The sequence below is a fragment of the Oryzias latipes genome, chromosome 15 (assembly GCF_053564925.1).
Source record: "Oryzias latipes strain Hd-rR chromosome 15, Olatipes_Hd-rR_3.1".
Lineage (NCBI taxonomy): Eukaryota > Metazoa > Chordata > Actinopteri > Beloniformes > Adrianichthyidae > Oryzias > Oryzias latipes.
Window position 1 is genome coordinate 6,072,257 of NC_136251.1, and position 519,086 is coordinate 6,591,342.

Below are 519,086 nucleotides of genomic sequence, written 5' to 3' on the forward strand. Positions count from 1 at the left end.
AAAGTTATAACTGCTACATAACATTAACTTAAGGTAGGTTGGACATTTTTACTTATTCATAATTAATTTAATTTGTCAATAAGGTCAAATGTTCTCCAGGAGGATTCATTGGACTGAGAGCTGCCCGTGTCTTAAATATTGCAGCCATGTTAATTACAATCCAAACTTACCTCCGCTCTTATTTTTCAAACGCACCGCCGGTTCACTAAAAATAAGATACGAGAACAAGTTAGCGTAAGGCAGCTAGCTTAGCCCACATTTGCATTTATTAGGTTACTACGTGAAATACAAGTTACAGAAAAACATAACGATTACCAAATCACAGAGCCTGTAAAATGTAGTAGAAAAAAAAGGCAACTCCCACCGAGTCGTATATGTGGCTGTGGCAGCCGCTCTGCCAGGGCTAGCTAGCGGTTAGCTAGTAGTAACGGTTAGCTAGTAGTAACGGTTAGATAATTTAAAATGTGCGCCAACCAACTCGGTAAACGTAAAACTTGAAACTTTGCCCCAACAACTTCTTTTAACCACAAGCAATAATTCTCTGATGACATGATACTGCAAAACATACATAATTGTTTTTAATTCAGAACAAATATTATTCGAAGATACATACACAAACTCGTGGAGCACGTCATGAATACAAAGGATATACTAGAAGGAACATCAAAAGAAGCAACAAATATATAATACAGAGGCGAAAGTCATAAAATATAATAAAAAATAAAATAATACGACTTACCTAGACGTATGTGCGTTATCAACTTGGGCCAGTTGACACTCGCATCAGACCTCCGCCATCTTGAAGACTTCTGTGGCTGAGTTCACGTTCATGGGCGTACGTTATGACGTCATCACGTCTCATTACTCATAAGTTTTGACTCCAAGGTTTCATTTACTCAAAATGTTTCAGTCCAATAAAGATATAACTGTGGCAAAAGATGAATCGGCTTATAGGTTTTAAGCTGACTCAACTTGTTTGTTACTTTTGAGTTCAGTGATTATAAAACTTTTGAGCTCATTGGACTATTCGGGTTTACAGTGCATGGTATAGAGCAGGGGTCTCAAACTCGCGGCCCGCGGGCTATTTGCAGCCCCCAAGATGATATTTTGCGGCCCCCGCCTTAATATGAAAGTTTAATGTTAATGCGGCCCGCCAGTTTGTATGAATGACACCTTTTCAGTTTTGTGCGCGGAGCTGAAGAACCAACCAATCACAGTGGAGTATATGACTCTTGGGGGCGGGACATTGACCGGGCTTGAAAGCAGGAGAACATTTAATTCAGGTAACCTGTCAGCCCCCTCCCGGACAACATTAAGGAGTTCCTTACTTTACTTTTTAGAATGTATCTAAATCCATGCAGTCAGTGCTGATCCTTTCTTTGGGCCGCACAGACCCGGAGGAGGGCTGAGGTTATGGTTACGGTTACGCGCGCGGCGTATAAATGTCCCACACCTACATGCGTGAAAGCTAAAGGGGCTTTAGCATTAAACACGTGCGCGCGACAACACGATGTAGTCTTAGACACACTGAAAATACGTGGGGAAAATGCAATGATGGACGTCTTTAAGATGAACCAGCGGCTCGCCTGGATCCGCAGGGGGGGGGGGGGTGAAACGGAGGCGAAGCTGCAGAGACACTGAAGGAGAACAGGAAGTTGGAGTTGTCTTTAACATTCAATTTAGTTTTAATCTGCCTCTCCCCCTCAGTATGATCTGTGTTGTCATATCTTTTATATTTATTTGAATGTTTTGTAATGAATGTAGCCTTTTCTAATCAATAGGTATTTTAAATTATTTTAATTGATCACTCGACTACAAAAACTGTCAAAAGAAATTTCCCATAATGCATTGTTTTGTAGTCATTTGCGGTTTGCGGTCAGTTCAGTACTTAGTTTCCAGCTGTGTTCGCTCAGGTTGGGGCCTTGCTCCCGCCCCTTTCTCCTGATATTTTTGTGATGATTGACAGGTGATATTGGAGCAAAAACAGAAACATACGTCACACACCAGGGGCCTGTTTCAGAAAGGAGGTTAAGTGTAAACTCTGAGTGCGTTAACCCTTAAATCAGGGAAACCCTGGGTTTTCCGTTTCAGAATGGGAGGTTTGTTAAACCAGAGAAAGCAGAGTAAGTCAAACCCGTTTCTGAAAGAGAGGTAACTTATACTCGGAGTCAGTGTCCATGGTTACTTATGCTGTGAACCTAACCTGGTCGGGAGCAGGTTTTATTCTCTAAACTCAAGGTTTCTGCCGGTCCCCTCCCCTTTTTAAAGACGAAGTGGTATTTTTCGCTTTAACCTTCATTGCCCACATTTCCGTCACACAGAGACGGTCTAAGTGACAAGAATGGCTTGTCCTTTTTTGGAGGACCCAATAGACCAGGAGGCTGCATTAATTCGTAGAGTATTATATTTACCTCGTACGAGGATTTTGAGAAGACTCAATATTTTGTCATTTCCCCATACGTTTTTGTTTGAGCGTTACCGTTTTTCGTTGCAGTCAATTACATATATACAATGAAAACAACATTAGGTATTGCTATGTAGATGTTTCATATGTCAAATATTGTCAACAAAGCCTACATCCATCACATGCTCAAATTTGACCTGATTGAATTATGTTTTTATACTTCATTTTTAGCTGCTGCCATTATCTTTTAATTCCTGCAGGATTGCATCTACATGAAAATGAAATCAGGGACATTGAATTAGATTAATGTAACAATTAATTTTTGGAAACACAATTTGCTAGCACTGCTTACTTTCTTAATCCCATATAAACCTATTCCACTCGATCAATACAAGGGTAGTGTTGCAGTGTGTGTGTGCTGAGCGGGGTGCGAGTGCAGGTGCAGATGGGGGGGGGGTGAGCACGGAGCGGAGGTGTGTGCGTGGTATATACTGTGTGTTCGGAGGACGGAGCACTTAGTTAAATAAAGAGAAGGTGTCATTCCCAGAATAACTGTTTTGGAGTCATTCTTAATCCGGTCTGGAGGTTGAGGGTTTCCAACAGGAAGTGAACCCCGAAGGAGAATTCCCTTCGGCCCTGAAGGAAATCTCCCCTGCGCTTCTGACCACGGTCGGTCGGAAAGACGAGAGAAAAGAAAGGAGAAGTCTTCGCGCAGCGAAAGGTTCAACAGTAGACAAAAGCTCACTTTTAAAAACACAATTGCATGCATTAATATTAAACTGACCAACGTTTGCAAGAGGGGGAGGTTAACAAAAAAGTCCTCTAAACATTACCGACGTTAAATGCATTTTCCCCCGTACACTATGCAGCATTTCATGCAATTACACCAGGAATAACACTTCAAAAGTACACCTAAATATCGCCATTTTTTTATTTCAGTCCTTACGCTATTTAAAAAGTTATTACAGTCAATATTTTATAACAATGATTTAAATGCAAACTTACGCATTAACTTGAGCAGCTATGTTTTCCCACGCTAACTGTCTCTGTTTTGCAGATGCAGCGGTGTTGCTTTTCTTCTGGAATATGTGCTCATATTCACTGTAACTCTGCAGCAGCACGTCAAGTTCAGCTGGCGAAAAATATGCAGACCTCTTTTTTTCCACGGTTGCCATGGTGACTCGTAATATCTGCACTTCATTGATAATGGCTTCTTATAGTCGTGGTGCGGACGCTTACCTCTGAATCAGTCCACTCAGAGTTGATTGACCTAACTCTGATCAGCTTCTCTGAAACAGAAAACTCAGAGTTGTTAATCTCCCGATTGACCAACTCAGAGTTCAAGTTCAACCTCAGAGTTGGTTGAACCTCCTTTCTGAAACAGGCCCCAGGTGATCTGCGCAGCGTTGCGTCCATCTGGGTGATCTCAAACAAGCTTATTGTGCATCTTGGCTGCACCTATTTGGTGTCTCCAACATGAATTTCTATCCGTTTTTTATGAAAATATAGGAGTGGCTGACCGGCTGCGCTACATTAACTTGTGACCGGGGTTTAAATGTGCAAAAAGTCATAAGAAAGAAAATCCAACAATGGTTACTGAATTTTGCTTCTCCTTTACTAATTTGTGTTTTAAGAAATAACTTTAAAAAAAAATAATTCAACACAGATTCAAAATATGGAGCAGATCCTCTCTGACTTCTCAACCTTAAATTTCTATCAGTCCAAGTCCAGTCCAGATTTACAGACAATCATCTTTAAGCCACACTGAGGGTCTCAGCTGTTTGGGAGGAAGTGCTGCCAAGTGTCCAGCAGTGAGAAGAAGACAAGAGAAGAACCATTGATGGATTTACAGAACTGTGGAATTTGAGTCTTCTTTTGTGTTTAATAGTTAGAATTCAACTGTGTTAATAAGGACGTTTAAATTAGAAAAGAGCAGATAAAGAAGACTAAATGAACAGAAATGTATTATGATTTATTTACTTATTTACTTTTTATTTACGTGTCTTATTTGAATTTTATGAGTACATTTTGTACATAAAAACAGTTAATAATAGAGTATAGTTAATAGTATAGTACATGTTCCGTACAAATTTACTGGCTCTCAGACACTCACTAGTTGCGTGTGTGTGCGTTGAAGTTGCGGCCCTCCCTCAGCTAGTGTCCGCCTTCAGTGGCCCCCAGGTAAATTGAGTTTGAGACCCCTGGTATAGAGGGTTCTTATCTCCGACTTTGATCACCTGAAGCCCGAACGATGAAAACTGAACAACACTCACTGAGCGGCACAGGAGACGACTCCGAGAGACCGCGGCAACTCCCCATCCACGACCTGATGGCCAAGGCCGTCCGATGAAGGAGTAACCAGCCGGGCAGAGTTCAATGAGAGACGAGTGATCGGAGTCTGGCTGCCAAGTTTCAGTCAGAAACATAAGATCCAAGATTCTGTAGTCCATGGGTTCATTTAACAAGAACGATTTATTGGCCACGGAACAGGCTTTGAAGAGCGCCATGCTCAGAGGTGCGGGAGCCTGACTCCTGTTGCCAGGGACCAGCGTCATGGGGGCGCAGGTCTGATCCCGGGCATTCCGAGAATCCACAAACCACAGGGAGAGGCGACCAGGTAGAGGAAGAGCTTGCATAAACTACTACTTAGGAACCCAGACCCTGTGTGTCCGAGCAGGGACTCGGGAAAACATCTGGGTCGATGGAAGTCGTCAGATGACATTTGGCCAGGAACGCTCAACGCCGTCTACCAGAAACTCCACTTTTTTCTCTCCTCTTCCACAGAGACCTGCGTAACACCGGTGGGCCTTCAGCCAGAACAGCTTCTTGGTTGTTATCCTGACTGGGATGTTTTTCCTCAGATTCAGGTGAAAAGCCAGTGATCCATGTTCAAAGTAAAATGGAGAACACCATAAATGAGTGACATTTAAAATAAATGTAAATTTGGAAAGGTTAAGAGTGAATCTCATAGTGCAATGAATACTTCTGGACACATTTCTGAAAGGCTCTGAGCGTCCAAAGGATAAAATAAAGTTTGCACAGCAAACTGTGAGATTTGGAAGGTTGTGTTCAAAGCGTGCATTCCTTAACTTAGTCTCTTCTTCATTTTGTGCATTTACAAAGATGGGTCAAGCAATCTAAAATGAAGCAAAGAAAAAAAAAACACACCAAAGAAGGTTTCAAAAACATGTGGAGGTCAATTAGCATCAGATGTTGTTCTAGTTGTGTTCATGTGACACCCACTGAAACAGAGCACCTGCTTTTAAATACACTCTGCAGTCATTTATTTCTCATGTAGAAGGTTAGAGCAGCGCTGACTAATTACGGGTGTAACTGCTGGAGCTCATCACAGAAAACATTTACAAGCAGGAACCATAGCTGAGTGGTGCGCGGACGGCCTTGTTAGAACAAGCAACATGGGCTAATCTGTGTCTTTGAGGCAAAAGCCGGCCTGCATGCCATGTTGTTATGATGAATATCAGCTGTGCAGCATCAAGTGAGCTTGGACAATACTTAAGCCGTGTTTTTATCTCTGAAAAGATGCAGGGCTCCTAAGTGAATTGTTACCCATGCGATGCATTGTTTCAGATACTTCTAAACAGTATTTTTGGAAAAGTTTTAGGTAAAAGATGCGGTGACTTTTTTTTCCATCATTGAAGGCTTTTTGGGATCAACATTAAAACATTTTTCACTCACAGCAGATGCTGTTTCCCCCCAGTCAGCTGCGGCTGCTGGCCAAGCCATGTGCTTCTGATGCAAGCTCTGCCCCTCCTTCAGACCTCAGTGGGACGCAGCAATCCCAAAATAATTTCTTGATCTCACTGTATCTTTTGCAATTACAAGCAAGTGACCGAACTATGTAATTATTGGTCTAACACCACCAAGCAACTTATGGCAACTCCACCAATTGACCTCAGAAGTGTTGACAGGTACTGTAAAGAAGTGGCTCAACACATTTCAGTTTAAACACAACAGGTGCTTAAATCCTACCCTTTGTGTTAGAAATGCTTTGTTTTAAACATCTACATATCAATAGATTGAATAATGTGAATTTGCCAGGACATTTATTTATTTCACTAAACAGACTCAGTGAATGTATTGTAGGTTTGCTTTCCTGCTTGATCAAAGCAAAGCTCTACTTCAAAATAACCTTTTTTATTATATAAAATGTCTAGCATCACATTGACAACAATAGCTTAGTATGACGAGCCTTGAATTAGGGTTACAGTGTAAGTCAACAGATGTCATTTTGACACCAGTAAAGCCCACAGATCTCTCACTGCAGTGTGGAAATAGAAAACACCTGTAACTAGAGATGTTCATACTCTTCACAAGAAGAGAATGAAAGATTCAAACATGCTTGTGTGAATTTGCAAAATGACATTTGTCATTATTTCAGCTGTTTCTGGAGCTTCAGTACAGCAGTATTTTGTACCTGCAGTCTACTCTGATGTTATTTATGCATCAGCACATATGCCACTTTCCATCCACACGTGGACAGCAGATGTTGGGTACAGGCAGTGTTTACTGAAAATGTGAACATTTTGTATAAAGACTGTGTTTTTTTCATGGGTAAGTGGTTTTACTTTTCAGGTTTTTTTTTTAAATGTTTTTAATGTGGGAAAGTCTCAGAAAACCTGACAAACACCCCAATGAGGTTAATTTTGCTGCCAAGCCTCAGCCTTCATTTCTTTAGATGCTTGATTTTAACCTTCATTTTTGGTTTGTCTTGTTTGTTTTAAAACATTTAAATGGCAACAAATTGATTTGTAAATTGAAAACTAATGTTTGCTTGGGGTTGTGAGGGGCTGTAAGCTAGCAGGATGGCGTGTAAACAGATAGATGTCGGAAAATAGGGGTTGACTTACTCTGTGCCAACATTCCCGCCCACAACTCAGAGGTAAATTTCAAATGAACTCTTGCTGCTCTGCAGAAATTATGTCCAAGAAAACAGTGTTTTTTTTTATTTTGGCTAAAACAGCACAATGGTAATTAAAAGACCACTGGGAACACTTTGAAAATAGAACAAAAGATGATCGGAGTGAGACTTTTAGGTAAGCACAAGTGTTTTGTAGTTCCCTCTGAGGCTCGTACAGTCGCCTCAAGAGACGTCATGAAAATGGAATAAACCATTGTCATGTGAGTAGTAAGTATATTCAGAGGTTTTTGTGAGAATATTGTAAGATACACACATTTATGACGCATGAGTGATGCAGTTGCACGGTACCCTTAAACCACACTCCAATTGTTAGTAGATGCGAGTACTAGCTCTTTAATGACCCCGCTCAAATGATATAGTTTGCATAGGACTATGTCACTAACTAATCTCTAGGATTTCAACACAGACTACACTCTGTCTAATTTCCTCATTTCTAACGGTCAGTCTGCAGGAGCGCATACTTATCACGTGAACAGCACTAACGGGCCCCTTGCGCAGTATTTGTACAACGTGTCTGACCTACTTAACTCTAACTTACCCTTTAGGTTTTATTTAAGTGTTCGCAATGACCTGTTGACCACAGCATGACCATAGAAAACATGAACATTTTTGCTTCAAGGATTCACCAAGCGGTCTCCAATCTCAATATTCCTGCGGATCACCTGCATGACCCTTACAGGTTTCCCCAATTTTCACCCACAGACAGGGCAGTGGTGACTAAATATAAACTTGAAGCCACTGTTAGATACAAACCAAATGCCGCTGAAAGCTTTTACAACAGACCTAAGTACAGTACAATACATGGGTAAATACAGGTGTAAAAAAGTCAAATAATATTAAATAAACAAGACTGATGGAAAGAAAACTCTATATATTTAAAATATAGAGTGGTGAATTTTCTCAGAACAGCAGGAAGGAAAAAGCCAGTGTATAGTTTTTTCACACACCTGCTTAGAGTGGTTACACAGCCCCATGGAGGGGGTGGGAAGGGCACTTCCGCAAGGATGACAGGTACAGTACTTTTATCCGCTAGTCACTAACCACCCCTTTAGGACAATGGCATTCAAACATTTTTTTCTATTAACTGAAGAGATCCAGTGACATTTTTCTGGTAGTTTGGGGGATTCGCTAGACTTTGTATGAACAGAGTTTTAAACAGTACAATGACCATGTATGTGCTACAACCTTTAAACATGCAGATCCCCGTAACGTGTTAGAGAGCCAGACCAGAGAAAGGCAGAATGGTACAGCTGGCCCTTTTGGGGGGAAGCACTCCGGGTGACCCAAGTCTGGAAACTGAGTCAGAAGACCCAAGACTACTGTCTGCCTCATCTATCATCCGTCCACAGCGAACGGCTAAAATACTGCAGGACACACTTTCACTCTGTTTCCTCATCCTGATTCACTGCAGGCTACAGGCTATTAGAGGCAGATGATATCATGTTTTTCCAAATGTTATTTAACTCAAGGAAATGCAGGTTTAACTTTAGTTCACTACGTGTGGGATGAATGAAGCATATTTTGGCTGGCTATGAATGGCAAACCTCCAGCAACTGTGGGAACTGTGGCAGGAAGTCTCAACCACACAGAGAAAGTGAGGACTGAGGTAGAATGGAAAGGATAAGGATTGTGGTTTATTGTTATGGCTATTTTGAGATGTAATGGCAGCAATTTAATAGGTAACACATGCAAAAATATTTAATATTAGTTCTGCCAAAGAGTCATTTAAGGAAAGGCAAAGTGGCAAAGTCTAAACAAGAGACAAGTTTGTTGTAAGAACCAAAATATGATCCGTTTTCTGTATAAATCATTGAGTTTCATGTTTGTGTGAATAGATTGACAGCAAAGAAGAAAAAAAAATGACTGGAATATATTTTTAGGTGCAGCTGCATTTGAAGTTCTTTTTAACTGCCTTTCGTAAATATATATTGACCCAGCCTTCCAAAAAAAGGGTTTATATACTTTTATTCAGCAGACTGTTGCCTTATTTGTTGAAATGTTGATGTATTTCAGAATTAAACCTCAAAATAGTCAAAAATCCTACATTTTTTTGTGAAATCAGGAGAAAAAGGTCTTGTGCTTGTGCAAGGAAACATCCAGAACACCAACTGTATGCTACAATTATCAATTCAAAGAGGGAAACATCATAAAGTTAACATGTTGTAAAAAGGGAAGCTAAGCTGAGTAATATGACAGACCAAAATGAGAAACATTTCCTAAAAATTGATATTTCCTAAAGGTGAAACCGACCCACAAAGTAACAAAGTGACAGTGTGTGCACAACCAATAGAAGAATCAGTACCAGGCTAATGGCACACTCTCACAGCAGATGAGACAAGTTCAGGATGGATCCATGCTTTCATGTTGTTGACTCCAAATTCTGACCCTACCATCTGAATGTAGCAGCAGAAATGGAGACTCATCAGACCAGACATTATTTTTCCATCTTCTATTGTCCAGTTTTGGTGAGTCTGAGTGAATTGTAGCCTCTGTTTCCTGTTCTTAGTTGACAGCATAGGTACCCGGTATGGTCCGCTGCTGCTGTAGTCCATCTGCCTCCAGGTTGGACGTGTTGTGTGTTCAGAGATGCTCTTCTGCAGACCTCGGTTGGAACCTGTGGTTCTTTGAGTTCCTTTTGTCTTTCTATCCGCTTGAACCAGTCTGACCTCTGACCTCTGGCCTCAACAAGGCATTTCTGCACACAAAATTGCCGCTCACTTGAGATTTACACCTTTTCTGACCAATCTCTGTAAACCCTATAGAGATGGTTGTGGATGAAAATTCCATAGATCAGCAGTTTTTGAAATACTCAGACCAGCCCGTCTGGAACCACCAACCATGCCACGTTCAAAGTCACTACAACAGTGTGTAGTCTGGGGAGGCAGAGTTGGAGCGGTGGTTGTGTCGTGATCTTTGGGCTGCTTGGGTCGGGCGCTGGGGCTGGCCTGTGGTGACGAGGCTCCGGCTGGGTGGTGGGCGGCTCCCGGTGGCTCCAGTGGCCGCTGCCCGGTATGCCCGGTACCCTAACCCTGTCCTGTAGCCTTGGGGCCCTGACGCTGGGGTTGCCTATGCTTCTTGGTGCCTCCGCTTCACCTGGCTTCACCTGGCTTCAACCCCCCCCTCTCGGTCTGCATGGGTCCCATCACCGGGGGTGCTTCTGGTCCGGGGGTCTCCCCCTCTCTCCTGGTCTGGCTGGAGAGGATCTGGTTCCCCTTATGATCACATGGTCTACTTCGACAGCGTGCATGTATCTCCACCCCCACGTGCAATTGCACACTGTCACACTGCTCCCATTCTGCTTTTTCCCTTATCCTACCCATAGTGTATTGATGGACAGACATCTTTTGCCTATCTTAGTGTCAGATTTTTCCCTCTTGGAAGGAACACTTTTCTTTCCAGCAGATCTAGCATAAATGTTGTGAAGCTTAAATTTATAACCTACTCAAATTAGCAACTTGGTACTTGTATCCCCCTACTAGCCCCCCCCCCCCCCCCCCCCCCCCGTTTCTTTCTCTGAAGGTAACAAAAATATAAAGGATAATATAAAACAAAAACAAAAAGGGTCTTATGTGAATTTACACCCTGGTTATCCGAAGATACATAACATAAAGGTAAAGGTAAACTTTATTGTCCTCAGAGAAGAAATTTGTTTTTGGGCCACAGAGCTACAAACTTTACAACATCATACATCATACACACATCACATACATGATAAAAGAGCATAAAGCGATTACATAATAAATAGTAAAAGCTGTCCAACACAAAAGGCCATCAGCTCTTATATGTTCACTCAGTTGTTGGACAGAACAAGTTAGAAGAAGAAAAAGTTACTTCAATCACGTTTCTCCTCCGTTCTGATGCTTGGTTTGAACTGCTGCAGATTGTATGGACCATGTCTACGTGACTAACTGCATCGAGTTGCTGCAATGTGATTGGCTGAAATGTGCAGTCATGAGCAGTTGGACAGGTGTGGCTAATAAAGTGGCCTCTAAGTACTGAATTTCTCATCTTCAAACCCTATTCCCATCCGAGTTCCAAGCTATTTCAAATTTTGGCTACAGATCTTAAATGAGTTATACTTCTCCTTCTGTTTTGTTTGTATCCCAAATCTTGAAATAAGATGGCTTTTGCGTTAGTATTGTAATTATAGAAACTTCAAGGAGAGCTAGGAGATGGATGTCTCAGAATTTCTACTTCGGACTGTTGCCCCTTTGACCCAGTTCCGGACAACTTGGGGAAAGTAGATGGAAGGAAAGCTCAGCAGTCCCCCATGTAAACAACCTTTCTGTTGTCATGGGGATTCAGTGTAACAGATGTCTAAAATCATTCAACTACCATAAGACATTAACGAAAGTAACCTTCAAAATTGACATGCGATGATTCCTCATGGGAGCAGTACCCAAGATTTCTAGTTCTAGAGTTTTCTTTTTGGTCAGAAAGATCCTATTTCCTGAAAAGGAAATATCTTCTTCCCATGTCAATGAAAACAGATTTTCAGTGAATGGCATATGCAGTGTTTGTCACGTTGTGCGGTTCAGCAGGGCAGTCTCTACATGGTAGATGGTTTAGAGTAGCTGAAAAGACCTGCACAGCTTACCCAGTGTCATGTTATTTTTATGTGATTTATCAGCTTTTGCTGCGTGTTTTGATGGTTTTAACAGCATGATTCCTGTTTCAAGTCAAAAGAAATGCAAAAATAGTTGTTTTTAAAACCTAATAGTGATGGTTTTTGGTCAGTATATGGAATTTAAAAGATTTTCTTATTTATTTATTTATTTATTTAAATCTTATTTAATTTTGCTTCTGCTTTTGGTAATACAAAAAATGTTGCCAATTGTTTAATTTAATTAACACATTAAAAAAAAAAGTATAATAATAGCTTAATTGCTGCAATTACTATATACTAAAAAAAAAGTACATCCTGGAAAATAATTTTGCTCACAAGTTATTTTTGTGGTGCTGCATTTTGACACTGCATGCATTGACGAAATGTATCTAAACCTCTACAGGTCTTCCTGAAGGCTACTGTTATCACACCTATTCCCTTTACTCTGCAGGGTGACACATTACATGCTCCATCTGCAAAAACAACTTCAGTCCTGTCACCCACCTTCATGCGATTCAAGGAGATCTGCCAAAACTCTGGTGAGACGCCATCCTTCAGGCACTGGCTTTTCTGCATAAAACCCTACTGGCCAAGTTTCAAATATGAAGAGTCATTATTTTCGACTGCAGAAATACCAACCATGGTTAGTTATATTCACCAAAAACCACACAATTGAAGACAATGGTGTTCCTGCATATGGCTGACACTAGATAAAACCACTTTTTAAACCCGAGGTTTCTTGGTTCATACTGTATTTTAACAAAGGAAGCAGAGTTCCTCTGTTCATGTTTTTCTTTTTCCACCCATTCAATTCTGATTCAAATAAACTAGGGAATTACAAAAGATGACGAAGCCGAATAGATCATTTGGGGATCTTGGTTTGAAAGTTTGCATGACCAAAGATTTTATAATTTGATTTTGGGGAAACACAGTAGCAGTTCTAAATTGAATGGCATCAGAAGGAAACCCCCCTGTAGGCCTACAGTAGAATGCAGATGCGCAAATTGGATTTGCGATAATAATGGAAACGCGAAAATTTCAAAGTAACTCGCTAAATTTTTGAGGGGTATTAAAATGGACATACAGTCTGTACTTGGTCTGTACTCCACAAAACTGCAATGGAACCACTTTCTTAGAATGAAATGAGTAGGACAGTGATGGCAATGAGCTTCTTGGTAGGAAATGGCCACCTTGGGAAGAGCACAGCGGGCGCCACAAGACGTCCCACAGCATCACACAGCATCACAAGTCATCCAAAGTTGAGTGTGTCACGCGGAATTGGTGGATCCACAGCTCCTCTGTAAAATCACCAACCGCCATTTCCCAAAATGGCTTCATCTGTAGCCGCTCCCACGTGTAAGGAGTTCGCTGCTCCAAAGCCTTAACAAGACGCAAACGTCTCCTTTGATAGATGATGATGAGCGCTAGCGCCGTATGCCATGTATCTGCCGTAAATTATCGTTCACATCCATCGCCTTGTTTTTGAATGACTTACCGCATGAGTTGGTTTGTGTTTACTTGCATAATTATGATTAAATGGAAACAACGTATTTGTGAAAATGTGTTTTTTCGACATTTCAAGAATTTCAATTAAGTTTTTCTCATGTGTGTCATGGAAACACAGCCATTGACATTTTAACCCTTGTGCTATCTTAGATGACCCCCCCCCCGCTTACATTGACGTGTTCTCCCTACCATGACAAAGGTGGATAAAGGTGGAAAGATTTCATGTAATCCATGGACACCAGTGAAGATCACAAATCATTGAAGAAAAAAGGTTCAGCACACTGTCTAGTGGGTCTAGATGACCCAACTCCCAATGTTAAAGAACCTAGGATAGCACAAGGGTTACATATGCAATTGCAGTTATGATAATCAATATCTTTGATCCCTAACCCTGAAAAACAGGAACATTTTGATCAATATCAATCACATTTCCTGGAAAATGTTCACAATTTTGAACTCTGATCAATTTATGCTAACTTATGACTTGTACCTGTGGTAGTAATTGTTCTTCTCTGTCAGACAAAATGATAAACTGACTCTGGGTACACCTTAACCTAACTATTACTATATAATTTAATAGAATAATAAAAAATGGTGTTATTACTGTGAAATAAATTATGTTTGCTTTTGAATTCCCAGGAAGGCAGGTTATATACACAGAAGTAGAGAGTCAAGGCCTGCTTTTCTCATCTCTTCATCTGAGGAGATATTCACACCCTCTTCAAGGACTTGTTTGGTATGTCAGACATGCAGGCTCTTCAAAGTGCTGTCTGCTGTCAGTGCTCTAAATCTTGCAGGAAGGAACGATCATTGACCTGATGTTCTTACAATCAGCAGTCCAACTTTTTCATTTGGATCCAGTTTCTATATATTGTACCCATGCCTTCGTTATTGACATCAAACTACCACAACTTCAATGCTTCCTTTAGCTGTTTGCTCTATGCATGCCAGCATTTTCTAACCCCTCTGCAGCTGGACCACAAATCTACACGGAATACATTCTTGTCACAAACAGCAGCTTTTTGTTTCTTTGAATTTGAAAGTTTCCTCACTGGCTCTTTTCCCACAAAGAAACTTTCCAATCACGTCTTTTTGTTTGGTTTTGTTAACTTTTAGCTTCGGGCTTCAAACTTAGCTAGCGTTCCAAGTGTAGTCGCTCTATGACGTGGCGAGACAGGCGGATGTGGTGAACAGAAACCTGTAGTTTTCCAAAATGAAACTTCCTTCTGAATCAGAAAATGAAACAGCAGAAAGAATCAAAGTTAGGGTCTGCATTTTTATACCTTTCTGCAGCCCGGAACCAAGCGGCCCTCGGACTGCGGACCGGTACTGGTTCAGGGCCTGGGGGGCTGCTGATCCCTGATTGAATGGTAGGAGGCAACACAACGATAAACTACGAGTTGGGGACATCCAAAACATCAAAATGATGCAGAGGGGCCCCCAAAAATATGTCCATACATGACGAGTTGGGAGTGAGAATGTGTTTGTTGCAACAACAAAAACCAGAGCTGCACCATTTAAAATAGATTCGCCCATCGTATTAGTTTGGATCCAGGTCTGGGTCTGGATCCACATGACCCAGGGTCTGGGTGCGGATCTAGACGGTGGTTTGCTAGTAAGTGACCCCTAGAATAAGAATTACGGTACCTCTAACCTACAAGTCAGTTTATCCGTTCAAAAACAGTTTCAGTTTAAACTTTTACCAAGCAAACCAAAAATAAAATTAACACTTTTTTCCCTATTTTTTAATGTCTTTAGTGAGTAATACATAAAATGGATGTTTTTATATATATTAAGCAAACTGAGCTCAATAATTTGATTAAGGAGGTGGGTAGAGGGTCTGAGCACTATTTTTCAAAAACATACATTTCAGCCGGTTTTCTATCAATTTTCATTTACTCTGATTCTTTTAAACAAACATTATTTTATGAATAAATACTTTGAAAATTAAATTACTTCTGAAAAAACAGATACATATTAACTTCCCTTTAAATTCTTATGCTTTACATCTATGAAAAATATTTTTTCTTGTCTGTCAGAAGATTTTATTTTTGCGCATGAGCATCGATGTTCAATGTTTAACTTCTTCTGTTTACAAAAAACCAGCTTCCCTTGCCGCTTAGCATCGAATGACATTTAACCTTTGTGCTATCCTAGGCACTTTAACATTGGGAGTGGGGTCATCTAGACCCACTAGACCAGTGTTTTTCAACCAGTGTGCCGCGGCACACTAGTGTGCCGTGGGAGATGGTCAAGTGTGCCGTGGAAAATTGCCCTCATTAACTGATCTAAAAACATTAACCATCTCCAGGAAATCAGCTCTTTGTTCATCCAAACAGGCCCTGATAAAACACTGAGTAGTTAGGAATATGAAAGATCATAAAATACTTTTTTCTTTGTGTTTAATTGATTCTATTAAAGACATTTTGATAAGAATGACGGCACCGCGATTTACCTGCAGCTATAACTGTTTTCTGAAAAGTCCCGCAGCTTTTACTGTCTCCACGACTCCACCAATCATTCTTGAAGGCTTAATCACATGTCATTAGTCTGACCAATCAGAAGTGTTAAAAGTCTTCACTTCCTTGTTCCAATTTAGCTCATAACTCACTCATTTTCAACAAAAACATCAGCTAAAGCTAGTCTTTAGCGGTGTAGCTTTCCACAGAATCCGGTATCAGACCGTGGAACAAGTGAACAAAACCATGAAGCTCAGAGACGCAAGTCTTTCTGCCGTTTTTCGCAGTATTCACACTACATCTCCCATGATGCATTGGCTTAAAGGGACAGCGCCTCAGCGTACAATGAGTCGTCCTTGTTACACGGATTGAAACCACAACGAACATACAGTTTGTATGTAACTTAACTTTATTACATCTTTCAGAAAAAACATCTGCAACTTCCTGCTTTTTCTGCCACAATTATCACAAAAATGCACGTCAGATTGCCGGGGGGGGGGGGGGGGGGGGGCTGTAGATCATGTAGATCAAAACAGACTATGAGTTTCTGCTTTTTTTTTTGGGGGGGGGATGCTGGTGTGCCGCGGGATTTTTGTCAAGGTTAAAGTGTGCCGTGGCTCAAAAAAGTTGAAAAACACTGCACTAGACAGTGCGCTGAACATTTTTTCTTCACTGAAAAAGAAACTTATAGGGTAATAATTGGCACAAAAAAATTAAAAAAAAGGAAAGGAAAGGAAAATGATCGAAGTTGACCAAAAATAAAGTGAAAAACGCAAAATTAAAAAAAATATGTCTGTAGGTTTTGAGCCAGCGACTTTTTGCACCTCAGTTCAAATATCATGCCACTACACCACCAACCAGATACAGTGGCAGGACATATAATCAATATAATCATGGATCATCTTGAAAAGTTCAAGGAAAAGTGGTGAAAGATACTATAATAAAGAAAGAAATAAAGGGAAACAGGAAAACAGTTGGTTGTATGTTTTTTAGCATTCAACCAATAATAAAGACAGCCCCAAATAACAAACATTGACCGGGTCAGTAGCGGGACTTTTCCCCATTTGCTGCAATGACAGCTTGACAGCGACATGCTCCTCACTAGACTCATGATGTTGTTCTGAGGTGTTCCACTATTCCACAAGTGCTACATTTAGTTCTGCAAGTTACTTGAGGGTGAGGTCCCATCATCGAGTCTCTGCTTCAGCTCGTCCAGGGGGGTTCAGGTCAGGGGTCATTGCTGACAAGACCCTCCCACTTCCTGAAGTGCAGCAGTGACAATTCTGATTCCGTGTGGTGGAGTGTTATCATCCAGAAAGCAGTCCTCGAGTGCCAGGATCCTGTTGATTTTTCAAAAACCTGGCTCTGCTGCTGATTACCTGGATCTGTTGTGTTTTGCTAATGAGAAGCTACAATGGCAGATTAATTGGAAGACATGTAGGACACCAGTCCTCAAGGACTAGAGTTTGACACCTGTAATCTACAGAAAACAAATGGGTTTAGTGCTGACTGGTGATGCCTGCCCTAGCACCTCCTCCAGCCAACCCTGGGGAGCATGCTGACCTCAGCGTATCACCTCGCCTTCTCCAGCAACACTGATGACCATCATTTCTGTGCAAGATGACCCGACACTCATCAATGAACAGGACAGTAGATCGCTGCTGCATTGTCCAGGTCACATAGACTTGTTTCCACTACAATTCACTACATTCACAGTGGTGTCGTCTGTCAGTCCAGTCAAAGCTGTGGATTTGGTTGTGAATGGTTTGTCTGGAAACCTTAGTACCCCTCACATCTGGTAAACAGGCCTGCAACTGTGTGGCATTTGCTCAACCCAGTCTGAGTGCAGAAGTCCTTCACTTCTGGTCATGGTTGTGGTCTGTCACTGGCGGGGCTCACAAACTCCGCCAGTAGTTCTGGGTCTTGATACAACTCTGTGACTTACCAATTGCACCTGCAACATCTAAGTACCTGCCACCAACCTGAAGGCGCTATGACCAGATGATGCTGCTCGTCCGTAAAGCGATGTTGTGTGATGAACCTGGAATGACTGACAGGTAAAATCATCTTTTTAGACCCACAGAACGTTGACATTGATGCCACATGGAAAAAAAAATTCTTTTAGAATGATTGATGATGGTTTGGGTCCTAATAAGTGAGACACAGTGGACCATCATGTGGAAAACACACAGTGAGGTGTGTCTATCACCACTACACAATTATCTTCCTATCCCCAAAATCAGTGATGTGAAAAAAACACAGTGTTTCATATACACAGAGTTTTTCACAATATCCCTAATTTATTCTGAGAAGTGTTTTTTCTGTTGAAAGACTAAAACGTTTTTGAAAGAAGACAAATTGTCATGGTGGCCTGCCAGTTACTCTCCCCCTCCCCCACCTTCTCTGCCTTTGACGCGACCAGCTGTTCTCACTCACCTCATCACTGCTGCAGCCTTCTTAAGGAGTCTGTGGATCTTCAGCCGACGCCAGTTCGTTGTTCCTCCCATGGTGCTTAGTCTGACCTATCTTTGCTCCTGTTTATTGCCAAGTTTCATGTCTTTAATTATTCCTCTCGATCTGCCTCAGGAATTATCCACTCTGATACTCACCTGGTCGCAGTCCTCTGGTCACTCGTGCTTCGCTCCTGGATCTCCTCGTCAAGACGCCTCCAGCCAGCTGACGCTCCACCTTCTGGGAAGACACCAACACTCATCTTCAGCCAAATTAAAATCTACTTCAGACTTATCTCCTGTCCGAGTCTCCTTCCGGGTTCCAGCACTTGGGTCATTCAGAATCTGCGTCATATCATGACACAAATGCCTTAACATGTTACAAATAAAATAAAGTATAATCAATGTGCTGGAAGTGGACTTAGGTTTCAGAATACCAAGGTTGTTTGTGTAGTTGCAAAGTTTTAGGCTTTTTTGGAACAAAAACAGCTAACATCTGTTTGGATTTTGGAAAAAATGAATTTACGTATCTGGTTCTGGTTTTCAAGTATATTTTAGGGTAAATTATTTTTAATTACTTCCGTGGATGACACAGTGCAGCTTGCTGCTAACAGTGATTAGGAAACTGGGTGTTCAGGGTGGAAGCTGCAAGGCAGTTGACCTCAATGATAATAACCATGGTTGCATCTGCAAAAAGAATCTATTATTGAATCTATTATTTTCATCAGTGTTCCTGAATGCAGTGGCATCATGCAGTCATCTGCAGGAGTTCATATGCAATGGCTTTAACATCTGGGGCTAATGCAAAGGTTTTTTTGGTAGCACTGACGATTTCCTAAACCATGGGCCTGTTGGACTCATTTGGGGCTGGGGGGGGGCACAAATTGAGGCAAATAAAGTTAAATGTGATCCAGATTGACAGGTCAAAGAGGCAATTACAGCCGTAAAGTTAAAGCCATCAGGCTGTGTTTTTTCTGGAATCAGATCAGTCATAGGCAGTCTGTTTTTTTAGTTCTCAGCCATAAAGTTTACATCTTTAAGAAAGTTTTATTGGTTTTGTGAAAGATGCCAAATTCTCAAGAAACTCTTAAGTGGGGAGCCATTTCATCAAAATTTAAAGCAGAAAAAAAGCCTAATTCTGTCATGTACTGAAGAAAGATCACATTCATTTATGCCTTAAAAAAGGTGTAGACTACTTTGCCCGAAGTCTGTAAAAGTAAAATTGACGGGACAGTGAAACTTTTGCACAGCTGTGTGGGATTTTAGACCGTGAACTCTTTTTAAGAAGAGGAGATGATTTGTACAGATGCTCCGGAGGTCAAATCGGGGCAAGAAGTGCAGCTCCAAAGGCTCCTAAATATTAGTTTTTGTCTCAGATCAGAAAAGTTACATAACTATAACCAGATAGATTTCAGCCTGAACCCTAATCAGTTTCCGCTTTCTTATTTCCCACCATCAGGCTGCAGAGGAAGACTGCTGCTAGTGCCACCCACCGACAGTCAGCATGAAACAGCCAGGAGGCCGTGAGGAGGCGGGGTTTGCTGAGTCTTTGCCGAGTATGAAAGCCTCCATCGAAGCGGTTCAGAATTATATGACAGCTGCTTGATGCATTCAGATATGTGCACGAGTCAAGCCCATCAATTACAAAAACCATGACAGAGAAGAGAAGTGTTTTAAGTCATTTGGAATACAGTGTCTTCTCGCTTGTTGCAGGGAATACATACTAAAAATAACCCGCGATAGGTGAATCCACAGAGTGGGATTACAGATGTTATGAGACTGTAAAACTTCTCACTACACTCTTTATATACTATTCTCAGACAGAAATGAACATATTCACACTTTTTCTCTTGTTGAAACTTTCAAAGTTCAAACCTTCGAGAAAAAAAGTCCAGGATTATAGAATTAAAAAAATCGATTGAGGATTTATGTAACTCTGGCAAACTGATCACATTCTGTAAAGGAGACACGGCATGGAAGAAATTAATTAACAAGGTCACCGGCCAATTAGGACGCACAACAGACCGCCCTGTTGTGAAGAAAGGTGAACATCAATGTGTTGAGAGAACACCGTTTTAGATCTATACAAAACATTTTATCCCTTTGTTGTTATTAAGTGTATTTTGGTGAGAAGTTGTACATTTTTCTTCATATTTTGAAAAAATCTTAGATTTTGACTAAACAGCTCCTACACTACAAAAGAGAGACACCCCTGGATGTTACTTTCAGCCTTAGAAATGTTCATTTTGGAGCTGGGATCCAAAAGTCCTTTTTTATTAGAACGGTGGTTTATTGGTGAGCCTGTCAGGTCAACAAACTGCAGAAAGCAGGTTAACTGAATGTAGGAAAAATCTGTTACTAATGTTTCTAAAATAAAAACACCAACTAAAGGCAAAGGTGAATAAATTAAAAAGAAATGAATCAAATCCAATCAATCCAATCCAAGATCCAATCCTCAAACTTTAGGAGTGCAGAAACAAAAAGTACAAGAAAAGAGAGGTCAGCAGAACTAAAGGGAACAGCTCAATAAGAAGCAAGAGGAGTTCTGGCAGACAATTCACAAAGAGTTAAAGTATTTATAGTGAGAACTCTGTCCTACCTGTCAATCTTTTGTTAAACAAAAGTGTGAAGCAATGAAAATCTCATTCATTCATTCATCTTCTTTACCGTTTATTCCCTTTCGGGGTCACGGGGTTGCCGGAGCCTATCCCGGCCACATGCAATGAAAATCTCTTTTTTCTTAAAAAATAGGGAATCTGTGAATCAGAGACCTTTTGTAAGTACAAGCCTGTGTGCTGCAATAGAGCCAAAACAGGGAAAAAGCAACATTGCAAACATAATGCAACACAATCCACAAAAACCTGTTTTAGTGTTCGCTCTAGTGCAGGATTTGAAAAATAGAATTTTGGAAATATAATTGAACACAGTCCTGTGACTTAAATACCCAATGAGAATTGTGTTTTTGGTCTTTTTAACATGTTCTTGTAGCATCTTTTAAAAAAAAAAAAAAGCTTAAAATTGCGTTACCGAGTATTTTTTTTATCAAATCAGGAGCAGATAAAATAAATGTCGATTGAAGAAGCTGTTATTTGTCATGTAGAGGCTACAGTCAGCAGGCCAAGGTCTCCCTGCTCTGCTGCACTCTGATAGATGAACTTCCAAACACATAGATCCATGATCGTCTTTGTTTTCCTCATCTGAGCTGGAATCTGGGTCTAAATTGTACGACTGTATAGTTCCAATATCAACATTTTTATTGCACTGCTAATGTTAACTTGGGGTTGTGAGGGGCTGTAAGCTACCAGAAAAGAGTGTAAACAGATGGATGATGGGAAGGGGGTGGGCTCACTATGCTCCAATGGTCCCGCCCACAGCTCAGAGGTAAATTTCTAATGATTTTGGCTTAAACAGCATCATCATATTTAAAAGACCACTGGGAAGGCTTTAACCAAATAAGTCAAAATATAATTGGTGTGGGACTTTAAACACAAAGCTGTTGTTTGTAATAATATATGATTCAGAGTAAACATTAGAACAGAAGTGTGTGAATGTGTGTGTGCATGGGTGAATGGGACTGTGACTGTAAAGCGCTTTGGGCCTTCGAAAGAGGGTAGAAAGCGCTATATAAGTATACGCCATTTACCATTTGTTTTCCTCTGGAGCCCACTGTGACGGCGTCTGTGGCCTCCGTGCCTCACAGAATAAGAACATGCAGCATTCATCCTGAGCTCAGGGAAAGTTGGTTTGATCTTTGCTAATGTGAGCCTCCAGCCAGTTAACATTGACTCAATGACAGTGTTCAACATGACTTTTTAGTCAGAGCTGCTTTGATGAGGTTGGTGAAGCCACAGAGGGAGAGTCTCAGCAGTAGTTGGTGGTTGTTGTGACAAATAATAAGCAATTGGAGCTTTTTTTTTCCAACGTAAAGAGAGACTTGTGGTAAGTAATGATGTCAACATGGCTTTCTCAGGCCATAAGGATTCATGTAACCCTTGTGCTATCCTAGGCACTTTAACATTGGGAGTTGGGTCATCTAGACCCACTAGACAGTGCTCTGAACCTTTTCTCTTCAATGATTTGTGATCTTCACTGGTTTTTCATGGATTACATGAAATCTTTCCACCTGTATCCACCTTTGTCATGGTAGGGAGAACACGTACATGTAAAGGAGGGGGTCATAGGATAGCACAAGGGTTAAGAAGAAATTGTGTTTGAAAACCAAAGAAACCCTTTTCTTGTAGGCAGTTTTGCTCCTTTACAGGGGCAGTGAACACTCGAAATGTCAACATTGGGGTTTTTCAGTTAGTCCAAAACATCATAATGTTATATCAAACTTTCATGTCACTATTTCTGTTCATTATGCTTTGTGAAAATAGTTTGTGGTGTGGACTTGAGGTGTGCTCCAGGGATCGATCCTGGGACCCCTTCTGTTCAACCTCTACATGCTGCCACTAGGGCAGTTAATACGCAGCAATAACATATCTTATCACAACTATGCAGATGATACTCAGATCTATGTGTCACTGAAAACTGGTGAATATGGGCCGGTGGATTCACTCAGCCACTGCCTCCTACAGATCAGTGCGTGGATGCAGAACAACTTTCTCCAGCTAAAGTCAAACAAGACCGAAGTTATTATTTTTGGCCCACAGAAACAAAGAGAAAGTGTCAGCAGCTACCTTCATTCTCTGTCTCTTAAACCCTCAAATCAAGTCAGAAATCTAGGGGTAATCATGGACTCTGACCTGAACTTTAACAGCCATATCAAGTCAGTAACATCAGCGGCATTTTACCATCTGAAAAACATTGCCAAAATCAAAAACATAGTGTCAAAGCCAGACCTGGAGATACTTATTCATGCATTTGTCTCCAGTAGGTTAGACTACTGTAACGGCCTGCTCACTGGCCTCTCCAAACGAGCTGTAAAACAGCTTCAGTACATCCAGAATGCTGCTGCTCGAGTCCTGACCAGAACCAGGAAGTATGATCACATTAGTCCTGTGCTCAGGTCTCTGCACTGGCTCCCTGTACCTCAAAGAATAGACTTCAAAGCAGCTCTGCTTGTGTACAAGTCTCTCCATGGCCACGCACCAAAGTACATCTCTGACATGTTAGTGCCATATGAACCATCTCGTACTCTGAGGACCTCAGGGGCCGGCCTCCTGTTGATTCCCAGAGTCAGAACTAAACAAGGGGAATCAGCGTTTCAATATTCTGCAGCTAAAATCTGGAACAGCCTCCCTGAAATCGTAAGACAGGCCTCTTCTGTGTTCATGTTCAAATCTAGACTTAAAACATTTCTGTTTAGCCGTGTATATGACTGAAAGGTCCTATCTGCACTTTTCTTTCCTTTCCTTCCTTTATTTTTAAATCACTTTTCAAATTTTTTCTTTTCTTTTAAAGTAAATTTTTCATTGATTATTTCTATGATGTATTGTGATTTTAATGCATTTTTCTGTTTTGTGAAGCACCTTGAATTACTTTGTGTACGAATTGTGCTATACAAATAAACTTGCCTTGCCTTGCCTTGCCATGAGCAAATTATTTCAATCAACAAGAAAATAGAAATAATCTGTATTTTCATGAACGCGTACTGAAGTTTGAGAGGCAGTCAAGAGAAACGAGTGCTCAAGGAAGTTTCTCCGAGCATCATGGGAAGTCTTGGTCTTTGCACACAATCAGCTGTTAGTCACATGATCATTGACAGGGTTCTTATGGTGGCCCCAAGCAGACCTGAATGGCAAGGACCAGATTGTTTTCTCAATTCCTCTTTCTAACAGCATTTTTGAGTAAAAATGTTGTCCCCGGCACATACCAACAAACTCACCAAAGTTTCCATACACTTAGTACCCAGTGAAAATGAACTTTGGGCACAGTGAATGATGCCCCCCCAAAAAATGATGATATCACAGCTGAGTAAAACATTGAAAAATATGATATACATCTACACCTGACAGTAATGATGATAAACTTCCAGCATCCTTCCACCATTCTGCCACTAATTCTGTAATCATCCTTCAGCTTCCTTAAAACTGCGTTTCTGAGTATTTATATTTTGAACTTGTTGTGAATCAGGGGCAGATATAAAATAAGTGTTTGAAAAAGCATGTATGTGTGACGTATAGAAGTGTCAGTCGGTGGGCCTAGGTTCCCCGCTTCGCTTCATTCTGATCATCCACTTGCAGACAAGTAGATCCATGAACGTCTTTGTTTTCCTCGTCTGAGCTGGACTCTGGATCTAAACTGTACGACTCTGATCTCTGATGGACATTTTTGTGGCTTCACTAATGTTATGTTGGTGGTATGAGGGGCTGTAAGCTAGTGTAAAGAAAGGGTTAATGGGAAATGAGGGCAGGCTCACTCCATGCCAATAGTGCCGCCCACAATTCAGAGGTGAATTTCTGCCACAGTGCAGAAACTATGTCCTAAAAAAACGACACATTTTTTTTAATTTGAGCTAAAAATGCTATAATCATAATTATGACTACTGGGGACACTTTTACAATAGATCAAAAGATGATCAGAGTGGGACTTTAATATGTAAAAGTTACTGAAAAGAGAAGGACAATTACCATATCAATGGTGAGCAATTAACAACACCCAGTGTGGGCCCTTGGGCAAGGCCCTTAAAGCTACTGCCTACCACTGGTGTGTGGATGTGCATGAATGTCCCGGTGATGGTCAGAGGGGCCGTAGGCGCGAACTGGCAGCCACGCCTCTGTCAGTCTGCCCCAGGGCAGCTGTGGCTACATCAGTATTTACTATCACCAAGTATGAAAGAGGAGTGAATAAATAATGGAAACACTAAATCCAATGCATTATTATTATTAAAAATGTTTAACATAGAGACTTGTGTTATTTTCACAAATATGTTCCGTCTTTGTCTTTGCTGTTATTTGCGTTTATAATTCCAAATAATTGTCTAAATGTTGTTTCTCTGAAGTGCCTTCCATCAGAACAGTGGCCTCCTGACCCTGAAGGTGACAAGGGGACATTCCTGCCCAGGTTAGCACAAGGCTCTTCAGTGTGCCAAGGAAGCAGTGATGAGGAAAGGACAGGTGTCTTTATCACCAGCACACAGCTGTATTCATAAATCAAGAGCAACTAAGACCCCAGCAACCACAAGTGAGGTAGCGGGCCTGTTTTTAGAGTAACACCAAAGGGTGAACGTTCCTAGTGCAGGGATAAGGCATAAGCATGACGCGCCGGGCCACGCTGTGCAAAACCGCAATACCAGCCCCTCATCACAGCCATGCAGAGGGGGGGAACATGATCAGGCTGAGGACAGGGGGGCTTAGACAGACCAAAGCGGAAGCACTCTTCATGTCAGGCTATTAATTCTACAGGGAACCAAATAATCCACAAACATTCATGAAACAAAAATGCAGAAGAAATGCGTCATCAAAAACATGTGTAAAGATGTAGCAGGCAGTGTCTCGTTCCTAAAATCACAAGTCTTACATCAACATCAGGTGCTGCAACGAACACAAGAATACTTGTTTATTCCTAAACCATTTAAAAAAGACTTGACGAGGATAATTTTTTAAAAAAAACGTATCCCCATTGGCATTTTTCATCAAACATATAGCTTTTATTTTGAAGAAATCCTTAAAAAACATCGAACCTTTAACACCAAAACTTTCTTTTTTTATTTTTCGAGTGAGATTGCACCGACTTTTCTTATTTTGGTTTCTTTAGGCGCTTTCTGTCATTGAAAAAAATGAGTTAAAAAATAATTCTAGGGCTAACAGGGAATCTGATTAGATAGACGTTCTTTGTAGTTGAGATTAAAAGTAAGCCAAAACGACCAAGCCAAGGAAGAAGTTCTTCTGAACGCTTTATTCAAAAATATTTGACCTGTTTTTTCTCTTACTGGTCAGAAAAAATAATGCGTATCTGACATCAAAGACCCTTTGACCCCAGACTCCTTTGAAAAGTTGTGTTTTTGTTGTTTTTAACATCTTGTGACATTTTTGTGGTGATGGAGGAATTTAGGATTAAAATAGCATCTCTTCAGTTTTTCTTTTTTCAAATTGTGAATCAGCACCAGATGAAGAGATGCTGTTTGAAAGAGAGTTGGAATCTGGATCTGAACTGCACAGCTGGATAGCTCCAGTATTGTTATTTTTGTTGCACTGATAATGTTAGCTTTTGAGGGGCTTTAGAGAGTGTAAACAGATGGGCGACGGGAAATGGGGCAGCGTTAGTCTGCCTCAACAGTCCAGCCCACAACTTAAAGGTGAATTTCTGATGAACTCCTGCTGCTCTGCAGAAACTATGTCTTGGAAAACAACACAGGCTTTGATTTTGGCTAAAAAGGTTAAATCGTAATTAAAAGACCGCTGGGACACTTAATAGAATAAAAGATGATGGGGCAGGACTTAAAAATGAGCAGATTCATTTTCAAAGGTTTTGGTCAGTTATATCAGCCTCCCAGCTGTCACTAAAAAAGACGAGATCATTGTTTCTTAGCACCTTTTAAAGTAAGATGGTTGAAAAACCTGCGACAAAGATAAAAACAAATTAAGTTATGATCTTCATTCATGGGCCTATACAATGCTTCTTAAGCCTTTTAAAGTAAACAATACCCATATATATAATATATAACCTTTGGCACACAAAAGAACAGTTTTTTTTATTAAATATTAGCTATTTTCAAGAGCTTTTTTCCAACCCGGAAGTAAGATGACTGGATCTCTGAGGCTCCGCCTTCCTCTTTGTGTGTGTGCCACCCATTTCATGACGTTAGCCTAGAGTCAGCCTCAGCCATGTGTCTGCATTTCTTCCACAAAAACAAACAACATCCAAACATTTGCAAAGATGAATGTGCATTTTGTGCATAGAAAAGGAAAGTGTTTAGCCGATCACTGCTAGTTCCACGGAGAAAAGTGGGTGTGTGTGTCATCCTGGGGGCGGGGCTGGCAGTGCAGACTCTTTCTTGTAAGGACTGTTCTCACTGGTCTACGCTAAAATGTGAGAACCCGCTCATTTTGGGGGATTGGAAGGGGGTGGTGCTCAGAAATGCTTGAATGGAAACAGCTTTGGGGTTTTATTTTTGTGGGGAACGAACGATAGAATACACTTAAAGGCTGAAAAACTGATTTTGCATGATTTAGGCCCTCTAAAACTATGGGGTATTTAGGTTGGGGTTTGTAATATTGTTTCAGTTTGTTGTTACCTTCTGTTCCAGCTCCTTGTCTCCTGGTTTTTTTTCTTACACTTAATTTTCTCTCTCACCTGTCATCGTAATGGGTACACCTGTGTTCACTTAAGTCACCAGTCCACCTGCATATAGTCCGTGTTTTTCCTCCACTCATTGCGAGATCGTTTTGTGCTGCTTCTCGAGTCTCATGAGAAATCTAGCCTTGGTTTTCATTAAGTTTAAGTGCTGAATTAAAGACTGTTGTTTCTGCATTCCTGTATCCTAGGCTCGTTTCCGCTACGGGATCCTGACAAAAACAGCTTTCTATGATTTTCCCAACACACATTTTGCTTGCAGCAGAGCTTTTAACACAGCCAATTAAAAAAAAAATCTATGCATTTAATTTTAGTGTAAAATCTTTCATAATATCTAGTAAAATTAAATAAACCAATGTTTTAAGCTCTACCATCCCAGAGCACAGTATTATCAATTGGCCCTTAACACCTCATAAATTGACCGGAGGGCTTAGGTGCTCTGATCAGGGCCTAATGGACGGTGATGATGACTTTTAGTTCATAAAATGTGATAAATGAACAGCTGTACACCTTTTTAGAAGACATAGTCCACAGTCTTCAAAGTAAAGCTGAGGAGTGAATGATGATCAAAATCCTTCAAGTAATAAAGGTTAAGCAGTAAGTGGAGGCTTTCCTCCACTGCACCTCCTCTCTTCATCAAATAAAGCAAATGTTTCTCAACTTTTCTGCTTAAAGCTCTAACTCTGGATAAAACGCTGAACTCTAGCCCCTTGAGTGAATTTTCCCAGGTATTGTTTGTAAATGCAGCACACCCTATGTGGCCTTCAAAGACATGCCCGTGAGGAGCCTGGCATGCTGGATAAGCTTTGAAACTTAACACTGTTTTGTGATGTTGTTGTGGCGACTGTCCAATGTGACGCACTCATTAACAAGTACCCCCAAACACAGGAGCCCCAAGAGGAGGAAGAGTCGAACCTTACTGATTAGCAAACTTTAAGTGTGCCCGTAAACGTGTTTATGTGATTCCATCAGAGGAAGAACGGTGACCACGGACTTTGGGTTGGCTCTTTACATCAGGGTAATTTCTTCTTCTGAGTTCAGAATTAACATGAACACTTACTGTTAGGCTCTGCTACTTTTACTTTAGAATACTTTTGGAAATCTTGCTAAAGTCCCACTCCGATCATCTTTTGATCAATTCTCAAAGTATTCCCAGTGGTCTTTTAACCCTTACGCTATCCTATGGGGTTAAGATGACCATTAACGTGTTCTTCCTACCATGACAAAGGTGGATAAAGGTGGAAAGATTTCATGTAATCCATGGACACCAGTGAAGATCACAATTCATTGAAGAAAAAAGGTTCAGCGCACTGTCTAGTGGGTCTAGATGACCCAACTCCCAACGTTAAAGTGCCTAGGATAGCCCAAGGGTTAATTATGATCATGTGGTTTTTTGACAAAATCAAAACCTCTGTGCTGTTTTTTAGGACATAGTTTCTGTAGAGCAACATGAGTTCATTAGAAATCTACTGTGAGTTGTGAGCAGGAATGGTGGCACAGAGTAAGTCTGCCCCCATATCAACCATCCGTTTACACTCTCTCCTGCTAGCTTACACCCCTCACAACCCCAAGCTAACAAAAGCGGAACAAAGAAATGAATAAATGAAATTTTAATCTATATTTTCTTTATATATGTCTTCCATCATCAGATTAATGCTACAAGAACAGGTTAAAAACTAACATGATTAATGTTATAAAATTCAGTTAGGTGTATGTGAAAGAAGCATCATCTTGATTCCTTGATGCCTTCTGTTGTTATGAACAGTGTTGAGATGTGGAGTTCTGCAGGAGTAAAAAGTAAATTTATAAATAATTCAGCACAATTCTGATGTCCAACAAAAATCAACATTTAACAGCTTTTTTCTGGCCACTTCTATGAAGCCATGCAGCTGCTTTCTGTACATTACAGCACATACATTTTACTTTAATTATGAAGCATTTTATTTCACAAATTGTTCATCTTTACACATTGGAATTGTAGATAACAGTAGCGTTTGAAATCATGTGTAACCCTTGTGCTATCCTAGGCCCTTTAACATTGGGAGTTGGGTCATCTAGACCCACTAGACAGTGCTCTGAACCTTTTTTCTTCAATGATTTGTGATCTTCACTGGTGTCCATGGATTACATGAAATCTTTCCACCTTTATCCACCTTTGTCATGGTAGGGAGAACACGTCAAAGTAAGGGTGGGGTCATCTAAGATAGCACAAGGGATAAATAATGTGTAATGGTTTTCAGGTGTTGGTCATCTTTTAAACCAAGTCTCCTCATTATTTTATGCAAAACTAAAAACCTGACCATAACGACTGGACTAGGACTGGACTGGACTAGCAGTGACAACACACAGACTTCCATTGCATGCTGCTCTGCATCCAGGTCAATGCCACGCACAGCAGTAGCTTAATTAGGTAGCACTGAGTAAACGCTTTCACAGGCTGCCTCCTGCCTCACTGCTGCTGCTGGGAACATGGATATTTGGCCTGTCTACAAACATCTGTATTTGTACGAGCACAGTTCTGTATGTCACAGCTCTAAATTCCTTTTTTTTTCTTTTGCATTTACCGGAGTCAGAGCACTTTGCCAACCCATGGTGCTGCGTATTCTGATTTATGAGCATGACTTCTTTTCCAGATGGATTTTTGACTGCTTGAGGATCTTACCTGCTAAAGTTCTGGCCACTGCTCTAAAGGCTGGAGCAGCCTCAAACCACTCCTTCAAAGTGAACGTGCTTCGCCCTTGTTGACCAGCAACTGCTGCTGCAGGGTGGTGGATAATTTAGGGCGATGAATCCTTAAGTGCCTCTATCACGGAGACGGTGGGAGGTATATGACGGATCAACTTTCACAAAAAGCAGATGTTTGAGGCAGGAGATGAAAGACTGGTAGCTCTTAAATCATATAGGCTGCAATATGTAACAAAAATAACTAAAGTGTAACTTGTGAATAGTTTCTTTTTAATTAGTTACATTGTAATGTATACCATTTCCTAAACACTGTAACAGTTTAGTGAGTTTTCATTCTGGGTTCTGTTCAAACTCAGACACCATCAGTCCAACATTTACCGGTAGGTTCAAAGATGGGGCATCGTATCATTTTTTCAAACCAACAACTAATTTAAAAACTATTTGCCCCATCCTAGTTATAAAATTGGTAAAAGAAGAGGCACCCCTGGCGGGTTTGACGCCCCGGGGCAAAAGACTGGATGCCCCACCCCTCCCATCCCCTTTTCCTGCATACAAACACAAGAAAAAAATACATTATTTAACTCTATTAATTATATAAGTAAGATAAAAAAAAAATTGTTGAATTTACAATTAGGATGTAGTGTGTAGTTATTTCACACTTAACCGGCATCAGTTTGTGTTTAGTTTTTGAAGGCTGGCTGGCTTCTGGTCAAAAGTTTCACATTTTTCTGTCTTTTTTTTCTTGAATTGCTTACAACCCTGACACCAATTATGAATGAATAAATTCCTGTCATTTCTGTTGGCTTCATGGATGAATAGCAATGGAAACTGAAAGGCATATTCTTCTGTTTTTGTGCTTAAAAGTAACATAAAACTGAACAAATAAAGACAAACGATTGTGTAGATTACATCTAAAGCATTGACTGTATGTGAAAATGGCAGAACAGCTTAGATGAAATCCACCAATAAGCTGAATAACAAGACGTGTCTAATTAAGGTCAAACCTTCCATGTGACAAATGTTGCTCTAAATTTTACCCCTCCAACAGTAAATTTGGTCGTATTGGGCGCCTAGCGAGTGTTAATTTTGGACACTGCCTTTGTCCCTTTATCCTTGGAATGTTTTTCTTCCTCTTCTCCTCTTTTGTTTCTAAAACCCAGCCAGCAAGGCCAAGTGGGCCCCATATGGTTTAAAAGTGGGCGGAAACTGTGGGCCCCAGATAGGTTTCTCTGCAGTTTCCATGGTGGCCCCTCCTGTGTTTGCCCACATTGCCGTAAGTGGAATCTCAGTGGGCTGGCTCACTACGCTAGCCAGCCGCCCGATGGACAACTGAGCTGTCCGACGGGCGGCGGTAGCCAGCATCACCTTCAACTAAACATTCTAACCAGGCCTTGTTTTGGTTCCATGAACTGTAGACTGCAAATATTGCGCTGGATAATTTCTGAGCCACACTCGTTTCAGTTTCTGAACTCCAAGGTCATCTGGACCTGATGAGTCAGTCCGAGTGCTGCTGCTGTCGTGTAGCGCTGAACACTCTGAAAAGTGGACAGGCGGAGCTGATGTGCTCGCCGCCATGGCCCTTTGTTGAAAAAGTTTCATTATTTCAATTTTTAGCAATTTTAGGGTCCAACTTTTAAGTGATTCTTAGCAGCGCAAGGCTGTTTTTTTCTGCTTCAGAATCCACTGGAATTATTTTGGTTGCGTAAACAGTCGAACAGAATGTCACCATTGGAGCTAAAGCTCTGGTGTAAAAGGGTTAAGCATCTAGGCCAGGGGTGCCCAGCCTTTTTTAGCAAGTGAGCTAATTTTGAAATGACTGGTTCGAAATGATCTATCTACCTTATAAGGAAAAAAAAGGTCCATGGTTAGGAGTCGGATGCTGAATGCTCTCACCTTTCTGAAGTTTAGGAGGAACAAGAACTATACATCTACTTGCAGAACGTAGAGCTAGTCTAGTGTGAAAACACATTTGCAGTGTAATATTTAGAAGATGTTGTCTAATTGGCTGTCCTGCGTGTCAAAGTGTGATGATGATTGACTGATGGCCAATCTAAAAATATATATATTTTATATATATATATATATATATATATATATATATAATTAGCCCGCCTGCCAGTCTGTTTGATGCGTCACTAAGATCTTCCTATTGAAATATATTCAGTTGAACCCAACTTAAAATGCAAAAACTGTGAAAGAGATATATTTTCTGCAGCTTTTAAAATCTTATGAATGCCAGCTGCTTTTATCTGTTACAGGATTTTTCATTCAGTTTTTGATGGAACTGGAGCTGCACTGTGTGAAGTTTTATTCATCAGTCTAAGGCCATGCAGGGATCACACTGTTGCCTGTGCTTGAAACCATGCAACAGAAGAATCCTCCAACACCATGTCCACTTGACCTTTACGCTCTCTGGAGAGACGTTAAGCACACAGGTATATAACCACAGTAGGCTGTGGAAGAACGCCATCTTGTCTCTAATTAATCTGTGCTGTGAAAAGTAAAGTCTTTGAAAACAAGCTGTTGACACATCAGATGCTGCCCGAGAGCCAGAAAATCCGGCTGCAATTCAAAAATCTGTGACACTCAAAGAGTGTTGTCAAAGCACTCATCCTTAATTCAAATAGCCTAACTGGCGGTCTGTTTGCCTGCGTAATCTGCCCTCAGATCTGCTGCAGCCCTTAATGTGGCACTCTGCAGGAAGCAGATGAAGTAAACACAACACATCCTTCGTTTTAAGATCAGTGCAGTGGAATAAACAATCCCCGGCTCCCCAAAGGCACTCACGGTGGCATCATCGCATGAGGTAAATTCCACTTCATGTGACCGAGGAGGATTAGCGTGGTGTTAGTTTGTTATAAACATCAGAGAAATGGAAGCTGCTCTTCAGTTCTACGAACATGGCAAGTCAAAAAAAGTCACGTGGAAGATCAAGGGGAAGGTGGAACGTGGGAGGGTCTTAAGCAGCGCAGGCCTAAAAGCAGGTAGGAAATGTGACATTGAAAGTCACTCATTTGGAAGGCTGAGAAGGTCCAGTTTTAGCCTCATGGGCAAGATCAATCAAAGACAGTTTGATTAAAAGAGTAGAAACATATTTTTTAAAAGCCCTTTTGATCCTGAACAATTTCTATTCTCTTTTTTGTCAAGTTAAAAATGGTTATATAGTTTCTATTATAGCTTTTAAAGGTTTTCTAGTCAGGCCAAGCACCTGACCATGGATTTGGTTGTTATCACCGATTTGTTAGTGATTTAATTACAAAAATGTATTATCTTAAATGAATGCGAAATGTTTCTGTGAAAAAAAATTAAAAGAATTCACCCAAAAATTATTTGAACATGGTCAGATACGACTGTGACACTGAAAATAGGAAAAGAATAATGTTTGAAATACTTTACAAGGTGAGACGTAAAAATCAAAGAATACAATCATTTGAACAGCACTGTCTGTGCAACATTTAAAGCATTTATTTGTTGATATAGGTAAAAAACAAAGCTTCCTTCCTTACCTTAAAATGTTGCATTTCAGATTGCTGGTGTGGTCACGCTTAATGTCAAAAAACAGGAATTCAGATGGCAGTTTTGAGCTTAACCTTTGAAGTTATAAATTACTGTGACAGACCAAAGCCAAATGGGTTTGTAAAGCATCAAAGGGAGCAGGAAAAGCAGGGATTGAGAGCGGTATTAGGCAGCATAGAGAAATTAATTAGAGGTGTGAGGAGAACCAGTGCAGAACGAGCCGCTGTGTTGATGAGTTGCAGATGGCAGAGAGGTTCTGTTAATGCTGCCTTCACAGCGCTGTAAAGGTTCTCAGTGTTTTTTTTAATCAGGCAGAGGCTCCCAGTCTGAGTGCAAAACAAGAAACTGCCTACTGAATTTGGTCAAAGGATTGATTTTTGATGCTGCTGCTCTCTACTGCCAGTCACAGAACAAAATGGGATCCAAAAGTTGCTGCTAAAGATGCAAAGTTAAAGAAAACTTTTATAGAAAATCCATCCTGCGACCAGGTGAACCGTCATGAGCCACTGAAGAATTTGACACAACTGTGAATACACAAGTATTCACAACATGAGGCAAAAAAGTGATCCTGGAATGGACCCTATGCTCTGTATGAGCCCGGAAATCAGGATGTGAGAAAAAGAATCATCTGATTACTACATTTTCAAATGTCGAAGAACTGTGTGATAACAGAAAAAAAAAAAAACGTAGGCATGAATTTAGACAAAATACAATATAGTCATTTAATATGATTCAACGGTTCCTAGATTTACCTTTACTATAGATTATTTTGACCTACAATTTTAACAGAAATTTATATTTCAAATGATAAATAATATGCAATTCCATTTTTTTATGAATTTTAGATTTTCAAACTGACCACCCTCCTTAATCCGTTTACGCCAGAGCTTTAGCTCCAGTGTTTACATTCTTTTGACCATAAATCTTTAACCTTTCTCTAGAGGAATGCCATTCCAGCAGACTCTGAGGTAGAATCCGTTAATATGCAACACTTTACAGTAGTGAAGTGTTTACCTGATCAACGTAAATCAGCTAATACTGTTGAGTAAAAAGATAAGATAATCCTTTATTCGTCTTGCAATGGGGAAATTCCAGTGTTGCAGCAGCATTAGAGATAGAACTAGAATATGATTATGCTATAGTGTAAATGCTTTTTGCAGGATGTGGTTGCTGAAGATGCTGTAGCAATTTACTTTTTTTGCTGAAAATGCAAAAGCTGTTTGCAAATGCTAAATGTGCTAAAAGACTTTAAGTTTTCTTCAAGAACTACAATGGACTGCTGAAGTTTGCCAAAAGTTTTTTGAAAATTTGTAGGAAATTTGCTTAAAAAAAATCCTCCATAGATGCCAATTTTGCCAAAACCTTCAGTGTGTTGCTAAACAGTTAGCTAAACTCCAAAATAGCCTAAAAAGCCTCAAAAGATGCCAATCTATCCAAGAAAGCTAGCACGTTGCAAAAATATTATCTTAACTATAATTTTTTTTTAAAACCTCAGTAGATGTCAAACTAGCCAAACGTGCTTTTATATTGCTAAAATGTTTTCTTTACTCCAATTATCACAAAAACCTCAGTAGATGTCAAAGAAGTAAAAAAAAGCAAGCACATTGTTAAAATCAAAGTTTTACTCCAAATTAGCCCCAAAAAACCTCAGTAAATGTCAAATTAGACAAAAAAAAAGCTAGCATATTGCTAAAATATTAGCTAAATGCCAAATTAGCCAATAACAACCTCTGTAGATGGCAAATTGGCAAAATGAGCAATGATTATGCTATTACAGCTCAATGCAATATTATATAAAACCTACTGTAAAAGATGTAGACACATGAATCTCACATGACATGAAAATGCATACCAGCAGCTTCTTTCAATTTAGGAGGACCTAACATATAGAGTGGCACAGTGGTTAGTAGGGGTGTGTATTGGCAAGAGTCTGGCGATACGATACGTATCCAGATACGCGCCCTGCGATATGATACGTATCCCGATATTTTACCGAAACATGATTTCTTTCTGTTTTTTAAATATAACTTTGAAAAAACTCAACCTGAATTTTAATGTCTTCCACTGTCATAAAATGGTCAAATTCGGTTTAATGATAACAATGTTAAGCACTGTAATTGTATCCCATATATAAGTTGCGTTTACCAAAGGAAATTCATAGTGCTTTTATTTTGGTAAGTTAAAATATAGAAAGGGAACAGTCAACATTGTCTGATTTAAAATATATATATATATATATATTTTTTTAAGTGTAAGAAAAAACAAAGAATGAATGAGCCTTAACCAATAAGTTTCTATTGGGGAAATAAAATGCTGTTTATTTTCAGCATTATGTAGCTTCTCTAGTGCTTTTAAACAGTTCAGGAGCCTGAATTGTGCTTTAAATATAAAGGGTGGGGGACGCTGATCCCCACAATGTCAGCCTTTTTCAGAGCGTTGTACACATCCCTCTGATCCATCAGGTCCCTAAACTAGAATCCATTGCTTTGAGGTTCTGCAGAACTTTAGCCCTCTATGGCATGGCGTTGCCCTCAGGCAACAAACCACTATTTTGGCCCACACTCCACCCCTTTAATTTTTTTAAATCAAAACACTACACTGAAAGTCTGCTGATTTGTCTGTGACCAAAGAAATTTGAGCTGGGTGTGGCTTTGACCTTTCGTCTTGGGGTGAAACAGTCCTTTTTGGGACCACAGCCGACTTGGACACACTGCTAGCAGAAGGTAAGATAAATTTCACTTTTTAACATGTTTACATTTAAATTACTTTTTATAAAAAATATCTATGATGTGCATGAATAAGTAGAGAACCATATTTGATTGAGTAAAGATACTTTTTGTCTTCATTTATACACTAAAATGGCAGTTTTTCATTCGTTGCCTCAGGGCAACATTGTGCAGTTAGATCACTTTTGTGTGAACTATAACATGCTAATGGATGGAGATGTGCAGGGATGCATGGTTATCAACATAATCATTTTTTTGCTGTACTATCTACTATTATTCACAGGAAATGGATGCACAAACATTTTATCGGTCTAAGAAACATGATCAAGAGGTTAGGCTCATCCCTTCCGACAGTGAGGATAGTGAGCTCGAGGAGATTGACAGTGAGGAAGAGTGGACTCCAGAATCAGGTTTGAGGGAGAGTTAGGAGATCAGGGTTCAGTCAGCAGAGTAATATACTGTATGGAATGAACATATCTGTGCATGTGTGTGCGCGTGTGTGCATGCGTCTGTGTGTTTGTGCGTTTAGAGAGGTATTTATGACTTATTCTAATTTTATGCTTACTGGTTTCTTTTGAAAACATATAGCTGGCACACCTGATGACAATGAGTCACTGAATGAAGAAGAAAATGAGGATGAAGCATCACAGGAACATGTTCCACGCTTACCCCGATGGAGAACACCCCACAATGCCAACATCACTAATTACCCAGAATGGCAGGCCAGCCTTCCAAAATCAGACGATATCAAGTCCCCCTACGAATACTTCAAGATGTTTTTTTCTGAAGACATTCTGGAAGTAGTTGTAGAGCAGTCAAATTTATATGCCATTCAGTGTAACACCAACAAGCCCCTTAACCTCACCACTAAAGAGCTGGAGCAATTCATGGGTACAGCAGTGTACATGTCATTGTTTGGATTACCAGGCACCCGGATGTTTTGGAACAAAGCCACCCTAGTTTCCCAGGTAGCTGACACCATGGCACTGAACAGATGGGAGTTCATCAAAAGATGTCTGCACTTCAACAACAATAAAGTGAGACAAGGAGAAAATGTTGATCCTCTCCACAAAATCAGACCACTGGTCACTCATCTCACCTCAAAGCTGCAGACAATCCCAATGGGTGAGAAGTTGGCTGTAGATGAGCAGATGGTCACTTTCAAGGGAAGAAACAGACTCAAGCAATACCTGCCAGCAAAACCAAAAAAATGGGGCTACAAGATACTTGTCTTGGCTGGCTCTGATGGTGTCCCGCACAATTTTGAGATCTATACAGGGAGAGTTGTGCAACCCCCTGAGCTGCCAGATGTAGGAGCAAGTGGCAACGTTGTCCTCCACCTGGCCCAGCCAATACCTAAACACCAGAAACATAAGCTTTTCTTTGACAACTGGTTCACGAGTGTTCCTCTCATTCTCACACTTGCTCAGCAGGGAATTCACTGTGCTGGCACTGTCCGTAGCAACAGACTACCAGGTGTGAGCATGATGTGTGATGCTGAGTTGAAGAGAACTGGACGTGGATCCTTTGACCAGAAGACGGCCATGGTTGGAGAAACCACCTTGCATGCTGTGAAGTGGTATGATAACCGTTCAGTCAGTCTTCTCAGTGATTACATTGGAGCACACCCGGTCACTGATGTTGATAGGTGGGATGGCAAGCAAAAAAAGGTCATCAGAGTTCCCTGTCCTGCTGTGGTGAGAGAGTACAACAAGAATATGGGTGGAGTGGATCTGCTGGACTCTCTCATTGCACCGTACCGCACCAAAATCAGGTCGAAGAAGTGGTACCACCGACTGATGTTCCACTTTATTGACATGACCACTGTGACTGCCTGGCTGCTCTACAAGAGAGACTGCAGCAGCACTGGGATGAGTAAAGAGGAACAGATCAGGCTTTGTACGTTCAAGTCATATATTGGAGAAAGCTTATGCAAAAGTGGCAAGAATCTGGAGCATAAGAGAGGTCGTCCCAGTTCCACAATTGCTGGGGAGTACAAAGAAAAGAGGAGAAGAGGACCCGCTACACCTATTCCAGTCCCTGATGTGCGTCTGGATGCCACAGCCCACTGGATGGTCATGGATAAAAAGAAAGGGAGATGCAAGGTACCAGGATGCAAAGGTACACCAAAAGCCAAGTGCCAAAAATGTGACGTTCGCCTCTGTTTCACGTCCACCAGCAACTGCTTCCTGAGGTTCCATACAGAATAATGCAGACTGTGTTTTGTCAAAAATCAGTACCCCACAGGAACACAAGTTCATAAACATAAACACACACTGCAGCTAATCTCTAATGTACTCATTGATAAACCATTTGTGGCTGTTTGTTGAAAGAAAACTTTGAAATTGTTGTTGAAAGAAACTTTTTCAAATTGTTGTTACTGATAGAAAACTTCTGAAATTGTTGTTGTTGTTGAAAAAAAAACTTCTTGTAATGTATTTAATGCTTGTTTGTTCCTCATTCCACTTATTAAATAATATAGAAAACCTTGGCGTTTTAGTACCTTCATAGCATCTTGTTGCTCTGAGGCAACAAACCAAAATCTGGTGGGGGGGCACATTTTCTGATTGATATATTACAAGGACCCCCCCAAGGTCCCAAAACTGGGGTGAAATATTTTTTTCCTCCTAAAATAAAAAATCATGCCATAGAGGGTTAGCCCGCTTTGCTAGCATGTTAGCAGATGCCAAGCGCATTAGCCTATTAGCTGCTGCCGTGCTTCATTGTCTATCTTATTCATCTGAGCCGCTAAAAAGCACAGAAATCCACGTTTTCATATCTTACTTGCAGAAACATGGCTCAGAGTTTCTGTTTGGTATCCATTCCAAGTAAAAACTAAATAGTTCATGTCTCATGACAACAGAACAAGCTGCCTCTGCTCTGGCTGCAGTCAGTGTTGCCAGATAGAGTCACAGTTTTCCAGCCCAAAAGTCATCTGAAAACCGCCAGACCCCGCAAAAAACCTCCCAACGGGGGGGGCAAAAAATAAGATCAAGTCAAATGAATTACACATTCACAAATCACAGATGTGGAAAGGGGATATTACTCGACTGGCTTTTTCACAGCTACCTGTCCAGTCTAAAAGCTCAATCATATCTATCTATCTATCTATCTGTCATATCTATCAGACCATAACATTAGCTCGTAGCTCCGCCCACACGCGACCGCGGTGTCAGCTTTAAAGAACGCAACTTCTAAGAGGAGGGGCGGGGCGGTTATATGACAGAACCCATTAAGCGTCTCTACCTGGTGCGTTCACGGAGCTTTAGAACATAAGACTTCAACAGCCACCCACCCTAACGTAGTCCGCTATTATATATTCATGAGGGAAAAAAACCCGCCAAACAGACCCTAAAACTGCCCAAATTATGCATACCCGCACGAAGCCATTTTTACCCGCAAATTTAGAACCAAAACCGCCCAATCTGGCAACACTGGCTGCAGTTTTCCTGTTGTCTTGTGCAGAGTGGAGCTGCTCAAAGAGGCTCCGTGTTCTCTGCTGCCAACTAGCGGTCGGAGGGTGAAGTGGACAACAAGAGTCAGACGCTGAAGGACGCTCAGAGATAATTAAATAAATATCAATCTGGCAGCATTTTGAATCGATACAAGTATTGCCAAATGACGTATTGCGATATATTGCCAAATCGATTTTATCTTACACCCCTAGTGGTTAGGACTCTCGCCTCACAGTGAGAAGGCTGGTTTGAATCCTACCTGGGTCCTTTTTGTGTAGAGTTCACACGTTTTACATGTTCTCCGGGTTCCTCCCAGTCCAAAAACATGCTTCATTAAATTGTCCCAAGGGTTGCATGTGAGTGTTTGTGTGGACCTGTTCAGGGTGTACCTCGCCTTTGCCTAGCAATAGCTGGACTGGTTCCAGCATGACCTTGACAGGGATATAGCGAGCTCTGAAGATGGATGGATCATGGAGATGGCTGCTTACTGAAACAATAATAAAAGTTACAGTTCTATACAATAAGAATGCTTTTAAAATAAAGCTGTTACTCCATTCATTTTTATTTGTGTTGTTGTGTTTTTTGTCTTTATTTATTTAGCCAATACAAAAAATACATTTTTTAAGGTTACGGCCAAAACAGAAGGAAAACTCTTGATAATTTTAAATAAAAGATACGTGTAGACTCTGCACTGATTCAACAAACTATTTGTTTAAATTTACATGGTTTAGCATGAAATAAACGCATTTAATGAAGAAAAAATATGAGCTAATAGTTCAAATTTGTGCTGCTGGAATTGTTTTGGGTAAAAAGACACGTATTCACCAGAGGACAGTGCAATGTTCTTGTGTGCCCAGTCTCTCTTAGCTAGGGTCTAGTTACATTCGTGAGATGGCTGACATGTCCTGCTGCACATTTGTTTGGGTGTCACTGCATTCCTCTTTTATGCTGCAGGAGCATAAAAAGCAGCAACAGCAGCCACTACAGCTCTACTGACCACACGCAGAACTCAGATATGGGTGCTCTCCTTTTTTGAGTTTGATTTGTAAGGCTATTAGTTGTTTTTAAAGTGGTTTTCTCTGTTTGCTTGTATTTTTTTTCTTGAAAGATCAGAATATAAATATCAAAGCTCTTGTAACATCCTCATTTCAAACAGTTAGGGTGTGAAAATGTCTGTTTAAAATTACAATGAAAAGAAAATAGATTTTTCAATTAAATTGATCGAATTAAGTATCTTTATCTTAAATCTCTAGACAGTCTTCTGACAAAAACTGGAAAATAGATTCCTTCTTTTAAATCATTACATCTCAAATTCCTTCTGACATACAGTTTTAGAATTGAGATAACATATTTTTTGGCTTCCCATTTTCAACAAAACTTTTGCCGGCAGAGCTCAAAATTTTAGACTTTAGGTAGAATTGGTGTGAGATCCGACTTAACAGTAGTTTTCAAAAAAGCAAATAAACAGTTTCTTTATATTTATATTAAAAAAATGTGTTTATGAAAATACCCAATATGACATGATGCACATTTTCCTAAAAAATTGGTGTGGTGTGGTGTGCGTCTACTGTAAATGCCCAGTTCAACACAGGAAGAGGAAACACTGCAGATGGCATGGGTATGTAACGTGTTGCCAAGTTTAAATGCCAACGCTAAAAATACTCTGCTGGAATGCAGGATATGGCAGTGGCCGGTTGGTGGCTCGGCCTTTGTCGCCACTCTCAGGTCCCGTTTGAACTTAAAGGCCCGTCTGCTTGAAACCTGAAGCTGGCTCCTTGCTTGAGCTCTGCTTTAATCTTCTATTTTGTTGTAGGAGAGTTTTCAGGGTAGACTTGCAGAGACTCCACCAGCAGACCAGAGGGAGATTGGAGTTGCTATTCTTGGGGTCCTTGGGGGAGTCTTCTAAAAGCCTATTTATCTGCCAGGCAGCACTTCTCAGCCGTCTGGTGACTATAAATACCTAAACGATGTAGCCAAGCTTGACCCTGTGGCGGATCAACTTGTTCTAGGTGCAAATTAAACATCCTGTTCCTTCTACTCCTGTCAATGAGATATGTTTGAAAATATGTCCCCCTGATCATTATTTTGCCATACATGCTACGCACCAATCTGTACCCATTTTAATTTGTCCAAAATACTATGGCATTATATTTATGATAAAACCCTTTAACTTTGTTGTTTTTATAAAATTTTATTTTTGGTTTGAGAATTCTAAACTGTACTTGCAACTTAACTAAATTAAAGTTAAGCTTTTGAGAAATAACATTTACAAAAAGCACATCATTTTATGGTGCCTGTCAGTCTCCTCCCCCTCCCCTCCTGCTCTGATCCTGACTCCACCAGCTGTGACCAATAGACCTTTTTCGCGAAAACCGGAAACACGTCAGCAACGTGTAAACTTAGTTCCGGTTTGTGCTTCGCTGGCGGAGAATGGCAGAGGCTAGAGTGTTTTCGAAGAGCCTGAGTTGTGTTCCGAAGTTCATCAGCGCCGATGTGATGAAGAGTGTGAAGATGCATTCGTCCACTAAAGGAAACAAATTGGACAAGGGATATAAATTTGTCCACGAAGAGTTTATCCACCATTACCAAGGTAAGCTTCAGCTAGCTTAGCCATAGCCGCATCACCGGTAACTTTGTGTGTTTACGTCAACTGTAAATCCTGGTGTTATTTGTAATATAAGGTATAACATTGCAGTGAATATGTTGTGTGTATGTTTAAGTGAAAAGGCATGAGATTAACATAACACCCAAAAATTTGGCGAAGCTGTAAATAAGAAATATTAAGTTGCCCGTGTGCGTGTTCATTCTTCTTGCTGCAGTGCAGTTGCGGCACTTTCTTCACTTACTATTAGTAAGTCCTGTCCAACAGCTAGGCAGGCAGATGAGAGCTGAGGGCCTCTTGTGTTGGACATATTTTACTTTAACAAGAGGGGTTATTAATCTTGAGACAAACCAAAGGTATGTCTGGATAAACCCCTTTTGTAATTGAGGCCAAACTTTATTAGTTTCAACCATGTTTGTAAATCTTTGGTGTTGGACCGGACGGAAAATGAAAGAAGGGAAGAAGAGAGAGGGATGTTAGAGAGGGGGGGGTGATAGTGAGAGGGGGGGTAAGACTATGAAGCAGCATAGAGCAGACAGGTGTACTGGTTGTTTATCATTACGGTAAGGTTCAAATGTAGTACAAAAAGGGCGGGGCCTGTCCACACACACTCAAATGTTATCAACACACCTGCTAGCTGCAAAAATGTCCACATGTCAACATGTACACAAAACAGATAGTGTTCACACACGCATACTTATGCCTTTAAACCAACTAGTGTGAAACCTTTCATTCATTCAATCATGCAAACTATTAGTGCAAAGGTGAGCTAACACCTGTGCTCAGGTGAGTGTTTATGTTCTTCTAAAATGGATGGTGGAATGTGAAAAGAAGGAGGAGGAGCGCCCAGCCACCCCCACACCCAGACCCCCGCCGCAGCAGCAGCGGCAGCCGGAATCCCCCCAACGCCACATGGGAACAGGCAGGGAACAACCGCTCCCCGGGCGACCAAGACCGCCACCCAGGCCAGGGCCAGCAGGACCGCCGCAAGGCCCCCAGAGCCAGAGAGCAGGGAGGCGCGGAGGGAAAGAGAGCGCCACCCCAGCCCAACCAGGAAAGCAGCCCCCCCGCCGCGCCGGGAGAGCCCAACGCAGGGCCCCACCGGAGAAGGACGCCCACAGCCCCAGACGAGCACCCCACCACCACCCAGGAGTTCCGGGCATCCCCCCGTACCAACCCCAGGTACGAGCCAGGACCCCCCAAGGGAGACCCGCTCCGCACTCCAGGCAGCCACCCACCCGGCCCACGGTTGGTCCAGGGAGGAGCAAGGCAGGGGCCCGCCGCCCCCACCCAGGAGGGGGGAACCCCGGGGAAAAAAAGGGGCGGCCCACAATGGGTGTTGTAAATATGGCCCGACCAGGCTCGGCCACTGTTGGAAGTTTGGCGGGGCCCAGCGCTCAGGGGCAAGGACCAGGACCCACCCCCCAGGGACACGAACACCCCCGGCCCAGGTGTAATGTGAACCCCCCCCACCGTGCGGAGAGAGCACCGCCGGGTCCAGGAAGCCGGCACCCAGGGGACACGGCCGCCGTCGCCAAGGGGCCCGTACCCCCCACCAGGGAAGGGGTAGGGGACAGATGGACCCAGGTCCCACCTTCCTTGCAAAATGTGTGTGCGTGTATGTGTGTTTGACAGGGTGTGTGTGTGCATGTGTGTGTGTTTATGTTGGAATGTATATATTGAAGGGGGAGGGGTGTGTGTACTAAGGGGGGTGCAGTTAAAATTGGCGAGTAGGGTACTAAGGGGACATCTCCTGATTACTCACAGTGATGTCCCCTCACCCTCCCCATCAAGGGGCCCTAAATGTCTAAGGTGCGGTTAAAATTGGCGGGTAGGGTGCTAGGAGGAACACCAATTACTCTAAATGAAATATCTCACAAACTCACTTCACTCCTCTTTTTTACTAACTCAAATCTGGTCACCCTACTGAAAGTTATAGTTTCGTGTTACATTGATGTAGCAACATAAGTATGTCTTAATTGTAACCTATTTAATTTATTGTGGTTAGATATCACTGGATGAATGCAGAAAGTGCCAACCTGAAAGCTTTCTCCTGCAGTTGTGCGGCTGATAAAGGATTCTGCAATGACATCCTTTTGCCATCCTGTTCCAGACCGCACATTATTCACAGCTGGGTCAGCAGGCTGATCCACCCCCCCTGGCCTGCACGAGTGGCTTGCAAAGACGGCACAGACCAAGAACACAGGTGGGTTTGTGATCAAATTATCATTATGATTTAAGAACGGATGTGTATTCATAACTATCTTCTTCTTTTGTCTTTCGGCTTTTCCCATCAGGGGTCGCCACAGCGAATCATCCTTTTCCACCTCATTCTATCATGAACATCTTCTATCCTAACATTAGCCAACTTCATGTCCTCTGTCAAGACATCCATGTATCTCCTCTTTGGCCGTCCTCTTGCCCTCCTGCCAGGCAGCTCCATCTCCAACATCCTTCTACCAATATATCCACTATCCCTCCTCTGAACATGTCCAAACCATCTTAGTCTGGCTTCTCTGACTTTGTCGCTAACACAGGCAACATGAGCCGTCCCTCTGATGTACTCGTTCCTTATCCTGTCTAACCTGGTCACTCCTAAGGAGAACCTCAACATCTTCATCTCTGCTACCTCCATCTCAGCCTCTTGTCTCTGTCTCACTGCTACCGTCTCTAACCCATAGAGCAGAGCTGGTCTCACCACTGTCTTGTACACCTTTCTTTTGAGTCTTGCTGACACTCTTCTGTCACACAACACTCCTGACACTTTCCTCCACCCGCTCCAACCTGCCTGCACTCGCCTCTTCACCTCTTTTCCACACTCCCCATCACACTGAACTGTTGACCCCAAGTACTTAAACTCCTGCACCTTCTTCACCTCAGCCCCCTGTAACCTAACGCTTCTACCTTGATCCCTCTCGTTCAGACACATGTATTCTGTCTTACTATGACTGACCTTCATGCCTCTTCTTTCCAGAGCAAACCTCCACCTCTCTAGCTGTTCCTCCACCTGCTCTCTACTCTCACTGCAGATTACAATGTCATCCGCAAACATCATTGTCCAGGGAGATTCCTGTCTTACCTCGTCTGTCAGCCTGTCCATCAGCATAGCAAACAAAAAAGGACTCAAAGCTGATCCTTGGTGTAGTCCCACCTCCACCTTGAACTCCTCTGTCTGACCTACAGCACATCTCACCACCGTCATACTTCTCTCATACATGTCCTGAACTACTCTGACATACTTCTCTGCCACTCCAGACGACCTCATACAGTACCACAGCTCCTCCCTCGGCACCCTGTCATACGCCTTCTCTAAATCTACGAACACACAATGCAGCTCCTTCTGACCTTCTCTGTACTTTTCCATCAACATTCTCAAAGCAAAAATGGCATCAGTGGTGCTCTTACGGGGCATGAAACCATACTGCTGCTCACAGATCTCCACCTTCTTCCTAAGCCTGGCTTCCACTACTCTTTCCCACAGCTTCATTGTGTGGCTCATCAACTTTATTCCTCTATAGTTGCTGCAGTTCTGTGTGTCACCCCTGTTCTTAAAGATCGGGACCAGAACGCTTCTCCTCCATTCCTCAGGCATCTTCTCACTCTCTAGAATCCTATTGAACAACCTCGTTAGAAATTCCACTGCTGTCTCTCCTAAGCACTTCCATACCTCCACAGGTACGTCATCAGGACCAACGGCCTTTCCGCTCTTCATCCTTTTCAGAGCCTTCCTAACCTCATCCTTTCCAATCTCTGCTACTTCCTGCTCCACAACAACCACATCTTCCTCCCTTCTTTCCCTGTCATTTTCCACGTTCATCAGCTCCTCAAAATACTCCTTCCATCTTTTCTGTACACTCTCCTGGGTTGTTAGCACCTTTCCACCTCTGTCCTTAATCACCCTTATCTGTTGCACGTCCTTCCCATCTCTGTCTCTCTGTCTGGCTAGCCTGAACAAGTCCTTTTCTCCTTCCTTTGTGTCTAACCTGTCATATAGCTCATCATAAGCTTTCTGTTTGGCCTTTGCCACCTCTCTCTTCACTCTACGCTGCGCTTCCTTGTACTCCTGTCTACCTTCCTCAGTCCTTTCTACATCCCACTTCCTTTTAGCCAACCTCTTCCTCTGGACGCATTCCTGTACTTCCTCATTCCACCACCAAGTGTCTTTACCGTCTTTCCTCTTTCCAGATGACACACCTAGCACCTTCCTACCTGTTTCCCTGATAATCTCTGCTGTAGTTTCCCAGTCATCTGGAAGCTCATTCTGACCACCCAGGACCTGTCTCAACTTCTGCCTAAATTCCTCACAAGTTTCTTCATTCTGTAGCTTCCACCACTTGGTCTTCTTTTCTGTTTTCCCTCTCTTCTTCTTCCTGACCTCCAGAGTCATCTTACACACCACCATGCGGTGCTGTCTGGCTACACTCTCTCCTACCACCACTTTGCAGTCATTAACCTCTCTCAAATGACCTCGTCTACATAGGATGTAGTCCACCTGAGTACTCCTACCTCCACTTCTGTATGTCACTCTATGTTCCTCTCTTTTCTGGAAGTAAGTGTTGACTACAGCCATTTCCATCCTCTTCGCAAAGTCCACCACCATCTGTCCCTCCAGATTCCTTTCCTTCACACCAAACCTGCCCATCACCTCCTCATCACCTCTGTTGCCCTCACCAACATGGCCATTAAAGTCTGCTCCAATAACAACTCTCTCTCCTCTGGGGATACTCTCTATGACCTCATCCAACTCACTCCAGAATCTCTCCTTCACTTCTAACTCACAGCCAACCTGTGGCGCATACCCACTGACTACATTCACCATCACCCCTTCAATTTCTAACTTTAGGCTCATCATCCTGTCTGAGACTCTTTTCACCTCTACAACACTGTTTACAAACTCCCCCTTCAGAATCACTCCTACCCCGTTTCTCTTCCTATCAACACCATGATAGAACAGTTTGTATCCTCCTCCAATACTACGTGCCTTGCTGCCCTTCCACCTTGTCTCCTGCACACACAGTACATCTACCTTCCTTCTCTCCATCATGTCTGCCAGCTCTCTGCCTTTCCCTGTCATTGTGCCAACGTTAAGAGTCCCTATTCTCAAACCTATGTTCCTGCCTTTTCCCTTCTCTCTCTGGCCACGGACCCTTCTGCCTCCCCTCTTTCTTCGACCAACAGTAGTCAAATTTCCACCGACACCCTGTAGGTTAACAGCATCGGTGGCGGTCGTTGTTAACCCGGGCCTCGACCGATCCGGTATGTCAAAAGTGTTGTGGATGATTCGCATGGTTATTTTGGCAATTTTTACGCCGGATGCCCTTCCTGACGCAACCCTCTCTATTTATCCGGGCTTGGGACCGGCACAGAGGCAACTGGCTTACAACCCCTGTGGCTAGATTGTATTCATAACTATAAATTATTATAAAAACACCCCCAGTAGTGACTACAGACTGTAATTGCTTTTTGCCTTTCACTTATAAGGGAATCCATCCTGAACCGGTTAGTGAGCTGGTGGTGCAAAAGCCCAAAACAGTTGGCAGGGACGGTCTGAGGTCCACACTGTACAAGGCATTTACAGGTGATTAATTTTAACTTTTTGTTGCTTTGTGACAGCAATTTAAATTTTTTTTTTATGTTATGACTAACCAAATTATGGTTACAGCAGATTGAATGAATTACATTTAAATGTAGTTATGCACTTTTGTCTAACTTTTGTGTGTTGTGTTTGTCTTGTGTAGGACCACAGCCAGATCCATATATGATGGCATCTGGAAGCAGATTATGCCCGGTGCAGCCCCAACCTCTCATGGCTGTGTTGGATGGGGTTTCTGAGATGGAATGAAAGAGAACTTGGATATATATTATAGCAAATGCATGAATGCATACCTTAAATTACACTTATCTTGTCTTTAACAATCAGTTCAGCCTTCTGTCTAACTGTTGATGATCTGTAATGTTATTTTTTATTGTAAATGTTTGATGTTATTTGTGTTGTGATTAATCAGTTGTTGTTACGCATACCAAAAAATTAAATGAGGCGCAATTTTGACCAAAATTGTTTTTTGTTCATCTAATTTTTGTGTGAAGTCAAAGTCACATTTCAACAGAATATTTTACGAATATAACAATTATATTTAATTAGATTTTAAGAATATGTGGAAACACTAAATTTTTCCATACTATTTGCACATTATACATTATTTAGATACCAAACATTAATTCACTCTCCAACACAAAAAAGTCCTTGACAATTTGCCAAAACACGGCATTTAGGCCAGATCTGATTCACACTGCCCATCAGTGTGAGCGGCATGAGAGAGTCCCTGATGTGAAAGGACTTTATCCTACCGATCACTCTTTCCACCAAAATTCTGAGGCGGGTAATGGCTTGGCTTAGAAGGTGGAATCATGATTTTTGATCCATTGTCAGTAAGGAGGTCTTCAATGAGGAACTCTTTGTCCGCCATGACATCGTCTCCTGGCTCCAGCAAAGGAACTTGGCTTCCAAGTCATGGATGTAATCCAAAGCCTCATCCAGAGCACCTGTAAAGATAAAGAAATTAAAAATCAGTCTAAACATGTAATTAAAATAGGTGAGAGCGTGAACAGCTTTTATTATAAACATTCATTTGTTCAGGTAGAAATGCATTTATCCAATGACGGTACACATAGTTGACTAACGTTAACCAAACACATCATGAACAACCTAACCTGCAGGTGGGTGTGTCACGTAGTCGTGATCCATCTTTACTGCCTTAGCTTAGCCACCATGTTGCTAGCTTCACAGCATAGCTGCATAGACTGACGTTTGAGGTTCTGTCATATACTGACTCCCTTCTCAAAGGAGCAGTAAAGTTTTTCCAAGGGAAAATACTCGGGACGACACCACTCTTCAGGCGACGAACGACGCAGCCGCACCACATCCGGAGCGAAGTGCCGGCAGCAGAGGGTGCTACCTGTGTTTACATTAAAACTATGCCCTTCTCTTCGGATTGCCTGTATCCATTTGGGTTTCAGGTTTGGATCCATAGGAAAATAATGAAATGAAAGGCCGGGCTGTTTTTGGTTGGAAGACGAACAGCCTGGAACACAACAGAAACTGCAACTCTTCGACTCTGCCATTCTTCATATGTGCCGCTATGTTAACAGGAAGTTGTTTTACACGTCATTGACGTATTTCCGGTCGAACAATGCGGAAGTGTGAAAAAGGTCTATTCACATCATCACCTGCTGCAGCTCAAAAGGAGACCCAGCTCCAGTATTCAACGCCAGTTCGTTGCCCCTTATGGATTCCAGCCTCCAAGTGTCACCTGTGTGGAAGTCAGATCGAGCCCTCCTGCATTCCTGTGGAAACTACACGCTCTGCAAAGCCGCGCTACTACCTCCAGCTACGCCTCAAGCCGCAGTCCTCATCAGACTCATGCCAAGCCACAACCAACTCTCCTGGAAGGAAAATAAATACTCTTACTTACCTCTTACCTACCTGTGTCCTCATCCTGGGTTTCAGCATCTGAGTCTGTCCATCCTACAAGTCATGACACATCAGTTACATTCATATTAGTATATAAATTAAATCACGGACCGATTAAACTATTTCATCTGGAATGCCAAACTGGAATAAATTAAATTGATAATCCTTGTAAATGTTTTATTTTCCCTGGTGTCTAACCATAGATGGTGCATAACAAATACATTGATATTTGTTTAGGTGCAGAAAGAAATTCTGCATTCATGTGATACTGGAAGACTGTTTTTTCTGTCGTTCATGTGTGTTTTCTGGGTGAGACAGACATTCTTTTAAACATTCCAGCACCACATGAATGCAGCATTGACTAAGTTTGAAGGTTTTTTTCTGTGGGACATCATCCCATTGGTGAATTCGGCACTAAAATTAGAAAAAAGGTAGGAACATTAGAACAAAGGTAGAAAATAAATATCCAGAAATGTTCTGTTATTGTTGTTCTGAGCAATTAACATCACCCAGTGAGGGTCCTTGGGCAAGACCCTTAACGCTACTGCCTAACTCACAACATTAGAGACAATGAACCACATGTCATCATATGTCGCCCTGCCAAACAAGGTTTGCGTCAGGTGCTGGGGGACCAGAGCACCCTGATGGAAAGTTGGCTACTGTAACAAGACGAAAATGGACTAGATGTGCGAACAAGGTTCTGTTATAATGCTACTACTCAAGTAATCCCACCCAGAGGGGTTACATGTAGAGAATGCGGAATTAATGGATGCTTCAAAACCCACATTCAAGGCTAACTGCCAAACAACTGGTAACCCAATGCTTAAACATCCACAAACGGCAACTCCTATCACAACTTGAGATTGAAGCGATACAATACAATTGCAATACCACGGGAGAGCCAGAACAGCAGGTCAGACAGGGGGCTATACCACAGTCCCACCCTGAGCTTGGGTACACAGCCCCAACAACCACAGATACGCTGAGCGAGGCAGCAACTGACCTGAAAGACAAGATCATGTCTAGAATGAACACTAGGCAACCCCAACACCAGCTACAACGGTTAAGTGATGTACCGCCTGAAAGTCTAATGGAAACTCTGAATGAAGCATTGAGGGCAATTCCTACCACAACAATCACAGAAACCAATGAACTAGTTTACACTTTAGCAGCAGTGATCCTTGAGATGCTTGGCTATAAGAGAAACCATGGGAGAAAACAATACCCATCATGAAAGCAACGGTTAAAGGCCAAAATTAAGGCAACTACGAAGGATGTGAGTAAGCTGACAGAGGCTCAAAGAGGTACAATGAGAAAGCAAGTACCTAAGAGATACAGCCAGATGTCCATACCTGAGGCACTGGAAACTGCCAAACAAAGGCTCCTAGCCTTGAGCAGCCGCCTTAAGAGGTACACAAGAGACAATGAAGCCAGATGGATAAACGGGCTGTTCACAACTCAACCTGCAAAAGTGTACGCTCAGTGGCAGGGTCAAAACAGCCGAGCAGACCCACCAAGGCTAGAAACTGAACAGTACTGGAAAAGTATATGGGAGAAAGAGATAGCACATAACACTAATGCCCAGTGGTTGGTCTCTCTGAGAAAAGAACATACTGTAGCAACCTCCCTGAACAGAATCCAGTAACCATCACAGTAGCAGACATCCAAGAAGGAGTCTCAGGTATGAAGAACTGGACAGCACCGGGCCCTGACATGATACATGCCTACTGGCTAAAGAAACTCACCGCACTCCTCTGTCAGGAAGCATCTTGAGGACCAACCAAAAACGACAGACCCAGGAATGCAACTTAATATTGGCCGAGGAGACTGGGGAGCTCGAACTTGCAGTACTCCGAGTAGACACCGGAGGGCGTTGCAAGTGATGGGAGCCACCAGCAGACTGAGAGGAAGGAGACGAAAAACTGTCACTTAGAGAGAAGCGGGGGGGAAGTGTGAAAATCTTGAATGAGGAGGTCTTCTAGAGGCCAGTGCCAGGGATGACAGATTCTTGGGGAGGATTTGATTTGGAGTATCAATCTTGTGGAGAAAAACACGGAGTCAGAACGTCGGCTGTATGTTTGGTTTCCTGAAGCGTGACAGGTAAGTAGACGTTTGGCTTGAGGACCTGGAGCGTTAACATAGACAGGACATGAGGGAGGGTGAGGGAGGGGCGGCGGCTGTCATGACAACCATGAGCGCCTGGCAGCACAAATGAAAGAGCTGCTAAGAGATGGGACTCACCCCGGCTAACAGAAGGGCGAACACACCAACCTGTGCACAGCCTGGATTGATTACAAGAAAGCCTATGACTCAATGCCACACACGTGGATCACTGAATGCTTGGAGCTGTACAGCATCAACAGGACTCTAAGAGCCTTCATGGGAAACTCATGAAGCTGTGGAAAACCACCCTTGAAGCCAATGGCAAGCCACTTGCACAAGTGTCCATCAAATGTAGGATTTACCAAAGTGATGCTCTGTCCCCACTGCTGTTCTGCATAGGTCTGAACCCCCTCAGCCAAATAATCAACAAGACTGGCTATGGAGACCGACTCAGAAATGGGGCCAACATCAGTCACCTCCTCTACATGGATGACATCAAGCTATATGCTAAGAGCGAGCGTAACATTGACTCCCTGATCCACACCACCAGGATCTACCGTACTGACATTGGGATGTCATTCGGGCTCGAGAAATGTAGCCGGATGGTGACAAAGAGAGGCAAGGTAGTCCACGCAGGAGGGGTCTCACTCCCAGAAGGAACAATAGCAGACATTGAGGACAGTTACAAGTACCTTGGAATTCGGCAGGCAAATGGCAACCTGGAGCAGACAACAAGGAAAGCTGCAACAGCTAAATACCTCCAACGAGTAAGGCAAGTCCTGAGAAAACAGCTTAATGGCAAAAATAAAAATAAACAGCTACGCACTGCCAGTTATCAGATACCCTGCAGGAATAATAAGATTGCCAAAGGAAGAGATACAGATAACGAATGTTAAAACATGAAAGCTCCTCACCATTCATGCACCATGCAAATCCAGTACATTGAGACTGTATGCTAGCCGCAAGGAAGGAGGCTGAGGACTAGTGAGCGTGGAAGCCACTATCCAAGATGAAACATCCAAGATGCATGAGTACATCAAGCTCAAGGCCCCAACTGACAGTGTACTCAGTGAATGTCTCAAGCAATGGAGAACAAAGGATACAGTGCTGGAGGACAGATCCTCATGGGAGGACAAACCCCTGCATGGGATGTACCACCAGACCATAACTGAAGTGGCTGATATCAAGAAGTCCTACCAATTGCTAGAAAGGGCTGGCCTGCAGGACAGCACTGAAGCACTCATCCTGGCAGCTCAGGAACAAGCCCTGAGCCCCAGAGCAATAGAGGCTCAGATCTACCACACCAGACAAGACCCAAGGTGTAGACTGTGCAAAGAGGCGCCTGAAAGAATCCAGCACATAACAGCAGGGTGTAAGATGCATACTTGGAGCACCACAATCAAGTGGTAATATACAGTATGTATGCAGAATATGGACTGGAAACCCCAAGGTCAAAATGGGAAACACCTCCGAAGGTGGTAGAGAATGAGAGGGCAAAGATCCTGTGGGACTTCCTGATCCAGACTGATAGAATGGCAATGGCGAACCAACCAGACATTCTAATGGTGCATAAATAACAGAGGAAAGCCGTTGTGGTGGATGTGGCAGTGCCAAGCGATTGGAACATCAGGAAGAAGGAACTTGAGAAACTGAAGAAATACCAGGGACTCAGAGAAGAACTGGAGAAAGCCTGGAAAGTGAAGGTGACAGTGGTGTCTGTGGTAATTGGAGCACTCGGGGCAGTAATCCCCAAGCTGGAGGAGTGGCTCCATTAGATACCTGGAAAGACCTCAGACCTCTCAGTCCAGAAAAGCGCTGTGCTAAGAACAGCTAAGATACTGCGCAGGACCCTCAAGCTCCAGGGAACTGCAAAACATACCTGAACTTCTCTTAAGATCCTGTGCTCCTTTCTACGACCCTCTAAGGGCTCCGGGAAACCCATAAACCCACAGAATACTTACAGATGCATGTGACCAAGGCTTTAATGAAGACAGATAATCTTAGAAATTATCAGCATGTAAAACAGGGAAAGCAAAAGATCAAGTAAGGAATCAGATCTGTAAGACCAGAATTCTGTAGCCCTTCTTTAAATTTCTTTGCATCAGTTTGGTCCTGTACCTCATCTACAATGCATGAATCATTGGAAGTCTTTTAAAAGGATGTGAACAAACAATGCAACCTTAATTTTAAAGTATACAGATGGACATATGAATATGTACAATCAGACCTTTCAATACTTTTTAAGCAGAGTTCAAACAACGGCCTGTTATGATGGGACTGACTGGTTGTTAAACACACAGTTAAAACAGAGATTGGGCAGTCATGTGTTGATGGTAGAAGTTTAGTATAACCTCTCTGACCCATCTTTCAAGGTGGTCTTGGTTCGTTTCCAATCAGACTGAGCTCTTGTTCACTCTGAGTTTCCTTAGTCTAAATAGGGTTTGTGCTCGGAGTGGAACAATTGAACCAAAACGGGCAACGTAGCCGGGCATTAAGGGATGTAGCTAGAGTAGGAAGGAGACCACCATGGAGATAAGACACAGCAAACACTTGAAATGTGGTTGGAGGAATGCATGCTCATGAAAACAACTTTTAACATGGTACTCATTGCTTCTCACTTTTTTCCTGACAATCTCTATGTTAAAAACACTGATCAGCGTACCTTCATATCTGTCGCCTTAAAGACTTTCTCCACCAGACCAATTTAAAAAGTGTTGTACCTGGTGTTGCTACAGACCTTCAGAATTGGTCAGCGAAATATTAAGTTTATCCCAACAAGGATTGCAAGGTGCAGGACTTTAGTTATTTTTCTCTCGCTTTGCCCCATTCTCATAAGTCCTGGCCAATGACTGAAGAGATCTTTGATTACGTGGTTTTGTGTAACAAGCTTTGGTTCAAAACAGTAAAGTCAGCTTGAAGGCAGTCTGAATACAGACCAAACCCAAGGTTCAAGACTCGATCTGGACCAAATTAAGCAGACTCGGTCCGGAAAGACAGACTATTCCAGCCAGACTACACCGTTTATCACTGTGTAGAAATTTGAGAGGAATTGAATCTGACTCTTGCATTTGGAAAGGCTTGATCAAACAATGAATGTTATTTCATTTTCAAGACATATAGGAAAGTTCAATTGTCATCTGCCTAAGAAAAAAGAAAACATACTGATTAATTATATCAAGTTTCTTTACAAAAATGTTGTCTCTCTTTTCTTTGGATTTACTTACTTTCTTTTATCAGTTTTTTTGACGGCTTGTTGTTAGAAGAATATATTTAATGTTAGACATGTAGCAGCCCACTGCTGCACAGTAGTGATACATCTGTTTTAAATCTGCTGCTGCAGGAATTATTCATCTTCTGCCTGCCAAATAAATGTTGTAGCGGCTTTGGACATTGATTGACTTCACTTCTGTTCCTATGGACGGACCTGAAACATAATGAAACCAAAATATTGGGGAGAAAAAACACTGTTATAGAAACTGATTGATGACACATGTAGCTCTGTAGACAACCTCTCTGGGTGTACACATGCATGAGCCAAGTCATGACTTAAAGATAATAAATAGCTTTACTGCAGTGTCACGAATGCAGTCTGGCATTCATTATAAAGCTCTTTTAATTTTCCAACCACTTATCATTTACATCTAAATCAGAAAAAATTATCGCTGCTCCAGAAGGAGATTCAGATATTGTTAAAATATCAGTGACAGTTGCTAATCATCTTCATTCCACAGCATCCTTACCAGTTTCAGCCATATGGAACAGATCTAAAGTTTCAACTATGAAGACATACCAAGAGATAAAAAATACACATAATAGACCTATATATTGAAAAAAGTTGTTTCAGTCTGTATTTTAGAGCAAAGAGGGGAGTTTTGAAACCACAAAGTCGAGCCTATATCTACAACAGTTTTTAGCTTACACAAATAAGTGTTTTTTTATATTTAATAAATATTCCCATATTGTTGCAAAGCTTCCATTAGCTACAACAGAGATCAGCTGACATGTGGTCTTTGTTGTTACTTTCCAGGCATTCAAAAGTAGATGACTTGCTTGCAGAATGTTTTAGAGCAGAATTTAGAACTGTTTTTGTTTTTATTGTTTTTAACTTTAAACAGTAGCTGTGTTTCCATTGACTATTGACTAAAAACAAAAAAAGGTTTTTGTGCCTGCAGTAGGAGTTTTTTGAGGCAAATTAAAACTAACATTTTGCAAAACTGCAATGGAAAAACTTTTTTCCAATTAAATGAGTAACTGACCAAAAACCAATGGTAATGTGCTTCTTGGATGGGACTGGCTGCTTTGGGCGCTGTAAAGCGGGCGCCACAAGCTGTCCCACTGCATCACAAAGTTGAGCGTGTCATGTGGAATTGTTGGATCCACAGCTCCTCTGTAAAATCCCCAACCACTTGTTCCCAAAATGGCTTCACCCGTAGCCGCTCCCACGTGTAAGGAACTCGCCGCTCAAGGACCTGAATGCGACACCAGCGTCTCCTTTGATAAACGATGACGAGCGCTAGCGCCGTGGCAAACATTTAGATGCCTTTGCTGTAAATCCATGTTCCCATCCATTGCCATTTTTTAATAAATTATCGCGTGAGTTGGTTTGTGTTTGTTTGCATAATTAAAGGAAACAGCAATTGCGAAATGGTGTTTTTTTCTATATTTCTAGAATTTTGATAAAGTTTGGCGCATTTGTGTAAAGGAAACACAGCTATTGTGGAACTGTCATGCATCTTTGTACTCCCTTTGCCTTATGATCCTAAATATCTCAGGTCTTCTAACCAGTTAGTTTAGTAATGCAATATCAAAACGGATTAAGATTTTTCAAATTTAGCATTTCCTAAACTCTATTAATGTGGGTTTCATTTTCCTTTGAGATTAAGAAAATTTTACTCTCATTAGGCTACATCTAGTGATTGATTGAGTAAATTGCTGAATCCCAAAAGCCTCCATCTATGGTAGAAGACGCAAAGAATAAGCTGCTTTTGTTAATTACTTTTTGGATTGGAAACGATTATTTCAATCAGTTAAAGCAGAAATTACACAAAAATTAGACAAACAGCAGAAGTTTGAATTTACGCAAAGACACATCACACATAGGATAATTAGTCATAAAAACTGATTGCAAACTACAATTTTTTTCAATTACACTATTTTAATTATTACTCTTAAACATAAATAAACATGTTTGCTTATATAGTTCATGAAACAATGAAACTATTAACAATTAAAAAACTCTTACTTCCAGGTCTATTTAAATCACAGGATTGATTAACATAGATTTTCTTGCTTTAACCCTGTAGACTGTCATGTTTATAGGTTATGTCGTGCCCCTGTTTAGTTCATTTTGGCTTTTGAAACATTTCTAAAGTTTATAATTTAAATTTACATGAGCTATGGAAACAGTCCCCACTTCGATAAAAATGGTGTATTTGGTGTATTTATCATGATCCTGTGGCATTTTTCTCATGATGGAGGACATATATAAAGAAAGTAAAGCTTGAGTATATCTTTACTTTAAATACATTTTCCTTAAACAGGAGAAGACAACAACAACAAAAAACTGTGGTTCCGCCCACAACTCAGAGGTGAATTTCTGATGAACTCCTGCTGCTCTGCAGAAACTACGTCCTAGAAAAAACAACACAGGTTCTTTGATTATTTTTAAAACAGTATGATCATAATTAAAAGACCACTGGGAACACTATGAATATAGAACAAAAGATGATGGGAGTGTGAATTTAAAGTCCCATAAGCTTTCACACACCTAGAGGCTTAAAATGTGTTCTCCACATTTGACCCATCTCCTGGGGGAGCAGTGAGCTGCAGACACAGACGCACTTGGGAACCATTTAACCCCCCAATCGTAGCCGTTAATGCTAAATCTCAAGCAGGGAGGTTTGGGGTCCATATTTAGTCTTTGGTATGACTCTTGGATTCGTATCCTTTCAGTCACTCTACCACAAGGCCACTGAGAAATGTCCTTTCCAGGATGTCCCCTGCCTTCACCCATAAGTGGGCGGGATAGGCTCTGGCAGCCCCCGAAAGGGGGACCAAACAGTTTAGAAGATAAATGAATGAATGAATGAATGAATGAATGAATGAATGAATGAATGAATGAATGAATGAATGAATGAATGAATGAATGAAAAGGCTGAAACTAAAATAGTTTCAAGAATATTTGACTTAAAGAAGAAGACCTCACTGTAACTCCCTGAACTGAAGTATAGCAAATCTCCACAGAGCCTTTGGCTCACAAGTGCTTTAATAACTTTCAGAAGTTATTTAGATTAAGGTTTGATAGGTTTGATCGTTTCCTAGCAAGAGTACTGAATGCATGGGAACACGGGGCCAGGCAGACAGAGAGTAAACAGTCAGATGACTTTTCCAGCTGCCGGTTAACAGTGCCACCTAAGTGTGGTCTGGAAGACGACTTTTCAAGGGCTTCCCATTCTGGGAAAGAGCTCAAAGTCTGTCCTACACGCTGCAGCTCATGGGTTTGTTGCAGACCAAGGTTTTACCCTCACTGTACAGCTAAACAGACTGCTCCCTTTTAATGATAATGAACACCAAGACCACAAGGATGATGGGAAGATCAAGCACCCCAGAACAGAACTACGGGTTTGCTGTCCTTAGCTTGTTGCAGGCAGACAAAAAACAAAAAGAGGGAATGGAGTTTATGTCAAAGACTCATGGAGGTAAATCATTACAGCATTTATTTGCAGACAGGGGGCAGAGTTGCTCAACCATGTGGTTATTTCCACAGCCACTTAAGTAACTTCATGTGAAAACGTTTAATGGTCCAGAGTGTTCTGCTGATTCAGTCACTGTCAGCGAGGGAAATGGAAAGAAATCATTTGAAATGAGAAGATACAAAGACAGGTTCAAAGACTCCAGACAGAAACCAATTAACTTTGTGAGTACAAAGTTATTTTCCTCTGTCATGAAAGGCAGGAAATATGGACTACAAAACAAATCCCAAAAATGATAATCAAAGTTTCTGTTATAAACAGGCCTGGTTGTGAAGACTGCCTCTTTAAAAGTTCTGTTTTCAATACTTTATTACATATTTCAGATGCTCCTGACTCACTGCTTGATAGAAAACTGTTTTACGCAGTTGTTTTTTATGTCAGGAATAGCGTGTTACATTTCCAGTTTTGTTAAATAGATAAAGTTAATAATTCATATTAATACATTTATTATATACTTTTCACATGAGTAGTGGTGTTTTCTTGGTTTAGCTTGATCTTATAGTTTAGTAAAATCCTATCCAGTTTTGTTGTCCTTTGTGTTTTCAGCCTTCAGTCACACCAGACTGTATGAGAATCATCCACAGCTGTTGAAAATCAATGCTTTTAGTCATTTATTAAAAGCCTTTTATTTCTTCAAGAATTAAAGTTCTCCATGCAATGGTTAGACCTTGTTTTTTCTTTAAACCCATGTTTACTTTATTAAATGAAATATTAGTGTAACACTCATCAATTGTTCCTGTGTCCTCTATTTAGGGCCTGCAGCCTCAGTGCTGAACGCGATTTACCAGTGCTGAGTCACTGGTGGTATGACAGACATGCAGTTGAATATCGTGGTCAACTCAGTGTTTTTAGAACACAACAGTCCGACGTGACTCTAAAGGTGCATACACACCGGCTGAGTGGACTCGCATTCAAGCAGCCTCTCTCAATGAAACGTCCATTCAAACGCGCGCACACCCGAATTTCGAACCGCCGCGTCTGGTGATCGCACGTCGCTACGCAAGTTTTTAAGTCTGGCCGCAGGCTCTACGTAACAAATCAGACGATTATTGATCGCGAACTGAAAGTTCAACCGGTTGAACTTTTCACGCTGAATCGTGGCAACACAGCGCTGTGACCAATCAGGGACTCGAAATTTAGTAGTGACGTGTGGGTGGCGTCCACTTCAAAACACGAAAGTACCAACCGTTGTAAACATGATCATGAAGGAGACATTAATAATTGTGTTTTGTGCCCAGCCGCATTAATATGACACCAAGACGAACATTTAAAGAAAAGAGCTGTGAAAACAAAAAGGCTGGAGCGACATTTGCACCGCTTTGACATTTCGCTCTGAGGTACTACCTATTATAGGTGGCAGACTAGCGCTAATATCTTATTTTCACAACTATAAGGCGCACTTAAAAGTCTTTCTTTTTTTTCAAACAAAACGGGGTGCCCTATGAGGCGGTGTGCCTAATGTGTCTTTGGGGGGCAGGAGGCATGAGGAATGGGGAGAACAGTATGGGCCAACTGCAACCTAAGTTATAACTTCATGCAGCGATGAGACTGAAACTGCTATAGAACTGGTTGTAATGCTAAGATACCAGTCCTCCATTTATGTTCCAAATCTCAACAGGTTCATTGTGGTGTGGATGAGCAGAGGAACAAATCATCTACCCCTGTGTGCAGTTAGACGACCTATTTGCTTTGATCATACTCTATAAGTGTAACAATATGAGCCCGACTTTTCTTCACAGCTCCCTAACTCATGGTGTGGGAATCAACACTTCCCATGAGTCTAAGTGGCATGCGCGTGGCTAAGTCCCGGGTCCCCAAAACATTGTTTATAAAATGGCTGAAGCCCTTTTTAAACTGCAGCTATCAGCTACATGGATTGATGGATTTTTAGATGCTGTTTTAGGACTAAAAAATAAATCAAAACTAAGTCAGATTTGTTCCTGCTGCATTTTATAAACACACACTGAGTGTTTGTGTGTGTGCTTAACCCGTCTCTTCACCAGCGTGTGTAAAAAAGGAGGAAAATATACGCACCCGCGTGAAGAACAAGGAGGGGGGTCGGGCGCTGAGCGCAAGTGAGTCTGTCATCGTGCATTCAGTTTGTGCTGCCCAGTTAGGGAGAACAGTAAAAAAAAAGGTTTCCTCTAAAAGAACAGAAACTGGTTCTTTAATTAACCCACTCTGGAGGCTCTAAGGGTCCGAACAGGGCATTAACATGCCAGCGCCTTAACACCCGCTGCGCCTTTTGTATGTGTCAAAGACTGAAAAATCCCCCGTGACTGAGACCACGCCCTATGGCCCGATGGTAGTGAAAATACGGCAAACAGTAGAAAGCCAAAAGTTAAACCTACCTACCTAGTTAAAACTACCTGCGTTTTTGGCGCCAGTCTGGTGTGAACACCCTGGCTGAATGCATGTTAATGAAACCGTGTAGAGCACCTTCTTGAACGCACCACACGCAGCTGTTGTGAATGCAGCATAAGGGAGCTCATCAGAATGTGGGGGTGCTCTGTCTCTGTGATGCCTGTGTTGGAGAGCTGAGTGGGTTTGTGGAAACAGTCTCTCTGGAACAGATAGCAGTAGTGTCGCATCTGCTCCTTATGGTTGCTCATGGTTGTGTGAGGTGGAAAAGGTCTAGTAGAGGAAAGTCTTGTCTGAAACAGTCAGTGGTGGTCCCATCCTGAAGTAAGAATTAACAATCTTTTCAGATAGAAGGTCAGAGTCCAAAACCCAGGACGTATGTTCTTTCATGTGAGACCATTCTCCTTACTACCCACAATGCATCTAGTAGATGGGTGGCGTGTTTTTGGTCTTCGTGGGCACAGTTTCATTCTTTAAGTTAGTAAAATGTTATCATTGTGAGGTTCTCTATGGTCCTTTCTCAGCTTGGGAACGTTCTCTTTAGATAAAATAATATATTTTTGTTTTGTTTTGATCTCATGCCTTAGTCTCAACTGTCCTTAAAAGTGGATATGGGCTGTCTGAAAAATGGGCAAACCTATACAGGACACGTAGGTGGCCAGCACAAAATATCAAGGTTGTAGACCACTTGGTGAACCTGCAGAGCAAAAATGTTTAAGTACAATTTTTTACGGCCATGCTGCAGGCGACAGGTCATCCTTAAAAACCATGCAAGGGTACAGTGGAAGGATGCAGGCATGTTTTTCATTTTTTCAAGCCCCCAATGCAGACTGCACAAAGTAGGGTGGGCGGATTGATCTGAGTATCAGTAGGATCGATACCAAGGTGAAGTGTTGATACTAAAGTGATTAGGTTGATACTTTCAGTATTTTCATTGCAGTTATATACACAGTAATTGAATTTACTTACTGAGTTCATGCAAGCTCAGTGTCTGTCTGCAGTATTGCCAGACTGGGCAGAAAAACCTGCCCGATTTTAGCGTGGCTGTGTCTGCAGCTCACTTGAACACATGTCAACTAATCACTTAACTTTATTATTGACTTTTTTTTTTACTAAATACTTTGTTTTGTTTTTAATACTACTTTGATTTTTAAAATATATGTTTGTGTTGCTGTTTTTTTATATTGTAGTAGCTTTTTTAAACTTTTGCACTAGTTCCTTCTTACTATTATTGCATTATGCCATTGCATATGCATGTTCCATATTTGAAGCATATTCATTTCTAACTGTTATAATTAGTTAACAAACATTTTAAATTGCCAAATTCTCTGTCCTGTGTTTTATTATACACTTAATTAACAAAAACTTGTGTATTTCCAAAATTACTCCATAATAAAACATTTCGGGGAAAAAGTAACAGTATCGTATCGGTGATACTAGCCCTGTAATTGACGGTTCGAAACCCAAATTCCCAGCAATGCCCACCCCTAGCACAAAGGGCTTGTGAGTGCTGTGCCTGGAATAAGTGTGAACTCATTGCCTTGCCTGACTAATGATCAGAGTGCAGCGTAAAGGCACCGTATGATGTCATCAATTGTACTTTATAAGTGGGTCAAATTTGCATTAGACTTACAAATACTTCACGATACACCTACCACACACACGACAATGGTACCTTCCATTTTCATGACGCCCCTTAAGGTGGTCATACGAGCCTCAAGGGAACTGAGCTCCTCTTTAGATGCAGCTGCTCCTCTCCATGCCCCCCATATCCCCAGTCAACCCAAAAACCTTCAGCACCTTTACGGGTATGTGTGACTAAGGCTGCAGGAGTTGGAAATTGGTCACTTTTAAGTTAAAAAAATCAACGTTTTTATGAAGCGTGTTCTTCAGATAAGCTAAACTATACCTCGCACCATAACCAACTAGCTAAAACAGAATAAATAACTGACAACACATCTAGCTCGTGTCTTCAATTATTTACCGGAGTCTAAATTAGGTTGTTTTCATTAACAAGGGATGGTTGATCAATTAAAAATACTTGTGCGCTAATTCAATTTAATGTGAATTAAATACATCTTTCTAACTTAGCCGTTAAATCATTTAATCAAACTATTTCAGTCAGACAACTCTTGCAGAAGAATATTTATTTCACAACATCTTTAGGTTGACATTCACAATTTGATTCACAACTTCGTTTTGGCATAAGGCTCCGTTCAATTCCTTGAGACACTTATTTTTTTCCATACACTTTCGGGTAACAACCCCCGTAACGGAGCCCACAGGTGGAAGCCGGGGAGGAGGGAGGGGCAAAGAATGAGCGCTGAAGGTAAGAGAGAATGAACAATTGTACACCTGACTTAAATAGGACGCTAAGCAGGTGGGTTAATTAACTGACCCGCCCTAGGGGAGTAACCTGCAATTCTGCCGAGTGTCTGCCCGAAATGCGACGAGTCGCTATTTATTTGTATATATATTTATCTATTTGACTTTTAAGTATTTTTTTTGTTTATTATTTGTACATTTTCATTCTATCTTTTAAAATCTTAGTCACAGCGTTTCATTCGTCTTTATGTTTGTCGTCTTTTGTTGTTGCTTTTAATCTTTTGTGTCTTGTGACTTTTTATTGTTTAACTCCAGTTTGTTTGCACATTTTTTGTCAAGCATGTTGTGTTCTACAGCATAAAGGAGCTTCATAAAAAGTGGTTAATTTAAACAGACATTGGTAGCTTTGAATGTTCATTTCTCTAACCCAAGTCGCAACTTTTCATCTTTTCTTTAATTGAAACACATCTTTCTTTAGGTTTGATCTTCTTAATCTTGCTTTCTTATAATTTATCAGAATTTTCTTCAAAATGTTGTGAATCTATAACTTAAATCTGCCAGTGAGGCCTGGGCCGTTTTCCACACTCAATGGGGGAGATATTCCCCCGTAGTGACAGGATCCATGTGGTCTATTTCCTTCATGACTCAGCAGTCATGCAGGCAAAACCTCTGTTCAACATTTTACCACCTGTTCACACAAGAGGCATGTCATGTTTGCTTTACTTTTTTAGCAGGATTCCAGCTCCAAACATTTGGAGCTCACTGGGAATTCTCTTCCAGCTCCCAGATCTAGCATTACAAAGCTCTGCCCTTATGCATCTGGTCTGCTTCAACGTTTGGTCATCTATTAAAAAAACATTCATCTTAAAGATCCTGTTGGTTTCTTTTAACATAAAGTCCTTTGATGATAAATATATATACAAGAACAAAGCCTCTAACTGCACAGTTTCAACTTGACACAAGCGTGACCGTTCCAAGTGTTCTCTGATTGCCATTATCTTCCAACTTCCTTCTTAAAATAAAACTGACGCCCAAGGAGGTTGAAAGGATAAAAAGATCAGCCACCTCTTGGAGCTTTATTTAACACGCTTTAATGTCTTTCAAGGATTAGGTGCATATAAAATACCTAAACCGGAAAGCTAAAGGTTATTTTTCCAACAAACCGAACAGGAAATACCGAATGTCAGACTTTCATACGTCACTGTTCTCTTCATAGTTTAAGATAAGTGGCCTTTGTTTTACAAAGAGACCCCTATCTTCAGGCCTGACTAATGTACTCATTCTTGTTCCCATTGACCTGCCGCCCAAAGGTTAGACAGCAAAGCGCAGCAGCACCGAAATAAACACAGCAAACCCAAAAGCTGTCTCGATATTTGTTCATAGACCACCATGGAAGGAAAGGCAGGGTTTCCCTCTTATGCCAGATATGCGTAGGTGATGAGAGGAAATCCCAACCCAAACACAAGGCCACTTTCCCAGGGGGAGATAAACAAGGTTAAATGCAAGCCATACAGGAGAACTTATCCTGTACATTAATTGAACTTAATTAGGATCTGCAACTGGAAAAGTCTAATTTGTTTCATCATGGTTTCAGCTTTTCAACATCATAGCAAGTTTTTTTTCTCAGCAGATTTCAAGAAAAAAACATCTATCCATCATCCACCACTTATCTTGGGGAGAAAAGGATTTTTATCCCTTGTGCTATCTTAGATGACCCCACCCTTACATGACAAAGGTGGATAAAGGTGGAAAGATTTCATGTAATCCACGGACACCAGTGAAGATCACAAATCATTGAAGAACAAAGGTTCAGTGCACTGTCTAGTGGGTCTAGATGACCCAACTCCCAATGTTAAAGTGCCTAGGATAGCACAAGGGTTAACTGTGATTTGCATACAAATCCTGAACTTCATGCGGACTCACTGCCTCCAGTCAGTCAGTTGGTGAAAATGTACTCAACAAAGTCAGTAACTGTAAAGCATTCAGCATGCCTGTTGGATTGGGAGAAAGAAATCTTAGTCTGTCTGAGACTGCAGTTGTACAGAAAAAAATGGAAGCACCACACAAAGTCCAAAGTTTTTCTCAACAGGGAGTCTTGAACCAATGGAGCCCGTGTCCTGACATTAGAAAATTAAAATATATCTCGATCCCACAAATTAATATCTTGTTCGCACGAATTACTATTCCGTTCCCACAAGATAATATTGCGTACGCTCGAAATACTATTTCGTTCCCTTGAAATAATTAACTCGTGCGAACGCAATAATTATTCACGTCATAAGTCATTCATAAACACGCATATGCTCTCCGTTCGGCCGCAAAAGCCACTTTCAGCGGTAACTTCAGTGTATCTGTGACCCACATTCGTTCAAGAAAGGAAAAAGAAAAACAAGAATGATCAATTTATTATTTTCTCAATAACTTTAAGAAAAACATCATAAGATTTCTGATACCTAGGCTTGCTGCTTTGCCATACGATTCACCGGACATAGCTCCTAGCTCCGCCGCGGAGCTCTTTTACTTGTCATGCCGGCATTCGGGCAGCTGGCTGATATTGTCACTGGTTTGATTTTACTAATTTAAATAAAAGAAACCTCTAAGTATTAAGTAACAACAAATATTTTCCCCATCTGAAATACAGATTAATGGAGTAAACAGACATTTCTGGGAGGAATTATTGTCATCAGTTCTAAAATTTCTCAAAGTATGTATATCATAAACAAAGCCAAATATGTCCTGGACATAAAATCATTACATGTTTTGTGCTACTCTATGGTATCGCCATATTTCCCATATTGTCTTCTATCCATCCTCTGTCTAGATTACAACAAAGGGGTTTCAGTACAATTCACCACATTGAATACCATCAACACACCCATCCTCCTTTCGTTATCTAAAATACTACAATTTTCTGACTTCATATCATTCCAGATGCTCAAATTTCTGTACAAAATAAGATACAACTGGCTTCCAAATCCCTTACAAAATAATTATTTTTGAAAGAGAAAGAGGATGCCGGTTAATGGGGTTGTTGAACTTTAAAGAATTAAACTTGGAATAACTTTGAAAAGATTTTGCATGACAGTAATCATTTAAACTGGAATAATCTGAATAATTTTCCATCTTAACACCAAAACTCTGTAGATAACAGCTATGTGATTGTTGTTGGTGTGATGATTGTAATGAATGCCTGATATTTAAAATGGGACTGATGGCGTTTGATAAATCGCCATCAATATAATTTTTTCTTTTTTTATCACAGTTGAATGGTCTTAAGGTGTATGCTCTGATAAGCTACAGCATCTCCTTTTAAAAATGATATTTTTGTTAAATAAACTAAAGTAAGCCAAACTAAACTCTACAGGCTCACTGATCTACAACCTTAACAACTCCTGCTGGCGTGTTTTCCGTCTGCAGACTGCCCGGTTGTAAGGGTTCTATGGTTTTGATGTTGTTTTTGGCTCATGTTTTGACTTGCCCTGTCAGTCCCACCAGTTCCAGGTTCGTCTTAATTTACAGCTGTCTTCATTTCTGTTAATTGCCCTCAGTCTTTTTTAGGGTTTTCAGGTCATCTGTTCTGCTTTTTTCTTTTTCTTAAATCCCTTAGATCTGTCATGTTTCAGTTAATTTATGAAATGTTTAAGTTTCTGTCACCAAGCTTGGTCTTCTGCATTTTGAGTTCTACACTCCTAACATCGGCAGTTGTGACTAAGGCTTTACACCAGAGTGCTGGCACAAAAAGAATTAGCAATCAGAGATAAAACATGACAAAAGGTTAATTGTGTCCTTAGTACTGCTTTGTATTTTGGAGAAAAGAAAAGTATACAGCCTCACATGTTATTTAATGCACACTATTATCAGCACTACTGGTCAGAGGTTTTAGAACCCTCCACTGTGTTGAGTTTTTCCATCAAAAGTATTGAGCGTAATGTTTTATGCACTGAAAGGACAGAAAAAATGAGCAACACTTGGTGTCACACCATGTGGAGCCGTCCATTGACACAGATGAACCGTGTTTGAAATGGGAGTCTTCTAGTCTTCAGCAGTCCAGCGTTTCCTGGACTGGGTGAGTCTCTAAGGCTGCATTTACACTGCAGGTCTTGATGCCCAAATCTGATTTTCTGACTATATCCGATTTTTTTGATGACCCGCTTACATCATCTTTTAAAAGTGACCCGTAACCGATTTTTGCATTTACACTATACAATGCTGAAACTATCAAACGTAGAACTTCTGAGGACTACGTAACGTAGCAGCATTTCTGCCTTCCGCGGACCTGAGCACTGACCGCATGGATTTAAAAAATGATGTGCGAGCAGGCCCTTGATAATAATCATAACAGTAATAAAAGCACATTTAGAAGATGCGTGTTGGTCCAAACGGCAAACGTTTAGCATGGCGAAACCCTCCCCTTCTTGTGTTTCTTTTGTGTGCCTTGGGCGCTCCTGGATGAGGCAGCAAAGGGGATGCGCGGGAGAGGAAAAAGGGGGGCTGCTCGGCCGGCTAATGTGCTCGTTTTGAACGAGGAAATGTTTGCAGACGTTGTGCTGTACTAACAGTTTGATCCAAGCAAATAAATAAACGGCTTCTAGCCTGTTCCAGAGCAACGGTGTCCTGCTTGATTAGTTACCGTTTGCGTTCTGACCGGGACCGGATCGGAAATAACAGCGGTTTCCGACTACGGTCTGAAGCTGAAAGGAAACACGCTGATGGGGCTCCAGCTGTCCTCGAACAGCAAAATCAGCGCACAAAAGCACCTTAATAAGTCATGTGATCTCCGTTGGTGGTGTCCTGAGTTGACGTCACAGGACACGACTCGCATTTACTGGGGAATATCCGATTTGTCTGCTTACATGGCATACGCAAACGCACGTATCCGATTCATATCTGATTTATTTCCACATATGAATGAGGCCTGAATCCGATCTGAGACAATCAGAATCCATGAGCTTTTGTCCTGCTTACACGTTCACCGGTCATATCCGATCTGTGCCACATGAGAGGAAAAATCGGAATTGGGGCACTTGAACCAAGCAGTGTAAATGCGGCCTAAGTCTGCAGCTCCAAGTCTTCTCTTCAGACCACAATGAAGCTGCTGGATCTGCCAGACCTCTTCCTGTCAGCTTCTCCCAGTCTCTGAGCACCTTGTAATGTTATAACAAAACTGCACAAAATGATACTTTGACTTCCCTTCTCCACAGATAATACTTCTATTTCTCATTGTTTTAATGTTTCTCTTTGCCACTTTTGAAACAGAAAACTACTTTGAGCCGCTCAACACTGTTCAGCTAAAGCTTGTCTCCAGCTCTGCCGTAATGCAGACACAGATGGTGGTGGAAAGCCCTGATGTACGTCTTCAAGTCCTAACACATGTAGAAATGACATGTGAGGATTGTTCAACCTTTACTGCATGTAAACAGCTACACATTGTCGATCCATTGTGTTTTCCTTAAGGGGGTCTTTTTGTGTAATTCTGACACGTACAACTTTTTTTTAACCTCACCTTTATTGGACATTTTTTACCTAGAAAAAAACGTCTTTTTTTTTTTACTTTTAACTGCTTGTAAAAATAGATTCAGAACATGCAAAATGTAGTTTTTTTTAAGGTGCCTGCATGGATTAATCAGTGCAAAGTAAGTATGCAATCTATTTTAGCAATACAAGCAGTTTTGTGCTTTTTCCCAGAATACATTTCCAAATAAATTCCAAAAAGATGAAGTGATGGAGGTATATTTACAAATTCTAAACTTCACGTATTACAGTTTTCAGTTGAGTTGATGATCATCCGCTCATGTTTCTCCATGACAAAGCTGCTCTGTCAGTATCTCCTCCTCAAACGTTTTAGTAAATGCTAAAACAGCTGCAGAAAGCTTTTCCTCCATGAGGCACCTGAAGATCCGAGAGCAACAAGCAGATATTTTAGACAAAGTCTGGCTCACATTTTGCGTTTCACTCATCATTTTATAAACATTCTTCTCACTGTTTGGGGTCAAAGAGCATGCTGGGACTCAGCTCATCTTAGGGGTTTTTGTCTTTCTTGGTGGAAGATAGAAAATCTGGAGAAATGGTTTAAACTGAGAGAAACAGACTGACGAAGGTCAAAACCCCAGCAGATCTAGAGTCGCTTCAGCTTTACTTTTTACGTGGTGGCGTCATGTTATCATGTTGAAAACATTGTTTCACTGGAGTTACCGTTAGCCTTTTTTACTGCTAATAACCAGTAATGCAATTGACTGAATCATTTTTAAAAACTGTAGTTTTCTGCAAAGACAGCACTGTAGAAGAAAAAAATGCCCTTCTCACCCTCTGCAGGTGGTTTCTCAGTTTTAGAAAAGAAATTCATTGAAATGTGATCAGATAAATAATGCAGATATTGCTTCTCACTGATTTTCCCAACAATCTAGATGTCATAAACATTTATCAGCCTACCTTCATCCCTTTGTTCTCCTCAGTAGTCGCCTTGCAGCTTGACTCCGCCGTACCAAAGTAGCAAGTAGAAAGTGTTGAGCTTGATTTTGATAGAGGCTTTAAAAACTGGTCAGCGAAATATAAAGCTTAAAGAAGTAGAAAAGGACTTGAAGTGCAGGACTTCCATGATCTTTAGTTGTTTAGTCTAGATCTTTAGTCACGTGGTTTTGTTTACAAGCTTTGGTTCGAAACAGGAAAGTCTGCTTGAAGGGAATTCAATTCAATTCAGTATTATTTGTATAGCCCAAATTCACAACAACAGTCGTCTCAATGGGCTTCGTATCGGTAATTGAGAAAGTAAAACATAAAATCAAAAGGATCATGAATACATAGAATTCAATAGGAAAATACTAAATTTGTCATGGTGCCTCTGTCAGCCCCCCCCCTCTGCTCTGCTCTGCTCCTGACTCCACCAGCTGTGACCAATTCACCCTCATCAAACCTGCTGCTCTTAAGGAGAACCAGCTCCACAAATCAACGCCAGTTCATGGTTCATTATGGTGACTACGCCTGGTCTCAGTCTCGTTCATGTTTTGCAATCCAAGTCTTGTCTCGCAACTAACGTTATTCTCCCTGCCTCAGGATTCCTGCCCTCAAGTGTCACCTGTGTGGAAGTCAGTTCGAGCCACTCCTTCACTCCTCTGGAAACGCCATGCTCCGCTAGCCGCGCTACTACCTCCAGCCACGCCTCAAGCTTCGCTCCTCTTCAGACCACCAACAAGCTACTAACATCTTCCTGGAAGGATAATAAAAAGCCTAACTTACCTCTCACCTACCTGTGTTCTCATTCTGGGTTCCAGCATCTGGATCTGTCGCTCCTCTGAATCATGACAAAATTGAACTAACTAAACTGACCAATCTAAACTGGTAAGGATAAACTCCTAAAAAAAATGGATTCCGGAAAAAACGAAGAAACCTCAGGGTTATCCACATGAAGGAGGGATCCTCCCCCAGGACGGACAGACGATTTACCAGAACTCTGAGAGAAGAATTAATTTAATTTATACAACTATGTATTTAAAGTCCAGCAGACAAGCTTCATCCAGATGGATGCAATTAATGTTTTCTGTGAGTATTTAAGACTTCTGCTTCTGTTAATGAGTTTTGATTTTCTACTATTGAGTAAACTGCTTGTCGTCTTTGCCATTCAGGCTGTTTTCTCCACTTTTTGGCTTTTTCCTCTGATGTTTAACAGGATTTGGACTCATAGCCTCTCCTTCATTCACTGAGGGTTTTTGGGCAAGACCCTTTATCCCTTGTGCTATCCTATGAGGTCCAGATGACCCTATCCTTAGATATATGAACATATGTACATATACATGTATATATTATCCCTACCATGACAAAGGTGGATAGAGGTGGAAAGATTTCATGTAATCCATGGACACCAGTGAAGATCACAAATCATTCAAGAAAAAAGGTTCCGCCCACTGTCGAGTTGGGCCTAGATGACCCAACTCCCAATGTTAACGTGCCCAGGATAGTACAAGGGTTAAGCTACTGCCTACCCATGTAGCCACAAGGGGGCACGAGTCTGGGTCCCCCTGTGCCGGTCCCCAACCTGGATAAAATATGAGCATTTGATTCTGTCCAGATGTTTTCCTAATACACACTGAATGCTGACTACAGAGCGTCTTTGCCCCTTTGCTGTTTGGGCTCCCCTTCAACCCCTGAAGCATCCCTGACAGGAGTTCAGACAGTTGAGCTGGGGAAGTCATCTGCTGGCCCCCTGTGAAAGCAGATGGTGAGGCAGGCAGCATCTGCTACAGTGGGAATTCTAATTTATCTGTAAATAACAGATCACACTGATCGCATCCTGTGAGTCTGCATCCTGCAGAATCTCCCTCAGTGACTCAACCTGTGTGCTGACACTGAGAAGATGCTCTCTGAGAGCAACCATCTGCCCCAATTGATTCCACAGATGTAAGCCTGTTCGTCTCAAGAAAAACTGCAGCAACATCTGGATAAAGAAAAAAATTACTGATAAAAAGAAACGATAGAAGAATTCACTTTTTTGCTTTTAATTTAACAATTACATATTGTTCTAGTTGTTCGGTCCTTACAGCAGGTAGAACAAAATACATTCATGAGGTTTAAAATAAATTTAAAGTTCTCTCAGCATAGAGAGGAAGTGTTTGGCGAAACACAGTCAGTAGAAGCACAGGTCTGTTTGTCTTAAGCACTTAGCTTTTTTAAGTCTCACTTTATTTAAATCTATTTTCAAAGCGTTCCCAGTGGTCTTTTAACTATGATGATGCCGTTTTTAGCCAAAAACGTTCATTAGAATTTCCTCTCTGGGTTGTGGTTGTTGGCGTGGGGCAAACCCGCCCCCACCACCTGTCTGTCACCTATCTGTTTACACTCTCTCCCGCTAGCTTACAGCCCCTCACCAACCCAACATCAGCGGTGCAACAACATTGGCAGCGATATTGGAGCTATCCAGCCGCACAGTTCTGATCCAGATTCCAGCTCAGACGAGGAAAACAAGGACGCTCATGGATCTATTGGTCTGCAGGTGGATGATCAGAATGGAGCAGAGCAGAGAGAACTTGTAGCTCGCCCAGAGTATTTTCTACATCATAAATAAGATATTTTTCCAACTGCAACTTTTTTTGTCTGCTCCTGATTTACAATGAATTAAATAAAGAAAAACGTAATTTTCTTTTAAATGTTTAAATGTCTCGAGCAAAATTCCCAAAGAACATGTTAAAAACAATCAAAAAAATTTCAGTGGGTCTTTTAAACATGTTTCAAAACAATTGAAAACAGGAAGGGTTACATGTTTTTTAAACTCTGCAATTAGGCCTTTGTTGTTCCTAAATAAATGATTTAGTATGAAGCAGAAACACTGTATAACAGCATTTAACATCAACACAGAGAGACCAGCATGGCTCTCTCTAACCCTTGTGCTATCCTATGGGGTCAATATGACCCCACCCTTACATTGACGTGTTCTCCCTACCATGACAAAGGTGGATAAAGGTGGAAAGATTTCATGTAATCCATGGACACCAGTGAAGATCACAAATCATTGAAGAAAATGGTTCAGTGCACTGTCTAGTGGGTCTAGATGACCCAACTCCCAATGTTAAAGTGCCTAGGATAGCACAAATGCTAAACAGATCTATGTGGTTTGAGCTTTTCTGTTGCCTCTGGCGCCCTCTACTGGTCGAGTTGGTGCAATTGCAGCAATTGAAAAGGGCAGGTTTTCTTGAGACAAATGTCTTGTTCATTATCATGTTCCCGCCCTGTTATGAGTTCTGAATGGACATGATTCTAAAGTCCAACAACAGTACAAATACTTTGTGTTTGTAGACTTGTGTAGTACTTTTGCCCCTTCTGGTCACAGGCAGTGCTTTGAACTTTTTTTAAGTAAAATTTGTGATCATCACTCTGTGGTGTCTTTCACAACATTTTTTTTTCTGTGACTTTTTTGATCAGTAGATAACGTGTTGCTGGTTGAGCCGCATAGAAAGCTCTTCACAGGCATACGTGTCTCCAAAATGCTGCCAGCAGAATGGCTCTTTGTCCCCACCGAGGCTTACTGTGGCTGTTTATCAGAGCATAATTATGAAAAGTGGATACGTTTTGTGGTCAGAGCATTGTTGAAGTTGAGCATTGTCACCCAACCAAATAAAGTGAACAGTGTAGGGCAAGGCACACTGCCTCACACCTGGGAACCACTACCCTAGGAGGATTCTGGGAAACATGTTTTGCCCTTTCTTACTTCAAGCAGTTTTGTGTGCTGTGCTGGATCACTTCACTTCACTTTGGTTTGATGTACAAAACCCCCTGAGGTTGTTTTAGGTACAAGGTGTCGCACTACAGACTAAAGGCACAATCACAGCAAAAAAACACAACAAAGACAACAACAAAAAAACAATAAAGGCAAAAAACACAATGAAGACAAAGCCATTGTGCCAAGTTAAATAAAGTATATTAGGTTCAAAAATATTCTAGAGCTGTCATAACTTTGTCCAAACACTAGCAGAGAGTAACCTAATCCATTTGGTGAGGCTTTATAATGAAGTGATGGAGCTCAGACTGCAACTGCTTGGAAAGTCCACCAGAGGGCGCCCTTACACCACCAAGCACGCGGAAGAATTGTTTACCGTGGTGAGTGGATGGATTCTGGAATTATGTAAAGCTAAAGGTATGACTTTGCTACTAAAAATAATAATCATCAAAAATAATTTTTCTATGCATTATTTTTTATAAATTACCACTTCAGATATATATATATATATATATATATATATATATATATATATATATATATATATATATATATATATATATATATATATATATATATATATATATATATATATATATATATGGGTATATCAGTATTTGTTCATTTGTACTGGGATTTGTTGTTCTGTCTTAAATATAAACATGTCTTGCACCTTTCGGCCACAGTACTTCACGAAGGATGATCCAGAAATAAGACGCAGTTTAAAAATTTAAATTTATAAATTTAAGAACAGTAAAAGAAAAGTCTGGTTTATGTCACAGGTGTTTTGATGTAGGTAACAATTGGCAACAAAATTATGAATGTGATGAAATTGGATCACAAATTTTGACATCTGAATTGTTTTTTCTTTAGTTTTAGTTTTAGAACAGTTTCTTCTTTGTATTTGTGGGGATTTCACTAATAACAACCCAAAAACGTGATATATACAACATTTCTGTTTTTTAGAAGGGGGAAAGGGAACTTACATTATTATAATTATACTATTTCAACAAATCATTGCCCAAAATGCAGATTTTCTTTTATTTAATGTACAAAACTGTGATCAAAGTTTACGACCATGCAGGCAGATGTATTTAAAGTTTTCGGTTAAATATTTGGTTTAATCTTTGTGGGAAAGATGGTTTTATTCAAATGTTTTTTTTATTCAAATGTATTCAAATCTTTACATGAAGGTGAACTTAAATTCATAAATAACTCACCAGTAGAAAACTTTACAGCTTTACAGCTTTTCCTTCCTTCTAACCTCCACGGTTAGTTAGTTAGTTAGTTAGTTAGTTAGTTAGTTAGTTAGTTAGTTAGTTAGTTAGTTAGTTAGTTAGTCCCTTTTTTATGACATTTTTTGATTTATTACTAAAGTCAGTTTTAAAAAAAACGTTTTTTTCTTTTTCTGTTTGAAAACAGAACATGTAAATGATCTGTAACTGTACCAGTGAACTGCATTTATGACATTTTCTTTATGGAGTTCTGTTTCTTTATCACTCATGGACAATAGTTACACATTGATACACGTCCAGGCAGCTGTCAAAGTCCAGTCAAGTTTGAAGGTTTTTTTCTGTCATGCTGGATTCCATCCATTCACTTTCCTAACTCGCTGAATCCCCTTGGAGTCACAGGCCTGCCAGAGCCAACCCAGTGACTGTTGAGCAAAGGCGGGGTACACCCTGCACAGGTTCCACGTCTATTCCAGGGAGTCTTGGATTCCCTCATTGTCATATACAGAAGGGATTATGCTAAATGAGGGGTCCATGATCAGCAGTTGTGGCGTGAAGCGAAAGAGACGTTTGCCTCCATAAAGTCCAATCATTTCTGTTGATGGACAACTCAAAGGGCATGATCCCGATTATACCACAGTCACTTACCAAAGAAAGGAATAGTAGATTAATTATTGGTTCTTTGATCTTGTTGTTTAAATTGATTTTCCTCAAAAAGCACACTATTTGACACAGGCTGCGACGCGTTGTCATGGTGACCGATACTGAGCCTGCACCAACCTCACTCTGCAGCAGCGTTTGTTCCAGAGAAACGAAACAGTTTACAGTGTAAGACATGTCCACCATTGACTTTGATCATTAAATGTGGATCAACAACATTTCATTCATTTCTTATTTACAGACAGAAAGACAGACGACAAACTCTTTCAAATTAAAGTCAACATTATGGTTGATGTTCAAATCCCGTAGAGATCCTGTCATCTGTTGTGATGAACTCCAGAGTAACGTCTGTCCACCTCTGCTCTGAGTGTCTGTTGTTCCAGCAACCGACTGGTGTTTAGGCTGACGCAATGATATAGAACGTTCAGGCAATGTGACTGGAACCTCATTCATAGGTGTCCATTATGTGAGGGTTAATGGCCGACGAAGTGTGCAAGATCAGAAATTAACGCACGCCTGCTCATACCATGGTCTTTTACAAAATAAATAAATATTCAGTCCATTATTAGGACTTTATTCTTGTTATTTTTTTCAGTTTGGATCGCTTTTTTCACAAAAAGCTAACTATTTGTTGCGTGGACCTCCAATCTGGACTGCAGCGGCAAAGCAATATGTATGCTGATGGTCACAATAGCTTAAATAAAGCATGAATTCAGAGAGAAAGTTCACCTCTTACTGTTTTTTTTTTGTCCAGATGGTGAAGCTAAAGTTTGTTTTAAATAAGCTGGTGCAGTGATACAGAACTCACCAGGGAATTCACGACAATTCACCCGGACCATGTCGTAAAACTTTTTTTATTTTTTTATTTTTTTATTTTTTTTTAAATTGTCCTGTCCAACAGCTAGGCAAACAGATGAGAGCTGAGGGCCTCTTGTGTTGGACATATTTTATTTTAACAAGAGGGGTTATTCATCTTCAGACAAACCAAAGGTATGTCTGAATAAACCCCTTTTGTAATTGAGGCCAAACTTTATTAATTTCAATCATGTTTGAAAATCTTTGGTGTTGGACCGGACGGAAAAGGAAAGAGGGGAAGAAGAGAGAGGGACGTTAGAGAGAGGGGGGGGGTAGGAGGGTGATAATAGGAGGGGAAGGGGGGGTAAAACCATGAAGCAGCATAGAGCAGACAGGTTTACTGGTTGTTTATCACCACGGTACGGTTCAAATGTAGTACAAAAAGGGCGGGGCCTGTTCACACACACTCAAATATTATCAACACACCTGCTAGCTGCAAAAAATGTCCACATGTCAACATGTACACAAAACAGATAGTGTTCACACACGCATACCTATGCCTTTAAACCAACTAGTGTGAAACCTTTCATTCATTCAATCATGCAAACTATTAGTGCAAAGGTGAGCTAACACCTGTGCTCAAGTGAGTGTTTATGTTCTTCTAAAATGGATTGTGGAATGTGAAAAGAAGGAGGAGGAGCGCCCAGCCACCCCCACACCCAGACCCCCGCCGCAGCAGCAGCGGCAGCCGGAATTCCCCCAACGCCACACGGGAACAGGCAGGGAACAACCGCTCCCCGGGCGACCAAGACCGCCACCCAGGCCAGGGCCAGCAGGACCGCCGCGAGGCCCCCAGAGCCAGAGAGCCGGGAGGCGCAGAGGGAAAGAGAGCGCCGCCCCAGCCCAGCCAGGAAAGCAGCCCCCCGCCGCACCGGAAGAGCCCAACGCAGGGCCCCACCGGAGACGGACGCCCACAGCCCCAGACGAGCACCCCACCACCACCCAGGAGTTCCGGGCATCCCCCCGCCCCGACCCCAGGTACGAGCCAGGACCCCCCAAGGGAGACCCGCTCCGCACTCCAGGCAGCCACCCACCCGGCCCACGGTTGGTCCAGGTAGGAGCAAGGCAGGGGCCCGCCGCCCCCGCCCAGGAGGGGGGAACCCCGGGGAAAAAAGGGCGGCCCACAAGGGGTGTTATAAATATGGCCCGACCAGGCTCGGCCATGTTGGAAGTTTGGCGGGGCCCAGCGCCCAGGCGCAAGGACCAGGACCCACCCCCAAGGGACACGAACACCCCCGGCTCAGGTGTAATATGAACCCCCCCACCGTTCGGAGAGAGCACCGCCGGGCCCAGGGAGCCGGCACCCAAGGGACACGGCCGCCATCGCCAAGGGGCCCACACCCCCCACCAGGGAAGGGGTAGGGGACAGATGGACCCAGGTCCCACCTTCCTTGTAAAATGTGTGTGCGTGTATGGGTGTTTGAGAGGGTGTTTGTGTGCATGTGTGTGTGTTTATGTTGGAATGTATATATTGAAGGGGGAGGGGTGTGTGTACTAAGGGGGGTGCAGTTAAAATTGGCGAGTAGGGCACTAAGGGGACATCTCCTGATTACTCACAGTGATGTCCCCTCACCCTCCACACCAAGGGGCCCTAAATGTCTAAGGTGCGGTTAAAATTGGCGGGTAGGGTGCCAGGAGGACATCTGCTGCTTGCTTGCAGTGATGTCCAAGCACCCCCCCTACCAAGGACCCTACATGTCTAAGGTGCAAATAAAACCGAAAGAGGGGGGGCCCACTCCATACGGCAACCATAGGAGGGGGGCCACTCCCAAGTAGCCCCCCCCCAAGGCGCATCGCAGGCTAGACCCCCCACCCCCTCACCCTAATATGAGGTTACATGAGGAAGGGGGTAAGTTGGGGACAGCTGGTAGACTGTCCCCCGGTGGTCAAACAGCCGTCCCCCAGCCCACCCCCAGCAAAGGGGCCAGGGCCACCCAGCCCAGGGGCCCCACCCCTGGAGGCGCCGACACCCCAGGCCCGGCACCACCCACCCCACACAGAGAGAGAGGAGCCAGAAAGCGTCGCCCCCCCCCGGAGCAAGCCCAGGCCCCCACCCCCAGACGCCGGCCCTAGATGAGCTCTGGTCAGGCCTCGACGGGACCGAGGGAGGCCAACCGGCCGAGGCAACCACTGATTGCCTCAGCGGAGACCCCGACCCGCTACGTCCTAAAACTTTTTAATAGACACCCTGCAGCCAATCAGAAATGAGTAACCCTTGTGCTGTCCTAGGCACTTTAACGTTGGGAGTTGGGTCATCTAGACCCACTAGACAGTGCTCTGAACCTTTTCTCTTCAATGATTTGTGATCTTCACTGGTGTCCATGGATTACATGAAATCTTTCCACCTTTATCCACCTTTGTCATGGTAAATGGTAAATGGCGTATACTTATATAGCGCTTTCTACCTTCTTACGAAGGCCCAAAGCGCTTTACAGTCACAGTCCCATTCACCCATGCACACACACATTCACACACTGATGGCGGCTCCGCTGCCAAACACTGGCGCCAACCTCCCACCAGAGGCAAGGTGGGGTTCAGTTTCTTGCCCAAGGACACTTCGACACATGGGCGTGCAAGGCGGGAATCGAACCTGCAATCTTACGATCATGGGTCGACCGCCCTACCGCTGCACCACGGCCGACGTCATGGTAGGGAGAACACGTCAATGGAAGGGTGGGGTCATCTAAGATAGCACAAGGGTTAAAATCTGGTGTTCCTTAACCCATAAGAACCCATGAATGAATTCTGATTACTTACTCAGCTCAAATTGATTTTCTGTGGTATAATCAAAAATCTGTCAAAATGTTTGATTTTGGTCAACTACAGAGCCCCACCTGATGGATTGTTAGAGCATTGTGGGTACTGTAGTCAGGAGCCTTGCAGAGGGGCATCTTGAATACATTTTTACTCATTTGACTGATTTGTTTCACCTGATGCATTGTATAGTCTGAAAAATATGTTTATGTTTTAAAATAAAGACAATTTTTTTAATTGTTCAACCAAAGAGTGACAGAGGAGCTCTGCAGCCTCACGGTGCAGACATCTGGTCTTGACTGACAGATCCTGCTCAATTAGAAACAGCAGCTTTTGATCTCATTGATAGACGTCTTTAAGGTCTGTGCAGCACTAAACTGCACTGAATGTGGTTTAACCTGATCGACTAGAAAAAAATGACATTAGAGAAGAAGGTAAGTAGAGATACTTCCTGCAGAATCCGCTTATAAGGGATGGAAAGGTGAACACAAAAAGACTTTCAGTTTTGTCTCTGTTGTATTTAGTTTAGCTTTTTATTTATTCCGTTTTATCTCAGCACCTTAAAAACATTTTGTTTCTGTGATATCTTTCGACAATAAATTTGGACTCACTTTATTGTGATTAAACTTTAGAAACTGTTGCAGTAATGAAACAAGAGTAGAGGATTGGTTGGTTTCCACTGCTTTGTTTGTCACGGGTCGTTGGACCAGTTTGTCATAGAAAGGTGCATAAAGACGGCCTTGTTTGGGAACATGTCTGCCTGTGATTGGTTGGCTGACGTGTTTGCAGGAGGCACAGCCGTTTCCTTGTTGTCATGTTATGGGAAACAGGGGAGGAGCAGTTCAGGTGGTTCCTGACAGCAGTTTCAGACTCAACACAAAGACATGAGCTTGGACCTTTTTCACCCACAACACAGCCGTCAAAGGTAAAGTCAGTCTCACTTTGGTCTTTTTCTGCTGTAAGAATGTCTGAGAGAAGTCACTGTCCACAGAATGTCTCAGAGAGATGTGCTTTGTGTCTGTGTTGAGTTTCTGCTGAGTCATGATGAGTCCGGCTTTTTCATGATCTCGTTGTCACTTTGTCTCTTTCAGAACCAACATGAATGGACTTGGACCTTCAGATGTCAGTCCTGAGTCAGGACCCTCAGAGCCAAAGTAAGAGTTTGTTTCTGACACAACCTGGTGTGAAGATAACCCATATAACAGGATGAGGAAGCAGAGCTCTCCTCATCAGACTGACCTTTGACACATCAGCGTTTCAGGGTTTCAACGTCACTGCTATTGTGAAGAAACTAGGTGTGTAACGGTTCAGTTTAACAACGATTCCACTCCTATCATAACTCCTAGTATATGAATCAGATATCAAATAAAACAAACAGAGAAAGGCAGATATGAAATGTTTGTCTTTACTAACTGAGCAACAGCAAAGGAAAACACCAAAGCCAAGCTTTTGGGGTCTGCATCTGAGCTGTCTCAGCTTCTGCATATAGAGAACGGATACAAATAGAAAATGCTTATTTAAAAGGGAATCAATAAACCCTGGAAAAAATATTGGTTCATTCTGAACAATCCGATTCACTGATCTAAAATGGATTTAGGACATCTTTATCCAAAACTTCAACCAGTGAGACTCAGAGAGAAATTGAACAGTGAAGTTTTCCCGATTCTTGGATTTCTTCCAGATCATCAAGTGGAAATGAAATCTTGTGTCCAAACAAACAAGTAAACTAGAATGAATGTCAAATCCATTCACATGTTAGTTTCCTAAAGTTCAGTCCACTGTTCTTTTATCACATCCAAAGAATCCAAATGGGACATTCTTAGAACATTCTAGCACACTGGATGGTCACATGACTTTATTAAAAGTGTGTCCACACATTGGACTTGAATGATGGACGGATCAGTTTTAATGACACCACATGTGTGTTGTCCGCTAATACACTTGGTCGTTTTTACATGATAGTAAAACAAAGTTACCATGTCTCAATCCAAATGGTATTTTCCAGGATATAATTAATTAATTTCATTTTTAATCGATTTTCTAACGGTGTAGATCGATTTTATCACCAACTTGCCTCAGACAGATTGATCTGGTTGTAGGAATAGAAATCGATTCAACATTAATCGATTCATCATTACTCCGCTAAACTTAAGGCTAACACTTCTGTATAAGGATTAAGCTGCTGGATAGCTTAGTTTGTTGAGTGCAGGACTGGCACATGAAAAATCAGGGTTTGATTCCCAGGGGCCCAAAGAGCTTTGTCCAGTGTGGGTCCTTGGGCAAGACCCTTCACACTACAGCCCCAGTAGCCATAAGAGGGCTATACAGAGCTGTGTCAGGAAGGGCATCCGGTGTAAAACTCTCTGCTACACCACCTGTGTGAAACCAGCAGCTCAGAAAAGACATCTCGTCTTCTGGATCAAGTTGTTTGTCCATGAGGAGTGACATGTCCAAACCAGAACCTCCAGATTTCAGTACTGAATCTGGACCCTCACGCTCACAGTAAGAACCAGTTTCTTCAGTAAACAGACTGTCAGGAAATAAGAGCTACTCGGAGGAAACTCCTGATGTTTAAAGAAGAAACTATGCCTTCTGTTTGTGTTTGTAGAAGTCTACAGTTGAGAAAAAAGGACCATTCTTCAGTGTCCAGCAGCCTTTCTCTGAGGAGCAACTTGTCCAAACCAGAACCTCCAGACTTCTGTATTGATCGTGGACCCTCCCGCTCACAGTAAGAACCCGTTTCTTCCGTAAATAGAACTGAAGCTAAAGGTAAAGGGCTGCTGGTCAGATGTTCACCAGACGTTTTCTCATGTGGCTCATTTACTTTGCAGCAGAGGAAACTCTGGAGGATTATCAGAGTCTTGCTTTAGTCTCAAGAAACAACAAACTGGATGGGAATTCTCTTTTGTGTGTGTGTGTCTTTAGATTTCTTGTTCTAAGTTCATTAACAAAAATCTTAAGACCAGTTAAAAAAATGCAAAATATTGCTTTTATTAGCGCTGGACCTTAACAAGGTTTTAAATACAGCTTTAAAATGCAAAAAGGAAGAAAGAGGAGAAAGAAAATTGTTTTGTTTTAGCTGCAAATTTATTGAAAATAACTATTTAAATTAGAAGAAGTGTTCCTCTACTTATCCAAAGTTTAAGACCACAACCCTTAAAGGACAGAATTTCAGCCAAAATCTGCATTTAGTTGTATTTTCTCATAAGTAATCATCCCGTCAAAGTTTCTTGATCCCAAAAAAAGCTGCATTTCCTTGAATGTGGCTGGATTGTTGATCTACATAAGCAAGGCCTCTCAAAACACACCATCACTACTGAGGTTTGGACGCAGTAAATCACTAGTTTTACATTTTTTTAAAGATCCCCAGGGTTACTGAACAAAAAAATCAAGTGCCACACCCACGTCACAGAACATTTTTTTAAACCAGTTCCTTCTTTCTAAAGCCGCCCTGTGCCACATGAAAAACACTTTGCAGCAGCAGTTTGAAGAAAAGCAGCTGTAAGTTTAAAGCTGATCTTGTTATATCATGAATACCATCGGTGATACAGTTCGATGGCCATCACTAAAATAAACAGAGAAAGGCAGATATGAAATGTTTGTATTTACTAAATGAGGAACAGCAAAGGAAAACACCAAAGCTAAGCTTTTGGTGTCTGCATCTGAGCTGTCTCAACTTCTGCATGTAGAGAATGGATACAAATACAAAATGCTTATTAATAAAGAAATCAATCAACCCTGGAAATAAACACAATTCCTGCCAAGTCCTGCCAAGGTTGATCTGCTGTGTGATGTAAGCATTCTGACAGTCAGGAAATAAGAGCCACTCTGAGAAAACTCCTGATGTTTAAAGAATAAACTATGCCTTCTGTTTGTGTTTGTAGAAGTCTACAGTTGAGAAAAAAGGACCATTCTTCAGTGTCCAGCAGCCTTTCTCTGAGGAGCAACTTGTCCAAACCAGAACCTCCAGACTTCTGTTCAGAACCTGGAGATCCAGACACAGAGTAAGAAACTCAGTAAATTTCAATTGTCTTCATCACAAAAGTCCCTAAATGTAAAAAGTACATATCATGACATGATGCTATAAAAATTACTTAACAGTTTTAAGTGTCAAAATTAACCATTTCAGTTTTTTCAGACTGTTATATTGATCAATGTTTGAAGACCAACTTCATGAAAATTTGTGTTTTTGGTGTTTTTAACATATTCTTGTAGCATGTCTATGAAGACTCTCATGCATCCAGGTTGATTCCATCATAGTAGTAGGTTTAGGGTTTGTCATCTAGACTTAGTTTTTAAAGTTAGAAGACGTTTCACCTCTTATCCAAAAGGCTTTGTCAATTCTGAATAAGTTGACAATTCTATTGTCAACTTAGCCTACAGTACATGGTTTCGGGTTGTTAAGAGTCCTTTGTTCTCAGCTGGGTCGGGGAGCCAGTGACTCCCTCCCCAAACTGGTCATCTCTTTCAGCTGTTAACGACCCAGGTGGAACTGGTTCGGTTTGTTTGGGTTTCAGAGCACTGCCGTAGATAGATGGAAGAATCAACCTGAGACCACCATTCTTATTAAGAGAAGTCACTGGCTCCCCAACCCCCAAATGAGGACAAAGGACTCTTAACCACCCGAAACCATGTATGCTAAGTTGACAATACCATCCAGTTTCAGGTCTGACTCCTCCCACATGAGCACATATAAACCAGCTCTTTTACCAGCTAATTCAAAATTGACAAAGCCTTTTGGATAAGAGGTGAAACGTCTTTTAACTTTAAAAAACTAAGTCCAAATATTATTGTGGCATTTTTTTTAACCATGGAGGACATATATCAAGAAAAATTCAGCTTTAAATTGCATTTCTCAGTATTTCTTTGTTCAAATCGTCGAAAATCAGTAGCAGACGAAAAAATCCTGTTTGAAAAAGATTGCAGAATCTGCGGGCCACAAACTCCCAGCTCTGCTCCCTTCTGATGCATCCACTTGCAGACAAATAGATCCATGAACGTTTCTGTTTTCTTAAACTGTAGATAGCTCAAAACTTGCTCATTATCTTTGCTTCACTGCCAATACCAGCTTGGGGTTGTGAGGGGCTGTAAGCCGATGGGAAAAAGTTTAAAGTGTCTTTCTTTTGATAAAAACAGCATAATTATACTTAAAAGACCACTGGGAAACTTTGACGATAGATCTAAAGATGATCAGAGTGGGACTTTAAATCAATTGAATCGGTTAGTTCAAAAGGGGCCCAAGTCCAAGAGGCTTGTTTTTCCAGGAAAGGATTTTAATTGCATAGCTTAAAGGGAGCCTACACCAGATGATTAATACTTTAACCAGATTTAGCACCAGTTCATAGCTTACAAATTTTATAATATGAAGCACCTCACTTTTATCATTTCAGAGGACTAGCAAACCAAAATCTCTGGACTTGGGCCCTTCTTGAATTAAACAGGTGTGCTGCCATATTGGATAACTAGTGCTGCCATCTATGAGATAAAGCTAAACCCATGCAAGAGAGGCCCAAGTCCAGGAATTTTGCACTTAATGCAGTTTAAATGTCAAGCATAGTCAATACATCACAACAGACTTTTGGGACTTTTGCACATAATCAGATAGCTTTTCCCTTGAAGACCATAGAACATTTAATATCTCTATTTTGAAAAATTGTGGACTTGGGCCCTTTTTGAACTAACCGATTCAATTGTTTCGGAGAGCTCCAAGCAACCACTCACCTTGGGTCACAGAATGACTTTCTACACCACTGAATGACTTAAAACACTGGAATAATCCTAGTATTGATAATTTTTGTTATGAAAATTACAAGATCTATCCTCTGTTATCAAGAATCATGATCAACTGTTATAAATGCAGCACTAACATCTGAACACTGCAAAAACGGAATCAATACATTTTTTCATCAAAAATCGCCTTATTTTCTGTTTTGCAAGTTAAATTCTTTTGTCCAGAAAGCTTTTAAATAACAAAATAGTCTTAGTTTGAGAAAAACTGTTTTTTCTTAAAATAAAAATTATTGGTAAGACCATTTTTCTTACCCCACTGGCATTTTTTCTTTTGCATTTTTTTAAAAGAATATCTACCAAAGGGTTAAAAATGTATGACTTGTTTCTAAGGGGCCTAATTTTGCAGTGAAAGTACCGACAACATAGTCCAATGTCCTCGGTCATCAGATCATCGATGACCACAAGAACGTTTTCTGTGCTGTGATGTTGCTCTCTTTACAATTTCTCTTTTCGTGTCTTCAGAAAAAGGAAAAGTCTTGAAGAAAATAGACAAACTGGAGCTGAAACATTCATGTGGAGCAGAACTCTTCAATGTAAGTCTGAGGATCTGTTTGAACACATTTCTGAAAAGTGTTGCACTTTCTGTATCTTTGAACCAGAAAAAGGTTGTTTTTTTCTCTCTGTCTCTTAGCAGATTTTGGTCTCCAGGAGCTTTTAAATGAGCATAAAATCAGTTTAGGCAGCCGAAGCAAACATGTATCCCAAGGAACTGATGAAACAGGAAGTGGAATACCCCTGAACAGGATCTACACTGAGCTCTACATCACAGAGGGACAGAGGGAAGATGTTATCAACCAACATGAGGTGGGGCAGCTGGAAACTGTCTCCAAGATCAACACCCACCATGACACTCCAATCAAGTGTCACAGTATCTTCAGAGCCTTTTCCGACCAACATGGAATCATCAGAGTGGTGCTGACTAACGGCGTTGCAGGCATTGGAAAAACCTTCTCAGTGCAGAAGTTCACTCTGGACTGGGCCGAGGGCTTGGAGAACCAAGACATCAGTGCTGTGATTCCGCTTTCATTCAGAGAGCTCAACCTCATCAGAGATCAGCGGCACAGTCTCCTCTCACTCATCCAAGTTTTCTATCCAATATTCTGGAAGATCAGTGCAGAGCAGCTGGCTGTCTGTAAACTACTGTTTATCTTTGACGGTTTGGATGAAAGCCGACTTTCTCTGGACTTCAGCAACTGTCAGGTGGTGTCTGATGTAACACAGATGTCATCTGTCAATGCACTACTGACAAACCTCATCCAGGGACACTTGCTTCCTTCAGCCCTCGTTTGGATAACGTCCAGACCTGCAGCTGCCAACAAGATTCCTCCAGCATCTATTGACAGGTTAACAGAAGTACGAGGCTTCAATGACTCCCAGAGAGAGGAGTACTTCAGGAAGAGGTTTGAAGATGAAGGAGTGTCGAGCGCCATCATATCTCATATTAAGAGCTCCAGGAGCCTCTATATTATGTGCGTCGTCCCCATCTTCTGCTGGATTTCTGCTGTCGTTCTGGAGCACATGAAGACCACAGAGCAAAAAGGAGAACTGCCTAAGACGCTGACTGACATGTATTCCCACTTCCTGATGGTTCAGACGCTAAACAAGAGGAAGAAGTACCAGCAGAAACATGAGACAAGTCTGCAGGAGCTGACAGAGGATGACCGAGAAGTTCTGCTGAAGCTGGGGAAGCTGGCATTTCAACATCTAGAAAAAGGGAACATCATGTTCTACCAAGAAGACCTGGAGCAGTGTGGTCTGGATGTCACGGAGGTCTCTGTCTACTCAGGAGTTTGTACACAGATCTTTAAAAGAGAGAATGGGATCTTCCAGAAACCAATCTACAGCTTTGTTCATCTAAGTGTTCAGGAATTTCTTGCTGCAGTCTACATGTTTTATTGTTACACCAACAAGAAGGGGGAGGTAGAGAAATTCCTGAAAGGTCAAATGTGCAACTTATCTGTGGAGGAGTTTTTGAGCAGAGCCGTGGAGAAATCCCTGCAGAGTCAAACTGGCCACCTAGATCTGTTTCTTCGCTTCCTTCATGGCCTCTCTGTGGAGTCCAATCAGAGACTTTTAGGAAGCCTGCTGGGTCAGACAGAAAACAGTCCAGAGACCGTCCAGTCAGTCATAAGCAACCTTAAGAAGATGAGCATTGGTGAAATGTGTCCTGAAAGAAGCATCAACATTTTCCACTGTTTGATGGAGATGAAGGACATGACAGTTCATCGGGAGATTCAAGAGTTCCTGAGGTTGGAAGACAGATCTGAAAGGAAACTCTCAGAGATACACTGCTCAGCTCTGGCCTACATGCTGCAGATATCAGAGGAAGTTCAGCTCCATTTGGACCTCAACAAGTTCAACACAACAGATGCAGGTCGACTAAGACTGATCCCCGCCATCAGGAACTGCAGAAAGTTCAGGTGAGCTTGTAAAGGATTTACCTTACAGAGCTACAAAAATCTGTTACAGCATCACCCGTCTAAGCATCCAAAGCTAATTTGTAATGAAAGTATGTCATGAAACCCCTTGTTTAAACTGTAGTGCTAATCATTCAAAGCATCCCCAAACCCTTAACCTCTGTTGTCTAAACGAAGACTATATTCTGTAAAGATGTAAGCTTCTTTATTTGTCAATAAGACCATCTCAAATCATCTTTTGCTCTACTTTAAAAGTGTTCCAAGTTGACTTTTAACTATGATTATGCAGTTTTTAGCCAAAACTCAACAAACCTGTGTCGTATTCTAGTACATCATTTCTGCTGAGCTGCGGTAATTTATTAGAAATTCACCTGGAAGTCAAAATGCTAAATAATGTGATTTGCGTTTGCATTACAGACTTTCATGGTGTAAACTCTCAAAGGCTCACAGTCAAATTGTAGCTTCAGCTCTAAAGTCCAACCCATCCCATCTGAGAAAACTGGACCTGGCCTTGAATGACCTGCAGGAGGCAACAGTGAAGATTCTGTCTGCTGGACTTAAGAGTCCAAACTGTCGACTGGAGAGTCTAAGGTAAAAACAATGGGGGCTTTTTGCCATACACAACGTGGCAACAACAAAAGAGAAACTGTATGTACTTATTTGTTGTCATGACTGAACCTAATTTCTGTTGACATGATAAAACATGTTTGATCATTTCTATTTAGTCATGAAAGGCCTTACAAGTCATTTTACTCACAGGTTCAAGACAAGCTTCAGCTCCGCATTTTCTGTTTTTTTTCTGCTGCAGCCTCCGCTATCTTTCATAGATTTACGCTCCTCCCTGATCCTCACGGATCTCTTTTATTCACAGATGTCTATACTGCCTTCTTCAGCTAATATTAATTTCTCTTCAAGAATCAATCTCTACCTCTCTCAATTGAAGCCTCCAGAGATTCACGTTTATCCTCATCTGTCCTGCAATAAGCAGGAGCTCAAGCCCTATCCTTTAGTCCTCCTAGAACTCCTCTGTCACACTTACAGCTCTCACACATTTGTTACATTACTACAACATGTCCTTCTCAATCTTTAGACTTTCTTATGTCCCAAGTCTCAGCATCACCAAAAACATGTTTGAATAAGCTCTCTTTCCTGGCATGATTCCCAACTGCTGCTTCCGTATTCTTCCATCTCTATTTTCCATGCAATCATTGGTTGGTTTATCTACCCTGTTCTTGATAATGAGTGCAGTTTCGGTGTTTTTGTGTCTTTAGTTTTGAGAAATGCTTTCTGCCAGAGAACAGCTGTGCCACTGTTGTCTCAGCGCTGATTTCCAACCCATCACATCTCGTGGAATTGGACCTGAGCTGCAACAAGCTCCAGGATTCTGGAGTCAGGCAGCTGTGCACATTGCTGAAGAATCCAAGCTGCAAACTGAAGACTTTGAGGTCAGTTCAGTGGCTGTTATTTTTACATGTTTAGGAGCATCGTAAGCATAATGATGTTTTCACAGAACACACACTAGCCCCCCCTATGAAATGCCTGCCCAAGGTGAAGTGTCCTTGGGCAAGACACTGAACCCCACATTGTTCCTGGTGATTATTGGCTGGCGCCAGTGTTTGGCATCAATGTGTGTGGGTGGGTGGATGGGACTGTGACTGTAAGGCGCTTTGGGCCTCACAGTAAAGTGCTGTACACGTATACACTATTTACCATTTTGTACTTTCTACCTTATGTTTGGTCTTTGGATGAGAAACAACACATAAAGTGTTCATTTTTAAATGTTGTTAATGTTTATCCCCCTGGTTAGAGAATGAAGAAGATCAGAACGGAGGAACTGAAGGTCCTCTTAACTGAGACTTTTTATGTCTGTAGCAGGACGTTTATCACATCCTTGTCTTTGAAAACACATGGCAAGCATTTGAACTGGCAGACCAGAATGTAAAAGGCAGAGCACAAAAAGGAAAAAGCCACGCTGAGTGGATCATCTGACTGTAATGTGAAACTTGGGAAGTACTTGGTCCCAGCATCACCTGACCTGGCTGATTCTAGCAACACAACAAGCTAAAATATCCATGAAGTCTGGAGATTTCAACCATACACATCTTTTTACGTTTGTCTATTACTCAACAGTTTGTCAACTGTGTTGTAAAATTACATTTTTTACCTGTTAAATCCAAACAAGAATTAACAGAAGTCTGCTGTTTGTTCATTAACCCTTGTGCTATCTTAGATGACCCCACCCTTACATTGATGTGTTCTACCTACCATGACAAAGGTGGATAAAGGTGGAAAGATTTCATGTAATCCATGGACACCAGTGAATATCACAAATCATTGAAGAAAAAAGGTTCAGAGTACTGTCTAGTGGGTCTAGATGACCCAACTCCCAATGTTAAAGTGCCTAGGATAGCACAAGGGTTACAGTCAACCATGAAGTTGCATTTTTTGGCTATCCAACCCAATGTTTCACAACAACCTGTGTGGCCCTCAGCACGTGTGAGGACGCACAAAGCAGAATAAACCAGAGACAGGCAAACTGGATGCATGCCCATGTGTCAAAGTGTCTATTGGCAAGACACTGATCCCCACATTGCCCCTCTGGACAAAGTAAAATAGCGTTATACTGTATGAGCAGACACCATGTGATTGGTGTGACATAAGATGTAAAAGTTTGCTTTACACTAGAGCATGCATGTTTTTCTGGTTGTATGGTATGTGGGGTATCCTCTCTGAAACCTGCACCAGACAGCCAAGTTCAAATCATTTGATTGATTGGACTGAGTGGCCCCTCCCCCTGTGTGCCAAACAGGAAGTTCCCCTTGGTCCCTAAAAATCTAAATCCTATGGACTTCTGTTGAGCACTGAACAACCATTAATTCATTCTATTTGTCAAAGTAACACATTTTAACATGTTCCTGTTAATCCTACATTTAAATAAAGTCATTGATTCATTACTAATCATTCATCACCCTTAATGACCCCCCCCCCCCAATGAGCCATATAGACAGACACTCACACCAGGACGTTGTGTGTGTTTTGTAGAAGACATTCATCACTTGTGGCACTTCTTCATTCCATGTGTCCTATGTGTCTTGAGTAAAGACCTGCAGAACAAAATTGTATTGTTCTTTTACATAATGATGATGTAACCCTTTGATTGAAATGTACACTAATTCAACAAACGCAACATTCTTTAAATGGTCTCTTTGGATTTTCAGATTGTCTGGATGCAGCTTGTCAAAGATCAGCTGTGCTGCTCTAGCCTCAGCTCTAAGGTCCAACCCATCCCATCTGACAAACCTGGACCTGAGGTTCAACAACCTGCAGGAGGAAGACACTCAGCAGCTCAGGGGTTTAGTGGAGACCCTGAGGTCAGTAAAGGATAGACCATCAGGCTGTGTTTGGGAGAGCAGGAGTTTGTTCGAAACATTTTTACTGAGACAGCCTTTTTGTTTCTCATGAACTTGATGTTATAGAAGTAAAATACTTGTTCTGCATCAGAATCCAGTTCTTCTGTTTAAGCAGCAATGAAACATTCCTGAGTGAAATCTGTAGAGGAAGCTCTGTTGAAGCTGAGAAGGCGTGGGAGCTTTGAACACGTTGTGTTCATTTAATGCGAAATCTCACAGGAAGCTGAGGATGTTTTTGCTGAACTGCTTCCCTTGATGTTAAGTAAACACTAATTTCACTTTCCCATCCCATATTTGCAGCTGGCAGTCTCAACAATTGTCAGCGGATTGACGGAAGATCAGCTTGTTGCCTCCTTTCTGCAGAGATGTCCTCACTGGACCATTCTCCATGAGGTGGAGAACAATGGAAGGATCAGAGGACAGGGGGATAACTCATGACACTACGTTACAAACTGATCTGTAAACGAATTCACTGTCAAAAATTGTCACATGTACAGTTAATGTGTTACAGTGCCACTCTCTGGAGTTGTGGTGAACTGCGGTTTTTCCTTTCATGAACCGTCTGTTCAACATTTGTTTTACTTTTATCACTGAATTTATTCTGAGCCTTAAAAATGTTAATTCCATAGGTGAGGAGATTTAAAGCAGGTTATCCAGTAAAAAACGAGTGCAAAATGTAAAATATAAAAATGATAAAGAAAACTTGGCGCCACGTTGGCATATTCCTAATGTCTGTACCTCCAAACCGTATTTGCAACACGTCACAAAACAGACTGACAACTGCTAAAACAAACTTTACTGTGACTACGCTAAATCTCAACCTATTAGTTTCAGATTATTAGACGAAGCAACATTTTCTGAATAAAGAAAAGGCTCTGACGGGATACGCTGAAAGGTGAACAACTAGTTCGCCTTAAAGTGCGGGGAAAAAAACGTCAACTTTGGAAACGTCAAAGACTGTAAAGGGCAAAAACATGTGCGCCTAAACTTGCCAAAAATGCGACATTCCAAAAAATTCCTCCATGCAATGGGTGCTCGGGCACAGTTAGTACAAAAGCTGTCTGCTTCATCCGTTAATCTCACCTTTTGGCTACTTTACACTCCGGTACAAACCAGCTGGAGATCACTGCTTAAGGAGGCCAACAGGAGGGATAATCTGCCAACAGAAACCAAGTTCTGAGGCTTTCAAAACTGTTACCTCTTAGCCGTGATGAGATATTTCATGAATAATGAACTGCATCTCTGACTAAAGGGAACTTCAGCAGAGTCCAACTGCTGACTTAGACTGCTAGTCTGGGTCTTTCTCTGTTAGAATAGAGAACATAGGAGCCTCTAGTGGCCCCATTTGGTCTCATCAAATGTCCTTTTAGGGCTGCACGGTGGCGCAGTGGTTAGCGCTCTTGCCTCACAGCAAGAAGGCCTCCGGTTCAAGTCCTGGCTGGGGGACATGAAAAAACAACATCAACAGGGGACCTTTCTGTGTGGAGTTTGCATGTTCTCCCCGTGCATGCATGGATGTGTGTTTGTGGACATTCTACCCTGCAACAGACTGGTGACCTGTCCAGGTTGTCCCCTGCCTTCGCCCACAAGTGGCCAGGATAGGCTCCAGCAGCCCCATGACCCCAAAAGGGAAAAACAGTTAAGAAAATAAATGAATGAAATGTCCTTTTATAGAGCCAGCTATTTTAAAGTGCACAGTAATATCAGTCTTGCCGTTTTCTTCTTCTACCTCTTCTAGCTTCATGTTTCCCAGCATGAAAGTACAAGTTTTATAAATTCAGGATTTTTCCTCAAATTACTAAATGATTAAAACATTAAATGTAAAACCATACAAAAATGTGATGGTACATATGGGTTAAGTTTCTACTGTTTTATTTAAGAGAGAGCACTGTAATAGAAAATGGAAGAATAATAGCGATATTTATTTTTAGATTTTAACAAAACTTTAAAAAAAAGAGGAATTTATTAGTTTACTGAATCCTCTTGTAGACTTATTGTTTTGTTATAAATGTTAATTACAGTCTTTTATCAACAAATTTTTGCCAAAAATAAGATATTTTCTGGTAACGTTTGTTACAACTAATGTAGTTTAGTTTAGTTTTGATTCAGTGACTATGGTTCCATACACACAAATGTTCTAATTTTAGAAACTCCTGTTCTAGAAAAAAAGAAAAATTAGGGCCAAAGTCAATCTATACAATTTACTTTCAAACAATCCAGTTTATAACACCTTGAGTGCAATAAGGATTCGCTTTAGAGGATGTATGACCTGTATATTATTGTGGTTTTATGACTGTTAATAAACTGTTGTAGTTTGTTACATAAAAATAAATAAAAAAACAACTGAATCTCAGCCATTTTTTTGCATTTTATTTGAATGTTGTTGGTCAAAAATATAACTTAATCATTTCATGCAGAATCAATTTAAGACAAGTTAAATATTTCTGTTAATGATATTGCATGTGGTGTGCATGTAAACATAAATTCTCACTGGCCACTTTATTAATGTGTGGGACTGGGTGAATGGGTCAGTGGCTGTAAAGCGCTTTGGGCCTTGTAGGTAGAAAAGCGCTATATAAGTATACAGCATTTACCATTTATTAGGCACACCTCTCCAACTACTTGTTAATGCAAATTTCCAAAATCAGCCAATGACATGGCAGCCAATCAATGGATTTAGTCATGTAGACATGGTCCAGATGATCAGCTGCAGTTCAAAGCGATCATGTTGTTTGGTGCAGTGCGATTCATGTATTGTCCCTCTTTCCCTCCAGACTCCAGTTGGCTCATCCATGCTCCTGTTCCTGACCGTTTACCTCGTCTCTGCTCCCGCTCCTACACCTGGCTGTGGTTCCTGTCTCCGGCTCGACTCGCGCCCCTGACTGTCCCCCCAACCACGGCTGGATGAAGCTCGTCTGCTGGACTTTATCGATGTAATTGTAGATTTAGATAAGTTAATTCTTCTCTATGAGTTCTGGTAAATCGCCTGTCCGTCCTGGGGGAGGATCCCTCCTTCATGTGGATAACCCTGAGGTTTCTTCGTTTTTTCCGGAATCCGTTTTTTTAGGAGTTTTTCCTTACCGTGAAGGGGGGTCTAAGGGCAGGGATGACAGTTTTAGTTTGGTCAGTTTAGTTAGTTCATTTTATTATTTTCCTGTTGAACTCTTTGTATTCGTGATCCTTTTGAGTTCATGTTTACTTCGAAGCCCATCGAGACGACTGTTGTTGTGATTTTGGGCTATACAAATAAAATTGAATTGAATCGAATTGAATTGAATTGATCATCAGAATGGAGAAGAATGGTGATTGAAGTGACTTTGAACGTGGTTGTTGGTGCCAGACGGGCTGGTCTGAGTATTTCAGAAACTGTTGATCTACTGGGATTTTCAACCACAACCATCTCTAGGGTTTACAGAGAATGGTCTGAAAACAGAAAATATTCAGTGAGCTGCAGTTCTGTGGACAGAAATGACCAGACTGGTTCCAACCTATAGAAGAACCACAGGTTCCAACCGAGGTCTGCAGAAGAGCATCTCTGAACACACAACACGTCCAACCTGGATGCAGATGGACTACAGCAGCAGAAGACCACACCGGGTGTCACTGCTGTCAGCTAAGAACAGGAAACTGAGGCTACAATTCACTCAGACTCACCAAAACTGGACCATAGAAGATGGAAAAACATTGTCTGGTCTGATGAGTCTCCATTTCTGCTGCCACATCCAGATGTTAGGGTCAGAATTTGGCATAAACCACATCAAAGCATGGATCCATCCTGCCTTGTATCAGGCTGGTGGTGGTGGTGTCATGGTGTGGGGCATATTTTCTAGGCAGACTTTGGGTCTTTTAGTACCAAGTGAGAATGTTTCCAACGCCACAGCCTACTTGACTATCGTTGCTGACCATGTCCATCTCTGTATTACCATCTTCTGATGCTACTTCCAGCAGGATCAGGCACCATGTCATAAAGCTGGAATCATCTCAGATTGGTTTCTAGAATATGACAATAAGTTTGTGGACTCCACTAGCCTCCACAGTCACCAGATCTCAACCCAATAGTTCACCTTCAGGATGTAGTGGAACAGGAGATTGGCATCAGGAATGTTAAGCCGACAAATCTGCAGCAACTGCATGATACTGTCGATTCAATTCAATTCAATTTTATTTATATAGCCCAAATTCACAACAACAGTCGTCTCGATGGGCTTCGAAGTAAAACATGAACTCAAAAGGATCATGAATACAAAGAGTTCAATGGGAAAATACTAAATTGAACTAGGTGTAGGAGCAGGAGCAGAGACGAGGTACTCGGTCAGGTACAGGAGCACGGATGAGCCAACTGGAGTCTGGAAGCACTCCCACTCCCCAGGAGGGGAGAGGGAAAGAGGGACAATACATGAATCACTGCACCAAACAGAGGGAACTAAATGATGAATAATGATCAAGAATAGAGAAGAGAGGAAGGGTAGAAGTAGATGAGAAAAGAGGACAGAACCTCAGTTCACCATAGTTACCCCAACTTCAACTTCAAGCAGCCTACTAAAAACAAATTGTTATTGTTATTAAGTTTAATGTAAACACATTAACATTAAGTTAAATATTATCTGAATACTAACTAGTCTGACAATAAGCCTGTCCAAAGAGGAATGTTTTCAGTCTAACTTTGAATGTAGAAACTGAGTCGGCCTCTCTTACATGAGCTGGGAGTTTATTCCATAAAACAGGGTCTTGGTGGCTAAACGCTCTACCTCCAACCGTACTTTGACTAATTCTAGGAACCACAAGCAGTCCTGCATTTAGGGCGCGAAGTGTTCTGTTTGGGTGGTAAGGCACTATGAGGTCTTTGATACAAGATAGGGTCATACCATGTCATGCCGTAACCCTTGTGCTATCCTATGACCCCACCCTTACATTTATGTGTTCTCCCTACCATGACAAAGGTGGATAAAGGTGGAAAGATTTCATGTAATCCATGGACACCAGTGAAGATCACAAATCATTGAAGAAAAAAGGTTCAGAGCACTGTCTAGTGGGTCTAGATGACCCAACTCCCAATGTTAAAGTGTCTAGGATAGCACAAGGGTTAAGGTTACCAGGAGGATTTTGAACAGGATTCTAGAATTAACTGGGATCCAATGGAGTGAAACTAACACAGGAGTGATGTGATCTCTTCTGCTAGTTCCTGCTAACAATCTAGCTGCTGTGTTCTGAACAAGCTGGAGACTTCTTAAGGAACTCTTAGGACACGCTGCTAACAAAGAGTTACAGTAATCCAGTCTAGACGTAACAAATGCATGGATGAGTTTTTCAGCATCACTCTTAGAAAGTATATTTCTGATCTGAGCAATATTCTGCAGGTCAAAAAATGCAGTTCTACACACCTGAGATATGTGAGCCTTAAGTGATAAATCCTGGTCAAATAAAACCCAGAGGTTTCTAACTGTGGAATTGGGGGCTATACTTATGCCATCCAGGGAGACTATCTGAGCAGACAGAGCATCTCTGAGGTTTTTAGGACCAAGTATAATGACCTCAGTTTTTTCTGGGTTCAAGAGGCGGTAATTAATTGTCATCCAGGTCTTGATGTCTCTGATGCAGGCATTCAGTTTCTCTAGATCGTCATTCTGGTCAGGTTTCATGGATAAATACAACTGCGTATCATCAGCATAACAATGAAAACTAATCCTGTGTTTCCTGATTTCCTGATTATGTTTCTGTGGCAACCGCTCTCACCACCAGGTGCGAGCTTGTTAGAAGGCCACACCCCTACAACTTGAGAGCGGGCTACACAAAATCTATAAAACATTTCAAACATTCGACATGAGACCACATGCTATTGTTGAGGCATCTGATTGGTCAGTTTATAAATTGAGTAACTTGCAATAAAGTAAAATTTCATGAAAAAAATAGGATTATGAAGAACATGCTAAAAAGTATCAAAGCTAGAATAGTTATTCAGACCAATGTAACAACTGAATAACAGCTGTTTATTTCTCTATAAAAGTCTGTGAAGTTTTGGCTTCTTGGAGCCAGCGGGTACTTCCTGTTTGGATCGCCAAGGGGGAGGGGTCACTCAGTCCAGTTCTCTTTTACCAGCGGTGCACAAACATTTTGCAAAAAGGACCAGATTTGGTGAGGTGAGAATGTGTGAGGGTCAACGATTTGGACTGCATTCAATGTGATTGCAATATATATATATATATATATATATATATATATATATATATATATATATATATATATATATATATATATATATATATATATATATATATATATATATATAGCAGAAATATACATATATACATATATTTTCCTAAGTTACAGTGAATGTCATACTTAAAGACCACAAAAAAAATAAAAACAAAGCTGTCTGGACAAAAAGTTTTGTAAACATTAAATCTGGGTTCATATGAAAAGGTACAAATTATTCATTAATAAAGGTTCACTGTAGACCTCTAAATGTAAATCACACAAACAGGAAACTAACACAAATAGTTATCTTATTCAGCAGTACACAAACCACTGTAACAAATAAATCTGTTCTTTTTGTTAGGCTCGGAAAGTAGCCATGACGGCGCATAACTTAAATCATACAGACAGTTCTTGGAACGTTCTGGGGGCCACATTCTATTGAGTTTATGACAGGAGCTTGCGGGCTGGTAGAAAATTGAATGTGGGCTCACATTTGGGGCCAGACTTTGGACGTGCCTGTCTTAAACAATGGGCTGCAGAGGAGAGAGATGAGATGTCACATGTGTGACTATAAGTCAAAGGTTTTCCTCAAATGCACTGCCGGGATGCAGTCTTGTTGATCAGTAAAGAATGTTTACGTGTTGTCACGTGGTCAACTGTCCGTCAGGTGAGGCTCATCGCTGTCCTCTTTGATAGATCAAAGGCTCTGCGCAGGGCTGTCTGCCATCCGCCGGCAGGAATCATCTATTATCCGTGGCCTGCACAGCCAGCCAGCAGCAAACTACACTAAATCCTCATCTCACGCGCAGATGATTGGAATCGTTTTCATCTGATCGGTTTGTTTTTCATGCTTGGCGTTTCCCCGCTATTGCATTTGTTGTGTCTTTGTAATTTCCCCCTCCGAAGCCATGTTGGGGGGGCGTTTTTTGCAGGATTTTCCCTCTGCTAAATTTTCCCCTTTGCAGCATCGGTAGCACAGAGCCAGCCTCCAACCCGACTGCGCTGCTCTGTCACTGCCTAGCTGGGTTTTTTTTCTTCCTAAGGTTAGGAGGGAAAATATTATTAAAGACAAGGCCGAAACTCTACCCAGCGCCTTCCTCGAGCAAGCGTCTCGTGCTCGGCTGATTCACGTCTCAACCGCTGCAAACAGGTAACGCGGACTGTTTTGTGCGTTTGTGCTATTTTGTCACGGCTCGGCGCACATCCGGATTGAAGGGACGCTTCTCTCCCGTGTGATGATTAAACAGACTAATGGAAGGAGAAGGGGCGGGCGGGGACTGGCTTAAAGAAACGGCTCGTGCCACTAACATTTTGTTGTGGAATTACAAGCAGGTTGTGCTCGGGAACATTTGGTTGAACTAGAAAAACGCCGCCGTCGTCACGCAGCCGACTAAATAAAAGTCTCGGTAAATCAGTGCGCGCGGATAAAGACTCGCTTTTCCGCGAGCCGTGTCAGACTTTTCGATGGTTTATTTTATAGAACAGGACGGTCCTTATGGAAAGTCGACATCGAAACGCTCGCGACACATTTTGCACGTAGCATTTGACAGCGGGGCTCGCGCGCAGCTAGCTCGTCCACAAGCCGCGAGACGGTGCGTCGGTGAAGGGCTCGCGGGTCACAAATGTCGGTCATACGTGTGAAGTGCGCGCGAGCCGCAGCTACAGGCCGCAGCCTATCAGCGCGCACGCGCGCACGGCTCCCTCTGTTTACATGGAAACCACATTTTCCGTTACACTCCTGCCCGCAGTGTCGCACCGAGCAAGCGGACGAATGCTGGACAAATGCTGGCCGAATGCTGGCCTTTCTGTGAACGAACCGAGTTGAAGAATGTCCATTCAACGGATACACGTTTTGTTTACATCAAAGTATCATGAATACATCATTTTACGGTGGTAACTTTAGATAATTCTGTTAGCTAACGTTCAACTCATAATCTGCACGTGTCTCTGTCTTTAGTATAAGAAAAAAATAATAAATAAAAAAACGTAATAGCGTGTTCCCAAAACCAATAACATGCCCAATGTGAAGGTAGCTTTCCATCTGAAAGTCCTGCTAAAGCAACATCACCAAACTTCAGCTCTAACTGCTGAAAGCTCTGAACTCTGCTCTCTACGGAGCCCGTGTCCTGACATTAAGATATAAAAATATATCTTGTTCCCACAGATTAATATCTTGTTCCCACAGGTTATTATGTCGTTCGCACGAAATACTATTCCGTTCCCACAAGATACTTTTCCGTTCCCACAAGATACTATTGCGTTCCCTCAAAATACTATTCCGTTCCCTCGAAATGATTAACTCGTGCGAACGCAATAATTATGTCGTTCGAACGCAATAATTAATCCGTTCGAACGCAATAATTATTCACGTCATAAGTCATTCACGCGGATATGCTCTCTGTACGCCGGCAAAAGCCGCTTTCAGCGGTAACTTCCGTGTCTCTGTGACCCATATTCGTTCAAAAAAGGAACATGAAAAACAAAAATGATCACTTTATTACCGTCTCAATGAATATAAGAAAAATATCAAAACATTTATGATAACTAGGCTGCTTTGTCAAACGATAGCTCCTGCTAGGCTAGCTCCGCCGCAGAGCTCTCTGTCTGATCATGTATGCCGGCATTTGGGCAACTGGCTGGTCGGTTGACAGACAGCTGATATTGTAGTTTAGGGTCGAATAGGAATAATAATATTCAGGACTTGTCTTTTATTAACTTTAGCAGTCAGTATCTTTACATTCGAAGGCTATTAGGCTACATGCTAACTGACTAGCCGATCATTTCCTGTTATTAATTTACGTCATAGATTTACAGCAGATAACTTCACATTTCTGTCTGTGTGTGTCTCATTACATTGCATTGAAGACACGGAGGATGTTTAGAGAACAGATTTATTTATTTTAAAAAGCACAGAAGCATCCATCGTATTCACGTTCACATCATCTGGTACGCCCTCAGTCATCTTGCTGCAAAAGCCGCTTCCTGCCGCTACTTCCGTGTCTCTGTGAGCATTCAATAGGGGTAAAAATAAAAGCAAGAATGGTCGATCTGTTATTTTCTCGATGAAAATCTGAAAAATATCATATTAAGCTGGATGCTTCGCCTAAAGCACTTACCTTTAGCTTGTAGCATAACAATAATAGCAGTACGTCCCGTTTCCCAGAGTGCTTTGCTGCCAATCACTAGCCAATCACCGTGTCCCTGTGACCAAGGTCTAACAACAAGACCAATGATTGGCCAGTGATTTGCAGCAAAGCACTCTGGGAAACGGGACGTACTGCTATTGTTGTTATGCTACAAGCTAAAGGTAAGTGCTTTAGGCGAAGCATCCAGCTTAATATGATATTTTTCAGATTTTCATCGAGAAAATAACAGATCGACCATTCTTGCTTTTATTTTTACCCCTATTGAATGCTCACAGAGACACGGAAGTAGCGGCAGGAAGCGGCTTTTGCAGCAAGATGACTGAGGGCGTACCAGATGATGTGAACGTGAATACGATGGATGCTTCTGTGCTTTTTGAAATAAATAAATCTGTTCTCTAAACATCCTCCGTGTCTTCAATGCAATGTAATGAGACACACACAGACAGAAATGTGAAGGTATCTGCTGTAAATCTATGACGTAAATTAATAACAGGAAATGATCGGCTAGTCAGTTAGCATGTAGCCTAATAGCCTTCGAATGTAAAGATACTGACTGCTAAAGTTAATAAAAGACAAGTCCTGAATATTATTATTCCTATTCGACCCTAAACTACAATATCAGCTGTCTGACAACAGACCAGCCAGTTGCCCAAATGCCGGCATACATGATCAGAGAGCTCTGCGGCGGAGCTAGTAGTAGCCTAGCAAGAGCTATCGTATGATGACAAAGCAGCCTAGTAGTTATCATAAATCTTTTGATATTTTTCTTATATTCATTGAGACAGTAATAAAGTGATCATTTTTGTTTTTCATGTTCCTTTTTTGAACGAATATGGGTCACAGAGACACGGAAGTTACCGCTGAAAGCGGCTTTTGCCGGCGTACAGAGAGCATATCCGCGTGAATGACTTATGACGTGAATAATTATTGCGTTCGAACGGATTAATTATTGCGTTCGAACGACATAATTATTGCGTTCGCACGAGTTAATCATTTCGAGGGAACGGAATAGTATTTTGAGGGAACGCAATAGTATCTTGTGGGAACGGAAAAGTATCTTGTGGGAACGGAATAGTATTTTGTGCGAACGACATAATAACCTGTGGGAACAAGATATTAATCTGTGGGAACAAGATATATTTTTATATCTTAATGTCAGGACACGGGCTCCGTAGCTCTCAGATGTGCACATAAAATAAACATTTGCTTCTTTAACTGAAAACGTTTAACAAGCATGTATAGCATGTATAATAAGTATACAAATAATGCATTTATTACACATTTAAAATGGAAACAAATCATTTTATTTAGGACACATTCTTTTTTCTAAATCTGTACATTTAAAACAATGAATCTGTGTTTTAAGATGAAAATGATGTTCTTCGTATTTTTATCACGCTTTTGTGGCATTTTTCCGATGATTGATGTGAAGAAAATTACACTCAAAACTGCATTTCTCAGTTTTCTTTTTAAATCCAAATTGTTATGAATCAGGAACAGATGAAAAAAATGTTCATATTTTTGATAAAATGTACAAAACTGCACGGCTGGGTAGCTCAGATATTGCTCACCATTTTTGTTTCATCGCTGATGTTAGCATTGGGGCAGGAGGTGCTGTAAGCTAGTGGGAGAGAGTGTAAACAGAGAGCTCTCAGCTAATGGGAGGGGAAGGGGGTGAGGTGGAAGAAGTGGATCTTTAAAGTCTGATTATGAATGCAAGTGTGTTCTCCTCTGACATGAAGTAATCAAATGTTACTCTGAATTTCACTTAACTTGTTTTGCACAGCATCATTATGTCATAACATCATTTACCGAGTGACCTTCCTTCAAAATAAAAGCACATATATGGTGACGTGGTAAGGTTTATTAAACCTTAACAGCATAGAATTTACAGACCTACAGTCAGAAAAAGGTTACACACAAGTGGAAAGCATTCAACATGGTTATTATTCTCAAAAGTTTAAGGCTCTTTAAAAGACCTAAGGATCCAAATCGATCAAATCCAGAGAATCTGAAAGAAAAGGCTTCAGAGCCGCATCTTCACAGACTTTCTAAAGGTGTTCAGTAATTTAGAATATTTTGAAATCTAATTTGTTTGGATAGTTTTTTTTTGAAAAAAAGATAAACACAATGCCAACATTGACATGTTCAGTCACTGAAAGAAAAAATACATATAACGTCAGTAGAAACACCTCATACTGACTGTAGTGCATGCTGGGAAATGAAGTCATGGTTTACGACGGGTGGGAAAAAGTTTTTCACCAAACGTGGGATACTGACACAGAACGCAGGCAGAAATGATGGAAGTCTTTGCATCTTTGGATGCAGCAGCAGTGTAGTAAGTTTTTGCTTCAGGATCTTTGTTCTTGCACAGAAATTCTTTCTATAAAGTGAAACACCTGAGAAAGTTTCTACTCCTTTTTTAATGACTGCACAGGAAGATGAACATTTCCTCACAATGTAATTGACTGACTTTTGTTTTTGTCCAGAATAAAATGTCAGCCAGAGGAGGAAAGAAGAAGGTCACCAAGCTGTCCCGATCATCCAGGGCAGGCGTCATCTTCCCGGTTGGCAGGATGATGAGATACCTGCGTACCGGCACACACAAATACCGCATCGGCATGGGCGCACCCGTCTACATGGCAGCTGTCATCGAGTATCTGGCAGGTATGAAGGAAGTCCAGGTCTGCTTGGGCAACCTCAACGGAAACTCTTCTTTTGAACGTGTTTGAATGTGTGTAACCCTTGTGCTATCTTAGATGACCCCCCCTTACATTGACGTGTTCTCCCTACCATGACAAAGGTGGATAAAGGTGGAAAGATTTCATGTAATCCATGGACACCAGTGAAGATCACAAATCATTGAAGAAAAAAGGCTCAGAGCACTGTCTAGTGGGTCTAGATGACCCCACTCCCAATGATAAAGTGCCTAGGATAGCACAAGGGTTACAACAGAAACTCACTCGTCATCTCAAACGTTCCCCTCAGCGTCTTTCTCGTGACTTCACAACGAGATGACGGAACGGAGAAAAGAAGGAGAACATATCAGAGTGGAACGATTCCAACACAAGCTAACCTCTGCTGTCTTTGTGTCTCTACAGCCGAGATCCTGGAGCTGGCAGGAAACGCAGCACGAGACAACAAGAAAGGCCGAATAACGCCGCGACACATCAAGCTGGCTGTGGCCAACGACGAGGAACTCAATCAGGTGAGCGCTGCTCCACAGGAGGATTCTCACCTGACAGCAGCTGATGGTTCCTAGAGAAAACTTGGCAAACCACGAGCCAACGTTTGTGACCGGAAAAGGTGACATGTTGGAGCTTCAGTCCAGTTCCAGTGTTCGTGTAGGCTTACCGGTACCGCCTTTCTCTGTGGTTCAAGTTCCAAATGTCGGAGAAACACTGCTTTCTACAGTTTCCACATAAAAAGGTTTGGTTGCAAAGGGTGAAAGGAGAATTACAAAGAGAATTTGACTGCTGAGTGTTACCACAGAGTGATAGGGCCTCCATGAATATGAAACATTAATATAATTATCAGAATAAACACAGTTGTAAAATTATGAGAGAAAGGTCAACATTTAATAATTGAGAATTCTCGGGATTCAAGTTATAAATGTATATGAGCCAAACGGCAGTTTACTAAGAAAAATAGCAACAAAAAAGACACAATATTGTGTTTCAGAACGAGAGACTTTGGGCGCATTGTTACTTCAGCGTTTGGTTCACTAATGAGAAAATATTCAAATAATAAGGAAATATGAAGTCTTATAGTGAGTCAGCATCGTTTTAGTAGAAGGACATTAAGAAGGAAATTCTCGATCCACAGAAAGAGGATTTCTGGCCGTCGCTATTACAGTTGCAGAGGTTCAAATCCATTCTGGCACAAAAACTTAATGGCTGCATTGATGGATTTAGATGGAGGCTACCGTATTCTCTAAAAAGCTCAGCTTTTTCCTTGTGAAACTACAACCTTTGGCTCATCATTATACAACTTTTTACTGTTTAATTTTTTCTTTCACGGTGGCCCAAATAATGCCAGCCATGACGGCCTGTAGACCAGGTCAAATAAAGGTGGTGATGTGTTCAGGGGAGAACAGAGAGAACAGCGTCACATTTGCAGCTGTTTGGTTTCTCTAGCCCTTGTACTATCCTAGGCACTTTAGCATTGGGAGTTGGGTCATCTAGACCCACTAGACAGTGCTCTGAACCTTTTTTCTTCAATGATTTGTGATCTTCACTGGTGTCCATGGATGACATGAAATCTTTCCACCTTTAACCACCTTTGTCAAGGTAGGAAGAACACGTCAAACTAAGGGTGGGGGGGGTCATCTAAGATAGCACAAGGGTTAAAAGTAGATATATTGGTAAAAAGCAGCTTGATAAAAAAGATTTCCCTGCAGTGATGAAAATTGGGAGTTTAATGAGGGTTAAACTCCTGAAAAGACAAGTTTAAACCCCTGAAAGCCCCACTCCAAGGAAAATGATGTTTCTGGTGTTTTTAACGTGTTCTTGTGGAATTTTTCTGATGATGGGGGACATTTAAATTACATTTCTGAGTATTGCTGTGAATCTGGAGAAGACAAAAACATGCTGCTGGATAAAAAGATCTTATTTGTGATGTAGAAAATATGCTACAAGCTCGCTGCCATGAGCTCTCAGCATTAGGGAAGGGAAGGGGGGCGGGGTCGCCACATTCAGAAGTGAATTTCTACGGAACTCCTGCTGCCCTGCAGAAACTATGTCCCAGAAAACAACACAGATTGTTTTGCTTTAGTGTATCATCAAAATGAAATGTCCATTGGGAATGCTTTGACTTTAGATCAGAAGATGATCAGCGTGGGACTTTACACACCAGAGCAGCTGTGCTGCTGATAATCAATCACACGCGTTTCTGTGTCTGTCAGCTTCTGAGAGGAGTAACCATATCCAATGGGGGGGTCCTGCCTCGCATCCACCCAGAGCTGCTCTCCAAGAAGAGAGGCAGCCGAGTGAAGACGGACAGCCAGGCGTCCGTCCCTGACAAGCAAGAAGAGCGCTCAAAAAGCAAGAAGCCCGTCAAAGCCTTCAAGAAGGTCAAAGGCAAGCGAGGCCGCAGGCCAAAGGTACTGTATCTGTTACTCCTCTGAGATTCTTTTGACTCATAAAGTAAAACAACGTTCACATCGTTTTAACCAAAACGGTGTGGGGAAAAGTCAGGGTAAAGTTTTTCCTCAAGCTGAAGTCAAAGTTTCAGGACCTGACAAACCTCTCCCCTCCTCTGTCAAAGGGCACAGACAACGACAGAGACTCAGTAGCAACGTCTGCCATGGAAGATGGACCCGGAGATGGATTCACTATCCTGTCAACCAAGAGCTTATTTCTGGGACAGAAGGTAGGTAGAAGGAAGGAGCTGCTTCAATCTGGGCCCTGAAGCCGTGGGAGGCGTCAGCACTTCAGTTCAGCAGACGTCCTCACTGTTCATTTACAACATCCTAAAACTCCCTTCTACAGGCAGACTTTGGACAGCACAGGACTGGCTCTGCCACTGTCTTTTACTTAGCTTTGTTATTCATTTATTATGTTATATGAAAGGGATAATGGCCTTTGGTAGGGGTGAAGGGAAAAATCGATTCTGCTATTTATCGCGATATTTCATTTGGTCATACTAGTATCAATTTAAAATGCTGTCAAGGCAATATGTATTTAATTATTTATTAGCATCTTTCAGTTTTTCCACTTAAACCCCTCTGTGTGGAAGGGTCAAAGCTCCTTATCCTGCTTACACAAAAGAAAGACGTATTCATTCAATTATAAATATTCTAAAATTGTTATTTTCTTAGGCTTAAACTGTTTTTAAAAAGAAGCAGACTTTGATGCGCGGTGCGGCGCGTTGTCATGGTAACGACTATCGAGCTGTAAAGGCAGAGGTCGCCCTGCAGCAGCAGAAGAACGTGGTTTAAATGCTGGACGTCATATCAAGTCGTCCACAGCATCGTTTTAGAGGAAAGTTCACCTCTTACCGCGTGTTTTTGATCAGACAGTGAGGCTAAATTTATTTCAAAGACACAAGTTTCCTAAATCACTTTTGTTGATTACATTTGTATCAACAAACCAACAATTTATTTCATTAAATGATACTTAAATTATTTATTCACTGTGTATCAAGCAATAAGACAAGACAGACGACAAACTCTTTCAAATTATAGTCAACATTATGGTTGATGTTCAAATCCCGTAGAGATCCTGTCATGTCCATCACAGAGACATTAGAAGGACAGAGATCTTTTCTACTGTCTTTCTGTTGTGATGAACTCCAGAGTAACGTCTGTCCACCTCTGCTCTGAGTGTCTGTTGTTCCAGCAACCGACTGGTGTTTAGGCCGACGCAATGATATAGAACGTTCAGGCAATGTGACTGGAACCTCATTCATAGGTGTCCATTATGTGAGGGTTAATGGCCGACGAAGTGTGCATTATTACTTTTTAACTGGAAGCCTGAACCATCCGACGCGAAGCGGGGGACGGTTGCTTCCGCGAAGTGCGTTAAAAAGTGATAACGCACACTTTGAAAGCCATTAACCCGCTTATACCATGGTCACTTACAAAAGCAACACATATGAACCAGTTTTTAGTCCTTAATTCTTGTTTCTTGTTCCGATTTGGATCGCTTTTCTCACAAAAAGCGGACTGACACGTAACATATAGTCCGCGTCGCGCCGCACCACCGCTTCAGTCAGGATTCGGCGATATATATAAATGCTGATCTTTCCGATGGGTTGATTAAAGCATCAGTTCAGAGAGAAAGTTCACCTCTTACCGCTTGTTTTTGTCCAAATGATGAAGCTAAAGGTTGTTTTAAAGAAGCCGGCGCAGTGATACGAAACATTTAAACTAGGTGACTAGGTGAACTTCTTCTTTCACCGTGCGGTTATCACTGTGGTATATCACTTTTTAATGCACACCCAGCAGCCAATCAGAATCGAGTATTCACCCTGACCATAGTATAACCCTTTTTTAATAAACACCCTGTAGCCAATCAGAATTGTAAATTCACCCCAACCATGGTGTCCAGTTTTATATTTTACTGTTAGTTTTTACCCCTTTAACACCAGAAATGTTGTCGGCGACAACTTAACGAGACGCTGATTGACACACCAGGACCCTTGGAGTGGTGTGGAGAAAAGCAGCACTTTGCTTACATAAAGTGTTGCATTTCTCTGCTTCTGGTGTCAAAGGGTTAATTCTGTTTTTAATGTTTAGAGTTCAGTTTGACTTCAGTAATGGTGTCGATAAAGTAATGGATTGATGGCTCTCTATAAAGTCACAGACTTCCACTGACACCAGTCATCAACACACTGAACCTGTAATTCTGTGAACAAAGATGTTGATTTAAAAACAAAATCAATGTAAGAAAAACTCCTGATGCTTTTGTGAATTTGCAGCTTTCACTAACAGAAAGTGAAATCAGCAAGATTGGCTTCATCAAGGTGGAGGCGATAATCAACCCAACCAACGCGGAGATGGACCTCAAAGATGGAGTGGGTAAGGGTCAGACTGGACCTGACATGAACCCAAAAAACACAGAGATCTCCGGGAACTCCCCTCACCGTCTGCTCCTTTCAGGAGGCGCGCTGGAAAAAGCTGGAGGCCGAGAATTCCTGGAGGGTGTGAAGGAGCTGAGGAAAGCACAGGGCCCCCTGGAGGTGGCATCAGGTACTGAAGGTCCAAGACAAACTGCTGCTGATCTTTGACCCAACCAGACATTTGTCAGACGGAAAGTCTGATGTTTGTCATTTGTAATTTTTTAATTTTTTTAAAATCTTTAAAAAAAACTAAACAAACTTATAACGTGTTGTAGTCCTGGGCTTTTTTGAGCTTTTTTTTTAATACTATTTTACAATTAGCTCTTATTTTAATTCTATTACATAATAATTCAATTTCTGAGTAGTAAATTTAGTCTTTTCTTACAGCAAATACCACAAAAAGTGAGAACAAATTGTTCAAATGTTTTATAACAAAGACCAAAAGTTTATATATATATATATATATATATATATATATATATATATATATATATATATATATATATATATATATATATATATATATATATATATATATATATATATATATATATATATATATATATATATATATGATAAAAGTTCTTAGACAATGTTGCTGTTCGCTCGTTCTCTTCACTATGGGAACGCCGTGTGCACCAACATTTATATTTATGCAATAATTAAGCTTTATTCTGAAATGTGCTTTTCTGCAGTCCGGACTTTCTAGAAACACAGATGAATTTCTACAGGGCTTTAGGTGTAAACACACAACATCTGCTGTATTTGTAGTAAGGAATCCATTCACAAAATAAACTCCAAGTGTCAGTGAGTCATTAAAATCCCTGGAGTATAAAAATAACTGCAAACCACGTTTGTACAAGAAGTTATGAATCATTTGTTGAGATTAATTTCTACATTTTCTGTATTGATCTCAAATGTGGTCGTGGTCACCTAAGTTACCAAGACGCTGACTGAAATGATCCTTTAATGACTGCAATGACATGCAGTTAAAGGTTGTTTCAGGATCATTTTCATGGCAGGAAGGACTATAATTCACTCTACAACATTCTACAGTGGATCCAAATTGCTATTGTAAAAGCAGAAGCAGCAACGTTTCCAATTTCCAATATTGATGTCATTTTCCAATCGCTTGGCCATGACTGTGTTGTGCGTAATATTGTGGAACAGTGACGTTGAAGGTTTTTAGTTCTGTGTCTCTAAGTCACTGAACACAGCCGACGTGGTTGGCAGACACACCGGTGCGTTTGGAAACTTAACTTGGTTTTCCAAACATCTCCGTTTTTCACAAACGTTTGTAATCCTGCCCGAAGAACAGAAGGGGGGGGGGGGGGGGGCACACACACTTGCAAGCTATGGCTGTCATGTTAGATCTGACCCCTCGTGTTCATGTGACTGTTGGATGCTAAAATTCAACCATAATTGGAGCCGTTAAGATCAAGCAGACAAAAACATGTTTTAGTATTAAACTCCTGTCCAGCTCTGATTTCAAACCACAGAGGAGCGAGCTGAGAGGCGCTCCTTCTTCAGAAACCCAACCAAGCGGGGGCTTTTCTTTCTTTCTTACAGTGGCGGTGAGCCAGGCCAGCGGCATGGCGGCCCGCTTCATCATCCACTGCAACGTCCCTCAGTGGGGCTCCGAAAAGTGCGAGGACCAGCTGGAGAAGTCGGTGAAGAGCTGCCTGACAGCAGCTGAGGACAAGAAGCTGAAGTCTGTGGCTTTCCCTTCGCTTCCAGCTGGACGGTGAGCTCCATAGAACATAGTTTCTGCAGAGCAGCAGTTCATTAGAACATTAGCACCTGGGCGGGCGGGACTGTTGGCACATAGCAACCCCGCCCCCGTTCCTCTCTGTTGCTGAAAGCAGGCAGCTTGAGGCCTGCCCAGTGTGTTTATGACATCACAACTAAGTTCTCTATCAAATGGCGTTTTTTCATCTGTTCCTGGTTTAGTAAAGAAATACTCAGAAATGCAACTTTTAATCTTAGTTTTCTTCATATATGTGTTCCGTGTTCATGTGAAAAATGCCTGAAAACATGTAAAAACTCTACTTTCATTGGAGTGGGTCTTTAAACTTTGATTCCAGCGCACATCCTGTATGTTTTCATTTACATATATGTGGATGGAAGCACGGATACATAATCAATTTAAAAGGAAGGGTTTTGAATAATTTAGTGCTTAATCAGGAAAAAAAAAGGAAAAATTACGCTTTTTATTATTTTGAAAGAACTGTGATTAAGGAATTCCTAATTGTGAGAAATAGTGAATGACGAGCAGATTGAAGTCGTCCTTGCAGCTGCAGTTTCCTCCCAGCAGGAGGCGCTGTAGATCCGCTCCAGAGCAGGTCTAATCTTTCCGGTTCTTCTTTCAGGAACGGGTTTCCCAAGCAAACGGCAGCTCAGCTCATCCTCAAGGCCATCTCCAACCACTTTGTGTCGTCCAGCAGCTCGTCCCTGAAAAACATTTACTTTGTTCTGTTCGACAGCGAGAGCATCGGCATTTACCTCCAGGAAATGGCCAAGCTGGACACCAAGTGAGGGCTGCGGGCGGGTTAGGTGGGTGGGGGCTTGTTGATCATGTTGTGAGTGGTGTAGCTACAGCAGTAGGACCCCTGATGTGGAGTCTGCTCTGGGGGGGTGGGGGTGGGGTGTTTGTCAGTGCTTTTCAGTTTGTTCCTTCAAAAGTCCCCATTCTTTGCTGAACAGAGGATCTACGTTGTTCCCGTTTCTCTGGTGTTTTTACATTCCATGTACAAATAGACAAGAATGGATTTTGTTCCTCTGGCCTCTGTAGTTTCTGATAACTGTGGTTCTGATTCTGCTTTCAAATAAAATTCTGATGTTTTCAGATTGCTCAGAGTTTTTTTTTTTGTGGCTTGTTTCTGAAATCAGAAACAGCTTTTCTTCTGGACATGATGTCTGCAGAGCAACGCTGCTACGGAGCTGTCATCTGTCACCTTGACCCTCTTCACGTCCTCATGCCTTTGATGAAGGACGGACATCCCAGCATGTCTGCTCTAAACCTAACCCAACACAAACCCACACACACAAACGAATGCACGCAAACACACACAAAAATCCACGCACACAAATGCACACCCACTTTGTCCAGAGAGGAACTGGTACTAGATGAAGAAGTCTGGAGAAGTATGTTAGAGCAGTGCAGGACATGTATGAGGGCACCAAAGTTACACCTACTTAATTAATTTGAATGAAAGTAAAATAACTGTCTGAAAACTATGTGTTATTTTTAAGCTGACTTAACAAAAAATGATTTATCTTAACTGAAGCAAATAATTAAGTTAGATCAAAGTAAAACAGTTTCATTTTCCAACATCCATACATGGTCTTATCACCCTCTCACGGTGGAAAAAGTATTATCTGAGCTTCTTCATCCACTAAATCATCTTCAAATGGACACGCCATGCTGCTTCACCTCTCTGAAAACAAACTAACCTTCAACTAAACCTGCTCCAGACCAGGTTAAGTTCAGAGCATGAGTTGCTATGGCAACTTAAACTACCCTGAAACATACCTCCATTTCTGGAACCGAAAGCTGAGATTATAAACTTCCTTAGCCTCAAACCTACCGTGGGAGCTAGCATAACCTGCTTTCTGGAATACCCCCCAGGAGAGTGTTGTTCACTTGGTTGGCCGTTGTGAACGGGTTCCTCTTCACCATGGAAATGATTCTGCCATCATCCACCACTGTTGTCTTCTGTGGACGTCCAGGTCTTTTTGCGTTGCTGAGTTCACCAGTGCTTTCTTTCTTTCTCAGGATGTACCACACTGTTGATTTTGCCACTCCTAATACTGTAGCAATTTCTGGTGTGTTTTTCTTTCTGTTTTCTCAGCTTAATGATGGCTCCTTTCACCTGCATGGAGAGCTCCTTTGACCGCATGCTGTCTGTTCACAGAAAAATCTTCCAAATGCAAGCACGAGTCCTCTAATCAACTCCAGCCCTTTTATCTGCTTCACTCATAATGACATAACAAGGGAATTGCCCACACCTGCCCATGCAATAGCATGGAAGTCAATTGTCCAATTACTTACAAGCCCATGAAATGAAGGGATTGTGTTTAAAAAATGCTTTAGTTTTTCACATTATTATGCAATCTTTTTGTTCAACCCATGGAGTAAAAGCTGAAAGTCTGCACTTCAATGGTATCTGAGTTGTTTTATTTAAAATTCACTTTGGTAATCTACAGAAACTAAATTAGAAAGAATGTGTCTCTGTCCAAATATTTATGGTCCTGACTGCAGATCAGGGATCAGCTCTGAGCCCCTTACTGTTTGCAATGGTGATGGACAGGCAGGTTAGACAGGAATCATCATGGACTACCATGTTTGCAGATGATATTGTTATTTGTAGTGAGAGTAGAGAACAGGTAGAGGAGAAGCTAGAGAGGTGGAGGTTTGCCCTGGAAAGGTTAGCCTGATGGAAACAGAGTCCATGTGTGTGAATGAGAGGGATGACTTGTTACAGGGAGAGGAGATAAAGGCCGTGGAGGACTTGAAGTATCCAGGGTCAACAGTCCAGAGGAATGGAGAGGCTGGAAAAGAAGTGAAGAAGTGAGTGCAGGCAGGTTGGAATGGGTGGAGAAAAGTGTCAAATGTGATGGAAGAGTTTCCGCTCAAATGTAAGGACAGGATACACGGGAATCCTTGGTGCAGAAGCTCGCTGGTTCGATACCTGACGCTGGCATTTTTCCCCAAAACATAGTTTTTTTTATTGTGCTGTTTTCCCTTTATTTATGGTCAACTTTGATCATTTCTTTATTTAAATGTGTTCTTTTTATTTGCCGATTATGACCCTTCACGTTTTATTTTCATTCAGCAGTACAGCATTCATCTTCTTCTGGAAATGCAGCTGCTTCTAGTTTTAGATTGAATCTTCATACAGATGTTCAAGGCCTTTTTTGTATTTACTCAAAGGTAATAAAGAAACAAAAAGTAATGTTCACAAACTTCTAAATAAGGTAGACCTTAAAAAACAAGATCAACACTTTTAGCACTATATTTATTATGTATTAAAAAGTACATTACTTTTAATTTATATGTATACATATATTTATATATATATATATATCTGTACACACATCATATCAATAGGCTTTACGTTTACCAGTTTCAGAGAAGTCTAAGAATGAACACCCAGCTTCCAGGATGGTGTCATGTTTCTGATTCAAACACTCCCCCCTCCCCCCACTTCAATAAATAAAATTAAATACGGCTGTTAGGAGAGATGAAGCTCTTCATCGTCTTCATCAGATTACCAGATCATTCCGCTGCCCCTGGTTTTGAAACTATTCAAGCTTTTATTCTGAAAAGTGGATGGCGCTCTCAGAGTGAAATGAGGTGAAGAGACGGCTTCCTGCGTGTTTCATGGAGGACCGTTGTGCATGTCTGATCACATGGTACAAAAAAACAAAAACTTTCTTATCAGGTCAGGTCTCTCCTCGTCTGTCACACCTGTGATCAAACCCCGCCCAGCTCCTGCTTTCTGAGAGCATCACGACGCAAATCCAGATGGACAGATCATGAGGTCCAATAATCAGGGACCACCTCCTGAAAGGGAGGTGGTCCCTGATTATTGCCCCTCATGATCTGTAACAGTTGCAGACATCAAAAAGTGGTGAAGCTGCTACCAGAAAGCCTCCAAACTCTCAACATGCAAGTAAGAAGAGGCTGGTTTGGCTTCAGCTTGAGCTCTGGGTGAACAGGAGCAAGCGGAGGTTCAATCATCAGGTTTTCCTGCTGAGTCAGCCTTAAAGGCGGAGCATAAATCCGTTCCACCTACCTTCCTTCAGGAGACAGAGGAGGAGAACCACCAGCCACGATTAAAATGTAGATTATAATGGAGGTCTAAAAAGTGGCTTCTTTTTTTGTGTGTGGGGGGGAGGATGGACGTCACTGTAGTGTTATGACCCCTCCCCCACGGCGAATGCCGGCGGTAGATTTGGTTTTCAGAGGATCAAACCTAAACCGCCACAGTCATCCTTCGTCTCTCATTAAATGCTGGAACCCTAAAGACCTGTCGTCATGACTACCTGGCAGCTGGATGTTATTTGACTTCGTCAGCAGGAGCCACGGGTTTGATTCCGGACAGCAGCGGTACAGGGGAGGTGGCCTCGATGAGGGCGGGGTTCAGAATGATAGGGAGGGACATGGGAGGAACTCCCACTTGTAGAGGGGAGGCGAGGGGCTGCAGGATGAGGGGGGACTGGCCCAGAGGGGGCGTTGCTGGAACAGGGGGCGTGGTCAGTGGTGGGGGAGTGGCAGGAATGGCAGGAGGAGTGGGAGGAGACTGATCTGAACCTGCAGAAGAAAACAGAGGGCGAGTCAGAGGTGTCGGCATGGGAGCTTTCTCTCACTAAGGCTACGTTCACACCACAGGCTGAAACGACCCAATTCTGATTTTTTTGCCCCTATGCGACTTGTATCTGATCTTTTCATGACAGTCTGAACGACACAGATCCGATCTTTTCAAATGAGACCTTAGTCTGACCGGCCAGGCCACATGAATCCGACCCGTACGTCATTGATACGCTACAAACGTCATCATTCTGCGTTGAAGTAGGCAGGAACAAGAACATAAACATCAACCATGGCGGACGATGCTGCTGAGACCAGTCAGTGGAAGGGAAGAGAGGTCACGGATTGGATTAATAATAGGGGTGACAGCTTTATTCAGGCCAAACTCTAGGGCTCTTATCACAACCAGGCGGTTTTTGCAAACATTTCCAGCTAAATGGCCGAGCGTGGTGACAGACGATCCTGGCTGCAATGCCAACCATAAATAAAAAGCCTCCGAGCCAAAAACAAGCCAAGGAGGTCAAAGACTGGAACAAACGAAGAGGCCGTCAACGTATCACCACCTAACCCTGACAACACTGTTGTTGACATCCATTGTTAACGTTAGCTACTTCTGCAAACAACGAGTGACGTCGTTCACCGTTGAGTACTCTTCTGCGCATGCGGGTCACTTCTGGGTCATTTCACGTTCACACAGGAGATCACAAAAGTTCACATTTAATTGGAAATGTGAACGGTCTTGAAAAAAATTGAATTTTGAACGCAGTGAATGTAGCCCAAATCTCACCAGAGTACCGTTGGATCACCGGACAAGGAAAGACACAAAAGACCAATCTCTCAATTTTTAATCGATAAAGCTGTGGTTGATTCTGATCGATTAATGGATTTGATCAACCCAGCCCTCCTTCAGGATGAGATCCTGCAGTTTTACCGTTGGTGCTGGGTGGCTTGGGCCTCTGTGGAGACTCCAGACTGCTGGGTGTCTCAGCTCGGCCTGCTGGGACAGGAGACGGTTGTTGGGTTTGAGGCCCCTGGGGGGATGAAGGCCTCTGCGTTGGGGGGGTGGATGGGTCTGCAGGCGGTGCGGGTACTGGGTCTGAAACAGAATCAGGCGTCAGAAACTCCTGGTCTCTGCTGAACCCTGAACCTGCGTTCACACCAAACCCAATTTCTGCGTCAAATTTACTGCTCAACGCTTCTCCGGAAATGTGTTCATGCACTTGATGCGTGTGGGCGGAGCTACTGTTAAAGGTTTTTAGCCCTTAATGCTACATGGAAGCATTGATTGTATAGTTGGCATACAGCCAATGCTTGGAAAAAAATCATTTTGGGGAAATCTTTTAAAAAGCTCTACAAAAACATCTGTATCCACGTCTGCATGTCTGGGTTCATGAGATCATTCAGAGATTCTTAGTGTACAGAGAGCTTCACCATCTACTGCTGTATCTGAATGATGGCACTTTCAGCGGTACCTCTGCCTCTTTGATGAACTGCTGTCCCGCATCAGTGAGAGGGAGGAAAAATGAGAAGAAAGTTGTAGGATCTACCTATTATTGTCTCCATACTAATTAGAAAAAGGAGACCATCAGATTCTCTCCCATGTTGGTTTTGGACTCCACCCACTGATCATGTCCATCACACGTCACAGGCCAAAGCTCAGTCCCTGATTGGTTCAGATATTTAATTCTAGACGTGCCGGGACACCCAAAAGGCGCTGTCGCCAGACCACTGTGCCTGACGGTCAAAATGCGCCGCAGGACCTCTGATCCCATCTGTACATTGACTCAACATTGGAACTGGACGCCCCTGACGCTTTCAGTGTGAACACAGCATAGGAGAACTGGACTTAGTGACCCCTCCCCCCTGGCGTTTCAAACAGGAAGTACCCACTGGTTCCAAGAATTCAAAATCCCATAGACTTCTATAGAGAAATAAACAGCTGTTACCAAGTCATTCTATTGGTCAGAAGAACCATTTTGCTCTGATACATTTTTAACATCTTCTAGATAATCCTCTTTCTTTTCATGATATATATTTTTTGTAGTTCAAGCTATAAGTTATAAACGGACCAATCAGATGCTTCAATGAAAGTATGTGGTGGAATGTTCATGTTTGACAGGCAGTTTCTTCTCAGGACGCTTTCAGTGGTAGAGGTGTGGCCTTCCAGCAATTCAGTCCTGATTGGCCAGAGTTGTTGTCATGGGAACGTGGACTCAGATCAATCTCTGCTTACTGACATTGTCTGTTTCTTGTGGGTCACGTCTCACCATCCAGTTCTCTCATTCTCTCAGTGAGCTGGAGGCTACTCACCTTGAATGACCGTCTGCTTAAAGAGCTCCTCCCTCAGGTTTGGCAGGAAACAGACGATTCTTTCCCAGGTTATCTCCCACAGGTCCGAATAGCCCGTCCTGGACTCGGTGCTGTGGAAGATGCCGGCTGTGTCCATCACCAGAAGCATGTTCTTCAGAGACTCGGGTATGGCCTCCAACTAAAACACACAGAACCAGCACAACCAGTGGGCCTTCACATCAGCCACGCTTTCAGCCTTCCAGAGTTCACGCCGTCCTCACCAGCAGGTCACTGGAGCCGGCGTGCATGTACTTGTCCATGAAGTCCAGGATGGTGAGCCAGAGGGCAGCAAAGGTGGGCAGCGACAGCAGAGGAGAGAGGTGCTGCAGGAAAACCTGAGACACACAAACACTGAGCTCAACACACTGCCATGTGGAAACAATGCGCTCTTATTGAGGGGGAGAGCTTCCACGTCTGGTTTTCAGGGTTGCTGGCATTTTAATTTTTTTTGTGTTTTGTGTTTGTCTTTTATTGTGTTTAACTATAAAGCACTCTGAGCTGCGAGGCATCAAAAGCAGCTTTTTACAAATCAAGTTGATGTGATGTCATTGAGTGTTGTGTTTGAGTCACCTTGGACAGCAGCGTGCACGCCCTCATTCTGGTCTCCTCCATACCTCCTACATCTGCTGGGCTGATGCTATCCAGCAGTTTGGTCAGCAGAGGGAACAGCACCTGCAGACAAACCCCATCCGTTCTGTCCTGCAGCTCTCTGAAGACCCTATGGTGTGCGTCTATGCCCCATGCTCACCTTGTTGAAGCAGGACTCCCACTCTGTGGCATCCAGGGTCTGCAGATCATGCACCAGCAGCGCCCTCTGGAGGTAGGTGAGCGCCTGCATGCGCACCTGTCGCCTGGCATCGCAGCAGAGCCAAGCAATGCCTGATGGGAAATGCAACAAAAGTCACAGCCCATATCTGATGAGAACATGAATAAAACCTGAACCAGAATCATTCCAGAGGACTCTTCTGTGATTTACTGAACTGCAAAAACAGGCCTCCAAGAAATAATTTTAAATATTTATTCATTCATCTTCTAAACCTTCCGTTTTGTCCCTTTCTGGGTCACGAGGCTGCTGGAGCCTATCCCGACCACTCGTAGGCGAAGGCAGGGGGACACCCCGGACAGGTCGCCAGTCTGTCGCAGAATTTGAACAATTTTAAAATTCAAAGCCTTTTCTTCAAAAAAGCAAATAAATCTGCCAATAAGAAATTAATTCTGATCACTAAGGATGTGTTCAGACTGGGAAAATCCTTTGTTCTGGATCGAGTCTGCTTAATTTGGTCCGGATCGAGTCCTGAACCTTGCATTTGGTCTGTATTCAGACTGGCATCAAGCCGACTAGTCTGTTACGGACCAAAGCTTGTAAACAAATCTCTTCAGTCATTGGCCAGGGACTATGAAGGCAGGTCAAAACAACAAGAGAAAGATGGACGTGCTGTGATTTACAATCCTTATCAGAACAGTTGAGTAATTCAAACTTTATATGTCGATTAGCAGTTTTAAACGTCGAGAACAACACTATTTACTTGCTACTTTGGTACGCTGCAGTGGTGCGTTTACTGTCAAGGAGACGTGCCGTGTGTGCTTTAACTCAGAGGATGCTAACAGCTGCAGAGACGGGGACACGTCTGGTATAAAGGCACGCTGATAAGTGTTTATGACATATAGATCATCGGGAAAACAGTGAGAAGCAAATGTGTGTCACGTTAAGCATTGCTGCATTCATCCGGCCACATTTGAATGAGTTGCTGTGTCTCATCGTTGTGGTGTTATTTTGAGAGAATTCTGTTAAGGAACTACAAGGTAGCTTTTAGGATGACGTCACTGCAGCACATTTGCCTCATGAGACAGAAAAACATGTAAGAAGCTTTTCAGCTGTGTTAAAATAAAAGCTCTGACAAAAAACAGAAAAAAGTTGGACACTTTTTTCTGTTTGACAAAACGACAATCGTTGCTTTATATTTGTCTGAGGCTCATCGGTTCCTTCATTCCTACTCTGTTCATGTCGGCTACTGTGGCCGTTTCGGTCCAGTTGTTCCGCTCCGAGGACGGATTGTATTCAGACTGAGGAGCAAACTGAAGCTCAGTCCCATAGGAAACAAACAGAGACCACCTCCAAAGATGGAGCGGTTCCTGGTCCTGGACCAGGGTCAGCTTGGGTGTATTCAGACTAAACATTTGTTCCAGATTATCTGGGAAAACGAACTCTGGCTCACCTCAAGTGAACCAAATGTGTCCAGTTTGAATAACATATTTTCTCAAACTTTGATTATTTTGAGGTAGAAACATTTTATGGATGAGTTTATTATATAAAAAAGTTTAATATATAAAAAATACGCTTTTATCCTTAAACAAGGCTCTTTCTAACTTCTTAGGACTCAGTCTTTGGAGTGTGTGGACAGCTGCTGCTTTTGTTCACATACATCTTTTCTGTAGACTTTCCAGCACCTTCTTTTAGTTTATGGCTCAATGATGACTCATCATTTGCTTCTTCTTTTTTTGGACAATAGAATCTGATTTTATTCTCTTAGCTTTCGAAGAACGTCCCTGTTTGTCTATTCTGGAATGAATTGTGGGGTTTTTTTCTGCTGGACTCCCACAATGCCTCATGCTTCTGTCCGTGTTTTTTAGCTTCTGTTTGTCACTTTCTACTTTCAAGGTAAAAAACTTTAATCTGTGCAGCTTATATTTAAAAAAGTGAACAAATCTTCAGAATTAAAGCCTTACATTTCAAAATAAAAAATCCCCAGCTACAAATATCACCGTCATAATCTATTAATTTAGTGTATGGTCTGATTATATCTATCAGAGCTGTTTCCAAAGATTTTATCGGTTTACGTGATTGTGATGCTACCTTCACCTCGAGCTTGGAAACACGCGTTTCAGGAACTACTCCCAAAGAAAAGTCTATGTAAACACGCCTGTGCGTGTTCAGGCTTCCCATTCAAAACTCTCGCATTCACATGTTGCTACACAAGTCTGTCTTCTGGCTCTATATACAAAATGCGCAGCGATTGAACGCACGTTGAAAGTTAAACCAGTTGAACTGTGACCCCTTAGGGACTCGTATTCGATAGTGACGTATGGGTAGTGTTTTTTCTTTCAAAACACGGAAGAAAAATTGAAAATTGATCATGAAGGAGAAATTAGCAACTGCAGCTGAACAAGTTCTGTTCCTGAAGGAAACAGCCTGAAGCAAGATTCACCAGATTTGCTCGCTTTGACATTTCTACTCCTATGTGAGTCCATGCGCTACAATCAGACAGCAACAGCCCAGAGTGAACACCGTGTGCTAAACGCTCACACAAAAACCCACAATCAGCGTGTTCTCGAACATGCCATACATGCCCGGTGTGAAGGTAGCATTAAAGTTAGTGTTCTACTCAAAGTAAAGGACTTTTCACTTATTTGTGCGATGTGGACTCACCTTGCAGCAGTGGACACCAGCAGCTGGTCCACAGAGTCTGTGAATCGGCCTCTATCTTCTTGCCTGCAGTCTCTAGGTGGCGCTGCTCCTCTGCCCAGGAGCTGTAGATGTTGGCTGCCCGGGTGTGCAGGGTGTGCATCAGGTCCAACAGCTGTGGAGCCAGAAGACCAGAACCAGCATCAACAGCGTGGCAGAGTACGGCACAGTCCGGTCAGTATGAGCAGAAGCAGCACAGCAAATGTCAATACTGAGAGGAGCCCAGTCAGGAAAAAAGCTCAAGTCAACGTGAAAATAGTTGAAGACCCACTCTGATGAACATAGGGATACGACACATTTAATAAACAGATCCAGCTTGTGCCCCATTTTTATTTACCTTCTTTTATCAATCAATACTCAAACAGAGCACTCCTGTGAAGTAGCTTCAACAATCAAGTAAAAATAGTGAAAATATGAACTAGAAATAAAAAAAGGGTTTTGTAGCTTTAGTATCTTCAAAGCTTTTGCACATTTTGAACTAATTATGATCCACGCTTACATGACAAATTCTTTATAATCGAATCTTTTCAAATCAATGTTGTAGCGCTTAAATAGGAGGATGAGTTTTCAATGACTAGCTCACATCGATGGATACGTTCATTTGTTCTGCTTGTTTTGAGATACTATGGATTTGCTTTTTTGACCCCTTTGATTCCTGCAGCTTGCACTTTGTAGAAACTCCCTTTGCAGCGTCTGACTGTCGGCAGCACCGAGAGCTCCATTATCATTGAAGGAATGCAAAAATCCAATCTGCTTTCTAGTTAAAACAGCCTTTGTACGTCGCTGTCTGAGTAAGACAAACCAATAGAGACACTTGCTGTCAGTTTAAAACCCTTATTTAAAACATCGCCCAGTTTAGTTAGTCTGTTTAGTTTAGTTTAGCCATCACCTATTGAATTCTATGGCTTGATGTTCTTTATGATTCATGTTTGTTACACAATTACCGCTATGAGTCCCATTGAGACGACTGTTGTCGTAAATAAAACTGAATGGCCTCAAACTGCTGCCATGTTCTGCTGCGTTTTACGGCAATAAAATGTTGAGATCCGTTCTTGAAATGCAGACGTCCAGAGTATTTATCTGTAATGAAAAGCTTGTAACATATAGTGCTAATCAAAATAAACAAATATCTGATCAGGCCCGGGAAATCGATCACATGATTTCTTTATTCAAATCGTTGTGAAACGTGAACAGACAGAAAAATGAAAGCAAACTAGCGGCCATGAAGGGTTATTTTGACCAATATTTGCTATTTTCTCAACATTCACTTTTATTGTCCCGTACATTTACATTCACTTGAAAATGAGCATGAAATGACATTTCTCTGAACGTTACTTGATGATTGCCCTGTGACAGAGCGGCGACCTGTCCAGGGTTTACCCCCGCCTTCGCCAAACAGAAGGGATATAGCCGGTTAAGAAAATGAATGAAAGAATGTATAGATGATGAGTTTTTGTCTCTTCAGGATTTGCTTGGTTGCGTTTTGGTTGTTCGGGATCAAACTGCCCTTTTTCAGAAGAAGATGCTCCTTCAAGTCAAACCCATCAAAGTTTAAAGTGCATGTAACACCAGGAAGAGGAGCTGAGTGTAGTTTTTCCTCTAAACTTTAATCATCCTGTGAAACATGAAGCTAATCCCTGATGCTAGCGATCATGCAGGCGTGTGCTTAGCAGAGCTGCACAGACACAGAGGAGGAAGAAGCGTAAAGAAGGCTCCTGTACTTACGTCTTGACTAACCTGTAATGACACAGTGTGGTAGCTGGCAGGGACTCCTTCATCCTCCTCGTCATCACTGTGGGAACGGGAAAGCCGCTGACCGGACGCTCTGCCGCCGCCGCCGCCGCGCCTCAACCCGGCTCCACTGTCCTTCTCCCTCCCTCCCCCCTTCTTCCTCATCCGTGACTTTGAGGAGTCATACTTGTGGCTCTTCTTCTTGTCGTGGTTGCGGTAACCTGACAAAGCAAAGTAAAAGCGGACTGAAACGATGACAGACACATTTTTCCCCAAAATACTGATGATTGGTGAAAGACTGCTAAAGCCAATGTAGAGGAGTCCTGTGGATAAAGCTGCAGCTTCAAAGCTAAATTCCAAAAAATCAAAGGAAGGACAGAGAACAACAGCATCTCTCATGCACAGATGAGTTTTTGCCCAGAGAAAATCCCCAGAGAAATTCACATTGTCACACATTAAAGTGTGTGGTAGTTGCTTCGGTGAAGAGATTTCAATGAAATAACAAAATGTTTAAATGCTTAAACGACTGAATCCTCCTGGATATTGGTCAATGAAAGTATCCCTCCACTTTAAAACTTAGTCACGCTATTTTTAATAGAAAATTGAAGGTCAAAGGGTCGTTTTATGAAGAAATCCAGAGCAGAAACAGTTAGCGGAAGAGTAGAGGCTGTTTTTTTTCCTCACACATGGCTTTGCTTCGGACCTCTACGTTTTGACTGACCCTTTAGCTTTTTTCATCCGGGTTGGCAGCGTCTGCAGCTTACATCATGTGCGTCTTTGTTTGAGCTGGAATCTGGATCTAAACTGTACGAACATTTTTGATGCACCACTAATGTTAGGTTAGGGTTATGAGGGGCTTTAAGCTAGCGGGAGAACGTGTAAACAGATAGGTGACAGGAAGTGGGGGCGGGCTTACTCCAAGCAAACAGTCCAGTCAGGTGAATCTGTGTTCTAGAAAACTACAGGTTTATTGATTTTAGCTAAAAATAGTCTAATCAGAATGAGAAGACCACTGGGAACACTTTGACAGTAGATCAAAAGATGATGGGAGTGGGACGCCCACCCAGGGTACGTTTTGGTGTCTGCTGTTTTCACCCAGCACTCTCCCAAAAATAGCGGCCTCACCTCCGTTCAGGCTGGCCTCCACAAACACCCGGATGGCTCGGACGCACAGCTCGAAGTTGTCAGGCGTGACGTGGGCCGCGTCACGGACGATGAAGGACAGAGTTTCCACACACTTGACTAGAGACTTGGTGTCATGCTGGCCCAAGTCCTGACCCAGCGTCAGGCTGTACTGGTTGACCAAAGGGTGATTCAGCTGAGCTTTGGAGTTCACCTGGGGGGTCTTATTTATCTCCAGATCATCCTTACCAACCTAGAAAAAGAACACAAATGACACAAAGATCTAATAACACCACCCAATTTGATACGATCCTCCCATGTTAGTGTTTTTGTGACGATGCCAAAACAGCAGTTTTCTCTGTTCTTATGTCAGTTTAAGTCAAATCTTAGATTAAAAGAGTCCTGTTGGAGACAAAAATAGTAAAGAACCAGAGTAAAGTTTTTGCAGAAAGAAGAGTCTAAGGTGCCAAAAAAAAAAAAAAAACGGAGCAGTGCTAATTCATGAAGCTGTTTTGAAATGAATTGGACAGAATTGGAATCACAAAGGTCGAAAGAGTGCACAGACATATGCAGCTGTGACCCGTTAAGAAGGTGGGTGTGTTTTTGTTAGCTGGGCCTCAAAAATGTAGCAATTGCAGTTAAAGACAGGAAGTATCACCAGGATACATCACTTTTGTGGCTCTTCACATGGTGGTGTGATGGCACGAAAAATAACCCAACATTTATTTAAGTAGATATCAACACAAATTAGAGAAATCATTTAAATAGGAGTCAGTTGAAATTTTAAATGTCCACAGAAACGTTCATTCATCTTCTACCATTTAGCCTAACCCAGCCACTTGTGGGCAGGGGACACCCTGGACAGGTCGCCAGTCTGTCACAGGGTAGAATGTCCACAAACCCACACCCATTCACACCTATGGACAATTTAGAGCTGCCAATGAACCTATGAAGCATGTTTTTGGACGGTGGGAGGAAGCCGGAGACCCTGGAGAAAACCCACACATGCATGGGGAGGACATGCAAACTCCACACAGAAAGGTCCCCAATTGATGTTCTGGTTCAGGTCCCCCAGCCGGGACTTGAACCAGGGGCCCTCTTGCTGTGAGGCAAGAGCGCTAACCACTGCACCACCGTGCAGTCAACAGAAACGTAGATAAATCCTGTTTTCTAAACTGGAAGTTTTTCAGATGACTGGACTCTAAGCGGCGTTGCAGGAGTGTGCACACTAACCACCAGCCATCCACTGCTCGCTACATCCACGTCTGTGGTGGAGCGCGGCATCCTGGTCTTGCTGTGCTCGGTGTAGACCTCAGAGTCGGACGTGTATCCACGGTCTGAACTCACTTCACTGGCGTGATATGATGAGAGTTCACTGTCGGACTGTGCGCCTGCAGAAGAAAAGCAAACATCTGGATGAGATGAGAGCTGAAAGGTGTCAGGGAAGAAGAACTAAAGTCTAGATGCCGTGACGCAACTTGAAGACATGTATTTATTCTCCCTTAAGAACTGAAAATCTCAGAATAGTCATGTACTGAACAAGCTACTGCTGAAGCAGAGGCGGGGACTGAATGCTTCTGAAATTCAAACTAAATCTCTAGTAATCAGTAAACTCACTTGTGTTTGTGTCCAGTGCTGTAGAGTTGAGCTGTATTCACACCACAAGTAATTTGGGCATCAGGTGCACCCGGTTGATGTTACAGGTACAGACATAATCAGAGGGTCCACAGCGTGTTTTGACTGACTAGTGGCAGCGCATTTAGGGGGGGGTGTAGCAACAAAATTCTAAAGCCTGAACTTTAGGATATTTTTCTTATTTCTATGAAGATGTTTTTCTTTTCCTTTCGGCTCTTCTCTTCAGGGGTCGCCACAGCGAATCATCTTCCTCCTCCTAACCCTGTCTTCTGCATGGTCTCCTCTAACAGCAGCTACCTTCATGTCTTCCTTCACTGCATCCAGAAACCTCCTCTTTGGTTTTCCTCTAGACTTAGCATCCTTCTACCAATATATTCACCGTCTCTCCTCTGGACATGTTCCAACCATCTCAGTCTCTGACTTTATGTCCTAAACCTCTAACATGCGCTGTCCCTCTCATGTCCTCATTCCTGATGCATTCTTTTCTCCACCCATTCCAACCTGCCTGCACTCACTTCTTCACTTCTTTTCCAGCCTCTCCATTCCTCTGGAGTGTTGACCCTGGATACTTCAAATCCTCCACCGCCTTTATCGCTTCTCCCTGTAACAAGTCATGCCTCTCATTCACACACATGACATCTGTTTTCCTGAGGCTAACCTTTCTGTCTCTACCTCTTTATCCTCTCCTTTCCAGGGCAAACCTCCACCTCTCTATCTTATCCTCCTAACTGTTTGTATTGAGATAATAATAAATAGTTCCTCTAGTATACAGGCAAGGATCCCATATAGCAAAAAGGCTAAAAACATTTGGCATTAGCTCCTCCCACATGCAGCAGGAAACATGACGTTTATTGAAACATTTTTGGACTAGCGTCCAGCAGTGACTTTGATGCACGTTCAAAGACAGTTGGCGGATGTGAATGCGACGTGCGGTGTAAATGCAGCAATAGAGTTGTATCAGACTGTGAGAGAAAGACTGAACCTGTGTCACTGTCGGCGGTGGTGGAGGCGATCTGGAAGGAGGCAGGAGGCTTGACTCCAGCACCCATGCACTCCAGCAGAGAGAAAAGTGTGTACCAATCGTCTGTGCAGTGGATGTTGGCTGCGTTAGTCTTCAGGAGCTCATGAAGGCCAAAGGAAACCTCCCTGCTGACCCGGGACAAGACATGGGGCTTCATCATGAGGAGGAGGCGCAGAGAGAGAAGAACCTGCGGGAGCACAGGAGAGGAGCTCAGGGCTCACGGATCCGGCCGGTATTCCAAAAGAACTCATGAAAAGTAACAGAATGAGTGTTTAAAAATGGCTGCAGTTTCAGTGCACCGTCATCCTTCATGATGTCACTGCTCCGCCTCTGTACCTGGGAGCTGATGTCTTCTCGGCGCAGCAGGCGGATGGCGAGTCTCAGCAGGCCCACCACAGCCCTCTCCACCAGGAAGCAGCTCTCCGTGGCGTGAACGCACAGGTGGTAGAGGTGGTCCCGGACCGTCTGCCAAACGCAGGACACACGGTCCCTGCAACATGGACAACAGTAGAGTCACTCACAGCCGAAAACCCCAAACAGCAAAAGCAACGTTGCAGATAAAACTACCTGTTCTCCAGGACAATGCGCAGCAGCATCTCCAGGCAGAAGGCAGCATCCTCTTCATCGTAAGTCTCTTCATCCGGGGTGACTGATATCAGCGCCTGAAGGGGAACGTTTAGTAAATCTAGGTTTGGAAACATCACAGACACCAGGGTGAGCTCTAAACATGGACAGATGAACAACCTTCATCAGCTCCTGCAGAGACTCCAGCTGAAGGAATTTGCTCTCCGTGATCAACTTCTCCGGGTCACATTGCTGCAAAATAAGGACATATGAGCCACGCTTTTGTGTAAAATGTACTTCATACTATCAGGTTTCTTTGGCCAGGACTCCCTTGAAAAAAAGAGATTCTTAATCTCAATGGGACATTTAAAATAAATAATCTTTTTTCTTTTGCAAAGCTTTTGTAGGTCATCAGACAAAACCAACAGACTCCTGCTGTCAGTTTAAAACATGCATTAAAAGGGTTTTCGAGCCTGATCTTCCCACTAACTTCACAGAGCTGTCTTTGTGCTCCTCCTTCCTCAAGCTGCTGCTGTATTCTGCTGAGATTCATGGCAATGAAATGCCGTGATCCCTTCATGATATGCAGACTTCTAGAGTCTGTAAGAATAAGCTTCAAATACACGGCGCTAATCATATTAGGAATAAAAATAAATATCCAATCTTGGGGTGCAACGTCAGATTTTGATTGAATCTGAAACTACGTGATCGCTTTTTGATCGTGTGATCGGATCGATCAGACAAGCAGACTGCAGGGTATTACATTTTTAGCTAACTGTTAAATGTTTATGCGTTTGGTGCTGCGAGGTTTCTGTAGCCTGATGGATCCTCTGTACCTTTATGCAGAGGATGGCCGCCTGCTTTGCTTCCTGGTTTTCAGTGGACGGTCCTCGGAGTCCGGACTGCTCGGCTCCACTCAGAGTCAGCCAGTTGACAAAACTCAAGACAGCCGACTCACCGCTGACATTCAGCACAGGAGAAAAGTTCAACCTTTACTTTGAGCAGTCTTGGTCAGAACTGTTTTTAAAGAGTTCTTATGTTTAGTAGGGAAACTTATTTTTTAGAAAACTCTGTACGAAAAAAACGCTAATATTCAAAGACAGGTGGTGAGGTCATCTGACTATGAAAGCTATGCTTTCACATAAACACAAAGAGAGTTCTACGTTACCGATTTGAAGGGGTTTCCTCTCTCTGAAGAGAAATTTTCCCGTTTGGCTCCACGAAGTCCTCCACCTGAGGAAAAACCTCTTTTCAGCACTGAACAGCAGGTGGCAGCAGAGGACATGCAATGATGCTGGCTTTCTCTGCACCAAACAGAGACTCCAAAGCCCAGACTGCAGAAAGTCAACGTTGCCCAGTGCGTGACAACACGGAAAGAGTGTTTACAGATGCAGTCCTGACCTCAACCATGGCTTTGGGCAGCAGCTCTGCCCGGAACAGCTGCAGCATGGAGTCCATGATGTTCTTCCAGCCCTCTCTCAGGATGTTGCCGTGCCGATGGGCCAGGTCAAACACAGTTTTGGCTGCTGTCTGAGCCTTACTGTTGCTGCCGAACACTGTCGGAAGGTTTTCCACCGACTGCAGGGAGATGGAGCACAGGCAGGTCCTCCTGTCACAGTTTGGTCCTCATAGTACTACTTTTATTTTGTAAATTTGAGCTTTGTATTTAGGCCGTATAGAGGATCTTCAATACTGCAGCTGAATACAAAGAGTCTGAGAGGAGGAATTTGATTTGACATAGACATCCCAGATTGATGCCCATCAACTTAATGATGACAAGTGCAACAAAAACTCTAATAATGAAGGCATACTAGCTTAAAAAGACTTCCTTGTTGTCAATCAGCTGCCTTTTTCTTGAATATTCCGTGTGCAGCTGCCTCAGAAGCTTACCTCACTGCTCAGAGTGGTGAATTTGCAGAGGGAGATGATCAGGTTGTCAAACACATCACTGAAGCCATAATGAGCAGCTATCACAGCACATTTCCTGCAAAAACAGACACAGATGACAGCCAGTTCCTGGATCTCATCAATGAGTTCTCACCATTGACTGTATACGAGAACTGGACTGAATGGCCCCACCCCCCTCACATTCCAAACAGGAAGTGCCCGCTGGTTCCAAGAAGCCAAAATTCCATAGACTTCTACAGAGAACTTAACGTCTGTTACTCAGTCATTCTATCGGTCAGAAGAACCATTCTGGATCTGGTAAATTTTTAAACACCTCCTTTATAATCCTCTTTTTTCATGATATTTTTTCTCCAGTGCAAGTTATTCAAGTTATGAACAGTCCAATCAGATTCCTCAAGAAAACTTACTTTCAAGCTCACTCCTGATTGATCAGAGTGGTTGCCATAACGACGACTTAGAGCACATGTGTCAAACTCAAGGCCCGCGGGCCAAAAGCGGCCCGTCATGTCATTTTATGGGATGGCGGGCCGCAAGAGCATAAGGGTTTTTAAATTCTTAGAATAAAAATAGGTTTGTTTTCATTCATATCTAGGGGCAACTAACTATATATTAGATCAGGAGTGTCAAACTCATTTTCACTGAAGGCCACATCAGCATAGTGTCTGTCCTCAAAGGGCCAGATATAACTTCTACATGTAACTAAATGTAATGAAAAATAAATGTAATTACTCTTTACTGTTAAATAACTCATTATTTAACTATTATAACGTTTTAAAGTAACAATTACAGTTGCATAGAAACATATGTTTGCTTGTTACTGTAGCATAAATCCTATCACATTTGATTCTGTCAGGTTAGGTTATATGGACAGTGTTTAAGTCCTAATGTATTGTTGCCCCTGATGATATCTGCCTCCAACATGCCAGCAATCTGTATTACGGAAAAATGGCGACTGAATTAACTGCATTTTGTCAGAGCTGGAAATAACTTATCTTCTATGGTTGACGCCGCACTCACTAGGTCAAGTTCTATGATTCAGTCAATGGTTCTTGAAGGCAACATCATTAAGGAGACCAATAAAGAGATAAACCAGTCAGAGAAATAAATCTAGTCTTTTGCCTAAAAGCATTACTGGAATAAACGTGTAGTTCTGGTCGACAAAAGCTGTGTCGGTTTTGTGTACCTGAAGCCACCGATGGCCTTCTGGATGATGCTGTCATCAAGGCTCTTGTCAAAGACGTAGGACAGTGCAGCAATGGTGGGCCCCCATGTCATGGTGAATAGGTCGTGGTCATAGCTGCTGGGTGGAAGGTGAAGGAACACGCCCTCCGAAGATGCCCCGCGGTGGAGCAGCACGCTCCAAACGTAATTCTCCTTCACTAGACCCGTCTGCTCATCTGGCATCACAATCTCCTCATTCCTGTACGTTACAGAATGACAGAATGACCCTCAGCACCAGCTTCACGTCTTTCATTTATCAGCCAATCAGGTTTTCCAGCTTCTAGTACTGACTGCCAGCATAGTTGAGTGGAACAAGTTAGCTAATTTGAATAATTTATACAGGATTTAGTTATTAACTTCACTACACTACGTACCCATTGTCTTTTTTAAAAGAACTTAAATCTTTCTATTTTCTGTCTCTTATTAGACTGACGGTTTGATTTTGACAGCAGACACATCCAGCTCAATCTACACCAAACTCTCACCACAGCTACTGTATCTTTGGGGTTTATGATTGATGTGGTTGTTCATTTGTCCCCCTAGATCCTTTTAACAAGACAGAAACTAAAATATTGATAAGGTGTTAAAAAAACTTTTCAACAAAGTCCTAAAAATGCCCGAAATTTAACTTTAAGAACAGATCTAATAAGATCTGCACAGCTGACTTTGAACTGATGTTTCAGAGTTTTTGTTCATGTTTATCAGGATGCCGTCAATTCACTTAGCGCCAGTTACAAACCAAACCTGATTCTGGAATTTTAAAGACCTAAGTAAAGTATGCACTTTTTTAATGTTTTACTTAGTTTTTAACATCTTAATAGAAATCATTTTCATTAAAAACCCACTCCGATCATTTTTTTGATTTCTTTTAAAAGCGTTTTCAATGTTCTTTCAATTGTGATTTTGCCTTTTTTTAGATTAAAGTGTCGTTTCCTAGGACATATTTTCTGCAGAGAGGCAGGATTTCATTACAAATTCACCTCTAAGGTGTGGGCAAGCCTGTTGGTGTGGAGAAAACCCCGCCCCCCCTTCCTGTTGCTAAGAGTTCTCTGTTTACCCTCTCCCACTAGCTTACAGTCCCTCACAGCCTCAAGCTAACATTAGCGGCACAACAAAAACTGTGAGCAATATCAGAGCTATCCAGCCGTACAGTTTAGATCCAGATTCCAGCACAGACGAGGAAAACTAAGATGTTCATGGATCTATGTGTCTGACAGTGGAAGCATCAGAATGGAGCAGAGCAGGGAGACTGCGACTTTCTGTGCTGCTCCTGATTCAAAACAATTTGATTAAAGAAATACTCAGAAATATGACTTGTGGCTTAATTTTCTTTATATATATATATATACATATATATGTGTGTGTATGTGTGTGTTCATGTATCATCAGAAAAATGCTTAAATCACATTTCAAAACCACCCATCCTTACTTGATGGCGTTGTAGATATCTTCCAGCATGTCCTGGTCAAAGTCTTTGTTTCCGTTGACGCCCTTCAGATTTTTCTTAAATTGCTGTTTAGAGAGAAAACCACAGTTATTTTGTAGAAGTCAGTTCAGCTTCATCAAACCTCCAGGAAATGTGAAAACTCTTCCATCGTCTGTCATGGCATTTGTCTGCAGAGGAGTTGGGTTTACATCCTGAAGCATCAAACTAACAATTAAAGGAGTCTTTGATGAAAATACACTCGTTATGTGTCACTAAATACACTTTAGTTGCATCATTAGGAAAACAGGGATTAAAGCCCTGAACCTCCAGTAAATAAACAACCACCCAGTGATGACTGACAGCCTCAGAGCTCGGTTTTCGGTCTGGACTTGGCAGGGTTTGTCTTACTGGCAGGTATGAAAAGAAGAAATCCGATCTTCTCTGCAGGGACACACGGAGAAACAAACAGCAGCAGCCAGGGCCACAGAGAACCAGAGGCGGCTGAGGATGGTGGCTTTTATTTGCATTGCTCAAAGCACGCATTGACACTGATTATCGGAGAGGCTCCGGGAGCAGCTGTTGGCATGACCGTGCACTGTTTTATGGACAAAATTAACATCACCCCCCAGGCATTCCCTTCACCGCTCTCCGAACATGTCATCGTCAGGGAACAGGATCTGATTTACATGCGCTGGGGCTGGACATAGCTTCCCCATTTCAAAAATAGCCCCTTTGCCAACAAATGCTGCGGTACATGCTGCACATTGCAAGCTGCCAAGTAAGTGGAGTGCGAGGCGCCACTTTTACTGGCCCACTCAGATCTATTGTGTGGACTCTGCCTGTTGTCTGGGCCTGGAGGTCAATGGGGCTCCTGTGACGGGATGGTCTGAACATACAGCACCAGCTGGACAACCAGGAGCAACTCAAGTCCAAACAGCCAATAAAGTACAAGGAGGTGAGACAAAGGAAAGAGAAAGCTGGATGCTATTATTTGTCAGCGAGAGTAGCCCACCCACAAACTCCTGCCCAGTCTCCAGAGACTCTGTTTAGTCTTCAGCTGCTGTCAATCACAGACAGACAGAAAAAAAAAAAAAACAACACAGAGCGAGCAGATAAAGAGAGAGAGAGAGCCAGAGAGGCCACACCCCCGGCTCCCCTTCAGAATGAGCACAGCTCTGAGATGGACCACCACTGGTTACAGCTGTTGGCTGTACCAGTGTGAATGCCTGCACACTCGCAGGAATTTCACACCACGCCACACGCAGGGAAAAGCAGAGGAAACCGGCGGAGCTTTGCCCTCATCAAACATTCAATCACAAAGACAGATTTGTCCTCTGAATTCTAAACCTGCTGTAGCTTGAGATTATTCTATTGCTTTTACCAGAAATCAGATTACAGATGAAAACTATTTCAGTCCCCCCCCAAAATAAACAGATTTCATGCATGCTGCTCACTAAAAGACTACTACACCAATAGTTAGTTGTAGTACTAAGCTCTAACAGGGTATTTTTAATTGTGTGACCAGTGACCAGCATTCAAGGTGGACTTTCAACAGGAGAACAAACACAGACGGATGTTCTCTGAGTAGAAAGTTGGCATTCATACAAAAAAAAAGGCATAAAATCCGTCTCCTCCTGAAAGAGATCTCCTACCTCCACAGTCATGGGAATGTTCTGCTTTCGGACGTTGTGGTTATGCTGGTCAGTGTTCAGCATGATGACAGCGTAAGCCAAGGCAAAGCCCGCATCGTTGGTCATAAACGGAGAGCCATTCACTTTCTGCAAACACAACAATAACATGACTGAATAACACAGGAGAGGATCCAAACAACGCAGGGACAAAAGACAGAGGAGGAAAAATCAAAACTATTGGAATGATTGTTTGGAAGAACAATCTTTTTTTTCTTTTTTTAAGATTTCTTGGTTTAATGTCAAAGGTTTTTTTCTTATAAGTGGTGGCACATTTGATGGATAAACAATGGAGTGGTTGTACCACTGACTGTATAAGAGACCTGGACTAAGTGAGTGTGACATCACCCATAGAAAATAGTTCCAGCTCCAATCAAATTAAGTCAATCCAGGCGCCATTTTTTTCGATACAGATGCCACCATGTTGGGGCCAGACGTTGTCAGTAAGCAGTGATTGGTCCGAGTCAGTCTTAGTCAAAGTTTCTATGACAACCACTCTCCCCAATCAGGAGTGAGCTTGTTGTAAGGCCACACCCCTGCCGTTTATAAGAGAGCCCCTAATTTGACGAAGGTATCTGATTGGTCAGATAATAACTTTAATAACGTGCACTACAAAAAAACAACAATAAAAAAGGAGGATTACCAAGAACATGTAAAACATGCATCAGAGTAAGAATGTTTATTCTGACCAATAGAATGAGTAACAGCTGTTTATTTCTCCACAGAAAGTCTACTTCCTGTTTGGAATGCCAGGAGGGAGGGGTCAGTCAGTCCAGTTCTCTTATACAGTCAATGGGTTGCATCCATAAAAAAAAGGCAGAATCTTCTCTGCTTTAGTCGTTCAATTATTTTGGGAAACTAGTGGTCTAAATTGAACAAATTGAAAGTGAAAGAGGACAGATGTGCAGCACCACTGGAAGCTGGATCATAGCCAGTGGATTTGAAGTATTTAAATCAGCTCTACTAACCACTGCTCCCAACCTTCTTTATCAAAGATAAAGAAATGACAAAAAGAGTGTTTGCTCTGTTGCATAAGAATCTAAAACCTTGTGCTTCTCCCCTCACACATCTTGCTGACAGCTTGCTCTCTTCCATTCACTGGAAAACTCATTTACAGTGGCTGTCTAAAATTAATCATGACTCTTTCAAAGTGACTATTTGTGTGCATGTCGTCGGTCTATGAAAAGGACATGACTGAGAATAGTTTCCAGGTCACATGACTTTTTGTGCTATTTTGAGGAGTCAGATGTTACCCTGAAGGGAGCTTGCCCTTTACCCATCACTGTGTGTGTTTGTGAGTCTGTGTTTAAACTCCTGTCATCTTAGGACTACAACCACAAGTTAATTATGACGTTGATGACGTTGACTGATCTGTGAGCATCCCCCTTGAAGGACGGGGCAGCTTCTGAACGATCATAGGGGTGAAGGTGGCAAAAAAGAGCTGTATAAACATGAGATCAAACTAGAAACAAAATGTAACTACTACAGTGGGTGTGACAACTGCACACCAAAGAAAATGAAGCCGTGAAGCTGCTTCTAAATTGAACTGGAGTTGTGTGTCAAATGGCTTCAAATTCTTCAAAAAACTATGGTCAGAAGCTTCACACTCCAGACGATGGAACATTGACTGTAAATCACATATCCAATGAACGGAAGACACGAACGATGTTGAGGGATCAGTTTGGTTTATTTTAAAAAGCTCTACAAAAACATCTGTTTTCACGTCTCCATGACTGGGTTCATGACATCATTCAGTGATTCTCCCAGTACGGTGAACTTCACCATCTACTGCAGGAGCTGCGTCTGAATGATGGACACTTTCAGCGCTACTTCTGTCTCTCTGTGACCCAGTTTGATGACTTGCTGTCCCGCATTAGTCCAAGAGAAAAAAAATAAAGGTACAAATAAAATCGAGGAACTTTTTACTATTGTCTCCATACAAATAAGAAAATATAAAGTTCAGGAGGAGACGATCAGATTCTCCATGTTTGTTTTGGACTCCACTCGCTGATGATGTCATCAACACACCATGGCCCCAAAGCTGAGTCCCTGATTGGTTGATGCGACACGTCTTCTTTGCCAAAGTTCAGATACTTGAACTCTGAACTGACCAACCATATTAGAAGCCTAAAATGCGCTCCTGCCACGCCACAGGACCTCTGATTGTGTCTGTACAGGTCAATGAACAGACACAATCACGCCCTTGACACGCCAGTTCCGTTTAGTGTGAACGTAGCTCGACAATGAGCCTTTAGCAGCTTCACTTTAAACACCCATTTACACGGGAGCAGTAAAATGAATGTCGGTCACAGATTCTGCAAAATGTCCCTCTTAAAAAGAGGAGTTTGGTCTGTAATGTTCACATCGTCTAATGAAAATACGTATTTCTATAATGAAGCAGAAAACAGGTATTTGGTCGATTGCATAACATGTTGTTTACAGAAGTCCAATGGGATGTGAACAGACATATTTGTAGAAAACTGTTTTGATATGGTGCTAAAAGTGCTCAGAAGACGTTTTGGGGGCCTTACATGCCAGTTGTCTGTGAAGGTCTCCAGCAGCCTCTGAATGACCGGAGCCTCTCCAGGAAGTCTGAAGGCTTCCAAGTAAAGCCGCAGCGCCTCGTCGATACGAAGCCCCTGGAAGGTGAAAGTACTGACACAAAGAGTAACGTCACACTGAGGCAAAAGCAAGGGGGACAAATATGAATCACTCTGGAATTTCCCTTTACTTCACAAAGCTGTCCAAGAGCTCCATGTTCTTGCGATCACTGATGTACTCGCCGATCATTTTCTTGTCAAGTCGCGGGTTGTCCTTCAGCCACTGGGCTACCTGGTTGTTGTCCAGTGGGTCACTGAGGAGCCCTTTCTCCTGGAGGAACTGGATTCCCTTCTTGGGCTTCTGGTTAAACTGCTCAGTGCCTGTGATCAGCAGCTAAACCAGCAGAGAGATTAGGGGCTTTCCATCTGCAGCAATTAGACAGTAGCAAAACAACACATACCTTTTTCTTTGTTCTAATGTCCATCAACTCTTGAGAATCCGGTAAGTAGGAGGAGAAACGCTGGGGCTTTTTTGGATTTCTCTTGTCTGTTAAAGAAAGTCAAAAGGCTTCAAACTCAGGGAGCTTTTAAACTGTAGGTCAACATGGGAGAATGTCACAGATGCTGGAATGATTTATGAAAGTATTGAAAAAGCAGAAGACTAAAGTGGGTCTTCAGCAAACAAAGGTTGTAAACTGATTTGGATCCAAGCAGACAGCCAACATGATCACAACAGGAGAGTCAGTGACTGCAGTGTCTAAAGACTAAACTGTCATTAACTTAGCTCTCTATCAGAGAGTAAAGGAACCATGAGACAGCTGTAAGCTTGTTGATGATCTAGACTAGGGGTGTCTAAGCCTTCTGCAAAAAAGACTGCAATTGGTTTGAGGGCCAACCAATCGGCCTAACATTGTTTGAATTCATTTAATAATATTAATGCAAATGAACTTTATGATGAAAATTGGTTTATTTCTCATTTCTTCACATAGAAAACAAATACATCTAAATATGTTTCTACCAGAATTACTATCATCACTACTATGTTGTTGGTTTCCTCTGGCACTGAGACATCTTCCCACAGACCACAGGGGTTGACATAGCCCAGAAATTTGCACCGGCCCACAGGGCCAGTAGTTTTTGAAACTTACTGGCCCTGCCTGAAAGTTACTGGCCCGACACCGCGCATAGCGGGACCCGCCGCTCCGCAGGTGCTTGCAACTTTAGGGGGGTCCGGGGGCATGCCCCCCCGGAAACTTTTAATATGGTGCAATTTGGTGCATTCTGGTGACATCACTTATTTCTACACTTTTCAATGACTGAAAATAGAGCATATCAAACTTAAATCTGCTCTAGTCTGTTTCAGATGTTTTGAAGAGAGCACTGCAGTGTAGTAGGTAACACTAGTTCAGAAGTTTTCATGGTGCTTCTAACGGCAAATATCGCAATAAATCATAAACCTTAAATGTGTTAAAACAATCTAATGGCAGCTTGAACCATTTAACGAATCAAATAAATCCCTTAATGCATTTGACCAATCGGATGGACGCCTTCACATTGTTGACCAATCAGATGGAGCCCTGTTATGTTAGATGTTTGTAACCTATGTCAACGTGGGTCATTTGGAGTATAATTTTTAAACTGGGAATGGTTATTTGGTTATTTTGCTGTTTGTTTATATACCGCAAATTATATCGTTATCGCAATTTTAATCTCTGATATCGCATATCGCGAGTTTTCCTCATATTGTGCAGGTCTAACTGAGATCATTCAGCTAACTAGAAATACTTACTGCTTACTGCTTACAGTGTTGTAAAGAAAAACAAAATTAAGTAGTTTAACATTCTACTGCATTTGAGTCTGAGATTCAGGTATTTGGAGTTGCCTTTGATTCTTTGACATTCATCTTAAAGCTTAGTGGATACAGTTTCATCTTCAATGCATTCATTAAATATCTTGCTGTCCATACTACTAATTCCACCCATTACTCCATCTAACATATTCCTATCTATTCCTGCCATGTCTTCCACATCTCTGACATGCTTCAGTCTCTCTTCAGTGACGGTGTCGGATTTATAATCAAATGTAATAATAACCCACTGGCTTGTGCCTTCGTTGTTGCTGTTTAACATTGTTTTGTATTGAATTGTTACATTCAATAAAGTTTGAAAAAAAAAGTAGTGAGCGCGTGCCGCGTGGTGCTCGGCAGTGAAAGCCGAGCGCGCAGGCGGGAGAGAAGGTGAAGTGATCAAAGGTTTCCCATAGAAACCCTTGAAGTCTGAACACAGGACTAGCAGAAAAACTAAATTATGAAGACGAGGTAAATCTACACGTTTTCGCAAAATTTACTTTATTGAAAAGGTGAAGAATATATAAACCGTTAAATATTTTAGTGGCCCGAGCGGACAAGTGAAAAGTAAAGTCTTGTGGTCCGTACTGCTCGAAAAACAGGACCGGGCCAGCGGACAAATGGCTATGTCGAGCCCTGGACCAAAGGACTTTGCATAGGGAGGACTGCATCTCAAAATTCCCTTGAAGGAGTGACTAGCTGTCTATGGCTTTCTGTCCATGTATGCGGCTCTAAGATGGAATAGTGACTTGTTCAAGGTGTACCTTTCCAGTCACCATAGGAATGTTATTTCTGTTAACTTTTCATTGCGGGAGGCTGTCCTCAGGAACCAGGCGGCTGGCTGCATTTCTGAAATCTCACCAGCTTCAGCAGTTCCTTGGTCCTGTCGACCTAATCTCATCTTCTCCGCCATCAAATGTCCACTGGTGGGAGGACATCCTGGTGAACTGTCCGCTTGTGGATGATTTAAACTAGTGTTGCCAAGTTGACTAAGTTCTAAAGACAAATGAGAAGGAGCATCATTTGTTTACTAGGGATCCACAAAAAAAAAAAACAAATAAGAAAAGTCAACAAAGGAGAACAAAACCAATTCATTTGCATACCAGAGGCAGAGTCTGTACCATTTATGCTGGAAGCGTCACCTTCAGCCAACAGAGTGTCCGACTGGTCTTGCTGAGCCACAGTGTCGGGGACCTTGGCTTGGCAGTGGGCTTCGATGCTATCGATGACCGTCAGCAGGGCCTCCAGTGACAGTAGGTGGGTGGTGTACAGCTGCCCCGACACCGGGAAAGCATTCTTCAGAAATAAAATAAAACGTTAAAAATTATACTGTTGGATACATTAAAATGATCTTATACAGTGACAATTGTCACTGCATAATAAAAGAATAAAACTACATTATATTGAACCTCAGAGGGACAAAACCGTAGCAGTGTAGTGACGTGGATCCTCAGAATAAACAGTATTCTGAGGATAAAAAGAACCCGTGATAGGCAAAATCCGTGAAGTAGAAACCTCTATTTTTTTAACAAATATTATACAATTAAATCTTCTATTATACATTGAAAAGAAAGAAACCATTTTACCGGGTCAAGCATTTGTTTCACAAATAAAAGTACTTTAGAAACATTTTTTTCAACAAATAACTTCTGTACTTTACTGTCAAATAATAATTTGAATCCTCAATGTGAACAGAAGGCTTCAAATCGTGGAGGTTAGCCCCGCCCACCGCAACCCGAGTAATTGGATTAAACGGGAGAAAATTTAAAATGATTATGAAAAAAATACAAAGTACAGTCGGACAAATAGTGACTCAGGTGTATTTCACTGCTCTTCAGACTGAGCCGCTGCATCCTGACTCCACTCTGCAGTGTTTTCTTCTTCTGAAGCCCGCGGTGCAGCTGTGTTTGTTCGGGAGAAGAACACAGTGAGAGGCAGTTGTTGTTGCTCTTTTTTCTATGGGTTTTAGAGAAACTCGAAATTGCAAGAGAATTTGCACGTACATAATGTAAATTTGGCAAACTGATTTACGTACGTGGACATATTAAACTGCAACGTTATTGACGCACAGGTAGAGAAGAAACGGAGTGACTTTTTAGCCAATCAGAATGCAGAACACAATGCACCATGCAAATCCATGAAGTAGCGAAACTGTGAAAAGTAAACCGCGTTACAGCAAGAGATCACTGTACTGTGGTTTTGTTCAACGATACAGGATTAGTGCTTGAACTGCATACATCAGCATAACGTCATAGAAAAATAAAAAACAATTTTGTCATCTGAAATCCCACATTCAGTTCTATTTCAACTGAGTAACATCAGACTACTCAGTTTCAACAGCTTCATTGAAATTTTCTTTAGAACGCAGGAGCTGATAATGTAATTTTCCTCATAGTGTAGTTTTTTCTATCGTATTTATCTTAACTGTTTTTTGGTGTTTTTAACTTGTTCTTGTGGCATTTTATGATGATGGTGGACATAAATAAAGAAAATTAAGCTTTAAGTTGAATATCTGAGGTTTCTTTTTTATGAAATCGTTGTAAATCAGAAGCAGATGAATAAAAAAATCATTAAAAAAGATTACATTTGTGATAAAGGAAATACACTGGGTGGGCCATAAGCTCCCTGCTCCGCTCCATTCTGATCATCCACTGTCAGAAAAATAGATCCATGTATGTCTTAGTTTTCCTCTTCTGAGCTGGAATCTGGATCTACACTGTACAGATGAATAGCTCTGATTCTGACCCCCATTTTGTTGCACCTCTAATGTTGTATGGTTGGGGGTGTAAACAGAGAGCTTTCGGTTATGGTTAACAGGAAGTGGGGTAGGGGTTGCTCCTTACCAATGGTCCCACCTAAAAGTCCTGCCGCTATGCAGAAACTTAAAAGACCACTGAGAACGCTTTTAGCATAAATAAAAAGAGGATCGGAGTGGGACTTTAAATAAGGGCCAGCTCTGCATGCACTGTTAGAAAGACGAACAACCAAGACTGTTTGAATTCAAAGTCCAACACCTTTATAGGATCCCGTGTTTTAAAATATAAATCAAAATTACTGGGCAGTTACTTATTGAATTTAAAGAAATTGAATGTTAAAGATTTTGCATGTAACATGACTGAGAAGCTATTTTTATTTGTATTCATTGAGACATTTTTCACCTACGAAAATTGATTTTCTTAAGAATAAAATGTTGGCAAGAAAAACACATCAGTTAATGGAGATTATTAAAATATTTTAAATGCTTTCAGTGCCATGTGCACTGAAAGTCTGTTTATTTTTAATGGTTTCAAAAGAATAGAAACTATAACTACCTTTCACTCAGCATAGTCAAGTATTAAATAGAATTAAGAAGGTTACCTTGGACAGCAGCTTGGTGAGGTCTTCAAAGAGATTGGAGCAGTAGAAGTCGCAGTCGTAGTTGATGTACAGCTCGGTGACGAAGCTGGGGATTCTCCACAGCTGGACCAGCGCCTCCAGAGCCATCTCCTTCATCTCATAGGGCATCTTGATGTTCTCCGATGTGATGATGTCCATCAATTTCTTCAGATACATCTGCAAGAACACAGGTGTAGAATTTCAAATCTATCCTTGGAAGATGCCATTCTGACAGTGACGTGATTGACGTGAAAAACATTGAATGTAGTTGTTACCTCCAGCTGAAACTTCAGGTGGACTCTCATGCTTTCGAAGAGCAGGAAGCAAACTCGTATGGAAGCAGCATAGAGGTTCATGCGCTCCACACTCAGCAACTAAAACATCAATTGACATAAAAAGAAAGCCATCAGAAATGTTACGGTCAGCTGTCAATAGCTTAAAAAAAATACATCGGAGCAACATTGCTCATTTTGTTGAGTATAAATTGTGTTTTTTTGCAAGGGTGCGACTTATACTTATGGGTGATTTTAAAAAAAATCCCATATAGTCAATATATATTCATTATTTTCCCCAAAACAGCTGGTAGCTCTTTAGCTGTTGTTTTCCACTAACAACTGCAAGAGGGCACTACAGGTTTGGGCATCGCTATTTGCTACGGCCAGCAACGTAGAAAAAGAAAAAGAAGCACCGTCCAAAACAAATATGGAGGAGAATCTGACGTTCTTCTCCTGAACTCCATGCTATTTTTTTCCTTTTCAAACTATTGCAGGACATCAAGTCATCAAACTGGGTCACAGAGAGACCACGGTACCGCTGGAAACGGCGTCATTCAGACGCAGCTCCTGCGGTAGATAGTGGGAGAATCTCTGAATGATTTTAATGAATCAAGACATGGAGACACGGTTACAGATGTTTTTGTGGAGCTTTTTCAAATAAATAAAACTGATCTCCCAACATCATCCGTCTCTTCCATGACATACAGTCAATGCTTTCATGTAGCGATCCGGCTAAACACTTGACGGTAGCTTTTACTACACGCGACAGGAGTGTGTAGTTTAGGACAGAATTTTAGACAAGCACTGAGCCACGATTTGACGTACGTTAAAAGTGGCAGCAGGTGTGAGGTTGATGTGTGAACTATGTTTCATGTGAACACAGCACTACACCAAACTTGGTGGATTTGTTTAACAGCATCACACTTTTCAGCCTAAGTGCGACTTATACTCTGGAGTCACTTGCATGTTTTCTTTTTCTTCAATCCTCTGCTCAAGGGTTGTCAGTGTCAATCAGTTATTGACCAGTCAACAACTCATTTATTGACCCAACCACGACCAAACCATCAACATTTGGTTTGTGCAACTCTCAATATCCCAAGAAAAGTCACTTTTAAAGGTTCACTTTCATGCTAATATTTTACGCCAGTCATAGGTTTTGGGTCCCATTTGAGGCCAGTCAACAACAACGTGTTATGACAAAGCCAAATGTACACTTTGCATTTTACAGTTTCCTTCTTTTACTGGAAAGGACAGAGCGAACACCGCGCAGCAAGTTTGTTTACCTGAAATAGGTGTCTGGATAGCTCTTCTTTCACCAAGACGAGCAAAGATTGGTAGTTAGCTATGTTTGCTGACTCAAGTGCCACAGTCAGCAGCTGGAGGCCCATGTGCATCATGGCATCGGTGTTGTGTCGATCATGAGGGTTGGTCAAGGAGATCAGAAAGCGGAACACTTCCCTTAGACATGGCAACCCATAAGGAATGAGGGATACACCTTCAAACAGGGTCAGGAAAAGTGTTAGAAAACAGCAGAAACAAGGCAGTGGTTAGAAAAAATGTAGTCAAGGACTTCCTGAACCCCTACCATCTCGTTGGGTGGACTGCGTAAAACGGACTCCACGGGGGTTGACGTAGTCCATGTCGTGCACAGAGGTGTTGTCAGACTCTTTGTCCTCAAGGACTTCTGGAATGGACTCCACTGAGGCTGATGGAGCTGGTTCGGACAGCTTTCCCTCAAGCTGAGACAGCAAAAAACAGAAAACATATGTAGACATTCCCACCAAAAATCCACCATGTCACCAAACAGACTGGGCTTTCACAAATCTGTACCGGTGCATCGAGTGAGCCCGACTCAGATCCAGGGGGTACAGCAGCAGAACAGGGGGTGTTTGGGGAAGAACTACATTGGTCCAGGTCAGAAAGGTCATCTCTAGATGTGGCTTTGGAACAGGCATCCAGACCACTGTCTGTTGGGCTGGATATAGAAGAGCAGGCGCTGTCTGAGGCCTGGAGTCCAGGGCCGGCGGAGCCTTGGTCGATGAACGGAACACCACCTGTAGGAATCGTGATAAGGTAAATGTTCCACCACAGATTTTGAAGGCTAAACCTTTCTGTGTCAACAGGTAAACAATCTTCATTTGGTTTGTAGTCTTTTGGATTTGGGGAAGATGACTAAGGTAAAAGTTTGTCATTTGCAAAAGGCTCCTGGCAGTTCCAGTCCATTTCTGCAGCTGAATTCTCTTACCAGTGAGATTGTTGCTGAGGGTGCTGGGTTGACTGTGGTCCATCCCACCTGAGGCACTTCGTACCATGTGGCGAGGCGGCCTTGGCGAGCGTTTTTGCTTCTTCCATTTGGAAGACTCGCTCATTCCACCGGGACGCATTTTCAACTGGAGAAAAACAAAGATCATTTGATAACTAAGAAACATCAAAGGAAGACGCAAGGCTTTCCTTCTTTCCTTACTGTTATTGAGAAGGAAAATGAACTACGACAGTCATGATTACTTTACCTTAAGAACCTAAGTAATCCCCTTAAGTTGGTCAAAAAACAACCGGAATTCTGAATATCATCAGCAAAAACCACCAACTTAGAGGCCAGTCAGTAGCTGCTTTTCACTGAGAGATAAATGGGAAAGGGGGAGTCATGCAGAGGAAGAAGCCCAAAAAAAGCAAAAGTTATGTTTATTTGAAAATAAATAAGACCATCAAAATTATTACAAAGAACAACAGCTCTTTAAAATTAAGTTATACTGTTATTTAGTTCATGCAGCATTTTTTAAAGTTTGTCATGCAGACACAAATGCTAAATCTAGTGCTCAATAAAACCGTGGGGAAAATAGAAGACACACTGACACGAGTACAAAAAAATAGAAATAAGGCTAAGAAAAAAGAACCAAGCATAAAAATACAACAAACATGGTGGCAGAGAAAAGTGAACTAAAATTTAGACCAGAAAAAAAAGGGAGAACGAGAAACTTGGATAAGAAAAAAAATCAAAATATAAAGACAGGAATAAAAAAGAATAAAATCACAAAGAAAAAAACTTTGAAAAATATGTATAAAAAGTACAACTGATTGTGTTGCAAACATATGCTTTTTAATATTTAGCCTTAAAAGTGTGTTATCTGTATTTTAATGCTGTCTCTGTTAGATTTCTACATGGAGTCATTTGTCAAAAGCTTTTATCCAAAGCAGTAAACAGGTTTCTTGCACAATGTGGGTTTAGCTTTCATGCCTAATAACTTGATGAGAGTCAGACCAGGGATTTCTACGATGTGTTTTTTTTAATGCTAGCATTTACTTATCTTGTGTTGGTTTTTCACTCTTCTTGCTCTACAGCTGTTGTTTCCAGTGGCATGTTTGTCTTTGCCGAATCTATTTTGATAAATGTATTTGTTCACATTGAGTGTAAACAACAATGCATCTCTGCACAAGCAGTGGCATGTTTGGAAGCTCCCTGTGCTTTCTTTGGCAATAATAATAGTTGTTATCACTTTTATTATTCATTTTGGGTTGTATTGACAGGGGAAAGGCCAAAAGGAAGAAGCCCTCCAGTCTATACACTGAACTAAAAGTCATCTTCCTTACCTGTACACGTTTGTTTTTCCACAAGATATTGTAAGCCTCAGAAGAAAAGGGGAGGGGGCAGGTGCCCATGATTAGTGATGGAAAACTGATCAGAGGTGGGATCAACACATAAAACACTTGAATCAAAAGGTCCATGCAGGAAAGGAGGGCAGCAAGTTTCAAACCCCTCACAGGTAGAAGGACTTGATGCAGCTGCTGCAGGCTCAACACACAAAACAGCCCCAACCAATGACTACAAAATGGGGGGGGGGGGGGGACGTGCAGAAAGCAAATAAGAGCTTAAGGAAGTGTAACAGAAATTTGAAATACATAGAATGTTTCTGGTTTAGACTGAAGAAACAGAGCAGGGGGGGGGGGCTCAGCAGTTCTTCAAAGATTCACAAAGCTTCTGGTTTACGTCTTTAACACAACTGTTGCTGCAGATTGCTCTCAAAACTGACCAATAGATAAAATGAACATAAATAGCAGCTGACAAAAAGAAGTAAACTAGGGTCCCATATGAACAAATACATACAAAAACAACAACAACAACTTAAAGGTTTTGTGTAAATGATCCCAAACATTACTTGGACAAAACTTAAAATAAAGCAACACAGAATCAGAAAAAAGTGCCATAAAGAAATTAAAATTGCTGATTTCTTTTTTCACAATATCCTGCTCTGGCTTTATCTCTTCAATAACATGTAAATTTTTTTATTTCACTTTAACTCATATGCTTTCAATTCCACTAAATATTCATCATTGAAAACAATTATTCAGCTTGGTTTTTTGATTTTCATCATGTTTGGACAAGACAAGAATCCAAAAAATGATAAATGACGTATAATAAAGATTTTAAAATAGAGTGAGTGTTTTTGAAATAAAACGTAAAATATCATGTAGATTCTCCTTTTCCCTCCACTATCCTCTTAGATGTTTGGTGAGGTTAAGCTAATTTTAAAGCGTTAAAGATTACTGCAGATTTAAAAAAAAAAGGTTATTTCATTTTTAGGAAATTATGAACATAAAAGGTATTTTTTGTCACAAAAATAATACATTAAGATTTGTATTGTAATTTAAACTTGTTGAAGCATTGAATCGTGCTGCAGGTTGATGTTTCTGTTGAAACTTTAGTCTTCATGAAACTTAAACTTCACATCTATAACTTAAACGTATGTTTGACTAAAGAGAAGGTCCCCCTCCCCAGTGTTAGTGGAGGACTGTTAAAAACAACATATGCTTCTAAAAAAGTGATGCAAACTAGAAAACCATGGCCATGATATGCAGCGTAAACTGGTGACATGCAAGAACAAGAACATAAACAAAAACATGTAGTTGTGTTCTTTGCATTAGTTAAGCTAAGTTACATGACACAAAAAACTGAACCCTGACACAGGCAAGCCATGGTGATGCAAACACCACAGGGAGGTTTCTGCAGGCAGCTCAAACACACATCTCAGTTCTGTTACCTTTTTCATGTTGGCACCCACATAACTCTTAGCCTCTTCTTTGAACTGAGGCAGCCTGGAAGGGACAAAAGGAATAATGTGACAATAGCAAATCAGGAATCCCTGATATGCAGCAGTGGTAAAGCACAAGAAAAATAAGAATCTGTCAGTGAATATGAGGAGGTTTTTAGGCCTAACAGCAGTAATTAAAGTTCAGGTGACTTCATCAGTTCTAAATATGTTTCTGATGACGGTCAGTTAGATGTAAATTAGTTAGATTTGCCAGTGTTTGAAATTAAACTACGATTACAGCCAAACATTAAAGCTGCGAGTTGCGTGTTATGGGCCGCAGGCACCACCCGGCGCCCTTTGACCTGCCCTCACTGGCTTCTTCAGGCCCTTTGCTCTCTACCTCTACAGAGCAGGACCAAACAAAGTCATGAAAAAATAAAGCACACTCTTTTTCTAAATGGCAGCATTTCTTTTGGTTTTATCTCCATAGCAACCGTTTTCTGTTTGGGTCACCTGGAGGTCACGAGGGTCTATGTAATTTCTGGAGGAATGGTCACAAATAAACTTTTGGATTCCTTGGTTATTGGAGGGTTTTTTGTTAACCACACCCAAATGCCTAATATGTACAAATGTTGTATCATTTCATCCAGCTTGAGCCAACAATTCATGTATTACTTTTTTACAATATTCTGGAATAAAATGAATGAAGAAACTCAGAGAGGCCACTTATGTGAGCTTGTCACGCCGTTCGAAACCTATAACTTATAAAAGTAACATTTTCTTTCCCAAGTAGCTCCCCAATGATGCTTGAGGTTTTAAATTTGTAGCAGGTAATAAAGATGCCGTGTTTTCTTTTTAAGTAAAAATTTCAGCCTCTTTCCAAGGTCAAAGGTCAATGAAATATGTGTTTGTAGACTCAACCTGGCTGCATGTGTATTACATGACGGGGGACAAGTTTTCCACGTTGTGGAAAAATGTGAAAATCACCAAATTTCATACTGTGCCACATAATGGCCACCCATGATCATTTTTAAAAATCCCTGAGATGTTCCAGACACGATGCCTAAAATTCATTTTCACTGGGTACTAGGCGTGCAAATTTGAATTTTTGAGTTGGTGTCGAGGGTGAAATTTTCACTCAAACAAGCAGTCAGAAAGAATTGTGCAAACGATCCAGTCCTTGCAGTCCAGAACTGCTGCAGGACATAATTATGACATCTAATCGTCACAAACCTAACTGTTGATATGAAATGCTGTAATCTATTGGGTCTCTTAAGTTCTCTAATAGGGTGCTATGGGACATATGCAATATTTTGCTGAATTATCTCTCTGATCATCTGGTTTGCACTTCGTTCACGATACTTTTTATCAGGCCACACATTTATAAACAAATGGCTCAAAGTGACCAGTATCCCTGAATACTTGATTCGTGAGAATTCTCAAACACTTGACTAATTCCATCAGAGTGGGTAAGCTCAAGAGCACTACTGCAGAAAAGGATCTTTGAGTTTGCCACTTCAATTCCAACCGAATGACTTGAACACCAACGAGGAGCGGTAAATGTTTTCATAGCAGCTTAAGAGCCAGAGTCATGGTGGAAGGCTCTGCAGGTTCAATCCCAGCGGCCAATAAGCTCTGCTGGTGTTTGGTCGGGCTGGACGATGTTCTCAGTCATCACAGGAGATGTGTGCAGCTCGCTTTCTGTGGACTCTACAGCTTAGCTGCAAAATGAGATGTCAGACACTCACACACAGATAAATTACAAAAAGCACCCTTCACCCCCTCCCAACTTCATCTCTGTGTTAACAGAGTGTTGTCTTGCAAGCATGATTATTGGATGATCTGTGGGCCCAACAGATTAACATGCTTAATACTTTGAGCAGGCAATCTGAGGCGCTGAACGGAGCTGCTGCTCATTATTCCCCCCTTCAGTGGGTGATGGTGCAGGCAGCATCTTCACATCTCTATTATCAAGCATCTGTGAGCGAGTGGTGGGGGGGGGGGGGGGGGGGGGGGGGGCTGGACAAAATGAGACGCGGGACCCCTGCGTGAGAGGGTAGAGTATGCGATGGCTGAGTTAATAATCCACGGTGCATTTCCAACCCGTGCCTCAGTTTACGAGCGTGTCATTCGTCTTTTATGCCCCACAGTTGAATCTTGTGAGCGGACATGATAACAAGGTGCTACTAGAGTTCTGCCAGTAAATAAAAAACAGGCCCAGGATGCTTGGAGGAGTGTCAGTGCATACCGACAAGCTTGGCAAAAGCCAACACTGAAGTCCACCAGAGGGACTGAAGCCACTTGGTGACAAATCCTGGACCTAACCGTTGGGTGGAGAAATAAGAGGTTGGGGATCGGAATAACCAAACCTCTTTTATAGCAGCCACTTTTCCACCACACATTTCTGAGACTGATCTTCCTAGCAATTCTGAATGTCTGCATATATGCAGATGAGCCCGTCTGCATTAGTGGGGGCTGTGGCTCCACTGTTGAAACAGGGAACATCTTCATCTATATGCAGATCACACTGTGAGCAGCTCAATCAGCTCATCTCCTTCATCCCTGACTGAATGTGACTGGCACCCTGATGGACGAGCAATGGATGGTGCGGACTGTCTGTGTGTTTATCTTTAGCCTTTATGCTAAATGCCATATGAAAAATCATGTTATGGCTTTGGTGAAAAAATGGCCCACTGACCCGGTGCAGACAGCATAATGAAATTCATGAGCTTTGTGGGAAATAATGAAGGAAAGACCCTTCCGACTATAATTAAGAGGTGTGGGAGTGTGCTGAGAAAAAGAAAAAAATAGAGCATGGCCGTAGATTGCAGCTTTGAGCATGTGCTTTACATTTTGTTTTAGATCATCAAGGATAAAACTGAAGTGTAACGTTTAAGGCAAAAAAATGTCACAGTGGTAGAAAAACTGCTTAAAGTTCCAGAATCTATGAGTTTGACAATAAATGTGTTTAGTTTTACTAAAGTGAATCATGCAAAGTCAAACACCAAAAAGCCTTTGAATTTAAAGGTGTGCACGAAAGTTAAAAATAAATCAGTTTTTGGATGGGGAGCATTTAAATTCTGTACTTTTTGCTCTGCTTTTTTTTTATATTCCCTAATGCAATTTTTTTTTTTTTTTGGACCTTGAAACAGCATCACATTAGATAAAATAAAATGGATGTCTGACTAATCTCCCAAAAAGCTGTAGGGACACCCCAGCCTTCACTAATGCAAAACTCACCTGGAAAACAGCAGCTGTACCATGTCAACCAGCGTGTGTTCAGCTGATTTTCTGAGAAGCTCTGCAAACAGAGAGTATGGGTAAAAAATGCACAAAGCATCATTTGTGCTATAATCACCACTCATCATCACTTTTCAGGTAAGAGTTTTTCAAGAAGGAATGTAACAGAATTAAAAGTGTTGCACAACAATAGAATTTGTGTTTCTATGTAACTTTCCCTCAGGAATGTAGCTAGTTATTGTGACATTATTGAAGTCCACAGACCTTTTAACAGCAAGTAATGTAAAATGATTTGGTGTCCAAAATAAGGAAAGAAAAATGCTCAAAAAAAGTCTGAAGAGCATGTATTGGTTTTTTCATTGGTTCCAGATCTTGTCGTCTTCCCACAGCAGATCACGCTTTCCAGCTAATCCCACCCTCATGCTCTGTTCACACGGAAACTTGTGTTCAAGCGACCGCTTCTAATTAAACGTCTATGTAAAGGAGCGTATGTGTGCACTTCCGTGTTCAAAACTCGTGCGTTGAGGCCCAGCCCCGCTTCGCACGCCCTTTCAAACAGCCGAGCCATTCCATTTCTTTGAGGTATGGACCTGTTTGTAGACCTCGATCGTCTCCCTTGATTCCTGATGCTGTTCTCCTCCACTGCCAACATTCAAAGTCCCTGCATTCAAAGTTCCTACTCTAAGACTTATATTAAGGCCTTTTTTTTGCCTACAAATATGCCTTCCTCCAGTCCTATGATTCCAAATTCCCAGATGAGTATCTTAGAGGTTTAATTCACTAAATGTTGCCTGAAGCCAGCTGAGACTGCAGCTCACAACTCCCACAGAGAATGGGACAAATGAGGAGAAAGGTTTCCTAGAACTCACATTTTGACAACTATGGGACTTTAAAGAACAGCATCAGTTGTTGTGTTGTGTGCATCCACAGAATTCCTGATCTCATGATTTAATTGCACAAAACAAAGCTGATTCATGTTTCTCACCACTCAGACGCATCTCGAAGCAGATTCTAAAGCAGGACTGCATAATTTCACAGACGGACTCGTTGGTCAGGTGGGCTCCAACTGGTGTCAACAGCAGCGTCCTCAGCACCTGAAGCAGGACAACACATCCAGATTGAGATTTATCTGCCAGGCATTTCTAAAAACAGTGGGGGGGGGAATCTGCAGCATCAAAACGAGTCCCAAATCCTAGACACGCTTTCAGATAATTTCCTCTGAAAATTCGTAAACACACATTTGTAAAAGTAGCCTCCTGAGCTGTTCTCGTGAGACAATGCATAAGCAGACTGAAGGTAGAATAAAGAAAGCTGCGAGTCACTCTGCAAATATCTATCATGTTGTATCATTGAGTCAATGACTTATTTTACAGAGTACAAGGCTATGGTATGTTAGCAATTTCTTTGTTAACAGAGAAAGCATCTTATTAAGGCAGCATCAGGTCCAACAGCAGGCCGGCGGCTGCAGTTATTAAGTACTGGTTACCTGCAGAATTTTCATGAGGACAACCTCGTCGCTGGCAGGATCGGTTCCCACGAACCGAGCATGTGTGACTGCGTCCGCCATGTTCTCAGTGGCCTCTGCTGCTGCCTCGTGGTTTGCATCTACAAACGAAAAACAGAACTCAGATAGTGGGCTAGACTGCATGGCAGCTGAAATATAAAGATTTTTTACTCTACTGCCTCAATACATCACAACCTAAGCACAAAGCGAAGACCAACTACTGGTAACACAGACACCCAGAGAAAAAGACAAATAAAATGATCTTTCTTTTATCTCCAAAATGGTGAGTTTGGATTTCGGGTTTTTGTTTCTGGGCTTGTTCTATTGGATCCGTTTATGAGAACTAGACTGAAACCCCTGATGTCCCCCACAGAAAGTACTATGTGATTCCAAGAACCCCATAGACTTCTATAGAGAAATAGACAGCTGTTAGTCATTCTGCTGGTCAGAAGAACCATTCTGGATCTGGTACCTTGTCAACATGTTCTTGATAATTCTCATTTTTTATATTTTTTCTGTAGGTCAAGTTATTCAAGTCGTAAACACACCAATCAGATGCTTCAAAACAAGTATGTGGTTTCATGTCAAAATGCTTGACAGATTCCCCCGAGCCCAATTTTAAGTGGTACGGGTGTGGAATTCTAACAAGCTCACTCCTGATTGGTGAGTAGCGTTTGTCTGAAGGCAACACATTTAAACAGGAAGTGCCCAAGGTGTGAGGCGTCTCTGATGATGTTCTCTGCTCTGTTAAGGCAGCAGGAGCTGTGGAGGGTTTCCAGGGTGGGCATTCAACCTGCCTGATCCACAGGCAGGTTGAATGGGGCAGTCTCTGTCCTCCAATTTGGCCACCAGCTTGTGTGGGAGGATGTTGATGAAGGCCGAGCTGTAATCCACAAAGAGCATCTTCACAGAGCTCCCACACTGCCCCAGATGGGAGACAACAGCACCCAGAGCAGGTGCTATGGCGTCCTCTGTGGATCACTTTACCCTGTAAGCAAACTGGTGTGGGTCTAGTCCAGGTGGGAGGGATGCTGCTATGTGACTATGGACTGGCTTTTCAACGCACTTCATGGCTGTTGGAGTGAGAGTCACTGGTCTGTACTCATTGAAGCAAGAGATGCGAGGCTTCTAAGGCAGGGAAACATTGGTGGAGGACTTCAGGCAGAGTGGGACTATTGACTGTGCCAAGGATTAATGGAAGATCTTTGTGAAGACTTCAGTCAGCTGCTCTGACAATCCCTTAGCACTCGCCCCGGCACACCATCGGGACCGGCAGGCTTCCTCGGATTGATTGCACGCAGGGTGCGTCTTACCTCATGCTTATCCAGGACGAGGATGGTGCTGCTATGGGCTGTGTGGTGGAACTGGGGTGTCTGTGGTGTAATGACATCGAAGCGGGCAAAACAGTGGTTTAAGGCCTCTGCCGGTGCAATGTCACCTTCCACAGTTCTGACGTTGGTCCTGTAGCTGGTGAGGTGTTGGAGTCCCTGCCACACCTGTCGGCTGTCATGGGTGTCAAGGTGGTTTTCAATCTTCCACCTGCTTTGGCTTTTCTGAAGCCTTTCTTCAGGCTGGTGCGGGCTGCGCAGTACAGGTCTGTTTCCAAACTTGTGGGCGGCGTTTCTCCTCCTCAGAAGCTAGTTGACATCCTGAGTCATCCAGGGCTTCTGGTTGGGGTCCTTTGGTCCACCGTGTCTGTGTCTATGCAGTTCAGAATGTAGCACAGCACACTGTCTGTGAACACCTCCAGGTCCTGGTGTTCAAACCTCCAAATCTGTCCTCTGAAAGCAGTCCTGCAGCCGCTGGGAGGCATCATCTGGCCTTCCTCCCTGCCATCCTAAAGATCTCCTTATCTTCTACTAACCCAGACAAAATAAACACCTGGCAATTTCCTATTCTGCCACATTCGTTCTAAGCAGGAATACCTGTTATTTTTAAAAGTAGAACGAACCGGCTCTTTTCCTCTGAGACATCTGTTCAAATGTTCCTTTTTTAAGGTGTATGGTTGATCCTGAGCCAAGCCTACATAAGAATTCAATGTGTTGCCTTCCTGCCCAATTATAGACAAATGAATGACAATTACATTGACATAAAGTTGTTTAATCTTTTAACCTCTTTGCTTTCTCGTCTTATTGCCTGAAGGGATTTTTTTTTGAGTGTCGTAATAAAACCTTAAAACAGGAGAGCTGTCAAAAATAAAGCTAAAGTGAAATTTTAGGAGAAAAGGTTTCTGCTCTGTAACAACTGGCAGTAGTGACAGTTAGTAAAATTAGCAACTGGAAACAAATGTTCTACAGCTCAGCACCTATTCAAAAGGCTGCGGTCCGTCCTATCCATACAGCGCTAAGATCTAATGAGCAGATGTGGTCCTTTGTTGGAGGCCGGCTGGGACAAATTGGCTGCTGCAGCAACAAGACCCATGTTTTTGAAACCTGAGCAGCTGGCCAGCTATCTGCCTGGAGCCAGCCTGTTTTTCTCCTCCATCACCCCCAAGAGCAGCAATTCATTAACTAATAAGTAGAGGGGAAACGATGAGTGGAGAGATGGAGCAAAAAAAAAAAAAAAAGGTGTACATTAGGATTGAATAAGAGATGAGCAGCTTAGGACTTCATGTTTAAACATGTAATGACTGACAACAGAAGATCTCAATAAATGGCAGATAGTGTGAGATAGTAAAGTGCAAACAGTGCGTCACACTGCAAGGTTCAAGCTTAAAGGCTGCGGCAGGAGAATGTGATGCCTTGTTTAGAGGTGAGCAGGTAGAGAGGCTGTCCTCAGGAAGTCCCACGAGAATCAAACAGGATGTCAGAAATCATAAAAAAACCCTAATCCTTCTCCTGGCACTGGTCTGTACAAATGGCGTCCAAAGGAAGAGTTTGTGTGAGCATGTAGGGTGAGAGCCCACTGTTAAAATAACACAGAAAAGGGGAGCCTGAGTACGTTTGTGAGTGTATGCGCCTGAGGGCATGTGGGCAAAGTCAACAGGGGGTTGAACCAGCTGCCACATGAAGCAGTTTAAACACAGCTCCTGAAAATCAAAGGCATGGCGTGAGTGAGAGCAAGCAGGAAGGCCAGAAGGGCTGCTCTTGGAGAGCAACAAAAAAAGAAAAGAAAAAAAAAGCTGCGGAGCCTCACAGGAGCTAGCTCATCTTTACAAACCAAACAAAGGAGCTGCAGAGTTTTAACCACTCAGAGGAGAATATGGATTTGCTCACCTGTTCGTCCTGTGAATAGCACAAGATCAACTGCTGCTTAGAACAAAGCGCCCTGCTCACCATGTGACCAGCAGTCATAAGTTTAATGCTAAATACATTTTGATTCAAAATGGCACGTGAGATTACGACATTTGAAAAAACAGACAGTGCACGATGTAGAAATAGGGTCAATACATGGAGTCAACTTTCTAATATCTCACTCACTGCCGTCTAATATTTGCATTCAGAAGTTTAAAAAATGTTTGTGATTTGAACTTAGAAGAGGATTTCTTTTGATTTGGGGGTTTCTGACATGCAGATGCAGCAGGCAGATCTGCCTGAGGTTTTCATTGCAGCTACAAAAAGACAAAGAATGTCTGCTGCAGGCGTGATCCTCAATCCAGACGAACACAGAAGGAGCCCGTTTTAACACGCTCCAACAAAAGCCGACACATGAAACATCACATCAAACATCTCAAAAGAGAATACTATGTTTACCTGCTCATAAAAAATGAAATTCTCAAGTTAAGAATCACCAGGAAAACTGATGAGAGACGATGGTCAATTTCTATTGAGCCAGCAGATGGCAGTAAGTGACAAGGCCGGTACTATTTACCAGTTCTGAGCTTTTTTATTCCACCTATTTGTGCTCAAAAAGTCTAAGAGCAACTCCAGTTTTCTTACTGTCTGTGAGCACTACAAAAGGTTCATGGACTTTAAGACTTGAAATGTTTAGAAACTTTAATTTTGGTTTTAAGGCACAACCACGGCTGCACGGTGGCGCAGTGATTAGCGCTCTTGCCTCACATCAACCTTTCTGTGGAGTTTGCATGTTCCCCCCATGTATGCGTGGGTTTTCTCCGGCTTCCTCCGACCGTCCAAAAACATGCTTCATCGGTTAATTGGCAACTCTAAATTGTCCCTAGGTGTGAGTGTGAGAGTGCATGGGTGTGTGATTGTGGACATTCTACCCTGCGACAGACTGGCGACCTGTCCAGGTTGTCCCCTGCCTTCGCCCACAAGTGGCCGGGATAGGCTCCGACAGCCCCGTGACCCCGGAATAGAAAATGAATGAATGAGGCACAACCACACCTAAAAGCTGTAGCTTTGTTCCCAATAACTGCCTCCAACCATCCTTTAAGCATTTTCTGCCATTAGATTCATAAAACGTTTAGCCTCTATCAGGATTCTTTTGTGTTTGCATGATTATCGTGTATCAAAAATAGTTGGGATGACCTGCATGAAGTGGTTGTCCCTGAAACATTAAATGGTTGAGCAGCAAGAATTGCAATTTGAGCGTTTACTGTAATTTAAAAGAATCTTCTACAGCCCTGCAGAGGTTTACCCCACTCAGCCAAGCAGAAGTGGTAAAACTGAGCTACAAGGACATTTTTTGTATAGTTACTGCATTTTGAGCAACAGGACACAGCATCTTTATCTAATACAGGTTGGGGCTTTGAGGAGGGCACTCCAAAGTTTGGATTTTTTTTTCAGCCGTTTAAAATCTGCCTGTGCATTTTGGGATCATCTTCCTCCAGTAGAAGCTAACGGTGCTTCAGCCTGAGGTTGCTAACAGATGCTTAAAAATTCTCCCTCAGGACTTTTCAGTTAAAAGAAGTATTTGTGCGTCATTTATCATGGCAAGTGTTCCTGGTCTTGAAGCAGCCCCAGACCACCACTCTTTCACTACCATATTTTACTGTTTGTATAATGATCTTTCTCTGACAGGCTTTGCAGTTGCTTTTACACAAACTGGAATGAGACACCGGTCCTGGAAGGAAAACAGGAAGCTTTATATGTTGCAGTTCTTTAAATGACCACCGGAGGATGGTAGTAAGACGGAACCCTATCTTTTTGCTTTTTGACTCTCAATAACTCTTTAACGCCAGAGTCTACCATAACTCCTCAAATGTTTACGATATTAATAGAACAACGGCAGAAATGTAACCGTGCGCTGACATGCAATGTTTTACAATAGTGAAGTATTTATGCCATCAAGATAAACCAGCTGATTCTGTCAGAGAAAAACGGCTTTGCGCTGTTATGCAATACTTTACGTGTTGCATTTTGGTGCAAAACCACCATCAAAAACTTCTTTTTCTGCATCAGAACCATCTGCTTCATGTTGATTATGTAAAGAGTCGAATAGTTAAAGAAGGTGTTATTTGGGTGTTTCTGGCACGGTCAGCAAGGACAAACCATGTCTTTAATATTCACCACAAGAAACCAATTCCAGATGACAGCCCTACAATGGAACCAACCTGGATGAATGAGAGTCTTCAAAGGCACCACAAGAAAGTTATAATAGCGTAATAGGGGCAACTGTGCTTTAAAGGTTTTTCTACTGCTCATCCGAGTAGCTTCTCCTCCTACCTGTTGAGTTAAGTTATGCATGTGCGAACTGCTTCAGAGAAACGGCAAATGAACTTGTTCTGTATTCGGCCGTATAAAATGACCAGCAATAGAAAATGATCAGACTATCCTTTGAAGTTCTGCAGTGAAACTGCTCCCTGATCTCTGTGGGATTTCAGTCACTTTCTCCAAGCTCAGATTGATTTTGCCGTTGAGATACCTCACCTTTGCTTAACAGCTAAGCATAGCAAAAAAATGTCAGACTGTACTTTAAATGTGAGGCATTAGACACAATGATTTTGTTATTACTGATTCAAGAAAAAAACAACAACAGTTAACCTGAAGCTGTACAGACAGCCTTGTTCTTCCCATAGAACTATGGTGACGAGGGGCTGCTATAAAGACAGGGATTGCTGGATTACAATCTGAAGTAAATGTGAAGGTGAAAGTCCAACATATATTCAAACACTCATCAAATGTAATATCCCTCCTGCTGGTCTGAGTTAGCTCAACAACTTTCTGTATAAGTAGACGTCCTAAACATTTTGAGGCTATGATACAATAACACAGTACAACTGATTTAAGCTACTACAAGTATAAAAACGTATTCGAGGTACATTGCTAGAATTTTGGGCTTTCACTGCATTAGTGGCTGCAGCTGTTTTGACAGCACTGTGAGGACGAATCAGCACCCACCGAGGAACCCAACATCTGGTGAGGCATGCTCATTTCACACTCAACAACTGGCAGACCATATTTTCATGATGAGGCTAATCAGGACAGGCGGTCCTGACTATTGGCCAGCCTCTGCTTCAGTCCTGAGAGGAGCACATTGCTCACATTCCCGCTCTGACTCTACAGCAACATGGAACAACACTGAACCAGAGAAAAACTCAGCTCCAGGAGGCCACCAAGGTTGTCAGTAGATTTACGGCTTTGAGGATAGAAAAAGGAATACATTTGAGAGACAGCAGATATTTAAGAGTGAAAGGAAAACAATAAATATAACATACTATGAACCATGTGAGCATGTTTTAGAAAGCCATACTGCAGAAGACTATTTTGAGACAGATGAAGACATTTTTACTTCAGCTCCAATTCAGCAGGTATGTGATAACCTGATGGGTAAAAACTTAACCTGCATGTGATCTGCTTCAAGATGAAGCAGCAGGAGCTCCATCAGCTTCATTATGAGGAGTTTAACATGAGGCAAACATGTTTAATAAAGAGGATATAAACAGGGAAAAGGTCCCTAAAAACCTTACCTATAAAACGAGTCAAAGATTTAAGATCATTATTTTATCAAACAGTGAGCATAGGATATAAAAAAGTGAAAATCTTTGACTTCGGTTATTGGAAAGCTTTAGTTTGGCACCAGTTCAAGAATGGTGTAAAACATCTCCAGTCAGTCAGAAAAAACAAATAATGTATTTATAGCAACCATTAATGGTCTGATGGAAACCTGCAGGGCTTAAGTCTGTTTGAAAGTATGAGTGTGGGTTAAAGACGTTTGGTATGTCAGTGACCATTTTACAACCTGTGTGTCAAACGATTTCTTCTATTGCAGTAACAAGCTGAAAACATGTTTTTTCAATAACAAAAGCACCTCCTCTTTGTGCCATAATGACATGTAGTCATAATGAAATCATTTACCATTGTATTTTTTCACATTTCCTTTTAAACTAAAGGTGTAAGCACAGTTTTTTATGTCTTTGAATGACTGAATCAATTAAAAAATAGACATGCTTTTCTTCCTGATTGTTCCTGTTTCAAACACCAATACCACCCCATGACTGTAAATCTTACGCTAGTGTTCAGATTTCTCACCAATAAGGCCATAGGAGAGGAACTTGTTGACAGAGGTAAGAGCGAGGCCTGTGATTGGTCCAGTGGTGTCCTCAGAGCGAACGACTTCCAGAAAGGGTCTCAGAAAAATGTTGGGTTCAACATCTGAGAGCTCTGAAAAAGAAAAAGAAGACAGCCCACAGGCCAGTCACGCATAAGCAACATCAGATCAAACACATTTGTGATGAGGAAGTCAGGGGTTAGATTCAAACATCTCCAGCAAGAAACAAACCTTTGCAAAGCGGAGTGGGAGGGAAATGTCCTTCCACTGTGGTACAGATGATGAAAGATCAGAATGGCCACCATTTATGATCAAGGCACTAAATGAGCCAAGAAAAATACTGCAAAGTACCTAACCCTGCTAAAGGAGAGCCTTGAGCTGCGTAATGAAAGTGATCACATGAAGATTAAATAACAGCTTACAGACTAAAGAGTGTGCGCTTATTAAATGTTTCTTTACAAAGTGTTCCTGACAGTATCAAAATAACAGACACAGTCATCTGCATAAAGTGTGCCGTACCACACATACAATTGATATTTTTGTTACAAAAGGAACAATAGATCATTACAACAATAAATAAATCACGACAAAAAAAGATAACCGTTTCCATCATTGATTGTGCTAAAAAAACAGACATGATGAAAATCTTAAGACAGAGTCCAGATTCTTCCTCAAAGAATCCTTAAGACTATGCTCCATTACCTAGCACTCCAGCATAGAATCGCTTTCACCGGGCTTCACGTTTTCCTCTTATTTAATAATCGTTAGAGGCCAAGAGCTAACGTCAGCTATGGATGCCGACATTAAAATGGAGTGAGAAAAAGCACATACATTTTTTAAAAAGGATCTTTGACTTTGTCTGATAGCTGCTTTGTGGTCAACTGGAAACATGGCTGCATTTTGATCTTTTTTCAGACATGAAGAGCAAAGAAGATCCACTGGAGATTCCTTAAAGCTTGAACAGTTAAAACATTTACATGTCCATGATTCTTTTTGAGGTCAGCCAAATATTACAACATTAGTCATTAAAAAACGAACATATCTAAAGAGCCGTTGTTAGATAAGTCAAAAAAAGTTGTTGTTAGCAACAGCCCAATGCTGACACTCAGCCAGCCGCCGCCAGTGTGAAGAGTTTACAACAGAAATAACAGGGGCAGCTGCCATGCCGGGATCTGGTGATATATTTGTGTTCTGGTAGTTTCACAGAGGGACAGAGATGGCAGAGTGGAAAAGACCGAGCTAAATATTATCCATTTCTAACTGCTTTGTCTGTGTTTTCAAAAGAAGCATACATTAAAAAGTCTTCTGTCTGTGAAGTGTGGTTCCCTCATTTCCCTTTTACACTGAGAATAAAGAAGTTTTTTTATTAAGTTAACCAGAAACACTGGACACTAAAAATCTAAAAGCAGTGTTGACTGTGATGTCAAAGCACAGCGCAACTTCCCAAAGACAGATGGAGGGAGTTGTGTCACATTCTAAAACTGAACATTTCAGTGTGGGAACACTCCTGCATCCAATCCAGCCTGACTTTAAAAGTCTTTTTCTTTCACAAGATAAAGGAGGTCAGGAGGGGGATGCAAAAACACAAAACAGGTAAAACAACAACGTGGAAAATGAGCAGAGTCACGCAGGCTGCGGTGCTATGTTGTCTCAGAGGACTGCTTGCCACAGCAATACTGTGAGGATTACAGCTTTCTGAAGAGCGGCCCCACTCCAGGCAAGAAAAAACAACCTGCACATGAAAGCGCAGAGGATAGTGTCCAAGCAATTTCAGACTGAGCATGTGCGACTGCCGTGCATTAGTTTGTGATATCCAGTACCCTGTGGCTTGTTTAGAAATTAAATATGAAATAATTTAGGAATTTACACAGTCCCTTCATCAGTCGCCAGGTTGCTTTAAGGTCTTGCTTTCAAAAGCAAATCTTTTACTTTGAGCCTTAGAGAATATTTTTCCATGTGGTGTTTCATTTTGATTTGTTTTTCACATTTAAATCTCGAACAGTTTTAGTTTAACAGCAGCAGCAGCAGAAGTATGTGTATCTAGATGACTGCATCAGAGATGTGACAAAACATAAATCTCATTTACATGAGCATAAATACATGTTAACATGAGGAAAGAAAAAAAAAACTTAGTGCATTGCATCTGTCCGTCAGCTGTCAGAAAACTTTTTAAACCGGGTTTTAGCGTCCCATTACTTTACAGGAGGGGGAAAAAACATGTAGTGGGGGTGAGATGGAAGGTGCTCAAATGAATCTGTCAATAGATCCTGATGAAGACTTCATCAAAGGCGATCACCCTGTAAGTGCCATGGCTGCCTTTCCAAAGACCACAGATTGGAAAACTCAATTGTGTTATATTGATCTGGCTGGCCATCGGTGAGCGCGGGGCTGAAAGGAGCGTCCTGCCGGTGGCCACCACCAATCTTCTTAAATAACGTCTAAATACAAGCTCTACACTTGAGCTCCATCTGCCAAGCTCACAAAGTAGAATGAAATAAATAAGGATGGCTGTAGCTGTGGTGAGGCAATCATCCCATAACCAGACTGACCTCTAGCTGACATTGACCCAAAATACAAAAAGACAGGCTTAAGGTGGCTCATCCAGCCACGCATGCTGTTATCTAAAGGCTAAACATGTCAGGAACCAGCCCTGATTTTAGAATGCATACGAGTTCAACTGAAGTTGAGCTTAATTGGGGAAAAGATTTGGGAAATAAAACCATTACAATGAGCCTAATCCTAGGTGCGTTTACCATAGTGGAGTCCATCTTTCTGATAGTGAGAGTATCCAGCCATGTATGCATTACCTTTCCAAATGACCCCAGCAAAGAAGGGCTAGAGGAGAGTCAAGAGGAACCTCTGCCCCAAGAGAGCATCTAAGGGTGAGGTCAGCTTACCGCACACCAGAAGCCATCTTAAACACATGCACATATATTGGCAGTGGAGCAGAAAAGGCATAGAACATAGGAGGTGGATCTCAGTATAACGCATAAATCTTATTTAGCAAATAACAGAGCAATACTGTAAAGAGAACAAATAAACTCACTGCACTCAATTCAAAACACAATTATTTCAATTTTAAGACTAACATGCACAGAAAACACGTCTGTACTGAACGAGAATCAGAAAAAGAGCACATTCAAATTAAATCTGCAAATCAGCTAATGAATGAACCCACCATTAAAAGAATAGAGGCCAAGTATTTGTGTTTTAGATTTTGTTACGACAGCACATGTTTTCTTCAACTGGATCAATAATCAGTTACATACATGTTGGATACTGAAAATAGTAATAAAAACCTTTCTACAGTGAGGAAGCTTGAGTTTTGTTTCTAGGGGGATTTGGAACCAAAAACTGTAAGATAATGGTTTTATTTCTCTTCTGAAATACATTGAATAAATATGCTTTAACCTAGGAGATATTGAACCAACACTTATGTGGACTACTTTATCAACCTTTGTTTATTTACCAGCTATTGTTGGATGAAACAAATGCAGCTAATGGAGACTCTCGGTGCGTCAGACTATACAAACAAAAAAGTCAATTATCCATACAAAAAGTCAATTATCTTGGCTATAACTAGGCAGCCTTTGAATGCATGTGTGCAGCAGTTTTCTATAATGGAGGAGGTGGCACACTGATAACATTGAAAATGTATTGGTTCTTCAACTGTTGGGAAGGAGAAATAGAAAATTGCCATGACTGACTTCAGCCGATGGGTTGCTGTGAATTTATTTCAATAACAAATGGATGAAGACCTGAATGTGGGATTTGTCTTAGCGTCAGAACATCTACGCTTAGGTTTCCAGGTTTATTTTCATCCACACAATGAAAACACAAGAAAACGTGACAGAAAACCTCTCTAATGAAAGACAAATTAAAGACTGATTAGTAATATTTATTATTTATGTAAATTTAATCTATTTTATCAATCAAACAAGAGTTTGTGACTATGTTCTCTTTATACAAGCTGCTCTGTTTGTGTGCCGATTTGTATGATCACTGTGATCCTCCGCTAATACACATAAGCTTGTGCTATGTGCGGTTCATTAAAAGCATGGTGAAGAGGCCAAATCAATTAAAAAGTTTAGATTAGTGTGTCATTTTCAAGTAAACATCAGCAAATATCTTGTAAAACACATGCATGCAGTAACCTCAACCCTTACAGAGAAACATTCAGCTGCTTGTGCACCATGAACATGCAGAACTAAGCTGATAAACTGTGGGAAAGCTTCACTAATATTGGACCAAATCAAGTTGCATCTGCTACAAAGCGCAACACAAGAGGGGAGAAGAGATGCCAAATATGAGGGAGGGTTGGAAGCCCCCCCTCTCTCTGACCGATGCAGCGGCCCAAAACCAAACACTGATGGTTATTGATCTGGACCTCGCTGGCTGCTAAATTTAAGAGTCAGGGTCCTTGATTGCATTGCCAAAGCTCCTGGTGCTGAGCAGAGAGACAACACTTTAACAAGACCAGTGCTGCTAAATGAAATCCATGGAGGATTCTGCTGCACATCAACTGAACAAAGTCTTGCACAGCAGCATTTTTATCCATCTGTCAGGAGAAATTTGATAAAAGTCAGCCCACCTTAGCCCTCATTCCCCACCCTAATTTCATTCAGTCTTCTTTTCTGCTGCTGGTCCCTGTATTCTTCTGAATGGAATTGACACTTGTAGAAGGGGCAATTAGGATGGAACAATGCTATGGAGCTCCATATGGTCATTTCATGGAGCCACACTGGTATTTTATAGATGCCTGGAACAATGCCACAGTGCAACCTAAACAGCCAATTTGAAAAGCCCAGGAGAAATTAAAACTTTTCCAAATGCTTGCGAGGACTGCTACATTAGTCGCTACAGCAAACAATTTCCTGACAGACCTCATAGTTTGCATTTATATTTACCCAAGCTTTCATGCAGTGTTTTTGACAGAAACATATCAACCACAAAGTACCTACAAGCTCCAGGAAAAAAAATAAAATAAAATAAATGACTGCATTTATCAGGATATTCCAACTGTAATATCCATCTGTAAGCCAAAATCTGCTCTCAGATGTAGATAAACAATCCAAAGGAGATTCCACACTTAGATGTCTTTTTACATCATAATCTTAAATACCGGTTTGTATAATTATCACTTTTATTGCAGTTTCTTAAGATTAGATCTATGATGAATAAGGCATTTTAAGGTTGTGTCGCCATCAAACTTAAGTCTATTGTGTAATTAAGATGACCTTTTTTTATTAAAAATACATATATTTCATCAATCATGCAGACTATGAGCAGCAATGCAAAAGTAAAGGTTTAGTCACAGCTGTCCTTACCGGTGGATACAGGCTGCGTGGAGGTAAAAAAGAAAATGGGCAAACCTGTGCAGGACACGGAGATGGCCCCCACAAAATATCATGGCTGTAGACTGCTCAGTGAGCCCGTAGAGCAAAACTCTTCATGTACATTTCTCTACGGGCTTGCTGCAAGCGACAAACATGTCGTACAGATTTCTCATCTTTTCAAAAATCCTGCAGATGGCGAAACGGCTTGTAAGTGCTGTTCACGCAAGCCTTCGCGCATGCAGCCTGACTGTTAGAAACGAGGAAATTAGAAAGTGCAATTTACCGGCACTTATCACATGAGGTCGTGCATGCAGCATTTGTGCTCGGTCAGTAAGGTGTGGTGTAAAGCACCGGACGACAACATCACCCGTATGTCATAATAGCGTGCAACTAACGAATACCTTACAATACACTTACCACAAAAACGGCAATGACACGCTATATTTTTATTTCGTCCCTTGAGGTGGCCGTATGAGCCTATCAGCAAAACTAAAACTAATACAGGAAGTTATTCAGAGCAGATGAGTTAAAGTCGCGCATATCCGTTTATGGAACTACGAAAAAGCAAGGAAATCTAATGATTACAAAAATCGGAATATTTTATTTTGTCAAATCTTCAAGCATAAAAAAAACATGGAAAAATAAGTTAAGTGTCTGTGTCACTAAAACTGAAATATAGCCCAGTTGTGCAATAAAACACTGGTTTACATTCAAGCTTTGAACCCTCAAACAGCCGTAGAGAAAACCTAGGTGCAATGAAAGAAAGAAAAAAAAGCAGAAGATGATTTCATGAGTAAACTTTGTCTGGCCATTGTACGTCAACTGCTGGGATGCTCTGCACCTGTTATCCTGACCCAAAATGTATTTTAAATGCTGCATGCTTTGCACAGAGAGCACATTATTCCAGAAGGAAGCTGGCTAGGCCCCAATACCCAGTTAATGGGTTTTGCAGCCTGCTGTTCTACTGTGATGGATGGCCATCAGCCTCAATGTACTTGTTTTCTTCCTGAATCATACTTGAATGTCTGGGTCATGTTGTTTAGGAAGGCAACGTTGTTATCACTGAGTTAAAGCACTTTAATTCAAGAGGATCTTTCACTTACTAGTTAAATTGGACTTCAGATATAGCTGCAATGTTTCAAACAAAGATAATTCTCTGCACAGCATGCCTTAAATAATCCCTTAAACCTTGAAATATAACCCCAATAATTCCCTTTCATCTTCCTTCAGTGTGTGTTTGCACCGTCACAATGACCACTCCTTTACAAACAACAGGCTAGTATTATCACCTCTATTTGCAGAAAAACAAGCAAGGGACACCTTTTCCATCTATCTGTTAAAAACCAACGCTTGTAGCTCTCAGTGTGATTTGGCTTAGATGTTGGGCGGGGAAAAAATTACAATTTCTATTAACTGATAGCAGCCGTGTGTGGCAGAAGCCATGTAACTTAACGAGAAGTCATACCACTGACTATATGAAAACTGGAATGAGTGACACCCCCCCCCCCGTATTCCAAACAGGAAGTACCTGCTGGCTTCAAGAAGCCAAAATCCAATAGACTTTGAGAAATAAACAGGTTTTCTCAGTCATTCCAGGGCTCGACATAGCCATTTGTCCGCTGGCCCGGTCCTGTTTTTCGAGCAGTACGGACCACAAGACTTTATTTTTTACTTGTCCGCTCGGGCCACTAAAATATCTAACAATTAATACATTTTTCACCTTTTACAATAAAGTATATTTTGCGAAAACGTGTAGATTTACCTCGTCTTCATAATTCACTTTTTCTGCTAGTCCTGTGTTCAGACTTCAAGGGTTTCTATGGGAAACCTTTTATCACTCTTCTCCTCCTCTCCCGCCTGCGCGCGCGGCTGTCACTGCCGAGCACCACGCGGCACGCACTCACTCAATTTTTTTTCCCAAACTTTATTGAATGTAACAATTCAATCCTAAACAATGTTAAACAGCAACAACGAAGGAACAAGCCAGTGGGTTATTATTACATTTTAGGCAGATATATTTAAACTGACACACACATCAGCGCGCCCCCTGGTGGTTTTTCACCGCGATGATCATAAATCCAACACCGTCACTGAAGAGAGACTGAAGCATGTCAGAGATGTGGAAGACATGGCAGGAATAGATAGGAATATGTTAGTAGTTATTAATTAGTAGTATGGACAGCAAGATATTTAATGAATGCATTGAAAATGAAACTGTATGCACTAAGCTTTAAGCTGAATGTCAAAGAATCAAAGGCAACTCCAAATACCTGAATCTCAGACTCAAATGGAGTATAAGGTCAAACTACTTAATTTTGTTTTTCTTTACAACACTGTAAGCAGTAAGTATTTCTAGTTAGCTGAATGATCTCAGTAATTTAATTGTATTTAATTTTTCAATTATTTAATTTAATTAGGTAACTAAAGTAACTAAAAAGTAAATGTAACTTTGCAACAGTAACAAAAAGCAGAACCTTAAGGCAGTCAGGGCAAAAAAGTCAATAAAACTTCTTAACTATTGATTAGGAACAAATGTGAAATAGCAGTGATTAGAAGCAGCATGAAAACTTCTGAACTAGTGTTACCTACTACACTGCAGCGCTCTCTTCAAAACATCTGAAACAGACTAGAGCAGATTTAAGTTTGATATGCTCTATTTTTAGTCATTGAAAAGTGTATAAATAAGTGCTAGATGTCACCAGAATGCACCAAATTGCACCATATTAAAATTTTCCGGGGGGGCATGCCCCCGACCCCCCTAAAGTTGCAAGCACCTGCGGAGCGGCGGGTCTCGCTGTGCGCGGTGTCGGGCCAGTAACTTTCAAAAACTACTGGCCCTGTGGGCCAGTGCAAATTTCTGGGCTATGTCAACCCCTGCATTCTACTTGCCAGAATAACCATTCTTGGTCCGATACATTTTTTTACATTCGTGATAATGCGAAAAAAAGGCAAATGAATTGACTTCATTTTGCTGGAGAAGTAAGTACACCATTTTCTATGGGTGACATCACACTCACCGAGTCCAGTTCTCATAAACTGTTAGTGAGTCTTACACTACTCCACATTGATTGAGGATGCGTTTTTAAAAGAGGAGGAGGCAGACTATGGGTTTTTAGAGGAGGAGGAGGAGGAGCTAGAGCTTCCACATACAGGTTTACATTAGTATGTAATGTTTTTCTTAACAGAGTTTACATAGCTGGTCCGGCTAAAATGAAAAAGTCGTGAAACGGTGTTTTAAACAAAAACTAAAACAATGCAACATTTTTGAAATTTTAAGATTTGTAATTCACAGATGTTTAAAATGTATAAAGTGAAAGCTAGATGCATGTCAACGGATATGTAAAAATACAAAAAACAACTTTAGAGTTGCAAATAAATGATGTAGCATTGGCCCTTGAGCAGCAAATTTCAAAATCAACTAACATTTCTTTTCACAGCCTGAAATCTGTGAGATGTCGAAAAAGGCTGCAGTTGAGCAGCCAGCGCCATAAAAGCAAAACTGAACTGCAACAAGGTCTGTGTGTGTATGTGTTTGTCTGTGCGCACACGTGTGTGTTCGTATTTGTCCTTATTGGTTTCACCTGCTGCACTCCTTCAGCTCCCCACTAATAGCATTCCCGTGGGTGCGGGGGGGGAATCGGAAAAACCATGCACTGTATATGGCCAGTCCACTTCATCCACACAAGACACAATTTAGTTCCAACAAGAGTACACCGCACAGAGAATTATGAGCAAGTCTGCTACCACACCGGGTTATTCTACTGCTCAACGCTGCTACCGTTTAGGAAAACGCCCCTTAAGAAAAACAAAATAAAAACAGAAAAAAGGTAGAAAACATGTTGGAAAAATGTTTTGCTTTAAACTCCAAACATTTTATTTCATCTTTGGTCATTTAAAACAAAAATTCTGGCTCTAGTTTGCCACGCTAAAAAAAAATCAGAACTCTTGTGACTACCCACGAGTTACGCCAGATTAACAGACTAGCAGGGCAACAACTGTTGTTCTCAACAATTAATAGTTTTTTATTTGAAGGAACGTGTTATACATGTTCATGTCATGTGTCACTAATTATACCTGCTTTAACTACTAATACTACTAACAGTTATAATAGAATCAAATATTTCCCCTATTTTTGCTCTTGAGGCGATGAGCTATTTCTTTTCTTTCTAAAGAAAATACAGAACGTAATATAACAGTCAGTCTTCCTAATAAGAACTAGAGAAGAAGTCTTAACCCATCAAAAAGATGTCAAGTTTTAACAGGAAGCTCTCATCTGTTGTATTTATGTTCAATTCTGCTTAATGGGGCTTTATCTTAAAGGGTCGTTATCATCTATTTAAATTGAGATTTTAAGTGTGTTATAATGTTCTTTCCTCACTATAAACAATCCCAAAGCGGTATTTTGATCTGTTCAGGCATTTCTGAGTATTCCTCTGAAAACCTGCACTCTGAGCACCAGCCCCTCCCAATTCTCCAATTCTCTCACATTGTGCCATCGAGCAGTGAGAACAGCCCCTTCCAAGAATAGACTGCACAGCCAGCACCGCCCCCAGGCTAACACACACCAACTTTCTCCACTGAGCTGGTGGTGATCAGCTAAAACGCTTTCATTTTATATGCATAATATGCACATTCTTCTTTGCAAACGTTTGGATGGACTTTGTTTTCGGGGAGAAACGCAGACATGCTGAAGAGGCCGACTCTAGGGTGACGTCATAAATTGGGCGGCACCCACAAGGAGAGAAAGGCGATGCCTCAGAGATCAAGTCGTCTTACTTCTGGGTAGGAAAATGGACTGCACAAATAACCAATATTTAAAAATCATTCTTTAGTGTGCCAAATCATATATATGGATATAGTCTACTCTAAAAAATGATATTGGCCCTTTAATGTTCATTTTAAAGAATTGAAGGATGCAGAGTAGAGGCAGGAAAGCAGGATTCAGCAGGGATCCTGGTGATCAATTTCATCTTAGAGAGCTCTCTGATCTCCAACCATTCACAGCAAAGCTCATCAGTATTAATAGGCTGACATCACTGTATTTAGATGGGGTGCCCACTTTATACTCACCCAGCATTGACAGCAAATCCTCTGTGTATGTTTAATAAATCACAGCAGTTAGGTGGGATGGCTTAGTCTCAAGTCACTTAATGACTATATCATGAGCCACTGCATTAAGAGGGATTAATACTAATCTAGGCTGTTTCAGTTTACCCTGGACTGAAGAAGTGGGTGGTTTGGGGGAAACAACAGAGCAATGGGTGTTTCCCAGCAGGCAGCTGGTCAGTCTCTTACCAAACAGCATCACTCACTGGACTGTGCATACTGATCAACACTGATCTAAACTAGTCAAGTCCACACACTGAAAGGTCTGTGGTCAAAGGAAACCAATTGGTCTGACAGCAAAGCCCCTTTTCTCTTCCATCAATCGATTAAATCACTTTATTTACTAAAATTGTGTATGAAAACACTGTGGGAGGATGAAAAAGAATCCTTTCATTAAAAGCAAGACAGAAAGGCAATCTGTTTCAATCTAATAGTTATTACATCCTGAATGTAATTCAGCAAAAATACAAACAGATAACAGAGTACCAACAGCAAAAGCTCAGAGAAATGAACTACTGCATTATTAATAAGGAACAAGGCTTTCACATTTATACATTTGTTTACAGCATTTTTCCTTGATCACTTGATTTAAATCCACTTGTTTCACCTGACCATCTTCAAACAACATTGAGTTTCACGCAACTCATACCCCTGATGGGAAAAGCCGAAAGAGGAAGAAGAAGATTACAATGATTCAAAGATAACTAACTATATAATGAGCTCTTTCCTTGAAAAAGAAAATTTAAAAAAAAAATCACATGTGAACAAAACGGAACAACTGCTGTAGTGTCACATTGAAAAGGATTCCTTCCTTCTTGCAGCCAACTTTACAGAGATTTGTAAGCTTAGCACAGTTTCTCAAAAAGCAACAGGTCGTGGTCACCATGGTAACGCTTGGTGTCTTTAGAGCAACAGAGGCTTCTAGGGGACATTTCCAGGCCTCGACTACACGCAGGCTTTCGCAGCAGGGGAACATTAAAGATATCAGGTTCATCCATAGGGCCACTGAAATGCCCTGCTCAGAGAAGACAGAGATGGTCCAGGCTGGCTTAGCAACTGAGGCGACAACTGTCATAAATGACTCCCCAGTGAGCGTGCATGTCAGCCATGCCTCCATCCTGGAGCGATGAGACTAGTTGAGAGGCAGCAGTCAAACCGAACTCCATTCCTTCAAATTAAAAATATATTAGCATAAAAAGTGTCTTCCTCTTTCCAGTATAGCACAAATAAAAACATCCCAACTACTGTTTCTATATTGAGTATTAAATTGCCTTGCTAAAAGATGCTATCTGTTTCCTTGTTTTTCTTGGCACTTGAGCTTGAGGCGGAGTGGAGTGTCTGCCCGGAGAGAAAAATGAACTACTTCACTCCTGTTCACATGGCGGTTCGCCTCCACTCACAAAGAAAGCGCACTTCCCCGGGGCTTGCTCTTTGTCATAAAGCATCTCTCAGCACATCATTTAACTAAACTTGAGAGGCAAAAAGGAACAAAAGGAAACACAAACAAAACTAACTTCAGTTTGCTGCAGCGTTTTCCAGCACTGCAGTAATTCTACACCAAGCTGCAACGCTGCCTCATCATAAGAGATTGCAGGACCATTGTGGAACAGATGAGTGAATGGGAAGTGGTCAAGGGACAGCTTTCACCTTAAAAATGCATGACTAACATTTCTAATCAAAGTGATACAAGGGTAAAGAGGAATAAACTTGGTTTTCTGTCCAATCCAACATGCAGCTGAAGAGAGATCACTGTGTGTACAGCAGATGCACTGCAGATACAAAACATGTCAACTTTGAAACACTTTCAAACATCAGTTAAAATAGATCTTTTACAATGCAGAAACATAAGGTTTCCACTCTGATTCTTATGAAAAATGTGACTATGATCAACAACAAAACCTTACATTTAAGAGGTTTTACTCATTGTTGTACATAAAAAGAAAAAAGCTATAACAAATATAAAAACAGCTTTAGGAAAACTCTTCTCAAGACAAAAAATAATAATACTAAAGGTTGATGAAATCCATTTCTCAATCTGTAAATCTTCTCATTGTATCCTATGAAGTTTCTAACATAAATTATTTTCTATCCAGTCAGTTCCTGCAGAGCAGCGCGTCTCCCTCACACCAGTCCTGTTCTGCACACGCAAGGCTGCGCCTATCCAATCCGACTGGCATCATGACCATGGAATGCTGAAGTCCACATTTTTCCCATTCAGCAAGGAAAAACGGCCTTTCAAAGCCAATCAGCTAGAAATGTTGCTTTGTTTTTATTTTTGACTGAACTTCCTGGAACCTATTATGGAGCTGTCAGGGATGTATATTTAGCTATGGAAACACAGGGCCTCCTCGCCCCCTTGCGCCACTGGTCATGTCACCTCTGATAAACAGAAAAACAATTGGTTATCGCTTTTGTCACCTTAAAAGAAAATGGTGTGGTGAATCTCTGGTGTGAGTGACAGAAACCACGTTCAGAGTTAAAATGAAGATTCTGTGTAAGAAGAAGAATGGAGCTCCAAGGTCAATTTTGAAGATTTTAGGCCCCGTTTTTTTCAAATGTTTACCAAGATGAAAGACAACAATTAAAGTACAACAGCACTGTTTCCATCCCAAATATTTTTTTAACAATTTATTTTATTTTATTCTTCTTCCAACAAAAGTGGTGTTCACCAGGACTTTGTCCTGGACCCCCTGACTCTCTTGCATTTTCTCATGATAATGTTTTCGGAAAACAAAATAAATCTCTTTTGCCATGTGTTTGACCCTTAGCTATAACATTCCACATAGCAAAATTTTGTCCAACCATCTTTTTTTTGGATTGTCTACTAGAAAGTAAAGCACAATGTGTGAATAATGTACCAAGTCAGAAGAGAATTTCTGAGAATTTTATATCCTCTTGATATAAAACCGTTCTGTGTTGAAGCTGACTATTTCCAACTGACTATAAGAACCTCAACTGTTACCAATTCCTCCCTAAAATTCTGTCAAGAGGGCAATCTTCGACAGATTACCTTTCTGCTCTGTAAATCAACTGGTCAGATTCATGTTCGCAGATATCCACTTTTGTCTGTGAACCACCCACCACAACTCTCTTATTTTAGAGGAAGTCAGTTTACAAACTCATTTTAGGAGATTCCAAACTTTTGGATCTTAACACAGCTTAATATTTTCTTCAAAGCCCCAAAGATCTACTGTGTATGACAGAAACCCTTTACACACAGGTTTTGCATTTAAAGACCCACTCAGATAAAAATCTTGTTTTTGACAGGTTGCTGTAGCATTTTTCTGATAATTGGGAAAATTAAGCTTAAATTTCATTTCTGAGTATTTTGTCACACAAACTGTAGTGAATAAAAAATGAAGTTTGAAAAAGAGAAAAATTTATGATGTAGTAAATGCACTGGGCAGGGCCAAAGCTCCCTGTTCCAAGCTCTAAGCAGCGTGAATGGGTGGGGGGTGGGGGGTTAGGGTTAACCCGCCAACAACTCAGTCTGATGAACTACTGCCACTCTGCAGAAACTATGTCCTAGAAAACAACAAAGGTATTGATTTTGGCTAAATAATAATAATAATATTAATAATAATAATAACAATAGTAATTAAAAGACTAGGCTTTGAAAATACATCACAAGGTGATCAGAGTGGAACTTTAAACAAAAATATATTTATTCAAATTTAGCTTAAATATAGCATAAAATTGAGATATTAATTATATAAGTTCTTTTTTTTATACTGTGGGATTTCTTTACCAAAGAACATACATGAAACACCCATGTGCTTTGCATGTTGACATTCACAATTTTCCCCCCGTAATAATCAAGAAACGATGACTGCCAATCGGATTACTCTGAGGTGGCTTAATGCTTTGACATCAAGCCTTCTAAAAGTGAGGGTAGAAATATGAATAATCCTTTATCGTCAATATAAATTCAGTAAAAATACGCTTAGCCCTGTTGCCCCTCAACCAGATTTTAAAAAGCATTTAATAGATATCAGCTTCATTTTAAGAGGAACTGCTCTTATCAGCACAGCAAATACTAAAATGTCTTTTTTTTCACCAATACAGGACTGCTTTGTTTTTGCTTCCTATCTGAGGAATATATCAGAAATTAGAACAAAAATGTTTTTCTTTATAATTGTCAAACAGCACAAACACTGGCGGGGCTGACTTCAACAATAACACTGATCTCCAGCAGTGAACAAGAGCACAAGGTCATTTTCCCTTAACCTTTGGAGTCTGACCCTGTACCCCCCCACACACACAGCCACAGATCAGATCCACCTCCCATCTACTCCACCTAAACTGACTCTCACTCACCCTTATCCTCTGCAGACCACAAGTCTTTCCAAGTCATAAATTCAGCTACATTTCATCACTCACGACATGCCCAGCTCATACCAGCTGAGCAGGCATTTTTACAATTTAAAACCAACATCGACATATCTGCATAGCTGAAATGAGCATAGCTGCCTGGGACATGGAGGCGCTGCTTAGGCACAGCAGAGTCATTTCTTTGTCACACAATGAATTATAAACTGATATTGATAGCACCTACCTGTGGCAATGTCACAGCAGATGCATTGTTTAAAAATTCTTTAAAACAATAAAACTAAAGTATTTGATCATTTATTTGCAATGCAACCCAAATACATATTGTTTTAATTTGTGCTTGTTTATGAATTAACAGAGAAGTACAGCGGCTTATTGGAAAGCTTTCTTATAAAATAAACAACACCGACTTCTTTCTCCAGCTGTAAAGTTGGGGACACCTGATTGTTCTGCCCAATGACCTCTCCATACAATAAAGGGGTCCAAACTTTTTGAAACAAGGGCCAGATTTGGTAGAGTACAAATATCAAGGGTGTAACCAATGTGGCTGCATATGCTACCAATTTAGGATTTTTCACTGTGTGACCAATACAAATCTCAGTTGTCCCACTGAACCCAGCTGTTCGAGGCATCTCCACAACTCTGAAACTATCCCTGGGGTTTAACAACAGACATACATTAGGCCCATGATGTGTTCTAAACTTATCAAAGAAGGTGAAAGGCATGAGCCCAACTGATTGGTGGATCCAGATGTTCTTGTATGAGAGTGGGCTCCATTTGCAAATGCTGCAGTCAGTTAGTATAGCTACGACTCTGACGAAGAGAGTAAATGAGGCCTAAGATGATGAGAATGATTTTAAGAAAGACTGACAGCCTTTTTGTGAAGAACATTCTGGGCTGATCCCTACACAGCCCTGAACACCCCAGCCTTATAGTACTTTTGCTAAGGTTGCACGATATGATGAAAACTTGCTATGTGCAACATTAGCGATCAGTATTGCAATGACGTTTGAGTGGCGATACATGACCAAATAGCAAAACGAAAAACAACTGATACACCCTTTGCATTTCAGTGCAACAGTTTTACTTTACTAATACAATTTACATAAATTATACTCCAAATGACCCACATCTACATAGGAGGCAGGCATGTAACATAAAAGGGCTTTATTCAATTGGTCAACAAAATTAAGTTTACCATCCGATTGGTCAAACACATAGAGGGCTCTTTTTGATTAATTCAAGACTTAAAGTTACCATGAGATTCTTTTAGCATGTGTGCATACATTGAAGGTAACCGCTTACTGCAGTTTACACCGTCTTTTGCGATAAAATAATATAGATGTCAGTGTTAGAAATAAGGGGGGGAAAATGGTTGTCCTCCGGACAACCTGGCAAGTAATATTTGGTTGTCCTCCCCAATTTTTGGTTGTCCTTCGATACCAATATTAAACAGCAACGAAACCTACTCAGATGTCAGTACTTACATCTTTATTTCTTGCTTTCCTGCTTCTTATGATGGACATTTAAAAAACTCTTTAAATATTAAAAACAAACATTTTACTAAATATTGAAGCATCTGGTTACACAAAGTATTGGCATGTAAATCAAATACTGTTACGGTCAAATGAAAATACTTTATCTTACCCTATAATATATCAGAAAATTGATTACATTAACCAACACTGTAACCTAATGAGTATTTTTAAAATTTAGAACACTTGTATGGACTGGGACTAGTACAGCATTCCAAATATAAAGTAATATTTATATGTGCTGAAAAGTTATAATATGATATACCAAAAAGTTGAATAAAAGACCAGGTTGTCACACGGACAACCATCAGGTTCATTTTTGGTTGTCCTGCGTGAAATCTGGTTGTCTCGGACATTAGGATAACTGCTTATTTCGAACGCTGGATATATTTTTTGGAATCCAAGCCAAGTCTTTTATTTGTGCAAAGCAAAGCAATTAAAAAGGACAGACAGAGCTCTGAGTGTTTGTCGTAATAGTACATGTTGTTAGGTTTATCTTTCCAGCAATAAACACCCCCTCGTCATTTCTTGTCGTCAGCTGCTCAGAGTCACAGCGGTCAGTCTACTGTCTCTGCTGTCAGCATGGCGGCTTTCCTCAAAACTGATCTATTTAAAAAGAAGTGAGTAGACAGGTTTGAAGATCTCCTGTTGCATGCGCTCTCTTCTTTTGATTAAGTTTTTGTACTTTGAAACAAAGCCAGTTGCTTGACCATACTTACCACCCTTCCATGCATGCCGGTGAGCACGCCTGTCTGCCTCAAACCCACCAGTCACCCTCATACCATCCCTCAACAAGAAACCTCTGACCCAGGTCACCTTTCCAGCATACAATCTTTTCAGCCCTCAGCTGTAGCACAGAAATAGGACAGCTTTTTTTAATCCTGGTTGCCCAGTCTGAGTCAACTGTCCTGTGCCAAAGCACTGTTCCAGGCTCAAATGGGATGGAGATGACAACCACAACCAAATGACTGCGCAAAAATAAAATCTTTCCTTCAGGCTCAGGCACATCAATTTTCAAAAGTTGAACATCATGTGAAGGGCTGTCTGCGAAGAATTATGAAAATGAATATCAATGGCTGCCAAATTATCTAAACTCCGAATTTAATCCAAATTTCCAAAAAAGAACCAACTCTGCCATCTGACATATAAAACTAAGCGAATCCAAGCTTGAGATCAACAGCAGTGCAATGCTTAACTAATTGGATATGAGTATTACAATGTCTGTGGTCACAGCACCCTTATGGGGCATGAAATAACAAGCAGCTGTGTGTGTGTGTGAGACTGTGTGTGTGTGAGGAATAGCTGCTGAGAGGTTTATTAACCCAGTCTATCAAGGCAGTGTGGGATTCACACAGAGACACTGAGGGCTTAAGGATGTGAGCGCCACACAAGCAAGACAGCAAGATGCTTTCTTACTGAAATACTAATGTGGACCCTTATTTGAAAGCACAACTCCAACACCGTCCAGACTGAAACATCTAGCTCTTTCCAAGCAGAGCCCTGCTTATTTAAGTGCTGTTTGCATCATCTGCTTGATAACTAAGTCCAATCATTTAGACCAAAATGACCACAACACATTTAATGCTGAACTTCCAATGTCATTTCCATTCTGCTAAATACTTTTGACAATATTCAGACGATAAATGGAAATCGTATTCATGACAGTATTATTATTATGTTTATTATATGCTGCTAACTTCAGGATGCTGAGGTTGGAGCTGCCAACAAAAAGAGCCTTGAGGAAGACCAAAAACGAGGTTCATGGGTGTAGTTAAGGAGCACAGGAGGGGGGTTGGTGAGAGCGAGGAGGATACTGTGGATAAGGTTGGGTGGAGGTAAGTGATTTGTTGTGGCGACCCCTGAAGGGACCAGCCAAAAGACAAAGAAGAAGAAAAAGAATATAAAACATCAAAGCTGCAGCGGATTTTAAGAATTGCTCCCTGCCAGGGCTCCATATACACAAATAAAATACATTGTAGAAAACTATTTATCTAAATCTTTAAAATTACACCAGCTTTTTAAAACTCACAATTCAAAGTCAAGTTTCCAATAGACAGAAAAGGAACAGCTAAAGAAATAAGATTACACAGGCGTGTGTTAGAGAGTCATGAACAAAAGTGCAAAGTAATTTTTAAGTAAATAATAAATGCGTAAAACAACCAGCCTATCTCTTCTGTAAGATTTCAGTAGTTGTTTGCACTGTGGCAGACATGAGTCTAACAAAACAGTCCAACATTAACTTCATCAATCAATGTGCAATGTAGCTAAAAGAAAGCTTCATAAAAACTTCTAATGGGTCTCGCCAATATAGTTTTTTGGCTACATGGCTGCAAACAATATTTGTCCTTTTGTACTAAAAAGATGGGAAAAAAAATAAAAAGGGAATCCTGCTGCTCATACAGTGACCTTATGCCACACTCTGGTCATTAGTAAGGTGCGCCCACGGGTGTGCACGTGATGCGGAAGTGCATATAGGATAACTACACAGTCTGACTAATTTCCTTGGTTCTAAATGTGTATTTAGACTGGACACAGTCCTGGTTCACTTTAAGTGAATCAGGATTCATTTCCCCCAAAATTACAGAAAAAATATTCTCAGTCTGAATACACCCAAGCGGACCAGAAACTGCTCTCAGACCCATCTTGGAGGTGGTCTCGATTTATTTTCAATGGGTCTGAGCTTCGGTTCGGGCAGAGATTCCGCAGTCTGAATTCAATCCGTCCTCGGAGCAGAACAAAACAGCCAACCTAGCCGACGTAAACAGAGTAGGAATGAAGGAACTGATGAGCCACAGATAAATGGAAGGCAACAATAGTCGTGTTTACAAACAGCAATAAGGGTCCAACTGTTTATTTGTTTGAAGCTTTTAATACACATTAGGCAAATGTGCTGAGATTTAGAGAGAAAAACATTTTACTCTGAAATAAAAACTGAGACAGGACAATATAACAATTATCAGAGTTTCCTGATGGTTATTACAAAGTCAAGTTATTTGAAAGAGTTTTATTATTCAGAATAAAAGGCCAAAACTATTCAAAGACATGTTGTGTAGGTCATGCCAACAACAATCAGGTGCTCACCAACTCTACCTCGCTAAAATTAGAGACTCACTCATTTACACCGTGAAAACCTACACCCAACACCTTCACAAATTGTCAATACATGCTTGTATAGTCAGTCTTGAAAATGCTTTTCAGCCAATCAACATGTCACCGCGTGCCATGAGCCTGTTTTTAGAAGTGACCTCCCTCAAGGAGTGGGTGCTGGATTCAGAGGTGCTGAAACATCCAAAACCCACCTAAGACCCTCTGTTTTATTAATGATCCAAACTCAGCGGTGAGCACTTCAAATCAGCTCAAAGTCCAACAACTTTGGACAAACAGCAGGGTGGCTTTTTACTTAGGCCATCTTTCCTGCTGTGAACTTTAATTACCACCTCGTAACAATATGCTTGACTGACACAGGAGCTCACAGCATCTCAATATTCTATACTTTACCTGATGATTACTAAACAACTTTGACTAAAATTAAAAACTCAAACTAGTAACAGTATTTTACTAGAATTGTCAAAAGCTTCAGTTAATTAGACAGAGATGGTTTGTTTTTCCCCCAAACATGTTCGGGCATTGTTTTTTTTTTTTTTTTAAGAAGGTTTTTCAGAAGCTTTCATTTTTCTTTTTCTTTCAAACAAATGGCTCAGTGCTTTAAACCAGGAGGAATCCAACTATCATCAGGTCTTAGTGTGTTTTACATGTAATGCTTGCATTACAATACTCCTGTATCTAGTTTGTTTTGATCTAAGTCTAATCTAATCTTTCAATACAGTTCTGGATTTTTATTTAACTGTTTTCCAAATTAGACTAAATGACAATCGAATACTAACATCTAGTTAGTAATCTGTAATCTTTGTATTTTGTCTTAAACAAAGCAAAAAAAAGCTGAACTTCCTAGTACAAAATTTTTCAAGACATTTTTTTGTCGTTAGCATATGGATTTTTAGAAAATCTTACTTAACTTAACTTAAACACCAAGAATGATATATTTTACAACACAAACACACAATGCCACTTGGGGTTTCAATGTCAACTGGATATTCATACTGATAAGTTTTACCCCCTGTTACACCAGATTGTTAGTCTGACAAGTACAAACAAGAATTTATTTTCTAAATTTTGGGTATCTTAAAAAATTTATTTAAACATTTTTACAAAAAGGGCTAATTTCATGAAAGTAAAAGCCAAGTAACTATGGCCCTTAGGTACATCTCCAGCACTATATCTCCTGAAAAAGGGGCCGTGATGACCTGGCTAAATACAAATAAAAAATAAAAGTAAGGATTAATAGCCAACGAAATGTGCATTATTAGAAATTAACACACGCCGTGGGAGCCTAAACTGTTCGACACAAAGCGAAGTGCATTAATTTCTGCTGATGCACACTTCGTTGGCCATGAACCCGCTTATAACATGGTCTCTTACAAAAAAATAAAAATACTTAATCAATTTTTAGTACTTTATCCTTGTTATTTGTTTGGTTTAGATTGCTTTTTTCACAAAAAGCGGTCTATTTGTTACGTGGTGCAGCGCTTAGCCAGCACCAACCTCGACTGCAGCAGCAAAGGAAAGCATCAGTTCAGAAAGAAAATTTCCCTCTTACCGCTTGTTTTTGTCCAAATGATGTCACTAAAGTTTGTTTAAAAGATGCCAGCGCAGTAATATAGAACATTCAAGCTATATGACCGGAACTTCTTTTTTGGGTGTGCATGTGGATTATCACTTTTTAATGCACACCCAGCAGCAAAACAGAATCGAGTATTCACCCGGACCATGGTATGATAGGTGATAAACAAATGATTGACGTGATGCATAAAAGTTGAAAGCACTGAGACAACTCCTGCATGGATGCAGGAATCGCTTATGTACATGCAGAGCACGTTCTGTTGTCCAAACCTGTCAACTCGCCCCCACCTCTTTTTCCTTACGCTTCAAGCTCGTGGGGGTTAGTTTGTTTGGTTCACATCTTTACCGCTCTTCTTGTCAGCACATCTAGATCCTCATCGGCACCTTAGACCCCCTTTTCCATCTCACCCCTTTGCTCCCTCAGAGCCTAAGCCCGTCCCCACCTAACAGACACCCCTGCCATAATGATTAATAGGGTTCTGCTGGGAGTCTCCATCCACTCAGCACATTGTTGAGAGCTTCTGAAACAGGACAACAGTTGCATCTCCTCTTCACACAGAGCCTAAGCCCTTCCTGTCAGTCCCCGGTTAGAGCACAGTTAACTGGCTAGATTTACAGCTACTAACCATCACTAGCTGGCAGCCTGCCTGGGAAGTGGGGCCATCTCCAATTAATCACAGCCATTTTAATGGGACCTCCTGCAACAGGCAGGCCAAATGTTTGTCATTGTACAACACCTGCATAATCCATGGTATCTCCCACTCACAATCAATTACAACTATACATTGATGCCTTAAGCTGGCATTGTGACATTCAAGTGAAAAGTTATAGTGATCCAACTTTGGCTGTCAGGAAGAAAAGGGGTTGTAAAATTAACTTGTTCTTTGTAAATAACAGGTCTATCAAATAGGGAGTGTAAAGGCTGCATAGGTCAATAAATAGAAAAAAATGAATAAATGATCTTCAGAGCATTAAACAGGGTTTTTTTTTTGCCACACTGCTACACAAAAGGCAAGAAACATCAAACCAGGCAAAATTGATTATACTTGTAAATTACAATGCATTTTATAAAATCTCACATCATAATAACCCAGTTCTGTTCAAATCTTCTTCCTCTTTCGGCTTCTCCCAACAGGGGTCGCCACAGCGAACAAGTCACATGGTAAACTTGGCAATGTTTTACGCCGGATGCCCTTCCTGACGCAACCTTCTCAAACCGGGCTTGGAACCGGCACAGGGGTAGAGAAGGGAACAGGGAGCAGCCCGGAGTCGAACCCTGGTTTCACGGACGGAAGGCGCCGCAAACCAGCACGAGCTAAACCTGCTGCAACCCAGTTCTGTTCAAATGATTCCACTAAAGCCAAATTCCCTTAGCTGTTAGTATTAAAAAAAATTCCAGCAGAACCAGAATTAAGGGCAAACAACTGCCACGATCATTTAAGGTTTAAGAAGACAGACAAAGAAAAAACACAAAAAAACATCTCTAAAAAGATGAAAAGGTAGATTAGTCATTGCAGCAGTAAGAAAACAAACAGGATAAGACAAACATTGCTAAATAATCTGTTAAGAGAAAAGAGATGTGCTAGTAACTGTAACAATAAGAGAACGGATAGAGGAAAGGTGTAAATAAAAGCATGTTAAGTGTATCCTGAAATAATCATACATTACAGAAAAGAGAAGTAAAGAATAGAAAACAGTCATTTCAAAGATTTAAGGAGCATATAAACCAAGAAGCGCATGATACTTTTAGTTATTCTTTTCCCTCTACTCTTGTTTTCCCAAAAAAATAAAATGCTACATTGAAATAAATAAATCTCCATTTCCACCAGTGTGACAAACGGGAAAGAAAGTTCAAGATGAAGACAAAAGCTGCTTGTCCCACTCTTCCCAGAAATTGCTGTTGGTATTTTTTTAAATCTTATCTATTAACTTTTTTTTTTAATAATATTGAACTTCTGCTTCTTTCCTGATTACCAGTTTCTGTACCCACTTAAGAACATGGAATAATACGAATGTATTTCATATCCGTCTATGGTTCCTATCTTGAAGGTGGGACATGCATATTTTTTGGGTCTCAGAATTTAACTTAGTATGGTGACTGCTTTAATGGGTTTTGGGTGTAACTCTGTCCAGAGACCCTGACCAAGTGGAAGTTTACTTATGAGAACCAAAAACAATACAATAATAAGCTTTCATGATGCCTAAAAATAATTGAAATTTTGAAATGTGCTGTTTTAGTTTCACGACACGACAACTATTCCAGTCTCCTGGAATTGACATGTGTAACCATGAGGTCTGCAGATGAAGAAGTGACCCATTCAGGTTCTTCTTACCCAATGGGACCTGGGACTTTGTCCCCAGCTTCACCTTAATATTTCTTTGTACACATCTACATAGGTTGTAAATCATGTGGCGGGGGCTTTTTTTCCCAGGTCTATGCCCACTGGAGCAAGTCTGATGAGACATTAATTTGGGAGAGGACTCCACTCGCTTAGTTGATCGTCTCTTGTCTGTGCCATAAAAATAACACTGGCAACATGACCAAGAATCCAACCTGTGACCTCATGCTCAAAGTTGGGGGACACTGAGACCACACAGACGACATGTGAAGAATTACCATGAGGCAGATACTCTGTGATCTGAATGCCCAGATGAGTAAACATTTTGGAGTAAGTGGCTAGCCGACATGAATTATGGCCTCTCCTTCCCGGTGTCTGCCAGCTGCCTTCTGCTGCTTCAATTGGGAGTGATATATGTGCACAGATCAGGTGGCAGAAGGGGGTGGGAGGAGGATGCCAAGTAGTGGGGCTGCAGCCCCTTCTGAATCAGGAACAGACACAAACACACACTTGACCTTGACATGAAACAAAGAGGCCCGGCGTGTGTGCATCATCTCCTCATGAATGACATGATGGAAATTAGAGAGCTTGTCAGTACAGGCTGGATTTGATCATGTGAAAAACAGGGAAAACACTTTAAAACAAGTATTATTCTACTTCCACCATTGGGAGTATTCAATTTATGGCCACTTAAAAGGTAAATGGCGAACTCTGTCATAGCCTAATAAAACATTATTAAACAAAAATAATACAAACAATTATTTGATTGATTAGGGGTCAGGTTAGCACTGCTTTGTGCTTATTTTTGAGAAAATTAGCCTAATGATTGAGAAAGTCAGGCAGAGATCTATCATGTCACCCATCTCTATGTTCACAGTCAAAATCTACTCCCGTGGCCGCCCATATCTGCTTCTGGTGCACTGCTGGTAATTCCAGTCAATTAAGGGTGTGCTTCTGAATTTTGTTAGAGTCTGGATATAAAGAAAAAAGCTGTCAGTCAAAGGGCCACTCTGGATGTATCCAGGGAGCTGCAAGGGCCTCTAAACCTGCATTTGTATGAATAAAAATGAAGGGATTTAGGCGCAGACTGTTTCTTCTGTAGTCTTGTCAAAAACCTGACCTTCGAAGCCAGGGGGGCGTGGGGGAGGGGTCGACGGATAGATGTGGGAGGAAGGAAAGAATTGAAGATTTGAGACACTAAGGCTCAGTGGTGTCTGCATAAAAAGGTGAAAGTGGAAGAAGAAAACAGGTGAAAAGGAGAGAAAGTAAAACATGTCTGATGAATGAAACACTGTTTGGCACATCATTTTATTCTCTGAGGTCTAGTGAAGGGAAAAAACTGAATTATTCAACAAGATAAAAAGACAAGACTTTTCTATGTGATAACATAATTTTAAAAGCGAGAACCCTTGTCCGTGTCAGGTAAACCCAGGTCTAGACAAAGGAACTGATCAAACAAACCCAATGGAAAAGAATCATGGTCAAATCTTTTTGAATTCAGAAAGGTAGCTGTGTTTCTATAGTCGGAACGACAGCAGTGCATTAAAGATGAAACAAACTGTGAAGGCTTTATTAAAAGTAAAACAACAGGTGGAAACAAAAGGAAAAAGAACTTCTGGGGGAAAAGTTAAGTCACCATATGAATACTCAGCAATTTTTCCATCGGTCAGCTTGAAAACATTAATAAAACAAACCTGAGAAAAAAATGTTTCGCCTTTAACGTGGAATTTGTACAAAAAATTTAATACATCTGGCATGATATTAGTATTAATTGCAGTCTTTGAAGCGAAATATAATTAATTGTTTTAACAGGATTTAACACCCATTACCCTTGAGGAACACTTCAGTGCTCAGGCATCGTAGAAAAAAACGACCAAAATGCAAACACGTATTCAACTGTTTACAACAACAAGACAGAGCTCAGGACACCAGTCGTCTCTTCGGCGTTCCGGCCCTGATTAGGCTCGCGTTGAACCAGGGGCGAGAAGTGGGTAAAATCAGAGCCACAGCGCAGCAGCCTGCCTAATGAAAAGGTCTAACATTCAAGCAGAGCCAGACTGAGATGGACTATATCTACATAAAAACATCAACACACAAACGTCACATCTTTAGTCAAAACATGGGTTCCTTGGCAAGATAAAATAAAACCAATAATCTGCATATTTACTAATTCTAATGGATTTTCACCCTATGGCTTATTTATCCAGATGTTCAAAAACTACAACCTATTTCATCCTCCTGCCCACCTTTGCGTAGGTGTATGACAGCCAGCAGTTAAACCGTTCCACATTTTCCTTCTATGCAAACCTTGTAGCTGGAAAAGATTTATGTTCAAATGTCTAACCATCATGATTGTTTAATGGCCATTCAGTGGTGTCAAGATGTACACTTGCATGGGTAAGTGCATTACATCAAAAGGAGAAATTGAAAAGATGTTGTGTGCCCTGAATGTTGTAAACATCCATTTTACACTTTTATGATAAGAGCTGGTGATTGTATTAGGAAAATAACATAACTAAAATATCACATTTTTATTATTGAGATGTTTTATTTTTGTAACTATTAAGCTAATATTGCTATGTTAATAGCGGAAGACAAGTTTCCTTCATGTAAAGCCTCAATAACACCAAACCAATCACGTCTGCCATAGTAACCAACTTAAAAGGTTATTGTTTAGCGCCACAAAGAAACTGAAGTGATCAGACTAAATTAGATGGCTAACAGCAGCGACAGTAACCACGACAACGCCTGTTAACATCATAGTGCGGACTTCATAGATTTAACATTAAAAATAACGTACGCTGCTCGATTAGTTTGACCTTCTTTCTCGGTGTTCAACAAAATCGTCTACTAATGGGCTTTGATCTGTTGACAAAAAATAAAAAAATCCATGGATTGAAACTCCCTATAACTCAACAGAAGATCCAGCAAAAGCATAGGAATTGCCAAAAAAAGGGACATAAAGCCCTATAATCAAGTAATTTAATTATCTCATTAAAACACATCCCTACGCATTCTGAACTGAAAGTCCTCAGTGCAGACATCTTTTTAAGATCCCACAGCAGAATTCTGTCCAAAGATGAACTGAAAGCTCAGTCAGAGGGAAGTGTTTATTTCTATTGCCACAAGCCATAGAAAACTTCACTTCCACGTCCAGAAACCACTTAGAAATGTTCATGAGCCTGTACGTATGTACTAGCAGATGCCAGCCACAGAGGTATGGAAAGCACTCAATTATGTGAGTTTAATGAAGCCAGAGCATTAGATATTCGTTCTTATCCAAGTCAAAAAGTTTATTTCAGAAAAACGGTTTGACTTTATATGCTTCCATCACTCTTCTTCCTGAGCTAGGCGGAGCTAAGGCGTGATAACACATGGTCCGTCACTGGCTTTCCACAACTGTGCTGCCATTGTTCCAGAGACCAGAATGGACCTTACATTTTCCATGAAGGAACATTTTTTCCTGCTTTGAGAAAAGAGAGACAACACTTCCTTTCCCAGAACAATTTATCTCCCTGCTTGACAAGACTCCCTGCTATATTTACCCGACTAAAATTGCAGATGATATACTTCCAGCTGCAATACTCCCCACCTCCATGGCACATGGTCCTGTCAATCAAGGAGCTTTCATTACAACAGATGCACCAAAGTGCTAAAAAACCCTCAAACAGATTACATGAGCTACAAAGAAAGATAGAAGGAGAAAAATAAAAAGAAGACGACAAAAAGAGCTGCAAAATCTTAAGGGGACAAATTGATATTTCCTTTATTGTTTGGCTTGGGTTGTTAGAGGGAGCTTACATACACACTGCAATGAATGGAATTACTGAGCTTTCAATAAGTAGACAGCTGGGCCACTGCAAAAGCTCAAAGCAGCAGAGAAACACAGCCCACCTGGAAGGTTTTCCACCAAAACATGACTTCATGTCTGTATGAAAGACAAAAAACAAATCAAACTAATCAGTCTCTCAAGCAGAGCTCTTCCACCTTCAATCTCAGCTTCCTGTACGTGTAAATATGCAGCCTTTGGAAGGCTAAAAGCACTCTGGATTCAGCGTAAAAAACAGGGGGAAAGCCTTAAAATGTCACTGACACCAATTTCTTTTAGAAATATGTCCTAAATGATCAAATCCTCAATCAGGTCTTATACAGTAAATGAATAAGGATTAAAGGAGTAGTGGAGATTTTTTTTTGTAAAAGTGGTTAAGGAACTAGGAGAGAGGAGGGGGAGTCCTCCTCGGCCAGCAGCGCCTGTCCATCTCACAGTGGTGGAGGCATTCCCTGGAGGAAGGCTGAAAAGGTGGGGGGGTTACTTCCACACAGTTCCATGTGTTGCATCTTTCCCATTGCTCACATCTTCTACAAGAGGAGCTGCAAGACTCTGGAAGCTGCCAGGACACTCATTGCAAAGGCATGCAAGAGCCAGCTTGGCTCTATCAGAGAACAAGGTGGAGGGGCACTCCAGCAGAATTACTGCACAGGAACACGAACACATAAATAATTAGCTGCCATACTCCAAGGGTCTTTGGTTTAAGATAGTAAAGATCTTCAATTTAATTGTAACCGCAGAGATTTGTATCTATTATTGGGTTAAATGTCTTATATCTTATGACCTTAACCCATAAAAACCCAGACTTTAAGGGAAAATTCTGTGTGATATACCACAGACCAAATGACCCACATAACACATTTCTGATGTTGTATACTGTTGTATACTGATGTCACCATAAGGGGTTAAGACTTTAACGTCAGTGCATCCTGTCTGTAGTTTGCAAGCATACTTTATGCTCCACAAACTTCCAAATATAGATTTTTACACACAGCATTTTTTTTTATTTTACCATAAATGTTTAAAAATAGCTGCTTCCAGCACTTACACTGTTCTTTAAACCAGCGGTCCCCAACCCCCGGGCTGCGGACCGGTACTGGTCCGTGGGTCACTTGGTACCGGGCCGCAGAGAAAGAATAAATAACTTACACTACTTCCGTCTTATTTATTTCGGAATTTGAAAGATGTTTTATTTTGAAAAATTGCCTGAATCTCTGTTCCATCCGTCTATGTCACTCTAGACGCAGGCCAAGGCGCTCTTCTCGGTCACGTGATAGGTTACCGCAAAAATAAAACCCAGGACCTAGCAAAATGAGTAAAAAACAAACGTCTTTGGAACGTTTCTTTGCCAAGGGGAAAACGCCCAGCCAGGAGACAGAAGAGGAGCCTTCGACTTCCGGGAAAAAAAGAAAGCTACGTTTAATCGACAGCACTTCTTTTTTGCACCATGAGAGTGGGAAGGGGAGCGGATGTTGACACCTGTGCGATGTACTATGTCATGCGTGTCAAAATAAAAGCTCATAGTTTGTTTTGACACACCTCTGTTCCCCCTTCGTTCTAGTGTTGCTATATTACTCATCAGCCTACATGTGAAAGGCCGATCCGTGAAAACTTTATGTGACGTCATACCGGCCCGTAGTGTTAAAAAGGTTGGGGACCACTGCTTTAAACTAAGAAATAATTTTAAAATCAACTCGACATATGAAATTAGAAGAGACAAAGTATAATGAAGATAAAATAATTTCTTAAGAGATCAAAGGTGTTCAAATGCAACAACTAATCAAAAATATTGGTTAAATCAAGTATTCAAACCGTTGCAATCCAATTAAGTTACTGATTGTTAATTGTCTTAATGATGTTATCAGAATTTCCAGAGCTGCAATGTTACTTCAACCAAAGATGTCATGTGGCTTTTCGTCTTACTAAGAAGACAATTTGCAAATTACAAGGCTTTGTGTTTCTTGTGTGACACAATACAAGATAATAGCTCACCATGAGTGCCTTCGCCCATCAGAAGCCAGGACAGGCCCTGGCACCCCAGTGACCCCAAAATGGATACAACCGGTTAAGAAAATGGATGGATAGAGGGGGGGGGAGAGGAAGAGAGTGATGGATGGATGGATGGATGGATGGATGGATGGATGGATGGATGGATGGATGGATGGATGGATGGATGGATGGATGGATGGATGGATGGATGGATGGATGGATGGATGGATGGATGGATGGATGGATGGATGGATGGATGGATGGATGGATGGATGGGTGGATGGATGGATGGATAAAAGCAGCCAAATAATAACACTAAGATGGTAGTGCTGATTCTCATCAAAGAGGATTTACACCCAGGGGCAAACCACAGCAAAATCAGCTGGAGGTCATGATTAAATAAGAATTGTGTCATCCGCCTATAGAGAAAAAAGGCAGCCAAATCTTAACTCTGTGTACTAATAATTTAGACCGTAAAAGGTTATGTAGAGAATCAGAACCAGAGTCCATCTCTCACTGCAAGCAAGTTTGATTTACAGCAGACTATTTAAACCAGCTTCTGTTTGTACGAAGATGTAATGGCAACTAACAGCTGCCCATTTATCTCCATCTTAAAACATTTATTGGAGACACACATGGTCAAAAGCTTATTCATAACTGAAGAAGCCACTTGGATGAGTGGTGACAGGACAGGACAATGTCGACTGGATGAATGAGAACCTTCACTGACACATGCAGACCATATTCAAAAACTCCCAAGATCTCTCTGGTATCCCAAGCAAGTATAAATGGTTGGTTTAGTTATACAGAACCAACAGTGGTCCAGTGTAACAACCATCTCCAGTCCCATATTCCAGCCCATGGAGGCTGATGAATGCGATTCCCCTTTGCTTAAAACAAAGTCCCAGGTTTGCATTCTTAAGGAGGTAAACCACAACACAACTGCTACCAATATTTACACAGTTGCAGAGACCTATCAGCTCAGATAGTGCTACAATAGGCTAAAGAAACGCAGGGCTGTTATATCCAACTCCATTGCCTTGACTACTGCAGAAAACCCCAGCCCTGACATTGGGTAGCACCAAAGTCTGAGTGTCCTGCTCCCTCAGAGATGGATATGTTGGTGGTCTTGAGATGATGTTCTAAGTATCTCTTCCTCCCAGACATTTTCAGTAAAGATCTACAACTCTCCATCTGCACCAAACAGTATTGATGAGCTTTCCCTGTCTGAACACCTGACGGTATGTTCTGAAAAGATTCTATTATTTTTCAGGATCTTACCAACATCCTTCCGAGTTTTAGCTTTACTGACGGTCAAGGCCACAGTCCACTTGGCCTGAACATACCTGTCAATCTGAACATGAGACACCTGAGTCAGCTAATCGACAGAAATCTCAAACTTGAGGACCAGGAATGAGGAGGCTTGGTTTGGAGGGTACATGTAAAAGTACAACCTGATCCTCTCATAGGTTCATCTAACATTTGTCTAGAAGAATAACTGTAGCACTAAACAATTTTAAAACAAAGAACAAAACATTGTTGAAATTACCTTTCAGTTAGTTGAAGATCCTTATATTATAGCTTATGCCTTAGTAAATACTGCTCTAATGGGTGGATATGGGCAGTCTACAGGAAAAAAATGGGCAAATCTGTAGGTAGCTTGCATGAAATTTTAGGATTGCAGACCGCTCAGTAAGGCCGTAGAGAGAAAATATTCATGCACGTTTTTTCTACAGGCATGCTGAGGGCGACAAGTCATAGCGTATACTTCAGTAGCACACAATAGTAAGTTTAGGTAAAGTAGGTAAGACGCACGCATGTCATACGGATTTTTCATTTTTTCCTCCTCCCCAAACCCTGCGCATGGGGGCCATTAGTACTGTTTACATGATAAGCATGCACATCCTTGCTTGCATCCAACTGTTAGAAATAAGGGAATGAGACATTGATAGCGTAGTTTGTGTAGACATCCTACGGGTGTCTAAGAGGCCCTTACGTGCACCTTACCAATGACTAAAATGTGGCGTAGGGACAACGTATTTTTACAAATACGTCCCGATATATTTACCAAGCACACGACAATCTTACAGTCTGCTTTCACGACGTCCCTTAAGGTGGCCACCCAAGCCTCGAGGGAGCTGCAAGACACATCTGCGCGCCCCTTAAGAGGAAACCGCTCCTCTCTACGACCCTCCACGCGCCCGGACAACCCAAAATTCTGAAGCAACTATACAGGTACATGCGACTAAGGCATTAACTCTAATTTGTTCATGCCAAAAACAGACTTGAATGAATGCAAAGAGAAGTCATAAAGACATATTATACATAGGAAAATGGAATAGCGTAGGGAAAAACTGTTACAATTTCAAAAAATACAAAACAATACAGTTAAAGTTCTGCTGGAGTAACTGCAGGCCCGCAACCCAAAACATTTGACAAAGAATCTCAAAGTTGTTCAAATCAGCTATGGTTACTAGTCTCCGTTTACTTTATGACATTTGAACAAGAGAAAATCCTTTTAATCAAATATTGAAGATGGTTAAAGTGATTGATCTATAATCATATCACTTCACTTGGTTTCCTAAAAATTGATTTACATTCATGATTTTTCTAATAAAAAATAACCTGCAGATATTTTTGATACTTGATCTGCATATGCTATGACGATTTCTGAAACAGTACTGTCTATTTAACATAATTATTAAGTATTTCATCTTTGTCATGTGGATTTATTGATACTTAAGGATTCTTAATGACATGAATCTTTGTTGGTAAGGTATAAATATCTGATTAGAAGTTATGAACTGGATAATGAGAATTCATGTAAAGAAAATGGTTACGGTAGAACAGGGGTGGGATTATATAAATTCCCTTCCTTCCACTCCCTTTCAAGCAATCTTTAATTTGTTGTCTAAATATCCTATCTTCGATATGTCTTTCTATGGATGTAAAACTGTTGATTCTATTGTTTTGTCCATTATTCTTGCTTTGATTGCTTGAAATAAAGCATTTCCAATCCAATCCCACTTCAAATAACACTGAACTATCAAAATACCTTTAATGTTATTGAGTATTTCCTTGAGCTGTCCAAAGCTGTTCAGTAATGGATCCTGTTCTTCATCCTGGACAGAGAAAAACGACATGTTAGGAAAATTATCAGACTACATCAGATCCTCCTGTTGTTTTGCAAATCTTTCTTTTTATAATGAACTAATTTTTTTTCTTGCCTCAAGGACACTATATATTTTACATGGCAAGATTTCAGACAAAAACCAACAACGTACCAGTGATGTATGAGTATTCCATCTGGAGTTTCTCTTTATTGCTCCAACAACAGTGGTAATTTCACCTTGCACAATGTAGATGTTCTTGTCCACCATGCTGCTTTCCTGACAGAAGAAAGCATGTGAAAGAGTCGACTGTCAAACACAAAAACATTTTCTCTGTGTACGTTTTTGACAATACTTTTCAGCACAGCTGTCAGATCCAGATGACATGACTCCAATTCATTGCCACTCTCACACTGAATGACATTAAATACCTGTGTAACATTATTCATAAGGGAGAAAAAGGGTAATGGTGTTTACCTAAACCATCTCTGTCATGTTTTCAAACTCTTTTTCTTTCTCTTAAAAAAAAAAGTAGTTTTGAAATATAAAAATTCCACTCTTCTAGTATAGTTAGGGGTAGGAAACTTGAATTTGGCTGCCATCTGCTTTTGTCCAATTTTAATAGTAAATGATTAAGAGTAAATAAAAACGTTTCTGCGTGCCTGGGAACTCTCTCCTTAAAGTGCTAACAGAATGTCTAACTTGTTATACAAAACATGTATGGATAACCGAACAGATAAAATCAATATAGCGGTCATGTTTGACAAGTAGCCCAACTCAAAAAGGCAGGATTAACCTTTTTTTCTTGTGTCATTGGAGTCTTGTTTTACAAAAAGATTTATGAGTTAGGCCTGGATGGGCAATGACACAGTATGTTATCAATTCAAAATTACACAGAGCTGAAGAAATCTCTGGTCACAGCGACAGGCTCAAAGTCTATAAAAGGACTCCATTGTGAGTGACTGATATGGAGGAAAGAACTGATATAGTTCCTGAAACTGCTGCTGCAAACTACATTTAACATTGAAACTGTCTTTAAAACTGCACAAAGCTTAAATTGCACTGCCTGATTTATTTAAAGTATAGTAGAACTGAGTGGAATAAAGTTAAGTAGAGGAGTGGGAAAACATTTAACGGAATAAATAATGACTATAAATTCTGCCAAGAGACATTTTGATAGCAGTTATAGGTTTGACACATTGTTTTCACACTCATTAAAGGCCCACTCTGATGAAAATCATGTTTTTTAGCATGACCTTGTGGCCTTTTTCTGATGATGGAAGACATATTTTAAAAAAATTTAAATTTTACTGTATCTGAGTATTACTTTATTCAAATTGTTGTAAAAAAAAGTTGTTTGAAAAAGATCGTATTTATGAAGTACAAAATACCCGGGGTGGGCTACAGTCTCCCTGCTCTGCTCCATTCTGATTTATCCACTGTCTTACAAATAGATCCATGGACGTCTTTGTTTTCCTCGTCTGAGCTGGAATCTGGATTTTAAACTGTACGGCTGGATAGCTCCAGTATTGCTGCCATTTTTGTTGCACTGCTAATGTTAGCTTGGGGTTGTGAGGGACTGTAAGCTAGTGGACATCGTAACAGATGGATGATGAGAAGGGGGCGGGTATACTCCCAACCAACAGCTCAGAGCTCATGCCGCTCTGCAGAAACTGTGTCCACAAAAGGTCACAAGTTGTTTGATTTTGACTAAAAATGAAATCCTCATAATTAAAAGACCACTGGGAACGCTTTTAGAATAGATCAAAAGATGATCAGAGTGGGTCTTTAAGGAAGTGGTTCTCCAATATTTATTACTAATGATTTATTTGAATGCTGCAGTGTCCTGCTGATGACTTTTCACTATTTTATTAGAAATGTAAAGTGCCATCATGGCAGACTCTTAATCGTTTCTTTAAAAGGATACAGTAAACTGAAAGTTTAAAGAGTTGAAAGATGTTTTTACTGAGCAGACACAGGTAGACAGCACAGTTTTTGTCCTATCTGATGCTGTTATGACGGCAACAGGCTTATATTAATGCATATACATTCTTAGAAATACATAAAATATCAATGAAAACATGTGCTGAGGCCCTTAATAAATTTGGAAATTACGTACAGAAAAGAGAACCAGTGTCAGTTGAAAATCTTGATTAAAAACATATGCATACAACTGTATTTTCCTAATAAAAAAAAAGCTACAGATATATTTTTGAATATTTGAGAGAGGTACAATGTAAGTAGCATTAAGCTTTTATTTATTTCTGTCACAAAGTGTGTAACAATGTTTTGACGCACTGCACGCTTAGATATTTTTTTATTTACTTTTAAGAAACTGTTAAAACAATCAATAAAACTTAAAATTGTGTAAAGCACATATTTATCCTGATTTTAATCTCTGTTGTTTTCTATTTACTATTTTTACACAGCTCTTCTAATAAATTTAAACCCAAATGACATATTTTGTATTGCTACTAGTTGAGCTGCCGTGATGGCTGAATTCTCCTCTGTGAGATGAATAAAGTGCAGTTAAATTCAAATGTAGATGGTATATGTGTAATGATGTAAAACTAGCGGCATTCAAATAGGTTTTCTAAAGTATTCAACACTGTCATCTTACTGTTTAGTAAATTTGGAGTATTAGAGCATTGCTGGCACTTTTAAATAGATTAGGTTTAACAGGTAGAAGAGCATTATTTAAAACATTCTAAACCTGAAGCTGGCAGCATGCTGCAGAGTAAACTCTGGACCTTTTTTCATTCAGATTTCATTGATTTCTGTCTTGTATTCCTGGGTCACTTTAATCCTTCAATTTAACACAATACCACGGGATCTTTCACTAAATTCAGTAGTGTATTTTTTTTTAAATTAGAATAAATACAGTGTCTGCAAATTAAAGCCACACCTCCAAATGATGTAAGTGAAAATTTAATTTGCTTGCTCTAATATGAAAGCTTGATAATTAGATTAATAAGAACGTGAGTCTAACGCCGTGTTGTTGTCTCCCTTTTCGCTTTAAGACTACAAATCAACTAGAGTACAAAGAAAAAATTGGCATGACAAAAATTATTGAATGAGTATTTCATATACAAGAAGTTGAGTTCATAGGTCTGTTTTATCATATAGCTAACAGCCTAGCACAACTACTAGCCAGCGCGTGCACTGACTCTCCCTTCAGCAAATGCATCATAGACGTTTGTTTCACTAACTAATTTACTATCAAGTAACGATAAGCTGATGCTTTAGTTTCTGGGCAACTAAAAAACAAGCAAAAGAGATGTCTAACCTTTGTGCGGCTGCTCCTTTTCAAACGGAATCCAAATGTACCTATGCTACCTCAACGAGCTAGCAGGCTAGCTAGCGAGGACTGACAGAAAAGAAGCAAAGTTCAGTTCCTTGCGACACCAGGACAAACTACAGGAATCGGACATTCCACTTTATCACTATGTAGAATTTAAAAACTATTTCTATTCATTAAGTCTTCAGTAACGTATAAATAATGAATAAAGCGACCGACTTCCTGTAGCTGTCAGTCTGGTTTTGGTAAACACACTGACGTGGAAAAGCAGTGCGCTCTCAACCGAGCTTGACTAAAGCACTTTGATTGACGTGCCACCACACAGCACTCTGTGGTATTATTTGTTTCCAGATACGACTATTTGTTACATATTAAGCATATTTTCTTTATGAGTTGTTTTATTTAGTGTTTTGAAGCAAATTAAGCTAAAAAGAGAATTTGAATTCGTGTATAGGTGAATCGAGGGCGGGACCCAGGTTGATATGCTGTAGCAAGGTAGGTTGCATTAAGTTGATGACGTAGCCAGGGCCTTTGAATGCACTTTAGGTCTGCCTCAAAATCAAACGCCTGTTGAAAGACATTGTTTAAAAATAGTTTACACATTTGAAACTGCCATCATAAAATACAGCGACGAATAAACAACGTTTAAAAAAGAGAGAGCATTTCATCAAAAGCATTATAAACACATTATTGATTGGCTGTATAATCATTCAGGCTGAGTCCAAATTCCCTCCCTGCTCCCTAACTACTAAAGAACTATGTAGTGCGGGACTATCTAGTGCCCTGGATTTTGAAAACAATTCAGAAACCAGGCTGACTATGTTTGATGGGATGTCACAGATTTCCTGTAGTAAAAACTTAATAAATATGAACATTTTATGAAAACTATTTATGAATCCACTTTGTTATGAAGATGAAAACTTGGATAATTTATAAAAAATAAATTGAAATCCTTCTTTATTTATGTGAAAAAATGTTCAAATCAATGCATTGTGGTCTGTATCAGCCAATCTAGCGAGCATTGGTGCACACTGGTTTTTCACAAAGACTTCTAGGAAATTTCTAGGGCTTTGGATTTTGGAATTGTAGATTCAGACCGGCAAATGCACTATGTGGTGTACTAAGTAGTGAGTAGTGAAGGAATATGGGCTCAACTTTGCCAAATATCAAGAGGAGCAGCGACTCTACTCTGAGCTCTTCTAGAGTGACCAACCTCCTCCCCTAATCTCAAAGGGAGCTCTCAGACTCCCTGTGGTGAAAACTAATGACAGTCACTTATATCAGAGATCTTACATTTTTGTTGATGACCCAACGGTCCAGTAGTAAACAGGTTAGGGTCTGAGTATAGGCCGACCAGTAAATCAAACGCTTTGCCTGTTGAATCAGCTCCTTCTTCACAACATAACATAACATGCATTAAATTGCATTAAAATGTAAAAGTTCTTCAATGTAAAGAATATGGGATTCTGGCCCTAATTTTTGGATTTGAAAACATAATCAACAAACGTAGAAGCAGCTCTAAAAACTATGACTTTATACTGTTTGTACTATGTATTTTAGTCATGCTAAAAGTGTCTACACAGACAGCATCCTCAACCAGTGTTCCTTGGTGAACACCTGCACCTCAACACTGCTTGGTCTGGATCCTACTAAACAGGTTTGAATGAAATCCAGGAGAATCTGCTTTGTCATTGTAACCCTTGTGCTATCTTAGATGACCCCCCCCCTTCCATTGACGTGTTCTCCCTACCATGACAAAGGTGGATAAAGGTGGAAAGATTTCATGTAATCCATGTACACCAGTGAAGATCACAAATCATTGAAGAAAAAAGGTTCAGAGCACTGTCTAGTGGGTCTAGATGACCCAACTCTCAATGGTAAAGTGCCTAGGATAGCACAAGGGATAAGTTGTCTTTCAAGATCAGCCACTGCTGTCTTCAAGGAAATATGGCCTGAAACCATGTCATGTTTTACAATAATCCAAACCTAAAAAGTACTTGGTTACGGTACTTTGAACTGTTTTTGGGCTCAGTGAAGTTTTTTTTACATGTTTGTTTCACAAATTTTGACGGTATGCCAGATCTTAAACTTCAGAGTTTACATTGGTGAGGTAGATGTGAGACAAGTAGACACCTAAAACATAACGATTATTTGACATGTTGGTTTCTATTTGAAGTGAAAGAAATGAAAACACTTTAGGAAAACCAAGCTTGCAGTGGCAATCTGCTTAGTTAAAGGGACTTTTGATCAATTAAAAACAGCTGGAATAGACATAGGAAGCAAAGGCAGCTCCACCACTTGTTGCTAATATGGAAACAATGAACCTTTTAGAATGTTTTAGAATGTTCAATCTAAACTATTGAGTCATAATAATTTAATAGTAATTTGTCATTAGTTAGAATTTCGTTTGCCATTTCAGTAAATTAGCGTACTACTGTAGCAAACAGCATAATAGCTGATTTAATTCAAAAACAGATAGTTTTCAAAGACAAAACAGCATCTGTGGAGATTTTTAAATGCAAATTACAGACACGTCTTTTTAACTTAGCTCTTAAATAACTCATTTGGTCTTCTTTTTTACTTTAATTATTTATTTTATTGGACTTTTGGTATTTCATGACTTTCGTGGTTTAACATTTTATCATGTCTATCTTTTAGTCGATGCAGCGTCCAGATTAAAATCTTTGCCACAGCGTTTCCTTTCTTTTAATGTTTGTCTCTTAATGTTTGTGCTTTTAATCTATTATGTTTTGTGACTTTTTATTGTTTTAATTAATATCAAGCACCTTGTGTTCTACGTCATGTTGATGAAAGGTGCTATAACAATAAAGCGATTGATTGATTGTAGAATCTGTTAATGTCAAAGTGTTGTTGCAGTCTTCTCCCCGTTGGGCTCTTCTGTTGGTAGTTTCCACATTTCCCATGATGCTTTGGCTTCGTTTCACTGTTTAAAGACACTTGCTATTTAACTTTGTGATTCTAAACTGGGCCTAAGCTTAAATATGTCCATTTGTCTGTATTGATCAGCCATGTTTACTGTCAACTGGGACACACTCCTCCTACCTAAAGTGCTGTGTGCAGCGTCCACACATCCATTCAACCTCATCACATCATCAACATTTTAACTTCTCAGTGAATAGGGATGTGGATTCAGTTACCTGACATTTTTGTGATGCAGTCATCATTTTCTTTAAAAACCATGAAGAGGCAGCTCACAGGTGAAGCTGGTCTTTGCAGCTCCATCTTTAGCACCGATTATATAAAGAGGCCATGTGCAATGTCACCCACAGGTTTCCCAAAGAAGCCCCACTGTCCCGACATGCTGCCAATCTGTCTGACCATTTTTGCTAAAAGATGCTAGAAGAAAGAAGGTTTGTTTGAATATTTCAACAGTCACCTATGTTTTTTGCAATACTGATGCTTTCTATGTCTTATATTGATGTTCCTCCATCCACACTATTTTCTCTCCAATTTTCCTTTCACCCCCAACATTTCTTTAAATTAAACTATGTTTTAAACAAGTACCATCTTTTCACCACTATGGGGCGCTCTTAATAGTCGTAAATTTTATCCAAAATGTACGGAGCGCCCTTAGGTGCAGTGCGCTAAATGTGTTGTTGCGTGAATTCGGTAAAGAGGACGTAGGAGAGGACGGTAAGGAGGGAACTGTGGCCTTGAAAGAAGATACCCCCCCCCCCCCCCCCCCCGAATGGCACAAAAGTCATGCAGAACAACATTGTTTTGGCAACCCTGATAATGCCGCCTGCAAAGAGACACGCTTATGAAGCACGGTTTAAACTGCAAGCTAACAGCTACGTGGAGGAACACGGGAATCGTTCAGTTGTAGAGGATTCAAGATGAATTAATCCATGGTTCAAAAGTGGAAAAAGCTGGAAAACAAACTCCGACAAGACAAAAAGGTGGAGCTGAGTTTCCGTGGAAACAAGGCGAGGTGGCCCCGAGTTGGAAGACCAACCGGAGGGTTGGATTAAAGATCAGAGAACAGCTGGGAGAAGCGTCTCCAGTCGCCGTTCCACTGAAGGCAGTAACGCTTGCAGAGGAAATGAAAATGGAACATTTTCATGAAAGCCAACTTGTTGCTTTTGTTTTATGAAACGCCGCCATCTTTCCATCCGGGCAAGGACTAAAATGGCGCAGCAATGTCCAGCGGATTACAATGACAAGCTGTCCATCTTTCGCTCCTTTTACTGAGTCCTAGTCTTTAACTAAGACTGGGAGGCAGCGCCGGGCGAGTTACCCCACAATCTGTGAATGGATTGTAGATGCTTGGGCTAACGTGTCTGCTTGCACTGCTCTTCATGCTTTCGCAAAAGCCGGCATCATTCATGAGGAGCCGCACGGCAACGAGACGGACTCTGACAACGACAAAAGGGAAGCTGGCGTGTTTGTTAGAAATTTAGCCCAGCTGTTCATTTCAGATACAGAAGATGAGGACTCTGATGGATTTTTGGATGCTGTTTTATGACAGAGAAAATGCAAAAAAAAGTTCACAACCCACTCAGTTTTTCTCCCGCTGCCTTTTTAAAACACACACTAGCATGCATCTTTTAATGATGATAATGACACAATGTTATGATAATAATCATTTTACCTTTATGTTTTAACATGCACGCGCCCTAAAACCCGGTGCACCTTTTGTATGCGTTCTTACACAAAAAGCAGCAGAACTGAAAGTGCGCCCTATAATCCAGGTCACCCTGTGGTCGTGAAAATACGGTAGACGTGTACTCCTGAGACCGTGTTTAGGGTCATTTCTTTCTGCAACTGTGTCAACACTAAATAGAGCCCCTGCTAAGCTTGTTGTATTAGAAACCTGATAGAACATGATACAAAGCATATTCTGAGACTGTTTCTTAACCTTTATTTTCTTCTCAGGGACGGTGTGACTGACCGACAACAGCTGTGTCCAGCTTGGCTTCCTGGGAAGACCCAAGATCTCCAGTCGCTCTTGGTTTGGTGGAATACACTGCTGTGGACGGTTGCTTATCCTTTCCACATGGCTTCATGTTCAGAGCGGCTCAGCGAATTGTCCTCATTTCACATTACTACACAGATGTGGGAAATAAATTAATTGTATTTATTTAGAAAATGGCTGAATGGAACAAAAACTCCAGTCATTTGGTTATTTTGTCTGTTGTTATCAGCCTACACTTATTAATCCCAGACAGACTGAAGACATTTTTATTTTAGTATCATTTTAGTATAATTATTTTTTGCAGTATAAGAATTTTAATATTGTAAAGTTTTATTTCTAATTTTGCATGCTTTAAGAGTTATTTAGAGGCAAAAATATTCCCGAAGTTGTTTTTTTCATCAGTTACTCTTTTATTCTTGAATCATCTGAGGAATCATTTGTACTTCTAAATCCTTCTACTTGTGAAATATTATTTTATTTAAAAGACCATCTATCAGTTTCCTGCTTCTTCCTGAAATATTAACCCTTTTTTATATGTTATTCCTTTAGGACTGTCACCTTTGACTGTCTCTGAGAAGTAGACCGAGTGAAGGTGATGTCGTCCAAAATGGTTTTCTTCCCCCTCCAACTAAATGAAGTCAGTTCAGTTGTCATTTTTGCGTGATAAGGATGCTGCCATATTGGAGCCTGACTGCGTCAGTATAAGCAGTGAATAGTCTGCGTCGGTCTAAATGAATGTATCTATGGCAACCACTCCCACCAATCAGGAGGGAAGGGACGCCCCTTCCACTGAAAGCAGGCTACATGAAATCTGTCAATCAAACGTTGTACGTGAGACTTTCATTGAGGCCTCTGACTGCTCAGTTTATGACTTAAATAACTTGCAGTAAGGAAAAAAGGGATGTTTATCAAACACATTAAAAAAACTGGTAGCAAAGCATAGAAGGTTATACTGACCAATACAATGCCAGTGCCTGACACCAGGCCATTCAAAAATATTGTAGATTTCATTGCTTTGCTTTGGAATTTTTGTTTTGAGTTTAACTATTTGGAATTGATTGAGAATAGTTGAATCAACAGACAACTGAAGTCTGTCAGATGTGACAGCTTTATACTACGTCTGCATGATTCCACTGAAGATTACGGAAGCGATTCTGTAGCATCAAGCAGCAGAACATGTCGTATTTTATCGAGGGGCATTTTACTCTGTACCAAAACCACACAGCTGAAGTAATTTGCCTTTAAATTGTTCATATAAACCTTAAAGTTCCACTCCAGTCATCTTTTGATCTATTTTCAAAGTGGTCTTTTGATGATGATTATTCATCAGAAAATTCACCCCTGAGTTGTAGGCGGGGAGTATGTCTATACTCATTTTCCATCATCCATTTCCTAACTCTCTCCCACTAGCTTACAGCCTCCCACAACACCAACCAAACATTAGCGGTGCAACAAAAATGGTGAGTAATATTGCAGCTATCCAAGTTTTGATCCAGGTCAGACGAGAAGAACAAAGACGTTCATGGATCTGTTTGACTGTGAGTGGATGATCAGAATGGAGCGGAGCAGGGAGGCTGTGACCTGCTGATTGTAGGTCATAAGCTTTTTCAAACTGCATATTTTTGTCTGCTCCGGATTCACAATGATGTGAGTAAAGAAATACTCAGAAATGCAAATTAATCCTGATCATCTTTATATCTGTCCTGAGAAAAATGCCACGAGAACATGTTAAAAACACCATCTTCATTGAAGTGGGTCTTTAAAGGAAGATTGTGCAAATGAATTCTTGTGACTAGTTGCACTTTAAACTGATAGTGGGGGTCAAGCAGAATCATGTTTTAATGAGCATCGCTCCAAAGCAGAACCTCTAGGAAGAGATAAACACTTTAACGTTCTTTGTTTGCATATATTCAGTTGGAATGTTCTGATGGACGGACGGTTTCTATATGAACATTTTTGATCAGCAATATGGTCCAAACTGTGAGACTCGCCTGCCACTGTCGGTTGTGTGGATTTTGAAGCAAACGTTAGTTGCGTCCTGTTCTTGTGTGCAATAGTCCGCACAGGTACAGTATTATCATCAGTGCTACCATTGAATGTTTCTATGAAGTGTGTCAGAAAGACAAATACACCTGTGCCCAGGTTTTGATCATTTTTCCGTCTTAATCTACTTTCGTGGTTTATTTTGCAAGCCTCTGGTCCAAGAGCAAAAGCGAAGGTCACTATAGGAGGACACACACCTGGGCTGTGTACACAAGTCTCATATCTTAAAGTCCACAGCTGTGTTGACTCCAGTCAAAAGAATGAAGTACAGGTTCTTTGGAGCTGTAGAACAATTAACCCTTGTGCTATCCTAGGCACTTTAACATTGGGAGTTGGGTCATCTAGACCCACTAGACAGTGCTCTGAACCTTTTTTCTTCAATGATTTGTGATCTTCACTGGTGTCCATGGATTACATGAAATCTTTCCACTTTTATCCACCTTTGTCATGGTAGGGAGAACACGTCAATGTAAGGGGGGGGGGGGCATCTAAGATAGCACAAGGGTTAATCTCGTCCTGCTTGCAGACTACAACTGCTAAATTCTGCATGAATTTTGACAAAGAAACAGGAGATTATTAAGACTCTGACAGACAAACTTTACCAACATTTATTTTTTATAGCAGAGGTCATTCTGGAACGACACAGGTATCTGCAGAACATCACCTTGTTTTCGTGTTCATAACACAAATGCACCTAATTGGGGAGGAGTCTTCACACTTAACAATTAATCCTCGAGGGGATTTTTTTTTCAGATCCACTGATGCTATGATAAATTTACAATCAAACATTTATGAAATGTAAGTGAAGGCCAGCAGGATTCTACGATGCTTTATTTTATAGAGTTTTGAAAAAGTGATCATTTTATTCAATCCGAGATTGTGTGTCAGTGCTAGAAATGTGATCACACTGAAAAACATCTTCCAGAGGAAGAACAGACTCTGTGGAGGCTGCATTAAGGCAATGACAGCAAGTTTTTTGGAATGTCGTCCATCAGGAGTTGTATAATAACTATTTATTGTTTGGGATGTCGTTATTGGTAGTATTAATGTCAAATTATTTGAAAAACCTTCTATTTTTAATTAGTGGAAATGAAACAAAGCTGTTCTCTGGGGAAAAATTTTATCCTCCAGTTCAATTGAAGTAATCACATAAAAATATCTTTAGGTCTACTTTCAAAATGATGATTTTTTTTTATGAAGGGATATGCAGAATCGGCAAAACTTCAACTCTGGAAAAACAAAAAAAGGGCAAAATGTGTGGAATCAGCACTCATAGACATGCGAGAAGTACTTGAAAAAGCAGAGTTGGGGAGAGGTAATGCTACTGACAAAGACAGTGATGTGTCTGAACTTCTGATTTGTTCTTATTCTGATCAGATGATGTTTATTTCACAGAGAAGAAAACACAAGAACATGTAAACGATATTCAGAATTGCCTGCCTGTCAAGTCACACAAGAGAGCAGCCTAACAGGAGGAGAAGTCTATGAAAATCTGCTTCCTGACATTAAAGAAAGTTTAAGGGAATCTCAACAGGGCATTGACTTTTGTCAGTTAGAACTTTGCACACTTTTTGTATCTCTGTATATATAGGACACTTCTTTTTCTATATTTCAGTGCGTCTCTCATGGATACAGAAGTTTTGTTGTGTGGTTTGAAAAAAATCACAAATCTGATATACAGTAAAGCTGCATTTTTATTGAACTAATGTAATTAAAAAAAGAGGGAAAAGAAAATGTTAATTGTGATTTTTGTCCTTGTTTTTTCTCTCCTGTAAATTCCTTTTAATTGCATTGTGAATACATTTTGCTTCACAGATTAATTTACTGTGCCCGGTAAACCAGAATAAGCCACGATAAATAACAAAGCTCAGGTACAGACGTATTCATCAGGTGATCGGCTCTTAAGAGAACCTGACTCTGCTGTCCTGGAGCGTGACTCCTGTCCAGCTTCACCACAGAGGATGTTTTCCTGTGTTTTGCATTTTGATTTTCCAGAAGCCTGAGAGCTCCACCTTCAGCTGCTTTCCTCTAACCATCTCCATTTTGCACAAATTTAAAAGGACTCACTCTGCTTCCATCTCTGTGCTTTCACAGGGAGAAGTTTAGCTGCTTTGCAATAGTCGCGTGTCCAACAGAAGAGACCGTCCGTCAGTGTTTAGGGTCGCTCATTTCTCCTCTGTCTGATCCAAAACTTAAAAGAAAACAATGATGACAAAATGATGGACAGCAATAAAGTTTAGGCTCAAATTCAAAGGTTTTTGTTTGCTAAAGGAACATGACCCCTTTTGTAACAATAACCGGCTTTCCACTTCTGTTTGCTCTGCTGCTGGACAGCATAACTAACTAAATAAATTTGCAGAAAGGATTTTAACCGTGTGTTTTCCACCATCAACGCTGTTTTGAGCTGTAGCTTTCAATCATCTTTATGAAATGCAACCGCTTTTAGTTTTTTCAGCAGCAGCAGCAACATGTAACCGCAATTTCACAAGCCAGAGTGAGGATGGCACTTTGATTTTCTGGATCTGACTTCAGAGAGAATTTTCAGATGCAAAAAAATAAATAAAGACCAATCGACAATGTGAGTCTCAAACTGAGGGCGACAGGGCTGGTCCTCTCTGCAGGGGAGTCATCTTAGAGTGCACGCTTTGTTCATAAGACGACAAGCTTAAAGTCTGGTTTTTCTGTTTAATAAATGTTTAAAAAAAGGTCATGTGTTTTCACACTGTTTGTTTCATGTACCAAAACCCCCCTGGATGATGTAGGGATGATGCATTGTGTAGTCCTCCATGTTCCTCCTGGTTGCACTGGACCTTCAGATTTAATCACTAGTTTGTTTCTGCTAAAAGAAACTTGATCTTTGGGACTGGAACTCATGTCACATTAGCTAATTGAGGGGCATCCAGGTGCTTTTATACGTGATTTTGTTTGTTACTCACTGATCCAAACATGAAAAACTACATAAACTGCTTCTGGGGTCTATTTTATTAAAAGTTTTCAGCTAAAGTAAAAATAGATAAATGTTGTGTAATCTTTTTAACAGAGGAGGCAATCGTTAATGAAAATTCATTAAAAGTGTTAAGAAGCAAATCGCTTTTATAAAGAAAAGTTCCGGATTTTTTATTTTGGGACCAAGATTGTTTTGGTTATCTTAGATTCCAGGGAATGCATACATTTAATACATTCAGAAATGAGTGTATCAAATATGATATGAGTGATTATGTAGGCTTAAGGTAGAAAACTAAAACAGTTTGCTGCAGTTGTGTAAATTTAGCAGTTAATTCATGTTTTGAGGTAATCGTTTGGGGCTGTCAGGTTACTTAATGAGACACGCTGCTTGTGTTGTTTCAATATTTTTAGTTGTAGTTTTTTCCTGCTAATCTGCAGCAAACGTGTGTTTTTGATCCCACTACTCCTCGGTCTTATTTCACAAATGGCACAAAGAGAGAACAGCTTTTGGGTGTTTTACAAAAAATGCAAAAGAATCAAAGCCTCACATTAAGATGTTTTGTTCCAATTCTCCAAAGTGGGATTTTAATGCTATTAACAGAGAGCTTCAACCTGAAAACATGTGATAGAAAAATGAGGGTTTAGCTGCGCCTGAGTGTGGGCGTGCGTGTGTGTTTGGAAGAGAGAAAGGCCGCCCCTCCCACAGTGGACCTGTCATAATATTTAGCATGACGCCCACCCCTCCACCCCCCATCCCGCCCGCCCTCCCTCCACTCCGCGTGGGGATCAAGCCTCACTCTTTCGCAGTCTTCATGTCTGACGGCACAGAGTAAAGAGGAAGAGGAGGACGAAGGAAAGGAAGAAGAAAGCGCACGCATTTTTCTGACTCTTTACGCTTCCGGGAACTTTCCTTCATGTCACCAGTAAACCTGCGGCCAGGACAGCCGTCAGCGCGCAGCAGCACAGCTCCCTGCTTTTCCACGGATTAATTTAACCAGACTGGGATTCCATGTAAGTGCACGTGCGCCCGCTCCCTTCCACTCTCTGTCCCCTCTGTTTGGTCAGCCTGTATCTAAATGTCCATCAGGAAACGGGTCCTGATCAGCCGCGTGCGTAAACGTCGAAAACATAACCGAGATGGAAAACAGAAGCACAGGTTTTGATTGGCAATTTTCTTGTGTCCTCGTGGGCAAAGTAGCATCACGGTGTGTTGGTTAACACTTTATGAGGTTTAAGGAACAAACAGAAGACGCGCGTAATGTGCGTAAAATCCAGCTCCACGTTGTGCCACTGTGATTTGACCCACTCGTGTGAGCGCTGCTCCTGTCCTCTGCGGGCCAGCCGGCTAAACGCCCGTGAGGCCTGTTTTCTCCCGATGAGAGCTTTAATATATGTGCTGCAGCACGAAAAGGTGAAATGACGGATCTAAATCAAAATAAATGTGCACGTTAGAAGAAAAGACATGTAAAGAGGATTTACAGGTTAGGAACAGATAATACAAATTTTTGGTAGGTGGCTGATCACAGCACAGAAGGATGGACCCACATAATTAATACGATTAAATAAAATTTAAAAAATAAAGAGAAGGGTAAACAATGGAAAACGAATGAGGGCACAGCTGTGTAATGGCAGAAGTATTTTAGAATAATTGTTTTTCACTCCTTAATATAAAATATGACAACTAGGCTAAATTGAGACAAAATTTAAAAAGTTGAATATATATATATATATATATATATATATATATATATATATATATATATATATATATATATATATATATATATATATATAAATAGTATGTTTTAATATGCTTTAATTACCTAAAAAGATTCTTATATTCCAGCCAAGCAAAAATACCAACCAGACGGAAAAAAGAAAGAAAAAACAGGTAGTCAAGGCCTTAGCGTTTATAGCAGAAAGCGAGATAATAATAATAATAATTATAAAAATAATAATAATAATAATAATAATTATTATTATAAGAGTAATAATAATAATAATAATAAAGAGAATCCTCAAAAATGAGAGTTGTTTTGGGTTTTCACTCCGTGTTTTTCCAGCAGGTTTTTCATGGTTTATTAAGGTTTTTATGGTTTCATGAAGACTTTTTTTTTTATTCAAACATTTGTATATTTTATATATATGTTTTTCCTAAATAAAGCGTTTGGATCCAATAATAGAATAGAGACATTGTCGATTTAAAGGCAAAAGGATTTTATTAACGTTATGGTGTTTAAAAGGACCTCGTGACCCTCAAAGGGATAAAGCAGGTTAAGAAAATTGATGTTTAGAATTTGAGAGTGATTTTCTTGGAGTCATCAGCATGTTCTCTCCTGCAGGCCCTCAGCTTGTTCCTCTTTTGCATGCATCCTCAAGCCCGGACACATGGAAAGGACAGATTTGTTTAATCCAGGTTCACGTTTGCCCTCCGGGTGTAAATGTAAATATGCCTTTTACCGGTCTTCAGCGGCCGGGTGCAGTGGGGGGGGGGGGCATCTGTTACTGAGAGGCCGCATGACGGGCCACTGCGATGCAAATGGATTTCTGTTTGCGGACATCCCAAAGCTCTGGACACCTTGATGTTGGTTGTTTCCCTAAAGTTTTCGAACCATTACGCAAAAAACGTCCCAATGGACAAAACAAAAGCACAAGCAGCACAGAGCATCTGTGGCTGAGCTGGAGCTCGCTCCGAGCTCCTAAAGTTGTTGAACACTCAGAGACCGAGTCAGATCAGAGAAATTTCATTTGATCCGTCCTAATAAACGGCGGAGGTGTGAAAGCTCCGTGTTAATCACTGCTGAGGGCTCCTGTCTGCGCGAGCAGCCAATTATTTCCCGGTGATTCTGCTGCAGGACCGCCGCGGCCTCCGCCGCCCCAATCATATGCAAATGGCTGTTATAGCAGGGCACAAATTAACATCTACAAACATTGGACTGAAATTCCATCTGCCGCCTCTTCGAGGAGGCCCTTAATAAGTTCTCAGACAGCAAAGTGACACACATCTTAATCAACTCTTAATCCCGGGAATTAATTCTCAGCGCGTTTATGAATAATTCCAGGGTAATGCGTGGCGCTCGCGCCGCCAGATGGATCCCGAAAAATGAGAGGATTTCTACCTTCCCCGCCATTATCTTTATTATCACACCAGATATGTATTTAAATGAGATTTTGCAATCCCGAGCCTCTCTTTGAGCAGCTCTTTTCCCTGCCATGAGCCTCAGCAGAAGTGGGCTCGCGCTCACATCCCAACAGCATGTCAGGGCGTCTTCAGGCAGTACCCCGGGAAATATCCTTGACCCCTGTGAACTCAAGAGTGACGAAGGCTTACAAATCGCAGCATTTTAGATCTGCCTCTTCGCGCGCAAAGGAGAGCCACGGGGCCGAGGCGGGGATCCAAGGAGGAGGACGCAGCTGCACGCAGCACCTTGTTGCGAACCAAATGACTGGACTTGCATCAGGCGCTCCCCCCTTTGCCAAACCGCGCGCTGACACTAAAGGCCGTCTGTCCGTTCGTCCGTCCATTCATCAACACCGAGGATAGACTAGAGTCCCGGGTACCGGGTCATATTTCTGAGGAGAGCGCCGCGCCGCGCTGATACTTGACCCGCAGCCACAGAGAGGCAGCTGTTGCTCCGGCGGACTCCACTAAAGAGCTGGGGCCGCTTCTAAACGCGCGCGCAAAGGGCTCAGCGAAGGTAAACAAGCGCGAGACGAGCCGTGAACATAAAGGATGCCTGCGTGATGAGGTCATACTTCACAGACCCAAATGGAAAGGAAACCTGTCTCTGAAGAGGCACATCATGACTGCAGTTCATAAACATGAAAGTTGAGACAGTTTCAAATGAAGATGGAGAACTTCGCTATGAATAATACGCACGACACGAATTCCAAAACCAGATCGGGTACCAAAGAAAAGATAGGGGGGAAATGAAATATGTTTTGTTATGAAAAGGAGGAAAACTGATCTGTCTGACCCACGAGTCAACTTTCACCCAAAAATCCCTATCAGAGGCTGATTAATCCAAAACTACGACGCGGAGGCCGCGCGCTTACCGAGGTAATCTCTCCACTGGGAGACATGACCTTATCCTCAGTCTCGCATCTTTCTTCCCATGGACGCAGCCGTAGCCCGCGGCTGACAGCAAAAGACCGCTTTTCCTGTTTGCTGAGCCGTTTTGAAATGCAGCGATCTTTCATTCTCACGGAAGCGCAACTGGAAACAGATGCACAGTGGGACTGGAAGCGTCCACGTATTTGATGGGAGAACATCTCAACTCATGATGCATCACTTAATTCAGCGGGAATCAGGTGCTAAGCCTTTTCTTAAGGACCATGCCAATCAGTTGTTGATAAAACTTAGAGGTTTGAAAAGCCACCTGTTTCAGGTTCTGTCTGGACTTCTTCCAAAGCAACAAAGAAAGGCTTTGGGGAGCACAAAGCAACATCAATCCACAACCTTTTATCTTGAACGATTGCGAACTGAAGGTGGCTGTAACTATCAAGTGTAAAATAAAATTAGGCTTTCTTTCTGTTGTGTTTGCAGGAGACAGCCTCTGCACTTGTCCTCACATGAAGGATTAAAAAGCCGTTTAAAAAGCCAGTTAGGAAGCAGTGGAAACCACAGTGCCCTTGCACTGACTTGGAGGAAAAAAGCGCGCACTAGACACACAAACCAATTGTTCTTTTCATGAAACTTCAGCTTTCAACATGCCAGATTTCCAAAGCTGGCTCAAGCTAATTCGTTAGGAAACTTACCTGTGCCCTTTAGCAATAACTGGCTGATCTGACAAAAGACTAATTTCTGACTGTAAGAAAGCCAGAGAGTGGATTTTCTTAATAGTGTTGCTATCATTTCTCTTCCTAAAGCTTCAGAGATGATTTCCACTATTTTACTCTTTTCCATTTGCTCTCTAAGTGAAGATGCGCAAACGTCTGAGAACATTTGATCACGTTCATTGTCGGTTCACCCAAAAATCACGTTTTGAAAGCATTGTGTGCACTCACAGAATTTTTTTTTATTTTTTTTTGTCTTGTTGGGGTAGAAAGGGTTAAGAAAAAAATCCCTTTCATATGTTTGATGTAATTAAATCAAAGTTTCTTTTAAATACCTGCTGGTCTAAGCATCCTTGCTTTACCGATGATGGTAATGACCACTTGACAAAAACTTGAGTAAAAGCTGAGAGGAGCACCGCAATCAGTGGAAACACCAGTGAAAGCTTAAGAATCAGAGATACGAGGAACTGGAAACTCTGCAGGTGCAGTTTGAGCATCAATAAAGCGATTTATTCAAACTTATACTCCTTTTAACAACAAATAATAATAATGTCATCTCTTCTTCAGACTTAAAAAGATTTTGTTTTATTAATTCGAAAAGAATATCAACAAAACGAATCAAACGTGTCATGAAATGAGCAGCCCACGTTTTCCTCCTTTATTTTTTTACCTCATAATTACTCAATTTAATCTCAGAGCGCGCAGAGACTGAATCCAACTCCTAAAAACAGATGCTAAGAATAAAAACACGTGAGTGACCCTGAATGTGGCTCTTAAATATGCAAACCGGCCTGAACTTCCTCACCGTCCGTGGAGGAGGCGCGTGGAGGAGTCAGAGTGGGACAGCATGCGTGGAAAACACAAATCATCCCAAAGCTGGGCAGATCAGGGAGGCCTTCATCACTCTGTCCGCTGCACCCAAAATAGAGTCAATTGATGAGAGCGCTTGTTTTTGCTGCTGATGTCAGCCTCCTATTAAAAGGAGAGGGTCAGAACCGCCGCGGCGCACGGGGACAACACAAAAACCAGAGCGCGCGCGCACTTCACACATGACGACACAAGCCCTCATCAGACGGAGGCCGTGGTGATGGAGACTCTTTCCACGGGTCAAGAGAGGAATTAGTTCCGAGGCTCTGGAGGAAAAGCTGGACAAATGAAGACGCCAGCTGACCATTACAAGAAAATACTGGATTTTATTTTACATTTTTCCGGCACAGAAAAACATTTTAGGCAGACAAACTTCTGCAGTCGTAGATTTTCTTTTTCCGGAGATTCTCTCAAGGTTTGAAATACAATGGTATTTGTAACAACTGCAAATATTTGTGTTTTGTGCGTTTGTGATGTTTTGCAGATCACGCACAAAGCTTAAACTTCGGAGAAAACACGTCCAGACAAGCAGAAGGGTTTTAGTAAAAACAAAAAAGAGAGACATAAAACCAAAGTAGTACATATTTATTACAATGAATTCAATCTTCCAATCTTTTAGCTCCACATCATCAGACATGATAGACCGCATCAGGGATTGAGGTGCTAACGCGCGCCGGCCTGTCTGTCTCCTTCCGTAGAACCCGCTCATGGACTTCAACCTGCTGACGGACTCCGGGACCCGCAGTCCGGCGCTGTCACTGTCCGACGCTGGAACGCCGCAACACGACGCGGGATGCAAAGGCCAGGACAACAGCGGTCAGTGTCCCCGCACAGCGCGCTCCCTCTCCTGCGCAAGCGCGCGTATTTGGAGAGTCTCCCACACTCGCTTTGCATCCGTTCTTGTTCAATTATTAAAACGCACGGATCCATGTCAATAGTTGAGAATGATGATAATATATAAAAAAATATTTTCTTTTCTTTTATTTTTTGCTGAATATTCAATCAACTGTAACTGAGAGGTGTCTTTTTTTTGCGCCCGCGCGCGGGTCTGGCGCAGCAGCTCCAACCAAATGCGCCTCAGTCCGACTTTGAATATGGAAAAGCGCCTGGAGTGAGTGAGTTCGAGTGCGACGTCTTCAAAGGCAAAGCAAAAAGGCCGCACTGAAAATGATGCGCGAAGCTGTTTTGTTTCAGGACATAAAAAGCGTCACCTGTCCAATTTACAAAAATAAGAAAGTTTCAGAGTTTTTTTAGACCAAAAATATTAAAAATATACCAGATTCCCCTAAATATTATCATTAAGATTATTTATTTTAATTGTTAAGAATTGTCTGGATGGTTGAGGAGCGCACGCGGGCTTCGGCACAGCTGCTGCTTCAGAGCCAAAAGGCATCCATCTTGTTAATCAGGACACCTGTCCTTCATCATGAGCGTGAATTTAGCGGCGTGAAGAACACGTGGCCGCGCTCTGGTCACGTGCCCCGGTCACCTGCGCGGTGGTGAAAGAGGCGCAGACGCGGACTGACGGCTTGTCAGCAGCGATCAGAACCGAGGGGCCTGCCTCCTAAACGCGCGTGGATCTGCTGAAGAGGTGCTGAGTCTTGGCGCGCGGGTGTGGTTCGGTGGGAGTCAATGTGCTTGTGCTCCGTGCGTGTTTATGTGTGTGTAATCCAACCCCAGACTAAACGGCGTGTGGTTAAAAATGCAGCTCTAACAAACTGTCAAACACTAACTATTCTGGGGAGACATGTGGTGTAAAATGCTCTCACGTGCCTTTATACTAAACTCATAATGAAGCTTGTGTTTGAACACATCCTCCTGAAAGACATCTCTATTTTCGCGCAGAAAACAGAAGGCTTTTACTCAGAATCAGATTTATTTAAACATTTGAAATGAACTGGGATTAGGGAGTTAATCACCTTTAAAAATATACAGAATTACTCTAAAAAATATATATATAATTTTTAATTATTTGGTGCATTGATCTTCTGTGAAAGCTATTTGTAAATTTCTGGAAGATTTCAAAATGCAGCTCTTACAATCTTTTTTTTCCGACTGATTTTTTTCAGCACTTTGGAGAAAACACTTAGATTTTTAAACTCGTGTGTAAAAATGTCTTAAAAATAAAACTATAGATGCATTTTCTCTCAGCCGTTGTGACTGTAATGCATGTTTTCATAGCCCTACTCTATATATTTATAGCACTTTGAATGGGTGAAAGAACCGGCCGGTTATTGGGAGGAAGCTGCCTCCCTGTCCTCAGGCTGGGCTTCCGTGAGCCATCACAAAGGAAGAGATTGACCGTGGGAGCAAATGTGTTCAGGTTTCTTTCACTTCTTTAATTTTAGAGATGTCGCTCCTTCACATAATTTGGCAGTTTTCTTGCAGATGTGACTTGATGAAAAGCTCTCTGGAGTGGTTTCTTTTAGTTGGAAGACAGCTGACCCGGAGCAGCTCCGTCCCGTCGGATATCATCATTCAGATTGCTTCTATTGTTGGTCAGCGCGTCGTTCTGAAAGGGGTTGCCCTTTTTTCTGTATTATGTTATAGACTTTGGCTTTAAGTGACAGCTTACCCAGTGTCCGTTTACTGCAGATAACAGCCTCAGCCGGGCCCTTATTGGTTTTGCTGGTGGCCCCGCGGAGCCTCTTTTTAAACCCCACTGATCATTTCGAAGTGCTCCCAGAGAGCTAAGCCCTCGCCAAACAGAGCCCAACCTGCCCCAGTCACAAAAGCCTGATCCTCAGGATTAGCTGGCCAACTAATTTCACTTCTTTCTGTGAGGTCCTCAAATTGCAGGAGTTGGCAGAGGAGCCCAGGAAGACACAACATGGATGTGTGGTCCTGTAAATCCACAGTGCTGGGGGGCAAAACTTAATTATACACGGCTCCTGGATGGGGGGGCAGAATTTGCATCACTTTCTGGTGGCTCAGCATCATCAGACCTTCAGGATGGAGGGCCTCTGTTTGAACAGATGACATTAAGTGGTTACATTGATATGGTGAAAGCGTGTCTGAAAATTGCTGCAGAGGCAGTGTTTCTGCTCCACGAGCTGCTTCATCTCCTTAATTATACACACCAGCCTACTTTTCGGATCCAAGAAAAGTTCCAAAAACTGTTCCTCTCTGGCCGGCGTGTTGCTGACTGGATCAGGAGTGATCACTTAAGGTCCTGCTGACCATTTATGGCATTTGTTATTGATCAGTGGGTGAACAAAAAAAAATGTTTCCAGTGCAACACATCCTCATCATTTACAGTTGGTCTCTCTTGCAAGTAAAACGGTTCATTAACCTGTGTTTGTTCTGTAACAACATGACGATAAAGTCTGTTCTGATGGTCTTTCACTTTTATTTGATCTCTCTTCCCAAGGGTCAGATGATAATTTATCAATAGTGTTTGCACCCACGGGACCATTGAACCAGGAATTATTCTATCAACACATTTATTATCATTTTATTTGAGTTTCTACCTTAAATATATCCTCATTTCAGAGTGGAATAATCCAGAACAACTCTATTTAATAGCTGATTATGATTTGATTTAAACTGACACACAATGAGGATTATATTCCTCCAGAGCTGCGCATGACATCAGACCTGACCCGCTTTAATGTCATCTTAACACTTGCCTTTTCATAATGTCATTTATTACTCCACAGTTGGGGGCTTCAGATTTTCTTTTACCAATTTCCTTGAATTCCTATCTTTCTCTTATGCCTTTTATGCTGATATATATATATATATATATATATATATATATATATATATATATATATATATATATATATATATATATATATATATATATATATATATATATATATGTATATGTATATATATATATATGTATATGTATATATATATGTATATGTATATATATATATATATATGTATATATATATATATATATATATATGTATATATATATATATATATGTATATATATATATATATATATATATATATATATATATATGTATATATATATATATATATGTATATATATATATATATATATATATATATATATATATATATATATATATATATGTATATATATATGTATATATATATATATATATATATATATATGTGTGTGTGTGTATATATATATAATTATTTGACATTTTTTGTCCTTAATTTGTTCAGTGTTAATGTTTTCTTTTTATCTCTCTTTTTAAGACACTTTGCCCCCCTGAAAAAAAAGTAATTCATTCATGAGACAAATGGATTCATTTAACGAAACTGGATTAAAACCATGTAGGAAAACAGTAAATGTAATAAGTAATATGACGGATAAGCTTATGAAAAAATAAGATAATGATGGGTGCTTTTGAAAAAAGATGATTGATATTTTAATCTTTGAACATACAGCAGAAGCTCAGTTTCTTCAAAACACTTTTGTGTGTTTAGAAGGAACTGAGCTTCTAAGTTAGTGGGGACTGTGAGCCTTGAACCCTGACTGTTTTATTTTCAAATAACAACAAACATCAAAAGAAATCCTACTAAATATGGACTATCCGTGTATTCATCCTCCATGATGCTGTGTGGTGGGGCGGAAACCTCCCCAGGTGAGGGGCAGGGAGGTAAAGGCTCATCTGACGTAGATCTGTGACAAACGGATCAGAATTCTACGGGTTCTTCTGCTGTTCAGCTAATATACAAATCCTCACAGCTCAAACTATCCATTTTTTTAAAGTGAAACATTGTTCTTTTGCTTGGAATTCATTTAATTTATCAGTAACTGAAACCTCTTATTAGGATTTTGTAAAAATGCAACATGCAAAGTTCCCCACCCCCCTTAATTCACAGGTTGCTGAAGGTCCCCTCAGTTAGCATCCTGCCGCCGCTCATCCCAAACCTTTTCCTTCTCGTTGCCACCCAGACACAGAGAAGTCCCACCAGAACCAGCTGGACGAGTCCAGCGCTGAAGATGGCTCCCTGAAAAAGAAGCAGCGGCGGCAAAGGACTCACTTCACCAGCCAGCAGCTCCAGGAGCTGGAGGCCACCTTCCAGCGGAACCGCTACCCAGACATGAGCACCAGAGAGGAGATCGCCGTGTGGACCAATCTGACGGAGGCGCGGGTCCGGGTGGGTATTCCAAGGGAGAAGCCCCACCTTTTATTCTTGAACAGCAAAATGTTTGGGAAAAGAAACTGGAAAACAAGAACGTGTTCTGGATGTTTGCATCCATTTTTGGAATTTCATGCATGAGGAAACAAACAAAACAAAAACAAAAAACCACAAATATCTGGTTTTGCAACAAAAAAATAAAACAACAAACAAAATAACAGAAGATAAATTCAGTTTGATAATTGTTTATCAACTATTTATCTATATAATTATTGATCATTGCTATCATTTCTTTGCTTGGCAACATTTTGAATAATAGTTCATTTACAGTGAATCACTCATTTCTACTCAGTAACACACCTTCAGTTAATATTAGTTAAGTTCCCATTTCAGGCTTCGTTAAATTAAGGGATTTTAATTATTATTTCTTTTTTTTAGATATGGTGACTTTTTATTAACTGTCCATGACTCGTTGTTGTTGTTCTGCTTTTATTGTTTTCCACAAATGTTATAGTAACTTACTTTTTATCAAACAGTTATTTCTTTTTGTTGCAGTAAACAGGGTCTATGTCCAACAATTGAAGGAGATTATTGGAATCTGGACACTCAGATTAGTTTTAAACATTTCTTTTGGCAGCTCCGCCTCACTTAAATCTCCCCTAGCAACCATCTCTCCATCACATCCATCAATCAGTTTTCTTCACCGCAAATGTTGCTTTGATCACAACTGTCCTTCGGCTTCTTTTTTTTTTTTAGAGCAGTTTTTATTTTTACATTAGCTCCTTTTTCACTCACACTGACACGAGTCATTTTATTGTTTCTATAGCAAATTCAGAATGGAAATAAAAAATCTTCATCACCCTGCAAAAAACTCAATCTTAGAAAGTGATATCGAGAGAAATTGACTTAATTTCTGTCCTACCCTAACCTTCTTGGTGATTTTCTTTGATTATTTAAAGACAATTTTTCAAATTAGAAGAATTTTGGACTTATTTATTGAGGGCCTGTGTTTGCAGTGTCCCACATCTGCACCAGATTCCCCTAAATGGGCTTATATGCCTGACATAGAGTAAAGCTTCTCTAGCACAGGGTACCAGTGAAAGGTCGTTGCATGTTGGAGCTGAAGATGGTCAGAAGCAAGTGACCTGTATAGTCTCCAGAGGTCAACAGGTCAAACAGGTGGAAAACCTGCAGGTTCTAAATGGACTTTATGATGGTCTTTTTTAGCCAGGGCATGTGGGAGTTCCCCATGACCTCCAGTGAGGGAGGGGGCAGCCAGTGATCCTCTGTGCAGGGTTTATAGGCCTCAGAAGCCCCCTCCTGTCTGTCTCAGTGCAGAGCCAAGTGGAGATGCAGAAAAACTGATGTTGAGAAGAGGTGGTAGTTCAGGAGCAGATTGTTGCTCTGCTGACTGTTCTCAGAAATGTGAAGGCTTGTCATGAAAACATCACTGGTGTATAGGAGCCCTGCTTCTAATCTGTCCTATAATCTATCATCTTCTTTGTTCTAAAGACAAATTTTTTTTTCCTGACATCATGCGTAATCCAGGGCAGGGGGAAAGGGCTGAAACTCAGATCTGCCAACTTCTTAAAGTCCCTCTCTGATTATCTTTTAATCGATTTTCAAATTGTTCCTTGTGGTCTTTTAATTAGGATTATGCCCTTTTGTATTCAAAATCAAAAACCCGTGTCGTTTTCTAGGACATAGTTTCTGGAGAGCAGCAGTAGTTCTCCTCTGAGTTGTGGGCGGGACCTTTGGTGTAGAGCAACCCCACCCCCTTTCCCATTACCCTTACTATTGGTAAATGGCGTATACTTGTATAGCGCCTTTCTTCCTACAAGGACAAAGCGCTTTACAGTCACAGACCCATTCACCCAGTCACACACACATTCACACACACATTCACACACTGATGGCGGCTCCGCTGCCAAACACAGGCGCCTGCCTACCACCAGAGGCAAGGTGGGGTTCAGTGTCTTGCCCAAGGACACTTCAACTCATGGGCGTGCAAGGCGGGAATCGAACCTGCAATCTTATGATCATGGGTCGACCGCCCTACCGCTGCACCACGGCCGCCCCCATATTAACTGAGACGTCTAAGGTTTACACTCTCTCCCGCTAGCTTACAACCTCCAACACCACTAACCTAACATTACGGGTGCAACAAAAACAGCGAGCAAGATCAGAGCTATCCATCTTTACAGTTTAGATCAAGATTCCAGCTCAGACGAGGCAAACAAAGACATACATGGATCTATTTGTCTGTAAGAGGAGGAATGGAGGAAAGGAGAATGGAGCAGAGCAGGGAGACTGTGACCTGCCCAACATATGTTCTATTTCACAAATACCATCCTTTTATGCAGCATTTTTTTGTCTGCTCCTGATTTACCATGATTTCAATAAAGAAATACTAAGAAAGGCAATTTTGAGCTTTTTTTAAATATACTTGTCCTTCATCATCAAAGACAATGCCACAAGAACATGTTCAAAACACCAAAAACAACATTCTCAGCGGAGTGGCTTCTTACCCAGGATGCTGAACGCTGACTTTTATACCATGGTCCAGGTGAATACTCGATTCTGATTGGCTGCTGGGTGTGCATTAAAAAGTGAAATACCACAGGATAACCGCACAGTGAAAAAAGAAGAAAAAAGAACCTAGCTAAAATGTTTTGTATCACTGCGCCGGCTTCTTTAAAACGACCTTTTGCTTCATCATTTGGACAAAAACAAGCGGTAAGAGGTGAACTTTCTCTCTGAACTGATGCTTTATTCAACCCATCAGGATGACCAGCATATATATATGGTGCGGCCCGACGCGGACTATTTGTTATGTGATGCGGCAATCACGTAACAAATCCAAATCGGAAAAAAAAACAAGAATTAGGGTCTAAAAACTGGTTAATATGTTTTGTTTTTGTAAGTGACCATGGTATAAGCGGGTTAATGGCTTTCAAAGTGTGTGTTTTTACTTTTTAACGCACTTGGCGGAAGCAACCGTCCGACGCGAAGCAGAGGACCGTTCAGGCTCCCACGGCATGCATTATAAAGTAATAACGCACACTTCGCGGGCATTAACCCTTACGTAAATCAATGAAGAACAGGCTGATATGCTGTATGTTCTCCTGTGTTTTGGGGGGCTGCAAAGGGAAATGAGGCCTCAGTGAGGGTTAGGGAAGGAGCCCCTGGGGACACAGAGTCTAGCCGAGGCTAGAGGAAGAGCACAGGGGTGCTCGGTGCTTGTATGTGATAAAGGAGGTTGTCTCCTTTTGTTGGACATCTTACATGCAGGTAGAACTTTGTAAATACTGTATTTTTCAGGGTATAAGTTGCTCTGGAGTATAAGATGCAAAAAAATGTACAATAAACAAGAAAATAAATAATTTTTAAGTTGCACTCATGGGAGAAATGTATTGAAAAACATACAGGAAGAAGAACGGAGATTTCCTCTTGAAAGGGAAATCAAGTTATATTGAATAACAAAAGTAGAGAGAATATTTGCCCGCTTCACTACTGAAACTTGATTGTTTAGCTTCATGAAACATAGGAGGAATTGAAAAAGTGTCTAGTATTTTAGCACAACATTTGAAGTTTTTCACATAACGGCATGAAGAACACGCTGACAAGTCGACTTAACTCTCTATTTCACTTCAAATGACTATTTATTTCACTTCGATTCAAATCCGATGCTTCTTCTTCTTCTGCGTAACATTCAGTAGCAAATAGTTATTCACACACCTACAGTGCCCTCTAGTGGTTCTTAAAGAACAAACACACGAGTCCATGTATTTTCAGAAAAATCACATACAGTAAAAGTCACACCCCTGTAAATGATGCAAAAAATCACAACTTATACTGCGAAATATACAGTACTGATTTAAGGTTAACTTTACTATAATTTCTGGCAACTTTTTAAAAAGCAATCCAGGAGGACATGGCTGTATTTAGATGGTAATTGACTTGAGACTCAGAGGAAATGATGCTGATGTGGAGTAAAATGTTAACAGTTAATCTTCATCGCTGCCTCTCATGGACAGCAGTCCATGGAGAGCTGGGTCTGGACATAAATATGAAGCAGTTTTCTTGAAGTAGCAACTGTAAATGCAGTTTTTTAAAATATTCTACCCAAAAGTACTGTATTTTTAAGAAGCTGATTCTAAAAAAACAATTTTTTTTCACCAAATGTTCTGTTGGCTTAGGTGCTAAAGGGGTGTCTGTGTCTCTTTCACTGTGGAATGAGAGCTTGAAAAGGCTTCTGAGAAACTAAAGTTTATGGTCTGACTTTCCAGTTAACAGAAGGACCGGGCTTCATGATGATGTCCTACTGCGTTTGATAACATTGTAAAAAGGTCACTGGACTGTGTGCAAAGATAACCCTTTCGCTCTCATCAAGGTAAACCATGGAGTTTGTGTTTAAGAAAACCTTTATAAAAATAAAAACGCACAACCAAAATCATTCCATAAACAAACAAAGTTGTTTTATTCCCCATCCAGCCTGATGTCACTCTACAAACCTGAATGTCAGAGGTTGACCTATATGGGGCAACGCCCAGCAGTTTAGCCATCATAGCATTATGGAGCAAGGAGGGGGGGGGGCTCACAGGCTGACAGATGACAATGCAATTGCTGGCTTGCCCCACTGGTAATAGATCAAATTAATGTTGGCTGGAAGAAAGGTCACATAGCTTGCACTCTTGGTTGTTATTTTGAAGGGACAGCAGGCTGCACGTTGCTTTGTTTCTAACATCCATCTGTGGTTCTTCTAAATGCAGACAGATCCTGGATCTGCCTCAGACATCTCACTGGTCAGCTGAATTCACAATGATCAAGGCAGAACTTTAGGGAAATCACCTGACAATGCTTCATATGGTCTAGGGCCAGGCTTTGCAATCTGAGGCTCCGGAGCCACATGAGGCTCTTTAACCCTTCTAAAGTGGCTCTCTGGCTGAAGAAAACTAAAATAATAGCAATTTTGAAAGGTAAGGGTTACTGATTTAATCTAACTGAGCTAAGTTTATGAATTCATGGCTGAGGTGTGCCTATAGGTGTTAGATAAACTATGTAAAGGTTTTTACATCAAGACGCCTTGTTTGCTCCACGCTTCCTCTAGAATGCATATGTTTCAAAAACCAAACAAAACTCTGAACTTTTATGTTTATTCACATTATTTTATGACTTCAAAGCACATATTAGCTCATGTGTATAACAATGGCTAGTAGCTGTCCACAGGGGAGTTGCTCAAATGTATAATTTATGTACCGTGTTTTCCGGACTATAAGTCCGACTTTTTTTATAGTTTGGCAAGTGGTGCGACTTATACTCCGCAGCGACTTATATGAGAAATAAATTGAAATAAATACATTGTTAAACCTCCTGTTATGTTCATTTGTGAGGAACAGAGATGATGTTCCTGGGTCAATTTGATGTATGAGGTATGTTAAGTGTTAAGAGTATGTTAAGTGACTCAGAGAATCAGCAAACCTTTTTTTAAAGTAAGATCTTGAAGGCTAAAAACATAATATTCTATTTTCCAATGATTTCTTAGATTCAGAAATGCAATAAAAATGACAACTGTTTCTACAAATACAGGATGAAACCAGAGTATTAGTTGGCCAATGATGCTTCATGAAAGGAATAAATAAATAAGTATGAGAAAGAATTACTGTGAAATTATTAGATAAACAGTCTGCTACGATTGTGTCATATGAGTTTTTGCAAGTTATTATATCTTGCTCTCAGATTTTGTCAAATAAATTTTCCGTCAAAATGCGACTTATAGTCCAGTGCGACTTATCTGTTATTTTTTCTACTTTATAATGCATTTTTGGGCTGGTGCGACTTATACTCCGCAGCGACTTATAGTCTGGAAAATACTTTTTTTTACTGGGTTGTATACCAATGAATTCATTTCTATGTTCTTGACGGCTCATCAAAGTAAACCTAAAGTATACAAGAGAAAATGCGATTTTTGTCTTCCGTTATTTAAAACCTTCCAGTAGGTGCTCTGGGGTGATCCTGTTAGGCACAGGAAGTCTTTTATTTTGAAAGGAAGTCAAATGAGCTTCTGTGAAAAGTAAAAAATAATTTCCCATGTTTAGAAAATTATATCCTCTCTCTATATTTCTGTTTTTATTAATGCCAAAAAAGACATATAATTCATGTACATTATAAAGGTAAGAATGTAATGAATGCAAATAAGAATCTGCAGCTCCGACTACGTTTGGATCTGGAAGAAACAAGCCCAAAAGGGTCTTTTACTGTCAAAGGCTGCAGACTCTCAGTCTAAGGAAAATAATAGTGAACTGTAAAGACCTCTAAGTTAAATCAGTGAAATGCTTTTGGGTGAAATTACCAACAAGCCTTAACATTTGGTGTTTGGAAGAAACCCAACAGATGTATGTGATGCTTTACAGCCCCAACAAAGTGTCAACTCAAATCCAGGGTTAATTCAATTCAAAAGCAAGCACAGTTTGGCACTTTTACATTTGTAGATTAAAAAAAACCATTTTAAATTAATATAGTTTCCTTCAGTGAATGAACATGGTGATGTGACTTAGATTTACCAGACTGATGATTACATTAGAGAGCACTACTTGTGTTGCTGTTAATGGTAGTGAACAGACTGGGAGGGGTGGAAAAAGTGTCTGCTCGTTATTTAACACAAGAAGCCTTTGGATCACACGTTTGACCCAAATGAACACAAATCTTGAATAACTGTCCTGTAGTTTTGAGAACATAGAGATTTAGCATAATGAGGATGAGAAAATCTATCTGATCCGTACTGAAATGTGAACACGTGAGGTGTTTGCAAAAATGTACAAAAGTATCACAGGCCTCGAGGTCCAGTATCCTGCTGATTTTGCCAAGGGTGGTGTGAATGTACTGTAGCTTCAGACTTTATTAGACGTGTTAGCATATTTACAATACCTGTTACTCCTAACCTTGTTTGGAACGTGGTAAAAAAACCAGACTGATACCATTAAAACAAACGTAACTGTGAGTACGGCAACTCCCAAACTTGATAGTGACACATTGACAAAACAGAGTCTAAAGCCGCTTCACGTTAGCTGTCTTAGCATATTCACACTAACACCCAACCTTGTTTGCAGCAGGATACAAAATAAATAAAAAAGAACAATGAACAAAAAATCAAAGTCAGAAACTTGAAGTTTTATTCCTGATTGCAGATGTTGTGCATGTCAAATATTACCGGGTCACAACAACACCATGCAAAGCTCCAATGAAACTCTGCTTTAAATCTTATGCTAAAAGTAGTTCTGGTCAGCCCAAATTTGTCCGTAATCTGGAGCTTTTTCTACGGTGGCCTTGAAGTGTAAATTACACAAACAAATCCCTAGACGTGATAGCATGTTAAAGATCACAAGTACAATTACAAAAACAATACGAATGATAAAAACACATTATATTTCACAAACATAACCAAAATTCCAAAATCCAAAATGTTAGAAAAAAAAACATTTTGCCAAACAACTAGTTTCATTTTGAATCTATTTCTGCCTTTTTATGTTGTTTCTTTCTTTCTGTTCTTCTTTTTTCTATGAGTTGAAATTGCTGATGTGATGTGATATATTTATATTAAAAAAAAAATATATATATATATATACTGTATTTATATACACACACAGTATATATATATATATATATATATATATATATATATACACACACAGTATATATATAAAGAAAATATATATAAACAGTATATATATATATATTTTTTTTTTCTAGCAACTTTATATTTTTTATATATAAAATATAAAATGATATATATATATATATATATATATATAAATAAAATTCAACCCTGATCATTCCAATGAAGTGATTTGTTGGGCCACCGTAGGTTGGCTCCAGATTACGGAAAGATTAGGGCCAACCAGAACTACTTTTGGCATTTTTTACCTTATTGGAGATTCCCCTTCAAGTTAAATGGAGCCAACATGGACCAATGATCTAAAGCAGGATTTCATTGGAGCTTTGCATTGTGTTATTTTTGCCAGAACTGACCCAAATTCGTGGCTGGAGTCACCAGCTTTAGTTTCCTGTTGGAATCTCCCAGACTGAGAAAGCAAAATAAGGATAAGACGAGAGGGAGAGAGAGGATTGCCGGACCAAGTGTCAGAATAATAAACAATATCCAGTATGCAGATGAGCAGCAGGATAGCCTTGACATTCAGGCAGTGTCCCGGCAGAAGAAGCTGCCCCGGGCCATATCAAAGATTGAGTAGCATCTGTCCTTCAGCGTGGGGTTTCCCCTTCTGTCACTAAGCACGATGGAAAACTAAGAGTCATTCACTTCAAACTCCTTTTAATGGTCAACAGCATGTTGTTACTATGATAACAGAGGATCGGGTTTTACACAGCGCGGATGCCAAGAGAGCAGAGAGGCGGCAGAGTGTCAGCGCAAGAAAGGCCTGTAAAGGTTTTAGGATGATTAAAGAGCTGAGACGTCTGATAGCAAATTATTTTAATGCAAAGCAAATACACGAGTGTTAACAGATGACCAAGGGGTTCAAACGAGAGCAGAGTTGTTCCAGAACTTTACCAAAGTAGAACTTGGCACAGCTTCTAGCTCTCTGACTACTCAGTTTAGACTTTCCACTAAAGCTTTAATCCACTTCATAATCACTAAATATAGGAGAGTAAGATGACAAATGTGAAGATTGCCCTTCCCTGACATTTCTTTCATTGGGATCTCACTATTCAAATAAGTGAATGATTAGTTTTAATAAGCCTCGCCTAATATGACTGTTTAATGATTCACTTGAACTTCCTTTCTGGGATCATTATGTCTTTCAAATACTCTGGATACACATACACTCAATATTACTGACATCATTTTAGAGGGCTTAAGACTCAGAAATAGACTTTATTGACTTCAAACAGTTTTTGAAGGAAAAAGTAATTTAAAAATACCTTTTTCGGTTATTCTACTTTTTTCTTCATTCTCAGAAACCAAGTTTGTTCAAAATATGCCTGAGGAGATGTAGACATAGTGCATTGCAGAACAACTGTCTCGTCTTCAGAAAAGAAGATGTTTCCAATCTGAAATTTAAGTGTAACCCTTGTGCTATCTTAGATGACCCCACCCTTACATTCATGTGTTCTCCCTACCATGACAAAGGTGGATAAAGGTGGAAAGATTTCATGTAATCCATGGACACCAGTGAAGATCACAAACCATTGAAGAAAAAAGGTTCAGAGCACTGTCTAGTGGGTCTAGATGACCCAACTCCCAATGGTAAAGTGCTTAGGATAGCACAAGGGTTACAGATGTATTTACAAAACAAAAAAGATCATCTTTAAAGTTTTATTGCAACAATTCTGTCCTCCTCATGGGAGATATTATAGAAAGAATTTCCTTTCTCTTTGCAGGGCAAAAGATGGTCAAAAGTTAAGCAAATAAAGGTCTATAGGAGCAGTTACCAGGGCAACCTGTTAGGTTACAAGTTTGACTGAAGGTTTAAAGACGCATTCCAATTATAATGGTGTTTTTTGCTGTTTTTTACACATTCTTGTAGCATTTTTCTAAAAATAGATGACGTACATAAAAGAAGATTAAAATGGTATTTCTGAGTATTTATTTATTCAAATTGTTTGGAATCAGGGGCAGATGAAGAAATGCACTTTAAAAAAAACTCTCAATTGTGATACAGCAACTGAAATGGGCGGGTCAAAGTCTCCCTGCTCCACTCCATTCTGATCATCCACTGTCAGACAAATAGATCCATAAACGTCTTTGTTTTCCTCTTCTGAGCTGGAATCTGGATTTGTACGACTGGATGGCTCAGATATTACCCACTATTTTTGTTGCAACTCTAATATTAGTTTTTAACCCTTTAAAATCTGAGAAATTGCCAGCGACACCTAAATAACACACACTCTTCGACATATCAATCAACCTAAAATAGCCGATTCTAAGGTGGAGATGAGCCTCTTTTCATATCGACTTTGCACCGACATGCAACACTTTGCTTTTCTCCACATCAAAATCAATCTCCACGTTGATTGCATTATCAATTTACGACTGTACAGTGTTGCATATTAGCACAAGACTACTTTTCTCTGCCTCAGAATCTGCTGGACATTGCATTAACAATTGAAAGCTTAGGGTAGTCAGAATAATGTGAAGACTGGAGCCAAAGCTCTGGTGTTAAAGGGTTAAAATAGATCAGGATTGCTGAGCCACACCTGGGACATGCAGTATGTCAGAGCTAGATTGACTACACCTACTTTGGGGAAAGTCTTGTCAATGTTGGTGAGTTACATTACACATTACACAGATCAGAACCACTAATCCAAGACACAAAACTGTGCTTCAGACCTGTTTTACTCATCATAGATATATTTCTGTTGATTGGTGTTATATTTTACAAGAGATAAAAATTGCATTTTTGGTGTTTTAACATGTTTTTGAGGCATTTTTCTGTAGAGGACAAGAAAATTAAGCTTAAACTTTCATTTCTAAGTATTTCTTTATTTAAATCGTTGTTAATCAGGAGCAGATGAAAGAAATGCGGATAGAAATTACCTTATTTGGGACGTAGAAAACGCGTCGGGCAGGCCTCAAGCTCCCTGTTCCACCCACCTAACTCTGCAACAGAGAGGGGAAGTGGGGGCGGGGTTTCTCAGAGGTGAATTTATAATGAACTCCTGCTGTTCTGCATCAACTATGACCTAGAAAACGACACAGGTTTTTGATTTCGGCTAAAAGCGCTATAATCATAATTAAAAAACCGCTGGGAACGCTTTGACAGTATTTCAATAGATGAGACTTTAACTGATAACCTGTATTCTGTTTTCTTTCTTACTTTTGTCAGGTTTTGATTTTCAGTTCATGTCAAACATGCGTAGAGGCACAAGAGTGGAGACCTAATTTTTTTAAATCTCTTTTGCTTAGGTGTGGTTCAAAAACAGGCGTGCTAAGTGGAGAAAGCGGGAGAGGAACCAGCAAGCAGAGCTTTGTAAAAATGGCTTTGGCGCCCAGTTTAATGGACTCATGCAGCCCTACGATGACATGTACACAGGCTACTCCTACAACAACTGGGCAACCAAGAGCCTGGCGAGCAGCCCACTCTCCACCAAGAGCTTCCCATTCTTTAATTCAATGAATGTAAGCCCCCTGTCAACTCAGCCCATGTTCTCCCCGCCCAGCTCCATCCCCTCCATGAACATGGCCTCCAGCATGGTGCCCTCAGCGGTAGCTGGAGTCCCCGCTGCTGGTCTCAACAACTTGGGGAACCTCAACAACCTCAACAGCCCCACGGCACTCAACTCGGTGGCAGTGACTGCAGCCACGTGCCCCTATGCCACCACTGCCAGCCCCTACATGTACAGAGACACCTGCAACTCCAGCCTTGCCAGCCTGAGGCTCAAAGCAAAACAACACACCAACTTTGCTTATCCGACAGTTCAGAACCCCGTCTCCAATTTAAGTCCCTGCCAGTATGCTGTAGACCGGCCGGTATGAAGAGGCCGCTCTGACTGCCGCCCCCTATCTTACCTACCAGCTTTAAGTCCTCTTCCCTGTTCACCTCCTGATCTCCACCTCCCAGCTGCCAAATGAGCAGTACCGATGGTACATTGTGAGAAGAATCCTCCAAACTCACACGGCTAACACCCACACTCAGACAGAGCGACACTTCTTGAAGGAATCCTCTTTTTGTGAGACTTTGTTGCTGAACTGACCAACCACTACAAAGGATTTCTTGAGATTGGCGCCCATCAGAACTTTCCTTCTCCTGATCGGCAAGAATGAAGAATCCAAGGGAAGGCGGACATCTGCATTGTAACTGGACTGCTCTGGTCCAAAGCATGAACCCCCTCTTTGTTGCAGGAAAAAGAAGCTGTGGTTGTTATGTTAAAAAGAACGGAGGCTGTACATAATAGACTTTTTCTGTTTTGTATGTGACACAAAAATATATGAAGATGTAGTACTTTAAAAATGACAAAAGCATGTTCTTGAACAGCAAAAGACCCCGTGGTTCTATGAGCGCATCATTAGGGAACTTTAAACTTTGTTGTGAATTCCTGAAGGTCACAGGTCAAAGGCCAACTTGGACGGGTGTGAGAAGGGCAGTTCTGGAGGGGAACTCCAGTTTTTTAACACTAAACCAATAGTTCACTTGCATTTATAGCAGAAAAGCAACAGTTGAAAACTCTGAAAAGCCATTGAGTATGTAGATTTGTGTGGTGTTATAAAAAGGAGTCAATGACTGTAAAAAATTTTATGTAAGAGTGCAGTTGTTCTAACAAAAACAATCTTTTTTTTTCCTGGTGTAGCCTGCTTTGTCTCATTAAAGAACCAATTAAAGGACCTGTTTGGAAGCAGTACAGATGGACTTTGACACTGCTGAGAGCAGCACGTCTGAAACGCCCTGGACAATAGCTGAAACACGGTGTTCCCACAACACCGAGTCCTACTCCATGGAACTCGAACCATGGCAACGATGAAAGAGTGTGGGCCGGGAGAGACACAGACGCTCCTGCCGGCAGCTTCCTGATATGTTTGACCTACACTCCGTGTGCTGACCACAGCCTATCCAGTAACCCAGCAGGAATTCACAAAGGCCGAGCCCCAAAGAGTATCAGGATTATATCAGGACCTCCGTGAGCGAGGTGTCCCAGCGAAGCCCGCAGATGAGGGGTTAGCAGCACATAAATCCCTGTCAGCCCCTGCAGCTCTTTATCTTTCATGGCTGCTGCTTTTTCTGAAACCGTGATTTGAGGATCTTTAACTTTACGATCCTTCCGCTGTCAAATATATCGTAGCGCAGCCTCAATCTGAGAGGGAAAAAATGTGTCTTGTTGAACGGCAGATGAAGAGGGGAAAAAAAAGTAAAAAAAAAAAAAAGAAACTAAAACTGGAGACAAACAGAGGAACAAAATTCACAATTCACATTAAACTCTGAAAAACACAGAAATCAACAGAAAAAAAGAAGTTTTAAAATCTAACAATAAAAATTGACTGAATTTAACAATAGAATAAACTCTATTCACACCTGTTTCATGTTAAAAATTCAAATAATGGATGAATCTGAAACCAGAGGATCAGTAAAGATGGAATATCAATTCATCCTGATCCAAATCTTTTTCACAATTTATTATTGTTTAATGTACTAAAAGTGAGGCAGCATAGTAGTTCACTTTTTATATACTATCTATGACTTGTAAACTTAAAATGTTCAAATTAGGTCTGAAGAAGTATTCCGATAGTCTACATCCTACTAGTCCATACGCGTATATGTAAGGGTGGGGTCATCTAAGATAGCACAAGGGTTACAAAAATGCAAACATGTATTGAATGTTAAAGCCAATTTGATTGTTTTGGTAGAATTACAAATCTGAACCACAGTCCAGTTTCATGTTAGATGTTAGCTGTTGAGAGTTCTGTTGAGGTCCTTTTTTCCTACATTAATTTTCTAAATTTAACAAAGCTATACCTTAAATATAAAAACCTTAAAATGAATTATTTTGTTATCCGTTGGTTGGCATTCTTTTGAGTTTTCTGCAGTTGAAGGGGGATTTTAGGCCCACTTTGAGGTCAACCTCTTAAATCTCAGGTCAGCACCATGAAAATCAAATTATAATTACAATGTATTTATTTATTTTTTTAAATTGCATTGTTCTAAAAGCTTGATTTGCTTAAACAAAATTAAACTTTCATTTAAAACAGAGCATTAAGATGAAGGTGCTTTCATGCATAAATCAGATGCATCTATGATGGGAGGAAGGACTCTAATAACGCTCTAATAATTTTCTTCAAAACAGCTTTTTGTGCCAATGCCTAGTACTCATCTTTTAAATACAACCCCAGCTTCTTTGTTTTAATAAATATATTTTTCATTATATTACCCAATACCTTGACATGAACCTGAAACAGTTAAAAAAAATCAATTCCGAGTAGTACATTATTTTTTTAACTTCAAAAATTGAGATCAAACAGCTTTTTATGTTTTGTAACAAAATATCAAACACATAGAAACAAAATATGAATGTAAAAGAAACAAGATAAAATTAAAAGTATTTGAAAAATATCTACAAAAATCAGGCGAAGCTCCACTAACCTGTAAAGTTCAAAGGATTTATTCCAAGCAGGATCACAATTAAGTCTCATAAATCTTGATATGTTTGTTTTAAACCAAAAATATCTAAACCAAAACTTTGTTAACCTTTATATTAAATTATGAATAAAAAAACACCACCTTCTGCAAAAAATGGTTGTTTTCATTTCATTTTAATCAAAAAATTAGGAAAGCATGCCTGATAGTTTTACTTTTTATTTATTTTACCTTTATTTTACCAGGAAATCCTATTGAGGAAGACCTGGGCTGAAAGCTGAAGGGTAAAGTGGCGTCTCTGGTTTGGCTCAGTGCCTTTAAGGAAGTACTCTGAAAGTTTCTCCTGCCTGATGTTGAGGCAAACGTTTCTCCCCTGCAGCCTGAATTTACTGCAGAACTTTATTCCAATAGATACAAAGAAGGAATAACAGCTTTTTAAAGTTCTTCATTTATAAACTCAAGGACAATTCTTTATGTGAATATTTCTCCCAAAGCAGAACGTGCCAACACCATGTTTGAGCATTTTAACAGCTTCTGTCTCTGTGTTAAAAATGTAGGTTTGGTTCTGGCCTTAGAGATGATTTATCCGTTGTCAATTCAAAAGTATTTTAGTATAGGATATGTCCAACCCAGTACAACAATGTGCATTTAACTGTTTCTTAAGAATCTGCAAAATGAAGTACAAACCTTCATTACCTCTGGAAATTTGCCTGTCCTCAGGTTAAGTATTTCTCGCAGTTCTTCTCCATCAACAAATTTAATTTGGTTACACGCCGGAGAGACTACGTCTCCGGGCTGGACTGGGAACGCCCTGAGGGGCTGGAGGAAGTGGTCGGGGAGAGAGAAGTCTGGACATCTTTGCTTAAACTGCTGCCCCTGTGGTCCCGGAAGAGTGGAAGAAGGTGGATGGATGGTTACAGTGACCTAATATTACCCAGCCAACCCGAGGACAGATCATTTCTAAGGTTATTCTGATTTGTTGAGAGTTTGTAATTATTATAGTCAAAGCAGATCACTATGAAGTCTTTGAGCTACAAGCATTTAAACAGTATCTTGTGGGAAATTTCCAACCCTTTAAAAGCATTTGTCACTCAGGTCACAGAAGGCTAGAATCAGTCTTATTTTCTGCCCTCCATCTGCTTAGCTGAGACAAAAGTAAAAGTGAAAGGTAGAAATGTTTCACCTTTCTGCACAGCTTTCCAAACAAGCTGACCTGCAGCAGCACAAAGCAGTTTGGCTTGTCCCCATTATCCAGGTAAAATCCAAGCTACTGCAGGTTTTCAGGAGAGCAGTTGACACAACTGCAGGTTGTTAGGGGGCTCTGACATCACATATGTGTGAGCCGTCCCCCAAAAAGCAAGCGGACGCAGTCAGACTGCAGAGAGGCAGTTTCCAGACCTGCAGACCCAGACTGGGATCTCCTGGTGCTCCAGCTCAGAGGCTGAAGCATGGTCACAGTTTGTGCTCCCTACCACTCTACGCCTAAGAATCAATATTTCGCTGGGGGTGAAAGTGTCCCTGATGTTTGTTCGCTCTGCAGAAAGGGCAGAGAGCGTGATCCGAGGACAACCAGAGGAGGGTCTAACGACCACCTTGGAGAATACACACGAGGAACAATGAGATGGTAATGTTTCACAAACACATTCTGCAGGACAGCAGAACGGTGGGTCAGAGTTTTCCCACATCTCCCTCTTTTCCACTTTTGCAGGGACTCACACCAGCAAATCATCAGTGAAAGAAAAGCTGCAGGATGGAGCCTCCCAATTGCTTCATGTAGGAGGAGAATCCGGAAAAAAAAGACACCCCAGTCAAGTTATTTTTTATTTTTTATAGTAAACATCAAGTCAGTAGTTCTCAGCTTTTTTTCAATCATGTTAATGTTTTTGCCAAAATGCCCAAAGTGATGATGCCAATAGAGACAACGATCAAATCCATCATGAATTTAACCCTTTTCATCATCAGTTCAGGGCCCGTTTGAGTGTTTTCCTCTACTTTAAAATTTGCTTTAATAATTTTAATTTATTCACATATTTTTTGCACAACCCCAGATAATTATTTTCGCAGATATACTTTTCATTTTAGTACACAATAATTCCACATTGAACCTAAAACTGAACAAAAAAAGGTCAATTTTGAGCAGTAAATGTAGTCCTTGTTTCACTGCCAACATTGAGATCTATATAGGGTTGTAACAATTGATCGACTTAATCAATGAATCGATTTCTATCATTGTAATCCAACCAGGTCCATCTGTCTGAGGCAACTTGTTAATTGAATTGGCTTATACCATTGAAAATCATTTAAAAATGAAAAAAGGAAATGATTATAACCAATACTGGAAAATGGATTGAGGCATGGTAGGTTTATTTTACTATAATGCAAAAACATCCAAGGGCATCACAGCGGACAACACACATGAAATACCAGGAGTATGGAAAACTTCCCCAGCACTGTTCAGTAGTGGGTATTTCTGTCTGAGTCTCACTGGTTGAAGGTTTGGATAAAGATGATCTGGATCCACTTTAGGTCTGTGAATCGGATCGTTCAGAATGAACCAAAATCGACTAAATCAGATCTGAAACCACTAATTATCATATAAATGTATTTTTTGCTAAAGTAAATCATTAAACATCTAGATCAAGCCGTTTTTATGTTTTATTAAAAAGTTTAAATGTGTGGAGAAAAGAAATGTATAAATCCACCAACAAAGTAAAGACAAAACAATTACAAAAATGTCTAAGAAACCAGGAGAACCACAATGTTCTGAGGAGTAACACAACCATGAGTTGCATAATCTTTGTTGTAACTCTTGTGCTATCCTAGGCACTTTACCATTGGGAGTGGGGTCATCTAGACCCACTAGACAGTGCTCTGAACCTTTTTTCTTCAATGATTTGTGATCTTCACTGGTGTCCATGGATTACATGAAATCTTTCCACCTTTATCCACCTTTGTCATGGTAGGGAGAACACGTCAATGTAAGGGTGGGGTCATCTAAGATAGCACAAGGGTTAAAGCAGCAATTTCTAAAGCTACATTTTCTGTCTGTGTCATTTTTACAAAAACCTAATGAGTTCAGAGACCACTGTTAGTTAAAGCTGGAGCTTTCCAGGCGACGGTGTTGGATAAATGTTTAGAAGACAAGTGATGCTGTGATCAAGATCGACGTCTTGAGATTAAAAAGGAAAGGAACAAACTTTTTCTTTTCAAATGTTTGGAATACTTTAAAGGTTTTTTAAAACGAGCCCTCATAATTTCTGTTCATGTCATTTATATGTTTAAATAAAACAGATAAAATTCATCAAGTGTCATGAAAACGAGCTTAGTTAGGGCCTTACTCTTCAAACCTCAAAGAAGCTGCAGAAACCTGACATCACTTTGACTTCATCACAGAACGTCTGCACTGTGTGTTTATTCATCACTTCTGATGATTTGGTTTATTTCAACCAATTTCAGGAATAAAAACGTGAAAAATTTAAAAAACACATAGACATTGAAAATCTGTTTAAGGTATTAATATATAAATTGATTAGGAAATACAGAAAATGAAACAAAATGAAGTTATCTTCTTGACATTAAAATGACTCCTAATCATAAATAGAGAATAAACATTTTCACTTATACATAAAGAAGACTCACGTTTACGTTTTATTAATGTATATGGCGCCTTAAAATGACCTCAATCAAACGAGGTGCCGTGCCGTACATTAAAAGCTCAAGAAAAAACAAGAAATAAAACAAAACAATGAAAGATTAAAATCATAAATAAGTGACATAAAAATGTTAAAACACCAAATAAAAGCAAAGCAAAACAATAAAACGGTAAAGCACAGCAGCAGAGCGATAAAAATGGGCTTCAGGAAGTATTTAAAAATGGACGGTGAAGATGTCTGCCGAACGCTCAGAGGCAAAGGGTTCCACAGCTTGGGTGCACAGACCTAAAACGCTGACTCCCCTGTGAGCTTCCTCCTGGACCTCGGCACCTTCAGGAGACGCTGATCAGCAGACCTGAGGCACCGGGTTGGGGTGTAAGGACAGAGAAGCTGAGAGGTACAGTGGTGCACGATTATTTACAGATTTAAAAACTAAAGAATCTTAAAATGAACTCTAAAATTCACAGGCAGCCAGTGAGGGATAGTCAGGATTGATGTGGTCCTTCTTACACGCTCAGACCAGAACCAGAGCTGCAGGGTTCTGGAACAGTTAGAGACATGACAGGGACGACTGGCATTAAATCCATTAGCTCAGATGATGGTCAAATAGAGATGGACTCATTAATTAATTGAAAGGGGGTGAGACCAAGTGAATGTTTATAATCCCTCTCCTAATCCCAGGTCAACTGTTCTCATGATTTATCAGAAATGCCTTCAGTCTTTAGCGTTTTAAGGCATGCTGACTTCACATAAACTCAGCAGGCTTTTCTGTAGAAAGCACAGAAACTCTTCTAGACCAAGCTACAGACAAAGAGTCTGCACACATCAAGTAAAAGGGAGACCATAAGAAAGTCTGAGCACATGTCAGCAGCGGGCCAGACTCTCATAACTGACATGCCGGAGTGCAAACAGATCTGAGCGTCTGTCACTGCAACTTCCTGCAGCCCAATATGACTTTTACCGTCACTGCCGAGCCATCAGCATGGACTCCGAGGACAGCCTTTGATATACGCATCCACTGAAAGAGAAGAGGCCTGCAGCTGACACACTAACTTTACCACATGTCTGAGTGTCTGCACAGCTCCAGCCAAAACAAAGGAATCTCTGACCTGCAGCCTCAGGCCCCACTGTTAGGATTCACTGTATAACATCAACTTTAACTGCAGCCACCCCTCTTAATGTGTGCCTTTTTACATACATATTCTCACTTTATAAGCATTCAGACACTGACCCCCTTGAAGCAAGTCAAAAATTCTTAAAATTTCAAACGTTTTCTTGAATAAAAAGGAAAATGGCCAATGGGGTCAGAACATGGTTTTACCAAGAATTCTTTAGCTCACGTCCCATGCAGCTAAAGTTCTGGAAAGGATTTTGTCGTCCCAACTGAGACCTCTGGTGAAACCATCTCTGGACCCACTTCAGTTTGCCTACCAGCCACGATTGGGGGTGGAGGATGCTGTTATTCACCTGCTGCAACGTGCTCGCTCTCACCTGGATGGAGGGGGGGACACTGTGAGGGTCACATTCTTTGATTTCTCCAGTGCGTTCAACACCAACCAGCCCTGGTTACTGGGTGAGAAGCTACGGCTGATGGGTGTGGGCGGCGCCTTAGTCTCCTGGATCATTGACTACTTGTCAGACAGGCCGCAGTTTGTCCGGTTGGGCAGTGTCCTTTCTGACGTGGTGACAAGCAGTGTGGGGGCCCCACAGGGAACTGTGCTCTCTCCCTTCCTGTTCACTTTGTACACCAGTGACTTCCAGTACAACTCAGAGTCATGCCATCTTCAGAAATTCTCTGATGACTCCGCGGTTGTCGGCTGCATTAATGGTGGGCGGGAGGAGGAGTACAGGGATCTTGTGGATAAATTTGTGAGATGGTCTGGAGAAAACAACCTGCTGCTGAATGTGGAAAAGACCAGAGAGATGGTGATGGACTTCAGGAAGAAACCACCAGCTTCCCAGCCTCTCAGCATCTTGGGCAGAGATGTGGCAGAGGTAGAGGAGTACAAGTACTTGGGAGTAACCATCGACAACAGACTGAGCTGGAAGAGCAACAGCACTGCTGGCCAGCAGCAGACTCTACTTCCTGAGGAAACTAAGGTCCTTCAACGTGTGCAGCAAGATGCTTGAAATATTCTACCAGTCTGTTGTGGCCAGCACTCTGTTCTTCTCGGTGGTCTGCTGGGGGGGCAGCATATCGGCTAGGGACAGTAATAGACTGAACAAACTGATCCGAAGAGCTGGCTCTGTACTCGGTTGTAATGGACACGTTTGAATCTGTGATGGAGAGGAGGACTTTAAATAAGTTTGTATCCATCATGGATAATCCTGAGCATCCTCTCCATCCTGTACTGGATGGTCAGCGGAGCTCCTTCTCCAACAGGCTAAGGCAGTTTCGCTGTCACACAAACCGCTTCAGGAGATCTTTCATACCTCACTCCATTGGACTCTATAACTTGTCATCCATGTGCAATAGATAAAGTCATTTATGGTCTATATTCTCTCTCGTCTATTTTCTCTCTCCTGATGTGGCATGCAATAGGACTGTTCTAATTCACTGATGTTTCTTTCCGATTGATTGTTCTGGTTCTCTGTTGTCATCTATTGTGTGTATGTTTGTGTCTTGAGCCTAACGCCGACGCTGCAACAACTAAATTTTCCAAGCTGGGATCAATAAAGTATCTTTATCTTATCTTATCTTATCTTATCTTATCTTATCTTATCTTATCTTATCTTATCTTATCTTATCTTATCTTATCTCATCTCATCTTATCTTATCTTATCTTATCTTATCTTATCTTATCTTAAGAAAAAAAAATGCTAGGTTTTCTCAAACTGATTAATTTCTTAATACGATTGTTATTTTCTTGCAAGACAGAAAATGAGACTTTTTTCTGGAAACAAGGGTATTTTTACTTTCTTAAAATTCTGTTTTCTGCAGTGTAATGAACCTCTATACATCTTTGTAAATATGTTCAAAAAGACTTAAGACGTAATTTCGGTTTGTCATTTTAAACCACGTTTAAATGGAGTATACATCATTGTTGATACAAATGTCTTTTTCTGAGGTTTTTTTCATATCAAATTGTTTTTGAAAGCTCTGACATGTTCTCTAAAGGCTTTTGTAGTTCTAATAAATTCAAACTACGTTATTGTTTGATTTTTGTTCCTGTCAGGTTAAGAAGACTCAACTAAACAGCTGCATGAGGCACATTCCCATTGGAAATTACATCTATGAAAAGAAAATGAACCACAAATGACCTGACTGAGAAGAGGAGGAGGGGTCTGCATAAACCCCAGAGAAGCTAGCGTGGTAGCAACCATCATCTGATCTGGTCGGCACAATGCGGAAGAAACGTCTGGGTGTGTTGTTTGGGCATGCATGCATGCACCGTGAGAAAACCGAAGCAGGGGCAGGAACTTTCAAAGGGGTTTGCACAAAAGCCACTGGAAATCTCACTTTCGAAAACTGACAACAGTTCTCAAAACCTGTCAACAATGGATCCACATACAGGAGTCATGGAGCCAGTAGACAGAAACACTAGAGGTCTGGTGTTTTTAACACATTTCTGTAGACCTATATAGAGAAATTTAAGCCCAAATTTGCATTTCTAAATATTTAAATATTTAAATACGCTGGGGGAGGAGGGGGGGGTCACAGGCTTCCTGCTCTGCTCCATTCTGATGCATCCACTTGTAGACAAATAGATCCATGAACGTCTTTGTTTTCTTCGTCTAACAAGACAGGGGGGCACAGTTACAATTGTCCCACCCACATGTCAGAGGTGAATTCCTAATGAACAACTGCCGCTCTGCAGAAACTATGTCCTAGAAAACGACGCAGGTTCACATGCTTTGAATTATGTTATAATTGAGGCTACATTGCAGCAGCACTGGCTGCGGCTCAGAACTGATTTGATGCTAGCACGTGCAGATCATTCAATGACCTTTCAGCAAATAAATTGACACGCCAGAAAGGAAGTGAATTTTTAACATGTTATTTTTCGAATACGTGCGGCCAGTGCTGAACTTCTTTCTTAGCCACATGGACCCAGTGGAAGGGTTACGTTTAGGGTTACAGGTTATGGCCGAACGCGGCCAATTTCAATGTGAAGTCAGTGTACAGACAGGATGTGAGGTCCTGTGGCACGATGTGAGCGACGAATGCGGCAATGTGCCATCTTCTCTTCTGCCGCACCTGAGCTTTGCGACAGTTTGATTGACGGCAATTTAAAAGGAGAAATACTCAGAAATGCAAAATGCAAGCATTTCTTTTTATATTTTCCCACTTTGCCACAAGTACATGTCAAAGACTAAAAAACATGACAAGACTCTAAAAAACTCAAATTCCACTGTCATGTTTGGTTTCATTTAAAGATGTTAATTCAAATTTCAATAAATGTTGACAAGTTAAACTGGTATTTATTATCATTATTTTGGAAACAAAAATTCAGATTTATGTTTTTGTTTTAGATTGGATGAGGACTTGTTAAGATGGAAAAACTTTTACTAAAATTGTCTCATTTTATTTATATATTGTTCTTAAATCAATCATTTCCATCAGTTACACTGGCACTTTGCCACTTTAACCAACATAAACTACAATTAGGTACATAAAAAAACACATTTCTAAGGTTGTGTGGAACTCCTGAGATGTGAATACCTTATTATCAGATGTATTAAGTAAAACTGACTTGCTGCATGGACAGATCATTTTACTACTTTTTCTTAAGATGTGTTTTTGCAGTGCAGCAGATCAGGAGGACTAGAAGAAGAAGAGATTCAGAGGTGGGATCTGAACTCAAGCATCAAAGCAGTTCATGATGGGAGTGGATTTGAGAGGACCTGAGGGCTGGATCTAAAACCAGGGCTTTGGTGGGATCCACATTCCACACCCACTCATACCTGCTTGTGTTTGTTCAACTCTGCACCTTTCAGCCTCCTCTTCTCTGCTCTTGCTTTGCTACTTTGACATCTCTCGGGACTTCAAACTCTCCTGCTCTCTGTCTTGAACTTCAGCCTGCGGTGCTGCTCTTCCTCCAACTGTAATACATTACGAGGATTAACATTCCTGCTGTAAGCTGCAACGCTGCAGATCCAGCCGACTGGACTTTTCCATCCTCTTCCTCAGCTCCTCCTGCCTGCGCCATGTTGCGTGTAATTTCCCGCTGGACTAAGAGCTCCTCCACAGTCCTGATAATGAACTCCACCGCGTTCGCCACGCTCTCTGTTTGAAGCAGCTTTTGGGGATGTGCAGAGACACACAGATGTCAGGAAGTCCGAGATTCGGCTCCTCCTGAGCCTTTCTGTTTAAGCCATTGCATGCAATCCCCACATTTAGAAAACACGTCAAAGCTGATGCTGCACATCTTTTTGTTTTTACCATGATTAACCAAACTGTTCTTCCACATGAATTTAAGCCTATTTCAGACTTTTGCATGATTCCTCTTTAAGGGATTTGGGGATTATGTTGACTGTAAGGTGCAAATCAGATGGCAGACAAAAAAAAGAATCAAATCTGAAGGACATTAATTATAATGAAATGATAAGACATAAACTTTCTGATCTGGAGATCTAAAGAAACTGAATAAAAAAATGTACATATATTTATATATAAACATACATGTACACATATCAGCTGCTATGCAAAACATAAAGTCCAAAAGGTTTAAATCAAATGAAGAAATAACCAAAAATCAAACTATCATCAAACTGAAGATTATGCATCACTGGGCAGAAATGGTCAAACAAAAGAGTTCTTACTATCAAGTTTTCAGAGGGTTGAACTTATATGAACCTTTACAATCCGCCCCAATAATTTATACTTAAAACATTTTTGGAGAAAAAACCTTGATGTTCATCTTTTAGTACAACCACAGCTTCTTTAATTTTACAGATATTTTTCATTTTATTACACAAAAACCTCACATTGAACCTGAAACTGTCGAAATAAACTCAATTCTGAGTTGTACATTTTGTCAATTTCCTACTACAAAAATAAAACAAATTAAGAACAAACGTTTTTTTAAGGCTTTATAGCAAAAGATCAAATGCAGAAATAAAATAAAAAATGCATAAATCCAAAAACAAAGTGAGGACAAAGACAAAACAATGTAAAGATTTTCTAAAATAATGTTAATGTTGTTTTTCTGATTTTGAGAACACAATAATGTGAGAGAGGGCCTTAAAATCATTAATTAAATAGTTATTAGAAAATCATGCATGGTTTCCAAATACAAGCACAGTCTCTGTGACTCAATAAATGTTCAAGTTTCACCTATTCCTGTGCCATTTCTAGATATTTTCATGTTCTGACACACACATCACGGCTGGTTTGGCCTTTTTATGACATTAAAATCAAAACTTGTATAAATTGCTGCTCAGCATCATCTTCAAAGCATAACCACATGTTTATGTGTGCTTTAATGCAACTGACTGCAAAAAAATGTGAAGAAGAAACTTTTTTTGACATTTTCCCAGGTATTTCTCAGCCGTGGAGCTGCAGCCTCTCGTCTTAAGCCCCACCAGACACCTCTAATTGGTTGGTATTTATCCAGGAGCCCAGGAGAGCAGAGTGCATGCAGGGCTGTTTTCACATGGGATTAACCCGGGCCCAAATCCCAACAGCCTTCACAGAGGAAAACCCAACCTTCTCACTGCATCATCTGGCAAAGATTGGCCTGTTTACCCTTTCTAACCAGCCCAGGGTAGCTTTAGTTACCAAAGTGCCCTGATAAGACAGGTTTGAAAGAACTTCCTCAAATGTTATTAGGAAAGATTACCACCAGCAACAATGCAAAGATGCTGTGAATGTCATCTTCAGTGAAGAGGCTTAGAGAAGTTGTGACAACAGAACTCTGTAAATATGATCGACACTGACGTCACTTATTGTTGTTATTTAAAGATGAAGGCAAAGTTTGTCTGCACGGTTGGAACTGTCACATCATCACCACCATAAACCACCACCGTCTCCTGGTAAAAGGCCTGAGCTGAGACCAATGCCTGGACTGACTCTCTACTGCCATCTATTGGTCATTTTTAGAAACTCACTGCTCACAGGAGCTGTGCTTCGGGGCAAAATGTGACCTTCAAATCAGCAGTGGGCGTTTGTTAAACTTTCAGTTTGCTGTTCTAAATCTCAGCTGGAAGTAATGACGTCATAACAATGAGCTGTTTTCTGTTTGACAACAATAATACACTTTTTTATTTTCAGCCTTTTTCCCTTGTGATGTGAGGAAAAAGAAGCTAATGGAGACAGAAGTAGTCATGTTATTTTAAGGTATTTACAAATATATGCTAAACGTAAATTTAACTCATGCAAATGGGGAAATAACATAGTTAACTACAAAATACTGCGATTCTGGTCTAAGAATCACATAAATCTGTTTTTCTCGTTTGACCCTGAAGCCTCTGAAGGTCAAGTTGCCACAGGTGTACAACAGTTTATGACGTAATTTAAGACATTTTAGGAAGTGCTGGGAGCATATCCTATTGATTACATGACAGGAGCTGCAAGAGTGGAAATTGAAACGGGCCAGACTTGGGACATGTTATTGAGCATCAGACGGAGTATTGTGCTGCTGAGCAAACAAACATCAGTGATGGATTCCATTTGTATCTTGCATGAGTGTGGAGATGTGTTGCCTCTGCAGCAGAAATCACCTGTTATCTGAGTTTGAGTGACATCGGTCCAGCTGTAGTTTCCACCACAAATTTCCTGTAATTTTTCTTCATACACAGTTTAGGAGGTCGTCTAAGCTGAAGTTTACTTTCTCATGGACGTAATTTCTCTAAACTGAACACAAAATCAGAATCTTAGTTGATCCCACAGAAAAAGGATGTGACTTTGTCATTTCCAAAAAAAGCAAAGCCCCGTCTCATCTGTTCTTTGTCAGGGTTTCCAAACAGCCTGAAGGCAACATTAGCTTACAGGCTGTTTTTAATCACCTAAACTGTGTCATTTGCTTGTTTGTGTCAATCCTGAGAAAGAACTTTAATGCCACTTCACTGCAAGGCAGAGCGTCGAGGAGAGGAACAATCTGTGCTGATCTTTTTTGATCAGCACAGATGAAAGTGATCCTCCAGGTTTTCTTCCAGCCTTCTGCTGCCCAAACCTGAACTTTTCTGCAACCAACAATGGTCTGAAGGACAGAATGGGCCTGGTGAGACAGTCAGGACGGAGGTTAACCCTTGTGCTATCTTAGATGACCCCACCCTCACATTGACGTGTTCTCCCTACCATGACAAAGGTGGATAAAGGTGGAAAGATTTCATGTAATCCATGGACACCAGTGAAGATCACAAATCATTGAAGAAAAAAGGTTCAGAGCACTGTCTAGTGGGTCTAGATGACCCAACTCCCAATGTTAAAGTGCCTAGGTTAGCACAAGGGTTAAAGGAAACATAAACAAAAGAGCAGGACCACTGTTATATTCTATTCTATTCGAATCAATAGAATCGAATCGAATCGTATATAGTCTAGTCTAGTATAGTATAATTATATTGGATCTCCTTGTAGTCTGTGATAGAAAAACCTGTCATGCCAAGTTCTTTTCCATCCTCCCTAAGAGTAAAACATTAAAGAACATTATTTATTTGTCAGACTTTAGAAGGATCATTCTGGTTTGATTTCTCTGATTTTATCTTAAAATACGTTTCTTTCATGCAGAAGGGACACTGAGAAAACTCTCTGTTGGTTCCAAATGTCCAGGATTCTCTGGGAACAGAACAAGGAAAGTTTGACCACTAAGATGTTTTTTTTTTCTTTCTTCAGCAGGTTAGAAACAACGATGTGATGCTGTCAGCACTGATGTGAGTTAAATGAAGCAGACATGGATACTGGACAATGACTGAGGGATGACAAACATGGACTCAAACTAAAAACCTGTTTGGGGGTCGTTTTGTTTTGTTTTCTCTTCGATTTGCCCAAAACTTTGATCAAAAGGCAGCAGTTTATAAGAAAAATAAAAAGTCCTCAGACCAAAGATGTAAACGATGTGGCTAAACGCCCAACCCCCCCAAACATTCCAAAAATATTCAGAAGCTGCTGTGAGGAGAACGAGAAGCAGCACAAAGATCTGACTGTGTGTTTGTGTGAAGGCTTTTGGAGACTCATCAAAAGAGTCTGCAGCTCCAGGAAGGACGTCTAGGATCCAGAAACATCCTGCTTCAACTAAGATGACGACGTTTGAAAGCAAACTCCAGACAAGGACCTCAAACCCCCACCAGTCAGAGGTGATGGCCGTTGTCTCCACATCCCAGCATGCACTTGGCCACCACCTGTCGCCACATGTGAAACAGATCTGTCTGCAACAGTTTCTTCTGTTCTAGAGGCAAACTCAGCGAGAACTCTGTGGCATACGATACAAACGGGCTCCCCTCGCTTGTACCTGCAGCTGTTGCCTTTAATGACAGTTTATCCCCCCTTTGGACACATGTCCTGATCAAAGCTGGCCTGCAGAGCCATAAATGACCTCATGCTGCTCTGTCTCTGTGGAGGAAGACAGCGCCCTCTAGTGGTTCTACGTGGAAATACTCTGTGGTTTGACTTTTCTGCTTTTACCATCTCAGACAGAAGCAAATGTGGAGAGTTTCCTACAATCATGCGTGCTTTGAAGCGACATGTAACATTTGGAAATGGATAGAAGTGGTTCCATCAAACACAGCGGGCACAGGTCTTCACCTTCCTGAGTTTCACAGTTAAAGACTTTCAGACCGCATGGCCTTGATGAATAGAACAGAATAGAATAGAATAGAATAGAATAGAATGCTTTTATTGTCACTATACACATGTACGATTCGCATCACACGCGCATACAGTGAAATTAAAGCCGCTCACTATTCAGTGCAAACATGCATGAGAAAAGTAATCTCACAAAATAATATAATAATAAAATAAAAGAATTTCACAAAATGAAGAGCACAATTTACAAAGACTCTTTGTAGAAGATCAGCTTTTTAGAGACAGAAAACTTCCCAAACCTAAAAGTTTCACTGACATAGACAAACGTGGTTGATCACGATTCACTCATGGGTTGTAGTTTTGTTGGAGGGTCCTGATCTCCAGTCAGAAGGCTAAATCAATCCTCCTTTTTCAAAACACTCGTGGAAACCATGCCTACAAGTGTTACTAGTAAAATCTACAGAGTTTCAGGTCTGATGCCAAGAAGATTTTAAACTGCAGAAAGATCAAACGCTAATTTAGGCAAGTGAAGAGTGTTTCATAAAATACTGTTCAATAAATAGACATGAAAAAATGGAAGGAATTTGTCTCCAATTATAAAACGTGTGTGAAAGCTTCTGTTTGTCTGTTTTTACAGGTTTCTGAACTCTCTCATGACGAATTATAAACTTAAGTTTATTCAAGTTCATTTCATTTTTAGACTTTTTATTATTAACTGTCAGCATACAAATACACCTTCCTATGGTTTGATGACAAAATGCAGACCAGAAAAATGTTATTACTTTATTTATTCAATCAAGATGTTACTTTTTTAAATGTACATTAAAAATCAATCAATAAATACATTTTGATTGTTCTAACTTTTTGGACTTATTTATCTGTAAAACATTAAAGTATATATTCTACTTGTTAAGTTTCAACATAAGCTTTTTCAGATGTAGAAAGGCTTTGTAGTCTCTCTGCTAACTCACACAAACTATCCAAACAAAGTTTAACCCTTGTGCTATCTTAGATGACCCCACCCTTACATTGACGTGTTCTCCCTAGCATGATAAAGGTGGATAAAGGTGGAAAGATTTCATGTAATCCATGGACACCAGTGAAGATCACAAATCATTGAAGAAAAAAGGTACTGATGTGAGGGAAAGTCTTACTGTTTTGGTGTGACGTTCATGTAGAACTGTAAAAACTGTGACGGGGAGAAGCCACTAGATGGCAGCATGAGACAGTTTTTTTTTCCTGCTTTGTGGCCTGTTTATTCTTGGAAAACAATGTTTCTATTGTGGGAACTAAAGGTGTGTTGACTCAGAACAGGACTGCACTGAAGTCAAAGCTGAAGCTCAGACACATGTGGCGTTCTGCACAAGTTAAACGTTTAAAATTGCACCATTCACCAAGACCAAGCATCACTAAGAAACACAGAAGAATCAAACCAAAAGCTTGATTTTGAATTTTATTGCAGGCATGTGGCAAACATCGTTCTCCGGCTCTATTTCAGGTCCTGGTTCAAATCCTGAAGGGGTCCATTCAGTGTGGATGTTATGCAGACACTTCTGCTGAATGTGAATGTGTGTGGCACTGCGATTGACTGCTAAACTGTCAAATGTGTACCTTATCTTCACCTTATCCCCTTGACCCTAAACAGGAAGAAATGAAGATTCCCCACTGCACTTGTTTGAGCTTAAGGGCAGTTCTTTGCATGGTTTAATCGTACTTCTTCAGCGATCTATTCGTGATACATCTGTGAAAATTTCACATAAAGACCACAACCTTTCTCACTTTTTCCACAAATATTCATGTAGGACCAATTTTCATCCATGGAATATGCTCAAAATGGACGTAGTGGCTGTGTGACACGGCCTTTAGCCCTTGTGCTATCTTAGATGACCCCACCCTTATACTGACGTGTTCTGCCTACCATGACAAAGATGGATAAAGGTGGAAAGATTTCATGTAATCCATGGACGCCAGTGAAGATCACAAATCATTGAAGAAAAAAGGTTCAGAGCACTGTCTAGTGGGTCTAGATGACCCAACTCCCAATGTTAAAGTGCCTAGGATAGCACAAGGGTTAAGGAAAACTTGCATGAATGGAAGCAAAGCTGAACCAAACACTTCTAGTTTCACCAATTTTATTTAGGACAACGCATATTTTTCCTAACATTACATAAATGTATGCAGAACCAGCAACTCTATCCTAATTTTAAAAACTGGATTCTATTCAAAATCTTTTTAAATTAATCCAATAATGGCTGTACACTGTTGTTGTTGCTGGTTCAGTTCAGGTCATTTGCTGGGATTTCTTCTCTCTTATCAAAAAAACCATCAGATAAAACCAAAACATTGTTTACAAAACAGGATGCAGCTTCATCAGCCACTCTGTCCTCTTCAGATTGAACCTCGTTTGGTGTAATTGTTAACGATTCTAACAGAAGTGCTGTCCATTCTCCCTTCATTTGGATTTGAAACGAGGAGGCCTCACGTCTTTGAAAACGACCAGTCTCTGTCAAAGCAGCACTCCTCTTCAATGAGGATGTTTTTTGAGTTGTAAAAATGCCAGTCCAGTCATTTCAGCGAGAGGTGCATGAAGAGGATCCGCACGAAAACAAAAAGCACGGGTTCTGGTGACGGTCCCATGAGTCACCATAGGCTCAAGTGATGTGGTTCTGATGTGATACCTCCTAGTGATGAGGATCTGTGTTAAATGAGTCTGCATGAGCAGCCAGGAGGTCCATGAGTTTAAAAAAAACACTTTCTGACAGCCCCAAATGCCCCTACTGTTGGAGACATCTGGAGGAGCCACAGGGGTAGGGAAGCAATTCAAATTCGGCCTTTGCCATGAAACGGCCGTAGGTCATGCAGCCATCCCATAATAATTTCAAAACAGCCTTTGGATATTTCCGACCCGTGTGTTTTTGATTTTGTCTGTGGATTTTGAAATACTTTTTTGAGCCAATTAGGAGATTTTGGGCCCATTCAATTTTTGGACATTTTCACCTGCTGTGATGTCATCAGTTTTTGAGGGGGGGGGGGGGGGGGGTGTTTTCACTATGCTCAAAATTGGTTTTCACTGGGCACTATTGAAACAAATTGTGAAAACAATAATCTGGTCCTTCCATCCAGGACTGCTGTGGGTCAGAATGAAGCCGTAATCTGACAAACATCATCTTAAACAGCACATTTATTCTTCTTTTCACTTCTTTCCTCATCATTGCTGGAGCTCGGCTGCAGTATTGGCAGCACTTAAAAAGGCTCAACAACATCAGACGTCCTGCCGTTTCCATCCACCACCTTTCCCTGCCTTCACAGAGCTCCTCTCCGCTTTTTCTGCCAAGGCCTGTCAGAACCAACACAGGGTAAACATTACCCTCACTAATGTTGAGAGACATCAGGTTCCATTTGTGCACACACAGATCAACAGGAAATTATATGGTGGGCCTGCTGCTTTCTCCCATTCATCTGGATCCAGAATGCATCTGGGCAAAATCTTCTGTAATGTGTCACAAATATCTGTAATTCCTCTAGTCTTTTGCATGTACATGTGTGTATCTTGAAGGCACTCATTAATCTGTCCTTGGCCTTTCGCTGGCTTATGAAGTCCTGATTGTGTGTCATTGTTTTGGCTTCATTTATTTGAACACACACCCTGTAATCACGCTCGCAAATACACGGCTTGAAAAAGGCGAGCTGCCATTTTCATCATGCCACTAACAAAGTGCATTTGAAATCACTCTGACTGCCCTGAGCCAAGCCATCAGTGCTCACACAATACCAATCAGAATAACAACTCTCAGCTTCACAGCTTCAAGCTTGACTACATTAATAATATTAATAAAACAGCAAATTGAATGTGTGGGCAGAGAGGAGGGGGGAGAGAGCGTCTTAAAATCCTCTGCAGACATCCGTCTTTGTCCACGACTCTTGTTTCTCTTTTCATTATTGACTCATTGAAAGTGAAGGCTAATGACAAAATAGCAGGCTAATTCCTGTAATTATGTGTGTTTGTCAAAGGAAATTTGCGAATGACAGCGCTTCTTTTTCTGGTCTTTAAGCCAGTCGCTCCGAGGGTGGCATCGCTACCAACAAAGCAATTCTTATTAGGTCCTGGATGAGTGGGGTTTGGATGGAGATGGCAGAAAGACGGGCTCCTCGTGAGCAATGCTTACACAATAAATGTGACCCCCAGCATTTAGTTGCCATTTAGTTCTGCTGTGATAAAAAAGGAATTAAAAGTTGTTAGAATAGGAGTTGTTAGCATTTCAAACCAAACCCCAATTCAACGTAAACGGACGTATTTCTGACTGCTCATCTCTATGAAGCAGCTTGAAGGTGACCATGCACTTTACAAAAAACAACAACAGAGAAAGAAAACACCCAGCAATTCAAGCCAGACTTATTGTATATCCTCATACTTAGAAGCTGTATATCAGTAATTGTAGTGCTGTGTGCACACCGGGATGCCCATTCATGAGAACGCTGAACGTGGGTTTTCGAACGCGGGTCTTGAACACTCTCTTAGCATATTGTGTTCACTCTGGAATGGATGCACAGTTGGAAGAGGCTTTATTGGAAATGTCAAAACGGTACATTTCTCGCAAATCTCAGTTCAGGCCTTTTCTTTCACAGCTCTTTTCCGACATATAAAGGATTTGGTGACCCGCACAAACTGCAATTATTAATTTTTACTTCAAGATCAATTTTCAAAAAGTTGCATTAACCCTTGTGCTATCCTAGGCACTTTGACATTGGGAGTTGGGTCATCTAGACCCACTAGACAGTGCTCTGAACCTTTTTTCTTCAATGATTTGTGATCTTCACTGGTGTCCATGGATTACATGAAATCTTTCCACCTTTATCCACCTTTGTCATGGTAGGGAGAACACGTCAATGTAAGGGTGGGGTCATCTAAGATAGCACAAGGTTTAAAAAGGATGCCATCTAAACATCACTACCAAATACGAATCCCTGACCGGTCAAAGTTTGATCTGGTTTAACTTGGACTGAGTGGCTGTACAGTTTGTACATCGAGTCCCAAAACCACCAGCAGATTGCTTTGCTGAGCAGGCACCAGGAGAAGCCGTCACAGTAAATCTCATCTGCTTTTATTTTACAAATGAAACTTCCGCTATCACAGTTGTTTGACATTGGCAGCTGTTTAAAGACTGAGTCGTTTCCGTAATAGCTTAAATATTTTAAAAATGACCTTGCAGGTTACCCACTTGACTGAGAATAGGTGTGATGGGATTAATTTTTCAATGTGGTGGACGACAAACTGAAAAAATGTGTGCCAAGAATAGAGCTCTGTGGGACCCCACAGGAGACGAGAAATACACGCCACAAATGGTGTCAGGAACTGGTGGTGTAGGACCCAATTATGCACAAAGACGTTTTCAAATAAACAAAATCACAGACAAGCAAAAATAAAAAGTTCAGGAGCTCTTTTGACCATTACAAAACAGACTGAAAAAAAGTAAATAAATAATTGCCAGTTACATTCTATTTAAGAAAAGAAATACAGAGCTAAATAATTTTAACTTTCTGAAAGTGATTTAGAAATGGACACAAACTCTGGACACAGAGTTTATTGTGAACATTAACAGAGGCGGTCCCGACATGGAGATTTTTTTCCAATTTGATGAGAGATAGCATGTCTGTGAGCCACACTGTAAAGTAGGGAGAAGCTGTAGATTTCCACTCTTGCTAAATTTGTCTTTTTGCAGACATCAACCCAAGTTCTAGTGGCTGCTGCATTACAGTTGGGATAGTTCTGGTACGTAGGCTTTGGAATACCAGTCAAATATTCTGACCCAAAAGCCAGTCAATGAGGGACAAGACCAAAAAGCATGAACCAATGTGCCTTCAGATATTTTACATTTATCACAACTGGGGGTAACTGAAGGATATCTGTTGTGCAATAGTACTTTGGAATAGTGGAGCTGATGGTTTATTTTTAAATTGTATCAGTTAGTGTCTGCTGTTAACAGAACACGAGTGAATCTTGGAAAAACACTTTTAGAAATGTAAACATTAAAGAAATGACGGAATTTAAACAAGAAAAAACCCGTGGAGAAAAAAGAAAAAACGAATAAAGCAGATGACCTGACCATAAAGGACTAAACACCAGACCCTCAAAGACACTGAGGATCATGAACTGAAATGAAGACAGCTGTGGATGACCATCAGCTTAACCTGGAGTGGCTGACAGAGGGTCAAGTTCTAAAGAGAACATGACTAAAAAAAAGGCAATGTAACAAAAAAAACAGAGCACAACAATCCTCAGAAATGCTGAAACTTTGCAAGTTCTTAGTTTGTAAATAAAAAACAATATGATATCTAAGCAGAATTGTACTTTTACTAACTCCAGCCCTCACTACAGGGATAAAGCTGTGTTTGGAGGTTGGCCCCTTACTTTCAGTCACCGTGACCAAAGCAAAAAAGGTGACATCCTGACAGAATTCCTAATCCTATTCTGCTAAGACCAAGGATTTCCTGCGGGAGACAATGTGATCCAATAAAAACAGTGAGAGTGAGTTTTTATGGGCAGGGGCAGGAAGTGACTTCTACTCAGATTCTTTTTTTCAGTCATTTCAATGTTGAGTGAATGCTTTTTTTTTTTTTTTGACATGTCGCTGTTTTATGCCGAAGATTTTACGTTTCAGAGAAAGAGACATGGATGACCCTTTGGTGCATTCATGTTGCACTTTGCCTCTGACGGAGTCAGATAGAGATTACAACTATGCTGGGAAGGTAAAACATCTCCATTCATGTTTTACAGGAATGCTGCAGAATGCTTTATTACATTGTAATTCATATACTATAGCGAACAATGCAGAATCGCTAGGAGACGCAGTAAATTGTCAAAAGTATTGAAGCAGAATATTCCTCAAGAAGTCGCATATTTCAAATCAGACCCAGGAGCAACACAGTAAAGGCTTATTATTAAATGCAACAATAAGTGTCAACCTTCACTGTGAGTATGTAAAAAGAGATGAAAAAAAAACTTTTCTGGAGAGCAGGATGATGCCTGAATGCAGAAGAATGTTTCAGGAGGAGGTCGGACGTTGGCTGGGGCCCCTAGAAAGCTCCAACTGTTGGCTTTGTGCTGTTGCTGCTCTCTGACAATTTTGCAAGAAACCATGTTTGAGTAAATCCCAATTTCTCAACTCATTGTAGGATTTTCACTTCCTGGTTTCTCATGCAGACTCGCCTTCAACACTCCAAGAACCATTTGGGTGAATTTCTCACTGGCAACAACCCAGTAGGAGCCACAGTGTCATGGTTTTCAGGCGAGACAGACCCAGACGCTGGAACTCAGAATGATCAGGCAGGTAAGTAACTTGGTAAGTGATTTTAATCACAGAAAAGGTTGACAAGATTAAATCCTTTGACAGAGTGGAATCCAGACGTGGCTCGTGGCGAGGCTGGAGGGAACACTGCGGCTGGACGGCTCCGAGCTTGGTTCAAGGCAGAAGGTGAGTGACAGCAGACTTCCACACAGGTGACCTTCGCTTGAATGAATCCTGAGACAAGGAGGCAGAACATGAGAGCAAGGCAAGGCAAAAGACTACTAGACATGAGCTGGTAGACCAGGCGTAGTCACCGTTAGGGGTAACGAACTGGCGACGAAGAATGGGCTGGATCTCCTTAAGTGCAGACAGGTTGATGAGGTTGAAGTGGTCACAGCTGGTGGAAATCAGGAGCAGAGCTGAGGGGGCGGGGCTGACCGAGGCACCGTGACACACAGAGTCTTTAGAAAAATAAGACACTGATTTGTCCCCTGCCTTCGCCCACGATATAGGCTCCGGCATCCCCGTGACCCCGAAAGGAACAAAATGGACTTAGAAGATGAATGAATGAACAAAGACACTGATTTGAATTAAGGTTAATGTCAGCAGGGACTTAAAAATCTCTTTATTTTACTATTTGTGGAGCATCTTAGCCAGAAATGTTTAAATTGAATGAACTAAAATTAAACTGGAGCATGAACCCCACTGTAGTTTTGTAACCATGGAGCACACTTAAAATCCTTAAATTTCTTTAAAATATAAAAAACCGGTGCTGCATAAAGTTGTGCTTACCTCCAAATCTCTTACTGATTACCTGACCTCCCATTGCTTTTCTGTGTTAATTGTTGCACAAAAAATCTTCTTTTGTCATACTGTCCATCAAATGTTTGTGAATGAGTTGAATAAAGCTCAAATTATTTCACTTTATTCTTTTTTACGTTTACTACTTATGACTTTCTACTTTACATTTACTTTTTAAAAGTAAAAACTTTTTTTTTTACAAGAGAGCTACAGTGGAGAGGTAAAAGAGCCTCATGTGGCAGACCACTGATCTAGATATTATTCATTAGTATAATTGAAAAATGTCTTTTGACAGGTAAACTCTTATTTTTCACACTTTTCAATTGACTCAACAACAAAACAAAATGAGATCGGGGTGGCAGTGGCTCATGCGGTTGAGCAGTTCGTCCAACGACCCCGCTCCCCCCAGCCAATTGTCATTGTGTCCTTGGGCAAGACACTGACGCTGGTGTGTGAATGTGCATGAATGTCCCGGTGATGGTCAGAGGGGCCGTAGGAACGAACTGGCTGCCACGCCTCTGTCAGTCTGCCCCAGGGCAGCCGTGGCTACAACAGTAGATACCATCACCAAGAATGAGTGAGGAGTGAATGAATATTGTGAATAATAATGAATAATAACAGACACTGTAGGCCACGGGGTGTCAAACTCATTTTCACAGAGGGCCACATCAGCATAGTGTCTGTCCTTAAAGGGCCAGATATAACTTATACATGTAACTAAACGTAATGAAAAATAAATGTAACTACTCCTTAATGTTAAATAACTCATTATGTATTTACTATAACATTTTAAAGTGACAATTGCAGTTGCATAGAAAACCTATGTTTGCTTGTTATTCTAGCATAAATTCTTTTAAATTTGATTCTGTTAGGTTAGGTTATATGGACACTGTTTATGTCCTCATGTATAGTTGCCCAATCTGATGTTTCAAGTCTATTTTTCCCTAGATATGAATAAATACACACCTATTTTTATTTTTTATTCTAAGAAATTAAAAAAATTTTACACACTCGCGGGCCACACAAAATGTCACGGCGGGCCACATTTGGCCCCCGGGCCTTGAGTTTGACACGTGCTGTGGGCGTCTTGAAAAGCGCAGATAAATCCAATCCATTATTATTCTGATGTAACATATAAAACCTGGCATTCTGAGTCTTTTAGACTATTTGCTTCTTTGTGGCTAAAAAAAGGTTATGTTAATTTAATGTATTTTTGTTTGTGTCATATGTTTACATGTAAGTAAAAAGGCAGAAAGTAGAGACAAGACAGGAAGAGAGACTAACAAAGTTTACCAGAAACCAACCTACTTTCTGATCCATTTTATGCTGTTTTATTAACATAATCTTATTGGTATTACTACTGTTACTCCCAGTACTAGATCGATTTTTTCAATTTGTTTCTGTATCTTTTACATCCTTCATAGATTTCTGAAGATGAAAAGCAAAGAGGATGAGAATAGGTCATGTGTGCAACAAGAAAAGGCTTCTGCATAACCTTAAGAAGGTCAGATAGGATTTTCATTTTCATTTCACAAAAGCCTTTGATGATGTGTGAAGGTAACCATCAAGTGTAGTACTCAGTATACAATAACCGGTTGAATCTTTCTGAATAAGGGACAATTTGGCGTCTCAGACTGGGGGTCTGCAGAGTTGTGTAATAAAGTGGTCTCCAACCACCAGGCCGCGGACAATTACCGGTCCGTGGATCAATTGGCACCAGGTCGCAGAAGAAATTATTAATTATGCCTGGTTGTTTTTTTCGTCTTCTTTTAAGTTTCGACAATCTTTTATTTGAAAAGATCTTTTATTTTGAAAAATAACCGGATTCTGGGAAGGAGGCCCCGAGGAAAGACCCAGGACAGGTTGAAGAGACTACGTCTCTCGGCTGGCCCGGGAATGTCTGGGGGTTAGGGTTAGTCTGGAAGTATGAACATCTTTTTTTAGACAGCTGCCCCCGCGACCCACTCCCGGATGAGTGGAAGAAAATTTTGAAAATCAACAGGAATCTGTTGGTTACATTTCAGCCACTTGAACGCTAAAAGTACTTCAGCGGCGCGCTACACGAGAAACTTTGTATGTGGAACGTTTCCTTGCTAATGGATAAGGGATAAGTGCAGTGACAGAAGAACAATTGGAAGAACAAAGACAACAACAGTCGGCCACCAGGAGTTTTGCTTAAATTATGGATTTATTGCAACAGGTGATTTCCCACACGGAGCCTGTTCACATAGTACTCACAACAATCATTGGCACAATATGTTACTAGAAATTGATGTTCCACTGGTGTTATCTGTTGTTATTATTTTTAAAAGATTTGTTTTTTGTGATGAACAGAGTATTTTTTCCTTTTTAAAATCAGACCAAAACCCCCACCCCTTTCTGCCGGCCGTGGTAAAATCCCCAGGGGTTGATCGGTCCGCCGCCACATAAAGGTTGGGGAACACTGGTGTAATGCACATGGTTGTGTATTTTTTATCTTGTTTTTTAAATACACAACAACATGAACATTACAACAGAAGAACTCTTGTAAGCATTTTTCCGTCCAGTGTTGTGAATCTAAATGGGGCCAATATACGTTAGCAAACAAAGGGCGACCAAACATTAGCTTCCATTAGCTTCATGCCCTGCTGGTCTCCAATACAAAGGTATGGTTTGGTTTTCTACACATACACATTTCATATCATCCACCTTTTCTGATCTTTTAGATCTGAAGAAGCAATGATGAAGAATTCCACAACCTTAAAGGAGGAATGGTGGCACCAAGACTGAAAGACTCCAGGTGACGAGTCAGTAACTATGAATGTTTTGCAGCATCAACCAGAGTTAGAACTCAGGGATCTGGATCTCCTGTAGACCATCTTGAGTGGAGGTGGTGTTGGATCTCCATGAACAGATTACTGTTGCATCTTCAGCTGTCGGAGCGTTCAAGTACAATCACTCAGTTCTAAGCCTGAAAAAATGTCAGTCTCTCTTTATGCATCAAGTGACACGAGTGGAAATTATTCCACTGAGACACAAAGACACTATAAAACCAAAGCACTTTTCTGTGACTTCAAACAAAGCTGCAAACAGGAACAAAGAAGATGTTGAAGTCAAGATGGTGGTGATATGAGGAAGGCGGAGCTTTCAAACCAGGCTCCTTCAGCGACACAAAGACATGGAGGCAGGAAGGAGGAGCAATGAAAGAAGACAGAATAACACAGCAAAGATATTTATGGGTCTGGCTGATCTGCTGGGGTGAAATTACGCTTCGTCAGCTAAAAGCCTGGGAAGAAAAGGGAGGTGATCAAGAGCAGCAGGAAAAACTGAGGAGGAGGAACACCTTCCTTGAAGAAAAGAACAACCTTTATTTATATTACATTTGGAAAAAGTGATGAAGTACCAAAACCAATAAAATAAACATGTTTACAGCATAATTTTGAGACCAAACCTGAGCTTGCAATAAACAGAACACTGAGATACCAAATGGTTCTTCATTCATTATCAATGTTAAGATTCCAGTCTAGTTTTCACCAAGTCTCTTCTAGCAAACTGTTCTAGTTGATCCTCTCTTTTTTCTAATGTAAACATCTATCTGTCTTTTTCTATTTGCTTTTTGACTTCATCCATCAGTCTAAACTTTACCTCCTGTGGAGATGTCAGCTTTGTCAGCTCACTGGATATGAAGTTAAAAGATAGTTTGATCTCCTCCAAGTCATAATGTTGCCATTTCTTCTATCCTTCCTGCCGCTCTACTGCATGGCATCTCCTCCACCCAGATGTAGTCACCAGGCTCTGGTAAACGCCTCGCCCAGCTCACTTTTTGTTTTTAGCCGCTCCAGGCTTTGGTGATCTCCTCATCATGGTCAGTTTTACTCCTTGCTTGGTGGCCTCTGGTCAACTCTTCGCTGGGCTCTGGTGAGCTCATTACCAGACTTGTGAACGCCTGACCGGGTTCTGGTAAAGTCCTCGCCGGGCTCTGGGATGTGTTTCAGTAAACTATTAACCACATGAACACTATTTTTGATGATCGGTGCTCCCACCTTCTGTTTCCCAAATAGAAAATAGTCTAGAAGAGCCAAACTCTACAGTTTCTCAAGTGATCATTGGAAGCAGGTTTCAGAAGGAAGAAGTGACCCAATTTCCCAAAACAACATACAGAAAAAAATCAAAATGACATTAACTATGTTGATTTTATTTTTTTCCACATAATTATGGAAGTCATTGCTATATTTTCCTTATTTAATGTTTCTCTCTCTGTGTTTAGTAACCTTGAGTCTGATCTCTGTTATGGTTGTGATTTAAAATAAATGAAAATAAACTGCATAGCAAACTTCTGGATTTAAGAAAATGTGGTCTTGAATTGTTTTTTAAAGCAGCTTCAACCCTCAAACTTGCAATCAGTGAGAAATGAGGATTCTAGGATGGCCCTTACAGCGGCATAAGAAAGTTTGGGCATCCCTGATTTTCAGGATTTTTCTTTATAAATCATTGATTGTTCAGATCATCAATTTCAGTTTAACATATCATACAGCAAATGAACACAGTGATATTTTAGAAGTGAAATGAAGTTTATTGGATTTGAAAAAAACTGTGCAATAATTACTTAAACAAAAAGAGGCAGGTGCATAAATTTGGGCACCCCTGTTGTTTTATTGATTTGACTACCTTTAGGAATAATTATTGGAACACAAAATTTGTTTTATAAGCTCATTGACCCTTGACCTACATACACATGTGAAGCCAATCCTGCATCTACTCTGAAGAATGTCAACATGGGAACCTCAAAACAGCCGTCAGAGGACCTGAAAACAAAGATTGTTCAACATCATAGTTTAGGCGAAGGCTACAAAAAGCTTGCTAAGAGATTTCAGCTGTGGATTTCCACTGTGAGGAATATAGTGAAAAAATGGAAGACCACAGGTACAGTTCAAGAAAAGGCCCGGAGTGGCCGGCCCAGAAAAATCTCAGATAGGCAGAAATGGTGAGAACAATCCAACTCAACCCACAGACCAGCTCCAAAGACCTACAACGTGATCTGACTGCAGATGGTGTCACTGTGCATCGTTCAACCATTCAGCGCACTTTGCACAAGGAGATGTTGTATGGAAGAGTAATGTGGAAGAAGCCTTTCCTGCCACAAACAAGAGTCGCTTCAGGAACGCTAAAGCACGTTTGGATAAGTCAGCTTCATTTTGGAATAAGGTGCTGTGGACCGATGAAACTAAAATGGAGTTATTTGGACATAACAAAGGGCGGTAGAACACAGCATTCCAAGAGAAACATTTATTACCCACAGTTGGTGGCGGTTCCATCAAGCTTTGGGGCTGTGTGGCCAGTGCAGGTTCTGGAAATCTTGTCAAAGTTGAAGGTCGCATGGATTCCAGTCAGTATCAACAGATTCTTACAAGCAATGTTCAAGAATCAGTGACATAGTTGAAGTTGTGCCGGGGCTGGATACTTCAACAAGACAATGACCCTAAACACTGCTCTAATTCTACAAAGGCATTCATGCAGAGGAACAAGTACAATGTTCTGGAACGGCCATCTCAGTCCCCAGACCTGAATATTATTGAAAATCTGTGGTGTGATTTAAAGTGGGCTGTCTGTGCTTGGAAGCCATCAAATCTGACTGAACTGGAGATGTTTTGCAAAGAGGAATGGTCGAAAATACCTTCAACCAGAATCCAGCCTCTTATTGGAAGCTCTAGAAAGCGATTGGAGGCTGTCATGCCTATTTAATTTTTTCACAGCTTCTTCAAATCCAATTAACTTCATTTCACTTCTCAAATATCACTGTGTTCATCTGCTATCTGATACGTTTAACTGAAATTGACGATCTGAACAACCAAAGATTTATGAACAAAAATCCTGAAAATTATCAGGGGTGCCCAAACTTTCTCACACCACTGTATCAGTCTAAGCTTTATCATCAGGTGTGACCTTAAACGTCAATGCATTCTCAATCAGAGTTGATCATATTTACCCTCTGATTTGACCCTTTCCTTTTAAAAAGAGATGAGATTTTAAAAGAGATGAAAAGATGGGTGAAAAAGAGAGACACAGGCAGGCAGACAGAAAGATCGTTAGTGTTTGTTTTCATCACAAGAAAATCTAAAGACAAACAGCACATCTACCTAAATGTTATGTGCGTTATGCAGGTTACGCAGGTCCAGGTAGCAATTGATTTGATGAAATGCGTTCTCATTTTTTCAGGATGAATACTAAACCTGCCACTTGACCCTTCCTGTCGGGCCCTTCCACCACGATGGGCATTCATGTGTATTATATGACATTTCTATATCTACAGTGTGATACACAACAATTTCGTGTGTGTCTAATGCTAATAATGCTGTAAATGAAGGGGTAATCTAAATACTGTGTTGATTTCTGGATAATTTTCTAGCCTTTTCCTGCTGTTTCAAGCTGTTTCAAAGGCCAAGGCCACTGAGCTAAGGGACAGAATTAGAATCCAGTCCAGCTCATTGTGATGTGAGCTCTACATCCTGGAACGTCGCCTCAAGGCCTCGTCTGAGATCACACCTCGCCACAGCCAACAGGAGTGGCTCTGCAGGGCTCAGCTGCTGCTTTCACAGCCTAAGTGGATTGAGGACACTTGTTCTCACAAACAAACAGGAAATACATCATCATACATGATTTCCCACACAGTTCAGTCTTTTCAGGGTCGTGGGTCCGACATCAGTCGTGAGGTGCGCTTCCCGGTTCATCACAGAGGCTGACAGTGCAGCTCACAGAGGATTCAGCCTCACTCCCAGATCTGGGCACAAGAAACCATCGTTCATTGATGACAGTGGTGACGCCCCCGTGCAAAACACGTTATATAATTAACACTTTTATAATAAGTGTTTGACATGAGTGTGATTGTGGCACATCCAAAGGCCAGGTCAGTGATTGCGTCCATGCCCACACAACTGCTGCTTTACATAACAAGCGAACATGAGTGTTTCCTGTGTGAGCTTCACTAGAGGAGGGGGTGCAGTCTGTGAGAGTTTCCACGCTGGCGTGTGAGGTGTCACTTTGTTAGCCGGACTCGTGCCGCCAGCGTCTGGGTATGAGGTGGGCTTGGTTCTGGCTCTTCACTCACAAACATCTGTCTGCCTTCTGGTGCCAGAACCAGCGCAAGTGCTTTCACCTGTGTGAGCATGCCCGGCCGATTGTGGGCATGTGTGTGTGTGTGTGTTAAGTGGTCAGGCATGCCTTTACACCTGAACGCTTATAGGGAGGTTATCCAAATGTTCCATTCAAACAAACAAATCCTAACAAAATCCCTTTCCGACCGTTTTGGTGCCAGAAACGTTCCAAACAGCACAAAGCGGGTCACGCTCCCTGTTCCCATCGCGTTGTTTCATTGGCCCATCAGGGGGCTCTGAAGGCCTGCCATTAGCTGGAAGAGGAGCGCACATGTGGGAGGGCAGCTGAAGGGCCACTTGGACGGTTCGGTTCCCCCCTGGATTGCCCTAGCAACTGCTCTCCTTCACAGCCATTTGAGGAAAATGGACCACACCTATTGTGGCCTCTCACCACGTTTTCACAGCTCCCTCCCCTGAATATCCCAAACACACACACCACATATCCACACACACACACACACACACACACACACACACACACACACACACACACACACACACACACACACACACCACAGCTTGGCTCAAAACAACCTCGCCCTGTGGAGGGTTGAGTGGCTCTCTACCTCCACTTCTCTAAGAATAATACACTCAGTGCCTAAATGTATTCTGGTTGCTGAATAAGTGCTTGTGTTTAGTTTCATACTCGGGCTGGGTGAATCATTCATGGGGGTGTTTGAGGGGTGTAAGAATTGTTCATGCATGGACGTTTTTGTAACCTACTGAGGGGGGAGTTTTTCATTTTCCTCTTTGCAGGTGCTGGGGTCATAAATCTGTCATATGATTGTTTAATCCCCGTCACAAATCATTGTCAACTCTTAGCAGCAACAGACAGAAATATCTCCCTCCTAAAATGCAATGTGGAGTTGTCAGAATGAGTCCTGGCTGAACCTCTTAGTGTGAGTAAGTATGGTTGTGTGTTTGTCCACATGTTGAATGTACTGCCCAGAAATGTTGTGCAAACACAGTTCATTCTTAAATTTGCTGCTTGGCCTGAACAGGTTAACCCACAGACAGGCTGAATCCTCCTGTGAGGGCAGTTGTGAGTTTTTGAAAGGCATTTTAGAGAAAAATCTATTATTATTTTTATTCGTTTTACCAGTTAAAACCCTTGTGCTATCTTAGATGACCCCACCCTTCATTGACGTGTTCTCCCTACCATGACAAAGGTGGATGAAGGTGGAAAGATTTCATGTAATCCATGGACACCAGTGAAGATCACAAATCATTGAAGAAAAAAGGTTCAGAGCACTGTCTAGTGGGTCTAGATGACCCAACTCCCAATGTTTAAGTGCCTAGGATAGCACAAGGGTTACAAATGATTATGTCATCCTTATTTTGGAGTTGTATTCTTGGTTTGAAAGGACAATCGAACACAGAAAAACAAAAAAGTTTTAAATTACTTTTCAACAACTGAGGGCAATGCAGAGGGACGTAACCTGGCCTTGGACAGAGGGACTGTTTAGTCTGGGATTTGAACCAATAACCTTCTGAATGACAGACAGCCTTCTCAACTAATGTTGGAGATCAGTTTCTCAATAATAACCCTCAGTACTTTTCTCTTTCGTTCTGATTGGTCACTGGATGTGTTACATTTTGCGTGATGTATTTTGTGTCCACAGATATAAATACAAATGTTTTTTATTTGTTCTCAGTGTAAATGGCAGTTACTTAAATTGAGGACTTAAAAGATGATTGTCCAGGATGGGACTGAGTTTCCCCTCACGTTTTTGTTAAATGTTCATAGATTAAAATAGATTGAAGCAAAGCACAGAATCAGAACGTCTTTGAAATGTGAGGGCGGTGGTTCCTTAACAGAAGTACTTGTGCCCCCAAGGGGTGTTTGGAAACATTGCAGGGAATACATAAAACTTTATGGAGAAAAATATTGAAAGATGCTTTTTGAATGATTATTTATTGCCTTAAAAACATGGGGCCTGTTTTAGTCAGAGGGTTGAATCAGTCACAACTATTGGGTACCACTAAAGAAAGAGAAAACTGGGTTCTTTCTGTGTGGAGTTAGCTTGTTGTCGTTTATGTGTGGGTCTTCTCTAAGCAGTTTCTTCTGGTGTGACACGGCGGGACAGAGAGATGAGTCTTTGAGCACATTTCAATTGTGTCTCAGTCTGTAATTGCTTTAACTCTTAACTCCCCTTCATCTTCTTTTAAGTGTTCATAAGCTCATCAGAGCCGACAATAAAATGGCTCAACCTCAGACCCTCTGCTACTTGTTAGTGGATCCACTTGGTGGGAGTGTTGCTTTACAAAGCAGAGCCCCCCCCTCCCAATTTATCCTGTTTTCTTCCCTCTAATTAGGATTACTTTGTGGGGTCATTCCTGTCTTCTGCTAATGAAGGAAAAAAACAAATATTCACTGAAATAGATTGAAGCTAACAACTTAAAATCTTCCATCCATCTTCTGAACCCACAGAGTTCCTTTGGGGTCACATTAGTTGCTGGAGCCTATCTCAGCTAGGCAGAGGTGGGGTACACCCCAAAGACTCAATTGCAGATATTGACACCTGTAAGGACAATTTAGAAATCACAAATCAACCTATGAAGAACTTTTTTGGACTACGGGAGGAAACTGGAGTGCCTGGAAAAAAGGTGAAGATTCTAACTCACACACATAAAGGACTCACCTGGGATTTAAACCAGGGCCCTCTCGCAGCGAGGTGAGAGTGCTAACCACTGCACCACCACGCAGTCCCAAAGTTAAATCAGTGAATATGCAAATTCACTAAGAAGCAGCTTCCCAAACTGAAGCAATGCTCTTTCTTTAGGAAAATGTGATTTAAAACCCCTTTAAATGTGTAACAGAAGAGGCTCCACAAAATCATTTGAAATATTCATGTTTATTTGGTGACTTCCTAACAGGTTAATACATGGAATTAATCAAAACCCAACCAAAACGGTGTAGCTGAACGACCACGTAACTCAACAGAAAACAAGCATCTCTGCATTAGCAATAGAGGAGTGGCTGAACTATAAGCTATTCCTCACTTTTACATCGGATTATTTGAAGATGTTGAACAATAATTAGCAGGAGCTTCTAAATGGTTTAAGTCAGCTGATCTCCTTCTGAAAACGCTGAACCACTTCGCTTCAGAGTGACTGAGTACACACATTTGTCATGCCAGCTGAATGACAGCCCAATGAATTTAACGAGGCTTTGGGTATGAAGATGCTGCAAAGGAGGAACCTGCGGATCATGTCGGCCTCGTGTTTGCACAAAACGCTCAGAGGAGTTCTATGGGAAGCTTGTGAAAGTGGGTTTTATTGTCTTTTTCAAACTCGTCTTCATTAGTTTGGATCTACTACATTCAAAAAGGCATAAACAAAATCATTCAACTAAATTATCTGAAGATCTTTCAAAAAAGATGAAAAGATGGTTTTTACATTACTGAACAAAAACCAAACATAAGTGTAGATGCAGTTTGTGAAAACACCCCACAATCCAACAGTTTGAACAAACCTGATGCCTTCAGCTCTCATCTCTTTAAGGGGTTTGACCCCTGTCTTCTTTAGAACCACACTTCATTAACATTTACACACATCTGTTCTTATGTCCCACAACAGGATTTCATAGAACTAGATTTGCTGCTGAGCTTCATGTTATGAGTCACCCACTATTGATTTTTACCTTTGCAATACTATGCTGTAAAGAGGACGTCATGACAGGAACGTGTTCAGGTCCTGTTGATGCAAACCAAGCCCCAAATTATCAACCCTCCACCACCATGCTTTACAGCTTCCCTCTGTCTCAAACTTGCGTTTGGCCTGAGCTTTCACTCTTGAATTTCTTTTCCCTTTGCAGTTTTCTCAGTACGGTCTGACGTTGGGCAATAATGTTGACTATTTGAAGAATTTAGTGCATCCTTTCTGCATATTATGGTCTGGAAATGACCACTGACCCTTCTCAGGTGGATATGAATGTTTTTTTTTTAGACTTTTGTTGTAGCCTTTTTTCCTTGACACAATATTAAAATGATCTAACTGCTCTCACACAAAAATGTTGCTCAGAGCTTCAGCTGATCAGTTATCACATCTAACTGGAAGAACATAGCTGCCCCTCGTCACTCTGAAGGAGCAGGAGGCAGCTTTCCCCTGAGACCACTACTGGATTCTGTCATCGGTTTTGTTTAAACCACAATACGTCATGAACTGTTGCTCGCCTGATCCGGTGTGTACAAAACATTTGGATTTTTTCCAAAGACAGTGCAGCCCTGGCAGCGTTAAAGGTGAAGATCATATCATCATCATCATCATCGGCGGTTGGATGGATGGATCATTCGGCTGGATGTGGCACATGCAAGTCATGCTTTGCAGTAAGAGTACAGGACAGTAGGGGGCGCTGCAGCATGTGCAGCTTTCTACACAGAGAAGAAATAAAAGACTTAATTCACAGTTCAAAAAAGGATGAGGCCTTCAGGAACCCTCAAGCAACTGATCAAAGTAGCTGATCATCATCCTGTCTTTCTAGTTCTCTTTTGCCCTTTTACACCTCATGATGTGCAGCATGTTCTGTCAATGAATCACCGAGCAGGCAAGCATGACGTTTTCTTATGGGCTCTCATGACAGCACGGGTGTCGATAGGACTCAGTCTCACTTCACAAAGAGTTTAAAGGTTCAAGCAAAGCAGACACGATCAGAGGGAGTCTAAAGAGCAGAGTGTTGCTCCTGGAGATGGTTTCACAATCAGTCCAGTGTTGATTGCTTGGAAGTTAGCTTGAGTTGGAGCCAATGGCAGGAGGATGAAGCCATAAAAACAAAGCAGTAGCTGCACTTGGAGGAGGTCATTTGTTTCACGAAGAAGCAAACAACCATTGACTGTAAATGAGAACTGGACCGAGTGAGTATGGTGTCACAGAAAATGACTCTCACTTCTGGCTCCAATGAAATGACGTCAACTTTTTTTGTGATAGGGTTGTCGCCATGCTGGAGCCAGATGACATCAGTGTTTCTATGGCAACCGCTCTCACCAATCAGTAGTAAGCTGGATGGAAGGCCACACCCCCTACCACTTGAAAGTGGGCTCAGGAAAATCTGTCAGTCACACGTTTTGAAGGTTCAACGTGAGACCACATACTTCTATTACGGCATCTGATTGGTCAATTTATTACTAAAATATATCATGAAAACAGAGGATTATAAAGAACACGTTTAAAAGGTCTCAGATCAAGAACTGTTATTCGAATAGAATGACTAGGTAACTTGTGTAAACACTGCGTGCCTTTGGAGGTGAGAAGCATGGTGATGCTGCGTTCAGGTAAAGAATCCAGGTTTTTGTGTTCCTGTCGTCTGACACGTAGTTTTTCAGAAGGTAAGGTTGGTTGTTGGAAAATACAAAGTTTACAGAAAGATGAGGAAAAAGGGTTGGTTGATGATGGTTGATTTGACCTCTGAACGTCTCTGATGATCAAACCAACAGATCAGTTGACTCGTCCAACAGCAATCACTTCAAACACGCCTGTGGGCGTGTTTGAAGTGATTGCTGTTGGACGAGTGACTGCTTTCTAGACTATAAGAGCCTCTTTTCTCTGTCTGGTCTTCCAAAGGCCTCTCCAGGAGAGTACAGCAGAAAGGGAGGGGTCGGTGTTGACTTTTACCGCACCTTTATACATGATCCTATCCTTTCCTGTGCAGGTGGGGAGCAGCAGTAAAGATCAAACCTGCAGTGTCAACTCTTTGGGTGCATGGATCTAATGCTGGTCTATGACTTCAGTTTGATTCTCAGTGATTTCTGGTTCAGAAGAAAGAACCTCTGTGTTCTGATTGGCTGAGTAATCTTGACAGCAATTGGTGTCCATATCAAACAGTTGAAGTAAGGATTTCCTAAATAAGTTTTCATTATAGAGAGGATGGAACTGGTGCACAGTGTAAAAATAAGTACAGTCTCATTGCTATACCAACGTCCATGGCTTCAGTTCTTTCTAGTGATAGAGGAAAACTGGCGTGCTCGTCATTTCTGTGTCAAACACCTTCAGGCAATTGATGGGATGCAGGATGAATGTGAACAGATTCAAAGCCACGTCACTGAAGATCCCTAAAACGAGGTATTCAAGAAATAAAAACAAGGCCACACATCCATCTGTCTTGGCCCGGCATGCATGGCTGGTGCCAAAAACAGCTGTGAAATGTCCATGAAAAACCACACGTCCTCGGATTCTAAAGCTGCTCAAACAATGTTACAAATCTGTACAGTATTTCCTTTTTTGTATTTACAGAAATCCCTTGTTACATTTGGCTCGGCGTCTTCGTCATGCAATCGCAGCAGAGCTGAGGATGCTGGAGAGCGGAGAAAGCGTATGTGCACAGCGCAGATGCATGAGCGCATACAGGCGGCAGTTAGGCATGTTTGATGGCTCCACTTTCAGCCCCAGAATTCACCATTTGTGGGTCAAACTTTCCTGGCATTCTTCAGGGGACCACACTTTGCTTTGTTGACCACACAATCTGACGTGTGGGATTGTATTCTCTGCCTCATCAAATGTGCAGCACTGAAAACAGGACTTCAGGTAGCAGCTTTTGCTGTTAGTGGACATCATTAACAAGGAGTAGTAGTGAAAACTTTCCAGGATCAGGATTCAAATGTCTGCAGAGCTTTGCATCAGGAGAACAAAACAGTCTGCAGAAATAGAAAGTGAGAAAGCTAAACTAACAAACGGATAAGTTAATCAGATTAATCCCTTACTTTTTTGTGAGGCCTTTGACTTGTTTTCCTGTGTTCCAAGTCTTGCAGCTTTGCAAGCTCACATCTGGAAAACACCAAACTTGTTCTCCACATTTCTCTTGACTCTAGAGTCAAAACTACAGCTTTCCTTCAGTCGCTGACCACAACTGCACACTTTAACATCCTCAAGACAAGCAAAACAAGGCAGAATGTGCCATTCAAAGTAGGAAAAATACCTACTAAACATAATAAATTATAGATTTAAAATACTTGTGATTACATAATAATAAATGCTAAAAACATGTTTCAAGTTAGCCATTTATTCTGTTTTTTCAGTTACACATTCTTATTCTTTCATCAATTTAGCTTCATATTTCTGATTTCCTCCTGGTTTTCTTTCAGAAAAGTTTTGCTTTTGTGGTTAGTACGACTAAGAAAAGCTCCACGGCTCAATAACTGTCTGACTTAAAGAGAGGAATTTGATGCTACGGTTAAGAAACAAAGAAACCACAGACACGTGCTTCAGACAAAGGACGGAATCAAGCAGAACTTCAGCAACAGCCCCCTAAAACTGCACACTAAATAGTATTTTCATTTTTAAACCCAATACTAATTTCTCCATAAATTGAAAGCGTATAAATAAACGCAGAGCTGTCATCTGAACAGCGTGAAGCTGGAAGCAAACTGAACGGCTAAACAATGACCTGCTGTGACTAAGAAACTCAGAAGAACAACCATCCGGTGGATTCACAGCTTCAATCTGGACTGCTGTCCTGAAACACTTTATGGCTTTGGAAGGATCAGGAATCAAAATGAGTCAGCCTTCAAGCTCAACACAACGCCTTTAGACGGAGGATGAAATGGTCTTACAGTGTTCCCTCGCTACATGGCGGTTCATCTTTCACGGTCTCGCCGTTTTGCAGAATTCTTCAGAGCAACCTTTCATGCTTTGTTTTTTAACTTGTGCTGTGTTCTGATTGGCTGTGGATACTGTCAATCAACTTCCTCCTCGCGATCAGATCTTTGTTTTTATTCTATAATACTGGACTTATTTTTCTATGAAGGTTTAAACTTTGAGTCTCAACGGGAGAGAAAATGTTCATATCTGTGTGATGGAGGAGCATAAAGTGTGTAGCGAGCAGCTTTACAGCCTTAAAACAACTTTAGTTGTATACAGTGCAGATTTCACCAATGTGGGTTATTTTTAGAACGCACCTTTGGCGATAAACGAGGGAACACTGTACTACCATGGATGAACAAACAGTTTTAAAACTGATTTTGTTTAGAATTCTCTGGTAGGAGCTTTAGCCTAAGATCAGCTGTTCTGTTTTGTTTACTGGAGCTCATCAGAGAGTGACTGAGCCGCGGATCACCACTTCTTGTGTGTTTGAGTGTAAGCTGCATGATTTCCCTCTCGCTGCTCCCAGGACCTCTGGAACAGAATCTCTCTGAAGGTTGTATTTAATGGCTTAGGAAGTCAATGCCAGCCTTGACCGTGCGCCCGGTGGAAACGTCCACCGCCATGGCCCGGATCTCTGTGTCACCGAACTGCATGAGTGTCTGGATCTCGCGGCGCTGGGCTGTGCTTTCTGTTCCGCTCACATCCAAGCGCAGGGTCCCGCACTTCCTGACCCCGGGCTCGCTGATGAAGCTCACGCTCTCCTTTTCGGAGCAGTAGACATGGATGACGATGACCTGCTGGGACGGCTTTGCTGGCGTGTAGCTCCGTTTGACCATCTCACCCAACGCCACAGACTGGTCAGCGGCGATGAAGGTGTCGAAGACGTCGGTACACCAGCGTGTCCCGTCCTTCACCAGGAGTTTCTCTGGCGGGTGCTTACCCTCCACGAAGCGGTTGAGGACGCCCACCCCGTAGGTCAGCGGGGAGCGGCGGACCTTGATGACGCTGGGGTCAAGGCCGAACAGCACGGCGCCTTTGAGGATGGTAAGACCGACGTCATGAGGGATGATGATTCTGCAGCGACCCTGGAGCATGTTCTGCACGGCCTGCTGCAGCAAGGGCGACTCAGCAAAACCTCCAACCAGGAAGAGGAACTTAATGTCGCACACCTCCGGCTTCTCAAAGAGCTCAGCTATGAGGGGACAAACACAAAATAGTAAATCATACAAATACATCCATTCCTAATTCCTACCAGAGTAACAACATAAAACAGCTAAAATGGGTTTATATATGAATATTTTTTGTCACTTTCATACACTTAGATTGGTACTTCCAACTCAGCCAATCCTCAACACTCTTCTGACATTCACACAGGAGTTTCTTTAAACTCTGATCATCTTTTGATCTACTCTAGTAAAGTGTTCCCAGTGGTCTTTTGATGATGAATATGAAAATCAAAACGTCTGTGACATTTTCTAGGACATAGTTTCGGCGGGAGTTCTTCAGAAATTAAACCATCAGTTGTGGGTGGGACGGTTGGGGCAGAGCAACCCCGCCCCTCTTCCACATCCCATTTCTGGGGGCTGTCTGTTCAGAGCAGGGGGCTTATGGCCCGCCCAGAATAATTTCTAAGTCACAAAAAACATCTTTTTCAAACTTTATTTTTTTATCTGCTCCTGAATGAAGGAAAAACCCAGAAATGCAATTTTAAGCTTAATTCTCTTTATTTGTCCTATCTCATCAGAAAAACGCCACAAAGACACTACTTTTGTTGTTAAGCTTCGGGTAACATTATTAACATGTTTATTTTTATCTTGATTTTGACAGGTTTCCATGAGCAACTCAAGCAAGACCCATTCAGTATCAAACAACATCAATTCAACGTTTTCTCATAGTTCAGTCTTTAACTCATAAGCTGTCAAAGCCCAGGGAGACCAGAGCCCAGCTCTGTATTAGTGGAGCCTTGTCATGAAACAGTTGATTGGGGACAGAAATTGGAAAAGAAATGCACAGGACTTCTCTAGTGAACAAGAATGTGTGAAAAAAAAGTTTTTGTTTTTTCTGAATTTGCTTTTTACTTTTTATTTAGTTGCATTTTTCTGGGGTTTAATAGAAAATGTAGAGTAAATCACAAAAATGGTTAAAAGTTTGTTTTGGAAGCATAAGCAAACATTTCTGTTTAGTTCGGTTGGAGAACGAGAAGACTGGAAGTAGAGAAGAAAAAAACAAAAAAAAACAAAAAATAAAAACCTCACAGCCCCCCAAGATTGACAAACGAGAAGTAGAGGTGGGTGATCCGGCCAATAAAATTAATACGGATTTTTTTCAATGTAATCCATTTTTCTCCCCTTGTTTTTACTTTTTTTTAACAAAAATCACAAATGAGGGAAAATATTTAACAAAAACGATTTTATGTCAACATCTCCTTTGGAAAGGATCTTTAACACAAAGTTCCATTAAATCCAAGCTGTAAAAATGTTTGCAGATCAATGCAGCAGATGTTTTGTGAGCTACCGCTAGAAAGACAAATCCTAGAACACTCAAAAACTGGGGGAAGGTGGAGGAGTGGAAGCCCCCCCCCCCTAGCTCCGCCTCTGCTTTACACATCACAAAAAATGAAGCAATGATGACTACAATCAGTCACACCTCAGCTCCACAGTCGGCCTTCACAAAGTCTCCTCACTTACCTCAACCCTAAATGGAAGCAGCTGCATTTCCAGAAGAACATTCAGGGTTGAATGCTACATTGCCGAATGAAAATGAAACTAAAGGGGTAATAATTCGCCAAAAAAAAATCGATATATCTAAATAAATACACGATCAACGTTGACCATAAATAAAGTAAAAACAGCACAATAACAAAAAAGATATTTTTGTGAAAAATGTGAGCGCTGGGTATCGAACCAGCGAGCTTCTGGACCAAGGATTTCCCATGTATTTCAATCCTGGAAAATCTTGAAAAGTTCAAGGATTTGAAGCTGGAAAAAGCTGAACATTTGAATAGTTGAATGGTTAAAAAAGCTGAAAAATTGTAGAAGGAGTTAAGCAGCAAAAAATGGCGGAAGATACTAGAATAAAGAAAAAGAAACAGGAAAACAACAGGTTGAATGTTTTATAGCATAGGACTCTTTTGAAAGATAAAACAATGAACGGTTGTTCATTGTTTTATCTTTTTTTTCCATTGTTTTAGCTCAGTCTCTGGCATTTTGGTTCCCACATATTCCTGACAGTTACCCCTTAAAATCCAAGGATTTCAAGTCTTTTTATGGTGACCGTTTTAGAAGGTGAAGCCACAAAAGACAAATGTTTTACAGTGTGAGAGAGCATTTTAAATTCCATGCAGACCAATCCAAGCTCAAGTAATGTGACCCATTTTGCCGGCAGAGGAAATCATGAATCATGCAGACTGCAAGTTTAAACCACAAAGTCTTTTTGATCTCTGAGAAACAAAAACATTTCTCCAACATATGAGAATGCAACTCAAAAGGATTCCACGTTTTTTAAAGTTTTCCAAACAGTTTTAAAGACCGACTCCTTAGAAAATTGTGTTTTTGGTGTTTTAGCATGTTCTTGTGGCATGTTTCTGATGATGGAGGACATTTATGAAGAAAATTACGCTTAAACTTGCATTTCTGAGTATTTCTTTATTCAAATCTTTTTGAATCAGGCGCAGATGAAAAAATGCAGTTTGAGAAAGAACTGATGTGTGACGTAGAAAATATGCTGGGCGTGCCTTAAGTTCCCTGCTTTCAACAACAGGGAGGGGAAGGGGGGGCGGGGTTGCTACTTGCCAACAGCCTCGCCCACAACTCGGAGGGGAATTTCTAATCAACTTATGCCGCTCTGCAGAAACTATGTCTTAGAAAACGACACAGGTTTTGTAGTTTTGGCTCAAAACAACATAATCATAATGAAAAGACCCCTGGAAACACTTTGGAAGTCGATTAAACGATGATCATAGTGGAACTTTAAATTAGCATTAGACAAACAAATCTCCTTGAACAAAAACCAATTCAATCTAAAGTTATAAACAATAACATTTGCATTTTTTTAACTTTGCTTTATGCATGCCATTGCCATCTTGATGTCAAGCTTTGTACACCTGACTTGCATTTTGTTGTAACCCTTGTGCTATCCTAGGCACTTTAACATTGGGAGTAGGGTCATCTAGACCCACTAGACAGTGCTCTGAACCTTTTTTCTTCAATGATTTGTGATCTTCACTGGTGTCCATGGATTACATGAAATCTTTCCACCTTTATCCACCTTTGTCACGGTAGGGAGAACACGTCAATGTAAGGGTGGGGTCATAGGGTTAATGTAGAACCCTGGCATGTGGATGGATTGACTTTGGACTGAAGGTGAACGTCTTTTTTTCCACTTCTTGACATCTTTGTGCACTAAAACTTGTCAAATCATAAAAGGAGCTTACTGAGGTGCTGAATGATGTGGTCTATAGTGGGTTTGAAGAGGGAATTCATGGCGTCCGGACTCATCCTCAGCATCCCCTGAGACGACCATTTAACAAAGTCCACACTAAACAGGAAGAAAAGATGGGAAAAAAATGTCAGCAGTTTCATTTAGAAACAAATACATGTAGTGAAAGAAAATGCATGCCACTCGTTTGCTGCCATTTAAGAGCTTCTCTAATGGAGACTCACTCTCTAATATAATGTTTCCCCAAATGTAGACCAGACGCTGGATGTGAGTGTGGGAGCTGGAACAGTTTTTTCTTTCTAAGCTTAGAATTTAAGTTAGCTTTTTTTGCTGTTTGCTCAATGATTTGCTAGAATGAAGTTTTAAAAAGACTCTGGGATTGGTGTAATCTGTAAGGGAGATCCAGATCAACGTTTTATGCAAATTCAGTTTGAATAGCTTCTTGTTGCATTATGTTTCATTAAAAAGAGTTGTTGTTGAACTAGCACAGATTTCATGACCCGGAATCCAAATTTCACGACAGCTTCTCATTTAAAAGGAGCTAAAACAAACATGACAATCCACAGAGGATGACAGAACTTTCAGAGGAGAATACTGTCTGGAAAGAGAAAACAACCTCCTCTCGCATGACTGATATGACCATATTTGTTGCAGTATATGTGTATATGTGGTTAAAATCTTAACCACATATACTAACTGACAGTAGCCAAAGATTTGTTGCAGGTGCCTTCAGACTGTCCGGATCTGTTCACCATTCAGCTTCTCACGCTCAGACATTGTTGGAATTTTTCGAAGACTGCATCATCCTTGTGGAGGCATTCGTTGAGTTAATGGAATCACCATGAAAGAGGCTTACGTTAGGTTTGGACATTTTGTGCACTCTGATTCCCCACAGAGGAATCATTGCTGTGATGCAGCCTCAAAGACTTTTTGAAGACTTTTTTCCATCAGTCTGATTTCTGACATCTCACCATCTCCATGATGTTAATGTCTGTCTGTTGACTAATCGATCGGACTTTCCTTCTGTGGTCCCATGTGTGTAATTAATGGACAGCAGCAGACACATGATGGAGCAATGGCAGCTGCTGTCTGATGACCACAGCAGGACAGACTGAGCTCATGGCAGAGCACTGAGGATACACCTCAGCCATAGCCTTTCAGAGAAATGGAAATGTCTTTTGATGTCTTTAAAACTGCACGTGGCAAAAGACTGGCTACATGGCTTTGCTCAGAAGACATTTTAAGAAATCCCAATAGTTTTGAAATAACAGGCATTGTTTTCCTCAGCAATGTCACATCTGCTTTTAATCACCATGGAAACGAAGAGTCCAAAGCAAGGGCGCTTTGTCATCTGTGTTTATGGGTCAAACTGCTATCTTCCTTTTTGGAGTAGAAACATGAAATGGAAAACAAATAAAAGGTTTGATAACAATCCATCCATCCATCCATCCATCAAACCGTCCGTCCATCCATCCATCCATCCATCAAACCGTCCGTCCATCCATCCATCCATCCATCCATCCAACCGTCTGTCCATCAAACCGTCCGTCCATCCATCCATCCATCCATCCATCCATGCATTTTTTTTAGTTTTTACAAACAATAATAATAAACAACTTGTGTCCTATTTGGTGTAATGAATAACAGACTTTTGTGTAACATTGTTGAAATCAGTGATACTCTGTCTTTGAATAACTATGACAATTTTCATTTGGAAATATCTGCAAAATTGAACATGAACAGCAGCCATTATTTAGTACAAAATTGCTGTAAACAAGATAAAAAATGAATAAGTCAAGTAACTGCCTGGCACATTGATAGTAACTTTTGAAAAACAAAGCCATAGTCATTGCATTATTTCGAAAAATAGCTGTAAATCAGATATTAATTCTGTGAATATATATTATAATGTCTTTGTTAAAAATAAATGACACCATTTAGTGCAAATGTGGTGTAAACAAAAATAAAATTCTCCCAGAAAAAAAAAATCAAGTAGCTACGAACTTTCCTTTAAGTTATTTAAGACACTAATTGCTTTCAAAATGAATGACCAGAGAATCAATCACGGTACTAAATATCGCGATTTATCACCATATCGATATTTTGGCACACCCCTCATATTGTAGTTTCATGGAAGCGTTGTACTCATCTCCTGGTTGTGAAAAATATTATATTTTAACAGGTATTCTCTTTCCAGCTTTCTGCGTGAACTTACTTGCTTTTGCGCAGGGCATGCTCCACACTGTGACCCCTAAACTTCTTGTAGTAATCGATGAAGGAGAAGGGCAGGTTGATGTTCAGGGGGTTGGTTCTGTCAGGAGCCGCTGCTCTCTTCCTGGACTCAAAGGCAATCATCAGGTCCACCCAGGCAGCCGGCCTCTTTATCTTGAACTGATCGATAAAATCCTGGCCAAAGATCCTACACAGCAACTTTTCAAACTCAAAATCAATGCCAATGGAGCCGTAGGGTCCTCCTGGGAAAAGATGTGTTGATAATTAGAGTCAAATGACTCAAAGCTTTTTCAGCTAAAATAATTATGCCTCATAGTCCCATTACCAGAGGCTTTGTAGAGCTCTTTTAGATGTCCCTCTGGAAGTCGAATCTGATGAACCGTCAGGTCCACCGTTCCTCCACCACAGTCCACAACCACATACCGGTCACCTGCAAATAGAAGACAGAAAAACACTGCTTAGTGTGTGCAGTAAACAGAGGCATGAAGCGTCTGCAAATGCATGCGGTCTGAAAGCATCCTCTTTGCCAGCCTCATTACTTCCTGTCTGACATTAACTAGCAGGGATCCTTCATAAAAACGATGGATAAGAACCCCGATGACCTGTATCTTCTGCCTACAGGTGATGAAAGAAGAGAAGGAGGGGAACATGAGGCTATGAGGGGCTGCTGAGTTCAACATCCAGTTGGAATTGAGGTCAAATCAATGTCTTGTAATTTTGGTAATAATTGTTATAATAGAAGATGTACGTTTCATGAGTGTTTTATGTGCAGCACCAAACATGAGCACTGGCCAGCCACATCAGGACCTAATCTGACTGAGTTGCCGTATTAACAAGAGTTGTGTCAGGCAGACTGAATGGGTAAAGTGTCACATGACTGGCACCTTATGGAGGCTGGGGTGGCCCAAACCCCCGAAACTAGCAGTTTTAGGCCCTGTTTAATGGATCTAAAGCTGAAGTTCCTGGTCTCTGAATGCTGGGAGTGATTGTCAGCCAAAGAAAGCTGTTCTTTTTTGAGAGCCTACAAGCTACAAGAATCCAAATGGTTTCTTTTTGATTCTTTCTATAAAGAAAGGTAATCCTTCAAACTCAAAAGTACTAAAAAAGTTTATCTTTGGCGCACTGCCTTAAAGTGATGAATGTCCTCAGTTGGTTTCAACACTGGCTGGTTATTGACAGCTGAAAGTGCCGGTTGCTATTGGCAACTGTGATACACTCAAAAGACCCAAAAGATTTCACCTTAAAAATAGTTAAAGTAATAAAGTTGTTTTCGTTTTATACAAAACCTCTGGCACTAACTGATTATAGCTTTGTTGATCTGCTTTAACTAGTTTACCTGCAAGTTCAACATCAAGTTCAACTTAACTAATTTGAAGTTTAACAGAGTATTCTGCAACCCAAACAGTGATCTCCAACCCTGTTCCGCATGCTTGCTTTGCAGTTAACCCTGCTTCAGTAATTATTGCTCACCTGGATCAGGATCAGTTGTGTTTAGTCAGAATCTGGGCTCACTCAACCCAGCTAATCAATCAGGGCAGTAGCTCACAAGGACCAGGGTTGGAGACGCCTGGATGGACCATTTTCATGTGAGTAAATGATGTCCGGACTTTTTAAAAAATGATTCGGGGCTCAAGTCACCCCAAAGCGGTCTTAGTGCCTCATAACGCAACTGGGACAAGCAGTGATGCAAAACAAACCTTTTTATTCTTAGTCCAAATAAAACATTGTATGTATGACTAATGTCATTCTGGACAAAACAGAAGGTTAAGGACTGATGCTTGCTTTTCTTCACTTTGACAATGTTCTAATTTTTTTATCCTCTTCTCAATAATAATATAATTGTGTGCAAAACTGTGATGCTCGACCCACTTCCCACTCTGGTTTGCTTGAGGGGATCTATTAAACTTTGAGCTTTTTTTAGGCAGAAACAGCTCCTTACTTAAGGTCAGAGCTCGGGTTGGTGCAACACAAGATAGAAAACAATCTTAGAAGAAGTTTAAATTTTAGGTTTACAATATTTCAGTGCAGGGAGCTTTTAATGGCGAAGCTACACTGCAAAAACTGAATCTTAACATAAAAAGACTTGTTCAAAATGTTTTTATTTTCTCGATTGCAAGAAAAATATTCCAAAAAGGAAGGTTTTTAATACCAAATGTATCTTATTTTAGTGACAAGAATTCTTGTTTTCCTTTTTTCTTACCCCATTGGCAGAATCTTTTGCTTAGTTAAAGAAAATCTGCCACCAATGGGGTGAGAATTTCAGACTTATTTCTAATGGGTTTGTTTTTACAGTGTGTGCTGCTCACAGACGTGCCAGTATGTTACTCTGCCATGAACATTCTTCTTAAAAATGTCAGTCAGCTTTTGTTGATCATCTCTGAGGACTCTCCACTAATGTGATGTTAGTTTTTCAAAGACAATCATGCCATCCATGTATGCCACTCTAAAACTGTGCCAGCATAAGACACGAGGGAAGCAGGTACCCTGCAGACAGAGGCAAAGGGAATCAAACAGATGAGTTCAAGAGAAGCACTCTACCTTCTTCCAGCTCCGACCAAAGCTCTCCTATGACATTTTCCACCAAAAAGGTGCGGCTCTGTCGGTTGCGGCGAACATGCTCCTTAGCTGGTTGTTAACAGAGAGAGAAGGTCGTGGTGAGTGCGATGATGGCGTGAAGCTCTGCTGAGAGAAGCTGTGCAGTTCATGTACAGAGGTGCAGGAGACAAGCAGCAGGCTGGGGTGAACACACATCCACACCGTGACAACGTCCTGCACAGTCAACAAATCACTGGTGCACATTGTCAGCAAAAAGAGGAATGGAAAGCGCATTAAGCCCTTCCTACTGTTCAGTTCATGCACACAGGTGCTCCACAACAAGTTTTTTACTTTGGGAAAAGATAGGATAGATTTTTATGCAAACGTGACAAATATCTAACATTGAAAGTTCATTCAAACATTGAAACAGTAAAATGTGTTGTACAAACGTTTGACATTATTTGACAGAAATATCAAACAGTCCATCTTTGCAGGTGGGGTGTCAGCTTCATCCACCCTGTGCAAGGTCATGGAGGATACCTGAGCCTATTCTAGCCATGGCCCTGGCTTGGACTCACAGACTTTAGGAAGCGCCCCTCAAGTAATCAACAGTTGCCCAAATCCATTGCTCATTGCATCAACCCCTAAAAGTTGGCCTATCTCCTCCTAATCATTGGCGTTCCATTGGCGTTTTATAATTTCCTCTTCTTTTCAGACCTCTTTGGTGCAGCAGATGGACCGAGGTTTCCAGAGGAAACTCTCAAAATATGAGCGCAATCTAGTTGTGGGGTTGTCTGTTCCTGGTTCTTGACACCGACCAAAGACTATTGCCAAATAGTACAGCCCTGACACAATTCCTTCAACCAGGATTCCTTTCCTTCCCTCTGGAAAACCAGTGTCTTAGGAGGTAATGCATCAGACTCTGGAGTGCTCTCCCAACTCTCTAACTCTAAGAACAAGCTGCATCGGTGTGCCGTCTTCTCCTGGAGACAGGAATCATCTGAGAGGAATTACCGCATTGGTGACAAAGAGGTCCAAGTTAATCAACTGCTACTTGTGAAGTAGAGACTTTGATTCTATGGGGCAAAACACACAGTTTGGACTGATTTATCTGAGCGACACTAAACTCCCTAAACATTGGCAAGTTTCTTTTGAGTCCTGCACTAACAATCAGACCCCAGATCCTCTGTCTCTACAGTTTTGTCTTACCCATGAATCCCCTGTGCCAGCACCCATCCTTCCTTCTGCCAAACCACACACCCCTGTCCAACAATCCTCTGTATGTCCCCCGTGGGGAACTGTATTCTCAGGCCCAGTCTGGTCTTCTTCACCGTCTCCCTGTTCCCAGATACCCCTGGTCTCCCACCGTAGGATTTCATTGTTGGTCTGCCACCCTCATCACATCACTCAGTAGTCCTCACAGCTGTCAACAAATTCAGCAAAACTGCATTTTTGTTGATCTCCCCAAATTTTTGACCGACACGGACAGGGATCCGGATCCAACAAAGCTTTCAGGTTTAAGGCACACGAGGCTTTGTCAGTTTAGGTCCAACGCTTGGTGCAATGGTGAGCCTCTCTGCTGGTTTTTACTCCAGTCTAATGGCCAGAGAGGTGCACTCCTGGGTCCTGGGCTCAGCAGCTACCTAGGGCAGACTTTGTAAACAACTTTCACTGGTCGTCTGCTATCAGTCTTACTTTTTAAAAAGTGTCCTTTGAAGACCAGCCGACTCTTTTTTTCTTTATACTAAGTGGACGTTGCTTCTCTAGTCTAACATCACATCAAAAGACAAAACGTTTGAGAGCGACGCTCAAGCAGTTCTCCTCAGGACTGTGGAGTTCCTGCCCCCTTTTTACGGGCATGAACATAGTTTGGCTTTCCATTCAATATTTTCCTCTCAAGGGGGGAATTCATATGTAAATCATCTTGTTTACAGACAGAAGGACCTTCCAATCTTTGACTGTGGAGCTCTCTCTTCCCTCCAACATGAAGATTCATGCTGTTTTACATGTGTCCCAACTGAAGCTAGTGTCTGTCATCCACCCTCCAACCCCCACCCAGGTTTGTAGATCTCTTTCCTGCATTTTCAGTTTGCCAATTTCCAACAGTTGAAATACATTCCACTGTATTTAAGAGCAGTCACCAGTTCCCAGTTTAAACTGTGTGGTACTGAGCCCACATCTGTGTTCAGGCTTTTGATGTGCTGCCAAAGCAACTTGAACTTCTGCTCTCTTGTTCCAATGACCTTTGAGGAAGATTTTCCCAGCAGCCTCCAGTCTTCAGCGACTTCCTGCCTCTGATTTATGGCACATAGGTCACTTTTTTCTGACTATTAGACATTATCTCGTAAGTGACAATTGGTGCTTTACGTTCACACTGGCGTCGAGAGCGCACATTTAAGCGACTGCTTTCAATAAAAAGTCTATAGCTGCGTTTACATGGGCTAAAGTAATCGGAAAGAACGCCTGATCGGAAGAAAAATGCGTCACGTGAACACGCCGTTCAGAATACTCTGCCCCGATCAGACTTGTTCGGATCAAAATTTCTTTCCGATCGAGATAGGTGGGTTATGCCGATTGTTGATCCGAACAAATCCGAAAAATAATATAATGAGCAAACAGGCGCTTCATAATATTCATAGCAGTAATAAAAGAAAGTTTAGATGATCATCTCGTTTATTACCGAGCTGCTGCATAAATGTATGTGGCAGCTGTTTGTTTACATCGGGACTCATTTCCTCTTCCGGTTTTTCAACACTACTGCGCATGCCCAAATGATTTATTCTGACCGAGAGTGTGACCATGTGACCGTTTGTTCTAATCGTAAAATTTTTTTCTGATCCCATGAACACGGGTGGATTTTAATCAGACCATTGATCCGATCAAGATATTTTGCACATTTATGTAAACAAGTTTCGGGCTTCGGCGTTAAAAACTCTTGCATTCACGCATCACTATGCACGTTTTTAGGTCTGTTTTTGGGTTCTATATACAAATCGCTCGTCCGTTGATAATGAAAGTTAAACCAGTTAAATGGATGGCGTCCCTTTTCATTCATAAAAGTGGCAACTGTTTTAGTTGCAGTTTCTGCCCAGATGGAATTATAAGACAAGTATTTCATGTATTGGAATAGAGCTGTGAAAGAAAACGCCTGAAGGAAGATCCATGAGATTTACACCACTTCAGCATTTCAAGTACAAGTGCTAGAATCAGGTAGTGACGGTCCAGTGTGAACACTGTAATGGTAAAGCCTGTTCAAGAACCTGTGTTCACACATGCCCGTTGTGTACAAGCGTTACCGTCATCAATTACCCATGAAGCATGATTTTATGCTGTGGGAGGAAGCCGGAGAGTCTGGAGAAAAGCCACGCATGCACGAGAAAATGCAAACTCCACACAGAAAAACCCACAAGAACCAGGAGCTTCTCACTGAGGGGGGACAGTAGTGATTGTCTTCTAGTTAGCTCACGCTCACTGTTTAACTTACTAACGTTTTTATCAACTGTCAATTTGAACACAATGACACATGTTGTCATGAAATGGAGTTTTTTTCTCTCTGAACATGCATTTCAAATATGATAAAGCTGACAAGTCGTGATATCATAACATTCAACAGATCTGCAAATAATCCTTCTTGTTTATACTAGCATGTCGCTAAGCTACAACAGTTCCAAAGTGAGTTGGAAAGAGTAGACAGCGAGTCACAAGATGGTTTCAAGTATATCTTTGAGTGATCCACTGTGACTGAATCACAAAATCTGAGCACACAGAGAGTCTCTACAGATCCTCAGAGCTTTTGCATGGAACCACTTAAGATCTGTGCTATTGCAGGAGCTTGGATTCATCCAAAGTCTATTTTGTAGTGAAGTGGGGGTTTGTGAGACATCTTGTGAGGAAACTGGACTGAAACTGATAGTAGACTAAACCAGATGTTGCACAACACCTGTGGGACATTTCCAAAGGGATAGCAAATGAGACTGTCCTTTTATCGAGTAAATAAAAACTGCTGGTGTTTTTTCCCCACATTTTATTTTTGTTTCTCACTGACTTACAGAAACTAAGTTATAGCCTTTTTTTTCCAGGTGTGACTTTTTGGAGAAACGATTTGCTTTGAAATTTCAGCAGCACATATTCCACAGCTCTTGTTAAGCTAGAAATTGAGAACCTTCATACCAATTTCATGACCTTTTTTTAGATGAACTATTGTTTGCTGTGATCAATCAAAGATGCTACCTGATGTTAGATTCTAATTCAGCAGCTTGAGTCTGTCAGTCTTTGGCTTATTTGGCCCCCGTCTTTTATCTTCTCATTATCTTCTTGTCACCACCTTCTTTTCTATTTAAGTAAAGTTCTTAAAGGTCTTCTTCAGCAGAGGTCAAGCTGACATGTAGTGATAAGCAGCAGACTATTCTGGGCTGCATAACATGGAGGGAACTAAAGTGAGAAGTCCCACTCGAGACTCAAGCAGGAAGGATTGGATGGGGATTTCTTCCTGCACAGAGGCCACACAACAGGCAACAGGAAAGACTGTGCAGCAAGGATGAGAGGTCAGCAGTTAACAATGCCTCAGCCAGATGTTACACCAACAAAGATCCACCCATCTTCCCCTTTTCCTATTTAAAGAACGGTTTTCAAATGACAGGATCAGAGGGTTTTATTGGGAAACCTATTTGTTACTGTTAAGGTTTCATCACAAAGTATAGAATAATTGTATATATTCTTTCACATGTTCAGAAAATGATCACTATGTACATTAACAGTGCATCAAAGCAGTCTTTAAGTGAGAGTCTTTAACTTCTAGACCACTTAAGGTAGAGGTCCCCTACCCCCAGTCTGTGGAACAGTCGGTACCAGGTCGCAGAGGGAAAAAAACCTTTATTCTCCCCATTTTATTCATTATCTGATTCTGAAGGACGTTTTATTCTAAAACTACCTAATTCTCTCCACCACGCCTGAATCATTCTTGATGCATGTCTAGTTGCTCGGTCACATCTTAAAGAAAATAGTCAGTGATGAAAAAGAAGAGGATCCTCTGACGTAAGAGGACAAGAGAAATCTGCATTTAACAGACAAAAAACTGGAGTTTTTAGAGGCAGTTGTTCTCACAGAGCACCATAAAGCCCAACCCTAATTCTACCCTTCAAATTATAGGGGCATTTGGAGGGCTAGGCTTGTCCATTTTTAAAGGTCTAACCCTCACGAGGGGGCATCCCTCTGCCATGGTCTGAGGAGAAACGCATTTCTTCACGTGTTGTGCTCTGGAGCACAGAAGTTTACATTTAAATGTAAGTATTGACCTTTTGTTTTTGTTTTTTTGTTTTTAGCATGACTTTTTAAAGTTCTAGTACCGATGTTATGTATTCCAGAGTGCTGACAGCTCTGTGCTAACGTAGCTGACCAGCGACTATTGATGACGTCATCGAGTGGGGGTGACGTCCGAATTAGAAGACACTTTTCCATAACTCTCTGTTTGGAGGGCTAAATGTAGGGGTAGGGAGAAGAATTCAGATTTGGCCTAATAAATATGCAGAAAATTCTGTGGAAATTTGGAAAATACCAGTTTTAGTTATGTTTTAGTTATTTTTTTTGCTGTATTTATGTTTTGTACCTTAAAAGTCAGACAAAGCTGAAGTTGGCCTCCAATTTTTTTAATTTCCACTTTAACAGTTATAGGTTCAGGGAATATCTACATCCTTTTTAATGGTTCCTACAGGAAATCCAGAGTACGAATACAATTTAATGTAGCTACAGATATTTTACACAGGACAAAGATAAACCTTATCCTCAAACATTAAGGGACACTGGAAGCGGAAAAAAACCAAAAGAAAATTGGACGCCAACGTCCGCCCAGGCCGGTCTGTGAAAATATTTTCTGATGCTTGTCTGCGGCGTGAAAAAGGCCGGAGACCTTCTGAATTAAAAGGAGCAAAACCCATCAAACTAAATCTGCAACCGAAGAACATTTATCCAAACTAACTACAGACACCCAGATGACTCACATCGCATTGGATACAAGGATTGATCAAAACATTTTCAGCTAAAACTCAGGCTCCACTGCAAAACAGAGCTGCAGAGATTAGTGATTCACTAGAATCCAACTCAAAGAAGAGCTGATTAGGTAATAGAGGACATAAAAGATATTTCCCAAAGAATCAATGTGCTTCTAAAGTTCATCTTTACACTGGAGTTACTTCCTCTGCCTCTCAGAGTTCTGTTTCCCACACTCTGCTGTCAGTCTCTATCAGTCAGCTAAAAGCATAGCTATGACATGAACTCTGGTCAGTTTGGAAAATATATAAATACTAAATTTAAAAATGAGGGATAAACAAGACACACTAGCTCAGATGTTGATCATACAACTGTGCACACCTTACCACAAACTGCAACACAAAGAGTTCTCCTGGGTGACACGCATCTTTCTCTGAGAGTGCTCAGTGTGTGTAAAAAGGGTTTCAAAGAAATAAAAAGTCAGAATATTCATGCAGTTTGCGAGAGTAAAATAAAAAAAACCTTTACCTGGAGACGCTGCAGAGAGAAAAGACATTCAAGAAAAGAACACCGTGAGCCGAGACCTTCGCTATAGAATTCAGAAACATAAAAGGTATTTCCGCTTACTTCTGGAATGCAGCCAAAAAAACAGCAAAAAGTCAAGGAGCTCTGTGCTAGTAAAGCCCATATTATGACCATTCCGCCCTCGTGCCCGACAGCCAGTAAGAGCTGGTTTGCAGTCCAATTCTAAGGAGGCTATCTGGATGGTTTTCACACTATTAGGAAGTGAACTCCAAACCTCTCTGAATGTTTCACAATGCGCCTTTTACAGATTACTAATGCACCCGGCCTATTTCTGTAAATTGTGATGGACTGAATTATTATGCTGTTTGCAAAGTAAAAGTCCATATTCCAGACATTGCTTCTGTAAAAGCAGACATTTTTGAACTTCATTTTAGGGCCTGGAGGACTTATGTTCTTATCAAGTCCAAATATCTAAAAATTGTGAGTGAAAAGCTGACTTCCTTTGCTCACATCTGTGTGGAGTTTCAGACCAGGACATGTATGAAGTAAGTTCTGACCGCTCCCACCTTGGCTCACTCCACTCCCCACGTTGTCGTTGGGGTTGAAGCCGTTCTGGGTGTTTGACGTGGCCAGGTCTACCATCTGGTGGAGGCGGAGCTTGCGACAGTAGATTGACGCTGCCTCAGGCTCCAAGGCGATGATGAGCTGCTCCGGGGTGTCCCGGGACACCAGGCCAGACTGTGGGGGGTTCAGAAAAAAAACATGCATGAAATGAACAGAGAACTTTCTTCCTTCATATTAACATGAGAACTTTACAGATGTTCTTTGCCAACACAACAGTACAGAAACAACAATAGGAGCAGAAAATTCGTTTATTGTCTTGAAGCTGAATTGAAATCCCTGTTAAAGAGTTTCATCACTCATCCACGTGGCTTCATCTGTCTCTAAACTGAGCAGAGGAAGTGGAGAGAGACCGCAGCATTGACAGTACAAGAGAACTGGATTGGGTGAGTGTGTGACATCACCCATAGAAAAGGCTCGCTTTAATTTAGCCGCCATTATTCTACAATGAGTCAGCACCCTTTCCACTGAAAGAAGGCTCTGAAGAGTCTGTCAAATATTTGGAACATTCCAGCCCCCCAATAACTTGCAATAAAGAAAAAATATCATAAAAAATAAGGAACAACAAGAACGTGTTAAAAAGGTATCAGATCCAGAATGGTTCTTCTGACAAATAGAGTGAGGAACAGCTGTTTATTTCTCTATAGACGTCTAGGGGATTTTGGCTTCTTTAAAGTTATGCAGATAGGTGCACGGTGGTGTAGTGGTTAGCACTCTTTACGGAGAGCAAGGTTAGTCCCAAAACACGCTTCAAAGGTTAAATGGTGATTCTAGTTGAGTGAGATTGCGTGGCCCTGCAACAGACTGGGGCGACCTGTTCAGGATGCACCCCGCCGTCCCCCAACAGCAGCTGGGATAAGCTCCAGCAACACCATGCCCCACTAAAGGAACTAGCAGGGTCTGAAACTGGATGAAGATGTGCAGACAGAGTGGAACTTGCTCCCTTTTCTCTCAGTAGTTGTCAGGTGTCGGGGTCGGCCCCGCACACCTGCTTGAGGATCCGGTCTCTCACACCTGTTCAGCATCCAATCAGTGAACCTATATTGCTCCTTCTCGCCCTCCAGCCTTTGTCGGTTCATCTGCTTTCATATAGGATTCTCCGACCAAAGCCAAGGCCTACGCCAAAGCCAATGCCACAGAACCAAAGCCACAGAACCAAAGCCACAGAACCAAAGCTGAAGCCACGACAGAACCAGAGCTAACATCAAAGAACCCAATGCCAAAGAACCAAAGAACTTAAGCCAAACCTCTACCTTATTTAAGAAATCTCACATCTCCAAACTAAATCCTGCTTTTTGGGTCCTGCTTACTCCAAACCTAACAGAAGTTTTATAAACTTTCATCAAAAACAGCTGAGAGTAACAGATCCAGCCCTTCGCTAACCCCCCAGCCTCAGCAGATAGTTCTGCGGCATCGCTGGCAGAGAACGCAGACACTGTGCAAAGGGTCAGCGACAGTTAAGCTACTGTTGGTCCAATCCTCAGCTGAAAGTAAGCAGAAACCATTTAGAACAGCTGATCTCATCAGTGAGTGAGTGAGCTCGCAGGACAGAACCTTAGTGTGTCTGAGATTCATCTGCAAACGAGGGATGAATTCAACAGAGCAGGAGGAGTGCTGATATTTCACCTCCTCCTTTCTCCTGAGCACAGCCAAAAAATCCTCTCCTCTGCAGAATGCTGAGTCACTGAACAGTCTCCCTCTGCTTTTCCACGTCCTTCCTGCATCAGCCCATCGGGCAGAAGTCTGTGTCGACAGGAAACAGAAACCCTCCCTCTGCTTTGCTCGGCCTTTCTTCAGTGATAACACTTGAACAGAAAAGATGACATCTTAAAAAAGATCCAGATCCAGCAAAAACATTTGCTTTATTTCTTAGATGACAAGATAAAATGACTACAGCCCACTGCTCGCTGAGGAAATTCCACAAACGGATGCAACAGGGCTTCACTTTCACGATAATGTCACATCTAACCGATGCTAATTAGTCCCAGATTTAAAAAATTGCCCTAACTGTCTCTGCTTTTGATCTGCCAAACCTTTCATTTTCCATCCATAATCATAAAATTACAGAAACAAGCTTCAATAGAAGGTCCAAGTATTGTGGTGGACAAATCTGCCATATTCCCATTAAATATTAGCTTTACAGCTTTTCCACGTAAACTCTAAACATAAAGAGACGACACAGTTATGGTAGGGGGGCTACTGATCCGCTCCTATTGAGAATCCAGAGGAGGGGGAGGGACAGTAAGTGAGAGGCCAGTCCCATCATTCCTCTCCTCTGCCTTTTCTCTGGGTGTCGCTGCAGCCAGCCACACCCAGTGACCACGTGAGCGGCCTTCATGCACGCTCTCCATCAAAAATGTCTGCAGCGTTCCCCCAGGACTCCTCCTTGCAGAGATCTCTCACCCAGGCTTCTGCCTGAGGAGCAGGTGAAACATAAAGGGTGGAAGCAGACAGAGCAGGGCTGCTGAATGCTTGACAGAGGAAAACCATCACCGTGGAGCTTTAACCAGCATTTCTGAAGAAGCCATGACAGTGCTTTCTGCGTCACGGACACAGACAAACACGTCGTCACTAGATAATCTGAAGGTGTGGACAGAATCTGGAGCAAAAAGCTGACAGTTTCTCCTGAACGTAGTTTGAATTTAAAGACCTACAAGAATTGTTTTTAACATGTTCTTATGGCATTTTCCTGTTGATGGAGGACATATATAAAGAAAATTAAGCTTAAAATCACGTTTCTCTGTGCTTCTTTATTCAAATCATTATGAATCAGGAGCATAAGAAAAAAAATGCTCTTTGAAAAAGACTGTAGTTGTGACGTAGAAGCTACAACGGCAAGCCGAAAGCTCCCAGCTCTGCTCCATTCTGATGCATCCAGTTGTGGACAAATTTGTACAGCTGGATAGCTCCAACACTGCCCACCATTTTTGTTGCACCCATGCTGTTAGGTTGGAGGTGTGATACGTTATTAGCTAGCAGTAGAGAGTGTAGATGTAGTGAAATGGGTGATGGGAAGTGAGGGCGGGGTTGCAGGGGTGCAGGTCTTTGGAAGGCTGATGGAGGTGCGGCAGTGGCCCAGGCGGTTGAGCAGGTCGGCCAATGATCACAGGGTCAGCGGATCAATCCCCTTCCTCCCAGTCAACTGTCGCTTTGTCCTTGGGCAAGACGCTTCACCCTCCTTGCCTCCAGTGCAGCTCCACTGGCGTGTGAATGTGTATGAATGATCCCGGTGATGGTCAGAGGGGCCGTAGGCGCGAACTGGCAGCCACGCCTCTGTCAGTCTGCTCCAGGGCAGCTGTGGCTACAACAGTAGATACCATCACCAAGTATGAATGAGGAGTGAATGAATAATGGACATAATGTAAGTGCTTTGAACAGCTGGAAAAGCGCTAAATCTAATCCATTATTATTATTTGGGAAGTCAGGACAATGGGAAAAACAGCTCTCTGTGCATCATAGTAATAACTTTAGACCAAATGAAATGGTCAGAGGTTCCAGGTAGTAAAAAAGGCAGAATGCCTTCAGTTGTCACAGATTAAAGTTCAAACTTTCAAGAAGAAAAACAATGTGATTAAAAACGTAAAAATCATCATGCAGATGTGCACGCTGTCACATTTAACACCTGATGTGAGCAGGAGTTTCACTTTACTGTTTGAGTCTTTCTGCTGGAGCAGCCTCCGTATCCCTGCCTACAACTGGAGTCAATGGATTAACATGCACTAAAACATTAGTAGACTATTTGTTTTTAAAAAGTACCCCTTTTTTAATTTTTTTTGTTCAGATCTGATTGTTTGATTGTTTAATTGAACCCTATCCATCCTTTCATGTTGGTCTGCGGCGTTAGGCAGACAAACTGTGTTTTTTATTTTTCAGGTTAACCCTTGTGCTATCTTAGATGACCCCCCCCCACCCTTACATTGACGTGTTCTCCCTACCATGACAAAGGTGGATAAAGGTGGAAAAATGTCATGTAATCCATGGACACCAGTGAAGATCACAAATCATTGAAGAAAAAAGGTTCAGAGCACTGTCTAGTGGGTCTAGATGACCCAACTCCCGATGTTAAAGTGCCTAGGATAGCACAAGGGTTAACTACAATAAGAAGACTTTGATCGGTTTTCTGATGTCGACTTATTTTTCCTCAGTTCTGCTCCTTCACCTGAAAGGATATTTAATAACGTCATTTATTGTTAAAGTGGAACAACAAAAGAAGTTTTCAAAAGTTTTAAAGATTTCCTACAAAGACAAGGCTTAGCCGGGTGGAGACAGCAGGACAATCTTCAGAGAACTTCCGTGTTGAAGCCCTACAGAAGTTCTGAGGAAAGAACATGAACCTGCTGCATCTGAGGGTCAGTCTGGTCTCTCATCTTAAATAAAACAAGTCCCCTTGATGTTCCTTTAAGTTGAATTCTGCATTTATGGATTTCACCGCATTCCATTCTGGTTTGACAGATAAAAAGAAGTTCAACTAAACTTGTTTGACTGACATTGCCAGAAATGAGGGGAGCTTCAGGGTTTTCTGCCTTCTCTTCATCGCGTCTGCAGTGAAGGCTGTGTGACCCCCTCCCTCTGCAGACTGCAGCAGCAGAGGACTCTGTGTGTGGATGTGGGGTGGTCACGATTACTGAGTGATGCTGCAGCAGCAGTGGATGTTCTCACACAAACAACTGTTTTCATCACACAGACAGACTGGGATGCAATGAACCAAACGGCAGCTCTGACTCGGTCCCACCCACCTTGTAGGCTGCCTCTCTCATGAACTGCTTTGCAGGCATTTTCCAGATGGCAGGAACGGTGATCACCCACCTCACATCGTTGTTGTCGAAGTCGCCGCCTGTTTGATCGCTCAGCTCCTGTAAAAGGAAACATTCAAAGGTCATGACCCTCACGGCTCATGCGTCAGATTACAGCAGCGTCAGATGCACTTCACCTTTAAGGCTTGCTCCTTGAAGAAGGCCAGGGCGTATGCAAAGATGTCCAGAGCTTTCACTCGTTTCCCATTGGCTGCGTGAAGGTCGGTGTTGATGCTGAGGTTCTGCAGAAACGCTGAGGTTAGACTCTAGAGTCCCTTTCAGTAAATAACAGTGAAAGGACTGACTCTGCTTAGGAGCTAAACACAAATACCTGAAGGACAGTCCACCAATCAAACCTGAGGGGCCGTTGGTTCTGACATTAGCTGCACTGAAATGTCACAGAACCCTGTGATGGACAAGCAAACCACCCAGGATCAACCACCCGACCGTGGCTGAAATAGGCTCCAGCAACCCCGTGACCCCAACAGGGATTAAGGGGGTTTGGAAGATTAATGGGTGAATGACATGTCAGAAGTTGTGTTACAGCAGAAATGAGTCAAATATGTTAAAGTATTCAAGCTCCTAGGGCTTTCTCGTGAGTCTTTTATTGAGCTTGCCGGGCCTTTTCGCAGAGCAGATAATAATTCATAAAAATAATAATTTGTCATAATTCAGGACGATCTTTTGTTCAAAGGGAGAACTTGAATATTCTGTGATGCCACTTTAAAAACATTGTTAAAAATGACTCAATCTGCTGGGACCATGTCGGCACAGTTAGTCTCTAAGGTTTCCATGACAACGTTAAGTTTAGCAACAACAAAAAAAGGGGGTTGGACCTTTCATTTGTGACCACATATTTTCAAAGATTTTCTTTCAAAAGTTTTCCTTGTAAGTCTGTGGGTTTTCTCCGGGCACTTCCACGGTCCACAAACATGCTTCCTGGGTTCCTTGGTCCAGGGTCCCTAGGTGTGCATGTGTGAGTGTGTGTAGGGGAGTGACTGTGTTCCCTGCCACAGACTGGCGACCTGTGCAGCGTGTGCACAGTGGCCGGGACAGCCTCCTGAAACCCCGTGACTCTGAAAGGGATGTAGTGGGTTAAGAAAAGGGATGGATGGATTTTCGTTTAAACAGGCATTTTTAGTTATTTTCATCAGGGCAGATGGATAGCTCAGTTGTTAAACTTGCACACAGGTCAATTCTGTGGGGGGCAGTAAGCTTCATTCAGTAAAGACCCTTTACGCTGCGGTGTGACTATGTAGCCACAAGGCCGCTCCGTAGCCCGGATGAAATACAGGGTTGTGTCAGGAAGGGCGTAAAAATGTCTGCCAAACCACCTGTGTAGATCAGTGAAAGCTGACGACATGCAGGCGACCCATGAAGGGATGTGATGAAAGTTGAACATTTTATTATTATTATTTTTTTCTTAACAGATTTTTTTTCCTGAAAGCATAAATAGTCTGTGCAATGGCAGCTCATGATGGCGAAAGCACTAAATGACAGTAAATTGAGTTTGATGCTGAATTAAGAGAATGTTTCATCCATCCATCCATGGCAGCAAACATCATGAATCCTCATCCAGCGCTCTGCAGGAGACCAGACCGGGTTCTTTCTGCGTAAACACTGCAGGTCTAGTAAAAGATGCAGTCAGCAGAACCATGTCCCACAGCTGAACCAGCCAAATGAGTCAGCAGGCTGCTGCAGTCAGGGACGAGGAAGAGGAGGGTCTGAACTGCTGCAGCACTGCAGAATCAGACAAATAGATGAGGAGAATCTAAACTACTGGTTGGCCGCCGTAGTGTAGAGGTAAAGCGGTCGACCTCGGTGGATTGATTCCCGTCTTGCCCACCCATACATTAAAGTGTCCTTGGGTGAGACACTGAACCCCACGTTGCTCCTGGTGGTTATAGGTCGGCGCCGTTCTTAGGCAGCGGAGTCGCCATCAGTGTGTGAATGTGTGTGTACAGTCACAGAACGGTGCCTGTAAAGAGCTTTGGGCCTTCAATAAAGCTAGAAAAGGGTTACAGAAGTATAAACCATTTAACAATAGAGAACATAAATCGTCCCCTTTACGACAGACACCTGAGCACCTTTTTGTGAGAGCATCATGAACGTTGTGGATCCTTACCGGAGTGGTGTGGAGCTTCATTTTAAATTTTTCTAGGTACAGCCACTGCTTGGACTCGCTCGGGTCCAGATCGTGGTAAAAGTCCCGTGCAGCGTATCCAAAGCTGTGGAACTTCCTGTCAGGAGTCAGCAAGATGGTGGTCGGGGTCTTCTGATTGGACACGCCGGGGTCTCCACCCTCCCAGCGCCTAGAAGCACAGAATCAGCCGTCAGCAGATGTTGAATCCATCAAAAGCTGCCTGTTGAGCCTGTGTTTGATTTACAGGGAGCTTCTAGATGCTTCCAAGAGATTCAAGCTGGTCATTAAATCCTGTTTCAAACTCTGTCAGCGAGTTCCTGGGTCAAATCAGGTCAGTTTTCAGGAGTCTGTGAAGCTCATTCGAGTAATTTGGTAACAGCTGGTGCTTTATGAGCAGTGAGAATTCAGCAAAATCTAAAACTCAGAGGCTATAAACCAGGGGTGTCAAACATACCGCCCCCGGCCCGCTAGATGGTTGAATTTGGCTCAGTCATGAAGAGTAAAAAATTTAAGGATGTTTAAAAAAAAGCCCTTTTTCTAGTCCATTCCTGTGGCGAGTTATGATTTTTTTAGGAAATAACCGAAATGCGCAATTCTGCCAATAGGGGAAGAAAAGCAAAAGCAAAGCAGGTGAAACAGCATTTCTTTGCACGTGCCAAAAGTGAATCCTAACAGCTTTGGGTGTGGGTAAGATGTAGTTTGGTTCTCCTTAGATTCTCACCGCTGTTACATTGCTATGAGGATGATCAGTAGTGACTCAATAATGACCAGAATGTTGTCAAAAAGAAAAAAAGGTTGAAGTGGAGTGCTGAGCTTTCCAGGAATTATATGTTCACAGAGCTGAATGCAAAACCTGCATGCTTGGTATGTCATCAACAGGTCGCAGTGCTCAACGAATACAACATTCAGCACATATAAGACTCACTATAAAGAAAAGTTTCACCATTTGTAGTTAAGAAAAGAGAAGATTCACCAACTGTTAGCTAGACTGACAAAATAACCGGCTGCATTTACTGCAGCCGTGACGTCAGTGATGGAGCAGTGACACATGCCTTAATGCAGACAAGTTGGAGCAAACATCCAAACCATTTTCAGATGAACTTATAGAAAAATGCTGGAGGCTGAAGAAGTCTTGTTCCCAAAAAGCTATTGACCTTTTGGCCTCTGTGAATGAATGTGTAACAATAAATAACAGGCTTCCATGTTGGTTGAGACATTTTTTCTAACTGAGAAAAAAACAAAAACAAAACTGTTATTTTGCTTTTATGTTACTGGTCCACTTGAGATCAGACAGGTTGAACGTGGTCCCCGAACCAAAATGGGTTTGACACCCTTGCTATAAATGTTTGTGTTGCTGTGACTTCCTGTCCTGCTCAATGCTCCATTCTTTCACAGGAAATGGAACATGTGCCACAGAGTGGGGCATGTGTGTTATCTCCCACTGCAGGGACTGTCTTCCTGCACATAAGTTATGGATGAGCTGAGATTAAACCGCCACCTACACACGTGGTGTCAGCGTTGACCTGACAGGGTCATAAACCTGTCATGTGACACGTTCTGAGGTCACATCCTGGGCTCTTGGTGGATTCCAGTGAGATCAGTGGATTCTCCAGAATTCATGAACTCTTCTGCTACCAAGTGTCAGCCGACGATGTTAGAGGATGATTCTGTCCTGCAGCAGTCCTGGATGGCAAGGACCAGATTGTTTTCACAATTCTTTGCTCTTTCTACACCTTTGAGCAGAAATGTGGCCCCTGCCACACACTCAAAAACTCACCAACAATCGCTCACAATGAATTTTGGGCATAATAAACGTCCCCTCCAAAAATGATTAGGGGCCAAAATCTCATCTGGGGCTTAGAAACAATGATTTCAAAATCAAATATCGGCAAAACACTTGTTTGAAAACATCCAATGGAAGCTATAAAATGATTATGGGATGGCCACAGGACCAAAGTATGTGACATAGAACGAAATTTGAGAAATCTCACCTTTTTGCACAACATGGAGAAAGAAAACTTGTTTGAAGGATCCTCACAGAATTTCCTACACATTCAATCAGGTTAAGTCTACAAACACTATAGAAATTCTGTTGACCTTTGACCCCAAGAAGAGGTTGCCATCTTGAATAAAAATAAATAAATACCTTTACAACTTTCTACAGATGTTAACTCCTTAAGGGTTTTGATCTTTAACCTCCTAGCATCATGAGGAAGCTACTTGGGCAAAAGTATTAGAAATAAAAACGTAATAGGTTTTAGCAGCTTTAGCCTGGCATGTTTGCAAATAAAGGCGTTCCCTCTATAGCAGTGGTCGGGAACCTATGGCTCGCGAGCCATATATGGCTCTTTTGATGGCCACATATGGCTCACAGACGAAAAATGTTTTAGTAGACTGCTTTGCACATGCGCGGACCGTTGACTGTCACCGGCGACTGTCACCGGCAACACAGTCATTTCAGTGTGAAAGTGGCAAAAATACATATCATGCTGTCTATTTATTTATCAATCCTATAGACAACGCAGATGAGGCAGAAACACTGTTCAAGTGGGATTGCCGTATTTTATGTCGTAAAATAGCGGGGCGATGTGCGCTTGCGCAAAAGGGTCCTCTCAACGGCTTACCGTGAACTCGCATTGTTGCTAACTAACTTTAGAAACCTTTTGAGGCTAAAAATGGCTAAAAGAAAAAAAGTTGATGAGTATCGTACGTTTCAGCAGGATTGGACAGATGAATTTCCCTTTGTGGAGAGAGCAGGTTCTGCAGTGTGCCTTATATGCAGTGATAAAATTGCATCAATGAAAAGGTCAAATATTAAACGACACTTCGACACACGTTATGCTGCATTTGAATCGAAATATCCTGCAGGGGACAGCAGAAAAAAAGCATGTCAAGAGCTACTGTCCAGAGTGGAAGGTAGCCAGCAGCAACTCCGTGTTTGGACCCAACAAGGTGACGGGAATTCGGCTAGTTGTGCTGCTGCTTTGGCAATTGTAAAAAACGGAAAGCCATTTACAGATGGGGAGTTTGCCAAATCTTTCATGCTTGATGTTGCCAAATGAACTTTATGCCAACTTTTCGTATAAAGACAAAATAATAAAACAGATAAAAGACATGCCTCTGTCTGCAAGAACTGTTCACGATCGGACCATCATGATGTCAAATCAAATTGAGGCGACACAAGTGAAGGACATAAATGCGGCACCGTTTTTTTCTCTCGCTCTGGATGAGTCAACAGACGTGAGCAATTTATCCCAGTTCAGCGTGATAGCAAGGTATGTTGCTGGTGACACAATACATGAGGAAAGTCTTGCTGTTTTGCCTCTGAAAGGGACAACAAGAGGGGGGGATTTATTTAAATCCTTCAATGAGTTTGCTAAAGAAAAGAATCTACCGATGGACAAACTTGTTTCGGTGTGCACTGATGGTGCTCCGTGCATGGTGGGGAAAAACAGAGGATTTGTTGCGCTTCTTCGTGAACATGAAAAGAGACGCATCCTAAGTTTTCACTGCATCCTACATCGGGAGGCGCTTTGTGCTCAGATGTGTGGCGAGCAGCTTGGCGAGGTGATGTCACTGGTCGTTCGGGTGGTCAACTTTATTGTTGCCCGAGCTTTAAATGATCGCCAGTTTAAAGCTCTGCTGGAGGAAGTTGGGAACAGTTATCCTGGTCTGCTTCTGCACATCAACGTGCGTTGGTTGACAAGGGGGAAGGTGCTCAGCCGTTTTGCGGCTTGTCTGAGCGAAATCCGGACTTTTCTTGAAAGGAAAAATGTCGTTAGCTGACACGGAGTGGCTCCTGAAGTTCTATTATCTCGTGGACATGACTGGACATTTAAACCACCTCAATGTAAAAATGCAAGGCGTTGGAAATACAATCTTATCCCTGCAACAAACAGTGTTTGCATTTGAAAACAGGCTGGAACTCTTCATTGCCGACATTGAAACGGGTCGTTTACTGCACTTTGAAAAACTGGCAGAATTTAAAGATGCATGCATAGCAAGTGACCCTGATCGACATCTTCATCTTCAGCAGCTAGCAGGCTTCACATCTAATCTCCTGCAGTCATTCAAAGCGCGCTTTGGAGAATTTCGCGAGCGCACTCCTCTCTTTAAGTTCATCACCCATCCACATGAGTGCGCTGTGAACAGCACGGACTTGAGTTACATCCCCGGTGTCTCTGTCAGAGATTTTGAGCTGCAAGCTGCTGACCTGAAGGCCTCAGACTTGTGGGTGAATAAGTTCAAGTCACTGAATGAAGATCTGGAAAGACTTGAACGACAGAAAGCGGAGCTGGCGAGCCAACACAAGTGGGAAGAAATGAAAAAACTTCAACCCGCAGACCAGCTGATTCTCAAAACTTGGAACGCGCTGCCTGTCACATTCTTCACACTGCAGCGTGTGAGTGTTGCTGTATTGACGATGTTTGGCTCCACGTACGCATGTGAGCAGTCCTTTTCACATCTTAAGAACATTAAGACCAATGTACGATCTCGTCTAACCGACGGAAGTCTAAACGCCTGCATGAAGCTCAATCTCACATCTTATCAGCCAGACTACAAGAGCATCAGCAAAACAATGCAGCATCAGAAGTCGCATTAATGATAAGAAATGCTCACCATTTACTAGCAACAGCATAGCAGTGTTATTGAAAAGAATGCACAGACTTATTGTAATTTAAAAATGTTGAAAATACATTAAATGCACACATTCACTTGTATTTTTAGTTTTAAACATATTGTAGCGGACTGAGTTTGACTGTTGTTGGGTCGCGTTCCAAGTTCTGGAGTTCATTGAACGCATCAAGCAGAGATCTGATTGGCCCTCAGTTGTGTCGCTCAGCTTGTCATTGGGGGGTTTGGAGCAATGGGGTTCAGCTATGGGCCAAATAAGGGAAATGGGAGGGCTGATGCGGCAGGCAGCGAGAGAATAAAAAGTTGTGGAGAAGCTCTCTCGGTGGGAGAGATTCAGGAGTTGCTGAACAAGTTGTACGTTGTTTGTTACAGCCTGCAGCGACCAGAATAAAGAACATTAAAAGAGTTTAAGTCTCCGTGCCTCAGTGTGGAAAAGGAGCGCTACATTATTGTATGGCTCTTTCGAAATTATATTTAGAAATATTTGGCGTTTATGGCTCTCTCGGCCAAAAAGGTTCCCGACCCCTGCTCTATAGCTTGAACATTTTTTCCTGCAATAGTGTAAAACGTTTTATCGATAAACCGTTGGCTCAAGCTGAACAAAACCATATAACATACAAAGTGATTAGATCAGGAATGTGGGTGTGGTTAGAGAAAAACTTCGGTTCTCAAGGGAATCCAAAAACGTACTTTTGCCAATTATTCTAAAAATGATATAGACCTGTTTGTCACCCTCAGGCAACCAAACTATAAAATGGTTGCTATGGTTCAAAAGTGTTTTTTTTTTAATGACTTTGTCTTATGTAGCTCTGACGAGGATAAAGCAGTAGTCTCTCAGTGAAGGTGGGCGAAAAGGGGGCGGTGAGGGTGGGGCCGTGTTGCGCCTTGCGGACAATGTAACGATACCTGCGACTTTAATTTATTTTTTAAACTTTTTTATTGTTTATGTAAGGTTAAAAAATAATTGGATGCCTTTAAAAGATCAAATAATACTGCCAAGTCTGCAATATAAAAGGATTCAAAGTTTGTAGGTTATTAAACAGCATTAACCATCACCAACATTTGTCTGTGTGGGAAAACAGAGGTCAGAACATCAATGGATTCAGATTATGCATTCACTTATTTTAAAAAATAAAAACAAACCAAATTTGGGAAACTAAAGAAGAGCTCTGCAGAAACCTACAGCTGTTGTATTCTATAGGTTTTACACAGCGACTGCTGCTCTCTTCGGAACATGGCCTCACACCCCCCCAATAGAGCAGCGAGCACACCCTTCCTGACTCACACTTGATCATCAATAATGAATGAAAGTTCTGCAGCTTCATGGAGGAATCTTGGATTGGAGGAGGCTGACGTAGCTTCCATCTCCTAAACTGCCCGGTTACATCAATAATAGGACACGTTTCACTGGGCCGCTGTGCTCACACCAGCAGAGTGTGTGCGGGCTGGGATTGAGGGAGGACTTCTAGCAAAAATGTCTCAGTCAGACCTTCTGCAGCACATGGAGGAAAGAAAAAAGATCTGACCTGTGCCGGGAGGGACTGCTTCAAGGGAAATTGCTTTTACCTATTTAATTGAGGTTGAGAAGGTCTATAAATAGTCTTATCTGCTGCAGACGCAGAATGGAGCTCACCCAGCGTGTTAAATCTCACAAATCCCCCAGTACCCATGTGTATGAACTCCTGTTGTTGATGACATCAGCCAGAGGCGTCATTCTGGGACTGTGTTAATGCAAAAGTAGATCAGAGTTGTTAGTTGTGTTGCTTTGGTTTCATTTTCCTCACGTTTTGGTGTTTCAAGGTTCTGTTTGGGATTTGCCCCTTCCTGTTTCACAGCTGGTTGAAGCTGCTCCGTAAAGCCCCAGTCTGAACTGCCCTTAAGGGTGGATACAGGCCGTCTGCGGGCAGGAAATGGGCATGTGGGTGGGGAAATATTAAGGTTGTAGAGCGCTTGATGAGCCCGTAGGCGGCAACATTTTCTACAAGGTCGTAGTGAACACTTAAACACGTGAGGGCAAGTAAAGGGGAATTAGGTGAGATGCATGCGCGTTGTACAGGGTTTTCATTATATGAACCCCCCACCCCCTCCCAAATCCTACGCACAGAGCAAAGAGCATGTTAGTGATGTTCAGGTGAGAAGTGCACACAGCCTGATTGTTACAAATGAGTAAATTAAACAGTCAGAGCATAGTTTCTGAGGCCGTCCTGAAGGCTTCCTACTGGCATCTTCAGTATCATGTGCACACCCCAACTGTGCCACATCTCCATGGACTCAGTAAGGAGCCTGTGAGCACGCCTTACTAATGACTAGTGTATGACGTAAGGGCATCGTACAACAGCATCGCCAACGCCATAAGTTTGTGTACTTCCATTATCTTTACAGACACTTCACCACACACACACAACAATGGTACGTTCCATTTTCATGTGGACTTTTAAGATGGCCACATGACCCCCCCATCAGTCCGGACAAACCAAAAACCAGCAGCACCAGTGCGGGTCAACCCCGTAAGGGGAGCATGTGACCAAGGTCTAAGTTTACTTTGTTCTGCTTTTAGTCATCAGACTTGGACAGGCATTACCTTGGTGATGCTGTGAATGTTTGTGTTTTGTCCGGGTTCTGGTTCTGGTTGGCTGGTCAACAGCTGCTCTGGATTGGACCAGCAGTGCAGCGTGACAGCTTTCTATTCCTTTAGTGTTCAGCTCTGCTTGCATCAGCAGAGCGCTGTCTGTCACTTTGCTGAGCGTCACGCTGTAATTTGCTCCTTATCCAGTCAAACTGTAAAAGTTCCATCTTCTTTCATTCTTTCCATTTGTGTTCCTCGTTTCCTGCTTTCTTTTGAGAATAGGTTTGATTCTGTTGGGTTTTATGAGGAGAGCTGCTGCTTTACTTTACATTATAATCATTGAGTGACTTAGTTCAACTTTCAGAATGAATTAGGAGATAGTTGTTGTAATCCTGTTCATTCATTAACAGTAAATTTAAAAAGAAAGCCTTTTATCCTTCATGTTATTCCTTCTTTACCCCCCAAACTAACTGAAACTATGTAGTAACATACATTGATGATAACTAATATACTCCAAGATACTTTCAAGTATCTTTTGCCACCATATTTTAGTTAAGCAGCTTTGGGTTTTTTTTCATTTATGCTAGTCTCTGCAGATTAAAAATAAATAAATAAACCAGAGACTTTTAGGATGTTTTATTTCGATTTTAAATCAAATTCAAGACATACCTACAAAGGAAATGCACAAAATGTTGAGTTCAACAAACTTACACTCAATAATAAAAAAAAGCCATTTTTCTCCTTTTGAAATATTTGATCAAAGTTATAATCAAAGCATATTTAAAGGACCTTCATCTAAAAATTTAGCTGTTAGTTGATCATTTTATTATAAGCAACAAGCAGAATTAGGACAGCCTTATTTTGGTTTATTTACTTTAGGGTTCTGCAGCAATCCTGGATTGTGTTGATTTCTGACTTGAAAATGCCTTTTTATCTCAAAAATAAAAACAGTAAACCAACAGAATTTATTGGATACTTTTGTTAACTCCCTGATCCATATGCTCAGCATGTGTTAGCAGCCTTCAGAGGGGGCCAATGTCACCGTGGTGATGTTGTGGATCCTTCTGCATCAGCGAGCAGGCCTACCTCATGGTGTGAATGCACTCGGGCTCCTTGGTGAAGGCGTAAGCATATCCGCTGGACGTCGTGCCGAAGTCGATGGCTACCACCACCACAAAAGACGGCCCTGACTGCACCTGGTCCGAGTCGTTCTGCTGCACACATGTGGACACACAGAGACCAGGATGCATCAACACCACCGGCACAGCCAGAAGCACACGTGTTAGATCTGAAACTGTACTGCAAGAGTATCCATTCAAACAAAACACAGACAGAGTAGAGTTTCCTCACAATCCTCCTTTGATCTGTTGTCAAAGTGTTCCAGTGGTCTTTTAATTATAATTTTGCTGTTTTCAGCCAAAATCTGATAATCTGTGTCGTTTTCTAGGACAGTAGTTCATTCAAAATTCATGAGGGTGGGCGGGGCTGTGGGCGGGACTGTTGGCTCAGAGTAAGCCTGCCCCCACTTCCCATCACCCATCTCTTTACATGCTCTCCTGCTAGCTTAGAGCCCTTCATACCCCCAACATTACGGTTGTAACAAATCTATTTGTCTGTGAGTGGATGCATCAGAATGGAGCAGAGCAGGGAGCCTGTGACCCCCCCAGTGTCTTTTCTACGTCACAAGTACAATCTTTAACAACACCACTTTTTTCCTCTGCTCCTAAGTCCCAACGATTTCAATGAAGAAATACTCATATATCCAATTTTAGTCTACATTTTTTTAAACACATCCTCCATCATCAGAAAAATACCACAAGAGCATCTTGAAAACACCAAAAACAGCATTGAAGTCAGAGTGGGTCTTTAAGCGCTCAAGGAGCTTCAAAGTCTCCCCGAGCAGAAAATGTTCTCAATGCGTCTGACCCGTCTGTGCCGGTTTCACTGGATCTGCAGCTCGTTTCATGCAGAGTTGCATTCATGTGTTCAGCTGGCCTCCTTCACACGTGTACAGCTGTTCTACAAACCATTTAACAGCACTAGAGCTGCTGGACACTGTGACAAGTTTGTAAGTTCTTTTTGCAATGGTTCATTATCTTCAGAAAAGGTCCAAACCTACTGTTGATGAAACTGGACAGGCTTTTACATGTACATGTATCAGAAAAAATGAAGTGATATTTAGAAGGATCGGTTGACTCAAAGACTTCTGCTCCTTTGTAAACGGAACCAGTGTCGTTTTTTTTTCTTTTTTTTACTTACTGTCAGTGTTTTCTTACACAGTTACACAGCAGCTGCTATGATGAAGGGCCAAGAGGAACGCAGTAATGAACAGACCACAGTGTTTTCAAAGCACAAGAGAACCAAGTTCCCGCTGTACCAACAAACCAAGCATATCCTCACACAGCAGAAGTCCAACACTAGAGTACAAACTGATGATCATACAAGACAGAGAACCAGACACAATTAGAACAAACACGTCAGACTATAAAAATATCAGAACTATAAAAGTCACCTGAATGTGAGATGGAGAGAGGGGGGTGATGCCAGGGTCACCTATGCTCTTTGCAGGAGAAGGATTGGCCATTGCATCTGTAGAGGATGACAGACATTTGTGAGTCAAACATCATATTCCCACAGAAAAGGAGGCTTTTCCAACACATCACAGTCTTAAAAGCTGAGCAGGAAAACAAGATCAGCAATGTAAACTTCCTCTAACGTCAGGGTCTGCTACCTGAGGCTCCAGAGCCACACTCGGCCCTCTGACCCTTCCATTGTGGCTCTTTGGTTAGAGCAAAAAGGAAGCTATTTTTTGGACTACAAGGTGCATCAGGCAAAACAAACAGATAAGTCAAACTTTATTCAACTCGCTTACAAACAGTTGCAGCGTGCAACACTCCACCAGGCTCGGGACTACAGTAGCTGAAATGGTCCAACATACATAAAGCCACGCAGCTACATTTAGACAGATTTTTGAGCTCCATGTACCACAGAAATATATTGGAGATCAGTGAGCACAGCCAGAATTCATACATATGATGGCACGTCGGTTTATGAAACAGATTTACTATTAATGTAAAATAAAAATGTGCCTTTTGGTAGGAATCATTTGGTAGGAGTCACTCCGTTGGTTCTGAATTACTAATTTCTGGCTGAGATGTACCAACAACGGTGAAAAAAATTGGGCATATTATTTTCACTGCTAATATGACATTATCTACTGCTACCATGATCCTACATGGTACAGGCTTTTATTTTGAAAGGAAGTCATATGAACATCTGTCAAAAGGTACAAAGTCTTTCATATTACAAAAATAAAGCTACTTTTCTCTTTATGTTTACATATTTATTTAGATCATAAAACAATAGTTCATTTTAATCGATTAAAACAGTAACAATAACAACAATACACAAAGGGGGAAGTAAAACTTTGTTCGCTTCTGTTGGGTTGTTGTTGTCAGTAAGAAATCAACCCAAATGACTCTTTAGGGGTTAAAGGTCACAAACCCCTGCCCTGAATGACCCATGCTGATGGCTCTGATTTTCAGGAGATTTTCTTCCACAAGAGAAGTTGGCAGACGAGATGACCAACAACCCACTGGTAGTTTAGTAAATGTAGGATTTCAACACAGAAAAAGGAGAAACCTTCTCCTTTTAAAACATCTTTAATATTTATTTTTATAGATAAGGAAGAGGCATCTGAAATCTAATCAACTATAAAAGCTGCTTTCCACTTTTGGGGGTGTCTCAATTTACAATCCCAAGAAATTTCCCAGAAGTCTCTACCCAGAACTAGAGTGCATCAATCAAAATAGTCCACAATGCATTGCATTTGAACAATTTGTCATTTAAAAAAAATTTATGTTTCATAAATCATTTAAGTTTTCATCATCAGAACAGAAGATAAAAGCAATCATGAGTTTATTATTTAGGTTTTCACTTCAGCAGATGAATGACATCAAATTTGCTGTCTAAAAAATGGTCAGCATGTGTCAGAACTGCGGTAAAATCCAGGAATTTGGACTCTGCTCGACCGTTGGGGGGAATTTCTGCTGAAGCTTTTGTTTGCTCTCATCCATTCAGAGTCAGGGTTCCTACGGTTCTGCAGTGTGTTCAGATGCAGATTTCTGAGCTTCAGTTGGGTTTTTATGTTGGACAGAAGAGACCTTTACTTGGTGACTGCAGCTCAGGAAAGTTGCCTAACAACCATGGTGCCGATGGCCTCATTCTCTCTCGTCTTCTAGTCACATGTCCTGTTTTTGTTTTTTGTTTTTCCAAAGGGTGGACCCTTCTGGAGAGACATTGACCTTTTTCTCATGTCAATAATTTTCCTCACTCAGTAACATTTAACTTTTTATTGATTAAAAAAATGTTTTATAATCATTTTAACATTGAGGTGCAGCAACAGCTGCGTTTCTAAGCTGCCATTCTGACTGTGGTTAAAAGACACTTGAAAGTGTGATCAGCGAACAGATACCACCTCCAAGCCTTAAAATCCCACCGGGATCAACTTTTGATCTATTGTAAAAGTGTTTGCAGCGGCCTTTTAATACTCTTCTCAATCTTCTTCTCCCCAGGGAGCCACGAGGTGGCCAGCCGGCCCCAGATAGGGGCCAAGAACTGCACCCGAAGGGCAGGAGGTCCCAGCACCACCATTCATGCCCCCTGACATACCCGAGGGACCAGTGCCCCCGCCACCCAGAGTAAGAGAAAACAAAACACCACAGTCATTTTACAAGTCTTGGCTTTGCTTCACCTTTTTCAGTTAATTTTGTTCAAACTTTATTTTAACATTGTTCAGTGTCAATGTTTATGTTGATTTGTGTTTAAAATAACCAAAATAAATGTCTCTCTCTCTCAAGGGATGTAACAATACGCTAAAATCTCAATTTGGTTCGATTCCGAATTTCATAAAGCTCAATTTGGTACATTTGGGTTCGGTACTGCTGTTTAACAAATCTGCCTGATATGAACTGCTATTTTATGAACTATTATTTATTGTTTTCTATTGTGTGTGTTTTGCTGCTGGACACCTGAATTTCTCCCTTGGGAGATTAATAAAGTTTTTATCTATCTATCTATTTTCGGTATTTTTTGGTACAAAAAAGGCCGAAGAAAATGACTTACAAAATGCATTTATTAGTTTTACATAACAATAAATAAAATTGACCTATGTAGGTGATCTGCTTCATAAAATAATATAACTGTTAGCTGCCAGGAACCAAAAACTTTGGATAATTAACACTGACCTGAAAACAAACATTTGAACTGCACATTTTTTTCTTGTAGACTCGATTGTTCCAGTCGCTGATGCCGTTTTAAGTTTGTTAACAGATTAGACGTGTTACTGTGGCATACACTATCTTTGTCTAACAATGTCGACACACAGCATTCCACTTATCCAATTGTCTTTTCCCTTCATGGATGCTGACAACAAAGCTGAAGTGTTCCCCCCACACAGATAGTGTAAGGAGATGGGGGGGGGTCCTCGCGTCTGCATTAGCCATGCTGATGCTGTTGACCTGCTCACTGTCACATCCGTCACCAAATAGCTGTTGAACCTGAACTGCAATGACGTTTCTGACCATGGAAGGCGGATCTTCCTTCGGGGTTCACTACCCCATTGGGACCCTCAGAGCCTCCAGAGCGGGTAAATAATAGAACCAGTCTCTGTTCTTTTGGAAGAAACCTTTTTTATTACTGTTCCGGCGAACTGAGCAGTACACCCTGGACGAACGCTCCCACGTGCGCTCCCACGTGCGCTCCCACGCTCTGCCCTGCCTCCTTCCTATAGGCACGCAAGTGCAGAAACCATTGAGGGTCTCAGTGGAATACCGCAAGTAACATTAGTTAAATGTGTTAACAAAGTTAATACTTTAATTACATAATTACATTAATACATAAATGTATTTCGGGGGGGAAAAATAAACAAACAAAAAAATGAAAAAAAGAAACGGTACAAACGTGAACCGAACCAAAATTGCTGTACTAAAACAGTTCGGTACAACTACGTGTACGTTACACCCCTTATACTGTATATATATATATATATATATATATATATATATATATATATATATATATATATATATATATATATATATATATATATATATATATATATATATATATATATATATATATATATATATATATATATATATATATACATACATACATACATACATATATATATATATTATTCATCTTATTATTCCTGCAGATTCCTGCAGACTTCCAGATCCAGACTGATAGGATGGTAATGGCGAACCAACCAGACATTGTAGTGGTGGATAAAGAACAGAGGAAAGCCGTTGTGGTGGATGTGGCAGTACCAAGCGATGGGAACATCAGGAAGAAGGAACATGAGAAACTGGAGAAATACCAGGGACTCAGAGAAGAACTGGAGAAAGCCTGGAAAGTGAAGGTGACAGTGGTGCCTGTGGTAATTGGAGCACTCGGGGCAGTAACCCCCAAGCTGGAGGAGTGGCTACAACAGATACCTGGAAAGACCTCAGACCTCTCAGTCCAGAAGAGCGCAGTGCTAGGAACAGCTAAGATACAGCAGGACCCTCAAGCTCCCAGGCCTCTGGTAGAGGACCCGAGCTTGGAGGAGAAACCACCCGCGGAGGGTGAGAGGGGCGTAAGTAAATATATTAATATATATATGTGTAACATAAAAAAAAAAAAAACATGTACCACACAAAACAATCATCCCAAGCACAAATAAAAACAGATTAAGTTAAAATGCTTTGTAAAGTAAGAAGTTTTCAGTAGACTTTTAAAAGAATTCACAGTCCACTATGGAGAGAAATTAGACTCAGTCGGATTTGTGCGTGCGTAATTCTTGATTTGTGCGTAAATTAGGATTTGTGTATGCATATTCTTGCTGTGTGTGTGCGTAAATTAGGATTTGTGCATAAATTTGGATTTGTGCGTGATTTGTTACTCACATAATACGTTTTGTGTATAAGTTAAAAAAATATAAAATGAAAAAAATACAAAATGCAATTTACGAATGCACAAATTAAGATTACAACAGCTTGAAACTACTTACACACACACACATCTTTAAAAAACACGCACGAATCCCTTGTTACGCACACACGAAGCCAAAGTTACGCACGGATCTACCGTGAGACTGTTTTCACGTCTCACAAATTCGTCCGTAAGTGCTGCGTTTAAATGCCAGTGGAATGCTCGGTCATTAGAATTTTCCTATCAGCCTTCCCTTCTAAACGTATTTCCTTCAGTGGGTGTAGCAGGGCTTAAAAAAACTTTAAAGGAAAATAAAAATTATTATCTGAGAATATGACGTTCACTTTTAAACGCTAATATATATTTTAAAAGTATATTATTCTCAGAGACACCGAATTGATACAAAATGCGTAACAGGAACGACCAGTAGGAGACACTGTTTTTTTCTTCCGGAAAAATCAAAGGCAGTCAGACTGAGAGAGTCACGGGAAGAATGGCGGCCCATCTCGGTGGTCAGCGCCCCGAAGTAAGTAGCCTCTATGTTCAACACTAACATCTACTGTCTTCATGTATTGATTGAGTCATTGTCTGGATACGTTTAGAAGGGAAGGCTGATAGGAAAATTCTAATGACCGAGCATTCCACTGGCATTTAAACGCAGCACTTAAGGACGAATTTGTGAGACGTGAAAACAGTCTCACGGTAGATCCGTGCGTAACTTTGGCTTCGTGTGTGCGTAACAAGGGATTTGTGCGTGTTTTTTAAAGATGTGTGTGTGTAAGTAGTTTCAAGCTGTTGTAATCTTAATTTGTGCATTCGTAAATTGCATTTTGTATTTTTTTCATTTTATATTTTTTTAACTTATACACAAAACGTATTATGTGAGTAACAAATCATGCACAAATCCTAATTTACGCACAAATCAAGAATTACGCATGCACAAATCCGACTGAGTCTAATTTCTCTCCAGGGATCCCAGGAACAACAGGAGCTCATTCCAGAGTTTAGGAGACACGGCCTGGAAGGATCTGTCTCCTCTGGTCCAGAACCGTGTGCAGAGCAGCGAGCTTATGGTCCTCAGCACAGCAAGTTTTCTACTAGTTTTTCAAAGTACCTTTTATTCGTCTGCTACTGATTCACAAAGACTTGAATAGAGAAATACTCAGAAATGACATGTTAGGCTTAATTGTTTTTATATACGACCTCCATCATGAGAAAAATGCTACAGGAACATTGTCATTGTCTTTAAGAACGCTTTTTGTTGTTGGAACAGCTGATGTCTGAAAACCGTTTGTGATGAAGGTTGCAGTTGTAACAAGAAGACACTTTTGTCAGATTATCTTGTATAATTTCACAGAAAAAAAAACAGAAGTAAATGGCGGTACACCAACTTTACTACTAATAAGACTTCTATAGGAGAAAGGCATTAGAATGGTCCCCCATACACACTAATAACATGTAATGCAAAATACCTGCATGTGTGAAAAGGGCTTCAAATGTGTGTGTTGCTAGAAACTAAACACATTCTAAAGGTTATTGGTTGCTGAAAAGTCTGTCTACTTCTGGTGTTTTAATGTTCTCAAGACGACTTGGCTGTCATCACATGATAGACGACTTGAAAAAAAACGAGGTCGCTCAGTCAGAGACCTGCAGTCAGGGCCTTAACACCAAATCACTTGGGAGAGTCTGTCCTGCAGCTGACCCTGAACTCTGGAACTCACAGGCTGTAAAAGGCCAGAGAAATGAAAAAAAAAAAAAAAAAAGAGCGTGAAGAATAGCAACATCCTGTCCATCCAGAGAGCACAAAACGTCTGTTACACCTTTCTTTAAAACACAACTGACATTTCAATCAAATTGGAGATCGTCTCCCCATTTGCCACCATCATTTTCATTAGTGCGTCCTAATAACCCTCACTAAAAGTGTTCTTTGAACACATACAATAATGGTACTCCCTCGACGTTTTGTAAGTGTCTGGCAGAATCGTCTCACCGCGGGACGTCGTGTTATCCATCCTATTTTTCTGTCTCGTTCACCCTTTTCTCTAGTCCACCCCTACAGAGTGGATGAGTGGTCTGAAGACCCATAATACACTTTGCAAAGCAATTACGGTACAGAATTACAGACCACCTGTGGACAGACTCCCTCCAGGCAGCATCCAGCTCGCCTCCCAAAATCACCTTCACAACCTGGACTGTCCATCCTCCACAACAAAAATTCAACTAGACAAGTCACTGAAATGTCTCCAGCAAAGTATTTCTGAGCTGTAAATACCTCAATCCACTCAAGTATTTCGTTATTGTTGTTGTAAATCTGGAAAATATATATATATATATGTCACGGTTGGTTTTTAGTTTTTTTGACACTTGTGATAAAACGCAGAAACAACTGGGTTTTATAAAGTAATGGTGGGTTATGATGTGAGATAGATTAACCCTGCATAACCAATACAACAGCTCATCTTCTTACTACTTTGTGTCACATCCAATTTGCTCCAAAGATGCGTCACTGCATGGCGTCTTTACTGTAACAAGCAGGCTTCTTAGAAATAAGGTAAAAGTTCTTTATTGGCAGATTTTCTTTAAATAAGCAAAAAAATCTGCCAATAGGTTAAGAAAAATGGCAGAGAATTTTTATTTTAAGAAAATTCTGTCACTAAGACATGTTTTGTTAAACAAAGATTATTTTGCTATTTAAAAACTTTCTTGATATGATTAATTTTCTTGTAAACAGAAATAAGACTATTGTTTTTGTAGTGTTAGTGGCGCTGTAATCATATATCTGTTTGTGTCATTAGTGGTTTTTTTTTTCCTTTTTCACAGAACATTTACACATGAAAAACCAAACACACACATGTGATCAGAGTATATCTTGATCAGTCCACCTTATAAACATTGAACCAAACTTTGACTTTCGCTTCCCATCGTTCTTTTTGAAGGTCAAATCAGAGCAATTTTCCTCAAAACGCTGTTTGTCAGTTTCTGCCTTAATGTTTCCAGTTTACTGCAGCTACTGGTATTTTGAACTATTCAAACAGAAATTGTGATCCTTTTGTCAGCGCTGAAAATCCAACGGCTTCCTGTTTGTTCCTGTTCATGTGCCCTGATGATGAGCTGGGACGTTCCTCTCCTGGAGGGAGACTCTGACCTGCTGGTGGCGCTGGAGACCTCACTTCTACAAATAAACACAAGACTAGAAACCAGCTGAGAATGACCTGAAAACAGTTGTGTGAATTTAAATCCTGATAATTATTTATAGTACTGCCCATGCAAAGGGATTCATGCACCTGACAAATTTGGACTTTTTAAGGTTTTTACGCCTTCTGTTTTTAAGGTTTAGTCTTGTTTGGGAATGAGAGACATTTCCAAAAGGTAGCTACATTCTGAAAAAGAGGCACCGCTGTAAATAAAATTCTCCCTCAGCTTTTATTTACTTTAAAGAAAAAAAAAATTGGCAAGTCAAAAATCTCTCCCTCTCAAGCATTTTATAACACCAATTTAAATAGTGAACTGGCACCATTGCTGCTGACTTTCTGCAGGCAAACAAAGGACAGCAAACTTTTTTTTACTTTCTCCAATAAACACTGAGTCTGGAATGAAGTCAGCCTGACATAACCTTCTTAAATGGTCATCTCTAGGCCTGCACTTTTTACCGCAAATTTATCGTTATCGCAATATCCAGCTCTGCAATATGCATATCGCGAAAGACGGTGAATATCGCAATAAATGATAAACCCAAAATGTGTTAAAACAATCTTATGGCAGCTTGAAGCATTTAACGCATTAAATAAATCCCTTTGTGTTTTGACCAATCAGATGGACGCCTTCCCATTGTTTACCAATCAGATGGAGGCCTATTATGTTAGACAATTGTCACCTATGTCAATGAGGGTCATTGTGAGTATAATTTTCAAACTGTTGCAATGAAATGGGAATGATGTTTTTGGTTATTTTTCTATTTGTTTATATACCGCAAATTATATCGTTATCGCCATATTGATCATTTATATCGCATATCGCAAGTTTTCCTCATATCGTGCAGCCCTAGTCATCTCCATTCCAAAGTTCATGGATGTTATCAACGGCTGCATCATCAGAAACCCTCAGTAGTCTCTGAACTCAATGGTGAGTTTGCCAATCACACCGGCTGTTTACAGTGATGTAGAAATGACCCCCCCCCCCCCCCCCTTAGTATAGCTTTCATTCCAAGTTTAACGTGACGGTTTCAAAAAGCTTTCAGCTTTACAGTTTTTGGTATAAAACTAACATGACAAGAGCTATGACATCATTGTGACCTTGGAATAAATTCTTTGAACTTTGGTTTTTCAGACAAAGTTCACTTTCTTTTGTCCTCGTCTTTAGTTTTTATGTAGGTTTAAACATTTTTATTTTGTGTTCTTTTTATGAAACTGGCTTGATCTCAATTTTTGAAGTAAAAAAAACAAAACAGACAAAATTTCCCACTAGGAATTGCGTTTTTTTTGGACTTTTTTAAGGTTCATCGTGGAATTATCGTGTAACATAATCAAATATATGATATCTATCAATATCTGTTAAAAAACATATACTGAGGTTGAACTTGAAAAAATGAAAACTAGTTTAAGTGTAAATGAACAGAGCAAATTGGAATCTAGCGATTGCTTGCAAACGGGCAATCAGCTTTTGTGTCAGGTGACCTTGTAAATTCTGCAAGATCATCAATCCAGCATCGATTATCTACTCCTGAATCCCGACTAATCCAGGGGGATGAAAATTGAAGCTCTGGTCGGAGCAGAGTCATGACTTCACCTTCCATCGTCACAGTTCCCTCTGCACTGCACCCACGTCAAATCTCTACGTGCAGAATGGCTGATGACTTCACAATACACCTACCAAGAGTCTATGTGGAAACAACAGGCTGTTTCATTCGGTCAGACACTGAGAAGCAACAAAGAGGAAGACACAAAGCAGAAAGGCTGCTGCTGCAGCAGAGAGAGGAGCCTCATTAAATTCACTTCAACAAACGGCACAAACACAGAGCACTGCCATCAAAGAGCCACATTGATGAGAGTGGCCTCAAATGAAGCTGGAGGAGAGAATGTGCTGTGTATTGGTCCCATCTAAGGCTCCATTTATTCATGCCAGCCAGAGAAAGAAAGAAAGAACCCCCTCCGCACCAAGAAGAGCCCTTTCCCGCCTGGCTGCGTCTCGCAGGAGGGTTTCAACCCTCACAGACTAAACAGAGAAACAGCCTGATAGCAGCTGCAGCTGCATGCGCCTGGTTGTGACCAGACAGGATGAGAACACAGACACGACACAAGGCCGTGGAGCAACGGACAGTTCATGAGATTCATCTTAAAACAAGCAGGTCAGACCGGCTTCACATGCCTCTGTGCTTTGACGAAGCAGCAGGAAGCTGACAGCGTTCTACGCTGGTAATTCTATCAAGCCGAACGACGTTAGGAAATCCTGAAATAGGACTTTTATTCAATACTGGGGGTTGGACAGCTAACGGTAACTACTGGGATTCACATTTCAGCCATTCCAACCTGGACAGGAGTGATAAACTGCAGCAGGAGACTCAAAAACATGATTATTGCACCACATAGGATACTGACTGATCTGAATGGATCCATGTTAACTCAATCTAGTGTGATTTTTAAAGTAATTAGAAGTAAATGTAACCACGTTATCCTCCTATTACTGTAACTACACGCTGCAGGTAAAGTCTTTTTGCTCTGATCAGATCAGGTAAAGTGGATCAAGTCTTATTTCAATGTTCATATTTCTAAAGACGAATTCAAAACTCCCACCCTGTAAGCACCAGCCTGTGACGTTTACTTAAAGTCCCATTTAGGGTTGGGCGATGTCCCTTAAATTGGTCGTTGACGATGTTTGCTGTCAACCATCGGGATGGACGATGACATCGTCGGGGGGGGGGGGGGGGGGGGGGGGTATTTTTACATTTTTCGTTCTTATATAACTGCTATTCGTTTTTTTGCTTTTTTCATTTTATTTCCCAACTAATGACTAATCCGCGATGATCCAGTATAAACTGACGGAAGTGACTTTAACAAAAAAAGTAACAAACACAATAGAAAAGAAGTAGTCCGCTCCCGCACTTCACTAGTGAAGTGGACCGGCGGAACGCGGACTTACAGCTTTGTGTTTGATGGGAAGGGGGGGGGGGGTGCTTTGTTACATGAGCGGTATGTGTGGGAGATTTAAGACTGCGATCCGTCCCGCAGCTCTAGGGGTACAAGCAACCGAACTCAGAACCGGGTCTAAAGTGTGTGTCTGTGCACAGCTCGGATCGTCAGCACACACAGCGGTTTGAGCTTCAAAGCAGAAATGTCGCTCAGTCCTTAGAAAACATTCAAACAATCACGCGGATTTGTGTTTCCAGTCGTGTCCCGACTAAATAAAGGCTGATGTTATTCTTACATGTTTACGTGCAGCCAGCAAGCAGCACCACCCAAAGCTAATGTTGTTAGCCCGTGTTAGCATACTGCTAATCCTGGCTTCGTTCAGAAAAAGCACTGACCACACGGATTAAAATTCAAATGATGAGCGAACAGGTGTTTCATAATAACCGTAACATTATTAAAAGCACGTTTAGAAGATCATCTCGTATTTTACCGAGCTGACATGTCAATGTATATAGCCGCTCGGCGCTGTTTAACATAGTTTTGTATTGAATTGTTACATTCAATAAAGTTTGAAAAAAAAAGCCGCTTGGCGGAATTTATATCCTTCCGTTTTTCAAACCCTACTGCGCATGTGCGAATGATTTATTCCGACGGAAAGTGTGACCTTAGCGAACGTTTTTTTATTCTGAAAACATTTTTCTGGGCCCCATCTACACGGTTGGATTCTAATCCGACCATTGATCCCATCAAGATATTTTGTACATGTAACCGCGGCTTATGGTGTCGACGCGCAACGTGGCGGGGGCGTGGCATCACGATGGTGGTCTCTCCACCGGCATGTCAGTCACCCATCACGATTGACGATGATATCGTCCATCGGCACAACCCTAGTCCCATTCCATTCACATTTTCATCTATTTTCAAAGCGTTCCCAGTGGTATTTGAATTATCATGATGCTGTTATTAGCCCAAAACAAAACAAAAAACTGTTGATTATTAGGACATAGTTTCTGCAGAGCAGCAGGAGTTTAACAGAGTTTTGGGTGGGACTTGAAAATGGAACAGAAAACATGTCTTAGTGACAGAATTTTCTTCTTAAAATAAAAATTCCTGTCCAGAACAACCCACCCTCCTCCCTCTCTGTTTACTCGCTCTCCCTCTAGCTTACAGCCCCTCACAACCCCAACCTAACATTATGGGTGCAACAAAAATGCCGAGGAATATTGGAGCTATGCAAATTTAGGGCTTTATGTTGACTCATGGTTAAAGACTCCAACCTAATACTGAAAATGTATTTTTGTTTAAATCACTTTGGTTTAAGTTTTATGTTTATTTGTGAACCATTCATTGTAGACTTTGCTTTATGTTTTGGATCATTGTCTCGCTGGAAGACAAATCTCCGTCCCAGTCTCTGATCTTTTGCAGACTCCATCTGGTTTCTTCCAGAATGCTCCTGTGTTTAACTCCATCCATCTTCCCATCAATTCTAACCATCCTCCCTGTCCCTGCTGAAGAAAAGTGGGCCAAAACCATGATGCTGCCAACACCATGTTTGACAGTGGGGATGGTTTGTTCAGGGTGATGAGCAGTGTTGCTTTTAAGCCAAACGTTTTGCATTGTTGCCCAAAAGTTGGATTTTGAGCTCCTTCTTCCACATGTTTGCTGTGTCTCCCAGTCGGCTTTTGGCAAACCTTTTATGGAAATCTTTCAGAAATGTCTTTCTTCTTGCCACTCTTCCATAAAGGCCAGATTTGTGCAGTGTCTCCTGATTGTTGTCCTATGGACAGACTCTCCACCTCAGCTGTAGATCTCTGCAGTTCATCCAGAGTCATCATGGGCCTCTTGGCTGCATCTCTGATCATCTTCTCCTTGTTTCAGCTGAAAGTTTAGACGGACGGCCATGTTTTTGTAGATCTGCAGTGGTCAGATACTTCTTCCATTTGAACATTCATGCTTGCACAGTCTCCTTGGGATGTTTAAAGCTTGGGAAATCTTTTTGAATCCAAACCCAGCTTTAAATTTCTCCACGACAGTATCTTGGAGCTGCCTGCTGTGTTTCTTGTTCTTCATGATGCTCTCTGCGCTTTAAACAGACCTCTGAGTCCATCACAGAGCAGCTGCATTTATACAGAGACTTGATGACATCCAGGTGGATTCTATTTATCATCATAAGTCATTTAGGTCAACATTGGATCATTCAGAGATCCTCACTGAACATCTGGAGAGAGTTTGCTGCACTGAAAGTAAAGGGGCTATATCATTTTCCACAGCCAATGTTTCAGTTTTTATTGTTAAAAAAGTTTGAAATATCCAATAAATGTTGTTCCACTTCACGATTGTGTCCCACTTGTTGTTGATTCTTCCCAAAAATTATAGTTTTATATCTTTATGTTTGAAGCCTGAAATGTGGCAAAAGGTTGAAAAGTTCAAGGGGCTGAATACTTTCACAAGGCACTGAAATCAATAGTTTTGGTTCCTTGCATACCGGTAACTCTTTTGAGTCTAACTTTTATAAATGCTGACATTTAGAATAGAATAGAATAGAATAGAATAGAATAGAATAGAATAGAATAGAATAGAATAGAATAGAATAGAAAGCTTTATTGTCATCACACAAGGAGCTGGACAAAATTGCAGGTGGCCACCATGTCCACATTAGGGTTTGGGTTAGTTTTTTATGGCGATTACGTTTCTTTAAGCATTTCTTTCATTTTTTTTACACCAAACCTCCTGCATTTGGAATTTTCACAAACCACAATGATGTGGAAATGTAATTCCTCCTTGAGCAAATCAAATCAATTCCTGACAAACAAAACATACTTCTGTTTTCTTTGGACATAATACACCTGATAATACACACTTGTTTGCTAATTTTAGCAGAACCACGCTGACATCATGACCATGATGACTGCTGGAATGCATACAGCCAGTCCTTAAAGCTCACAAAAACTACCTTAGACATTCATTACTGTACAGAACAGCATATTATATTGTTTGAAAGTTAACTATTGATGTGATTCTAACAGAAAGTGATGGACATGACAGCATAAGACAGAAGCTCCTTCCTCTGCATTCAATTAAAATCAGCCCTGCTGCATCTTAGAGACATGGAAGGGACATTTCTCCGCCCATTTATCTCCCATCGGCTGCATCCTCGTTTCCAGCTTTGCTTCCTGCTCTGACGGCTTTGTCAGGCTGGTATCAGTAACAGAAAACAATAAAGCAGCATGGAGAAGGCAGCATCTGTCTGCAGCAGCTCTGCACCCACCTTTCTGTTTCCCATCTCACCATCAGAGCACTGTCTTCTTCTGCTTGTTAGTGGAGCTTTCCCAAAAAAGGTGGAAATAAATAGCTGAAGAAGAGACGGAAAAATGTCATGAGCCAACAACCCTGTCTTCTCTAACTAAATATAAAAACCACACAAGTGATCCGATTGGGGAAACCCATCCATTCATTTTTAGAACCTGCAAAAACCCTTTTGGGGTCACAGGGATGCTGAAGCATATCCCAGCCACTGGCAGGCAAAGGCTGGGTACACTCTAAGTTGTCCTCCAATCCATTGCAGGACAATGTGGCAATGGCCACAGTGGGTGGAGTCAGAGTCATTACATCATTCTAAACTGAGCCATTGTGGATTGCAACCAAAAGTGGAATGGCGAAACACAAATGCTGAACGCACAAGGTGAGCAAGTGATCCATAAGGGCCCGTAGGATGTCCACTAAAACTATGCTCTGATTCTCCAATTTCCTCATGTCTAACACTGAGCACAAAGAGCGTGCACTGATCACATGAACAGCTCTACTCTAATGAGCTGCAGGACATGCCTGCGTCTCACCTAAACTTCACCCTTACTTATCCGTATGTGTGGCTTTAGTGTTTGACCTGTTGCCTGTCACAGCATGCCAGTAGAAAAAGTGTACATTTTCACTCTACAGCCTCACCAAGTCATGTACGACCTTAACATGTTCTGCTGACCACCTGTGTGCCCCGTACAGGTTTAACAATTTTTCGTTCCAATTCTAACACTTCTTTAGCGGCTATGCAGAACAGGTAATGTCTTTAATATGACGTTATTCCTGAGCTTCAACACATGACCACAAAAAGGGAATTTCTGTTGAAACTGAAGCCCAAGGATAGCTCTAATATGTTTTGCAAATAGAGAAATCCTCCCTGACTGCGCTCATTTAAACCAGCTGCTATGAACATGGCAGCACTTTCATTGCTGAAATGAAGACAGGACAGGCTGTTCGGTCGAAATGCTTTGAACGGGTGAAGCTTGTGTGAAAAAACTCCAATAAACGTCAGACAGAGAGACAGAGTGAAACAGGTTCTTGAGAAGGTCAAAATCAGAGGAAATGCCTCTGAACTCTCTGCTGAACAATAGCTTTCCTTCCTGCCTGTCTGCAGTGAAAAACAACATCTGATAACAACTAAGCTTCACTCACACACTGAGGAAGGTAGTCTTCTTCACTAAACCTAAAAGCTCACATCAGTGTCATTATTTACAGCCATTTTTTTATTAAATGTGAGTTGAGAAAATTGTCCTCTGAACAGTCTACCTCCTGGGATTACAGTCTTTCAGATCAGATCCTCCTTTTCTTTGACTCAAGCTATATTTTTACAGATATTTACAAGGGGAAATGCAGCTTTGTTTTTGAAGAATTAACTGAGTTAAGTTTGCTTCAGTTCCCCGCATTTCTAGAGTTAAAGACCCCAATTCCAGCCATGAATCAAAACACACTCGATTGAAAACAGAGTTACCCAAAACCAGTCTTCAGTGGCCTGAGTCCAGCTGTTTTCTCCTTTGATTATTCATACCAAACAGTTGACAACACAGATTAGGTGTACTCCTCAGAAGCTGCAGAAGCAGGAGGAAGGAAAATAACACAAATGTGGCAAAACATTCAACAGCTTTGGTGCACAAACTGAAAACATTTGTCCTCCTCTGAGCTTTGTCCTGGATCCTGGTAACATTAGGAGATTGACTGGGCCAGAGAGGTACAGCAGTGCAAGTTATTTCAATTCCTGAAAACGGGTACAAATGTTCTAAAATGGAGTTTAAAATGCACAAGCAGTAAAAGAAGGAAAGCCACAGTTGGTGATCAGAGTCCTGTTTTGACAAATACCACTTTACTTTTACCAAATGGCCATCGTGAAGGAAGCTGGACTTTAGCACTGAACTTAAATCTGACCTGCTGATTCAAAACCCAAAATTGAAGCATTGCTTTACACGTGGAGCCAAAAGACCCAGATCGTCTTTGGAGAGGTCACAAGAGCCGCTTGGAGCATCACTTCCATCTTCTTCTCATGAAGCAGACTTCTTCATCAGAAGAACTTTAATCATCTTTGATCTACTTTCAAGGCGTTCCCAGGGCCACAGTTTCATTAGAAATTCACCTCTGAGTTTTGAATGGGACCATTGGTGCGTTGTAAGCCTGCCCACACCTCTCATCACACCTTTATTACATACTATCCCTTTAGCTTACAGTCCCACAAACCTCCAGCCTACAATTAGTGATGCATCAAAAATGGCAAGCAACATTGGAGCCATCCAGTATCCGTCCAGTTCTGATCCAGATTCCAGCTCAGAGGAGGAAAACAAAGACGTGGATCATGGATCTATGTGTCTGCAAGTGGATGATCAGAATAAAGGCTCGCCGATTGATACACCTATGTCACAGCTACAAGTCTTTTTGAATGGGATATTTTTGCATGATACTGATTCACAACACTTTGAAGAAAGAAATACGTTATTTATATCTTAATTTTCTTTGTATGTGTCCTTTATGAGAAAAATTCTACAAGAACATGTTAAAAGGACAGAAAACACAATTGATATTGAATTGGGTCTCAAAAAACACTCATAAAATTCTACAAACAACAAGATTCACATAAAATCCTCATTAGTGTTGCCACTAACTAGGCCTGCACAATATACCGCAAATTTATCGTTATCGCAAGATCAAGCTGTGCAATATGCATACCGCAAAACACTGCAAAAATTGCAATAAATGATTACCTTAAATGTGCTAAAACAATCTTATGGCAGCTTAAATTATTTAACGAATCAAATAAATCCCTTTATGCATTTGACCAATCGGATAGACTCTTTAGCGTTGTTGACCAATCAGATGGAGCCCTTTTATGTTAGATGTTCCATCCTATGTCAACGAGGGTCATTTGGAGTAAAATTCTTAAACTGTTGCAATAAAATGGGAATCATGTTTTTGGTTGTTTCGCTATTTGTTTATATACCGCAAATGATATCGTTATCGCAATATTGATCCCTCATATCGCAAGTTATCTTCATATCGTGCAGCCCTAGCACTAACTGTACTAGGTAAGATGATTAATACACAAAAAATTACACTGCGGGTTGCATGTGTAGGTTTTATGTAGACAAGCACAACACCCAAACTACATTGTTTTGGAGCTTTCTGCGCACTACACAAAAATCAACAATCATCATTTCTGCAGCTGAAAGAACTTTCTTGCAGGGACTCTTAAAACAGCATAACTGAATTTTTTTTGATATTACGTTTGACCGTTTTGGATAAAACATGAAAATGTTTCAGAAAAGCCGTTAAGTTGTTCAAAACAGAATCTTGTATCGTTAGTTAACTTCGAACTCCTTTATTTGTGTCAAGCATTTAGAAATGCTGATAAAGCGTTTCTAAATGTAGCAATTAATCAAGTTACAGAAGAAAAAACTTTTACCATGTGAAGCAGAATCTTCTTATGGGTTTTGTTTTCCATTTGTGTCATTTTCTCATGACATCCCTATGAGAACTTTCCTCTCCCTCATAGTTTCCCTTATTTATTTCTTATCACTTCATGAAAATGATGTGACATTCTTTTGTTTATACATCACCCCTTCATGAGGTTTATTTCTCCATCTTGCTTTAGCCTAGAGTTCACAGGATTTCTTTCATTAGAAGAGGAAAAATGTATTTCAAGGCTAAAATGTTTTGGTTATTTTTTTTTTTTTTTCTAACTTGTCTTGTCCAACAGCTAGGCAAACAGATGAGAGCTGAGGGCCTCTTGTGTTAGACATATTTTATTTTAACAAGAGGGGTTATTCATCTTCAGACAAACCAAAGGTATGTCTGAATAAACCCCTTTTGTAATTGAGGCCAAACTTTATTAATTTCAATCATGTTTGAAAATCTTTGGTGTTGGACCGGACGGAAAAAGAAAGGAGGGAAGAAGAGAGAGGGACGTAAGAGAGAGGGGGGGGTAGGAGGGTGATAATCGGAGGGGAAAGGGGGTAAGACCATGAAGCAGCATAGAGCAGACAGGCTTACTGGTTGTTTATCGTTACGGTACGGTTCAAATGTAGTACAAAAAGGGCGGGGCCTGTTCACACACACTCAAATATTATCAACACACCTGCTAGCCGCAAAAATGTCCACATGTCAACATGCACACAAAACAGATAGTGTTCACGAACGCATACCTATGCCTTTAAACCAACTAGTGTGAAATCTTTCATTCATTCAATCATGCAAACTATTAGTGCAAAGGTGAGCCAACACCTGTGCTCAGGTGAGTGTTTATGTTCTTCTAAAATGGATGGTGGAATGTGAAAAGAAGGAGGAGGAGCGCCCAGCCACCCCCACACCCATACCCCCGCCGCAGCAGCAGCGGCAGCCGGAATTCCCCCAACGCCACACGGGAACAGGCAGGGAACAACCGCCCCCCGGGCGACCAAGACCGCCACCCAGGCCAGGGCCAGCAGGATCGCCGCGAGGCCCCCAGAGCCAGAGAGCAGGGAGGCGCAGAGGGAAAGAGAGCGCCGCCCCAGCCCAGCCAGGAAAGCAGCCCCCCGCCGCGCCGGAAGAGCCCAACGCAGGGCCCCACCGGAGAGAGACGCCCACAGCCCCAGACGAGCACCCCACCACCACCCAGGAGTTCCGGGCATCCCCCCGCCCCGACCCCAGGTACGAGCCAGGACCCCCCAAGGGAGACCCGCTCCGCACTCCAGGCAGCCACCCACCCGGCCCACGGTTGGTCCAGGTAGGAGCAAGGCAGGGGCCCGCCGCCCCCGCCCAGGAGGGGGGAACCCCGGGGAAAAAAGGGCGGCCCACAAGGGGTGTTATAAATATGGCCCGACCAGGCTCAGCCATGTTGGAAGTTTGGCGGGGCCCAGCGCCCAGGGGCAAGGACCAGGACCCACCCCCCAGGGACACGAACACCCCCGGCTCTGGTGTAATATGAACCCCCCCACCGCGCGGAGAGAGCACCGCCGGGCCCAGGGAGCCGGCACCCAAGGGACACGGCCGCCATCGCCAAGGGGCCCACACCCCCCACCAGGGAAGGGGTAGGGGACAGATGGACCCAGGTCCCACCTTCCTTGTAAAATGTGTGTGCGTGTATGGGTGCTTGAGAGGGTGTTTGTGTGCATGTGTGTGTGTTTATGTTTGAATGTATATATTGAAGGGGGAGGGGTGTGTGTACTAAGGGGGGTGCAGTTAAAATTGGCGAGTAGGGCACTAAGGGGAAATCTCCTGATTACTCACAGTGATGTCCCCTCACCCTCCACACCAAGGGGCCCTAAATGTCTAAGGTGCGGTTAAAATTGGCGGGTAGGGTGCCAGGAGGACATCTGCTGCTTGCTTGCAGTGATGTCCAAGCACCCCCCCCTACCAAGGACCCTACATGTCTAAGGTGCAAATAAAACCGAAAGAGGGGGGGCCCACTCCATACGGCAACCATAGGAGGGGGGCCACTCCCAAGTAGCCCCCCCCAAGGCGCATCGCAGGCTAGACCCCCCACCCCCTCACCCTAATATGAGGTTATATAAGGAAGGGGGTAAGTTGGGGACAGCTGGTAGACTGTCCCCCGGTGGTCAAACAGCCGTCCCCCAGCCCACCCCCAGCAAAGGGGCCAGGGCCACCCAGCCCAGGGGCCCACCCCCGGAGGCGCCGACACCCTAGGCCCGGCACCACCCGCCCCACACAGAGAGAGAGGAGCCAGAAAGCGTCGCCCCCCCCGGAGCAAGCCCAGGCCCCCACCCCCAGACGCCGGCCCTAGAAGAGCTCTGGTCAGGCCTCGACGGGACCGAGGAGGCCAACCGGCCGAGGCAACCACTGATTGCCTCAGCGGAGACCCCGACCCGTTAGCCCCCCCGACCCGTACTAATAATGGGCCCCCCCTCCCCCCCAGAACGCCCCCCCACAGGACAGGGCCGACAAGCCCCCCACCCCACCCCACCCCAGACCCCGCAGCCGAAGCGGGTGACACCCAGAGCGACCGGGGGCCCCGAGAGGGTTGTCCCGTCCCGTCCCAGAGCCAGGGAAGGGCCGATCCCAGCCCCAGGTGCAGATGGGCAGCCCATCCGGCGCCGCTGGGCCCCCCCCACCCGAGCAGGGCCCCCCGCCAACCCCCCCCAGCACAGGCAAAGGGACCACCCCCCCAAGCCAAGCCAGACCACCACCCCACCCCCCCACCACGCACCCCCACACCCAAGCCCAGAGGACCACGCAGCGCCCCAGCCCGCCCCACCCAGGCACCGGACCCGACCCCCCGACCAACGGAGCCCCCCACTGCCCCCGCCAAGCACCGGAAGCCCCGACCCCCACCCCAAACCACGGCAGAAGGGCAAGGAGCAGCGACGACCAAGCCCCCCACCCCCTAAGTCATGGAGTCAACCACAGGAGACCAGAGAGACTGAATTCTTTCAAAGTTACTTGAGCTTTGGGCTGACATTTTTTCCAAGCTGATATGATCAAACAGCAGATTTCTGTGTTGACTTATGTTTATATTTTTCTTGTTTTTCCAATTTATTAAAATAGTTTTTTTGGCAATACAAAGAGTTATGAAAATGTTAGATGCTAATCCTTCTTCTATATCGATGGCACTCATGTCACCAAGCACACAAAGTGACGGTGAGGCAGTGATTGAAACCTTAAGCCAGACTGATAAATCGGCACATACCTGCTGCCAGAGAGCCTGGACAGGAGTGCAGAACCACAGTGCGTGCATGTAGCTGTCGGGTAGATTATTATCACAGTGCTCGCAAATGTCTGAGTTACTGAGACCCATCTTGAACATCCTTTGTCCAGTGTAGTAAATTCTGTGAAGAGTTTTGAGATGGATTAGCTGCAGATTTGGACTTTTTGTCAGTTTAAAGGTGTTTAGACAGAGTTCTGACCAGAAGCTTTCATCTGTGCTGATGCTCAAATCTGCATCCCATTTTTTTGTTGGAAGGGCAATATTGTTATCTAAATTACATAAAAGTTTGTATATTTTGGAGAGAGTTCTATTCATTGAAAAATTAATCAGAGTGGTAACTACATCTGGTAGCTTTAAATCGTCGTCTTTAATTTTATACTTTTTAGTAATACTTGATTTAAGTTGCTGATATTCCAAGAAGTTATTTATTCCATGTTTGTCTTGAAGTTCCTGGGGAGTTATGAATCTTCTATCAATAATTACGTGCTCTAGTTGTTTTATGCCCCCTGCTTGCCAAGCTGGGAAGTGAATCATTTTTTTGTTAATAAGGATGTCCGGGTTGTTCCAGATGGGTGTCATTTTGCACGGTTGAATTGATGATTTTGATATTTTGAGAAATTCCCACCAGGCTGTTAAGGTGGCATTTATATTAATGCTTTTGAAACAATCCTGTTTTTTAACTGTTTGGCTAATAAATGGTAGCTGTGAAAGGTTGATCTTTCCACATAACGCCTGTTCCAAGTCTAACCATGAGTTGGTTTCTGGATTATTAAAAAATGAAATGTTTTGGTTAGCTGCCTAAAATTAACACAAAAGAGGAATATTTTATCCTAAGCTGTATAAGGTAATACACTGTAAATATTAGTGGATTGAAAAATGTATGAGTTAGGTGATATTAAATGACAGTAAGCCTCACACTGATCAAAAACATTGAGTACTACTTAAACTTTATCAGTACTGTGTGCGTACATAGGCGAAAAAATATGGCCAAAAAATAAAATTTCCAATTTTTCTCATTCCAAATTTGATTTTAATTGAAATGTTTGCTCCCTGCTTCTACTTTCTTTAACAAACTTTTCACATATTTACCAAAAACTATTCAATGTTAACATATCCTTTGGAAATTGGCTCTAATACATGGTTTAATAAAGACAAGCTGCTAAATGCAAAATACATCTGCTAAATACAAGCAGATTTTTACCGCTAGCTTGAGCATCTCATAAAGAGAAATACTAGAACGCATTCGGCAGAGCATTTCTGGTAGCAACAGTCATGAAACGGATTTTGCTGTTTGTGGTTTGATGCTCCAAGATTGAAGTCACAACCCCAGAGACCAAAATCTCATTTTAGACTCACCAGACAAGATGACCGGTAGATAAAAACCAAATGATTCCATTATTTTACAAAGAAAAACTATAAGTGTTATTTTTTTAAAATGGCATTACGTTCAACACAAACAGAGAGGAAGTGACAGCATCATGAAAACATCAGATAAAAACAACAGTTTTCTTTTCTAAGGAACTCCTGTATTGATTTTTAATCAACCTTTGTTCTCTTCCTTTGGTGTTTTCACGCCATCTAATGTTTGATTTTCAATCCTAAATGAGTTGTTTGTGTTTTCTTGCTAAAAAACGCCTCCATGAGAAGAGTGGTTCAGTCAGTCACCTGTAGTCTGAACTAACTGGAAAGTCTTATTAAAACTTGCTGAGAAAACAAGGACAGTTTTAATAAAGGGGAGCAGATTGACAGAAAGGGCACATTTTCCCAAATTCTGCCTCCAGTTGATTCATTTTTACATGAAATCATAACAGAAACAGACTAAAAACATGATCATGTTTTGGATTCTTGTCATTGAAAGTAAAAATGCAGAACTCTCACGGGAGGGGCTTTTTTTTAAATGTTAAAATCGTTATGTTACAAAGGCACTACTAATGAAGTTCCATACATAGTGCCTCTTATTATATTTATAAAATACAGTTTTTATAAATGTAAATGAATTCATTTTGTTGCATTTATCCCCCATGTCTTACTCTACAACAATGGAGTCCTGTCACTTCCAGTCTCTAGCCTAGTTGAGGAATTTAAGTGCGCCAAGGTGAGACTTGACATGTCACCCCCGAGATCCAGTTGTAAGAAGCCCAGCTCCAGTCCTAGCAACAGGGAAGAAGTGGAGCCTGCAGTACAGCTGTAGCTGTACTGCAGGCAGCTTTAGCTGTACTGCAGGCCAAATCTGCTCTGCGTCATCAAAACATATTGGGCGTCATCAAAACATATTGGGCCATGTCCAACAAGGCAGAGGAGGCTTTGGGTTCGGGGTGGTAAAACCTCTCTGGCAAAAGACATCTGTAGCGGAACGTCAAACCATGGTGGTAGAGGAGGTGCGCCAACTAGAAGAAGCACGCAGACGCTCCAACGCGATCGCGCAAGCAAAACAGGGCCAATGATTAAGGTGGGAGGGAGTTGAAAAGAGGAAACTCATTTGGAGCGAACTTTGGAGCATGAAACGCATTAGGCCAAGTTTCATTGTCCGAGCCACCTACGATGTGCTGCTCTCTCCCACAAACCTGCACCGTTGGCTTGGAAAAGAACAATTTTGCCCCCTTTGTTCAGCAAATGCAAAATTAAAGCACATCTTAGTGGGCTGTTGGACCAGCCTCATGCAAGGCAAATATACATAGAGACACAACCAGGTCTTGAGATGTCTTGCCAATACACTTGAGTGCAAGAGGGTATTTATCAATGCCAACCCATTAGCAGCCAGGATGTGTGCCGACACCCACCACCATTTGTCTGGGAAGGGGAGAAACAAGGGAGTAATCCCTTTTACCCTGAGCTGACCCTCTGAATGCAGCCAGGGACTGGGAAATGCGAGTCGACCTAAACCAGAGACTTATCTTCCCCTCTGAGATTGCAGCAACCACTCTGCGTCCAGACCTTGTCCTCTGGTCTAATTTGTGCCGACTTGCCTACATCATAGAGCTGACAGTTTATTGACAGCTGCCCAAATGCCGGCATGGCAAGTAAAAGAGCTCCGTGGCGGAGCTAGGAGCTATGTCCGATGGATCGTATGTCAAAGCAGCAAGCCTAGGTATCATAAATCTTATGATATTTTTCTTGTATTCATTGAGACAATAGTAAATTGATCGTTCTTGTTTTTCTTTTTCCTTTCTTGAACGAATGTGGGTCACAGAGACACGGAAGTTACAGCTGAAAGCGGAGAGCATATGCGTGTTTATGAATGACTTATGACATGAATAATTATTGCGCTTGCATGAATTAATTATTTCGTTCGCACGAGTTTATCATTTCGAGGGAACAAAATAGTATTTCGAGCGTACGCAATATAATCTTGTGAGAGCGGAATAGTATTTCGTGCGAACAAGATATTAATGTGTGGGAACAAGATATATTTTCATTTTTTAATGTCACGACACGGGCTCCGTATAAACCAGAGCTGTGACAGTGTGGGATTTTTGCGCAAATGAATACAGGTACAAGTAATAATTACAATGCCGTATTCTTTATTAACAAATAACGGTACCAACTTATTATCTAACTAATGAACAAACTATATAGGTGTTGTAGAATGACTATGTGTATGTGTGTCAGCACGCTGCGTGTTTAAGAGGAATGAGCGCGTACCGCGCAAGAGCGTGCACAAGTGTTGGGGGCGCGCGGTCATGTTTGGTGTTACGGAGTGAAGGAGAACAGTTAAAGGTTTCCCTAAGGTGTTGGAATAGGTTTGTGGTGCTGCTGCCTTTGACTGCGATGGGCTTTAGGCAAATGTTGCAGCGTGGGGGGGGTCTCTTCCTCCAAGTCTGTGGCAGTAAACCCATGCCAGTTCCAAACAACAGATGATTTTATTCCTTTCTTGGGAACAAACTTCCCACTCTCACTGGTAGCCATGCTGTCGCTTGCTGTTTCGTGTGTGCTATGATGTTGTTGCTTGCCATACTGCTGTGTGAAACTAACGCTACGGAAGCTCTGGAGAGTCAAAAATGTGCCGTCACACAAAAAATAATAAAAAAAAAACATTTTTAAATCGTTCATGACAAAAATTTTGAATTAATTCGTTCAACTGATTTTTCGCCCAGGCCTAGTAGCAGGGACTTAGTTCTACCACAAGGACACTAACATTAAGCATTTAGTATGCAATGCTATGTTAAAGTATAAATGTATGTACAGGTGGTGGTCCTGTTAATGGAGGTTCAGCTCTTCCTCAAACCAAAGACAGACATGAAGCAGATTGGTGGGGTGATAGAGATTACATCGGGGAAACCTGAAGAAGCCAGGGGGAAGTGAACACTTAGTGCTCTGATTAGGTTCAAAGTGTTGGATTGGCTGTTGATTTTGACCAGCAGCGTTCTTATCTTTCAGCTGTTAGCTTGACAGGCTTTCAGCACAGACAGCTGATATTAACAGATGCACCAAGGTCAAAGTTTATCTGAGCAGGACTTGCTCTGCCCAGCTACATTGGTGGCAGAAGAAGTCAACACAATAAAAGTCTTACTTTTCTTGTTAAATTAGTTTCACATAGAAGAAGTCAGTTTCAAAAATAAGAAAAAAGCCATTGTGGATTCCACCTCTTACAGGTTGGGTTAGGTTTTGGAGAATTGACTGACTTACATTTAAAAAAATAATATTTAATCCTTGGGTGTCTGAAACTTTGGAGAAACAGTGATCTGGGATTTAACAATTTTCAAATGCAGATTTATATAATCTTTTTTATCTCACATTGGTATATCTAACTACGATGATTTTCTAAAACTCACTCTGTGTTTAAAAGATTGAGTTAAACCTGCACAAGTTGACAAGACTATCTGCATAATAGAGTATGTGGAACTTACATTGTGGCAAAAAAGTATTTGGCAATCAGAATTTCTAAAAAAAAAAAAGCTAAGAGAGGTCTGTAAAATTTTTCATGTGTACTCTTGAATGGTGAGAGACAGAGTAAAAAATAAAAAAAACAATCCAGGAAATCCCATTGTACGTGTATGATTTAAAAAATTATATTTCTTTTGATAAATGTTAATTAAAAACAAAATCAGTTGCACTTTAAATGGTCATGGAGATTTTGCAATTTACAATTCAATTGACCATTCTCTTTCTAAAAGCATTTTGAAATTTATTATACTTTATTAAAACAATTACATTTCAATACATGGGTTGGTTTAAATTTATTTTCATAAATAAAAATTAAAAAGAAAATAAAGATAAAAAGAATGCTTAATCAGTTATTTAAGATGGTTAAATTGAGTGATTTCTAAGTATATTACTTCACTTGCTCAAAAAATTGATTCATGATTTTTCCTATTGAAACTGTTACGGGGAGGGGAAGAGGGAGTACCCAGGCGCAGAGAGGAGAGGAGGCAGGAGGTTGCAGGGGAACGGGGCTTTAATAATAACAAATGACTACAAACCAAAATCCACTGCTTAGCAGGCTAGAAACTCGAAACTTGAAAATACACAACGCTCGAAACCAGGGAACAGCACAATATGGACCAGCACAGGAGGAAGGGAAAGACTAGACTTAAATACATACAAGGGAACAAGACACAGGTGGAAACACTCAGGACTGATGGGGAAAGGTAAAACTTGAGACAACAACAAAACAGGAAATGCTACAAAATAAAACAGGAAGTAACTCAAACAGGCCCGAACATAAAACAACTAGAACATAAAGGCAAAGAACCTAAAACCGTGACAGAAACTTAATTTGTACATATTTTTAACTTTTGATACTTGATCACTTTTTGCTGTGAAGTTTTTTGAAACAGTGTTATGTCTATTTTTCTGACATAGTATTCTTTTTTAATCATGTACATGATTTTTCTAATGAGTATAATCTGCATAGTTTAGATAACTGATCTGCATTTGCCATGTAGATTTCTAAAATAGGTATGTCTATTTTTACACAATAATTAAGTAATTCATCTTTGTCATTTGCTTTATTGATACCTAAGGATTCTTAATTCTATCTGATAAAAGTTGTGAACCGGATAATGATAAATCATGTAATTAAATGGTTACGGTAGAACAGGGGTGAGATTATATAAATTCGCTTCCTTCCACTCCCTTTCAAGCAATCTTTCATTTCATGTCTGATTATCCTAAATTTGATTAGTCATTGAATGAATGTATAACTGATGATTGTAATGTTTTCGTGTATTATTTTTACTTGATTCCTTGAAATAAACCATTTCAAATCAAAGTAACTTCAAAGTAAAGTAACTTCAGCCAGACATGGAGCCGCTGTGGCATTGAAGAGGCAGCCTGCTCTGTCCTTCTGAATCTTATTATATTTTCTTATTTTCATTGAAATAATGCTGTGAGTAAATATCAACTGCACATTTAGGCTTCAATTGGTTGAAAATGTAAAAAGTCTTTACCATAGTAGAAACTGCTCTGGTCCATCTTGTTATGGGAAATGTGAGCAAGTGACCAAGAAGTCAGACTAAACAACTCATCTCAGTACTGATATCCTGCTGTGAGCAGATATCAACTGCACATTTAGGTTTCAATTGGTTGAAAATGTAAAAAGTCTTTACCATGACGGTTCAGAATACATTAACAGAGGAGAATCTGTTCCAGTTTCTATAAAAGCAACTAAATCACAGCTTGAACAGTAAAATACTGTTTCAAAAGGGATTATTATTTATTAAAAATTGTTAGTCTTAATGCTAACTTGTGGTTTAACCGCCATCGTTGACCCTAACAAACGATCTCTTCATAACTGCAGAGTAAATGCTGCGACACTCAGCTCTCACAGACCAACAAACAACAGAGGCAGTGTCAGAAAGCAGCATCATTGTGAACATTCAGCTGCATGACTTGCTGCTTTGATTGACTGCAGGATTTCTCCCCGCAGCAGAGAGGAGGTGGGCGCATTAAAGCAGGCAGTCGGCAGAGTGATGCTGCATTTTTGTCGCATAAAAGAGATCAAATGGCAAACTAATGCAAGAAGCTTCTTTGAAGGGACTCCCCTTCAGCTGCTGCCCCCTCCAAACTTACAAACTACAATACCAACTCTAGAGTCACAGTTTGATTTTAAAAATGGCAAACTCAAATATCTGATGCCTCCACGTGTAATGGCAGTAAACTTTAAGTTTGCAATGGTGTCACATACTGATTCAGGAGGAGACCTCTAAATAGCCTAAGTAATAGTTAAAAAAAATATTTGACGTCGTCATTTTTTTCTTTTTAACCCTTGTGCTATCTTAGATGACCCCACCCTCACATTGACGTGTTCTCCCTACCATGACAAAGGTGGATAAAGGTGGAAAGATTTCATGTAATCCATGGACACCAGTGAAGATCACAAATCATTGAAGAAAAAAGGTTCAGAGCACTGTCTAGTGGGTCTAGATGACCCAACTCCCAATGTTAAAGTGCCTAAGATAGCACAAGGGTTAATGCAACAAGCCAGGTTTTGTGGCAGTAGGAAAGAAATTGATACCTGGCACCTTCCCTGAACTTATATCTCCTAACAATAAAACATTGTAAAAAGGGGTGGAGTCATAGATTCTGTAATGATTACCTTTAAACATACCAAAGTCTTTAAAAACCAACAATCAGTTTTTTGGTTTATTTTCCAGTTTGATACATTAACACCAGCATTAACACCTGAACAACACAGGCTCTTTGACTTTTCATAAATCTTTGACCGTTTGCGCTATCTAGGTTCCCGTGAATCAGCTGATTCTGGAAAAAAGCTGGTTTTCATATGGGCTTTGCACTGACACACCTTGCAAATCCACCTTTCTCCACATCAGAATTAGCAGACTTACGTTAATTGCATAAGCACTTCACTACTGAAAAGTGTTGTATTTCAGCACAAAGGTCCACTTCAGAATCAGTTGAAATAAAATAAAAAACTCAGGCGTTTAAGGGTTAACAATCGTAATAACAATTTTTAAAAACTTTCATGAGACTCACACCTGCACATTAAGTGTTTCTCACAAATGTGCACGCTGTGTTTCACAAAAACACAATACATTTTTCAGAAATGCACAATAAATGCTTCACAAACATCATTCATAGGTCGTGCAAACTCTAGAATGTGCGTTCACAAACCCGCTCTGATTTGTGAACCTCCCCACATTTGTGAGAGATTTCTCTGACGTGAATGTTGAGACTTCCCTCACGCTGCAGGTCAACTAATGTCAATCACCACTGGCTAATGAATCTGTCAATCAAACTCATCCGCAAAGCAGGCGTGCTCGCTTTCAGCCAATCGAATGGCCTCTTAGACTTTCTCCAGGACCAAGTATCACTTAAAACTTTATATGAAGACAGTCAGACCACTTATTAACTACTGGACATAACTGTCAACCATAAGGTTCCCACTTCCAGGGATCTATTACAGTAGCAACAACATGTATCCCTATCAAAAATGTAAAATACCTGAAAACAGTAAATTACTGACTATGACTGTAAACAAAAGCTTCCCAGTGCCAAGGATCTGCTAGGAACAAGTATGCATTTAAAAGATAAAGTGTATCTACAAACAGTCAGAACAATATCGGTAGATCTTTTAATATTGGACTGATAGCAATAAACTCAAATTATACAAATATCGATTGATACAATCCTGGCAGTGATATATCGCCCATCCCAACTAAAAATCTGATTTTATTAGAGATCATAAAAAGCGAAGCAGGAAATACCCATGGAAATGCATCATTTGGTTCAGGCGAGAAAAGGGTGAAAAGAAGAATGAACCTGATGTTTCAGTCTCTTTGCAGTAGGCTTCATTCATGCGTGTCTCACAAACATCAAATACAATCATAGGAAACGTATTCTAATATGTTCTTGACAACAGCATCCATTACATGTAAACTCAGATTATGTCTATTAAAATTATTTGATCTCGTTTTAAAATTGTTGATTCTTTTTACATTTATATTTATTAAAAACAAGTACACATGAAGTAGAAGAAAAGGCTAAAACAAAATTAGTTTCAATAAAGGTTTTTCATCAAGGAAAATTGACACAAAGTTTTTTTTAATCAGACTCTTGCATTCTGGTCTCTCTAAATATGAAACTGTGTATTTTCTGAAAAGACAAAATCATGTAAATGTGTCTTTTTTAACATGCAACAGCACAGTACACTCCTCACAAATCTGTTCAGTCCCTCCAAGATTTCTTTTTGAAGCAGAGCATAGTCAGCCTGCAGGCTTTAAGGCATTTCCAACACTATTACGTAACACTGGGCCGTTGCCAAGCCTCCAGTGATGTCAGTCTCTGCATCTCCCCTGAGGGGCCAGACTGGACCCTCCAGTCCAGACTCCATACTAGTCTGACCTCCTTTAGAGGACAGGATTCAGTTCCACCCCATTTAACACACGCCTTGCACTACTGTAGAATACTGCTCATCCTCAAGACACGTGCATGTTTTATATGGAGATATATGGTCAGCAAACACAATTATGCACCTCTGTTATTTATTTTGAAATAAACAGCAAACATATTAAATGACATTTATTAATACTAAAGAATCACTAAAAATAAAATATTTAAGAGAGTTATTAGATTTTGAACCTTTTTTAGGTGACTTTTAGAGTAGTTTCATCCTTTTCAGTTTTTAAAAAAAGTTTTCTAAATGGTAAACGAAGCAGCAGACGGTGATGAGCACGCGCCCACCTGCGCACGTGCTGCAGGTTTGCTGCATTGAATCAAACTCCGGTGGGACGGATGAACCACGTGACCCAACTGCGCCGTTATGAAGGGCCGGGTGGGGGGAGTCTCTGCTCAGTCTGACCACTGAAAGCCCCCACCCGCTCTGAAAACATGAGCATGATTCGAACCTGGCGGTTTTCTAGCCAAGCCGCCGCGCGCTGGACCAAAAGGCGGGGTCCGACACGCGGCGGACGTCCTTGCAGACACCGATCCAATGTGGCGCGTGCGCCCTGCTGAGCACAGACGTGAACAATCTTCACGCGGAGTTATCCCACTCTGCGGAAAAAAACACCTCATACAGCCACACTCAGTCCGTACGCAGGAATTTAAGTGCGCGTGAACGCACACCACCTTCATCCTCAGCAGGACAAACCACCGCGTGAACGCGCTTTAGTCTGCATAACGATATCCTAAAGACATCCCGAACCGTCACGGACTCCTCACCTGTTAGGATCTTGTCTGTCGCCGTGTCCTTCTCGCTCATCGTGTCCCGCAGTCTGACCTCCTCCCGAGCCTTCTCTCCGATGCAGCTGCACCAAGCAATCTTCCTGCTTTCCAAGTCCTCGGTCCGGGAGGGGTAATGCCGCCAAAAGCCTCCTCTGCGGTGCAAACTCGGAGCCTCCTTCGACTTCTCGTCGCTTTGCAGCGAGTCCTTTTGCAGAGAGCCGCGCGGAAGCAGCGCGAGGCTTCTGAGAGAGGGGGACGGCAGCAGCAGGAGGGGGCAGAGAGCCTCAGCAGATCCGATGTTGGAGCCGGACTCTCTGCTGCTGTCTGCCCCTCCCTTCGCACTCACGATTGTCCGGCCCAAGAATGCTGGCACAGCTCGGCACGGCTCAGTTCAGGAACACCGGAATCAAACCCTCCAAAGCTGCTGCTTTTACCACTGATCCCGAGGAAAGTCATGAACCTTAAGGCTGATTCAAACATCCTGAAACGGGACGCTGTCAGAGAAAGAGTTTACTTTATAAATGCATGTTTGTTTCTGGGGTAAAAGCTGTGAGTTGGTGGGTCACAGCAGTCTTTGCTGTCATAAAAGCAACTGCACAACACAGTCTATCAAAAACACATCCAGTCTGTCCCAACCAGGGACGGGCACAGGATTTAGAGGACCAGGTCAGAAAAGGACAGCAAAATAACATTCTTTTAAACAATATGGAAATGAAGTCAAATTGAACACAGACTACTGATAGATAAACTGTGGTAAAGTGATACATCTGTAGATTGGGATTCACAGTTCAATTCTCTTTTGCATCTTATCCTCCAAACACAAGATTTAGTTGTGACTGGAAAGATTTCAATAGAAAGGATTGTGAAACAGAATCATGCAGATTTTAAATAAGGCATTTCTTATCAGAAAAAAATAAATTTAGCAGATACATTTCGTGTCAGACCCGTAGTGAGGAAGCTATAAATCCTGTTCATTTTAGGCTTGCACAATTAATTGCAAATTTATCGTTATCGCCACATCAAGCTGTGCGATATGCTTATCGCAAAAGTTGGCTAAAATTGCAATAAATGGTTACCTTAAATGTGCTAAAACAATCTTATGGCCCCCATTAAATGTCTGATGAAATAAATAAATCCATTTCTGCATTTGACTAATCTGATGGACGCTTTCACGTTGTTGACCAATCGGATAGAGCTCTTATGTTAGATGTGGGCCTCCTATGCAGACCAGGGTTAACTATTATTTAAATTAAACTGTTGCAGTGAAATGGAAATTATGTTTTTGATTGTTTTGCTATTTGTTCATGTATCGCAAGTTATATCGTGGACCCGATATTGATCTTTAATATCGCATATCGCGAGTTTTCCTCATATGGTGCAGCCCTAGTTCATTTATTCTTAAATTTCATTCCTTTTCTAAACCCCATTTTTTCCCTTATGGAGTCACGGGGCTGCTTGAGCCTTTCCCTGCCACTCGTGGGCAAAGGCATTTTGAAATTTTCCCGCTGTTTCATTTTGAACTCACAGGTTCAAGTTTCTTCACTGTCACGTCGTCTCTTCAGGTCTCCGGGGGACAGCAGTTTCTCTCTGTCCCCGGCTGTCCCTAACTCTCTCCGAGTGGACATCAAAAGTCAATTAAGATAAATGTAGAAGTCATTGATTATTATCAGAAAAGATGAATTATTTCACATCTTCTAAGTTCTCACATCCTTTTATTTGGAATTTATTTGGGGACCAAATCCCCTTTAGGTTCTCTCATCTCCACAGTCGCGTCAATCCTTCAGCCACCACTCCCTTAACCGAGACAGAAGACTCTAAACCAAGCCAGCTTCCTGTATGACTGCCTGGGTGATTTAGACTTTGTTTGAGGTGTTTTTTTTTGGTTGTGTAAAGATTTTTTCGTTGCAATGGGAAATGTATGATGTGAACAAATGGGTTTGTTTTCTCTTTGAGGATTTCCACCTACTTCAAACTGTTTCAAATTACCAATCAAACCCCGGTCAAAGGCTAATGCAGCTAAAGCTAACAGAGCTAATGCTAACAATGTTTCTGATCCTGATGAGCCAATGGCATCTCCGTGGAGCAACAGATAGAAGCTTTTCTCAAGTCTAAAGGGATTTTTCCTGGATCTAAACAACATGGAGACCTGCCACACCGCTGTAGTCTGCGCTTTTAAGCACACCACAGTGCCCACACCAACCAGAAAAGGGCAATGTGTTGTTCCTGGTTTACCCTGCTACTCTGAGGATCTCTCTACATGGCGCACAGCACGTTTTCACAACTACCGATGCAGCTGAAGGAGTCTCACAGATGGAGATGTGAACAGAAAACCAGCAACTTTCATCCCTCGGCATGATGAGGACGTGGTGCAAAGCTGGACATCAATATTTAAAGAGGAAAGAAACTGACTGAGTTTGAATAGAATGGCCCATGGTTCATTTCAGAATATAATATGTAAAAGTACTCTGGCACATGATATGTAAGATTAAAGTTACTTATATATGGGCCTGTTTAAAAAGTTTTGTTTATATTTTCAACGTTTAAGGTATAATAGATGGTAAACGTGAGGTCAATTAATTTATCTATGGGGATCGACCAGAGTTGTGGAATTTTCTGCAAGTTGTGTTGGTCACGTCACACACAAATACATGTTCTGGGGCTCGGTGAAAGGGGGACAGGGACTCTCTCTAAACTATACTGTCTTTGATAAAGCTTGGAGTCACCATATTGAGTTTGAATGTACGGTTTGAACAATAACATTAAGAGGGTAAAATGTCAACAGCTAATGCGCCCACAGAAAGCAGATGTTGTGTTAATCTCACTTGAGACAGGAAGATGTTCCCAAAATACAAGGGACAATATAGTTATCTCCTCCTCCATTAGCTCTTCTAAATTTAAATGTGTCATCATGTTTTAAAGAGATTTTCCTACAAAAATTGATAAGACCTATAGTGATAACTTGAGGAGCTTGACATATGTTTGCACATAAATTGATGACACAAAAATTCCTTTGTTTTCAATCTATGTCCCAACTATTTTTGAGAAGAATTTCTATCCCAGTGTCATGCAGAACTAGCTGAGTCTAGCAACTAGCAACAATAAGCCTCATCAGAGCTGAACTACATAATAGACAACTTGAACTTATTGATGTTTGGCGACTTCACAATCCAGACACACATGATAACACCTTTTTCTGCACGACACCAATTATTTTCACAAATCAACTACTTTCTGCTTTCCCAGAGTCTGAAGGAATGTGCAGTTATGGTTATGAATGGATACATGGATGGATGGATTGGGAGGTTAGATCCCTTCAAGTCTGGCACGACAAGGTCAGAAGATTTGACATCCATACTGTGAAACAAAAGTCTCTTTAAGTATTTTCTTGAATTTATAGATATTTAAATCTTGTTTGAGCTCATTACTTAACCAGTTCCAGAGCTTAGTGCCACTGTGGGTACCGGATGTTCTCGGGTTGCCGGATGTTCTCTGGGTCCTTCGGGGTCCTTCGACCAATGATGACGTCACACTATTTGATTGGCTGTAAGTTGCCACGACCAATGAGTTAACGTTGCTAAGTTTTTTTAAAACTTTATTGACAATTGCGGTATCATACATTAACAATGACATAAACGTTAACAACGAACCATAACAATGTAATGAATATTGCTTCGAAGATCAGTCACCATTGCCAAAAATAACATATTCTCTTCTTCCACTTTCGGCTTCTCCCATCAGGGGTCGCCACAGCGAACAAGTCGCATGGTAAATTTGGCAATGTTTTACGCTGGATGCCCTTCCTGACGCAACCTTCTCAAACTGGGCTTGGAACCAGCAGAGGTAGAGAAGGGAACAGGGAGCAGCCCGGAGTCAAACTCGGGTTTCACGGATGGAAGGCGCCGCAAACCAGCATGAGCTAAACTGGCTCCCTGAAAGTCTGAACACAGGACTAGCAGAAAAAGTAAATTATCAGTAAAGATGAAAGATGTTTAATGTGTTTATTATAGTTCCAATCAGGCACCATATGCTGAACTCATCGTCACAGCCCTACTGGCGGGCCACATAAAATGACATGGCGGGCCACATTTGGCCCGCGGGCCTTGAGTTTGACACGTGCTGTATGGTCATGTTTTGCACTAGCTCTGTACAGTTTAAAATGTCTGGATTGATTAAAATAAAGTGTTTGTATAATCAAAATAGCTGGCTTTATGTATAATTCTGACAGTTCATTTTTGAAGTGAAACCAGAGGATATAGTGAACTCATGTGATTATAACCCCAAATTTCTATACAGTTTGTGAAATATGGTGATATTAAAGAGCGGTATGACAAACATCTACAGTTATATTCTATATTATTTCTGTAAATTTGACACTTTAGTTTGCATATTTCTGATGCAGCTTTGTTTGTTGTCAATTAGCCCTAAGAATTTGATTTCTGGAATGCCTTCAATAGGGAGATTATTTATTGAAATTAACCACTCTGCTCAGACATTAAAATGACCAATAAACATTCCTTTTGTTTGGTCTAATTCCAAAGATTGTCTGTTGTCTTCCATCCATGTTTTTATTTTATTGAGTTAATATCTTTAGAACTGTCTGTAGAAGAAAATATGTTTGTTTCAGCAGCAAACATTATGAGTTTTAAAAGTTTCAAAACATTAAATGTATCATTTATGCAAATGTTGAATTGCAGCGGGCCCAGAATTGATCTATGTGGGACACCACAACTAATCTCCTTGGGATCTGATGTAAATTCTTCCATCTTGAAAATTTGTTTTCTCCCAGTTTTATAGATTTGGTCCCGACTTAGCACTACCCCTCTTATTCTATGCGCTTCCAATTTGTTAGGTGGGATGTAATGATTGAGAGTTTCAAATGCTTTTTTTTCTATTTCACTTGTATATTTGTTTCTGTGTAGAGCAGTTTTTATATCCTCCACAGCATCAATCACAGCCATTAAAGTTCATGTGTTTTTCGCTAAAACCATATCAACTTTTATTTTTCATAATGTTATGCTTGTCAATGAATGTAACTACATAATAATTTTGTCAAAATCTCTTCTCCTGGAGAGGGGCAGACAGGTCTCAATGTTGTTTTACATCCAGTGAAATCCCTTCAGACTTGAAAAAAATCTTCCACCTGATGCTCGAGGTAACTCCGCTCCTCAGTCCATTCCCGCCAGTCACTGCATGCGCATAAGATCGATGTTTGATTTCAAGATTATCAAGTCTGTGATCCTGAAGCTTGCCCTGGTGGTCCAGCACATCCCGTCGCCTATCAGTCTTTGCTGGGTCTTTTTGTCTCTCACCTCTTCCTCCAGGAAATCAAGCAATTTCTTAATATCATCTACTTCATCCATTGCTGAGCTTTTCGTAAGGGCTATGATCAAGAAGTTCTTTTTGCAATTATTTTGTTTTTCTTAATTAGATAAGAAACGGTGGATGTAACGTGGATTAAAATTGTAACAAATACAGTGATTTTCACATGAGAAAAAACTTACAGCACAAAAAAAACCTGCTGCCCTTTCTTACCTTGGTCTTGGGTCATTGGTTAACGTTTTAATCCACGTTACATCCGCCATTTTTTCTATAAAAGCCTCTAAAAGACGGGTGTCGAACAAGTTTGACAAAAAGAGACGAAATTTTTTAACTGTGATAGTCAACGAGCCATACCACGCACTTACGTGCCAGACATACACACACAAACACACAAATTAAAGCCATATTATTTCCCATAACACACTCCTCTCCCTACAATACAACAGCACTGGATTAAATGGCGCAGTTTCAGTTATGGGTGCTTTTTTCTGTATTTAACGTTAACACATACCAGTAAAACATGCATGCTAGTGTGTGTTTTAAAAAGGCAGTGAGCGCAAAACTGAGTTGGTTGTGATTTTTATTTTTTATTTTTTCAGTCATTAATCAGCATCCAAAAATTCAACAAAGTCCTCATCTTCTGTATCTGAAATGAAGTCGGGCTACATTTCTATCAAACACGCCAGGTTCACTTTCGTCATCGTCAGAGTCCGTCTCACTGCCGTGCAGCTCAAAAGCTCAAAGAACAGTGCTAGCAGACGCGTCAGCCCAAGCTTAAGTCCTACTACAGTTCAAATGTGTGGCATGACTCGCCCGGCGCTGCATCCCAGTAAAAGAAGGGTGGACAGCTTTTCACTGTGATCTGCTGGAAGTTGCTGCGCTCAAGTCGATCTTCCAACGCAGGCAACCTCGGCTTTTTTCTGCGGAAACTCAGCTGCTGCTGCGTCTTCTTGTCTTGTCAGAGTTTGTTTTCCAGCGTCTTCAGTTGGGAACCATGGATTCACTACCGTAAATCCCGGGCTAAAGTGTGCACCTGAGTATAAGCCACACCCATTACATTTTTAAAGGGTTAACTATTTTTAACACACACAAGCCGCACCTATCTATCAGCCGCATGCGCCCACGTTGAAACAAGTTGTAGTGTACGTTCTGCACATCTCCAACAGCAGAATGCATATTCTCTCTTCCGGCATCATAGCCTATTTATTTGAATGCATTCACAAACAGCCAAACAGCATGGATGTGACTCCTGCTCACAGCCCCCTCAACCATGGTGAGGAAATTTACACCCACGATTCCCCACTTCCCATGAGTCTTAGGGGCTGAAAGCGGGGCTAACCCCCGGGTCGCCACACTGTGTTGTAGATTGAGGATGTGTATGTGCTGAAACCGCTCCGTGTGTACGAAGGAGGAGGGAGTGCAGAGCAAGAGCGAGAGCAAGAGCAGCGAAAGTGTGTTGGAGATGTGTGTTTCTGTTTGTTATACAGAGTGAAAGAGAACTGTAATAAAAGAAGGTTTCCCCCAGAAGAAGATGAATGACTCTTCATTAACCCATTCTGGAGGCTCTGAGGGTCCAAACGGGGAAGTGAACAACCGAAGGAAGAGGCGGAGAGGAAAGAAAGAAAAAAGTAATTTCAGGAAAGGTTCAACACATGATATATTTACAAAGACAGACGGTACACAGAAAAAGTTTTCAAAGTTTTAATAATATACCTGAGCTTTTCTTTCCAAACAGTGCCTGTAACACGGCAGTAACACGGCAGCAATGATATGGTAGTAACAGGGCTGGTCAAAAAAAAATGAACGAAAAAGTCACTGAGAGCTTTCTTCCTCCTCCTCCTGTGTACTGAAAACCATGGAAGTCTTCCTCCTCAGTGTGGGATTGGAATAGCGTCAGACATTCTTGGTCACACACTCTCCCAGTCTCTCCTTCGTTGTTGCTGTCAGTAGCCGCGGTTACATGTGCAAAATAACTTGATCGAATCAATGGTCGGATTAAAATTCAACCGTGCACATGGCCCCAGAAAAGCTTTTTCCGATTAGAACAACGTTCACATGGTCTCACTTTCATTCATCATTTGGGCATGCGCAGTAGTGTTGAAAATACCGGAAGCGGAAATGAGTCCCTGTTACATGCAGGGGTTTTTCATGTCTTTCTTTTGTTTCTTTCCTCTGCATGTGCTTAACGAGCTGAGTGAAGACACCTGGTGGAGACCTGACCAGCTGCACAATCAGGCCCCAAAGCCAGCCACCAGGCCTGCATATAAGCTCCTGTGAACCACTGGAGGAAAAAGCTCTTCCTGGATCACTACCAGATGAATGTTTTGAGCTTGCTGTGTTGGAGATTGTGGGAGGTTTGTGGACAGGTAAGACAGGGTACCCTGTACACCTCATGCAGCTTGCGTTCTGTTAGACACACTAGGTAAGTTGGTTGGTGCCACCCCTTGTATGTTTTATCATCACTTTATAGATAAGGCAGTGAGTCTTTTCTTTTCTTGTTTTAGTTTTAGCGCTTTGATAGCCAGGCTGAGTTTTGTTCTATTAATTTCATTCCTTTGGCCCAACCTTTGTCCCTACCTCCCCATCTCCACGTTCAATAAAATCTTTAAAAGTTCCTCATTGTGTGTGTTTATGTTACGTACACCTCCGCCCTAGACCTGTACGTTTGTGAACGTAACAGTCCCAATGTAAACAAGGCGAGCGGCTACATACAGAGATATTTGGCAGCTCCGTAATATACAAGATGATCTTCTAAACGGGCTTTTATTACTGATATGAATATTATGAAGCGCCTGATCGCTCATCATTTTATTTTTAATCCGTGTGGTCAGTGCTTTTTTTTGTGGCAGAACGAAACCGCAATCTGCTTCTTGGCTGCACATAATATGTGGGAATAACATCAGCCTTTATTTTGTCGGGACAGGACTGGAAACACAAATCCACTTGATTGTTTGAACGGTTTCTAAGGACTGAGCGACATTTCTGCTTTGAAAAGCTCACAGACCGCCCCAAAGCTGCTGTGAGTGAGCTGGCGGTCCGAGCTCTGCTCGGAGACGGGAGACATGGTTCTCCTGAATTCGGTTGCTCGTTCACATAGAGCTGCGGGACAGATGGCAGTCCGAAGCCTCCCACGCATAACAAAGCGTCCTCCCCTCCCCTCAAACGCAAAATTTATTAAGTCCGGCTTCTATGCTCAGAGACATGGTTCGCTCCGTACACGGGCAGCCGCGTCCAGACCGCGCAGGGTCCGGACGTCAGTGGGTACGAAGCGCTCCTCCCTGGCGCCCCCCTCGCGAGGGGTGTCGGAGAAGATAGGAAGGGAGAGGGAAGGAGCATGCGGGTCAAGGGCAGAACGCAGAGGCGTCCTCGCTTTGCATCGGGCGTCCGCAGAGCAGCTGGTCGGTCCTGTGAGCTCCAAAGCTTTCTCTGGAGTGAAACACCGTCTATGCATGACGTTAAACCAGAGCAGAAATGACACACGATCGGAATGAACTTTTTACATGCAACACGATCGGATCAACAATCGCCATAACCCACCTATCTCAATCGGGAAGAAATTTTGATCTGAATGAGTCTGATCAGGGCAGACTATTCCGAACGGCGTGTTTATATGACGCATTTTTCTTCCGATCAGGCATTCTTTCCCATTACGTTTGTCCATGTAAACGCAGCTAGTGTCACTCTCATCCTGAGGTAAATTCACTCCTGAGCTTGCATTGTCCTCTCCGTCTCGCAGCAGACCGGCTTTTCCAAACCCGTTGGTGAAGGTGGATTTTTTTACACTGCTTTTAACGATTGCTTTTAACTTATGTTGGATTATTGCAGCACCACTGCATTGAACTCGAAGGGAAGAACTTAATGGAGGCACTTCAACTTTTCACTTGAGGTTTTATTTTTGAACTGCTCACAGGAACCGCATGTCCATACAACAACACGTTGTCTTGTCTCCTCTTAAACTCTACAAAATAAAAACTTGCGCCTCCTAGCGGCGGGGATGAAATACTGTTTCATAAAGGTACATAAAATAAATTCACAACTTGAGTACATAAATAAAAGATCTCTCAACAACTTGAAAGCTGCTTCATATTGTAGTGGCGATCACATGCACGTTGGGTCTAATACAGGGCCAGCCCTGGACTTCCGGGGGCCCTAAGCGAAATTTAATTTGTGGGCCCTCTAACTGATCAGCAGCACCAACAAAGCGCAACTGTTGTTGTAATATAAATGAGATTTCTCTATTAATACATTTTTTGAATGTATTATAGTATTACTGCCAAAGAATTGAATACAGTACATTGACTGGATGCAAATTAAGTGGTGCCAAACCAATTTTAATAGTGCAAAGAAAAAAATATGAATGACAAATGTGTATATATATATATCTATATATATATATAGATATAAATATATATATAGATAGATACATATTTTTCAATGTAACACTGGGCACTCAACAAATGACATTCACAAAACTCCAACTTATTAAAAACAGCAACTTAATAGCAAATCAAAAAACGATAAAACAATCCAAAATAAAGAACACAACAGCTCAATGAGGGACCTCTTTGCACCAAATCCATTCTTACTGGATCAGAGAGTGTGGTTGGCCATTCAGCTGGACCAATTGGATTGGATGTTGGTGGAATTTTGGATCCACTTAGCTCCTTTTCTATACACACCTCTGTTGGAGCCTCTGGAACATAAGATACATAACTTCAACAAAAGCGGGGAAAATTCAAACAGTCCAATCAAATCTACAGAACAGTTGCTGTGACGCTGGAAGCAGAATTTTGGAAAGAAGTGCCTTCACTTTTGTGTGTGTGTTGTGTGTGTTGTGTGTGCGCAAATGTATGACTATTTTTCAAGTAATAATGTAACAATAAGTGTGATAAAGGTTCCATATTGGGTGAATTTGAATTTACCAGCAGCAGCATCAACGTTTTCCCTTTCAACAGGTGATGTGGTGACAGGAGTTTCCTTTTGCAGCTAAAAAACAAGAATTCTTATTGTACAATAATGATAAAGCTAATAAAATAACTATAGCAGAATACTACTAATAATATAATAGCTCATTTAAAATCTGTGTGCAGGTTTTTCACAATGTCATGATCTTTTTATATTTATGATAGATTTATTGTTTGATTGTGTATTTGCACAAGATCATATTTGTTTATTTAAATATGAACAATTTGTGGCGCCATACTCTTCAGCTGCTGTTTATGAAAAACAAAAGGGTTATGCAAACACTGTTTTTAAAATAACTTTACATGCTATTAAATTAGGTATTAACTGAGGTTACATCTTCAGTGATGTCAGGAACATCTTGGGATGTGGATGATCACCTCCAATACTTTTTGAAAGTTTTTGAGAGCAGAAGAAACTGTCGGCTGAGGAAGATCTGTGCAAAACATCCTCATTATGTAAAACCAAAACTGCAAAATACAAATATGAAAATAATTGTACCCATTTATAAATAATAAATGTGAACACTAGTTTCAGTATAAATGGAAATATAAGCATTTACACACTTCTTTATCTATTATTTTGTATGTTCATTATTTTAAAATTGGTAAATTTTTTTTGTCATTTATAAATGAGAACTTTATTTCCTACTTGTATTTGGCAGATTTGATTCTCCATATTCCGTGCTAATGCAAGATTTTAAGACATATTGTTGAAAAAGTCAGACTACCTGACTGTAACAGCAGTTTTTATACTGACATAAACCGGAAAATGCAGAAGGATCTAAAAATGTGTTAGCATAAACAATTAAACAAGACGATAACGTGAAATAAAACATTTATGAGCCACCATACCATTATCAGGATTTACTTTTTTCTGCTCTCCGCCGTTTTGGAAGGTTATGTCCGACCTCATCTTGGAAACTTGGGTATCAGAATTATGTTTGAGTTTTCCATTGGAAATTACAACAAACAGGGTCGTTTATGTGCAAACTTTACCTCGAATTGATTAGTATTTTACGTAAATCCTGCAGCTGCACAGAAAGGCAGGATCATGTAAAAATACGGCCTCAACATCCTCCAAATTTACCTTGTGATTGATGTTTACGTGCTTCATCTTTTTTCTTCTTTCTCTCTTTTTTCAGTGCCCGATGGATAAAGTCTCTGTGGCATGATGTTGTCGCTCCCTTGTTGTCGCTTTGATCAATTTGACAAAATGCGCTGGTAAGTGCACACTGTGCCAGGCTCAGATGCAATGATGTTGACCAATCGTTGCTAAGAGTGGCATAATGTCATTATTTGGGTTGCCAGATTTGGGCCTTTTTTTTTTTTCGCCACTTCAGGGCCCTGGTGGTCACGGCGGGGCCCTACGCGGCTGCGTTTTTCGCGTATAGGGAGGGCCGGCCATGGATCCGAGGAGACAGTAGTTATAGCACAGTTAGCATTGTTTCATTATGTATTTATCCCCCCCCCACATCTGGGCCTGCTGCCAGTGTAGCGAGTTGATTCTTTTTGTATGAACATTCTCAAAACTTCAGTGATTTAATTTTGAAATGATTTTTATTTTGAGTTAACACAAGATGTTAATATATATTTTGTTAATCTTCCAATTATTTTATCAAACAAATCAATTCCGCATTGATACCAGTGGGGCAGTGAAGGTTATTAGTGAGACACACCCTCCCTTCACCATGCGGCAACTGCCCCTCCCTTTTCAGTTGGACTGAGCAGTCTGTGCTGGGGGCTGCACTTCTGCTGTCCACTCATGCCATGTTGTCTTGTGTTGTTTTGATACGGTAATTGCCCCAGTACCATTAAATCGAACCATGGTTTCCTGCGTGGCAGTCTCTCGCCTTACCAACCGAGCTACCCAGCCGCTTACACAGACTAAATCCCAACAAGGAACAATTCACAGTAACCTGTGATTAAACTGTCAATCCTTTTTTGTCTGTGGACTAGGAAACACCAAAAAGGCTGAACCGTTGCACTGAGTAAACACGGCATCTTTGTACAATCCTTAAAAAAGTATGAAATGACGTGAAGCAGGGACGGTCATGAGAGTTTTTGTCAGGTACGGGTCTACCCATTAGACTGGTTAAAAAATGTTCAAATACTGATTAATCTTCAAAATTGAGTTAATAAAAAAAACATGCTGGTCACAGGTCATTCAATCATGGGACATCAGTATATTTTTCAGAATTTGGGGCTTAAACTAAAACCCAGCCAGCAAGGCCAAGTGGGCCCCATACGGTTGGAAAGTGGTCAGAAACTGTGGGCCCCAGATGGGTTTGTCTGCAGTTTGCATGGTGGCCCCACCTGTGTTTGCCCACATTGCCTTACGTGGACACTCAGTGGGCTGGCTCACTACGCTAGCTGACTTGTCCACCGGGCAGCGGTGCGTCTGCATGGACGGCGCTCGCCATCTGCCCGGTGGACAACGGAGCCAGCAAGGCTAAGTGGGCCTTGCTGGCTGGGAACAAATGCACTTATTTCACCCCCATAAACTAAGCCTAAAATATCTGTTTTCAACATGATTTGGACTGTAGAAGTAGCTGAAAGGTGCTGATGAACTTGGATGTATGAAATATGTCTCATATAAGTAAGCCATAGAATGACTTGGATGTCTTGTTTGAGCAGGACTTGGTTTGCAGCTCTGCTTCCCTCAATGTTCAGCATCTCACTCCATCTAGTGGCAGCTCTTCATCAGGCCTTCCTCCCTGCTGCCCGTTGGTCTGCAGCAACAGAAGCCTGTCGCGTAAATCTGGCCGTGGATGGAGGAGGAACTCTGCATATTTGGTTAGAGAACAGAGAACTGGATGCCACTCTCATCGTTTGTTCTCAGCTGAAGACTAGAATGAGCACGGGGACAGGATCACGGCCAAAGTCTTCATTGGTGAGTGACCTCAGTCGTTGGTGTTCTGTCCGGCTTCACTGTGGCTGCGGTTAGTAATGAGGATCAGCAGGAAGCCTGACCCCTCAGCTGTGAATTCTGCTTTCATTTCCTTCTTAGGAAGATGCTGAGCTGACTCATTTCATTGGATGCTTTAGGAAATTGATCGTCAGACTTATTTTCTGCACTTCTAACTCACATCTTGGTGAACTCTCAGTCTAAAAACTCTAACTCCTGCTGGGAAGCTGAGTCTTTTATGAACTGATGTCATGATTGATCAGTGGAGTTTGTTGTTGTCTAAATTTAAGAAGGATTTCATCATTTATTGTTTTATTACATACCATCAGGCTTATTATTAGCCAAAGTAAAGGCTTTTTTTTTCATTATTACTTGCTATTTAAATTTAAATAGAATTTTTCTGAAGCTTTCGATTTTAGTCATTGTTTTTCAAGACATAAATTAAATATCAATCCGACCCAAAACCTTGACCCAAAAATCGAGTTTGACCTGAATCGCAGGGAAAGTGTATTGTTGCATCACTAGTGGAGACAATTCAAGTTTTTTTTAACTTTACCCACTGATGAGAGGATCCAAACATTTGCATCCATGAAACATATTTATGTTAAACAGAAACTCCTGTAAGGAAAGCATCACTCCTTTCAAATGCAGCAATTCAGTGTGAATAAAGCTGGATGTGCAAAAGCCCTTAAGGTAAAAGCAGGTTGTGACATCACTTTGGAGCCATCTTTTCTTACGAAGCACAGTCTCATCTAGAAACACATCAGCATAAACGTCGTCATGTGATGCAGACGTCTGCCTGTTTCTGAGGAAACAACATTTACATCAAATGTCAGCTTTTTGGCCTTGAGCGTGAAGTAACGTAGATTACATTAATCTGACAATCTCAGTATCAAACTGACAGAACTTTTGATGTTCTCCTCGAAGGATCTCGGTTTTCGTTCTCAACAAACCTCTGTGAAAGTGGTCCAAACGTTCCTGCTGCTCCTGAACCTCTGCAGCTCTGACTCACATCACCGGCATCTATTTGTGTGTTCGCCTGAAACAACACTGTTGTTGTTGCAGCACAACTGTGTTGTTGCACATTACACTAAAATCTTGTAGGTGCATATCTGTCCTCTAGATGGCAGCACAGAGCAAACCACAGGCCTCCACAAGGAAGGATTGATTTTCTGCTCAGACAAAGAGAACCCAACGGGCTGAATTAGAAGCTCTGTGAGGCGCTGAAGTGACAAATGAAGCCGAAAGTCTGTATTCCCTCTCTATGAACTCTGATTTTCATGCAAATGAAGACGTGGACAGAACTTGGCTAAACTGAAACAAACTGCATGCTGGGATTGCTGTGCTTGGATTTCAGCATAAAAAAGACTGTGAGAAGTTTAAACTGCAGCTGTGAAGTAGAGAGAAACTCCGTCTGCTCGTCCTTGATTTAATCAAAAACATCTAGTCTTAGACTTGAGGCTGTTTTTCCAGCTTTCACTTCTGAAACAATCAGTTCATGATCAATATTAGTCACTTTTAAAGCTTGTGACCCGCCTAATAAACTCTGCAGAGAGGGTTCAGCAGCAGGTCGCTGCCTGCCTCCTGCTGTGCCCAAACAAAGTTGAGATCCCCCCAACATCTGCCCCTCAGCTCGCCGTGAGCGTCCTTCCACAGCCAGATGCTGCAGGAATGACGCCGACCACTCAACATCTGTCTGCTCTGTGAGCCGATCAGCCCTTAATCAACAGCATCAACCTGAACAGAATGACTGACAGAGAGCAACAACTGTATTTAGGATTCGGAAAGTGATTTAATGTGTCATTTTAGAGGCGTTCATGTGTACTGAAGGATTTTCTGATCTAAAGTGTTTATCACTGACGGCAGCAGGCTGCTCGTTCCAATGTGCTTCAGCAGTTTGTGATGTGTTGATTATTTCATTTTGTCTTTGTAAAGATATCCTCCGATATGAGATAATTTTAGCTTTTATTTTTCAGTAGATAACATTTAATGCACCTGCATGAATCAGCCGGTTTAGAGAAAATAGTAAATTGGAATTGGTTTATTTAAAGCAATCAAAAAAAATCGAAAGAAATAAATATCTATGCACAGCTTCATCAAACTTAACACAATTAGTCATGATTAGATAGGAAAATAAAAATTAAAAGTAAAAGAGATCCATATGTACATCCACATACACATTTAAACAATACCATTACAATTACTCTGAGTCACGAATAGACAAATTTGTACTTATAATTACTTACTATTAAATGCAACGTTTGTCAAAAGAAACAGTTTAATCAATTGCTTGAAAAGAAGTGGGAGAAAGCAAATGTATTTGGGTTTATTTAACTATTTTATGATTTTTTTTACGTGTTTGTCATCTTCTGGTTGGTATTAAAAAGCAAGAACTGGAGCTTCGTTATTTTGCTTTAAACTGGATCCGTGTTTGGAATTTTCCAAATGAAAACTTCAGCACAAATCTGCTGTAATCTTTGTTATCTTTCTGACAGAAAGAACTCCATCATTTTTAGTGTTTCTTCGTTTAAAAAAAACCGTGTGCAAAATCAGTGACATCTCATGCGTATTGACTTTTGATTCCAAACAACCCGATGTTCTTTTGAACATTGTTCTCCAGTCAGAATTGTCAGGGTGGGCCCCACTTTTGCCCAATGGTGGCTGGGATAGGCTCCAGCAGCCATGTGACCCTAGAAGTGGCTCAGCGCTAAGTCAGCAGGCTCAAAAATGGGTGGATGAATGTTCTCCAGGTTTTCTGAAAGCCTGCAGGTTTTTTGTTCTTTTCCCTCTTTAGTTTTTTCTTGCTTTTAAGTTTAGGCCCTTCCGATCCTCGAGTCATTTGTGTTAAGCTAAAAGTCAAGAAAACCTCAGAGGTTTCTTGGGCAGAAAGTGGAAGAAGATCAGTTATAAAACTGAAAAAAATCTCGTTGGTATTTTACAGGATGGCGTTGTCAGCTAGTGGCTGATGGGAAGGACACCGACCTTCATTTGTCGTTTCACTGAAGTTTCCTGAAGATTCCGAACGAGTGGGACCATGGCAGAGAGTCCATGCGGACAGCGTTAATGAGGACGAAGGTTTGCAGCCTTCATCGGTTCATACAAACATCAGCAGCCGTGCACACAAACACACACTTGAGCAGCGGCAGCCAGAAGTCTGCAGCAGCAGCAGCAGCAGCATTGTGTATCAGCATTAGCCGCGATTCTTCTCCCCATAGCAGTCAGACAGCAGACTGTTAAAGCCCACCAGTGCTCCCATTCAAGCTACACCTGGTCAAGTTTGAAAACATGACTCAGGGGGCTTTAATTAGGCGCAATTAGTTACAGCGACCATGCAAAGACCTGGATGCACCCCCTGCTTTTTAGACCAGAGGAAAAAAAAGATGGGCTAATTAGGCTGGAGGCCACTTTCATTCATGTGACCTGTGGAGACCCTGAGCAGGCTGTTTAACGCCACTGCTCGGCCAATTAAAACTGGAATCCGTTTTAATGACATAAACAGACACCATTGCGTTCAGCGGGATGAGTTTTCCATAAGCCTTCAATGGATTATGTGAAAGGACAAACAGCAACAGGTGGTCAGCAGGGAGGGAGGAGAGGAAAAACTCCCAAACGCCCGTTTCAGCAGCAGCCTGCGTCAGCAAAGCAGCGGCTCGGAGTGACACCATTTCCGTGCTAAACGTGGTCCTGCACACGACGTCCCCCTGGCTCCTGCAATTCAACATGTTGCAGCTTAGGAGATTTTAAAGAAAATGTCACATTTCATGAAAAGAAAAGATAAGTGAGCCTGAATTGCAACACAACAAAGCATTTCTGTGGATCCCCGGGACCTCTTCTACCCTCCCAGAGGACCCCCACGAGGCCCCGAGACGCCACAAAAAAGACACTCCGCTTTTTCCAGCAACAAATTAGTTCGAGACACTTTTCATACAGCTCAATTTGATACAGCATTTGTGTCACTTAGACCAAACTGGTCATCACTTGTGAGTCATTTTCCTTGCAGCTGCTCCATTTTTTGTTTCAAAAGCCCACTGGCACCCTGCTGCTGCCAGCCTTCCATCCTCCGCAGGGAAAAAATCAAATAAAGAAGGAAGATGGCTCTATTATCATCTGATGTTAGAGGAGAGTGTTCTGTCTGCTCTGCTTGGATTTAACACCTGAAATTTGTCCTTTTTGTGTGCAGGGCTGACTTCTTCCTCCTGATGCAGGTCTGCTCTGCTGCGGCCATTCTGCGGCCTCGCTCCTGAACTTCTGATGTGGGAACCTGGAAGCTTTTGCTGCATTTGTTCAGGAGAAATCAGGAGAACAGAATATAGCTGACTATCAAAAACATACTTTACATACCATTTGACTTTACATTTTTCTTTAAAGTTGTGAGTTTATTTTTCATTGAACTCAGGCTAAAGTTGATTTTTTTTCACAGCCTAAGACTAATTTATGAGGATTTTTTTATATAAATAAAAATATCCAAATGTTACAGTGGCTATGCATCTTTTCAGGGACGTTTATGAGGAAATGCTTATTATTTTTAGTTAAAAAAACAACATTTTATTGATGTTAATTTTTAAGGGGAACACTTTAGAATTTTAAAACAGTTTTAGGGCCTGCTTTGATTTTCCTGTCTTCGCCAGGGCCACGCGCATAACGGAGATTCATTCATCCTTGCATTCATTCATTTATTCCTTCATTCATTCATTTGTAAATTCATGTACAGGATCAATTTTTTTCGCGCCTTGGTGTCTTCTCCTGAAGCCGGAGGCCTCAACCCGCTGGGACGCGCGCGCTTTCCTTTCCTGTCTTCTCCTGAGTCCCATAATTGATATTTTTAAATAATAATATATATTTTATTATAATTTATATTTATGTGTAATGAATTAAATAGTTCCCTGTTTATAATTTGCTCTATAACAGCGTGTTGTATTGAATAAAATATTCCAAATATTTTAATTCGACCACCACAGATTTGGTTTTTATTAATTTTTGCTTTTTACTGTTGATATTAATAATATTGGAGGAGATTGTTTATCTGCTGTTTACTTCACGCCCACATTAAAACAACAGACGTGTTTTAAAAAAAGCTGATGGTTTAATTCATTGTCATCGCTTTGCTCATCGGAACATTTCCACAGTGAGGATGAAGCGCCGTAAACTCCACGATTACCACGGGACGCTCTGCTGCTCAAAGAGCACATTTATAGCTTTAAATATCTTATTATAATATTGTACTTAGATAATGAGATCGATCCCCTCCTAGTTTGTTCACGCAGCCTTCAGGGGCATTTAATTTTAAATTTTCCCTATTTATTGGGATTTGAATGAAAGAAATCACAATTTCTCTAAATGAATGAGCAGGTGATCCGCCTCCTCAGCGCATGCGGGAGTCTGAGAGGCGCCGAAGAAGCGCGGCCGGCCGGGGGTGCTGCGCCACGGCGCGCCGAGCGCAGCACCGCGCGCCGTGGCGCAGCACCGCGCGCCGTGGCGCAGCACCGCGCGCCAGTCCAGAACGAGCTAAACACAGTGCATTATACTCTAACCTGAAAAACACAAGAAAATAAGATTTAAATGTGAAGAATTGATGCTTTCCTTAATCGCTCCTCATTTACATAAACACGTCTTAACATATTTGGGTAAATCAAATGTATCCCAATATTATAATACCAACATGCACTTATATTGGCCTGTGAGGGGGGGACAGCATGAGAGAAACTGGAAAACAGGAAACACTTGCGGGTCTTTACTGAGAGGAAGTCCCTGAAGTTCAGTCAGGGTGAAGGTGGCAAGGGTCTGGACTCAAAATGAGGTCAGGGGTTCATCCTCTGCATCCCCTGCATACAGTCTGCTAAGACAACAACAACGACACTAACAGCAACCGTAATAACAATCAAGATAACAATAGTGGCCATGGTAGCAAGCTTGATATTGTTGTCGTTGTGGTGCATTCACTTTCAAAATAATCTTCTGGGAGCTCATTTTGAAAATAATAACAGTAAAATTGTGCTCTTGCTCCTTGAATGAGCACAAAGGCAGTGAAATGAGGGAGATTTTCAGGACATTCTTTTGCCTTTGTGAGCTTGTTCTTTCATTTGCTCCTGTGATTGTTGTTGACAGACACTTCTAATCGCAGGAATTCTGTCGACCCGTGTGGCCTTGTGGGTATCAGCGCTTTAGCTGGATGTTTGTGGGTCCTTTCACAGCCTGCTAATAGGTTGACACAACGCACAATGAAACGCGCCGAGGTTAAGGTCTTCACAAAAAAACAAGAAGAAAAAGAGTGCGTGTGAAGGTGTGGATGGTCAATACGGGTTGATTTTTTTTTCTCGGCGTTGCTCACAGCTGAGGGCCGGCCCTGCATGTTCAACTGAATCGGAATGAGAAAAGATTTAAATACTTTTTCAGCGTGAGCTGGCCTTTTTAGCTCCACGCATCGGAACAGAGCAGAGTGAGGATGTCTGCGGAGAGATTTCTGTGACAATTGACGATCCACACACTCACAAAGTCAGTGAATGCCTGCATTCTCTGAATACACAACGATTTTCGCAATGACGACAACATTCAAATGTCTCAGGAAACCAGGATAGAAGTCATCAGTATTGTGAACACGCTGTTGCAATTAGGATTTCATCGTTTGAGAGGAGGTTTCTGGCCCACAACCTCCCACAAATGTAGGATTGTTTTCATTCAGTTGAGGCCATAATAAAGACTGAAGAAGGTGCCTGTTTTATGAGGAAATCGCTTTTATGACAACAAGAGATCAAAACGTGCTGACTCCTCAGTCTGGGCTTGTGTACTTTACATGTCATCAGTCGTTTTGACAGAAGTCATGGCTATAGCTATACCGTTAACCTCCTCTGGACATCACATTTTGGATTATATTACAACATACTGTTTAACCCCTTGACACCCATTGATGCAAATATGCATCAGACGACTCTCAAATTACCTTAATTTAGCAAAAGTATCAATAATTTTAGGTTTTTCATAGCTGGAAATACAAATGAATTTGCCAAAGAGAACCAAAAAAGGCACATCAAAAAAAGAGGCTACATAAAAAAAACAAAAGTACCAGCTGTTGACGATTTTTCTTTTTCTTTTCTTGTTTTTATCTTTGAAGAATTTGATCCTCAGATTTCCTGCGGCCTGCGCGTTCCTTAAACACTCCGCTGCCATGACAACGGACAACAGAAGCAGTGCAGTGCGTGTGTGTCGGCTCCTAAATGTCTCACAGAGGCTCCTCGAGCAGCCTGCGGGCGGAGGAGGAGCGGGACCTGGAGGAGCTGAGAGGAGCAGCGGCGGAGTTTTACCGGCAGAGCGGAGTCCCGCAGGAGCTGGAGGCGGCTCTGGACGAGCTCTTCCGGCGGCAGCCGCGAGACCTTCACGGCTTCCTGGTAGGACGCCGCGCCCCGCACCCATCACTGCCGCTGCGGGCTTTCTCTTATTATTTTTAGAAATGTGCTTGTCATTGCTGAGTGGAACAAATAAAGAAAAAAAAAAAAAACAGAAGATCCTCCTACAGTAAACCCCTAAGAGACTTAGCTCCAAGCGACGGATTGTTCCTGAACACAACACAATCTTGAAGGAAAGTGTGAGGGAGAAAGACACGAGTTTTCTAAGCTGTATTACCTCACTGTAAACATATGTAAGAGTCGAGCTCCACGTGACTTTTCAAACTTGACTTCCTGTTTGAATCAAGTTCGATAGCAAAAGTAACCGGAACCAAATCTAATCACCAAGTAACTACCGGTATGAGGTTACTTGGTGAGCCAGTCCCATCATGCCTCATTTTCACTGTGCTGTCCATTGTGGTCCTGTCTGGCATTTTGAGCATTTCTTCTATAACTGTACAACTTTAGGCTCCTCATTGGTTGTAGGTCCATAGAAAAGTGGAACAGACCGGTTAGGGCGGAACTATTGCCGAAACTTGCTGACTGGTTGGTCAGTACGACAAAAGAAAGCTCCAAAAAAGCGACTGTATTCCTCCATGCTACCCGCAGTCTTCTCTCAAACAACAAGACTAGTAAAAAACAAAGTGCCGATAACCAAGTTGCTGGATGAGCTCCATTGTTGTTGTTGTTAGCTTCACACCGCATGCGCCGTGACCCTCACCTGAAGTGTCTGGACCAGTCTGAACCAGACCGGACCCGACTGACTGTACCGTACCGCTTGTGAGAATTGGACAAGGCAACATCTCCTTCCTGGCATTTCAAACAAGAAGTAGCTGCTGGCCCCCCAAAAATCCAAAATCTTATTGATGTTATAAACTGACCAATCAGATGCCTCAGTAAAAGAATGTGGTCTCACATCAGACGTTCAAAACATTTGAAAGATTTTGTGTAGCCTGCTTTCAAGTGGTAGGGGTGAGCTTCTAACAAGCTCACTCCTGATTGGCTTTAGTGGTTGCCATATAAATGCTCTGCTTTCTGGTGTCATCTGTCTCCAACATGGCGACCACCGTATCCCACTCCCAAAAAATGGCAACCGAATGGACTTCATTTAGTTTGAAAGTATTTTCAATGAGTGACGTCTCACTCACTTAGTCCAGCTCTCATATACAGTCAATGGTCAGTCAATGGTCAGTCAATGGTCAGTCAATGGTCAGTCAATGGTCAGTCAATGGTCAGTCAATGGTCAGTCAATGGTCAGTCCCCATCAGTGGTGGGAACAGCTGGTTTCAAATGTAGTGCAATAAATAGCTTTACTTTGAGGTCTTTCTATTGAATTGTGAGTATTATTTTTTCATGAAACGCCCAGAAACTCGGGTATATGACAGGATACCGACCAAACTATTGTTTTAAACAGCAAAACAGTAAATAGTCTGAAGATAAAAAAAAAAAACACCCTAAAATATTTTCTCTTTTTGTTGTCGATGAATTTTAAGTTTGTTTCAAGTTCCTAAAAATGAGCTGAATTTTTAGAAACACAAACACATTTGAAAATTGTATTTTTAACATCTTCTTGTGGCATTTTCCTGATGGTGGAGGACATATATGAAGAAAATTAAGCATAACATAAAATTTCTGATTATTGCTTTTTGCAGATCATTGTGAATCAGGAGCAGACAAAAAAAAGCAGTTGGAAAAAGAGATTACTTATGACTTATAAATGAAATACGCTGAGTGGGTCACATGCTCCGAGCTCTCAGCAATGGGGAGGGGAAGGGGGAGACCTATCCTTTCAATGTTATGATGGAAACTCAGCTACAAAACCATTCTTTCTGGTAACTTTTCAATCAAATTGTCTTGTTCTTCTCCAAATGCTGCCACAGACTCCAACATTTATCATGCTAACTGAAGCCTTTGGTTTTTGTATTTGTTTTGTTTTTAGCTGAGCATTGCTCCGTCTGGTTTGTTCTTTAATGTTTGCTCATGAATAAACTAAAAGACTTTAATATTTGAACTTCCTTAGGAAGTCACAGGTTTAACCATCAGCTTCTTTTTCAGGCAGATTACTTTGACAAGCGCTCCGCTCCACCAAGGATCAGTAGACTCAAAGGACGGGAGGTCTATAACGCCAAAGGACAACTTTGTATCGAGGCAGAGGTCTTCTGTGTTGTTCGAAACACAGAAAAGGTAAAAGACATGGCCCATCACATTCACACATTGGTCAAGAGACCGGTTTCTTACAACAGAAAGGGTGCTATTGAAACCTGGCTGCAACCAGTGGTTTCCCACATGATCTACCAAAAGTCTCACACAGAATGGTCCAACTGTTCCAATACCAAATGCATCAGTTTTTAACCCTTGTGCTTTCTTAGATGACCCCACCCTTACATTGACGTATTCCTACCATGACAAAGGTGGATAAAGGTGGAAAGATTTCATGTAATCCATGGACACCAGTGAAGATCACAAATCATTGAAGAAAAAAGGTTCAGAGCACTGTCTAGTGGGTCTAGATGACCCAACTCCCAATGTTAAAGTGCCTAGGATAGCACAAGGGTTAAGGTTAAAAAACGTCTTAAACTCCCCCTCCAGTGAAAATCGTTTTATTTGAGTTTTGGACATGTAAGTGAGACATTTTTCTTATGAAAGGGAACAAATATAATAATAAAAATTGTTTAATTTTGCATTTCTGAGTATTTCTCCTTTTAAATGGATGTCAATCAGACTGTTGCAAAGACACTTGGTTTGAATTAGTGAGGTGTTGTGATGTCAAGACGGCACATGTGCATTAGGCAAGCTGCCTGATCTGCCCTGTCCAGCGTGTACATGAGCTCGGGTGCAGGAGAAGAGAAGATGGCACATTGCTGCATAACACAGATTCTAAGTGCATCCAAGGCTGGATTTTGTTGTTGGCCACATGCATTTGAAATAAAACTTAAAGTTAAAGTCCCAAAGGGGTTCTCCGCATTTGTGTTCTCTCTCTGACCGGGTTTGAAGGCAAACCAGAGGGGGTAAAAATAAAAACAAAAGCTAAATGGCGTATACTTGTAAAGCAATTTTCTACCTTCCCCAAAGCCCCAAAGCGCTTTACAGTCACAAACTCACTCACACACACATTCACACACTGATGGTGGCTCTGCTGCCAAACACTGGCACCTACCTTCCACCGTGGGGTTCAGTGTCTTGCCCAAGGACACTTCGCCACATGGGCGGGCAAGGAATTTAATGAATTAGTATTTGGAAAATTACTATGAATATTAACTTTCTCTCTGGCATTTTATTTTTTTATTTTATTTCCTGTGAGAGTGAATTCAACATTCTGCATGTGCTAGCATCAAATCAATACTGAGCCACAGCCAGTGCCGCTTGCTGCTGCAATATAGCCTACATTATAACGCAATTCAAAGCATTTTTCACATTCTTATCAATATCTTTTGGTGTGTAATTGTATGAAACAGCAGGGTCTGGTACACACATCCATTTTTGTCCAAAAAGTGTTGATGTGGAACCAAAAATATGTCACTTTCCACAGTTTCTTCATTGCTAAAGAGAAACTTGTGAGAATAGAGACTGTCAGTCAGAGTCATTTGTGCCCCCCCCCCACCCGCTTGTGTCAAGCTCTTCACTCATGCAAGACACGCGAGAAAGAGGAGGGGATCGAGGGCGGAGCTCCTCAACTCAGCGCCAATGGCCACGCCCATGTGGAGGAGATTTTGGAAAACGAGGCTTTTAGATAAACATGAAATATGGCTTTTTGAGACATTTAGGTTGTGGAATTTTGGTTAGAAACTTGAGAATCATAAATGAAACACCTCTGGGAACCTTTTTATATAAAAAAATGTCATAGGGGGACTCTAGGTAGTCTGGGGCCTTTTCAAAGGTTTTCTAAAATCTGCCAATACTTGATATCTATATTTTTAGTACAACACCAACTTTTATTGTTTATAGATATTTTTCAATATTTTACACAATAATTTCACAACCTGAAACTGCACAAAAAAGTTTGTGTAAATGTGATGATTTTTTCACTGTAAGACACTGTAAACTGTTTCTGTTTTAAAAATAGGTAAAGACTAAATAAAAGATGCTTGCCACTGTTGAATTTCCTTTGGCATAAATAAAGACTTTTTTTTTTTTTCGTCTTCTTCTTTGTGAGGATCTCAAGAAGGTCAAAATGAGACACTTCATCTCTCAGAACCTGCTCGTTCTTTATCAAACGTGTGGTCAGAATGGTTTCTGGATTGTGAGTCGTTGTGCGGCCTAAAATCTTGACATCTACTTTTTGAAGAAGCTCCTCCGTCTGTGTGTTTAGAGCATTTCTTCAGCTGCTGTCTCCTGCTGTCTGGATCCAGAGAGGACTTCATCTGACACTGATGATGAGGAGGAGAGGACTGAGCACGTGAGGACTGCAGCACAGTGCATCAACGGCCCTCTCAGCAACATGCTGAAGGACAGAAACCCGTGTGACCAGTCAGAGGTCGACAAAATGCTCAGGTAGATTTTGCATGAAGTCAAAGTGGAGACTTTCAGATCAATTCAAAAACGTAATAATAAAACCTGTATTTATCCATGTTCAGATGTTACACTTCACTGTGTCACAAAGCGTCTCTCATAATCTATGACCAACTGAAAGTTTCCATTAGACTTTAGAATTTTAGAAAATTATGTTGTTAACATGTTCTTGTGGCATTTTTTTTCCAATAATAAAGAACATTTATTAAGAAAATTAAGATCAAAATGACATTTCTGAGGATGTTGTAATTCAAATTGTGGTGAATCAGGAACAGATAAAAAAATGCAGTTTATCTGAGATGTAGACGCTTGTCAGGAACGAGAGATGGAGGACGCAAAATGCAGAAGACCAGGCTTGGTGTCAGAAAATAAAACAATAACAATAAAAAAACTGAAACATGAGGAAACCATGGGAGCATTCTGATCATCCAGTCAGACAAATACATCCATGAAATTTTGTTTTCCTGATCTGAGCTGGAATCTGGATCTAAACTATACGACCTGAAAGCTCCAATTTTGCTTTGCCATTTTTGTTGTACTGATGATGGGTGGGGGGTGTGAGCTCTAAGCTAGTAGGAGAGAACATAAACTGATGGGTGACGGCTAGTGGAGACGGGGTTGCTCCACGCCAGCGGTCCCGCCCACAACTCAAGATGAATTTTTGCTGAAAATTTTGGAAGAAAATATTGTCCTTGGAAAACTAAAAACACCATAATAATGGCTAAAAGACCACTAGAAACAATTTGACAACAGGTCAAAGTTAATCGGAAGGTGACTTTAAGAGTCTGAAACCTGTTTTGTGTTGTAATATTGTGCAAATATGTAGTCATTTCTTCATGACTCGCTGCCTGGAGGAGATGGAGGTGAAGAAGAAGGTCCATTCACCCAGGATGGATGAAGAGTCCAGCCCTTTACCTCCACCTACACAAGACAAAGACAAGAAGATCAGAGATAAAGGTAGGAGGACAATGTTAATGTTGGGTCACAAGGTTTTGTCTTCAGGAATTACCACAGTTCATCACCTTTGTCTTGACTGCAAACAGAGCCCACATGCTCACCCCTCCACCACCATGCTTACCAATGGTTGAAGGTGTGTCTGTGTTCATTCTGGGTTTAGTTTTAGTCAAACACCCTGTTGTGATGTAACTCTGACAAATCTCCACTTGTGTTTTTTTCCAGTTGCCGTTTTGTGAAAGTCAGTCATGCTGCAGTCTTTTTTAGACAAAGGAGACTTTTTCTTGCCAAAAGTATTCTTTTAATTGTGCTGCCATGCATTTAAATGATTAACTCACTTGACGAGGCCTGCAAAGTCTGCAGCTTTTGTTTTTGTCTAAGCTTGAGTTTAATGATGGGTTTTTCCATTTTTCTTTTGGGTTCAAGTCAAGAAAAAACCTGTGTGTGAAACAATTTTAGATGTTTTTATTTGTCAAAACATATTTTTCCTGTTAAACATGTCTTTAGAAGGTTTTTGGAAGGAAACGTGACATAAAGCAGCCTTTTTTAAAAAGTTATTTTCTACTTCAGGTGGAGAGTGCTTCCATCAGAACTCCCGTTTCCTGCTGAGACTAACACCTGTCATCCTTTCTCTGCCAACTCTAATGTAATAAATAAATACTTGTCTGTATTATTTATACAATCTATATTAACTAAAAGGTATTAATCATTGGGCGGCACGGTGGAGCAGTGGTCAGCACTCTTTTCTCACAGCAGGAAGACCCTGGTTTAATCCTTGTGCTATCTTAGATGACCCCCCCCCTTCCATTGACGTGTTCTCCCTACCATGACAAAGGTGGATAAAGGTGGAAAGATTTCATGTAATCCATGGACACCAGTAAAGATCACAAATCATTGAAGAAAAAAGGTTCAGAGCACTGTCTAGTGGGTCTAGATGACCCAACTCCCAATGGTAAAGTGCCTAGGATAGCCCAAGGGTTACATCACAGCTGGGTTCTGTCTGTATGGAGATCTCCTCATGGATGTGTGAGATTTCCTCCCACAATCCAAAGACATGCTCTATAGGTGAAGTGATGACTCGAAGGTGTGGTTGTGTGGTCCTGCAACAGACCTGTTCAGGGTGCACCCGCCTTCGTCCAACATTAGCTGGGTTCTTAAAATGCACAGACGGATGATTTCAAGTATTCCTGACGTGGGTATCTTTTAAAAATGTGTTTTATAGGCAAAAAGAACAACATTGTAGAAACCCCAGCGGAGCCACTGGAGCCAGTTCTGCATGGGAGCACAGCTATTGGTTCAGTGTCGCTGGCTGTAGCCAAAGCTGGGGCTGAACTTCAGCAAATCCCCCTCTATCATCACATCGCAGCCTTGAAGAGCTGTCAGGTGTGGAGCTATTCTCATTAAGGCAGCATTAATGGGTAGTTCTCAACGCTTGCTTCCTGCTTTCTTAAGGACCAGGATAGGTTCCACATCCCCGTCTCCTTAGTAACCCTGATCTGCTGTGGGAGGACTTCTCCAGGAAAACTCAACCTCCTGGAAGAAGTCATCCTTGTCCCCAAACCAGGACAGGGAGTCAAACAAGTAATCATAAGTAGATCTGAGTTTCTTCTTGTTTTTTGTTTTATGTGTGCACTGCTGCTATGCTCATGGTTTCTGTGCCTGTCTCTGCTGTTGTGGGACCTTCTACATTTTAATAGTTTCAGCATTAAAACAAAAAAACAAAGTAAAGTGTGGATTTTTTTCCCATCAGATCGTCACCACGACCCTCAAGCTACAGAAGGAGATGATGAGAATAATGATGACAATGAAAGCTGGGGTGAGGGACACTGCTGCTCAATGGAGCTGAAATGTATATGTTGCTTAGATTTCTTAACTAATGGCTGTATTGTAAAAACTATCAGTGGATTTTGCTTCTATAGAGGAACGCTGAATGCCTGATCGTGGCAGATGAATGCTCCTATAAAAGCAGTCAGCACTTGCCCTTCGTCACCCTCATCTTCTTTCTGCTGATCATAAAAACTCATCTGGGTCATTGTCCTCCAGAATAAGCATAAATGACATGAAAATGTGTCACATTTAGCTTCTAAACATGCTGCAATGGCCTCATCACATTTTTAATAAAGACATACTTAGTATTGTTGTTTAAGTAAAGTCTAGAGTTGTTTTCAATAGATCCGTTTAGGGACATTTATCATGGTGGAATGAGTAAAATAACATGGCAGAAATGTTGATAAGAGGAGCTGTGTTTGCTTCAAGGCTGTCCAGGCTATTGAATGTGACAGAGGAGCGCCGGCCGTGAGCTTCGAGCGCCCTGAGCAGCCTCTGGATCTCATCACAGAGGCCTGCTCAAACCTTCAGCTCCAGCTGGGGACAGACGCTCATTTAGCTCTCAACTGTGCAGCGCACAAGCTCCTGGACCATGTAAGGCGAGGAAAACACTCTCAGGGTTACATGGCTTCAGCTGCAGGATGTGGACTCACAGACAGAATGCTGACAGAGCAGCAGAAGAGTTCACGCTGTTTCTCTCAGTCCAAAGGGAAGTATGAAGTCGCAGCAGGAGTTTTGAAGTCTCCAGATGAGTTAGTGGACTTGTACCAAACCCTCCTCCACAAACATCCAGCTGTGGTGACTTTAATTGACCCATTTAGGGGGGAGGTAAGTTCAGAGACATTTATGCAGCTTTCCAATAAGTTAGGATGTAAAATAATATTGTGAAATAACGCATACTTCATTCTCTGAGTATATATGAAGGCTGTTCTGTTTGATAGGACAAGGAGCAGTGGCAGAAGCTCAGCAATGCAGTTGGAAACAAATGTTCTCTGCTCTCTGAGGTCACAAACGTGTCCCAGCTTCCTGCAGGAGGGAAAAGACACATTTTGAAGCTCGTCAATGAAACCACAATCAGCGACCTGATCCGCATCGCATCACATCCTGGTACGAGAACCCAACAGTTTTTCTGAGATTCTTCTTCTCCTTTGCAGCTTTCAGATCCTGCAGAGCAAGCAGCTAAGTAAAGGAGGAGGGACGTGTGCTTGATCAGTGTAAAACCAGGAAATGTTTCAAGTCAATACAATCTGTTAGAGTCCCACTCTGATCATATTTTAAACTATTGCCAAAGCATTCCCAGTGGTCTCTTCATTCTGATTATGCCGTTTTTTTAGAAAAAATCCAAACATATGTGTCTCTTCCTAGGACATAGTTTCTGCAGAGCAGCAGGAGTTCAGCAGAAATTCACCTCTGAGTTGTGGGCTGTACTCTAGGCATAAAGCAACCCTGCCACAGCTTCCCATCACCTATCTTTTTGCCCTCTCTCCTGCTTGCTTACAAGCCCTTACACTCCCAAACTAACGTTAGCGCTGCAACTAAAATGGCGAGCAATATTGTTACCATCCATCGGTTCTGTTTAGATCCAGATTCCAGCTCAAATGAGGAAAACAAAGCCATATATGGATCAATTTGTCTGACAGTGGATGATCAGAATGGAGCAGAGCAGGGAGCTTGTGGCTCATCCAGTGTATTTTTTACATAAAAAAAAGCTCTTTTTTTAAATGACATATTTTGTCTGCTCCTGATTCAGAAATATCTGAATAAATAAATATTCAGGAATTCAGTTTTAAGCTTTATTTTCTTTACATATGTCCATCATCGTCAGAAAAATGCCATAAGAACATCTTAAAAACAACAAAAACACCATTTTCATTGGAGTGGTTCTTTAAGGGAGTGTTAGTCTGGTTTTAGACCACATTATTAAATATTTTACATTTCTATTGCTGTGTTAACCCTTGTGCTATCTTAGATGACCCCACCCTCACATTGCCGTGTTCTCCCTACCATGACAAAGGTGGATAAAGGTGGAAAGATTTCATGTAATCCATGGACACCAGTGAAGATCACAAATCATTGAAGAAAAAAGGTTCAGAGCTCTGTCTAGTGGGTCTAGATGACCCAATTCCCAATGGTAAAGGGCCTAGGATAGCACAAGGGTTACACTAAAAAGCCCCCACCATCAGGAAAACACGTGTTACCCTTGTGCTATCCCAGGCACTTTAACATTGGGAGTTGGGTTCTTTCCCCACTACTTACATTTGTAATGTATTGCATGGCGGTGCAAAGTCACTAACTCCACATCCGAATCATTTGATTCTAAGTCGATCGTATAAACGGTTAAGGAGTTACACTTCAAAGAGCGTTGTTAGTTAGGTGATGTTGGTAAAAGAGTACATTTTGGAAAATATCTCTGATGTACTAGATGAGCTACTGAACATATAATAGATAAAGTTTAACCACAAATTCTTTCTTATTGCCTCACGCCCCTTTTTTTTCACAGCAGATTGTTTACAACCCTGCTTAGCACCCCCGTCTGACTGTATCAGAGAACTGGAGTGATGTCAGACAGAACATGGTTTACTTCTGGTTCCAATGAAATAAAGTCGAATCAGTCGCCATTTCTTTAATGATGTGGATGCCGCCATAGAGCCAGATTACGTCAGTAAGCAGCGATTGGTCTAAATTAGTCAGTCATTGTTTCTATGGCAACCACTTTTATCAATCAGTAGTGAGCTTGTTGGAAGTCCACACCCCTTTCGCTGAAAGTGGGCCATACGAAATCTGTCTTTCAAACATTTCGAATGCTGGGCGTGGTGGCCAGTGGGGACCACCTACTTTCATTGAGGCATCTGATTGGTCAGTCTATAGCTTGAATAACTTTCACAACAGAAAAAATATCATGAAAATTAGATCATCAAGAAGATGTTAAAAAGGCGTCAGATCAAGAATGGTTGTTCTGACCAGTAGAATGACTGAGTAACAGCTGTTTATTTCTCTATAGATGTCTGTGGGTTTTGGTTTCTTGAACCAAGCAAGAACTTCCTGTTTGGAATGCCAGAGGGAGGGGTCACTCAGTCCAGTTCTTATACACAGCCCCAACAGAGCATGTCTGAAAGAGTGCTGTTTTTGACCACGCCCATTTTAATGCAGTAGTGGCATCATTCAACGTGCTTAAAGATCTCTGTTTTCACAGCTGCAGTGAGGCCTCAGCAGCCGTCTTAAGTCTGTGCCTCAGACAACTTTTTAATGTGTGTGTTTGTGTGTGTGTGTGTGTGTGTCTTGCAGGTTCAGTGATGCTGGGGGTGACAGAGAGTGAGCCCTGCAGTGACGCCTCTCTGTCAGATTTGGTAAATTTTGCATCTTTTGTTTCTTTACTGATTTTTTTGACTCGTGGTGAAGGTAGAGCGGTCAACCCATGATCGGAACATCGCAGGTTCAGTTCCCGCTTTGTGTTGAAGTGTCCTTGGGCAAGACACTGAACCCCACCTTGCCTCAGGTGGAAGGTTGAGGCCAGTGTTAGTCAGCAGGAACCTCCAGTAGCGTGTGTAATGTGTGTGTGAGTGGGTGAACGGGGCTGCGACTGAAAAACGCTTTGGACCTTCAAAAAGATAGAAAATTGCTAAATAATAAAAAAAATACCACTTTGAAATGTTTACAGTGAGGAAAAGTGTGTCATGTTTGAGCTCAGTGTCATCTCATCTCTAGATCAGTGTTTTTCAACCTTTTCTGAGCCACGGCACACTTTAACCTTAAAAAAAATCCCGCGGCACACCAGCATCCAAAAATTAAAAAAAAAGGAGAAACTCATAGTCTGTATTGATCTACAGCCCCTCCACAATCTCACATGCATTTTTGAGATAATTGTTACAGAAAAAGCTGGAAACTGCAGCTGTTTTTTTCTCTAAAAGATGCAATAAAAGATAAGTTAGAAGATTTAAAAACAGTTTGTGTGTTCGTTGGATTCAAGACGTTTAACAACAGATCTCCTTGTGCGCTGTCACTCTCACAACCCAATGCATCATGGGAGATGTAGTGCATAAAACGGCCGGAGATCGGTTTTCGGAGCTTCAGTGTTTTGTTCACTTGTTCCACGGTCTGATACCGGATTCTGTGGAAAGCTACACCGCTAAAGACGAGCTTTAGCTGGTATTTTTGTTGGAACTGAGAGACTTTACGAGCTAAATCGGGACAAGGAAGTGAAGACTTTAACCACTTCTGATTGGTCAGACTGATGACATGTGATTAAGCCTTCAAGAATGATTGGTGGAGACAGTTAAAGGGGCGGGACTTTTCCAAAATACAGCCGAAGGTGCAGCTGAATCGCGGTACCGTCATTCTTATCAAAATGTCTTTAATAAAATAAAATAAACGCAAAGAAAAAGTATTTTATGATCTTTTATATTCCTAACTCCTCAGTGTTTTATCAGGGCCTGTTTGGATGAACAGAGAGCTGAAATCATGGAGATGGTAATTGCTTTTAGATCAGTTAATGAGGGCAATTTCCCACGGCACACTTGTGTGCCGCGGCACACTGGTTGAAAAACACTGCTCTAGAGGATGTGAAGAATTGAAGCAGGAAGTGAAGCTCTCCATCTTGAGGGGAGTGAAAGTTGTTGCACCTTGGCCCGACAGGAATCATGACAGTTTTTATGGGGTTGCTGTTCGGTTTCGTTAACAGAGATTCAGTGGAGACACAGGTTCACAGCTGCTTTCCCCCCCTCAGGCTGTGGGTCTGGGCCTGGACTACATCAAACTGGGAGGTCTGCACGGTGCTGAGAGAATGACCAAATACAACCGACTGATTTCATTAGAAGAAGAGCTGGCCCAACGGGGAATCCTCGGTGGGTTTTTCTTCCTCTCTCTTCCTTCTTTTTCTAGCTGCCCAGAGAAAGAGCGGGCAGACAAAGCCAGGGGGAGAGAGGCAGGACGGTGGGCGCTTGAAAGCACACATCTCTCCCTGAGAGCTGCATTTGAAAGGAGGCTGTGTAAGAAATCATACAAATGTGTATTTGCCTGTGAGCACATAAGAATGAAAACCCCCTACCTTGAATCTGTTAATTGGCTGCCTAATTACACACAAGGACAAATGCTTCTCCATCCCTGGTTTCTATAGAGGCGGGCAGGCAGGGACAGGAGAGTCGATGAGAGATGAGCGCATGTCTGCCTTCAGGCGGCGGCCACGCTCACCCTGCATGTGCATCCCTTCCCATCTTCATGGTGACAGTTTTTCAGCGGAATAGTCTTTCACTGCAGCTTTTTTTTTTTTTCTGTCTTACCGACAGCGAACAAGGACAAACACTCGCCTCCATTCCCAGGAGCCGTCCTCCACAGCGGAGACACTCCAGTCTGAGGAAATCCTGGAACATCTTTCAGCATTTGGTCCTTTTTTGTCACATTAAGAGGCGATCTACATTGCTTTAAATTCTTTGTTATAATATAACATGGTAAAAATATAATTTGAGATAAAATAAATGAACCTGAAACCATTCAGAGGGAGGCTGTGGCCAAACACGGCCCTCAGAAGAATTTCCACTTCACCTTTGCAGCATAAAGCTCATATTGTGAGCTGCTGTGCTTTCTTATGCAAAAACAGAGCTGCTCTTATGTCGGAATTACTCACCTCCGCAAATGTTCTCCACACACAGACGCTCTTGTGAACCTTTGTGATCCTGTGCAGAGCAAAGTACAATGAAGATGCAGGGCTGGAGGTCGGCTCTGCTGCGTGTGACCGCAGCTCTTCAGAGCACGCTCCGTTCTGCAAGTTCTCTTGGTGTTTTTTTTTATTTTTATCAAAGAACATGTTTCAAGGAACATACTATTTCATTTCATTTAAATGGCAGGCTGCTTCTGTATTGTAGAATAAAAAATGAATAAAAAAATGCAGATTATGTGCAACTCTTGGTTCTCCTTTGTGACAGCAAGCTAAAATCCAATGAAAAGAACAACCAGATCGTATAGATTCAGTAACGAATGCATTCAAAACATTTAAGTGATGGAAGAAAGAATATGAATAAATATACCCTCTGCCAGGCAGGGCTTTACGGGAGTCAGGGACGAACAAACCGGCCCCTGACGGGCTGAACGTCATGACTGGTCAGCCCCACCCCCTGACCCCTATCATGACATCTCAGAGAAAGTTTAAAGTTTAAAAAAATGGTTCCAGAAGAGCTCCTCCTGCTGGGCTGAGGCTGCAACCAGAACCTCAGTAAACCAATACTGGCTTTAGACACTCATCCATACGTGAAAAGATGCATTTTCAAAATAAAGCTGAGCATTTTCTGTTTTTAGAGTCATTTATTTGGTGCAACAGAGAGAAACCTAAGGAAGGTCTTCAGGAATAATCCTTCTGAAGTGTTACAGATTTTCTGACAGAAGAGAAGGAGTTATTTGATAAAACAATAACATTTCACTTCTAGATATGAGTTTTGCTAAGTTAAGGACTTCAACAGCAAAGCAAAGTTTGGGCTGTTATTCTATATATGTTTAAAGAAAAAAGCTGTTCTGTGATTTTGCAGCATTAGATGTTTTAACAAAAACACATTTTTGCTCAAATTGAAGAAAGGAGATGAAAAAGGAAAGTAAGAAAATAACCAAAACCCTCTTCAACATCTGGAGAAGCAAAACTGTGATTAGTGTCAGCAGGATTCAGTTTCTTATATAATAACAGCTGTACCCATCAGCACAGGGCAGAGTTTTTTACACGAGAACTTATTCATACTTGGATTTATGTTCATTGTGTTTATGTCATTTCACATTTACTGTGAAATGACGTTTCTTCATCTTCTCGGAAGCTCTTCATGCTTTTGTTTCAAAAGCATCCGTTTGATGAAAACAGACTGAGATGTAGATTTCCTCCTTAAATGAGCAGGATGAGAAGTTCCTCCTTAACCCTTGTTCTATCCTAGGCACTTTACCATTGGGAGTTGGGTCATCTAGACCCACTAGACAGTGCTCTGAACCTTTTTTCTTCAATGATTTGTGATCTTCACTGGTGTCCATGGATTACATGAAATCTTTCCACCTTTATCCACCTTTGTCATGGTGGGGAGAACATGTCAATGGAAGGGGGGGTCATCTAAGATAGCACAAGGGTTAAATTAGCAGGAGGAAAGCTGGAGTGGAGCAGAAAGGAAACGGAGGTCAGCGTACGGTTTGGTGTTATTGTTTTAAGGATGTTCCACAAAAAGTAGCTAGAAGAAAGGAGAAGAAAAAGAACTGAAGCTTCAAGAATTCTGCACTGCAGAAAAGTCATAAGTCAAACTTTTTTACTCCATTGACAGATTTTCTTTAAAAAGACAAAAAAAAATCTGAATGAGGTAAGAAATGTTCTCTTACCAAGAATTCTCATTTTAAGGAAAGCATTCTGCCAAGAACTAAGATTATTTTGCTATTGAAAAACTTTCTTATGAGATTATTTTTCTTGCAAGACAGAAAATAAGACACTTTTTCTTAAAAGACGGATCTTTTATGCTATTCTCAGGGTTCAGTTTTTTCAGTGTGTAGGTTTTTCTTTATATCAGGCTGTCTTAGGTTTTCTTGCTTCCTCATTTGAGGAGCTTACTGGCCTTTTCTCGTTTTAGGAAAAGAGGTCAGAAGAGGGAAAATAGCCAAAAACCTTGGCGATGAAACTTTTGGAGGGTTAAGCAAATGCGCATTAAAACACATTCAAGACAAAAATGAAAGACATAACAATGCTTTCAATTACTGAATTGTGATCTACGAAGCATAGCTCTCATTTAGAAATACTAACTTTCATGACTTCTTGGCAAAAAAAAGAAAAGCTTAAGCGGAAACCTGGGCTTCTGCCTTCCATGCATCAGCTGCTGAGACAGAGAGTGAATAACTGTGATTTTCCCGTGAAGGTTCTGCAACTCCTGTTCTTCTACAGCTTAGGTCCCAAGGTTAAATCTACACACAATCGACTCTTCTGTTCAGTTCAGGCTGATTCAGTCACAGGAAAACTATTTGGTCAAAGACAAAAATGACAGCAATAATTGAAGTTTTCTCTTGGATTTGTTGTCTGGTGTGTGTCTACACGCGTGTGTTTGTATGTTCATGCTTTAACACATGAGATGACACATTAAGAGTCACTTTTCCCCACAATTCAGTTCAAATCTTGATCATGCTTTTATTTATTTTGGTTCTATATGTGATTTGTGTTTTACAACAAAATCAAAATCCTTTTTCTTTAAATTTGCTTACAAGCAAAGAAGAATAAAAATGAACCTTTTAGTTGGTTTTTTCCAAACGTGAAAAAAACAAAATAATAAATTCTTCTTGAACTTAGCTCAACACTTGTGTTGGAAACTCTCAACATTAACACATGTTTACCGTAGGGATGCAACGATTCCTTATGTTCAGCATTCAGCTCAATGGTGAAACAAACATTTTTGTTTCAGTCTAGTATTTTGGCATCCCTACTTTAAATCAGCTCAGGTTTTACAAAACATCCGCCCCTCTGAAAGAGATGAACACATTTTCACCTTTAACAGTGTGAGGCTTTTTGATTCATTTCATTCAAAAGTCAAACTCCTGGTTAACTGATAGAACTGATTTAAAGCGCTGTGGCTGTGTGCCGGTCCTAAGATATCTTCACAGACTTTTATTAAATTTTATTTTCAGAGTGGAAAATGTTGGTTTATTTTAAATATACATTTTTACCTCATTTAGATGCTTTTTTTCTCAAAAATTGTCTGTTTTTATTTATTTTTTGACACAGGCAGCTGCTTCCATGTGCACATCAATGGCCCCTTGTTGAATTCTGTATCTGCATGCTCACGACAAACGCATTTTTTTTTTTAAAGTCCAACAGAACAGCATCATCAATGACAGATTCTCCATTCTTTTTCCTCAAATGTCTTTTTTCAGACAAGAGAAATACTGAGTTTAAGAAATCAGGGGGGCCAGAGTAATCTGATGACTTTTTTTTTTAGAAATAATCTTGTTAGCTTAATGTCCTTCAAACAGCTCCAGAGGACTGCTCACTTTTTGGATGAAGTCAAACGGAAGTGCTTCAAACAGGAAGCCGCACACATGCTGCTACACACAGACATGTCTTAGGTCAACACCTGGTTTTTCCAGGCACAACCGTTTTAGTGAGCGCCTCACAATTTCAACAAGATGCCCTTTTACCATGGCTGATGGTTAAACAGTTGTTTCCTTTTAAACGGGAGTCCTGTGTCCTTAAACATCCGAACAAATGTCGACTGTCCGCTTGCTAATTCCTCCCGTAGCGTTTGCCTTCTCGTCTGCTGTTGGCGTAAAATGTCAGCGAGCGAAGACAACCTTTAATCAATGAAACGCGTGAAGACAAATGGAGGCTGGACACAAAGCAGCGGTGCCCCTGCGGCCCCCCAACGAGCAATTACAGCGACGGAGAAAATAAATAAAATGACTAACAAAACAGGTCGAATGAAGTGTTTCCTCCACACACCCAAAGGACCTCACTAATTGCTGGTCCCTGGTGGGGCAAAAACACAAAAATAACAAAACCTGACATTGTGCTGGGCGGCTGAGACGGAGGCTGAGGGTGGAGGAGAGGTCTGGAGAAGAAAGGGGCTCAACATGGTTTGTGTAATTGTGTTTTGCCTCGATCATGACAAGTGTACCATCTGATAATTAGAGTCAGTGAGTCTGGCCGCCTCAGCAGAGCCGAGGAAGGAATAAGAAAGAGAAAATCCAGAGGCGACCGATTATTGAGCTGCACTCCGACGGCCTTGGTGAGAAGAGCCTGATTAGACATGGAGGATATGAGGAGGCAGCGGCACAAATCAATACAAAGGCTTTCTGCCGTCCTCTTCCTCTGACTGTAGACGGACACCATATCATCCCGGACAAACCCCCACATCACCATGCTGCTGCTGCCGTGAAAATGCTCCTCGCCTGCGATTAGTGAACACAATCTGCCTCTAAATGAGTTTAGTGCGGCTTCCTCTGCAGCTCCAGGAAGGAAGCACCGGCTGGAAGAAGTCCTAAAGGCTGCTGCCGTAAACCCGCTTCAGAGCTCAGACTGAGTCCCTCTGACATTTCCTCTGATGTGAGGGAGGGGGGGGTAGGTGGAAATTGCACCTCAGTGCTAAATGAAGCATAAAGCTTTAATTAACAGAGCCACACAATGGGTGACAGACATCGGCCACAGTTCACAGCTCTCACGTTTCACTGCTCGGCGTGAGGAAGTGTCTGGGAAATGTGGGCAGGTGTCGGGACAACAAAACAACACAAAGGATGGCCGCCATTCTGGTTCAATCAGCAGCACATGAAAAGGCGCAGGCTGATCCTCGGCTCCTCACCTACAAGAACCACCCCTGAGCGTGGCTTTGGGGCAAATTCAGCTGCAGACAGTGACACTGTAACCAAACAGCTTGGCGGAGCTGCTCTTTGGACTCACTAAAATACTTGAAATCTGCAAAGTCTCCATCTGCCCTGATGTAAAATCATTAATTGTTTTACTAGTGATAAAACTACCAGAATGAGGAGAGGGAAATTTAATTCATTGAAATAAAGGTGCAGAAATGCAACACAACGGTGTGCATGCATCACATCAACATGAATCAGGGCTTGACAAACCTGTTGGTGGCTGAATGTTTGTTGCTGAGGCCACATCTGGAGCCGAAATGACGCCGTGATTGAAGAGCAAACAGGGTTCAGCAGGAATTCCCTTTCCCAGTTTGATGCCCGCCGCGCGTCCTGCAGTGAAGGTTAGAGGAGACGCCGCCGTCTGCAATCTGTCATTTGTGTAAACACTTGCTGCTCTGTGATTCTCTGTTGACATTTTCAAATCTCAACTATGGTGCCTGGAAAGAGCGCGGAAGTGCACCTCACCCTCATTCTTAGCTCCTCTAGAATGTCAGACATTTTGGCTTTAATGAGAAGATTTAAAGTGCTGTGCATTCAATCAGAGAAATCCCTTTTAAAAAGCAGCACATTTATCATGAGCTTAAGGTGGAAATGAGATCAACCATCAGTTACATCGCTGAGGATGAGGAAGAGGAGGCAGCAAGCTTAAAGTTTTGGTCTGCTTCTGCACTGGTTTGTACGGCGGCCCGGAAGTCACGCCACTCAATGCCAAAACACAATAAAGACCACAACAATTAAAAAAGCATAACAAATGATTAGGAAGTAACATGACCCTTTTTGGGGTCTTATTGTGTTTCTGTCCTGTTTCATTTTTTAACATTTCATTTCTGGAAATTACTTTGGTTTAACTAAATGTTTAATTTTGTATTTCATACCATTTTTCTTTACCAAAATTGTGTTTTGGTTTAAAGAATTTTGCTTTGATTTTGAAAATGTCACGTTTATATATTTTAATTTTAAAGTTATCATGATCTTTAAATTGTTTTTGAGTTGATTTGTTTGGTGTTCTTTCCCTTCAGGGCCACCATAGTTTTGGCTGAGCAGTCGGCACCAACCGCGCACCGCTGTTTGTCAAAGGCCACACTATAAAAAAACCCTCAAGCAAACAGAACATCACTTTCCTCAGAGGTGCAACCTAAAACATCCCTCTGGCTCTCCTGGTTAAGGTTTTAAGTCTGGTGTGAGGAATGCAACCATAGGCAGTCATCTACTCAATAACTGCATTTGTTAGCAAAAAATAAACCCTAATGGTGGTTTTGAGTCTGGAGCCTCTGAAGATCTGAGAATGTTACAACATGTGCACAAACATCCTGGACAATACCGCTCAGTTGCTCTGCAACACAATGATGACACAATTGTATCTTTATTTAAAGACTGACAGGTATAGATACCTGATGAGGCTGCACTGCTGTTGCATTATTGCTCATTAATAATAATAAAAATCTTCCAGTCACAAAGAAAAAAAAAAATCAAGCAGAGTTTGTTTGAATCAGTTCATAATTATTATTAATAATATCAGTAAAACTTTATGTGTCCGTGATTTCATTACATAGCATTATGAATTACTGAAAGAAACAAAAAATGCAGAAAAAAAATAGAGAGAGGCAGATACCACGGCTGGATGTTTCCTTTATTTTCTGACAGCAAACTGGTTCAATGTGAATGTGTTGAACCCAGAAAATGAAGGATTGTTGCTGTCGGAATGGCATGTCACCTGCTGGATTTTGGTTCATTTCTTAATTTGGTATCGTAAGAACTCTTGATTAAAACATTTAGAATAAACTTCAATTTTCAGGAAGTTAGTAACAATCTAAATAAAAAGAATAGCCAATAAGTCTCCATCATCGGATGATCAGCGTGGAGGCCTTGGTTTCCCTTCATATCCACAAGCATTAAAATCTCTTTTTACTAATTTTTCTGAAATTATATTACAAATTATTCCTAACCCACGGATATATAACTGGAATAAAAGTATGAAAGGATTTCTAGATTGTTGGAAAATTACTTCCAGCCGGAGGACATCTGCTACGCCGGAGGTGTAGATCTGCAAAATGACAGTTTCAGGTTAGTATCTCAGAAGGTTCTGGTAGGTATAGAAATATCTGTTCTGCTGCTAAGAAGACAACATTCTCAGTATGGGTTTCTCTGTAAAGCTACGTTCATATCAGCAGTACGGACATTTGTGTAAATGCGCATTTTGGGCTTCCGGGTTCGAAACTCTCATATTCATGAGTAGCTACACAACTTGCTATGACCGCGTGGCCTTAGATGCGTGATGAAAGACAAACCAGATGAACTTTAACCAATCAGGAATTCAGATTGCGTCCTATTTAATTCATGGAAGTGCCAACCGTTTGCAAACTACTTCAATGAAGTTCATTGTGTCTTGTGTTAAGAACGTCTTGGTTCTTCTGTTGTCAGTCACAGTTGTGTTTTTCACATACCTGACATGTTTCGACAGACGTCTTCCGTTTTCTTCACTCTGACAAAGACGGAAGACGTCCATCGAAACATGTCAGGTATGTGAAAAACACAACCGTGTCTGATAACAGAAGAGCATTTAAAAACTGATCATAACAGAGAACTGAATAATTATGGTTTATGCTCCGTTGTAATTATACAAGTCTTTCATGTATCAGAATAAAGCTGTGAAAGAAAAACCCAGAACAAGAATCACTAGATTTGTACCGCTTTGACATTTCACACCAATCCTCTTCTAACTGTACCTACATGCAATAGTTTTGGGTACTGACAATCAAGTGTGAACATATTATACCAAAACCACCTTCAACAACCCGTGTTCAGCGTGTCACGTTCCTGGTATGTACGTCGCATAGGAAACAACCACAAACCTGCAGATGTCCATGCAGAAAGGGAGGAATGTGGAACTTACTGGCACTTGGTCAGGATTCCAGAGCATCTCGTCTTCTTAGCAGGATTTTATACAATTCTTCTTCATCATTTGAGGAAGACTGAACAGGCTTTGGCCCAGGGATGTTTGGGCTTTTACTAAAGTTCTCCTGGTAGAGCAAAACAGCACAGACAGGATATCAAACACCTGCAGAGGAGGTCGCTCCTCTTCACTTCATAACTAAAACTGAGCATCCTCTTCCTTCGTATTCATCCGCCATCTTTTTATATGTTAAAAACAGATGTTAAAAGTCCAGAGTCTCACTAACTTCACATTCAAAGTGATCACATTATTTGAATAAATCCATTTGTGTGTTCAGAGAACATCAAAAAGTCTGTTGACATGAAAGAACGGAGAAAGTTGAAATAGTAAAACATGGCTTGAAAGTCCCATTACCATGATTCCTTTAAGTTCCTGAATGGCAGAATTAGAGGGCAGCTTCTCCATCTGATAAGAGCAAAATAGAAGGAGAAAATGGGTTTGGTAAATAAACAGCAATATGACACATTATACTTATTTTCCCTCAATCAGCACTTAAGGGATAAACTGCCCCTCTCCCCACAAAGAAGTGGTATTGTAGTCAAGCACGAGGATGTATGCTTTCCACAAGAGGCAAATATGTTAACACACAATCATTCTGCATCAAGTCAATTTTTCCATTCTCATTATTTGTAATTACGCTGCAGAGCAGGCCCTAATGCTATCTAATTTAGCAGAGCTGTTAGGGCGGAGGAACACGCAGACTAAAAGACGTCTTGACCACATGTTATGTTTTATCAACATAAGAAGCTCTTAGATAATCTCACACACTGATGGATTCAAAAGTACACCAGTGTTCCTGCTGAAAAGAGTACACTAAAAATACCGTAAGCATCAGACTACCAGGAGTACAACTGTGTTGGTAAAAAGTTTCACAAAACATACACACAACATTTACCTCTTAAAGTTAACTCTGGATTCTACATCTTTATCCACGTGTGACAGGGGTGGTGGACCTTTCCTGCAGCTAACAAAACAATAACCGGACAAAGCAGCAGGATAGATGTTTAATCACAGCCAGTATGACCGTTCCACAGATGAAGACTTGATGTTCACCTGATCCAAAGGCTAAATGGTTCTCTTTGAAGGCCCACTCCGATAATAATAATTCTTTTTTTCATGATGGAGGACATTCTGTGTTTAAGGAAAATGAAACTTATAATTGCATTTTTGAGTATTTCTTTATTTGAAAGAAAGAAACATTTTCCATTGGTTATATAGAAAATACGATGGGTGGCCAACAGCCTCCCTGCTTGGCCTCATTCTGATCATCCAATGTCAGACAAATAGATTCACAAATGTCTTTGTTTTCCTCCTCTGAGCTGGAGTCTGGATCAAAGCTGTACAGCTGCATAGCTCCAACATTCACCATTCGCCATTTTTGTTGCACTGCTAATGTTAGGCTACGTTCACACTGCAGGCTGAAACGACCCAAATCTGATTTTCTTGCCCCTATGCGACCTGTGTCTGATTTTTTCATGACAGTCTGAACTTGGGTATGTGGTCCTGAATCTGATACGTATCTGATCTTTTGAAATGCGACCTCCGTCTGAACGACCAGGCCACATGAATCCGACTCGTACGTCATTGATACGCTTACAAAAGTCATGATTCTGAAGTAGGCGGGAACGAGAACATAAACATCAACCATGGTGGACGATGCTGCTGAGACCAGTCAGTGGAAGGGAAGCAAAGTCACCGATTGAATTAATATTTGGGGTGACAGCTCTATTCAGGCCAAACTTGAGGCCTCTTATTGCAACCGGGCGGTTTTTGATAAAACTTCCAGCGAAATGGCCGAGCGTGGTGCTGAACCTTCCCCGCGATTACTTTTTCCCTTTCCGACATTGGTCAGAAGCGCGGGGGACAGAAGGCTGATCCTCCTCCGGGGTTCACTTCCCCATTCGGACCCTCAGATTCTCCAGAGCGGGTTAATAAAGAGTCCATAGCATTTAATCTGGGGGAAGCCTTCTTTTATTACCGTCCTCCTTCCTCCTTAACACAGAACAGGAATGCGTGCCCACACTGCCACCCTCATTCCCTACTGCGCTGCACGCTCTCTCCTATCTTTTAGACACACACGGGTGCAGCCCGAGCACATACACATCCCCATTCCACAACAGTGGGTACAGACGATCTCGGCTCCGATGCCTTCTTAAAATGAGAAGATTGTAATTAAGCTGGCTCCTTTGTGAAAATAAATGTAATAATGCAAAAAGAGCTCCGCTGTTGACAACACTGTTGACATCCATTGTCAACGTTAGCTACTTCTGCAAACAACGAGTGACATCATTCACTGTTGAGTACTCTTCTGCGCATGCCGGTCACTTCTGGGTCATTTCACGTTCACACAGGAGATCACAAAAGTTTACATTTAATTGGAAATGTAAACGGCCTTGCAAGAAAAAAAATCGGAATTTTTCAAAAAAATCGGAATTGAGCATTAAGCCCTGCAGTGTGAACGTAGCCTTAGGCTGGGGTTGTGAGGGGCTGTGATCTGACGTTTCTGAAGATGCAATTAACATCATTTTTTTTTAACCTTGGGTCACCTCAATTTTGTCAATATGAACTTAATTGACCAGAGCTCTCCAAGGGGCGGTGCCTGGACTTGCTCCAGGGGGGGGCGGCGCTTTCTGGTTTCTCTCTTTCTCTGTGGGGTGGGTGGTGTGGGGCCTGGGGGGTCGGAGTTTCGGGGTATGGGACCCCTGGGCTGAGGAGACCTGGGCCCTATGTTGGGGGCCGGCTGTCTGACCACCGGGGGACAGTCTACCAGCTGTCCCCGAGTTACCCTCTTCCTCATATAATCTTTTGTTAGGGTGATGGGGGGGAAGGGTTTGGCCTGTGATGCGCCTTGGGGGGAGGAGCTACTTGGCAGTGGTCCCCCTCCCATGGCTGCCGTATGGAATAGCCCCCCGGTTCCAATTGCACCTTAGACATGTAGGACTCTTGGTGGTGGTGGTGGTGGGGGGGGGGGGTGTGGACATCACCGCTAGCAAGCAGCAGATGTCCTTTTAGCGCACTACCCGCTAAATTTTAACTGCACCTTAGTCATTTACGGCCCCTTGGTGGGGAGGCTGCTTGGACATCACTGTGAGTAATCAGGAGATGCCCTTTCAGTGCCCTACCAGCCAATTTTAACTGCACCCCCTTAGAACACACACCTTTTACCCCTCAAAATATACACTCCAACACAAACACACATACATGCACACACACCCTCACAAACACACACACATGCATTTCACAAGGAAGGTGGAACCTCGGACCATCTGTCCCCTACCCCATCCCTGGTAGGGGGTACCAGGTCCTTGGCATGTTCCCTGAGCCCGGCAGCCCTCTCTCCACGCAGGGAGAGGAATCCCTGAGTTCTCTGGCAAGACCAGGAGCCGGGGATCCCATCACATCTGAGCCTGGGGGTGTCCGTGTCCCTGTGGTGGGGGTTCTGGTCCTTGCCCCTGAGCGCTGGGCCTCGCCAAATTTCCAACTGTGGGCGAGCCTGGTCGGGCCATGTTTACAACCTTCCTGGACCCACCGTAGGCCGGGTGGGTGGCTGCCTGGAGTGCGGGGTGGCTCGTCCCTGTTGTTGGGGCAGGAGGATGCCCAGAACTCCTGAGTGGTGGGGTGCTCGTCTGGGGCTGTGGGCGCTCCTCTGGGGCGGGACCCCACGTTGGGCCCTCTTGGTGCGGCGGTTGGCCCCCGTGGCGGTCCTGCTGGCCATGGCCTGGGTGGCGGATGTGATCACCCGGGGGGCGGTTGTTCTCTATCTGCTTCGTGCGGGTGTTGGGGGGTTCTGGCTCCCGCTGCTGCTACGGTGGGGGTCTTGCTGTGGGGATCGTTGGGTACTTTCCCTCCTTTTTACATCCCATTATCCATTTTAGAAGAACATAAACACTCACTTGAGCACAGCTGTTAGCTCACCTTTGCACAAATACTTTGCGTGATTGAATGAAATATTTCATACTAGTTGGTTTGAATGAATAGGTATGCGTGTGTGAACATTGTTTGTATTGTGTACATGTTGACATGTGAACATTTTTGGAGCCAACAGGTATGTTTATAACATTTGAGTGTGTGTGTGGACAGGCCCCGCCCTTATAGACTTGTGTTGCATCTAAACCTGGCTGTAATGATTATAACCTTCCAGCAACTTGTTGCTCTATGCTGCTTCAATATAATAAATCCTGTGGCGTAACTGTTGTTGTGAAGCAGCTCTACTACAGGATGATGTCAACAGAGGCTAATGTAGTAAATGGTAAAGTTGATCGAAAGCCACAGAGAACACTAAATACAGATACGTGTCGTCGATCTAGGCTTGGAAGTCTAAGTTGGATAAAATGTTAACAAAGGAAAAATATACTTTCTGTAAAGGAGACAGTAGTTGAGTTGGTGATCCATCCATCCATCCATCCATCCATCCATCCATGCATCCATCCATCCATCCATCCATCCATCCATCCATCCATCCATCCATCCATCCATCCATCCATCCATCCATCCATCCATCCATCCATCACTGTGGCTGAAATAACTTAGACAGGACTTCAGAGCTGAGCGAGGACTTCGTGGAGTTCCTGTAAGGACTGGTTCTTGCTTAGTAAACTGGTTTGGTGGTTTGTAGAAGGTGAGTTTCATCTACAAGCTGATGACATACAGCTTCATCATAGCCATGCTCTCCTTTAGTGGTGTTCTTTTGCAGTGCTTCTACAAATGCTGTTTATTAGGCAGTAATAAATGACAACTCTTTTTGTTTATTTAATCAGCTATTTAGCTCCATCAATACAAATACGTTTGAAACTGAGACTTACATTTCTGTTGCTAAGCAACATAAAACCAAGGGCAGACTCCTGCACATTAGCTTAACTACACAGAACAGCAAGATGCGCATGACAAACAGGGCGGGACAACCAGAAAATAATCACAGCTCTAAAAAAACCAGGAGTGAAGAGCACTGAACTTTGTACATCTGCGTTTGTTTGTCTATCAAAAGGAAATTGGAGAGGCTGTGAAGCAAATTGACACAGAGATATACAAGTATGGGTACATGTTGCAGTTTTGACACTCTGACATTGTGTTGCAGAAGGACACATCAAGGCTGGACACGCCAATCATGAAGGCTGCTCTTTAGTCAGCGTGAACCTGGACTCTCTGATGACAGTGGCAGGGAGGGGGACATTAAACCTGGACGTTCTGGACCAAGACAGTCACTCCATGCACACCATCATCAGCAACTAGAGGAGCCTTTACTGCAAAAGGCTGCTTCTGCTCAGGATGAGTACAGACTAAGTCACTCTTATGTGTCATCAAACTTTCCAAAGGAGAAGAGTTCCAAGTAGTTTTATATGTATCTGTTCTGTTTTTTTCTTTTTAACTTTGCCGTCTGTTTTCAAGATTCTAGAAATTGGATTTCCCTGAAAGAGTCACCCAAAGGAATTATTACATTTGATCTAAGTCTTTGTTGCACATCGGGAGGCTTTTTGAGTTCGCCGCAGTTTGAAATGACCTGGCAGTCTTATTTATTCTTGGTTTGCCCACAGGTGAAGTAGAGAAGATAAATGAAAAGATAAGGTGGAATAAGCTGAGATCTGTAAAATATATAAACCTTTAGCTTTACAACGTGCCATTTTATATCAACAGTGACATGCATGCATGTGTGTCATGACATGCTGTTTGTGGTGGTGAAACTTATAGAAATAGGAGAAAGTTTCCCCCAAACAGACCAGGTAGATGCTGGTTCCTTCACCTGGCCTGCCCTGGTGACTAGTCTGAGCTGTCCTCACATTCAACCAATTATAAAACTAAAAGTTTATGCAAACGTTTTGCAGTACAAACTACATTTTTGACTAAAATCATATCAAGACACCCCATGGATTAAAACATTTATACAAGTACCTGTCTCCTGGCTCTGCAAGGTGATTGGCGGACAGGTCGAAGTTGAACTCCTTTTTTTATCCTTTGCATCATTTCATCCACTGCCTGCTGCCTGATGTCCACTTCTAAAAATGACATCAACAAGAGCAAAGATTACATTTTAGAAAGCTCAACAAACAGGTTTTCAGTCCTTTATTCTTCTGCAGGACTTAGTGTGCTTCTGTATAGTCGGTTTTATGTCTTCAAACTTTTTGTTTTTTCATGTTTGCTATATAATGACCTTTGGAAAAAGTACCGAACAGCACAGGCGTACTTAGCACAGCAGTGATGGTGGTGCACTTCTTTTGACTCCTTTGAAAAGTCTTTTGACGGATTAAAATTAGTCAGATTCATTCAACTTAAACCCTGATCTTGACACACAGAGCTGAGGCGCATCTCCGTCCTCAAACAGGAGTTGGAGAAGGAGACTTCAGCTAGTAAAAGAATTCTTCTTTAGTGTGTGTGAAACGAACAGTAGTTCTTTAAATGTCTTCATCTAACTAGAAGTATATCTTTAACAAATTAGGCATTATGATTGATTAATGAAGGTTTTGTTAGACGTCACTAGGCTTTGCTCTTCTCATTACTGCTACTTTTGGCCTTAGTCAGAGAACAGCTAATAATTACTGCTATGGGCAGTAATTTTGCTGGAAAAAGTTCAGACTTTTTTTCTAACATGCAAAGCTCTCAAAATGGTTCAGGAATGACTCCTTTTATGTAAAGAGCCACACACCATTCATCAGTTTTTCATCCAAAGGTCTTTCAAGGAGAGTTTGAGAATGATGTGAACAAAAACATAATCCAGCAATAATGCTGCTTATTCACCGAGAAATGTGAATATTTAATTTTCCGACAGAGAACATTCAAGGGCTTGCACAATGGCATGTTTGCCACAATGAATTCTTTAAAATGTCTGACAAAAAGCGCTTTATTGCTGGAGTAAGGGTCAAATATTTCCTTTGATGCTTAAAAAGAAGCTATTATTTTGGCATCTAATAAGAAGATCCTTGGGTGGCAACCATTCATTCCTGCATGTTATTAAAGCACATACTATGTGCGTAGTGCCCAATTCAATCACTAACAAAATGAGGCTGCAGTGAGACCTGTTCAGTCAACGGGGACATCCTACCTGTTGGAACAAGTCAAGGCTTCCCTTTGTTTGATTGAAATTAAAGAATTTACATTCTGTCTTCCATTGCTTGATGTGAACATCTAGCATCATTATCGCCCATCGGCAGCAGTTGTCCACTACGAAGCTTTAATTTTTAAAGGAAAAAGTTCACATAATATAAACTTCAAAAAGGTTAGAATGGAAAACAAGTTGAAGTTAAAGGGAATAAAAAAAGCAAGCAGAAGAGCAGAACACGATGAAAAAAAGAACAGAAAAATGAGCACATTGCTTGCAAATGTTCAGGTTATAGGTTATAAACTTTTGCAGGGCTTCTTTTTTACACGAAAAAATGTAAAAACTAAAATTTTAGATGCAGACAAACATCTAAAGAAAACTGAGGAACAGAAACTGATTTATGTTTTTTTTGGTTAAAACAGACAAGTATTAAACCACATTTTATAGTTAAATGTTATAATGTTTCACCATTTTGTTCCTCCAAGTCCTCCTTGTATCTTATAACCTTTTCCTAATGGCTTGATATCTCCATGACAATCAGATGTACTTTAGCTCATTACAGAACAGCAGGAATTGTTCATTCTAGGTGTTGTCACTCTGTTGCTCCTCGTTGGTCCCAAAGACCAGATAAACTCTGACATCACCCCATCATCCATTAGTTGTCTCTTACTGTATACCACCCACCTGTCAATCAGAAAACCACGCCCGACAAGGCGGCCATTTTCAGAAATCAATGGAGCATCAGATATGAAATAAATATTCAATAATAGTAAATATTCATTCAGGTTAAGGTTGATGACCAGAAGGGGAGACAGAGCTCTGACTTCTGATATAGGTATGTGACCGGAAATTCTTTTTTTAGGTGTCCATTATCACTTTTTAATGGACACCCTACGGCCAATCAGAATGCAGCGTTCGCCTGGACCATGGTATAAGCCCACATTTGTAGAGGCCTGTTCTGACTTAAAGGATTAAAAAGTCTATTTCATATGCTTAGAGAGCATGAAGTGTTGATGATGTTTTGTTTGTAGAAAGCAGACCACTAAATTGTTTCACTAAAGAGGCATAAACGTCTTTTCTCCTTCAGTCTCAGCTTTTTCTGCTCGCATAAAAAAAAGTGAATCCCCTTTCTGTTGTATAATTTTTTGACAATAATTCAGGTGATTTTACTAATGTTAAAGTTCAGTTTACTTGAGCAATCCTGTTCTGACACACACCACTGGGGGATGAGATTCTCTGCTAACAATGAGTGTGCGGTGTTCCATCAAACGCTAACAGAAGAGTTTGACAAAGGGACACTATTCTCTCTGCTTTCATTCTTTCTTTTTGGAAAATTGAAGGAAAAAAACGTATGGGTGGTAGACTTCAAGCATCTGTCCTTGTTTGATCTGCATGCTCCCTCAATCCCAACATCGCTCCATCTGGTGTACCTGGTGTCTTGGTGGTGTTTTGGTCCAACAGTGGGATGTCACTCTCATTGTCTTTTTTCCTTCGAATGAGGGACAACAAAGCACTGTGGACAAAAACACAATCAGGTTTAGCTTCGGTTCTTGCTGCTTTCACTAATGAATCAGGATTACATCCAATCTGGATCAGTGACCTTTTGACAAGGCTTAGACAAACACTTTTATTCATTTATAAAGTGTCAATTACCAATGGAGCTTGTCTTATGGCACAACACAAAAAGAAGTTTATAAGTCAATCTTTGTACAAAAAACAAAAATAAAAAAAGCAAAAAGTTCTGAGAGGAGAAGCAAAACGAACCAACCTGAGAGGGTTGGATGCTGAAGATGTGGCAGGTGGGGGTGGGGGTGGGGGTGGGGGTGGAGCTGATGCCGGTGTGGGAGGTGGGTTGACGGCAGCTTGCAGCTTCTTTTGAAGCTCCTCAACTGGCCAACAAATTCAGGTAAATAGAGTTAGGAGGCAGAAACACAGAGGACAGAAAAAGGACGAAAGAGATCAGCATCACCACATTCAGTTCTCTGTACGTGCACCACCACGAGCAGCAGAGGGTTAAGCTTACAAAGACAAACTGTTCTAATACGTTCTGGGTCTGGCTTATTCTACGATCCCAAATACAACTGCCACCACATGATGGGGAGACATCTGCAGAATCTTCTAGATTTCATGCCGCCACCGTTATTTTGAAAATAATTGGCGTTCGAGGTGTCTGACTCATGGCTGACAACAAAGAGTTGCCGTCCAGAGAAAAGGCTTTTCCAAATCTCAGAAGAGAAGAACAGATATTTATTTCAGAAAAGCGCAGGACGAGCAGCTGTGAACTTGAGCATGAAACTCACCAGTGAAACGTAGATCCTTGACTTCCTGTTCAGCCTTGGAGCATCTAACGGTGTGCTCCTTCTTCTCCTCCTCCAGGAGCTCCAGTTTGAGCCTCAGTGCTGTCAGCTCCCTCTGGACCTCACAGCCTTTCAACTTTTCCTCCATCTGCTTCATCTGAGGATGGAGAACAGAGGAAGTAGTTATTGTCTCTATAGAAGGATGTGAGTAATCTCTGTTATTGACCAACACCTAAAGCAGATGACTGGTTCTGACTGAGCTCAGTCCGCTCCATTAATTCACCAAGGACCTTAGATGAATATATTTATATATTTAAGAACCCACCGATTCTTTAGCTCATGGCGTTCACACTTGACAAACAGGGGGACGCTTCTTCTTCTTTTTCTACTGTTTTACTAGCTAGCGCATGTCTGCCACCTGCAGTTGGAAGAGTCTTGGTGTGAAACGTCAAAGTGGTGCACATTTCGTAAATCTTGCTCCAGGCCTTTTCTTTCACACCTCTATTCAGATATACGAAAGACTTGGTGTCATAGAATTCCAGCCGGGCACAAACCGCAATTATTGATTTCTCCTTCATGATCAACCTTTAAACAGTTGATGCGGTCGACCCATGATCGTAAGATTGCAGGTTCGATTCCCGCCTTGCACGCCCATGTGTCGAAGTGTCCTTGGGCAAGACACTGAACCCCACCTTGCCTCTGGTGGGAGGTTGGTGGCAGTGTTCGGCAGCAGGGCCGCCATCAGTGTGTGAATGTGTGTGTGCATGGGTGAATGGGACTGTGACTGTAAAGCGCTTTGGGCCTTCGTAAGAAGGTAGAAAGCGCTATATAAGTATACGCCATTTACCATTTTGACCTGGTTTAACTTTCAACACATGTTCAATGGCTGCACGTTTTGTCAGTAGAGTCCAAAAAGGGTCGTAGAAACTTGGGTAGCTGTGGGTAAACACAAGTTTCTACACAAGCCCAAAACGTGCATATACACGTGTTTTTATTGAAGGTGGTCGCTTAATTGGCATTGCTGAGGTGGGTGTGATCGCAGCTTAACACTGTAGATTGAATGTCAATGTAAATACAAATGACTTAAATCTGACATCCCGATGAATGGAGAGCAGCTCCCTCCTGGGCGTCCATGTGCTGCAGATCCAGCAGGGATGATGTCTGTAAAAATGGGCCAGGAAACTGGGAGCTGACATCAGTCACTTCCTCCAAAAAGGCTGTTCCTTAGCTGGTGCTTTAATTGTTCCTAAAATAAAGGATGAGGCTCAGCTCCATCCAGAGCAGCAGAGATCAGCGATCCCACTCAGCTCTAATTGTCTTCCGCCGATGCCACCGGAGGAGGGGGGTCTTTTCATGCTTTTAATTATTCATCATTCCCCATTATAGTTCACCAGACATTTCCTCTGATGCACATGGATTAAAATAACCTCAGCGGTGAATCAGTGGTGACTTGAATGTCATCAAAATTTGTTGTTGAACATTTTAGATCCCATGTCGGCTGCAACACAGTCTTTTAGCAAGTGAAGAGGATTTATTACCAGCAACATTTGAGTTTTTTCTAGATTAAAAGAATAATTAAAATGGAATGAAGACAGACTATTTTGAAACACTGAGGAGCACAAAGATATTTTTTGAAAGTACCTAACATTGATATTGTCACAGTTGGTGGTGTGGCCTTGAGAATCCCAAAACCCATCATGATTGCAGGCAGAGAGTGGTGAATGTCTACCATTTATTTTCTTAAATTAAAAACAGGCCTTTCAGAGCAAAGCAGCAGAGACAAACCAAACATGTACCGGTAGAAAATAACAATAAACAGCAGCAGGTGAAGAAGAGTACAAAAACCTTTATGACCCTTATGAGTCAAAAACAGAAATTTCAGAATGCCAAAGTGTGGTAGAGTGACTACAAACTCTTAATTTGAAAGGAAAAAAATGTATCCATCTCCTTTATCTTCACACTGACCCATTCGCCTGTGATAACCTGGGATGAACTTCCTGCTGAAAAAAAGCTTTTGGCTGTTTACAGCAGCAGAGCTTCTCCTCCATCCCCCTCTCCACTGCAGGAGTTCCAGACCAACTACAGAATGTCACCGGGGCATTTTTCATACAGGTAGAACGTTACAAAGTCAGCTCAGAGGCCATGTGGTAGAGCATCCGCACTGTGACTGGGGTCAAATCCAGGTCGAGTCAGACCAATGACTCTAAAAATGGGACCCAATGCCACTCAGCATTAAGAGGTTGGATTGGGGGGGTGAACCACCAAATGGTTCCCGAGCGCGGCTGTGTCTGCAGCTCACCGCTCCCCCTGGGGATGGGTCAAATAAAATACATTTCACAAACTAAGGTGTGACAGATAATGGAACCTTAACAAATTCCAGCTGCTATGAGGTCCATGCAGACAACCATGAGGTTTGCTCCCCTTCCTGGTTCCCCAAACACTGTGTTGATGTGCACAGACCTGCTTCTGGTGCTCCAGCCTCTCAGTCTCCAGCTCCTCAGTCAGGCTTGCGATCTGACTCAGGGCGTCCTGCAGAGCCTGAGTCGTAGCAGAGTTCTGCATGAGGATCTGACTCTGCCTCTTCAGCTTCTTCTGCTCCACCAGCATCTAAAAGGACCATCAGCCCAACAACGGTGTCTCTTAGAGAAAGCTGACCTAAACCAATGAAATGTACAGGCCAGCACAATTTGGACTGTGCTTAACGTCAAAGAACTTTAAAGAATGTTACAGCTCTGGCAAAGTTCTCTGCTTCTGTCCTCAGGTTCTGTTCCAAGTCCAAGGTTTCCTGCAGAGCCTCGTATTCCTCCACAGCAAACTGTGACACTGAAGTACACATTTGTTACTCTTCAAAAAAACACACTATGATGTGTGAATTACATATTTAAAAAAAAAAGTTATACATTAATATATTAACCTTGGACTAGGTTCCTAAAAGGAACATTAGCAGTTCTTTAATGAATATTCATTTGGTGTTCTGATGGAACGTGTGTGGGATCCACATCAGTGTAGCACACAATGTCGCATGCTTTGGACGTGCAAGAGTGCACTTTATGGCCTCTCTAACTACTAGAAAACAATCTAGAACCTTTTAGAAGCAGTTCAGACATCATGCTCCCTAAGAACCTAATAATTACAAACATTTTACAGAAGACTATTTATGAATCCTCTGTGCTCTGATGATGAAAACTTGAACGGTTTAAGTAAATTAAAATACATTTTTTTCCTCATGAAAAAGGGTTCAAACCGAGTGCATTGTGGTCTTTATTCGCCAATCTAGTGAGCATCAGTGCACACTGGTTTTTTACAGAGAATTCTGTGAAATTTTTTAGGGGCACTGGATTTTGGATTTGTAGATTTAGACAACACAACAAAATAGCAATTTTGTACAGAAAGTGGATTAAATTGTAAAGGAAAACTGATGTGATCACTGATTATTAAAACTCCTGAAAAGCTTCTATAAATGTTTTCTCTTCTAGCCATGCACAACCCAAACCCTTACCTCTGTTATATTTCTGCAGGAGCTTCTTCTGCTGCATGATCTCAGCTATTAACACTGTGTTATCGTGCTTCTCTCTCATCACCTTCAAACATATGGAACACAAACATGGAAAACAGAGAAACAACAGTTTTTCTCTGGTTATGGAAAGGGAAAAAGAACAAAACCTTAACAGTCACTCTTTTCTATAGCGGCATGTCTCATACAGTCTGTCGTGCAAAACGCTGAGAAAAAAATCAGATTATACCTGTGTTGATGCACACAGATGAGCAAGAGTTCACCTTTGATTCTGTTTTTTTTATACCTTTTCTCCACAAAGAATCAGATTTTTTCCAGCTGGATACTGTCCCACAGCAAAACTCACTTCATCCTTCACGTCTCTCAGTTGTTGTCTCACTGACTTTAGCTCAGAAGTTGCTTGATCTTTTTCCTGTAGCACCCGTTCCAGTTTACGTTGAAGCTCTGGAAAAACAGACCAAAAAAAGCTTTATTTGAAGTTGTTTGTTTTTACAATGTGCTGCAGAAAAGTAACCGTCATGGTGGTGAATTCAATAAAACAAGATAGTTCCAGCGTTTTGCAGGTTGGAGTCAAACTAGTTTTGATTAAAGGGCCTATCGCATGCAAAATCAACATTTTGAGATTTTAAGTGTGTAATAATGTTCTTTCCTCACTATAAACAATCCAAAAGTGGTATTTTGATCCATTTACGCATTTTTGAGTATTCCTCTAAAAACCTGCTCTCTAAGCACCAGCCCCACGAAAATGAGCAGGTTCTCACATTATGGTTTAGACCAGGGGTCACCAACCCTGTGCCCGCGGGCGCCCATGCGCCCCCGAGCACCCCTTGTGGCACCCGCAGGGAATGCTCCAAAAAGCACTGCTCATATACATAGCAAATCAATACATTGTGGTGATCTGGGGGTTAGCCCCGCCTTCAGCTTTTAAGACTCATGGGAAGTGGGGAATCTCGGCTGTGTTAAATCGCTCACCATAAGTGAGGGAGCTGTGAGCAGAAGTGAGGTTAATGCTGTTTGGCTGGTGGTGGGTGTGTTCAAAATAGACAGACAGATATCCGTTAACTTATGCGAGTGTCGTTCTCAACTAACCAGGGTTGTGCTTTGCATGGGGCACGGGTAGCAGCTCTGGACATGTCCAGTGGGGCGGCTACTAAGTAAGAGGATAGTGAATTAAGACTTGGGCGTAACGGTACTTGCCTGGATAGTAGAGGGTGGCGATTCAGTGCTTGCTATTAGTCATTGTGGCACTTTATTTCTGCTGTCGTGAAATATATGGCAGAGTATGGAACGGCCTGAAACTTGCGAATCGGCGCTCCCGCCTTTGAGAAAGAGGCGCATGTCTGTGTGTGTGTGAGGAGAAGGGGAGGGGTAGTGGGTGCAGGTTTCTATGGAAGCGATTGCGTAGCATAATTAAAGATAAAAGTCAAAACCAGAAATGTTTTTTCAGAGTCTGCACTGCCAGCTCCGCCCCCAGGCTAACACACACGCCCACTTTCTCTATGGAGCTAGCAGTGATCGGCACAATGCTTTCTCTACATAGCACAATATGCACATCCATCTTAGCAAAAGCTTGGATGTTGTTTGTTTTCGTGGGCGAAACGCAGACACACTGCTGAGGCCGACTCTAGGATGACATCTTAAAATGGGCAGCACCCAGAAGGAGCAAAAGGCGGAGCCTAAGAGATCGAGTCGTCTTACTTTAACGTATAAAAATAAACTGTGAAAATAACTCATATTTCATTAAAAAAGGGTTCTTTAGTGTGTCAATGGTAATATATTATCCTATAGATGGATAAAGGTTTCTATGAAAGGCTTAAGAATAGCATGATATAGGGCCTTTAAATTAATGATTTGCGCAAAAAAGAACTGAAGACAAAGATCCTGTTATGGGGGAAAAGTGTAACAGTGGACATTAGGATAGCAACATTATTGTTGTAAATGTATGAAAACGATATTAAACAAATTTTACTGAACATTTGCTGGGAATGGAACTGCAGTTTCACAATCATTGAGTTGTAGGTTGAAGCACAGGTTCAACAACAGGCTGTGTCAGTGAAAATATGTGTCGCTTTAGGAAGAGGTTTGCCTTCAAGCTTGTGGTCACTGATGATGCAGTAGTAGAGCTAAGAAGAAAATCTCAGTGATAGTCGTACAGCAGCAAAGGTCTTTTCGAATTTGACTTTTTTCTTGAAAGTCCTGCTCCAATGAAAATCCTGTTTTTGTTGTTCTTGTGACGTTTTTCTCAAAATGGACATGTATAAAAGAATCAAAACTGCGTTTCTAAATATTTGTTTGTTCAGATGGAGTTGGATTGGGAGCAGATGAAAGCTCTGGTTTCCACTTGCAGACCAACAGATCTGTCATTTTCCTCGCCGGCATTTGCCTCCTAACTACACAGCTGGATAGGTCTGAAATTGCTGACCCTTTTTGTTGCTATATGTTAGCTTGGGTTTGTGAGGTGCTTGTCGCTAGTGGGAGAGAGTGTAAACAAAGGCATGTTGGGAAATAAGTGAAGTTAACTTCTGCGCCAACAGTCCCACCTAAAACCCCAAACTAAATTTCTAATGAACTCCAGCAGCGCTGCAAAAAATAAATCTTAAAAGTCTTAAAAAATGACTTTTTGATGCTAGCTAAAAATCGCATAATCAGAACTAAAAGACCACTGAGACTGGGTTTACAATAGAAAACAATTTAGTTTGAGTGGGACTTCAGAAACATTCTTTTTGGGCCTGACACAAGCAGCCAGGGCTGAGTGGTTTGGCTAGCAGTCAAATAAACAGCACAACACCCCAGCTCAGTCACCATGTGTTGACCACTGCCCCTCTGGGTCGAGGGCAGGTCTCTTCTGTGGTGTTAGCTTATAGGTCTAGCAGCAGCACAGAGTAAACCGCCTTCTTGGAGTCTCAAAGAGCGGTAATATGTTGTTTGTTGGCTGTAGTGTCCATTTTTCTCCTGGGAGACTTCATCATTGCCCACATGAGTGATTACAATGACCCCTGGGTTGAGGAGGAGCAGTCCTGATCTGAACCTGAGGGGTGTTTTGTTATTGGATGTACAGTATGTGCTTGGTCTTGGCATACTGGCACATTGCTCACCATTTTTGCTGTTCCGGTAATGTCAGATTTGGGGTGTGAAGGGCTGTAAGCTAGTGGGAGAGGGTAAACAGAGAGCTCTCAGCAACAGGGAAGGGAAGGGTCCGTGGCAACTGTCAAGCCCACAATTAAAGTTGAATTTCTGATGAACTGCAGAAACTATGTCCTAGAAAACAAGACAACTTTTTTTGGTTTTGACTAAAAATGGCAAAATTATAGTTAGAAGACCACTGGAAATGCTTTTACAATACACCAAAAGATGATCGGAGTGAACTTTAAGAGAAATTAAAGAACCCCACAGAATTAGAAATGTCCCCGGTGTCCTTCATCCTTCCAGCAATAACCTGATGATTCACTGCAGCAAAAGCCCATCAGTGAGACACCACCTTGAGAACAGTATGTGTCTATAGTCACATACTGATGATGTCATCAGACGCATCGTTGTTTTCTGTGCTGCTCGTTGCCACTTTGGCAAGTGGCAGACTTGGGGATCGAACTATCAATCTTCTCTCTAAATGAGTTGGTCCATTACCATGTAATTATGAAAATGTTATTGCAATAAACCAGTAATCTGAGCAAGTCAACCCTTCTGGGCTCAGCCAATCTTTTTCATTTACAAACAGGATAATTATCTGGGTCTTTTGATGCAGACAAATTTGAGCAGCGTGATGGCATTATCACCTGAGCTATAATTACTGGCTGACTTGAGGATCTGAAAACAGCATTTTCCTGAAGGGAGGGGCTCATGAGACCAAAAATAATTAGCTTGCATTAGCTGTGGTACGTTGGTAGATTTTTATGATCACAGAGATATTCTGTTACACAAACCATGGGACTGTCCTTTTATAGGGTTTGTGGATTTAAGCAGAAGGAAGAGGTGAGGGGTTACTTTGGTTCACCACTGCTGTCAGGTGTTACAGAGGGAAATATTTCTGGAAAAAAAAAACATTTATATTCGCAAGATAATTTTATTTATTGAGTTAATTTATCTCCAAGGCCAAAATAGTGAGGCTAAGTTTTGGCCAAAGCTCACAATTCTTCTCTCGCAATTTTAACTGTCTCTGACATGAGTGAATACTTACCATAATCTCAGTATTTCTGTATGTGTGATGTACCATCTCTCTTATTTGAGTTATAAAATATTCCTAAATTCCGCAACAGAAATTATATTTTAAAGCAGAAGCAGAACTCCTTTGGTTTATAGCCTGTGAAAATTTAAATCTTGGTACCAAAACAGATATTCTACTGTAGATTTTTTGTATTGTGAGTACTGGTAAATGTAATCTTAATATCTAACCAGTAAATTCTATCTACTATGAATTTATCTGCTTCCTCCTCTAGGAGGCGCTGAACATTAGAACATGATTGTGTTCTTCAGAGTAACTGGACTACAAAGATCTAAACAATGCTGTTTCAGTCCTACATGGAGTGCTTTGGACTCTGTCCCGGTTCGGGTCTTCCTGTACCTGCGATGTTGTTTTGGCAGTGACAGTCTTTGCTGTTGATATCAAGGTCTTCGCCCTCCTCTTCATCGTCCACCAAGCTGATCTCTGTGATGGTCTCTGGACTTAGATGAGACATCAGCATCATGCTCTTCCTTTTCAGCGAGCGGTTCTGCCGGTTCAGCTGCAGAGAGAATCATGGGAGATTGGGGGGATGTCACAGCAGACTCTCACAAAAGTTTGGAGAAAGAACATCAAGGCTCAGACTGACCCAAAGAGGTCGAAGTGGTCGCTTGTGACCCACTGACTGCATCAGAGAACACTAGAGTGTGACATCACCCTTGGAAAATGGTTTACTTACCGTTTCAACCAGTCGCCATTTTTGTGACAAAGACGCCACCATGTTGGAGCCAGACGTCAGTGAACAGTGATTGGTCTGAGTCAATGTTTCTATGGCAACCAATCTGTCCAATCAGGAGTGAGCTTGTTGGAAGGCCACACCTTTACTTGAAAGCGGGCTACACAAACTCTGTCAATAAAGTGCTTTGAATGTTTGACGTGAGAACACAGACTTTCGGTAAGGCACCTGAGTGGACAGTTTATAACTTCAATGACTTGCAATAAAGACAGTAAATATCATGAAAAAAAGAGGATTATTGAAAAAATGTTAATAAAAGGTATCAGAGCAAGAATGTTTTTTCTGACAAATTATTCTTGGAACCAGCGGATCGTACTTCCTGTTTGGAGTGTGAGGGGGGTCACTAATGTCCACTTCTCATATAGTGTCAATGATGTAGCCCCTCTGTGGTCTACCTGAAGGTTTTTTTTTTTTTACCTTTTGCAGACCCAAGCTTATAAACATGGATCCAAAAGGCTCCGGTAAAGCAGAATCAACTACAATGGTAATATAACCCAAAATGTGGCGTCCACGCATGAAGACGCTAGGTCTTCAGGGGTTAACACAGTTTCCATTTAGTTTGTTCTCTTTTTCGAATTCAGACCCAGCTGGCTGGGAAAAGCTTCATCTTCCTCACTCTAGGTCACATTGCTGTTATTCATTTTTCCACTGCAGAATCAGTTCATTTTTTGTTGGCCAACTTCAACACCTGTGGATGAATCTGTAGGCTCAGTGCTTTTTACCTGCTACTTTGGGCTGGTTGAGTCGGGCTGCAAGGGGGTTACTGGCAAAAAGAGGTCTCAGGAGGTAAACTGAGAAGTGTTTAAGACATAAAAGCAATTTGTATAACGTTACTTTTTTTTTTTTAGAGACTGAATTAATCCGACCACATTTCAAAGAGTTGCTGTGTCTCATTGTTGTGGTTTTATGGCATTGTTTTAAGATAATTCTCTTTAGGAACTACAAGGTAGCTTTTAGGATGACGTCATAGCAGCGCTGGGCACGAGCCGCATAACAAGACAAAGAAAAGCACGTAAGAAGCATTTTCAGCTGTGTTTAAACGTTCTAACAAACTTTTTTCTGTATGGAAACACGACGATCATTGCATTATATTTGTCTGACGCTCATCGGTTCCCTTATTCCTTCTCTGTTTACATCGACTACGGTGGCTGCTTTGGTTCAGTTGTTCCGCTCCGAGGACGGATTGTATTATGATGATTATGATGAATATCAGGGGAAATGAACTCTGGTTCACTTTAAGCAGGCCAAATGTGTCCAGTCTGAATGCACCCTAAGAGAGTTGAGTTTTCAAAACACAGTTCTGATTTATCTCTGAGATCCTAATCACACAAGGATGAGGCTCTGTCACCATTCACTACTTAGAAATAGAAACATCAGCTACCTCTGTTTAGGGGTTCAGATTTAAGTGTCTGTCAGCCTTTCGTTTTAGTAGCTTTGATTTATAACAATTTAAACAATCATCACTTTCCTGCTCATTTATAAATCAAATTTTAAGAAAATCTCAAGTTTGCATTAGAACAAAAAAAACTTCACTGCAAAAACTGGATCTTACGGGATAAAAAGACACGTTTCAAGAAAAATGTTTTATTTTGCATGATAGAAAATCTTATCAGGAAAGTTTTTCAGTAATAAAATACTATTAGTTAATGAAAACATGTCTTAGTGAGTAGACTTCTTGATAGGACCATTTTTCTTTCCTCATTTTTTTCTTAATTTTTAGCATTTTTGACATGTTTTTATTGGTGGCCTGTTGTTGAAGTGCTTGAACTGGTCAGAGCCAGCAGATCATTCCTGTTTATTCTTTCACTGACATTTCTTGGATTTAATTAAGCGAAAAATGTCTGTGCTAATTTAGAAAAACACTTTCTTTTTTTTTATGATTAATAGATGCTTAAATGCACCTCAGCGATGTGTTGCTACTGTTTAAGAATCAGGACATCAAGACTGGACAATAAGCACAGTCCACATTAGACAACGTTAGATCTCTGGGTGCAACAGCACATTCTTAAACATTTTGTCGTTTTCCCTAAAAACTGACCTGAATTCACGTAAAACGGACATATTTTCCAAACCAGCTTTGCCACAGAATCCCTGGGAATTAGGAGGGTGCAAAACAAGCAAATAAGTAAGACAGGAGGATGATGGAGAATCAGATGAGATGTTGTGATTTCCTCTTTCTTGGGTCTGCAATCAGTCATAATGGGAGGGGGACGTATGCAAAAGCAATACTAACGTGTGAAGTAACACACATAATTAGAAACACACAGGCTGCTGGGAAAAGGCGATCAGTGTCTGTCTCCACACACAATGATAGTTTTTTAATGCAAAACAGATTTGCATTTATGTTGGTTTGTTCTTTGGAACATGTTTTCTTTTTGCTCCTTTGGTTTAAATTTTCTGCTCAACATCTACGTCTATTTATTTCGTTTTTTTTTTTTTTTAAACATTTAAATCGTCACAAAGCAATATCTGTGTTTAGGAAAATCGACCCAAAACAAAACGCCAGTGAAGTCTCTGGAAAAGGGATTGATGCCAATTATTCGGGCATGTTGATGTAATCTGAAGCAAGAAAAGTGTCTAAGGAGAGAAAAAGCAAAGGGGAAAAATAAAAGGCAAACCATAAAAAAAAAACATTTATTAATGGCATCCTGGTGAGAGCAGATTGCAGCAATTCTCTCTTTTGATGGCACTCTTCAGGCTGCAACCCTTTCTCTGAAATGCAATCAACAATACACAACATGGAATCGCATTCTTTTGATAATAACGTGCAACTGGCGGGAGCCGTGCGTTTAAAATTATACACTTGCATGAATCAAAACTGACATAGCATTGGCGTGCGCTCTCTGAAGGTCCCCATTATGCAGTAACAGCCCCTCATCTTACCTTGATCACACATCAACACAGAAACATCCAAACCATTCCCAAACAAATGATCATCTTTTCAAACTGCTGTCCCACTTTTTTAATTCAAAAGATTTAAGAAACACTGAACTTTCTGTCACTGTGGTCCCTGCCACACTTAATGAGCAAAATGATTGTCATGCTAGTTCTGGTCTCCCTTTGGATTTCTCTCTCTTCAGCATTTAGGATTTGCTCTAAATTCAAATGAGTAAAAATATACCTTTTTAATGCAGAAAGGTTCTTTTTCAATTTAGCGAAGTTAAGACAGCAAACATATACCTTTAGGGACTGCACCCATAAAAGTCAATAGAAACAGGTGTTGTGTGTAACTTACATGGGTAAATGGCTGCTGCATGTTTATGAAAATGCTGACAGACGTCTGATCGAAGAACCGAGTATAACAGAGATGAAAGACGCTAATTGACAAGATCAAATAAAACGGAACAGATTCGATGCATTCGTTTTTCCTCTAACATGCTTAACAACAACAACAACTGCACACGGGATCATAAAACAGCCTCTAATGCTGCGTTCACATCAGCCTCGGCAGCACACATTAAAACGACCAAGTTCATTTAAATGGATGTATATATAGTTCGGGCTTGTGCGTCCAAAATACTCGGGTTCACTCAAAGCTACGAATTTTTTTTAGTCAGTTTTCGGGCTTTACATAGAAAACGAGCCGCGGTTAAACGTGCATTGAAAGTTAAACCAACTTTGACCAATCAGGGACTCTTATCTGGGTGTGACATATGGATGGCGTCTTTGTTAATTCACGGAAGTGCCAGCTGGTTGACAATTATTAATAAAAGAGAAAAGTATAAGTGCGGTTTGTGTCCGGCCGGAATTTTATGACACCAAGTCTTTCATTTATCAGAATAGAGCTGTGAAAAAAACAAAATTCCCCAGATTTGCACCGCTTTTGTATTTCACACCAAGCCTCTTCCAACTGTAGGTGCTTGCGCTAGTCGGGTGGCCGCAGTCCAGTGTTCAGCACACATGAACCCACGTTCCTTAAATTCTTGTACGCGTCACAAATGCTCTGTGTGTACGCAGCATTAGATGTTCTTAAAACTGGGATTTCTATTTTGGACAGAAGGCCTTCTGGTTGTTTTCAGTTTGAGGCTCAACCTCTCAATGTGCTCCCATTCATTCTGGATCTGACACATTATTCCTGTTTCCCATCACGGAGCCCGATTTCTGCAGTTTTCTGACGACAGCCGATGTTCTCCACATTCTCATGAGCCTCTGAAACATGAAGTGAGTGCTGTTCATAAAGGACAATGCACATTCTGACAGAGCTTCAAAGAAGTCAACTGCACAACCTGACCAGGATGGTCAAGTGTCCTGTGAGGCGTCACTAAAGGTCAGCCATTCAGCCAGTAAATATCCATATAAACAGACACAAGTCATGGTTAAAAAACGATTTTTGCTTCCTGTAAAAAAAAAAAAAACAAATCCCATTAAAGATGAGAACCCTATACCCCTGCACATTAAGCAACTTGATTTAAGTTTATTTCTTTGCAAAATGGATGGATTTCTGTCATAATGCTAAATTTAAAAGATCCACTCTAAAGAAAAGGGTAGTTTAATTGTTATTATATGTTCTTGTGGCATTTTCCTGACAAGAAAGGACATTTATAAAGAAAATTATTATTTAAAATTGCATTACTGGTTGTTTTTCTCACCATTCTTGTTGCACTGGTAATGTTAGGCTGGGGGTATGAGGGGCTGTCAGCTAGCGAGAGAGTGTAAACAGAGAGCTCTCAGTTATAGTTGATGGAAAGTGGGGGCGGGCTTGCCAACGGTCCTGCCCACAACTCAGGGGTGAATTTCTAATGAACTACTGCTGTTCTGCAGAAACTATGAAAACAACACCAACACAGGTTTTAGGTTTTGGCTAAAAACAGCATAATCATAATTAAAAGGAAGAATAAAGGAGAGATCAAAAGACAACTGGAGACAACTTGTTTTTGTTTCGGACTCTGATGCATGCAGGTGCTGATGAGACCGGGTCTGCTTGAGGCAGAATCAAATCCTTCTTTGGATTTTCTAAGAGTCGGTATATCAGTCCCCATTTTATTATTGACAAATGAATAAACATGAAGCAAAAATATATTTTAGACCTGTTTTTGATGGAATAAACAAGACATCTTTTTATTGAAAGCCTGAGACCTTGGTGCTCTCATTCCAAACGAGTTCATGCTACTGAGTTTTTCCTTCTTTCAACTTGTAAATACTTAACTTCTATTTGATGAGGAACCCAGATTTCCTGTATCTCCTCAGTGAGTTGTTGTCCTCACACTAAGATTCTTCCAGAATGTCATCAAATGTTTTCTTTAGCTCACCGGTGACTGAAGCCACCGATTGATTGAAGGTCCCAATAATCCAGATCAATAAAAGTTTGAAACCCAAACAAAACTGATTTTGATCTAAAATTGCTAAAATAACTTAGAATGTCTAGCAAACGTATAACCCCCCCCCCAAAAGATCAGGTGAACAATATAATCCAGCACTCCTAGAAAATCAAATATCAGTCAATCAATCAAACTTTATTAATCTAGCATTTTCCCCTTAAAAGCACAACACAAAGTGCTTTACATAAATTAAACAAAGTAAATAATATAAGAACAAGCATGAAAATTAAAATAGGACCCCCCAGCCCATACCTACATACAACCCCCACCCCACCCCTTTCACACCTCCCACTCCCTAACTAATGAGGATAGACAATAAGAAATAGGCGGAGCACGAAAACTAAATGTTTGTTATTGGAAACGCTAAAAACAATTGGAACCTCCCTCTCTGTGAACAGCTGTATAGCCAGCCAGATGCAGCATCACAGGCGGGGACCGCTCCACCACAGCAAGGCGGCAATGCAGACCCCCTCCTGGAGCTGCAGCGGCTGAACAGCAGGTAAATAATAAGTAATAAGTAAATAATAAATAAGTCAAATTAAAATATTTAATTAATAATAAAGTATAAATTCATAAAACAAGATAAAATGGAAATACTAAATTAAAACAAATAAGATAATAAAAGTAGTAAAATGAGCTAAAAGGCAGGTTAAAAGATGGTGTTGAGCCTTTACTTAAAAGCATTCCTGCTCTCTGCGGCTCTCAGGTCCTCTGGCAGACACAACCGAGGGCCGCAGTGCTGAAAGGATGTTTTGGTTTATCTTTAAAAACATTTTTCTCAGGTGTGATAATGTTCAGAGACGGGGTATTTTTGACAAAATACTTTATGAAATTTGACAGTTTGGGGATTTAAAAAAAAGGGTTTTGTCAGCAATCAGTTTGTGTCGGGTGTCCCACTGTGAATCACTAACTCCAGAAGCTGCAGATGCCACAGTGCAGAATGCAGATGCAGTCGGTTTGAAAGCATTAAGCCCTGCTGGAGTCTGAAGGTTTTTTTTTTTTAGACAACCTTGATGCCTTATGGTCATCTGTGCCAATAAAAATCTTTCTCGTCGCCCCGGAAACAAAGAAAGGAAAAACAGAAGCAGGCGCTGAAGCTGGAGATTTGTCGACCTTCATTTTGTTTGTCCATCAGTCTCCCACGGGCCGATTCTGCTGCAGCTCCGTGGACAGTGAGGGCTTTTGTACTGAGGCTGAATGAGCCATGATTACAGTGATGATCTCTGCAGCGGTGGGCTGTGAAATCACCGTGTGCCAGGCGCCCCCACTCTCAATCACAACCTACGGGGGAAGGAGCCCAAAAAGTGATTTTGTAAGACATGAGCACAGCAGCCGCGCTTGATTGTGACACGAAATTTGAAGATGTGGTGCTGTTCACGAAAGTACCGTAATGTCATCTCCAGAGTCGATTTCATTTGGTCCAATATTGAATTCAACAGATTCTTTTGGCTTCACGTTTTTTTCAAATACGTTTTCAAATTTCCTGGATTCAAATCTTCACATGTTGGAACAAACCTTGGATGCGAGAGCTTCAGCACTTTCTCTGCACATCCTCTCGATCTCCAGGTCCTCTTGAATGACACTGACCTCCTGGATGACCATCTGAGACACTGCAAAAGAAAAACAACACAATCACTGACATCACTCTCAAAGGCCTTAACCCTTGTGCTATCTTAGATCAGTGTTTTTCAACCTTTTCTGAGCCACGGCACACTTTAACCTTTAAAAAATCCCGCGGCACACCAGCATCCAAAAAGTTTTAAAAAAGGAGAAACTCAGTCTGTATTGATCTACAGCCCCTCCCTCCACAGTCTCACATGCATTTTTGAGATAATTGTTGCAGAAAAAGCTGGAAACTGCAGCTGTTTTTTTCTAAAAGATGCAATAAAAGTTAAGTTAGAAGATTTAAAAACAGTTTGAAGTGTGTTCGTTGGTTTCAAGACGTTTAACAACAGATCTCCTTGTGCGCTGTCACTCTCTCAACCCAATGCATCATGGGAGATGTAGTGCATAAAACGGCCGGCGGAGGTCGCTTTTCGGAGCTTCATTGATGTGTTCACTTGTTCCACGGTCTGACACCGGACTCTGTGGAAAGCTACACCGCTAAAGACGAGCTTTAGCTGGTATTTTTGTTAGAACTGAGCGACTTTACGAGCTAAATCGGGACAAGGAAGTGAAGACTTTAACCACTTCTGATTGGTCAGACTGATGACATGTGATTAAGCTCCCCAAGAATGATTGGTGGAGACAGTTAAAGGGACGGGACTTTTCCAAAATACAGCCGGAGCTGCAGCTGAGTCGTGGTAACGTCATTCTTATCAAAATGTCTTTAATAAAATAAAATAAACGCAAAGAAAAAGTATTTTAGGATCTTTTATATTCCTAACTACTCAGTGTTTTATCAGGGCCTGTTTGGATGAACAGAGAGCTGAAATCCTGGAGATGGGAAATGTTAAATCAGCTAATGAGGGCAATTTCTCCACGGCACACTTGACCATCTCCCACGGCACACTAGTGTGCCGCGGCACACTGGTTGAAAAACACTGTCTTAGATGACCCCCCCTTACATTGACGTGTTCTCCCTACCAATGCAAAGGTGGATAAAGGTGGAAAGATTTCATGTAATCCATGGACACCAGTGAAGATCACAAATCATTGAAGAAAAAAGGTTCAGCGCACTGTCTAGTGGGTCTAGATGACCCAACTCCCAATGTTAAAGTGTCTAGGATAGCACAAGGGTTACACAACATTTTGTGCCACTGAAAACTCGGACTCGATTAAAGGTCAAGTAGAAAGCAGGACTGAGCGAGAAATCCATTTTATTAATTAATTTGAATTTACTGTTTCAGAAGATTTATTTTGGGGAAAATCTGGAATTTCTCCCCCCCCCCCGCTCCTTCAGGTTGCTGTTGTTGGGTGGAAGGTCAGGCCAACCGTCTCTTGCAGGTGTCAAAATGGCAGCTAGCACAGAGGAGCTTGTTCCTAAAACAGGAACAGTTTCTCCACTTCTGTGGAACTGGTTCAGTTCTGTGAATTTAAACTTGGAGCAACAAACCGTACACAGCAAAATCTGTTTGAAGGCTGCTGCCAACAAAACTGGGAGTATGATTAATCTGTTTAAACACCTAAAACAGAGACTCTGCTGAGATGCTAAAGCTAGCGGCAGCACCCAGAACACAAACATTTATACGCCTTGTTTTACACTTTGAATTCAGAGTTTCTGTTTAATATATTTGCTGTGCCCATTTTTCACCCACAGACAGCTTGAATCCAGCCATAAGGCCACTGGTGACTAAAGCATGAGACAAAAACATCTGCAGATGACTAAACTAAAACCACAAATAAAACACAAAATAACCCCAGAGAAAGTGAATATTTACATAAAAACTTCAGAAACTAAGATAATCCTCAGAAGATTACTGTAGGAAATAAAACTATCCTCACATGAAGACACTCAAATGAAAGTGTGCTTATGACAAGTAAAGAATATAACACACAGCAAATGTCACCAGTCTGTCTCTACAATAAAATTATTCCCTCTGCTGCTTTTATACAAAAACTAACTGACAGAGAAGAAACACAAGAATGTTTGTAGAAGAATATCTTTACAGTTTTCAAAATGTTTTTGTAAATTTAGTTTTTCTTTCACCTTGTTATACGTTCTACGCATGTTCGTATATTTACATTTCTAAACTCCCATCGATTTTCTGAACCCGTTTTACAGGGTCACGGGGTTGCTGGAGCCTAACCCAGCCCCTGTTGGGCGAAGGCAGGTTACACCCTGGACAGGTACTCCTAAACTTCAAACAGAAGTTTCTATTCCAGTTTAAATCTTATTAAAACTATTTTTGTTGCAAGTCTAGATCAAACTGATGATTTAACTGTCTTCAACACGCAAAAAGGTTTTGCCTGATTTTCAGGCAAAAAACAAACAAATAAATGTGGGGAAAAAACGCACATTGACTGGCATAATGCAATCATGAAATGATAACACAATATTGATAATGAAACCCAAACAAACACCAAACATAATTCAGTAATCAGTATTCATCATCTGCAGCATCAAATCTGATTTATGACTTCAGGAAATCTGCAACATGAGTGAGGTGACGACAAAAGAGAAAACACTGTTTTTTTTAAATAAGTAAGTGCTGAAAAATAAACATGTGTGTGATAAATTATTGGGACAGATTATTTTAATTAAGAAAAATAGTTTATCTCGCCTTACAGCGGGGGAAGGCCCTGGTTCGAATCCCAGCTGGGTCCTGGCTGTGTGGAGTTTGCATGTTCTCCTTGTGCATGCGTGGGTTTTCAGTCCAAAGACCTGCTTCATATGTTGATGGGTTACTCTAAATGAATGTGAATGTGAGTGTATGGCCCTGCGAGAAACTGGCAACCTGTTTAGAGTTTATACTGCCTTCGCCCAACAGCTGGCACAGGCTCTGGTGACCTTGTGACCCCGATAGAGTTAAGAAAATGGATGGATAGATGGATTTTTTTGACTTCAGTAGTGTTGTACTACTTCGGAGCAGCAGGTTTTCACTGAGAGACAAACCAAAGAATCACACAGTCGTCACCCAGAGCCTCTGAAAGCTCAAGTTTGGGCAGAGCTATGGCAGCTTTATGGTCTGGACCAGACAGCTCTGAGATGCTTGGTGCTCATGTCACCCAGACACCTCCTTTTCACCACTAACATACATGTTAACACTATTTATTAGTCCGCAAATCTGATCTAAAATACATCAAAAGGCCCAACATGCATGTAGAAGTTAATCAACTCTTTTGCACTCCATAAATTTGAGTTTGCCCAGACTTCACTCTCCGCACCACTTGCCCCAGCTCCTCTGGAGGGACCCCGAGACGTTCCCATCCCAGACACATAATCTTTCCAGCGTGTCCTGGATCATCCGCTCTGCCCAGTGGGTCATGCCCGGAACACCTCCCCAGGGAGGCGTCCAGGACGCATGCGCACCACATACCCGAGTCACCCCAACTGGCTCCTCTGGATGTGGAGGAGCAGCGGCCGAACCACCTTCCACTGATAATACTAATAATTCTCCTCAACTTCTCCACCGTTGTGACAGAAATATCTGCAGTTCACCTGAAGACAATGGTGCCTCTTTGGTACTGGTGCCATTGACAACCTGCTGTTGTAGGCTAGCAAACGGCATCACGCAGAAGTAATGTAGAACATTGGTGAGAGGCCTCCATCAATGCAATCGTGTTCAGAAAGAATGGAGCCTACATGCAAACTTAATGGAATACCGCATTCATGTCACAAACTTATAAGGTCGACTCATGGTCTGAGAAAAATGTCATTAGGAAAGAAAGGACAAGCTTTGAATTAGTCAGAGAGTGGGTGCAGAACTCTGACTTCCTTTACTGTCTCAGTGGTTTGAGATAAGAGCGCCATGACACCCAGAGTGTTTCTGTCGCCTTTTGTATCTGCACTGTGAGTAAACCTGATTGCCCACATTCATCAATTGAGTTTCTTTCAAAAGAAAATGAACTAAATGTTTTCCATAGTTTATCTTTAAATTAAATCGTTCCATACATTTTTGTTTTGATGATTCAGGGCCAGGGTGCATTAAGTCTAAACTGAATACAAGCGTGCAGCTCAACAAGATGAATGACTGCTGTGCATACGTTGAGTGTACTGAGAGGATGTGGGCTTTTTTTGTTAACAAATGTACATGTCGCTTGAACATAACCTTGAGGGGGGGGGAGACATTTGCTTCTACTGCATTAACATGAACCAAGAGTGCTGCTTAAGGCGGCAATGTGATGAGCGGAATGGAAAATATTCTTTTCCAATATTGCATTAATTATCAGCACATTAAAAGCACATGTTCTTTTCAGCAACCACATAGATCTAAAGCTACACAGATTCAGTGAATATACTGTAGTAACATAATCCAACGGTCATTGTGGGGAAAAAAGCTGAATCTAAACACTTGTAATGGATTCACATGCAAAGGACCAGGTCTGGTCACCCCAGTGGACCCCCAGAGAAGCCCCTGTCCCCTTCAACAAATCATCTTCAATTTAAAGATTAGGAGTTGATCCATTAACAACTGTTGTAATACACCTCTGCTTCCAAGCAGATTTCACTTGGAAACACCTATTCCAAGTTCCACCTGGTTAGCAGGTAAAGAAGGCTTGAAGTTTGTCGAAAAACTGTTGAGGAAGTGCTTTTATAAGGAGCCTTTGAGAGTGATTTAGTTAAGTCGCTGCAGAATTTATGACCGTTTCTCCCTCTTTGCAAGAATTTTCTCTTTGCACAAATGCTGCACTACCTGTTCTCATATAAATATACTTTAACTGTGTTTTTTTTAAGCCTCAAATAAGAAGAGGTTAAAATAAATTGCTCTTCATAGTATTTTATTAATACATGTTTTTAGTTTAAATTATATACTATCAGTTTGCAATTTTCTCCAGATAGTTTCAGTTTGTTAGATTTGCAAAAAAAAACCTCTGACACACAAAGTTGTTTTAAAAATTAATTTAAATGTGTCTTTCTGAAATATTTTATTGCTAAAATTTTAAGGATCTTTTTTGTATTTCTGAGAGGACGGTAATAAATGTATGGTGCCACAAGAAGGATCAATTACTGTGCCACTCCAACATTTTCTTTAGACAATCTGCAACATGTCCTGGAGTTGTTACTGGCTGTAACTTGTAAAGAGCTCACATAAAAAAGTATACACATATATTTGTTATCTAGAAAACCCCTGATTTGCAAAGATTTTCCCCTTACCTAGAGAAACACATTTGTGTCTCCACTTTGAACATGTTAATCCAGAACAACAGTCCACCAGAAATCTTCTGGTAACAAAACAATGTCAAAGCTATAAAACAGCCACATTTGTCTGCTTGAAAATGTTGCTTTAATATTTGTGATTGTGGGCTACCTGTATGCCTTGTGCAGCTTTGCCCATTTTTCACCCATAGACATAAAAACAGCGTGTGTCCTGCAGGCTGGTGCAGAGATGCGTCAGTCCATCTCCATAAGGATGGACTTAAGTTTGATGCTAAGTTTGATACGTCTTTTTCCGAATGCATAACTGCTGATTGTATTGTTTTTGTGCATTATGCTTGCTTTGATTGCTTGAAATAAACCAGTTCCAATCAAATCAAATCAAAATAAACCACTCTGTGAACATGTAAGGCGAACATGTTCATGCACATTTTTCTACAGGCATGCTGCAAGCGACAGGTAGAAAGAAGTAAACACTTATAGAACAAGTAAAAGGAAGTAAGGGGGAAGTAGGCGAGACGCAGGCGTGTCATACAGATTTTACATTTTTTCAACCCCTCTGAACCCTTCAGTGCTGTTCAAGTGAAAAGGTGCACGCAGCCTGACCATTAGATATGAGGGTTAGCAATTGTACACGGTCAGTAAGGAGCCAGTTCACACAGCAATAGTGACTAGTATGGTTTATGGGCACTATATGACAGTGTCACTTGTATTTCATAAGTGCTTTACTTTAATTTCACGAAACACTTCCTACATGCATGACAATGCAGCGTTAGAAATAAGGAAAAAAGATTCTGGCAAGTAATATTTTTGGTTGTCCTTTCGATACCAATATTAAACAGTAACAAAACCTACTCAGATGTCAGTACTTACATCTTTATTTCTTCCTTACATCTAATATCAACTGCCTCTTATGATAGACATTTAAAAAATTCTTTAAATATTAAAAACAAACATTTTACTAAATATCGAAGCATCTAGTTACACAAAGTATTGCCCTGTAAATCAAATACTGTTACGGTCAAATGAAAATACTTTATCTTACCCTATAATATATCAGAAAATTGATTACATTAACCAACACTGTAACCTAATGAGTATTTTTAAAATTAAGAACACTTGTGTGGACTGGGACTAGTACAACATTCCAAATATAAAGTAATATTTATATGTGCTGAAAAGTTATAATATGATATAACATCTATTTCAAATAAACACATGTGTAAATGATACCATGTTTGTGCGCTGCAGTAGCAGTAAAGACTAATGTCCCTGATCTTTTAAACAACACATGCAGGTGCAATGTTGTCATTTTGCGATGTCTTCTGGCGTATTCTGTTCGTTCGGACGTCATGTGACATCATTCGTGTACATTCGGTTTTATCTTTAAAAGTCAGACGTCGGTTTCCCAAAAACTTTGAAAAATAGTGGAAAAATACCAAAATGTTGAATAAAAGACCAGGTTGTCACACGGACAACCATCAGGTTCATTTTGGGCTGTCCTCCGTGAAATCTGGTTGTCTCGGACATCAGGATAACCGCTTATTTCGAACGCTGCAATGGTACGTTCCATTTTTATGATGTTCCTGGAGGTGACTTAAGGGAACTGCAAGACACGTACGGGTGAAGTCCTGTATGGGTGCTGGTGACTAAGGTTTAGCCCTCAAGCCCTTTGAGTGGGGTCTGACCGTTTTTGGGCTTCTACTGAACACGTGTTGCAAGTTAAATTAGGTAGAACTTTGACCAATCAGCCGCTTGGATTTGGTAGTGACGTATGGATGACGCCCCCTTTAATTCACAGAAGTGCCAACTGTTTAAAAATTGATCGTGGAGGAGAAATTCATAATTTCAATTTGTTACTGGCAGAAATTCTGTGCAACCAAGTCTATTATGGGAATATAACTCCTGATTCAGGAGATTCGCATCGCTTTTTACATTTCTTAGCGAACCTTTTCCAACTGTAGGTGGCAGGCATGCAATAAAGAAATAGGGGGGAAAAAAAAGAAAAACAAGCCCATCCCTGCTTGTCCAGTGTGAATACCAAATGCTAAAAGCGCCTTCAAGAACACGCTTTTGAACACGCGCCACATGTATGAATGTAGCAGGAATACTGGATGCAAGCAATAAAACTACAATTTGCATTTCTGCTGTTCTAAATAATCTATCCAGAAATCTAAATAAACCAGAACATGTGTGAAAGTGTTAGAGGTGAGATGAGACAATCCTAAGCAGTCATGTTGAAGGGCTCAACAGAAGCGCTGTGAAGAGAGTCCAGCAGAATGCTTAAGCATGAACTGTTTAAGGCTGCAATCAACCCTCAGCAGAAAAACACACCTAGAGAATATCCCACCATTTAACTAATTAAACATTGTGGCTGAGCAGGGCACAAATTAAGCATTAGTGCTCTGAGCAATGCCTTCTCCCCAGAGAAACCTAATTAGGAACTTGGTGAACAGCAGCACCCGGTGATATCCACGCTCCTCTGGTGCCCTTCACATCAGTCAATCGACAGTACTCAGCTGCCAATTTTCAATCTCAACCTCTTCTCCTTTCTTCTCTGCCCATCTCAATGGTACGAAGGCCGCAGCGTGAAAGGACGCCCTGAACTAAATGACATGTTAATTATAATTACTGGCAGCCATGGTAAATAAACAGTGCTGGAAGAGTGATGCGTGCATGTGCATGAGTCTATGTGGGGCTGTGAGACATCACAACTGGAGGCCTTAATTGTAAGTTTCGGCCTCCTTGTCATCATCATCCTCATCATCACTCCACGTTTTTTTCCCCGCTCTTTTCCGTGCTTGTCTTTTTTCATTTCACCGTGGGGAAAGACAGTGATTACGCTCGTGCCAACATGCTGCATAATGGTATCAGCGCCTCCAACCGAGCAGAGAATTCAATTGTATCTGCGGCCTGTAAAGCCTTGATGAGAGGGGCAGATGCTTTTGTGGCGTTATCATCATAACACAATGGTCATGTTGTCATCAACCTTGCCATCTCTGGCTCAAAAGGCATGATTGTATGTTGGGGGCATTCTTTCCCAATCACCCCCCCCCCCCACACACACACGCACACAAAAACACCTCCACAGCACTGCTGCCCCACCCCCAGCCGTTTCACTGTGAATAGGAGCAATTTTCTAAGAGCTATGAAATCACGTAATAGGTCCTAATATGCAGCTGCTTGGCACAGGGAGGCAGCCTCTATTAATGCACGACTCAAACACAATATGTGTTTTGGCTGCAGAATCGGGGGACACACGAGCGCACGCCGCGTGGATTCAGTTGAAAACCCACACAACTGTCACCATTACAAAGACAAACTGTTGGCTCCGCTTTTTGACATTCGGTGCCCCATTTCCAATCCTGTCCTCACTGAGGCGTCCACAAAGCATTCCACTGGAAGGGGAACTATTTCAGAATATTCAGAGCAGAGCCAAATACATATCTGGAGTAATTTGGAGAGCGCAGAAAGAGAGCCCCACTGAAGCTGCTCAACGGTTGCTAATTTAAGTTTTTAAAGGGAATTATACAGTCATGGCCAAATGTTAGTACCGTATTTTCCATAGGACACACCGGATTATAAGGCGCACAGTCAATAAATGATCTATTTTTGCAAGAGCATGTCACATACAAGGTGCTCACAACTATAAAGCGCATTAAGTGAGACAAAAGAGTCAAAGATAAGTCCATCGGTCAATCAGGCTTTGTCAACTGTGTTAACAGAGTCAGAATTCCCTCCCTACTCACTAATACTATGTAGTGCAGGAATATCTACTGTCCTGGATTTTAAAGGCAATTCAGACATCATGCTCACTACTTTTTTTTAAGGGGGCAAATATGACATCACAGATTATACACAGTGAAAACTTACATCAATAAGAGCCTGTTTCAACGACTTTTTACGATAATAGTGTGTTCTGATGCTGAAAACGTTGATGGTTTATTAAAAATAAATTCATTAAATCCATTTTTTTCACCAAAATTATAAATCGCAATGCAATATGGACTATTTACTCCAATCTAGTGACCATCATTGGACACTGGTTTTACAGAGACTTTTGGGAAATTTCTAGAGCACTGGATTTTGGAATTGTGGGCTATGTCTGAATTCCCACCCAACTCCCTAACTATTAAACAACTATAGTGCAGGACTATCTAGTGTCGTGGATTTTAAATTTGGACACCATGCTTACTACTTTTTGTTTTTTTTGTTTTGTTAAACGGTGAATATTACATCATTGATTTCAATTAATGAAAATCTTATCGAAATTAGGATTATACAACAACTATTTATGAATATGGTTTATTTTCGCCAATCTGGTGAAAATCGATGCACAGTGGGTTTTTTTCCAGAGACTTCTGGCGAATTTTGTGGGCAGTGGATTTTGGAATTGTATATTCGGACTGCACTACAACATGGCGAACGCACTACATAGTGCTCATAATGCAGTGAGTAGTGAAGGAATTCAGACATAGCCAATGAGATTTTTTTCTTGTAACACGCAGCATGTTGGCTACATGCCAAGAGTTAGCCACATTAGCATATTTACCATACCTACCTGTAACTCCCAACGTTGTTTACACCTTATTAAAAAAACATCGAATACCATTAAGACAAATGTTTCAGTGACTATGCTAACTCCCATCCTTGCTGGGACCATGTAAAAAATAAAAAAAGACAGCTACATGTTAGCCACATTAGCGTATTTACAATGACACCCAACGTCGTTTAAACTCATAAAAACGTTTTGAAAGAGCGCAGTGCACCTCTTCAAATCTGAACACAACCAGAATGAATCCATCTATAAGGTGCTCCAGATTATAAAAGTTCACTGACATGTAGTTGAAGAAATGTAGGGCTTTTAGGTGAGCCTCACAGTGCAGAAACTATGATACATATTTGGTTTTCTGTGTGTTACGCCGTCATTCCTGAACTAAGCCCAGTTCTGATATCAACAGTTTTATGCAGGGCTTTTTTCCCCACAAACCCACTGACCAGAGCACATGCACCTTATTGTTTGAAGGATTTTGACTTTGTAATTGCACAGTAAAACAAAATCAGAGGACACTCACTAATCTGCATACCTAAAACACTGAAATTGAAGATAAACCTTTTGTGTTCTTTCACTGAGAGCTTTCCTTGACATTTTTCACTGATTGAAAAACCTTTTTTTTTCTTAAAAAATGTTTGGGTTCAATTGTATGTCTTTGTAAAGTTGTGCTCAGTGTCTTTAGACAATGTGTTCTGTTTTTCAGAGGGCAGCATTCACACACAGACTGCTGATCTGAGGAGCATGAAGAGAACTCAGTGCTTGTCCTCCAAGGCAGAACCAGGATTCAAAAGGACACAAATAACAATTGAATCTTTTTCTTTTCATCTGCGGTGCCCAGCTGGGACTCAAAGAGACCAGAAAAGAGACAACCCTGGAAGTGAAAACACTGGAACATTTCCAATGAGACAGAGCAAAGACAGGTCTGTAATACACTTGTGAAGGAAAAAGAAAGCCCACAGAGGAATTGAGAAAGAAATGTCCAGTGCGCTGTGGTATCAGGCGACGGGCCAGACGGGCTGGACTGAATATTTCAGAAACTGATAATCTATGGGATTTTCACCCACAACCATCTCTAAGGTTAACAGAGAACGGTCAGAAAAGAGAAAATATCCAGAGAGCAGCAGTTCTAATGGTGGAATTGCCTTGTTGATGCCAGAGGTCAAAGGAGAATGACCAGACTGGTTCCAGCTGATAGAAAGACAACAGGTACTCAAAGAACCACAGGTTCCAACCGAGGTCTGCAGAAGAGCATCTCTGAACAAACAACACGTCCAACCTGGATGCAGATGGACTACAGCAGCAGAAGACCACACCGGGTACCACTGCTGTCAGCTAAGAACAGGAAACTGAGGCTACAATTCACTCAGACTCACCAAAACTGGACAATAGAAGATGGAAAAACGTTGTCTGGTCTGAGTCTCCATTTGGCGCCAACAACATAAAAGCATGGATCAATCCCTCCTTGTAGTAACGGATCAGGCTGGAGGTGGTGGTGTCATGGTGTGGGGCATATTTTCTTGGCACACTTTGGTCCCCTTTGTACCAAGTGAGAATGTTTCCAACGCCACAGCCTACCTGAGTTTTGCTGCTGACCATGTCCATCTCTGTATTACCATCTTCTGATGCTACTTCCAGCAGGATCAGGCACCATGTCATAAACCCTGGAATCATCTCAGATTGGTTTCTAGAACATGACGATGAGTTCTCTGGACTCAAATGCTCTCCACAGTCACCAAAACCCAATAGAGAACCTTTGGGATGTGGTGGACCAGGAGATCGGCATCATGAATGTTCAGCTGACAGATCTGCAGCAACTGCGTGATGCTGTCATGTCAACATGGACCAAAACTCTATGAGGAAAGTTTCCAGAACCTTGTTGAATATGTGCCACCAAGGAATAAAGCAGGTCTACAGTCAGAATGGGTCCAACCCGGTACTAGCAAGGTGGACCTGATAAAGTGGCCAAAGAGTGTAAACACACACATGTAAGTGAAGCCATTATTATTATTATTATTATTATTATTATAATCCATTCAGAGTGAAGTTTGTCAAAAATGGTTTAATTAACTGCTTGAAAAAGGTGAGGGAAGAAATGAATCTAATCAACAAACCGAATTAAGGTTACAAAGTAATGGTGATAAATCTGAAATATTTTCACTTCTTGTTTTTCTTAATGGTTTGACCTGAACTGTCTGTCAGAAACTGCATTCAGCCCAGCTGGAGTACTTTCAAGGATGCATGAAGAGCAAGCTGAAGAGGTTTGCTTTTTATCTTGTTCATTTTCTCTGTATCTTCTTTATGAACTCATGATGGCACCAAAGAAACAGAGATTAAGGGAATTTGAGCAAAACTTGAGATCATACTTTTGCAATAAAAATATCAGTGTCTCCACATCATAGTGTTTACAGAAATAGTCCACAAAACACTTTGAAATACTCTTTCGTTTCATTTTCTTTCCTTTTTTTCCATATTAAAAATAATTACACCTTTAAATTTTTAAATCTCGGCCTATTGCTCACATCACAGCAGTATACAATAACTGCATTTAATCATGATAACAGTAGATGCTCTTCAGACGAAGTTTACCTTGTTGGATTTCAGAGAGTTTCTTCACGGCTGCATCTCTTTCCTCCTCCAGCCTCTGGCACTGATGAAAGAAGATGAAGATTATCCACTTTGTGTTCATTTTTGCTAATCTGGCTGCCCATTTTCAGGCTCTAACAGTTAAAGTTAAAGTTCTGATACTAACAACCTGCACTTTGTCCTCTGGGTTAGCAGTTCCACCACCAACCACTAGTTGGCAGCAGAAGTGTTGAAAGCACCTGACCCCTTGTGGAGAACACTTTTCTGTTTTTGCTGCTCTTCACGTTAAAAACAGATGAGAAACCGGAGCTGCAAATGACACAGCAGCATTTTTTAGCAGACCGCAGTGGAAAATTACATATTCACTTTTCTGTTCAGGTGAAAAGGTGAAGGGATAAGTCCAGAGCAAGTCCCAAGTCTCAGATCAGAGGCTAGAAAATGTTCTTCTTTCTAGTATTTGCTGCAGGTCAGACAGATTTAACTAGATAGTGTTGTCTTTTTAAGCTGCATTCACTCCGTTAATAAAGCGGATGAATGTGGGTCTTCACAAAGCCAGCTTACAATTTTACCTGAACGTACACAACCATGGGGTCAAATCAGGGTGAAAAGCCAGATTGTACATTTATTTCGTTTTTTTTAAATCAAAAAGGTTTTATACTCAAAAGCACATACTGTAAACATGAAAAGAATATTGAAAATTTGAATAAAAACTCTAAATTTGAAAAAATAAAATTTAAAGTTGAAGAAATTCTGAAATTTTAAATAAAAAAAAGCTATAAACTTAAAAATGTTTTATTGTAACAGCTGTTTTTTCCCTTCTTTTCTTTTTCTCTTCCCTTGCGGTAAAAACTGCTTTTTTCTTCTCGGATCAGAATTTGTCACCAAACTCTTCAAGAACAGATCTTTTCAGCCAAGATGTTTCAGAGCTGCTGTTTTCACAAAAAAGCCTGTTGAGAGGAGAGGAGGGAGGTGAAGAGAAGGATTCAGGTAACTAGTGAAGGTTCACTGAGAGACGTTAACTGTCACCATGAGGAAGTACTGACCCAGCACAGAGTACTAACAGAGTACTAACCCAGACAGACAGACGGTTGCTGTCTAAATGAAGTGTATGCTCATAGATAAAGTTCTGCACACTTTGGAGAAAAATGTAAGAAAAACAAATACATTTGGTATTATGTCTGTTTTAAATACAATCTTTCTTTGTTTTGAATATGAAACTTCCCTGTTAGATAACTGTCAAAAATATGTTGCAGGGTCACAGGCATTAGTATCAAACCCCGAAACATCCATTCAACAAAGAGCTTGTGTGTACTGACCACAACTATGAAAACGCCAATGCAGCAAACAACAATCAGGCACTGCTGAACAGTTGACATGTTTTCTAAACGACTTTACTTTTTCGTGTTTAGAATTACTTTGTTAATGCAGATTATTGACCACAACAAATTGCCACTAACATTCATGTCTCAGTAGGGAAAAAATAAACAAGAGACGGCATAGTTTAATGAATAAAAATACATTACAATAATCCAATAGACTACATAAAGAGCTGTGTAGATAAAGCTAAAACAAATGTCAGAAAAAGTAAAAAAAAGATGTTTTGACGAAAGTTTTTTTTGGTTTTTCTAACTGGCGCCGCAGTCGGGTGCTGCTTAAGTTAGCACAGAGTTAGCTTAGTTGTTTTTTTTTCATTATTCTCTCATGATCAACTTTCTTTGACGGACATGGACTTTTTTTAAAACCTATTTCCACCTCTTCTGGGTCTGAGACGGTGTGTAAACGATGCACCTGCATTGAATAAAGTCTGTTGTTGGAGAAGTGACCCCCCCTTCCATTGACGTGTTCTCCCCACCATGACAAAGGTGGATAAAGGTGGAAAGATTTCATGTAATCCATGGACACCAGTGAAGATCACAAATCATTGAAGAAAAAAGGTTCAGAGCACTGTCTAGTGGGTCTAGATGACCCAACTCCCAACGTTAAAGTGCTTAGGATAGCACAAGGGTTAATTTAAAAAAAAGTTTCCATTGAAGTTTTGCAAAATATGTCCATTTCAAAAAACCCTTCCTCCAAGCCCTAAAAGTTGTTTTTTTTTCGATAAATGCAAGTTTCAAAATTCTCGTGTTTCCATTAGGTGAATTTATTATGGCAAATCCAATCTGCGCAGTTTCATAGTCAATGGAAGCACAGCTACTGTTATAATTATCTGTTCCACAAAGTATTACTACACGCATCTTTCACGTTGACAGTTATCTTAACCTGCAGTTGTAAATGTGTTTTTCTGTAAAGCTGCCTTCAAGTCTAATGCTAAACATTTAAATCATTTTCTGTACAACAGGGCTACACTTGTGCGTGTGTGTGATGCACTGCTGCCCGCACACGTCCTGCTAGTTTCTACGACTTTGCTAGACTGAGAAACAGAAGGCTTCACGCGGAGTGGACAGCGTGGGACACTTACTTGCATGGCTGCTGCCTCGCTCCTCCTCTGCAGGTCCTCATACTCGTGCAGGGCTGTGGGGAGCAGAGGATGCCAGTGAGCCATTTTTCAGCACGGCAAACAGCAGAGAGGACTGGCAGCACTGAAGGACAGACTCATCCAGCATGTGATGCTTTCTCAGTTCCGTGTTACTGAACAGTCACCGCTTCACATGTTGGAAACTACAGCAGGTTTTAATACAAGACGGCAAACATTTCCTCCAATAAGTGTGCCATTGTTACATTTACATGTGTCGATGTGCAGAATATTTACTTTACTGAGTTTTGAATCATCCTCATATTTGAGGAACTAAGTTGTTCGCTGCATTTAACTTGTCTTATTTCGACTGAGGGGAACAAAAATTCATTGAGTGTTCGATTCAAACTGTGCTTTAACCCGTTTTTTTTTTCTCCAAATCTTTTGCAGAACAACCATGAACAATCAAACTGACCACTACAAAGAAACTGCAGTGAAATCATCGATTTTCAAGGCTTTGAAAGAAATTATGTTTTTTCTTGTTTGTGTCAGGTTAGGAGGGCTTGGGGCATGAAGGACCCAAAATGCAGAGACGGGAGCACAAGGTTCCAGGGCAAGGGATTTCATCTTAACAAAAAGCGCTGCAGAGCAGGATAAAACAAAAACTCACTGTGGGCAAACCATGAACAAGGCAGAAGGGAGTCAGGGATGAAGAGACAATAATGACGTTAAGGACGTTACATGAGAGACATTAATGGACCAGCACAAGAGGAAGGCAGAGACAAGACTTAAATACAGACAGGACTGACAAGACACAGGTGATCATGATCAGGGCTGATTGGGACCAAGGAAGTAAAACTCAATAACATGACAAAACGGGAAACCTTTCAAAATAAAACAGGAAACAAAACTCAACCATGACAGAACAAGACAGAAAGCAAAAACCAACACAAATAAACCCAAACCATGACAGTTTGTTTGTTTATTGTTTTTTTGGAGAAAATTGTTCTACATATTTTGCCTCTCCCCCACTCCCCAAACCTGCATCCTCTCCACTCCAGTTTGCACAAAATTCATTGCTCGCAGGAGAAAAAAAGACACTTCTAAGGACTGGAATGTTTTCTCCAGCTGAAAACAACCGGAGTTTAATGACTTTCCACTGAACCAAAAAAAAAAGAGACACATTTTTATGCAGTGTTTTTCCGAGCTGAACATAAAAATCCAGTGAGAAGGTGCAGAAAAAAAAGAGGATTATCAAGATGTTAAAAAAGGTAACAGAGCAAGAATGGTTATTCTGACTCACAGGATGACGGAGTAGCAGCTGTTTCTTTATTTTAGCTTCTTGGAACCAGCGAGTACTTCCTGATTAGAACGTCAGGGAGGAGGGGCCATTCAGTCCAGTTCTCACACACAGTGGATGGTTCTGTCAGAACCAGAACTCAGACTAAACCATGTGCCTGTAGTGTTTGAAAACAAAGTCTACAGAACAGGCTTCAGTAAGAAGATCCTCTCCCTCTCATGTATGTAGTGAGTGTGATCATGCACACCCAAAACCTGATTATTAGATTTCTTTAATTATTTGATCCTGTACCCGACACTGTCAGTTTTTGAGAAATCTGATGAAGATTTCCATAACCTGATTTCTCTGTGCATGTATATTTGTTCATCTCATTCATTTATTTCTTGTGTTTATCATTAAAAACAATAATAATAATCACAACCATCTTTTTGGTGTAATGTTGAGGTGAAACCAGCCTCCAGTGGTCATTTGAGGTAGTGCAACATTTGGCAGGCTTGCACACCGCGGTCAAGTGAGCCGACATCTGTGGAAGTGCGATCTCGCTAGCCGTCACTGACTTATTGCATGCACGTTTACATCGTAGTTTGCGGTACACACGCCCAGCAAGCAGAAAACACGGTATACAGCGCTAATATCACGCATTATCAAATAACATGTACTGTGCTCTGAAATGAATGAGAGCTATTGCAAGCCCTATATTGTTATTTGATGAATAAATTCATTTTGCATGTCTGTTCATTCCTTAATAAACTACCAGAAATAACGTGTTTTCTTTGAAATATGATCAATCAGACAGATTCTAAAAGAGAGCTTTAACACTGACAAGAGTGTTTTGTGGGTTGTTGAGCATGACATGGATGGGATCAGAACAGAAATGAAGAAACTCCACGTAAACGGGGAACATCTGGTCATGTCAACTCTTTCTAAAGTTGAGGTTAAGGTAACACAAAACATTCACTGGATTATTGTTGGTAATGTTGTTCATGATCATCTCAGATGTCGGTTCACTTGACCGTTGTGCTTGCACTAAACCAAAGCAGTTTGCTCTGGAACCCAGTGGCAGGAAGGATGACAGAAACGTGGCCCTCCGTCACGCCTTGCTTCCAAACCGGCGGGTCGCTGACTTTCAGACAGGTAACGTGGCGGGCAGCAACACCTGTGCTACAGCAGGGCATCTTTGCCGCCGCGGCGCGCGCCGCGATCCCGCGTGCTGCGGAGGGACACCACCACCAATCTAAAGGGAGCAGATTGTGAAGACATTACCTTGCTTTGACAGGTCTGAGACGACACTAACTCTGCCCAGCTCCTCCGCCGCCATGGCCAGAAATAAAAACAAGACAAAGTCCAACCGGAAGTGCTGTGGCGCCACACCTGTCCCAGGTAAACTGAGACATGCAGGTGGTCAAAGGTTCAAAGCAGCTGTCATTTGCAGATCAGTGAGAAAGCAGGTTCTCACACCCACAAGCAAACATTTCAAAACATGCAGTAAAACTGTCTTTCAAAAAATGTTTTGTCTTTAAAAAATAAAGTCAAAAAGTTTTGGGTATGATTGGTAACTGATTACTTTAGTAACTTTTTTGTGTGTGTGCCTGTATTTTTAGTTTTAGTGCCAGTTTACAAACGGTTTTTTAAATTAATTCAATTCAATTCAATTTTATTTGTATAGCCCAAATTCACAACAACAGTCGTCTTGATGGGCTTCAAAGTAAACATGAAATCAAAAGGATCACGAATACAAAGAGTTCAATAGGAAAATACTAAAATGAACTAACAAACTGACTAAGCTATACTGGCATCCCTGCCCTTAGACCCCCCTTCGCGGTAAGGAAAAACTCCTAAAAACCTGGATTCCGGAAAAAAACTCAGGGTTATCCACATGAAGGAGGGATCCTCCCCCAGGACGGACAGACGATTTACCAGAACTCATAGAGAAGAATTAACTTATCTAACTCTACAACTACATATATAAAGTCCAGCAGACGAGCTCCATCCAGATGGAGTTGGGGGGTCAGCCAGGGGTACGAGTCGACTCTAAAGTCCTAAATTTATGAGAAAAAGTCACAACTGTTAAATAACAAGAATAAAGTTATATATTTATGACTATAAAAGTCATAGGATACTTTTTTTTTAAATCGTAAATCTACGAGATTCAAAGTAACATAAATTAATTAATAAATTATCAACTTTCAATCTCGTAATATTACTTTTGGTCGTACTTTTATATTATTTCCTAAAAATAAGATAAAATAAAAAGTCTGGGGGTCAGTTAAAATGATCCCAAACGAGAGCCAAAGGAGCCAAATCCACTGTAGAGGCCCTCAGGAGCCGCTTGGACCAAACACCATCACTTCTATTCTTGTAAACAAGACAAACATCATTTTATTTTAATGGCCTTTAAATGAAACGGACCCTTTGGCGTTAGATGTCTGGTTTGGAAAAGCCGTCCAAGTTAGTGACAGATCTGTTATCTATTTGCTGCATAACATCACCAGATTCAGTCAGAAGAGCTGAAGAAGACAAGAGAGACAGCTGACACCTTCAATTCAAAACAACGATTAGTCACTTTTTCTTTCTAAAACCTTCTAACTTTTGTTTTAAAAAACAGATAAAGCTTTAAATCTTTTCAATGTGTAGTCTTTTTTATTTTCTTCAGATGTAGTCCTTTCCTTCTGAATATAAAAGTTTTCCCTTTTTTACCATTTGGTTCAAACGGTAACAGTTTTGTTTCAATAAAATCCTTCAATTCAGCCCTTTGGTTTATTTGATCTTGCAGGATGCAGATCTACAAGTGTCGCATTGCAAGCTTTTACTTATTTCTTAATGATTTTATTTTTATTGGGCAGCCAAAAGACTTAGTGAAAACAAGACAGCACTACTGCTGCAAATGCCTCAGTGTTTGCAGATGATATGATAATTACTTGGTGGCTCCATGAAGCGTTTTTCCAATCAAGACCAGAAGAGGAAAGCTTTCACATATAATTTAATTTATTCATAGACACAAACACTCACAAAACCTTTACGGTCACACAACAAAGAGTTTCTGCGGATAGTTGGGAATGTCGAATATAATCTCATATATTTATTTGTCAACAAAACAAAAATGTAAATGATGCTCCGAGAGGAAACAGAAGGGCCCAAACATCCAATAAACATAGAATCTCTGCTTTTGGCTCATGTTTGTGTGACTTTAAGATGCTTTCCTGATAAAAAAACAAACAAAAAAACGTGCCACTTTCTGTAACTCATGAGGAAAAATCTGTCCGCTGATGCAGATATGGGGACATAAAGCTGCAAATCTCTTCCTCTTAATTTAAGACTTTGCATGGATTTATTATTTAATGATTGTTCTATTGAAGTGAAAGCTTCAGAAAAAGATGGAGAGGAACACCCAGCTGCAGTGGGTCCAGACAAACCATAAATCTATGATTGATATGTTCACTTTGAGTCCAACAGACGACTTTAGAGCACAAATACACAACAGTACATCTAGATGATGGCGAGTCTTCCTGCCTGGTTCTCCTGGAGGAGGGGCCTGAAGGGATGCATGGAGAGGAAGAGGAGAAGGGACCTTCTAACACCTGCAGGGGAAGTGCTTTGCTGAAAGGTAAGGGGGGGTGGGGGGGTGGAGATGTTGAACCAGAGCATCCCTGAGTGGGGCTCAGTGGCGGGCGGCGGACTCCCTGGGGTAGAACTCAGCCAGCGTGCTCTGAGGAATCCTCTTCAGCATCTCCTTGGGGAAGATTCGCAGCAGCTGCCAGCCGATGTCCAGCGTTTCGTACACCGTCCTGTTGTCATACGGGCCTGAAGGGGGCGGAGCAGAGATGCTGGTCAACACCTGAACTGTTCAGAGGTGGTGTAACGCACACAAATGCATGCACCTTTAGTTAGAAAAACACAAAGAACTTTAAAACACCTTAGGTTCTCTAAAGTTTGAATTAGATTGTGGTTTAGAATCTGTTTAAAAAAAGCACAAAAAAAGCTCTGAGTTCAAATGAAACGCTAGAACTTTGGCATGACTCGGTAGCTTTAAACAGAAACATGGATAACTCCCAGATCTGCTGAGGCCTGAAAAAAACAGACAAACCAAACAAAAACCAGGGAGGACGTACTGGGAAAGCACTATCTTCTGTGCACGGCACTATTTGATCATCTCTGTGTCTGCTGGGTCAACAAGTCTCTGAACATGAGGCCTGAGCTTTGTCAGGCATGGTCAAGCTGAAAAAGGAACAGTTTTGACTGCAGTGGGAGATCGTGGAAAAAAGATCCACACAGTGCAAACCAGACCTGCATTATTATCAGGACTTGAGGGTGTTCCTGTTTTCTGACATGGTAAACTGGACAGCAAAAGCTTAAAGACCCACTCTGATGAAAATAGTGTTTTTGTAACATTTTCTGTTCATGATGGAGGACATGTATGAAGGTAATTAAGCTTAAATTCATTTCAATCAGGAGGTGAATCAGGAGAAGAGGAAAAAATGCAGTTTGAAAAGGATTGTAGTTATGTAGAAAAAAGCTATTTGAGCCAGTCTCTCTGCTCTGCTCCATTCTGATTCATCCACTGTCAGACCAACAGATCCATGAACGTCTTTGTTTTCCTCGTCTGAGCTGGAATCTGGATCTAAACTGGACGGATGGATACCTCTGATATTGCTCGCCATTTTTGTTGCACCACTAATGTTAGGTTGTTGGTGTGATGGGCTGTAAGCTAGCAGCAGAGAGTGTAAACAGAGAGCTCTCAGCAATGGAGCGAGGGAGTGGGGGTGGGGTTACTCTGCGCCAACAGTCCCGCCCACAAATTCAAATGAACTCCTGCCACTCTGCAGAAAAATAAGCAACACACTATATTATAGATCATTTTTATGCTTGGGTCTCGTTTGCTTCTTTGAAAAAGTGCCTCCAGAGTTTCTCCTGCTTCTGGGGTGAACATCTGAAGCAGCTGAACAGGAGAACAAGCTCTCCATCCTACCTGACAAGAGAGAGAAGCTTTACAATAGCTCGAAACAGGACTTTAAAATGTCAAACTGAAATCTTGAACTGGTTTTATACTCAGGGACCAGATGTGCCACCTCTGCTTCAGACCAACTTCTGTCATTTCCTGTAGAAAACTGCTGTGCCGTGAGGAAAAAATGACAGAAATGCTTCTCTTTCCATGTCCCATGGTGGTTTGTTGGTGGGGATTTTCCTCCTTTCTGTGCCCCACAGGATTCAAAAGAGGAAACATCTCCATGGAAACATTTACCAAAAAGACTGAAACATCCTCAGAAAGAAGGAAGCTTGGTGGACGATTATTTTCCAAGGACATATTCAGAATCACAAACGATGTGATCTCCACTTTGACAGCTTTTAATCACAGTAATGATTCAAATCAAGTATGCAAACTGCACAGCCGCCTGCAGGCTTGTGTATATTTTTGCCAAAGGGAAGAAATTCTGAACATCTGTTATTTATGAATGTGGCAATTTGCACAGTTGAAGGAGGCCGGCTCTCCCAGTCACTGGACCAGTGGACGTTTTCCTTTTTTCTTCCCCTTAAACCCTGAGAACTGTGCAAAGAGCTCCTGAGTTCTGTTCACTAGTTTGTGTGGACATCCTACAGGCACTCACGCATCACGTGCACGCCCACGTGTGCGGCGATTGCATGAACTCGGTGAGGAGCCAGTACAAAAAACGTACAAACAGCTAGAGTGTGGCGTGAGGACACCGCACAACAGCATCGCCAATGACTTAAATTTGTGAACTCCTACATTATCCTACTTCATAATGCACTTACCACATGCAGAAAATTGGTATGTTCAATTTTTAAGACATCCCTTAAGGTGGCTGTATAAGCTCCACGGGTCCAGACAGACCCAAAACACCAGAGCAGCTAAACCTCCTGTATGTGTGTACATGTACGGGTACATGTGCATGGCTTGAAAACTATGAATGTAGTTTTCATGTTATTAGAATTTATACCATGGTCCGGGTGAATACTCGATTCTGATTGGCTGCTGGGTGTGCATTAAAAAGTGATATACCACAGTGATAACCGCACGGTTAAAAAAGAAGTTCCGGTCAGCTAGCTTAAATGTTTTGTATCACTGCGCCGGCTTTTTTAAAACAACCTTTAGCTTCATTATTTGGACAAAAATAAGCAGTAAGAGGTGAACTTTCTCTCTGAACTGATGCTTTATGCAACCCATCGGAAAGATCAGCATAGATATATAGCCGAATCTTGACTGCAGCGGTGGTGCGGCGCGACACGGACCATTTGTTACGTGGTGCGGCGCGCATAACAAATAGTCCGCTTTTTGTGAGAAAAGAAATCCAAATCGGAAATAAAACAAGAATTAAGGACTAAAAACTGGTTAATATGTATTACTTTTGTAAGTGACCATGGTATAAGCGGGTTAATGGCCTTCAAAGTGTGCGTTAAAAAGTGATAACGCACACTTCGTCGCCCATTACATGAAACACAGTTCATAAGGATGGAAAATGCGGAAGATCACAACTTTGATCATAAACCATCAGACCCGTGTCCATGAAGCTTCAAGATGACAAAAAATAATTTAGAAACTGAACTAAAATTGTTCTGCGACTTAACATTCAGCTGACTTCTAAACGACTTCAGCCCACTAGCTGTGTTTCCACTACACAAACAAGGGGACGAATGTGAACAACACATTGATTTACAGCAGATACAGGGCATACGGCTGCAGAGCTCATCATCCTCTATCAAAGGAGATGTCAGCATCTTAATCTGGAGAGCTCCTTACACGTGGGAGCGGCTACGGATGAAGCGCTTTTGGGAAATGGTGGTTGGTGATTTTACAGGAGGAGCTGTGGATCCAACACTTCCACATGACACGCTCAACTTTTGATGAGCTGTGACGCTGTGGGACGTCTTGTGGCGCCTGCTGTGTAGTGCCTAAGGCGGCCAGTCCCTACCGGGAAGCGCATTGCCATCTGGCCGTTGGTCATGTGGCTCATTTGGGTCATGTGGCTAAAAAAAAATGTTTCTATTGCAGTTTTGCGTATTATTTCAATTTCAAAGCGCCTCAAAAAACACCTCCTCCAGACGCAAAAACTTTTTTTTTTAGGTAAATGCGATTTAAAAAAAAATGGTTGTGTTTCCATTATGCGACTTTACTATTGCAAATCCAATTTGTGCAATTTCATGGCCAATGGAAACACAGCTACTGTCAGCTTAGAGTGGCGAGAGCAAAGATTGCTGCAGTTCCTGCTGAAAATGTTGACCTTCTCAGCCTTTCCATTGTAGATCTGTTATTCTGTCAGATGTTGGCAGAAAACCGAAGGTACTTTATCATCAAAGCACACAAGGCAGAAGAGAACTGCCTTATACACGCTCCAAACACAACTTAAGATGTGAAACGTCTCTGCTTCCTCTCCTTCTTACCCTGAGCGATGAAGTTCTTCTCAAACTTCTGCAGGAACTCCAGGTAAAGCAGGTCATCCGAGGTAAGCGCCTCTTCTCCCACCACTGCCTTCATGGCCTGCACGTCTTTACCGATGGCGTAGCAGGCATACTGCGCATAAAGACAGGTGTCACCAGGGACGGCTGCTCGTCACAGATCAATACCCTCAGGGACGGAACTGTTACCAGCTGGTTGGACACGTCAGCGTGGTCCTTCCTGGTCATCCCCTCACCGATGGCAGACTTCATCAGACGTGACAGTGAAGGCAGCACATTGATTGGAGGGTAGATCTGAAAAAAAAAAGAAAAAGGATGTTTTCTTCCAAATGGTTTTCACTTAATGTGATGGAAACCCAAAAAAAGGAATTCCACCATCAACTGGAGGCAAAAACAACACAGCATCATCATTCTAAACCCCCAAATTAGGTTGTGTTTATACAGACCTGGAAAAACTGCTTCAAGACACTTCCTGTTCTCCCTTTTTGAGAGTTTTCAGTTTCTCAAAAGCTGAGTGGAAAATGACAGGAACAGCTCAGAGACTCAGTGGAGATGAACCCTACCTGTCTGTTGTGCAGCTGCCTGTCAACATAGACTTGGCCCTCTGTGATGTATCCAGTCAGATCAGGAATGGGATGAGTGATGTCTGTAAAGCACAGAACAATAACTGTGTTACATTAAGGCATGAAAGCCTGGCGCGTCCAGAAAATCCTTCTGAGATCTTAACACACTCAGAAGATTCAGCTGTTTCTGCTTTTCTACAACTTTCAGATAAACCTGAACATTTAAATCCTGGGGAAAAGAGCAACAACACCGACATTTTACTATGATGCTTTGTTCAGATCGCCCTCGGCAACGCGTGTACAAACTGCTTCCAATGAAAGGACTGGTCTTTTGCATTCCACACATCACTACGCAAGTTTCTACGATGTCCAGCTCAGTCTTTGGCTAACCAGGGACCAGGATTTGGTAGTGACGTATGGATGGCGTAATTCACAGAAGTTCCAAGCGTGTAAAAATGGATCATTAAGGAGAAATGAAGAATTGTGGTTTGTGCCCGGCTTTCATAACTCACCAAGTCTTTCATAAATCGGATTAAAGCTGTGAGAGAAAGAGAATGGAGCAAGATTCATCAGATTTGCACCACACTGACGTTTTACAACCACTGTAGTTACGTGCACTAGTATCGGGTAGCGACCGTCCAGTGTGAACGCCGCCGTGTTCAATAACCCTTGTTGACGCATGCCCGCTGTGTATGTAGCATGAGACTCTGGCTTCATCAATCTAGAAACCTGGATGAGCGTTTCAAAAAAAAAAAAAAGTCATTAAGTCCAGATGCCACTGCTCAACTTCAAGACAATGTCACCTGGAGGAATGAGAACCTCGATCGACATAACTTTTAGTTATGTATGTTGCTATGACAACAGGACACTTCTTCTAGAGGAGTTCCATTGTCAGCCTGAGCTGAAGCAGGCTCTTAAAGTTAAAGTACCATCAGCTGTCACACACACCTAGGTGTGTGAAATTTGTTCTCTGCATTTGATCCATCCCCTGGGGGAGCGGTGAGCTGCAGACACAGCCGCACTTGGGAACCGTTTGGTGGCTTAACCCCCCCAATCCAACCCCTAAATGCCGAGTGTCAAGCAGGGAGGCATTGGCTCCTATTTTTAGAGTCTTTGGTATGACTCACCCTGGATTTGAACACCTGACCTTGCAGTCACGGGGCGGACACTCTTCCATAAGGCCACTGAGCTAAGGTCTTACCATCATTGGGCATTGTAAGGATGGGGATTTGGGTGATGGAGCCGTTCCTGCCCTCCACTCGTCCGGCGCGCTCATAGATCGTGGCCAGATCAGTGTACATGTAACCAGGAAAGCCTCGCCGGCCGGGCACCTCCTCCCGGGCAGCAGAGACCTGGAACCAGAAGAAATCCAACTGAATACGCAGCAGGACCGCATGAAGGAGCTGCAGATACACTTTCACCAGACGTTTCATTTTGCTGCCTTTGTTTTTCAACAATCCTCTAATTTCTGTTCTTCTGATGATCAATCTAATCGCCATTCACACTGCAGCAGGGCAGTTCTGCTTAACCGGGACGACGTGTAGAGAGTTAACTCAAATATTAGCTCGGTTCTTAGGAGGTTAAATCAAGACAGCAGAGGGATCTGTTTGGGTTTGTGTGAAAACAGGCGCCATGACGATTGCTGTACCTCTCTCAGAGCTTCAGCGTAGGAGCTCATGTCGGTGAGGATGACCAGGACGTGCTTCTCACACTGGTACGCCAAGTACTCTGCAGTGGTCAGCGCCAGACGGGGTGTAATGATACGCTCAATGCTGATTGGTCATAGAAAATACAGAGGATAAAGAAAAACTTTATTTTAATGTACAAGAAAGAAACAGAAGTTCTTTAAAGTTCAGAGAAAATGTATTTCATGCATTAAAAAGATTCATGTTTTACTTAGATTTATTTGCTCAAAGCTTTTGGCGTCTTTGTGAAGTTTAGTTCAACAATAAATGTGCTAATAGAAAAAAACATGTCTGTCTGGCTCCAGTGGAGAAAGTAATATGCTGCTTTTACGTGGGGTCATTGGCCAGGTTGAGGAAAAGGCAGACGTTGTCCATGGAACCATTTTCCTCAAAGTCAGACTTGAAGAAGCGAGCAGTTTCCATGTTGACCTGAGACACAGAGGATGCAAAAGCAGGGATGAAGTTCAGGAATTTTAGTCATGTCCTTTTGTTTTAAAGAATTTGGCCTTGAAAGTTTGCTTTTTTAATCAAAACTGGTGATTTTTTAACAACCCGAAGGTGTTAGAGGTGCATTCACTGTCAGGGATTTATGATCACAACTCTATCAGAGAGACTTTTCTGCACAAATGTTCTCATCTGCTTATACTTGTACTTTATTTGGCAACACCAATATTGTGCTGATTTGAATGTGCATTAATTGTGTTGTTATGATAAAGTGTAAGTGATTGGCAGCGTGTGTGAAAGGGTGAATGGGACTGTGAAGCGCTTTGGGCCTTGGAGGAAAGTAGGAAAGTACTGTACAAGCATACGCCATTTACCATTTCCCATGATTATGCAGCAACTTCTAAGCCCCTACATCACAGTGACATATGCAGAGCTCCAAAGCACACCATCCCAGGACAGAAACGCTCTGGGATTGCCAAGTCACGCTTTTCCATCCTTTCATCTAATGGACGTCTCTGAGTTTGTTGGTTGTCAGGAGAATTTGACTTGACTGCATTGTGCAGAGTATTAAATTTGCTGGTGGAGGATGATAATGTGGGGTTGTTTTCCAGGAGCTTGATGCATATGACTGTGCATTGGTGCAAAGCAAGGTCTATGAAAACATGGATGAGAGAGATTGGTGCAATACAAAAACCTGATAGGCCTGAACAGAGATCTGGCCTGAACCCCAAAGAGGACCTTTGGGTTGACCATGTGTGTAGACTTTAAACTAGACCTTGACCAACCTCAGTGTCTGACCTCACAAATGCTTTTCTGATAGAGTTATGGCTGCAAAGGGTCAGATATATGAAACCCTATGGATTGGATTGATCCGTCTCAAACAGATGCGTATGAGTGTAAAGGTGATAGGTGACTTTTGGCTACACATTGTAATAAATATTTAAGGGATAATGCCCGATGAGATCCCCATGGTCAGAAATGAATGGATGAGGCAAAGGCATGAATTGTCCTCAGCTTTGGTTGGAAGTCCATTCATTTCTGATAATGGACACTTTGAACAGATGTACACCCCCCCCCCCCACACCTGGAGGAAGCCCATCTGCCGGACAATTTAAACATGTAATTCTTCTCTAAGAGTTCTGGTACATCGCCTGTCTGTCCTGGGGGAGGATCTCTCCTCCATGTGGACATCCCTGAGGTTTCTTCTTTTTTTTCGCTGAACCGTTTTTTTGTTTTTTTTTAAAGTTTTTCCTTACGGCGAAGGAGGGTCTAAGGGCAGGAATGCCCAGTTTAGTTTAGTCTGTTTAGTTTAGTTTAGCCAATACCTATTGAATTCTATGACTTTATGTTCTTTAGGATTCATGTTTATTATAAAATTACCAGTATTAAGCCCAGTGAGATGACTATAGTTGTAAATATTGGGCTATAAAAATAAAATTGAATTGAACTGAACCCATACTATGGTCATTTATACAAAAATTAATATTAAATCAATTGTTAGTCCTTAAATCTTGTTATTTTTTAAGTTTACACTCGTGCTTTATGAACAGAAATTCTTTTTCAGGTGTCCATTATCACTTTTTATTAGACACACCAATCAGCAGCCAATCCGAATCCAGTATTCACCCAGACTATGGTACATGTTGCTGTTAAGCTGAGACCATTTTGAAAGTTGAATGTATTCTGTTGGGTTTTTTAGGACACCAGCTGTTATTGGGTGGCCGTGGTGGCCGTGGTGCTGCGGTATGGCGGTCGACCCATGATCGTAAGATTGCAGGTTCGATTCCCGCCTTGCACGCCCATGAGTCGAAGTGTCCTTGGGCAAGACACTGAACCCCACCTTGCCTCTGGTGGTAGGCGGGCGCCTGTGTTTGGCAGCGGAGCGGCCACCAGTGTGTGAATGTGTGAGTGATTGTGTGTGTGACTGGGTGAATGGGTCTGTGACTGTAAAGTGCTTTGTCCTTGTAGGAAGAAAGGCGCTATATAAGTATACGCAATTTATTGAAAGCCTCTCTGTACACTTTGAGAGGCTGTTTACAAAAATAGTTGACCCAACTTTCAGACACGATTCATGAAGTCAGAGCAGTTTAATGATAAGATGTCAGGCTTTAATATACATTTTACTAACTATGAAAGTGGAAATCTGATAAACAGAAAAGAGGTTAAAGTTCATGAACATTAGCTGTGCACAAAACAGGCCGTCTCAGCAGTAAACATAAGCACTTATGCCACTGCGTATGCTGTCCTTTTAAAGAAATGATTATTCATGTGGCACACTGTGCAAACCCCTGTTCACGCAGAATGGTAATGCTTGTTCCACAGTAACCAGAATGGGACACACACTGACAATGCATAAGAGGCTGAGAACCTGATACTGCATGACCGGTGGTGCTGAAAGGTCTGCTGAATTAGTAACCTGTCTACATGGCCGGGGATATGCTCACAAGTGCAGAAGTAACAAGAGGGACTTAAAGGTTAAATCACCTGGTGAATAAAAGAATAGCAGGGCGGGAGTGAAGGGACTGGGTGTCACATAAGGGTTAAGAGGGGGATTAGAGGCTCCAGCTGGGTGGGGGTTTGAAAAACTGCACGCTACAAGATGCCATTCGTCTGCTCACCCCCATGGCTGCAAACACGATGGCAAAGTTTTCTGCGCTGTAGTCCATCACGTCCTTGGACTTCTGCACGAGGCCGGCCTGGCGACAGATCTGAGCGGCGATCTGCAGACGGGAGAAGACGAGAAGGTCGCCACGTCAGCACAGGATCGGCTAAAATGTGTGTGTGTGAGGAAAAGCTGATGATTTGAGACAGAGAAAGAACAATGAAAGTAAAACAGCTCAACATATCCATCAATGACCAAAATGATCGTGAAAATTTCTGATTGAAGCATTCATGCGGTTCATTCGGAGAAGCTGCAAGTACTTCATTTCAAGAGTTTCCCTAACAGCCTCACAGAAAAATTAACGGAGACAAAACGGCTTTGAGTTTGAGACATGAGTGAATGTCAGGCTGCCACAGGGTTGCTGGTTCAATTCCAGGGTGTCGCAGTCACATGTGGAAGGGTCCTTGGGTACCATTTGGAGCCTTTAGTTGGTCCTGGTGGGTTAGGTCAGTGTTTTTCAACCTTTTTTGAGCCACGGCACACCTTAACCTTGACAAAAATCCCGCGGCACATCAGCATCCCAAAAAAAAAAAAAAAAGGAGAAACTCAGTCTATAGTGATCTACAGTCCCTCTGCAATCTCACATGCATTTTTGGGATAATTGTGGCAGAAAAAGCTGGAAGTTGCAGCTGGTTTTTTTTCTAAAAGTTGTAATAAAGGTTCGGTTAGAAGATTTAAAAACTGTTTAAATTGTGTTCGTTGTTGTTTCAAGACGTTGAGAGGAGAGACTCATTGTGCGCCGAGACGTTGTCACATTAACACAATGCATCATGTCGTGCAAAAATATGCCGAACGCCAGAAAGACTAGCGTCTCGGAGCTTCATTGTTTTGTTCACTTGTTCCACGGTCTGACACCGGATTCTGTGGAAAGATACACCGCTAAAGACGAGCTTTAGCTGGTATTTTTGTTAGAACTGAGAGACTTTATCAACAGAATCAGAACAAGGAAGTGAAGACTTTAACCACTTCTGATTGGTCAGACTGATGACGTGTGATTAAAACTCCAAGAATGATTGGTGGAGACAGTTAAAGGGGCGGGACTTTTCCTAAAACAGAGCTAAAGCTGCAGCTAACTCGCGGTACTGTCATTCATATCAAAATGTCTTTAATAGAATCAAATAAATACAAAGAAAAAAGGATTTTACAATCTTTCATATTCTTAACTACTCAATGTTTTATCAGGGCCTGTTTGAATGAACGCAGAGCTGATATCCTGGAGATGGGAAATGTTTTTAGATCAGTTAATGAGGGTAATTTCCACACTGGTTGAAAAACACTGGGTTAGGTAAATGTGTGCGCTTTTGAAAGAAGGACCAGACAAAAAATAACTGTAAGAAGCTATAGGCCAAAATGTTGAACAGTCTGTTCAACCAAATGGTGGAGAACATACTGAACACATATTTTGATCTCAATGGCATTATTAAAGATACCATATTAGGGGGTTTAAGAAAATCACCAGGTAAAACATTGGTGGTGTGACTGGCGTTCACCTTTACTGTGGCTCAGAACAGCAACTTCCGGAGTTTTAGATTAAAAAATCTTTTTTAGACTTTTCTTTTTAGCTCAATATTTTTACGATTATGTTTTCAATCGACACAGTCATAAGCTCAAAGTCTTAGTTTCTTTTTAGTTTTTCGAGTATAACTATACACAGATGTTCTCCCTCCTATACCTCATCAAACAACGGTTTGAATCCCACAGGACTCTCTGAACCCTGATCTCTGGTCATCTTCATTGCCATAAGCTACACAGGGAGGCAGCAGAGCCTGCAGCACATTTAATGCTTTATTTACATGGTGACATGTGTAAGTGTGTCTGGTGTGCTGGTCAGTTGTACCAACTAAAATCTCTTTGGTCTGTATTTTTTGAACCAATATATATTCCAATATATTAACAGACTCCACCCCAAAACTGTGAGCCAACTGAGAGACAACCAGGATGTGATAATCTGAAGCTGCAGTCGACCCAAATGGGATTTATGCGTCAAATTTGCATTGGAGAGTGCGGCAAATCCACTGCTTCCTTAAATTGTTGAAATTGTTCATAAGATCCACCACTTCACCAGGAGCTACGACTGAATGATGGCCACTTCCGCCTCTCTGTGACCCGGTTTGATGACTTCCTGTCATCAAACCGCATTAGTCGGAGGAGGGAAAAAATAAAAATAAAATGAAAGGCTTGATTCAATTGTTGGCTCGATGCAAATTGCACTGCTGCCTGACCAACGCTCTGATCGCCCCTTTACATTGACTTGAACCAGGACGCCCTTACCTCACGTCTCTCTTAGTATGAATGCAGCTTAAGGAGTCTGCCAAACAAAAAGGTTATCTACAGCGGCATCCACTAAAATGTCTGGTTACAAACAGAACAGTACTATTTGTTTTTATATCCATAAGATGTGAATTCATGATTACGATTAGTCAGCCTTAACACACTAAACAGAAAGCGCAAAGTGGTGAGACACTTTCACCTCATTGTGGGGCAGTCCAGCAGCAGAGAAAATGGGAATCTTCTGTCCTCTGGCAATGCTGTTCATGCCATCGATAGCGGAGATGCCGGTCTGGATCATTTCCTCAGGGTAGATGCGGCACTGAGGGTTAATTGGCTGACCTATAATGAACACAAAGACTGTTAAGGGACACTTATTGAGGAAGAAAACAAATATTTAAGGTATATTTCACATTTTAGGAGTGTATGTACACGATAAAAGGCAGATTTATATGTCTACAGTTACAGATCAACCCATGTTTGTTCTTCTCAAAGACAAGAGTGCAGCAAACAGAAGAATGTCCCACTCTAGTAAAAACCATCTGTGGCACAGATCTAAACTTGTTTTCTTTCATTTCTCTTTGAAATCAATTGAATGAATCCATTTCACACTCCCTGAACTTCAGTTAATGAACAGTCAGCCTATTGACTGTATATGTGAACTGCACTGAGTGACTCCAAACATGAAGTACCCACTAATTTCTATAGAGAAATTAACAGCTGTTACTGAGTCATTCTATTGGTCAGAATAATCGTTCTTAATCTGATACCTTTTTTATCATCTTCTTCATAATCCTATTTTATTTCTTCATATTTTTTCTTTAGTTCAAGTTATTCAACTTACAAAACTGATTAATCAGATGCATCAATTACACCATGCTGTTCAACATTGGAGGTGGGGGCCCCACCTCCAATGTTCAAAACATTTGATTTACAGCTTCTTTCAGGCCCGCTTTCTTTATAGCGGGCTACATAGAACGGGCTTTCTGATAGGGGTGTGGCCTTCCAACAAGTCCACTCCTGTCGGGTGAGAGTGGTTGCCATAGAAATGTTTACACAGACTGACTCGAACTAAGCCCTGCTCACCAACGTCGTCTGGCTCTAACATGGCAGCGTATATATTGCCAAAAAAAATGGCCACAGAATGGACTTCCTTTGGTTGGAGCTGGAGGCAAGTCATTTTCTGAGGGTGACATCGCACTTATATGATCCAGTTCTGTTCAGCTACGTTCACACCAGCCTCAGAAAGAAGCGTTTAAGTCTACATTAAGGTAAATGAGCGTTTCATTCTTCAAAACTGTCCCATTCACGCATTGCGATGCAGGTTTCTACTGCTATTTTTGGACTCTACGAACACTTTTGACATTTTGCACCAAGCCTCTTCCAACGCAAGTGGCGGACATGCGCTAGTAAACTTTAGAAAAACAAAAACAATCTCCTCACTGGTTGTCCAGTGTGAACACAATGGGCTTAATGCACATTGAGGAACGTGCGTCACATGCCTGGTGTGAACATAGCATCATACAGTGAATGAGTCAGCCCAATTTTTTAAGTCTTGTTGACCTTTTTCTGGCTCTCTGATTTAGAAGGGCTTGTTTGTTTTCTAAATATATATATATATATATATATATATATATATATATATATATATATATATATATATACAGTTTTCTAGCTTGTTTGCCTTTCTACGACAGCAAGGAGAACAAAGGTGCCGAAGACTCAACCCATGATGTCCAGGTAGTCTTCAGCCAGGACATTCGGGCCACGGTCGATGGGTTTGCCGGAGCCATTAAACACTCGGCCTGTAAGGAAAAATGTCTGCAGTGAGTCAAGAGGAGCGCAGGTGTTCAGCAAGCAATCTGTCAGTTTTAAGTAAAAAATAATCAATCAAAACATAAAAAAAACAGCCTTATCAGATCTGATCTGCATCGTTTTCTGTTAGACTCTAAAAGACGTGGTGGAAGCATGCACCGATGGTTTGCTGCTGCTCCAAGTACAAATAATCATTAATTCAGGGGCACTCCTAATGATACTTCACAGGCGGAAGCAAATGTACTTTCTGCTTGTATTTAAATACAGGCAACCTTGTGCTGTACTGAGATAATCACATTGATGGAGATATTCAATGACATTCACACAAAAACCTATGGGCTTTTTTGTTTTTTTTTGCTCTTAATTAAAATTTGTAGTAAAATCAGTAGAAAGACAGCAGCACTTTTCTGCTTCAAAATGTTCATCGTAGCACCAGCAGAGTAAGGTGGTGGGAAACATCTGCTTCATTCGGGCCACAGCCAGTCGGTTTGGAGTAATCAGGGGTCCGCAAATCCAGGCCTCGAGGGCCGGTGTGTCCTGCAGGTTTTCCAGAAACCCTGCCTTCTTTGCTTCCGATTGGCTGGATCAGGTTTGTTTAGCCAATAAGGAGCTTCAATGGCAGGTTGGTTGGGAAACATGTAGGACACCGGCCCTCGGGGGGCCTGGATTTGGGGACCCCTGGTTTAGATCTTACCCAGCATGTCCTCGGACACCGGCGTGCGCAGGATGTCACCGGTGAACTCGCAGGCCGTCTTTTTGGCGTCAATTCCTGACGTTCCCTCGAACACCTGACGACACACAGAGAGCGCGGCCCGCATTATTGTTACATCACTTTCTAAAATCTTATCTAAGTTGCTAGATGTAATCTTTACGGAGATGTGACAGTCATCCTAGGGAACAGTTAGTGTAATTTGCCACTTCTGTTATTTAAGGAAGAAAACATGTATTTTGACATTTTAATGAACCTATAAACAAATCCAAACAATGACTTTACATGAAACCAAAGAAAACACCACAACGTTTATTGGTCTAAAATTCCAAATAACTTTATTTGAAAATTGTATATTTTATTCACAAAGGACTGTGCATCAGTCAAATTGTACACTTCTTTGCAAAGAGCTGGTATCAAATAAAAGCATCATCTTTTGTGGAGAACATCCAAGTTCCATTGATTTGTGTTGTTTTTTTTTGTGCCAAAGGAATTTTCTTTGTGCTTTTTTTGTATTGCATCTCTTGAGTTTTCTCAGAGTTTACTCAGAGGTCTGTTTAAAGCGCAGAGAGCATCATGAAGAACAAGAAACACAGCAGGCAGCTCCAAGATACTGTTGTGGAGAAATTTAAAGCTGGATTTGGATACAAAAAGATTTCCCAAGCTTTAAACATCCCAAGGAGACTGTGCAAGCATGAACGTTCAAATGGAAGAAGTATCAGACCACTGCAGATCTACAAAAACATGGCCGTCCGTCTAAACCTGCAGCTGAAACAAGGAGAAGATGATCAGAGATGCAGCCAAGAGGCCCATGATGACTCTGGATGAACTGCAGAGATCTACAGCTGAGGTGGAGAGTCTGTCCAGAGGACAACAATCAGGAGACGCTGCACAAATCTGGCCTTTATGGAAGAGTGGCAAGAAGAAAGACATTTCTGAAAGATTTCCATATAAGGTTAGCCAAAAGAAAAAAAAAGGGCTGCACGGTGGGGCAGTGGTTAGCCTCTCAGCAAAAAACCCCCCGGTTCAAGTCCCGGCTGGGGGACCTGAAACAGAATACCAATGGGGGACCTTTCTGTGTGTTCTTCCCTGTGCATGTGTGGGTTCTCTCCGGGGTCTCCGGCTTCCTCCCACTGTCCAAAAACATGTTTCATAGGTCAATTGGCAACTCTAAATTGTTGTGAGTGTGAGTGTGAATGGGTGTGTGATAGTGGCCCTGCGACAGACTGGCGAACTGTCCAGTGTGTCCCCTGTCTTTGCCCACACGTGGCCGGGATAGGCTCCGGCAGCCCCGTGACCCCGAAAGGGAATAAACGGCAGAAGATGAATGAGTTTGCCAAAAGCCATCTGGGAGACACAACAAACATGTGGAAGAAGGTGGACTGGTCAGATGAAACCAAAATCCAACTTTAGGGCAACGTTATGTTTGGCGTAAAAGCAACACAGCTCATCACCCTGAACACACCATCCCCACTGTCAAACATGGTGGTGGCAGCATCATGGTTCGGGCCCGCTTTTCTTCAGCAGGGACAGGGAGGATGGTTAGAACTGATGGGAAGATGGATGGAGGCAAATTCAGGAGCATTCTGGAAGAAAGTCTGCAAAAGACCTGAGACTGGGACAGAGATTTGTCTTCCAACCAGACAATGATCCAAAACATAAAGCAAAGTCTACAATGAATGGTTCACAAATAAACATATCCAGATGTTAGAATGGCCAAGTCAAAATCCAGAATCAAGAATCTGTGGAAAGAACTGAAACTGCTGTTCACAAACGCTCTCCATCCACCTCACTGAGCTCCAGCTGTTTTGCAAGGAGGAATAGGTAAGGGGGCCGAATACTTTTGCAAGGCAATGTACAAATGATCTTGTTTGCAGGAACAGGGAGACTGACACTGACCACTCAGGACTTAGATTTGGTAAAGATGACCATCAAGGTGTTGATGACCACAGGGGTTTGTGCTGTCCTGCCAGATATTGGCCTGAAGCCACATGGGGTGCGACTCAAGGGATATATCTGTGGAGTCCATTTTAAAGGTCTTTGTCCATCATGGTGAAGAACCAAAGTACTCTGTATGAGTTTCATCCAATTTTAAATTTTTTAAATTGCAATTGAGTTATTTGGTCACTTTCTTCCTAATCAACGAAGACAGTCTTTTTACTAGCTGTGTTTCCATTGACTATGAAATTGCGCAAATTGGATTTGGGATAATAATGGAAATAGACATATAAAAAAAAAAAAAAACTTATTTTATTTTATTTTTTCGTTTTTGTGCTTGGAATCGAGGAGGGAGCTTGTGGCTTGCCTTTGTAAATTCAAAGTCACACCTACAAGCTTTTTCCATCTGCATTGTTTCATCTTTTCCTGATTCACGATGATTTGAATAAAGAAATGCAGTTTTGAGCTTAATTTTCTTTATAGATGTCCTCCATCATCAGAAAATGCCACAAGAAAATGTAAAGCAGCTTTTTAGTCGTTGGTTTTCAGAATATTTTCAACTCAAACAGTTCAAACTGTCATATTTTGGACATCACTAATACCACCTTGAAAACACAAAGCCATAGATACACAGGACAACACCAGTGGGCAAATAAGCCCTTTTTTGACCATCTAAACCTCATGGCTCATCACACACCATTTCTTACCTGCACAACTGCCTTGGTGCCAATCACCTCCAGGACCTGCCCGCTCCTCTTGGTGCCATCCGGCAGCGTCAGGTGAACAATCTCAGCATACCTGGGGAACTGATTCAAACAAATCATATTATAAGGTGCAGGAGTGAGTCAACCTTTCCTTTTTTTTCTATGCAGCTTCAGAAGCAGCACACTTACCTTCACGTTGTCCAGGATCACCAGAGGTCCGTTCACTCCAGACACGGTGGAATAGGCTGAAACACAAGACAGGAACTTTCAAAGAAACTAAATTTCAAAATCAAAAAAATACAATCTACAAGAGCATCTGTGTCTTCTTGTTAAAAGTCTCACTCCGATTCATCTTTTGATCTAATTTACAATACCTTTTAACCAACTTAAAACATAAAAAATTAATTCAAATAGCTTTTAAGAAAGTGTTACTTTTTAGGGTATGTTTTTATTTTATGAGGAATATCCACATGGATTTCAACCAAACCTTAGCTGATGCAGCAGCTACAGCTACAGCTAGAGATGCCACAATTTTCGATGTTAAACCGAACTGTATGTCATACCATTGAACCACATTGTGGGGAAAGTGAATCATTCCATCTCTACTGCATACCGGCATGTTTACATTGAAAGTGTCAAACACGTAGTGCTAAAATTAAGAAGGATTTATTCTATGTTTCATTACATTACACCAGGGTTAGTGTCAGCCAACTAAAAGGTTTCTCTTTAGAGGTGTGGGGGAAACAAATCTGTGATTTATCGCGATATTTAATTTGGTCATAATAGTATCAGTTTAAAATGCTGTCAAGACAATATTTATTTAATCATTTATTAGCATCCTTCAGTTTTTCCACTTAAAACCCCGACGGTTAGTTGGCAGCACCGCACACTGAGCCTCTTTGAGCAGCTCTACACCGCATCAATGCAACAACAAGATCTCACGAGAAGCAGCTTATGTTGAACGCTAAATGTTCAGTCAGCCTCGCAGTTTTTGTTATGAGACATGTACTACTCAGTTTTTACCTGGGATGGGTACCGAACCGAAAATCTATGCCGCATTGCTGCCAGTACCATATGAAAAATGCGGATTGTGGTGCTTATAGTGGCTCCAGATGAGAACAAGTGACACGAGAAATATTGGGATACGTTTCCTATTGTGAGATGTGTATCGTGATTTGTATCGTACCCCTGGCCAATACACAACCATAATTTTCTTAATAGTTATTTGGTTATTAGCTCATTAAAATAATGATTTTTCTGATTTGTTGTTGTTTTGCAATACAAATGTCATGTATCAAACTAAAACCCTGACCCAAAAATTGAAATTTGAACCAATTTGTGGGGAAAGTGAATCGTTGCTTCCTTAGCTACAACTACCTGCAGTCCCAAGGGAAGACCGTTTCTGTTCAAAATTTCTGTAATTTTCTTTTTTTGCCTTCATGTCTTCTGCATTAAGATTTAATCACAGTAAAAAAAACAAAATCCCATGTTATTTACTGGAGTAATGCGATACGTCCGTCTCCCCACAGCATTTCAACAGCACGTTTTTCTCTAATCATCCAACAGCTGAGGTGGCATGAAATTCGGCTTCCACTTAGTGATGATTTAACCACAGCTCCCTCCCCCTGCACATCTGCAGACCAGGGAGGGGTAAAATCCAAGGACATAAGACTGAAGTAGGGTAGAGGTGGGGGACTGGCATTGTTGGGCTTGGTTTTCTATCCTCGTCTGGTGTTTCTCTTTATGTGCAACCCATCAATCCTGGGGCTGATATCAAAGGCACAGGGAAATTAGAGCAGACTGGTACGGACATAAAGCACTAAAGCTTAGTGGGGTGCATCCACTATGCCTCTAATTAGGCATGGGCCAACAAAATAACCTGTCAATGCGCTACAGTATTGCTGCCATTTCCTAAACACACCTGCATTTTACCCTCTATTAGCCTGATAGGCGATGTGAGCGCCTGAAAGAAAAAGACAGAGAGAATGTGTTCTTGCATGGATGGAGAACAGATTTGTGGTGGAGTGGCTGAAGGACAGTGGCAGCTCAGAAAGTGGGATAAATAACTTCTTAAGAATCATAATAATAATTGTTAAGACATTTTAGAGTTTAGCCTGTTTCTAGAAAAAGATCCAGCCCTTAGCAAAATGATTTCTTATTTGTTAACAAACCACCTCATCTTTTCTAGTAGCTCTTTGATTTAAATGACAACCTTAATTGAAATGGGTAAATAACAAAACACAAAATCTTTTATTGATTTCCTATAACATTTTATGAATATATAAATAAATATATATGCAATATATATGCTCAGTTGGTAATGTGCAGGACTGTCATGCGAGAAAACCGGGTTCGATTCCCAGGGCGGAATGAACAACTAATGGAAATAGCAATGACAATGCAGATGGGTCAATTACCATGGAAATGGGCTAAGAATGGTGAGCAATTAACATCACCCAGTGAGGGTCCTTGGGAAAGACCCTTAATGCTACAGCCTACCTCACAACATGAGAGACAATGAACCACATGTCATGCCAGCTCAGACGTCGCCCGGCCAAACAAGGTCTGTGTCAGGTGCTGAGGGACCAGAGCACCCAGATGGAAAGTGGGCTACTGGAAAAAGACGGAAATGGACTAGATGTGAGAACAAGGTTCTGTTAGAATGCTACTACTCAAGTAATCCCACCCAGAGGGGTTACATGCAATGATTGTGGAATGAATGGATGCTTCGAAACCCACAATCAAGGCTAACTGCCAAACAACTGGCAGCCCAATGCTCTAACATCCACAAACGGCAACTCCTATCACAACTTGAGATTGTAGCAATACAATACAATACCACGGGAGAGCCAGAACAGCAGGTCAGACAGGAGACTATACCACACTCCCACCCTGAGCTTGGGTACACAGCCCCAACAAATACAGATATGCTAGTGTCTAGAATGAACACTAGGCAACCCCGATACCAGCTACAACGGTTAAGTTATGTACCGCCTGAAAGTCTAATGGAAACTCTGAATGAAGCATTGAGGGCAATTCCTACCACAACAATCACAGAAACCAACGAACTGGTTTACACTTCAGCAGCAGTGATCCTTGAGATACTTGGCTATAAGAACAACCATGGAAGAAAACAATACCCACCATGGAAGCAACGGTTAGAGGCCAAAATCAAGGCAACTCGGAAGGATGTGAGTAAGCTGACAGAGGCTCAAAGAGGTACAATGAGAAAGCAAGTACCTAATAAATACAGCCAGATGCCCATACCTGAAGCACTGGAAACTGCCAAACAAAGGCTCCTAGCCTTGAGCAGCCGCCTAAAGAGGTACACAAGAGACAATGAAGCCAGACGAATGTTCGCAACTCAGCCTGTAAAAGTGTACGCTCAGTGGCAGGGTCAAAACAGCCGAGCAGACCCACCAAGGCTGGAAACTGAACAGTACTGGAAAAGCATATGGGAGAAAGAGGCAGCACATAACAGCAATGCCCAGTGGCTGGTCTCTCTGAGAACAGAACATAGCAACCTCCCTGAACAGAATCCAGTATCCATCACAGTGGCAGACATCCAAGAAAGAGTCTCAGGTATGAACAACTGGACAGCACCGGGCCCTGACATGATATATGCCTACTGCCTAAAGAAGCTTACTGCACTCCACGAGCGCCTGGCAGCACAAATGAACCAGCTGCTAAGAGATTGGACTCACCCCGAATGGCTAACGGAAGGGCGAACGATCCTGATCCAGAAGGATCCCTCAAAGGGTGCAGTCCCATCCAACTATCGGCCAATAACCTGTCTGTCCACAACATGGAAGCTCATGTCAGGCATCATTGCAACCAAGATAAACAGGCACATGGATCCATACATGAGCAACACACAGAAGGGCATTGGTAGAGACTCCAGAGGAGCCAAAAACCAACTCCTGGTTGACAGAACAGTCGCTCAAGACTGCAAGTCACAACACACCAACCTGTGCACAGCCTGGATTGATTACAAGAAAGCCTATGACTCAATGCCACACACATGGATCACTGAATGCTTGGAGCTGTACAACATCAACAGGACTCTAAGAGCCTTCATATGAAACTCAATGAAGCTGTGGAAAACCACCCTTGAAGCCAATGGGAAGCCACTTGCACAAGTATCCATCAAATGTGGGATATACCAAGGTGATGCTCTGTCCCCACTGCTGTTCTGCATAGGTCTGAACCCCCTCAGCCAAATAATCAACAGACTGGCTATGGATACCAACTCAGAAATGGGGCCAACATCAGTCACCTCCTCTACATGGATGACATCAAGCCATCTGCTAAGAGCGAGCGTGACATTGACTCCCTGATTCACACCACCAGGATCTTCAGTACTGACATTGGGATGTCATTCGGGCTAAAGAAATGCAACCAGATGGTGACAAAGAGAGGCAAGGTAGTCCACACAGGGGGGGTCTCACTCTCAGAAGGAACAATAGCAGACATTGAGGACAGTTACAAGTACATTGGAATTCCGCAGGCAAATGGCAACCTGGAGCAGGCAAAAAGGAAAGCTGCAACAGCTAAATACTTCCAACGAATAAGGCAAGTCCTGAGAAGCCAGCTCAATGGCAAGAACAAGACCCGGGCAATAAACAGCTACGCACTGCCAGTTATCAGATACCCTGCAGGAATAATAAGATGGCCAAAAGAAGAGATACAGACCACGGATGTTAAAACACGGAAGCTCCTCACCATGCATGGAGGGTTCCATCCCAAATCCAGCACCCTGAGACTGTATGCTAGCCGCAAGGAAGGAAGCCGAGGACTAGTGAGCGTAGAAGCCCCTATCCAGGATGAAACATCCAAGATACATGAGTACATCAAGCTCAAGGCCCCAACTGACAGTGTACTCAGTGAATGTCTCAGGCAATGGAGAGCAGAGGATACAGTGCTGGAGGACAGATCCTCATGGGAGGACAAACCCCTGCATGGGATGTACCACCGGACCATAACTGAAGTGGCTGATATCAAGAAGCCCTACCAATGGCTAGAAAGAGCTGGCCTACAGGACAGCACTGAAGCGCTCATCCTGGCAGCTCAGGAACAAGCCCTGAGCACCAGAGCGATAGAGGCTCAGATCTACCACACCAGACAAGACCCAAGGTGTAGGCTGTGAAAAGAGGTGCCTGAAACAATCCAGCACATAACTGCAGGATGTAAGATGCTGGTAGGGAAAGCATACATGGAGCGCCACAATCAAGTGGCTGGAATAATATACAGGAACATGTGTGCAGAATATGGACTGGAAACCCCAAGGTCAAAATGGGAAACACCTCCGAAGGTGGTAGAGAATGAGAGGGCAAAGATCCTGTGCGACTTCCAGATCCAGACTGATAGGATGGTAATGGTGAACCAACCAGACATTGTAATGGTGGATAAAGAACAGAGGAAAGCCGTTGTGGTGGATGTGGCAGTGCCATGCGATGGGAACATCAGGAAGAAGGAACATGAGAAACTGGAGAAATACCAGGGACTCAGAGAAGAACTGGAGAAAGCCTGGAAAGTGAAGGTGACATTAGTGCCTGTGGTAATTGGATCACTTGGGACAGTAACCCCCAAGCTGGAGGAGTGGCTCCATTAGATACCTGGAAAGACCTCAGACCTCTCAGTCCAGAAAAGCGCAGTGCTAGGAACAGCTAAGATACTGCGCAGGACCCTCAAGCTATCAGGACTCTGGTAGAGGACCCGAGCTGGCAGAGCATTCAGAAGGAGAAAACCCAGCATCTGGTGATGTCCATGAGTTCAAGACTTCAGGCTGTCACTGCCAACAAAGGGTTTTCAACCAAATATTAGTGATGACCATTGTGTTTTCAGTTATTTCATTTGTTCAATTACTTAGGAGCCCATTAAATGAAGGTATTGTGTTTAAAAAATGCTTTAGTTTTTCACATTTTTATGCAATCTTTTTGTTCAACACATGGAATAAAAGCTGAAAGTCGGCACTTCAATGGCATCTGAGCTGTTTATATAAAATTCACTGTGGTAATGTACAGAAACTAAATTAGAAAGAATGTGTCTGTCCAAATATTTATGGTCCAGGGCTCGACATAGCCATTTGTCCGCTGGCCCGGTCCAGCTCACTCGAGCAGTACGGACCACAAGACTTTATTTTTCACTTGTCTGCTCGGGCCACTAAAATACCTAACGGTTAATATATTTGTCACCTTTTTCAATAAAGTATATTTTGCGAAAACGTGTAGATTTACCTCGTCTTCATCGCTTTGAAAGTTTGACGTCTGCAATGATTGTTTTGGTCACGTGGTGCACACGCTCCCCAACAGCGAACAGTGTTCACTCTCTGCATCCGTCGGAGCAACTTAATGGCGCGAAAATAGCTTGGGAAGTTGGACAAGGAGACAACGAACGCACAAAGATGTTTCTCAAACATCCCCAAGATGGAGTAATGGGTGGAATTAGTAGTATGGACAGCAAGATATTTAAAGAATTCATTGAAGATAAAACTGCATGCACTAAGCTTTAAGCTGAATGTCAAAGAATCAAAGGCAACTCCAAATACCTGAATCTCAGACTCAAATGCAGTATAATGTCAAAGTACTTCATTTTTTTTTTTTACAACACTGTAAGCAGTATTTCTAGTCAAAAGCTGAAAGATCTCAGTAATTTAATTTTGTTTAATTTTTCAATTATTTAATTTAATTAAGTAACTAAAGTAACTAAAAAGTAAATGTAACTTTGCAACTTTAAACAAGTAACTCTGCAAATTTGAACAACATAAAAGTAATTAAGGATCTAAAAAGTATATATATATATATATATATATATATATATATATATATATATATATATATATATATATATATATATATATGCACCTATATCTATATCCATATCCATATCTATATCTATATCTATATCCACATCTATATCTATATCCATACAGTACAGACCAAAAGTTTGGACACACTTTGTCATTCAAAGAGTTTACTTTTTTTTAATGACTGTGAAAATTTTAGTGTCCCACTGAAGGTATCAAAACTATGAATTACCACATATGGAATTATATACATAACACAAAAGTGTGAAACAACTGAAAATATATCATATTCTAGGTTCTTCATAGTAGCCACCTTTTGATTTGATTACTGCTTTGCACACTCGTGGCATTCTCTTGATGAGCTTCAAGAGTTAGTCACCTGAAATGTTTTTCACTTCAAAGGTGCGCCCTGTCAGGTTTAATAAGTGTGATTTCTTGCCTTATGAATGGGGTTGGGACCATCAGTTGTGTTGTGCAGAGGTCAGGTGGATACACAGCTGATAGTCCTACTGAATAGACTGTCAGAATTTGTATTATGGCAAGAAGAAAGCAGCTAAGTACAGAAAAACGAGTGTTCATCATTACTTTAAGAAATGAAGGTCAGTCAGTCCAAAAAATTGGGAAAACTTTGAAAGTGTCCCCAAGTGCAGTCACAAAAACCATCTACAAAGAAACTGGCTCACATGCGGACCGCCCAAGGAAAGGAAGACCAAGAGTCACCTCTGCTGCGGAGGATAAGTTCATCCGAGTCAGCAGCCTCAGAAATGGCAGGTTAACAGCACCTCAGATTAGAGAGCAGGTCAGTGGCACACAGAGTTCTAGCAGCAGACACATCTCTACAACAACTGTTAAAAGGAGACTGTGTGAATCAGGCCTCCATGGTAGAATATCTGCTAGGAAACCACTGCTAAAGAAAGGCAACAAGCAGAAGAGACTTGATTGGGCTAAAGAACACAAGGAATGGACATTAGACCAGTGGAAATCTGTGCTTTGGTCTGATGAGTCCAAATTGGAGATTTTTGGTTCCAACCACAGTGTCTTTGTGCGACGCAGAAAAGGTGAACGGATGGACTCTATATGCGCCTGGTTCCCATCTAAATTTGTAATTTTAGAAAAAAATCATTCTAACCAAACAGTAAACTTTAAGAACATAACAAACTACAATTTTTTTGGGTTTAAAACTCTTAGTGTTGTTGTAGATGTTTACACATCCTATTTCCTATTATGAACTGAAATTACAGACAGGAGTTGGATGATATCTCCTTATTAGGATTAAAACACTAGTTATGTTATTTTTTTGTCAGGATGGAGTCCACACGTGTCATTTTCTAATTTCTAATTCAGCACCACCATAAAAGAAACATCTTTGTAGTCATTATGCTGCTAATATCCCTCTGAAGACTGCAGCAAATATAACCGCAGTTACTAAGCAACATCTTAAAGTAGATTAACCTGTTCCATTTTCCTGTTAAATCCACTCAACATAATGAATAAACAATGTCATCCGTGGCTTTATCTGTTATGTTGAAATATTTTCCCTATAAAAGCGGAATCTAGTTAATATTGGTGAGTAATTCAAATCTGCAGGAATGTTTCACCTTGTTTTTATTCACCGTGTCCATGAAACCCATCGAAACCCCAATCATGAAGCCTTCACACACATCACGCTCATCGAGGCCCATTATTCCCACCCAGTGCCTGGGAGGGAGTCCCTGTTCCAACCAGCATGAAGACTAGAATCTAATGAATCAGAGTCAAGTTTTTTTTTAAATCCAAGCAGAGTAAATAAGTCTATGACCTGGAACTGCAGTACCCATATTGTGCATCAGTGAAACAGATTTAAAAGGATACGACAGTTTCTCCCACAACTGTCACTTTTCTCAAGTTCATAAGAAGTATGAACATTCTACCACCCAGGCCCCAAGACCACAGACGCCTTTTCTTCCATAAAACACGTCAGTGGAGTTGAGAAGATCCTTCCACTAAGTGACAACATATAACTCCACTCTTGTCCCAGATGTTGATGAAGCATCCCTATCCTTTTCTGAGGTGCCTGATAATTTTCCACATCTAAGTAAGGCAGCACACTTGATCCAGTGTCTCAAGAGTTGTCTGAGTTTGTGTTGAAAGCATCACGATCCTGTTCTTGAGTCAAGGGTCAATGCTGTGGTGCACCTCTGCAAGGCCTGAAAGAGCCCAGGGACAACACTGGATAGATTAGTTCCTACAACTGCCAGACTCTAAAGGCCAGATGGACTTTGAAGCCAGGTAGACTGTGGGTCATGGCAGACTCTGGAATGGTCCAGCCGCTGTGCTAAGATCTTCCTCCCTGCCTACTTCAAGAGATGGTTCAAGGTCCTCTGGAGAAAACTAATAAACTGTTTGACAGGCGGATCTTCCTGATATTTCTTACAAAGCCTCATTACAAACGTGGGCCTATCTGAACTATCTGAACCATCTTCCCTTGTCTGATCCAGCTTAACCTGATGTGGTGTTTAGACAACATTATTCTGTTGTTTTATATATATATATATATATATATATATATATATATATATGTGTGTGTGTGTGTGTGTGTGTGTGTGTGTGCGTGGGTGTGTGTGTGGGGGGGTGTGTCTGCCCATTTTTCAGAAAAAGCTCATATTAGGCAAAAAAAAAAGAAAAATGATGAGAGAGAGAGGGTGCAGTTCAATACACATTCAATGCGATGATTAAGTATATGATGTGTTCTCTAATTTCACAAGGTAACAACTGCTCAATGGGCTATACATTCATGAGGTGCGAAGGAGCAACATTTCCCATTAGGTTTGGAAAACTTTCTCCACCCCTCTTTTTGCTACTTCAGCTCAAGTGCAGCGGTCCTCCGGCTTGGCATGCAACAGCAGCGTGGGTCACACTGCAGCCTGTTCAGCTGCCAGAGCCCTTTGTGTACAAAGATGTTAATTGGTCCTAATCCGCCACTAGAAGCTGTTTTGGTAGCCTGACCTCACACCCTGAAGGACACCTTGGTGTGAAATACTAAAGAGCCTATTGAAGTGCCAAAAGAAAAGAGGCGCAGAGCATTCCAACACAATACAATTTCCCCATTTGAAAGGGGGAGCAGGAGGGTGGGGGCTGAAAGGGTGGAGGGGAGTTTCAACTGGGATAGAGATGAGAGTGCATCATCCTTCTGAAAAATCACTAAGCACTACAAAGGAGTGGCTGCTAAGATGTTAAGCCTCACAGCCACATCTCAGCTTCCACAAGGTATTCCCACAATCTCACCAACATGGATATGGACATAAATTCCTCTGGACACAAAAATAGACATATTTGATGTCTTGAGGTGGAAAACAAGAAAAATATAGTTTTTTCTGGCCAAAACGGTATAGAACTCCAGGTAAATGTAAATAGGGGCCTAATAATCCAGTACATGAACCAAGCAATGTAACAACTACCCAAAAAACAACAATACCAGAGCAAAAGTGAGACAGCAGTTTGTGATGGAGGAGGAAGAGCGCCATGTTTGGAGCAGAGAATGGAAACTTCTCTGTTCTTACAGAACTGGTCATTATCAGTAACTGTCCTAACAACATGTAGATTACACAAACAATTCTTCTAAAGACATTGAACTAACAAAGCTAACAGGCCTGACAGATCAAACAGTCTTTGCTCCCAGGACGTTTGTTGTAGTTTTCAGACTATAAGTCGCTCCAGAGTATAAGTCGCAGCAGCAATAAAAAAGAAAAAAAAAAAAGAAAAAGAAAAAAGAAAAAGTCATAAGTCACACTGTAGTAGAAGTCGCACTTTTATGTGAACGCTTCCGAACACAACTCCGGTGTAATGCTGCATTCCCACAGAATGAGATTCATGCGTCATATTTGCGTCTCTTGCCTCTCCTTCAAATCTCATCCAATATGATGCTTAATACTCGTCAAAAACATTTTCACAAACTTGACCTCCCAGATGCAGGTTGGAGAAGCTACAGTTAAGTATTTAGCCTGATCCAAATATGGAAGCATCAATTGTATATCTCATTTTTAATGAACCCAGACATGTCTCCACGTCTGGGTTCATGAGATTATTCAGTCTTTTTTTCAGTGAGCTTCACCTTCTACTGCAGGAGCTGCGTCTGACTGACGCCACTTTCTGCGGTACTCGGTGGGACCCAGCTTGATGACTTGCTGTCCCACATTAGTCCCAGGAGGGAAACAAGAAAAATGTCTAGATGCAAATAAGAAAAATATTAAGTTCAGGGGGAGAACATCAAATTGTCCTCCATGTTGGTTTTGGACAACACGTCTTATTTTGCAGTAGCAAATTCTGATACAAAACATTGTCCTCTTAGTGAAAAACAACTACTAATGGGCAACCGGATGTTAGTAGAAAAACCGATATATGGAGCCAATGTTTAGTTTTTGAAATCACATTATTCGCATCCCTGGCCAAAATACCCCAAAAAACATGACATATACAAAAAAATATATAATATGTAAATAAGATACTTGCCATCTATCCCTAATGCCAGGTTATTGAAGGACAAGTTTTGGGCACTAACAGACTAGAATTCTTTGCAAACGACAATCCACCTACCACATCTCATAACTTTGTCTCAGTTTGATGCTATTCTGAAAGACCTGGAAATAAAATCTTTAACATGCTTTTGTTTTTAATCTTTAAAAATGTTTTCCTTATTTAAGCGTCTGAAATGTCTGTGTTGTTGTAATATGCCTCGTGGTCAGGACTCCCTTAAAAAAAGAGATCTGTGGATATTAATAGGAATTTTTTTTCTCCAGTTTACATGTTTTGCAGACCGCATGTTTTTTACACTTTTGCAGCTGTATTTATTTAATATTTAATATTTATTTCTTTATTTAATAAGAATCTCATTTTTGATAATAATTTTCATAATAATTTTAGTAATATTTTTAATTATTTAATATAAATGTCATTTGTGATGTCCTTTATTGATGTTATATTATATAGATTATTTCTGAATGTCATGTTGCTGCCACAGATAAATGAAATTTCCCCATTGTGGGATTAATAAAGTCATCTATCTATTTCCTAGTTAAATAATGGTTAAACAAAATAAATAAATAAATTAAAGCATCTTGTTGTCTAGCTTTTGGTCAAAGATTATCTAGCAAGAACTTCTGTAACTGTATTTCCTTTAATCTTGGTTTTATTTCCATTATCCCATGGTTAGTAAATGAATGGTGGGTCAGACGTGCATAAACTTGTTCAGTTTGTCTTGGGTTACATTTTAAAGTGAGACTCAAATAAAAGTCTTGATGAAGCTGTAGCGTTGCTTGACTGTTGTTTGTTTTCATAAAGACAGATCCTGTAACAAATCTCAGTACTTCATGGAGAAAAATGTTTTCAAATTATAATTTTTAAAAAAAGGAGAAAAGAAGACAGGCTTGTGAAAACAGCACAGCCAGTCATTTCCCAATGAACAATAATGGATGAACAAGGCTTCTATATGATAATAACTGAAATAGGTTTTTGATTATAGTGGGGAGATATTTTTCTTTGTCATCTCTTTGTCAATTCTGAGGTCAATTTTTCACTAACCACGACTGAACGATGAAAAATTTCATATTTAAAAAGTGAAGGTTACAAAAGCTGTAAACAAAACAGAAGGTCAGATGATACATGGGAAAAATGACCAAGTCTAACTAATGTGAATTTAAAAATATTACAGAGCAAGGATACGTCCTTCTGAGCAACACCTCCTCTCTTTGATTGCGGAGATAAACTTCCAAACACAAAGCAGATTCAAAGGTGCATTTAAAGTAAAATAATGCTTTTTCAACATGACATTGTGGCTTCATAATGTAGATTGTCAGTGTGCTGGACAAGTCAAAACGAAATTAGCGGTTTCAAGTGAAAAGCCATCAAAGACGACATTATTTGCCCAGTCCTTTCAAGGGCAGTTCTATTGTAGATAAAGATGCGAGCAAACAATAACTAAATTCATGGACTTTCAAAGGCAGCTTAATAACATTACAAAATGTATTATCAAAAGTAGAATGATTTGGGACCTTTTCATACTACTCCCCAAAATCAACAGTTTGGCCTTTTACCCCAGATCTATGAGAGGTGGTGGGTGGACTTAAACTAGCACCTGTAGTTTTGGAACTCACATGCCTTGCTTTCAACACTTTCCAAAGACAACGTTGACTTAAAAAAATGTTGTTGTAAAATCTATTGAGTAATTGGTCAAATATCAGAAGTGGAGATGGTAACACGAAAACTGACAAGCTAAGGACTTGTAAGGTTAAATAAGTGATGTATATCATCTCTGACTTCTATTGTATGAACACTGTAAAAATATTTGCTGGCTTCTTGTGCTCCCTGAGTAAAAGTAAGATTTTAATCTTACTTGCATGTTTTAACTTGCCAAAAATAAAGAATAGCACACCAGGGTTTACCTTCAGAGTCATTATCCTAATGAATTTGTATAGAAATTGAGACAGGACATGGCAGTCTAATTTCCCCAGTTTTGTTTCAGCAATAAATTGAAAAAAAAATAAACATCAAAACCAAAGCTTTGATGGGTTTAGATCAAACAGGTGCAACATGAAATGCTTTGCACCTCAGACTAAAGTGTGAACTGCCAGAGGAGCCCAAATACAAATGAGGCATTTCAGAAGACGACTCTTGACAAACTGTCAGCCACCTATTGAGGCAGACCTGTGGTCCTTCTAACCCTCCTACAGTCCTAATTAAGATTTTGCATCAATTCAATTTTAATGGAATTATCCTTAAAAAAGGGATGTGTGTACAGCTGGGCGATCAATCGATTCATTCAGCTAGTTCATGTGTTGTTTAGACTAATTATTTTTTGGGGAAACAGATTTTATTTCCCCAGCTCTCTGCGGTCTTGCGCTTCCGTTATTTGGAGTAAAGTCAGTCCGCCGGTGTCTCTCAAAGCGCAGATGTGAAGTTGTGAACAGCCGCAAGCAGAGAGGAGCTACTTCCACCCCCATAACTTCTGCTAGTTCCCTCTGTGCAGCTTCAGTTTCTGCTGATGAATCAGTGAAACATGGGAGGAATTTAAATAGGATCCAGACAGAACTGCGGCATATACCCGTTGGACTCACAGCAGCAACAGAAAGTTCAATCAAAAAGGGTTCATTTGGAGACAGCGGTGTTGTTAGACACTGATGCTACAATGCTAAATGCTACAATGCTATGATACTATGCTAACAAGGTGTTCTGTGTGTTGCCTGCATGTAATAACGGACCGATTTTAAAATGTGCCTTCTCTGTCAATCTGCTCCCCTTTTAGTAAATCTGTGCTTGTTTTCTCAACAGGTTTGAATTAGACTTTCCAGTTGGTTCAGACGACTGAAACCCCTCTTCTCATGGAGGCGTTTTTCCGCAAGAAAAACACAAACAACTCATTTAGGATTGAAAATCAAACATTTCATAGACGGCGTGAAAACGCCAAAGGAAGAGAATAAAAATTGGTAAGAAATGAAAACAGGAGTTCCTGTTTTTATCTGATGTTTTCATGATGTTGTCACTTCCTCTATGTTTGGATTTGATTTAATATCATTTTTTTAAATAACACCTATAGTTTTTCTTTGTAAAATAATGGAATCATTTGGTTTTTATCTACTGGTCATCTTGTCTGGTGAGTCTAAAATGAGATTTTGGTCTCTAGGGTTGTGACTTCACACTTGGAGCATCAAACCACAAACAGCAAAATCCGTTTCATGGGTGTTGCTACCAGAAATGCTCTGCCGAATGCGTTCTAGTATTTCTCTTTATGAGATGCTAAAGCTAGTGGTAGCTCACAAAGTTGAAGTTGAACTTTGAACTTTGTGTTAGAGCCAGATGTTGAAATAAAACAGTTTTTGTTAAATATGTTCCATCGCTTGGAATGTTTGTTCATGAAAGTAAAAGCAGGGACAAAAAAAATGATCAAAATTAAATTTGGAATGAAACAAATCAGAGATTTCGTTATTTGGCCATATCGCCCAGCTCTAGATGTGTGGATTAAAAGCATGTTTGTACAGAGTACAGTGGGGCTTTCCATCTGGTTACAGCAGACAGAACACTTCATCGTCAGACAGACAGACAGCTGCTCATCATCCGTCACAGAGATGGCACGAAACATTGACAACGTTCAGAAACAGAGGCTTTATTTATTTGAAGCTTTAGGAGGATGCTCTTCCTCTAAATTTGAATATGTTTCCTCATCAAAGAAAGGAATACAATTTGTTGTAGTACACAATACTAACAAACTCATCGATTAAAGCTCCAGCATTTATGAATTGAAAAAAAATCTGCTGCAGTGCAAATATCTATTCAAACAAATCTAGGGATTGTTTGTAATAACAAACTGACAGTAAAGGTTTAAAAAGTGGATATTTTCAGGTGATTCACTTTTGGGACTTTAAAATCAAAGATACATTTATGCTGCTGTTTCCAATGATATAAACAGGATAATTGAGAACCAATTACAACAACAAAGAACTTTACTGAGAAAAATTAAAAAGAATTTATTAATAATTACTTTCTTTTAACCTCTTTTTTATACAGCTGTGCTCTGGCCTGTGATGATCAGAGGCTTGTATAAAGCAAGTCAATGAAATGTTTGTACTGTATTCATTCAGTATACCTCTATCAAGTTAATATGGTTCATGGTGCTGTCATTAAAAGGGAATTTTCTATATGGAACTATTCTTTCCCAACATGTTTATGAATCCAGTGCCATTGTGGCACTGTATTTCGTCAGCTCAGACTCACTTCACAGGCTGAGCCTGCAGAGCCTCAAAAAGTAGAACCAGTCAAGTCCTGGGCTGAAGGGTGATTCTACTGAAATCATTGTAGCAAAACAAATACTTCTCTACAATGACCCACCGATTGTCAACATTAAGACTGTCAGGAAGTGAATTACGAGCGGTCAGTGAACAAACGTGGTATTCACTGAGATATGTTTCTCTTCATGAAACAGACAGAAATGGTGTCAAATCCTCAGCCTCCATTTAAATGTCCTTTCATGAAAAGAATGGCAAACACCCACGGGAGTCCTTTTTTCTACTGACAAGCTAGCTGCTTAAGCCTAATTAGAATGTGGATTATGGAAGTGTTTCAAAAATAACATTGATTTTATAGAAATTACTTTCATGGTGACAGATGAGACATTTGTTTATCTTGACTACATTATTACCGATAATTAAATCTTCACAAAGAAGTATAGTGCCTTGCTCCTTGTCTTTTCATAGCACTAAATGACAGAATGCACCACTAAAACAAAGACGAGCGATTCCGTGGGCTAATAGCTTTTGTTGCATTTGACATGAGAGAGACAAAGGCCTCTTAAAAGAAAAGACTAGGTCTGATGAGGAATCTCCATTTGTTTATTTTTCTGCTCTGTCTAAAGGGCTTTGGTGCCGCTTCTTTCAGGGCTTTGTCAAATTATTACAGAAAGAAAAACTCAACTCTGTGATCTTATAGACTAATGCATGGCAACCGAGTGTGCTTAAAGTTGTTGTTCAACGAAACATAGTTTTTGTCCACGCAAAACTGACCATAAATAGGTTGCATACAGTTGATAGATGAAAAAATATGCAAACATTCTGGCTCTGCTAACAAATCCATCTGTAAAGGTACATAAGTACTGTCTACAATAAATCGATAGATGTGGATTTATAAACTTCTGCAATATCAACATTGTGTCTTCACATGTGAGTAAGAAACACCACAGGAACTGTGATGTTGGTATGGTCATGAGAAATTAATGTGCAGATGTTTAGGACAGGAAAAGTCAAGATCTTTCTTTTTTTTAATCAGTTCCTTCAAAATAAAAGGCCCTTATTATGAAGCTTCAGTGATCTAATTAAAATAGTTTTAAAAGGAAATACCATAATGTTTATGGTGAAATGGCCACATAAAGTTTTCTATTAGCAAAAACAATCTGTGAGGTTCTTTATGAACAGCTGTCTCGTTTTCCTACCTAATATTTAGCCGTTGTGACTTAATTAAAAAAATAATAATAATTTTTGTTCCTTTTCTTTTATTTTTGACATTTTTATACTATATGTGGGAGCAACAGACTCTGCTGAGGGCACTGGAAGAATCCATTTCTCTATCCATCTATGTTCTTGCACATCAGGAAACAAATATGCTGAAACTATTTTCAAAAACCGACCAGCAACAAGATGAAACACTTTTAGCTAATGAATAAAATAATTGCTATATTCTCATCTGGTCATTGCAAGGTTAAAGCATGTTTTGAAAACCCTGCTATGACTGAGCAATAGCTGTTCATTTCTCTATAGAAGTCTATGGGATTTTACCTATTGGGACCAGCATTACTTCTTATATGGAGCGCCCGCGGGGGAGAAGATACTCAGTCCAGTTCTCTTAATAGTCAGTGGTATTGCTGCAATAGATGCTTTCAGTTTTAAAGAGGGTTAAGTTACAATACAAACAGTTTTGTTATGTAATCATCTACACATTTATAGGTTTGATTTGTTGGTATTTTTAGTGTGTTTTGTTTTTAGCACTGGTCTTCGCAGGGAAGGTCTAAATGACGGTAAAAAAAACGAGTGATCTTCGTGTTTTTCATTCTAATTTTTTTAAGAACTACAAAAGCAAAGAACTCCAAACCGGTTAGGCACTAACCTCATCTGCTTACGAACACTATAACATGAACTGCAGTTAAAAATTGAAAAGCCACAATGCGTCCGTGTCGTAGACATGATCTGTTTTGTTCATGTGCTCCTCACCATATCACCAGTCTGTTCTGTTCTTCCTACTGACTTTATCCACAACATTACAGAGAAAAACATTAGACCTAGTTCTATTGACCAAAATGAATGAAAACTGTTTATCTTTGTCTGTGGTGATGAAGGAAATTAAGTTACATTGAGTTTTTTGATCAATAAGATCCACATTTTCTGAAGACAACACCCCAGAACACCAACAGCAGCTTCTCAGTAAGTCACCATAAATAACTCCAAAAACATCACCAGTACTCATTATAGTTGAGTTTCACAGAAATTGTAACGCCATGACTCTTTTTCTAAGAGTGAACCAACAGGTTCAAGTAATGCAAGTTGTAGACGCGCCCTTATCTTCTCGCTTTAGGACTACAACAGCTGTAGTCCTGAAAAAGGAATTAAAATAAAAAACATTTAAAAAGATATCAGAAAAAAACAGAAAAAAATATAGAGAAAAACATGCATCTCAAAACAGAAAAAAAAATTACATTAAAAAATCAGTTCAAGAATATATCTTGAAAAAACAGACTTTGTGCCACAAAGTTAACCACACCCATAACGCAAGTGTCCGGGTCACCCGTGGATTTCGCCCCTTTATGCCCAACGTTATTGCCGGAATGACCCAAACAAGAATAAACAGGTCATACTAGTCTATATTTAATACTTTCCAAAGGTTTTGTGGGATGATGTTTGTGGATAAACTATTGACTGTGTAAGTAAATAAGAAGAACAAAACAGACTGGTGATGTTGTGATGAACACAAAACTGACACGGATCATGCAGTTCATCTCCTAGTTTTCATGAGCAGATGAGATTGGTGCCCAGACACTTTTGAAATACGGAAAAAAAAGATCACCTTTTTTTAATTGAATGTAATACGCTTCCATAGACTTTAAACAACCTTTTTATAAATTCGTCTTTTAAGTAAAGAAATGAGTTTAAGGATTAGATCATTTTAATGGTAATCATTTTCACAAGTCAACCTAGAAGTGATCTATACTAGGCAACAGATGTGCAGTACAGCCAGTGCTAAATTTGATTTTGATTTTTGATTTGAAATGGTTTATTTCAAGCAATCAAATAGGAACAATACACAAACACAATACAATCATCAGTTATACAATGATTAGCAAAGCAGAGAGTGCATTCCTTCATGGTTGGTAATTCCATTAAAAAGGTCTATCACACATTGTTCTCAACAATGTAGCTGAGATAAACTAAAGGTGGTCTGATGGTGTTAGGACTCATTTTCCTGCTTGCAGTTCTATGGTTTGTCGGAAGTCCAAACTACTCAAGCAGCCCAAGGCTTCTATAAATGGACCTTCCATGTAAAAGCAGTTAATTAAATATTAAAGAAAGCCACCAGCTGAGTGAAGCATATGTTCTAAATGTACAAGTTTGACATTTTTCTAATATTTAAGAAGTACATTGAAACTTTGCAAGGAGCTGGGTGAGATTATTATTTGGATATAAATTGCCAGCTCATCATTAGAATGGACCACTGCGGTTTGTTAATGTGTTAGATCAGGGAAAAGAGGTGTGCGACTCAAACAACAAAATTAGAGCATCTGAGAAGCAGAGTGGTTAGATGGTTTTAGGATGGCGGTTTTATCCAATGTTTGATTCTCTCTCCTTATTTCTCCAATAGCCTTTGCTCCATTAAGTCATTTCCGTCTAGAATCGCTGAGAGGCTTTTAGTCCCCGCTTACACCTCTTTCACTGGCACAAGGAAAAAAGGAATCCTCACCTTTCTGGCTTTACAGATCAGGCTTTATTCAGTAGAATACTTGACGCCATTGGGTAGCAGTTTATATATATATATATATATATATATATATATATATATATATATATATATATATATATATATATATATATATATATATATATGTATATATATATATATTATATGTATATATACATATATGAACTGCTACTTTTTATACTGTTACTTTTTCATATACATACAAATATTTTTAAGAGTTAGGCAATGTGATTTTCTAGATTTTGTTTCTCATAGTTGAGGTAAACCTATAATGAAAATTACAGGCCTCTATCGTCTTATTAAGTGGGAGACCTTGCACAATTGGTGGCTGACTAAATACTTTTTTGCCCCACTGTACATCTACCCTTTCCTCTATACCTGCCTCCTGCCAGACCGTGCACAGGGTGATTTCCTACCCCATCTTATAGACCTTTCCTCTGTCTGTTCACTTTGTTAGCCATTGACATTCATGAATAGATCATAAAAACAGCAATCAAATTCAATCATAACGTCAGGCAGTCTCCAGAGAAACTAGGCCTTGGGCATCAGCACAACAATGGGCCAAAAACAAATAGCAAAACGTGAGGAAATGGATATCAGACTGAAATGGTTTAAATTTTGCAGAGGCCCAGCCAGAGTTCTGACTTGAATCTCATTGAGAATCTGTGTAGGGAGCTAAAACTCAAGGCGATGACAAGGAAAACCCTGAAACCTGATAGAGTAGGAGCTTATTGCTAAAAGACAAACAGGCAAAAATACCAGTGGAGAGGTGCAAAAGGATCTCCAGCAACTTTAGGAAGGTGTTTGATGGCTGCAATGATGTCAGAGTTATTGATATGGATATGAATTCTTAGAAAAAGTGAAGTAAGATCCATGTTTTCCAGTCTAATCAATAGTGATATTCAGGATGAGGCATGAGGCATGAGTCAAAAAAACAAATTATACTTTCCTGATATGTTGCTATAAGAATTTTTAAAAAATAAATCATTTAAGACAATGTAACCAGATGCTAAAGTATCCAGAGTTTAACCCTAAAAAGGAAATGAAACACAGATTGCATATCTCATGAAATGAGTTTCCTTTATCTGGAAACATTTCTTGATTTGGAAAACCCGGAATTTAAAGATTAGAGACTGGATGAGAAGTGAAATACAACTTTTGACCAAAGCAAAGCAAACATAAGACAAATCTTAAAAAAGGTGGTGAAGTTTGACTTCTAGCCTATTTGAGTTGTTTTCATTATCTGCTGAGTCTGTGCTTTTGCAAGCTATTCTCCTAATGTCGTTCATTAATAGGGGTGTAACGATACGCTAAAATCTCAATTCGGTTCAGAATTGAACAAGGCTTGGTTCGGTATATTTCGGTTCGGTACTGCTGTTTAACATATCTTTTATGATCTATTATTTCATTGTTATTTATTGTGTGTGTTTTGCTGCCAGACACCTGAATTTCTCCCTTGAGACATTAATAAAGTTTTTATCTATCCATCTATCTATCTATCTATTTTCTCTGTACAAAACAGCAGTGAACCGAACCCAAACTGCCGTCGCAAAACGGTTCGGTTTAACTACGTGTATTGTTACACCCCTATTCATTACAAGTTCAGAAATTACCCAAAGTTTGTGTGTTAAATGCCAACTAAGTGCATTAAGTTGTGTGATTTGTTTAGCTGGCAAGGTTTATTAACTGTAAGCCTTTGTCCCAATGTATCTCAACATAGATAACAGCAGCTGAAGGGGAACCTAAAGATCCTCTCAATTTTTGAGTCATAATCAGGAAACAAACTTGAGAAATCAGCAGTATTTTTCAACGGTCCCTAACTAACATTACACTGCTTCCTGAAATCATTTAAAGTCAGCAGAAACATTAAGAAGATCTGAATTTATGGAAGCTTTGCTGCACAGCATCAAATCTGAACTTAATCTCTGCCCAGCATTTTGATTATTATTTAAAATACGATTTAAAAAACAAGGGAAAAAATGTAAAATGTCAGATGTTGAAAACAATATCTATTTGTTAAACTTTTGTCTGAGTACAGATTGGCATTAATAGCCTGATGCCTACATGATTTCATATAAACAAGGTATCAATTTGTCCACCGTGGTGAGATTAGTGGATAAAAATTAAAAAAGCATCAAGAAATAACAATAGAAACACATCTGGTGTTGTCTGAAGAGCTGCCTGCTTGAAAAAAATGCCAGAACAAATTTTTACTGATTTATTTACATCTTCTCACTGATCTGGGAACTGTTTGTTCCTTTACAGCAGCAGCAGGAGGAGGAGGAGGAGTGATGCAGTAAAGCTCATGTGATCCTAGAGTCACATGAGCGATCATCCATCTGTCACCTGCCTGCCTTCCTCATTATCAAGCTAACGAACCCGCTTTATAGACTCGATCTGCACCGTTTCAGCGGCGCTCTGGGTGGATCTTAGTCAACTTCATTTAAAATTGTCATGACCAAATGAAGTCTAGTTTCTTTACATCTCTGCGTGAATGCATATTTCATTCATTCATAGCCCAGAGCTAGCCAGCCAAAGTTAGCAAACTGGTGCGAACCTTCAACTACTCGAACTACAACATTAAACTTACAAAAATATATACAGTTTTGACTATTCTAAATACCTTCATCGTATGGGGGAAAATGGAACATGCCTAGATTAAAGACGGACAATGGAAATAAAATAAGATCACGTTTAGCCTAAGCTAAACCGCGGCGGAGGGATACCAGCTAGCTAAGCGAGATGCTATTTGAGACCAATGACATCAAGCTTTGACACTTTAAATTAACGACGCAGATAAACCTTTTTACTATTTTATTTATTGGATAAAGTCGCATATCCGACCAGCCATACAATTAAATAGCTAGTATTTTACAAACTGTTGTTTGTTTGTAATCGTGACTCTGGAAATTTAGCTTCATGTTGTAACATGAATCCCTGAAGATGCATTCATGTTGAATAGAAACGCGGAAATTGTGCTTGGGTGTTGAGAATCCCCCTTAAATAAATCAACGGAAGACAAATCCGATGCATTATCCGACAAGTTAATTCATTCACTGTCACACCTAAAGGCTTTTGCCAAATAAAACATCTATATACAACTGTATTTGGGTAGTTTGGGTAGTAACATGAAGTGCAGGAACAATAATCCCACATCCCAAATGCTACACATTAGCAAACCTTCATTGATCATTGCACAATATACTTTAACACATTTAGTTACGTTTGTATTTTAAGCATTTAGTGTCATGTTGAAAATCTTTTATCTATGATGAACTCGCATAGAGTCTTGAAATCTCCCACCGTGTGTTGTCAGTGAACGCAACGCAGCAACCTAGCTGCTACATTTAGCAGCTTGCTAACAGTCTTGAACATACTCAGCCTCGGTTGAGAGATGTAGTTCCTGGTCACAGCCTGGGTGTGTGTCCTCGCAGCTCCTGCCAGGCCGTTCACGTCCATTCCTCTGTTTGCCACGAGTGTTGCCATTATGCTAAACGAAAAAAGCCCAAGACAGCAGACGTTCCCCGATGTGCTGTGCTAACAGCTGCGGAATAAGATGTATGACAGCGGAGAGCAGGTCATGTGACCGGGGGAAGCGGATGTGTACACAAGAGCGAGGAGCTTGAGTCAACCTCGTTGGCTGTATTTGTGTTTATGGAACTAAATAAAACCAAGAAATATAAAGAAAATAAAGCCATTTAATGTAAACAACGTGTTGTTGAACTTGGTTAGTATGTAAGTATATCTTTTAGTTTAGCACTTTACTTCTAAAATCAAGTTCCTACGATTTAGAATGGTATTTTTTATGTTCTTTAGGATTTAATGCTTACAATAAGAATAGTGATAAGGACTGGGCATATATTGCATTGCTCATATTCAAAAAATCTTTCAGCAGTAATTATAACATGAAATGGAAGTTATAGGTTTTGTTTTTAAATGTGTATTATTTTGCTTTTAGAAGTTATTGTTACAATTAGTAATAAACCATCAAAGATACTCTGATTCAATGTAACAATCATCCCCAACATTGGGTAGGTTGTTCCTGAACGTCCCATTTTGAAAGATGATCTGTACATTTTTTGTTATTAAAGCTGGAAACTGCAAATTAGTTTTTTATATGGATACTTACGGAGCCTGTGTCCTGACATGGATAAAATATATATTGTTCCCACAAAATGATATCTCGTTCCCACAAAATAATTAAGTTGTGCGAACAAAATAGTATCTTGTTCCTACAAAATAATATTCTGTTCCTACCAATGTATTAATTTTGCGAACCAAATTATTATTTACGCCATAAGTTATTCATAAACACGGATTGCTGCTTCGACTACCGGACTTAGCTCCTAGCTTCATAAATACGGTTGTGAGCAATACTTGGATTTACAAGTGATACCTTCACATTTCTGTCTGTGTGTGTCTCATTACATTGCATTGAAGACACGGAGGATGTTTAGAGATCAGATTTGCTTATTTTAAAAAGCACAAAAGCATCGGTAGTCACGTTTTCATGTCTGGGTTTACATCCCTGTACGGTCTCCGTCCATCCTGACGCAAAAGCCGCTTTCTGTCGCTACTTTTGTGTCTGTGTGACCCACATTAGTTCAAGAGGGGGGAAATAAAAACAAGAATGATCGATGTATTATTGTTTCGATGAAAATCAAAAAAATGTCATTAGATTTTTGGATGCCCAAGCTTCCTGCTTCACCTCCCGGACATAGCTCCTAACTCCACCGCAAAGCTCTTTTGATTGTCAAAAGAGATACAGATGAATAAAAAAAGAATGTGTGCATTACATCAGAAAAGTAGTAAATGAGGGGGGAAACTGACATTATTTTTTTTATTGGGGGGGGGGGGGGTGTCTTGTGCGTCCTCTACCAAATTGCCCCATACGTGAAATCACTACTGGTTACAGTGATATGGAGCAACAAGTGTTGGCTGAGGCCATGTGCAGTAAAGTCATGATTAAATGTTTGAACCAACTTGTCACAAACTCAAAGAGTAGCCGCCCCCTTGATTAATGAAGCCAGGAGTCAATGATTAGAAAGGTTAATCCACGAAATCCATGATCCATATGTACTACCATGCACTGTAGCGATGTAAAAATTGATTTGAATAACCACTGGATTTATACCATGATTTGTGTTCAATGATCCAATTCACGGTTGACATTGGTTGATTTTGAACAATCTGATTTGATCCCATTCAATGATGTAAGATCAATTCAGGACATCTTTATCCAAACTTAAATAAAGGATAAATACCTGATGAATACCAGAGATAAATACCTGGGTACTGAACTGTGCTGGTGAAGTTTTCCCGATTCCTTGGATTTCTTGCAAAATAATCAAGTGTAAATTAAAGATGTGTACAAACAAACACGTAAACAAGAATGAATGTCAAAACCATTCACATTTTAGTCTGATAAGGTTCAGCCTACTGAGGGTGCATGGACATCACTGTGAGCAATCAGGAGATGTCCTCGCAGTGCCCTACCCACCAATTTTAACTGCTCTCTTTATTACACACATCTCTTCACCTCACAAAAATATACGGTACTCTGCTGCTTACGCGTTACACAAGAAAGGCAGGACCCGTAATCTTCTGTCCCCTACCCCATCCTGGCGGGTGAAACTAGGCCTCAGCAGCAGTGGCCGTATCTCTTGGGTGCTGGCTTTCTGGACCTGGCGAGGTCCCTCAGTTCTCTGGCTAGGCCATGGGCTGTTGATCATGTCACATCTGAGCCTGGGGGTGTCTGGCTCTCTGCGGTGCTGGTACTGGTCCTGGTCCTCGAGTGCTGAGCCTATCAAAAATTCCAACAGTAGGGGGGCCTGGTCGGCACATGTTTACCACACTCGCAGGGGACCCCCATTTCTCCTGGATGTCCCCCCCTGGGTTGGAGTGCGGGGCTCTCTACTGGACTTCCTGCAGGGTGTCGAATAGTTGAGAAAATGAATAGTTACACCCGTAGAAGAAACACACCCGGTGCCTCTGTGTGTGACATCTGTTTATGTCACCTGTGTAGGTATAGATGCCTAACTTGAAATGTTTTCTAAGCGCGGTCTCTGTGTTACTGCTCCAAGCATCTTCAATCTTGGTGTGATGGCTGAAGAGCTGCTGCATTACATGTGAATGTACTCCCCTCTGCTCTTTGTTTCTCAAACACAGTCACAGAGGCATGCATTCAAGAGCGCAACATCCTGCTGAGTGTGCTGTGTGGTGACAGGTAAATGACATGATTGCTCACACTTTTCCCCTCAAAAACTCTTGTTTTTTCTGTTTTTCATGTTTGAAGCCCTGATCCATTTTCATTTGGTGCGGCATGTGCTGCACAAAAGCTGCTATGCGACTGTTTGAAGGTGATTTTGAACCGTGCCCTCTGCACAACCAACACAGCGCGTGGCGTGCATTTCATACAGAGACATTCCGTTTTCTGACAGCAGAAAAGCACTACAGACTGAAGTGGTAAGCACTGCCATAGTGAGGCTGACAGCAGCCCCTGGAGAGCTCATCTAAACGTTTTAGGCCGCATGAAAAAAATAGCAAATTAATGCAAGTGAAGGGCTTCTGCCCATAGGAGCAGTGCCCTCTTTTTAGAAATGCCAATTTCTCCCTCTGAGTCACTAATGAGGAGATCAGAAGGTTGTGGTTTCCCCTCAAACTCCTCATACCCAGCCATCTAGGAAAATGTATGTCATAATACTCACCCAGTCCTGATGCGTAAACCGAATGTTAATTTCACACAAGTACCTTTCCTGTTAGTAAAATGATCATGAATAGCTTGAAAAGATTGCTTTTAGCCCATGAATGCACTGAGAATTATTGCTGTACTGTGCAGAGTTTAGCCACCTCTTTCAGCTTCCTGAAGAGGAGCAGACAGTGAAAAACTGCCTTTTAAGTGGCTGCTTTGAGGAACAGTGGTGCCTTATCGAGATGTGTTGGTGGCATTTGGGTTTGTCCTCAGTGATTTTTTTATTTTGAGTAAAGACAATGCACATATAAAGCTCAGGTAGCCAAAGTACTGTCCTTGGTCTTTTCACTGTAAATGCTCTGTTTGTGGCATAATGTGCAACCTGCCAGTGTGCCAGACAATTTTTTTAACTGACCTTGTTTCAGCACATTTTGGTTTGCAGTCACTGGTAATTTTGTAAAGACGGGGGAAAAAAAGCCCATTTTTGTTGTTAAAACCAATGTTCAAATACTTTGTCCAAATTTCCAACACCTTTCAGACTTTGAAAGAACATCATAGAATTTAACAACGTGGAAGAACTCCAATCACCTGTAGGAGAAGGTTTCTGTCTGGTGGTGAGGCTTTCTTTTCACTTCATGTTTTTTTATTCATTTTAACTTAATGTGTACCTATAAACTGTGTGATACATAATCAATTGACATTTGTTCATATCAATCATGTAAAGTGCTTCATGATTCTTGATTATAACGTTAAAGTGATTGATGGGAGGGATGATGGTTGTTAGAAAATCCATACAGGTGGGAACAGAAATGGGTTGTAAAAAATCCATGGACTAAAATACTGAGTGTAATTAGCAAAGAGGACACAGGAGTGGTAATAAAATATCAGACAGGTCATACAAGTCATGGAAAGACTAACGACATCCTGTACAGACATGGACAACATTTTATTACCCTTCTGTTAATGAGAGAAAAATACAACAACCTTCACTTAAATATCTTGACAGGGACAAATATATTACAACGCATGTATTCAGAATTTGGTAAATCAAAACTGGACAAAACAAGCTAGTAACACAGGCCTGGACAAAAGCGAAGGCACCCTTAAACAGTAGTTGATGTTAAATGACTAAATATTATGTGTAACAGTTGTCTCACAACCTTTGGCCTTAGTCACATGCATCAGATCAAATCGTACAGGGGTTGACCTGTCTAGTTGCTGCAGGTCTTTGGGTTGTTTAGGTCCATAGAGGGTTTTACAGAGGAGCGGCTGCATCTTAAAAGGAGTACAGGTGTGTCTTGCAGTTCCTTTGAGATTCATATGGCCACCTTAAGGGACATCTTGAAAATGGAGCATACCATTGCCGTATATGTGGCAAGTATATTGTGAAGTATTTGTAAGGATAATGTAAGTTTCACGCACTTACGACGCATGGGTGATGCTGTCGTACAGCGTCCTTTGCACAGCGTCCTTTGCACTTCACCATAGTGGTTAGTGGTGTTCACACTGGCTTTTACACTCAAAATTATTCAACTGGATGAACTAAGTTTAATTGTGGGCAGGATTTCCGTCCAATAAATATGAGTAGCCCCAACTCAAAGAAAACTCTTCCATGTTATGAAATATAATTGTACTGAGCCCGTGTCCTGACATTAAGATATAAAAATATATCTTGTTCCCACAGATTAATATCTTGTTCCCACAGATTATTATCTCGTTCGCACGAAATACTATTCCGTTCCCACAAGATACTATTGCGTTCCCTCAAAATACTCTGCTGCCAATCATTAGTCTTGTTGTTAGACCTTGGTCCCAGGGACACAGTGATTGGCCAATGATTGGCAGCAAAGCATGCTGGGAAACGTGACGTACTGCTTTTGTTGTTATGCTACGAGCTAAAAGTAAGTGCTTTGGGCGAAGCAGCCAGCTTAATACGATATTTTTCAGATTTTCATCGAGACAATAACAGATCGACCATTCTTGCTTTTATTTTTACCCCTATTGAATGCTCACAGAGACACGGAAGTAGCGGCAGGAAGCGGCTTTTGCAGCAAGATGACTGAGGGCGTACCAGATCACCATGTGAATGAACGTGAATACGATGGATGCTTTTGTGCTTTTTGAAATAAATAAATCTGTTCTCTAAACATCCTCCGTGTCTTCAATGCAATGTAATGAGACACACACAGACAGAAATGTGAAGGTATCTGCTGTAAATCTATGATGTAAATTAATAACAGGATATGATCGGCTAGTCAGTTAGCATGTATCCTTATAGCCTTCGAATGTAAAGCAACTGACTGCTAAAGTTAATAAAAGACAAGTCCTGAATATTATTATTCCTATTCGACCCTAAACTACAATATCAGCTGTCTGACAACAGACCAGCCAGTTGCCCAAATGCCGGCATACATCAAAGAGCTCTGCGGCGGCGCTAGTGGTAGCCTAGCAGGAGCTATCGTATGACAAAGCAGCCTAGTTATCATAAATCTTTTGATATTTTTCTTATATTCATTGAGACAGTAATAAAGTGATCATTTTTGTTTTTCATGTTCCTTTTTTGAACGAATATGGGTCACAGAGACACGGAAGTTACCGCTGAAAGCGGTTTAGTTTTGCCGGCGTCCAGAGAGCATATCCGCATGAATAACATATGACGTGATTAATTATTGCGTTCGAACGGATTAATTATTGCGTTCGAACGACATAATTATTGCGTTCGAACGACATAATTATTGCGTTCGAACGACATAATTATTTCGAGGGAACGGAATAGTATTTTGAGGGAACGCAATAGTATCTTGTGGGAACGGAATAGTATTTCGTGCGAACGAGATAATAACCTGTGGGAACAAGATATATTTTTATATCTTAATGTCAGGACACAGGCTCCGTATAACTGAGTTAGTCGAATTCAATTTTATCACAAAAAGCCAAACAGAAAGAAATCCATTAACTCAATGAAACTTACTTACTGTAAAAGAAATGCAAGGCAAAAAACATTGTGTGACGCTATTCTCAAACCTAGAACCTCAGTATGTAGATGTCATTGACTGATCCACTGAGCTAACTCTACTTTCAATTTCAGTATAATGACATAGAATCATTTTCTCTATAAATGAGGTTTGTCGTGTATAACCTTATTGGGAGAAACCGAGTTGAAACGATTCCAAGCCACAGTACGTTTTTTTACGTGGAAAAACACGAACAAAAGTTTTCTCTCTACGAAAAGTCGAAGGATTTGAAGGACCAAAAGTCATAGCAGACAATAGACGAAAGAGGTGAACATTTTAATAGTTGAATGGTTAAAATAGGTGAAAAATTGTAGCCAAAAACGGCGGAAGATACTATAAAAAGAATTAATAAAGAGAAAAAGGAAAAAAGCATTCAACCAATAAAAGAATAATCACCGAAGAATGATTTTGTACGTGTAAAAAGGAGTGTTGCAGCCATAGCACATGCGCACAGCATGCCCCCTTAATTGAACTCATTTATTTTGGATAACTGGAGTTTATAGGTGAAACTATTAATACATTTTATGTTAGGTCAATTAAATGTAGATACATCTTTTTAAAATAAATATATTTAAATAAAACAAACAGCATTTACTTGTGTTACATGAAAGAGGGGCTTGAATCATTTTTTTGACTGACCACACATGAATGCTGCACGGACGAGGTGTGCAGGTGACACCTAAGTGCTTGCAGGATGTCCGCACATGTGCACATAATCTACACTGACTAATTTTGATTTGACAGTGTTTATTTGTTTTCACATCCTTATCGTAGTTAGGCATTATGGGGATGTAAACAGAGTAGGAAAACATGGAGTAATGATAATACACAGCAACAAAGGGGCCTATAAAATGGCATGACTTAAACCGGATTAACGGATCCATCTTATAATAGAAACACCTAAAATACTGAACTGGTCTGGACTGGACTGTACCACTCAGTGGAAATGAGGCTTTAGCGTCCATTCTGCTACACTGCGAGGAGTAAGGAGCTACTACTTTTACTCTTATGACCCCGGTTACTGCGGACAGGCAATGATGTGATGAGGTGCATTATCAAAATCTTTTTTGGGGGGATGATTTTGGTCCTGTCGTTTTGTGTAAGTGCTGTTGTTGTTGTTATGTTTTGTAGCTTGCACTGTGCAGGACGAGTGTGTGCACGGAGGTTAAAACACAGTGCTGGTTTGGAGGTTTTTTCATACGACAGCAATGAGCTGGGCTTTTGAGCTGTACTTGTTAGTTGATTTACTTTCGTACTATTTAAGGTTGCAGTAGCGGTTGCAAGGGCACACATAAACCCTCAAAAACCAGCCTCTCCATAATGCTCATGCATGTAGTTAGAAGTGAATCTATAGAACCTTAAAAATCCCTTCCAAACATCAAGGCAATCTTATTTAGAGTCAGAACACTTGGGTAGCCTTGATAAACAACAGTAAACATATAAAAATAAAAAAACAGAAAATGTTAATGCAATGTGAAGGGTAAATATTAATTAACACATTACAATGTAATGTTATTGTGTCATTTGTTTGATCAATTAGGTATTTAAACGTTATCTCACAGCAGTAATTCTAACCTTCTACCAGAAGTTATATTTAGTGACCGTAACATGCAACAAACTTGAAAAAAGCGAAAATTGTAAATAATTATACAATTCAAACTGTTTAGCCTAAATTACACAAGGTGTTTATTTAAATATACACCGAGTGTGTCAAACGTTTCCTAACCCCTATTGTGACAGTAAAATATGGCCAACACAAGAGGCTTTCAGCTCTCATCTGTCTGCTCAGCTGCTGGACAGGACACGTTTAAAAAAAAAAAAAAGGACGGGTATCCGGGGTAAAAATCTCTACCAAAGTCACGTTGTGCCAAAAGTCGAACAACATCAAGGGTATTTAATCCCTCATGTGACAATAAACAGACAGTGAGAAAGATTTCCCTCTGACTGGTTTCTGTTTTGTGCTTTGGACTGTTTTCTTTTCAATGTAGGACATTCTTTGGCCATGCAGGGGCAGATCAGATGGCCATAGCAATGGGGTCCAGTGAAGCAGGCATTGGTAACTTACCCTCCAGCAGATTAGATGGGGTGAAGAGTGCTCAGAAACTTCCTTAGAACGGAAATAACAAGGTGTATCCTGAAGACCCCTTGAATGATGAAGAATGTCTCTGAGTCCCTTTTTTTTATTTGAAAATGGTTTGTTTCAAGCAATTAAATTAGAATAATACACAAAAACAATACAATCATCAGTTATACATTCATACAATGACAAATCAAACTTTGGATAATTACGGTAGACATATTAATAAATATTGCTTGAAAGGGAGTGGAAGGAAGCGAATTTATATAATCCCACCTCTGTTCTACCATAACCATTTTATTACATGATTTATCATTATCCGGTTCTTATCTTTAATCAGACAAAATTAAGAATCCTGAAGTATCAATAAAGCACATGACAAAGATGAATTACTTAAATTATTATGTAAAAAATAACTATTTTAGAAATCAATATTTTATTAAATTTTTCTTGGTTCACACTATAGTTTAGGTTAACAAATACAGATCCCGATGACAGATCCTCACACCAATATTACAAGTTTCTTAGTTTTGTGCACATATATTGGGATTATGGTCAGATTTTAAAATTAGATTACCATAAAGCAAATTCAAGCGTACTATTTATTCAACGGCATATAAGTGGCATGTCATAAAATCATGAACTATTGGGCTTTGGTCACCTTTTTGTATGCAAGACAACAGTTTTTTGCTTTTTGTTTTTATTTTGGTGGAGTATTGAACAACTTTTTTGACATAAAAGTTATGCGCTGGGAATTTTTAAAATGCATATGTACCAAACATACAGTATAAACTCAAATCAATATTTGTGTAAAATGTAAACGTTCATACACTGAATGAGGTTAGTTAGAGTTAGACGCCTGCTACAGGTCTATTGATAAATGAGCCCAAGGCGTGTTTATACGGTGGCCCTGAAGTGCAAATCACATCATCAAATCACTTGACACAACAACATTGTAAAGATCACGACGACAATTAAAAAACAAAACAAAACTTCAGAAACCAAAATGCAAAAATCAAAAATGAAAAAACCTTTTGACAAACAAAATTAAATGTTAAAAAATGAAAATGTTTTTTTAAAAACATTCCTTTTTTCCCTGGAAATGGATTTTGTTTATTGAAATGTTTTTTCATTTTTGCTTTTTACGTTTTGGTTTCTGGAGTTTTGTTGTGTTTTCTAAAATGTAATTCTGCTTTTGAACATTTACTCATTTGTCGTTGTGACGTTTAAAATGTTTTTGTGTCGACTGATTTGTTGACTGATTTGCACTTAAGGGCCACCGTATGTTTACCATCATGTTGTATCTATTCATCCATGTTCTCAGTAACCTGCCATCAGCTTGATTCTTGATCTTGATTTTATTCAAATATGCAGCTTGACTTAGAGTCATTTATTAAGTTACGCAATTTTAGAGTGGCTGCAAAAATAGTTTAAACTCTTCATCCTCCATTATCATGCGAAACCCATTTTAGGAGCTGTCTGTGCTAACATTCCTGCATTTGGTTGAGTTCCAAATCTGGTTCTGATCTGTCATATTCAATCACTTCTGCTTTTAGATTGCTTAAGGCCCAAGGCGCTTCACAGTCCCTGTCCCATTCACCCACGCACACACTCACTCACTCACACACTGCCCAGCGACACTAACACACCATGCCTCTGTTTTTAGGAAATAGTACCAGTGATCTTGAAGTCTGTTCATAGTACCTTTGCAGAATGGAGTTTTTTTTTTCTGCCAGTGGCTCCAAAGAGGCATCATTCTTTTTTAGAGTTGACAAACGTGATTTCTTTTTATGCTACCTGCCAAAGGTCCTTCAAGACTGAGAAGTAGAGCTCAAATGGATTTTGCCATTTCTTCAGGTTGTTTGGTCTGATCTTGGGTTAGAAACCCCAAAAGATCAGGTCCATGAAGATTGCCATCTGTCTTCAACCTCTTAAGACCGGCGCTCTTGTTTGATATGCCTTTTTTTTAGTTTGTAGTCACAGGGCCTCAACTAAGCAGAATTAACTACTGTGTTAATATAAACCAAAATGTGATGTGGACGTCAGGCTTTAAAGGGTCAAGGATTTTTTTTTGGTACAGCCAAAAACCAAACTATCTTTAGATTTATGTGCAGCAACATTTGTTTTTTTAAAGTGGATGTATTAAAAGACAGCTGAATATTTCATAGAAGCCAACTAGTTTAGCTTTAACATGGGTTTGTGCCCCATTGGTATACACTTGATCAATGCTAATGATTAGCTGCAGTTAGTTGGTACTATCTATAGACATACACACTGAATTGACAATCTCTGCCAGCACCCATTGGATTTTGATTGAATTGATTCAGATAAACACGCGTTCAAGCGACTACTTCAAATGGAAAGTCTATGCAAGCCCGAATGGGAATTGCCTCCCTACCCCTCTGGCTTCTCCATATCCCTGCATTTATCCCCCCAAGTGGAGAGATATGGAAAAGAATAGTGTCTTCAAACTCAGACGTTACCGCTTGATGACGTCAGCGACAGTCACCGGTGAGCCACGTTAGCGCTAAGAGCAGAAAGTACACAACAACACCAGTTCTATTACTTTAAAAAGTTGTGCAAAAACAAAAAACTGTTCTTACATTTAAGGGTAAACTATTTCAGAGCACACCCACGTGAAGAAATGCGTTTCTCCTCCGCGCTCAAGTGCGTCGTGGGAAACTCTACTGGCAGAGGGGTACTCAGTCCTTAGTCACTACACCTCCTCCTTAAAAAAAACACCGCTATAGCTTCAAATGCCCCTACTATAGGGAGTAGCCAGGGGTAGGGAAGCAATTCGGATTAGGCCTAAAAGTGCGAATATGCGCGTTTTGGGCTTCCGCTTTCAAAGGTCTTGCATTCAGATGTGGCTACGCAAGTTTTTAAGGCTGTTTTTTAAAACGTGCAACTGTTAAACCAGTTAAAATTTGACCAGTTAGGGACTCAGATTTGTCATTGATGTAAGGGTAGGAGCGGTAGGAGAATTTAATAACTGCGGTTTGTGCCCGGCCAGAACTCTATGACACCTAGTCTTTCATATATTCAAATAGAGCTGTGATAGAAAAAGTTTCACTAGATTTGCACCGCTTTGACATTTCACACCAAGCTTCTTTCAACTGTATATGAGCTAGTATCAGGCAGCAACAGTCAAGTGTGTTCACCGTATGCTAAGCACATTCAAGAACCTGCAGTCAGCGCACTCTGAAACGTGCATCAGATGCCCAGTGTGTACACAGCTTCAGTTTTTTTTCCTGATAACATTTATGCAAACTTTAAGTAAAACAGTCATAGTTGTAGTACAAACACTGATACATTTTTGTTCTATTAAATGAGTTAACCTATTTGTCAGTCAGCAGCTGCAAAGAGAAGACCTCTGTCCAAATATTTTGTCGATACCGAGCATTCCAGCTTCATTCAAGTAATTCAGTTTAACGCGTTTGAACTTTTTCCTGCGTCATCTGCTGGTTCAAATGCATTTATATAAAACCTTTGGTTTCAAGAAATGTAATGAAGAAATATGTTGATTTGGGTCATTCATGCTAATAGCAACAAACCACGTCTTATCGTGTAAGCAAATTACAGTTGCACTGAAAACCTCACACATCTCAGTGTATCCTTCAATTAAAGGTATTTCGTGGCTTTGTGTAGGGGTGTTTTACAGAAAGCCCCATGGAAGCCGTGCTTTTGTGGGGCTTTCCCTCGCTCCTTTGATTACTTAATGGGCTGGATTAATTATTCTGCAAGGAAGAGGAGAGAGTGAGCTCTGCAGCTTCTCCTCAGGCCTGTGAAGTTCGTGCATCCCAGTGTAGAGCACTGCTTTGGCAAGACTCATCAGCGTGTTAATCCCCGCATCCACCATGCGGCGCAGAAAGGACGCCCCCTCCCTTCACCCAAATTTAAAAAAAAAGGAGGAAAAAAACAGACACTAAATACCGGATGCTCCCTTTTAATTCACCTCTTAAAACCTGAGCTTAAAGAAGGGACCATGTGAGAGGAGAAAATGTGTTGGTGGTCTGCAGCAATGACAGCATACACACACATGGTGCAGCTCATCACCCCCCCCCCCCCCCCTCCTCCACAACCTTCTCTAATTGGACGGGGGGTGGGGAGGGGTGCACTGGTGGGGAGGGGTAGAAGGCGTGAATGTGACTTTCTTTTTTTCGCCCCGGGTATGTTCCCAAGGCTGAAATCCTGGCTTGAGTTGCTGTTACCTCTGTGTAGTGTATTAAAGAAAACATCAAAGTCACATGGAAACATTAGATAAGCAGAATTTTAATACGTCTGTCTGCAGCTTAGAGGGTTTTAATCATTCAGGATTTTTGGGTTTTTCAGATGTTCCGAAATCAGATGACTGTTCGGAACTTTAGCTTCAATTTTGATGCTTTTAGTGTTAAAATAATTTTGTTGTAACTTTTTTTTTAACGTTTCCTTTAACCCTTTGAGACCTTTTGATGCAAATATGCATTAAACAGCTTCTGCTCCAATTCATTTAGCATCTACATGAAAGCAAAAACACAAATGGCTTTTCTTCATAGCTGGAAGTAAATGTAGGCGTCAATATGTGGTCAGAAAAACAATTTTGACCACGAGCATCTTGCAGTCTGGATCCCCCAGACAGTCTGGGTTTTGCACATTCAACCAAATTAATCAATAATAATTCTTAATAAAGCAATATATTATTGTAATGGAATAACCTTTCATGCAAATATTTTTCCATATTTATTGACAGAAATCAACATCCATACCTGCCATAAAATATTTAGGACTGTTGTGATGCCTAGATAAAAGCGTTATAAGAACAAATAGAAACTGTGTACTTTGAGGAGTCATTTATTTTTAAAAAAAGAGGCGATTTCTTGAAGAAAAAAAAATCCTTTTTGAACTATTTTCACACTGTTGCCTTGAACACTTGTTGGCTTCGGTTTAATGAAACATTCTTATGCAGCCTCATTATATTCTTTTTGTCTACATAAAATCCTTTTATTGTGTGTTACTATGTTCTAATTTGAGGATATTGCGCTCTTGATCTTCCTTTAATGATTGACCTTGGAGTAGAATGTTTTTGGGCAGGTGCTTTTTGTGATATTTTAAACATCAAAATCAAGTTATTTTAACCAACAAACAAAAATGACTGGAGGTACAAATGAATTCTACTTGAGATTTGTTTGGGCTCATAGTACCTCTGGCTCTGCCACCACCGGCTTTGTGACTGCTGTGTTGAGTGTTTCCTCAAACCGTTTGAGTCCGGGTTGAAATCACTTGAGGACGTGGAGAAAAGCACGTGTCAGGCTGGTTTATCAGAGGTATAACAGTCAGTAAACGCATCATAATTTCATCCGCAGCAACATGTATGAAAGAAAGATGGAAAACACACTTGTCTTTGTCTGAAGCCGTATACGTAATATATATATATATATATGTATATATGTATATATATATGCACATTTGTACCGCACATTTTACAAACTTCAAGAGATATAACAACGACAGCACCAAAAAGCTTTTGACTCCTCAGCCTCACTATTACATTCATTCATCCATTATTTTCCCAAATATACTAATAATCTATTAATTACAGAGGTGAATAATTTACAATAAAATAACAACTTTAAGGTACAATTCTCAGTTCAGCATTGTTACACAATAAAACCAGTCATTCCTCTCACACAGCAGTCTGCCTCAGTCTGTGATAAAGGCCTTAAAGGTTCAGCATTTTTCACAGGAAAGCCTTCTGATTGTGTTCAATCCTGAAAATCTTTTCATATTGTTTTTACAAAGTCTGCTTAAAACCTTTCTCTCTTTGCCGTACAAAACTTCTGCACGGAAAAAAACAAAACAAAACACCGACACTCTGAGAAGTCACAGGGGCATGAAAAACTCTGACGGGAAGATGAGAAAAGAAGAGACAAAGGAAAGCGAACCCTCAGTTAGCGCATCTTGGAGACAGAAATACCACAGAGTGAAGAGAGAAAACCACACAGAACATGGGAACCACCCGACAACTCTGTCACCGGGTTACATTTGACCCTAAAGCAAAACGAGTTTAAAGGTCTTTTTGAGGCTTCATTCAGGCTCAAAAGGCAGCAGGTTCTGCAGCGGTTTGTCAATATCATTTTTGTTGCTGGGTTCCAAATTTGCCGATTGGACTTCTTGAGCCGCTCAGACCTTGACGTCCTGCTGTCTTTTCTACGACAATCCAGTTTAGACACAAACTGTCACGGGAAAAGTCGGCCCTTCCACGCTGCCTGCTGGTTGACAGCAACTCACCCCAGCAGGCTCAGAAAGGCGTTTTGGATTAACGGATCAAATGTAACCTCATATCAGCATGAGTCCCTCTGACTCGGTTTTTAAATCCTGCCTAAACATTGTGTGCAAAATCTTCCTATTTAACGTCGTGCGTCTGCAGATGAGCCCACGTGTCTTTGTTTCTCAAACAGGCTCCACGTGTGCAGGAACACATGAACTGCTACAGAGCAGGACAATCGACAGATGGCCAAACCAAACAAAGACAGGAACAGCCATGAAAATGCATCCAGAGAGAGAAAAAAAGAATCCACATTGTAGTTTTAGAAAAGCATCATTCCAGAATTTTCTTGTCCATGGGTTCTTTCCCATTGGTCCGCGAGTAAGGCTCGAAGGCAGAGGAGCTCAGGTAGCGCGCCGAGAGTTCCTGTAGGTTGCCGGCCAGTGAGCCAGCCATGGAGAGGGGGTTTGAGGAGAGCCGTGTGGCAACGCCGCTCAATAAGGACGGCATGGGGAAATTGAAGAGGCTGTGTGCCGCCGGCGAGCTCTGCAGCCCCGCCACTGTCCCCGAACTGGTAACGGCCGGCAGCGGAGGACTGCCACCTGCCGTGCTGCTGCCGCCGCCGCCTCCGCTGCTGTTCCCGTTGGCGGCCACAGCCATGGAGGGGGGCCGCAGGGCCGAGCCCAGAGTGCCACTGCCGCAGTGAGGCAGGAGCCCTGGCAGGCCGGGAGGGGTCAGCAGCCGGCCCTGCTCCAGCAGTCTGAGGACGCTGCAGGTCGCGGCCGTTTCTGAGACCACGGAGCGAAGGTCCGAGTCCTTTCCCTGGTCCTTCTTTTGCTTCGTGCGGCGGTTCTGAAACCAGACTTTCACCTGGATGAGAACACAGGAGAAACCCTCAGTTCTGGCTGCAAAAATACCAGGACAGTGGCTTCACACATCATCAGGGAGGCTGCTCATGACGTGACAACGGACTGATAAGGTCAGATCAAGGCTGTGTCAGTCTGCCTTTAATAAAGGCTGCCTTTATTAAAGGACTAAACTGTCTGTGGCCCCCCATCATATCCCACTAATGTATGGTGGCTGTACATAAAGCCACTGCACAAACCCACACAATGACTGCAAGACAACGTCAATTCATTCAGAGGCCAGTTTCCCCTTTGCACATGAGACGGGTGAGTTCGTGTGCGTCCTGATCTTCAGACAGCATGGAAACTGTTTTCGTTTCACGCAAACATCCCAGGTGTGAGCTCTTCCTGAACCAAAAGTGTGAATGGAGGTTTATTCAAACTATGAAGCAAGCAGCTGACAGGCCTTCAGATAACAGAGCAGCAGCGGATCAGGAGGTGCAAAAACGCTCTGCTGGGTTAGTTGGTGGTTCAATTCTCAATGTTGATAGCTACTATGTCCTTCACCTAAACCCCACTTTGACCTGTAAATACTCAACGTTGGATGAAAGGATGCACGTTGTAGAATTGAACCTCTCGTCTGAGGAATGTTTCAGGAAGAAAATGAAAAATTTAAGGCCAAAAATGATATACAATTTAAAAGTAAGCATAGATGAAGGTAACTGACAGAGTGAAATGAACATTTGAAATCCCTCTTTCTTCCTATTTTTGTTAATAGGCATGAAAATATGGATAGTGTTCATAGAATAACCCTTGTGTTCTCACGTGTAGTTTTTCAAACTACTCCCATTTAAACAGAAATTCTTACAAAGATGTTGACCGGCTGCATGTTTAGGTATATTGCATGTTTAGGTATATAATAATGAGCATTATTTCCTCCCATCCGTGTTGTCAAACTGTCAGAGAGGCCGGCAGGTCAGGAGACGGAGCGCTGCGGCTGCATCCACATGCCAGTGGAGCGCTCACGCGGAACATCTCCTTCAGCGCCGAGGAGTCATTTTCAGGGCAAAGCATGAAGCAAGGTCAGGCCGCCGGTTCAAACCAGGACGATTAGCCGTGCACGCAAAATGGCTCAAATTCCTCTAAGTCACAACCCGCCGGTGACTCAGAACAATACATGAATTTTGCGTTTGACATGAAAAAGGACGTCGCTAAAACCGGCTGTAAAGACTCGACTGACCCCTTGAGCAGAGCGGGTCGAATGTTTGTTTTTAGAATGTTTAAAAAAATTCATCAGCGGGTGAAGCAGCCGTTTGTTGCCACTTCTACCTCCGCTCGAGGTCAGCGTCCTTTGGCCAGGCAGCAACTCCAAAGAAGTCCAGCTTACGCCTGCTTTTGTTCAGCAGCAGTTTAAATTAATAGACACTGCGATGCTTTAGTGGCAGCAGAAAAGGAATGAAAAAAAAAAGAAAAAAAAAGGCTTGGCACAAAAAAACACAACAAAAACAAGGAAGACAACCAAAAATCTGCTCTCCTTTGGCATCCTTTGGCTCGGCCGGTGCGCTGCTTTGTGCTCATCACCTGCTCCCAGCCAGCCTTCACTTAAAAATGAAGGCCAACAGGTCAAGCTCCACTGAACACATTCACTCTGTTAGAAAGACATCTGTGTTCCCAGTGTAAAGATGAAGGTTTGTGAAACATTCATGTAATAGTTCTCCTGCCAGCCAAACGTTTTATTATCCATTTCCAGCACTTCTAACCCTTATCTAAAACTGTTGTAATGACCTATGACGATGGAAAGCAGTGCTTCACTGATGCAAACTGCTGTTGAGGACTTTTGTGTTTTATTCTTTAAGATGCAGAAAAATAACAAACGGACAGCAGTCTGATAACGAGCATCTTCTGAATTCCATTTTAACATTTCTGCTTGAGGTCATTCGGGTTGACCTTCACGTATGACAGAGCAAGCAGCTCTCGTGGCTTCTTCTTTGGTTTGAATAAAGACTGCGAGTGTTTGTCGTGCAGAGGGACACAAAGACAATGGCTGTGAGCAGACCTGCTGTTTTCCAAAAACATGTCAGAAAGAACCACTGCCGTCGTCAACTAATGAGATCTGATGGCAGCTGAGCCGGTCAGGAAGCAAACAAACCTGTGTTTCTGACAGATTGAGCTGCCGAGCCAGCTCCGTGCGCTCCCTGCCCACCACGTACTGACAGCGGTGGAACTCCATCTCCAGCCGGTAGAGCTGCTCCGCCGTGAAGGAGGTGCGTGTGCGTTTGGGCCGGTCCAGATCCAGGCCCTTCGGAAGGATGATCTCCCGTATGGAGCCTTTAGCATCTGCAGCAAGCAGCAGGAAACGTCAGAAAAAGCCCTCCCCTGACTCCATTTACTGTTTTTATTTTCACAACCAAAAACAAACCAGGAGCACAGGGAGCTCTCTTTTAAATACAAAATATTAAGAAGTATTTTTCACCAGAGCATAATTTACAATGCAGGGAATTTGATTTGTTTTTCAATTTTTAAAGGAAAATACATAATTGATATTTTAGGTTTCATCTTGTCAGTAAAAAATCTATTTTCCACAAAGGCCTAAAGACCAATCAGAATTTAATGTGCTGTTTCTTTTTTTTTAAATCCAAAATTACAGCCTACAAAAACAGACTCAAATTAACCTTTAAAGTAATAAAACTAATTCATGCGAAATTCCCTAAAACAATTTTCAACAGTTAAGAACTAAACTGAGTTTAGACTGAAAAAAATCAATTGCTGTTGTTCTAAAAAAAGAAAAAAGGTGAGAAAGAAAATCACCAAAATAAAAGGGAAAATGTTCAAACAAATTCACATTTGCCTCCATTTTTTTTTAGCCTGAATGTTTTGTGTGAAGCTGAGCGCAGGTTTTGTTGGATCAACACTGCAGGAAGGAAATTATATGAATTACTCTGAGTAACAGACTCTGATGCGGTTTATCCCAGAAAAGCTGTTTTAACATCAAATATAATTAAAACCCAGCCGACACTTGTCTTTTTAATTTAAATATAAATGATTTTATGAATATTTTTGCTCAAAAATTGCATTGAAGGCAATCTGGAAAAAATGATCATGCAATAATTTTGCCTTTATTGTATTAATTTTAATAAACACCAGTAGAATTTTAATATTTTCAGAATTTGGTGTAAAACACTAAATAGTTTATTTTTAAAAGTATTTTATTCGTACCAGAAAAGTAAGTAAAAATAAAAAATAAAAGAGCAGCACATGCTGCATATTTTAACTTTAAATGTATAAATATTTTAGCTGTCTGGTTTGTTTATTAAACTTAACAGCCTTAGTTGAATTATTTTTAAGTTTAAATGTTTAATTCTTACCAGAGAAAAAAATGTCGTACTGCAGCACAAAAATCCATCTATTTAAAACAACATACGGGGATATTTCCTGCAGAAATAGCATTTTTTTAAATTTAAAAGAAAAAGCAATTCTTTTTATAGCTGTAAATAATTTTTTTGTGTTGCAATTTTGTTTTTAACATAAAAAACTGGATTTGCTCTCACCAAACTGTCACGGCTGTAAAATGACAGTGAAGTTTTACCTCGGACGAGGATTCGGCGGCAGTAGTCCGGGTCCCCCGCGCTCGCCCTGCTCTTCTCACAGTTGTCTACACTCCCTGATGAGGAGAAGGAGTCCTGCTGCTCCTTCTGGAAGCTTTTGGACAAAATGCTCTGGGATTCTTTGCCGTCCTTTGGCTCCTTCAGCCCGTTCTTCATTACCATGGCTTCAGTTTCTTGGTTGTACCTGACTTCCATGCTTAGTTTATCCCTGTGCGATCTGTGCTTTGGCCGCTTCTTCTTTCTTTTGTCAATGAAGAGGGGGGGAAAAAAAGGAGATTAAGGAGAAAGCGGCTCTGTGGATCGTCTGAACTGCCCGGGTTTTAGTTTCAAAACAACACCTTCCAACAAAGCAGAGTCAGCTATCTAATGTTTGGCGAAATACTTCCGTCACCCGTCCAAGGAGCCTTATTGTCTCTGACCAAACTCCCTCGCCCAATGACCATGGAGATGTCTCTGAAAACTCGACAGTAATTCAGTGCCCCCCTTTCCTCGTTACATACACATCAGCCTGATAGATGATCTCCAAATAATCAGCGCCATGGATGCGCAATCGCTGTTTCGGCTGATTACGGTAATTTTGCTGCCTCTACATTTGCGTAACCTCATGAATACACTAAATTGTTTGTGGAAACAGATCAAGTCCTCATGGAAGGGTTTTTCTCGTCCCGTCCCCCCTTGCCTTGCCTCCTCTTGGCCCAGGAAAGCTAGACGGGTGATTGGATTTGTCTTGTTTCCAAGCGCCCCTGGACGCACGCAGTCACTGACGTCGCTCAGAGCTGAAAAAAGTTCCTCATTCCTCCTTTAATCGGGAAACCTGTAGATATTTCCTACCCCACTTTGGCCAGAGAGCCTGACCGGAGCTGCAAGTCAGCCAACTTTGATCTTCTTCTCCCTTTGGCTTTTTCAGCAATCAGCGGAGTTCTGTAATCGTCAGATGTCACCGCTATGCTATTGTCGGCAAAAAAGAGGCAGAGAGAAAGAGCCGCAGAGAGGGAGAGGAGTGAATACTAACAAATCTGCGTTGAGCAAAATTTATAAAGGCAGTGACGAGCTTGTCATGATCAGCGCTGCTGCTGTGCGCAACGCCTTTCCATCTGGAACAGTGCTGAAGTTGTCAGAGAGTGGCGCCATGAGCGGCGGCGGCGGCGGGCTGTTCTCGTCTCATCCAGCAGCATCCCAACCACTGCAGCCCGCCGGCCATGCTTAGCCCCCGTAATCTTAACCTGTGTGATTCAAAAAACACAAAAAGAAAGGAACAAAACTTGCCATTAGTGCTTCAGCTGTCTACACTCCCTCTATCACCCCTGGAATGGCCCCTGCCTCTCTCCACCACTCTCCCTCCAGCCTCCAACCCACCCACCCAACCACCAACTCTTAGCTATTTTCATTGTCAGCGCAACAATATCTCTGAACACAGCAGTGGCCAGTAATCCAATAAGACCATTGATTAGGCCACAATGATTCAATTCAAACCAGCGGCCTAGTGCAAGGAACATTCTGTGGCCCTTCTTGTCACCTTAGCTGGCCAGAAGCCCTCTTCAGGCTGCACCCCTCCTCAAGTACCATTCATGCCTTTATGGGAAACCAAGAGGAAAAGGAGTGAAAGATGGCAATTATCTAATTGGACTATTAACAAACAAATCTGCAGTGTGGCTGCCCGGCAGCAGTTTTGAGGTGGGTTTAAGGGCTTCATGTTGGACTAACTTTATTCACTCATTGTTTGGGGGGGCTCTCCTTGGAGTGGGGCCGGGTCCATTGTTTGAAAAAGGTAAAAAGGAGGCTAAAAAAGGAGCGACTAAAGAGGAGCCAGGCCTCGCAGGCTGCAGAGCACAGCTCCAGCCTGGGAAACGGATTGAGGAGTCTGTGCTTCTCATGGACACACAATGGCTGAGGAGGAAAAGAGACTCCGTTTCCCCCAAAACATCACAGGGCAAAGCACCATGTGTCAGCCAGTGACATGCTTTATGAAGGACACATTTCCAACTATCAACTTTGTTTTTTAAAGAGAAGGTTTTGCAAGTGTTATCGCTCATTTCTCAATGAAATTAAAGAGAATTCTGATTATACTGGTAAATGATCTGCACACCAGAGTTCGGCTCAAAGAAATGAAAGTAATATAACTGCATGTAAAGACAACAAAATATATGTATATTGTTTGGAATTGTAGAATGAGGAGACCTCTTATGCTGCATTCACACTGGGCATGTGTCGCACGTTCAAGAACGCGCTGAACGCAGCCTCATGAACGTGCTTTTAGCATCCAATGCTCACACTGGTCTGTCGTTACCCCATGCTAGCGCATGTACACACAGTTTGAAGAGGCTTGGTGCAAAATGTCAAAGTGGTGCAAATCTGGTGAATGCTGCTCCAGACTTTTTCTTTCACAGCTCTATCTCGATATGTAAAAGACTTGGTGTCATAGAAATACAACAAACTGCAAGGATTCATTTCTCCTGATCAATGTTCAAATGGTTGGTATTTTGGTGAATTAATACAAAACGTCACTACCAAATCCCAGTACCCGATTGGTCAAAGGTCAACTGGTTCAACTTTCAATTGCAGCACGTTTTGTATGTAGATCTGGAAAACTGACTTAAAAACTTGAACGGAAGAGTTTTTTGAAACAATGAAATCTGTCCAACACAAGGGAATTTCAGTTTGTCTGATTGCTCAACTACTAGGCTAGAGAACTAAGGAAAAAAAAAAAACTAAACAAGAAACTAAGAAAGCCAATGGCAGGTTTTCCAGAGTCCATCCTAGATCTTTGGGGCAAAGGCAGAGTACACCCTGGACAGTCTGCCAGCACATACAAGGTTATTTATCAAACTTGAAACAGGATTGCTGTTTCTTGCTGTTTTCTTTTTAGATAATTATTTTAGCATGTCTAAAGTAAAGGTGTTTACTTGCACAACTTTATCAACAGCCACTGTTTTCAAGAAGGACGTCTAGACACCATAACAGAGAGAGCATCTCTCCTGCTGGTATAAATGTTTTTCTGTTCTACAGGCAAACATTTTTAGAGCATCTCCTTTTCAATATGGCAGTTTTGCTATGTCCAGTTATAAAGCCTCAGTAGTTATCACACCTGGGTGTGCGAAATTTTCTCTGCTTCTGGCCAATCCCCGCCCACACTCGGTTTAACCTCCTAATCCAACCCCTTAATGCTGAGTGTGGGAGTCTCATTTTAGTCTTTAGTATGGCTCAACCATGGATTTGAACCCATGACCTCCCAGTCTTAGGGATGACACTTTAATACCAGGCCACTGAGCTGACCTGTTGGATCCGGAAACTTTTCCTTTCAGTCTTGGCTTAAATTTCATGACTATCGAAGGGAGACTAAAAACTTAACTGGATCAGTAAATTTATTGCTTTGCCTTATGGCTCACTCTCTTGACTGCAGGTCAACACTGCCATAACCATACTGAAAGCGCGGCTTTCAGTATGGTAAGCCTATATGCACACCTGTTTTACACTCTAACCTACCTTTAAACCTTTCTGTACAATCTAAAGAGAAAAAAACACACCTTTCTGGCCAAGAAACACAAACTCTGACTTCACCAAGCTCCAAACTGCCCCAAGTCTCATACTGCAGGCTGAAACGACCCAATTCTGATTTTTTTGCCCCTATGCGACCTGTATCTGATCTTTTCATGACAGTCTGAACGACACAGATCCGATCTTTTCAAATGTGACCCAGGCCACTTGGGTATGTGGTCCTGAATCCGATACGTATCCGATCTTTTGAAATGCTACCTCCGTCTGAACGGCCAGGCCACATGTATCAGACCCGTACGTCATTGATACGCTACAAACGTCATCATTCTGCGTTGAAGTAGGCGGGAACAAGAACATAAAAATCAACCATGGTGGACGATGGTGCTGAAACCCGTCAGTGGAAGGGAAGCGAGGTCACCGATTGGATTTATATTTGGGGCGACAGCTCTATTCAGGCCAAACTCAAGGGCTCTTATCTCAACCGTGCGGTTTTTGAAAATATTTCGAGCGAAATGGCCGAGCGTGGTGTTGAACCTTTCCCAAGATGACTTTTTTCTCCCTTTCCGACCGTGGTCAGAAGCGCGGGGGACCGAAGGTGGATCCTCCTCCGAGGTTCACTTCCCCGTTCGGACCCTCAGATTCTCCAGAACGGGTTAATAAAGAGTCAATAGCATTTATTCTGGGGGAAACCTTGTTTTATTATCGTTTTCCTTCCTCCTTAACACACAACAGGAATGCGTGCCCCCACTGCCCCCCTCATTCTCTACCACGCACTCTCTCCTGTCTCTTACACACACACGCGCGCTTGGCCCCAGCACATACACATCCCCATTCCACAACAGTGGGTACCGACTGAAGGCTCCAATGCCTTCTTAAAATGAGAAGATTGTAATTGTGCTGGCTCCTTCGTGAAAATGAATGTATTAATGCAAAAAGAGCTCCGCTTTGACATCACTGTTGTTGACATCCATTGTTAACGTTAGCTACTTCTGCAAACAACGAGTGACGTTGTTCCCCGTTGAGTACTCGTCTACGCATGCGGGTCACTTCTGGGTCATTTCACGATCACAAAAATTCGCATTTAATTGGAAATGTGAACGGCCTTGCAAAAAAAATTTGCATTTTTTCAAAAAAATTGGAATTGAGCATTAAGCCCTGCAGTGTGAACGTAGCCATAGAAGATCCTGGCTCCTGAGGCCCCCTAACTGGACCTCCTCCATACATTGGCTGCTTATAGAAATTCTGCTTTAACAGCTTAGGAACACAACCAGTGATAAAGATTATCCTCCTTGGAGTCAAACATGCCCTGGGAACAGGTTTGACTTATTGTTGGAGAGAAAATGAAGCTTCCACTCTGGTTGTACAGAGACCATTCCACGGTAAAGAACCTTGGACTGCAGAGCACCACCTCAGAACACCCTTAGGGACATGCCCACGGCCTGAGACGCAGACACGACTGAGGCGATGTTAACATTCCGATTGATAAATGAACAATCTACTTTTTTGTGTCAACGCAATACAATGGAGACGCACCACAGACGGACCAGTGGAGATCAGCCTTCACTCAACAAAATGGCATAGCCTGTCCTGATGGGTTTGGTCAGATTCTGCAGATTGAAGCATTGAAATACCGGCCTTTGACCTCCTGCCAAATTCTACAGCCTTGACCCCTTGAGGTCCTACTTGCAGGTGTTGGGCCTATTAAAAAGTGATCCCCTGTACAGTTTTCTCCCCTCATTCGTGGGGGTTAGGGTTAGTGACCCGTGAATACACAGAATCTGCTAATACAGAGACCCCCCCCGGCACCCAAAGAATGTCTGTCACCGATCCATGCTCAGCAAAAACCATTCTGAAACATTTCTGATGCTTTGTAAAACAGAGGCCGGTTTCATCATCATTCATTCATCCAGATGATAGTTTATCTTCATGATTATCTTCATCAGCGTATCAGGATTTTTTCCGGTCACGTCTGAGTCTGCTGGTGCCTATTCTCCACCCAGAGGCAAAAACTTTGGTTGGTAGCGATTCAGGAACTGGTGGAAATAGCTGTGAAATATTCCATGGCAGGCGAGAAGTAAGTCTACAGTATTGCACAGAATCTGTGCCCCCTGTTGTTTTACGTAAAATATGTGGGGGGAAAAATTCAAATATGACAATAAACTCCCACAAGTCCCACAATAGAGTATATTGTAAACATCCACCTTCTTTTTACGCCTTTCGGGGCAAAATATAAGTGGAACAGACTGAGGATGATCTTGTTGGTGAGTACTAGCAGAAGTATGCAGTGTGGCTTAACACTCACACTGGGTAAAATACAGGTCAAACGTAGAACAAGTTCGTTTTACAGTGTAGTAATCCAATGAACTCGGTTCAACTGAGCAACAGCTGTGATCATCTTTGAAACTTTTATGGGAAAACAGCTGAGGGCGGTATTTCCTGACAGCAGTAGGAGGAAAAAAAAGCTGACTGTAGGAAGACAAATTGCTTGGTCTGCTAGCCAAAGGACTATCTTATGTGTTTGTACCTCCTCACATGTTTAGGGATCATTTTATACTTTTTAAGACTTCATTAATATATTATATGCATAATGTGACGTTTTATAAAAGCTCTTTTTAAACGTTTAGCTGTTTTGATGGTTTCATTTCAATATTCCATTTCTTCATTAATCTCCTAAGACCAGAGCTAATATTTGGATAACCCTGTACACATAGTCACAGGGCTCCAGTTAACCCTTGTGCTATCTTATGGGGTCCAGATGACCCCACTCCCAACATTAACGTGCCTAACTGGAGGCACGTTAACATTGGGAGTGGGGTCATCTAGACCCACTAGACAGTGCTCTGAACCTTTTTTCTTCAATGATTTGTGATCTTCACTGGTGTCCATGGATTACATGAAATCTTTCCACCTTTATCCACCTTTGTCATGGTAGGGAGAACACGTCAATGGAAGGGGGGGTCATCTGGACCCAACAAGATAGCACAAGGGTTAAGCAGCATTAACTACTGTGGTAATATAACTCAAAATGTGATGACCAAACAGTCACCTCTTGTCATTCTTCCTTCGCCTCTGTGCTGATTAATCATTGACATCTTTAACATATAGAAGCATAACTGTGTAGTTTATAACTACAAAGAGTCACATGACAGCAAGCTGCTTTAAACAGACTCCTAGCAACAAAATGACATCATGTTTAAGATCTGGGGCTTTCATACTTATGTGCATTGAAATGACAATCATCTTCAAAGATGTATGCAAACACTCTGTTAGTCATTCAGAGTCACTGATGGAGTCAAATTGCTCGGTATATAGAAGCACTTGACCAGAAAAAAAATCTGTGTTTTTATTTTTATCTCATAATTACATCTCTCCTCCTCCATCCCTCTTTCTATCTCCACAATGATAAAGCAGCTTGAAGCTGCTCTCAGTCCCTCGGCCCTTTCAAAGAGCCAAATGCAAAATAATAAAGAAATATTTGCTGACATTTTTGGAAAGATTCAGTCAAAGTTTTATTTTTTGCATTTCCTGTGTCCTTTAAAAACATCTTAAATTTAACTGCAACAGATGCAGATATTTTTTTTTGTTATTCACAACTGCTTTGCTTTGAAAGGAATGAAAATGAATGTTCAGCAATGGAGCAGCCATCGGAGTGTGAATGTGTGTGCATGAGTGAATGGGACTGTGACTGTAAAGTGTTTTGGGCCTTCTAAGAAGGTACTAAGCCCTATATAAGTACACGCCATTTACCTTTTACCATTTCTATCCCCCTCGAATCCTGGTAGTGTTCAAGGTATAGGTGAGTGCCTCTTGCACACCTGTTGCATGTCCGTTGTTACTTAATCTGGCTGTTGGAAAAGAGAAAATTAGAGTGCAGTCTGTGTCAGCATCCTAGAAGTGTCTTACGGGCACTTACATATCAGCTGCACATCCCATGCGTGCACTGCAGCATTTTCACGTGGTCAGTAAAGAGCCAGTACACGCACCTTACTAATGACTTAAGTGCTGCTAAAAGATCTCCATACAACACCATCAAGTGTGTGCAACTTGCGCTTTCCTTATAAAATATTCACGGTTTACAATGGCTGTTCTTTAGGGTGGTCAAACAAGCCTCAAAGGGAACTGCCTTTAAGATGCAGCCGCTCCTCTCTATGACCCTCCACGAGCCTGGACTTCTCAAAAACCTGCAGCACCCATACAGGTCAACCCCCAAAAGCGAACCCATGTCAGCTCACTACTTCCATATTTCTCTGGACCTTTAAGGCGTCTGTCAAACATCAACTATGTGATCCTCTTTTTGTTTTAGACAGTGGTGTTTAATTGAGCTCAGACCGGATGGCTGACCTTTATGAAGTCAGTTTTGTCACGGTTTTAACCACACAGCAAACATAGGGGACATTTAGGCTCTATCAAATGTGTTACACAATGTAGACATTTCCAGTGCTGACCGACCAGTATTATCTTCATCAGTACAATCATTGCCTCAAAAAAGCAGGTTCCATCCTATAAAATAGCACCAGTTTCCACAATTTCAATCTGGAACTAGAAGATAGTGTGCAGATTTAAAGACCCCCTCCAATGAAAATGATGTTTTTGGTGTTTTTTAACATGTTCTTGTGGCATTTTTCTGATAATGGAGGAAACCCAAAGTTTAAATTTGGGTTTGAGAGTATTTCATGATTCAAACTGTTGTGAATCAGGAGCAGACAAAAAACTAGAAGCAAGCCACAGTCTTCCTGCTCCGCTCTATTCTGATCATCCACTTGCAGTAAATAGATCCATGAACGTCTTAGTTTTCCTCGTTTGAGCTGGAATGTGGATCTAAACAGTACGACTGGATAAATCCAATATTGCTCGTCATTTTTGTTGCACCGCTAATGATAGATTTGGGGTGTGAGGGGCTGGAGGCTAGCGGGAGTCAGTGTAAACAAGGGGATGATGAGAAGGAGATGGGCGTACTCCACGCCAGATGTCTCCACCCACAACTCAGAGGTGATTTTCTAATAAACTCCTGCTGCTCTGCAGAAACTACTCTATATCCTACAAAACAACAGGTTTTAAAAACCTTATAATTATAATATAATAAAGACCACTGGAAATACTTTGACATAGATCAAAAGATGATCAGAGGTGAGCCTAAGGCTCATTTTGCATCAAGTGAACGACCCTGACCCGAGTATTTTCAGGCAGGCAACTCGAACATTGCGTTTACCTGGTTACTCCTCCCTGCGGGCGGTTCAGTCTAATCAACTCACCTGTTCAGCGTCCTACTGAAGTCAAGGTGCAGTCCAATCCCTCTTCTTCTATTTCCGCAAGCTCTGCGTTTGTCTCCCCACCCTCCTCCCTGGCTTCCCTTTGTGAGCTCTGTTAGGGGTAGTTCAATACCCAAAGTTTTCTATGATCTTTGTTTTATGTATCTGAACGGAGCTTTATGCCAGACTAAAATAAATATGGAATAAATCTTCTGCCAAACTAAAAGAAACATGGAATAGATCTTCTTCACTGCATGAGTTGTCTAAATGAAATGTGTCTTGTTAGTCTGTTTAACACAAAAATGCACTTTAAGTTGCCAATGAGCTGCTTTCCAGAATAGTTTTAATTTAGCTTTTATTTTTTGAGTCTGACTTTAGCTAAACTGAAGCCTCATTGGTGGATTTTTAACTTCTAATTGGTTATTTTTAAATGTTACGACTATGATAAAACTGGAAAATGGAAACCATAAGGGATGCAGTGTTTTTTTTATATTTGATTTTTTTGTTAAGTCTAGATTCTCCATTTAAGTAGAGACTTAGAAGAAAGTCATGTACATTTCTCATATTTTCTTGTAACACATTAAACTGACTAGAGAAACTGTTAGTGCGTGCTGTAATTACTATGATTTGGCTTTTAGTGGTCCTGTTATTAGGACCTTAGGCTACTCGGCCCTTTCTGTTAAAGTCGTTTTGGTTCTCTAAGACATGGTGGGCTGCTGCGGAGAGCATGGGCCTTGGAGAGCCTTGATGTCTGAACAACAACATAGTAACTCAAGATGAATGGTTGTATTAAAAGCCCTGCTTTATGTTCACAAATGAGGAGATTGTGTTCCAGAGTAAGAGAGCAAGCTGTTCTTGAACCCTCAGTGTAGGAGGGCAATACTGACAACTGAGCTGGAAATTTGTCGAGTGCTGCTTTCAAAGCAAACGTGGAATTTCTATCCCGCTTTTCTTTCTTTGGTTCAGCATCCTTGCTGCCTTCACAAACACTGAGGCCCTGCAGTTCCTGGTGTTTTAGTGATAGTTAAACTTTTCAACCAACTAAAACTCACCAAAGCTCCCAGAGTTTACTCCAGAATTACATTTTCATGGCAGAGCTGAAAATTGGGATTATTTATGTATTCACTTATGTGTTTGTTTTATGAGTTGGTCCTGGGCCCACGAAGCATCTGTTGTTGGTGTGCTGTGAAGGTTTCTGCCAGCTAATGTTAGACAGATGCAGCACAGGGCTCCAGTCACCACAGGTGGTGTCTGGATTCACATGAACAAATTATGATTATATTATAAAACTGGGAATAAAGACTGACAATACTGCACTGCTAAAAGTAGTTGTAGTCTGTTGTTGCCAATGGACTGATGGTAGTTTCAGGAAGAAACAGTCTCTCTGAAATGTTAAATAATGTAGATAGAAGCTGCTGTCAGAGGAAGAAGCCAGTCATTGTCAATGAGGTGAGTCTCTCAGCCCCGCCCACTTCAGAGGTTGTGATAGGTTACAGAAAGAAAAAGGTCTAATCTGCTTCTCTGATGCTGCAGAACTTTTCAAACCTAAATTTAAAGTCATACAGGACACCTGTGTGTTGCAAACATACCTGTCTCCCTCTTTCCTCAGATTCTGGACACACTTTTCTCTGCTAGAACAGTAGAGAAACAGGTGAGCCATTGCTTTGAACAATTGCAGACAATATAATCTGCACCATCGGTGTCATCCACGTGGTCATCTCAACAGAAAGTCACATGATCCAGAGAGCCAATAAAGTCGCTATAACGCGGTTTACTTTTCACGGTTTCGCTACTTCATGGATTTGCATCGTGCATTGTGTTCTGCATTCTGATTGGCTAAAAAGTCACTCCGCTTCTTCTCTATCTGTGCGTCAATAACGTTGCAGTTTAATATGTAAACGTACGTAAAACAGCTTGCCAAATTTAGAACAGGTATGTGCAAATTCTCTAGCAATTTCGAGTTTCTCTAAAACCCATAGAAAAAAGAGCAACAACAACTGCCTATCACCATGTTCTTCCCCCGAACAAACACAGCTGCACCGCGGGCTTCAAAAGAAGAAAACACTGCAGAGTGGAGTCAGGATGCAGCGGCTCAGTCTGAAGAGCAGTGAAATACACCTGAGTCACTATTTGTCCGACTGTACTTTGTATTTTTTTCATAATCATTTGAAATTTTCTCCCGTTTAATCCAATTACTGGGGTCGCGGTGGGCGGGGCTAACCTCCGCAATTTGAAGCCTTCTGTTCACATTGATGATTCAAATTATTATTTGACAGTACAGTACAGAAGATATTTGTTGAAAAAACGTTTCTAAAGTATTTTTATTTGTGAAACAAATATGTGAGCCTGTAAAATGGTTTGTTCTTTCTTTTCAATGTATAATAGAGTATTTAATTGTATAATAATAGTTTAAAAAAAAAAGGTTTCTACTTCACGGATTTTGCCTAATACGGGTTCTTTTTGGTACGTAACCCCTGCGAAAAACAAAGGTTTACTGCAATACAATTTTAACCTTAATTTTCTTCATATATGTCTTCCATCATCTGAATAAAATGCTACAAAACTCGATCAGAAATATGTATGGAGATGTACCATATCACCCAAAAACTGTTGGATAATAAAAACCATGAGCTGCAGGTGAGGTTTAGAAAAAAACCTAAGATTCACAGCTGGTTAGTTCCCAAACAACAGTAGCATGTGGGCGTCCTTTGCCTGTTTTGCAAACTTGATCCCGTTCTTCCAAGCTGTCCTAGTTTCCTATTTAGGCCAGACTACTTTAAACAGTTAATGCTGACAAAAAGAGTAAATCCAGGACCTGTTGGGAAAAGTCAAGTTTAATGAGTGGATCTGATCAGGAGACCTCCGCGTTCAGCTGTTAGAGAGATGAAACCATGGGGAAGGACAACCCCAGACCTCAAGGGGCATTTTTCCTGCCTGGTTTCTAACTACCTCTAACTACCGCAGTGGAACCTTCTGACTGGCCAGATACACTTGATCTTTCTTGTCAACAGTGAGTCTGGCAGCCTGGGAACATGGATTTTGGTGGGGGCAGGATTGAGATTGGATTGGGCTAAACTTGGATCTTAGTATTAAAGTGTGGAGGATACAGGAAGGACACCATGGTGAGGGTACGGCTACACTGAAGAAATGAGACTCAGAGGAATTCTCAAAACAGATATCGATATCTGTCAGAATCTGGAAGTGGGCGGGGTGGTGGACCTCATACACGTGACATTCGCCTCAAGAATAGGAGACCACAGCTGTTTGGGTCCAGGTTACTGACCAGTACAAGGAGAATCCAGGCTCTTGAAGCAGTGTAAACCTTCTCACCTTATAGAGGTTTTGGCATTGCAGGATGATATTTACCAAATGGGTACAGAGGTGGCGCGGTTGAATGGTTCCCACCCTTAGTGCCCGTGTTTTGAAGCATCCTTGGACAAGGCACTGAACCCCACAAGCAGGTAGAAAAGAGCTATACAAGTACACATCACCTACCAAATGTTTCACGGGTGTAACCCGGAAATGCAGCTTTTCCAATAACTGTACATGAGAACTGGACTGAGTGACTCCTCCCCCCTCCTCATATTCCAAACAGGAAGTACCTGCTGGCTACAAGAAGGCAAAGTCCCACAAACTTCCATAGAGAAATATACTGATGTTACTCAGTCATTCTATTAGTCAGAAGAAACATTTTTTCTATGATATCTTTTAAAAAAAATGTATTTTAATCCAATTTTTTTTTTTCATTTTTGTTTTTTGTAGCACAAGTTATTCAAGTTATAAAGTGACCAATCAGATACCTCAGTAAAAGTAGGTGGTCTCACGTTTGATTGACAGATTCCCCTGAGACCACTTTCAAGTAGTAGAAGTCACTTCTGATTGGTGACAGTGGTTGCCATAGAAATGTTGACTCAGACTGACCCGGACCAATCATTGCTGACTGATGTCATCTGGTCCCAACATGGTGACAGCCACATTGTGAAAAAATGGCGACTGAATTGATTTTTATGTGGTTGGAGCTGGAAGTGAACCCCTTCCTGTGGGTGACGTCACACTCAGTTGGTCCAGTTCAGCTATGGTGCAATTCCCACATTTCCTGAACAAATGTGGCTCCTTTGAAAAAAGAACAGGAGTCTTATTTCCAGAGGTTTAAGAGAATTTATTGCCAAAAATCAATATTATGACTGAGTTAATTTGAGTGGAGAGCCGTTTTTCCAGACAACATTCATTCCAGAGTCATGACGTGTGTGGGCAGATTTGAAAGGAGAGTTGTGCGGTCAAAAAAGTCTAACATTTCTCTTTACGTATGAAATGTTCAAATTAGCTGCTCTTAAAGACATTTTTTTTTCTGCCTCTGTAACATTACCGGAATCCCTTTAGTCAACTTGCATTTTATTTATGACAATGTGAAGAAAAGAGATTTTGTGAATCTGTGTAGAGAAGTTACTGAGGTAGAACTGAGAGGTCTTTTGTGTTTATAGGATTACATGCACTTTTGTCATTTAACAGACAGGAAACGTCTCCGTGTTATTGTACGAATCTGCTGTTGACACACCAGACAGCTTAAAACCTGCAACAAAGCGTGAGCAGTAATTGATTTTTTTCTGTACGTTCTCTGCGAGGAGTTTTAAATGACAGTCTATTGTCCGTGCGGACAGCAGGCCTTGCTGTAGTAATTGTCACAGGTGTAATTTGAGCGGCTCCTTTGTGTCTCTGCAACTGTTTCCTCCCCGTCGGCAGGCTTGGCGGGCACAGAGAGGAGGGACGCATGAAGGGGAACAATGGAGTGCATCAGAAAATAAATCATATTTTCTCTTCAACTCTTTCACCTCGCAGTTTGCCAAAAAGCAGATGGATTAAAATTTTAATCGGAGGTAATGTTTCGGGAGTGTTTGGAAACAGGGCGGTGTTGACTGTGAAGCTGCGCTGCTCTCTGTTTAACCTCAACTTAAGTGAAGTGGCTGATAAAGAAAGCACATTATTCCTGTGGGGAGCGGTAATGATGAGGTGGCTTACAGCTGCTGAACACACACCTCGGAGGAACCTTGAAGCCTAACATCTCTGTCTTCAAGAGAGCTTGTCAGACCTCCTTTTTATGTATGTGAAAGGCTTCAAGGAGAGGCCAGGGCTGACGCGAACGCTGCATCATGGGAAAACCACAGAAAAGCATCAACACTATAATGGACGACAAACTGCTCGATGTATCAGTAAAAATGTGTGTTTCGGCTTTTGACTCGATTCTGGTTGAACTGATCAAAATTTATTGAAAAACAGAGACGCTAATTGCTTGGATATTATTTCAGCATGAGGATTAGTGAAATTGGCTGTGATGCTGCTGTTCACATGCTGGAATTTAAGATGTGTAAATACAAATCCTTTTCTGCTTTCACACTTAACCCTTGTGCTATCTTAGATGACCCCCCCCCCCCCCCCTTCCATTGACATGTTCTCCCTACCATGACAAAGGTGGATAAAGGTGGAAAGATTTCATGTAATCCATGGACACCAGTGAAGATCACAAATCAATGGAGAAAAAAGGTTCAGAGCACTGTCTAGTGGGTCTAGATGACCCAACTCCCAATGGTAAAGTGCCTAGGATAGCACAAGGGTTACACTAACCTCCCAAACACATTGACCAGCAGGCGTGCAGCATTCCTCCTCAAAATGAGTTTTTGCAGCTGTCGTCCAATGAATGTTTCAAGAACTTCTGCGGCTTCTCGCTTAAAAAGGCCAATTAAGAAAAATTTGAGACAGGTTATTGACGCCCACGATGATGATTGTTTGGAGATGAAATTTGTCCTGAAAGTTGTTGAGATGTGTTGCAGATTCCAGCTGCTTCTAGCCGTCCTTTACAGAGATGGATGCAGATACTGAGCCAGTTTGATGGCAGATTTCCATCACTGTAGTCTTCAGTTTAGAGATGATGTCATCCAACCTCTAGAAAGTCTGCAGTTCAACCATCAGTCTGCTGTTAATAAAGAGTACATTGTTTATGTGTTTTGTCCTGAACAAGAAAACATTTTTTGGAACCAGACTGGGTTTTTTACACTAGAGTGAATGGGGATGGATTTGATTGCGTCATTTAGTGATCTGACCTGGCTCTTGTAAAAGTTTTGTTTTTTAATGCGCTTTAACTTGGAAGTCAAGTTCCTTTTTTGCTGAGACCCAAAATGTTTCTAAATTAAATGCGGTTTTCAGCCTAAAAAATACAATATTTCAAAGATTGAATTTGTTTATTCAATATTGCGTTTTGCAGGTGATTAATTCATTTTTTTATTGGCTAAATTGATTAAGTTTATTTTGAAACCCAGAAAATTACTTTATACTCAGTATTTAAATATTGTATCTCAGTTTAGTTTTTTTCTGATTCTCCATTCGTTTTCTGAACCTGTTTCATCCCTCACGGGGTCACGGGTCTGCCAGACCCTAACACCGTCCTGGACAGGTTGCCAGTCTGTCACAGGGCCTGAGAGGAAGACAAATCTCCAAATATGGATGCTGCTCCACCTCATCATACCAAAACTGTTCAGAATATTCATAATATTTTGATGTGTGAACGCCTTCAACCAGATCTACCACCCCTTCAAAACACAATGGCAAATTAAAGCTACAAGTAGCATTTAGCGGGCCCGAGCACGTGCGACCGCCTGGCACGAGCGACCGCCCCGTGAGCAACGCCCTGCTCGAGCCATTCTCGTCGTTCTTTCTTGTCCATTCTGGAGCTTCAAGCTAATGTCAATAGGAAAGCAGCCTGTGGGGGGGGGGTGGGGGTGGGGGGGGTACTGTAATCTGTTGCCTTAAGGGACAAAGACTTTTGCATATAGCATGAAAAAAATTCTTAAATCTAAGCCTCGTTTAGACCTGCTCATTTTCTCATCAAGTAGAAGAAGGTTTTTATCAGATTAAGAAACAAGCAATGATGATAATTGCTATCACTGTCCCTAAGGATGAGAACAATAGAACTCATTCAATTTTCACTACAATGTCTAGTTGAGTGTCAGCTATGTCTGATAACTTGGCCAATTAGCTGGACCGGGATCTTAGAAAGTGCAGGTGGTTAACGTCCAGTGTGATGAGTCTGTGGACGGCAACAGTTCAGCATAGCTTTTGGTTTCCACAAGAGAAGAACTCCTGACACATCTGCCCTAACAGACAACTACAAGAGGAGTTGAAATGTATAACACGGTGAAGGAGTTTTTGTGCAGAAAAAGGTACCATTAGAAAAGCTGGTAGCCATACCTGCAGACGGGGCTCCTGCTATGATTGACCGACAAACAGGTTTCATCACTCACTGTAAAGCTGACCAAGACTTTCCAAAATGTCTGCATTACTGCTGCTTCTTTCACCAGTAGGCCTTATGTGCAGAAGTGATTGGCTCTGGACATATAATGACTCCTATTGTGAAAATCATAAAAAACCTCAGCTGCAAAGCAAAACAGAACAGGATTTTTAAGGTGCTATTGGTGGAGATATCTGCTGAATATGGTGAATCTGAACTTGTATTCTTGACTGACATTACTGGAAAACTAAACCACTTGATCTGCGAGCTGCAAGACATTGGTAAAACTATATTTTTTTATTGACCAGCCTGCCTGAGCCAGTGTTTTTCTTGTGGGGATCTTTTCTGCCAGGGCTTGTCAGCTTGGTCAGTGGATGTTGCTGCAGTTGTCTCCCTTGCTGGGACAGCTGGAGTTAAACACAGCAGCCTCACGGCTGTGAAGTGGACCCCGTTGCTGTCCCAGTCTGGATGGGCACTGTGGTGATGTTCCAATGTTCAGGCTGGCTCCTGGTATGAAGAGATTCCCAAGTACCATTTCCTAACCGCAGAGCCAAGGATGTGTTTTCATGTTTAGGTCAAAAATGTGATGAACAGCTTCATGTTGTCTATTGATGTAAGTTTAAACCTAAACATGTTTCCCTGTTACTAATCCAGTTGATATGGTTCTCCATCTGTGTCTAGGTGATAGAAAAGCATTTTTTTATATTTAGAGCTCCAAGCAAACAAACAGTTGTCTATATAAGAGCTTTTACAATTGTGGACTTTTAGCAGGTCTCTGAATACATGTGACCAATGTATGGTGGATTTTCACAGACTTTGTGTAAAACTGAAGGTGACAGAGACTTTGGAGAAGTGGCTACATTGCTCTGGACTTCTTTGTTTCATCCACAGAAGAGTAAAATATGTGATTGATTTTGAAAAGCTGCTGAAAAATGTAACTTTTTAAAATTGCAATTTCTAATTTGGGTTTTACATTTTGTGTTCCATTTTTTGTGATTGTATTAGAAAGATTTGTTATTTATTTGGTGTTTAAAGGTGGTACATAATGTATATACACAATCTTCTTAGAGACATTTGCTATATGTTGTGTTTGTTGTCGTTGTAGTTTAATTTCTTTGGATGTATTGAAAGGAAATGAAAAGAAGTTGCAGCATTGATTAAAAAAGCATAAAAGAGACATTTACTGTCTGATGTTACATCTGTAGGAGTGTACTGAGACTGGGTTTTGTTTTGGAGCACATTCATATATTTTGTTTGTAAAAAAAAAAAAAAGATAAAATATAAAGTTAATTGTATTTTGGATGATTAAAAAAGCAATGATTAGTGCTAAGGATGTATAAAAGACAAACAAAAAAAAGGAAATTGCTGTAATTTAGTGTTGAACTAGGCTTTCTAACTGTTCTACTTTCTGTCTGCCACTCCTGGCTAATTTACATGTGAGCACACAGCCGGGGGGGGGGGCTAACTCCACTCCTGCAGCAGGGGAGACTGATGAAAAGCTTGAGGATGTAAGATTGAATAAATAAAATCCTAGAGTTGACCAGTTCATTTTATAAATGTAAATATTTTTTATTTTGGTGCTGATAAACTAAACAGATGTTATGATAAAAATATTTGCTTGAGTCAAAATGTCCAAAAATTTGCTTTCAGCACAATAGGGTGATTAAGGTGGTTAAATGTTTCTCGTACGTATAGTGCTGCTTTTCAAACGTGGAGCTTTGTAAGACGCATCTATTTCTGAAATCTCAGCTTCCTGAGACAAACGGCTGATTTCCTATGAAGCTTGATTATATGATCATGCTTCATGATCATTTATGAACATATATAGCTCGTCCAAAATTGTCATATCCATGGGTTCAGAATGGAAGTTTCATCAAATCTATTTAATTTCAGTGAGATCAGACAAGGAATGTGAACGTGAGAGCAACATTTGTGCATGGCGAGATACCCAACTTCGCCGCTCTGTCACGACCACACCCCCGCGTTGAAAGATTTGTTTTTTCATCAGAGTAAACTTCAATGGTTTTTCAACAGGTGGACGTCATTTTGAGGTGTGTTTGCTCATCCTACTTGGAGCAGTGATGCTCCAAGTAAAACATGTCATTTCCTGTTGCCAACAGGTGGCGCTACACCTGTTTCGGATTTTTCCACTGCAGATGTGTTCAAAGTCAGACTACAATCATGCACAACAAATTTGGATCAGATTAGATTATTTATGGCTGAGTAATGGCCATTTTTCTTTTCATGGCGTGATTTCGAAACGACCTCAAATTTTGACGCGCCGCCACGGTCACAAACAACCGTAAAAACTTAAAAGCTTCGCAATTTAAGATCGGACATGTGTTTAGTTTACAAAACCAAAGTTTGGAGTCATTGTTCAAAAATCTCTAGGAGGAGTTCGTTCTAGAACGAGGCCTGCAAAGGACCAAAATACAGCAAAACTGACATATTGACATCAATATAGCAGACTTCCTGTGCGACTGACAGCTTGGTCCCAAGAGACTTTTTTGTAGGTTTCCATCTGATGAACATGTCCTGTAAATATCAAGCTTGTATGTTAAAGAACATGGCGGGGCTCTCAAAAACAAACATGGTAGGTGGCGCTATTGAGCCGTTTTTTGTTCACCCATGCAAGTGCTGTGTATCTAAGTTGGAGATATGTAAGAGGCCTCTCATTCTGAAATCTCAGCCTCGTGATACAAACGGCTGATTTTTTATGAATTTTTAATTATCTGACTGCAACGCAATCAACCACTTCCTGTTTGGTGGTGGCTTGCGCAGGCACCGTCAGGTGTACACCCATGAAACTTTAGATGATGAGAGAAGACCCTTATGAGTATCTCCTGTTGTAATTTTATGAATGTCGGACAAAGCACAGAGAAAAGATAGGTCAGAATGTGACATAAAATGTATTTGTCAATATCTAGGTGGCGCTATGAAGCTCGTCCAAGATTGTCATATCCATTGGTTCAGAATGGAAGCCTCATCACCTCTATTGAATTTCAGTGAGATTGGACAAGGAATGTGCACGTGAGAGCAACTTTTGTGTGCATGGCGAGACGCCCAACTTCGCCGCTCTGTCACGACCACACCCCCGCATTGAAAGTTATGGCTTTTTATCAGAGTAAACATCAATGGCTTTTCAACAGGTGGACATCATTTTGAGGTGTGTCGGCTCATCCTACTTGGAGCAGTGATGCTCCAAGTAAAACATGTAATTTCCTTTTACCAGCAGGTGGCGCTACACCTATTCCAGATTCTTCCACTGCAGATGTGTTCAAAGTCAGACTACAATCATGCATATCAACTTTGGATCATATTGGATTTTGCATGGCTGAGTAATGGCCATTTTTCTTTTCATGGCGTGTTTTCAAAATGACCTCCATTTTCGACGCGCCGCCACGGTCACAAACAACCGTAAAAACGTAAAAGCTTCGCAATTTAACATCGGACATGTATCTAGTTTACAAAACCAAAGTTTGGAGTCATTATTCACAAATCTCTAGGAGGAGTTCGCTCTAGAGTGGGGCCTGCAAATGTCCAAAATGAAGCAAAAATGACATATTGACCTCAATATATCAGACTTCCTGTGCGAGTGACAGGTGGGTCCTTTCAGACTTTTTTGTAGGTCTCCATCTGAAGAACATGCCCTGTAAAAATCAAGCTTGTACGTTAAAGCGTATGCGGGGCGTCGGGACAAAAGTCACTGTAGGTGGCGCTATCAAGCCGTTTTTCTGCGCCCATGCCAATCTCCTATAAAATACGAAATTTTTCGCGACTCCTGATGTGTGTGCCAAATTTGGTGAGTTTTGGGGTATGTTAAAGGCCTCAAAAAGGCGACTCTTCCGGTAGAATAATAATAATAATAATAATTAAAGCTACAAGTAGCATTTAGCGGGCCCGAGCACGTGCGACCGCATGGCACGAGCGACCGCCCCGTGAGCAACGCCCTGCTCGAGCCATTCTCGTCGTTTTTTCTTGTCCATTCTGGAGCTCCAAGCTATTGTTAATACGACAGCAGCCTGGGGGGGGGGGGGGGGCTGTAATCTGTTGCCTTAAGGGACAAAGACTTTTGCATATAGCATGAAAAAAATTCAAGCAATGATGATAATTGCTATCACTGTCCCTAAGGATGAGAACAATAGAACTCATTCAATTTCCACTACAATGTCTAGATGAGTGTCAGCTATGTCTGATAACTTGGCCAATCAGCTGGACCGGGATCTTGCAAAGTGCAGGTGGTTAACGTCCAGTGTGATGAGTCTGTGGACGGCAACAGTACAGCATAGCTTTTGGTTTCCACAAGAGAAGAACTCCTGACACATCTGCCCTAACAGACAATTACAAGAGGAGTTGAAATGTATAACACGGTGAAGGAGTTTTTGTGCAGAAAAAGGTACAATTAGAAAAGCTGGTAGCAGTGACTGCAGATGGGACTCCTGCTATGATCAATAGACAAACAGGTTTCATCACTCACTGTAAAGCTGACCCAGACTTTCCAAAATGTCTGCATTACTGCTGCGTCATTCACCAGCAGGCCTTATGTGCAGAAGTGATTGGCTCTGGACATATGACTCTTATTCTGAAAATCGTAAACAACCTCAGCTGCAAAGCTAAACAGCACAGGATTTTTAAGGTGCTATTGGAGGAGATGTCTGTTGAATATGGTGAATATGAACATTGTGAATCTGAACTTGCATTCTTGACTGACATTACTGGAAAACTAAACCACTTGATCTGCGAGCTGCAAGACAATGGCAAAACTATTTTTTTTTGACCAGCCTGCCTGAGCCAGTGTTTTTCTTGTGGGGATCTTTTCTGCCAGGGCTTGTCAGCTTGGTCAGTGGATGTTGCTGCAGTTGTCTACCTTGCTGGGACAGCTGGAGTTAAACACAGCAGCTCACGGCTCTGAAGTGGACTCCGTTGCTGTCCCAGTCTGGATGGGCACTGTGGCGATGTTCCAATGGCCAGGCTGGCTCCTGGTATAAAGAGATTCCCAAATACCATTTCATAACCGCAGAGCCAAGGATGTGTTTACATGTTTAGGTCAAAAATGTGATGGACAGCTTCATGTTGTCTAAACATGCCACCCTGTTATTAATCCAGTTGATATGGTTCTCCATCTGTGTCTAGGTGATAGAAAAGCATTTTTTTTTATATTTAGAGCTCTAAGCAAACAAACAGTTGTCTATATAAAAGAGCTTTTACAATTGTGCACTTTTAGCAGGTCTCTGAGTTCATGTGACCAATGTATGGTGGATTTTCACAGACCTTGTTTAAAACTGAAGGTGAGAGAGACTTAGAGAAATGGCTTCATTGTTCTGGAGTTCTTTGTTTCATCCACAGAAGAGTAGAATTGGTGATTGATTTTGAAAAGCTGCTGAAAAAAGTATCTTTTTCAAATTGCAATTTCTAACTTGGGTTTTACATTTTGTGTTCCATTTTTTGTGCTTTAATTGGGAAGCATTTGTTATTTGTTTGGTGTTTTTAAGGTTCTGCAAATATACACATCATTTTTTAGAGACATTTGTTATCAGTTGTGTTTGTTGATTTGTAGTTTAATTTCATTGGATGTATAGATGTCGTGTGGGGGGGAGGCTCGAGAGCAGGTAGGACCCAGGCGCAGAGACGGGAGGCAAACGGGTTCAGGGCAAGTGGGTTTATTTAACTAACAAAAAGCGCTGCAGAGCAGGATGACAAAACTAAAAACAAAAACTTACTGTGGCATGGCAAGGGACATGGACGCCAGACAAGAAGACGTGATCAACATGAGCAGAAGTTAATGGACCAGCACAGGAGGAAGGCAGAGACAAGACTTATATACAGACAGGGCAGACAAGACACAGGTGAACACGATTAGGGCAGATGGGGACCAAAGGAAGTAAAACTCAAGAAACATGACAAGACAGGAAACCTTTCAAAATAAAACAGGAAACAGAACCAAACAAGGCAGAACAAGAACTAAAGCGAAAAACAAGACAACAAACTGAAACCATGACAATAGAAAGGAAAAGAAGTTCAAACATTGATTATAAAAAAGGATATAAGAGATAAAAAAAAGAAAAAGGAAAAGAAAAAAGATAAAATATTGATTTAATTGCATTTTGAATGAATAAAAAACAATGATTAATAGAATCAGAAATCAGAAAAAGTTTTATTGCCAGGTTCAGTAGAGCGCACTTTACAAAACGAGGAATTTGACTTGGTGTATAGTGCAATTAAGAATAAGTTAAAAATTAAGTTAACAACAACAACACACTATATACAGTAGAGTAAGGTGAATTAAAGTGGGAGCACAGATGGGCTGGGATGGTGGGGCCTGTAAGTGGCACCGACAGTCCTTTGGTGGGCGGGGGGGGAGGGGGGGTCACCTGGGGGAGTTGGGGTTCTGTTCAGCAGGCTGGCTGCAGTGGGGAAGAAGCTGTTCTTGTGGCGCGAGGTCCCGCCTCCAGGTCCTGGAGATGTGCAGCTCCTGGAGAGACGGGAGGTGGCAGCCGATCACCTTCTCTGCTGAGTGGATGACGCGTTGCAGCTTGGCCTTGTCTCTGGCCGTGGCCGCAGCGAACCAGACTGTGATGGAGGACGTGAGGGTGGATTCGATGATGGCGGTGTAAAAGTCTACCAGCATCTTTTCAGGGAGGTGAAACTTCTTCAGCTGCCTCAGGAAGTACATCCTCTGCTGGACCTTCTTAGTGATGGAGCTGATGTTCTGCTCCCACTTGAGGTCCTGGCTGATGATGGTTCCCAGGAAGCAGAAGGACTCCACAGAGGTCACCGGGGAGTCACAGAGGATGACAGGGGGGAGGGGGGCTGGGGCCTTCCTGAAGTCCACTGTCATCTCCACTGTCTTCAGAGCATTAAGCTCCAGGTTGTTAGCGCTGCACTATGACACCAGCCTGGCTATTTCACTCCTGTAGGCCGACTCATCTCCGTCAGAGATGAGGCCGATGAGTGTGGTGTCGTCAGCAAACTTCAGGAGTTTGACAGACAGGTGACCAGCTGTGCAGCTGTTTGTGTACAGGGAGAGTAACAGGGGTGAAAGGACACAGCCCTGGGGGGATCCGGTGCTTGTGGTCCGAGTATCTGAGACGAGCTTCCCCAGCCTCACATACTGCTGTCTGTCCGTCAGGAAGTCTGTGATCCACCTGCAGGTGGAGTCAGGCACATTCATCTTGGAGAGTTTTTAATACTAAAGATGTATGAAAGACATACCGAAAAAATATGTCTTTCAGTGTTTAACTGGCTGTCTTTGGATTATGCATGCCTGAGTAATGACCATTCTTACTCCTCATCTCTCTGTTCACTGCTTGCTAATTTACATAGCAGGGGTCCCAGCAGGAGGGGGCGGGGTTGTAACACGACTCCTTCAGCAGAGCCAGGCTGAGAGAGGCTTTGACATGTAAGATGTTAGATGTTAGAATGCCAGATGTTAGAATGAGCAGTTCATTTTATATCTATGAAAATATTCAGGGAGCTATGGGACATGTTCAGCTTTAGGTCTGTGAAAATTGGTGTCGATTGTTGAAACATAAGTTACCATAAAAAAATGTTTGTTTGGAGTCTAGACAGATTTAACACGGGTTTTTGGATGAAAAGGATTTTTTATAAATCATCTGTTACACTTTTAAGTCTGAAAAAAATATGGAAGGCAGCAAACACAGATCCCTACCGTTTTTATTTTTTTTGTGCTGATATTTGAAAGATAAGTTATGCAAAAAAATAGGTGTTTGCAGTTTTGCCTAAAAAGACGTTTTCGGACCTTTTTGGATGAAATGTTCTCTAAAAGTTCACCTGTAACTTCAATCATTCTGAATTTTTTTAGGAAGCAGTAGCACATAAATGCCTATGAAAGTTGAATTCTTGGTGCTGATAACCTAAACAGAATTTATGCTAAAAATCTTTGTTCAGTCCAAAATTGTATAGGAAAAAAAGAGGTATGAAGTTTCTCATAGACCCTATTGTGTTACATATCAAAGCTGGAGGTTATTAAAGGCATCTAATTCTGATATCTCAGCTTCCTGAGACAAACGGCTGATTTATAATAAATTTCTATTATTTGGGTGCACATAATCGACCACTTCCTGTTACGCAGGCACCGTCAGGTGTACACCCATGAAACTTCAGATTATGAGAGAGGACCCTTCTGAGTATCTCCAGTTTTAATTTCATGCACATCGGACAAAGCAAAGAGAAAATACAGGGCAGAATGTGCCCCATACAATAACTAGGTGGCGCTATAGAGCTCGTCCAAAGTTGTCATATCCATGGGTTCAGAATGGAAGCTTCATCATATCCATTGAAATTCAGTGAGATTGGACAAGGAATGGGCACATGAGAGCAACATTTGTGTGCATGGCGAGACGCCCAACTTTGCCGCTCTGTCAAGACCACACCCCTGCGTTGAAAGATATGTTTTTTATCAGAGTAAACTTCAATGGTTTTTCAACAGGTGGACGTCATTTTGAGGTGTGTCGGCCCATCCTACTTGGAGCAGTGATGCTCCAAGTAAAACATGTCATTTCCTGTTGTCAGCAGGTGGCGCTACACCTTTTCCGTATTCTTCCACTCCAGATGTGTTCAGAGTCAGACTACAATCATGCATACCAATTTGGGATCAAATTGGATTATGCATGGCTGAGTAATGGCCATTTTTCTTTTCATGGCGTGATTTCGAAACGCCTTCGAATTTTGACGTGCCGCCACGGTCACAAACAACCATAAAAACTTAAAAGTTTCGCAATTTAACATCAAACATGTGTCTAGTTTACAAAACCAAAGTTTGGAGTCATTGTTCACAAATCTCTAGGAGGAGTTCGTTCTAGAACGAGGCCTGCAAATGACCAAAACACAGCAAAAATGACATATTGACATCAATATAGCAGACTTCCTGTGCAACTGACAGCTTGGTCCCAAGAGACTTTTTTGTAGGTTTCCATCTGATGAACATGTCCTGTAAATATCAAGCTTGTATGTTAAAGAACATGGCGGGGCTCGCGAAAACAAACATTGTAGGTGGCGCTATTGAGTCATTTTTGTGCACCCATGCGAGAGCTGTATATCTAAGGTGGAGATATGTAAGAGACATCTCATTCTGAAATCTCAGCCTCGTGATACAAACGGTTGATTTTTTATGAATTTTTAATTATCTGACTGCAACGCAATCAACCACTTCCTGTTTGGCGGTGGCTTGCGCAAGCACCGTCAGGTGTACGCCCATGAAACTTTAAACAATGAGAGAAGACCCTTGTGAGTATCTGCTGTTGTAATTTTATGAACGTCTGACAAAGCACAGAGAAAAGATAGGTCAAAATGTGACAAAAAATGTATTTGTTTATATCTAGGTGGCGCTATGGAGCTCGTCCAAGATTGTCATATCCATGGTTTCAGAATGGAAGCATCATCATCTCCATCGAATTTAAGTGAGATCGTACAAGGAATGTGCACGTGAGAGCAACTTTTGTGTGCATGGCGAGACGCCCAACTTCGCCGCTCTGTCACGACCACACCCCCGCATTGAAAGTTATGGCTTTTTGTCAGAGTAAACTTCAATGGCTTTTTAACAGGTGGATATCATTTTGAGGTGTGTCGGCTCATCCTACTTGGAGCAGTGATGCTCCAAGTCAAACATGTCATTTCCTCTTGCCAGCAGGTGGCGCTACACCTGTTCCGGATTCTTCCACTGCAGATGTGTTCAGAGTCAGACTGCAATCATGCACATAAATTTTGGATCAAATTGGATTATGCATGGCTGAATAATGGCCATTTTTCTTTTCATGGCGTGTTTTCAAAATGACCTCGAATTTTGACGCGCCGCCACGGTCACAAACAACCGTAAAAACTTAAAAGCTTCGCAATTTAACATCGAACATGGGTCTAGTTTACAAAACCAAAGTTTGAAGTCATTATTCATAAATCTCTAGGAGGAGTTCGTTCTAGAACGAGACCTGCAAATGTCCAAAATGCAGCAAAAATGACATATTGACATCAATATAGCAGACTTCCTGTGCAACTGACAGCTTGGTCCCAAGAGACTTTTTTGTAGGTTTCCATCTGATGGACATTCCTTGAAAAAATCAAGCTTGTATGTCAAAGCATGTGGCGGGGCTCGCCAAAACAAATTTTGTAGGTGGCGCTATCGAGCCATTTTTGTGCACCCATGTCAGTCTCCCATAAAATATAAAATTTTTCGCGACTCCTGATGTGTGTGCGAAATTTGGTGAGTTTTGGGGTATGTTAAAGGCCTCAAAAAGGCGACTGTTCCGTCGGAAGAAAAATAATAATAATAATAATCCGAGTAAATACAATAGGGTCCTTGCACTACGTGCTCGGGCCCTAATAATAATTAAAGCTACAAGTAGCATTTAGCGGGCCCGAGCACGTGCGACCGCATGGCACGAGCGACCGCCCCGTGAGCAACGCCCTGCTCGAGCCATTCTCGTCGTTTTTTCTTGTCCATTCTGGAGCTCCAAGCTATTGTTAATACGACAGCAGCCTGGGGGGGGGGGGGGGGGGGGGGGGCTGTAATCTGTTGCCTTAAGGGACAAAGACTTTTGCATATAGCATGAAAAAAATTCAAGCAATGATGATAATTGCTATCACTGTCCCTAAGGATGAGAACAATAGAACTCATTCAATTTCCACTACAATGTCTAGATGAGTGTCAGCTATGTCTGATAACTTGGCCAATTAGCTGGACCGGGATCTTGCAAAGTGCAGGTGGTTAACGTCCAGTGTGATGAGTCTGTGGACGGCAACAGTACAGCATAGCTTTTGGTTTCCACAAGAGAAGAACTCCTGACACATCTGCCCTAACAGACAACTACAAGAGGAGTCGAAATGTATAACACGGTGAAGGAGTTTTTGTGCAGAAAAAGGTACAATTAGAAAAGCTGGTAGCAGTGACTGCAGATGGGACTCCTGCTATGATCAATAGACAAACAGGTTTCATCACTCACTGTAAAGCTGACCCAGACTTTCCAAAATGTCTGCATTACTGCTGCGTCATTCACCAGCAGGCCTTATGTGCAGAAGTGATTGGCTCTGGACATATAATGACTCTTATTCTGAAAATCGTAAACAACCTCAGCTGCAAAGCAAAACAGCACAGGATTTTTAAGGTGCTATTGGAGGAGATGTCTGTTGAATATGGTGAATATGAATATGGTGAATCTGAACTTGCATTCTTGACTGACATTACTGGAAAACTAAACCACTTGATCTGCGAGCTGCAAGACAATGGCAAAACTATTTTTTTTTGACCAGCCTGCCTGAGCCAGTGTTTTTCTTGTGGGGATCTTTTCTGCCAGGGCTTGTCAGCTTGGTCAGTGGATGTTGCTGCAGTTGTCTCCCTTGCTGGGACAGCTGGAGTTAAACACAGCAGCTCACGGCTCTGAAGTGGACTCCGTTGCTGTCCCAGTCTGGATGGGCACTGTGGCGATGTTCCAATGGCCAGGCTGGCTCCTGGTATAAAGAGATTCCCAAATACCATTTCATAACCGCAGAGCCAAGGATGTGTTTACATGTTTAGGTCAAAAATGTGATGGACAGCTTCATGTTGTCTAAACATGCCACCCTGTTATTAATCCAGTTGATATGGTTCTCCATCTGTGTCTAGGTGATAGAAAAGCATTTTTTTTTATATTTAGAGCTCTAAGCAAACAAACAGTTGTCTATATAAAAGAGCTTTTACAATTGTGCACTTTTAGCAGGTCTCTGAGTTCATGTGACCAATGTATGGTGGATTTTCACAGACCTTGTTTAAAACTGAAGGTGAGAGAGACTTAGAGAAATGGCTTCATTGTTCTGGAGTTCTTTGTTTCATCCACAGAAGAGTAGAATTGGTGATTGATTTTGAAAAGCTGCTGAAAAAAGTATCTTTTTCAAATTGCAATTTCTAACTTGGGTTTTACATTTTGTGTTCCATTTTTTGTGCTTTAATTGGGAAGCATTTGTTATTTGTTTGGTGTTTTTAAGGTTCTGCAAATATACACATCATTTTTTAGAGACATTTGTTATCAGTTGTGTTTGTTGATTTGTAGTTTAATTTCATTGGATGTATAGATGTCGTGTGGGGGGGAGGCTCGAGAGCAGGTAGGACCCAGGCGCAGAGACGGGAGGCAAACGGGTTCAGGGCAAGTGGGTTTATTTAACTAACAAAAAGCGCTGCAGAGCAGGATGACAAAACTAAAAACAAAAACTTACTGTGGCATGGCAAGGGACATGGACGCCAGACAAGAAGACGTGATCAACATGAGCAGAAGTTAATGGACCAGCACAGGAGGAAGGCAGAGACAAGACTTATATACAGACAGGGCAGACAAGACACAGGTGAACACGATTAGGGCAGATGGGGACCAAAGGAAGTAAAACTCAAGAAACATGACAAGACAGGAAACCTTTCAAAATGAAACAGGAAACAGAACCAAACAAGACAGAACAAGAACTAAAGCGAAAAAAAAGACAACAAACTGAAACCATGACAATAGAAAGGAAAAGAAGTTCAAACATTGATTATAAAAAAGGATATGAGATAAAAAAAAAAGAAAAAGGAAAAGAAAAAAAATAAAATATTGATTTAATTGCATTTTGAATGAATAAAAAACAATGATTAATAGAATCAGAATCAGAATCAGGAATCAGAAAAAGTTTTATTGCCAGGTTCAGTAGAGCGCACTTTACAAAACGAGGAATTTGACTTGGTGTATAGTGCAATTAAGAATAAGTTAAAAATTAAGTTAACAACAACAACACACTATATACAGTAGAGTAAGGTGAATTAAAGTGGGAGCACAGATGGGCTGGGATGGTGGGGCCTGTAAGTGGCACCGACAGTCCTTTGGTGGGCGGGGGGGGGGGGGGGTCACCTGGGGGAGTTGGGGTTCTGTTCAGCAGGCTGGCTGCAGTGGGGAAGAAGCTGTTCTTGTGGCGCGAGGTCCTGGTCCTGATGGACCGGAGCCTCTTGCCAGAAGGGAGGGGCCGAAAGAGATTATGTCCTGGATGAGAGGGGTTGGCTACAATCCTGGCTGCCCGCCTCCAGGTCCTGGAGATGTGCAGCTCCTGGAGAGACGGGAGGTGGCAGCCGATCACCTTCTCTGCTGAGTGGATGACGCGTTGCAGCTTGGCCTTGTCTCTGGCCGTGGCCGCAGCGAACCAGACTGTGATGGAGGACGTGAGGGTGGATTCGATGATGGCGGTGTAAAAGTCTACCAGCATCTTTTCAGGGAGGTGAAACTTCTTCAGCTGCCTCAGGAAGTACATCCTCTGCTGGACCTTCTTAGTGATGGAGCTGATGTTCTGCTCCCACTTGAGGTCCTGGCTGATGATGGTTCCCAGGAAGCAGAAGGACTCCACAGAGGTCACCGGGGAGTCACAGAGGATGACAGGGGGGAGGGGGGCTGGGGCCTTCCTGAAGTCCACTGTCATCTCCACTGTCTTCAGAGCATTAAGCTCCAGGTTGTTAGCGCTGCACTATGACACCAGCCTGGCTATTTCACTCCTGTAGGCCGACTCATCTCCGTCAGAGATGAGGCCGATGAGTGTGGTGTCGTCAGCAAACTTCAGGAGTTTGACAGACAGGTGACCAGCTGTGCAGCTGTTTGTGTACAGGGAGAGTAACAGGGGTGAAAGGACACAGCCCTGGGGGGATCCGGTGCTTGTGGTCCGAGTATCTGAGACGAGCTTCCCCAGCCTCACATACTGCTGTCTGTCCGTCAGGAAGTCTGTGATCCACCTGCAGGTGGAGTCAGGCACATTCATCTTGGAGAGTTTTTAATACTAAAGATGTATGAAAGACATACCGAAAAAATATGTCTTTCAGTGTTTAACTGGCTGTCTTTGGATTATGCATGCCTGAGTAATGGCCATTCCTACTCCTCATCTCTCTGTTCACTGCTTGCTAATTTACATAGAAGCAGGGGTCCCAGCAGGAGGGGGCGGGGTTGTAACACGACTCCTTCAGCAGAGCCAGGCTGAGAAAGCCTTTGACATGTAAGATGTTAGATGTTAGAATGCTAGATGTTAGAATGACCAGTTCATTTTATATCTATGAAAATATTCAGGGAGCTATGGGACATGTTCAGCTATAGGTGTGTGAAAATTGGTGTCGATTGTTGAAACATAAGTTACCATAAAAAAATGTTTGTTTGGAGTCTAGACAGATTTAACACAGGTTTTTGGATGAAAAAGGATTTTTTATAAATCATCTGTTACACTTTTAAGTCTGAAAAAAATATGGAAGGCAGCAAACACAGATCCCTACCGTTTTTAATTTTTTTGTGCTGATATTTGAAAGATAAGTTATGCAAAAAAATAGGTGTTTGCAGTTTTGCCTAAAAAGACGTTTTCGGACCTTTTTGGATCAAATGTTGTCTAAAAGTTCACCTGTAACTTCAATCATTCTGAATTTTTTTAGGAAAACTAAACCACTTCAACTGTGATCTGCAAGGCAATGGTAAAACTATATTTTTTATGGAACAGCCTGCAGTGTTTCTTGTGGGGATCTTTTCTGCCAGGGCTTGCCGGCTTGGTCGGTGGTTGTTGCTGTTACCAATCCAGTTGATATGGTTCTCCATCTGTGTCTAAGTGATAAAATCAGAATCAGAATCGTTTATTGTCATTGTACATGGGGATACAATGAAATTGCAGCAGCCTTGGAGTGAAGGAGTTACATAAAATAAAAATAAAAATAGAATAGAAAAAGAAATACTGTATTTACAACTCTTAACAAAAAATGAACAATATGGACAGAAACTGTTAAATATTAAATATTTGTGAATAAAATAGAAAGGAATTACAGGAGTTGCTGTGAGCACAGCTTAATAAATATCAAGTTATTGCACAGTGACCCGGTTAGACAGTCAGGATATTGCACGCATTGTAGTAAAATTAGAGTGAGGTGTGGTTGGTGGACGTATGTGCATTCCGTATGATAATTGCCTATGGAAAAAAGCTGTTTCTTAGTCTGTTTGTCCTGGTTCTGATGGACCTGTACCTCCTTCCAGAGGGCAGCAGTTCAAACAGAGGGAAAGCAGAATGGGTGGAGTTAGTGGTGATGCTAGTCACTCTGCTGAGGCAGCGAGACTGGTAAATGTCCTTCAGTGAGGGGAGGGGGCAGCCGATGATCCTCTGCGCTGTCTTTACCACTCTCTGGAGACTCTGCCGTTCTGCTTCAGTGCAGTGGGAAAACCACACTGTGATGCCATAGGACAGAATGCTCTCAATGGTTGAGCGGTAGAACGTTACCAGCAGCTCCTGGCTGACGTCGTTCCTCCTAAGTTTTCTCAGGAAGTGCAGGCGTTGCTGGGCCTTCCTGATGACAGTCATGGTGTTGTTAGACCATGTGAGGTCAGCAGAGATGGTGGTGCCCAGGAGGGTGAAGCTGTGGACCCTCTCCACACAGTTTCCATCGATGTAGAGTGGGGGTGGATCTGTTCTGTTTTTTCTGAAGTCCAGGATGATCTCCTTGGTCTTGGTGGTGTTCAGGATGAGGTTATTAGCCTGACACCACCTTGAGAGTTTCAGGACTTCGTCTCTGTAGGCCGTCTCGTCGTCCCCAGAGATCAGCCCCACCACAGTAGTGTCGTCTGCAAACTTCACCACGGTGTTGCTGGTGTGGGCTGGTCTGCAGTCTGCTGTGTACAGTGTGTACAGCAGAGGACTCAGCACACATCCCTGTGTGGAGCCTGTGCTCAGCGTCCGGGTGGAGGAGAGGTGGGGGTCAAGTTTGACTGTCTGTGGTCTGTTTGTCAGGAAGTCCTTGATCCACGTGCAGGTGAGTGGGTGGAGTCCTAGTTCAGACAGTTTGTTGACCAGAATGTCAGGAATGATTGTGTTAAAGGCTGAGCTATAGTCCACAAAGAGCATCCTGGCGTAGGTGTCTCTGTGTTCCAGGTGGCTCAGCGCAGTGTGGAGGGTGATGGAAATGGCATCATCCGTTGATCTGTTTGCTTTGTAAGCAAACTGGTGGGGGACGAAGATTGGAGGGAGGGAGTCTTTGATGTGTCCCAGGAGCAGCCGCTCCAGACACTTTGTGATGACAGCAGTGAGTGCAACTGGGCGGAAGTCCGTGAGGAAGGCTGTGGATGAGGACTTTTTGGGTATCGGGATGATAGTGGATGACTTCAGGCAAGCAGGGATGAAAGCCTGAGCTAGCGACAGGTTGAAGATTTTTGTGAAGACCTGGGAGAGTTGATCGGCGCAGGCCCGCAGAACCTTTCCGGGAACTCCATCAGGTCCCGCCGCTTTCCTGGGGTTTACCCTGCTGAACATCCGTGCCATCCGTGCCACGTCCATAAAGGCATTGTTTTTATATTTAGAGCTCTAAGCAACCAAACAGTTGTCTATATAAAAGAGCTTTTACAATTGTGCACTTTTAGCAGGCTGAAAAAATTATCTTTTTAAAATTGCCATTTCAAATTTGGGTTTTAAATTTTGTGTTCCATTTTTCTGTGCTTGTATTGGAAGGATTTGTTATTATTTTGTTTAAAAGTGCTACATATTGTATATACACATAATTTATTTAGAGAAATTTGCTATAGGTTGTGTTTTTTGGTTTTGTAGTTTAATTTCATTGGATTTATATTAAGGAAAAGAAGTTGCAGCATTGATTAAAAAAGGATAAAAGAGACATTTACTGTCTAAGTCTTATGTTACATCTGTAGAACTGTACTGAGAGTTGGGTTTTGTTTTGGAGCACATTCATATGTTTTGTTTGTAAAAAAAAAAGATAAAATATTAAGTTAATTGCATTTTACATGACTAGAAAAGCAATGATTATTCATAAAAATCTATGAAAGACATACAAAACAAATGAAAAAGCAGTCTGCCCTCCCTCTTGTGTCTAAACTATTGTCACCTCACTTCTGGGTTAGTTAGCATATAAACAGGCAGCTGGTGTGTGTGTGTGTGGGGGGGGGGGGGGGGGGGGTGAAATTTGACTCCAGCAACAGGGCGGATTGAGGAGCAGGCTGCAGCATGAGGAATAGGCTGAAGCATGTAAGAGGAAATGACATCCTACAGTTGACCAGTTCATTTTATATCTGTAAAGAATATTCAAGAAGCATTTAGACATGTTCAGCTATATGCGTGTGAAACTTGGTGTGGATATTTGAAGCATAAGTAATTTTAAAACACACTTGTTTGGAGTCCAGACGGAAAAAGCACAGGTTTTGGGATGAATCAGGATTTTTTTAAAATCATCTGTTTCACCTGGACTTCTGAAAAAAATATGGAAGGCAGCAAACACAGATCCCTACATTTAAAAAAATAAATGGTGTTGATATATGATGATTAAGTTATGCAAAAAAATAGGTGTTTGCAGTTTTGCCTAAAAAGACGTTTTCGGACCTTTTTGGATGAAATGTTGAATAAAAGTTCACCTGTAACTTCAATCATTCTGAATTTTTTTAGGAAGCAGTAGCACATAAATGCCTATGAAAGTTGAATTCTTGGTGCTGATAACCTAAACAGAATTTATGCTAAAAATCTTTGTTCAGTCCAAAATTTCATTAAAAAAATCAAGTGATGAAGTTTCTCGTAGACCCTATAGTGTTACATATCAAAGCTAGAAATTATTAAAGGCATCTTATTCTGAAATCTCAGCTTCCTGAGACAAATGGCTGAATTATAATAAATTTCTATTATTTGGGTGCACATAATCGACCACTTCCTGTTACGCAGGCACCGTCAGATGTACACCCATGAAACTTTACATGATGAGGGAGGACCCTTCTGAGTATCTCCAGTTTTAATTTCATGCACATCGGACAAAGCAAAGAGAAAATACAGGGCAGAATGTGCCTCATGCAATAACTAGGTGGCGCTATAGAGCTCGTCCAAGATTGTCATATCCATGGGTTCAGAATGGAAGTTTCATCATATCCATTGAATTTCAGTGAGATTGGACAAGGAATGTGCACATGAGAGCAACTTTTGTGTGCATGGCGAGATGCCCAACTTTGCCGCTCTGTCACGACCACACCCCCGCATTGAAAGTTATGGTTTTTTGTCAGAGTAAACTTCAATGGCTTTTCAACAGGTGGACATCATTTTGAGGTGTGTCGGCTCATCCTACTTGGAGCAGTGATGCTCCAAGTCAAACATGTCATTTCCTCTTGCCAGCAGGTGGCGCTACACTTTTTCCAGATTCTTTCACTGCAGATGTGTTCAGAGTCAGACTACAATCATGCATATCAATTTTGGATCAGATTGGATTATGCATGGCTGAGTTATGGCCATTTTTCTTTTCATGGCGTGTTTTCGAAACAACGTCGAATTTCTACGCGCCGCCACGGTCACAAACAACCGTAAAAACTTAAAAGCTTCGCAATTTAACATTGGACATGTGTTTAGTTTACAAAACCAAAGTTTGGAGTCATTATTCACAAATCTCTAGGAGGAGTTCGTTCTAGAAGGAGGCCTGCAAATGTCCAAAATAGAGCAAAAATGACATATTGACCTCAATATAGCAGACTTCCTGTGCGACTGACAGCTTGGTACCTACAGACTTTTTTGTAGGTTTCCATCTGAAGAACATGCCCTGAAAAAATCAAGCTTATACGTTAAAGCATATGCGGGGCGTCGGGACAAAAGTCAGTGTAGGTGGCGCTGTGGAGCCATTTTTGCGCACCCATGCCAATTTCTCATAAAATACGAAATTTTTCGCGACCCCTGATGTGTGTGCCAAATTTGGTGAGTTTTGGGGTATGTTAAAGGCCTCAAAAATGCGATTCTTCCGGCGGAAGAAAAATAATAATAATAAACCTAACAGATACAATAGGGTCCTTGCACTCCGTGCTCGGGCCCTAATAATAAACATTCGAATTACAATAGGGTCCTTGCACTCCGTGCTCGGGCCCTAATAAAAAGAACTGGGAGCCATAGAGCCATAGCTCTTTTCCACAGGCAATCACCGTACGGAATACACATACTTCAACCAACTACACCCCACTCTGACTTTTTACAAATGCTAAGTCACTGACTACTACACATGAATGCAATATCTTGAATTCTGTGCAATAACCGGGTCTCTGTGCAATAACACACAACATTTATATGCTGCGCTCATAGCAACTTAACTCATTCCATTCTATTCTGTCCATACATATTTAATATTTAACTGTTTCTGTACATATTGTACTTTTTTTTTTGTTAAAGATACGAGTACAGGATTTCTATTTTATTTTACTTCTCTTCATCACTCCAAGGCTGCTGCAATTTCATTGTATCATCATGTGCAATGACAATAAAAGGATTCTGATTCTGATAGTGGAGGATCACAAGCTAAACTCTACAGATCTGTGATGATCTACTCATTCTGCATTCTCCCTTACATGTGGGCTCAAACTAAATTTTTCTTTAGCTGATTTAAAAATCAAAACTGTCTTCTAAATGGGAAAATTCTTTCCTTTCACACATTTATCATTAAATTTAGGATAATCTGCATTTCATTTTCAGGCTGTATACATGAGGTTTAGCAGGATTTCAGCTCTCCCTTTGCTTTTATGCTTTTGTTTTCATCACTAATTTCACATCTTTTTTGCAAGATCTGCCAACTACTGTTTGGCAAACAGCAAAAATCAGAGATGGAAAAATAGAAGCTGGAGGCAGTCTCCTTTTTAAATGACTCCAAATTCTACAGCACATTTCTTTTACCTTCCTCCAGCTCATCACTTATCTAATAGCAGAAATGTTCACTCATTCTCACAAACCCTAACTACACGGAAGTGATTGAGTCTGGTAATGTTCCTTTTAATCAAAACATCATTTTCCTTTCACTGCTACTTCACAAAAAACGTCCTTGGATGTTCATCAACTTTTAGCGTTTGAAATCAACTTGTTTTTGCTGATGGAATAAACCATTGTGTACAGGATGTCTGCACAGCTCTTGACACACATTTGGCATAAAGACTTAGCTGCTCTGCGTGATGCCAAAAGTTTAGATAGAAGCTCATATTTGTCCTCGAGAAAGCGCCTGCACTTATGAGCTAAATGACGCTCTCCTGATCTAAATGCCTCTCTACCTAATGATTTTTAATTAACAGTCTAAGCTTCCTAAATGGCGCTTGTGCTCTCAGGTGAAGCTGCCTCAGTTTCTCTGCAGCTTTATTGGTTTTCAGAGAATGGGGATGAATCAGAAGTGAGCTCATGCTCTCAGGTTTTACTCAAGTTTTCATGAACTCGATCACAGAAAGTTTCCAGGCTTCTTTTGTTTCTCGTTTGCCATCTTACATGATGTTCATATAAAGGAGTTTTTTTTTTTCTGTCATCAAACTGTTGCATTTTAGGTAAGATGAAAACATGCTGTCAAAACAAAATCAAAGAAAATTTGACATTTGAACGAATAAGTGACTCTTAAAATACTTCAAAAGAAAACATAAACTAAATATGAAATATAGGTATTGTAAAATATCACCTAAAATAGGATTGTATTTTCTAATTGCCTTATTTTTGCCTTAATTTTTTCAAAAAAACAACAGGATTTTGTAATCCAGACCGCATTATGGATTAATTCTGGTTGTTAATACTGACGTCAAAGCTATTTTGAGAGGTAGCCTGAACAACCCTCTGCCCAAATGTCTGTCTGTTTTTTTAAGAATTGGAAACAAGGCTGCCTCAATAAAAACAGGTGACCTCGCATCAAATGTTCAAAACGTTTGATCCACAGATTCTCCTGAGCCCGCTGTCAGTGGAAGGGGTGTGGCCTTCTAACATGCTCACTTCTGATTAGAGAGAGTTGTTCCCATAGTGCTCGATAGTATACAGTCAATGGCTGCGTTGTAGAGTTCCTTTGAACACATCTAATAAATTCTGACTGACTGACAGACTTATCTCTGAATCTGTTGTCTCACAAACATTGGAAAATTGGCCATTCATTTACAGTTAGCATTATAATCAGTGTTCCCAATGGTGCGGAAAATACTGTAACAATTATTAGCGTGGCTTCCGTTAATCAAGATAACTCTATAAAAAAAATTTTTTATGATGAAATTTGTTGAGCTAAAGGTCTTGCTGTATTGTTTTGAATTGGCCTCAGAAATCAGATGCAGTTTTTTTTTTCTAAAATGACTTAATTTTGGAGCATCAGAAGATGGACCAAGGTGGAGGTGTGTGTGTGGTGGGGGGTGTTACACTAGTAGCAGACAAATGGATAGCTATATCGGCATTCAGTTGTGGACATTCAAAAATGTGATTAGGAATAGATTCTTTATGAATGTGAAGAAGAGGGTTTTCTAGCTGTGAAGGACAGCAGTGGATACAGTATTTTCTTCAAGAAACACATTTGCCTGTTTTGTATGAAGGCTGCATCCTCGTGTCTATGACCAACACTGATTGTTTGTGCGTCTGCATGAACTCGTATAAAGACAGAAATACACTGCTGATCATCTCCAATTTTACCCTCAGTGAAAGTGAGACTGAAGCTGCCATTTTTCCACATTGAACAATAGTTCAACTTTTTTGAACTATTCTTCAAACTGATTCCAAGTGTTATCAGCTAACGTAGCTGACCAGCGACGATTGATGACATCATCGAGTGGGAGTGACGTCTGGATCTGAAGACACTGGTTGTGTCTGAATTCCTTCGTTACTAATAGTGCACTATGTAGTACGTTCACCATTTTGTAGTGCTGTCTGAATCTACTATTCCAAAATCGAGTGCCCTGGAAATTTTTCGGGGCATCGATGCTCACTAGATGGGGCGAATATGCAATGCATTGCGTCAGAACAATTTTTAACAAAAAAAATGTATTTAATTTTTTTTTTTAAACCATCAACATTATTTTCTTTAGAACTCATAAATAATAAATGCAAAACGCTCATATTAATGCTCTTATTAATTAGATTTTAACTTCGTGAAATTGATGACAACATGATGTCTGAATTGCTTTTAAAATTCAGGTCACTACATAGTACCGCACTGGATAGTATTTTAGTTGTTGGGGGTTAGGGTGTGAGAGGCCTTCGGCTGTAGAGTTCGGCTGCCAGCCCCGCCCCCAGGCTAACAGACACTTCCTCAGTGGAGTAAGCGGCTAAACGCTTTCATGTTCTATGAACAATCTGCACGTCCATCTTTACAAAACATCAGATGTTTGCTTTCATAGGAGAAACGCAGACACGCTGCTGAGCCAGCTCTAGGAGGACGTCTTGAGATGGGCGGCACCCACACGGAGAGAAAGGCGGAGCCTCAAAGATCTAGTCTTACTTCCGGGTAGGGAAAAAAACTCCTGCACTTTACCAACTGAACTAAAAAAAAAGGTTTAATGACAACTCTGTGTACCCACGTCTCACCCTGCTGTAGCACGATGACATCACTGTCTTTATGATGTCATCACCACACACCTTATGCTAATGGTGACATCACCAAATAGGTTGCTTCATTTCATCAGCTTAGGCCCATGACTCAACGATATTGATGATGTCATTTTATGTCATTGATGTCGTTTGATGTCATTGATGTCATCGTCCTTTGATGTCATCAATGATTTTGATGATGTCAATTGATGTCATTATTGATATTTATGACATCATTTGATGTCATTGATGTTATCAGATAATCTTTATGAATACACCCCGTTCTCACTGACTTCAGATCTTTTGAGAAAAGCTGGTGAGCTAAGCCAACGGGATTGAGACACACGATCGAGACCGAACTGAATTCTCACTGACGGATTGACATTTTAAAGCAATAAATAACTTCATAATGTCAGACAGCGTGAGTTTTACTGAGATGGAAGTTCAAAACGTTTCTTTCAACGAAATCAACAAGGTTTTGGCGGGAATTCTTGAGCAAAATTCTGCTTCCACCAAACACTTAGAGGAACTGTGCAAGAATTTACCTACCATGAAAACCATGAAAAACCAACGCAAACAACTGAAAAACACCCAAAAAGCTGCTTCTGAGGAAAAGAGTAAACTGATGAAGAAGGTAGAACAGCTTAGAAAAGCCATGAAGAAGCAAATGCTGGTGGAAGAGGAGTGTGAGGGAGAAAAACAAAAAATCCTCGATGTCTCTGAAAGCATTGAAACTCTGAAAGAAGAAATGACAGCTCTGCAGTCCAAACTAAGACCACTCAACCAGGTAGAAGCAGAACTTTCTGACATGAAGTCTGCAAGAAAGTGCTTGGAATCAGAGAATGCAGCTCTGAAAACAGAACTCCGTAAACTCCAGAAGAAAATGGACAGCAAAGAACAGATGGCAAAGACATACAAACAGGGATTTGATCAGTTCCACACTCTGGAAATGGTGGCACAAAGATGCCTGCTAGAACGGAAGAAGACGACACTGGAGGAGGAGATTTCAGAACTTAGACTGCAGGAAGGCTATGCAGGACAGCCGCCTTTTGACATTAAGGGTCTAAAGGATAAAATGGATTCTCTCAGGGAAGAAACCAAAAATCTCACAGTGGAAAGAAACAAACTGATGGATCTTCATGAACAGCGAGAAACGTTGGAATCCGAATACTATGAGATTAAAGCAGAAACCGTGACCTTGAACCAAATCAAGATGGATCTGATCCTGGAAGTGGAAAAACTGAAATGCAAGGATTCAGGCCATGTGGAGAAAAAGCTTCAAGCTGTGAAGAAGGAAAAGGAGACTTTGAGGATAGAGATCAGAAACTTGAGGAAAGACGTTCAAGCTCTCCAGGAGAAGCAAAAGGGGCAGCAGCAGAAGGACAAAGAGCTGGGAATCCAATTGAACCAGGAACTATTAGATTCACTGGAACAGGAGACTGAAGACCTGGAAAAAGAAAAGAAAAAACTGACAGACATGATCCAAAGTCTAAAAGAAGAAGATTCCCAATATGAGGAGGTCAAAGCAAAAACAGCGAGTCGAATGAAGAGAAAATTGCAACTGAGTGATCGAGTCTTAAAGCTGCAAGAGCAAGTCCTTCAGTTAGTCGATGTGCTTGAAAAAGTCTGTGCGGTGAAGGAGGAGAATCGGACCCAAAAGGAGGGAAGTTCTGATTTAGAGGAAGAAATGGACGATTTGGATGTTCAGGTTCAGACTCTACGACAGCAAACTGGAGCTTTACAGCAGGATGTAAATGAAGGACAGAATATGAAAGAAAGGGTTCAATCCTGTCTGAAAAGTAGGAAGATACTGGACTGAGCACACAGACCTGGGGTGTGTCTGTGCTCAGGATTATGGTGTCAGATGTCAGGCCCCATCCTGACATTCTGAGATCTGTTGGTCAGGAAGTCCATCATCCATGAACAGAGCATGGATGAGAGGCCGAGATTGGAGAGTTTGTGGACCAGTTTATGGGGATCACAGTGTTAAAAAAAAGAGCATCCTGACGTAGGAGTTTGGCTGCTCCAGGTGGGTCAGGGCTGTGTGAAATGTGGTGGAAATGGCGTCCTCTGTAGATCTATCTGCCCAGTGATTAAACTGATGGTTGTCAAAGTTTGCGGGGATGTTGTCTTCGATATGTTGTAAGACGATCCTCCCAAACGTTTCTTTATAACCGGAGTGAGGGCAGCTGGACGGTCGTCATTATCTCCTACATTTTATCAGACATAAAAAAGGGCGACATGCTAACGTGACGGTCACCTACAGCCTCACATTAGCGTGCTCGTGTGGGTTTTTCTCTGAGTGCTTCAGTTTCCCCCACCGAACTACTGGCGTTATAGTTCAAGATTTCCAAATTAAATTCACCCAAAAATAAATGATTGGAGGCCGAATACTTTAGTAAGAGATTGCTAGCAGACATTTGGACAAGACCAACATTATTGTAACTCTGTTTAACTGCTAGCTGTTCTTCCTCACCTTCTGCATTGGTCACTAATTGACTGAAACTCCACCAACATCCACTTTATTCACTATTCCCCAAAATTAGGCCAAACATAAAAAAGGGCGACACGCTAACGTGACGGTCAGCTACAGCCTCACATTAGCGTGCTCGTGTGGGTTTTTCTCTGAGTGCTTCAGTTTCCCCCACCCAACCAAGAACTACTGACTGTTTAGTTCAAGATTTCCAAATTAAATTCATCCTAAAAACTGATTGAAAGCAAAAAAACAACAACTTTAGTTTGAGATTATTAGCAGACATTTGGACAAGGCTAGCATTGAGGCAGGGGTTCCTGGGTCAGCGCCTTCTGGGTGCAGGGCACACAATACACTACCACAGGACCCCCCAGATCTAAGATTAAGAGCCAGACCTGGGAGATCCAACTGCAGTGACCCATTCACAGTGAAGGGTCGGTCACTGATGTGGAGGATCCTTCTGAGGAAAACACTGGAGTTACAAATATAAATTAAAATAGATCAATAACCAAATTAATTCATAAATAAACCTTAATAGACAGATATTAAACAGTGAATAAGAATTTAAGAAAAATATGTATATACATACAGACTAAACTAAACTAAAAACTAAACAAAAAATGAGTAAAAACAGAACATAAATGATTAAAATATCAAATAAATTCCTAAATTTCAACTAAAAGCAGATTAAAAAGGTCTTGAGCCTTCTATTAAAAACATGAACAGTCTCTGCGGCCCTGAGGCATGCTGGGAGGCTGTTCCAATGGCGAGCTCCAGAAAAACTGAATGAGGCCTCGCCGTTACTTTTGGGATAACCAAAAGGCCGGTATCAGAGGACCTCAGGGTCTGCGAGGGCTCCTACTTTAAAATCATATCAGATAAACATGAAGGCCAGAGACCATAAAAACATTTATAAACCAATCAAAGAACTTTAAATTCACATAAAGTCACATGAGGGAGTATTTTATAGTGACTGATCAAACCCCTTTACAAAAAAAGGGCCAAATTTTCCCTTCCGTGAACCGCCACCTTATCGTGGTGAGTGGGTTTGAGGGCTCAAGTGATCCGAGGACCTAAGCTGTCTGGGACCGACGGCCCTGGTAGGGTCTCCCATGCCAGACAGGTCCTAGGTGACGAGCCAGACTAAGAGCGGTTCAGCGGTTCTCATCTACTTCTACCCTTCCTCTATTCTCTATTTTTGATCATTATTCATCATTTAGTTCTCCATGCCTCTGTTTGGTGCAGTGCGATTCATGTATTGTCCCTCTTTCCCTCTCCCCTCCTGGGGAGTGGGAGTGCTTCCAGACTCCAGTTGGCTCATCCGTGCTCCTGTTCCTGACCGTTTACCTTGCCTTTGCTCCCGCTCCTACACCTGGCTGTGGATCCTGTCTCCAGCTCGACTCGCGCCCCTGACTGTCCCCCCAACTCCATCTGGATGAAGCTCGTCTACTGGCCTTTATATATGTAGTTGTAGCGTTAGATGAGTTAATTCTTCTCTATGAGTTCTGGTAAATCGCCTGTCCGTCCTGGGGGAGGATCCCTCCTTCATGTGGACACCCCTGAGGTTTCTTCGTTTTATTTTAATTTCTTTTTAGGAGTTTTCCTTACCGCGAAGAGGGGTCTAAGGGCATTGATGCCAGTATAGCTTAGTCACTTTGTTAGTTCATTTTAGTATTTTCCTATTGAACTCTTTGTATTTATGATCCTTTTGAGTTCATGTTTTACTTTGAAGCCCATCGAGACGACTGTTGTTGTGATTTTGGGCTATACAAATAAAATTGAATTGAATTGAATTCAGACCATTTTGTACTGACACCAAATAAAAGATGGCATCAATTTAAAAGGTAATGACTAAACTTAACAGACTAGGCTAAACTTTTCAAATATGTCAACATAAGAGGGTTTCAGCTCTGATCTGTTTTATTTGACCTCTGGAAGAGGCCACCATGTTGAATAAAATAAAAAGCACCTTTAGTACAGGATCTACTGAAAACTCGTTGTTGGGATGTTTAACCTATAAAATGTTAGTTTACATAGGGTTCTATGGTGTAATGGTTAGCACGCTGGACTCTGAAGCCAGTAGTCTGAGTTCAAATCTCAGTAGAACCTTGAAACTCTCTTTACTCATCAATGTCACATAGATCCAAACAATCCAGTGCCTCAAAGTAACACATCAACAATAATCAGCACACTCAAACAAAGCTTCTGGCAACTATTTTTTCCCCTCAAAAATGCTTGTACGCACTTCCTGGTTTTCTGGGATTTTTTACCCCCGATAGAAATACATGGAGAAGTTTTGGTGCACGAGGTCGCCGGTTCAAGACCCCGTTCGGACACTTCAAATTTTTTAGCAATTCAACTATTAAAATGTTCAACTTTTTCAGCTTATTTTAGCTATGACTTTTGGTCCTTCAAATCCTTGAACTTTTCAACATATTCCACGATTTTTGCTCCATTAAAATACATTGTGCTTAACTTCTTTTAAAGTTTTTTACCTATTTAACCATTCTACCATTGAACAGTTCAGCCTTTTCAGCTCATTCCTTTCCGCTAACACATTCGTTCCTTCAAATCTTCAAATTCTTCAAACAGTTCAGCCATATCTTCAACAATTTCAGCTTTCATGTTTAACCCCTTTTACAAATTGTAACCTATTTTAGCCATTTTACTATTAAACTGTTCAACTTTTTCAGTTTATTCCTGCTATGACTTTTGGTCCTTTAACTTTTAAAGATATTCCAGGATTTTCCAGGACAGTTCAGCCACTTCTTCAGCAAATTCAGCTTTCATTCAGCAATACAGCATTCAGCCCTGCATTTTCTTCTGGAAATGCAGCTCCTTCTAGTTTGATTTGCTATTGTTGTGACCCATAATCACAGATCTGGATACCCTCACACACAAGCTGGTGATGGACCCTGGGATCAGAGCTCAGGCCAGAACCCTGATGGCGATCTTCTAGGGCCCTCATGTGGATTCAGGTGGTACTGCAACCAATCACTACTTTTATAAACAAAGGTTGAAGCCTTTAGTGTATACTATCGAAATACTTCTTCAGACTAAACTTGAACATTTAAGATTACAATATCTAGGTAGTATTTAAACATTAAACTTCAAGTATCATGCCTTACTTTTAGTATAGACTAAGTATACTTTAGTACACTTCAATAGTAGGGGTTCAATGATTCATTTTAACGATTTGATTCACATCATAATTTGTGGTTGACGATACGATTCATAGTTGATTTTGGTTCATTCTGAACAATCTGATTCACTGACCTCAAATGGATCCATGTCATGTTTATCCAAAACTTCAACCAGTGTGACTCAGAGAGAAACCGAACAGTGAAGTTTTCCAGATTCTTGGATTGCTTCCAGATCATCAAGTGTAAATGAAATATGTGTCCAAACAAACATGTAAACAAGGATGAATGTCTAATCCATTCACGTTTTAGTTTCCTAAAGTTCAGCCCACTGTTGTTTTTCCACATCAACGGATCCAAAGGGAACATTCTTAGAACATTCTAGACCAGTGGTGACCAACCTTTTCGAGACTGAGGGCTATTTCATGGGCACTAAGTGGTATAAAGGGCACCACAGGACCTGTTTACTAAAAACCTCCTAGCCCCCCCCACACACACACAAACACAATTTGAGGACGTCCTTTACTGTGCCCTATTTTTGTTTGCTCATTTTACACACAAAAACATGCATGAATTTTCTACACTCGTATTACATGGGGGTGAACTCAGTTAACAAACAAGATAAACATTTATTGAACACACTAAAGCTTAACTTTTAAAACTTTAACTTAACTAACTTTTTAAACATAAATGTGAAAATCATGTTTAGGTCTCATAAAACATCAAAAACTAAATTACAGAACTCATCACTGGGATTACTCCAAAAATATTTGGCATTTTCCTAATTTTGTGCAACACCAACAGCAAAATTCTATTTTATTCTAGTCTATTGTTAATTTATGGTCTGAAAAAGTGCAGCTGTTTTCCAGCCTGCATTACCTGGGGCCTGTTTCAGAAAGGAGGTTCAACCAACTCTGAGGTTAAACTTGAACTCTGAGTTGGTCAATCGCGAGATTAACAACTCTGAGTTTTCTGTTTCAGAGAAGCTGATCGGAGTTAGGTCAATTAATTCTGAGTGGACTGATTCGGAGGTGAGCGTCCGCACCACGACTATAAGAAGCCATTATCAATGAAGTGCAGATATTACGAGTCACCATGGCAACCGTGGAAAAAAAGAGGTCTGCATATTTTTCGCCAGCTGAACTTGACGTGCTGCTGCAGAGTTACAGTGAATATGAGCACATATTCCAGAAGAAAAGCAACACCGCTGCATCTGCAAAACAGAGACAGCGTGGAAAACATAGATGCTCGAGTTAATGCCTAAGTTTGCATTTAAATCATTGTTACAAACTATTGGCTGTAATAACTTTTTAAATAGCGTAAGGTGTGAATTAAAAATGGGGATATTTAGGTGTACTTTTGAAGTGTTATTCCTGGTGTAATTGCATGAAATGCTGCATAGTGTACAGAACCAATCGGGGGGGGATGCATTTAACGTCGGTAATGTTTAGAGGACTGTTTTTATTAACCTTCCCCTCTTGCAAACGTTGGTCAGTTTAATATTAATCCATGCAATTGTGTTTTTAAAAGTGAACTTTTGTCTACCCTTGTATTGATCGAGTGGAATAGGTTTATATGGGATTAAGAAAATAAACAGTGCTAGCAAATTGTGTTTCCAAAAAGTAATTGTTACATTAATCTAATTCAATGTCCCTGATTTCATTTTCAGGTAGATGCAATCCTGCAGGAATTAAAAGAACATGGCAGCAGCTAAAAATGAAGTATAAAAACATAATTCAATCAGGTCAAATGTGAGCATGTCATGGATGTAGGCTTTGTTGACAATATTTGACATATGAAACATCTACATAGCAATACATACCTAATGTTGTTTTCATTATATATATGTAATTGACTGCAATGAAAAACGGTAACGCTCAAACAAAAACGTATGGGGAAATGACAAAAAATCGAGTCTAGGTCTCAAAATCCTCGCACGACGTAAATGTAATTCTTTACGAATTAATGCAGCCTCCTCGTCTATTGGGTCCTCCAAAAAAGGACAAGCCATTCTTGTCACTTAGACCGTCTCTGTGTGACGGAAATGTGGGCAATGAAGGTTAAAGCGAAAAATACCACTTCGTCTTTAAAAAGGGGAGGGGACCGGCAGAAACCTTGAGTTTAGAGAATAAAACCTGCTCCCGACCAGGTTAGGTTCACAGCATAAGTAACCATGGACACTGACTCCGAGTATAAGTTACCTCTCTTTCAGAAACGGGTTTGACTTACTCTGCTTTCTCTGGTTTAACAAACCTCCCATTCTGAAACGGAAGACCCAGGGTTTCCCTGATTTAAGGGTTAACGCACTCAGAGTTTACACTAAACCTCCTTTCTGAAACAGGCCCCTGCTGTCTTTATTTATACGTTACTATCGCCAACTAAACAACCGTAAATATAAATGTATATGGAAAAAATACAGACAAGTATTAAAAATGTCTACATTATTTACAAGTATGAATACAATTCTTTGAAATTACAATCAGTGCATTAATCAGAATGTCCAGATTTTTTTCAATTAATTGTAATCGAATTTTAATTGTATTCCAATTTAAAGGGTTAATGCTGATATTTTTCGATTTGAGCCAATTATGAAAAGAAGACCAAAACTCTTTTACATGAAAACATTCAAAGAAAAGATGTTCCACAGTTTCTACATCATTTCCACAAAAGACAAAAAGATCACTATCCCAGTTAAAGCGAGAATGTAAAAAATGATTGGAAGGGTAAATATGATTTAACGGTAATGCTCAATCTTCACTAATTCTTAAGGGTGAAACCTCACATTAATGGATTACTCAACCGTCTCAACCTATTCTCTAAATCTTTACATTACATGAATCATAAGAATGTCCAGAGATTGTGTAATTCATTTGATCTATTTAAACTTTTGTTATAGACCCTTATTTTTATTGATTATTTTTTTAAGTCATATTAATAATAATAATAATAATCCATTTTATTTAAAGCGCCTTTCAAGAAACCCAAGGACTATGAGGTTCCATTTGTGCCAAAAATCTGTTTTTGTGTCCACTGTCTATGTCTTTGGTCGTCTCACTTTGTCGTCAGGACTTAGCAACCGTTGCTACTGTCGATAGCTACTGTCGATAGCTACTGTCGATAGCTATTGTCGTTAGCTACTGTCGTTAGCTAGGGTGTTTGCTGCTGTCGTTAGCTACGACGTTTCCCCGTGTTTTGTCGTTAGATGTTCTCGTTTTTCAAATTTTGCCAAAGTCGTCAGAAAAGTCCTTTGTAAGGCCGGTAAATTTTTTCCTGTACTACCACGGAACGAAAAAGAAATGTTTATCAAAGCAGACGTCAGGGTTAACCATGACAACACGTTTTTAAGATGAACTTTTTTTGATATTCCCTCAAACGCGTATTGCCAGAAAGGGGGGGGGGGGGGGGGGGTGGGGGCTTGCATACAACGCTTGAAACGAAAACAAAGTGGCGCATTACCGCCACCACCTGATCTGGAGGCGAACTACTTCTATTTAACGCGGAGAATGACACATAATAAATATGAACATTTTACGAAGACTATTTATGAATGTGCTGTGTTCTGATCATGAAAAACGTGGTTGATTTATTAATAGTAAAATTACAAACACATTGGTGTTGATTTAATGTATTTGTTCAGAAATAAACCCTCAAGTCATTAGTCCATGGCAATATTTATTTTTTTGCCGCTGAACGATTTACGGGGGCCTTGCAAGGAGGCCTTTAAAATATCTTTGATGAGTTACCTTCTCAAATTTTAGTGGG

At 41.2% G+C, this 519,086-nt stretch overlaps 9 protein-coding genes, 7 long non-coding RNA genes and 1 other non-coding gene across 35 annotated transcripts in view; 9 read left to right on the top strand and 8 right to left on the bottom strand.

Moving 5' to 3' along the window:
• Positions 1-879, bottom strand: part of LOC110014378 (uncharacterized) — a 3,301-nt gene extending 2,422 nt beyond the window's left edge. Inside the window, exons 1-2 of the long non-coding RNA XR_002874820.2 lie at positions 740-879; positions 171-205 (exon numbers count right to left, since the gene is read on the bottom strand). This is a non-coding gene — a long non-coding RNA (uncharacterized LOC110014378). The remainder of the gene's footprint in view (positions 1-170; positions 206-739) is intronic.
• Positions 880-44,644: 43,765 nt separating this feature from the next.
• Positions 44,645-48,463, top strand: LOC144984190 (uncharacterized). Its single transcript, XR_013647892.1, has 3 exons — positions 44,645-44,791; positions 48,067-48,163; positions 48,324-48,463. It is a non-coding gene; the product is annotated as an uncharacterized LOC144984190 (long non-coding RNA).
• Positions 48,464-80,073: 31,610 nt separating this feature from the next.
• LOC101160871 (NLR family CARD domain-containing protein 3) lies at positions 80,074-93,272 on the top strand. The gene is given in 11 exon segments (XM_011492862.4): positions 80,074-80,227; positions 80,394-80,456; positions 81,911-82,030; positions 83,187-83,306; positions 85,555-85,625; positions 85,724-87,512; positions 87,927-88,100; positions 88,781-88,872; positions 88,875-88,954; positions 90,728-90,880; positions 91,220-93,272. Coding segments are annotated over 11 exon segments (2,841 nt in total). The 5' UTR covers positions 80,074-80,186; the 3' UTR covers positions 91,358-93,272.
• Positions 93,273-97,650: 4,378 nt separating this feature from the next.
• Positions 97,651-110,665, top strand: macroh2a2 (macroH2A.2 histone). Of its 4 annotated transcripts, none has more exons than XM_023963453.2 (9): positions 97,651-97,781; positions 102,750-102,927; positions 103,362-103,468; positions 105,164-105,361; positions 105,526-105,630; positions 107,680-107,779; positions 107,861-107,950; positions 109,390-109,564; positions 110,190-110,665. In XM_023963453.2, the coding sequence occupies exons 1-9, from the start codon at positions 97,707-97,709 to the stop codon at positions 110,353-110,355; spliced, it is 1,194 nt and encodes a 397-aa protein (XP_023819221.1). In that variant the 5' UTR covers positions 97,651-97,706; the 3' UTR covers positions 110,356-110,665. The 4 variants fall into 4 exon arrangements, with proteins under 4 accessions (XP_023819221.1, XP_023819223.1, XP_023819222.1 ...); XM_023963455.2 differs by lacking the exon at positions 97,651-97,781 and adding an exon at positions 97,813-97,950; XM_023963454.2 differs by lacking the exon at positions 97,651-97,781 and adding an exon at positions 97,828-98,264.
• On the bottom strand, positions 99,992-100,309 carry LOC144984192 (uncharacterized). Its single transcript, XR_013647894.1, has 2 exons — positions 100,231-100,309; positions 99,992-100,116 (listed from the first exon to the last, which is right to left on the bottom strand). It is a non-coding gene; the product is annotated as an uncharacterized LOC144984192 (long non-coding RNA).
• LOC144984191 (uncharacterized) lies at positions 100,358-100,662 on the top strand. Its single transcript, XR_013647893.1, has 2 exons — positions 100,358-100,421; positions 100,536-100,662. It is a non-coding gene; the product is annotated as an uncharacterized LOC144984191 (long non-coding RNA).
• Positions 110,666-112,824: 2,159 nt separating the features above from the next.
• Positions 112,825-193,289, bottom strand: gbf1 (golgi brefeldin A resistant guanine nucleotide exchange factor 1). 6 transcript variants are annotated; one of them, XM_020709284.3, is made up of 41 exons: positions 193,000-193,289; positions 189,888-189,992; positions 189,659-189,725; positions 157,442-157,573; positions 150,051-150,169; positions 149,550-149,658; positions 148,565-148,625; positions 145,334-145,388; positions 143,886-143,921; positions 142,543-142,687; positions 142,128-142,351; positions 141,883-142,036; positions 141,581-141,792; positions 140,298-140,396; positions 140,005-140,199; positions 137,769-137,943; positions 137,509-137,643; positions 135,263-135,348; positions 134,993-135,195; positions 134,793-134,916; positions 132,226-132,351; positions 130,577-130,659; positions 129,110-129,346; positions 127,909-128,002; positions 127,420-127,596; positions 127,187-127,251; positions 126,855-126,978; positions 126,199-126,270; positions 126,022-126,116; positions 125,791-125,944; positions 125,416-125,641; positions 124,032-124,189; positions 122,802-123,051; positions 121,671-121,897; positions 119,910-120,060; positions 117,231-117,361; positions 117,053-117,154; positions 116,704-116,817; positions 116,444-116,621; positions 115,065-115,229; positions 112,825-114,136 (listed from the first exon to the last, which is right to left on the bottom strand). In XM_020709284.3, the coding sequence occupies exons 2-41, from the start codon at positions 189,981-189,983 to the stop codon at positions 113,883-113,885; spliced, it is 5,610 nt and encodes a 1,869-aa protein (XP_020564943.1). In that variant the 5' UTR covers positions 189,984-189,992; positions 193,000-193,289; the 3' UTR covers positions 112,825-113,882. The 6 variants fall into 6 exon arrangements, with proteins under 6 accessions (XP_020564943.1, XP_020564942.1, XP_020564941.1 ...); XM_020709283.3 differs by having other exon boundaries at positions 121,683-121,897; positions 137,751-137,943; XM_020709282.3 differs by having other exon boundaries at positions 137,751-137,943.
• A 10,394-nt stretch (positions 193,290-203,683) lies between these two features.
• Positions 203,684-225,989, top strand: pitx3 (paired-like homeodomain 3). Of its 2 annotated transcripts, none has more exons than XM_023963546.2 (4): positions 203,684-203,947; positions 209,278-209,395; positions 213,465-213,670; positions 224,574-225,989. In XM_023963546.2, exons 2-4 carry the CDS (start codon positions 209,287-209,289, stop codon positions 225,141-225,143), a joined length of 885 nt encoding a protein of 294 aa, XP_023819314.1. In that variant the 5' UTR covers positions 203,684-203,947; positions 209,278-209,286; the 3' UTR covers positions 225,144-225,989. The 2 variants fall into 2 exon arrangements, with proteins under 2 accessions (XP_023819314.1, XP_023819313.1); XM_023963545.2 differs by lacking the exon at positions 203,684-203,947 and adding an exon at positions 207,701-208,994.
• Positions 225,990-247,561: 21,572 nt separating this feature from the next.
• LOC144984167 (uncharacterized) lies at positions 247,562-252,273 on the top strand. Its single transcript, XR_013647854.1, has 3 exons — positions 247,562-247,815; positions 248,270-248,396; positions 248,460-252,273. It is a non-coding gene; the product is annotated as an uncharacterized LOC144984167 (long non-coding RNA).
• Positions 252,274-259,124: 6,851 nt separating this feature from the next.
• Positions 259,125-328,140, bottom strand: hspa12a (heat shock protein 12A). Of its 4 annotated transcripts, none has more exons than XM_004076919.4 (12): positions 327,510-328,140; positions 296,845-296,921; positions 295,419-295,546; positions 287,114-287,300; positions 285,126-285,230; positions 284,932-285,048; positions 280,141-280,312; positions 273,068-273,154; positions 270,855-270,959; positions 270,513-270,771; positions 268,293-268,396; positions 259,125-265,052 (listed from the first exon to the last, which is right to left on the bottom strand). In XM_004076919.4, the coding sequence occupies exons 1-12, from the start codon at positions 327,547-327,549 to the stop codon at positions 264,421-264,423; spliced, it is 2,013 nt and encodes a 670-aa protein (XP_004076967.1). In that variant the 5' UTR covers positions 327,550-328,140; the 3' UTR covers positions 259,125-264,420. The 4 variants fall into 4 exon arrangements, with proteins under 4 accessions (XP_004076967.1, XP_011482368.1, XP_011482369.1 ...); XM_011484066.3 differs by having other exon boundaries at positions 295,419-295,543; positions 327,510-328,134; XM_011484067.3 differs by lacking the exon at positions 273,068-273,154.
• Positions 328,141-340,153: 12,013 nt separating this feature from the next.
• Positions 340,154-345,174, top strand: LOC144984194 (uncharacterized). The gene is made up of 3 exons (XR_013647896.1): positions 340,154-340,685; positions 343,642-343,775; positions 344,881-345,174. It is a non-coding gene; the product is annotated as an uncharacterized LOC144984194 (long non-coding RNA).
• LOC144984193 (uncharacterized) lies at positions 344,221-344,974 on the bottom strand. The gene is made up of 2 exons (XR_013647895.1): positions 344,855-344,974; positions 344,221-344,408 (listed from the first exon to the last, which is right to left on the bottom strand). It is a non-coding gene; the product is annotated as an uncharacterized LOC144984193 (long non-coding RNA).
• Positions 345,175-347,768: 2,594 nt separating the features above from the next.
• On the top strand, positions 347,769-361,264 carry eno4 (enolase 4). Of its 4 annotated transcripts, none has more exons than XM_078932289.1 (13): positions 347,769-348,082; positions 350,135-350,263; positions 352,389-352,570; positions 353,415-353,545; positions 354,765-354,925; positions 354,995-355,123; positions 355,293-355,358; positions 355,799-355,963; positions 356,072-356,197; positions 356,311-356,476; positions 358,655-358,716; positions 360,048-360,210; positions 360,483-361,264. In XM_078932289.1, the coding sequence occupies exons 1-13, from the start codon at positions 347,912-347,914 to the stop codon at positions 360,512-360,514; spliced, it is 1,683 nt and encodes a 560-aa protein (XP_078788415.1). In that variant the 5' UTR covers positions 347,769-347,911; the 3' UTR covers positions 360,515-361,264. The 4 variants fall into 4 exon arrangements, with proteins under 4 accessions (XP_078788415.1, XP_023819466.1, XP_078788417.1 ...); XM_023963698.2 differs by having other exon boundaries at positions 360,652-361,264; XM_078932291.1 differs by having other exon boundaries at positions 360,093-360,210.
• A 6,073-nt stretch (positions 361,265-367,337) lies between these two features.
• On the bottom strand, positions 367,338-410,877 carry shtn1 (shootin 1). 4 transcript variants are annotated; one of them, XM_011484069.4, is made up of 16 exons: positions 410,700-410,877; positions 408,143-408,195; positions 405,688-405,748; positions 393,305-393,399; positions 386,078-386,237; positions 381,866-381,963; positions 381,505-381,586; positions 380,734-380,828; positions 380,466-380,612; positions 378,009-378,162; positions 377,477-377,597; positions 377,139-377,221; positions 374,565-374,668; positions 369,033-369,083; positions 368,619-368,745; positions 367,338-367,769 (listed from the first exon to the last, which is right to left on the bottom strand). In XM_011484069.4, the coding sequence occupies exons 1-15, from the start codon at positions 410,752-410,754 to the stop codon at positions 368,629-368,631; spliced, it is 1,476 nt and encodes a 491-aa protein (XP_011482371.1). In that variant the 5' UTR covers positions 410,755-410,877; the 3' UTR covers positions 367,338-367,769; positions 368,619-368,628. The 4 variants fall into 4 exon arrangements, 3 of the variants coding, with proteins under 3 accessions (XP_011482371.1, XP_011482372.1, XP_078788418.1); XM_011484070.4 differs by lacking the exon at positions 410,700-410,877 and adding an exon at positions 408,807-408,909; XR_002874798.2 differs by lacking the exon at positions 367,338-367,769 and adding an exon at positions 369,574-369,642 and having other exon boundaries at positions 368,674-368,745.
• A 2,191-nt stretch (positions 410,878-413,068) lies between these two features.
• On the bottom strand, positions 413,069-452,421 carry atp6v1ba (ATPase, H+ transporting, lysosomal, V1 subunit B, member a; the record flags this gene model as incomplete). The annotated part of the gene is given in 15 exon segments (NM_001278849.1): positions 413,069-413,237; positions 416,832-416,961; positions 417,036-417,140; positions 417,410-417,492; positions 418,611-418,761; positions 419,058-419,181; positions 419,426-419,523; positions 422,157-422,258; positions 424,671-424,810; positions 426,196-426,273; positions 426,978-427,071; positions 429,638-429,736; positions 429,824-429,879; positions 452,303-452,410; positions 452,413-452,421. Coding segments are annotated over 14 exon segments (1,511 nt in total), but the record flags the coding sequence as incomplete, so codon positions are not given.
• Positions 452,422-465,523: 13,102 nt separating this feature from the next.
• On the bottom strand, positions 465,524-472,633 carry vax1 (ventral anterior homeobox 1). Its single transcript, XM_023963630.2, has 3 exons — positions 471,383-472,633; positions 469,946-470,133; positions 465,524-467,821 (listed from the first exon to the last, which is right to left on the bottom strand). The coding sequence occupies exons 1-3, from the start codon at positions 471,594-471,596 to the stop codon at positions 467,285-467,287; spliced, it is 939 nt and encodes a 312-aa protein (XP_023819398.1). The 5' UTR covers positions 471,597-472,633; the 3' UTR covers positions 465,524-467,284.
• Positions 472,634-514,221: 41,588 nt separating this feature from the next.
• On the top strand, positions 514,222-514,293 carry trnaq-cug (transfer RNA glutamine (anticodon CUG)). Its single transcript has one exon. It is a non-coding gene; the product is annotated as a tRNA-Gln (tRNA).
• The last annotated feature ends 4,793 nt before the right edge of the window (positions 514,294-519,086 follow it).

Bases quoted from the DNA above. Each gene is read 5' to 3' on its own strand.
- macroh2a2 (XM_004076917.5), top strand. From the start codon at position 102,482: ATGAAGTCATGGTTTACGACGGGTGGGAAAAAGTTTTTCACCAAACGT. The intron at 102,599-102,749 runs GTAAGTTTTTGC...GTTTTTGTCCAG, and splicing joins TTGGATGCAGCAGCAGTGTA to AATAAAATGTCAGCCAGAGG. The intron at 107,951-109,389 runs GTACTGAAGGTC...TCTTTCTTACAG, and splicing joins CCCCCTGGAGGTGGCATCAG to TGGCGGTGAGCCAGGCCAGC.
- gbf1 (XM_020709282.3), bottom strand. From the start codon at position 189,983: ATGGTGGACAAGAACATCTACATTGTGCAAGGTGAAATTACCACTGTT. The intron at 143,922-145,333 runs GTAACAGAACTG...TTTTCTTCTGAG, and splicing joins TGGGTGCCAACATGAAAAAG to GCTTACAATATCTTGTGGAA. The intron at 116,818-117,052 runs GTGACTCAAACA...TGTGTGTCTCAG, and splicing joins CGTGCACGCTGCTGTCCAAG to GTTTTCCTGCAGCACCTCTC.
- pitx3 (XM_023963545.2), top strand. From the start codon at position 208,866: ATGAAGACGCCAGCTGACCATTACAAGAAAATACTGGATTTTATTTTA. The intron at 208,995-209,277 runs GTTTGAAATACA...CTCCTTCCGTAG, and splicing joins TTTCCGGAGATTCTCTCAAG to AACCCGCTCATGGACTTCAA. The intron at 209,396-213,464 runs GTCAGTGTCCCC...GTTGCCACCCAG, and splicing joins CAAAGGCCAGGACAACAGCG to ACACAGAGAAGTCCCACCAG.
- hspa12a (XM_004076919.4), bottom strand. From the start codon at position 327,549: ATGAGCGAGAAGGACACGGCGACAGACAAGATCCTAACAG. The intron at 287,301-295,418 runs GTAGGCCTGCTC...CTGTGCTTCTAG, and splicing joins GAGTGCATTCACACCATGAG to GCGCTGGGAGGGTGGAGACC. The intron at 285,231-287,113 runs GTAAGGATCCAC...GCGTTTCTGCAG, and splicing joins TGAAGCTCCACACCACTCCG to AACCTCAGCATCAACACCGA.
- eno4 (XM_023963698.2), top strand. From the start codon at position 347,912: ATGTCTCACAGAGGCTCCTCGAGCAGCCTGCGGGCGGAGGAGGAGCGG. The intron at 348,083-350,134 runs GTAGGACGCCGC...CTTCTTTTTCAG, and splicing joins GAGACCTTCACGGCTTCCTG to GCAGATTACTTTGACAAGCG. The intron at 356,198-356,310 runs GTAAGTTCAGAG...TCTGTTTGATAG, and splicing joins TTGACCCATTTAGGGGGGAG to GACAAGGAGCAGTGGCAGAA.
- shtn1 (XM_011484069.4), bottom strand. From the start codon at position 410,754: ATGGCGGCGGAGGAGCTGGGCAGAGTTAGTGTCGTCTCAGACCTGTCA. The intron at 381,964-386,077 runs GTACAGGAAGAC...CTGTTTTTCCAG, and splicing joins CTGCCAAAACAACATCGCAG to AGCTTCAACGTAAACTGGAA. The intron at 374,669-377,138 runs GTACACCAGATG...TGTCATTTTTAG, and splicing joins AAACACCACCAAGACACCAG to AAGTGGACATCAGGCAGCAG.
- vax1 (XM_023963630.2), bottom strand. From the start codon at position 471,596: ATGGAAGTCAGGTACAACCAAGAAACTGAAGCCATGGTAATGAAGAAC. The intron at 470,134-471,382 runs GTAAAACTTCAC...TGCTTGCTGCAG, and splicing joins CCGCCGAATCCTCGTCCGAG to ATGCTAAAGGCTCCATACGG. The intron at 467,822-469,945 runs GTTTGTTTGCTT...GTTCTCATCCAG, and splicing joins TCAATCTGTCAGAAACACAG to GTGAAAGTCTGGTTTCAGAA.